At 38.4% G+C, this 576716-nt stretch overlaps 3 protein-coding genes across 7 annotated transcripts; 2 read left to right on the top strand and 1 right to left on the bottom strand.

Annotated features, from left to right (window-relative positions):
- The first annotated feature begins 42110 nt into the window (after positions 1-42110).
- IL15 (interleukin 15) lies at positions 42111-78838 on the top strand. Its single transcript, XM_033001707.1, has 7 exons — positions 42111-42154; positions 51967-52096; positions 72996-73105; positions 75644-75725; positions 76205-76246; positions 77851-77994; positions 78577-78838. Exons 2-7 carry the CDS (start codon positions 52034-52036, stop codon positions 78688-78690), a joined length of 555 nt encoding a protein of 184 aa, XP_032857598.1. The 5' UTR covers positions 42111-42154; positions 51967-52033; the 3' UTR covers positions 78691-78838.
- Positions 78839-146502: 67664 nt separating this feature from the next.
- Positions 146503-489217, bottom strand: INPP4B (inositol polyphosphate-4-phosphatase type II B). Of its 5 annotated transcripts, XM_042796878.1 has the most exons (27): positions 489207-489217; positions 479362-479761; positions 436705-436763; positions 362701-362785; positions 351654-351878; positions 349841-349885; positions 325196-325314; positions 323233-323349; positions 277514-277564; positions 274072-274151; positions 264389-264500; positions 261961-262033; positions 255569-255716; positions 244852-244982; positions 237684-237788; positions 231379-231487; positions 222251-222428; positions 216665-216877; positions 210707-210851; positions 199944-200116; positions 198815-198938; positions 197654-197771; positions 192266-192406; positions 189107-189204; positions 185197-185309; positions 180428-180582; positions 151856-152382 (listed from the first exon to the last, which is right to left on the bottom strand). In XM_042796878.1, the coding sequence occupies exons 3-27, from the start codon at positions 436714-436716 to the stop codon at positions 152208-152210; spliced, it is 3045 nt and encodes a 1014-aa protein (XP_042652812.1). In that variant the 5' UTR covers positions 436717-436763; positions 479362-479761; positions 489207-489217; the 3' UTR covers positions 151856-152207. The 5 variants fall into 5 exon arrangements, with proteins under 5 accessions (XP_042652813.1, XP_042652812.1, XP_042652815.1 ...); XM_042796879.1 differs by lacking the exons at positions 151856-152382; positions 489207-489217 and adding an exon at positions 146503-150961 and having other exon boundaries at positions 479362-479816; XM_042796880.1 differs by lacking the exons at positions 151856-152382; positions 489207-489217 and adding an exon at positions 170560-170670 and having other exon boundaries at positions 479362-479816.
- A 59284-nt stretch (positions 489218-548501) lies between these two features.
- On the top strand, positions 548502-576002 carry USP38 (ubiquitin specific peptidase 38). The gene is made up of 10 exons (XM_033001714.2): positions 548502-549286; positions 550385-550520; positions 555757-555886; positions 556136-556237; positions 559094-559252; positions 560363-560556; positions 561059-561152; positions 561995-562101; positions 563182-564529; positions 569285-576002. The coding sequence occupies exons 1-10, from the start codon at positions 548602-548604 to the stop codon at positions 569444-569446; spliced, it is 3117 nt and encodes a 1038-aa protein (XP_032857605.2). The 5' UTR covers positions 548502-548601; the 3' UTR covers positions 569447-576002.
- The last annotated feature ends 714 nt before the right edge of the window (positions 576003-576716 follow it).

The raw sequence follows: 576716 nt of genomic DNA, 5'->3' as shown, positions 1-576716 counted from the left end.
TTTGTGGTTCTCCAGCTTCCCTACACGGCATCAGCCATGGCTCAGGCAGACTGAATAGCAACACCTACAGCATGACCTCTGCCAAGAGCTCAAGAGCACTTACTATTACATATTTGTCACTGCAGGTCCACAGCCAATAACGCCAGGTCTGCGCATGATCACCCAGCAGTACTAATTTGATCTGGATCAGGCCATGGTATTTTTGGCAGATTAGCCAGAGCACACACCACAGAGTGCTTTTTATGCTGGTTTTGTGAGAACAAGCAGTATTTGATCTGACATAAAGCATGCTAGTACATTAAGCTGTTGAACCTACTGCTTTTGAACAAATCTGACTTGGCAGGGTGAGTTTACACTGGTTGACTGCTGTGCACCATGCAGTCAGAACCTCTCCAATCCCAATTTAGAAGTTCTAGGGTTGGATTTACTATATAATCAATAGATGGCCTCAGCTGAACTGTTTAAATTTAATCTGCTCAATGCACTGCACGCCCCCAGGTACACTGCTACTAGCTACGTCAGTAGAGAAGTATGTTTCAATGACAGCTGGAATTTCCCTAGCCCCTCTCCCTCTTGCTTCAGCAATAGGCAGAATCCCAGTAGGGTGAAAAAGGATGAGCATATGGCTAAACCCACTAGTGACATTCCTAATAGCATTTAACTTCTGTCCCTGGGCTTGTTTAAATGCAATTTGTAGTGCACCTTCTCTTTTTCCCAGCAAGGACTGCTGAGATGGAACATGTACACACACTAAAGCTAGAAGAGATCCAGTGGAAAAGAGGGATGCACACTGAGGATGCATGTGTCAAGGGCCAGGAAATATACTATGGAAACAACATGCCTCATAGGAAGATAAATATGCAGCTGAGAGGCAATGATGTAAGAGTTATGGGAAACAGCCGTTTTGGGACTCGTTACCACAGCTACTTCGAGAAAAGAAAACAGTAATTCACGTTATGGAGCAATGGCAACGAAGGCGAGGTTGTTCATGGTGTCACTAATGCTTGCAAAGATACTCAGTTCACGTGTGTGCAGGCTACAGAAGCTGGCTGCCATTCTTGCAGCCAGGGTGTACAAACAATGGGCAGTTGACTGCAGCTGACATAATCTCAGGAGTACTGATAAAGCAGCAATATTAGATTTGATAATTAGATGGAGAAATTAGCTTCATTTTGAGGCTAAACAGCAAACGCAATTTCCAATAAGAAAACTCAGAAAAGCAAGTCATGCCATCATTTAAAACATATTATGGCTGATGTGCAGAATATCAGTCACACCTGGCCAGCAGGGCAGCGCAAACCACAGGCTTGAATATTGAATTAAGTACCACATTTCATCTGAAATACAAGGTGGAAGAGAATAGTAATCAGGAAGTCTCTATTCTCTCCCAAAGAAGATCTCTCTCAAAAGCATCTATAATATTAAGGAGAGAGTCTCCAGGACAGCAGACTGAGTTTAGAAGCGAAGCAGACCCCTCTGTGTCTATCAGTCAGTTCCTCCCAGTCTGCCCAAGCACAGGATTCACAACATGGAATTTGGTCAAGCCCAGGCAGAGATGCAAAGAAGAGCCATTGAAACTATCAGCAAATGAAAATGTATCACAACCTCTTCTCTACAGCTGGTGGCAACCCAGCCACTGAGCAGTGCCCTGTAAATAACTGAGGTCATTCAACCTGACCAAATAAGCCTTCCCACTTTATATACCTGCGGCAACTGCAATGTCAAGCAGTGTTTCTACTGTGACAGAAGATACAAATCAGATGTTCAAACCCTTGCCACATCACCAGGTACAATTATTAATGGAAGACAGGACCTCAAGCCACCTGCCAAGGGACCCCATGTCAGCTGAACTAGATCCAGAGAGACTCATTGTCTTAAACACCACAACACTCCCATCTGAAAAGAGGAGAGGTCAGAAAAGAAGGTGTCAAGGTATGACAACTATTAAATGTGCTGGGAATGGAGTATTAGACTGAATATTCACAGGCTGCAGCTGAGCAGAAATGAAATCCCCTAAACATTAGATATGCTTTGAGGAACTAGCAGTCATTAAGTATATAGTCACAAGACTTCAGCTATTGCATAAGACTCTTGCAACTTGTAGACCTTTAAAACAATTAGTTTACAATGAATGCTGTAAGGTAAGAATAGACTCAAGAACTAGAATTTGTAAAACAAAGTAAAAAAAAAAAGTTATCAATTTTGAAGTATTACATCCTTTATAACTACAGCAACAGTTCTGTGCCCCAATAGGAGTAAGAGGAACAGCAGCACTGATGTAAAACTAATGGTCCATAGCATACATTAGACAGGCAAGCGCACATGGGTGGAAAAGTAGATATAATCTATGCTCTTGGGCATGGAGCAATTCTTTTGCAACATAAAGTGGATACACGGTCTGCTCACAGCAAACATCACAAGCGCACTGAGCAGAGCCTGTGCATGTTCCAATGCTGGATATAGCAGGACAAATGGGCAGTTCACTAACTGGAGCAGAGGAGCAGAGCAGGCACTGCTTCCAGGGACAGGCACTGCACCCAGGTGCACCGCTAAAGGCTCTGTAGAACTGTAAGCATTCTCTCAACAAATAACAATAGCCCCCAACTGGGCTTTCACTGAGCCAAACACTCGCACTCCAGGGTTGGCTACGCTGTCAGGAGTAAGTGCTACACAGACTGCTCTCTAAGGAGTAAGTAGCTGTCTAAGCAAAGTAAGATTTACTTAAAAGGGATAAAGTATAATACAGAAAATTATGGGTTGGTTACTTCCAACTTGGGACATCAGCCACTTTTACGCACGTCAGCAACAATACTGGGCTCAAGACTAACTAATAAATCTTCTCAAAGGAGCAATGTATCTACATAGTAGTGCTCTACTGCCAGTTCTTGGGCTTTGTTGTTTTGCATTTCACATTTTTATCTGAAACATAATTTATTAAAAGAGACACTCCTATTTCCCTCCTGTATTTATCATGAAGAATCTCCAAAAAAAGTAATATGGAGTATCTCAGTTTTACCTGCTGTTGGCATGTGTCTCATGTGAAAGAAGACTGAAGCCAAGACAAAATTTCCATTGTTCTTTCAGGTCACTTACATGATTTTTGAAGTACGTTTTTTTTTTTTCCAGTTGATCCCGACAAGGTATGACACTGAGATTTTTAAAAAGCTTTCCCAGTAGCATTTTATAGCAGAGCTGTCCAAGACAAGAGATGGCACATTAGTGATGCAAAAAGCTTCTAACTCAGTAAAATGCTGTAATGCTGTTATACAAAATGTCCCTTTTTTTTTTTTTTTTTTTTTTTTTCCCTCCAGAAAATAGCCTCTGCATTCTTTCTGACTCTTTACTGGTCTTTTGTGTTCCAAAGTCCATTTATGCAATGTGTGTATGCAAAGTCCATTTATGTAAGTCAAAGCTTGTTTACTTGCTCACATTCCATGGAAACATTATGTACTATTAAAATGAGGTCAACACTGATATAATAGTCTCTCTGGGAACTTTTAGGTTTGGTATCAATCTCTGCCACTGTCTTCCAATAGTAGCCTTGTTTAAGATTAGTGCTTGAGGCCAAAAAGGAAAGGAAAGCTCTATCCCTGAGACATCTGGAGTCAAGCCTCCCCCACCTGCTCCAGAGTGCTTTGCAGCGATGGCAAGGAGGGATGAATGAAAGGGACTAATGAAATGTTAGGGAGAGACATTTTTTTGCTTACATAGTTTTGGCAGTCCTGCTGTTTAAACCACAGCAAACCACCTATGCCCAAACTAGGCACAGAGCTGAGAGCATTTGCTTTTATAACAGCAGTTTCCAGGCTTGGGGTACAAAGGTAGTCTAGAAGAGGAAAGAGAAAAGTAAGAGATTCTGTTAAAATGTCTCTTGAAACCATCTAATGTGAAAAGTTTTTGATGCCTCCTGAGAACCAAGAGACAGGAATCCATTTAGGAGTCTCTCAAATGTGCAAGAAGACCAGTCCTTCTTGCTAGGACCTGAAAAAAGAGACACTTCAACAATGTTGCAGAGCAGAAGAAAGAAGGAGTGGAGGTACAGAACAAAAAAACAGAGGTGGAAGTGCCTAGGAAGTGGGGAGCAGCTACCGACATGTATGGCAGTGGCTGCCAGGTGCCGGTGAACCTGGCTGCCCGGCTCAGGCTGGCGATGCCGAACTCGGCAGGTCCTGCTGTGCTGCCCAGGTTGGTGTTTTGCACAGGGGAGGTGCCGGCTCTTTCCAGATCCCAGAAAGAAAGGCACAGTCCAGAAAAGTTGCTAGCATGTTATTAAATCATACAGCCCTCCTGATGCTGGGAACCCTGGTATGATACAGTACCAAGCAGACCTCTGCTAAGGGCTTGCAAATCCCGCCCGGGGTGATGCTCACCCCTCTAGGTTCAGCAGTATCGTGATAGGGTCTTGCTCACAAAACAGATTCATCACTCACTGCCACGAATGAAGCCTGGGGTGGGGACTTTGCTTTAAAGAGTCTCTTGGACAACGTCCTCTAGTGTCATTACCTCTTTAATAAAGCTAAAGTTTCTAAACAGGTGCATATAATACTTAAGTGGTCAGGACAATACACTATGCATACTCCTATGATTAAGTACACACTGACTACATGTACATTGACTATGCATCGACTATGCACACATCCATCAATTATATACAAAGGCATACACCTGGATTAGCCATTATGTGGATCAGTAACAACATGTACACTAGGCTTGCAGAGGGGTGTATGGTGTATGGATACTATAATTGCATTCATGGGTTTCTTGTAAAAGAAAAAAAAATAGCTATAGTTCATGAATTAAGCATTATGTGTTATCTAGATTACCTACTTTGTTGGTATTCTTCTTTTTTCCTTACCAAGATATTATCAAAGCCAACTGACTGGTGTTTGCATATTGGAAACATTAATCCATCGCACACTAGGAAACTGGGTTTAATATTACAAAGTTTATAGGTGGAGAGGTTTCAGCTCATTTTTCTCTCTTCTTTTTCTAATATGGTATTGCCTGCTATTACCAACTGATTTGTTGTTACAAAAGAAGAAAAACAGCTCATTAGGACCAGAAAGCTTAGATTGATTTTCTGCATTTCTCAAGCTGTGTTCCAGTAATGTTCCATTTAAATTTGCCACTGGTCCCTGTTGCTGCCACTCTAGTCATGGAAGAACAGGTTTTCTTAATCACACTATTGGAAGCAAGAATAGAAGTGTGTTTCCCAGCATAACAATGATGTTATGTAGGCTTTAACCATCTGGCAACAAAAGTCAGGATCCTGTAGAGAACCATTCATAAAATGTCCATCCCAGCGAAGACAGGCATAAATAAAGTAAAAATCCAGGCAAAGTGTCAACAAAAAGGCTACAAAGACAGGAGCAATAGAACTTGGAGAAAGAAAAGGGAAGGGTTCAGAAGAAACATCGAGAAATTATACGCTACTTATGCTTAAAAATGATATCTGAAGCCCCTTTGTAAATAGGCATGTAGTACACTTTAGTCAGCTCATTTGTATGTATGATTGAGACCCTCAGATGGAAAGCTTGGCACATGTACAACACACACATGGGCTTCAATTTGGTTTAAGCATATACAATTTTAATTTTTATCGTACCTGTTCCTGGCTATCACTTTTAGTCTTTCAGAACTGTTGACTTCTCCCTTCCTTCTGTTTTCCCTATTTTCTCTTCACCTTTAGTTGAGTGTAGCGGATAATAAAACAGATAGTGGAATAAATGAAATATAGATATCCAAATCAGTCCAAGCTGGCTGTGCTTCAGCAGCTGAATTGTAATTTGTTGAACTCCTGTCAAATTTTGTGTAAGGGTATGCAGAATGCATGTTTCCTTGCCGATTAAGGAATGTGTTGCATGAACCAGATTAACTGTTGATAGCGCAAAGCAACCAGCATCAGTAACACTTGGGAACATTTTATATCTAATGCATCTTGAAGGAAAATTGGTTGAGCTTCAGCTGTTAAGAAGAGTATAAGCAAAGCTTTTACACATGCTTTCTCAGATACAGCTTCAGGAATGCAGCTAAATATGTTGGAAATGAACAGAAAAAAAATATCTGTGCATCTGTAATAGGATTCTTAGGCAGCTCTGACCATTTGGCTCTGATGAAGCAACATTTGGAAAACATTAGGGAAATGCTTCAGGGAAAAAGCTCCCTCTATGTTAGTCTTAATTTTCAAAAGGCATAAAAGAGACTCAGAGACTGCCAGAATCCATTATCTTCAGTATCTGTGTTCCTCTTACACACCTTAGACTGCTCTTGGTTTTTGAAGGTTGTCTTAAAATGAACACCCCTTTTGGGGAAAACATTCAATTACTTCAGAGCATTAAGCAAACACATTGCAGGGCCTCCCTTGGAATGGATAGCACTAACTGAAAGTAGATATGTAATTAGAAGAAGCTTATTAAAATACTTAATATACAACACAGTAGACTGCAGAATGACCCACTTCAGGAGAATGATATGGCATGTGCTTCATTAGCCTTTTTTTCCATTGAATAGCAAGATAAATGCTGTCTTAATGTAGAATATTTCTAACATGCCAGTTTTGAAAGCCAGGCCCCATGCCAATTTTTACCTGAAATGAGATTAAGGATAATAAGATCTATAGGGCTCAAAAGCTAGGACTTCTGTTGTTATGAGTCAATGAATGTTGTCACTGTTTTTTTGCCTATTGTTTTTCATTTGATGGTTTTCTGTTCTAGGGATGACTTTTCACAGAGACATCAAACCAGTTTTGACACCTACATTATTGTCAAATTGTATCGATGGTTAAGGACACAGTAGACTGACCGTGAAAGTAAAGGAACCATTTTGCTAGGCAGGAAGAATTCGCAAGAAAATCTTAGACCATTTCCACTTTCTTTGAGATTGCCTTAGTGGTCACTCTATTAGTCTTTGAAAAACCTTCAAATATTGGTACTAATCTAAGATCTTTAGAATACAATAGTTTTCCTGTAGAAATTAATTTTTTTTTCCCATAATATCAGATTTTTCCTTCTCTAGCTTTTTGTTCAGACATCAAGCAAACAAGCTACATTGCACTAATTGGAAAATAAGAAATCCAAATACTCCATTTCTGCTCCCTGAGAAAAATGTAAGCCAAAAAACTGTGTTGTTACTTTACTTGATAACTCAAACTTCATACTGTGGCAGAATTTATCAACAAAATGCAATACAACTGTAATGGTGGCAAGATAGCAACTCATAATTCTGAAAAAATCAGAAAGATAAGTTCATTTACTTCAGACCACTAGAAAGTCTTTGGAGTTTTTTGTTTAAGAGCCTAGTGGCAGTAGACTATCTGATAAATTTGATTTGTAAGAGACAAAGCTCTCATGTTGTGATAGTAAGTTCTTCATTACTAAAGTGAATTTGCCCCAAATACATTAAAATCAATGGAAAGAAAAAAAGAAAGAAAGAGGGAGGAAAAAAAAAAAAAAAACAAAACAGAAAAAATAAAAGCATTGGCATTTGATCAGTTGGGCAGAGTGACATACATCTAACTATTAACCAGTTGTCAAGCAATTTCGCTACTTCTATTGATTTCAGTGGCATATTATCATGACTAGTCTCAGCCTCATACCATCTGCAAGGCAGCCTGGACACTTAGCTTCCATTCTGTCTTGTACATCCTAAACTAACAGATCACACATTAAATTGTGTAATTATGTGCCACGAGTGTTGTGCAAACCTACTGTAATATTGGCTTCTTGAAGGATATTAGAGAATGGTGTTTGATTCTGCAGATGCATTGAAATCAGCTGGTCTGATAGGCGCAGCCAAGGATCTGGTTGGATGTAAGAAGACATCTGACTGACTTCAGTGAGGGCAGACCTCTCCTTGATCACTCTTGCAAGAACTGAAGCGTGTATTCTAGTTCTAATAATAGAAGTAAAAGAGCTAGTAGATACTGTAACTAGTGTCACTAGTACTCTTGATAATAACAGTTTTGTTCACATATGAGATATTATTCTGAGATAATTAGCTAGAATTATTCTGAGATAATTTTAGCTGAAGCTGGTCAGACTACATCAGGCATCAATTTAATCCATTAGATTTGTCTATCTGCTCTCTTGGGACATTCTTGTATTCTGACTGACCAGCATGGGATGTAACATACGCTGTTAGGAAAACAGCTGTTAATAACAGATTTTAGTGAGGACACATGCTAACTGAATTCCAATGCATGCAGGAAAATATGTTGGCAATTGCAGCAAATAAAACCACACAGTAACTGTACTATTGTCATACCGCAATGGCTGTGCCAACTGGAAACCTAAAGGAAAAACCAAAGATGTTGCCCCTGAAGAGGAAACCTACAGAACAATCCACCTAGCTCCATAAGGCCATTTTACATCAAAAGCACACAAAAATATCTGGCAAGTACCACTAGGTACCTCATGTCACCATTTTTCTTACACACGTTGAGAAAAACACTCAAAATCTCACCTTATCCACCTAAAGAGAGCTCAGTGAGAACTCTGCTCTGAAGGACAGATGAACCTTTGGACAAGTCATTTGTGTACTACAGAGAAACTTACCATGAGGCAAAAGGATTAACTGGCTCTAAATATGTATCTCTGATTGTCATCTTCTACCCTAAACTGAAACTTAAATAAACAATTCTTAACTACAATCTATGCTAGAAAAACATCATATTGTGAAAGACCTTTGCCCATAAATCTCTCTAGTAGACTTTAAATAAAACTCAGAACCTTGGCTGACCCAATCACCAGCAACAAATGGAAATTTGCAAACAAGGAAATTTGCTGCTGGTGATCAGGTCAGCCAAGTTTCTGACCTTTAGCTATAAATTTCCTTCAGGTAATTTTCTGCTGAAGCTTCCAAACTATTGATGCCATTTTTGTAACTCTGTCAAGCTTTATAGAGGTAGCTACAGACTGCTTGGTTGTTCTTATAAATGCTACCAGAATAGGAGCAGCACTTGCTAGTACTGATTGTCAGGAAGAGTAGAAACAGAGAAATCCAGAGTCAGGGCACAACAGCAGAAAGCAAAAAGAACAAAGGGTTCTTATTATCTGCCTTGAGAATTTGTAAAATACGTAAATTCAGAGCAGCTGGAGATGTAATACCAGCTCTCAGAACACCTCTGGTACCTAAAAATAAGGATCAGCTTTTGCCATTAAAAATAAAATCCAACATTATATTTCAGTCCTGTTTTGAAACTGTAAACATTTAATCCCTGTTGATTTACTCTACTAAACCTTTCCTCGTGGGCATTTGCTCAGCACTTGCACATGAGTACAAAGGTATTTGTTAAATTCCAACACATTTCTAGTACTCGTGTTAAAGTGCTTTTTTCAAATATAGCAGTACCTCTGTGCTTTTAATCAGAGACAGTTGCATGGCACGACTCACTTAGATCTGCAGTTCATAATGTCAGGTATTTTATTTTTTTCAGTTCTCCAGCATAAGCAGTTACAGAATGACAAGGCCACCTATACCACAAAACGCTTGCCAAGGATACTGCAGAATCACTGTCTCAAGATACTTAAGCTGGGCTGAAGAAAGCAATAGTAAGCATGTAGCACGAAACTGCTCAACATTGACTGAAAAACAGTTAAGTAAACATTTCCATCTGTACTCTCCCTGACACTTGGATCATTGCTAGAGCTTAAATTCTGACACTCAGTGATCGGTAGTGCTATACAGGCGGCACCAGCTCAGCATTTTTAAACACGTATCTTCTCAAATCTTGCTGAGGGAATGCCATCTAAGGCTAAATAACTCTTAGATTTAACATATGTATGAACAGTAAAACAGTGGAAGAGTGAAATAACTTCAAAAAAGGATTCCAGTTCATTTGCTGAGACTGACTGGAAATGGCCAGAACCATATTGTGTAATGTTAATCATTCCAAAGCCTATTCCCAGAAACATTGTCACTTGATGCAAGACACTGTTCAGCTTTGTCAGATCTTGGTCAGCTTAATGTAGTCACAAAAATCTATCAGCAGGACTGAGTATATGCAGTACAAATACTCTAATGTATCATCATATAGTTGCCTTGCTGTACACTGCTGTGCTTTCTTACCATCAGGTACTTTGGCGACACAGTCTTCCTGAAAAGCTGCTTCTGGCCAGCACAAGATTTCTAGAAACATGTTCAATGCAACTGTTGTGGTTTGAGCTCAGAAGGAAACTGAGCACCACGCAGATGGTCAGTCCCCGCTTCTCCCTCAGTGTTAGGAAGGAGAAAATGGAGAAAAATGCTCAGGATAAGGACAGGGAGGGTTGACTCACCCATTATGGTCATGAGCAAATGACAGACTCATTATGGGAAGAAAAAAAGAACACAGAGTTAATACAGACACCACCACCACCTAACAGCGGCTCAAGGGGAAGGGAATGGGGGGATGTGGTCAGTCTTGCTACTTCTTCCTTCTCAGGGTGGGGGGAAGTCTTGGCATTCTTCCCCTGCTCCCTTAAGGTTCTCCTCTCACAGGAGACAGTCCTCCACAAGCTTACTCTGGCATGAGCCCTTCCCACAGGCTGCAGCATTTCCCGAGCTGCCCTGGCATGGGTCACCCCAGCATGTTGCAGTCCTTCCAGTGCTAAACTACAACAGTGGGGGCTGCTTCTCCACATAGACTCCTGGCCTCCTTCGGGTGCATTCATGTGCTCTGGCATGGGCTACTCCCCAGGCTACAGGTCGGCCTCTGCTCCACCGGTGACCTCCATGGGTCACAGGAAGGCAGCCCTACTGTCTCACTATGGTCTGCAGGGGAGTCTCTGCTCTGGTGCATCTTCCCCCCTTCCTCCACCTTTCTTTCACTGACCTCGGTGCTCTCATAGATGTCGCAACTTCTCACATCTCCGACTCCTCCTCCCAGGTTTTCCTTCTAAATTATGTAATCACAGAGGTGCAGCCACCGTTGCTGATTGGCTCAGCCTTGACCAGAGGTGGGTCCAACTTGGAACTGGGGGAGCTTTGAGAAGCTTCTTACAGTGGCCACTGTTGTAGCCCCCTCCCCTGCTACCAAAACCCCACCTCTCACACAAACCCAGCACAACAACAAATAATAAAGATGGGACAATGGATGGCTTCTTGGTGCACAAAGGAACTCTGATGGTAAGAGCAGTGTTTTGGTGTTATTTCTAGTGCAGTATTTCTTCTGTTCCAGTGCTGGCTGTCTTTGGTTCTGAGAAAGTAAAGGAAGTGCTTTAGGATCAAGACTTTACTCAACAAAAGTGGCAACAGTAGAGTAATTTCAGCCAAGGTGGCCTAACACCATGTTCCTTTTCTCCTTTTTATTATCCCACTGTTCTCTGCAAGTGTAAAGTACACTTTTCTCATAAATGGTCTTCTCTAGCAGCACAGGAGAGCTGTTCATCCAAGGACAGTACAGTTTCTCCTCATCTCTGATAGATTGCAGTTTGCTGCTTCTGCTTCAGAAGAGGGTACCTGGAAGCTTGCCCCATCCTGTTGCTTGTACCGGCTGATCTAAGAGGAGATACTGCTTCTCCATGCAAACCTTGCCTCTCTTATTCTGTGATAAAACTTTCAAACAGAGAGAGAAAAAGCTAAGACAAGGCATGGTCTACAGTATCCCCAGCAAGTTATTATAGATTGACTATTTTACATTATGGCTTTGTATGTGCAAACTTAGAGACTTTTTAAATAAGTATTTTGGTGTCAGTAATGCAGTAAGATCAAAGACTGCTATTAGTCAATTAAGCAAGCCCATTATGTAGTTTCTAATTACAGTCTATTTAAACAGATTGTGATGACGAAACCAGAGGGGCACCTAGTTTTGATCTAATCAAAGTAAATTTAAAACCACACTTTCTAAATACCAAGAAAGTGGCATTGAAGCCTGGACAAATATGTTAAGAGTAGACTACCTTTAAAATTGATTGAGTAACATCCCTGTTTGTACATTCATGTTTTTGTAGCAATTTCAGCAAGTATTTCCGAGAGTATTGAAATTGTTAAATATATTTTCACTTTACACTGGTAGCTTCTGTTTTTAATTCATTTTTAAGATAAAAAATACTGGAGAAAAGTTTTCAAATGACTAAGTATTTCTTGTGAGACAGCACAGATTGCAAAAAGTCTTCCAGAGAGACTTTTAGAGAAGAGCTAAATGGGTCAGTATTCATACTTTTCTGAAAAACCTGTAGAAAATTTGCCCTATATAAAGGGACAGCATAAGGCAGCCTGGAATTGCATGAATCATGAACAAGAAAAATATTGAAACCATGAACAAGAAAAATATTGATTACCAAGATGTTGGTGAGTGCTTGACAGCTATCATTCAAAACCATTAAATTAGCATCCACTTTGAGAAAGCAGAAGGAACATTTCCCATAGGGAACTTATTCAGAAGAAGCAATATATTTTGCTTGCATTGTTAAAACACCATCCAGGATATCCAAGATGAAGGCCGCATTGCAAAGAACTGCTTGGGGCACAAATCAGCAACAGTAACAGTTTTATGCTTGCTGAAGAATATAAATATCAGAAAGTCAGAAGTTACTAAGCTAGATATGGGTGACGGCAGGAAGGAAAGTCAAAACTTACTAAGAAATCCATGCTACCATTATCCTGTCTCCAACCAGCAGTCTGGCAGGTGATCATGGAGTGTCATTGCATAGAAATTTAGAACCAGTCAGTTGAAAAGACTATGGAAAAAAATCAAGACAGCATTTGTTGTGTCTAGAAGATAACAAGCAGCTTATCAGTGACAGATAGTTTCTGTGCCTGCATTTAGACAGAAGAGTTCTAATTTTATGTGTTATCAAAAAGTACATGGAGTTACTGCTATAAACCTAAAAAGGGATCTAGAAGAACTAAAAAATAATTTATCTTACAAAAAAACCCCAAAACACTTCTTATGGCTGCATTCAGTAAATATTGTACAAGAAGGAAATTCTCTTAGGATGTCCAAGGAAATAAGAAATATTAAGCAAAATGGAAAATAGGACTTCATATCAAATCGTGGAAGACAGCGGGTAAGAAAAAAACACAACCTCCCTGTTAATAATTTAATTGACACCAAGATTATTCTGAAGATACCCTGTTTTAATACCAAATGTAGGTACCTGAAATCAAGTTCTGTGCTGGGAAACACAGAGGGTGTTCTAAGCAATTATTTTGTTTTTATTATACAGAGATGTTTTAAATACTTTCAAATACTTGCCATTAAGATTTTTCTTTTCCTCCTCTCTCCTGCCCCATCTTTTTTTCTTTCCTTTTCAGGCAAGAAGATATATTTCCTAAAATCTTTTCAGCCAGCTGCCTGCATATTGCCCAAAGTTGTCTCCATATGTCTTATCGCTTTGCCTTTGTAGCATATGGCTTTACAACAGTTTAAAAAGTTAGCAGAAATAGGTGTTGTGAACAACCTCAGACAGTTAAAGGAACAGGAAGAAAGTTCATTTAAAGAGTTCTCACAACAGGTCAAAGAACAATAGCAGTAAGTGCAGTGGTAAAAGTACTGCAGTCATTGTCACTGGGCAGTTTTCCCTGCTGGATCCAAAAATCAATGTTACTTTTTCTGCACTGGAAAGTTACAGAATTATTGGATTTGAGCTGCGATTATTTTTTTAAAAAAGTCTAAATGAGCCCATCTGAATCTCTATCAAATAGCTTCGTAACTGAAAGAAATTAAAAGATATGAGAGGTAAAACACAGCAAAATAGAAAAAACCCTGAACAAACAACAACCGACAACTCAGCATGTCAATGGAAGCAGTCTGCTAGGCTTGGACAGGCAACATCCACAATTTTATTCATCATCAAGGTAACTTCTGTTTTCTAAAGAAGGTTACAACTCCCAGGTTCAGCCTTCTTGGGACACTATAGAAGCAAACACCTGGATTAATTCAGTGGTTTGCATACATCAAGGAACAAATTTAACTTCCATGGAAATTGAGAGAAACTCCCCTTAACACCTACAAAAGTACAATTGAAATTTTAAAAGAACTTACAAACCTTAGCATTTTTGTTCTGTCTCTACACTTGTCTCTGAATTTTTCCTCAGAACTATGAATTGTCAGCATCTTTCCTTAAGCTCTGTTTAGGACAGTATTGCACTGAGAACAATCTGACCTAATCTTCTCCCTACTGCTCTCATATTTATGAAGCTAGATCCAAGAAAAAGCTAATATGAATAAAAATGATACTGCAATGTGTTTATGCTCAAAGCTGTAACTAATACATCCCCCTGTTCTTTCCCCCCTGCGGGCATGTTGCTGCCAACCAGTTTTTTAAACACTAAACCTATATGTCCCTCTTTTCTTGACTAGACTTGACTTTATACTTTTCCAGGCACTTGCAATTAGATTTCTGAACATACAACAAATTGCCATTCGTAAGTCACTATCTAAGTCTAGCTGGTTTTCACACAGAAGATGGAAAGGCTCCATCTAGTAGATGTTCTCACAGCACATTCATACACCACAAAACCCAGGTCTCTGCAAAACATTCTGTTAACCTCATTCTTTAGAAATTGGATGTTTGAGCTCAAACCCAAGCTTCCGAGAAGCTCAGGTTTTCTTTGCTGTTCTTCCTCTGGCCAGTAGCAGACAGGTTATTTAAGCATGCTCTCTTTCTTCAATTGGTGCCAAGAGCAGTAGGCAGCACAGGCATGGAATTGGGAGCAGCCTGTTGTATTTCAGGCAGACTTCATTTTCCTTCTTCAGGCAAGAATCATAAACAACATAGGATCCAGTTTACCAGTTAAAATATGTAATTAGCGTTATTATGCTTGCTTGTCTCTGGTTATACATATGACCTTCTCAAAGCAGTCCAAAACCAAGGCATGATGCACAGTAAATCAGAGGCCTACAAATTCAACTGAGGGCTCACACTGTACTCTGCATCCTGAGCTACAGTGCTAACAGGGATGCCAACCAACTAATTTTTAAAAGGAAATGGTGACACTGTGGTTTTTATTGAAAAGAAGGACGTAATTAACAAGACTTTGGAAGGCTCAAGGCTGTGGATTTGAACAGAGAGAGGCACTGAGAAAAGGAATCCAAATGGCCAGAAGCTTAAAATCCCCAGATAGCAACTCAACTATACTCATGCCCAAGATGTAGAAAAAGGTAAATGACATATATACAAAAAAAAAAAATCCCTCTCATTTTCAGAGGTTATACAAACATGGACAGACTTATTCATACTTAAAGCATCAAAGTGAAGTTATTAGTTGAAAGTTGAATAATACTGGATAACTGCACAGGATTTCAATAGGAATTTAGGTACATTCATCCCCCACAACCAGCACCAGAACTTTGAGGACAACCTTGCTATGTGCTCCCAAGAAAAGAAGAGTTTAGAAGAAATAATGCATTAGTCACAAGGTGACAATGTTTTCACACAATTTCTTAATTTAGTTGATCCATTCAGCTGCAATTTAGAAAGGTCTTGCAGCACCTAGTAAAAGCCCCGTTAAGAAAGATTTTGGATAGGAACTTTTCTGACCATTAATTCTGCTATTTATACTTAGAATTAGTTGAAAGGAGCAGAAAAAACTCCTCCGCTAGCCTGTGTTGGAAGAGTTGCCTCTGTACTAACAACAGTGAGAACTTTATACAGAAAGCATGATTGTGATCAGTGGCCTTCCTCCATGTCAATACTGATTCAGAAGAGAGAATAGGTGAGGGCCACATACAAGCTGTGCTTATGGGAAGGGCTGACGTAGTCTGTATTTAGTTATGTTCATTTCTAAATCCTAGATTGAAGACATGTTAATGTCCTCAGTATTCCTCTTGGTAACTAAGGAAGTTTTCTGTGAGAGAGGCAGAGAATCTGACTTTTAGATGCCTTATTAGTTAGAATGTCTTGGCAGTCCACTACCTCATTAAGGGAGGAAAACGGATGCTGGATTGCATGGTCCATGCTGTCCTTGGCTATCACATCGTTAATTGGAATTTAAGGTACTCAACACCTTGAAATACCTGTTTTTCAAAGTGTCAATTCCCTTAATGAGTCTGTCTGAAAGAGAGCATATAATCTGTGTTGCCTCCAAATTATACTCTAAATAACCAGTTAAATGTTCTATTAAATAATGCTTCTTCTGGGCACATTCCACACTAAGGAATAGGAAGGGAAGGGGCACTACAATAAAATTCACAAAGACATATTGTTCAGGAAGGATTTCCCACATGAAACATTTACTGTCCCATCCTCTGCTTGCCTCCCCTGACTGCAGCTTTTTTACACTCTGGTGTTCTGTGGACTGAACCCCTCAAATTTTTGTTGCAAACTGTGGCAACTTCTTTAACTCTGTTCAATGTCAAGCTATGGTTCATGCACGTTCTCATTTCTTTTTGGTAATACAAAAAAAAAAAAAAAAGAAAAAATCTATCTGAAAAGTTATTCTGAAAACTGGGTAACAAATGCCAGAGGATTCCTAAAGCTGGATCTAAAAACATCTTACACTATACACAAGACAGAGTTAGTGTCATCAGACACGCAAGTGATCCATCTTCACATTTTGCTTTTTGAAGTTTTGAGCAATAAAACTTGTTTGTAAAACTAGTGTGGTTCAGAGTATTCTATTTCTTGCTATTGAATTCAGGCAAACTTAACAGCTATGTATATATCAAACTGACATCATATTGCAGGAGTTTCTTCCCTGCCTGCTTTTTTACCAATCCTCAATCCACCTTTCTTCCTTCCTGTCATTTGTAATCCTGAAATGTCCTTTTTATTTGCTTTTGAGCATCACTGAGGATTATTTTTATTGTTTTTATTATTTAAATCTCATCCTAGTTCCCATCTGCCTCTTAACTTTCACAGCTACTCTACTCTTTATTTCAGTGTGCCTAAAAGCATATTCTTGCCTCCTCATCCCAGGCTTCTGCAATCCTACCTGCCTCTGGAAGGCACACAATTTTGCAAGATCCCAAATAGCACCCACAAGCACACTGAGAAACTGCTGCAGACACAAAGCTATTCCTCATGAGCCTTTGCTAGGGAATGCAGGAGTTAACTTTTTCCCATGTCCTAAAATTGCCTCCTTTCTTTGGCAATGTGCACATCCACATGTCTCCAAGATGATGTGGAACTTCTCTGCTAGACTGTTTATTTGCTAGACTGTTTAGCCTGGAGAAAAGGAGGCTGAGGGCAGACCTTATCACTCTCTACAACTACCTGAAAGGAGGTTGTAGGGAGGTGGGTGTCAATCTCTTTTCCCAAGTAACCAGTGATAGGACAAGAGGAAATGTGCTCAAATTGTGCCAGGGGAGGTTTAGATTGGATATTAGGAAAAATTTCTTTCCCAAAAGGTTTGTCAAGCACTGGATCGGGCTGCCCAGGGAAGTGGCTGAGTCATCATGCATAGATAGATGTGACATTTAGGAACATAGATTAGTGGAATTTGGCAGTGTTAAGTTTACAGTTGGACTTGATGATCTTAAAGGTCTTTTCCAACCTAAATGATTCTATTCTATTCTAAACTATTATTGCCTATTATTTCTTCCAATTCTCTGGGGTAGGTTTATAAGTGAAGTATACATTTCAGTGTCAAGACAATAGTTTTTCCTTTCCTCTCTTTAAATACCTCCCTGAAGGTATTTAAAAGACATATAGATGTGGTGCCTAGGGACATGTTTTAGTGGTGGACTTGGCAGTGTTAGGTCAACGGTTGGACTTGATGATCTTGAGAGTCTTTTCCAACCTAAATGATTCTATGATTACTCACATGATCTACTACAGATACACCTTTTCTTTATTACAATACCTGAAGTTAAGAAAAAACCCTCAGTGTTGTAACATGAAAGATGTATTGGGAAGAGGCACTGGAGTAAGATAAATATTTCTGTGAAGAAAACATAGAATTGCAATTAATATTTTGAATAAATATTAGATAAAAAATTAAAAAGCCAAGAGTCTGGAGGAAAAATCTACTGAAATGGAAACTGATAATGTATTAACAGAAAACACAGAGCAAGTAGAAGGAACAAAGTCACGGGAAAACCTGTTTAAGGATAAGGCTGGAAGTGCAGAGGAGTAATATATCTGGGTTTTAATACTGTAGTTGTGCTGCAGCTGCACAGGCAAGCACATAAAGGACATTCACACTGTTAGTTCTGGACAACTGGGTTAGATGGAACTCCGACTCCTAATTTTCGCCCTCTCAGATCCGTGCACGGCCACCGCAGAGGGATAAGGACACAGATGAATGCTCAGCTTGGTTTTGAGTAGACAGAATTGATGAGGACATCTCTCTGAAGAAAAGAATATGGAGTGATGATTCTTCAGCTGGCCTTCACAGGCTAACAGGAGTGATGCAGCTATGCTAGCTTCCCAGTCATATAAAATGAGTCCAGGGGGAGCTACAGAATAATAGTGTCTGGTATGCCAGTTAACTAACGTAGTGCAGGGACCAGCATTTGCACCACACAGCCATATTCCCGAGTCTTGTCTGCCTAACTGTCAAAGTTAATAGAGAGCCCCCTTTGTATACCAGCTGGTAACACTAGTGCCTAGGATAGCTCTCCTCTTTCAGCCCTCTCCCCTTTGCCTGTTTTCAGGCAGACAGACATAACAATTTCATACTAGGACTACAAAGTATCAAACTTACAAGGTCCTCTCCTCCTTATCTATCCATTTCATTTTACTTTCAGGTAATATCATTTGAAGTTATTCCTATTACCTCAATAGCTAAAACATTAATGGTTGTTTTTTGTGGCAGTCATTCAAATGATCTCAGTAGTTATATATACTCTATGAAGAGTAGAGATGTGGCACCTACTTTAAAAGTGTTGTGGTCTAATAATGGGATTTGCGTCTATCAGCATTAGATGAAGAACTGGTGACTAAACAGATGGAACAGTGTGCACTGAGATATTTACTGAAACTAGTGGTGGAGTATGTGTAGAAAATATCCTGTTGGGTGGTACAGGATGGTCTCTTTGCATCTAGTCACTCCTTTGTAACCTGGCACTGTAACAGCATCACCTGTCCTACATCCTGCCCCTTCTCTGCATGATGCTGTAGTTTGGACCAGAAAGAACCATTGCCCTGACAAGGCTCTGCTACTTCAGGGTAAAAGCCCCTCCGGAGATCTTCTGCATGCCAACTGGCCCTGCACAATACAAAACACTACATTTTTACAGACAAATTATTCCTGTAGATTCAATTTTATAGAAAACAAAAAGCAGTAATCCATTTTCCTGGGGTTTTCAGTAAATTACTTACAAAAAAAAAAAAAAAAGGTTGGAGAATTTCAGCTGAAGAGAAAGGATGCTTCCTGCATTCAGACCTCCATGATGAAAAATTCTCGTTACTCCCGCTGAATTGCTTCTGCTATTAGTGGGAGTACTTCATGTTCTTGAAGAAAAACATAGTTTTAGCTGAAACCAGAGTAGCACAAAGCACCCTTTCCAATTCAGTAAGTGCAAACAACAAAATCGTTTCAATAACAGAAGCAGCTGTAAACAATGGAACACAAGGGCAAGGTACTTAACCCATCACAGATAAAATACACAAGATGCAAACACAGGGGTAAGCCATTGGTTTTCAACCAAGCAGGAAATTAATTAAATGTGTGAAGCTGAGAAGCAGCCAGACATGGTAAAACTTGTAAGAAAGAGGCTTTGTGGCATAGTATATCAGAAAGGCAAGGGAATTTTTTTGTGCATGTTCAGAGAAAGAACTTTGATGTAAATTGGTTTATCTAACATAAGTATGTCCAGGTAAAGTCTATGTTTGTATCATTAGTTTTCATGCCAGAAGCAAACATAAGAAGTCATAAATATTAAGCACCTAGGTCAAAAGGAAACAAGTACTTATTTTTGTATAGAACACACTGAAGTTACCTTAAATTACCTTTTAGAAATATTAGAGCATATACCACCCATATGTTACTTGTATCTGGTACCAAGGAGACTCAGTCAGGACCTCAATATCCTTGAAAATAGCATCCTGTCTTGTATCAGAAACAGTTGGGCTAGGAGGACTACAGGAGTGATTGTCCCCCTGTATTTGAAACTGTTGAGGCCACACCTCAAATACTGTGTTCAGTTTTGGGCTCCTCACCACAAGAAAGGCATTGAGGTGCTGGAGCGTGTCCAGAGAAGGGCAACAAAGCCGGTGAAGGGTCTAGAGAGCAAGTCCAGTGAGGAGTGGCTGAGGGACCTGGGGTTGTTTAGCCTGGAGAAAAGGAGGCTCAGGCAAGATCTTATTGCTTTCTACATCTACCTGAGAGTCGGCTGTAGTGAGGTGGGTGTCAGTCTCATCTCCTGAGTAATAAGTGATAGGACAAGAGGAAATGGCCTCAAGTTGTGCCAGGGGAGGTTTAGATTAGATGTTGGCAAGAATTTCTTCACTGAAAGGGTTATCGAGCATTGGGACATACTGCCCAGGGAAGTGGTTGAGTCACCATCCCTTGAGGTATTTAAAAGATGTGCAGATGGGGCACTTGGGGACATGTCTTAGTGGTGGACTTGGCAGTGATAAGCTAATAGTTGGACTCGATGATCTTAAAGGTCTTTGTCAACCTAAATGATTCTATGAAACTGTTGACCAGATCTAAGGGTGACTTATAGGCTTAATATCAAGATTTATAGAGGTCAGCAAGCTGATCAGAAAGCTGCCTAATACAGCTTTCTGGTGTGTAATAAGGAGAAGTAAACAAGATCCAATCACTGCTCTGGGAAAGAAAGACCTGTCTTCCTCTTTCCTCCCCTGAAATCTCTGAGATTTGCATCTGCTACAGAGAAGGAAGCCTCCAGAGACAATTTCCTGCCTCAATCTCTTTACCACCTTGGAGTTACCTTACTTTACTCACCAGTTATGGGACAATGACCCTGTGAGGCTGTCAAGGATTTTGCTTCTTCAGCTCCCACTTCTGCATTGCAATCACAGATTCTTCCCAGAACAGCCACCATCTCTGCCTGCAGCTTGTCTTGTTCTTACAGCTGGCTTGTCTCTCTCACCTCCAACAGTGAAACTGCACCCCTCCTTCCTCCTCTTTTACTTTGCAGCATCTCCCAAGTTCAGCATGCCATCCTGGCAACTAGCTTCTTTGTCAGATTACTGGAACACCTCCAATTTCCCCTTCATCAGCCTCTGCATACAAAACCATATCTGAGCTCTATGGAACACCCTAAGAGAGTCATAGGATTTTCCAGAGTACAGTCAAGTTTACTGCTTCTCTAGAGGCAAACAAATAGTCTAGGATAAAGGTGTCTGCAATCATCTCCAAATTCATAAAGAGACTGTCAGAATTGGAGCAATCTTCATCACAGCTATTTGAACTTATGATTTAGAGCCCACCAAGGAAGCTGTGAAATCCTTATTAAAGTAGGGCTGTAAGGTCTAACAAACTTTTTTTTTTTTTTTTTTTTTTTTCAGAAATGGTATTGGTTTAGGCAGCCTTCTTAAGAAAGAGGCTGGAATAGGTGACCTCTAACATCTCTCTCAGTCTTACTTTTCTATGATTTTCTATAACCTTATGGAGAGATTCTTTGAAGAGCTTTATATTTATGTGGGCTAAAAAGATAATTATTTTTAATGAGAGCCATGATTCTAGTTTCACTGTGCAACTTCAAGGGTGCTGTATAATGCTAAGTATATTATTCAGGTCCTGTGGAGCTTTTCCAAGTTAAAAAATACTGCAACCATTCCCTGTCTGAAGTTCTATCTGAATGGCAGTATTGAGTTATTAATGACATTGACAGCTTTTTCACCCTTTTCTCTTGCTACTTAAAAAAAAAAAAAAAAAAAGTCGGGTCCTCCTTCTTATTTGTATTGTTGATTTTTCACTGTGTCTTCAGTGTACTTAGAAAAAACCCTAATGTTTCTACATATTTGCACAGGTAGGGAGTTTGACCTTTCATGGCGATTTTGCCTTAATTAAAATCATCAGAAACAACTGAAGTTTGCTCCTTTTCAAAGTAATTGGATTAATGCAAACATTTTCAGTGCCTACTTCAAACTAGTATAAATGGTCTGACATTAAATGAGGTTAAAAAGTCCCCTATAAACTACCACTACTGTTATTCAATTTAATTAAGATAGAACAGCAGGCAGTTTAAATGGGAAAGTGTTGCACAAAAATGGCAGCACAGAAAAATTACTCTGGTGGTGTCATTAAAGCTAATTGGAAGCAAGGGTTTCTAAGTGACAATGTAATTAACAGGCTAATGAATACCATATAAAGATTGTTATTAACAATGAAATCTGCAAACATACATGAAAAACTAGTTAGGGATATTACAGCATTGGAGATATTACAAGGTAAAACTCTACGAAGAAATTATACAGCACTTTATCTGATACAGTGCTCCAGCCACATAGCAGTAATTAAACCTTTTGCCCTCTTACCCTCCTCTTCTATCAAATTAATTGATAATTATCACAGATTAACTATAAAATGTATGCTTCGAGAAATTCTGCCATTCTAAAATTCTGCATAGAGCTCACCAAAGTAACATTATTTGATAAGGCAATGATCAAAGTTGGGGGAAGGCCAATGATTGCATGCAGCCTATGCCCTGCAGTTAAAAGTAAGCCCCCTTCGGGATTCGCTGCTAAACAAATACTCCACACAGTTGAACAATAAGGGTTCTGCTAAATTAGGCTAATGTAGTTTTAGGCATAAATGAAATTATTTCCACTTTTAATAGGAGTATTTGGGCTGGCTACTCTTCCATGAACCCTTGCAAAACAGCAGATGGAACAGTGCAGGCTCAGAGGTAGGAGATTGTCCTTTGCATGGCAGTTTGTCACCATTTCAGTGCTTGAAGTGAAACTTCAAGGACAGGGCAGGAAGGATGAGAGTTCTCAGTGAGGGTGAGACCATAATGAACAACATAAAAGGTGATAAAATGAGTGAATTACAGAAGAGCCTGATGGTGGTTTACCATTTCTTACTCCAGAAGAGCTTGGATGTGTTCACAGTGACTGTAAGGAACCTAGTATTCCTGCTGGCTTGGGATAGTCTTACCAGAAGATACCACAGTTGAACAAATACTATATATAACATGCCCTTCCCACTGGGCATAGTTTGTGTTTCATTCTAATGCTGAAGAATGTGTCACCATTTTTTGAGCATGAAAACCACATTTGCAAGTTTTGACTTAGGCAAGTAACAAGAAGTTCCACTTGTCCTGAGTCTAATTGTTAATAACTGATATTATTACTTTTAGTGGCTCTAGAAAGCAGCATTTTGATTTATAGGCTTTTCAGTAATGCAAAAATAATTGGTTAATAAGACAGTAATTAGGTATATTTGTGACAGATCTTTGCTTCTAGTTGGTTTCTGCAACATTGTTATTTTACATGCATTTTACAACACGCTCTTAGCAAGATGGGTTTGTCTTCTGTCAAACTTGTTAACATGAAGGACTGAGTAAAAAGACATGTCTTTCAGAAAAGGCAGACAAATATAATCTCAAAGGGCCTAGTATATTCAAATAAGTTAATGATATTTTTCCCAGAGGCTGCAAATGGACAGACATACAGGCCTGAAAGAAATATAAAGTATGCCACAGAACAACCAGAATTGCTGGATTTGGATTATGGAGGCAACATACGCGATAATTGCAGGATTTTATAAGAAATCTGAGAGGGAAAATGTGAAGTGCTGATTAAAAACTTTAGACCAGAATTTTAAAGAAAGATTTTACTTTAGAAAATACTAGATGAGAAAATATGATACAGGAGTAAGGGTGTGATTACAAAAAGGAAGGAAGAAAATAATAAGCACTTTACTGTAATTGAACTGGACTGATTTTCTTAGAAGACCTTGCAAAGAATTCCAGCTTGTAAGCATCTTTACAGGGCAGAAAGGTTAAACGTTCATCAAGAAAAAGAATTTTGAGTAGTCAGATCTGAAGATACAGACTTCTAAGCTAGAACATAAAACAGTATCATAAACAACAGGCAAACTATTGAATATACACACAAAAATTATGCAATTTCCTCTGCCTCTACAAATAAGCATTTCTGGATAAACATATATTTCACCCTTAATTGGTCCATCTAAACAAACAGAAGTGTACTGAACAAATTATCAAAACATATCTTCAACCCAAATATATTTAGTGAAAAACAAGAAAACCAAAATCATCTAGGAGAGACAGCAAGAGAAACAAATACAGTGACAATTTGTAGTAAAAGATGGTTTAAATAAACCCAAGGTTTCTCTCATATCTCTTGACTCAAAAACTCATATTCAAGATTCTTTCCTTCACAGTAATCATTGTGACCCAAAGAAAATCTTTCAGCAACTACTCTTTTGCCAAGCTTGAAAACATTGACATCCTTTAAATAAAAAACTCTTTATGTAATCCTTGCTTCACAATATTTGGTGGAGCCAGTAAGCTCAGAGCCATACTCAGTTATGTGGACAGAACACAAGTCTTAAAATATCAACAAAACTGATCATATTGAACCCTGAAAGAGACTGCATCTTGCACAACAAGAATTAGATTGTTTCAGCTGTTCCCAAAATGACACCATAACAAACGATGAAAATTTTTGGCTGGCAAATACATTTCTTACCTGTAACCCTTTGGAAGGGAAAGGTATATGTTTACTTTTATGTTGCCACTGAATCACTGAAGTGATCTGAGCTAAAGTTGCTTCATTCCCAAATGAAGGCAACAGAACACAGGTGTTAAAACTCTTCATTTATGCATATCACTCTAATTGATTTACCTTAGTTTTCTGAATCTCTCTGTGTGGAGAAGCCCTTATGTGGGTTAACATCAAAGTTGTTACACCACCCTCAGACTTATGTAACACACCTTTTGATTGTTGATGGAAATATTAAAAAAACATACATTCATGCTAGTGTGAAGCATGGCCTAAAGGAATCTTCCTAAAATTGTCAGCAAAATCAGGACTTTCAATTCAAACAACTATGTTTTGTGATCAAGTCTTGATGCTTCTCAAAACCAGTGGGGAAAAAATCACTACTTGTTTCAACAAATTATAAAACAAATAGTTCTCGTCTTTACCTTAGAGCAAAGCACCTGCTTAATCATGCTATTGATAGAAACAAGATATGGTTTTATTTGAAGTAATTAATCCTGTTTCTGTTCTGCTTCAGATTGCTTTAGTTGTCTGTAAGAGGCTGGCGTCTGTACAGTCCAGAAAATATATGCACACACTGTTTTTAGTTACAGCAGTTGCTGCACTTCAGTCCAGCTAGCTTTCTGGCAGACAAGACACTTTTCAGCAAATTTATGGTTACATAGGGTTATAAGCATTATATCACATATTCACAGGCACAGAGTGGCCCCACTTCCCAAATCACAGTATGTCCCAATACTGTTGGCAATGTTCACCTTGGTAATGAAGACAATATGTCAAGAAATGGAGCACTTCCAGAGGGTGACTGGTGGCAACTGCATTTTGCAACTTCTTTTTCCATCTCCCTTGTGTGTGTAGAGTCCCAGGATTTTAAGCATGGTGGGAAGGGCCAAGAGGAGAAGGAAAAGGGATTATGTCTGTGTTCCCAAGCCAGAAACCTTTTCCCTAGTATATTACAACTGACACAATAGCTAGTTCTGTCTGTTGGACCCATCAGTACAATAATTACCATTTACATTTTCTTCATACTGTTGACTGGCTTGAAAAATCAGTGATAAAAAAGTATACTTCACACAACTGTTTTCCTTATTGTTCAAAACACTTTAGTTCCTGGACAATATCCTATCAGCTACATCTAGTTAATTTATGGAAAGTTCTCATGACTATGAAGCCTTGAAAAAATAAAAGCTTAAATTCTGTAGCTTAAATTTCCATTGACTGCAGAAAAAAATCCATGATGTATGGATGTAAGCTGAGCAAAACAGTGAGTTCTTCAACTACGCGCCTTTTTGGTTTAGTATTCAATAATATCCCTCATTTGACAATGGTTTCATTTACAGATATGCAAGGGAAAACTGAATTGTAAGATTTATTTAGTCAAGAAGAAGAAGCTTATAAAGGTCAGCTCATGTAAAGAAAGAGGAGACATGTTACTACATAGTTTCACAGACTACTCACTATGAATAGCATACAGTAAATAAATAGTCATTCCTAGCTTTTATATAGTACTTTCAGTTCCACATAAAATAAAGCTAGCACTTGAATTTGCAGTGCTAATTCCAAATACATAAAAGGAAATAATCTTAACAAAGTCAAGATTTGGTCACAGATTGCAAAATAACTTGATTTATGATGCAGGTCTTCTGTAGCAATTGTTAACTCATGTTTTCACTCCAAAGGTTAAGAAACTGGAGTTTCTCCATCTCCTTATCTCCTAGGGTGGGTAAGAATTGGAAAAAAAAAAAAAAAAGGATGGGAAAAATAAATAGCTATCTAAATTGCTAAAAATCTTAACCAACATCCCACCTGAAAATCCATCTCATCTGCTCACTAGGCTATCTGGCTAAGAGAAGTTGAGATACTTTTACTGAACAGGAGCTTGTCTGAAAATTTATAAACTTTAGTGAGCTATCCTGAAATATTAAATCACTGAGCTCCTCTCAATATTTACCCATTTTCAACTTGGTAAGAATCTGTTTCCATTTCCTTTCAAAATGTCCTTTTGACCTCCTTTCCTTTTTGTAGTAATGTTTATATATTTTACTAGAATGGTCTATTATTTCACAGTGTCCCACAACGAACAGAGTCAGAGGTTCTAGAAAACCAATTCAGTTGAATTTGACTTTTGGAACAGAAGTCTTTTTAAAGCTTCAAAGATAAAATCTGCATATCTGTTAACTCCCTTTGCTAATCTATGATATGGAATTGTCTGTTCTTTAAAATCAGCTCTTTCTTCTGTCCTTGTGATTCCTAGGTGTAAGGATCTCCCATAAACCCTCCTCAAGAAGTCCATGTTAATGGTTTCACCCAGAGGATCATCATCTCTAATCTTGATGTTCACACTTTAAAAGTACCTTAATCTTTCTACACAACTGTAACACAGAAGTGAGTTTTTTCCAAGTAAAAAATTATCTCAGAAAACTGACCCTTTCCTATAAATATCTATTCCATATATGCTAACTAGCATCCTATTGCTTATTTGTTGCAATGCCATGAGCTATTATAACAAGAGAGAAGGAAGTCATATAATATTTTGTTTCAGGGTGAGATGTAGCTTCCCTAGAAGTGTAAATTTCAAAATCCTCTATACTGGTAGACAATGATCATGTAGCAGGAAAACAGCAGGCTATACCAATTTATACCAGCTGATGTTTCCTTACCTGACGTGTGGTTCAAACCTGTCTTAATCTCTAAAGATCAGCAATTTGTTGGGAAGATCTGTTAATAGTGAAAGATTGCAGCAAGGAGAATTAATTATTTTTTTCAGTTCTTTTCAGATATTTTGTGGGATACTTTCTACTGTAGACATCCAAGTCATGGTTTGAAAAGTAAGTTAAGAGATATTATAAAGCTGTAAGCCATATAAGACAGTTTAGCTGCTGGAATAATAAAAATGTACTGACATTTTTTGAAGGCTTAATTAAAAAACCACCTACTGAAGTTGCAGTAGTTATCACTTAACAGCATCCAATCCACACTCAGAAAAGTATATAGACAAATATGATAAACCCAGGGGTGGCACAGCAATGTTTGAGGGACAGTGTGCTTGTGAGGTCCTTTGGTCTGCTCTCTCAGTAGAGGTAGGGGATGGAGAACCATGCAGCAGCAAAGACACAAGGGTTATTGATGTGTTAGGAACCACGGAAGCACCTGAGAACGGTCACGTAGAAATTAGGGCTCCTCCCCTCCAAACAGTGACAGGATCAGTAGCCCAGCTGAAGTGCATCTACACCAACTCACACAGCATGGGCAACAAACAGGAGGAGCTGGAAGCTGTTGTGCAGCAGGAAAACTGTGGCATAGTGGCCATCATGGAAAGATGGTGGGATGAGTTGCACAGCTGGAGCGCTGCGATGGATGGCTATCAACTCTTCAGAAGGGGTAGGCAAGGAAGGAGAGGTGGTGGGGTAGCCCTGTGTGTTAGGGAGTGTTTTGATTGTCCAGAGCTTAATGATGGTGATGAAAGGGTTGGGTGTTTATGGGTAAGAATCAAGGGGGAGTGAGAGAAGGCAGCTATCATGGTGGGAGTCTGTCATAGACCACCCAACCAGGGGGAAGAGGCAGATGAAATAATCCATAAGCAGCTGGGAAAAGTCTGATGATCACTCGCCCTTGTTCTCGTGGGGGACTTCAACTTACCAGATGTCTGCTGGAAATACAATACAGCAGAGAGGAAACTGTCTCGGGGGCTCCTGGAGTGTGTGGAAGAGAACGTACTGACACAGCTGGTGCGTGAGTCCACTAGGGAAGGCGACCCGCTGGACCTGTTGTTTGTGAACAGAGAAGGACTTGTGGGTGATGTGATGGCCGGAGGCTGTCTTGGGCATAGAGATCACGAAGTGATAGAGTTTTTGATTCTTGGAGAAGTAAGGAGGGGGTCAGCAGAACTGCTACCTTGGACTTCTGGAGGTCAGACTCTGGCCTGCTTAGTAGGCTGGTTGACAGAGTGGAGTCCTTTGGGAGGCAGTACTGAAGGGCAAAGGAGTCCAGGAAGGCTGGACGTTCTTCAAGAAGGAAATCTTAAAGGTGCAGGAGCAGGTGGTCCCCATGTGCCAAAAGATGAACTGGTGGGGAAGAAGACTGGCCTGGCTGAACAGAGAGCTTTGGCTGGAACTCAGTAAAAACAAGAGAGTTTATGACCTCTGGAAGAAGGGACAGGCAACTCAGGAAGACTATAATGATGTCATGAGGTTATGCAGGGAGAAAATTAGAAGGGCCAAAGCCCAACCAGAGCTTAATCTGCATAGTGCTGTAAAAGACAACAAAAAATGTTGCTATAAATACATTAGCAACAAAAGGAGGTCTAAGGAGACTCTCATCCTTTATTGGATGCAGGGGGAAACGTAGTGACAAAGGCTGAGGAAAAGTCCAAGTTACTTAAAGTCTTCTTTGTCTCAGTCTTTAACAGTAAGACCAGTTGTTCTTGGGGTACCCAGCCCCTTGAGCTGGGATCAGGGATGGGGAGTCGAGTGAAGCCTCCATAATGCAAGGGGAAATGGTTAGTGACCTGCTACAACACTTAGATGCACACAGGTTTATGGGGCTGATGGGATCCACCCAAGGGTGCGGAGCAAGCTGGCAGAAGGGCTCACCAAGCCACTTGCAATCATTTATCAGCAGTCCTGGCTAACTGGGAGGTCCCAGCTGACTGGAAGTTGGCAAATGTGATGTGCATCTACAAGAAGGGCCAGAAGGAGGATCCAGGGAACTATAGACCTGTCAGTCTGACCTTGGTGCCAGGGAAAGTTATGGAGCAGATCACCTTGAGCAGCATCTCCAGGACAACCAGGTGATCAGGTGCAGTCAGCACTGGTTTATGAAAGGCAGGTCCTGCTTGACTAACCTGATCTCCTCCTATGACAAGGTAACCTGCTCCGTGGATCGGGGAAAAGCTGTGGATGTTGTCTACCTAAACTTTAGTTAGGTAACTACCTAACTAAACTTTAGTTAGTTTAGTCTACCTAAACTTTAGTTAGGTTTAGGCTGAGGCCACACCTCGACTGCTATGTTCAGTTTTGGGCCCCTCACCACAAGAAAGGCATGTTCAGAGAAGGGCAAAAAAGCTGGTGAAGGGTCTAGAGAGCAAGTCCAGTGAGGAGTGGCTGAGGGACCTGGGGTTGTTTAGCCTGGAGAAAAGGAGGCTCAGGCAAGATCTTATTGCTTTCTACATCTACCTGAGAGTCGGCTGTAGTGAGGTGGGTGTCAGTCTCATCTCCTGAGTAATAAGTGATAGGACAAGAGGAAATGGCCTCAAGTTGTGCCAGAGGAGGTTTAGATTAGATGTTGGCAAGAATTTCTTCACTGAAAGCGTTATCAAGCATTGGGACAGACTGCCCAGGGAAGTGGTTGAGTCATCATGTGTAGATGTGGAACTTAGGGACATGGTTTTGTGTTAGACTTGGCAGTGTTAGGTTAATGGTTAGACTCAATGATCTTAAAGGTCTTTTCCAATCTAAATTATTCTAGTCTAGTCTCGTCTAGTCTAGTGCCTACATTTTTTTCTGATCCTCTGTTTGGGATATATTTATAAGTGAAGTATATAGTTCAGTGTCAGACAATAGTTTGCCTCTGTTTAAAATTTTTCTAGATGTATAATCTACAGTCTAGTACCAATGGACCATGTCAAGACCTAAAGCATGAACAAGTGATTGAAGACATGAAGATAAATGAAACATAGGCATTTACTTGCAACGGTTTATAGGATTAGACTTAGTCTGTCTTAAACATGCCAGTCTGTCATGTAATGTCCTACACCTTATTAAAAAATCCAGGCCCCAAATGTCCAAATATTTACATAGAAGAGTTTAATTGCTTCTGAAAGTCCAGCACAAGTATACCTAGGTCAGCATTCATGAATCAAATATGCACTCACTTAGGGCCAAACTGGGCATTCATATAATGAAATAGTTGTACTTTCCATGCCTCTGGAAGTGTTGTACAAGGGACATACTGCATTTACCACCAGCTGCAAAAGGACAAGGTTACCATAATTTTTAGATACATGTATATTTTAAAAATAATATACAACATATCATTTGTCAAAACACCACAGTTGAGAATCACTTGGAGCTTTAAGTGATAACAATTTAAAGTTTAACTTTGTTTATGACAGAGAACAGATCGTGTCACCAAAAATAAAAAGTAAATTCTCTTTAGCAGGAAAAGCGTAGAGAACAAATAGTGAACAGATAGGACCAACTGTGAACAAGACAGGACCCCTATTTGAGATCTGATGTGAATGACTGTGACAGCTTGCAGAGCTTTTTGCTGCCTGAAAGAGACAAGCTGTCTGAGAGATCTCTGGAGGACACAAGGGTATCACTGGGGCAGGGTCGCTGTGCCCTTGCTCTGCTCTCGTGGTCCCCATGTGCTTCTGGCCAGCGGACAGCAGGCAGGTTGCTTTATGGGCTAAAAGACCTTTGGTTTGACTGAGTGTGAGCTTCCTATCTCCTTCCCTTTCAGAAACTTTGACTGATGTGCTAGGGTCCAAGCTGATAGAAAACAGGTGCAGAATGACTGTCCTCAAGATGGAAGCAGAAAGAGTGAGGGCACTACAGTCCAGACAAGTAGTCTCCATGCTTGAAAACCTACCAGAAGAAACATCCAGAGAAAATGGAAAGTGGAGGAGGAAGAAACCCATACATTTTGTTATGGACAAATTATGACAAATTATCCTTCCTTTCATGACAGGATAACAAGTCTAAATGATAGAGGAGAAGCAATAGCTGTCATGTCATCTTGACTTCAGCAAGACTTTTGGCATGCTGTCATGTGAAATTAATATAAGCAAGCAAGGAATCTGCCAGCATGAGAGGGCACATCCTGTTGGAAAGGTGGACTCAGGAGTGCTGCTTCTAAAGGAATTTATGTAATTGAAAGGAAGGAATATGGGTAGGTCATCCAGTATTATTCAAGCACTTTCACTTGTGATGCAGCTATCAAATGAAATCTCTGCTGACAAAATCTCAGACCATACTAAATAGGAGGAATGAAACATTTCAGAAGGGAAGAGCAGTCTGCAAACTAATCTTGAAAAACTGAAGAAGTGGGCCAAACTGCAATACACAAACATGGAGTGCAAAATCTGAATAGTCAGCTGCTCAAAAATGGAATGGGGATAACCAGTCATGGCCCACCTTCTGGAGAAGACAGCCAGTCACAATCAGCCATGTGCTGGCAGAGGCATGCAAAGGAAAAAAATGGGGACCAAGAGTAGCCTATACACAAGACAGGAAGAAAATCTGCTGCTTGGCCAGAGGCCAGAGGGCAGTCAACAAATCATAAACAGCACCAGGAGATTCTGAATGGCTCATGAATATACCCAAGGCATAAAAATACCCACATTTTCAAATTAACTCAGAGTTGCTAGGTCAGACAGCATGGATATTTTAAACACATCTCCCTCCCTGCCCACTCATCCTCACATGGAAGAATATCATATTGGGTTCTGAGTTAGAGCATATAGTATTCACTTTCCTCTGGTCCTCTAAAAGTTCTTTTTGCCCACCTGTAAGACCTGGATCTTTGCTATGTGTTTTCTCATTTGCCACAGGATCCTACCTTTGCTGTGCACTTCTACTGCATGCCATGTTATGCCACATCCCTGTGAAGTTCTTCAGCACGCTGGAGGCTTTGAAGAGCACTTCAATAAAGTATCCACTAGGTGTGGTTTAGGCACACATGCTCATGTCTTGGGACAGAAGGATGGCCTAAACGGTGTCACAAAACCTTTAGAATTCAATTTTTGATCTGTTTTAACACAGATAACTCTAAAACTGTATTATACACACAACTGAAGAACACTCCATATACACCAGAAAGTTCAGTGATGTATTTTTAAGCAAAATATTAAAAGAAGGTGTTATCACAGATGAAAGACTCATATAAATCTGAAGGGCCAATCCCCTTATTTGGAGAACAGATGGGAAGGAGAGAAAGTAAATAACGGAGTCCTTGAAAAAAGCTCAGATCCTAACACTTTTAGACAGACACTACAGGAATATTCAGCATCACCTCTTTAATTACTGTTTTCATGGCACAGGAAGTCTTCTGCTCCTGACCAATGTTTATGGAGAGTGAAATTGCATCCTTATGGTAGCAGTGCTAATCTGCAAAGGGGGTAGCATGGGTCAACATGACCATGAAGTCTAAATTTTGCTTTGTAAGGGAAAAATGATAGGTGGAGACTAATCCTATAAGAGTGGAGCTTCCTATTTAATGTGAGCAGGTCTTCAGCAAGCACTGGGGCAGGGAGAGTTAAAGAGATGCACCCAAACAAACAGAAATCACAGTATGAATGACCCCAAGAAACTAGCTTTTCTCCTTCTCAGGTGAGTAAGTAGTTATTCTTAAATTATCAGATGAAATATATTAGTATTTCTAGCACTTTTAAACCCTCAAGTTGCACTACCTGTCCCTCAGCAATCACACAGTGGCCATTTACATTTCCTAGGCAGCCTTGAGGAGGTCATCGGTTTCATACACTCACCCTGCTTCTGAGAAATGTACAAATTAGCAAAAAACATCATTTTAAGCTAAACCTCCTATTTCAACCAAAGTAGAGCATAGAGGGTTTTATTAAATGTTGCTGAATATAGCTATTGCTAATTGAGTGACTGGCAATGAAAAAGACCTCTGAGACCTTGTGATTTAGGGTATTATGAACTTGCAGTATCATCAAAATTTCAAAGCACTTTTTCATACATTCAGTGCAAAGACTTAGCCCTTCCTCCTTACCAAAGAATAAGAGCAAGATCTTTTGCTCCTCTGGGGTGACAGAAGACAACTGTGTTTATCAGATTCTTAGGTGTAAGCTTCTATTTATATGTGTATGGGAGTAGATTAAAATTGATTTCATACAGTCACCCAGGAATGAAACAAATAAAACATGCAATTTTACCTGCATGTAATGTAAATCCAGGAAATCATAGTCTCCACTAGTATAAATACATGGAAGCATTTGCAAGAAAGTGTAATATCAGCAGGATCTCAATTCTATCCCTCCCTTAAGCCATACAACATTCATTTTAAAGACAGGAAACAAGTTACATTGAGAGCTGCAGAAAAAACAGATGCTCTTTGGTAAATTCAGTGGGAGTCACTTCAGAAGGAATCCTGTGGTAAAAAAAAAAGCAAACAACACGATGTTGCTAGTAATTTAGATATCTGGGAAGTGACAAGATATGTCATAGTTTTCTGTGTCTAAGATTTTAGAGAGATTTTATTAGCCTTTTTCATGTGACATCAAGTCCACTGTTCTGGAGTATGCCTCCACTGACCATTTGTTCATGTTTTGCAAGTTCACTACTTAGTATCTTCATTACACAGGATTTATGGACGAGTATTACTATGTTGCACTCTCACAGATTGACTGAAATCTTTTTGAGGCAATGTATTTTCCTGAGTTTAAGCTTGATTTGTTTACTAAATACATATATGAAGCCTAATGGCCATGTATCAGTACTCGCATTCTTAATTGTGATGTCCCACAGTTTAATTCCCTTTCATAGTGGTAAAATTTCAACTTGTTCCAGTGAAAAAACAGCTTTACCATTTGATTGAAATTCAGTATATATGATTTTTATTTATATTTCAGATATTTCTGGATGCTACTGTTTGGTTATTTTTGACAAAGTACTGTACAAGTAGCTTCTGGAGACACATAAAAAAATGCAAAGTTAGCAATAATGGGTGGTTTGTGTCTCATCTCTTCAGCAATTTTTTTTTCTCCCACATTTTCAACTCTGCAGAGAATATCAGAGCCTCTTGAGCATCTTTCATCTTTTATTTTAACGCACAAACACTTCAATCCAACTATACTGACAAAAGTTTTTGGCTTATTGTCAGTTTCCCCAGTTTGGACATGAGTGCAGTGGCAATTTAAATGGCAGCTGCTGCTTTACGCTCTGTGCTAGGACACGGCCCAGAAGTCAGTCTTTGGTCTTCATCTATTTGGAGCAATCTCGAGCAGATTGCAAGTTCCCCTGAATAGTAACAGGAACTACAAGTAGCTAGACATGCCGATACCAGGAAACATTGAACTTTTCACACAGCTAAAAGTCACTCTATACACCTTGTATTTCTGGGAATCGGGGAGATTCTCTTTTCCCCGTGGCTGGGCCTGGCCTGGCCATGGGCCCAAGCAGCTGCAAAGTCACCCTCAGCAGTCTCTGCTTCTGTGGGCTACTGTTTGCAGCTCCAAGACAACCCTATTTTGGACCTGATATAGACAATCTGAACCGCTGACTAGACAAACAGAGTTCAGTGACCTGATACTGGGAATTCTGTCCATAAAGTCTGTGGCTGTTTTGGGGATACGTGAAGTACACACAGATAAATAATCAGGCAAACAGAGGACTGGAAACACCCTGTACGTTGCTGCTGCTACATGCCATTGTATGGTTTCCTACAATGAATTTCAGTGACTTAGGCTAGAGAGCCACAAGGCAGAGGATAGAAGAATTCAGAGTGAACCAGTGGAGGTTAAAAACGGGGAATCTCTATTCTTATGCATATTGAACATTTCTGTGTCCCACGCAGTGCCAGCGAAAGCAGTGGCATATCATTTGGAGGAAGATGCTGCTTCTGAGTAACAGGTGATCTAGGGAAAGGTAAAAAATAACAGAGAGGAAAAATTGCTGGTTTGAGGACAAGCAGCTATCAAAAAAAGCCAGGACTGAAATGACAAAAAACCAATTATTGATAGTACATTTCAAAACACTATCTTTTCATTAACTAGTTAAAGTTTTGATAACTTCCAGTGCATTCATCTTTCCTGTACATAGTATGCCACATATTAAGATTCCCTACAGAAAGCATATTGATTTTTCTTACAAAGGAGTGAGCAATATACTGTGGTGTGTTGTGGGAGTTTAATATGGCACAAGTGTGTTATAATATATGAAAAAGCTCTTTATATAGCCTAGTAACCTGAAAGCGATGTGACAAAACTAAAGAGAACCTTGAATTTGGTATGACTCCTAATTTAAACTACTTGGAGAAAGCCCTTTCCTTCCACTTGGCTAAATACAGTATGTTGTGCAGAGAATCTTGAATTTCAAGTGTTTAGAATACATTCTGTCCACGTGGTAACTAAATATCTTGTTTTCTGTATTTATGCATAAATTACTTTCCACTGAGTGATTTCTACCTTTGTCACAAAAGTTCTGAGTTTTAAAGAGACCAGCTGTATTACAGTATAATGAAACTATAAAACAGTATTATCAAACAAGAAATATGATACATATGTCATAGCTATTGTATTTTAGTATTAAAGAGGAAAAAAGGGAAATAATCTTGATGGAATGCACATCATTACTCAGTTGCATTCTTTCCTCTTTCAGCCCTCTCTTTTGCATGTTATATCTTTATTTCTTTTTAGTAGAACTTACTTATTGGCATCGTCATATGGGTTAGGATCTAATTCTTCTGCATTCCTAAAAGCTCCAACTACAAATGCCAAAGTGAGCCACAAAGCAGGCTGCTAACTGCAGAGAGGGTGTCTATATGGACTAAGACTGAGAGAACTCAACAAATTGTTTTGACAGTTAGCTTTGAGGAAAAGAATCCACCCCCTTTTCCTCCTCCAAGTGATTCAGTTTCATTACTATATTGTAACATTTTGATTCTTCAATTCACTGTTCTGGAATTTCTGTTGAGGAACACTTATAAAATGCTTGTCTAGTAAAAAATAAGAAGTGACTGACATGTTTTGGTTGCTGTGCTTTAAGCTGAAGAAAGGCACTGCTTTCAGGGGAGTCTCCTGAGCTATGGATCCTGGTTGGAGTGCAGTCAAGGGCACTTAAAACCTCAAAAGGTTTTTCCCAGCCCTGCTAATTGGTTAAGTTAGACAGTGCCCTGTTCAGCACATGAAACCTAAAAGCTAAATGTGCCTGACTCCCAAGGCACTGCACTGGGCTCTAGCTACCCAGTTCAGAAAGTGCCCAGCCATCTAAAATCAAGTGGTGCAGTACCTGGCTTCAAAAAAAAAAAAGCACTTGAGTAGAGTATTATTCCTATGGGAACTGTTTGGGAACTTAAATAAGGATTAGATTCACTACCAGTTCTGTGGATTTGGCATGTAGCTCTCTATGTCAGAGACCACTGAGACAGCGTGGACTGCAAGAGTTTTGTGGTCTGGTCACTCCACTCAGGGTTGATTAACACAGAGAGAAATAACAAAAGTACAATCTGTGGGAACTGTTATAGTGAAGACATGACTTTTGGGATGTTATCCAGCTTTTTTATTCTCATATTTATTTTATTTTGTGTAGGATTTTCTGTATCTATCATGCAATTTAAGGAGCAACTCTTTTGGGAAATCTTTTAGGCTGTAGTACTGCAAATATTTTTTCTAAATAGGGTTCTGCTTGTTCATAAGGCACTAAACAAAACACTTAAGATTATAGGTTCCTCACATGACTCCAACTAAGAGCTGCACATTTCTCTGCATTGTCCTTTTTCACAGATTCCGAAACACATTCCTACTCATTTTAAGCATTGAATGCCTTTCCCTTTTTTTTTTTTTGTTTTTGCTAACTTAGCAATTTATACGGTTTTGCTTGGAAACACTATCTCTTTAAATAGGAATAGCTCATGCTTAGTGGCAATAGTTGATAAATTATAACATGCCAGAAATATTGTGCATGCTTCTGAAAGGCAGAATATTAATGTCTCTCCAGATGCGTCTAGAAGTTAAATAGCATTTTTGAAATGCCAGAAGTTTTTAATATCCTATCTGGAGAGTCTACAATTTAGGACACATTATAATTTAGTATATATATTAAAAAAAAAAAAAAAAAAAAGAGACAGATTATCTATAGTATATCAGCCATGAAGCAGAAGTTGCCTAGATTTTCACAAGGCACCCATTCCCACCCAGTAACATGTTTAGTATATTACATATTCTATTACAGCAATAACTCTGCCATAAAATTATTTCAGTCTTGAATATTGGTTTATGTGTTGCTATAGCACTGGTGCAGGATGGTTCCCAGATTCAGTTATGTATATGATTTGCTGAAGATTGTAATTTCCAGAAATACACCTTCCTAGCATATATCAAAGACAGATTTACGTAAGTCCTTCATCAGACAAATTCCCCTCTGTCCTGTCTTCTCTGCTGCTGGCCACTGTCACTAGAACCAAGGCTCACCTCAGCTGAAGCAACATGCAGTAATGGTGAATGCTGCTGGGATGACGAGGATGTGACTCCTCAGAGGCAGAAGGCTGTTTCCCCTGTGTTTGCTCCTCCAGCTGCCACACCGGGAGTGGGGGGAGCCAAAGCTGTACCTGCTTATCAGCTCTTTATATCCTCTCTGTCACCTAGAGGAAGAAAACAACAGTTATTTCATTTTCTTATCCAGAAGTCTGTGAGGTTGATAATCGAGGGTGTAGTACTTCATCCTTGCAGGAATGCTATACTAAAAAAATACTTGGGAAGAGACACTACTGAAATTGGAATTAGTGTCCTCTGCATCTGCCTGTACACTTGGGTTCAGGTTCTCTAAAAATTTTGGAATTCGTTAAAAAGAAAAAATCATTATGCTTATCAGAACATCATGTCTTATCAGAGCTCACATCTTATCAGAGCAGGCCTCCATTTCAAGGTGTTTTTTTTAAAAGAACTGACAGTGAGACAGTAGGTGAGAAGAGCATAGTGCAGCCCCATCTCTAAGCATTCAGAAATTTGGCAAAAAAAGTTGGTTCTGAGCTGGGACGGTGGGGTGCCATCCTGAAGGGATCTGGCTCTGCAACACCTGCCATTTTTTTCCACACTACCTTCAGAAAATATGGAATTTTTGTATAACCACCCACATCACATTGCCTTCTCTCCCACTTCTTCACTCTTGCTTCTGTAGCAATACTTCCTCTCCTGATGTTCAGCAACAGAACTAACACCAATACCAAAGGAATTAATTTTCACGAGAATACAGTCAAACTTTTAAGAGTACAGCAAACCCAAACTTGTTGTTGGCTGTTGTGCAGCCCCACAAAATGTTTGGGTAATGATGCTTCAAATCAGGACGGTCATGTCTGAATTTTCAGTTAGTCTGTTTTATTTTCAAAATTACATTCATGCATCTGTTTTCACTTTACTGTTTGCATGATGTAAGTTATTCACATTCTTTGTCACTGCACTTATAATAATAAATTACAATTTAGTAGCTCATTAGTGAGAGTAATTGCCAATATCTTGCCAAATAACCTGTGTCCACTATAAATGAAACTTGCATAAATTAGAAAGGGGTATTTTGCTTGAAAGAGAGTATGAGAATAATTTATGCTATAAATAAATACCTTGACGTGGCTAGTAGTGTTTAGATGTCTATAAGATATCCCTTGTGTAATCAGGAAGCACATTTTTATGTAATTAAAAAAATGAACAAGAATTAAATTTTGAGGCAGTGCAGCTAGTATTACCACCCTATTGTAATGTAAAACATACTGACACTTGCACTATTTTTATATACAACTACTGCAATGTTTAGGAACAGTTTTCATATTAAGGTAGAAATTTATATATTTTAAGTTCAGAAATGCCAACAAAACATAGTTCTTAAAAAAACCAAACCAAAACAAAACAAAACCACCAAACCAAACCCAGAGAGGGAATTTAAAATAAAATAAAATCCATCTTATACACAGCGTTTCCATTTAGCAGTGTTCAAAGGAAACTGTTTGGAAAGCGATTAAAAAAAAAAAAAAACATGAGTGATTCTTCCCCTGAAAAGGGAAACCACAGAATATAATTCATGAATACCTAAAGCTTTGTGTGATTGTTTTTGGCTGTTTGCTTAGAAATAATTTTTCCTAGTTAAGAAAATTCTGACAAATTATAGAATAACAAAGGTATCACATCAAAAATCAAAGACAAGTGGAAAACAATTTATTTTCTTTCAGTTTTAAACAGTGATAAATATGAGACTTTGATATCCCAAGTCCAAATACATACACTTGCAGGTATACTTGAAGTAATTTATTTTTTGAGCTGGAGTAAACTGAGGAAACAGCAGTTTTTGTGACCACTTTTGTCTTAGAAGTGCTCTTACCACAAGGCACTTAACAAATTAGTATGTTCATTTGGTTTGAATACTGATCTAGGCTGGTGTTTTTTTCCTGCAATGCTGGTACCTCCTGTTCACTTGTATTTTTGTACTCTGTCACAGCAAGAATTCCAGGCAAGTCTGTACTTTTATTTTCTCTTTCAAATCCTTCCCAGGTTTCTAACAGCTGCCAGCTGAGGCAGATTTCACCTCCTGTGTCTGCACAACTGCTTAAAAAGTGGTATTAACACTGTACTGAGACAGAGTAGAAGAAGCATGAGTAGCTGCTTTTCTGGAGACACAGGTAAGGTGTCATGTGAGAGAGCTGAATTCCTGAAGAGTGTGAAATCATGAGTTCTGCTTTTTTTGTCTTGTCTTCAATTGCTAGAAGATTTTCTGCAGTAGTAGTGACTGCAGACCAGATTCTGTATGGGAGCTAATCAGCATGGCTGCATTTCACTTTGGTGCCTCCTCTGCAGAACAGATGCTAGACCCAAGCGTTGAACCACAGGACACAGTGCATGGGGGTGTTCAGAAACGGCAGCAAGCTGCCTCATGTAATGCATTCGTCATGCAGCCATCTAGAACTAGTCTCTGGAAACACTCAGCTCCAGTCCTTGATTCTCTCTCTTGTATGACAGCTGTTCAAGATACAGAAGTCTTATTTAGGTCCTTAAGTATATTTTCTGAATCTGGCTGTAATAGAAGATCCCAGCACAGGAAACTAACTGGTATTGTTGAGCAGGTTTATAAATAGCGTTCCTGAAAACATGTTATTTCACTGAGAAACAGGAAGGAAATGCCCAACTCTAGAAACTCATCTCTTCTTCAGTAAGGAGACAGAGCCATTTCTAAAACCCTTGCATATAGCTACAGAGTAGTTTTACCACCTCACAGAGTGTGACATGCACAGAACAACCACCAGCACCCAGAATAACACAGAAGAGGACAAAAAGAAAGTCACACAGAGAGAAAGTACCATTTTCACTGTTGTCTCTGGAGTGCATGACCCTTATGTAAGTAATTGATGGTTCCTGGAAACCTGAGAGTACTCCTAGGGTGCTGCTGAGCCTCATTTTCAGGACATTAAAGTTTAGCTCAAGGTAGCAAGGTTTTTCACTGTGAGGTGTCTAAGCAGGACTTTAGGATTACAGCCACCATGCCCTGTGATTATCATAGCCACTAACCCCCCACTTTTCTTAACAGCTAAAATCCACAGCTTTTGAGTTCACTGCAATTTGCTGAGTATTTTTCTGGCTTCTTTATAATGATCCTCTTCTGATGTCACCTGGGCCTATGGCACCTCTCCGTGCTGTTGTCCCACAGCAAGCCAGATGCTGTTCCTTTTGGAGAAGGTCTTTTCTGTCCCAGAAACTCTCTTTCATGGCCATGCTCTTCTTTCTTGGTGCTTCCTTGAGAGACAACTTTTCTTTCCCTCTTGTGGTGGCTGCCCCAGTGTCCTGGTTTCAACTGGGATAGAGTTAATATTTCTTCTCAGTAACTAGAGTGGTGCTGTGTTTTGGATTCACTGTGGGATTTGGTATGAGAATAATGTTGATAATGCACTGATGTTTTCAGTTGTTGCTGGGACCAAGGCCTCTCCAGCTCCCCATGTCATGCCCATGCCCAGGTGCATAAGAAGCTGGGAGGGAGCATGGCCAGAGCACTGGTTCCAAATTAACCAGTGGAATATTCCATATCATGTAACGTCACAGTCAATAGTTAAAGGAGGGGTGGATGGGTAGGCAGCATTCTCTCTTGCATCTGGGATTGTGATTGTGGGATCTTGGTATTTAAGGATCGTTAGTTCGGAATGGGCTGGGTATCAATCGGCGGGTGGTGTGCAATCACATTGTGCATTACTTGTTCATACTTTCCATTACTGTAATTGTTTTATTTTATTTCAATTATTAAACTATTTTTATCTCAACCTATGAGTCTCCATTCACCCCTCCAATTCCCTCCCCCATTCCTTGGGTGGGGGCGGGTGAGTGAGCGGCTACGTGGTGCTCAATTGCCCTCTGAGCAAAAGCTATGACAGCCAGTAAAACACTGTTCAGGCTGCAGACAAGAGGAGGAGTTACAGCATAAAGCTACAGTGTTTGCTTCCAAGATAAGCAACTCTTTGGAGCTCTGGTTGGAAGGATACACTTAAGCTACAAAGGGGGGAAGGGACTGTGCAGAGGCAAGGGCACAAACTGTGTGCTTTCTTCCCTTCGTGGAAGGGTAAGGGGTAGCATGCATAAATGTCGCTGATTGGGACAGCAAGCAGCTGCGTTCTGTGTTTGTCCGTCACTTGCCTGCCTTCTAAATCTCAGGCATATGTTTTGCCCCACGTTTTTTGGTGGGTTTTTTCCAAGTTGGAAAATTGCTCAGAAATGGCAGTGGGAAATCCCTACAATCTGCTATCTGTGGTAAGAATAATTCCCACGCTGTATTCGGTACAAACACAGTCCTATATCATTATATAACAACTGAAAGTAAAACAGCATGGAGGAGGGGGTGGAGCATTTGCTGCTGTCACTAGTGCAAACATTATCCTAACTTCTGTGCCAAACTTGCTGCACAACTTTTTCAGGACTTGTGAGTATTTTACAACTTTTAACATCCTCTTGTTTTTTCTTTCTTTCTTGCTTTGTCTCTTTCTTTCTTATTTAATTCATTAAAAAGATGGGGAACTTATACTGCTTAGCTTCCAACTATTTAATATTTTTAAAATTGTCTCATAAGATTTGTTATAAATATCAAAGACATAGTTTAAGTATCATATTTAACCTTGTATCTAACACTTGTTTCTCTCTTACTACTGTGTAAGAGACATCAGCAAGTACAGAGAATTGGTGCTAGCCAGTGAAAATTTGTCATTAGCAAAATGAGGGGAAAGCAAAGATACTGCTTAAGACTAGTTAACATAGCAAGGACAGAGATAAAAAGCTGGGAGAAAAGTTATTTACCGTCTTAGTGTATATGCTTGAAAGAGCATTAAATGCAGGCAGGGAACTGAAAAATTGCAGTCAAGTGGAATCCTACTGAAAGTAGTGATACAGAGATACTGTAGACAATAGCAGTATAATAGGGAGGTATTAGCTGGTAGTAAACCTGAGTAAGGAAATGCATTTATGAGTCTGTTGTTAAAAACACCACCTTCCACCTAATGAAACCAAAGGTAGGAGGAAAAAGATGGGTGGGGCAGAAACTTATGAAGCATTGCATTGTCAAAACCTTAAAAATTACTGCTTTAAAAGCCAGTAATAGGAAATTCTCCCTACTGTGCACAACCACTACTTTGTGATTCCTTCTGTATACAACAGGTATATTTGTGCTGCTTACTTTTAGAAGTGTGTGATATTGCAGAATAAATTCCTTATTATAACTATCACAGTATGCTTTGCTGTATTTTCCAAATAGTCAATAGCACAGCACTTTCTTTGCCTGTTATGAATGTGTTAATTTCATTTTACTGTTACCAGTTTATTTGACATGTACTAGATAAATGGAAAGGTATCACTTTTGTCGTGGAAGAAGATAGTTACAGATCAGCTTAGTCTAAACAAATGATCTGTATAGAGCAGTAGAGGTACCAAATTCATTCTCTGGGAGGACTGTTCTAAGCATTAAGGACACGTAGTATGACTTTACAAACTGTCACGATCACTTCAGCTCTGTGATCTCAATCAATGAGGGTCAGCTTTGCTAGCCCTTCAGGGTGTAGCATTGTAACGGGGCGAGCAGCTGCGGTGCTGGCGGGATCTGCCACTCAGCGCTCCCACGCTGTGCCCACGTGGGTTTTGGAACTCGTGAAACCCCCCCGTGGAACCCCCCGCAGAGCCGAGAGAGCCGCCACGGCAGCTGATGGACCTCAGAGGGGCTGGGAGCAACGGTGGCCACACCGTGCCCCGCCGCCCCCTGCCCCCCCCAGTATAAAAGCAGCCCTTTGGGAGCACGGCTGAGGCGTGCAGGGAGGCTGCTGGGGCTCTGCCCACCCGGGCAGGGAGGACAAAAGGGATTAAGGGGCAATGGTGACAAGTTCCTGCCTGGCACAGCAGGCATGTCTCCCTTGGGACTGCGCCCTGCCTCAGCTGCCCCGGAATAACGGGCATGGGGCTTGGCAAGTGGAACCGAACAATAACGAGGATGATGGTTCAGCTAGCATGGAGGGGTCGCTGAGGTTACGTTGGCCTACGCCCTGCATTAAAACTGCTTCTATAAACAAACAAAAAAAAAAGATGGGTCATTGACATAGGAGACTCCCTTCTGAAGGGAACAGAAAGTCCAGTATGCCAACTGGATTGACTTCTCAGGGAAGTCTGATGCCTCCCCGGGGCCAGGGTTAAAGATTTGAAGAGAAATCTTCCTACCCTGGTACGGCCCTCAGATTATGATCCATTATTGATTTTTCAGGTAGTCAGTGATCAAGATCCAACAAGAAGTCCAAGGGCAATCAAGAGAGACTTTAGGGCCTTGGGATGACTGGTTAAGGGATCGGGTGTTCTCCTCTATCCTTCCAGTTGCAGGGGATGATGAGGGAAGAAACAAGCAGAGCCAGCAGATCAATGCCTGACTCCAAGCCTTGTGGCACTGGCAGAATTTTGAGGTTTTGGTCATGGGTCAGTCTATACAACACCAGGTCTGCTGGCAAGAGATGGGGTACACCTATCTCAAAGTGGGAAAGTGATCTTCACACAGGAGTTAGCAGGGATCACTGAAAGGGATTTAAATTTTGAAAAAATTTGATAAAATAGATTTGAAGGGGGAAAAGGGTAAAAGCAGGCTTGCTAGAGATAAGCCTGGGACTGGCACAGCAATGTTTGAGGGACAGTGTGCTTGTGAGGTCCTTTGGTCTGCTCTCTCAGTGGAGGTAGGGGATGGAGAACCATGCAGCAGCAAAGACACAAGGGTTATTGATGTGTTAGGAACCACGGAAGCACCTGAGAACGGTCACATAGAAATTAGGGCTCCTCCCCTCCAAACAGTGACAGGATCAGTAGCCCAGCTGAAGTGCATCTACACCAACTCACACAGCATGGGCAACAAACAGGAGGAGCTGGAAGCTGTTGTGCAGCAGGAAAACTGTGGCATAGTGGCCATCATGGAAAGATGGTGGGATGAGTTGCACAGCTGGAGCGCTGCGATGGATGGCTATCAACTCTTCAGAAGGGGTAGGCAAGGAAGGAGAGGTGGTGGGGTGGCCCTGTGTGTTAGGGAGTGTTTTGATTGTCCAGAGCTTAATGATGGTGATGAAAGGGTTGGGTGTTTATGGGTAAGAATCAAGGGGGAGTGAGAGAAGGCAGCTATCATGGTGGGAGTCTGTCATAGACCACCCAACCAGGGGGAAGAGGCAGATGAAATAATCCATAGGCAGCTGGGAAAAGTCTGATGATCACTCGCCCTTGTTCTCGTGGGGGACTTCAACTTACCAGATGTCTGCTGGAAATACAATACAGCAGAGAGGAAACTGTCTCGGGGGCTCCTGGAGTGTGTGGAAGAGAATGTACTGACACAGCTGGTGCGTGAGTCCACTAGGGAAGGCGACCCGCTGGACCTGTTGTTTGTGAACAGAGAAGGACTTGTGGGTGATGTGATGGCCAGAGGCTGTCTTGGGCATAGAGATCACGAAGTGATAGAGTTTTTGATTCTTGGAGAAGTAAGGAGGGGGTCAGCAGAACTGCTACCTTGGACTTCCAGAGAGCAGACTTCAGGAGGTTTGTCAGGTATTGGAAAGGCTGTGGAGGTAAGTGGTTGAGTCATCATCCCTGGAAGTATTTAAGAGATGGGTAGATGTGGCACTTAGGGACACATTTTAGTAGTGGACTTGGCAGTGCTAGGTTAACGATTGGACTTGATGATCTTGGTGGTCTTTTCCAACCTAAACTATTCTCTGATACTCTGCAGTCTTTAAGAATGTTTGAGTTCTCTGATAGAAAGAATATGATGGTCAGATCCATTTTGAGGCTTCCTAGATGTTCACTGAAAATAGAAAGGGATCACAGGGAACAGAGGTACAGGCTGATGTGGAGTCAATGGGTCGTATGGGTAAGAGAATGCTAGATTTTTTTATGAAGAGTGATAAGTTCCTTCTCACTTCAGCTTGCAGTCTCTTCCAGGCCGTGGCTAGTAATACATTTGACACAAATATTCCAATGTCAGGTGCAGGGTTCTGTCAGCCAAATGCTTCCCTCTTCTGTGCTCAGGGGGTTCAGCTTGCTGCAGCAGGCACAGCAGGGAGAAGGACAATCTGGAACAGCCCCTCTGTGAGACATGTTGTTCTATCAAAATAACACTTTTAGTGGTGTGAAGTAGATCACCGTTCTGCAGGCCAGAACAGTGTTATTGCCTGCAGGGATCAGTAAAGCACAGCAGCCCAACCTCAGTTGTTGGAACAAACTTATTAGTCTGCGCAGAAGTACATATTTTATTCCTCTTGGTTTTTACATGACACAGTCTTGTTGCTATGTTCTTTATGACATCATTGCACCATCAGTAAGAGCTAAAACCTGGGAGAGTAAATACCTTTGCTTTCATATTTTTCATGAGGTCTTTCTGTGCACTTAAAAACTCATAATGAAAGATAGTGACTTTAAAGGTTATTTTAACTACAGGGCTGAAATGCACTGCCAATTCTCATCATTGTAATACATTTCTGACTCTCTACACAAAATTATAGTGTGTTAAACAAAGAAAGAACGTCTCAAACATGTTCATTTGTTGTGCTTGCATGCTAAAATATTTCTAATTTTCAAAAGTAATTGGTCAAAAATGTAGGGGCGAAATCCCTACTATTATTTATTATTGGCTACTTATTACTCAGAGAAATGTGTATGAAGTAAAATCCTATTTTTTTTAATAAGTAGTTCCCAAATTTAAAGACATTCTTCTCACTCAACCCAGATTTCTGATTCCCTTTTTACAAGCTTTGATAAGACAGGAGTTCACTCTGAGAATAAGTGCTGGCATATTAACAAACAAGCTGATACATTTGTCTCTGCAAAGACCAGGCACTGGTAGAAAGCACTATTAATAGGTCCTCATGGGAAGATATGCTCAAAACTCCTTTTTGAGCTGGAGTTCAAAGGGATAGGACTATATTGGAGGTCCCCAGTACCTAGACATCCAAATTATTCTTTCACAGACAAAAGGACTTCTGATTTCGTATCATTAATCCAAGATCAATTTACCTTCTCGCTGCCGCTGTGCCAAACACTGAACCTTAGCTGCTGGTGCCCACCTCAAAGGGTTCTGTGTACTGAAGGCTCCTCTGCTCTTGCTGGGCCAGTTCCGCTCCCAAGATGGGTGCTATGGTCCCACTCAGAACAAACCTGAAGGAAGAACTGTAAGAGAAAGACATTTCACCCAAGCTGCCTGATCTGTATCTGTAAGCAGAGATCCCGCTTGGCCAGGGCTGAGTTCCACCTTTGAGATAATATTCTGCACATCTCTGTGAGAGTTCTAGTCTGGAATTTCCTTTACATCCTTTAGCCTATCTGGGACCTGTTCTCCGCCATCCATCAGATTTATGGGCAGCTGGGGCTAGATTTTTTTTACGATCGTGAGAACACAAAGAATTCAGGCAGCTCAGCAGCTAATAAAAGCTTTCTGTCTTCCATTCATAAATTAACATACTAATGTAAAAATAAGGAGACTGATTCTTTTTTAGCTAAGAAATTAGTGAAGAGCAGCAGAAATATTTGGAAGTCAGCAGGAGATGTACTATATAATTAAACTGTTGTCCTTGCTGATAGGCTATTATCAGCAGGTAACAAGATATATGCATCATTACAAACCACCTTACAGTATTTCATCCTATAAGAGATGAGGTGTATCTTTAGTGGCAGTATAGGGTGATCACTCAGACATTGTTGCCATTATAGCTGCTATAAATTACAACTTAACGGTTTAATAGTTTATCAGTTAAGTCTAGTGCCAATGCTTAAAAATTCTTTACCAAAAAATGGCTGATTTTTTTACCCAGTGAGGAACTGTTTTTAAAAAACTTTATAAGAATTCCTATAGATTAGAAGAGTTGCACTCTGTGACAGTTAAAAAAAACCTATACCAAAGTTGCTAAACCAGCCCACCCATGACTAGAATCTATCAAATGTTTTAGGGTGCCTTTATGTAAATACAAATACAAGTGAAGCAACTTTACTGGTTGTAATTTATTTTTGAGTAGAGGGATTGCCATATTCTAAACCGCTAGCCAAAAATGATTCCCACTTTCCCTGGCTGCAGTATCTGTCAGAAGGCTGTGAATGTCAAGTGCTTAGTAATTTTCTTTCCTAGAGTTTAAACTCTAAACAAGGACAATGTGGAGAACTTTATTGTCTCTGCTGGAGAAAGGACTTGAGTTCATTGGTGATATCAGGTCACCGTCTGCCACAGATCCTGTTTGTGCAGATAAAATATATGATGATGCAGTTGTTTAGCTAATGATCTTGTGAACAACTCACGCAATAGAAAACCCATTTTACGTGAAGAAGTAACAATATTGACAAGGTTTCACTCTGCAGATCTTAAATATTGTATTAACTGTTAATATGTTGTTAACTATTACTAGCATAATATCAATTCTGTAACCAACATGATGGAAAATCAGGCACGAACTCTATGGCCTCTTTTGATGCTGCATTGGCTAATTAAGAATTATGGCACTTGTACCAGTGGTGCCTGCGTGTCTCTGGCAAGTGACAAAGTGTCACTGTCTGTCTTCCTGCAAGGGGAATTAGGAAACCTTACCTGCCCTTCCAGGACTAAGGAGAGGTGTTGCAGGAACATGGAAAACTCTGCGCCTGACATCTGAAAGATGCAGCTGGTTACTGCCACCAACCTGCTTGTAAAAGGTATCGACACGAGCACACTTGTCCAAAAATAACTACATCTGTCTGTATAAGCCATACTGGCTCTCTTCTGAGTCATGGTGCCCCAGTTTGAATGTTGTTAAAAAATAATAGACATCTGTATACCTGTTAAAAGTGAGTGCATGCAGTGTGCTTTTAAGAACACTGGAATGGGAGTCGCAGTAACTCTCACAGGCTCATCTGTTGCAGCCTGTGGCAGAAAACCAAAAAGTATGGTTTGTTTCCTTGCTAGTGTACATTGGTAGTGGTACAGTTGCTAGGTGGAGTTTTATTTTGTGCTGCTTCTTGGCAGAGTAAATAGATGAAATTAGCGTTTCAGCCTCAGGCTACTTTACTTCCGATACTAGAGTTAACATGATCAGTTGTGCTCAGAACTGCCACGTGCAATGTAGATGCAGCAGAGGGGATGGGAAGGAGGGTGGCACTGGGAACCTACCTAGGATTGCACTGATCCCTGTTCTCATCCTGGGGATTCCAGGTGTCAGCCTGCCCTGTGATGACCAACACTGGATGCTAGTGATGGCGTCATCAGACTGGGGTTTACATGCTGCCTCACTGCTTACAGCTTTCTTTCATTTTTTTATGTAATTTTAAATCTTTTTTTATTTAACAAATAAAGATCTACAGCCTTAGTTACACTGTATTTTTTAGTAATTTGTTACACAGGCACAATAAATGTAATTTTACTTTGGCTAGAATATATATATATACACATATGAATAAAAACAAGGAAAACCAGGAAAAACAGATACTCTGTATTTCAGGTATTCTTCTTTTGTATGGCCCCATGTCTAATTTGTTGCACATTCCTTGCATCCTGTTGTAAATCCATATTTCCCCCCCCCCCCCATTTATGGCACTTATCAGTAGAGTATCCAATTGCTTTTTGAACATGAATGAGTTCATTTTTCTCAAAAGTCCTGAAGGATAAGAATATGGGAATTTTACTTTACAAACAGGAAAAGACTGCAAGAACCTAATGATTTTCGTTCCAGTATGTGATACCTGGAGATGGAATTTTTTGGGGGAGATTGTTTAGCATTCCCTAGGATTGTCTGTTTTCATATATAGCACCCAGTTTGTTCTGGGTGCTATATATGAACACAGACAGCTGTGAGTACTCAATGCTTTTTTGAACTAAGCTCTGTAGCGGGCATTCATTTCTTCAAACCATAGCATCTGCATTGGAAAACCTTGCATCTGAGCTAGCTGACTATGATGGCTAGAAATATATGCTTTGGGAGCAGGAAGAATTTCATCCTAAGGGCAGGTATACAAAGCAGTTTAAAGTCAAGATTTTTTGTAGGAAAGAACTCAAAAAATTATTGTCACTTGCGAAAAGTCTGGGTTAAGGAACTTGCCCAAATCCCGGGGAGATGGTGAGATGAAGACAGGGACAGGACTCCATTCCTCAGGGCTGCATTCAACTGCCATTGTCATTGAACCCATGCTTTTCTTTCTGTGATCTGCCTTCTTTTCTACGCATCTTCCTTTTTCAAATGTGGACATTTATACATGATTTTTTTCAGGAGCTTGGTCCACTTGGTGAAAAGAATCCATTTTGTTCCTAAATCCTGTGAGAGAAAAAGGAAATCGTTACATCATACTGTGATTAAAGATTTAATACCTTTTTAAAACTATGAATTCATGGGAAGGCATTAAGCATGGTATTAAGTTTCAAGTTCTCAAGAAGAATATACTTGAGTGTTCATAAATCCTCCCACTTCTGCTACACCCAACCTTTCCTCTTTCCTTTCACCTTCACTCTGCCTTAATTCTTTGCTGTGCTCTCCATTCAGTCATGCTACTCAAATTCCACTGCTATGTACCAGCAGCATCACTAATTTCTGCTCCTCAGCCCTCACCATGCTGTTCCTGCAGGAAGCCTTGTTTTTTATACAAAGGGTTCTGTTTGTCTCTGAAGCTCTGAGATGGAGTATGTTCATTGTGAAGAGACTGCTGGAGACCAACTACACAGTGCCAACAAATCTCTTCTGCAATTATGTAAACTAAGCCATTCATGACTTGGCCGAGTTTGAGCAGGTCTCCTAGGCTGCCAAATTTGAACACATTACTAAAAAGCACAGCTTTAATTAAATGGTTATAAACATTTTCTTTATATGAAAGAAATGCATATTTCTGCTAATTTGCTTTTGGAAATGACTGAACTACTCTTAATGGAACTTAAAAGAAAATCAGTAGCCTGAATAAGTAATTCAGTGCAGGAAATTTCAGCTCTAACAATTTCAGCTTGACCAAACTACAAGCAACTGAACTGAGTCTTATTATTTGAGACCGAGCTGCAGAAAGCTCTAACAAAACTGTAGGCAATAGCCCCTTACATGTATAGAAATAGGACTGTGTTCCTAGCCCATAGCTTTGAAATTACCAGCATTTAATTTAATTTTCTAAGAAAATAATGCTTATGCAATCACACATCTGTGCGTGTTTGCATATTTCTGCCTCCCTCCTCCATCAAATTTTTTAATTCAAGGTCTAATTTAATTGAATAATTTACTTTGGAAAAGGCATCTACAGGTCACTTCTTACAGCCTCACACCCAAAGCAGGGCTAACTTCAACATTAGAGCAGGTTGTTCCAGGCTTGGTTGATTTTTTAATACCTCTGAAGATGGAACTTCCACAACTTCCTTCAGAAGTGTCCTTCACAAGCTTATTTTCTTGCAGATTGTGTTGGGTTTCCTTTTATAAAAAACTTCCAAATAAACTGTTCTGTCAACACGTCTTCATCATTGTATGTATTCAAGGTCTTGCTATGAATACAAAACCAGTTTCTCCAACCCTAACACTTGCAAGCTTTGAAAGTGAATCCAGGAAAAAAAAAAAAAGGTTTCTGAAATAGAAGGGAAACATTCCAATTAGGTTTTATTGTGTCATGTGTGAAAAGGTAATAAAAAAGGCAATGAGCTGATTAGACAGTTGCCATGATCCTTACTATGTAAACACTGCTTAAATGGAGGTGGTATAGTGGATTGTTGCTGACCCAACCTTAGTTCCATATGGTTTGCTGCATTTATTGTCTTCTGATTTATTGTGTAAAATAGGGGAGAACAAAAGTAAAATCACATGGCTGGACTTTGTCATGTCCATGTAAAAGGCAACTATTAAGAGCAATTGTCATGCTGTGTTGTAGTAATTAGGGGACATCTTCCAGCCCTTTATAAAAACCAGAATTATATTGATGTTAATGACTTTAATACTAGCTACCTGGCCTACAACCTCTCTTCTGATTGTTATTGGAAGTCACAAAATTATCCTTTGATGACAATATACCTTTTCCAGGGGGACCCCCCTTATACTGCAGCATTCAAAGATGGGTCTCTATTATCTAGGTAAAAATGAACCTTTTAAAAAGTCTGTGTCTTGTGTTTTCCACTCATTTAGAAGATTTAAAGGGGACTTGCAAAAGTCACTTGCAAAATTTCAGCAACTTCCTGCTTTGAATGCTCTTAATAGATGAGCTGAGAGCCACTCAGAACTCTATTGCAACATTATACATGCTTATTTTTTCCACGCCTAGGTCCCACAATGTACTTTCACGATCCAGATTCTGTGCTTCTGTTCTGAGTAACGTTCCAGCAGGCAGGATGCTGGGGAGGGTGCGGCCAACACGAAACTCTGCTGGAACATTGATCAGGCTGGAGAGCCAGGTAAGTGCCACTTAAACAACATGACATTTTAGGAAATTTCAGCAAAGCTTTAAATGTCATTTTACAACCCACCAAGAAAATTAGGCAATAGAGTAAACATTTCCTATATTTTAGATGAGATCACTAGCACCCTATGATTTTCTGCTTTGTTTTTTCCGCTCCTTGTTCACTTGTACCAGAATTACATAATAAATGGGTCTGTATTTTTTTCATACTCGTGTTTTTCAAAGTTTATTCGTGGCACAGCAAGTTCTAGCAGACTTTCCCTCTTGCTTGGTCTTAATGCCTATGTCTAGCTGACCTTCTGCAGCTTGCAGGCCATAACCCCTGACTCTCAAGGGTTTTTAATACAGGAGGAAAATCCTGCCAAGTATCCAGCCTCTGTAGCACTCATCAGAGCTTCCCAACACGTTTTCTAGATGATTCTGTATCAGTTGCATTTCTAGTATGCGGTGTGGCTGGGTGACCTCGTTATAACCCAGAAGCCATTAGCATACGGCACTCGGAACCGCCCAGGCTTGCACCCAGCTCCACACTGGCAGGCCAGGGCTTCCCTTGCTCTGGGTGGGCTCCTTTCCCGAGGAGTGGAGCCTATTTCTGAGGGATCTGGCAGGCTGAGGTGGAATTCTCCCACTTTCAAACACTTGATTATCCCATGCCAACAAGCGGAGCAGAGAGCTGCCTGCATGATACCTTGCCATGGAGGTAAAACCAGAGTGGCCCAGCCGTGGGCCCTCGCCAGCGCGAGGGCTGCAAGGCAGGCACTGTGCCTATAGCCCTGCCTCCACGGCCCTGTCCCACCCGGCCTGCCCTGCCAGCCTGCTGCACTGTGGCTGGAGAGGTCTCTGTGCAAAGCCAGTGTGCCTAAATAAGCAGATAGGGGGAAAAAGCCAAACAGGAGTTATCTGAATGGCCTTCATGCTAGCTATGTCAGTGAAGTTGTTGCTTAGGACAGGGTGGGTTTTTTTTTACAATGAATTTTTGATCAGAGCTTCTTTAGCTTCTTCAATTCTAAATGTGTAATTGCTCATACTTCAAACTATAGCTCATCTTTTGTGCTGGCTTACCGGATGCTTTTCTGCAGAAGTCATAGAAACAATCAATCAGCTCAAAACTGGGTTAATCTCTGATTTCCCAATAGCTTCATATGACTTCATAGAAAAGAGAAGGCTCTGAGGAGACCTTCCAGTACTTAAAGGGGGCCTGCAGAAAAGATGGGGAGGGACCCTTTATCAGGAAGTGTAGTAACAGGATGAGAAACAACAGTTTTAAACTGAAAGAGGGTAGATTTCTATGAGATTAAATGAAGAAATTCTTCCCTGTGAGGGCGGTGAGGCGCTGGCCCAGGGTGCCCAGAGCAGCTGTGGCTGCCCCCTCCCTGGAAGGGTTCAAGGCCAGGTTGGACGGGGCTGGGAGCACCCTGGGCTGGGGGAAGGGGGCCCTGCCCGGGGCAGGGGGTTGGAACTAAGTGATCTGTAAGGTCCCTTCCAACCCAAATCATTCTGTGGTTTTATGATTCTGTGAGTGCCAGAGTGATCACATCAGAATCTTAACTTTTATTAAAAGCAGGAAAAATATAAACCTCTTGATTATGGAGAATAATTTGGAACTCAAACCCCACCAATGTAGCCTATGTAATGTTGTGGGGATTAGAGCAGACAGCAACAGTTTATGGGACAGGTGAAGAATATACCATAGCAAAGTCACACACCCAAATCTCACTTATTGAGACAGTCACTCATTATAAAGTTTGTTTCTTGTTTTTATCTAATCCCTTGCCATTCTGTTGCTTGTATTCTGTTGAGATACTGGGGTAAAAGATAAAAGATCACACTTAGGAAATCACAGGACCTTCCACTTTTTGGTTGGGTTTGGATGTCTGCCGGTACTGTGATCTAGACTACTGCATGGACTTACTTGTCTCAGGCCTTTCAAAATTAGACCTTGTTATAGTGCTCCCACTTCTCACCCCCTTCTTTCTGGTCTACAGTTCTAGCGTCTCCTGCATCATATTCCATCTGTCCACACCAGACTACAACTCCCCAAGCCTTTGTCCCTACCTTTTCAGTCTCCTGCTCATGTTCTCATACAAAAAAAGCAGGTCCTGGCATTTCTCATCTGGTGCTGAAGGTATGACATATGATAGTATCAGAGCAGGTCATGAGCTGCTGTCTTGAGTAGGTACAAGTTACTGCATGCTAGTTCTTCCACAACGATTGCTTGTAGCACATGTGAGTCAAGTTAAGGTTATTTACACTTCTAAGCCTGTAAAAAAGTCAAATGCATCACAAGTAAATAAGTTTCTATTTATGCCGAACATTTCAAATACAAATACAGCCACTGTTGTTTGAACTACAGTATTTCCCCTACTGCTCTTAAAGAATATAAAAAGCCATTACTCGTGTAGCAAGATTCGGACAGAGAATTCTGTGACAATCTCAGTAAGTAAGCTTATTTTGTCCTTTGGTCACATTAATGTTGTTTCTGCTACAACTTACCTATTCAGTCTCCTTCATTCTTCTGGAAATGATTCCCTTTGCTTCCAAAGCCACTGAACATTTTAAAATACAATTGTACCACTTCCCCTTTTAAAGTATGTGCAGGTTTATTCATCTGGCATTTATGCTGTTACTTTATCATCTCTTAAAGTAATCATTTCTCATATTTATACACCATGATTGATGTAGCTATGAAGGCACAGACAAAAAGACAACATCCTTCCCAACAGGGCTTAGTATCTCAAAACCGATGTAACATATAGCCATTAACATCTATGTTGTGCCTGTTAGAAGAAAAAAAAAAAAAAAAGTGTGGATAAGTTGAAAATAGTACTAGTCTACTACGAGCTAAAAAGCTGAGTGGAATCCATCCACTGAGAATACATTGTTGTGCACTCTGTAATAGTTTTCTAAAGATCTTTTCTTTTAATCTTTAGTGATCAATAAAGACTTGAACTGGAAGATGCTTTTGTAGTTGAGCTATCTTCTTGCTTATTTTTAACAGAGATTATTTATATAAAATACTCTCTAGAAACTACTGCACAAAAGCTAACTAAGAATATTGTGATAATGTTTCAGAACAGTTTCCAAAGATCAGCTCAAAGAGGTATCACTCACTGCAGAACAGGCAGGTAGTTACATTACCAGAAATTTAGGAACCAAGGTTCCCAGTCTGTTTTTCAGAAATCAGATCAGCCTTCATTACCAAAATTGCCTTGAGTAACTGAATCTCTGTCTGTTGGTCACTTTGCTATGAGTTATCCCTATATGCTAGAAGAGAAGATGCCATAAACAGAAAGTTAGAATAGAGTAGCTGGTCCTTGGGAACTTGATGGGGAAGCAGTCAAAGATACTAATCTACAGGCTCACAAATAATTACCTATCCTTAGTGTACTCAAGGGTGCTTCTGCATGCACTGAGCTAGCTCCTGTCCAGTGCTAGCCTGTGGGCTGTGTGATGCTCTTCAGTGGTGTTGTAGAAGGTTGTTGTTAAGGAGTTTATTCCTGACGTTAATCTTTAATATAAACAGTTACATTAACATAAAAATGAGAACAAAGTAAATAAAGGGGGGAGATGTATCTTTCACCCAGTGTCTTGCTCCACTGCTTCTAACATCTATGAGTACCAAGAAAAATTTTTTGCCCTCTTAAAAATTTCTACAATAGTTTACCACATGATTTGAAACTACGAGTTTAGATTAAACTACACATTAGCTGATTCATTATTCCTAATGTAAGGTTCTCCAGCTGAATTTGAAAGATCAAAGGCTGTGATTAGAGGATTGCCTCCATCACTTACAGCAGGGGACCTGAGGAAAATTTAATATTTTTTCATTTTCTATATCTTTCAGAGAAAAGGAAGTGGTTTAATCAGGTATGTTTGCAGGGTTACACATGCATTTACTTCACCTTCATATTTTTTTCGTATTCTAATTATACCAAAATTTGCTTTTAGAAAGATCACTGAAATGCCACCATATTCATTCACTCACTCATGAAAATGAAATAAATCAGCCCTGATCTTGGTTGTTAATTTCTTTTTTTTTTCTCTGAAAGGTGTTAAAAATGCCTGTTCCTTAATCAGTTGAGACAATGAAACTCTGTGACAGTTTAAAGTAAGTGTTAGCCCTGAAATAAAACTCATTGCACACAACCCTTGACTTCTGGTGTTCAGGATATGCACTTCTGTGAAGGACAACACAATGACACTGAGAACACAGCCTTTGCAATTTCTACTATTCTTCCTGTCTCCCTTTCCATCTTCAATACATTAAGCACTTTTTTTTTTTTTTTTAACACAATCAACTTTAGGTCTATAACTGGAACTCAATTTCGATGCTTTTATTAGCTAATTCTACTCATGTTTGAATGAAGTTTCATATGCAGTATTTTGTTACACATTCGTAATCATCTAGTCAGTTGTAAACTAGATTTATTCAAATGTACTGTAAGCTTACCAAGATTGCTGGGCAAATGAAAGCCTCCAAAAAAGCTCCAGGCATATTCAGTCCTCTCATTCCCCCTCAAAGATATTTTTAAGACAAACACCAACCATATAACTCTTCAGTATAAGAGTTAAAATTTATCCATGTCCTAAAAAGAAAAAAAGAAAGAGGTGAGCATGGAAATTAGGGTGCAACTTAATTGGGCATTTCTATGAATTACTGCATAATAAGTTTTTAATTATATCATCTTGGGAAGTGAGATAGTTAGGCTGTAACAGGGTGGACGTGCTTGCTATGTGAAAAACTTCCTAAGAAAAGCAAAAGCAATCCAGGGGACTGTTGCTCTATTTCCTTTCTGAAAAAGTTGCCTGTTGGAGACATGCCTCTAAGTTACAGTTTTCCTTCAGTATTAGGGTAGGCTGCACATTTGCCTTGTTCTGTCCTTGCTCCAACATTGTCCAGTCCTTCAGCCAACTCAACAGCCTAAGCCTGAACCAGGCCTTTTTTACAAAGCTGAATGAAGATGTGCTCTCTCTCCAAGAGAGCACCACATTTCTAGATGGTGGTGGGAATAAACAGGAAAACCACAAAACAGACATTCCAAACCTGATGAAAAATACAACTTTCATCATTGTTGCCAAGGAGAAATGGATTTAATATTAATATATTCTGTTCCCTAGTTCCTGAGTGAGGATAACAACAATCTCTTCCATAGAGAGGACCATCTGCCATTTCAGAACAACAGACCATTATCTGTACAAAGATTAACATTCCTTTTCTTACCTGCTTTGCTCATCATCCATGCCTGTAGAGTAAGATCAAATCAATTACTGTATCCTGAAGAGGGATCAGAAAATAGAAGGAAGAAAGAAGCCTCTATTAAAAAGAGAGAGGTATAGAAAACTGTCAGAAGACAGTACTGGGAAACACAGTAACATCCAGAAACATCTGCTGGAGCAACTGCAAAAATGGTTGGTCCTGCAGGAGAATATTCTAATTAAAACTTCAGCCCAGAAAAGCCCTACAGCCTAAAATTAATGACACGCTGAGAACAACCATGTGCTTCTCCTGCACTCAGGCTGCAAAATGATGAATCACTGACAACCCCATTCTGCTACTTGCCTTTCTGTGTGTCTGACGAAGACAACAGGCAGAAATACTACATTTATTGTAGCACAGACTAACTCAAAACTGTGGCCTCAGTACTTGCAGGCATGCCCACTACATCATCATTGTTGCATTCAGTGATGTTTGAAATATTTAATATTATAGGCTGAATGTCATCGTGTAAGGTATGCATTGTTGGTGTTTTTCTTTTTTTTTCCTGATAAAAAACATTTATATTTGACAAAGGCTTAATGCAGCATCATGTGCTGTAATGTGTTTTTTAAAGGAACAGCTGTATAAAATCTTTCAATTTCTAGCTTCCTTGCAGACTACCCTGATGCTGTGCTCAGCTGGCAGGAAGGATTAAATTGCATGAACAACAAAATTCTCAGCAGTTCTGCTACCCAGCCACTGTGGAAGTGCCCTCCCTTGTTCTTGCTGGTATTGTGTCAAATAGGGAAAGTTTTATAGGCACTTGAGGCAGACACCATCTAATGTTACTAATTGGCCTCATCATTAACCATTTGGAAACTTCCCTTCTACCTCCCAGTAGAAAACCTTTTGGTCATTCTACAACTTCTTGAGATCCTCCTTCCCATCCATTTTGTCTGGTGTCTGGATGAGGGGCAGGGTAGTGGAGTGTAGTAAAAGCTTGAGCCTACAACTATTATGAAGATGGACTGAGAGACCTGAAGGGCTGTGCAGACAGGAGTTCTAATGGTCTTGATGTGGCTTGGCAATCCAAACTGTGCAAATCCATCTGTCATCCATGCATTGCAAAATTTTGTAAGCCAAGGTTTCAGTATCCACTTAACTGATGTAATCTACTCATCTACAGCCTCGGTGTTTCATTTTTCCTCACCTAAGTGGTGAGCTAGGGATTAGCAGTAACCTATGCCCTGAGGTGGAACTATCTCCTTCGTATACTGTTTTAACTTCTAGATTGTCTCTGAGCAGATTTTTATGATGATAAACTTAATTTCCATGCCACGTAGTCATTTTGCTATCATATCACTATCCAGCACAGCCTTGTTGTGAATCACAGTTCTTTCCCAACATTCACTGGTAGTTTCCTGAGTCAAGAAATAATGGTCCCCTAAATGATGTTGCTCAAGGAAAAAAATATTCACAGCTTTTTTGCTGAAAGAAAGGGAGGAAAATGTCAACATGGCAAGTTATTTTCAAATGAAAAATAGAAATAGCTCCAGAAATAGCTAGCTACATAAATATGGTGAGGTGATTCCTGTGACTTCTGATTTCTTACAGAAGCTATCTGGATAACTGCATGAATTTACTTTTAAAAAATTTATTTTATTAACATGTCCAGGCAAACACAGTATTATTTAATGGACTATGGCTTTGAGCTTGCAGTTATGCTCATTTAGTTTCATACAAAAGAGATGTTTCTCACCTCATTATCCTGTTCCACATAGAGAATTGTCCCATTGTCCTGCTCTCTTGCATCTATTTGGAATTCAGAATGCAGAAAGATTGTGCCATAATTTGGCTGATTTTAGGTTTTCCAAGCATATTTTGGTGGATTTAGTTCTTCCAAGATACAACTCTGTGCTACTAAAGAGGTCTGATTTTAAAGTTCTCTGTAATAAACAATGTGAATTTAATTTTTCATCATGATACTAATGCAAAGGAGAGATAACCAAATATGTCAAAATTAAGACCCTGAATCATATTCATCATCCACAATACTTCTCATCTAATCTGCTGTTGATTTGGAGACAAATTTGACAATGTAATTTGAGAGGTATGCTATGGCATTTTAGACTTAAGTCATTTCTTCCTGTCTTTATTTGCCTTACAGCAGAATGTGCCTTTCACTTCACTTAGTATCATTACTTAATTAGCTAGAAATAATTTGTGCTTCCCCTTCCCAGCTACCATTATTTTTTCAAACATGAAGATCTGTGATGTGAGGTTTTTTCCACTGTACATATCCCATGACTCTTTTATCAGTTTTTGGTATTACGTCCCCTCCTTAGAATAGCCAACAGGTGATCCTACCACAGAGGATAGCCTGTTTGTTGGCCTGAGATCCTGTATCTTACATCAGCAAATAGTACATTACCTTCCTCATATTTAGTGAGCCTCAGCAGATGTTTTTTCCTCTGCTCTTCAGATGCTCTGCTCTTCAAATCCCACTCACACTGCCACCTGGGAACATCAAGTGCAGTAACAAACAGGGTCTGGAAATTACAGGAGCTGTCTGCAGCAATGGCAGCAAAAGAAAGCAGCAGAAGAAAAGAGTACATGCTCTGGGTTGTAAAAGTTTGAGTTTGGCCATTTTATCTATCAATCTTTAACAAAAAAAATCCTCAAAATGCCAAATAAATTAGGACTACATTTTTGTTTAGTCAGCAGAAAACAAGTGATTTAAGCAGTAGCAAGATCAGGCAAGGCATAATCCAAATTCAGCGGTATTTTTTACTTACCCATTTTGCCCAGCAGTTCCCCTTTCAGAGGTTCTTACAAATATGCTGGTAACAGGCAGTGGTTAGATATCCTTGAAAGTTTTTAATCTTTTTTTTCATATCGTTTTCCATTTTTTAGAAGTGAGAGTCCACATGTTGTTACCACAAGAGATTAAGGTGTGATAGGCAGCTGTCATATGTGTTATGAGACAAATATCTCCCTAAAAATGTTGAAAAATCTTCTCTAGAAGTGTTAGGTACTATGCAAAGATCTCTTAAAAAAAAAAAAAGGTTAAAAAAAAAAAAGAAAGAGCTCAGCATTTGGTGTTATCTTGGAACTAGAAGTTGGACTCCCAGAAGCCTCTTCTAGTCTGTGACATTAGTACTATGACACTGCATAGTAAACCAATGGAGCGTTCCAAGGCCATTGGAACCTGGCCCAGGTGTCACTGAGATTTTAACTGCAAAGTGTTTGGTTCAGTAGCCAGTCTCTCAAGAACAATTCAACTGTATCAGCTCAGAGGAGAAAGTAATGCAATTTGTAAGGAGCAAGATGCTTGTTCACCTGAAAATCCATACTGGCATTTGGGAGAATTCAGTTCAGTTTCTGAAATCTCCACAAATTCTATGTGTGACCAGGGGCCATTAAAGCAATACTACTGTGTCTCAGTTCTCCAGCAATAAAAATGACATAACAACTCCTTCCTTTTTGTGTTTTGTCTGACTTGTTGAGGTGCTTTATAACCTCTTTTGGAAAAATATTAGCCTTAATTACAGGTTCACATAGTTTAGAGCGTAACACAGTAGGCTCCATCTTAGTGGATGTTTTCAGTTGCTACCATTAGAAAAAAAGTTGTATAGCATTAACATAAAGTATGAGTTCTCAAAAAATGTCAGTCTTTCAAAAATGCAGATGATATCTCCACTTTTTTTTTTTCTAAAACATGAGTTCAAACACAGGCAAAGGAAAATACAAGCAGTATGCTTCAACAAAGCTAATATCTTTTTCTGACAGTAATCATGCTGATATTCATATAACTAAGTAACATATAAAATTATTGAAATCAATGTCTATTACTCCACTTTAAAAAAGACAAAAATCAGACACACAGTGTTGGTTGTGTATTAGTGAAATTTTGTTAGTGAATTTTTAACCACAATTTGGAAATGACTCAGTAAGTATCTTTTAACTGAGCTTATCCTCTGAGTGAATGTTAATCAGTATCCTCTGTAACTGTAAAACAAAGGAATACAAATATGCTATGAATCGAGAAAATCACACCATCAGGAGATAATTACAATTAAAGTAAACAAACACAGTTTCGGGAAAACTGCTGAAGCTTCCTGGTATTTTTTTCCATTGATTTTGACCTCCTGTGCTTGGCTTTGTTCACTTCTGCATAGCTCCTGAAGACCCACGGAGGACAATTAAAAGCGGGTAGGAAATTTAGAAGAATGTACATCTGCCACATCACATCAGAGATGGTTAGGAGGAATGGGCAAATTCTTTTTTTTCCAAAAATCTTCAAAACTGCTGAAATATTACTGAGATTCTGATATACAGTATGCTGTTATCAGGTCATAATATGACTACTGAAGAAAATTTATACCAGACCCAAAACATTGTTAGAAACATCAAAATAGATCTCACAGCTCTATAAAAACTGCAAGGCTTTTGACTATTAAAGGGATGTATTAAGCTGTTCTACTTTGATTGGTGCATGAATCAAAGTGCTTGGTTCTATTCCTGCTAAATTACATAGTTAAAATGTTATTGCATTCACCCTTTGTGAAAATAGAATTCAAATATACAAGAGTTAACAATATCATAGAGAAAGAGTCTATTTCAGACTAAGAGACGTGTACATTTATGAAAACTTAGGTTTACTTTGAGACTAAAAAAAAAGACTTTAGTGAGTCAGTCCAGAATTCATTTTCTGTAAAAGCTGAAAAAAAAGCTTATCACAGAACCCACGCTTATGTAATTTTTATGGTAAAACTTGAAGAAAATACAGTGAAGATATTACATTTGGTCGATTTTGGGAAACATTAATTCACAACTTTATCTTAGGCATACGCCCACCTTTTCATAAAGGCTGGAATTTTTCCATGTAAAGTTTTTCAGCATGTGATGAAGCATTTGGGGGTCCAGTAATCCTGAATGATGAGAGAGACGTGACAAGTCTCTGATCTCACAATCCTGATTTATGAGGGGGATTGGCTTATTCCTCTAGCCAGAAACACAGTGTATGCTTATGTGTTGGAGGAATAGTGGTGTGCAAGCTGGAGCTAACAAAAGTTAAAGGGAGAAGGAGGAGAACTGAGGACTGTTCTCCATAACGATCTCTGTATAAGAAGATGCCTTGGAGTTCAGCTGTGGGACAGGGCACCTTGGATCAGGAGAGGCATTTGTTATTTTTGAAGGAAAACATACGTCAAGTTCCTGTATTTACATGACTTTTGTCTCAGTTTCAAGTGGAGGACTCTTGAAACACCTATGCTGTCTCTATAAATTACTTTGATGTAATTTAGTACCGAATACTTCTCATTACCAGCTTGAGGATGAAGGAGACCTTTGAGAGGTTTTGTTCAGCACCATGACTTCAGTAGTACTGGGATACGTGAAAATAGCATCAGGATCTAGAAAGTGATCTTCACAGGCTGAACCTACTCCACGTTCTGGTGTGAATGGGATTTCTACCACATTTATTCTGCAACTGAATGGATGACTACCTTGATCAGTTAAAAATGTTTGGGGAATATAAAACAGTTGGGTCATCACTACAGACATTGATTTTATACACACCCCTTGGCTGATGCCATCATTTCTCCCTGTAGGAGCCAGTAGTAGTTTAAAATCAATCTGTTTGCTTTCATTTCCTTACCAGGTAAAAGCAAGGAGCTGGGAGCTAGAGAGAATATAGGGAAACCCTAGTGAAGAGCTATTATGCACTGGCTCTGAATAACCCCATGGGCATAAACCCAGTTGAAAATTCTGTTGTGCATTCTTGCTGTTACCATTTGCATTCTCTCTAGCTGATCAGAATAAAAAGTGTTGCTCTCCTTTCTAGTACTCAAATTTATTTTGGGCTTTGAGAAAACAATCTTCAGCAGTTGGATACCTGTAATCCAGGCAGCTTTACCAGCTTTCCTACTCTCTCTCTTCTATTATTCCATATTCAAAAATACGTGACTTGTGTGTTGTACTCAAGAAACCCTACACTACTAACATTTGTTATCTTGCTTAGGGGCCATCTAACAGTACCTGAACATATTTTAAATGTAAGGTGATACAACAGAAATGTCTAGAGCATGTACACTGCCGATACATTCACTGCTTAAGTATCTATGAAACTTTTGTTTCCAAGGGAATCTTTGTGAAACTTTTCTCCTGTTCTACTTTTGAAACAATTTCTTCTTTCTCTCTTCCTTTTTTTTTTTTTTTTTCCAAAGGACAAAACCCCCACTCATCTCCTGCCCTCATGTAACCAAAAATATCTCTCAGATTAATAAGATTTTATGGATGCCTGTAGATTATTTTGCATAATTTAAACGACACATTAATATTTCAGGTCTCATTTTAAACTGTGCGATTTCAAGATACGTGGGTCATAGCGAGGACAAAGTAGTTTTCTAGTAGTTTTCATCCAGCTAAAGATGAATGACTTGACAGTAGTGCAAATTTATGTGCCGTGCATATGTGACAATTTTGAACAAGAAACTAATAGATAATTTGACTACCACTCTGAATAAGATGGAGTGTTGAAAGTGAACTGATACATAAACGTCGAGAAGGCCAACTGAAGCTCTGCATTAAGGCTAGTAAAAGTGACTTTTCAACAATAAGGTGATCCAACAGGATGGAGGGCCAGTAGTGATCCTCTGTGCTTTCTAGGATCTGAAGGTTTTTGCCAGTACCTTTCCTAACAGCTCAGTGCTCATACCATATGAAAAGTACGGTAGTATTCAAGAATTGGGACAGACTGATTTATCTCAAAGCAATCTAAGACACCTGTTTTGTCCTGACTTAAATATCAACAAACAAAAAAAAAAGAATTTATATCAAGGATCTTAATTTTGATTTCTGTTTGTACTTCAATTATTTTCTAAAGGAAGGGTAATTTTCTCTAGTCCACATAACCACTAAAAAAATTTTTGCAAATTAAATAAACCTTTACTTTAAATATACTACGCAGTATTTCTAACTAGAAATAAATTGACGTGCCATATTTCTTAAGCAATTTTGTAAGTTATACCCTCAGTTTCCTAACTGTTACAATGTTTTTTATCCTAGAAGACAATGAACGATTACTTTTTTGCTTGCTAGTTTGTTTTGTAATTTGTTTGCACCTTTTGTCAGCCTTCCTTCCAAAAAAATGGGAATGGAAGTAGTTAAATGGGAATGGAAGAGTTAAATATGAGTAGCTAACCTATTTATGATATTGAAGCAAAAAGAAGCATTCTCAAAGTAATAGGTTATTCTTTTTGCTCACCATCCCTCAGTTATTATGAGGGATAGGGAAGCACCTTCAGAAAAATATGCTAGGCGTTTGAGTAGTATAAATGCCTCACTCTTACTGAAACCAACAGAATAATCTGATATTTATCATCCCTTCAGCTGACCACAGGCTTGGGTCTATGCAATGCAACTTTGCTATGTGCTCTGAAGAATTCTATACATGCCTGCCTTGGTCCCAAAAGTAATCTTGAAAGTGTGTTACGTTGTCCCAGGTATTTAGAATTAGTAAATGATAGCCCTTCCATGCAATTTTATTCCTAGTGTGCAACTAAGAGAGAATAAAGGTTTTTTTCTCTTTTTCAACTAGGTTTCTCAGTTTTGAAATATCTATTACAAATGATGAAAATGTTCTCACAGTGCCTGGTGAACTGAAACAAAAATAAATATATTGAAACCACAAAGAAATGAAATACTTGTTTTCAGGAAAAGGGTAAATACCAGCCGTTGTTCCATTGTAACGTCTGAAAATAATATGTATGTTTACTCAAGGTACTGACACTGTGACTTTTAGAAAACACAAACTGACCTAAAAAATGAAAGATATGTTCCCTTAGGTTATACATGCTTGCAAAAGCAGTACTCTAGAAAATTACATTATGAAGAGGCGTCATTAATGTAACCTTTTGCATTTTTAAATTACTTACTGTCATATTTTAAATTTATAAATTAACATTGCCTGTCAAAAATTGAAATGCAAGATGACAAAATATTTACATAGGAGAAATTGCTACATAAAATTCTAAAAAATCCATTAAAAGGAAAATATTTATCTATACTGATAAACATCAGGGGGAAAAAAGATAGATAAGTTATAATCTGGAAAACATTATCCCCAAATCTGACAAGCTTTACTTGCATTCTCCTTTGCTGGAGACTGGAGGATATATCAGGTAGGTATCAGTATGCTCTTTTTTTTGGCGTTCACAACTGGCTGCGTTTGGAGACGTTCAGAGGACTTCTGCTTACAATCAGCTCTGACATTCCTAAATTTGGTGTTCTTCTGTAATTATATCAGGGACATGTACCTAATTTTTAACCTGTAAGGACTATAACCCTTTCTTATCTGCCTGTTGCAACTGACCGGTAAGGTACATACTACCCGGAGACCCACATGGGCTAATGAAGAGTCATTGTGTGACACACCTCTTACAACAGGATTTTCTGCAGGCCTTTGAGGGTACAGAAACTGTGTAAAAGAAGCTTTAATGTAAAACAGGTTTTCAACAAGATGACTCCTGCATGGCTACTCTGTTGCAAAACTGTTATTGGCTGCCTATACAGATCTAAGACAAAGATCAGTAATGTCAGTCAGGCTCTGAAAACAAAAGGTAGAAAATCCAGTGAGAAAAGAGCAGACATGGCAACTTGCAGGCTCAATACCCAAGTGTAAAACAAACAGTATTATTAAATCTGGCCTAATCAATTTGCAAGAAAGACCTTCTGAGATGGCATACAGCAGGGGTACTGTGGAGAGGCAGGAATGGATAATTCACCTTGGAAAAATCAGACAGATGCAAATTTTGAAAAAAAAAAAAAAGAAGAAAGTTTTGTTTTCTGGGACTGAAATGGTGCTGGACCTGTTCTTGCAGAAGTGTTGAAAACTTTTGGGTGTGTGTTCTCAGGGGGAATCATCTAGTTCAGTAGTTCAACTTCTGAAAAAAAGCATTGGAGCAAAAGTCAGTGAGCTCAGAAATCATATATAGATTAGGGCACATTTTGCTAAACAAACTTCAGTGCTGACTAGTTCTGGCTTTTTTTTGTACATGTGTGTGTTTTATTAATGTCCTTCACACTTTGAATCTCCTGAAATACAACTGCTTATTAATCTGGGAGACTATACTCTGAAAGGCCTTTTCACTAATTATTGCATATTGCATCCTGAGGGGGCTCAAATCGGACCATCTGTGCCCTACAAATGAGTTGTTTTGATGTGTACTTCTTTACTTTACTGACTATGCCTTTAGCTCATTAATTTTGCCACTACCAAAACTTGGGGCTTCTCTATTTATCAATCACAGTTTTTGGCAAGCAAACCTAGCATTAATATCATATAAGCTTGCATCAGGACAACATTAAGTTGATCTTTCATAATTTATTAAGTGTTTGATACCTTGAAAAGACTGACATTACATGGAAGGATGTTAAAAGAAATAAGCATGTATTAGCTTTCTTTTCTGGCTGGATCTTGCCAGCAGGCAAAAAATGCTTAAGAGAGACCCTGAATTGACAGGCAAGGGGTAAATCTAACATATGGAGTAAGCAACAAGTTTGATGCCCTGGTCTCTCAATCATGTAAATAGGGACCTGACACCCCTATTTCAAGCAGAGCTATTAATGGAAGAGGCCTGTGGTCATGGAGTATGCATTGTTCTGAGACTGTGACTGACAAATCAGTGAAAGCAGACAGACCAAAATAAAGCTCTTAGCTTATAATGTTCATATGCATATTCAACTAGTAGCATTTAAATCTCTAAATACTGCAGCACTTTTGTTGGGTTTCATTGCTACTGTGACTGTAAGGTTCTTTGGAAAGGTATAAAATCATTCTTTGCAGCAAGAACAAACTTCCTCTCAGGTCTATAGCCAAGTATAAGACACATCTTCATAAAGCAATGGTATGAGCCCCAGGCCTCGAGCATGTTTTGCAAAAAAAAGGTCAAAGGAAATATTTAACTTTTTACATTTCAAATTCTGATGTTTAAGATATTGAGTGGAATAGCAATGACTCTGTGACCTTTTGGCAAAATTTTCAAACAGGCATTGCAAACTTTACTTTCTGGCATAAATGCCAATTAGCAAGAGCACAGAAGAAGCAAGTCCTACTGCATGACTATCAAAAGCAAATCAACAAATATTTAAGCAAACCAAGAACACATAAATGCATAAATGATTAAACTGAAAGTTTCCTGCCATGCTGATTACTGAGAATACTCTTTTGAAGGTCAACACTGCTTACATACAAGAAGAATAAATTAGGTAGAATACTACTCCACAGGAGAGGTGCCAATGTACAATAAAAACAAGGAAAGCTATAGTTCTTGGGGCAAGTGGAGTGAAGGGGAAGTAATCAAAAAGGAATAATATTTAAAGAATGTCCAATTTAAAATGGCAGCTGCAAACATGTTTTAGCCTGCCTAACTCTAACTAAATACAAAGCTTGTAAGAAAATGCTTTAGCTTTGTGAAATAAAGGCTTGAAGGTGTAACAATCTAAGGCATGTTTTGGCTCTTATCCAGACAAGCATTCAAGTATGTGATTCAGTTTAACACTCAGTAATTACACTAACTTCCCTTCTGGATCAGTAAGTACACGCTAGACAGAAACATGGAAAGCTCACTCTTTGCTTTCAAACCTTGAGGAGGAGAGCTGCCAGTAACACCTGGTGGAGCATGAGAGCGGGTTTCCTAAGCTTCTGGGTGAGGATGGGTAAGAAGGGAGAAGAGGAACCAAAATGGTTGTGGAATCATGATGGATTCAGGCACCACGATAGCAAAGAAGAGACTTTTTCATGGTTGCTGCATCAAATGGTGCTCAGAACAGAACTTACCAGAGTTGTAAAATATGTTTCTTCGATAGATGGTACTAGTCTGTAGAAACTGGGAAAGGATTTAAGGCCCTGGTACTAGATCCCATCATAGGAAAATATTACTTTATGTTAATATTAATAACATACAAATGAAATTACGCTCAAGGGCTGCACCTATAGGTAGCATCTGCTACAGAGTTTCTTATTGTTTCAGAGTACATTAATGCGGTTCTCTGTTTTTATCTTTGAATTCTATCCCAGCAGAATAAATACATTCTGACACTAATTCATATTCAGGGATTTCTTTGTCTCCCTTTGGTTGTTGCCTTTAAACCATCTAGAGGAATTTAGGAATGAAAGAGCAGAGATCCTTCAATGTTCCAGCATTTAGTCTATAACAAGGCACTAAGAACATGTCTTTCCTCTAAAACTTATTCATGATCCATGAAAATTTGATTTCAAAATTACTTATTTAAGGGCTCAATACTGAAACATCTATCTAGTTCAGAAGTATTGCTTTCTTTATGGGCTCCATTCCTTTTTTAGTCACTTCCATTAGTTTATGAAATCTTTACTCTCCCTGGTTTTTCTCCTAAAGAAAAAATCTTTATTAAAAAAAAAAAAAAAAGCTTATTTTATACAACTAGGATACAAATGGAAAAAATGTCTGATTTTCTTCCCAGTCTTATAGATTCTGACATTAAAAATGCTCTATATGCTTCTGAGCATACAGAAAGAACTTACGTATTATGCACAATATACAACCTTAAATAGATGAGCACTCTAGTTATGCAGCTACTTGGTGCTTTGTCCCCTTGAAAGGGATTGCCCTAGCACAAGAGGACAGAACAATTAATTAGTGGACCCAACAGAGAGCAGCCGAACAAGAGCCACAGGATGAGATTTTGTTGGGGGAGGAGGCAGGGTTGTCTAAAGGAGGCTATAATTATTGCGGCAAAGGAAACACTGAAGGAGAAGAAATGTGGAAACAATGCAAATGAATAGGTGTAGAGCTCAGCTCTGCATGATGTAGACAGTACTTGAATATGTATCTGAAAAAAGCACTTTATGTCTGAGATGTTGCTCAAGAAAACGTCCAAGGACTAGGGAGAGCTGAAGGTGATGGTACAATTTTAGAGGGAAATTTGCAGCAGAAACAGAGAAGATAACCCCATTTTAATGCTGGGTATGATGTTATATGGTATGATGTATCTATTTTCCCAGTTTGGGTCATCTGTCCTGGTCATGTTGCCTCTCAACCTCTTGTGCTCCCCACAGCCCACTTGCTGGGGGTGGTAGGGGAGAGCAGAGTGAGAAAAAGAGAAGCCTTGCAAGCACTGTTCAGCAATAGCTAAAGCACTGGTGAGTTACCAACACTTTTTTGGTCACAAATCTAAAACATAGCACCATACCAGCTACTATGAAAAAAAATTAGCTCCATCCCGACCAGACCTAGTAGAACAGTCTAGCAAAATGGAGGCTGAGAAGACTGCTGTCTACTTACTTATCAAAGAAGGATCCCAATGAAAGAAAGAGCTGTTTTAGACTGAAGAACAGTATTGAAAGCATATGTACACATAAACAAGAGGTACTCAAGGACTTGTGCATTCAAGATCTACATTCTCCAACTAAGAATAACAATAGAGTTCAAAATAAGCAATAAAAAATAGTGGATCTTTGTAGATAACACCATCTTGAAGAGGTACTAAACTTTCTTAGTTATGAATATCACATCTCAAGAATTCACTGAAAAATTTATAAGCAAATCTTAATACAGAAACCTAGATATATGGTATAAAGGCAAAGACATGTAATTTTAGCTTTCACTACTTTCCATCACATGTAACTTAAATACTGTAAAAAGCTAGGAATATTTTATTTTGACTAACTGAAATTATAGTTTCTGTGACAGCCAAGACAACAAAATCAGCAACTGTTTCTGCTTTGTTAAAAATTTATTATTTGCTTATATGTTTGTTTCTTTAAAGATAAAACAGTACTACTGTGATTTTACTCAGTGGTAACTGCTCTTAAAGTACCTTCATTATAAAATCCCCATTCCTTTTCCAAACATATTATTGCATATATTATAACTCTCAATTACATTTTGAAATAACATATATTCATTTACAAAGGCTTTAATCCTTAACCTAGAGTTGCAGGTTATCAGGACACAAGCTACAGATAAAAATATGTGTGTATTTAAATATGAGCTGCTCCCTTGTCCAAAGTTCAAGCTTCCATAAAACAAAGGTATCGGAGATGCAATGAAGACAGAGTGGAATTGTTTAATGATTAAACAGAGTAAGAAATGAAAAACTGATGCTAACCAAAGAAAATTTTTACATTATAACAATGTGTGCTCAAGGCAGAATAATAATTTGTCAAAGCATGTAAGTGAGTTAACATTCTTTATGTTGTTGAGTAATAGTTTGGATGAAATAATTAAAAAATTCAAGTAGAACATGGCCCTGAATTGTTGAAAGGAATGTGTTAGGTGATCTACTGGATGTTAAGAACCTCCTTCCCTATAAACAAATGGAATAGCCTTTAGAGTATGCATGTAGTATATTTTTAATATATTTTATAATCAGTACAAGTTCTCGATTACTTCTAAACTCTAAGCTTTTATTTTAATTTAGCTATGATTATTTCATTACTATAAAATAGTTACCTACCATACTTAAGAAAACCAAAGATCAAGACAACTACATTAATCATTAAGAACACAGTGTTCCATTGTCATCAGTAGTGAACAATTATTAAAAAAAGGAAACAAATGACAAAATAATGATAGCCCTGGCCCATTATTCATTAGGTACTATAATGTATTATTTTCTTCACCTTGAACACTTTGTTCTACAGCATAAATTTGACAATGCTTTTGGACTGAGAGGAACGCATTCCTCTCGAATCAGATTTTTAAGGCCCCATAATACTAATTATGAAACACAAAGCTAGCAAATTCTTATGAATCCAACATAAGTTTTTCATATTTTAATTTGTAGCCACCTGATCTTGTTTAATAAAAATTGGCTTGTAAAATGATCAAAATATGTACCTATTATAAAATGTTTCTAATATATTTTAAATAATTTTGTTAAAACATGTTTTTAAAAAAATTAAACATGGGATCAAAACATTTTCTTTAGCTGTATCCAACAAATGAGATTTTAAATTTCTTGAAATGTACTTTGAGTTTCCCCTAAAGGCTACTTTTGAACTTCAATTAAATTTTAAAAAAATAAATTGATTGACAAATCAAATCAAAACAGTTAGTATGCAGATTTAAAAAACCTCAAACCAACACCATAACAAATTTCAGATCAAACAATATTAACTGTGAAGAGGTTACAGCCTTTCTGTCATACTATAACAAAATGATTTAGCTCTTTTGACCATAGCCAAGCAGTTAATATTTCTCTTCCATTACTTTCTTATATGTTTGGAAAATACATATTTACATATACTTAACATTTTGGTTTTAACAGTCACATATTTTCAATTTCCATTTGCTGTGGAAACATTAGCAGATTGAGCCTTGTTTTTAGACATACTTAGGGTAACAATAACACAGCATGTTCCATACTGAAATAGTTCAGAAGATAGATGAGAAATTACTTGTTCTGGCCTTACTGCAATTTAGATTATATGTTTATCATTCATTTACATACTTATTTAACTGGTTTTGAACACACACAGGTGATAAAAGGGTCTGGCACTGCTTTCCATTATTGAGTGTGGAAATTTATGTAGTGATGAGGTTGTTACACTACTTCAGCTATATATGAAAGTTTGGGAAATAAAATAATTGCAAAGTATGTAAAACATTTTCTATTTAAGAGAGTAAAATGTTATAAATACTATTCAGAGGTCCCCTGTTACACGTTTAAGTATTACTCTCCTGGCTTTGCCAGTAGATAATTTTACAAGGTGGCTTTCAGCAAGCTAAGCCGCAAACCTGCCAATGTATGGATTGACCTTTCATTTTGATATTTTTACCACTGCACAGTGCTAACTCTTGTTTTATTGTGCTCGCTGATCCATTTTTAAATATTCACTTGCAAGCTAGTATGTAAATAAACTACTGCTAAAGAAACATCGTTTGAGTCAGTTAATATAGAAGTGCTGCACATATGATAAGAAACAAAACTCTGGATCAGAAGCACAGTTGCAGGTAATTAACCTAGCTCTGTGAAAGAGCTGTATCAAGTTAAATTAAAGGGCTTGTGACTTTGCGACAAAAGTTCCCAGACTGTGCAGAGTGAAATGTTTGCTGATGGTCAATGCACAGCTCACACCTCCTCCTTATTTTCCAGTTGCCACACTCCACTGACAGAATTCTTAAATGCATCACTTCCGAGTATCAGAGGTATATACACTATGTAAAGAAGTATAAATATATACTATATCTAAATATTACATTTAAGAACTATACACACAACTATAGCATTTGATGTATTCAATGCAGAGGTTCATATATATGCAACCACAATATTCTAGGTAATGTTATAGTTGTATGTAATTCGTGGAATTTGGGTGGCAAAAGGTAGCCAGGGGAAAGATCTCCAGGATGGAAAACAAAACAAAAGTTCTTTAACGTTGTCCCTGCATTAAATTGCAGTCTGCAATATGAACAGATAAATAAACAGGGAGTTCAGATTTTTGCAGTGTGTCTTCAGCATCTGATATTCTGTGAAGTGTTTTGTAAAGTGATTATATATTTCTGCAAGCTACAGATCAGTTGGTCTTTCAATCTATACACAACAGGTAGTCTTGTCTTGATTGGATGTCTTGTCAAATTGGTTAGGTCAGTACTAAAACAAAATGCTGTGAAATCAGATTGTGACAAGTTATTGTCTTTGTTGTGTCTTTCAGAAAATACACCTGAAAAATATTTGTCTGCAATATCAGCTGTATCTTCTTCTCAACAGCCACTTCCTTTGCCTTTTAAAGAATGAGTTGGGACTAATCATCATCTTCCTATGGTAACTACAAAGTCAATTTTAATTGGACAGTAAATACAAATTATTTAGTTTTACTGTTACAACTGTTACTTGTCTCCAGTTGCTTTAGAGGGTGGATCCTCTCCTGCCATGATATGCAGTCCCCCATTGCTTCATAGGCCATGGTCTCTTACTTTATTCTGTCTTTGACTAGACTCAGACTGGTTAAGACTGCATCTTGGTCCTAATCTACATAACCCTCAAGCTGTTGGAATTGTTGCATTACATATAATGGTTTGGGTTGGAAGGGATCTTACAGATCATCTAGTTCCACCCCCCCTGCATGGGCAGGGACACCTTCCACTGGATCAAGATGTTGTTGAAAGCCCTGTCCAACCTGGCCTTGAACCCTTCCAGGGAGGGGGCAGCCACAGCTTCTCTGGTCAAACTGTGCCAGTGTCTCACTGTCCTCACTGTAAAGAATTTATTACATCTAATCTAAATCTGCCCTCTTTCAGTTTGAAACCATTACCCCTCATCCTATCTCTACACCTGCTAATCCAGAGTCCCTCCCCACCTTCCCTGTACCCCCTTTAAGCACTGGGAGGCTACTCTAAGGTCTCCCCGGAGCCTTCTCTACTCCAGGCTGAACACTCCCTAACTCTCTGAGCTTGTCCTCACAAGGGAGGTGCTCCAGATCCCTGACTATCTTTGTGGCCTCCTCTGGACCCATTTGAGGAGGTCTATGTCCTTCATATGTTGGAGGCCCCAGAGGTGGACACAGCACTGCAGGGGTGGTCCTCACAAGAGTGGAGCAGAGGGGGAGGATCTCCTCCCTCAACCTGCTGGTCACACTTCTTTTGACACAGCCCAGGATACAGTTGGCTTTCTGGGCCACAAATGCACACTGTTGTGTCATGTTGAGTTCCTTGTCAACCAAGTCCTCCTCTGCTCTCAATCCATTCTCTGCCTAGCCTGTATTTGTGCTTGGAATTGTCCTGACCAATGGGCAGGACCTTGCACTTGGCCTTGGTGAACTTCCTGAGTTTTGCTCAGGCCCACCTCTCCAGCCTGTCCAGGGCCCTCTGGATGGCATCCCTGCCCTCCAGTGTGTCACCTCACCACACAGCTTGGTGTCATCAGCAAGCTTGCTGAGGGTGCACTCAATCCCACAGTCTCTGTCTCCAACAAAGATGTTAAACAGCAGTGGTCCCAACATCAACCCCTGAGGAACACCACCCACCACTGCTCTCCACTTGAACATCGAGCCATTGACCACAGCTCTTTGACTGTGACCATCCAGCCAATTGCTTTTCTTCCAAGTGGTCCATCCATCAAATCCATGTCTCTCCAATTGAGAGACAAGGATGTCATACGGGATAGTGTCAAATGCTTTGCACAAGTCCAGGTAGATGACATCAGTCACTCTTCCCTTATCCACAAATGCTGTAGCCTCTTTGTAGAAGGCCACTAACTTTGTCAGTCATGATTTGCCCTTAGTGAAACCATGTTGGCTGTCACCAATTACCTCCTTATTTTCCACGTGCCCTAGCATAGTTTCCAGGAGGATCTTCCCTACGATCTTGCTGGGCACAGAGGCAATCTCCATCAATTGCTATATGTCTTTGTAAAAAACCCCACAATATGTGAGCATTTTTAAATATATATGCTGAATTATGCATACAACATGCCTCGTTTCATTCTCACTCCAGTTTCCTTTCTTAGAAAACTGGCCTTGCTTCTAAGGCCTACATGCCCCACTTGTCTCTTTGTGCCCCTTCAGTCAAATCTCTGACATTTCTTCTCTCTCCCCTTAGAAAAAACATGGTAAGTGTCCTCTGATTCTTGTTATAAACCCCCTCTTCTTCCTTTCCCCAAAATCTTGCGATTTTTAAGCCTTTGGTTCAGGCTTAAATGTTTAACAACCTCTTGTTTTCAACCAGCTTCCCAAAACAATTGGTCTGTCTTTCCCTACACTGTCATATATTATTTATAGTACAGTAGTACTGAAAGGTATCCAAATGGGGACACATTAAAACTGCAGTTCACATTCCAGAAATCTTCCAAGGAGAAGGAAATCTTCCTTCCACCCTTTAGGGGTTCACTTTGAGCAAAATCTTATCCATAGCAGGAGGAAGCTTTCCTGTATACAAAAAAATATGTCTAAACTGACAAATAATATTTCTATGGGGCTTAAGGTAGAAATTCTATAGTAGCCGGGGGGGAGAGTTTTCAGTATAAGACACTAGGAAATTAATGACTTTTTTTTTGTATACTTTAAAATTATTGTAGGTATTTTATGTTAAGTATTTGAACGTTTCTCTTCCATTACATTATATAAAACTGGACTTTTTAAAAAATGCACTGACTGTTTATACAGTGTGTGACTTTGAGATACAGTTTTTATGTATCTATATGATTTTATGATTTGCCAAATATACTTGCCCCACACATTTACCATATGTATATATACATGTAAACAATGCGTCTATAGTATCTTAATAATTTCTGACTTTTTTTCAGGATAAACATTGTGTACACTTACTGAGACTAATGGTCACTGTTCTTCATCTGTTCTAGTGCTTATGTACCAAAGACAGCAGCAGGTCATTGCAAGTGGGAGGAAGTCCTGAAAGACCTGGAGCAGATCAAGACATCCAAAGTAAGTTCCTAAAAAAGTCAGCATTTCATATAATCATAGGAGCACACATAATTAAATATTTAGCACTGCACTCAGTAGTGACAGGGAGCAGGAAAAGGGATAGTGTTTGAGTAATGCTGTTTCATGGGTGGAAGCAAAGGAATAGAAGGTTAAAGGTAAGTGGAGTTGACCAAATACTGCAGACTGTAGAATCAAATATTATTTTCTTTCTCACTTTTCCTAAGAAAAGGGGCAGTGGTCTTGGGAGTTAGCTCCTCTGGAGAAAGTATTGTGGGACTTGATTCTGATGAGTCCTCCTCACAGTGAAGCCCATCCTGCAGGTTACTAGGTGACTTTCAGATCCCCTGACTTGTTGGCTCCCAGCCCCTGGATGGATTGGGCCTTTCAACTTGGAGCTAATCCATGTCTTGCAGGGTTAATTTTATTGTCTCTAGATCTGTTAGTTAGTGTTCATAATTCTAACTCTTGTTTTCTTGTAGGACATTGATGTCAGTTTATATACGGCAAACACAGATGAGGATGTAAGTAAACTTAAAATTTTACAACTGGTCTAATATGGTAGCTTCATTTCTGTACTAACAACTTTCCCCTAAGGTGGCCTTGGTCTAATCTGACAAAAGCTTTGGAAATCAAATAATTTTCCTTAGAAGGAACAGTTCTGTTAGTTAAAGTACTTACAGTGAATTATGTAAGCAGGTATTAATTATTTTTATTGAATCATCTGCTATTAAGATTAATCAATTAAAAGGGATGATCTAAAATTATTTTATCAAAGCAAACCGCTAAAATAATATTGGTATTCATTTGTAATTTAAGGGAGGAAAAAAGTGACAAAGAAAATACTTCCAAAGATGATTATTTAACACCATAAAATACTAGAGAAGTGTAATATGTAAAGTAACTGTCAGCATCTACCTGTGCATTTCTCTGCTTTTGCCACTCCTTAGTCTAGCAACAAATGCGTAGGTACTCTCAATGATTTAGATTTCTAACAGTTGCAGATTACAATTTACCCTGCAAAGGATGAATTATGTTAATTTGTCAATATAATTCTTTATTCAAACATAGAAAACTATGCAAAGTATGATAATCTTAAATGCAGTTTCCATAAATTCATTTCTGAAGAGACTTTTTCATAATCTGTTTTTGTGAAGCTCACGGCACTTCATGGGACACATGCATCCCACCTAGAAAATGAATCCAGCCAACACCCCAATCCTAAATGTCACCTTTGCCGTAGCCCTGGTGGAATTGGCTGGATTCACTACAGTGGCAGTAGCCTGCTTCTGGGACACTGCTTTCCTGACAACACAAACATTCACACAAGGTCTGTGCCATGAATCCTGTACCTGAAGAGTTCATGAAAGGTTTCCTAGAAATGATGGACTGACTATCCCAGTGCAGAGTGGTCTCCGTGTGCATGCAGAATAAAGCAATGTTGATGTATTTGGTGGATCTGGCAAGCCTGAGAAAGCACGGAGTCTGATGTGTCTGTACAGTTAGCCTGGTGCATGGCAGGAAGAAAGGTCGCAGAACATGCACGTCCCTGTCCCCACACACATCCTCTCAACTGAGTTGAGCCAGAGAGGTTAATCCATTGTAATGGCTGATTCAATAACTGGTAATGCCAGGAAGATTTTTCTTAAAGTGGGACAGCCTGATATGGAAGTCAGACAACCTGGGGACATATTCTTGGCTTTATTGTTGACTTGATGGAGAAATTAGCACCTCTGCTTCTTTTTCTTTAATTTGTGAAATAGAGGTAATATCTACTTTCTCTTCTGCCCTACCTATTCCGAATTCAGAAATGAATTCTGAATGAAAGTGCTAGAACTACGAAGAATAATACTAATTTAATTCCACTACATTTAATTATATCCCAAATTCCTTTCCTAATTAATTATTTTCCTATGTTCTTCACCAAGACAATATGTTTCACCTCATCTTAGCAAATTGGCTGGCCTTTATGTCGTTAGCTCTCACAGCCAATCTTTGCAGATATTTAAAAGTACTTGAATAGTAAGAAGAGATATCCAGTAAATAAAAATCTGCCACTTTGTGATACATTATATCTTATCTTCACTTATTCCAATTGTAAAACTATTACAACTTCATTTTTTTTCAGAAAGAATGCCAAGAACCTGTAATGCGATGCTTTTTCTTAGAGATGAAAGTGATTCTTCACGAATGTTTTATCAAAAATTGTAGTAAAACACAGGACGTATTGAACATATGTAAAAATGGAAATGCAAGCTTACAAAACAACAAGGTAAGTAACACCAGCAGTCTTGGAGAAAAGGCAAATCAAAAGTGTTTCTTCAGTAGCGGAAATACCTCTTTTGTTGTGTGAAAGGTGGGATGGTACAGGTGACAGCAAATGGGATCCAGTAATCTATACACATAACAATGAAAAAGCTACACATACAACAGTGAAAAGCAGAATTTAGTGTTTTTTTAGAAAAAAGCTTTCAGGATTCCCAGCAAAGCAAATACTTCTGACTGTGCATGCATACATATGCCAGGGTGTTTGAATGTGTACGTATAAATAACAGTTTGTAACTTCAGTATCTGAAGTCAGGTATGCTCAGACACATGCAGAAAAATATCCTAATTTTCAGAGGGGCAGCTACATGCATCTCTCACTGAAGTGCTCTATCTTTGAAAGTTGATCCTACTCAGAAAGCAAGCCAGGAGCTGCACAGACCATAAATGCTGTGGAAGCCTCCAGCAATGCTTTCTGTAGCCATTGACTGCATTGGAGCTATTCACAAAAACAGGACAAACAAGGGTTAGTTGTCTATCAGAACAAACAGATCAGTACCCTGCTTTACTATTGCATTTTGTTTTTCAGTTGCATTCCATTACATCAGCAAAATGCAAAGAATGTGAAGAATATGAAGAAAAGAATTTTACAGAATTTATACAGAGTTTTGTAAAGGTTATACAGAACGAATGCAAACACTGATCAAAAGACACAAGCTGGGAACCAAGATTCTTCCGTGAACTTCCTCAAAGAAATTAGATTATCACCAGCAATATACTGGAAAGAACATCACTTACACTCTTGCTTACGTAGCATAACAAACAAAGAATAATAAAATTCCTGTAATTCACAATGTATTCATAATTGAATACATACAGGTGATACTACTTATGAAATATAAATGAAAGGAATTTAACAGGGTTTAAAGCTTCTTCTTGATTTAAAGTGTCTTTATGTTTCAGTAAATTCTCCAGAACAGAAATCCTACCTAACTTACCAACCTTCCAAAAAAATTCTCTAAGAAGGTCTCAGGTTATCTGCAGTGTGGACCTCCTCATGACCATCAGTTCAGGGCTAACTGAATGGGGTTTCAGAGAAAAGCTCTTCTTTTATTATTATAAATATAAAACTATCACATCCTATTAAATCATTTGGCTATAGCTATTTTTGTTATCTGAAATCTATCCCTTTACTGTCTGTGCTCCTAGAAGACCCTAGCTCATCTCTCACTTCTGTTGTTAGTCATGTCTGGCAGTTTTCCTTGCTATTTTTTTTTTCTCATTACGCTCCTCCAATGAACTAGTGTCAAAACACAAGCTGAGGCCTATTTGTCTTAAAGGTCTATTGGCTATCTCTTAATATATTTAATTCTACTATTGTTTTCATGTAAACCAAATTACTTGTTTTACCTAAGGATTCAAACTCAAAATTTAAAATATTTATTTAAAGATTCTTCCTTGTCTTTTTGCCCTTTTGCACAATGGTAGCTTAAGGTTATTAAAAATTATCTACAGTCTGGTGTTTGATTCCACTGTCGAAAAACAGAACACGCTTTGTTACTTCATTTGTTACATCTGACACGGACACTACCTTAGTCATTACGGTAATTACTACAGTTCCTTTGGCAATAACCAATTATTTCAATCTAAATTTCAATCAAATAAAAGTAGCATAAAATTAATTCTTTGAATAAAGGACACGACCAAGTCTCTTACACACTTAAAAAAAAATAATTCTATGCGGTAGAAATCTTTCCTATGTAATTGAACTTTTAACTTCAGTTTCTTTTTGGGGTAAGAACTTTGAAGGCAGGAATCACTTTTGGCCAGTTGCTGGAAATCATGGTAACTGTATTTCCAAGACTCAACGCAGTCACTTGTCCCCTGGTAGTTCTGAAATTTTGCACAGTCTTCTTTCAGCTCTTTCTAATGTAAGTGCTTTCTTTATGATTCATAACTATGTCATACCAACTGCTATCCATAATAAGTAATTCCTTCCTCCAGGCACCTCCATTTCTCCATCTTCATTTGATAAATGGCTGAGTCATTCAGCTGTCCACTTACCAGGAAGGAAGTCTCAATCTCATTATGGCAACAAATACTCTGCATGGTGCTCCCTTATTTTTGGGTCACTCCCAACAGTCATTCTTCAGCACTCTGAGGAGCTGAATCTCCAGTAAACTACAAGAGAAAAAACATAAATATGACCACAGTGGATGTCATCTTCCAGGTGACTTAGAGACTAACTGATTGGTAAATTCATAAACACATAGATATCAGGATTGAACACTGGCAGAGGTATATAGAATAAATAAATTATTTGACCCTACAAAACATCAATTAAAGAAGTGGTTATTACATAGTTTGGATGAAGTAAACTGGTTCTACATTTTAAATTTTTCCTTGAAACAATCTCATGCATTGATTAAGGTTTTCTCTTACCTGATGTAACATGCATAGGCAAGGTAACACCAAGTTACAGCTGTGGTCTTTAATCAAAGAGATAAAGGGATTTTCATTGTTTCTAGTTTTGAGGGAGCTTGAGTCCAGCAGTATTCATGATGGGAGAAACAAACAGCTCCTTTTCTCAGATAGTTTTCTTTACCTTGGTCATTGTGAAAATCGGTTACCTGATTAATTTTAGTCTGGTTTTCATTAAATCATTTACCAGTGGCAAGTAGGTTGAATACTGTGAATTTGTCTTTCTGAAAGAATAATGCTAAGTCTGTGACCACTCAGCTTGACACTCTGTTAGCCACTTTCTTGACCACTTCTCTTTTATTTTGTTTCACCTCCACTTGTTCCAGTTGCATGTTCTAGAACCAAGAAAGGCCATTTGCTAATCTAATTTTCCAGTATTTCTCCTGGAGTTTTCCTTTTCCTGAAAGATAAGCTGCCAGTTGAAAAACTTACTACATCCTGATTCCTATGGCTATAAGAAATTATCTGATCATTATAAAGGATGGACTAAATTAAAGCCAGGTTGTTTGTTTGTTTGGTTGGTTGTTTTTTTTTTAGTGAAGGAATTAATACATATCCTGGAGGAAGAGATTCAATATGACTAAGACATGCATGAATCCGATCTGACTTGTTAGCATTGCAGGCAGAACAGTAAAAAGAAATTCAGGGTGCCTACTTTTGTAGTAAACATCCCTAGGTTGAGGAATGTATTACTTCTGCACAAGGTCTAGTCATTTATTATCTAATCTTTTCCAACTTCTGGTGTTAAATGTTAAGAAAAAGATTAATACTGTATTTTTTCCAATTAATCCAACTCAGTTTGGGACTAAGGTGACTCATAGCAGAGTGCTTCTATGTTCAGAAAGAAAAATAACTCTACCTTTTGACACCAGAAAAGAAGAATTATGTTATTCCACAGAAGTTTTGGACTACATAATTCTGTGTTCCTGACTTTGCAATAATTTAAAATCTATCTTTCCTTTCCTGGTATTCAGTGTCTATATTTTAAAAGGATAATGCAAGTAGCACTAGTGCAGATGATGTCTGACATCCTCTGCCTTCTTCTTGTTTTATTAGACCCTGAAGATAAATAGTGGTTGCTCATCAATAGAACATTGCCTCCAGTGGCTTCAAGTATTTGAGCACCTGTTGATCAGGTAAAGTGCAGATAATTTCACAGGAGATGTTTGAAAGTCCCCACAGTTTAAAGTCAGTTCTGGATCAGCGTCACTATTTCTACAAGGACTATTAGCTACAATACCTCCCCCTTAAAACACCTAAGAAAATTTAACCAATAATTTCTGCAGTTCAGGCTTTCTTTTAAGTAGTCCATCTACATTGCATGATCAATAGATTTCAGTTTCTGCAATGTCCAACTGTCTTTTACAATTACAAGGCACAATATGAATTATCAATTTAATTTCCCTAGTAGACATTTAGACCTGATAAGTAGCATCTGACAGTTTCACCCCAGTTTTTTAAGTCAGTTCAATTTCTGAGTAAGGTCAATCGGTGATTTAATTAAGCTAGTAATATGGCATTATCATTTTTGAGTACACTGAAGGAGTATTCTCCTCTGATACCCCAAGTAAGATTTTACATCCTGTGTGGCCCTTCTTAGGCATTTATCTAAGTGGATGTATAAGTCTGTAATAATAAATCACTGCCCAGAGGCAGTGGTCCATCTGTCCCTTCTTTAACCAAGAAGATGCTATTTTAATGGGCAAGATGCCTTCAGCGAGAAGCCAGCAGCCATGGAAGTCTTAAGAGCTGGCAAAGGGCGGGCTAATAAAATACTGCAGGTCTATAGCTGATGGTCTGTTTTTCCCAGGCAGAAACTGGTGACTCCTCATTTGACTTGAGTGATGGTATGAATGGTTTAATTTTTTTCTCCATTCAAATTCCCTTTTAAAGGATTGATAGAAGTGTTCACTGATGCTAGTTCATTTGGAAATGAGTACTTTGTGAAAGCCAGAATCCATAATGGTAGTGGAAAAAGAAAAATTCAGAACTGCAGCTACCTCTCTTGTTGGGAGCTTCACTGTTTTGGGGAAAATATTAAAAAGAGGGATTCTTTGCCTGCAGTAAAGTAGCTGGGGCCTCAGCAGCAATTTCACATTATCCATCTTGTTCATACGGCTATGTGAGGAAAATAATAGTTAGAAACATACTTTAGGATCCATTCCAGCTCCATGTGGCAAAAGCTCAGAGAGACAATGAACATGTGAGTCAGTACAGTGGTAACACTTACAAAGGAGGGTGAACAGTGTATTTGATATATATATATATATATCTCAAATATATCAAATATATCAAATTTGTATTTGATATATATATATATATCAAATATATCAATATATATCAAATATATCAAATAACAGTGTATTTGATATATATATATATATATATGCTATATAAGCAGGCATTCTCCATAGCAAAAGCAGTGTTTCAACTGCTTCAACGCTTCAATCAAGGGTCAAGATCCAAAGTTAAATAGAAGCCAAAGAGGGCAGCTACTGCAGAAGCCTGACAAACAAACTGTTGCATGCCTTAACAGAAAATGTCAGTGAGTTACCATTGCCTATATGTTTTGCCAGCTATGTTTTTGAGTACCAAAGAACTGTTCCATTTTTCAGTACTTCTGCCCCTACATAGGAATACTAGAAATGCAGGTGCAGCATATCATAGGGGTTCAAGTGGCTACACTGGAGCAACAATATTAAGCTCCTATCACACCAGATGATCAGTGAATGTTTCCAGAAGTATCACCTGTTTTGTAAAGCAAGGCATTTACACAGAAAATTACTGCTCAGTATATTATGGCCTCCAGGTAAACTGACTAGGACAGAGGTATGTTGCAAATTAGCTCTCCTATGACACACAGCACTAGAAAATGACATCATTATCCGTTCTAAGTACATAAATTACATGTACAATCGTACATCAACTCACTTGCCTATAGCTGCATCACAGATATTGGAGCTCTACTGTCCACTAAACGCAAACTAAGTTCCCCGTCATCCTTGTGAATCTCTTTCTCTGCCTGCCATCCCTTCCCAGTTTAATGTGGGCAACACCGCAACAGGATGGAACTATTAATATCTTGTTATATTTCTCATAGGAAGAATATGGAACAGATAAATAGGAACAATATTATCATAAAGTCATCTAGGATTAGCCTAGCTGCAATTACTGATAACTCCAATATCATAAGATTTGCCTTTCTCACAGTTATAATCAAGGTGACTGAGCTGTGAATCTCTTCCTTGTAGTATTGGAAAGATAGGAAAAATGAAACTTTCACTACAGGAATGAAAGCAAACGAGGGAGGAAAAGAAGCGAGAGCCACTTTAATGTTAACAGTAAAAGCAAAATTATTCCAACTCACTGTGAATTTACTGCATCAGTTCTTTCTAAGCAGCAGAAGTTGGCAAGGGGCTGGGTGGAGATAAGGATATGCCTAGAATTTCAAAGTTACAGTAAATTTCAGAGAATACTTCCCACAACTACAGTCAAATCATTCATGTCTTTCCCCTAACAGGCACCAAAGGGGGCTTTCAGAAAACTTTGGAAATTCCCATTCTGAGTCCATGAGCCAAGGTCACGATGGGATGTCTTGGCAGGAGGACTAAGAATGTGAGAATGAACTATCTGCTCCGAACAAGTGGATGAAACCAAAGCAAGAGACACAAACTTCCTTGTATCCTTAAGTCAGTATTGGTGTTCTTGAGAATAGAAACAGGATTTGTTTTTATTCAAAGTGGCCTTCACTTGTAGCTCATCCATATGAAAGCACACCTTACCAGCAATAGAAACAGCATTGTATATCAGTTTCTGTACAGCATCAGGAGACTGATCAACATGGCACTGAGCCATACTTAAAATGGGATTATTCTGTAATATGTAAAGAGCGATACCTTCTCTATAGACAGAGAAGGAACAAACTTTGCTACTATGCTCTCTATGGAATATTACATGCACTCAAGGAGAAAAAGAAATGCATAAATGAGTAAGTTATGTATTTTGCACTAAGAAGATCAAATCAGCATCTCTAAACTGTTTCCATCCAACTAGTTTCTTCCAAAACCTGGAAATGTTGGACAATTATCATCTCCTTATCAAAAGGCTTAATTAGGCCAATAATCAACACCTTAAACAGAGACATAACGAAATTAAAATCTTCCAAAACCTCACCCTCTTCTGAATGCTTAATAGAGGTGGTATTTTCTTGATCAATTCATGCTGATTAGGAATCAACTGGACGTATAAAAATGGGGGAGAAGATGGGTAAACACAATAAAGAGTGAAACATATGTTTAAATGACTGACTTATCTGTAACATAGCATAGGCAGCTCACCATCACTAAAAACACATAGGGGAAAAACATATAGGGGAAAAAGGAATTAAGTTAGACTGTAAACAGAAATCAGGGGGATTTCTGGAAAATTTCTTGAGAAATACCTAAGGCTAAAGAGGCTTATTTTAACTTTAGCATACAAATGAATATCTTATCCTGGTTGTCTTCCTTCTGAGTCTGAATCAGATTTTTCAGAGATGGGTGGTGACTAAGTATTGAGTAAAAGCTTTAAAGTCTCAGCCAAGTGGTGAATGGGGAGGGAAGCAGCTGAAGAAATGTCAGGAGTTATCTAAGGTGTGAGGCATAATCTTTAGAACATGTCTTTGTGGACAAAAGAAGTGAATTGATGTAAATATCTTCATCCTCAACCTTTTTAGTAGAGTCTCTTTGTAAAACCGTATGTCCAACAGAAAAAGATCATGAAAGTTCTTACCAGCTGTGACTCTAATGCTATGTCACTGAAGAAAATAATAGAATCATTCCTCCTATTCCTTCAAAATCTGATTTCCCTGGGGAACATAAGTGGGTTTATATTCCAATGGCATTTCTCCACAGTTCTTTCAGATTTCTAAAACCAAGTATTTACTTAAGATTTATCTTGTAATACAGCTAGTCTCTCATCATATTCAAATTCCCTAGGCGAGAAAAAACAACGGCATGTTTTCACCTCCAGACTGTAATTCCACAAAGTCCCAAACCACACAAACTTTGCCCCTTTGTTTCTCTTCCTAGTGAGACTCAGTATTCCCCTGGGCTTTCCACTTCAATACATAAAGGTCAGAGTTCAGTCTCTGTGTACCATTAGAGAAACACTGTAGTCACCCAGATAAACCAACCTGCTATGTGGCTTAATATATCCTCCAGCAACCTCACTTTCCTTCCACGTCTCACATCAACCACCTTTACAGCATAAAAAGGATTATTTGCTCTTTCTGTTGAGCAGTGGAGTATCTGTCAAAGTTACAGGCTTTAACAAGGTTTGCAGCTGACTGAAACTCTTCTGCCTTACATCAGTTCTTCCTGTGTCATTAGCTTCTTCACCATAAAAAGAGGTTAGGTAATTCTGATTTCCTACTTAGTGATTAGTTTTATACAAAATACTGCTTTCTTTAAACCTGATGAAATGGAGTTGAGAATTAGCCAAAGTTTGTTCAGTGCCAAAACTTTCTATATCCTACTGTATGTGGTTGTGCCTTTCAAATGAAATAAACACATATAATACATGATATGAAAAATTATCTGATGGTCAGGGGGTCAACATGCAGCACATACATATATATGCTTTTTAATATATATAAAATATGGGGGTTTTTTAATATATGTATATATCCTTTATTGTATGTTTTATTTATTCAATCTTTCTATGAATCTACATTTTCTGGTGTTTTGTTTGCTCTATCTGGGTGGTAAATTTATCATTATTTAACCGGAACTGATTTTTTTCCTTAGTAAAAAGATTTTTTTTTTTTTTAATGTTATGTAAATTATATTTATGAACAAATATCCACAGCTATTTTATATGATGATACATTAATAGTGTTGCTTTTAAATAGACACTGGTCAAACTCTAGTATGAGATATGCTCTATGCCAGAACATATCAAATGAGGAGAACTGTGGTTATGTTATATATAATAATAACAAAATAATAATAATATAACAATATCTAACCATACTGTTTATGACACATAACATAATCATAATCAAATAATAAAATAATGTTGCTTTAATACAATATAATCACATTGCTTTATGTGTTCATTCCAACACTGTTTATTATCAATGAAATTCCTAACTCTGCTTATTCAACCAATGCAATTTTTTTTGTGGTTTGCACTGCACATTCGGTCTATGTTGGCAGGTACATAGTATGAGCACTAGCCACATAAAAAACCCAGATGTTAAAAATTTTGTGACACAAGCAAGGTAAAATGTTCCATCTACCACTTGCAATAGCAAGACATTTTAGTTTTTATCTACATTTCACAAAAAAATTCTGGTATTTCTTTGTGGGTCAAGGATTGGCTATAAAAAGCTAAACAAGCAAAATGAAAAGATGGTTTGGTTTGGTTTTCAAACCATTGCAAATTATTTACAGAGTGTTCTAGACTTCTAGAACATGCAGATTTACCCACAGACATCTACAGGTTAAAATACACCTATTTCTACCTAGTATATTTGCTGCATGTACCTACTCATATCTTGCATTACAAGCACTTTAAGGCAGGGGCATTATTTCTGTTACATTCATTGGAATCTTTGGGACTAAGCAGAATTTATCTACTTCTAACTGGAACAGCTTGGAGCTTACCTACTTTCCTACATCAAACAGGTGAGCTTATTCATATACTACTGCTTATTTTACGTGTGTGTCTGTGTGTGTGTGTGTCTGTGTGTGTCTGTCTGTGTCTGTGTGTGTGTCTCTGTGTGTCTGTGTGTGTCTGTGTCTGTGTGTCTGTGTCTGTCTGTCTGTTTGTCTGTCTGTCTGTCTGTCTACAGGGTTGACTGTGATATGCCCTAATCAAGAAATTTTCAGCTTGTGGTCCACAGGTCGCCTAGGCAAAAAGTAATGAAGAAAACCAAACCTATTGTTCATCAGAAAGTGTTAAATGGTCATCAGAATAAAAAAGCATGAAAAACCCCATAGTTCTAAGGACTCCAGTAAAAATAAAAACATTGTAAGTACTCTGTGAATGGTTTCTAACGCACTATTTCACAAGTTGTAGTTGAGGAAAACAAAGAATTGCAACTAACTTTTTTTATGTCAAGTTGCTTTCTCAAAATCAAATTTTAAAATACAGTGACAGTATTGCTGCTTTAGATGTAAATACAGCATTTCTGTTGTGAGATGAACAGAAGTCATCAGCTTGCAGCTTTTTTTATTCAATGCCTTTCAGGAAGAAACCATACTGGGTTTTCCAGAATGAAATATTGCGTGTCAGTAACAATTACACAACCTTAATGGCTGTTCTACCACAAAGGACAGACCTCATTAAAGTGACAAAATAGAGATTAAGAGAAATTTAAAATATACTTGCATCATTAGAACGTTTCTAATATAGCACAAACAATGCTAACACTGTATTATAGCAGTGCACTATCTGTGCCACAGGCAGAACTGAGAAACCATTCTATTTAAAAGTTGCCTTTACCAGCCCTTCTAAGATGCATATACTTCCTTTGGTTAGCTTGAAATCTGGAGTCTTGCAGTAATACAGGACATATTAGTAGTCCTAGCTAGGGATCTTTTAGCCATCAGTTTCCCAATGAGCTGAAATTTTCTCTCCCATTGGAAAAAAAAATCCCAATATTTCTTATAATTGATACAGTCTTCTGTTTTTGAATAAAGTACTGAGAAGTCAAACTGTGCTTTTAGTCAGCCTCAAAGCATTCGAGTCACTTAATATTTATCCAGTTAGTAGTACATGTAACTCCCCAACCTTCTAAGGCATCAATACTGAATATCAGGTGTTCATCATCATCAGTTTTGACAGCTGGGAATTTCTGCTCTTCATTAACCTCAGTTGTGATTTTTTACATCACATTTTGCAAGAATCTTTTTTTCTTCTTTTAGTCACAAAATAAAAAATGAGAGAATAATCTAGAATTTGGTTACTCCTTTGGCAAGCTTGCTACAACTAATTCAAATAAAATTAGATCATTATAAATAATTTCTGCAACTTTTTTTCTGTAACAAGCTTCTTGCTTTCATGCATCATCTGACATTTTAAATTTTTTACTGATGTCTTCACACAACGTTTATCTCTCTTACACTGACTACTGCAGGACAGCGACTGGGCTTCATTTTACCCTAGACAATCTTCCTAGAAGTAGGTATCAGGCATTTGGATAAGGTAATGTATCTAAAATCCCTTGGCTGTACTGTATTTTTATCACATGACATAATTCCTTTTTAGGACCTCATCCTCTAGTATTTTACATCACCAATAAATTACGAAGATCTACCTGGGACAACTTGGACAGAATTCACTGAGTTTCTTAAATTGTTTGTAAGTTTTAAATTCTCCAGTTATGGCGTATAAGGTGAAGATGTTAACTATTGGCTTAAAGACCTAAAGGGTTTTTTGTCAGTTTAATGTCCCCTTTTCGTCCCTCATGATTTTCAGGGATCTTCCAAAAGCACTGATAACTCTGGATAGTCTACATTTTGTTTCAGCACTGGTGAAGGAATCAAGCAGATAAACTTCCACAAAGTAGGCACCAATTGTGTCAGCAGGTGGGACACAAGCTTTTCCAGATCCGTGCTTGTACAGGATCTCCATTGCCTGGTGACTGGCAGTAATGTATGGAAACAATGCCTTGTCCTCCTCAATGCACAGGAAACATGTACCAACAGCCAATGGCTCCTGAAACAGTTCCTTGGAAGTCATGATTTCTGACTCTGTGCAGTGGAGCTTCTAGAAGTCCCATTAGCAACTGAGTAGGATGGTGATGACAGCTGTCAGGCCACTACAGAACATGGGGTTTATGCAGAAAATTTTCTTCTAAGCAAGCTGCCCTAAAACAACAATTCCAAAGTCCTGTTCTCATGACTTTATCAAAGGCCTCTATGACTATACAAATAAAAAGAAAGGATAAGGAATTATTCCTTGGCCCCAAGGCCAACTGGTACAGCACAGCTTATTTGGGGGTGATCACACGAATGACTGAATCTGCATCTAGTGCCAGAAAGCAAGGCATGTTTTCAAGCTGCAGTGACGTAAAGGGACAGGACAAAAATAATAGCAACGCTGGCAAATATGTTATAAAGAGCGACAAGGAAGGGGTGAAAGGGTAGGGGTTTTGTTTTTTTTCCTCTGGTCCTTCAAGTTGTTGTAACCACTAAATATTAAAGCTGACAAGATCTGGAATTTAGACTCATGGGTGTCTGTGACTCCTCTCACTAAGCTGTGAGCTACATCTTCCAAGCCGGCAAATCATGACCATCTCAAGGTACACCGTATGTTGAAACCAGAGCCTCCTTTCTCCCTACCCAGCTACAAGTAGCATTTAAAGTGCAAACCATCTTGATAACGGTGTTCTCTAACACATAAAGGTACTCTGTAACCACCACAATCAATAAAACCCTGGGAAATTGAGAGATAAAAGAATAACAAACAGTTATTTCCTTGGCTGAATATCATGTCCATGAGTGCTGAGACTAGTAAATAAGGTTCTGAGAAGTGGGGAGTACGAATTAAGGAGCGTATGCATTCAGACACTGTTTTCAACAGCAACACATGCCATGAATACCTTTGTTATGAACAATATAAAACAAGATTTGCCTTTACCCTTCCCACAATAAAACATTTTCTTGCTTCACAACAAAAAGTGTTGTATATGTTTTGTTTTAGAGCCCTCTTCTCCTTAAGGGTGTTAGACTTTTATTTTCCACTCATTAAATACCCAGGCTACACACATCTCCAACCTGATTGCTGTCAATAGCAAGACCACCCTAGGTTCTGCAGCTGAATCAGTATATCCACTCTTTTCTTCGTGCCATGCACATCCCCATGCAAGAAAAAAGTTTCACTCAATTCCATCACAGTGAAGTCCTCCCAGACTGCATTATTCTCTCACTGCCAAAGTGCTTTAATTAAACCCTCCGATATTCACAGCAGCTCTGCCTAAGACAGTGAATACAGCTTCAGTGCAGGCAAATCTCCTTTGGCTATAAAATCTGTAGTGTTTAAGGTTGTGCGTTCTTGGTCATCAGAGGAAGTTTTGTTGAAGAAGCCATTCCGGAAAGGCATGATTATACCTCCAGGCAACCCTAACTCTGTATCAGCTTTCTGTTAATAAACTGCAGAGTATCAAATAGAACAGTTATAACTACAGTTATAGCAAACAGATCTTAGTAGAACAAAACAAAAAGTCTTACAAATGTCTTTTATCATCCAAAAAGGCAAAACAATGCTCACCCAAAAAGTTGTTTTAACTCCTCAGATGCTGCCAGAAACTATTCCTGACTAGTTTTTGCACAATAGTTAGACACTGGGACATATATTGTAACTTGGACAGTGTAGCTGGACAACATTTCTGCAAGGAAAAGATGTTTACTTCAAACAATATTCACTCATAGCTGTTGCTACAACAAAAGCATATCAAGAGAGCTCACAAATCTATTCATGCTAAAGATTCTTATTGTCCATTTTCTGGTTGTAAGCAGAGTTGCAAAATACTTTTTTACTTGAAAATTTTTTCTAACAGAGAAACTTATTACATCCTCAGAATCAATAATTTAAGCCAACTTCTTAAGTTATAGATTTATTATAAGATTACTGATGTCCGTGTGAAAAGAGGATAACAAACATATGTCAAAAAATGTAGTTTGAAGCAGTTTACATTTTTCTCATACCCTAGGATAATACTGTGTGGGATCCTAACACACATAAAGAGTATATAGATTACATTCTCAAACTTTCTCAGGACTTCAGGGAAATTCTGCATTCCAAAAATAATTACAAGAAGTTTACCTTTCACTATCTAACAAAAATGCCAGCTGAATGTTAATCTAAAATGGCTCTCAGTCAGTCCAGCAAAATCAGCTCAACAGTAAAAATCTTGTCTAAATCTAAAGTGATGAAGAATTTTCTGAAATATGTTCTTTGTGTAAAGGTAAAACTACAAACTCTTTTAAATATCAGGCAGTGTTTCTGTGTAGTTTTTTTTTTAAAGATTGCCCAAATACTACCCAATATGAACCTTTGGCAATACTTTTACAACAAATCGTACAAACTCATTCTTGTTTTGCAAATACAGTGGTAAAACCCACCTTATGCTTGAGATTGTTTGCATTTGTCCTTGATGAAAAGATCTGAAAGTGTCTTTTTCTTATTAAAGTCAGACAGTCGAATTGTCCAAAATATACACAAGTGATATTAGAATTGAGGGAGTTTGTAACCCCATTTTTACCCCATTTAGAAATACTCAAAACTTTCTCAGAAGATATTCTAATAGTGAATGGTACTGTAAGCCTTAGGTCAGAATTTCTATAACTTCACTGTAAATATGCCAACTGTTAGCAATTAAATAACTTTCTGGGAAGAAACCTTACAACATCCCGAGTGAATGTAGAGGATTAAATAAATGATAAAAAGAAAACACAAAAAAACCCCAAACCATTTTGATAAGCAAAGTATACTAATCATATCTCAATTTGAAGATGGGTCAGATGACTATAATTTAATTTTATTATTTTGCATTCTGTATATTACTTTTTTTTGTCTCTCACCTCCTTTATACTCTCCCTTCCTGCCTTTCTTTCAGTTAGGGGTTAGGCTTTTAAAGAGATCTCTTTAAATGGATGGTTACACCTTCAGGGTTAGTCTGTGTCCCCAGGACACAGACTTTAATATGGGTTGTAGCGAATGGCAATATCCCGCTTAGCATAACGAGGCAAAAGTAGAACAGTGAGGTGACAATTCCTTGCGTTAAAAAGGAAAATTTACAGAAGGCTCTGCACGTCTGTTCTTTTGCTATCATCATCAACCTCCAACTGCTATGGACAGCTCAAATTAAGACAGTTTGATATTGCTGATATATTGTTTCAATCCCTTCTTTTCAGGTATTCGAAAGAACTTTATGAAAGCAAGAAGTAAAAAGAATGAGAGTAACCGAAATGAGGCACTGTTAGCAACTCTTATGCTGTAAGGTTACATTTCAAACTGAGATACAACTGTCAGTTAAAAGGATGTTCCCAACTACAGAGAAGTATGTAACTCACTCATGGCCAACCTCTTGATCCCAGAATCAAAAGAAGGGACAACTACTATTTACTTTAATTAAAATAACTATTTTTTGCTTTGTTATTTAATCTCAAAGGTATTTATAAAAGTCAAAATTAGTCATCTTTGTGTCTCTAACAAAATAAATACGTTATTTCACTACTTATTCTAGTAGCCCTTCTTTGCAATATAGAATTGATAGATGTGCAACATTCTTTCTTAGGGATTCATGTAAACATATATGAGCGTCAATGTTAAAGGACAGACAACAGATAAATCAAATACTAGAAGTTTTTGCCAGCTGTATACTACCTGTAACCAATTAACAAAGAACACTAAGCATCTTTAATCCCCTGCTATTGCAAATACCTAGCTAGCTCTCCAGCTATCCAGTTAAAGAGGAACTTTTCACTTCATTTACACCAGCAGCACAAGCAGTCAATTTATAGAGATTTTCTGTACTTCTCCACAACAGACCCACCACAGGCTGACCCCATCAGGCAAGTGTGTGACACCTCTTTGAAAACATATTTAAGAAAGGGCAAAAAAAAAGCCAGACAGAGAGAGGGGAGGTAGGAATGGAAAGAATGAGAAACAGCAGAGGGAACACCAAGGTCAGAGAAGGAGGAGGAGGTGCTCTGCAGCATTAGAGCAGATATTCCCTGCAGTTCCTGGAGGACTCCACATTGGAGCAGTTGGATGTTTCCCAAAGAAACTGTGGCTTGTAGAGAGCCTGTGCTGGAGCAGGTTTTTCCTGAAGGACTGCAGCCCATGGGGAGTCCATGCCAGAGCAGGGGAACAGTATGAGAGAGAATGAACATCAGAGAGAAAACACTATGTACTGACAATCCTACCCCAGTGCTACTCAGGGGTGGATACAGAGGAGTGATGGAATGAAGTTGAACATGGTAAAGGGGGGAGGAAAGGTGTTTTAATGTTTGTTTTGGGTGCTAACACCCAAATGTATTTTAATTGGCAATAAATTAGATTAGGTTTCCTCAATTTGAGTCTGGTTTGCCCTCTACTGTAATAGGTTAACAATCTGCCTACCTTTATCTTGACCCACAAGCTTTCCCATCCTATTTTCTGTCCCTGCCCTGCTGAGGAGAGGCAGTGAGTGAGAAGACGGGGGGGAATTTGGCCCTCAGCTAAGGTTAACTCACCGTACCCATGCTATGCACTTTCAGCATAGAACAGTTTCCAGTGGATATCTGAGCTTAGAGGTGTGCAAATTGCAGAGATCCCTAATCATACTTCACTGCACACAAATGACCTTTTAATTTATTATTCCATCCTCAACATGTACTACTCAATATATTCAGTGCACTAAATACACTTGGGAGTTGCTGTGGATTAAAGATCAGCTGTGACAAACTGAACTTTTCAACCAAGTAACCAAGGGGAAAATACCAATTAAGCAATGCTGAAGCTCCATGCAGACAAAGCATATGTTCAAATAGCTATCTGAACTACATGGCTGGAAGTAATTTGTAGGCTCTACTACTAGGTTAACAAACTGAATCTGGATTCCCCTGTGCCCCCATTTCTATGCACACACAGTCCCAAAGAGGGTTTCTTACCACAGGCAGGGAACCAGGGTTAATGAACAAATGTGTGCAAACCTTTCCTCCCTACAGAGCTATCACACTACCACAGAAAACACAAATGAGTTATAACTGTGAATGTCTTCTATCAAAAGAAAACCTACTCTGAAAGATTAGTCTGTTCTAGCTCTCAACAGTAATTGAGGCTTAAGAAGTTGCACATTAGAGTTCAGTATTCTACTAGAACAGTTAAGAAAACCCATCAGTGAAATACTGTGTCACATTCTGGCCCTCCATATGCTGGAGGATTTTCCAAATAACTTATAGGAGGTCAAAGGGGATAGGCCAAATTAACAGTAACAGTAAACAGAATCACAGTCTAGTTCGGTGAACTAATACAATCTCTTCTTATAAGTGTTCAAGTGATACCAAGTTTATTAACAAAACTTTCCCACAACACATGCAGTTGTGTGATAACTTTCATGGAACAGGCAGCAGATGATAAATGATAACGATTAGCCTAACAGTTTCTCTCTTTAAACCTGGGGCATCCACAATACAATTATTAGAGTATCTATATTTAAAACAAACAAAGAAACAAAAAAGAATCACTAACAAAATTAATAACAAGCAAGAAGGCATGACTGGGTTCCTAATATAGGAATAGGATGGACTGAAGAAAGAAGTAATAAAAATCTATCTTTCCAAACTATTATTTCTAGTGAGCTAGCAAAATAGCCAGCTCATAAGTGACAGCTTGATTTGGAGGGATGTGTAATGTTGATCAGAGAGGGGGAAATGGATGAGCACAGGCAAAAATCTCTGTGGAACTGTTATGTACATGTAGAGATCAAATGGGATAGTCTTACAGCTTCCTGTTTTCTAATTTTAAAACGTTGCTATTTAAATTTTGCTAGACCTCAAGAGCACAAACTTTAAAAAAAAATAATTCCAGTAACAATCCTTAGTCCTTAAAATATCTTCTTTGAATATCAGTGCATATGCCATACTTGTGTATGAAGACAGATTCTTGCAAGTGGACAAATACTAATGGGAAATTAAAACATTCCAACATGTTCTGGGATCCTGAAGCATCCCACAATCAAATATCTAAATTATGACCACAGAAGTCAAAGACAACATTTGTATTAAAATTATCTCTGTATTTGTACTGAAAAATTATTTCTGATGATTCAAAAGTTTTGAAAAAAAAATCATTGGGAAACAATTTTAACTACATATATAACAGTAGCAATATCAGTCAGATAATTGCTCAGTTGTAAACAGTGACTAATACTTCCCTGGAATACTGCATTTTATAACAACTCTTCATACGCAGATGTACTGAGTCCTACCTCCCATGCAAAAGGGTCAAATTCTGCATTAGTGGGTGTTTGGTAGGCGTTTACACCAACACAGCCAAGACCAAATTTCAGCCCTCTGACTTATCAGTCAAGTATGAAGGCCCACTTCATGCTGAATAGAATATTATATGAAAATTTATTTACAACTTAAAGTCAATGCTAGTGTCTATCAAACAAATAAATGTTTAATGTTAGATCTATTGTCACACATAATGAAAAATAGCTGGAAGGTGCATTATTTTTATCTGATATGCTTAGCGTCTCTTTACAAATGACTCGCCTCAAAAACATGTTTAAACCTAGGGTAGTTCAAGATTGCAAGACCTCCCCACTTGCTTCTCTCTCATGAGTGTGTAACAAACTAGAAAAAACTGTATTACCAGCAAATGCTGCACCCCTGTTATGTCAAAGATTTCATCAAAAGAGAGAGTTTAAGATGATCTGTCAGAGAAGATAGACATTTTTACCAGATCACAGAACAGAGATGAAAGGGCTCACATTCCATGTGATTAGGATAATTTAATACTCTAAACGCAAGCTAAACAGGCTTCTCTTCTGGGAAAGAGACCAAACAGAAAAATCACCAGTCACCAAAGGAAAACCACTCCACCCAACCCCCGAATCTGGAATAATCAGTTGCTGTAAATATACAAAATAGATGTGTAAAAGAGAAGTAGCTACCACCTGCTTACTTTCTAAAAGAGATTTTTGGGGATATAATCAGAGTTTCATATTTTCCAATGTTTCATGCATCAACAGAGCCGTGAAAGGTGTCCTATGAAAACTGTAGCATGCTTGAATTTGCCACTATCTTTTACTAAAAAAGCTTTTCTTCCTTTTTCAGACCAGCTCCTGAACTTGACTCAAGCCTATGATTCATTTCAGGTTAAATAAAATCTGATTTTTAAAAACTAAACTAAACACCTTTTTGGGGGGCTGAGGAATGTTTGTGCAGTTGTCACAAACTGATTTTGTGCTTTGAATTGTGGGTTAGTATATGATCTCTTCAGCATTGATGTTCTTCTTGGAAAAAGATGTAATATTGGGATCTTTATGGGCTATAGCTTCCCAAAGACAGGAAATTTACAGGGCAGGTACTGCAGAAGAACACATATTATTAAGCAGAGGTAGTACAACAGTATAACTGATATTAATTTAAGTACTGAAGTAATACTTGGAACTTGTGCCAGAGTAGTAAGCACCAAATATTGTGATAAGCCATTTTCAGAGGTATTGGTATATCTTTGCTCACAGAAAATTAGATTAAAAGATAAATTATCAGTCAGCAGTAATAGTTATTTTTCTTTTAAATTCTCTGCTTTGCTGCCTCATGGCATTTATATGGTTTATAACAATAGTCCTGTTTATTGCCCAATCCTCTATTCAGAAATACATTACAGAGTGTTACCTTCTCTGTTGCACTTCATTACAGACTTACTACAGCAGTTCATGAGTAATTCTAGAGCAAGAGATTTTGATAATTAAGTGATCCTTGATGTATATTTTTCAGAGCACAGTTTGACTTCTTAACGATGCAGATGTTCTGCAAGTCACAACAGCACATGTAAGAGATGTATGTCTCTGAAGAAATTTCTGAAAAGAGAAGTGGGAAACTTAATGGCACATTCATCACCAATAGGTCTCTCTTATCCCAGAGATGGCATTGGCAGTTCCATAATTACATACACTTGAAAACCCATTTTACATACATACAGCAATAATTCAATTAGTTAGCAAATGAAAATCAGAGCTTTTCCACCACAAAGCTGCATCTTCTTTAATATGATTATCTAAAAAACATCTGCTCTGTCCCTTAAAGTTTATCAAACTGAACTGCTTCCAACAATATCTAGACCTAAAATAGGGATCCCAAACAAGAATCTTCACTTTCTGAAGTAGAACTTTGTCTTGATCTTCCCACAGAATCTGCACCTGATAAGTAAACTGTCTTAGCCCTTGTTTTGGATTTCCACAAAAGGATTAAAATTCTCCTTGAACTTATAGCCACAAGTCAAAGACTGAAAATAACCTTTGTGTTTCAGTACTCACACACTTCATCCTTTCCTACTATCCCATTTTTAGCATATACTCTGTGATGGGTGATGAATTCCCAAAGATGTATGTAGTGCTGTACTTAGCAGAAGTATACCGAAGAGGTTTCATTATTAGACTGAACTTCTACTGGATCCAAGTTCTAATGAAAACACATCTGAGATAATAAGTAGCATTATACTTATATTTTTCTAGCAATTTTTAATTTTAAAAGTAAGAAAAATACAGATTTTCTTTTTTTCAGTTGTATTGGACAGGCAATTTAGTTGCAATAGTTCTTTAGCAATACACATGCCTTATAGTTCTGCATCTGTAAGTAACTTTTTTTTTTTTGGTCTGTAGAGAAGCATATAAAGATATTGTCTAATAAAATATGAAGAGGAAGCATATAACTATCATGGCATTGGACAGGGGAGATTTACATCTTCAATAAAGAGTTTGAAAATGCCATGAAACATTTTTCTGTTAGCCTTCAAGCATAACCAACATTTGTCTTTGTATTCCATTTAGCTAAAGGCTTCACCTGCATAAACTCTGTTTTAGGAATCACAGAGTGGTTGAGATTGAAGGGACCTCTAGAGGTCATCTGGTCCAACCCTGCTGATCAAGCACAGTCATCTAGAAGAGATTGGCCATAACTATGTCTAGTTGGCATTTGAATATCAGTTTTCTTTAACTGTAGCTAAGAAATAATTAGAGTTGTTAGTGGATGGTATCCTGGTTTTGTTCTGTGGTGATCACCAAAAAATTATTCTCTTCAGGCAGGACAGGAAAACAAATAGCTGTACTTTGTGTAAAATTGTCCTGATCCCTATAGCATCCTGGAAACAGCATTCTGATTCATTGTGATCTTTTAACTTAGCCTGCTGAGAACAATATGCCAACATTACAATGACTGTGGACATGATAGTATGTGTGTGTACATGATATGCGTTCTCAATCTTAAGGAATGATTTTAAAGAGATTTTTTTTTTGTATCATATTCTATGCATTTTAACTAGATTGCACATCTGCTTGATGGTCAATAAAAGCTGGTATAAATTATTGCAGATTTTAATGGCCACACCTGGATTAATATTCTGATAGAAGACTGCAAAATTTTAAATGAAAGAGTAGATTAGAAAGTCTCCATTTAATAGCTTAGTGTATTCTTTCCAAATTCAGCCTAAACCCCTCAACTCTCTTAGGTACTTAACAACAATATGGACAATTAAGCAAAATGGAATAGTACAGAGAAAATAGCTCACTGTGCATTAAAACACAGTGTAGGAATCAAAGACAGATTGATCTGTAATTTCAAGATGGTTCATTACTAGAATGTAACCAACCAACAGTTGATACTTTATGTCTGATAATAGGATATTTCACCTTGACATCTGTTCCTCTAGCTAGGCACTGGAAAGAGTTTCCTTTGGGATCACACTTAAGACCACTTCCTTTTTTCAAGTACCTTCATTTGAACAAGCTGTACTTGAAAATACTTAAGCACATTTCATCATAACATTACTTTCCAGTCACACCCTAATAAAAAAATATTTATTGTTCAGCAAACACTGAGCAAAAAAGAAAAGCCCTCACCCTTCAGTAGCACTCTATTTCCCTGAAGTCTGATTTAAAGAGTGTTGATGGAGTGGGCAGGTCTGTGCAGCATTGAGTAGTTTTTCAAGATCCTTATTCAGTATTTCAGCATTAAAAGAAAGTCAATTAGTTGCTTTCACTATCATTATAATTGTTTTCTAGCCTGAAGTCAGTTTGCAACTCCTTTTCTCCTATCAGAATGTTTCTTACAGTAGAAAATAATGATGGAGGAATGTTTTAAGTATCATACATATTAACAACATGATGATTCCCCACTTAAACTATTGGACTATGTTATAGCAGAGAAGACTCAAAGCTACATAGCTATGAAAGCAAAATTGAATGTTGCTGTCCTGAGGCAGAAAAAGGATTCAATTTTTCAGGGGTAGAAGAGATGGCATGGGGAGCTGGGGTATAGAAAAGGTTGGGACAAGTCAGAAGAGTATTAAGAGAGTACTTGGATTTAACTGAGTAGGCCTGGGAGCAAGCAGTCAGGTATGGGGAAAGACTATATACAAAAATGGAGGCTTAGGTCTTGTGACTGAGGGACACTTTGAAAGGTGCAGAGAGGGACCTTTTCTCCTTCTTCAGCCAGCTCCTCTTCTGGAAAGTTCACTCTCTGTTCCATCTCATCCCATATGCCCCAACCCATCCAAGGCACAGAACTCCACCCTCCTCCCCACCTCCGAAGGCATCTTCTTACATCCACCTCCCATTCCCTACCTCAGATAATCTAGTTTTCCTTTCCAGCAGCTTCCCTAATGAAGGAGGGGTACAGACAGACCCTTGATAATATGGGTTGAAGACATGACAGGACCAGAAGCAGAACCTAAAGGATCTGGAGATCCCAGACAGTGAAGCGTTCTGACCCTCTCCTGGCAGGCCTGAGGCAGCTGTGGTGGTCGGGACAATGTCTGCTTTGGATTGGGGCTACTTACATGGGCTGCCATTCCCTTCCTCACCCTCACATAAGCTGACCCTCTCTAAGCAGCAGCAGATGGGGTAAAGATGGATTGTTTAGACGATAGCAGTCCATCTTTGTCACCTCAGGCACAAGCTAAACATGCAGTTTGCAGCACCCTGCAGACTCATATTGTAGAAAAATTACGATATATCCTTGCTTGGGCAAGCTGTACGTACATACAAGATGATGTTTTCATCCTGAAATACTGTTAACTGTCCGCATTTTATACTGGAAGAGGCTGACTTGTTGAAAAGCAGTAATGCATGGAAATTTGAGAGCAGCTGTATTACATTTCAGGCCTTGGACGCAAGTGTGCATACAAGTGCTGTTATTATTAGAGGACTGTGTTATCATAGAGAGTTCACCTAAGACAGACACTGACAGGTGTCATACTTGTTTCATCAGAAATAAATAAGGCACATCAAAACCCATTAACAATCATAGACAATGGTATGTGTTCATGATAAGTGTCCTTGGCAAACAGTTTCTTAAGGCTTGAAGTCCAATCTGTGCTACTCACTTTGCTGTGACAGCCATCGAGGATCTCTGCCCTGGACTCTCCTGGCTATTCCATTTGGTAGCTGGGTATGTGTCTGAGACTAAAGTTGGACTTGCAAAGAGCTCCAGGTGAATCCAACCTCTGAGTCAATTTCTGCCCTACTCCTAAGTCTTCCTACCTAGGGAATCAGCTGATTCACCCTAAACAAGAGCTAGAGATGATGCCAACATGCAAATGGCAGAAATGGCAAAGAGGCTGTGACCTGAGACAAAAGTCTACGTGACAGCAGAAGTATTGGCTCAACATCACTATCAAGTTCCTTTCCTGCAAAGCGCATCACTGCACTTCATTTTTCTCTAGTGACTGAAAGACAGAGCTGCATGATTCACTTCAGCAAGGAAATTTCTGTATTGCACTGAACAAGCTTTCCAAAGCCAAGTTTGGATGTTTTCCTCCATCACTCCCGAACATGTAACAATATCAAACTTCTTTCTTAATATTTTGAAAATGCTCCATAGTGGCTGCTAAAACACCTCCTGAGATGTGAAGAAAGCATGATTCCCTTTAAGCCAATTTCAGATTTCCTTGGTTTGCTATTCAATAAGGATAAAGATTACTGCAACATAGCAGGACAATTAACAGAGAAGTTGGAGAAGCTGCTTTCAGGAGGATGTGTATGTTTAACACTTTTGCTCCTAATTCTCTCAGACCTTGTTTCCCATCCGTTCAGATGTCTGTCTCACCCTCTTGCCCACAGCTCTGCTTCATAACATGCTGTTCTCCAGTCTGTCCAAGCACACTTTCACAACAGGCACAGAAAGATCTCATCAAATTTGAAGCAGGAGTTAATCAGGCATCTAGCTTGGGAGGCCCTGCAAATTCTAAATATTCAGCACTGAATATAACACTTCACTGAAGGGGAAAAAAAAGACAGTGGGGAGTGAGAAATTATTCTGTTTGTGGGGGAATAAGAGACATCATGAACAGTAATGCATCTACAGTACTTTGAATATTTTAGATGCTATACACTTTATGCATTTATAAGTTTGATTTTAAAAAAATCACAAGTACAAGAACAAGTAATGTGAATGTGGTCTGCAGACTAAACTTACAATGCAGGAGTCAAATTCTGAATGTCTACAAATCATGGTCTGAGTCTTGATTTCAACTCAGTCTCCTATGAACTTCTGCACCACAGTACCAGCAAGACATCTTGAATAGGGAAATATACTCTATTTAATAATGTTTACATGTCATTTATTGTTATTACTGCTGGTCTTACTCCTATAATTATGCAAGCTTGTTCATTAATTTATAATTCACAATTTATAGTGATGATATATCTATTTTGAGCTAGTAGGCTTATTTCAAACATATTTGTGTCCAGACTTCCACAATAACCTTCTAAACTTCAGTATCAATAGAACTCATGGTTCATTACCTGGCGTGCTAATGCCCACAACCCATTTCACTCACCTAAGTGATATAAATGTTAGACATTACTCTCCTCTATTTTAAGACTGCACTAGCTGCCACAGAGCCAAATCAATTATAAATAGTAAATCACCTTTCAAAGGTTTTAAATTTTTCTTTTATCAGAGGACTGCCTTTCAGAAGAAAGAATAGTGCTTATTGCTGTCAGTTCTCATATTATGGTTAAGGCAGTGATAATTCTGAGTCTTGGTGATGTTATTTTGTGAACTGTGACAAAACTGATTACAAGAAGGAAATATGATGGAATCATAATTATGTTACTTATTTTGTATTGAGATAGCACTGGGAAGGCAACCAAAAGCAGAGGCACATTATGCTACGCATTGTACAAAGACAACATAATAGACAGTGACTGCCCTGAAGAGATTACAGTTTTAGTAATTTACAAAGATTAGAGAGCCATTGATATTGAGTACTATGATTCTCCTTTTGGATTTATTAATACAGGATGATTGTATATCTCACCTAACTTATTTTAATTGATGAAGAAATACTTCAAATCACTAATGCAAAGAGAGGAATTTTTGACAATCCAACAAAACCTAAACTTCAAGCCCCAGTCAACACCTATTAGGAAAAATGCTGTTTCTGATACAGAACAGTTCCTGTATCTTCCAGCTTCTATTCAGTGGTGAATACTTGGGAGCTGTGGTTGAAATAACTTCCTTAACACCATCAGTTACATTTCATGCTTTCCATTTTTAGCAGACTAGAAGAGGCCCAACATGAAAACATTAATAGCCCATTTCACACATCCCTGTCCTAGAGAGACAAAATCAAGCTAAAAGGAACATTGATAGTCCCATCAATCCCCTTATATCTGTAAGAAGAAATTTTCTATCACTTATCTGTTACCCCTAGTATTATAAACAGCACTGCTAGTATAGTAAAGGCCATGTTTTGTTTGAAGTACAAATAGAGAAAGGTCAGGTATTTTTTGTACAGGGAATTTAATCAATGTCTCGTGTGTAAAGGAAAATGGCCAATACTCCAGCTGCAGTAGGATGACTGTGTTGTTAGGTTTCCTGGAGATCACAATTGCCCATTTCATATCTCAGTGTTTTCCTCATGAACAAAAAGCAAACAACATGAGCAGTTGGGCCTGAGCATGCAACTTAATGGTCAGTGGGAATTGTTTCCACAGACATTAGTGAGCCCAGCAGGAATAAATCCAATGCACACATGATTTCTGATTCTCCTCACCACTGGGTCTGCTGGTATTTCGTTAAATGCTGTACAAACCTGAAAAATTGGTTTCTCTCAGTTCCTAAGTCAGCATCCATAATGGCTAAATTACAAACTTAGTCTCTGAGCTTTACGTTGGTGATAATATCCTCCTACTCTGTTATTCCTCTTCTCACTTCTTGAACTGAATAGTGACCACATCAATTCAGTAGTTACTGTAGAAACCTAAAGAAAGTAGTAACCTTCAGACTTTTAAATATATAATTTTCTATCAATTTCATCATTCTCTATTAAATAAAATTTAATTTCTTACGAATGTTGCTTTATCTCAGATAGTCCAAGTCTTTACTGAGGAATAAGGTTCTCTTCCTCTGACTTGTTTCTGTTACCTATACAGAACTTAGAACTATCCCATCTCAATCTGTGGCATTATGCATTTTGTGAAACAAGTAAAAGAAGAAAACTTTGCAATTTGTACTGTTTTATCTTTCAACCTCAATTGCCCTATTTATTTTAAAATACGTTTGACTATTTTACTGATATCAAATCATCATCATATCAAAGACATCAAATTCAAAAGAGCAATGAGGCTGTGAATAAGATACATTGCTTTGCTTTTCATGTGCCCACAGCTGAGTTGTTTAGAAGGTCTCAATTTCACAGTCAGGCTTAGCCTCTGCCCTCATTTATGCCATCAAACACAGCTGGGTCAAATCCAACATGAAATCTTTATTTTTTATCTTTTGAAAAAGCAGTATGTGAGACAATTAAGGGATGTTTTAAATTAAGATTTCTCATCAAGACAAACTGGAAGTAAGTTATATAGTTAAAAGCAAAAATCAAATTACCAAAACGAAACATTTTATACTCATCTGATATGGAATGTTCTCATCTTAAACAAAAAGCTACCATGATTTCCAATGCAGTCACATTTTGAAGGAAAACAAACCAAAAAGTTTTAAATTGGAATATAAGGGAAAGCCCACAACTTCTCTTTCTCCCACTGCCAAATGTCTTCATTACAGCTTGTAGAACAAATTCTAAAAAACCAATCTTTTAAAAAAATATTTGCTATTGTCTGGAAGTCCTATGAAATGGTGTTGAACCATATAGCAATTTTTTGGTGTGTGTTTGTTCTTTTAGCACAAGTGTTATTTTTCTGTCACTAACAACTTAAATCAATTAATAACTGTCTTGTATGTTTGAAAGACTATACTTACTTAATAAATCCTTTTCTGTAATCCAGAAATAAACAAATATATGTTTTCAGATAAATTAATTCCTATGTCATGTCATGGTTTGGGTTTTTATTAGTAGTCTGTAAAGAATGAAGTTTTAAAAATTAGTCTATAAAGTATATTAATTGCATGTGTTTGTGTGTTACTATATACATATTATAATGGTCATAAAAACATGCACACTTTAATATATAGTAATGTGTCTGTATATATAATGCATATATAATAGTGTGGATAGATAGACATATAGCAAAACATGTTAACCAGTGTAATGTTTTGAAGTACTGGGCATTAAGCATGAATGTTTCTTCCAACAACACAAAGTCACAGACAAAAGTCTAAAACATGCAAAAAGACCTGCATATGTGTTGCATAGCAAGAACAAATAAAAACTAGAATACTTACTCCATTATGACTCTTATTTCTTCAAATGTTTCCCCAAAACTCATGAATTCCTAAGAACATACCTAAAATAATAAAAATTAATTACAAAAATTAATGATATACTCAAATAAAGCAGTCCACTATTATTCTTAGAAACCTTAAGCCACTGAACCGATGTGAAAGTGCTATTCTTAATAACCCTTAACTCAATCCAAACCAAAATATTTCTAATTACCATAAATTTAGCTCACTGACCATTGCAGGGTCTAACTTTAATCATGACCCTGTCTGTCCAGAGGGTTTTGTCAGACTCAGAAAAGTGTATCATAATACCACCAGATTTAGGCAAGACCCGTTGATTCTTCTAGCCTCTCTCTGTCGCCAGCCAGTGTTTATCAGTAGCTATTAGCATCAATACCAATCTCAATCCTAATAGCATCCTTAACTTTATCAAAAACCCCTTTGGGACCCACATCCACACTTAACTAGACAGCCTATGTCAGGTCAGCTCTGAATTTAACCTGGCAGCTTCTTCTAGATCATAAATCTACCTTTGCTTTTCTTGCAGTACTACCCCCTAAGGGGGTGGTACAAAACAGGAGCAAAAAATATTCATGCAGGATAGGCCTAGTTATGAAAGTGAGAAAGCTCATTTTGGAAGTAAAGAGGTAATTTTTACTCAGCAGTATTTGTCAAGGCCCTTTTATCCCATGCCCTGTCTGATGGGCAAAGAGGCATTTTAAGGGGAAAATCAGTCTTTTGAACAAAATTGAAAGACCAGCAGAATACCTTCTTGGGAATTTTGCCATTAAATTTATCACTGAAAAAAAAAATATTATAATCAAGTAAGCAAATGTAAAAGCAGAGATGAAGGGAACACCTTTCCTAAGGAAAGAACCAAAAGAACCCAGCTACAGCAGAAGGCATATTTTCAAAAACTGGCTTTGCCCTGTTCTCCAAATGTTTAAGATCTCAGGCTGATGGGACAATGCAAAGTCTCTGCTTCCAGCACAGCCACTGTTTAATTCTTTCTCCAGTGCCCAGAACATGATTCAGAGCAGAAGCTACTGCAATTATTTGTAATAGAAATAGTAGATAGGACATAGACACCGCTCATGGTTTAGAACATTAAAAACACGACTGCAGACAAAGTGGTGCATGTAAAGGCATGTGGGTATCCCTTGTTTTCCTGTAGCATTTTTTTTAATAAACTGAGCAAGAACAAACTGAATCTTACATATGAGTCTCAGTTTGAGAATTTTTTAAGGTGACATTTGAAACTTTAGATATGGTTCAAATTGTCAAACAAAACTTATTTTGTCAAAAATATATTTAAAGCTGATATTTTTCACCAAAAAATAATCTGGAAAAAACATTTCTTGTGGGTTGATTTTTTCAACTTGTTTACAATCTTTAAATGTATGAAATCACATTATGCAACTGAACTTCAAATGCTTTAAGTGAAAATCTGAAAACACACATATGTCAGCACCATACATCACTGGAATTTATTAAATGAAATCAAGATTGGTATTTAGTATTTTGTCATTTAACTCCATTCAAAACCAGCTTTTGGTTGTTCAAATCTTTAATGTGACAAAGTCTGCTTCAAGACTCGCTGAAAGCAGTGGATCTGTTCCAATCTATTTCAATGAGTCTCCCACCAGATCTCATATACTACAGAATTATGAGAAGTTTTAGTTGCTCAAACATAAAAAACCTTGAATTTTTCTTTTTGAAATGGAAGGAAGGATTAATTTTCTGCCATGGACAACTCAAAGCATAGCCTAATTTCGATTGTTCCTTGACAGAAGAGGTGCTCATTTTGATCTTTATACACTGTATACTTTATAAGTAGAGCCCTTGTAGGCACAATTACACATTAATTGACTCATTCTTATGGTTATTTATAAAATCATAAGAGAACTATTTGCATTACCATGGAGACAACTTACAACTTTTTAAATCAAAAACTTGAACTTTTTTTTTTAACAGTTTAATATTATTCAAATTCCTCAGCTTCTAGAACATACCTGACGTTCACTGGTGCCCTGTTTAAAAACAAAGAAACAAACAAAAATAAACCCTCAAAAAACCCCACATCATTATAAGAGCAGAAGGGCACTGAATTAGCTCCCATTTTCTTTGAATTTGTAGTTTCTCTTGTGATAATGGTACTTACCTGGCTGCAAGTGTGTATCAAGATACTTGTAGTCTGAAAAAGAAAGCTGTAAACTCCATTAATCCCGTATTTACTCTAACTTTTATTGAAATGAAACAAGTAGTCAGAAGCAGTCCTAAGGAAATGACAACAAACACATTATACATTAGTATAAATGCATATTTATTTATCTTGCATTCTTTCATGATACAGTAATCACTTTTCTGAGCTATTGCCAATTGCTGCTGGAAACAGACTGGCTATCTGATCTCTGAAATTTCCACAGACTTCGGGATCCATCTGAGAGGTTACTGAATTGTAAGTCCAGCCCTCTTTTTAGTCAGGTATCAAATCTGAGAGGAGAAGCAGAAACTCTCACTTGAGGGGCAGTTAAACTACACTTCCACTATAATGGACAATGATGTCATAGCTCCCTTTAGGGCAAAATCGAAAAGGTTAGGTGAACGTGAATGATACTATCCTCTTATAATATCCTTTGGTATGAAGACCTTCAAACACCAGCTCTCTGTCAGGAAGCAATGTCTAGTAGCTGATAAGCAGTAGGAAACAGCTTCCTAACTTCTTCCAGCTGCAAATTATCCAGAGGGGACCTTCACATGGATATGTGAAGGGGCCAGGTGGAGTGGATGCGGATGCTCCAAGTTCTTGTGATGGACCTGTAACTACACTTAATGTCCGCATCATCTTGTACCTGAGCACTGGTAAACTGAAGCTAGAGATGTACGTTCACACACAATATTGTACAGATACAAGCTCAGACATCTTGGCAAGTGACACTCTGTGAATGGCATTACTGCTCTATGTTCCTACTCTCTGTAAATATGTGTTGCCCTAACTATGTTTTCAAGGGTGACATGTTTTCATGAATATACTCCGTGGAAGAAATATAGTCAGTTCAGTCAAGTTTGCATTCAGAGAATGCAGTTTACATGGACTACATTAGATCACCTGAAGAAAGGCAATCCTTGGGAGCCTGGTGACAGCTATATAAACTCTATACCAGAGAGGATCAAGAAGGTTTCCAGCAAATCATTCTCTTACTTTCTTACACCCACAGACAGAAATCTCTCTTCAGGCAGATGGCTAATACTCATCCAAACATCTTCTCCAATATTCTTTGAAATGCCTTTTTTCTCTGGGTAAGGATAAAGCAGAGTAGGGGGTCTAGAGGGCTCATCATTTCGGTCCCAAATCCTGCTGTTCTTTACGCTCTGTCTCGAAGTTCACAACATGTTCTAGGTTAAAGTTCTCAAACTCAGTGAATCCTTTGACTCTTTCTTGTCCAAAGGTTCGGAAGTAAATCACATTACAGAGAAGTTTGACGTCTACAGTAGACTGTTACAGGTTGTAAAATAACCCTGTAAATATGTTCCCTGCTGCTAATGATGACTGTGCTACCACTTTTCAAGTAGAAGAGTGATGACGTTCCAGAAATAATGTACTTTCATGGTCCCTGAATGAATGACAAAAACCCTCATAAAAATCAGAGGCCTTAGAACAACCAAGGTGATCTGAATTATTTGCAGGTCAGTTTTATCCTTTGCAACATTCCAAGATAAAGATAGTAGGAGTGAGACCTATCCAGCCTCACACACTCTATCCTGCTTACATTGATCTTTTGTGCTTCTGAGAATCTGAAGCCCTGTCTCTTTTAACTGTCTTTAAAAATAAGATTATAACTTTATCTCATAAAGAAGAAAATGGTTATGCTTATTTACACCCTCGAAGGATCTAGCCCAACATCTTCTCTGAAAAGTTCACTTCATTCTGCCTAGTTGGAAAACACGGTTAGTCTAAATTAGCTATAATTTTCTTTGTTATTTCACTTCTTAATATATTTTTCTATGAAAAGATTTTTTTGGGACATGGCTTTTTTTTTCTTCTTTGTTCAACTGAGTTCTTGGTAATACCAAAGTATCTGTTCCATCTGGTGAGAACCTCTGAGGATTTTAGACAATAGTAAAGACAAGGGTCACAAGTTTATGCATTAATTTAATTTTTAAGAAAACAGTTCTCCTGGAGCTGTCTTCCAAAAATTAATACACATCAAATACGATAGCTGAGGGAAATGGGGAACATTTCTTGAATAACACCAGTTTCTTTTCATTTCTGTTTTACACATAGATGTAATGCTCTCTGACACTATTGGCTTTGAACTATATCTCTGTAGTATGTTATAAAAAAGTCATTTAATGATGAAAGTTTAAGTTGCCTTGTGGAAAAAAGACTATTGTCATGAAAGTGAAGGGGATCTTTCAAGAGGAAGGTTAAAAGGACATTGTATTATGCTCCAGAATAATCTTAATAATCTTAGTTTTTACCATTTTAGTGCAGGTCTTGAGATTCTTACACTTCCCCCTCCATTCCTTCTTCTCAGAATTACTCTTTCCTGTGAGCCTGAGAGTCCTGCTGTGTTTTATCTTCTACAATATCAATTTTTTTGGACAAAATTCTGTGTCACAGCATTTCCTTCAAATAGATAAGCATATTTTCAGAGCTTAATTAATAGAATCAGGATAACAAGTATATAGATCTCAGCAAGACAGATACCGTACCAGAACTGCCCTTCAGAAACCTAATCTAATGCTTTTCAAATTATCTTTTCCTTTACTTTCCAGAAAAGTAAAAACCATGGTACCCTGAGGACATGAAAACTCTGGGAGTTTCACTCCCAGAAGCCCTCAAGCAGAACAGCATAAATTCTGCTTCAAGTCATTCTTTAAAGGGGCTCTGTCAGATCCTTTCCTAACATAACAACCAGATAGATATTATAAATGTAATCCAGTGTTGTTTTTCTTTTAGAAGTAAACACGCAATTCACAAATCTCCCATGTGAAGCCATGACAAAAGAATAATTATTGTGTTGATCTTTTTTTTTATCTCTAATGAGAAATTTTTTTGTCTCTCACTAGAAGGAACAGATGTTACAGCTCTTAACAGGAATTCTGGGGTTTTCTTTCTTTTTTTTTTTTTTCTTTAATGTATTCTTCCAAGTGCAATAACAGCTTTTCTATCCTGGGCTGTGACTGCTCTACACAAGAAACAAGAAGGACTTAAGACAGGTGTGTTTTGTCCGTGTCATGCTCAGCTGCTAGATGCTGTCTTAGTGCTGTGACCCACACAGCCAGGTAACATCAGTCACCCCATCACCAAAATACTCAGCTGGGAATGCAAAGGGAAATATATTTTGAAAGTACTTACTTCCTGCTTCCCCAGCAACACCCAGCTTGGGATTGTTTCACACTCATTTGTCTGTTCCCCAACATGCTCAATCTAAGATAAAATAGAGTTGGTACCCCACAACAACATATTAAAACAATCTGCTTTCTGCTGTTTTTTGTGGGGCAGTCCCCAGGTCTGATGAAGATTTTAAAACGGGACACACATTCCTGAAGACCACTGAAGCAAAGATGGCTGTCTATATTCCATGCAGGAGAAGGACCTGGGAACACCTTTGCCAGTTCTCCTTGGAAGAAAGTATTTCCATTTAGTCCCTGAAATTTCAGAAGGGAAGAAGCAGCCTTTCTAAAAGATACCTGGTAGCTCTTCCTCTCTTGTCCCCGAGTAGTGGGTTCTTCTCAAAATTTCCCACAGATCCAGGAGTTGTGTTGCCAGCACTGGGAAGGAAGCTGGATAAGTCTGAACCTGCAGCAGAGATCATTGTACCTGAAGAAAATTCTTCTGAGCTCTAAAACCTAGGAAAGAAATTCAACAATAACTTAATCTGCCAGCTAAAGACAGAATCAAGTAAAAGGCAAGCTCCCAACTCCAAGTCTTAATTACAGTGCTGTGAGCTGTAATTCAAGTCTCCTGAAGACCCTGCTGCAAGCACTGCAGGATTGCCTTCCTACCTTGATGGCAGAGGGATCTAAGAATAAAAAAGTTACTCTGTCATATATCAGAAGCCCAAATCATATAAAAGGGATATTGGCACTGTGACTTTTTTTCATTATGAGAAAACCTCAGTAAAAATCACCTGCTAATTAACTTATATTGCAGCTGGCTGTGTTAGGTTTCCAGAAAAGATGAAGCTTTGTGAGCTTTTTTCCACTCTCCTTATTTACAAATAAAGCAGACTAATGGGGCTGCAAGATGCAATCTGATAATAACCTGTCCCATCTCATTAGCCAGTTCTAAGAAAAACTTTACCTCTAGCACGTGGCTAAAAGGTTACTACCATTTTCCTATCATTTGTAGCAAGTCTCTTTTGGGTGGTCTCAACTTCTAACTTCCTACCAGCCCACTTGAAAATCTAAATGGAGCAGTCACTGTCACTTTCTGACATAGTGATCCGTGGAGCCAGAGAAACATTACATGGTGACCTACCTATAAAACCTGCAGAGCCAGCACAAGGGCACAGCTGAACGCTTTGAGATGCCCGTGTCTGTTCTTGTGAAGAAATTCTTGGCATTACCACTTCACATGGAGTTAGTGTTTTGCAGAAGCGAAGGTGCACACATCATGTGGAACTGGGAACAATTTCTGTGGTGAATTATTCACCTTTGCTTACCTTAACTGAAAATCCTTGCTTGATGACCTCCTAGCACCTACACAGAAAAAAAGAATACAAGGTAAGACCTCATTCAGCCATCCCTTTTCAGAATCAGGCTTAAGATCACAGGGAAGAACAGACCTCTGTTGACAGTTACAAAAAACTAAAATGAATCTTCACTGAACCTTCTCTTTTCACCTTTTGACAGGCACATAACTTGAAAGGAATGCTAGTGCAGGCTATTCTTTTCTGATTAAGTTATTTGTGTGACACTCATTTTCCGGTTGTCAGCTTCTGCTGTGTCAGAGGCGGTACCACGTATAGAGGAAGCAATTTGTGCTGGATATGGGGAGCCCTCCGCTTTAATGCTTTTCAAGACTGTGTATTTCTTTTTAGAATATTCATCAGACTTGGGGAAAATCCAAATCTGTTTGTCAGTGCCTTCAATGAGGTGTTTGTACTGAAATAGTCCTTTTCTCTGTAATCCTACTTTCTATATGAAAATGTTACATGAAACTGAAAAACCCCAAACCCTGAAAGCACACACTAAACCCTGAAACACATATTACAGATTGAAAGGAAGATGTTTTCTTTGTTATTCTTTTATTGATTGCCAAATTTATCTATTAACCCAGTTTAGACAGTTCTAATTTTACGCTGAGGGGCCACCAGCAGAAATTTTTGTGCACTGCTCAGTCATACCTACTCTTGGAAATCTTTGGTGAAATCATGCAGGGACAAGAGGCTGCCCATAAAATAAAAATCTTTTATGTATTACTATAGGTAAATGAAGATGGATTTTTAGACATGGAATCCTTTCTAAAATCAGTAGGTGTCAGAGAAACGCATAGATTTAGCTGCACAGATTTAATATCAAAATGGCGTCACAAGGCTATCAAGCAGAGAAAATATTAGAACATTTTTTCTTTCTGAATGTTATGCCACTTTAAGTCCTTACTACTCAGGAAGGAGAAATACAGCATTTTTCAGATATTTGTCATTAAAAATTGCTACCAAGATTTCTGTAGTGATAGGATCACGTGGTTTATTTCCTATTACATTAGTAGCTTTTGTAGCCCAAGTATTATATTGACTTTCTCCTGAGAATATATATGGCATGTTTGTTATGACATTTCATTGCACTGATTTTGAAGATAATGTGTAAATAAATGGACAATGATTTTTTTGGTCAGTGAACCAAGGCTGAATGACTTACTAGTCCTATTAGGATCCAGAGAAGATTTGATGTAATACACTAGGTGGTGATTTTTCTGGAACACATTTATTGACATTTTCTCACCCATATTCATTTCTAAAAAGAAAATATTATTTTCTAAAAAGTGAAAACTAGATGTTCTGTATCATCTTAGCATGTTTTGTGAAAACAGATGTTTTTGCCATGAGATTCAAAAGTTATCACTCTAGTAAGCCATAATAACCAAATGGATTAGTTTAATCCAGAAGGATAAATGGTAGCATTCACATATATTAACATAATATATATTTTTTCCAAACAGTCATTCAAATAATCAAAATTAGGGAATTTGCCCTGATAGATCTAAACATTTCTAGAATATTGCACATTCTTCTTTTATGTGCTGCAACCTTTGAGATATGATATAGAAATTCCCTTTTGAAAAAAAAATAATCCTGATAAATCCATACCTCCTTTGTAATTAGGAAAATATTTTTATGTTTATTGTACTTCAGGATCACAAGACAGATACTACTCTAAGAGCAGGCTAATGGCATAGGATAGCTTTTGCTTCAAATTAAATAAAACCTGAGGACAATATCAGGTCATCAGACCTGACCCATCACATTTCAGTGAATTATATGTTACAGAAATGACCCATAACACGTCTAATGCTTCCAGTTAAAGCAAGAACGTTAGTCCTTAAAAGGAAAGACTGGCCATGCTCTTTGTAAACAAGAAAGATGAGACGTGAAAGCCTTGAAACATTAGAAATTTGCTTGAGATATACCAAGTTAATCCCAGAAAAGATACTATATAAAGAGCCAAGAACAAATGAGTAGCTCCATGGATTGTGGCTCTAAAGATTTTTAGAGATATGTATTTCTTGGATGGATTCCTTGGTGTCTGCTACAATGTCTGTCACAGAGAAGGTTCTCACTGATGAATACAACTTCTGCCACTGCATTAACCCAGTTACCCAAAACTCCTGGAATGTCTCTAACACTATGATTTTGCTTTCAATTCACCAAAATTAGCCAACAACATCTGAGTTTACTGGAGGCCAAAACCAGACATGACTACATAAACCTTGTTTTCTTAGGAAAGTGGATTAAAACATTTTTAAAGGTGCCTGCAGTCTGTCCTGTGGAAAAAACCCTAGCTCAGGCATTCAAGATCACTGTGACCATATCAGTAGGGCATACGGCCAAGGTATTTGAGAGGGGCCTCTGTACCACCTCCCAGCTTGCTTGCCCTATGAAGTATGGTATTCACAACTCTAAGTTATCTTGGATGTTTCAGAGAAAGAAAAACAAAAATGCCAGAAGCCAAGTTAAGCATGAGAGGAAGAAGGATTGCCTCAGACACCTGACCAAAGTCCTGACACATGACAATTAATTGCAGTCATTATTTCAATATGAAGAGTTTTATCCACGTTGAGAACCTGTGAAGAAAGGGAATGAGCACAGCTACTCAGATCCTCCATACATACACCAATGCAAGAAGAACCCTCTTACCCTCTTTCCAATATGAGGAATAAACTTGTCAAAGAGATTCCAATAGCCAGTAAGATCATTACATCACTCCGCAGTCCCAAGATACTGCTAGGCTCCTGTTGATATCAAAAAGCCCATCCTTCTCTCTTGCTGTACTGTAACATATCTCATCTCCATATTCGAAGACATCCACATATAACAAAACTCTACCCAGCCTTACCAACAGACCTACTGAGAAATAAAGGACATTGAATTCTCTAAGATTCACCTAGCTTGTCTTCTGCCTAATTTATGTAGTCCACTGTTTGAACCCTCTTTTCTATTAATTTCCGTTTTACACAGACAGCAGAACTGATCACCATATTTTAGCAGCATGTGTATGCTGTGCATACAGGCAATGCACTTCCACTATTTCTACCTAAAAATTTCTTATGTGTTCATTCCAGGATGGCAACTGATTTTTTTCCCATTGTTGCACTGAAAGCAAATGTTGAAGTGATTACCTGAAATGTATTAAAGAAAACAAAACAAAACAAAACAAAACAAAACAAAACCAAAAACAAAGCAAACCCCAAAAATAAACCAAGTGTTCCAAGTGTTTCCACACACCCTTTTGCACAGTTCAACAGTGCAGGTTTATAGTCTGATTCAAGGAAGTCATGTAGCACATTCTTGTTCATACAAGCCCTTCTCAAGTCCATGACTTCAGAACAGTACAAGTCATGATGAGCAAATAACAAATTGAAGCAAGTTGCAAAGCTGCACAAAGCATGCCTGCCAGCATCAATCCATTCATTATCTCCAGGTGCCCCTTGAAGCCAAAATACCCAATTCTCAGTTATGAAATACCATCATCTTTCCAGCACTTATCAGAGCCAATGTCCCACTGCATTGGAAAATCTGAACTTTATTCTGCTATGTGTTATACTGAAATCACTATTTCTAGGATGTGTGCTTTCAAGAAGACCATGAATTGAAATGAAATTAATGGAAAAGATGTTAAGTACTTTGTGTTGGTATTTAGTGGTGAAAGGGGAAAATGTGTTAAACATTTCATCTTTATAACCAAAAAATTTTGTAATATTTTCTTAACTTGAATTCATGTGGTTTGGAATCTATCCCAGTTCCTTATATACCACTCATTATGTCAGTATCTGAGAGTTCCCCACACCCCATGAGCTTTCATCTTAAAATCCCTTTGAGAGTAACAGAAGAGTCACACCAATAGGAATGCTGGCACAAGAAAGGCTACCTGGCATAAGCTTGCAAATAGGAACAAAAAATCTGAACCTAATGCACAAGGTGGGGCAACAGTGGCAGGACATAGAAACAGAGTCAAGAAAAAAAGAAAATCAAAGTACAGCCTATACAGCAGCAATCCAGGTGTGTGAGCTGAGGAGTTGTGTACTGAGGGTAATATTGTTCTGTTGTAGAGTTCTTATAGCTTTGGAGGCAATACATGGGAAAAGATGGTTCCTTTCAGCTCAGTTAGAGCAACACTGAACAGTTTAATTGTCTGAGCTGTTAAACAGTCCTTTTGTCAAAACCACTTCTCACTAATTACTAGCCTGCCAAAAGTACATTGCTCATTCCTTTCTTTGCCAGATGTAATTGATGCAAATTCCATTTTATACCAAAGTATTTGTTGTATATCTTTTGTGACATCTCAGTTTGACAGCATACTATTACATGACAAGTTCTGTGGTGTAAAAGGAATAGTTATAATGAACATTCCTAACTTTTGTATAAACTTATCATATCTGATGTCTTATATTTTAGAGGACATGAAAGTCTTTCACCTTCCTCCTTACAAAGAGAGGTCTAAGCCTGGTAGGTAGTCAGAGTCACTGCCAGAACTTGTCAAGCAGAAGTTAAAGGACCCAAGGGCACAGGAATGCCTCCTTGCACTCAGCTGACTGCTGCTATGAGGGTTCTCACTTGGGAAGTGTACTGTGGTGACCTCTAAATTTTTTGACTGTGTGTCAGTACAGTGTATCCATTTGTGCTTGGCTAGAGCTTACTGCACTGTTCAGAGCATCTTGGGCATGTTTTTCATAAATCATTCTGTCTCCCTGTCAATGATTACTCTGGGGCTGGCCTGCCCTTAATTTTTTCTAGACCTGTTCTTAATCTCTCTGTAGCTATTCCTGTCCCATGATTTCAATCCTTAATCTTTTTCTAACACCCACATTTGATTTTAAAATGTTCAACTTGGCACTCGCCATCTTTTGAAGAATTCTCACCTGCACTGCCTACAGCCTTCTCATGTCTATTTTACTTCATACATCACCTTCCACTCCAGAGAGTAATACTATTAGTGCACTGTCTGGATAAAACTTCACTTTGATATCAAATGCAATGTTTTATTACACTGTAATTTTTCAAATTTCTCTGCAGCACCTAACAGTTAAGAGGGATCTCTTTTTAATCTCAATGTTGGCTGAACCATCAGATCTTATCAAACACCCTGGGTGCTTCCATGGATCTTTCTTATTCTGTTATGTCTTGGCTGAGGCATTTCAATATTCTGTATTTTTTCCTAGTTGCAACCACTTCCTCTTCTTGACACTTAAAGTAAATATAGTAAATCCACCTACATGGATTTACTGTCCAAATTTAACCCAGTATTCTAAGAATTATCACAGTCAATTAAATGTGTCTTCCACTTACGCTCAGGGATTGTCCAGCTTTGGTAACTGGAGTAGAAGGCTAGAAAGAGAGAAGAATGTAAGACAAGTTCCTAAGCTGGTGGAGGGATTTCATGCAGCAAAGGGGTGAAAACATGGTACAGTACAGAGTCATGTATTTTGCTTTAGAAAATAAGGGGGCACACATATCCAGTAAAGTAGAAGAAACAACAGCTGCTGCTGTTGCCAGTGAAAAGAATATCTATGCAATCTGAGTTTAAGATTTCTCTATTTGCTCATCTAGCACTGCATTCTCTACATCAACTACATTTCTCTCTATGCACTTGAAGATTACAGTGAGAATCCAGCTCCTAGTATCACATCAGAAAACATTGTTATCACACCAAACATTTTTAGCTGTTAACTGATTTTCCCCTTTGTGGTTCTAGTGCCCCTGCAGTTTTTTCTTGTAGTTTTTTTATAGCAGTAGTGCTTTTATGCAGAAAACATCCTATTGCTTTTTTATTTCTATAACACACCCCTCTTGACTTGAAGTGCATCCAGAGAAGTACTGAAGATAGCAAACACCTTAATCTTCATTCTCACTTCTAATCCCATTCAAATCATGATGCTGCATTGTCACTACACCTGCCCCTCTCTATAAAATTAATCATAACTCCTTGATAATAATATTCATAACTTTTTATACAGTATTAATACTGAACTATAAAGATAGATGCCTGTAAAACTTACATCAGCAGAAACTTTCCACACAGTTAGTACAAATGTTGCCTTTATCTAGCCACCCGCTACTACTTCCTGATCTTTACCTTTCCTATTGCCTGAATCCTTTATACTCTTCTTTTTCAAAGGTTTTTTGTTCTCTATAATCTAGTAGTGGGGTTCCATTCCTGCATTAAAAGGTTCATCGACCTTCATCAGGCAGAGGTAATTTAAGCTTCTGGTTTCATCACAGGAAGCAGTGGGTTTTGAGGAGAAGGATTAAAACCAAATACACGATCAGGTACATATGACCCAATGCTTTTCTAATATTTATCCAACTGGCTTTTAACCATTCGGCTATTGTGTTCTTGCCCTGTTTGTAACTTCTCCATTGCTCTTCCTTTTCATTCTTCTGACAGTGGAGCAGTATTGGCAGCTGGTCTGTGCACAGACTGTTCTGTTCATCTAACTGCACAGCAGTAATTCTCTTTCACCTCACAGAAAAATATTGCTTTTCATCAAAATAGCAACTCCTTTAGTATTTATGGGAAGTCTCTGCATTACTAACAAATATTTGTGTACAGTCTAACTTTTTGTATAATAAGTTCTTAATTTCTTTTCCTGTTTCCCCTAGTCTGCTTAGCATCAGTTTCTCAGCATCAGCTTTGGTGAACCAAACTTTCTAATTTCTTTACAGCTTTGCACAATGTTTGAGGAATTTTCACTTCCTCAGGAATGTTCTTTGCTCATTATTTGTGTGCTTTCTGCCCCAATCGCCTCCTCTGCTATATTTTGTGTTGGACTGCATGTTCTTATAACAATGCATGCATTGAGGGCAATGAGTGAGGCTTTAACAAGTTAGTACTCAAAATGGCTGTGTGATGCGGGTGGTTAAACAGGCATTACTCTCATGGTGCAGGGAGGCAGTGCAGGTGCTGAACTAGGGCTGGAAGGTGATGAGACAGACCCTACACAGAGTGGGTAGTGGAAGCAGAATGAGAATTTGGAACCTTCTGGCTGCCAGCTGCCTACTTGCTCTGACAACCCACGGTGCTTTCCAGCTATACTGGATTACTCTAGGGAGACTGAAAGGCATTGTTAAATTGTGTGCAGTTGAAACAACCATGGGCCAATTACCCTCAGCTGCCAAATCTTGCAGTACAGCACTCCCTATCAGCATCAGTGCACATGCTAGCAAGTTCCCAGGAAGGAGAGAGAGAGAGAGAGATATCTTAGCATGTTATCCTTTGAAAGAGAAAGTGGGGTGGGTACTTAGGGTACCCTGAGTACCTCATATCCCTGGACAAGAATAAAACCTCAAACGTTAATATGAAAAGGAAGGTTCTTAAAGTCATTTTGACCCTTGCAGAGTACATGCTGTCAGTAAAATCACTTCTAACTGAAAGCATCAAATATAGTTTATACTAGAAACTGCAATTCCATTTCCCAGACAAAGTTCTGTCTCTCAGTAATACCAAATGGACAAGTAATTAGCCTGTAATTTTTTTAAAAAATTCAAAGGTATTTACTAGGCAATTTCTTCATTTAATTAAAAACTACAATGTTAAAAAAAAAACCAAACAAACAAACAAACCAACCCCCCCCAAAAAACAAAAGAAAGAAAATAATTAGTCTTAAAAGTATGAGGTTATTCATTGAACATCTGTTTCCCAAAGAAAAGAAAACCCTGAAAATGAGACTAAATCAACCAGAATTTTGTTTTGTAATGTTAAGAAGTTGAATGTTCTCACACAGTACTTGACAAAAATGGATCATTTGTGAGCAAAGACTTTGGCAGAAGTAGTATACACAACAGAAAATACTACATATATCCTATTACTCGAGGCTGCATGTGTTTGTGCTGCCGAGTGGACAGCCAGAGCTAGTTGTTAACTGACCTGCTTGAGGAATTTCAGAATTCCAGAAGTCATTTCGGTGGATGGTCATATTTCAGGGTAAATTTTTGAGATCAAAAACTGTAGTCTATTATATGAAATACAGTGGTAAGTTGACAGGCAGTCACTAAGAAAGATGATCCTATATTAAATTATTTGATAGCAGGTTACTTGGAAAAATGGGTAACAAATCAGTAGGATCAGAAAAAAAAAGTACCAATGACGTTGCATGCTCAAGTTCTCCAGCCAGCATTGAGACAATTCAGCCAATTGGGTAGATGAGCCCCAAAAACAATCTGGTAGGGTCATCTGTAAAATTTGTGAAGTCCTTAATTCAAAACACAATTTCAAACATTTAGTAAATAAGATAAGCATATCAGTGATATAGGCAGCTCCTGAGAAGTTCTAGACTACACACTATGGAAGGGAAGGATTGGCATTCCAAAAAGCTCAGAAAAATACTAATCTTGAACCTCAAAAAATTCAGAAATGCACTTCACTTATCAGCTACTTTGAAGACACTACAATTTGCTGAGTTGGTAAGGGATTTCCTGTTTTACATTTAAGCCACAGAACTGTTATTACAACCAGAAAATAGCATAGGAGTTTGTTCAAGACCCTTGTAGAACTTCAAGTCTACTAAAAGCACAAACATTATTGCTTTCTCCAGCAACATCTCCAGGGATATTTGCAAACAAAAGTCCTGATTAATTTGCTGTGAATTCTATAAGAAATTTAATAGTGACAGAAACCTGAAAGATTCCTGCTTATTTTGAGCATGTCATTTGGATCAAACCATGCTCAGGCATAAATGGGAGGAAAAGGCAAACTGTTCACCTGAAGAACATTACATCCTTTCTCATCCCTCTCACCATAAATCAAAGGAAGAGTTATCTGATTCCACTTTGAGACCTCTGTACCCAGCAGTAGTTACAGATACGTCAAAAGGTAAGTATGCTTGACAGAAAAGGAGCTTCAGGGAAAGCAGTCAGCTGTATCCTGACATGTGTCAGATCCCTTATAAAACTCTTGGGTATGCCAGTTTCATGCATTAATTACCTGCAATGGACATCTGCTTCTCAGAGGTTCCAGCCTCCTTCCCTATCACTCTCTCCACAGATTTATCACTGAACCAAGTGAAGGAAAACAGAAATAATTGTACCTGCTGTTATGTTGCTTCTCATCATAGGAGTCCAACAAGGAACAAGAGCTTTCTTATAAACCAGCTACCAGATGTAAAAAGGATAAACTGCTGAGTGGACACTGCCAACAAAATCAGTTTGCCTGAGGGAATGACAGTGTCAGAAAGTCAAAAGGGATATAAAATGTCTAGACTTAAAATGCAGTCCGGCCAACACTGAATCTCTCCAGGTATTTCATTCAGAGGACACACTTGCTTATAGTATTAGCCTTGGCTTTTTATTTTATGCAGAGGTGCCAGCCAGGAAGTCCAAAGAGATGCATTTCTCTTAAGGAAAAATCCACCTTTTCTATCCTTACTCCTTGAAGTTCTGCTTCCCTTTGAGTTTAGAAAGGTTGGGTAGGGATGGAGGAAGCTACATGTGGAGTTTCACAGATGGGCTTTCAAGATGGTTATGTAGATCTTCAAGGAGGATAGCTTCCCAGCTGGGTCTTGTTAAGAGGCAGAATGTTTGTGTGTCAAACAGAGCATTATAGTACTGAAAAGCCCTGAGGTGCAGAGCAAGTCATGGAAAGCCTTCTGCCATTTAACTCTTCAGAAAAAAGAATTCCCACTGCTGGAAACAAGATAGATGGTTGCTTTTTCCAGTGCTGCAAAGAAGATAAGATTGCTCCTTTTACAACTCCATGACTGGGTAAAAAATGCCACTGCTTACAGCAATTAATCTACTGCCAGTCCCACTTTGTCCAAGAAGATGGAACCCATCATCCCAGAAATCTTCATTCATCAGAGCAGTTTATTGGAATGTGTTTTTAAAATGCCACAACAGAAAGAGGTGAAATAGTAGAGTTATGCATTATGGAGCAGCTTCCAATGGGTGAACAAAGCATACAAAATAAGGGAAAAATTCCAAATAGTTCGATGCAAGTTTGGAACAGATCCAGTCCTGGCATTATAATTTCGAAAGCACCAGATTTTCCTTGTCCAGCATTAGAGGCATGACTTTCTTCTCAGAAAATGTTCAGTCTATGAACTCAAGCTGCTCAGCATTTCCAAATATCAGACATCACGGAAACAGCTGATGATTTACACCAGTTAATAAGAGTGGACCCCTGGATTCATTTATTGCTCTGTCTCTCATACATCATGGCTTGCAAGTGATTCTTTGGAAAGGTCTCTCATCCTCATACATTTTAAAGTACTTTAAAGTACTTGACTCTACAGAGCAACTGAGGGGTTAATTAAAAAGTCCTATGCAAGCATTCAGCTGTTTTATAAGATTCTTAAATGCACATTCACCTTTGAACTTACTTCAAATGGGGAAATATCCTGAGCTGGAAGTTAAGCATGATATTTTGATAAACCAACGACTCCTTTCCTCTAGCATCATTAATGCAGAGAAAAGCAATCATTATTTCCTAACCTTCATGGAAGGGCAGTGTTGCTCAAGTGTAGGCCACTTCTGACACCACTTACTGTGGTAAGTGCATGCACAGGGCAATGTCCAGCCCCACAAAATTTGCCCTCTGACACTCTCAAAGCCTGTAGCCCCTGCACATGCTCCTCAGATCTCAAGAAAGGTCTCAAGCTGCACTTGGGCACTGGGTTTTCATGCCCAGTGCCGGGGTTGGAGTAAGATTATTATTTCAATAGGATTAACTTGATATTAGTATTAACATTGTGATTGCTCCTTAAATAATCTTCCTTTTCAGTATGCTGAGTTTCTGTTTGTGGATTAGTCTGATTCTTTATTACTATTGTTGTTGTTATGGACAGCACTATTTGATTATTTTTATTAAGTCTCCAACTCAAAGGTCCAGAGAATACCACAATAAACAAGTAACACAATAGTATTAAATCCATATACTACTGGGAGTACATGATAGAAATTTGGTTTATGTCAGAACATAAACCAGTGTGATACTAACAGCAGTTAAATTCTTTTCTAGACTCTCCAACATACATTAGCACCAGGAAAACTATTAAATACAGGGTTAATTTATAAGTACAATTATCTCAGTCCATGTATGACAGTCAGTGCAAATTAAATCTGACAGCTATGGATTTACTGGCAGAAAACTAGAGGAATGCAGTCTCATTTCCTGCCTTCCACCACTAGGCACAGTACAAACCTGGTTATGAAACATGGCCAGGCAGTTTGAGATGAGCAAATGGTCTTATGAAACAAAATTTCATAAGATGTTGATTCATTTAATGAGATTTACAGTTTCCTGTTAAAATTCAGGACTTGTGAAAAAAACTCCCTATTCATAAAATTCAAATACCATCCCCATCCCCCCTTACATTCAAGTACTGAGAAGGTACTCTGAGGTTTGCAAATTCAGCACAATGTATATTTATTAATCGATAATCCACATGGAAACTAAATTCTCATAAAAGCATCTGGAATGCTACAAGACTGTGTAAAAGCCTACAGGTATATGAACTTTTAACCCTTCATTCCCCTAACTTTTAAACGAGTATATAAATTTCAGCACAACATAATTTCCATGTTAGTTCTTCTATGGATGCTCTATACCAATACTTCATACTCACTCTAATTTATGGCATATTGTGATTCCTTTCTATCATAATGCAATCTGAGAAGTGAATGCAAACTTACTTTCATGACTGTTGAGAAATTAAGGAACCAGAGCTTGACAGAAAAGCACTAACTACAACACAGCTCATGCTAAATTGCAAGAACACATTATGCTTGGTCTTTAAAAAAAAACCAAAAAAACCCCCAAAAAACAACAACAACAAAAAACAAACAAACAAAAAAAAAAAAAACAAACCCAAAACATGTTAAACATAGAAGGAAAGCCAGATTAGCAGAACATTGCTCAACTGCTTACAGATCGTACCTGTTCTATGCAGTTTCACACTCTTTGATGGAGAGAGTACCAAATCATCCTACAAACATGCTTCCCTGCAAGGAACAGAAAAGTCATCACAGCACTTTGATGAAAGGAATCCTGAATTCAGTTACCTGTGTCACACCACTTCTACACTTCTAGGCAAGATGTTCCCTTCAGCTTTCTTTAATACTTTTTTTTTTTTTTCCTAGGTGGGGGGCAGGTGGTGGTGGTGGTGGAATTCAGCAATCTTATTTATTTGGTTTAGTTACACTCCTTCTGGGAGTTATTACATCTGGGCAGTCTCTTTGCCATGTAAATCCATCCTACAAATCCATAAAAAAGAAAGGAGAGGACTATACTACCAAAAAAGTCTCTGTCAAGCCACTGCCACTTAGTTTGGTTTGTGGCTAAACAAAGTCATGCACGGACAGGGTGATAGGTCTTTGTATTATTCATTATCAGGTGTATGGCTATAAAAAAACCAATTCCTTCAACAGCTCAGAGTTAGGGAAATAGTTGTTAGAGGTCAAAGTTGTTATGTATCAGTTTCAAAATAAATGCTTTGGAAACAAAAATTTATAAAAGAATTGCAATATTTCCTTCTATCATAAAACATCAACACTGAACAAGAGGAAAACTACATCCCAGTGTTGGACGCTATGACCAGTCAGGTCACTTAGAACCTGGCCTCACAATCCAGTTTGCTTTAGTATAATTTCTGCAGGCTTTTTGGTACAAGGGCTCTCTCTTCATTATAGATAAGTTTTAAGTGGTAGGCAATGAATGATCTTAACTTCTGAGCAGGGTCAGTGGGAGTTATCACAATACAAATAAAAGCAGCTGAGTTATCTTGAGGGAAGAATGGTGGCATATTCCTCTGGAGTTCACTTGATTTAGTTCAGTTTTATTTAATGCTGGCACATCTGAAACTCACAACCAAAGAAATTTCAACCAGATACTGCTCAGACATGGCTACAAAATAGAGGGCTTTTTTTTATAGTCCCCTTATGTGGATTCAACAAACACTTATATCAGACTTAACTGGCTGTCACATAGCCAGTTTAACATCCACGCAGCTCTAGATGTTTTATATGGCTATGGCTGCTATTAGCAGAACCTCTAGGCCCATAGGTTCTGGGAATTCTGAACTTACATATGTGACTCCTGAGAAATTACACCACACTGTAAATAAAAATCCTATTCCCAGAAAAACAAAGAGAAAATTCTATATGGGAAATGAAAAGCCAGGCTTTACAGTTGAGAACAGACTATCAGAAAATCCTGTCCTGAAGGGAAGCAGCAGTTGACACAGAATACTAGAGACTCTGGGAAACAAAGTGGAGTAAAAGGACCCAAAGATAGCACTGACATTACAAACTGTCAAAACTCATCAGCTTCACTGCACAAAGACAGTAGTTGTTAAAGTGAATAATTTCTCTGTTGACAGGTGACTTCCTGAAGAACACATTAACATCTCATAAGGACAGCTTTCTTCTCCAATCTCCTTTTTTCCTTCAGTCTTCCCCTCCCTCTTACTAGAGCTCTGCTAAATCAGCAGATTAGATCAGCAGGTGAGGTGGGAATAAAACAGTCGAGAGCATATACTAGTCGTATGTGCTCTTAGCTTTCTTTTTTACCCTTGGAGAATATTTATATAAAATTTCTCTTTGTTCCAATAATGGCAGCACTTCAACAAAACTACACAATGGTTCTACTTTGCCAAACACAGCATAATGTATTCCCATTCTAAAAGGCTGTCTGCTTACAGTTCTCCAAAAAGTCTTCACTAATGCTAATCATCTCATACAGACCATTAAAACTCTTGATTATCTGACTATCTGGTAGGCTCCTATTTTGGAATCTGATTTTTATCTCTGACCTACTTAGGTCCTAAAAATGACTTGATTACTTTGTGCCATGCTTGGAAGTTTGTGCATCCATCTCCCTTAGTGTAAGCTAGCAGGGAGAGGGAATCAGGTGCTCCCATACAAAAAGCTATATTTGCATATTACAAGCAAACATTACCATTAGCTGGTTATTAGGGCTTATGAACTGAGCAGTAATAAAAGGTGTATATAGAATAATGCTGAACCACATTTAGAGCAGTTTAGTTAGTGCAAAGAAAACCAACTGAAATTGTTTATTCAGGAAAAGCTGTCAGGAAAGAAAATACTTAACTATATACACCATTAGCAAATACCTTTTAACCAGCTTCAGTTGACAGCAGCTATAGAATACCAGGGCTATTTTTGTTGCCATTATTTATTCCTTTAAGGGAACAAGTAAGCTCAGAATGCATCCTGTCCCAGTCTTCTCTCCTTTTAACACCCCTGAAATTAGAGTGAACTTTATTGCCACATGTTTGTTTTAGCTTGTGGCAGCTGAGCAGCAACATGGAATGTGACCTCTGGTGCTGTATTTTCCCTCCAAACACCCTTCCCAGGTCATTTCTGCTGCAGCTCATTTGTTTCCTGAAAGATTCACTACTTGCAGCACTCCAGAAAGATTCAGGGGGACATTAGGAAAATCCTTCCAAGATTAAAGATAGGAAGTCACTTGGACAAATTTGCCTGGATTTTGTTGAGGAGGAGAGAGGGGGGAGGGTGCACATTGTTTTTTCTTCCTTCTGGCATCTCAGTGGTGTGCCAACAAGTTAAATATCACTCAGGAATGAAACAGGGAAGGAGATGGGCTCTGTAAGCCCCAGTTTTCTATGATTCAGTGTGCTCTCCCATAAAAATGAGAAGTTACTCAAGGACGATTCACAGCTGCTTGGAAAGAATAAAAATAGGCCCAATCTGCAAAACTCAGATCCATAATTTACATACTGCAAGAGCTAAAGTGGACAAAAATTCAGAAATCTGGATTCAGGGACCCAGCCCTAAGAAAACTTTGTTGTTATATAATTTTAACTCCTACAAATATTAGTATCAATTCAATGAAAAACCAGAAAGTTGCAGGCAATGGACATATTTTTATGGTCTAGAACCAAGTAGGTAGAAAATGAAGCCATTCCCAGTGGCCCCAGATATAAACAATGAATGAGCTGTACTAATTAGCTTTAACTTACAAGTGCAAATCAGGTTAATTAAAAATAAACTTTACTACACTACAGAACTGAACACATCCCTTTTCTTAATTCAAATACAGATGAATGGGTACAGCAAATGTGATCTATATGCATTCACTGGGTTAATTAAAAGTCAGACATTCATCTGCAGAACCAGACGGAACTTTTTATTTTTTACAAGGGCTGCTGGCAACTCAGGATTAAGAAAAAGATGAAGAACTAAAAAAGCATCTTATCTCCGTTGAAGTTAAAAGGTTCTTTACACCAGGAAATCTAAAACACTGCTGACATGAGAAATGTTGACTCACAAGCAAGAGTATAAAAGCCTGACATGCCCTTTCCTCTGCACTGTCCTTTGTTTTTTCTTTCTGCCGAGACTACTGTGTCTGTGGGATGAGTAAGCTTAATTATGTTGAAGGAGCCTACTACCAGTGCAATTTTACATTTAATACACTGAGGTGCGGACTCCAGAGGTTCAGCCTCACCCACGCTGAAGGTCGGGGGAGCTCATGCCAGAGCCACGGCCGGCGCGGGGCCCTCCGCGGCCCCTCTGCGGTGACGGGCGGTGGCTGAGATGCCACCACTGTCCACCTGAGGAAAACCTATGCCCAAAACTCAGCCTGTTAGCTGTGAGCAGTCTTCTTGCCAGGCTGCTGCAACTTCTCTTTGCAGAGACTCCAGCATGCTGCCGAAGCAGATTTGCTACACTTTGTTTGTATTTCTGCACCACGGGCATTTGCCTGCAGGTATGAACTCATTCCTGAATTCATTTATTATCAGCCTCTTGCTTAGGAAAGTCAACAGGACTGGATGCAAAATGACTAAGTAAATCTCTATCTAATTTTTAAGATTACATTCTTGGCAGAGGCTTTAAATACACCTTCAGAAGGATTGGATTCTCTCTCACCTCTCCAGGAATATTCTTTTAAGAGACTACAAACGATGCATGCCCTAATGTGCTACATAATCTCTTCATACAGGAAATGTGTGTCAGGAAAAATGCTAAGCAGGTCTCTTCTATCCAGGGAAGCCCACAAATCACCTTGTTCGGCAAAAATTCAAGTACAGCCGTGTCTTAATCAGCCTCACAGAGGCTCTTCAAGTGACACTGATCCAACAGAGGCAGCAATTTTATTACAATGCTTCCACCTCCCTCCCCCCATATGCTCAAAATAGTAACTCAGATGCAATAAAACACAATCCGTACAAGGAAATGTTTTTCAAGAATGCTTCCTCCATAACAGTTTTGACAAATACAATGTTGTGTACTCACACTGGGGGGCTCCAAGGCAGTGGCAAGCAGAACATCTGAACATTGCTGGACAAAGAGGCTGAGGAAGGATGTATAAATCGTGCTACTACCTCCGGGCCCTCAATTGCCTTCAGTCCAAACAACTTAATGCAACCGCCAAAATGGCAATATTCACATCTAGAACTGGACAAGGTCCATTATTGATGGATTTCTGCCATTACCATGTGAAAGGATGCTCAAAGTGTACAAGAACTGGAAATCTGCATGAGGTGAATCCAGTGGTGCGAGAGCAAGAAGCATCTGTAAACTCTGTGCCAAGCTTAGTTATTCCAGTGGACTATGAAATTCAGTCAAGGATGATGAGGACTCTGTTCTGACAAGGCTACAATGTCCATGATGGTTTATTCATAAAGCTAATTAAGCAATAATTCCTTTTGTATTTCAGCCACTACTTTTCCTGTAAAACCAGCTGATTAATTTAACCTAACCCAGAATACAGAAAAACAGTGCAAAATATGCTTCTTTAAAGCCATACCCTTCACCTAAAGGAAAACCATTGGGAGTATAAGACTAATTCTAAGTGCTATCACTAAGTACAAGAGAAGAATAAACTTTAATTGTCTCACTGTTATAGTTTTTAATAAAGATTTATTAGCAATCAGTTAGCATGACAGCAGGTTCCAAATTTTTTAGTGCTGATGTTAGGACAAGGAAATGTAAAGCCTATTTGATTGCAAGGGAAAGAAGAGATTTTTGAACAAAACAATAAATCCAGAATACCCTGCATATCCACAGGCTGAATTTACTTTTAAAAAAAAAAAAAAAAAAAGAAAGAAAAAGGCATGTATAAGGCAACACAGACTAACTGCAAGTACCTTAATCATGAGTATACTTTATTTGTGTATGTAGCATTAGCAACATAAAGTTGGTAACTTAAAGCAAAGTAACCTAAATAATTAACATATGTTTTTGCAGCACCTGTTTTGAGAGAGCCAAACTTATTGGATTTGAACTTTTTCATTAGTCTGCCAAATACGATATCAGGGTTTCAGACAAAATCTTTCCTCATCAGAAAGCACGTGACATTCCAAATCAACTTTTTATCAGATTACACGAACTCAGCATTCAGTGCTGAATTTTGAGTTGTACAGAACTCATCACTTCAATGCCAAAACAAAATCACCCAGCTCGTTTCCTACTTAGAGCAAGTGAGAGAGGCTGAAACTGTTCTGAAAATTCACTGTCGGTGTATTTTGGCATTAATAGATGTCTCTCGTTGAAGATGTACTGATTTCCCTTCTCACTCCTGTCTTGCTTTTATGTCAGATGAAGAAACATGCCACTGATGTAGTCAGATTGGTAACTGTAAGTTTGTTTTGAAGGGAGCAAATGCACCTAAAATCTGACTGAAAAGCCTTATTTTTCTTCACATTACATGTACTTCTAAAATTCATAGAAGCTGCAGGAACCTATAGTCTATCCACTCTACCTGAAAAATCTATGAAGAAGTGTTGCAATTTTTTCGGGTGACAGAATTATAAATATGTGAAGAAGTGAGTTATTTTGACATGCTTTAGATTGTGGATTTTCTTCAAACAGATTATTATTTATCTTTTGATATGGAATCATTTGGAACTGAAAGATGGAAGACTATGACTCAGCTTGGGTGTGCCACACTATCTGAGATTTGATTGTGAGTAGGAGAAAGGGGGGGCGGGGAGGAGGGGAATGATAGAGGAGTATGTTCTTCTCTTCCATTCTTTGGAAGCTTTAACACATATTTTAACACTTAAATTAAATTTTACTGTATTTGTATCATACTTGAATTTGCATTTGGAGCCTTGTGCTGAGCAGTTCCATTTGAATCTTCCACAATGGTGATACCTCCCAGAGTATCAGAGTATCACCAAGTGGTTTACTATTCTTAAGACACTGGATAAGTGTTCAGCATCATTTCAGCCAGCTGGTCGGGAAAAGTGAAAGGAAGTTTATCTTTACTTCTTCCCATTACTGTCTATTCCCCAGGTGATTTGATCTTTCTGGAAGGCTGGAGTTGTCCCCCTAAAGCTTCTCCTGCTGGAGGCAGCAGCAGGTCATATGGGAATCAGACAGAGGAAAAATCTTTCTCCCACTCACTCCCTCTCTGCAACATGCAGACCCACTCTGCATCTCTGTTCTGCTCCAGCGCTTGGTGGAAAGAGTGGGGTGTGCTTTCAGATGGGAGAAGAGCAAAGATGGAGCACAACCTACCAGAAGTCCCCTTACAAGTCCTCTGTTGAACCGCAGAAGACATACAAGCAGCATCACCCTCCTCTGAGAAGGAAGTGGCCAAGGAAGAGGCAGAGAAGAGACAAGACAGTGAAAAGCAGGGACAAGAAATGGATATCCTGGTAACACTGGCTGCAAGTGCCATTGCATGTTGCTTAGAAATTGAGAGCTGCCGTAGTTTATGTAGAATATCAAAGCTGCCACACTCCACTGTTTTACTAGAAGAAATTTGCTTAGTTTATACAACACCGGAATGTTCACTGACATGGGGGGATAGAGGTGTGTGAAGCAGACAACAGACTTGAAAATCCTGACTCTACTGGCGTTAAGGATGCCACATTCAGATTTTAGGAGACTATAGACTTTGTTCTTGGTTGAAACAGTTAGAAAGACACTGGAATATACAAAAGATAGAAATACCTTTAAAAAATTACATCTCCATCTAATTTTTTTCCAATATAAAGAAATCTCAGCTAAGAGAGAGACAGCTCTGTGGAGATCACTATTGTTCTGTCCTTATTAACTCTGCCCACTTCTGCTTCAGCACTAGAGAAGTGTGTGACAGAGCACTGGCAACAGTTTTTCTGTTTTAAAATAGCACTGCACAATTTCAGTAGGCTAAAGAGCCCAATAGCATTTAAAATACACACACATTCACGTGTATTTCTTGAAGTATTTCCTTGCCAGGCACCAGGCAAGTTTTCCTCAACTCTAATGAGGACTTCAGAAACAGTTACACCACCTTTATGAATGCTTTAAACAGAGAAGAAATGCCACAAAAGGTAAAGTAATTAGGTCCTTAGTGTGAAATTAGCTGCTAGACTGCAGCCATGGAACAAAGGAGAAAGTAAAGGTTCTAGACAAAATTAATTGCCTTTCATATGCAGTGATCAAGGATATAAGCTCCATAGCACAAGTGATAGAAAAAATCAAGCTAGTGGGAGCAAAAAATATAATGATCGTAACTGCCAATGGTGTGTCCACCTCTGTACATGAAACTGAAGGCAAGGAAATCACCACCTTAATAACTGCTCACTCTAACGAGGAACAGTCAATGCCAAACTACACTACGTGTCAGTTTTCCGCTTAATTGTCCCAAATGTGTCACTACATACACCTTTTAAATGGTTGCAAACAAATTTTTGCCAGTTATTTTCCTCAGCAAGCAGACCTGTCTGTGCTCACAATGCATTCTTCCCTGGTTTTCACTGCCTTTTTTATACAATGCAATAGTTAAATTTCATAGCTCAGGTGACTGCTTCTTAATTTCCCTCTCCTCCATGGCTAAGAGTAAATTGTTCCTCGCTTATACTTGATAATTGAAACAAGCATCTCCACACTATTATTTGTTAAGTACAGCAACACATATTGATCTATAATTGAATTAAACAAGAGTCAATTTTGCTTTGTTTGTACAGGTAAGTAGATCAGAGAACTCTTCTGAGAAAAGTAGAAAAGATTTTTAAAGGCTATGAGAAAAACAGTTAAAGTGCCCCCTCAGGACACATTGCAGCTTCAGAAAATACTCTTGCACTGCTTGACTCAATAGATTGTTTTAACAGATCTCTGCACAGGCTCCATGAATTTCTAGCTGTGTAGTCTCAAGCCATTCTGTGCATGGAGCATGGAGAATACACAAAAACAAGGCTGCAACACATACAATACGTTTTGTGGAAGGCACATTACGGAGATCACTTCTGGAATTCAGTGCACAATGGTAAGACGCACTCCCCCTTTTCACCCCATGTCTCTATTTCCACTTGCAAATATTGCCTATTGTAAATTTCTGTGTTTGGTTCGCATCCCTGGAACTGAGACTGCTCTATCCTCAATCAAAAATCCTGATGCTACAGTGCCAGTGCTGTACAGTAATTGTGCATGTGTCGATTAATGCTGGACACAGCACCAAGAGCTTTGTACACTTTAAAGACCTGCATGTCTACAGCTCACCTTCACTATGAAGCACGGGGAGTCACACGCATTCGGTACATTCTGTGTTCATTTCACAAATGTAATAAAATTGCTTTATCTGATAGGTTGGCTAAGCATGTCACAGTGCGGTCAAAAGGAGAAAACCACTGACAAATGCTAACTCTAAAATGCCTTATCTTTGGCATTATAAACCTTGTGGCATTATGGGACCATTTCATTCCCACGAAAAGTCATGATGTTATGCAGAGTCCTCAGACCCAGGGTACCTGAGGAATCCTCTCATTCTCTGATGAACTCTGGTGATGTTGCCAGAGCCCCAGGAGTCCATGTGACTCTTCAACATCTTGGTGACTTCAGCATCTTGTCCCAAAAGTAGTCTCATACGTCAGTTGATCCTAGCTAACTGCAGAAGGGGAGATTTTCAAGCACTTCTGCTCTTTTCTCTGCCATCAAATTCAACTGCTACTACAGAGAAGTACCCATAGTCTTCATTACATCAAAGTCCCCAGAACAAAATTAAGACAAGGTTGTTTTCAGATCAGCCAGGGTTTACAGACATTTCAAGGGAGAAGAAAAGATTAGGTGGCACCATTCTGTAGAACATACCATGACATTGCAAATTCGTTTTTATCACATAGCCCAGCAATGATTTGAAACACAAGAATCTTAACTTGTGAGGGTGCCTAACTTGTATGGTAAATGCTGTCTAACTACAGGGAATTATTTGCTCTTATGCAGTTGACTCATGGCCTATGAATAACAAGACGCAATAGTCAGCTTAAGAAACTTCCAGTGCATTGCTATATTGTGCACTAGAACACAAACTCTGGCCTCCAGCCTTACAAAAAAGTTCACCTCATTTCAAGAAAACAAAAATTAAAAAATTAAATTTGTTTTAGATCTCATATGTCAGGTTGTTACAGCTTGTACGACGTACAGTGATTTAATAGACTGCATATACAAAAGTCACTGCTACACAGAGGCAAACATTTACTAAATTCTAGTGCCTGAACAAACATTTTATGTAAGTTTTACATTTGATATATCACATGTAGTCACCTGAAGCAATATGTCCAGGAAATGTGAGGAAACAGCATAACAGTGTTAAAAATCCACATACCTTGTCAGACATCATTAATTCTGTAATGAAGTTTACAAGGAACTGAAATCTCAGGACCACTGTTGCCTGAAGAGACAGACAGGGCTATTTAAATCCCACACACCAAAGGACACTGATTTGGTTCCTGACAAAGAAGTATCAGGAAAGTGACAATAAGGTAACATTGTCCTCTACAGTGCTTGCTGAAACATAATGCCCTATTGTTAATCTACAGAACAAGTGGTTATAAACAGCAAGAAAAGAAAATACACAACATTCTGATTGAGAAAAGTTATTGCCCAGTGTTAACTTTTCCTTGCCTTGATGTGTGAATGCTAAGTGAACCCCCACTATCACACTCAAAGAAAAACTAATTCATCCAGGTAACACCCATAATAAATGCTCCTATGAACTCTAGAAACTCCAGGAGTATGAAATCAGAATGGAAAAAAAGTTATAAATCTCTAGATTTTAAAGCACTCAATTCTTAACAATAGTTTTCTTTCCCATTTTGAATCCAATATCTGTTAGGTAAAGTAAATAGTTAAAAACGAAGCAGCAGATGGTGCCAAGGACACAACATTTTCAGTTTTTACTTCCTAATTTGTAGGAAAAATGCCAATGGACCCCAGAAGAACAAGCCAACAGGTTCTGCTGCAAAGCCTGCAACCCTGCAAGGGTGGTATTTCAGCAGTTCAAGGAACTTAAATGCTGCTGGGTTTGTAGCCAAAACAACTATCCACCTATATATATCCTTGAATCTATCGCCGGCAGTTTGTTCTTGATTGTTCTTTTTCACTCTGTAAGAGGATTTTTAAAAAGGAAAGAGAGTTAAAGGTACTCACTTTTACATGCCGTTAGGTTAGAAAATGAAGGACTCTGAAGTTGTGAAGCTTGTAAGTTTTCCTTGCAGCATTGCCATCCGTGATCGTGCTGCACAAGCAGGCTTGACGCAGTCCCCCTTGGAAACGCTAACTCCCTGCTGAAACGGCCCACCCTCTAACACCATGGGGAAGGCTTGGTTTCCCCCAGGGAGAGCAACCCCCTTCACACCCCACCCCGCAACCAGCTCCTCAACCCTGCCACGGCTGTGAAGGGGAGCCGCCTGTGCCTTCCCTCAAAACAAGCACACCACAGCACTAGCAGAAAGATCTTATGCCACAAGTTTCACTAGAAAAAGCTGATTTTTTTTTTTTTTTTGAGAGTACTTAGAGCTCTGATTTTTAAGGCAAAAGGAGGAAATAATGTTGGAAAGGGATCTCTCATTCCTACCTAATACGTCCTGACAAGATGGAGCCTCTCCTTCCAAGTTCTTCTCACCTCACCAACAGGTACGAGTTTCCTGGGCAGGAATAGCACACAGCCCTCCCGGCCCCTCCAGGAAGAAGCCATGTTCCTGTCCTGGCCTCAGAAGCTCCAGCTGTGTGTCCCCAGGCCTCCCACAGCCCCCACGAGTCCCCGTCCCCGACCTCCTTTGGAGGAGCTGCCTCCCCCCTGCACACACTACTGAGCTTCCCAAAGGTTCTCCCCACCTCCCCGCGCCTTCCAGCAGATTTTCCCGCTCTTGCAGCAAAACAGCCCTGAGGAGGGTCACAGCTAGCCGTGCCCACCTGCGGGGTGTCCGTCCCCCTCCGTCCCCACACCCCCCCCCAGCGAAGAAGAGTAAGACTGAGCTTTGGAAAACCCTCTCAGTCGGTCAGTCAGTCCCTAACACACGGGGAGTCTGTTTTTGAGGAAGGTGGGTCACAGAGCTCCCTGTGTGATGGCAGCCATGTGCTGAGTGCTGGCGGTGCAGAGGAAGGTCAGGCCTCGGCTTTCTCTGGGAGCTTTTTCTTTCCATGTATCCAGCTGCCTCTCAAGCTGCAAATTAATTTACCCGAGTATATCTGAAAGACACCAGTTCTCTAGATACTAACGACGTTCCTGCCTACCGACGTACTCTGTCTATGAGGAACCAGCTCTCTGCGAGGCACCGAGGAATGCGCCCGGATTGATGGTTTTCCTCCGCAGTGGCATTCCTCTGGCACTGGACCCAACGTGCTCTGCTCCGCTTGCCATCCGAGGGATTAAACTCAAGGCTGCTTTCATTAGTGATTACATTTGAAATACAGCTGGAAGGCCTGAGAAAGCAAAAAAAAAAAAAAAAAAAAAAAAGAAACCCACCCCAACAAAAATCAGCCTTTCTGTGTTCAGTTCCAAGATGTTTAATATTCCTAGGGGGAATTAATTTTGTTTGGGATGGTTGCTAAAACCCCCTGTTTAAATAGCTATTTCACTGCTGTTCCAGTTCTTAGCATTTAAATGACTGGGAAATAGAGATCGTTAAAAGAGGATTCTCAGAAGTGCTGAATATTCACTATTTTACTGACAGGCAGCAACCTCTGAAGAGTGAATCTCCTCATTTGTCTTTCTTCAACAAGAAAGGAAGGCATTTTGTCAGGACGCAGGCCAGGGGAGATTTGGGGCAGCCAATCTGCTGCCGTATATTTGAATGCCATTGCTTTTTATGGCCACGTAGTTATGAAAACTGCCAACAAATTTCTTGTCGGCACTACTGTAAATATTCTGTAATTTCAGTGCAAGTCTAAGCAACTTCTTACACTTCCTCAAGAATCACAGAAGTAGGTCCCTGAGGAGAGGAATTCAGTATATGATATTCATGTTGCTGCTTTATTTGACAGTTTCATCTCACAACCTGGATGTTTAAAGCAATACGGCTGTTCATTCTTTCTCTTAAAATAGTAGTCTTGCATTCCTTCCCACCGCTGCTCGGGGTCACGGGGCTGGCAGGTGTCCGACTGATGGCCGTACCTGCTGTGTTGTCTGAGCAGCTTTCAGTAACAAAGATTTTTAACCTTTACAGGTTAAAAAGCTTAGCATTACAGCTCGGCCCATGCTTTGCTATTGAATCAGCACAGGGAGAAGGAGCCAATAGAGTTCTAAATGAAATCGAAAAGTGCGTATTTTATTTACCTTTCATTTTGAAACTTCCATTCACCAAGTAAAAATTTAAAGTAGATAAGCAGTTTGACCAGTAGCCAACACTCAAAATTACTGTTTTGTCTGCAAATGGATTAAGGACTACAGTCATAAATTACTCACCTATTTTTAATGACACTCCAGAGTGAATGTTGTTGCTGGCTGAGTGCAAGTGCTTCCTGATTATTAAAAAGGATCTTTGGTACTGAATTTTTGCAGACTGGTAACATCATGCAGACTTATCCAGACAACCCCATGTTCACTACCTTAAAACAGTTTTTATCTTACTTTTCCATACCTTGAGGATTCTTGAAAATACCTATTCTAAGATATATTAGGCTCCTCCTTGCTTTTTTAAACAGCAGCTTTTTTTTTTTTTTTCCCCCTTACAGCTGAACAACACTGACAGCTGGCAGCTGCTGTGGCTAGGATTCAGACACCCTAACTTTGACCATAGGTATCTAATCTAAACTGTTTTTCAGAAATCCCCATCTAGTTCCTTCCTAACTAGAGAGAGATCATCATCTTTAGAGAACAGTTCACACATTCCTCAAAGAGTTGGATTTAAGATGTTTCTGGCTGCGGCCCTTTCTCTCCTGGGAATGTAAATGACAACCAGACTCAAATTAGACAACAAAAGTTAGGTTACATAAACCCTTGACTCAGAGTCCACTTCAACATAAAAACACTGACTATTTATTTCAACTTGCTAGTTTTAAAACTAAGTATTACCTCAAATGAACCTGATCTGAGCTAAGCTGCACACTGCTCCTTCCTTTATCCAAAGATGGTCAAACTTCAGCTTCTATTTCTCATGCTAAATGGTTTGGATTTAGTAGTCAACACTGAATAAAATAATCATGGATGGTGAAGAAAACCATATGAGACCAGTGCTCTGAGAAAGCTCACAGGTGCTTCTTACATTTCCCACTGATGAGACTTCATGCATGTGGTCTCATTAATGATCAGGTGGAAATCTCCCTGAGATAAACTGTCAGTGGCTTTGGGATTTCTCTCGCTCTCAGATATATGGGATTATCTGGGCATATTTTACCTGGCCCATGACATACCACAACAAGGGCCCAAGGCACTTATGATAATTGCTGGGTTTTCAAGCAATTAATTTATATATCTGAAGAGTAAAGTCCTTTAGTCGAACTAAACTATTTAGATTTAAAGTAGAAGTACTTCTTTTAATATGAAGCATGGAAGAGTTCATCATCTCTTTTGGCCTCGAGCCCTAAGAAACTCTATAGCATACAGCTGATTTTCTTGAGTGGGATTTTGTACTCAGATAACCAAATTCTTAAGCATTTATGGAGATTATGATTAATTCAATGATTCAATTAATTTTATGATTTAACTTCAGTCCAGAAATAAGTTATTGTGAAAGTGTTTTGGTCATAATAATGTTTTCAGTTTAGTGTAATTATAACAGTAGAATACTTTCACTAATGCGCTTTCTTGATTTTATCATTGCTTTATAACAACCATATCCTTCCATACAGGTATCGTTGGATTATAAGTATTTACTTTGACCTTCCCTGTTTATGGACATAATAGGAAATTGCCAGTTTTGCCTAAGGTAATTGGATACACATGTAAAATTAATTCCTTTGCTTTTAATTTATGTTCTTCTATCAGTTGTGATAGGATATGACATGGCATGGAGCAACTGCGCAACTTTTTTTCCCATAGCCATCTATTTGGACTCTTGTTTATCTTGTTCTGTTTGTTGTGTTAAGTTCAGATATAAATAACCTGTTATAAAACTCTCTGCAGGGAAAAGAAACAGTGAATGAGTTATCAACTACCTACAAATATAACTAATACAATATGGAAACATAAAAAAGAAAAGATTCATCTTAAACCACGCCATTTTAAAATTTGATAGACTTAATGATACCTCATTTATCAATGAAAGAAATGCAACCATCTAATTTTCTTTTCGAAAACATATATTGATGTGTGGAATTCATCGCAATTCCTTTAGATGATCAATCAAAATAAAGTAGCATTAGATTTGGATTGCAGTCTCAGAACTGCAATGTCAACATATTAGATCTTGCATCATTTGCAAAATTTCAATACAGTTAGCAACTTGGAAAACTGTGATCAGTAGTATTTTCACTGAAGTCTACATCTCAACCTCAAGGATATATCGTTGAAATGATGGTAATTTGCTGTAGAATAAGGCACAGAGAAAAGTGTATGAAGCCTCTCTATTCCCACTGGTGCACAATATATATATACACAGTTATGAAGAAAAATATATATTACTGTGCACTACACTGATCCCCTTATACTTTTGCCCTTTTCTTTTATGTCTTTTTCTAGACAGTAGAAGAGGATTAAAATTATCAGCCAATAAAAACTGTAGCAAATACCAGACAAAGTAATAGAGGGGTTTAACATACCACTGCCATTCCAAGGTCAAGCTCCTGTGACACAGATTGCTTTAGGAAAGCAAATGTGTGTAAGTACAAACATCCAGCTGCTTAGAATAGGAATAGATATAATACGCTCCTATGTACCTAGAATTTAAGTTGCCTTAATTGATATTCATCTTCATTTTGGTGTTTCAATAATACGTTACAGTAATAGCAGATATTATGACACATTTCCTTGTCAAACATAGTCATGTACTGAGCAGTGCACTGGGAAAAAATGATTGAGGAAATTGTTGAAGTGGAGAAAAAGTCTTTACTACCACGGAAGAGGGCTGAGCTTGCTATTCTAGTTTTTAAATTTTAAGCATGCTGTCCAAAAATGCCAACACCCAGGATACTTCAAGTCTTCCTGATAGATTCAGCTACTTTTCCTAAATTTTTTTTTCATTTGTTTAATATCTGATTTCAGATTGAATGAGATGAGGTTTTTTACCCAAGTAAGTACAGTAGCTATATGTTCTCCACTGACCTATGGTGCTATCACAAATTGAAAATAAGGAGTCTACCAGGAAATACGTAACAGCCTTCCCTCAACTGCAACATCCCCCTCCCCAAAAACAAACAAAAAACCCCAACCAAACCATATCTTCCAAGATGAAATTTAGGACAAAGGTAGAATACTGAAGAGTGACGTATCTTGTGTTACAATCAATCATTTGCTTGATTAACTGATTTCAAGATTCACACAAAGACTTCAGCAAAATCCTGGGTTGTTTTGTGTTATAAATAACATTGTAAGAATGTTATTTACAAAGCACATTTTTTGTTTTCCTGTATTCATATTTATTGTTTTATTTGTGTTCCATAAGCATAGATTAAATTCTTACCTGTGGGTGCACACTTTATTCTTACAGAATGTGTTACTTCAAAACTTTACTGGAGGACCAGATAATTTTCTACTAAAGGGTAAGTGAAGTGTGCACCCAGAAATGTGAACTTTATCTACATTCATCCTGCCTTGAATGCAAGACATAGACCAGACTCAAACAAATGGAACAAAAGTCAGAACAAAATGTGCTCTATACCTGATAGATAAAACAAATGTGCGTTTTGAAGAAGGTAAGTGGCAATTATACCTGACATTTCCTGAACTGCATTTGATTATCCTGCAGAAGATTAGGTGGGTAGTTTCTGATCTTTTTGGCTCATGTTTAAAATAATTTTGTTATGGGTTCCAGGCTTTGGTTCTCTCTCTGGAATTCACATAACTTTGCCTTCTTAACAAAGTTTCATGAAAACTCATTTTAAAACATAAATTCTTGAGGCGTTGGAGAAGCAGGTGTTCTACTTAACATAGCCTAAATCTGAAAAGGCTAATCTGCCGTATTATCCCTACTGTGTAATAAAATCTGAACTGATTCAAAGAGCCTACATTTTACTGAAGTCCCCTCAATTTGCAATTGGCAAGGCATATCAAAAGAAAAGCTGTTAGGCAGAATTTTCTCTTGGTGAATCTGATCCCTGCTTTGGAGATGTCATCTAGTAGCATGACTTGTACATAATATTAACTGAGCCCTCATTTACTTAATTTTTAAAAAGTACTCTATTGAGCAGTTCTGCAAGTGCTCAAAGGGCAAAGTTTGTACAACAGTTCCAGCCCAGTTCTCCATCCAGGATCCCAAGTTATTATGCAAGCAAGAAACAAAAGCAGCAAGCTAGATTATAAAAAGTTCTTTCAGAGGAAAACTAGGTATGACAAAACTCAAGTGGTGCCATATCTCTATATTGCTGATAGTGCTCAAGTTTTATTGAAAGATAGATGATTCAGATTCAGCCTCAGAAGAGTATCTATTCAAAGGCGGCACTTCTCATGTGTCTGGGTTATGTTTTGTATCTTTCTGAGAACATTAACTTATATCTGCTTGAGTAGATCATTAATCATTAATTAAAAAGAAGCCAAGAGCAGGTAGAGCAAGACAAAAAGGTCAGGATATTTAGCAGACCCCAGGATTACGACAGTTTCTATAATCCACAGAGGTATGGTCACAAACTGTGAAACTATTCAAGGATTATTGGACCCACACAGTTCCAGGCCCAGCTAGTAATGCCACCACTCTTCTCCCAAACCTACCTCCCTGAATGAGGCATACAGAGCAATTAGTCAATCTGTGTGTGAGCACACAAGCTTATTTACTGCCATTATTGAGGCTCCATGACACCAGGGGCTCAAGGACCTTATGAAATCCATCAGCCTTTGGGAGATATTTAAACCCTTGGTGCTCAAACCAATGGAAGGATCTAAATGTGGATCTGGCTGCTACAAGTAGAGCACGCTCATGAGAAAACAGATCTGTTCGTGGGCCCATCACTAAATAGCATTGAACTACTAGTTTTCTAATGGAAAAAGAAAGATCTACAGAAGTATAATCACAGCATGATCAATAATTGAAATATGTAAAACATTTTATGATTCTCATCACAGAAAAATGTAAGCAGCATGAAAACCATAGTCTCAAAGATGTGCATCATTTGTATAGAAGACGCTCTATACCAACTTTAAGTAGTAGTTGGCTGGAAAAAGAATCCATAACAAGGAAATATGCCTTTCAGGACACTAATCACAGTAAAGGATAGTTTTGAGTTAGCACCATTGTAATTACAAAACAATTCCATTGACTCTCTCACAAGAGCTTCCCTTCAAAACCTGTCACTTCGTAGCAGTCTCTTTCTCCAGACACTTAACAGCCATGGTGACTGAAGTTGCACTTGGAGCACAGAAATTAGTGACAGTTATCTGCAATGCTGGCTTTACGTTAAGTCGTTATCAGGTATGTAGTCTGCTTCATGCTCTTGAACAGAACACCTGGGCATTTTTCTTAACTCTAAAATTCCCCTTTGTGCAAATGGTTATTTTTGTGTGTGTGTATGCAGGCAGTTAATAACTCGACTGGCATTTTAGTGCTTTAGTAATGCTAGAAGTTGTAGTATTGTCTTTTTAATGATGTCCAAACAAATTATCTGTTAAAAATAAACTGTGTGGTAGCACAGTGGGAAATGGAATTTAGCAGGCAGAAGATCAAAAGGAATTAAGTGCCAGAGTTCTGGCCTGTGTGCTCATAAAAATTGATTTGACTTAATAAGTTTAATGCAAAAGGGAATTGCATTGTGTGCGCTACTTTCCTGTTGATTTTTAAAAAGTGTGGGAGCACATCTTCCCTGCTGATGTCCATTAACTATGCCCATAAATACATAAATATAAACTGGGTCCTTCACTTTTTTTTTTTTTTTAACTAATTCTTATCGGCATTTTATAGCTAAGCGCACTAACTGGATTCACACAAAAAAACTGCTAACAGCTGCTACTTTTCACTCATATGAAATGCTCGCTTCTTTTTTCCCATGTTGATATTGAAAGAGTAAAAGCCCTGATTTATTTTTTTTTAATAACTCTCTGTTTCAACAAAAGGTGGAGGTGGTGTATTATAAGAAGGTAAAGCTAGCTGTCAAAAGTAATGTTTAGTATTACTTAATGGTATTTTGTGAATTTTGGATTTTGGTGGTTTTTTTTTTTTGTTTTGTTTTGTTTTCAGCATGCAAATTAGCTTGGTTTGGACCAAAAGTTCCTGTGGAACAGTGTAAATATTTAACTTATCTAAACAAGCAAGTACTTTCTGTTTATATTAGGTCTTGTAATCAATCTCTAAAAAGTCTTTTAATCTTTGGATGTGAAACCCAGCCATAATGCTTATCAACCATAAAAAAGATTGCCTTGATACATTCTTGCACTCACTTCTTACCTTTTCAGTTAAGCACTCTCTTGGTCCCTTGCTTTTGCGAGTGTGTACCAGGTGGTATGACCATTTTTCTGCAGAATCATTTTCTCTGTATGAGAATGTATGTGCATGATACCTGCTTGGCTGAGCAGCCACGGCTCTTAAACAATCCTGTTATTTGTTCAGGGGCATTTTTCGTACTTATGTTGATAAACTGGTAGACTATTTCCATCATAGCTGCTACCACAGTCACAAAGCAACAAAGTATTCCAAGAATATCTGAGGTGAAGACAAAAGTAGAATACAGTCTAAAATGCAGATCTTAGGTTAAGACATGACCTACCTTAACTGTCCTTGACTAATCTGAGATCTCTTTGTTCCCTGATTTTATTACATCTAGATATCTGCTGTGTGTTTGACATACATCCCATAAACGTAACTGTGAATTCCATCACGTAACCACCTACTTGTACAGCTGCTATACTTAATGAGAATCCAGGTGCCATAGTGCACTACTGGGGCAGGGGGGTGGTTGTGCTTGACTGTTGCTCCCCAACACTGAAACATCATGCATGGAACTGAGGGGTAAGAAGGCCGGGATTTACTGAGAAGTTTCTTTTGGGATTACTGAGCCCCAGTTGAACCTGGTTGAGAGCTACCATATTACAGAGCAGGCAGCAGAATTTATGTGACGCATTTTTTCCTTTGCTAAGTGCCCAAACATGTTGGAAATCTATGTCTTATTGACAAAACCAGACACCATTCATATGCTTTTGAGTATTTTATTGCACATATCCCTTCTAAAGAGACAGTGTTAAAGGCATATATCTGTGAAAGTTCATTAGAAAGATAGCTATTTATTGTAATCATTTACAGGAAACTGGCATCAACTTTTGTGGATAATAAAAGAGTATTCACAGACCATGGTCACAAACAAGCTTTTCTTGTGTGGGGCCTTGTATATACAAAATGTTTTTGCCATTTACAGTTCTGAACCAAAGTTCAGGAATGTGAATACTTCTGAATTCTCCCTCAAAATCTGGTCCTTGGAGTTAGTTTTTCACCTGACATGCACCATTTCTGATCTTTTGTTTGTTAATGATGACTTCAGCATCAGACCTTAAACTTTACTCTGTTTCAAAATATGTTAAGCTTTACACTGAAAGAAAATCTCTAAGGAGTGTTATAACCCAACGGGCGAATTCCGCTGTGGCAATCACTACTTATGTATGACAGTTGTTCTGATTTTGTTCAAGGCATCAGTTTAAACTGCTTTGTCCTGTAAATTACAGCAATCACAAATTATTCTTGCATGAAAAATGGATATCCACATGGACTTTGCTGGGGAAAGATAAAACAAACAGAGCAGTATTTTTCCCTTGTTCTTACGCAGTTACTCTCACAGCCTTTCACCTGCAGCCCGGTACTGTCAGGGCAGGTGCTTGCGCGAACTGATTGCCACTGGCACAGAATTCGCTCCTTCCTTCCCCCTCTCTTCCTGCCCCTCAGCTGTAGCCTTTGCTTTTCATTAGCAGCTCAAAGACACACATGCACAAAGCCTCACAACTCGTCAGCAGACAGAACTCCCCACTTTGGTTAGTGCCGACAGCGTCATGATCAGGAATGAGCAGCCAAAGCTTGAGCTCCAAGGGCTCCTGACAGGAATGGCAGACTCACTCTGTGAAACACCCTGCTGAGAGCCACTGGGAAACATCTTCCTTTTCCCTTTTCTCTCTCTGCTTTTATTTTTTTTTTTTTGCCCAGAAGTAACTTTTACCATTAGAGTCAACATTTGCCATCAGCCACACTACAAGCCCTGCTAAAGCTTTGTTCACGCAAACCTATCTTTTGTGCAACACTTCCACAGAGCAAAACTGTATTCAACTGCTAGAAGAACAACTTCAATTTTAAATTGATCTTCTTTAACAGCCTTTTCCATCCTACAAGTATATAAAAAATATGCACCTGCACATATAATATGCATGTGTATACATATATACACACATGAAAAAATCTCAGCTACTCTTTGAATTCAACTTCTTAACCCAGTTTATTTGGAAGCATTTACAGCTTCTCCGCTAACAATGCCAAAAATCTTCCCTGCAGCAGAGCAAGTGTACTTCTCATTGATGTACTGGGTTAGGACTGTACTTGGACAACCCACGCAGAAATGCATAGGGTCTGTTTATTTGGGCAAAGCAAGCAGCGCGGAGCCCAATTTGCATTCAGAACCTTATTGCCCTTAACTCCATTAAGAACAGCTGTGACAGAACTACTAAAGGCTGCGATCCACACAAGATTCAACACCAAGAGCACAGCAGAGCTCTCACCGACTTGCCTAGGAGCAGCACTTGTGTACACATCTTGTCAGCGCCAACAATGGACAGCCCACTGCAGACCATGCTTCAGAAACATCAGGTCATACTTCTACTCGAACATGCCCCAAAGTAACTTTGGAAAGGGAATTGGTGAAAACATATTCTTACTATCATACTACTCCAACATCTCATTACAGCTGTAGGTACTTTCTCCTGTTCTCTCTTGCACTGTCATAAGAAAAAGGTGGTTCCCAGTTGACACAGAAGATAAAATCCCTAAGCACGCAAAGTAAGGCAAAGTATTTTTTAAAGATTGTCACTTTTATTAGTAAGAGCCAAAATTCCTAGGCTGAATCTTAACAGCTTTTTAACTTGTTTCCTTAATAACCCTCAGTTCCTAGTGCTTTCTAGAGGTTATCAAGAACCCTGCAGGTAATTAACATCTCACTGAATCTATCACAGTAAAACAACTAAATGTACTGACGTATAAACAGAGAAAGTAAATTATGCAACAAGCTTCTAATCACAGTATTAATAAAACAGAAGGTGAGCCACATTTTATCATATACCCAAAAAGAAGGTCTATTTGCTATATTTCAGACAACCATGGAGAACTTACCTTTCATTGTGAAGACAAATCATATAATAAATCTAGCTATGAACAGCAGCTCAGAAAACCAGCACAGAAACAACTCTTACTTATTTGCCAAGGTCTGGAACCCACTATTAATATGGTGAAGACAAAATACCAGCCAAAGCACACCACATAGACTTTTTAATGGTCTTCATTATGAAATATGTTGATTCCACCTTTGTTTCACTGAATAACTTTCTACAGATCAATAGTTGTGTGAAAGGGGTTTCCTTACGGGTATGTGAATGTTTTGTTTTTAATTAGAAAATGCAGGACCCACCTGGTTCTGAGATGAAAGTTGTAGTAAGACTAGGAACAATAGGAACATTACATTTATGGCCAATTGCAGGCTTTTTACAGTTGTATCAGAGCTTTTCTTAAATACTTGCTCCTAGCAGTGATGAGACCTGTTCGTGGGCTTCCACTGTCTCCTTTAGGAGGGAACCCACTCTCAGCATCATGCACAATCTGCCCTCTGGGCAACACCACTGTAATGAAAATGAAAAATGAATAACAAACAAAAAAGTCAGAAACATAAAAAATAAACATCACATTTATTTAAATAAAAATATACACACAGTGTACAATGGACATGGCTTACAGACAGCAATGAAACAAAAATGTTAAATCCTGAAATATAAAGAGTTGAATTGCTATAGTTGTGCTTAATTTCTCTGAACAAACACACACTATGGACTGAAGTGCTGTTAATGTTACTTACACATAGCCCCATGTGCTCCAGAGTGTGATACAGGAATATTACAAGGAACAGCTATGCAAAATGAAAACAAGTACTAAAGTAATTTGGGATTTTAGAAATGTTGAAGTCAGACCATTCATAAAAAAAAACAGAAGCACCAAAAACCTTTAAAGTACTCTGCATGCATGGAAAGAGTACAAAACACCACTGCCAATAGTTAGTGGTCTAAGTAAGAGCAGTACGGTCCAAATCTCAGCACTCCAAACCCCACGGATCCAGGGTGCTCTGTTGTCACAGTCAGATTTCTACCATAACTCTTTCTCCCTGTCAGCACACAAACCCCATGCTTTATGTTTCACCTCTTTGGAATATGGATACATTGGTTCACAAGCGTCCTCTATTTTATTTATTGTGAAGTATTATGTTTCCTGTTTATTTGAGCAAATACAAGTTTTTAATCTTGGATCATGAGGATCATGCTGAAATTCACTGCTGTTATATTACTTATGCAGTAGATGCTATGAAAGAAAAAGCAAATAAATGTTTGAGTGCTGCAGAGTGTTAAGCTGAATACTCTGGCAACACAACAGTCAATGTGTTGCATGACTAAGGAAAAAAAAGCAATGTTCTAAAGTCTGGGAATTTTCTTTTTTGCTTTTAAAAAGCATTTGGGTATTTTTTTTTTTAACATGCAATTTACAAGGTAACTTTGTGTTTTGAAGAACAGTAAATTATTTTAAAGCACTTTGATTGCAAATTCATGTCTCATGGCATTACCTGTACAGCACACTTCTTTACAATTAAAAAAAAAAAAAGCATAAATATAGATATCAGTGGTTTCAAATTTACAACATAGCCAACTGACACAATATACGTTTAAGACTGTTAATTGATTACATACATTAATTCACACATGTAATTTTGCTGCATAGTTTTTAATGCGATTTCTTTCTTTATTACACCGGTTGATGTTCAGTGCATTTACTACTTTTATAAGTGGACCACAGGATTTCCTGAAACTTTTGTTTAAACTAGAGATAAAAATGAGCATATTTTCTGAAGCTTTTAATAGGCATATTATACAGTGGGCTTCAAAATGATAAGCTGCACTTCTTTACACCTAAATTACTAGTGATGATTTAGAATACCTTTACAATTTATTTCACTGCAAATAAGTGAATTTTCTTCAGGGCTAATTGATTTAAACACAGAAAGTGTTTGTTAATTTCCTTATTTCATTTACGTAATGCCAAAATTCAGACAGTAGAAAAATTAACATTGCAAAGGACTTCATTAAGGCTTTCTCAGTTAATATTTTGTTTCAGCTGTCCTCCTAAATTATTTGTTCTTTATAATGCATACATTGCTAGTATTCCATCAAAATACAGTTTCACACAGACAAAAATCAAATAACATAATCAAAAATTTCTGTTTCCTAATTGCTCCATAAAAGCCAAAGTATAACACTAACAAGAACATATTTTAAATCCCCCAAAAGAAGTCTTCAGAAAAAAAGACCTGCCTGCTTAATGTCAGGCCTATGCATGTTTTGTATTATAACAGTATTGGAATCATCTCTGAGAAAAAATTAACTTTCTTTAATTTTGTAAGCATTTTGTAGTAGCTCTCTATTTAGACACTAGTCTGTGGTATGAAACCCCCAACAGAAGCATTTAATGCATTGTACAAATATTCAAAGCTAAAAGCCCTTATTTCAGGATTCCTCAAGGCAGATCCTGACGACCTTATTTCTAGAAATAGTATCTTCTGTAAGACAGGATTTGGATTTAGATGACAGATGTATTTTTGAATGTTCATCTTTTAGCCCTTGAGAACTGCCTTCCCCTCAAAGCAGATTATTTTATACCTTACAAAAGTTTTAAGAGAGCAGATATGGAACACTTTCTGTGAATCCACCACCAAAATCAATGTGCTGCCCTTAACCCTTTGCAAAACAAATGGTATAGCTTGCTCATAAAAATTAATTTGCTTAATTTTACTCCTCTGATGTTCAGAGTGAACTACAGGGATATGTGCAAGATCTCAGGGATTATGTAACTCCTCGGGCATTCAAACAATGCACAGGGCTTGAAGCAGCTTCTACAAAGAATAAATGTACTCCAAGGAACATAGCGATCAACCTGCAGCAAACCTCCTTTGTTTCTTCATAAAAGGCAAATAAAAAAACCCACTAGTTTTGAATCCATACTTAGCTGACTACTCAGCTTTGATGACACAGCCGTGGCCCGCTTGGACCCACAGTAGCCCAGAACAGGCAACGGTCAGACAAGGAAACATCCGCGCCTGTTTCAGTACTGAAGCAACAAGGCTCTGCTAGGAGACCTGGAACCATGTCGGTGGGTCTCGTGACCTACAAAAAGATGTTCCGATTAAAAAACTGGCCCGAAAAAAGTCAGCCTTATTTAGCCCCAAAACCTGGCCTGTTCTTCTGTAATGTCCCAAACCCAATGAAGTTTCACTGCAGCACACTGATGTGGGTTTCGGATTTTTTCTTGATTATCTTTAGCAAAAAACAGATTATTGAATTTCACAAGAACAAACTGGGAGTGGCTGTTAAAACAAAAAGGCTTCAAAAACACGGCTTCAATGTGGAAAACATCTTCAATATAAAAGTAATGAGAGTGACAATGGCAATTTAGATCCCAAGTGGAATTAAAATTATGAGATGAGATCTTGAAAGACTGTTTTCCTGATAAGAAGGAAGTCTACAGAATTTTGATTTTGAACTTGAGAGTGCCCACAGGGCTAAGATAAAGAACTATAGGAACCTATAGCACCCACTGGTGAGTACCATCCCCACACAGACTTTTACAGATTGCTTCAGAATTGCTGTAGGAAGGCCAGCATTCTCTACTGTACATCTGTGGGATTATTTCAGAGGTGCATGAGGAATTTATCACTATTTCTAAACTGTACATGTAAGGATTTTTAAGCTAATAATAAACATGTCAGACAGTAAGGGCTAATGCGGCAGTCTGACAGAACAAAACATTACCTTCCTAGAAAGATTTATGTTCCATAAATCCACAGAAAAGTTTTGTACAGATCAGCTACATTATAGTTAAAGACCCAAACACAAATTTATGCACACGTCCACCCACCCAGTGAGTAGTGCCCACTTCTATTGATATATGACAGAAAAAAATCAAGGCATTATACGTTCATCTGCCCGAGCTTATCTATGATGCAATGCCTACTCTTCTGACATCTATTGTTGAAGTAATACATTCCAGTAAAGCAAAGAAGTCATTCATGATAGCACATTGTATAATAGAAATAGATGACAAATGCACCAAAACACTGTTTAAATTACCTACTTTACTTTGAAAAAAAGTTCCAAATAGTTAAGTAAATATATTGTATAGGTGAATTCCTGGCTTCACTGAAGTCAACGAATATTGGAACTAGGATCTCTTCCTGATGTTCTCCTACAAGTCCCAAAGCCTGATCTTGCAAATATACAAGATGGGTTTAATTTTATTCACATGATAGATCATTTCCATGTAATCAACCAATTAGAGTTTGCAGAATCAGGCTCTTAACTATGTATTTTTACTAGTATATTTACAGATTTATACCCATTAACGGGCATTAATGGATTAAAAAGAACCAGATATAACTCATGGTGCATCAAGATTACTTTGACTTCCATAGGAGCAAGCAAACATTAATTTCTTTATCCATGGCAATTACAGTTTCCTACGAATGCTCAAATTCTCAGTGCAGTTTCATTAGGATAAAATTCTCACACTTCTGCTCTAGATATTTTTTTCTCAAAACGACTGCATTACATAAAGGTCAGTAACCAGTGAACACTTGGGGCTTTGTAATCGTATTTCTCTCTGGGAGGCAGAAGGAGGCAATAAATAGATATAATTAGAAAACACAAATGTTCTTTACAAGACAAATTTCAGGACTAACACAAGCTGGCAGAAGCATTAACATTCATTTTTAAAGCTGATAGTTCTTCATCCTAGAGTGTCTACATGCAGCATTACAAATTTGATATAAATCAGCTGCAGTGGCTAACTAGTCCTAATACAGCAGGTTACTCATAATTATAACATTTATCTTAGGCTCTGTAAAAACATACATGTTTTTATAGCCTAAAGATACATTAGCTCCTCTATACACAACTCATTTTCCCTACCACTAAAGAAAATTTAGTTTTAAGGGTTTTACAGTAAATGGGAACATGACAAGTCAAATTCAGGTCACCTTACTTGAAGAATTAATCCCCCTGATTTCAATCTGATTTATGTGAAAGTGAAGTAAGTGGTATTTGGCTGTAGTACAGAAAGCCAAGAATGATACATCCAAATGAACTGCAAGGAATCAGAATGGAATTACTGAAATTACAGGCTGTAATTACTAAAAACATATTATGAAGTTACCATGCTTATGTAAAGAAGCTAAATGTAATTACCAAAATTATATTTAGCGCAGGTATTAACATTAGCATCTTTCATAAACACTTCTGTGAAGAATTTAATCGCTAGTGATCTAGACCTCGGTGCTATGCTGGTTCCAGAAAACACTATTTCCAGCAGCAAGAGACCCCTTAAATCAAATCTCGGATTTTGGTTCAGAGTCAGAATGCCAGCTTCCAGATTGCTAACCTCAGTTCCTGTAGCAAACGACACTTCCCTTTTTAATTTTCGATCAAACGACCCAAAACACTAACTCCAGCTGGCTTATGAGTCATACTAAGCTTCAACTTTACAAAGAAAAGTTGAATATATTTGGGTTTGAGAATATTCAGTCCATTGCTTTTTCATGATACTTTATTTCAGAATGACTAACTGGAGTTTTTTAATGTAAAATGATAAAAACTGATAAAAATAACACCTCAACTGGTTACACATTCCCAATTAATAAGTCATAAACAGCAATTTTTATATTCACTAATTAGCATGATGTATGTTCCTGATTACACTTTTGTTAAACTTAGGTGTCAGCTTTTCCATATGTCCCTTCTGGAGGTCTGTAGTACTTTGGGAAAGCCATCAGCTGTATCATGTTGAATGCATACTTTCTGCATTTGACATTCTTCAGTACATTCTCTATGCGGCATCCTTCTCTAGTGAAAGGGGGAAAAAGTACAACTTCATGAAACACAGAATAAATAAATATCCTTTATTTGTTCATTGCAGAGTTTCAGCAACAGTTGAAGTAAAAATAACAAAGATTCAACTCTACATTTTTGTTTTCCACAAGTGATGATACATCTTACAAAATTAAATCCAAGGCCAGGCCCAGTACAGTTATTGCCCTCAGAAATAGATGATAAGATTTTCTTCCCCCCTAATATATTTGCCCTTAAGGTTTAAACTTTAGTAAAAAAAAAAAAATAATTAAATACTCTGATGATACATTTTGTTCTAATTCCAGAAATATATTTGCCTTTTAAACCTTCTCATACTTTTTTTTTTTTTTTCAAATTGTTTGCTATATATGTGAGAGTACATGTTACCCTAAATATGCGTATTCTAGGAATAAGGCATTTTATTAAGTCTGGCCCTAGAGATTTGTGAAGGAAAGTTTCATATCTGCTTCATTTCCCATATGTTCGGCTTTGCAATGAAAAAAAAAAAGAGAATGGCTGTTCAAACAGCCCAGTTGAACTCTCTGCTTTATAAAGGAAGGATGTTTGTTCACATACAGTACAAAAGTCACAAGTGCCAAAGTGGTGCATCAAGACATGAACAAGACTTTGTCAAAAATAATATAAAAGTGTCTTGAAAGCAAAAGCAACTAAAGCAACAATTACAAACAGGTTAACTGCATTACAAACCAGAACTTACTCTATTCCATTTAGTTACTTGACAGAAAAGGGTTAGTTGTAGCAAACTAATAATCAGTTGTTAAACAAAAAAGATCCCATCAGCTAGTAACAATGAAAATAACACAATGAAAGTTAAGTCTCACAAACCACCACCCTGTAATATTTGTCTAGGGGTTAGTTTGTGTTGTGCAAATTATTTTTTTTTTTTTTTTTGTCAGACGAATTACTCTGGAAAGAGGGGTTCAAGCATTCAGGATTCCACATCTTCCTGTATACAGTGACAGCATTGTAAGTGGGTTTTCTTTGAGCTAATTACAGTGGGAAAGCTTTACCATGAACAGAAAGAGCAAATCAATTCACTCAATGCATAGTATACTTCTTAGAGTTCAGAAAAAGATAATGAAAACATAGTACATTTCAGACATTTGTATCTTAAAGACGAATCCTTGGGGTCTGAGATTGTAGAAATATTACAGCGTAATTCCTTTTTCTAAAGTTAGTTTGTTGCTCTTTGTAGAAAAGAAAGGAACACAAGTGAAGTTTATTGATATTTGGCTAATAGCAAAGCAAGACTTAAAATAAGCCACACAACCAGCAAGTGTGAGCTGACAAGCAGCAAGGCGACAGGATAGAAGTGTCGAGAAGTTGGCTTGTTATCAGTTAGACAGCCTGTTTCGGGATCATCCGATTCATTCAGTGCTCCCTGGGTTTGTCTGCTGTTAAACAGGGGAAGTTAGGAACAAATAGAACAGCATTTAAACAGCAAAGAAAGCCAACATGTAGGTATTTTGACAAAGTGAAACTATATAGCCATTTCGATGAAAGAGATTTATGCTAAGTAGTTCCAATATATTTATTGCGTTCTACAGCTGACATGGGAAGCACGATGACTAAGTGGCTACTATTGTTACTAAGCCTGCTAGGTGCCTTGGCGTAGCATTCACAAGTTAATGTTAAATAACTTATGAGATGAACTATACTATCACTACAATGAACACGTACACACACCAAACAGAAATGAAATATGAAAGTTAAAAAAATGGTTAAGGAAGCAAAGAAAAAAGGTCACGAATATGTCACAATGCAACACTTAAAAAATACTGTCTCCATGGTGTTCACAGGCTTTTCAGTCCTGCTTCACTATCCATTAGGAAATATATAGGCATAAATAGAAAGGGCACATGCTCTTTTTTGAAAGAATTAACAACTCTTCTTAAGTAGTTTTAAATGATGGTAAACTGACTTCAAAAATTCATCAGTGCCGGTGACTCAGTTTTGAAGTCAACAGCAGATCTTTTTATTTAAAAGCTCACGCCTATATTCATGTAAGAAAATGACCTTGTACCTTGTGCAGTCAACTCAGCTGGGAGCTAACTTGCTCACAGTGAAGTTCTACTGAATCACAGCAAGTTGTGTGGTCACTTCCCTACCAGAGCAACGGGGACACTTTGAAATCACTGCCAATCATTTCTATTGTAGTCTTGGTAGCTTCTCTACAAGTAAAATTACGCATACTTCAACTACACCTCTGCAATCCCTCTGAACTTAGCTTTATTTGCATACACTCAGAAGTCCTGTTTATTGATTTTAGGCAGTAAGGACTGATAAGATTCTTATTTTTATATTTACTATGAACATTCTGGGATGAAAAGATAAGTCGCCATTTTTCTCTGTGTACTTAAGAACATCCAAATATATCAGATTACAACACAGTGCTTTTTCAGAAGCACATGTCCCACATATGCTGTTTGTTAAAGACAGAAAATTCTGACAGACCATAAAAAAGGCTGTAGGACAACAAAGGTAGTATCACGCAGCCCGATGTAAAAAAAGAAGGGTACATCAAGGACAGCAGCAGTCACTTCATCTTACAGAAAGCCTGTCTTTCTGACTCATGTGTTAAAAAGCAGTGTTGAGTTTCTTGAGCTTGGATAGCAAGAGAGGTGCAAGAACTGCATTTACAGGTGGAACCCTAGGAAAAGGGCTGATCAAAACCATTCCTTGCACAATTTTCTTTTTAAAGAGGCCTTCCATAACAAGTTCTTAATTGCTTTCTTTGCTTTGAACATTCAATCCGTACATTACTCTAAGAAAAAGGACAACCCAGACTCTTTAAAATAGCAAAATAAAAGATAAAAAATAAAATCCCTAGTATTTTAATCTAGGTCAAAGCAATTACTGGTGTCAGTGCGTCTGCTGCTTTTGGTCTACAGTTTTCAAGTGTCCGTGGACAGAACTTGGGCAGAACTCAAATAGTATTTTAGACAAAATCTCAGAAACTGCCAACGAACAAAGCTAACTATATGGTATGCTGACTTTGTCAACACTGTGGCTTACACTGAAATAAATATTTCTGTGTTCTGTATCAGACCACTCCAGTTAATGCCTTTGTCCTAGAGTCCACCCCTAGAACATCCTTCCTATTCTGCTCACAGTGATAACATTACCATTTGTGATCAGTTGTGAGGACGAACTGTATTGCTCTTTGTTCATTTTCTCCTTTATCATCTATTCATGCTTTGAAAAACATGCTGCTTACTATTTTTCCTGTTCTTTTCTTATCTCTCAGAATCCCACAAGTCTGCCTCTGACCCTTTTGCACTGTCCCCTTCACCCCATTTCCAGTCCCCGAGGTGAGCCTGCTGGCTTCTGCTTACCCCCATTACGCCCACAGCTGAGCTCAACCCTCACAGTGCCATCTACTCCTTCCCAGTTGCAGAGCCCCGCTGCTTTTGGACTGTCCTTCTGGGTGTCTCCCATCACAGACTTCATATGTGTGCCTACGGCAGAGCGGAGGCAGAGACCAAACTCTTTTTTCTCTGAAAAGATCCATCTAGGAGTAGCAAGGTTCAGTGTTTAGTATGTTTGCACAGCCACTGCATCAGCCACCCTTAGGTACTTCATTCTGGAGAGCCTTCGCTTTGTATGTCAATACTTGATTCTAAATGGGCTGAGTTACACGCTTGCCTGTTGCCCTTATAGGGATGAACCCTCCTACTTCTGTGGTGTGCCTTGGTCTGTTTTGCTCCAAATCTCATTGGCAGTGTGACTGTCTTTTATCTATGTTGCTACAAGTCCTATTAGCAAGGGTGAGATTTATGCAGATGTAATGATGGAAATACAGATAAGAGCCATTTGTTCTTTTTTTGGTTGTTTGTTGTTTTGTTTTTTTTTTTTTCAAAAGAAAAGCCTGTGATACATTTGTTCTTTGATATGCTGAAAAGCATGATCACTGTCTTTCAACATAAAAAGTCCTATCTTCCCCCCAGGAAAGCCACAGTGAACAGCTGATGCACAGGGACTTCTGTTCCACAAATTAGACACATCATTCTACGCATGATTCAATAAGACAGCCTCAAAATAGAGCGAGAAGATCCAACTCCATTATTAGCTACCTAAGAACAGGCTGAGCAGAATACCTAAGCATGCTTTTAATTTAAGAGGAATATTTGATCACGGTCAGATGCCTTGCTAAGCTCTGCTAACACTTTTCAATGCACTGCAGTGACAATGTCTTCTAACACATCTTAAAGTGTTCTCCTCAGTGACTAATGTATCTAGTTAAACAAAGCGAGGCCCTACACCCAGCTGTCAGCAGCGTGACAACACTGCTTCCCCTGGCTCATCAAAACCTGGAGAAGTTTTACTGCAAACAGCATGAATCCAGCTGGTGCCACGTCAGCTGGATTTATTTGCCTTCTGACTGACTGCACAACCAGAACAGAGGGTTGTCTGCCCCTGCTAGGGTGTGAAGGTGTAGTCGTAGTTTCAGATGTTCTCTCCATCACAAACCATATTCTAACAGCCCTGAACTTGCACCAAAGGGAAGGAACAAGACTCCCAAAATATCCAGCAAGTTTTTATTTCACACACACACACAATTTTAAGAGGAATAGCGAAAGCTTCTAAATCCATGACATCTGGGGTAATGAACACCTCTCTAACCTATAGTACTATTTTTATTGATTCACTTTCAAAGTGTTCATTTGAGGCTTACAACATAGCACAAATACATCATAACAGCCAAGGGTGCTGTAAGTTTAATGACGATATAACCATTTCAGTCTGCCTTCTAGCCCACTTGGTGTTTTATCATCTTAAACTCCTATTGGGATAATGCTGCATGCCTATCAAATGAGACAAAGCAAAACAGCAGGTATTTTCTGTTGCTTTTAAATTCAGATGATAAATTTTTTGAACCTCTAAGCAGTGAAGCAGGGACAATGAAAATGGTGTGAGGAAAACAGAAGCCTCTCAAGAGTCCTTATGAAGTCAAGCACACATACAAGGGCACATTCTGGCGTTTGATTATCAATCACACTGCCATCCCTGTGCAAGGCTTTTGGAGGAGACTCATTTTAACACTTTGGCATATGTGCTTCTCATGCTAGAACTTTTTCAGCTCCAGCTATTAATGAAAATGGAAATGCTAAATTGTCTTAAAGCAGTGCTTCAGGTAGAATAGATAGGCAGCTTTCTATCAACACAAGGATCCCGCGTGTTAGCAGTGACTTCAGTCTGAATTCATGTCTAATAGCATGCGGACTTTGGGGGAATTTTCCTTTTTTGCAGATAGAGTCAAGCAAGCAATTTCTGGGCCTGCTGGGTTTTTCTTGTCAACCTCCAGTGCTGACACAGAAAAATGGCAGAAGTGAGATGTTTCTCTTTAATCCCATCCAACAATAGCAGCACAGACGTTTCTTCAAATAGATGGGATTGCTAACCATTCTTGATCTTACACAATTTTGCTTACTTATCTGTTCTTTTTATTTAAGACCATCACAATCCAGAACTTTGAAGACACAGCTTTTCTAAAGACTGTTTTCAGCTCTCTCAAAGATTTTAAACAGAATACTGCCGGCTTGCCTTTTTTATAAAAACAAAACAAAACAAAACACCACAACAACAAAAAAAAATCAGTTTCGGACTGAAAGCATCTTAATTTCTACACTATACATGTTACTGTGATTCACTGAAATGCTTCAGAGAAAAATCAACTGTTTTAACATGCAGCACCACAGTTCTAGAAGGTAGCCTTAACTTTTCAAAGGGGAAAGATGGGATCCTTGTGAACATTTCCTGGCTATTATGAAGATGCTGCATTGTAACATCTAGAAGAATAAAACGTGATACAGAAGGAAATAAATATATCTCATCCTAGTCCTGGAGGATTGTCCAATCAGAGCAGAACTCAGATAAAATATATAAAGGAATATTGGGTAACAAACTTCTATGTTGAAAGATAAAGTTGATACAATAAAGCCTCCAAAAATGTATATATAAAAAAAAAGTTTCTGCATTATTTCAGAATGGAAGATATAGGAGAAAAACCATCAGAGACATTTTCTTTATCAACAATCTTTACAATAATTCTTTTTCTGATGCATATTGTTGCCAAAAACTTACAAATTTTTCCTCAAATCTAGATGGTACTGAATAAAGTAAAAGATACTATAAATCAATTTTTACTGCTTACATGATCCTATAATCTCTACTCTGGTTCAAAACATACAACTGGCATTACTGAACTTGATGAGCAGTCTCAGATGTAAGAATATGGATGAATTCAGTCAATGATTTGGAGACAGCTGCTATTTAAACATACACCAACAATACAAACAATCTAATACATTTATCAAATTGTCACACTAACCCCCCCCTCTTCTTGTTTTACGTTTTGTACTGCAACTTTTTTCCCTATTCTTTTTGTATTTGCCAGCATCCTTTATTTTCCTACTCCTTTCTTCTCTCCCTTGTTTGGCTATAAGGAAGTACTTTTCTAATGCCATTATTTAGGAAATAAAAAGGAGATCACATCACATGACATGAGGCTTGTTTACTGAGTTTGACCAAGCAGCAGATTAATGATGTAGTTACGGTGACTTGACACTTAGATCTTGAAAGACAGTTAATATATGGTAATTCAGTTTTTTGCCCTCAAAACTATAGCACTGTTACTATAGTTTCTCAGTCTGTCCAGAGAAAAAGATTTCATTCTGACAAGCTGGCCAGAAACAGCAGAGTACTGGAGGCTCAGCTATGGTCATGGTACCATATGGTACAGATTTGAAACACCATTATAGACAGGCCATAATGGTTCAGTAAAAGAGCAACAGATTAATCAACACACTGTCTTGCAGTAGTACTTAATAAAGGACAAGAAGACACTTGATCTTACACGCACACAACCACATCCAGGAAAACCTTATTGCCTTATGTGAGCACATTGACAGTCATGGATTCTTTGGAAGGAATGATGAAATAAAAATTCAATTTACACAGTTGCTCTCTCCCCTCTGCCGTGTATGTGTTCTTGCTTAAGTCAAACTAATTATAAATGTCCAAATTCCCCACCAATTTTATCAGTTTAGCTGCTCTTGCATTTCCTGGGGCAAGTGAAAGAGGCACACCCCACACTTGCAGGCAATAAGGCAGCACAATTCACTCCTGCTTTGGGCTATGGAAACATCTCCCTGCAATCCTGCTCTGCAGCATCCTTCCTGAAAGGTGTGGAGTCTTACAGATTGAACCAGGTATTCACAATTTATTTTCCAATCATATATCCTCTCTAGGTCAAGTGGAAGACATTACGTTATTTCCAAGATAAAATTTAGGAAAATATCCATACTTAAAAAACCCCCCAAAAACGTGCAAAAGCACATGCTCATCTATTGGTTGCTAGTTTGCAATGATAAAACATCAGACCACCATTTATTTGGTCACATCATTACAGTTTAATAACAACAAAAATAGTTCCCAAGTTAGGCATTTTTTTTTTTTTTTTACCAAAACTAGAGAATACAGCTAGAGCTCAGTTACTGTTTGGCATATAATAAATTTCCTGAAAATACAGTACAGGCTAACCAAGACCTATTCATGACATCAGACTGTACCTGACAGTTTCACCCCAAGAAGGGGGAAGGTCTAAGGGAATTATTTTGATTTCTTGTTTATGAAAGCAATTTTTGTTTCAATATTGTCCTATGTTAGAGAAAGTCAAAGAGAAAATGCTGGAATATTAAATGCTAGATTAAACTTTTTTTTTTTTTTTTTTTTTGTTAGACAGCATTTCAGACAGATCTGAAAAAAAAGAAAAATTTCCGCTTTGGTTCATTTGAATCCCAAATTTTTGGCTCACCACAGAGAAGAACCCTCATTCTTTTTATTTAACATACCATTAACTCTGCAGAATAGATGAAAGGGCAGCTTCAAGCTTTATATCTAATATGCACAAAACCCAAGCTATTTGATAATATACATCAGTGTTAATCCCAGCACTTCTGAAATCTCTGTTGATTGCAGAGGATTTAATATTTTCTTTTGTGACTGGTACAGCACACCTGCAGGACTGTTTTTTCCCCTGACATTAAACAGTAACTATGTGGTAAAATAGTAACATTGACAAAATTCATACAGTGAAAATATAATAAAAATAAACAAAACATTCCAGTTAGAATCACAAGTAACACATTATCTTCACTGCTGCTTTTAAGACACCTATGTTAGCAGTTTAAACCCATCCTCAGCAGTTCCCTGTCACTGCAGCTGAACTGCAAAACCAAGTTCACATTATGTGCCTATGTCCCCTAATTTGCCGAAAGAGATTGCCGACCAGAGATCACCACATGGGAACAATTCCTTGGGTTGTGCCAATTCCCAAACTGCCCAGGAACCACCTAGAAGAGTGCTAAAATCAGCCAAAACTGTGCCAGGAAACATTTAATAATTTCACTGTATAAAATCACTGAGATCATGTCCTAGAAACATTCCCCATTGGTTTTTAACTTATAAGTATGGGCAGAGGCTTCAAGTCCTTCAAAGTCATTCTGGTAACTGTGTGAGAGATTAGCTTCATAACTGAAAAGTGATGGGTTTGCAGGAGAGATTTTTCTTTACCCGTCAAGACAGCTGAGTGACTTTTGAACCATGATTTTCACCTCTATTATACTCCAAGCAAAGAATTTGCTGTTTCATTCTACTATTTACCAATACTGCTGTGCAGTATTACACATCAATTCTACAAAGGTTTCTCATTTTATCAAAAGACATGGTTCTAATAATCTTTCCGGTCACTCTTCTATAAAGTATTAGGATTACATACATAGGAAATTTTCAGGACAAAATTACAAAATCTTCCCTGACAAACTTCTCTTGCAAAGTCTGAAATGCAATCCAACGTGCAACCAATATTAAAGCAAATGCGATGGATGTCTTTGTGCAGGAAAACAACTAAGCAAAAAACCACAACCAACCCATAAGCTAAATATCAGGTTTCTTTGTGATCTGAGCACATGTGAAACTATGATGTCTACATTCTTCAAGTAAGTTCTGAACATACAAGACATTTCACTTCCATAAGAGTATGGCACTAGTATAATTGTTTTGTGAGTCACATTTATTTCCAGTTTGTTTCTGTCATAGCAAGGGATTTTTACTGGGGATGTGATTATACATTTAGCTCACGTAGCACAGTGAAACATAAACCCATGACAAATTCTCTTTTTCATACGTATAATCATGTTTTAAATACTTTGTTGACCATGAAAAATATTCCTGAATCATCCCTTTTCTTTTGGCAAAGATTTTTTTTAGCCTTTTTTTCCTACCACGGTGAGGACAAGTGGCAAAGCTGATTTAAGAGGCAGAAAAGGTTTGCTGTACAACTAAACAGTCATGCATGAAGAATGTAGCTTAAAATCTGACATTAATTTCTATGTGTTCAATCCTGTGGGTAGGATGGCAAAATTAAGGTCAGAGAGAACTGTTGGTGTAAACAGAAGATCGTTTCTATATTACATTTGTAATTCTAGTCATTTTAAGGGAGGAGGGTGTTGAACAAAAATAAGTCTAAGTTTTAATATAGTAACATAGTGTTTTATACCTGCAACTTCAGTTTGAGATATACTAAACGAGGAATGTGACTGCTTCTAATGACACCAATTCACATAATCTCTTAATGGGAATAACCAATGTGTGAATCGTAAAATAAATCAAGGGAAATATCTGAAACCCGCTCTTCCATTTCAAGTAAATAATGCCAGTTCATTAATTACTTTCAACCAACCTACTGATACTTGTTTTCTTAAAAACACGTTAACAATTTGAGATCTGATCTGTTCTGATCCCAGCCATTTTCTGATCACCAGTACCACACACAGTACATGGGTGTATTTATGCAGGGGTATTAGTGCACATGTAGGTTCTTTGATCATGAAAAATGCATCAAAACCAGATTTTAGGTGGTGCACAAGTGCTGATACCGGGAGCACTGAATGCAGCAAAGAAAGCTCCCCTGCTTAGGCTGGATAAGTGGTTAACCAAAAAGACCTACCCAAAAATGCATAGGCTGGGATGCAGACTAGCAATCTGGAGATTGCACCCCAACAGTCCTATCAATAAACCACCTTCTCTTTTCTTTAGCAGGTTAATTTTAGTCATAACTAAGAGAGTTTTATAAAATGCAAACAACATCCTATTTGAACCCCAAATGCACTATGTTTGCCATCCAATTCTTTCAGATCAAATGACAGGGCTGGGCTGAAATTCCTGCAAAGTGCATTGAAAGTATTCATTGTCCTTTCTGATAATAGGCAGTATGTATAGACTTTGAAGAACAAACCCTTTCTATGGGAAATTAAGAGAGTGGATGTGACTGTTTCCTCTTTACTTGTTTTGTTTTCCCATCTGTTTAGAAGACAGCCAAAGTTTTTTGGAGCTTGTCCTCAGAAGAAATTACTTCCCCAAGCACCCGTGAGGAGGATGGAAGCTGCAATACTTGAAACAATGTATTTGCATATTTTACAAGCTTTTTCTCTTTGTTGTCAGAACCTAGATTTGTAAGGAAATTTTTATGTTGAATGCTGCTACAGGTTTCTCAATAAGTTTCAGACATGCTCTTCTAGCTCCCTCCATCCTATCTCAAAAATTGTGAGTATTAGCATAGATCATCACTTTTTAAGCAAAAATAGCACTGCACTGATGGGGAGAGTGAAGAGATGAAAACTCATACAGTTTTGCTCCTACAGTTTCCAGGAAAAACAATCTTTTGAAGATTTGAGATCACTAGAGACTAAAGATTCTGTAAGCAGTGTATTTAACTCCTGCATCCCTAAGCCTTTGTTAGCAGCAAGGTGTAAACAAATTATAACACAGGGGCAAGTATCTTCTTCTCTATAATAACGCTCCATTTTCCTTACTGTTTCAAAGAAATGAAGGGCATGGTTGGGCTCAGTGCAGTCACAGTAATTCACAACTGGCCAAAGATCAAAGATGCAGCTCCCAGGATATGCTCTATGAACTGTGCTCAGGACTCCCTGAACAGAAAAAGAAGAGTTCACTACACTGGCAGTATCACTTAATGATGAGGTAAGTCACTGACAGATGAAAAAAATGCCAATTTATTTCTTGACCTGGATTGAACTATCAGATACATACTATTTTTTTAAAATCATACTGCTTTTTAAAAAATTTTTTAAAAATTTTTTCTGTATTGCAGACTGTATTCTCTTGAACACACAATCAATAGTGAGGAATCATTCTCACCAGAGTTATCACTACAGTGCCTTAGGAACTGCAGCTTGCAAAAAAATACAGAAATATACCAATTCCTGCAAATTTGGAGTCTCTGGGATAGAGGTATTTTAAGAATGAATGTGTCCAAGCATGTCTACCTCAAACGGCATGTGGAAGTGCAAAACAGTACAGCAGTGGGATTTTTCACTAATGGTGGTAATTGCCATCAACTTACAAGTAAGCAGAACCTATATTATTTTTAAAATGCTTATGTTTGGGGAAAAGAGGAGATTTTACTATGAAGATTCCAAAACATGTAACATAAAATCAGAAACATCCAAGATTTTGTGGGAAATTTATCCACCTATAATCTATTATTATTTTCTTCTGAAGAAATAGCAAGCCGGTAGCAACATTTAAGCATCTCCTTCCCTTCTTCCCCAGGATGGGACACAGAAGGTAGCAGGAGGGTACAAATCTTCCCTCACTGAGATGGTGTTGAGTTATGTCTGTCTACAGTGCATTTTTCTACTCTATTATGTATGCTGTTTTTTTTTGCATGCTGAAAGGAAAACAGTTTAACAAACATTTCAGTAAGACATCACCTCGTGGTGCTCCTACTTTAGATAACCGTTGCACCAATTTTCCACAAAAACCCTGCCTTCTGAAGGAACTTCAGTGTCCCTAGAACACAACACTGAATGAGATTGTGCTGGTGGCACTTGCAGCACCTCCTATTTTCCACTCTCTTTATAAGAATGCAATTCTCAACGCAGTCAAGTCTGAGACATTAACCCTGGTATTGCTCATGTTTCTGGTCATGTTTTTCTTTAATCACTGAGAAAATGAGTAACATTTGCTCCCATGCTTAAAGTGTTTGGCCTGAGTAACTGTGAGCCAGAGGCCAGGTGGTCAAACAGAAAGATCTACAGTGCAGCCAACAAGCACAAAGGTTGTTAATTAGAAACATTTCACCTTCCCCAAATGCCCATTACAATGGCAGGCCTGAAGGAATTCTGCTTCCCTTTTAATTTCTAATAAATGCTAATGCCCTTCAATTATCTTGTAACACATCCCCCATTAACCTCACTGGGAACGATGCCACTTTTCCAGACCCGGTGAGACATGTCAGCATTCACAGTCCTCTCTAGCACTTGCTCATGGCCAATGAACTATGAGAAAGAGCAGCCACCTACTCTAGTCTGAGCGGGCTGCTGCTCTCATTGTATTTTGGTTAATACCAAGTTTCTGTGGCTGTTGGACAGCACTTACGGGCCTCTAGTAACTAAACAAATTCCCTTTTGAGCATGCATGTACTGCACTGGTAAGAATACAGAAGAGACCAAGACTTTTAAACTGCTTAAATTATCCTCTGCCATGAACACAAATATATATGGTGTGTATATATATTCACACACAGATATGCAATGTTCTTTTTTACAATATCTCAACCATTCTCATAGTTTTTCTTTAAGTTAACCTTTACTAAAAACTAAATCAGCTTCCCATCACCCTACTGGAGCCTGGCCTACACGCAGAAGGGATGCTGGAATCATGCTTGTCTCATTTTATTAGTTTTTAATTCTGTGTTAGTTAAAAATAAATCCTGTAATGTGCTATTAATGCACTGCTACTGACAGCTTAAATAAAATCAATAAAACACAAAAGCTGCAATTAAATAGTAAAAGTAATTTTTAAAAATTATTACTGCCAAGCTACATGCACCTCTTGTTATCTCATTAATATACCCAGAGGGCAGAGTTGGCCTGTGCACTGTTTATGTACCACTAGGTTAATAACATCCTTCCTACTCTCTTACAAGGTCAAAGCAAACAAGCAGCAGAAATGCTCTAAACTATTTTTGTTCAGTTTTGCTCTTTGTTTGAATACTTAATGATGGCAGATATGAGATTCAAACAAAGCTAAAGGCATGCGAGTGCAAACCAGCAATTGCACTTGTCAGACGAGTACGTACATCAGTGCAGACAATATTTGGGTGCATGAAATAATAAATAACATTTTCCCAGGTATGGTACGCAGTAATGAAATACATGCAGAATGCAGTAGAAAGTTTAAGACACAAAAATCCATCCTAAACTGGAATTACTCACAGCTAATGGAAACTTCAGTGGAAAAATGACAGTTTTACATTTGCCCAATAATGTTCTCTTGAGTTCAGAATATTTAATAACTGAAGAAGTAACAGATAAGCTGGGGACAAGGAAAGAGTTATCTACCAAACATCTGCTTTCCTAAAAAGAAGATACTTTATTTAGAAAACTTCCTCTCCTTCCCATTCATTCAAACAACTAGCTGCATATTCTTACTATGGAATACTAGCCATAAATAAGTTATTTTTCAAAAATAAATGCATCAAATCACAATGATAGAAAAACTAGAACATTTACTGAAACACTGAAAAAAGTTTTGAAAAGAACTTCTACACATCTATCTACTTGAAATGGCTAAACATCTGCAGAATTCAGTGTTCCCAAAATTATGTAACCTAAAGTAACTTTGTGTCCAGAAGAGCTATCAAATTAAAAGGTTTATATATAAAAATATGTATAAACAGCAATTTAGGATAATGGCACTCTAAGTACACTGCTTAATGTCTATCTATATAAACAAGGAAACTAACAAAAGCGGCCTTTTACCCACAAAATATCAAAGTATGCAGTTATTTTATCATACCAAATGAACAGATAAACAAAGGAAGCAGTCCAAATATTGTAGTGGCTGAAAATTAAACAGCAATTTAACAGTGCGCTTCTTACAACTTTTTTTTTTTTTTTCCTAATAACTTCTGGCTTCCCTGACCCCATGATAATAAATAAATTGTGTCTAGTGACAAATTTATGTTTAAAACACAACAGAGAGCGTGCTGATGCCAGCAAAACCTCCCCCATGTTAAGTTTTGCCCTGCTGTCTTTTTTTTCTACCTTCAGTAGTTTACTAGAATAACTACAAAATACACCTCCAAGATCTGATCCAAATCCTTCAAAAGGCAAGACGGCATATACTTCCTAACCTGGAGCGGCAAGTCTCTAGGTGCCAAATTTAACAGCCCAGGCTTCCTGTATGTCTACAGAGAATCCAGAGGATGATTCAGAGCCCCTAAATCAGGTAGTTAATCATCCTCCAAAGTGTGTACTGGGAACATGAATTCTTAACCTAGACAGTCATATAATAGGTATCTAAAGTTTTATGACAGAAACAGCTTGATTATGAGCACTGCACTGAATTCAACAGACCTTGAAAAAAAATTCACCAATGGTTAATTGCCCAATGTTTTTTTCCCCACACCTATATAGAGCTTTATGATCTCCAGCCCATACGTGTGCTACCACTGTATCACTTACAAAATGAACCACTCAAGCCTCAGATTTTCTTTCTGGCACCATAAAGACAGACGAACATGATGGCTAACAACATAAACTTTCAAGCTCCCTTGACAACAGACTATTTTTAAAGGACAGACTTGATTTTTCTCTGTAACTTGAATAAAAGAAGAAGAAAAGATTTATGAGCAAGCAATTGTCTGTTTTGGACTATGTTACAATGTGGTACAGAACATTAAGCTTTGAAACAAGATTAAATGTCTTTTTATTTCTCTTTTGGCACTCCATACCCAATGGAGTATTGATAGCAAGTTTAAAGCTTTTATTTTTGCCATAAGAGATCCTTTGACTTTTTTCTCTCCATTATAATATGCATTTCATTTAATAAACCTTATAATTAAAAAACCCCTACTAAAAACACTTCTCTATTCAAGGATTACATTTCAGTGGGGGTTCATCTAGTTCCATTAGTTTTAACATCTGTGTTTTAAGTTGCAGATAGCTTCAAAAGTAGCTATTGAGGTAATACATTGCTTCATTTACAAAGGAAATTGGATGCTTAATGCATTTTGTAATACAGTAATAACAAAGTGGTAGTATTTGCATAAAGCAGCCCACCGTAATAGCAGGTGTTGACCCTGTCTGGGAAAAGGTGTTTTGACTTCTGCTAGACCAGTGTGGGCTCGTTATTCCATCTGGTTATATATTATCACAGAGATCTGTGAAGGCCAAACTTCAGAAAGCCACATTCGCCAAAGTTAGTTACCTCATCTGTGCCTGGAAAAGCCAAATGCATGGGGAGAGGATGCTTTTCAATTTAACTAATTGCGTGGACTCTTAGTGAAGAACAGACTGGCCAGATAGGACCGATCACAGCATCACAGAGATCTGCATTCCCTTCCATGCTTGTGAGAGGGTCGGTGCAGCTGCCTGGAGCGCAGACACAGCAGGGCTCACCAGAGACCTCTGATGGCAAATTTCCAGCCAGCGTTTGTTGGTGCAGTTGCTTTGACTTTGCTAGAGCTATTCCAGTTTTATTTCAGGTAAAGAAAGGCTGCTTGTCAATGAGTATATTAAATGTATGAGGCACGAACTGGTATTTTCTAAAAGATATAATGTCCAAATTCAAAGACTTTGAGGGAGACAGTGGCTGTTATCACCACAGTCCTCACTGGACTGCACAGCTGGGATTGTGAAACACTTTTGTGAGTTTTGCTTTCCAAATGGTTTTAATCAGTTTGATCATTCTCTATTTCAGATGATCAGACTCTTTGTCTTACTAATTCATTATTTCCTAGAATGGTCACATCATGACAGCCACAATGATTATCTTTTCTTCTTGTGGGTATGTATTTACGTAGGTCTGATTCAAACCTAAGAGCTGAATCCCAAATGTTCTTACTATATTAACTATAACAGCAGGCAAAGCAAAAAAATTTAGCTTTTAATCTGCTCAAGAGACAAACACTCTCAGAACAGAACCATGTCTGGAAAATACCTGTACTGTGTCAGAGCGCTTGTATAAGCATGCAGGAGATAATCAAAACTGTGAGTTCAAGTTCATTACCACCTCATTTCAAGTTTTACCTCGGAATTAAACTTAAATTGAGACTGAAATTAGTTTTGTTATCCCTATTGTGCTGCACAGAGGAAGATTCTTCATGACAGCAGGAAGAATGACTGCCTTTGGGACTGAAAACATAGAATTTGAGATACCTCTATCACAAAATAATTTTAAAAAAATCAGCTAAGACTACAAATACCTTTCTAGACTACTGTGCTATGTGTTTGCTCAGCACCCTCTTACCAGTGAATATTGAAACTGAAAGACAGTAGATGTAGATGAGATGTGAGGAAGAAATTCTTCCCTGTGCGGGTGGTGAGGCTCTGGCCCAGGGTGCCCAGAGCAGCTGTGGCTGCCCCCTCCCTGGAAGGGTTCAAGGCCAGGTTGGACGGGGCTGGGAGCACCCTGGGCTGGGGGAAGGGGGCCCTGCCCGGGGCAGGGGGGTGGAGCTGGGTGATCTGTAAGGTCCTTTCCAACCCAAACCAGTCTGTGATTCTATGAATAACTGTTGTCTGAAAGTGGGAAAAAGTGTCTGATTTGAAAAATGTTAATACGCTCAAGTTTCATTATCCTCCCTGAAACACCAAGAACAATAGCTCTATCACATTATATGAAGTGAGCAGATTTTACCAGCACTTCTACCTCAGGAAAATAATCTACACACAAGTATCTTCACCTGAAGATAGTAAACCTACAGGGTAACACAGAAGGTCTCAAGACTTTTAACTAAATTTTAATTGCCAATCACAGCATGCAAAACAAACCACAGTGACACAGAAATGAAGTACTCTAAACACTATTTCTTGTTTTAGAAAAATATTTGTAAAGTTCGTAAGCCATTTTTAAAAATTCATTAAAGTCCTAATAAAAGAGCAACATGTGACAAAATTAAATGCACAAAATCCTATGTTTCTACATTTTATTTGACTATAATTATGCATGTGTGTGCATGTTATGTGCTATACCACACAGACCAACATCCCTAGGAGGCAAAATTTTGCTGTACGCAGTGTTGTATGCCAAGGTACCACCAAAAGGTGATTTCAAGCCTCTTTAGCCACTAAAATATTTTACTGATTTTTAATCTACCAGATTAAAATTATAAAAATTATAGCCAGACAGACAATAACCTTGGTCACAAAAAATACTCTAATACTTCTGTAGAGCAAAGTAAGCATGAAGCATAAGGCCATATAAACCCAAAGGGCTTCATGAAACAACATAATTTTCCCTTCAAGAAAGACCAGAAGGAAATACGTTGCAGTGAGAACACAAAACAGTATCTTACATCATGCTGCAGTGCAGGTTAATGGGGGAAAATCAATTCTACAGAAGTAAAATGAATACCCCTCTACTTGTCAGCACCTCTTGGGCCACTTCCCCCGCACAAGAGGGAAAATAAACAGCATAGCAGAGGCCTAACATACTAGCTCACTTTAAGAATGAATTCAAGCATCATCTTCACATGGCAAATAATCTGTGTAACAGAAATGTCAAACTGCATTTAAAGCAACTGTCTAAAATTTTGCTGATAATACCATTGTAGCAGCAAATTTTTACAGAGAAAGAGGACATAGGGAACAACCTTCTCCCCTAGGCAGCAATACAGTAAAAAAGCAAGAGAGGACTTTATTCAGTGTGATATTGAGGGAGGACTATCTACCAACACTTCAGCAGTTTACATACCAGTTCAGCAGTGTGTGGGAGGGAGAGAGCCTTTAACTGTGCAGCCAGCACTGCTGCCTGCGGTATGTGAGCATGAACCCAAGTAGCAAAAAGGAGTGGAAAAAGAAATGCACAGAATAGTGAATGCCAGTAGGGTAATGAACCTTAGCTGTAAGAATTGCTGTTGTAAATTTAAGTACAGCAAACAAACCAGACAATGAGAAGAGTCTCCATTTAAGAAAAAGTACATCCAAATTCAATTTCCAGTGAGAATCGACTGTGTGGTCATGAGTAAGTACCTTGACATCTCTATACCGTCTTTCTCCCATTGAAAAGTGGAAAAGATACACGTGCATTTCTTTATCTCACCCTCTGCTTGCCAATTATAAGCTTTTGTGTCAGAAACATTTGACATTGTTTGCATATGTGCTCAAATCTCAGCTCTTGACCTACTTCTAATACACTTAACTAGTGCTTATTAAATGAAAGGCATTTAGTACATATGCAGCTTACCACATTAGCAGTTGCTACACGGGTGAGAAAGTGAAAAATAAAATACAAATAAGAAACAATAAAGTATCAGAAAGTTTCACATTTTCTTCAGGAAACAAATTTATGTTACATTTTTTTTATTATAATATCTTAGATGAGAGAGAAGACATCTTAGAAATACCTAGCAACATAAACTAGTAGCAACATATAAGTATGAGCATATTTTAATTGCACACTGATGACAACAATAGGTGAAACAGCAAACACCAAACATGTCAGAGACTTTTTAAGAGCTCATGAATAAATTTTCTAACCAGTTATAACCAACATTATTAAAGCAGACTCTTCTGGAATTCCAGAATCAATTCATGAACCTTTGAGAATGACATATTACTGTAACTGCTTCCTTTTGCCTGATGCTACTTTGATCATTTCAAAACCATCCAACAGTGCCTTTGACAGAGTGCCAGTTTAGCCGTTTTTATAAGCTTTCCTGAGGCATTCAATGTAACAGCCATTTTATTAGCTGAAATAAACTTAGAACAGAGATGATGACAGTCTTGGTTAAACTAAGTCAGCTAAAACCCAAAACAAGCCAAAAACCAAACCAAACCAGACTAAAGATGTTGATTTTTATTTCCTGGCTGAAATGTATTATGAAAACCATTCCACAACAATCTACTGTGGACACTCCCATCTTTTGTTTACCACACCACCAGAAGGCAGTTTGCTGGAAGTTGCTCAGCAAACCTTTCTGTTGTTGATTACTTTGTATTCTGTAGATGCTCCACTGTCAACAGTTATGAATGAGATATAAATGGATTTAAATTTTAAAAAAAAGTCAAAAACTTGGGAGCAGTGAGGAATGATTTTTGCAAAATGCATATAAAAAACATTTTGACAGAAATGATAGATTTTCATCAGACTTGCCAGTTTGCCCAAGACATAAACTGTTAATCAGATGATCCTAGAGCGAAGTGTTTCCTATAAATATATGACTATGTGATCAGACTGCTCCTTAAACCTTTCTTTTTTTATAGTAATCTAAAAAAGTTCCTCATATTTGACAATGCTGACTGTTGACTGGGATGGGCCTGTGGCTGAGGAGAAAATATTTATTTTTTTAAAGCAAGATGCAGCTCATTTATCTACTGCTGCTGATAATTAGCTGCTGCCTTTTTAGTCTGTCTTCCTATAGAAGCAGAAGTTACACATTAGTGCTTGGTGTGAAGGGAAGGAAGATGCATCTGTGTATTTTCACAACCTTTGGGCACATTGACCGAGTTCAGCAAAATTCAAATGAGGGATAAGAAACCTCAAAGATAATTACGTTCTCACCAGTGTAAGGAAATACACAGTCAAGCTGCAGAGAGACTGTCGAAGGAGGGAGGCTGTAGCATGAAACTGAAGCTGCTTATACATCAGGAAACCTGTATGATGAATGAGAGGAGTAGAAAGAGAAGGAGATTTCTTATGAATGCCCAGCTGCAGAAGAACTTCGGCTGGGGCTCAGACAATCATTCCCCAAGAAAGTCTATAAGCCGTGAAATAATAGAGAAGACTTCTAACCATCCTAAAAAGAGACACAAACCTGAGCCCATACTCTTTCACTGAGCTAACTATGTAAGTATAGTAAGCTTTAGTCCTTTCAATAAGAGTATTTAAATTAAAATTAGAGATGTTCAGAATATTTCAAGAGTTACCAAATTATTCCCCTAAAAGTGCTATTTTCTCCTTAAAGGAATAAAAAAAGAAAGTCTACAAATAACTGATTCAAAAAAGGAACAACAGTACCCACCCCCCACCACACTATGAAATCTTTTACGTAAGTGAAACTTCCAAGTACCACAGGCAGAGGTACCTCCTGCCTCATCAGCAGGTAATTTAACTAGGAGACCGGGTCATATACCCCAAATATTTCATCCCATGATAGATGTTAGAGGGAACAGTGATTCCCTTCCCACCCTCTGACCTCCCCGGTCTATGGGACTTTAACTTTGGCTAAGCCTTGCCAAGGATCCCAGGACACTTCACAGGTAGAATCTCCACTTTGGCACCTTCCTGGCGCATTAGGAGCATCTCCAACTGAGGAGAAAAGCGAGGTGCTTTTCCCACTGTTGGAAGACAATATGCATGTGGCAACATCCAGGTTGGGGAGAGAAGATAAGCTGGCAGGGAAGCAAGTCCACAGCAGGGCACAAAACCAGCACTGGGGATGCACAGCCAAACCAGTGCCCAGTGATTTTGGCATGAGGTCTGTTTAGAGTCGCAGTACCACTACAGCACCACTAAGTCTCAACATTAACTGCTGTAACAGTAGGAGTCAACTGAGGAGTGATTTGGCTGTGCGTTTTGGGAGGACTCCAACATTTCCTTTGCATTAACTTCCTTATAAACACATACTTCCTATTCATACAGACTATAGTAGAGGTTGAGGCTATTAAGAATGCAAGTTCTTCAAATTATCTCCAAAATTTATCTCTGAATGATCCAGATAACAGCATAGCAATATAATGCTGCTGGCTCTGTTACTGGGTGTAGTTCCAGCCGACTATGGATAACCTCACGAAAGTAGGAAATCCATAATAAGTACATAATAGTCCAAATGGAAACTCCTTTGGTCACTCCACTGCAAACAGCTACCAGGACTTGTACTGTAAGGAAACACTGAGAAACAACTTGTTGCTGCTAGCTGTGCCAAGTGGTTGCTGTAATCATGAGGACACATTTATGAAATGTCACTCACCAAATCAGAACTGCCACAGAAAGTAACAACAAGAAACCACTACTAAAACTGACTCCTGAACTGAGCTGAGCAAGGTTACTGTCAAAGGAGTTCTTCAAAATATCACACACCGATGTGATACTGTAGGAGAGAAAGAAACTGGAAAATGCTCACTGGAAGGAGAAAATAGAGCAGCAGACTGAAGGGGTAAAAAAAAAACCAAACCAAACCAAACCAAAAACTAAGTTGGATGAACGGACTAAGGGAGCCTAAAAAAAGAGCAGAAATAGACCTAGAAGTGTCTGTTACTTGCTTTCTACATAAGCCAACTAAAGCTGTAGCCTGACACTGCATCATCGTTCTTTGGAAGAAATGCAGAATATTCTATTATAAAACAACCTTTCCAGAATAGCAGCTAGTTGCTACTCTTTTCTGTGTCCCCTATAACTTCCCCAGAGTCTGTACAAGGCTGGGACTGCAGGAAGGAAGTTACAAGCCCTCCCTGCACATGTTATATTATTCTGAGAAGAATATTGTTTTAGAGGCAGATAAAGTCTTGAAGAGATTGGATCTGTGATAATTTTAACCAGCTATTGTATGCTATTACTACCCGCTTATTCTCATTTCCTGCTCCTTTCTTATCTAAATTTTAGACTTGGCAGTGTTGCTTTTCCTGAGAGGTTTAGCTGTACATGTTCAAAGATGTGGTAATTCAGCTGTAGCACATAGAATTTTAGCAGATAACAAATATGCATACAGGACTTTTCCTACACACTCTCCCAGAAAATCTTAATAGAAGTCAAATATAATAGGAAAAAACCTAGCATTACTCATTCTGGTGAGTATAACGCATCTAGTTTCTGATTTCAGGTAAGACCTAGTCTCTCATGCAAGTTCTGAATAAGCAATGGCATAAGCACTAAAGAACCAAATGAATGAGACAATTAATGAAGTCTTCTCTGGGTGACTAGAAGAATCTCAGAAGTGAACACCAAACAATATTTTCAGATAATCTGTCTGGTTCCATGCTAGATTTGCCTAATCATGGCAGGTGAAGTCCAGGAAAACTATAGTCCTGTAATCTTTTTATGACAAAAGTGACAGAAACACTTTACATTAGAAGAGCTTTTTGAGTGCAAATAGTGTAATCCCTTTACTTTTTGAAATTAAGATGCAGTGTTTAAATTCACTGCTGCACTATTAAGGATCAAAACACAGACCGTGGTACTAAATGGGAAAGCAAATTTATTGGATAAGGTTATTTTGTTTGTCTGGTTTTGAAAACTAAGTGATCATAGTGTGCACCTGGTAATTAATTACACACCCTTCTCACTGTCTATACCGAGTAATTAAAACATTCACTGAGAGGGAAGGCATAGTCCAATACCCTAGACCCTTATTTGGGTCAAGATATGGCAAATACCAATATGGGCTAGTTAACAGTTTATTTACCATGTCAATATCTCAGTGAGAAATACAAAGGACAAATCAGAGCAGAAGAACTCAGAGTAGGGAGAGGTTTTGATCTGAATTCCGTTAAATCTGGTTCTCCTTTGGAGAACTGTGCCATATATACCCTGAAGTCAAAGGGCAAGGACTTCCTTCAGCAAAAAGATCACAGGGAATCAAGGTTTCTTTCTTCCTGTCACAGAGGTAAAACCTAAACGTGGCCAAACATTTCCTTTTTCAATGGAAAAGGAATTTTCTTTTTTTTTTTTTTTTTTTTTTCCCCCTGTAATGCACTGAAACTGATATATTAGCATGTTTTATTACCCCCTAGTTAAAATTTCCTGTCAGGTTCCAAGTCCTCTTGAACTACTCCCCTTTCATATGTAATCAGTGAAGAAGAAGCAGGTGCATTTCAAGGACTCACCCACCCAGTGCTGGTGTCAACATTTAGAGACAATACAGATTGCTTATGGTACTACCTTTCCCCCATGGACTGACAGGAAAACTAAGCATTTACTTCAGAAATTCTAGTTTGCTGCCTGCTGAAAAGCTAAGTGTTTTGGTGACGTAGCCTGGGTCACATCCCTAAATACTCCTTGAAAAGAGTGGCAAAGGTTTTTACTGTTCTCCCTTGAACACTGCCTTCCTCCCCAGTGATTAGTTCAAGATTATTAATACAGGTTACAGGGGAAAGGCAACTATAATTGAAGTTATACAATGCTTTCCATTAAGATTCTACTTTCAACTCTTAGTTCATTTTGAATGGATAAAATTCAAACCTATAATGTCTTTTAAAGAAGAAAAAAAACACAGCTTTTTTTTTTGGTTGTTGTTGTTGTTTTGGTTTGGTTTGGTTTTTTTGAGATGATTACTAGTACCTCCATGCTGAAGAGCAGGATTTGATATTCTGCATCATGGTAATAAAGGTATGAGAAATGTGACTATTGTAAGACCCTGCTCCTGCAAGAATCTCAGATCACCTCTTTCTAACAAAGACTTGTTAAAATTCAGCAGGTACATACTTTGAGGATTCAATCTATGCTGAATGTCTGCCAGGTCAAGGGGTTAGACAAGACTTTTCCTTGCTGTTCTTCTCCCTGGCAGATGATGACCGTTGCAGTATGAAGCAAAAGCAAAAGCAGGGGGACTGTCTCTGCTGTTCTCTCTGTATTATTACTGAGACCACTGCCCAAGGTCTGAAGAAGAGAAAGACAAAGGCAGCCACATGCATCGCAGAGGAGGGAGGAACAACCAGAGGGAAATAGTCAAGCAAGAGTCTGGTGAAAAAGAGTAAGAGGAGAAAGTTCCCATGAGAGAGTTCTCGGACTCTGACTGGGGTGTTGATCAGAAAGAAGTGTGAAATCAGTACGTAGGAAGAAGTTGGAGAAACAAGGTACAGGAGAAATGAAACTTCTATAGTCAACTAGAGAACATTCCCCTGCAAAACATGGACTTGAACCAGTGAAACAGACAAAATGTGTGAGACTATATTCCAAACCCACTGTTGATTTTACTTACTTCATTTGCCCATGTTGAAGCCTGAACCTCACTGACAAGCCTGATATAGTACAAAGAAGTGTGTTTGGGTTTCCCTTTCTTTTCTTCTCTTGACCTTTTTTTAAAAAAAAAAAAGTCTTAAAAACCAGAGAATTGCTTTAAAGACACATTATAAAGATCAATGTGCTGAAATTGAGTACTTATATTAGAAAACCTTAGATTCAGCATGGCCTTTTCAAGCTACTGTTTGATACTTTCTCAGCAATGCTTGTCTGCAATTCTATTCCTCCTTCCAGAAGGATGCTCAGAAATAGACCTTTATTCTAAAAGACTCCAACAAGGTGCCAATTGTACTGATTCTTATTACATATTGTGTCCATCTCTCCCCATTTTGATTTTTTTCTCCTCTGCACAGTGTTGCTATTTAAAAAGTAGTAATTTAGTTTTAGAAAACAAAGTTGATGGTGGTTCAATGCACCAAAATCAGAACTTGCTGTTACTTAATGCCAGACCTCTCTCAATACATTAGGTAATATAAATGTTTCCATCTAAAGTTTGCACCTCAAAATATAATTTCTAAAGAACCATAGAATGATGGAAAAATCTACATTGGAAGCCAGGCCCTCTCTTTTAAGTTTTGTGTACAGTGCGCTAATACTCTCAGAAAAAAAAGATGGAGAAGGTCAGATGGGCTGGAAAAAGGAAAGGTAGAGAAGAACATGTGTTTCCTGTTCTGTGTGACCCCTTGCGTGCTACATCTATTGCCACGACCTTGCAGGGGCAGGGTGAAAGCTGGGAGAGGGGAAAAAGGCGGAGGAAGATCTGCACGTGGATCCCAGTCTCTCATCCTGTCCCTTTTACTCCTCATTGCCAGTTCACGTAGCAATCACACCACCGTACAGGCCTTTCCATGGACAAGGTCCATCAGCCTGGACCTATGGATTCCACCCAGAACATCTGAAAGTCTCTGACCAAAGAGCTATTACAGCTATCCCTCCTCCTCAACTCGCACATCTTAAAGATGATCTTTAAGAAAAGATGTCCTCAAACAGTTCTTTAAAAAGGAGCTATTTGCTTCATAATTGGGCCCATCAAAAGCCCTTACCTTGTTGCCCAGACCATTCATTCTTTGTATTTGTGCTTCAATCAGATTTTTGATAGGCAATTTATCTAAAATAATCTGAAATATCCTTGACTGCTGTTTCAGGTGAAAACAGTGTCTCCTACAATGAGTCAAATTTTGTATTAAGTGTCTGAAATATCTAACAGGTTTTATGCCCTGCTAAGAATGATGATAAGGCTGAATGCCTGGGGGCTTCACCACAGACAGTGGATTTGTCATTTCATTTGCTTGGTTTTACTTTTGAGGCTTGATTGGAAACATGCTCAAAATCCAGGAGATTATGAGGTTACTCACTACCCAAGGCCTGCAAAAAGGGTCCTGTCACTGAAACATTCAAACTAAATAGGTTCAGAAAAGAAAGAAGAAGAAGAAAAAAATCGAACTGCTTCATAGTGTGCTGCTTACCAGGGTTCAACCTCCCTTAAGCAGTGGCCAGCTCTAAAGATGAAAAGTAGAATTGTGTGACAGATGCTGCAATGAACTCAGTTTTGTCTCTCTACCGGAATATAGTTAACATTGAATTATAAGAAATATTCACATACTGGTGAAGGGAAGAATAAGAAAATAATACTGATGATTGCAAAAACATCATCATTTGAAAGTGGCAGCAACATTATAAATATTATTTTAATATGATGTGAATTGCAAGCACTTGATAGAGAGGTTAATATATTGATCTTTCTCATTCTGTACCATGCATGTCACCAAGATCAGTGAAAGTCACATACATATACCAAGGAAACTATAATATGTAGAATTACTTATGGAATAGCTGCTTCACACACACATCAATTTCAGCATCATAATGGCTAGAGATACACCTAGAAGACAAAAGCATCTATTACATATTTTAAGTGATAAAGCTTGAATTCATATCATCATTTTACCACATTTTGCATAAGCTGAAGGGACAACTAATGAAAGGATTTTTGTAAGGCTTTTTTTTTTTTTTCTTTTTTTTAAGAAGTGATAAACATCATATAGTTTATCACTACAAGACACTGATTCCACTTACAAACTAAGCCATTAAATAACAGCGAGTGGCAATATTTTCCAAAACAGAGTTTTACAATGTACATCAAAGCAAACACACTGAAACATCTGACACTGCCTCTGGCTTGCTCAAAATTCTGTGGACATCAGAGAAGCTGAAAAGCAACAGCACATGGAAGTCCAGCATCCCCAAAATTCTGGTGGTAAGAAAGCACACACCCATAAGCACACGCTTCCTTTTTACAACAGCCAGTAAAGCTGTGTCAGCACTGCCAGGAAAAGAAAAAGCTTTACAGCTACACAGACACCTTTATAATTTTAATATCTCAAAATTATGGCATTTCCAATAAAGGCTGATTTTGAATCGCCATTTACAACTCACTTTGTTTCACAGTACTCTCTATCTCCTACTGTTAACTCTTGAAAAAAGGCCTTTCAAAGATCAATCCAGTCTGTTAGGATTCTGGATGTTAAAATTGAATTTTTTGCTTGCCTACTTGCTCTTTTGAAAGGCTTAAAAGTGATTTGTGGCAATCAGCATAAAGGAATTTGATTGACAGAGTTTAACTCAGTCATCTAGAGAAGATTCATCAGGGGAAAATTGCTGAAATTATAAATTAAATGGCAAATGGAGTTTTTCTCTGATCTTAAAACAAATTAGGTTCTTCTAGATGTGAAAATCATTCTAGAAGCTTCTTCAAGTAGTCAATGAAAAGCTTAGAAATGCACAGCATGATTTTTCAAATAACACCTTGCAATAGTAATCAAATAAAAAGAAAGGATAAAAGTGCAAGCATCACGACAACTACCAAACAAGTCTGTTGACCTCATTCACCCAAACCTCAAAAATTTAGCTGCCAAACTTTCCTCAAGTAAAATACAGGAGATTTAGCTGAAACGCCACTATATCTCTTCCTGTGAAAATTAGGGCTTTTTTTCCCCTCTCTTTGCCTGGCTGTTCTTTCCTTCCCAGTTTGCTCTCTCAAATTGCCCTTCTCTGCAATTCACCTTCCATCCGCCAGCAAGAAGAGAGCCCGGCTGGCGGGTCCTGCTCAGAGGTGGTGAGGGGCGGCAGCCGGCGGCACTTCCCACGCTGCTCCATAAGCACCTCCTGCAACCGATGGGCAGTGGGGAGGGAGAACCAGTCCCTGCCGAATGTCTGTAGCACCAAAGATACCGAAGAAAGCACCCAAAGACAGCTCTTAAAGCTGCCCGACCAGCTCGCAATGACAGCACCATAGAGTTAAGCACTGTGTGTCCCCCTTTCACATTTTTATTCTTCGGTTCTGATTTCTTTGGGCTTTCATTCACCAGCTCATGAGAAAAGAAATGTTGGCTGCTCTTTTTTTTTTTTTAACCTCCAGTTGTGTGAACAGTGTTAAACAAATAGAAACTAGCGTAAGTAAAAGATCAATTTATTTATTATCCTGATGGTGCAGGTTAGTTTGTATGCTACTGCTTGCAAGGCCCTTGCTTTAAGTCCCAGACAGTCCTACCACCCAAGTCAAAATTACTACCTTCTATCCAACATAGCATCTACTTCAGTTCAAGGCTGTTTTAAACTCATTTATAGGATATTAGCAGGATCTAGCTTTTTTCTGTTTGAAACTACAGCAAAAACATAGAATTAACATTTTAATAATGGTGCTTGAAGCTCATATACACATCTGCTCATTTATTTTTTCAGTTTTCTCCAGATTTTCTGGGCCTTTCATCATTCTTTTGTGACTCCAATTTATTGTTATCTGCAAATATATCTAATGTGTAAATCTTCTCAGGTTTCAGATCACTTATGTGATATAAAAGCACTCAAAGTTTTTTGCGTTTTCATTTACAAAAACCTACACTTTTGTACTAACAAGCTAGCTTGTATAAATATCAGTATGCTTTTTTTTAAAAATCAAGTTTATATCTGTGAAACTTTTTCAATCTACTACTCAACGCTGTTATAACAATAATTTTATATAGTTAGTTTGCCTGCATCTGGTCATTTACTGTAGCATATACACTTTTGTATTTATTGGAGACATAAAGGAAAAAAAATTGAAATGCCAACACAAATGAATTTTAACACAGAAAACTCAGAAATTTTTCACTGATGATAAAACATGTAGTTATGAAAGACTGCACACAAGTCATTCACTCACTGAAATATTGCAGAGATGAAGGGATTTATGCAAGCTAATGATACATACAAAATTATACACTTCCATTTAATACACCACACTACACAAGCACCTTGCAAAACAACTCCACATCTAAGCCATCGCAGTCCTCTACTCAATTACTCTTTATAAACATTAACTTTTTTCTTTAGAATACCTATCTTTGCCAAAAGACAAAAGGACCCTATACGTGTAAACCCACAGTATTAATCTAGACATTAAACACCTAATCTGATAATACTAAAGTCAAGAATTATCAATTACAGACTTTAAACATGGTTATTTACTTTGGATGATCTTTCCAAATCTAATATACAAACCTTTTGTGTTTTACATAAGTGCAAGATATGATTCAGTTACTTCTTTGCAGGCTGACCAGAATATTTCCTAGTAGTTTTGCAGTGACCTTTGTTATATGTAATCTCAATGTTGTAGATACATTTTTTAAACTCCTATAGAAAATACAACGCAGTTTTCATTAAAGCTAATGATGAAAGTTTCTTTAGAGAATATAGCATCCAGATTCATTTTATGATCAAAATTTGTTTGTTCAATTTTTTTTAAAGACTCCAATAATCAGAAATCTTTGACTCTTTTATTACGCATTCCTGATAACATTAGACTCAATTTCTACATAGTTGTCATTTAGAAGAAAACATTATTTTTAAATTTTTTTTACGCACAGTAACGATTTTATCAGACATTAGTGGCAACCACATCAGCCCAAACCTACTTGGGTGTTTCTTTGATTTTTAATAACATGAGCTGTTAAGAATTGCCATCTGTATCAAATGCTTATTCTGCTTTTACAATATTTGTCTAAGTTTTATACAAATGATTTAATGAGTGTGTGAACATTTAAAAAATATTCTTAAAACATAAAACATTTTTTTTAATACAGTCATAGAATGCTGTTAAAATTTTAAGCCTGATGAAAGCCTGAGAAACTGTGAAAATAACTGCTATTTACCTTAGTCAAATTCTACGGTCAGTGAAGGGACACTTAGAAGGTTTCACATATCTATCTCAGAAACTGTTCATTAGTGATAAAAACACACAGTTGCAAAGACCGTGCATGCAGAAGTGACTTACCAGCTAGCAGCATGCTGCTGGCCAGTTCTCTGCCAAATCAGGACTGGGGCCTATCGTGCATTTGCAACTGGCGTTAGACCATTCTGTCCCGTAGTTCCTGACTTAGCCCAAAATGCAAGGGACATGCAAAAATCTCCACATACCTCCTCATACAATCCAGCGCCCGAATAAAGAAGTCTTTGTGAAGCTGATGCTCGTCCCTCAAGATGGAGCACTGCTCCAGCGTCACTGACATGGATGTCCGGTCTTTGGCACTTTTGCAACAGGTGAAGCGGACTCCGTTCAGCTTACGGCAAATCTGAAACACAGGCAGACATCATACAATTGCCCTTTTCACACCTTGTGCTCTCCACATGCTAGGCAGACTGTGAAACTCCCACAATTTGGCCATCGCAGACAATGAATACAAAGAACTACAGTATTTCTCCAGAAGAAAATAGCCATTAAAAGGTAGTAACTCCAACCTGAATTATACGGCTGCTGACACGTGTCTGTGGTTAAATCAGTTGTTAGCCTTGCCTTGGGGATTTCCATATTCTAAGGATTATGCCCACGCTGGCCTGACACATTGCCACAAAAGGTGAAAATGTTGTGCTGAAAAGAACTGTACATTTATCTTTTGTTTATAAATCTGCAGCATTAACACTCTACAAAAATAGCACCAAACAATTATAGCTACTGATCTATAGCCCATTTCCAATTTGTCCAAATGATGCATTTTAAAAGCAGATCTTCAGGGCTTTCGTTAGAAGGACAAGCTTACAAATAACCTGACCACTGAGGAAAAAGAAGCCCTTACTGATTTTAAAAGAGCTTCACACACTCTCGTACTGCAGTTGCAATCAATCTCCTGCTCACACTAATACCCCAAGCAAAGCAAGAAACTGACAGTAGGCCCCCCCCAAAAAAATAATCTACTACTCTTAGTCCTAAGCATTTTAAGCAGATCACTAAAATGTCTACACGTACTACAGCTTACCAAACCATTTCATCCAATTTGCTGAACTTCAAATAAAAAGTATTTGTGTTAGCCTAGACTATAAAAGGAAAAATTGCTACAATTTTTATTCACTTTCTGTGACAACCACCCTATTCGATTAAAGCTTAATTGTCTGAACACCTAATGAACACTGAAAAAACGAAGAAAAAAATTTGACAAGTCTCAACTCTGACACATGAACGTAAAGGACTAACTTCTCATGAGGGTACAGCTTCAGCCACATCTGAATTTAAATATAGTCCTTATTTTCAACAGGTGAACTGTTCAATGTGTGACCCACAACAATAAAAGCTTAGCAGAAATAACTGCCATAGACTGTCTACTTTCACTGTACATTTTGACAAAATTATAAGAGATAAAGAAAACATGACATTTTTAAGGGTAATTTCTCACATTAAGAATCGACCTGTGGTTGTACCAGGCCATTAGTTTATACTTTGAGTTCAAATAATATTTTACTAGAAAAATAAAAATTTGAAGGAGAGCTGGTGTTCCCAAATGTGGGTCTACCTTTCCCCTGACATAATTTGTCCTAAGAAAAGGTAATACTTTGTTTTGCTTCCTCCTATCCCTGGACAATATAGCTGTAACAGTGTCAAAAAAAAGCAAATAGCTATGAGAATAAGGCAAGGCAATAAATTACAGCAGTTAGGCTTCATGCTAAGGAACCTCCCAACTTGGGTATCAAGTGTTTACTTGGGATCTTGCCGGATGAAACTGGAAAATGATCTTCATAATCTCACTTCAGCAAATAAGCACTTTTCTGCATTCTCAGAAATTCTTTTAAAATCAACGGCCCAGAAAATACTTACAGTCTTTAAGGTCTTTGCAATATCGTGGTAAGGGCCATCTCAAAAGTTGGATCCAGGAAATTAATTAATTGAATCTAACTTTGAATCCAAAGAAGTACAGGCTAGTAAAGGAGAACCTATGAGAGTTTCCTCCCTCCTACAATTCAAAAGTTTAAAATTTAAATCTGTTTAAAAATTTTGAAAGTTGCACTGGGATTTAAATAAATTATCTTCAGACAATTTTTTAAAATAATGCTGTGAAATAAGTTAACTGCTTAGTTGAAGAGAATAATTCTCTTCACACTAGTCTCTTTTGAAGTCCATGAGTCATTGTGACTATTCAAAGTGAATGAGTCTTAAGAAAAAAAAAAAAACCAGGTAATTTTTCTGGATGAATGATGGCCTCTCCCTGCCAAATCTGGGCTGACAGTATACATATAAAGTGCTGGCTAGTGAGAGTCAGTTTTGAACTCAGAAGCATTCTAGGCACAACAAGGAAATGACCATAACCACAAGCTTATTCTTCACTGAATTTCAGCACAAATATCTCCATCATTTTAAAGTGGATTAAATAGAAAACAATCTGTTAAACAAACAAATTTAAAAATCCCTAGATTCTGATTTAAGGAGAAATTTAGGTTAACCTCATAGGCCGGCCCAGATAAATCCTTTGACAGTTCACTAAGCAGCAGCCGTTAAGCAAAGTAAATAATTAAAATGGGCCACCACAATGATCTCATGCTCTAGAAATCTAAAAAGGGACAATACTAAATATATAGAAATATCATCATCTCAGAACAAACAGCTTACGATTAGGGTCTAGCCTGAATTTTATCCTCAATTTTGCCCACTTCTCCAAATACATTGAAGATACAGGAGGAGGAGAAATAGACTTAACATTTATTAGCGGTTTATAAAGTCTCCCTTGCAAATACAGATTTAAATCATTAGGACTGTGATTAAGTTTACAGAGGAGATGATAAAAGCATATAAAACCATGAAGACTAAACCAAGGATAAATCAATACTCTGATTATTTTTCATGACATAAGGTAGAAGATGAAGGGTGGAGCTTAGGAAATAAAAATATATAACATTTAAATCTCTGTCCCATTATATTTCGAAAGAAATGTTTGTGATTCCAATTTGCAAAAGTTCACTTTTCAAATGCTGATGTATTCTCACAGTCCCATTACAACAGGGATTACAGGCAGGTGCAGATACATATGCATAACCGTGTAGAATCTCATACATATACTGCAATACCAAAGTGATAACATACATATACTGCAATACTAAAGTGATATCCTTACATCCTTTCCAATAAAGAAATGTAACATAGTATAACAGTGTGTAGACCAATGGGTCCAGAAATAGTCATTTAAGATGGTTACTGTAAGGTAATGTAAAAAGAAATAAAATACAGTGGAAGAAAAATCTGAAACACTTTGTATGCCCAAAGAATGCTTTTTACCCATGAAATTATTTTCAGAGAATCCTGAATAGATGGTAAAAGACAACTTCCCATATTCAAATATTAAGTAAATTGACATATTCTTTGTAGCTCACTTTACCCTGTACCGATTTATCTTTTACTACTTTAAAAAGCAATGTTTCATAGTAATTGCAGAACTGGTACTGCACGAAAAGCTTATAGTTTTACTCAAAACAGATTTATACTGCATGTGATAATATTTATTATCCACAAAGCAAAATGTTATTAGCAATATTAAAAATTACAGCGGTGTTATTACTACAAAGACATACTTAATATTGTCTTGTTCCTGGCACTAATGAAAAATTGTGGAAAATTTTATTAATATTTTGTATCAAATATTTATTTTTCTTGAAGAGTATTATGAGTTTGAAAGTTCCCCAGGATACAAGGCCTTCTTCAATTTCAGTAGATACCAAAGACTCAAGTCTCTGCTTGTATAAATGGGCAGACACCCCAACGGTACTTTTCTAAATCTGAGGTGATTATCTGGTTAAATTTCACATTCCTGAAAAGCTTGAGCTCTTTATTTCACTGTTGGATTTTTTTTTTTTAACATGCATGTGCAAAAAGAACAGAATTGTGAAACAAAAAGGAATTATGTGAATAAAGCAAAGTAAGTATTACTCATTGTTTGATAAACATTTTTCTTTGTGTTCTTTCTGTGTCTGCCCTTTGCATATCTAGCTTATTTTGTGTTGCTACCAGTGCCCTTGGAATGGCTGTCATGGTGACACTTGCTAAAATAAAAACCCACCATAAAATGGGATTGACTAAAAGTTGTACTGATACAATTTAACACTTATAAAGCATAAGTACCTTAATTACAGAAAATCAAAAGTTGAGTGCAACAATATTCAACAAAAGCCAGAGCAAGTAATCCTGTCCTGCATCATACCTCAAGGCTTATGGACACTAATCAATAAAATAAAGATATTTTGAATAACCAAATTTTGTATTATCAAAGAACAGATATGATTTTAAACACCACCAAAAATAAAAGATACTGTAACTGAATACTGTATTGTCTCTCTCATATGAGGTGATACATAGTTACATCCATACATGATCACCCAATGAATTTATTCCGCCCATACTGGGGATTAAGGGATTCCTCTGCCTAAAACCAGACTCAGTTAAAGAAAAAACATGCTCCAAACAAAAAGCAAACCTCTTTTATCCTGTTACACAACTCACTGAGATAAATGAAAATATCCTGCATCGGGGACAAAACAACTCCAAGCAGCAGTACAGGCCACAGACTGCCTGGCTAGGAGAAGGTCTGCAGAAAAGGGCCTGGAGGATGTAGGAGTCAACGTAGTGACCAAGACCATCTCTCACTTTGAATTCTAGATAGTTCTACCACTTCGGAAAGTGAGAAAAAATAAAATCTTTGTAATTTAAATGTAGGAAGAAGAGATACATGTGTACGTGGGATGAAAGACCATCAGAATGGAAATGTTAGAGAGCCATTTCAGCATATCTACCTACTTTAATCATTGAGTTTTCCAATTATATCCTTAAAATCGACTAAAATCCTTAATCCAATCATATGCTTAAAATCCACTGCACTTACAATATCATCAGGCATGTGAAAATTAGTTCATCTTGAAACAAGAGAGCTTACCGTCGCAGCCAGCCACATGATTTCTACATTCTTTCTCTTTTTGGCCTGGATATTTTGATGGAGATTTTCAAGCAATCCCTTTAAATCATTTTGTTCTTGAAAATGTGGTAGACCTGGAAAAAAAAGGATGATAAGATTGCTCATTATGATAAGGTTGATGATATGGCTGTGCTGACTAAAGAATGCCCATAGTAAAGAACAAGCAACCTGCTAGACTATCATACTTATCCTGCATCTGTTTCTTTAAAACATGTAGCATACAATCAGTACTCATAAAAAGATGTTTCCAGATTATGAGAATGTATCACTAGGTAAACATTTTACTGCTTCACAGCAGTCTTCCTTTGGTTCACAGCAGAAAATGCATCATCTCAGAGAGATGACTTCACCTTAGGTAAAGCAAGATTCTCCTAATCTATAATATTGCCAGATGAGCTTCATCTCAACCAGACATGATCGACTGCTTAAATTCCTTTTGTCACAAAGCAGTATTAAACCATCAAATTATTATCATAGATTGTAAGGGGAAGACGTCTGGAAGTACAGAACAGACTCAGACTTTATGTTGAAAATGCACATACTGCTACATGCATTATGATGCCACTGAAGAAAATCTTTATTTGCTTGCAGGGTTCCTAAACCTTGCATGCATCCTGCTCCTCACATAGGACAATACTTTGCAACACTGATGTTGCTGTGGGTGTTAGGTATCAAACCAGCAACACGGAGTATCACCTGTGACAGACCTGTGTGATGAGGTCAACATGCCAGAGGGAAGGGATTGCCATCCAGAGCAACCCTGATGGGCTTGAGAGGTGGACCTGCGTGAACCTCATGAAAGGCCAAGTGCAAGGTCCTGCCCATGGGTCGGGGCAATCCCAAGCACAAACACAGGCTGGGTGATGAGTGGATTGAGAGCAGCCCCGCGGAGAAGGACTTGGGGGGTATGACTATGAGCCAGCAATGCGCGCTCACAGCCCAGAAAGCACAACCCTGTCCCGGGCTGCATCAAGAGAAGTATGGCCAGCAGATCAAGGGAGGGGAATTCTCCCCCTCTACTCTGCTCTTGTGAGACCCCACCTGCAGTGCAGTGTCTAGCTCGGGGCCACCAACATAAGGACATGGACCTGTTGGAACAGGTCCAGAGGAGGCCACGAAAATTATCAGGGGGCTGGAGCATCTCCACTATGAGGCCAGGCTGAGAGAGCTGGGGGGGTTCAGCCTGGAGAAGAGAAGGCTCCGGGGAGACCTTAGAGCGGCCTCCCAGGGCTTAAAGGGGGGGGGCAGGGAAGGTGGGTAGGGGCTCTCTGTCAGGGGGTGCGGGGATAGGATGAGGGGTAACGGCATTAAACTGAAAGAGGGTAGAGTTAGATGAGATGTGAGGAAAAAATTCTTCCCTATGAGGGTGGTGAGGCACTGGCCCAGGGTGCCCAGAGCAGCTGTGGCTGCCCCCTCCCTGGAAGGGTTCAAGGCCAGGTTGGACGGGGCTGGGAGCACCCTGGGCTGGGGGAAGGGGGCCCTGCCCGGGGCAGGGGGGTTGGAACTAGATGATCTGTAAAGTCCCTTCCAACCCAAACCATTCTATGATGGTTCAGTGATAGGTTTCTCTGGTTTTATGCTTTCAGCTGTTTAAATTGAGTTCTAAGCCATTCTTTTCAATTAATTATGTACTACTAAAGAACAATCATCCATTTTTGTACCCTTACTATCATTAGCTATTCTACAAAAGCAGTACTATTTTGGTACCTAAACCAGAATTACATTTGGGAGCACATTGTTATTTATTGTTATTTATTGCTTCCAGTGTTTCCTATTAGAGAATTAAAGAGATTAAGAAACAGGTGAGTGACAGTGCATATTCATCTAAAGAAAGATAGAAAGTCAGTGTTTGGCATATGCAGTTACAAGCAGCTGAAGACTTTTAATAACTGGGAATAGAAAGCAAGCTAGAATATTGTTGGCGATGGTAATTACAGAGATGAGAGAAAAACTAATAGCAATGGTGGCAATACCTTTATGGGAGTGGAAAATTGTATTATTTGAAATGGAATATACGAATAAAGCAGCAAGCAAGTGAGGCTGCCTAAGGATGGTGGATGCAAGGGTCTGGCCAACAGGGCTGTGAATCCTCAAATTCTGTCTGGCTTTATGGGCACTATTTGTGACTAACAGCTGTGTGAACCAGGCCCTGCATTTATTTTGTAGCGCAGATTTGGCACTACAGGAAACTATCTGGAAAGGTGTGCTGAATGGCTCTCACTTAGCTACAACACTAGGGCTGCTGACAGCTTCAATGGCAGTTTATCTTCCCAAGAACTTGAGCACAGAGGTAAGGGAACAGGGAAGGAACTGAAGTCCTCCCCCAGCTGAACAACTTAGAGAGCTTCACTTTTTTTCAGGGAGCTGGTTTAAGAGGCACGTTCCTCCAAGCCAAAGGAGTGATTCCATATAATGGCAGGGACCTACTGGGAGGGCAATGGAACCAGAAGGTGCTCTGTGTTCTGTAAACATTGGGATAAAGAACACACTCAGATCTTAGAGGTAGAGAAAAAGCAAGAAGGTAATAACAACCAGAAAAGACATGATGAATTAGACAAGTGTAGTCCTCAAAAGCCTGCACAGTCTGGAAGAAGTCTGGGAAGACTGTGTGGCTGACAAACAATCTTTCTTCAGGAAGACAGTGCAAGGTTAGTTTCTGTTAATGAAAAGCAGCCAACACTATCTGCATGCAAATTTTTGCTTTTATATAACCAGATCCACTTATGCGGTAGCAGCTCTACCTTAGACCTAGCCCTGATGAGGTTAGGATGCCTTCTTGGCAGGATTTTCCTAAATTAATCACTAACTTATTATATGAATTTCTCTGTAGAAATCCTATAAATACTAGAAATGTGGGTGGATGGATGAGCATACTGCCCACCATTTAGGAATAGATCTTTCACTTCTGTCAAAATCATTAAGAAAATCATCCTGATACGAAAGATGAACATGTACACATATATAGTGACACATTAGGTATAACTACAAGTACATACATGTAACGGATAATTTGCAAAAGTAATCAATGCAAGTTGTTCTGTAAGAGAATAGAAGCTTTGCACAGGATTTTAACTAGCAGTATTCACTACAAGGAGTTACACACATGTTCTGTAGGATGATAGATCTTTAGATTGAAAAGATTTGCCGCCTCCCCACCCCCCGCCCTTTACTCAAGGGGAAGTAGCAGAAACCTAAATCCAAGCCATTTAAAAATCAGTCTGTAAAGTCTGCAACATTTGGGAATATAGTTTAAGCATTAAGACTACTTTAACAGGATTAGAGTGATACAAACAGTCTTTTCAGTGTTTGCTTTTAACAATCAGAGTAACAGAATAGTAATGTTTATGATACCAAATTTATATAAAATTGGAATATAGGACTTATTCTAATGGAACCATCTTATTCATATCAGTGACATTATGATGTGGCTCATTGCTTGTGTTTGCATCTACAGATTTCTCAGTGGTTTGCCATATCTTAATACATTTTCAAAATAAGAATGGAGGAAATTACTGAAACTGATGAAAATTCCCACTGAGTATTTCTGCTCAAATATAGTAGGTACAGACTGTCCTCTATGTGAAATATTAAAAAGCATATTATATTAATACTTTAAAAGATCTGTTCAGCTCATCATTACTCCACTTCGTTCTCCCTGCAGTTTCTGCTGTGGTGTTGGGCCTGCAATCACTACCACCTTCACCAGGGCTGTGTACAGACACAAAGAGTTCCACTTTATGGAACAAGTCATGGGACTGAGGCCTAAATCTAAAAGCTGCATACTAATATTGTGCTAATAATACTTTCTTATAATATTTCACCTACGAAATCTTTTCAAAGCCATTTGGATATTGCATTATTTTGTACTCACAATCAGGAGGCATTTTTTCTGTAAAAAGCTTGTAATACTCTTCTAGAAGTTCTAAATTTTCTTGGTTAATGTTTTCCTGCAAAGTGGTATCCCCAAACCTATAAAAAAGCACAATAAAATTATAAAAAGACCCCAACCAAACAAAAACCAAGCTAAACTATCCCTTAACATAAAGAAATAACTTTGATTCCCCCCCCCTTACTGTTGAATGTACTAGATTTTGTCAAATATACAGTTGCTAATCTCTCATGTGCTTTAGAACTAATATTTGGGAACAAGGTCATCACTCACTAATAATTCCTCCAAAAACCTGTGGACAAAGTATTCCACTTACAGGCAAACACTCAATAAATCGCACATTCTTTTTCCCTTCACAAATCCTGAATAAAAGCAAGGGCTCTTTGTGAGAAATTCAAATGGCACCACAGGCTGAAAACACCGACTCCTACAGCTCTTACTGCTGCTGTTGCTTAGGTATATTCATTTCTACCAGAGCTGGACAATGCTGAAGCCACACAAGATGGAAGAGATGCAAGTGTCAGGTGGAAAACCTTCTGAAGAACTAATTTCTATTCTGGTCTGAGAATATTTGCTATAGATAGTCAAACTGATTACTTCTCTGGGCCCTTTCTGCCCTACAGTGCTCCTGAACTGTTAGTTATGTTGGTTTTTTGTATCTGAAACTAATGAGAGAACCATTTCTCTGCTGTTGAGCAGTGATTTCACCATTAAGCTTCACAGAGATATGACCCTCAGGCTAGCTGGCTTCAGTCGTCTGTGTTTAAGCTTGCTGCAGTACACAGACCTCAGCAGGCACACTACAGTGCTGCAGCTGGCTCAGGAGCACTTTCCAGGGTTTCTTGCAGCAGTCAAGCCTGCTGGGAAGACATCACCCAAATCCTCGTTATCCTGCATCTCACAGAAAACCCAGACAACATCGGGATGCCATTACGCTTATCCATGAACTGACTATAGCTATATTGGCAAATATATTTTTGAGACCAAAATTTCTACAAGAGCCAAGTTTCACACAGGCTAAAAAAATACATAAATCTCCTGGTATCTCTGCTATGAGAGACATGAATGTAAAGACAGGAATACCCCTTGGGCAGTTAGAGCCAACTTTTTGTGACTCATGTTTAGAATAGCCTTGAAACAAAGAAAAGGAAGATGGAAAAAGAAATGGAGGATTACAAAAAGGAAGGCATGGACAGGTAAGTGAGAAATTGAAGTAGAGAAAAGAGGTCACAAATCAGAAAATACCAAATGTACTGCTAGATCATGAAGAAGGGAACCAAATATTTAAATGGGCCAAAGAGGTGAAAGACTCTGCTACTTCCTCGGTAGCCATTGCTGCACTGTCACATGAGAATACTTCTTTTAAATTAGATATATTCTTAACTGTGCTTAATTGAAAGAAGAGATGTTTGCATCTAATAAAGCAACATTTTCTAGAAATTTATCACAAAATTACTTCTATTCTCATATTAGTTTTCCCACACAAAAAAATATTTTTTACCAAAAAGCATGTGCAGTGTTTCCAACCTCAAAGACAAAAGTTCAGCTTTAGGAGTTAAGCAATATTTTGAATTAAGTCTAATGTTTACACCTGTAAGTGTATGCAGAAAAGCTATTTCTGTATGTAATAATACAACTTGATTTGCTTGATAGATACAGATATTATCTATAATAGATACAGATATATCTATGTTTATAGATACACAGATATTAATTTTTCATTCATGGCTTTCTTTGTGCACAATGTAAAACCACCACTGTGAACAACACTACCACTCTATCTGCAAGCTAGACATTTTTTCATGCTGATTCTTCTACAAGTCCCCATATATCCAGGCTGTTTCTAAATCTTGCCAAATCTTTCTTCAGGACATTTGTAACATATAGTCCTTCCTGCCTATTCCACCCATGTAAGCTCTCATGAACTTGATTCTTGATTATTGCATATCACTTTTTCCTGATTTTGAAAAATGTGGTATGTCTTAGTCACAATGGTCATGACTGATCTTGTACAGTTTTGTATGCTATTACTTTGGCCATGTCATTCCTCACATAGCATCACTTTTTCCCTTCTTCGTGGCATCAATAAGTTATTTTTGTTTTCAAGAATGTTTCAAGTCCTCTAACCAACTACTCAACTCTTTCACCAGTAAAATGTCAGTTTTACTCACAACTCCAAGAAATCTCCCATAAACAATCACAAAGCTACCTGATGGCATTCCTTCAAACTCTTCCTTTAAAGACTGCTTCTACTCTGCTGTCTACAAAGAACGGGATGTGAATCTCCTGTTGTGCTTGCCTATTGTCCAGGTTAACGGTTGTTCACTGTCTCCCTCTATCTCTCCAGCTACATTTTTGCTTTTGAGTTTGTAGTGAATACAATCTAAACATAGGTACTATGTCTCTTGGATGCTCTGTTAATAAAACTAATAAAAAAGTAAAAAAAATGTAGCTGTCTTATTGTTGATGTCTGGCTCACAGTTTTAGCATTGCACAAACTTGGTAATTTAAAATGACCAACAGATATCCTTCTCTTGAAAGAGAAAATTAGTAGGTTGGTGAAATTTTGACTATTATTGTACTACTTAATTAATTTCCAGCAATCTTTTCAGAGAAGTAATATTAACACATCAGAACTTTAACATCAGCCTTCATGTCTCTATAAACATATTACTAACATATTCCTTGTTATTAACTACCATTCCTCAACCCTGGAAAAAGCCCTAAAAAGCTGAGAAAAATGATCTCTTTCTAGCTTATGACTTGTCCATCACCTTCAACCCCATCTTTAAGATAATAAGAATTTCAATTTTTCAAAATCATGTTTGAGAAGGCCAAAATACTGTATGAACAAACTTCTACATCTGTGAAGTAGAAATCCATTTTATATCTGTATCCAAGGGAAACTTGGTGTTGACTGTGTGAAATGAAGTCCTGCATATGGTCGTATCTTCACTTGGACTTTTTCATTATTTTGCATTGCTTCATAGATTGTGTATGTCCTTTAATACTTTTAAAAATACACACCAAATCAATGTGAGATGGTCCAAAAGCAAATAACGAAAAAGATTTATTTTTAATCCTGAGAGATATCCTGTACTAGCATACTTGGACAGAAAATGAAACATGATTTTTTCTTACCTCTCTGCAAGTGTTTGCTGTTCATTGATTCCAACATTAAAGAGCACTGGATACATGCGAAGTAGCTTTCCTTCTTTAATCTCTTGTGGCAGCAACTCAAACATCTTTTCTGGAAGCTGGACCTCTATAACATAATGTTCACTAGGAAAAATACAAAGAAGAATAAGGATGGGAATATTGACTGGCTAGCTTGAAATTGCAACCTTCCTAAAACTATGGAGAACACATAAGATTTCTAAATCAGTTTCCCCTTTTCCCCTTAATTGTATTGAACCATAGAATGTGACAATTCAACTTGCTTGTTTTAAAAGGATAACCAAGCTATATGGAAGAAGGCAGGTATACATAATTATACACTCTTAACTCAAGTGCAACTTTACTGAAGTGAAAATATGAGTAAAGATGAAAGCAGTAAAAAAGTTTTCTGCTACCAAAATATCAATGAGAACACTTCAACTCCTAAAATGCATCTTGCTGAGTTACAAAAGCAACTTCATTTCAGAAGTCACAACTTGATCCTGTATCCACTCTAAATATAATATGAGCAAAAACCTTTCACAAAAATCCAAAGCAAAATTCCCGTTTTCTTCAGTGGCAGGATTTTGTCTCTGGGAATAGGAAGCACCACCACAAAACTGACTCTGTGAAGATATTAATTGAAGACTCATTACACAAATATAAATCCTATTTTAGAAGGGATATGATATATAGCAGTTCTGGTTTGTTTGTGTTTGGTCTGGCTTTATGAAAAACATTACTTTGGCTGCCAGTCCAAGTTCTAACCATGTGGAACTCTCAAGTTGAATTTCACACTTGAGGACTGATACATGATCCCAAAACAGAAACAATGGAATGCTGTTCATCTAGTTTTTGCTAGTTTGCTTTCTGTTATTACAGCAATCAGTCTAATAAAAAAGGAACAGACTAGAAGTGAATCCACTTCTTCCCAGAAATTGGCATTTTAATCAGAGAGCCAACTGTTAACAAAGACTGGAATTTTCTCTCCTGAAAAGCACATTTGGTATACCACCAAGAAGGAAGGGTATTACAACAGGAGGGATGAAGGATCTATGTCCTACCAGGGCTAGGAAAGTCACACAACTTCTGCATGTAAACTTCAGATGGAAAACTGTTTGCACCTATTAAACTAATCTATTATGAAGTCCCTCCAACCCTTATTTTAATCAATCATGTGCTTGCTAAAGAATTAAAATACAATCTGGATTATCCATGTGTAGAAATTAGGGGAGAAAAGGCAAAAAACCTTGAACAGAAAGGCCAGTTTCTGCAGTAGCTCTGACGTCCTTGGCAAGCTGGAGGGATCAGTGACACTATCTCAGACTGGGTGCGCTTGGATAAACAGCTTCAACTTAGAAGAGCTAGTGGTCATGTTTGAACCTCTATCCTGCCCATATATCTGAGAACAAAATAAAATGAATCCAGTACAGACTTGTGACTGAAATCTAACTACATTCAGCTGGGGCAACTGCATATGCTTTGGTATGGGCTGGAACTAGCATGTACTCTGTGAATAAATGCTAGATGTTCCCTACTGGGGGGAAGTATATCGGTTTTGAATGGAGAATACACATCTCAGAGGGGAAAAAAAAAAAAAAAATTAAAACCAAGAAATAGTTCTACTCCCCAGATGAGTCAGATGAGTCTATTTGGTTTATGTTTTGTTTAATTAATTCACCCATGTGAAGGAACTAGAGAGTTAGCAAGGATGACAGTAAAGAACTCTGTACAAATGATCTTTGCATAGCAGCATTCATTCTCAGCCTGCATGTGAGCACTACTAGTTGCTGTCAAGTGCTACCAGAAGATTTTTCTGTGATGGAGTGCTTTCATGAGGTTGAGAAGAAATGTTGGTTTAGTCTAATTCGAAGAGCATACGCTACTGAAGTGAAATGCCTTGCTACATTTCATATCCCCAAAATCACTACAGATCTTTCATTGTGTGAAAGAACACTGAGAAATGCTGACCTTTAGGCATGACAAATTAACATCAGTTCCCTTTGTGAGCTTCCCCTTATCCATTTTTTAAAAAATCTTTTTCAAAACATTTTTTGGAATCTCAGAGATAATCCTTGGTAATTTAAAAATCTGTAAACAACTGTGCAATGAAAAAAAAAGCTTCTGATCATGTAAGGAAAAGGCTATCAAGCTGCGTATAAAAATCCCAGGAATGGTACTGAATTGTGTGGTGAGAGGGTACAGGGGGAAGAAAATAATTCAAAGTATTGGAATCTGGAGGACTTGTCTGACATTAATTTACCAAAATTCTTACAGGTCCTATGCTTCTACTTAAATAAGAAACAGTAATACAGCAGTAAATTTTATTACCATGTGGTTTCTCTCTTTTATGGCTAGACTCAGTGCAGAAATACCAGGTGATTTTGGCATGAGATGGATAAGATGGCTACTATATTTTCCAATGAGAAGGAAAAATCAGTACCTAATTTTTAACGTTTAATGATATTTCAGGAAGGTAGGGTGGAGAAATCGAGCATGTTTAAGAGAGTAAATAATAAATGAACACCTCTTTCAGAATTAATTGTATAGCTTTAGGTATTAAATATTTAAATATAAATGGTTTCACTAAACCAGGACTGCTTAAGAGTATCCCTTTCTTTGATTTTATTTGCCTTATTTTCTAATACTTGTTATCATCATCACATAGGAAGATAAACAAACATTTGCAGTCCTGTTAGAAGGCTTCTAAAAATTACCCCCAAGCAGCTGCAGGCCACGGACCCTGTAGCTACTTGCAGTTGGCTGAAATTACATGCTCTTAGTTCATTGCAACAAAAACAAAACAAGTCATTTACATGCACCTTTGCTTTACTTTGCAATGGGAAAAAAAATGCATACATGGTCAGTTACTGCATCTCAGCCGGGAGGTGCTTTACCCAGCTCTTCTTTCAGCTAAGTGGCAACATTTCAGATCACTTCAATGTGGCTGTAAATGCTAGTCCGATTGTGGGATTCATTGAAAACATGGTACCAACCCTGTGATGCCTCAAAGTTCATGTGCACAATCAAATACATTCCATCAAAGATTTTTGTAAAAGTAAGTGTTAACTACTTTTTCCTATGATAAAAGAACCTGAGTGCCTGAACAGAACCTCACTTCACCCACATGGTCGGGGTCAGCCACCCACATCAGCAGGTTAACGCACTGCTAGCCAATGCCGCGCTCTTCGGATTGATTTGTTTGTGTACCTAGAATCTCAGTCTGAAGCACTTCCCTAGAAAAACAATTACAAGTGAAAACTCTGAGTGTCTGCAAGATAAGAATTTTTAGCTTAATTTTCTGTCTTGTATTTCTACAGTCTCTTAGTCTAATTTTATTGAGCCACATGATGTAACAACCCAAAATGATCTAAGAATTCTGAGGTTTTAAAACATTATATAGAAAATAACCAAGTTTTCCACTGTCATCTCTTTTCATGGTTGACTTCCAGTGCTGTCTGATAGGAGCTGTCTCATCACAGCTCTAACAGGAATGGGTCTCCTCCACACAAGCCTCAAAGATTTATTTTTTTTTGGTCTGACACTGATTCCATCTAGTGAATACCTGCCAGTAAGTACAGTACAACAATCACAGGCAGTAACTCTTCTTCCTAAAGACTGACTGCTCAATCAATCCAGTATGCCTAAGGCAGCTTAAAGCTCAAGTGTCTTTCAAATCCAGGACCTCCTAGTGTGACACTTCAGTGTACCACAGAAATGGCAGCAAGCCAGCAAACGTAGCTGCTGGATTTTTCAAGATTTTTGACTGCTGCGATTTACAAAGATGTGGTTCTTCTGTTTCATCTACACACCATAATTATTCTTAATTATACCTGATGTGTTGCCTATCATACTCCAGCCTTCCTGCTATTTATTTCAATCCTTTCTCGGAAGGTCCATAGGATGAGAGCGAATCATCCAGAATAATTAAGTACATCAGTGGTGAAAGCCCCCTTCGGAGGAAACATATCTTTTTTACAAGTTGCTGCTTTTAGCTGAATTTAATTTACAGTCATCTTAAGAATAATGATACTATTACGGAAGTGATTTCTGCAAAAGTAAAAACATTTGGAGCCTCTAGACTAGAATAATAATGAAGATGAAAAACACATTCCTCCTGTGTAACAATCTTGTTAACCCTCTTATAGCCATAATTAATGAAGTATTTCAGTTTATGTCCTGATATTCAGCAGTGCTTATGTGAGATTCTGTCCTGGTTTCAGCTGGGATAGAGTTAATTTCCTCCCTAGTAGCTGGTATACTGCTGTGTTTTAGATTTAGTATGAGAATAAGGTTGGTAACACACGGATGTTTTTAGTTGTTGCTAAGTACTATTTATACTAAAGTCAAGGACTTTTCAGCTTCTCATGCCCTGCCAGAGAGAAGGCTGGAGGGGCACAAGAAGCTGGGAGGGGACACAGCCAGGACAGCTGACCCAAACTGGCCAAAGGGATATTCCATACCATATGACATCATGCCTAGTATATAAACTAGGGGCAAAGCTGGCCGGGGGCCGCTGCTTGAGTACTGGCTGGGTATCAGTCAGTGAGTGGTAAGCAATTGCACTGTGCATCACTTGTTTCATATATCCTAATTCTTTTATTATTACTATTATTTCAATTTTTTTCTGTCCTATTAAACTGCCTTTATCTCAGCCTAAGAGTTTTAGGGTTTTTTTCCTCCCTGATTCTCTCTCCCATCCCACTGGGTGGGGGGAATGAGTGGGCAGCTCTGTGGTGCTTAGTTGCCAGCTGGGGTTAAACCATGGCAGATGCATAACATATTAGTGGCTTTATGCAAGAATTTCTGAGGTTGCGTATATCCTGTGTGATCTTCAGCAACTAAGATAGGCTTCATTTTTCAAAAGTGACCACTAAATTTTGGCATCCGAGTTTTTCAGTTTCCATCTTAAGACAATTAAGGCCTAAATCTTAGAAATGCAATTTCATTTGTCACACTGAAATACAAGTGCTGGGCACCTGAGAACCAAGGTTTCTTCAGTTAGAGGCCACTTTTGTAAATATTGACTTTGTCACTTGTTTTTGATTCACTGTATGTATATATATATATATATATATATATATATATATGAAAAATGCAACAGAAACCCTGCACAACCCAGACAGGATTTTGATTAATTTGTATTAATAATTGGAACTACTAGCTTTTCATCAGGAAAGTAACCCAGAGCCCATATTACTACTAGGTTTACAAATCCCTATTACCTCATTACATCTCCATTCACCTCATGAAAAGCAAAACTACTGCACGTTCCATATAATAGAATTCAGCAACAAGAAAACCATTAGCTGTTTTTTCATGTGCTACAGATTAAAACTACATGCTATATGCTCCAGAAAACAAAGTTCTTACCGCCTTCCAGTTATAATAGGCAAAAAATCTTCTGATTTGGCTTCAATGACTTTAAACATTACTTTCTGCAAATCTGAAATTCCCACAGCCATGTCTTCTAGCATCCCTGCTTCTTCACCTATATGGAAAGATTACAGAGGCATTTAACAGGGTAGACAGATCAGTCACTGAATAGGTTATAGTAAAGCAATATGGGGATTATATTTTCCAGTCTGTGCATCTAAAAATCATAGCCTGAAACCCACATTAAAGTAACCTACATAAAAGAAGACTGATTTTTAGAACTGCTGACAATTCTCTGTGGCCTAAATGATAACTACGAGTATGAAGCACTGCTGAAAATCAGCCTGCTCTATATGTGCATAGAACAACCTCAGAAAAGCCATTTTTGTCTATTCTGAAAGTGTTTTTAAAGACTCTCCTGCTGATGAAGGACAAAGGTTTTGAGAACAACAACAATGCGTATTGTGCAAAAGTGAGCCTGACAGCAATCTCCAAGTAAGGATCTGCAATTGTCTGTGCATTACAGAGCTGCACAAATGCTAAATGCCTCTACTTTGGTCAAAATCTCTAATTTGGGAAAGGATTCCAATACATCTAGTTCAAAGTGTTTTGAAATGCATACGGCTGTTTGTTCCTCCAAATGTCCTTTTTTAATACCTATCAAATGATGGCATCTGTAACAGCTAGGAATTAAACAGTTTTCAAGCTATATTCACATCGCCAATACTGGTGTGATCAGAGCAGAGGCTCATAGAGTCAGTAACTGTTTAAGTCTGCTGTCTGGGTTAGCTTTATAAACCTGCTATTTTGGGTCAGGCCAAATGCCTATACAAATGAAGACAGTTTTTATTAAAACCAAAAGTTCCACCAGCTGTACTGAGGAAGGAGTCTCCTGTATTTAAGATAATTAATTTCAGCACTCTGCGTGGAATAATTAGCAACTAGTGTTCTCAGAGGAATTGAGAATAACATATATGAGTAATTTTTGATGCAGAATTGACAACACAGTACCAATGACTTCAACTGTGCTATATTATATGGAAGCCTACCATCTCCTAAAACAAATTACTGGAAGGAGAACAGAGGCTGAAATAAGAACCTCCTGAGTAAACTCCTGGTCTGGATGCATAAGGAACTTTGTCCAAGAACAATACTTACTATACGTACTAAGGAGTCCTTCATATTGCACAAGCAATCCAACTGTATGAAGCTGTTGTAAAAATCCTTGATCATGTAAACTTGTGTGCAGTTTTATTATAAACCCACAGACCAAACCAGCAAGCTGTAAAGACAATGAAAAAATGTGAAATTAACACATGTAGTGTTATAACATAGTTAAAATGAGGCTTTCTATCACTATACGCAACAGAAGTAATATTTAGATATTTGAGAAAACAGCACAGATATTTCTGTTTAGTGACTACACACATAATTTCATATTAATATATTATTGGGGCGGGTTTTTTTTGTGTAAAAAGCAGTGAAATATTCCCTTATTTTACATTAGATAAGCTTCATTTGTTTTGTGGGGTTGCATGCTATTTACACTGACATAAGTGACACCAGAACCTCAGTTGGCAGGCTACAGACATTTAAGGCTGTGAATTATGATGGATTTGAAAGCAGTTAGGCAACTAATACAACTGAATCTGCTTGGCAGTTGCGCCCTAACTTCTTAATTATGTTAGGAAAAATATATAACTTAAGGGAGAAATTAGATAAATCGTTTAGGGGAAAATCTATCTGGAAAACATGATCTACAGGATAAGATCAAAAGAACTTCAGTTATTTACCAAGAGAAAACAAGTCTGAGAAGAGACATGTTGATAGTCTTCAAACAGTATACTGCTACAGACCGAAAACAAATAATTTTTCGTCATTTCCAAGGTGACCAAAGAAGAAAAATACCTAGCTTGAATAGCAGCAAGGAATATTCAAGGCTAGACTTGAGAACTTCACCTACGGGTGAAGATACTGCCATATAATTTAGGAAGACTAAAAATAGCTTTATGGATCCTTCTTTGTACAAAGAGAAGTCTAGGTAACATTTTCTAATCCATTGCGGACCTAATTCTCCAACTCAGTGATATAGTTACTATGGATTTCCATTTGTTATTAATTTCTTCATCATGTTATAAAATATTTATGTGAACGTAATGAAAAATATATGAAAAAGTTGTGTTAAACTGGAAAAAGAAGAAAAAAAACCCACAAACCACAAACACTGGCATGAATAGAACCCTTATTTATAGCAACAGTAGGAGCTAAGTGACACAAGACAACCTACTGCTTGACTAAAGACGATGTCTCTTCTCAGGGTCAGCATCAAACATTGTGGCAAACCACAGGCAAGTTCCTGGAGCAGAACAAACGCCATCGATTGCTTCGCCCTGGTCACCACCTCTCCCATGCAGTCCTTCAGCGTAATCACCAGGGGATAAAGCTGTTCATACCAGTCACCTAGAACAAGACAGATCATCTGTTCCAAAGCAGAAAACTTGCAGTGAAAATCCTTTTCAGAATGAAGAGAGGGCTGCAGTGGCTCTGGAGATTGTCCTACACTTTAAAATGACCCTGAAGCTCTATCCTAACCATTGTGGTACAGCAAAAGCCACTGGAGAATACGCTTAGAGGTAGGACTCCAGTTTACTGCTGAGACTGGGGCTAAATCCTTGGCCTGAATCCAACTATATCCTGAAACCATGACTTTAACAGACCTAATTTCTCTCTAAAACTTTCATGAAAGGGTCATAGACAGAGCATACAGGGATACATGTGCATACCCACTTAGCACAAGATGAATACAGTGGTGATGAAGGTCTCCTGCTCTTTCCAGCAGTCACAATATGCTATCTAAACAAATGAAGTACCATAAAAAAATAAAAGGGGAAAGAGCCTATATTTAAGAAAAAGTGGGTGTTAGAAGGCAAAATAGAAGAAAAATATATATTTGGAAAGTGACTGCCTGTTTATGCATAAGCTGAAAAAATACTAACCTTCAGAACACATTTCTTTTTCTTTTTAGCTTCTCTCCATGTGTCTCTCTTTAAATATTTAGACATATTGAACTCATTATTTTTTTAGCTACTTTGAGCAGAGAGATTTAGAACTATTTTGTAATATGTTTTGCTCTGCTAAAATATATGCTAGGAATATCAGAAAAAAACAAGTTAGTGAAATGCTTGAAAAATGCGACTCCTTAATCCATTACAAATGAAATGATCAGTAGAAATGGAGGAAAATCAGAACAGTTTACTCAAACTTGCCCAATTACCCAAGCTGTTCCTGATTTTTTCAGGATTTAATAGTCAGACCTGCATTGTACTTGTGTGTTGTTTTGCCTACCTCTCTAATTTGAGAAAATAATAATAAAATAAAAAAAAAAAAAATCACCCTCCTTCAGAATCTACATCTCAGTTTCATTGTTATAGTTTAAAATGAAAGAGAAATCAACACTCCAGAGGAATCTATACAAAAATAGGGAGTATAACTGACTTAATACAATCCATCACTGACTCATATTTTCTGTAGATTAGTGTAATTAAGAATCAAAGATAATTAAAATCTGTTCCATTTAAATTGTAATTAGGTGGAAGATAACAGCACATTGTTTCAGGTAACATTTTGTGTGAGGCCAATGAAAGACTCATTAGTACTGAAGAAGTTCTTTAGGCAGGAAGACATAGCTGCCTGTTGCAAAGTCAATTTGGCTATGCTCCAGAAAAAATATGTAAATGAATAAAACTGTAGCCAAGAAGACTGGAGAGAACTTTGAAAGCCAGGAGAAACTGCAAAAAAATAAGGTACAGGAAAGAGGAAATAGGAACAAGGACAGAGCAGTCACAGAAGACAACTTGGGTTCCTTTGTCAATAATGTTTTTGTGGTCAGACAACCCATGTTTTAACAGAGTCATACATATTTAAGGGTGAGTAATACAGACTGAAGAACTGTTTCCTGGAAAACAGCAGTTATGAAGTTAGAGCCATTGTGAACAAAACCGAACATAAGCCATCTCCCATTCCATGTTCCAGCAAAAAAGAGGTGATTTTATACATGCCACTGACTAAGAAAGTACTGATACACTGCGTGCCAAGGTCTGGTGTACGCATTTTAAAGAGATTGCTGAAAAAACCTGAGAGCTTGCAGAGAAGAGCTACCAAGATTTAGAGTTTAATCTCCTTAAGCCTATGAAAAAGGCTGAGCAGCAACTTGATTTCCCCTCTTCATGAGGAGAAAATAACAAGTACTAACAGGGATGTTTATTCTAGGGAATAAAAGCAAAAGAACAACCAACAGCCAGAGGCTGCTGTGAGACACGGTCAAATTTAGAAATACGGTAAACAACAAGGTGTGACATACTGGAAGTCAGACTAGACAAACCAGACAATCTAAACTCCCCTTTCAACACTTAAATTATAGTAATTTATTAATCAATAAATAAATGCCAACAAAAGCAACTGCAGCTGACTGAGATCAAAAGATGTAATGCATACTGAACCAGTGAACAGGGCTCTATGTGATAAGAAGAGTTCGTTGTCTGCTCTGACTTGAGCAAATAATGAAAAAGATCATACATGGCCACACTGAAGTAGACCTAAAGGTACAACTAATAGATAATCTGTTCCACTTGCATGGGAAAGCAGAGCTGGCTACAGACATAACCACGGATCTTGCAAGTATACTGACAGCCAGGGCAAAAGAGAAAAAGCTGAATTTCCAGAACTAGAAACACTTTGTGAACCTACTATTACAATTTCAAGTTATATGGATAGGGCTAAAGATCTTTACTGACAATCTTTTTCATAAAAGAGGGGGTCACACACTGGCCACAAGTCACATAACACTTAGACCTGTTTCTACTGGGCTGCCACTTAATCAATCAATGTGCACTGTGTATTTCTGCTTCTTCAGGAACATAACTTTGTACTTGTCCTTACTGAACTGTATCCTAATATTTCAGTGCTCCATATTATCCAGATCCATTCTAATCCTGCTCCTGTAGTGCTTAATGCCTCTCCTAGCTTTAAGCATCTGCAAATTTTATAAGCATCATCCATATTTCATAAGCCAAGTCAGTAATGAAAATATTGAATAATACTGGACCCAGAACAAATGTAAGTGAATTCTACTTCATGCAGCCTTCCAGGTTGGCGGTAAACAACTGATAACTACCTTCTATTATGATTTTCCAAAAGTATTTTGCACATACCTTGTAGTAGCTTCAAGATCACTTTCTCACAAGGATTTTTTGGAGGAGGCTACATGATTGGAATACTAACTTACTAATGTAAGCAAATTTTTTTCAGTAATAATTGCATTGAGAAGGAATTCAAAGATTCAAAATTCTCAAGGTCTTTTTTTCATTAAAGGACATTCATGCTAAAGACTTTAAAAATAAATCCTACTGAGTACTTAATGTCCCAAAGAATACAGAGTTTTACTTACACATGTATTTTGCTTTGTTGAAAATAATAAAAATTGTAATTTTTTTATGAAACCTTACCCTAATGACTGAGGAAAGATAAATTATTTTATTATAGAATATAAATAAATTGTACTTGCCAAAAGGAAAGAAGATAAAACTATACCCTCATGTGATTAAGTTATCCATAACAATCATCTACTTGCTCACACTGAAAATTCTGATTCACAATTAGTAAAGGCTGTCCAATCCCCAGAAGGTGGAGCTAGTTAGCAAATGTAAGAGAGAGATTACATTGTTTCTTGAAAACAATATTTATGAATGGACCAGTATATTCTCATATTTATCCTTTTATTTTAAAGCAAAGTTAACGTGTTAAGACCAAAATAAAAGGTGTATCAGAGACTGAGGTCTTGTAAAAGACAACTCTAAGAAAAAAAATCTATATGGCTGCTCAGTCTTTGGTCTGTAAAAATCACCGTATGTCACTTGTTATGCAGGATACCCTGTTGCAAATACTCCGGAAAGAATATAAATCAGGGTCCTTCATTAACAATGCTCAAAGCTCCAAATACCCATCAGAAGCACTTATAGCAAATACTGAAGCTTTTAAGTTGCTCCTTCAAACTGAGAAGCACTCTGAAACTGAAGTTTATGAAACAAAAAAAAAAAAGCATTGTGTTTTGGAGCTTACAAGTAAATTCAGTAGAATTTGGAAAATAAAACTGTCTTGCATGCAAGGGATAGATATGGAATATTAATAATAATAATAAAGATATATTCTTTTTAAAGGGAGCTTTAAAATCCTGGTCTAGATTCAGGTTTAGATTATTCTGATCTAATCTGACACAACATTATTGATATTTGAGGATGCTGCTTGGTTACAAACTACTGCTTACACATCAAATAGGGTTTGCAGAGAGGTGCACGATGCACTATAATTCCTCCTTCATAAGAAAACTAGCAGTCAGCTCAGAATCAGTCGTTGCTGTAAAGATGCAGGGAGCCAACCACTGCTCATGACCTCCACTCCTACAGACTGATGATATTTTTGTAGATTCACTTAGGGAGGGGAAGAGTACAAATTATTGTTTTTCTGTTTAACACACTTAAGGACTTAAACACATGTTGACACTTCAGGTGTCAAGTTTCTTTTAAAGTTAAAATTGAAAGATCTGCATCCTCAACACAGTGGAAAATCCTTTGAAAAAGACTGAAGAATTAACTGAATGAGTAACAATCTCAAAAAAGACATTAGTAGCAAGAACAGAAGCAGCAAAGAGACTACAGGATAACTGTCAGGTTGCTAAAACACAAGTTGCCTGTCCCATTTGGAATATCTAGCATCCAAACAACAAAGTCAAAGCCTACTGATGAAGCAAGGAAACTAAATTCCAAAAATTGTACTGGTCAGCTGTTGGAAAGGGAACTAAAACCAAGCACAAAACCCAAACATATTAAAATGGAAAATGGAAGAATGATGTTAAAAGAAGTAGTACCACCACTATGCAGTTAGTGTAAGATTAAAACAAAAGAGTACGTGCAGCAAAACGCTGAGCAAATATGCCACTTCCATTGCTAACAGTGTTGAGGTAGTTCAGTTTATGACAGGATTTGCCCTTTGGAAAACACCCTTCAGTCCCATGTTCTCTTAATCAACATGCCTGCACAGGCAAATGACCTGCTTAGCACTCAACTAGTAATTTCTACATGCTAATATTCAAGTTGCAGTATGTCAACGGCATGTCAAATTTGATAAAGTTTGGCAGAAAAGCAAGCTCCTGCTCTTTTCAAAGTCAGGTCCGTTGACGTGCTTATTAAAATGTGCTGGTAATCAAAGAGGAAAAGCCCTAAGGCTTTGGAATAGCACTCCTATCTCATTTTGCCCTGGCAACAGAGAAAAAAAGTCAATTCTGTCACTGCTGTCTGCACTACCTAAAAATCAGTGGAAATCATTGATGGCTTCAAGTCACCTTGAAATTCAAATGCTATAAAGCTAAAAAATTAACGTGGACGTAAAAGCAGAATAAAGCATAAAGTCATACTCTTAAAGGAACAGAGGGGCCTACAAACATATGGTAATGTATGTAACAGCAGCTACCCACAACTTAACATTTCACTGTAGCTAAACACTTATTCCCTTATTACCTGAATATACAAATATTCCATGATAGGATTGAAATAATAGAGGTCAAACAATGTAAATGAGTTGCTTTGATATCACAAATTGAACATTAGACAGACTCTGTCTTAAGGAAAAGGGCAAGTAAAACAAACCAACCAACACAAAGCAGTAATAAACCCCTCAAAAACAGCTAGCACAAACAGTATGAAATAATTAACCCACAGAGTCTAAATTTACTCAAGAACATTCTTCTGATTTTTTTTTAAGGGATGTTTAAAAACTGACTTAGTAGACTACACATATTCAACTTTGCATCATAGAAATGTCAGATTCCTACTTCTTCATCTTGCCACTTGTCTCTTGGAGCTCAGTTTAACTCTAGTGTGAGAGCTAATGTCTTTGAAAAAGGAGGAGATTTTTATGCTCGTAATTCTACAGCACTTCTCACAGGAACACCAAAAACCTGTGTAAGTCCTCCTGGTATTTCTGCGTTAATATAATAATAGTCTACCTTGAACAGTTTGGGGGTCCAGAAGAAAAATTTTGAATTACTGGGCATTTATTATTCCACTGTAGTCATCTGAGATTTTCTATACCGTCATGTGGATTAATAGTGAAAACAGAAACCATCTAATCATACATATATGTGTTTCAGCAGCTTTTGTCACAATGAAAACAGAAAAAGAAGGTGATGGCAATAACAGACATAAAGCTAAGGAAATCTAATATACTCAAAACAGGAGTAATGCATAAACCTTGCTCTATAAGTGTCCTGCAACTAAATATTCTGATGCCTTCTTTAAAAAATAGTTTGTTGATTCAGTTAAATAGTCTTCCTTTTCCTTATACATTTTTAAGCTTCTGTCAATAGTTGAACTACTTAGAGAAAGTACTGCTGAAGGGGTTGTCTTCTATGCTGGGCTACACATAGCCCAGTTAAGGACCCTATCAAAAAGGGGAGGATGATACAAAAGTGAGAGGGGAAAAAAAAAAAAAAAGTGCAGAAATAGAGTTGATGCAAAGACAAGCTTAAGAGAACAGGAAAAAAATGTGAGGAAAAAGAAGAGAAGAGAAAGTTTCTCAGAAGTGTTTTTGTTCTCTCAGAATAAATGATGTCTGATACTCAAGCGAACAGAGACCAAGGGAGAATTTTTCATCCTCTTGACTAAATGATAACTTACAGTGAAAGCTCTTCTTCTGAAGATGCATACAAAACCATAATACAGTTTTATTTCACATTTCTACCAGCACTGCACTGAGAGGGAAGCACTGACAGGAAGCAACGCCCATTCCTAGGGCAATGAGAGACAGAAAGGTTTAATCGAGACTTCTGGAGTTTCCATCACGTATCAGATTATTCAGGAAAAATTAACCCACATACACCTGCAGCAACGTGGCTATGAACAGATGTTTTCCTTCATTCCTGCTAGGAAATATGGCACCATTCCCCAGGTGCTCTTTGCTATCTACGCTGAAGGTTGCCTTTGGCCAATTCATCTGCCCAGCAACATAGTTTGTGATTCCTGTAATTCACTTCAGATGAAATCACAATGCCAACTTACATTTTTTGAGATATTGTGGTGGATTTTATATGTAGCAAATTAGGGAGTACTCACACAGAGCCAGTGGAGGAATGGTCGGGTGATAGTTCTGATGGTGTGGTACAAGGAGTGAATGGGAACAGCCGCCTCTTTTAGCAGCACAGCTAAACATGGAGATCTGTGCAAGTATAAGAGCAAACTACTGTGTTTCACTGGCACCTCTAATGCTGCAGGACAGGCTTTCACATTCTGACTACCATGGAAAATGAAAAGGCAAAAATAAAAAGAATTTAATGTTGTCAAGTAGTTCTCTAAGGCAAACCAGCCTAGAGTTAAAAGAACAACAACAAAAAACCCCCTCTCCTTTAAAATCCATCTACTCTTCTTGATTTATCCTGCAGAGAAATCATAATCCTGCAACTGATGAAACCATAGCATGTTACCTTGGTAACTGATAACTCAAATTCAGACTTAATACACTCAAAGTTCAGACTGCATGAAAAGTTAGGCTAAGGAAGGTATAATTCATGTTGAAAGGCAAGCACAAGAAAAAAAGTGCCACCGATATTTCTGATTACAAAGATTCCATACAATAAATGTAAGCATGTTAGGAAAAAAAGTAGATCACAATGTCAACACTGAGATTGCAAATATAAGCCTGCCTTAGGAAGCTGTGAATATATGTTATGACAACATCTATAGTTATAGGAATATGCTATTGCATCAGATGTTTGTCATAACATTTTCTACCATCTAAAGTGAACACGAGTGCATTCCTTGACATCATTTTCATTGCTATATGCTAGAAAAAAAATCTGTATTAAGAGTCAGGTGCACTAACATAAGCAAACATTTCATCCGATACTTTAAGGCATACTTTTCAGTGTTTTGGTCAAAACCCTGCCTACTCCCCCTTTTCCTTCCAAACAGCAGCTCAACTTGTCTTAGAATCAACTCTATCACTGAAGCAGTTTCAGATTCAAAGATCTATCAGTGCCCATACATCTGCAGTTATAATGAAATACATGATGCTCAAATTGTGGTATAATATATAATCCTAAAATATGGCAAGCTTTTCTCATATGCAATGTTTGTGAATTATATGTAGCATAAAACTCTGTAATTTTAGAAATGTATCTATGGATGTAAACACAGTATGATTTTATATGTAGGAAAAACTATGAACCCATACAACCAGGCTTCAAATATAAAACGGAACAGAATCAAGGCAGATTTTATAACCCTAAATTTCGAAACTCAACCTCTCTGTAGGTGCTTCACAGTGCACCCCCAGGGCTTCATGTCAAACTTCACAGAGGGAGATGAAGAGAAAAATAAACATATAAACCCACACTCTCATAGAGAAGTCAAGCATGAAAAATTCTGGCCCTGAAGGCAGTGGTTTTGAAAATCATTAGGCAACCAACTTTGGTACACACCTGGATGGTTCTTCAGAAAGCTCCATCTTTTAAGTTAGTCCTATAAAATAAAGCAATTTTAAAACTTCTCCATTTCTACATGACCTTGAAAGTCCTATAAGCTGTCAACGGCACTGCACAACACTCATAAAAACATCATTAGGAAATTATGTCTTCCTCAGAAAGTAGAACATGAAAACAAAGTGATCTGCCCCACAAATCTCCTGCAGTTTCCATGTGATGGGGTGTTGCAGAACACTCAGCATAACAGAAGCACTGACTGCTCTCACAGAAGGGTACTTGTACTGATTCAAGAGAAATAGGGAAGACCCTGAAATGAGGGAAAAAGAAGAATTTATTCCAGTGTCATAACACCTTGATATTTTTTGTGTCCTTGGCCTGTCAGCTCCAGAAAACAACTCCTCAGCTGAATGAAACACATCTGTAATTTTCTAACCATTACAGTTACCATTACCGCTTAGGAAGAGATTCCTTTCATTCTATTTGATGACTGCTTATTATAGTACTTAAAAGGAAGTAACTTTTAAGTTTTTTTAGCTTTCTGAGCTAAAAGCTCTAACAAATATTTCATTTGCCTGTGTAGGGTGTGAGCCTGAATCAAAGCTAAGAGCACATTGTTTTATAACCACAGTGGATGACTCAAATGGACTGTTTAAATACATTTCATGGTTTATACAGATAACAGAAGACATGTTCAGGGGGTTGAAGGGAGTGAAGGAAAATCTGTAAACATTCAGGTTGCTAAGCATGTGAGAAGACATCCAAAAAGATTTATCCTAAATCATTACTTTTTTTTAGACAGGTGAGGGAAGGGGAAATATGAATTTTTGTTCTCTAACTATGGAATACAGATAAAAACCAGTAGATACATGTCTATGTATACACACACAAATGCACTGCAGTAACCTGGGGGACATTTGGGTGAAAGCATACTACACTATTTCACTGGCAAAACATTTCTAATAGACATACTGGATTTCTGCTACAATAGCAGAGAAGCTTGTTAGCACCAGGGGGAAGAGAAGGGAGTTAGACATAATAATAAATATTCAATTTTGTTCTTTTAATCAAAATCAGTATGCCTGGGTTCACTTTCTAAAGATTCTCTCAAATTGCCAACTACACCTACCTCACTGTTGAATATTTGTACCTTCTTATCTGAAAAAGGTCTAAACAATGTCAAAAGCCGTGTTAATACTTTCCATCTGCAAGTCTTCACTAGAGAATAAAGATGATATCAGCTATCTCTCTAACATTATGGGAATACTTGCCTGGTAGACAAAAACTCAGAGAAGCAAACAGGTAAGAAATATGCTGGTCACTGGACTATTCACACAAAACCAAGTACAACATATATGGCACCGAAAAGAATTCCAAGATGCCAGCATAAATCTCTTACACCAGTAAAAATGCTGATGTTGTAGCTGCATTAAAAATCAATATTACAATCAAAATCTGCTGCACAAAACTCACTAGTATTACCCAAATGATATACAGCTGAAAAAAATAGTTTTAATTCTTATTATGTAAGGAAGAAATTACAAATGAGTTCTAATATTTTTTATATCAAGGTTTTTAAAGTTATGCCATTAAAATCTGCAGGGGGAAAAAAGAACATGTAAAGGAAAATAATGGATAAAATAAACAATTTAAAATATTTATATTAAAAAAGCTCCAAAATTATACAAAGCTCTATAAAACAAAGTGGTTGTGGGGGCTTTGTTGTTTTGTGGGGGTTGTTTGTTTAACTGAAGAGTGGCACAAGGGTTGGTTCCAATTTCCTTATATTTGGACTACCACCATTATCACTACAGAACTGTTTCATTTGTTGCAACGTACTTGCACATCAGAAGGGTACTTGCACATCAGAAGGTCTTGTCAGACTTATGAAGCAGATCTAATCTATGCTTAGAGAAAGCAACAAGGAATGCAGCCACAGGAGAAGATCAGAAAATTTGACAAAAACCTGCTGTGGACAGTTTTTTTTCGAATCGTCTCATGGAATCACTCCATTTAGCTGTCAATATTGACAGAGATTGACAACTGCATTCAGGGAAAAATGAATTTTAGCAAATCAGAAAACAAAAAATCAGTATATAACACTTCAGAAAAGTGGAAGGGTTTACAGGAGAATGACACTGAAACAGAATGTTCTCTTTTCCTTATGAGTTCCCTATGGGGTAAGACACACTACAAATTTTTTTTCCTCAAAATGGTATATTTAAGTAAAATCTAAAATAAGCTAAGCTACATGAGCCTTCAAAGGAAAACATTGTGGTTTCAAAGGTTTTCATTGTAGCACAACAAATTGAGCATGGCAAGAAGTTTGAACACACAATGGAGCTGTAACTTGATAAATAGCGTTTCATCATTCAAGGCCACAACTGTGCAAAACCTTGCTATCAGCACTCTCACCAAAGATATTATTGACTCTTCTCTGTATCACTTTTCTATGGCTTTTTCCATTTTTATTTACTCTAGTCAGTGATTTTTATTTTTTCTTTTAAATAAAGGTTGCTTACCACCTGTATGCAACACCTTGCAATCTGCTGCTGAAGGGTCATTTTCACCCTCTTTAACGTTGCTGATGATGTCTTTTTCAAGCAGTCTGTCCACCATGGCAATAAGGCAGTTTAAACTCTTTCCCACATTGGCCCACACCCTGTCCTGAAAAGAGCATAATTATCACTGCACATTACCGAAGAAGAAAAAAAACAGACTAACTTCTCATTAACATTACTAACTTCTCATTAACACCTTAAAGTGGAGACAGACACATGCAAATTACTAGAAATATTAGGTTTCAACATATTACCATTTTTCTCATTCTTCAGCCTACTACCAACTTAAGGCTTTTTCATGGAGTTTTTTCTTGCAGTGTAAATGAACTGAAACTGTGGGATTTTAGACACTGGAAAACACATGAGGCTTCAAACTCTACATGAAAATGCATGCAAAGTTTGAGGTCCAACTACAAGGAACTGAGCAGTTTGTCTATTCGGAAAAATACAGCAGAGAGCATTCAAAGCCTTGCCAAATCAAATCTTGATGCAACTGCCAGTTTTGCCACAGTACTTGACAACCTCGTTTTGATAATTTAACATCCCCTCTATTTTATCACACCAGTTAACTCTATAAAAGCAAATGTACAATCAAAGGACTAGAATTAGAAACTTGCTATCATGACATGTTTATTAGGTAACACAATTTCAATTTCTTTCTTCACCTCTCACACAAACTGCAACCATCACACTTAACTGAGTTTATAATAAATATGAGAATTACAGAAGTAATAGAGTGCTAGAAGAAATTCTGTACAAGTAGAGAACAAAACAGATAATGTGGAGTGAAAGAAAGAGCTATTATGGAACAGAGATATGAAAGGGCCCTCCAGGTGCTGTACACTGCAGAAAATCAAAGCTCTTGCACCTACTTGTGTGGGGCTGAATGAGAAAAAGGAAAAATGTCGTACAAGAAATGAGGCTCTACACAAGGCTAGTGATCAGACTAAAATGAAAACAACAAATGCACAAAACCCCCCATGTACACGTTTTAATGGTAAGTCATTCTGAAACTAATGCAGAGCAACCAGAGTTTGCTTGAGGGTTGAAAATGGGAAAAGAATATCACCACTTTTCTTTCAACTTTATGATGTAATATCCAGAAAAATGATGTATATGTCAGGCCTTGAGGTGTAAAAATGAAGTTGCAAAAGAGAGAAGGAAAATTAAAAACTCAGAGAAATACCATAGTTCCATAGCGATGGTAACACTTGGAAGTTGGGTGAAGGCAAAGTTAGAACTACTACTAAGGAAAACATTTAAAATGAGATTTATTTTTAATTACATGCCACATTTCTTAGGCCCCTATCTGGATGAGGGATCTGGTCTTTCCCTGTTCCTGCCACTTGAAGGCATGCCCTGTGACTAGCGGGCATCCTGGCCTGAGGGGCATGACACAGGCCTACAGACAGAAGCACAGACTTGCTGAATCTGTACAGCAACACAGATCCTCTCCTCCAGCTCCAGAAACCTGATTCCGGGAAAGATCTTGCAGAGCTGCCTTAAGGACAAGTCAGTATCTAGTGTTATAGAGGGATGTAGAATCTACGGTTTGATCCTCTCCCTAGATAAACCCATGCTTTAACCATACTATGGAAAAGATTTTGTTGATTTACAAGAGGCAAGAAGCTGGTCCCTCTCATGCAGTACTGCATTGAATCCACAAATATTTATTTATTTATTTTTTTTTTTTTTTAAGTACTACATGTACAATGCAACAAATGGAAATACCTGCACCTGTATGCATGGAACAAAGCATTAGAGACACGACTATCTGACACTCACATGTGTAGATGCAATTTAAAGCCAAAGATAGAGGACAGGTATAGATTTCTTCAAAAGTTTCATCCTGTGTATACCTCAAGCGTTCTTGAAAAAAATTTAGAATATGGGTGAAATGATTGATTTGCACAAACATTATTTTGGGGAGAAGGATTCTATGAAGAGCAATGAAATACTGCAAATAGTAAAAATTCTGGCTCCAAATAGCTGCAAGTTTTACCAGAGAGTAGCAAGGAACTTCAGACTTTGTAGTCACTTAAGTTGCTGAGGTGTATGAACTCAAGTTGCTCAGTGTGGTTGCAGCAAAGTAATTTCCCTCTCCTCCCTCTGCTGGGGGAGTTTAAACCCAACACAAAGAGTGGGTGTTAAACCCTTAATAAGCATCTGGAGTTACTGCACAAGCAACACAAATATGAGCCCTTGTTTCACTCTGGAAAGAACAATTTTATTTTTTCAAACCAACTATTAACCCAACATTGAGATGATGTCTATACAATATTCACACAAACATTCCCTGTGGGTTTAGAAGCTAAATTCATAAACATCTGTTGACACAAAGCTCACTCTTATTATCACATATCTGGCTTTTTTACATATGGGCAAGTGAGAGGGAGCAAGGGCCTGTCCCCCAGCTTTTTGCTGTGGTCTATTTAATATTTTATTGAAATAGCGGTCTATTTTCAATTTGCCTAAGAACTACCTCACAAGTGATCATTTTGCATCGTGTGACAGGTTAAAGGACAAAATGCTCCCACAGCCACTCAAGTAAGCATTTGTATAAGCCCTCTGTGTGAAGTGAGGGATCAGAAGAAAATGAGTCTTATTTCTTGATACACTGAAGTACAAGACCCTAGATTCCTAAGCAGGATGGCTCCTCCCCTGATACCAGTTTTCCTACCAGTTGCTGTGGTAAATTTAACACTGTGGTGTGAAAGAACCAAAAGAAACAAGATCTCTGGCTCCCTCTCATTACTGCCTTTTTTAAATTCAAAAGTCAAGCCAATAACAGGGAAGGTAGAAATCTGTAACAGGACTTGACCCCATTGGGATGAAATAGACTGAGACAGGGCAACAACACACTAACATCTTGTACTTCTTCCAAACTTCAGAAGCCATTTGGGGTATTAAGGAGTCCTGGCACCTGTGGCTAGGTGTTGCTAGTTAGAAATGGCCACAGTTGCAATTCTCTTGCCACCTCTGCTGTGGCACTGGCAGGCAGGCGTGTGCATGATGTCCATGAAAAACTAGGTCTTGGCATCACAGAAAGTCGGGCACTTTTCTTAGGACATTTAAAAATGAACCTGTAAAATAACTCTCTTTCACCCACTCAATTCAAAAAAATGTAATTAATTTCCATCTGCTCTGAAAGTATCATTAAAAGGCAATGCAACTCCCTCATTTCAGGGAGCAGGAGTAGCAACTATTCTCCTGTCATTGTACCTGACTGGATGTTTTCCTCCTAAGCACTGCTGGCCATTGGAGTCCCAGAGGCTGTCCTTTTGGTTTTTAAAGGATTCTCAGTTTTCCTGCATTCATTTCAGAGCTCCTCAGTCATCTTTTGTCCTTCTATATACACCACCACAGTAGCGTGCTTTACTTGTGCCAAGTATGACACAACTGCACTCCCCAGTGCTCTGAAGATACTGTGTCTCCTTCATGTAGGCTGATAGCCATGTATTAACTTACAGTCCTTTTGCAGTATGCTCACAGATAAAGCAAATATCTTAACTGATGGGCATGATTAACACCCTCTTGTAATGTGACAATGCTTTGGAATGGAATACATCACACACATGTCAGTATTTCAGGCCTGTCTCTGAGTACCGTGTCAGTATTTGTACATAACTTATTGTAAATGTCATTTTATTTGTTGTTTGTAGCTCCAACCACGTTGTTAGTCAGAAATGAGCAGTAGAAACAGTTCCAAGTGTCACTGTGCCTACCTTTTCTTGTATTATACATGACAACACACTTTGTTCCCTCCTGCAAGGAGGTTCTAGGATAGCAGAAGCAGCTAGCAAGAGAAGAGAATATCTGCCCAGAGGCAATCTAAAACTCTCAAGTTAAATATTTTTCCTTCAACAGTAATGCTTTACTACTGCCTATGTGTAGTGCACCAATATAAATAGCTCAATCCATACTGCTGTCAGTTACTCTGGGATGAATATTCGTACTTGGTATAAAAGAAGAGAGGTACAACGCAATATTATTATTGAGAAGGCAGCTTTTTGGAAAACACTGGTCACTCAGTGAAAGGTCACCCTGTACAGTTAAGAAATTGGGAGTTATTCCTTAAAGATAAATTCGGATGCCAGGGAAGGGGGCAGATCTCACCTAGTTTTTAAACACTGCCTTGGATTCTCTTTTGTGACTGTCGTAAAGCAGTCATTGGAAGTGGATGGAACCGGGTTAACTTAAAGAGTTGTCGGATATCACTGGTTTAGATTTTGGGCAAAACCAAAACTGAAATTCCAATTGTAAGATGTAACTGTAGTGCTTGATAATATTGGGGACAAAAAAAAAAAAGAACAAAATAAAACAAAACACAACAAAGGAGGATGTAGTACTGTGCATACAAAGCAATATATCTCAAAGTTTTTTTCCATTATCGTGGACTTTCAGAGTACATTAAGCTTTTTTTCAAATTTTATATGCATTTATTCTTTCTTTTTTCATCATGCTAATGACAATTTGGATCATTAAAACTCACATTACTCATTATCTCAATTGACAGAAATAACTGAAAAATAATGGAAGCCTAATCTTTCAAATCTATTAAAAAAATAAAAAGCATTTCTCTAAGATTTATACTTTCTCAAGTTTGACAGTGACTCTGACTCAGTTTAACTCAGAAAATAATTAAAGATACACTTAATTTTAATCAAGCAGGTAATCTTCCTAATTCAGCAGAAAAAATAGATACACTTTAAACTAATGTGCTTATATGTTTTAACAGATGAAGACCAAGCACCTGGCAGAAATACATTTAAAAAAAACCTGATTATGAAGTACAGTAAAATTAGCTTCTCTGAGGAGACATAAGTAGTAAATTAAAATAAAACTTGCACAAAAAATGCCATTTTTTCCAATACAAAATTTCTCCCTTTTTTCAAATCTATTGTGTTATTTATTCTTCTGAATCTTTCAACAGCTGGAAACAAACATTTTGGCTTTCATTTCAAGGAAAGAAAAACCATTCTAGTCCCTCAGGTTGCTGAGAAAATATGAAAAAGTGAATTCAAGCCTCTAAAACCAGAAGACAAATAAAAGAATGAGTTAGCTTTTTATTGTTTAAATCTCATGACTAAATGCATGGGGTTGGAGATAATTGTCTTTTCTCTAGAAGAAATATATTCTTCCCTTATTTGTGGTATGGATAAAAATTACAGTTCAGGTGTAAGTACTGTATCTCACACAAGTTATCAATTATTTACAATAGAGATTAATATGCTCGTATTCTTTACATTTATGAGAATACAGTGATGAACTGAAAGTATGAGCCTGAACTGAATAAAAATAGCTTGAGTATAGGCTATATGTAACAAAGAAGGAGATCTATTATGAACACATCCATCAAAATAATTAATTTGCAAAATGTCAGCCATATAAATAATACAAATCTTTGAAAGATATGCTAAGAATGTTAAAATCTAAAAGCCATGTTTAATTATTTTATGCAATCTCAGACATCTAAGAACAGAGACTAAGGGAAAACAGCTCTGTTTTACTGAAGGTTAGTTCATGTGTATTTAAACTATTTATATACAGCCTTGGGACAAAAAAAAAAAAAAAGAATTTTCCCCCATAATAACATATGCTGTTGCAGTCTCCTTAAATCTACCTAACTAGCAAAAAGAACTCACGTAAGAGCAAAGAAAGACTATTTTCCTGTCTGGGCAAGAAGATATTCATCATCCTCACTGTTACATGCACAACCAAGCAGTCACACAGAAGCACACTGTACTTAGGAAAATTCTTTCAAGTTAGTTTCAAAGTATGCAATGCATCTGAAAAATATCATTTCACAGTTTTGCACTCCCCAATAACACGTGACAAGGATGCTGAGGGCTTCTATGTGTTTACACTGATTTGTAGGGTTTGGGATTGAAAACTAGCCAAGAGTTTCTGACTACTTACCCATTCTTCCTCATCATACTCAGAATGATGGGGTATAGAGTCCTGTCTTTTAATCTGAGAAGGATGATCCTGATGCTGTAAATCACCCCCCTCTTCTGCAGTGTTTCTAGGCACAGCTGGTTTCTTGAGGACACAGCCAGGCCGGGCTGTGTATAGTGCTAAAAGGGCACTTCTGACCAGCTGATCCTTAAATGCATGCACAAATAACTCTGTCTAGAAAAAAAATAAATTAATGAAAAGGTTAGACCAAAGAATGCAATACTGCAACATAGCTATTAAAACACTGAATTACCCTTACGCAGAGTGGATATTTGTTTCAGACCAGCCTGAGAGGCGGAAAACAAAGTAGACCAACAAACAATAAGGAACAATTCAAGGGCTTTAGGGAGATCATCACATTCTACAATGCCAGTGTTTTAAGGATTAATATGAAAGTACAGGATCTGTCATAGAGATCACCATCTTTTCACACAATCCTATTTTATTTTAGTTCCAATTTTTTACTGCAGAGACAAGCCTCTACAAGAACCAGTTCCAAGAGTAACCAACCACTGCTCAATGATTTCCAAATAAGTGTCAGATAAAATATAATTAACAAATTTAAGGATCTTCTTAAATAAAAATACACCACTCTACAGTGCTGAGATTGCAGTACCTGCAAAAGCAGTGTTTCCAGACATAAATTATGGTACCTGTAGGTATCAACCCAGATAGCAGGGCAGGTGATGACACTTGATTTCTAGCTTTATTTTATTTATTTTTAAAGAAAGGAAACCTTGAAATAGTCTTTCCAGGCTCTCTGAAGGTATTATTCAATCACTATCATTTTTCTAAATTCTTGTTGACTGTGACATTTGGAAGTTTACTGTATTTTTAAAAACCTCCAAACTCCCTGCGTTATTTATCTCCCTTCCACCTGGACAAGAAAAGGAAAATGCTTCCTGCCCACGGTCTTCAGCACCTCTAGCCTGTCTCCATGTAACAGCACTGGCTGTTGCCACCAGCCTGCCACACGTGCCCGTCGCCGGCTCTCACACACAACATGGGGCCCCACCTTTGCCACGTCTTCCTTCAGAGGCCGGCCTGTTCACCTCATCAGCCGACACAACTTACTGAAAAGAAGAGGGGGAAGCGCAAGTTCGGGTCTCCTTTCACTGCAGGGCAGTAACCACTAGCAAATCCACAGTGACAGACAGCTGGGGGAGAGTCACGGTTTTGGTTACTTCAACGTCTGTCAGAGCGGGGAGAGCGCGCGCCCTGCCGTTGTACCACGTCCACCACATCCCGGCCCGGGCTGCCAGAGCGCCTCGCCTCACGCACAGGCCCTGGCTCCCAGGTGAAGATGGAACACTGCTTCACATTTCTTTCACAGCAACTGCCTGAATTTATTTACCCCAGGTCAGTGGGATTTAGTTGCCTTCCTCTTTATCCAGAACATAGTGGATTGTCATGTGAAGATTCAGAAGCTGCACTGCCTTTGTGCACGTAATCTTAATTAAACAGGCATGCGGGAAAGCATGCAGATAAGAGTCAGAGCAACCAGCCTGAACAAGCAGTCACACAATGCTAGGAAATGTGAGAAATAAAGGTTGACCAGCCAAGCTTCAGTCAGCCTTTTCATGCTTATGCAAAACCTGGAGGAGAAGTAGCAAAAAACCCCAAAGCAAGCAAGTTTCAAGTGTGAGAATCTATCTTCCTGGAATCTTTCTCCCAGTTTCTGCACTACTTACTTCTATTCTTGTCCCATCTCTTTTTGCTAGGACTTGCTCCCCCCTTTTGTATGCCTAACTCAACTTTTCTTTCTTTCCTGCCTCAGTAGCCCCTCAGAGGCTTACTGACATTTAGACCACAATGCTCTAAATAATTGATGGTTTCCTTAAAGCTCCAGCTGCTGGGTTAGCTACCTGCTTCAGAAGTTTCTGCTTTTTCCCATTTTTACTACTATCCTTACTGGCTGCACATAGAAAGGTTGAAAATTTGCTGCAGATAAAACTCGAAAGTCTCAAAAATAAGAACCTTAGGGATATCTAAGCTAAGTTATATTTTTTTTAAGCCAACATCAGGACTTTTTAAACCAACCTCAGACCTGATTTGGGATTCTTTAGTGATTAAACCTTGGTAACACTATTCATCTCCGTGGTGATTTTACCAGACCCATTCTGTCTCCTCCTTACTAACTTGGTGCCTGAGGGAAGGGGTGCTTAAACAGAGACAGTTTTTTTATATGTTGCCCTTCAGGATCACCTCATGGTATCCCTGAACTGTACTATAGGAAAATTTCAGTTTTCTGCATTTCCAGCCTCCACACAGTGCATGCTCAGAGAATACGCAGTCTTTGGCAAACATTGCTAGCAAATTCTGACAATCTTCTATAAAGAGGCAAAATGAGACTTGCAGAGTTGTCTTTTCCTGCATGGTAAGAGCAGAGCTCCTCTTCAAGACTCTTCTACAGTTCTAAATCAAGAGAGTCCAAACTACGTTATTTGTCTGTCCTTAGAAATTACAATATCATGGTTTTGCTGATGTTTTGTACCTCCCTTCCTCCTCAAAGTCTGCTTGAGATGATTTCAGGTCTCTGCATCACGCATTGTAGACTCAACAAAGCTTTAAATTTCAGAAAATTTTAAGTATTGGACAATTTGAAGTAAGGGATGCCCACGATGACTGCGATGTATATTAGGTAACAATCTGAAAAGTTTAAGTAATTTAATTCAATATAAATATTTTATAGGGAAAATTAATTTTAAAAAGCAGACTGGCATGGAAGCTAACCTCCATTTTTTCATACAGAGACTAAAATGCTTCTGTAATTAAATTCTATTCAGGGATACCATTGGTTTAACAACAATCTACATTTTAACTGCATTTTCCTACAGCTCAGTACAGTTAAATTTGCAGAACATCACTATTTATAAAATTGTATTGAAATCACAAAACAAGTCTATACCAAGAAATGAAAACTTTGCAAATTTTTTTAGATACTTGACTAAAGAATATTTCTGCAAACAAAAATAGGCATAGCTGGAAAATGAATTTATCAAGCCTTCTGCAAGCTGCAAATGCTGATACACTTGTCGACAGCTAAAGGCTTCCTTAATCAATTATCAGAAAGTGTTGATAAAAGGTTAGTCTCAGGAAAACACTACAGTAATTGCAAATCATATATGGAGAAGTAAGACCATGTTTAATATGAGAAAATAAGCTCAATTTAAGCAGCAGTAGTGGAATTATTTAATTTTCCACTTTCAAAGCGTGCAGACAGTCCTTCCATTTCTAACATAAATACTTAACTGTAATTCACATTACTGAAAGCTCAGATATGTTCACTGCTTCCTAATGTTTTTAGAAAGAATTATTTTATATAGCAAGATTAACATTATCTTAAAATAAATTGTGATATGCTTTTTAATAAACTCGAGGAATTTAATCACCGGGCAAATCATTTTTACAACTTCTTCAAACAGCTGTTTAATTTCAAATTTCTATCAAGTTAAAATACAAGAGAACATTTCTTTTTTACATAAAAAGTATAGAAAAGGTGGGAGAGCAGTAGCACCTCATATGCCTCAAGAATACAGGTAGGCATCATGTAATTCCATTCAGAAGAGCATGCCAACCTATCTTAAATATAACCAGGGACACTCTTAGTCTTGGTTCTCCCATACTCTGCCAGACTATATAGACGGGTTATCTTAGGATACCGAGATGATGCTTCGTATTAACCGTGAGGGGTCTAATTGTAGCACTGTGTGGGTTCACTCAATTTGGGTTTTGGAAACTTAATATCGCCCTTCCCTGAAGTTGTTTCTTTCATTTCCTCCCTCACTCTCTTCCCCTCTTTACAAGCAGCTGTCCCTCCACACTAGATTCCTCACCTTCTTTCTCAATTATCATCTTAGAGTAAATTTGGGAATAGAAGGGGAAGCAGGTATTCAACTATGCATGCAGCAGTTGTTCGGACAAGTGGATTAATCTCTTCCAAGCAAAAGGTAGAAGCTAGACAGAAACTATAGGCTGTCAGGTGGACTGTGCTGGGTGAGACTCCTGCTTCTACTTCTGGGAATCCATGCTCATAAACTAACCAGCAATTTAATCCTGTCTGTGGAAAGTTGATATGTACATATACAACTAAATCACCAGCTGTGAATTTAAAGTATCTGTGACTTTTCCAAACTGAATGGATTGTCTTTTTTGGCCCTTTTCTCTAGTCAGACTCTCCACCAGACCATGGTTCAAAGAGCAGGTTAGTACCACAGCTGCCTGCAGCTACTCTGAAATTATTCACCACTCCTGCCCAGACAGGCAAAGGTAGGAAGGGCAAAGCAAATGGCTATAGCTAACATACAAATTCATTAGTAACCAGGTCTTGAATCTACAGAACAAACACTTCTTTGTTTGATATGCTTTACATGTACATGAACATTTCTTTGAACTAATCACTAACAGGGCCACTCCATTTTTTCTATGTGCAGCTAAAAATGGCCTCCTTCAGTACTACATGGAAAGGTACACCATAATAGTCACACCCCCCCCCCCCCCCCCCCAAATTCCTCCCTTTCTTTTCCAAGCTGAATTCTACTTTCCTATATTATCCCCAACATTCACAGAAACTCCAGTGTTCTGAGTTACTGTGGATTTACACATCTGTAACAGAGAGCAACGTTCACCTCCCCCGTGGCTCCAATGCAGTGCCTTCACAGTATGTGGCTAAGCTCAAAATTCAGATTTGAAACTCTCCCATTGAACAATGTACTGCTGCGATAATAGTGCTCAACAGACCACAGGGGGTTGCCACTTCCCAATAGCTGAAGATATATTGAAATGGTTATTGATAGTGTTATTAAGCCATATTGAGAACACATTACAGAAGGTATGGCCCATGAAGCGATGGGAAACATTAAAACCCTCTGGTCATAGCTACAGTGCTTAATATTTTTCTAGGATAACATATGCTTAAAAGTACTTCAGACTTCAGCTAATCTCCCATATCACCCTGTGAGAGAGGTGGAAAATATTATCTTTCTTAATTTAGGGCTAAAGAAACTAAGACGAGCAGGAGCCTACAGCTACAGAGGAATGTAATAGGAGAAAGAGGATTAAAATTTGAGACCTCCTGGCGACTTCCTAGCTTCTCCTTCCAGACTGCATCACCATTTCTGATCATGCTATTATTCTAAGCCTTATGCACAAACCTGGCTTGAACTACCTCCCACAAGCAGCAGTTTGAAGTATCACAGAAAGATAAATAAAATAACCATTTATCATACCAGAAAATTATTTACAATAATCTATTTTTGATAAACCCCAGTATGTGGCCACTAGAGGATAACAAAGACACATGAAATTAAATTAATTATACTTTCAAATAAAAACAACCTTTACAGATTTCATTAATTTCCTACATGGAAAGCCTACAGAAATGCTAAATAATATTCTTTTTCTAATAGTAACATTTTGAAGCTTATTTTAGCAGAGCTTATTTAACATTTCCTGATGCTATGAAAGTCAATTTATGCAGAAAAAAAAATCCAGCAGTTAGAGACTTGGTTATTCCATTTTCCATTGCATTCAAGATTTCAATCTTACTTTTTCTGAAAGCAACTTTAAAGAATTCTTCAAGCTGTCTGGAGAATGCTGGCTTGCAGAATTTAGCAGCAGGTCTGCATGGCTTGATATAAGAGGTTGTAGATGATTGATGTTGCTGAGAACTTCTTTTGCCTTGGCTGTGTTTTCGGGTGAATAGTAAATACACTGATATCCAGTACTGTAATAACATATAAAGAGTCACATAATGTCCAATTAATTTCTGCTATTAATTACAATGCTTAATGTGCTAAAAAACATACCACTAGTTTCACAAAAAAAAAAAAAATGACAGATATCTGAGCTTCACTGATATCATTGAAATACTCCTTTAAAGGTAAAAACAAATCCTTGCTTGAACAGTACAGAACAACAGACTGCCCACCACCAAACACTCCACGTAGTACTGTTCAACCCAATCATCCCTTTGAGTGATTGATCCTAACATAAGAAAAACGGATCTTTTTTTTTTTTTTTTAAATATAATTCTGGAGAAACAAAAATCTTGACCAAGTCAGGTAATAATCACAAAGAACATAAGGCTCCTTATTTTTCCAACTGAACTCCCCATCACATTGTTAATTACCTCACTAAGTCTTTCAAAATGAGCCATTAATGTTTAATTGATCGGTGGCCCACACTATCTTTTGATTAGCATCAGTGATGTCCAGGAAGTGCTGATAACCAGTTATCCCCAATAAAGAAACGTGTCTAATTTGCAAGAAAAAGACACAGAAATAGGGTATGGGAGTTAATTGCTACAAAAACACACAGTATACTGCAAACTCCCTACTTCCCTTTTAACTGCTCACAAACTACTGCAATTCTTTTGCGTGATTACTTTTCCTACCCCTCATTTTTTTCTCCCAACACTTTCTAATTATGCAATGTCCTTTTATAACATTATTCTAAAATACCATTTTAGACAGCATGTACACACCTACCGGTTCTTTGCTGTAGTATACAACTCCCCACCTAAAACTCTTGTACATAATCCTTCCCTTTATAAAGCCCTGCTTCAGCCTTTTAGAGAAACTAACCAAAATCTTTTGCAGTTCCAGGTTAATCTATAGTGGTAACAAAGGAGAAAACAACCAAAGAAGTCCTGGAACATTACCAATGCCAGAGCAATGTACATACTATTCCCCAGCTGGTTCTGTATGTATCTCCCTTCTTTCCTCTTGTATCTTTTCATCATACATCCTTCAGTCTCTTCCACCCTTTCCCCACTGATTGAATCTCTTTCTTAATTTCACATGTCAAGACCTGAATTTTGACACTCATGCAATCCTTTGAACTTCACGCACTGCTTTTCATGCTTTTCATTTCAGTCTTTTTCCAGATCTCTTCAATCCCCCATTTCCCCTTTGTGTCTTCTACTGTCCCTTCCAGTTCCTCCTCATTAGTTTTCTACAAATTAGAAATTAAATTTAATTCAATAAAGGACATATGCAACACACATTCGTAAGTCTAAACGAGGTCACTTCCCTAAAACTGAGAAGGATTAAGTCTTTTGGCAGATAAGGATAGATTCAACCAGTCTTAAAATTAAGCCTCTTGCTTAGATACTTTGCTGAGTTACAGCCCCAAATTCCACAATTCCCCATCCTATTTTTCTGTCCTTCAACAATGTCTCCATTTTTAGATACAACTCTTTGTAGATGCAGTCAGGATGAATGGCATCTGAGTCAATGAAGCTCTTCCACGATCAGTCATGCTACCAGCCAAATCAAAATTACTATACATCTCCAAGTCGCAGTCCGCTACATGACTTGCTATAGTGCTGAGTGCAGAGGTCAGAATTCTGAATATTTCAACAAAATTAATTGTATAAATTGTCTCTCCTAATGAAATAGGCAAAAAAGTCCCTGTCCCTCTGAGAAATGAGGAAAAGGCCACAGCTCTGCCTTCAAGGTGGCAACACTGTTAGTGAAATGAACTTCCAAAGTTAGATCTATCTCTACATTCACTGCAAGTCTCAAGTTGTCAGACTCCGCAGATGGGGCAGGACAAAGAGTAACAGTCTATGCTAATTGTAGTGATGACATAGTCTTAAAGGTCTTGATACTTCACAGAGCTGAGTAATCTTTTCTAATTCCCATTCAGACTTCTCCCTCCTTTTATCAAACAGCCTTTTTGCAGGGTGAATCTGGCTAACACTGTTATCAAACTCACCATGAACACAGTCTTTTCTGGGATTCCCCTCAGCCTTTAATTCCCAGATCATTTTCACTGATCTCCCACAGCTCTAAGCCTCACTGAATATTGCAACAGAAAAGCCACAGAGAATGCTATAAGAAAAGAAAGAGGGAAGAGAAATACTAAACCTGTGGGTAGTTCTCATTATAATAAAGTCAATCACAGATTTTAAATAAAGAAAATAGTGAAGAGAGAATGACTCTTTCCACAGAATGAAGTGTTCTACCAAACCTCATTATTTGGCAAATTTTAGCTTTTCCTAAACCCCAGAAAGCATGAGATGGCTCCAAATATTCAGTTTCTTTCTTAATTTGAGGGCAACTTTCCTCTTTCCCCCAGGAGAGTGTGTAATTATTTTTCAAAACCAGCATGTTTGGGAGTATCTGAAGTTTCTAATTGTTGTGTCTCAACACTGTTGCATCTAAGACTAGACTGAGATCTTCTGTGGCCTTACTGTTCGTGAAAAGACATTACTACATCTAATTCACTGAAATTTGTTTTCTTACAAATAACTATTTTGTGAGCTTGCTGCCGCATATAGCAATGGTATATAAGTAGTATTACTTAAAGGAAGCAGCTGCCAATGGAACATACAGAGAAACTTTTCACAGGTGTCCTAATGCGGAAAATAGATGAAGGGAATTACTAGTAAGAAGAAACCTTGCATTAGGGCAAAGGCCACATGGGTAGGTCTAGAGCAGGAAATTAGCAGCGTTATGAAAACCTACTTTTGATGTGTAAAATATATTATTAGCAATGTATGTTTTGAAAACCTCTATAATAATGTCTTCTGGGTTAAGTTTCAATGCTTTCACTAAGCATATAAAATCACACTTAATCATTTCCATATATTGGCACCATCATTAGCTATGTACACATGATTGTCAGTGGTCATTTCAATTTTAAAATCACTTTAATGACACTGTCGTGTAATTTGAGTAAAGACTACATTGACTAGCTCTACAATTTTAACCTTAAATTAACACAGTTTTTGCCTGAGAATAAATACTGCAATATGCTAAATGTCTAATTTTTAATGACATTCCAAGTAACTCCACTCCTGCTGTTAACAGAGTAATTTGTGTGACTGAGTTAAATCATCACCATCTGGGACTGGGTTAAAATCTTTCAACAACGAACATTTGACCTCACATTTTTCACAGTCAAAACCGCAGACATTAACATCAAGAATACAGTTAAGGAATACACAGAAAGAACATCTACCCCCAGATAACCTCGAGCTTATGTACATTACTGAAGATACCAATTCAGTGGCTTATTTATGCATCACATGTATTCTGTCTAAAGTGGGAAGTCATGATAAAAAATAAATTGCTACATACAAGAACTCAGGACAATTTACTGCCTCAGGAAATGAAACTATACCATATAATCAGTGCCGAGGTTTTGAAAACAGTCCTGAGAGAGATCAGAAGTTTGAACTAATTTATTTTAATTCCTTAAGATTCCCTTGCAAACCTGGAAATTCTAACTTTGAATACGAAGGAAAATTAAATTATGTTATTAGTTCTATCTAATCTATTTTATGAAGTCCAAATCTCCACGAATCCTTATCTTCAAACAATGGCTAAGGCTGCATTCACAGAGTTTCTCTTGCTGCTCTTCTATTTCCTCTCAATTCCTAACTGACCCTCAGAATAACTCTACATCAGTGCCTTCAGCTGGTAAACGGGATGTGAGTTTCAGTGAAAAGAAAGGTTAAGATGCCCTTTATCAGCTCTCTAGAGACCCAAACAGGTTAGATGCCACAGTGGCATAGGTGAATCTCATAGTGAATTTTCTAGGAAGACTGACTCCAGAATGGTGGGAATTCTCCAGAACGATAGGAAGACTCATCCAGGTTGAATGCCTAGGGAAAGCCTTACACAGGTCTCCAAATGAATTTTAGAGTGTCTTTACAATCATGGAAAGATGCAAGTAGCCTTTCACATAGGGGGGAATTTATGCCAGCTAACTGAGCATGGTTTATATCAGAAGAAAAAAAGGCATTGTGCCTCACCACAAACCTGAGGCTAAATGGTGCCTTTCAGTGGAGTCTTTTACTGGCAGCCTGCTGAAGTGCACGTTACAGGAAGCAACAGCAAAGTCATGGATCCGCTATCCTGCCTCTCCTAGAGTCCATGTAGATGGAACAGTTTCTTGACCTCCAAAACATATGATCCTTTCTAACCTTCACATGCAAAGCTCCTCCAACTCCTCCCTCCCTTCTTTTTCCACCCCTGGTCTCCTTTTTTTTATGTCTGTTTAAGGAAATGCTTCAGACAATTCTGCTCGGAGAGCCTAGAAAATACTGTGATGAGATTTTTGTATCTCAACGAATAGGACAAAATTTGGCAGCTTCTCAGCAAAACTTCCAGCATCCTTGATATAGTGACTTTATGGTCAGTGAAAAAATATTCATCTCCATGAAGTCTAATCTCTCTCTCACACACACATATTCAAAAAGGGGAAAGTGAGCAAAGAATAATGTCTCTATGAAAAGTGCTATGCATGACAGGCTGTGGTTTCCCTTTGAGAATAAAGGTTACAATTAGATCAAACACAGATCTTTAATATTTCAACATCTTTGGGATCTTCTGTGAAACAGTACCCTTTCAGGTTCCTCAGATAATGGAAATAGATTGGAGGTTATGAAACTCAGGTAATAGGAACCCTGAAGATCTCAGCATTAGTAAAACATCTGGTAACGAATATGTTAGTGAAGGAGCACACCTCACACCTTGTCCAAAAATCTAGGCCTCAAACAAAAAAGGTTCCTTTTAGACAGTTCCAACCCAAATTAAATTATTATGACTTTTTTTAAAAAAAAAAAAAATATCGACAGAATATCCTTTTCAGTACTATTCCAGCTTTAAGCTTGTGCTAATTTGAAGCAGGATCATTTCTAAAGAACCTGCTAAAAATGGTGTACAAAAACATAGTGCATTTCAGCACCTAATGCAGCTGAACATGTTGTTGTATTTCTTGATGGTTAGTACTGGGGCATTAAAAATCTTGTAATCATAAGACTATGTGTTTTGGCCAAAACAGAGAGCATCAGATTAGATTTTAAATAAGAAAAAAAGTCATTGGTGTACCTTGAAAATGATTTATGAATATTTCAGGCACTGAGGCATTATATGGGTATAACTTACAGAATGACTGCTTTAAACATTCCTACACAAATGAGCTCAAAATAATAATCTTCTGTGCCATCTAGACTGATGAGAAGACAAACCCTTCTGTTTGCTGCAAGGAGAAGTAATCTATACTATCAGGCCAACAGAAGACTGAATCTGAACAACTGACTTTATCTTTTAGCTAGAAATAAGGAAGAAAAAAAAAAAGAACCAACCAATACAACATAAAGAAATTAATTTCTAAAATAAATGTATATCATACACAGGTAATTAATATTCTGCAATGATTTTGCATACGTTAATCACCACACTTCAATTACTTGAATTTAAATGCTATCAAGCTGTCCTGGGTGTGAGAGAGTGGTGGGGTTTTTGGGCAGCAGGGGAGTGGCTACAGCAGTGGCCCCCTGTGAGAAGCTTCTCGAAGCTCCCCCAGCTCCAAGTCAGCCCCACCTCTGCACCAAGGCTGAGCCAGTCAGCTGCGCCTCTGCAAGAACATATTTAAGAAGGGACCTGGGAGTAGGAGCTGGACTGTCTCTGTAGCAGATAAAGACCAGTACAGATTGTGAATGGGTTGTAAAGGAATGGACCTGGCTTCACATCATATACCACTAAGTCTTGTTTTTCACATGGAAGAAAAATTTTTCTCCCTCTTATTTGAGATCATATTTCTAGAAATTGACCTTTTTTTTTTTTAATATGGCTTGCTTAGTAGTAACAAATGAGAGAATTTAAAAAATGCTGCATTTTTAATAAATATTATTAAACAATACCTTCCCCTCTTTTGTCTGCACAAAAACGTATATTCTACATAATAGAAAGTATGACAGAACTATCTTCAGATACACATTTCCCACATTCTTCGGTTTGATAAAATTTCATGAAACATGTGTTTCACTGTTGTTTTGGTTTGGCAATTGCAAATACAATTATGCTCTTGTAAAATGGGGTATAACCTTGCTACCAGTTAACAGTTCCTCTTGTGTGTTAACTCCACAAGTACAGGTTTGAGTAAGGAATATTTTGTGGTATGTTGACACTATTGAATGTTTCAATAAACTGTTCTAATAATCAGCCTGAAGGTCAAAGGCAGGCAAGGCATTGTGTCATGTGCACTAACAATGTCTTGAAAGCTACTGGGATTGACTTGAGAAATAATCTCTTCCCACATCTTCCTCTGGGTCTTCAGCTCAGTTAGCCTCAAGGCAACATCTGCTGAATCTGCATTTTTTTCTGCTAATTTTATATTCTGACTGATACCTCAAGGTGTCACTTCTTCCTTCAACTAAATCTTCAGAAAAGCTGCTCCCATTGTAAAACAGAAAATTTAAATTGTAAAAGCTGCCCCTGGATATGCTATGTGTCCTCAAAGCATCCTTATGCAGTTAAATGAACAGGTACATACAAAATAAAGTTGTCATTGCCTCAGTGAAAGAAATTTCTCCGTGGTAAGAATCAGAATGGTCCCTTCATGTATCTATTTAAACTAGACCCACTCTTGAATATTCAAATAAATGAGATGATATTCAGAGCTTGTTTTCTTCTGTCTTTCAACTCAGAGTTCTTGTTGAAGAAAAAAACCCACACGTGGAGATTTCTCTGAACTGCCCTCAAGGATAGAAGGGAAGATGAATTTTGGAGGTTGCCTCCTTTCTACTTCATGGGAATTCATATGCTACAGTGACCATTTCTTCAGGTCTGCTAAGTGATTTGCTAAAAATTGCAGTCCCCTGTTTTCAGTGCTCAAACTTCAGTTTGTTAGCCTGACACAGGCTCTTTTTTTAGGAAGAGACTGACAGGATAGTAACATAGTTACCCTAGTTATATAATCCCAAAGACAGGCTTTTGCTTTTCCAGGGGATCAAAGAAACACAACGAAAACTGCACTGTCAGAGTAAAGGTCCAGTATCTTGTCCTTCAAAGTCACCAAAATACAGGTGCTTCTGAGGGATGCAGAAAAGACTAATCACAGGAAATATGAGGTGATGTGTAGGCACTTTGAAATAAATATGAAATCTCTTGATAAAATCTGCACAAATCTTCACCCAGTGCTCCTGAACATAATCTATCAAGTTCTACATGGTTGAGTCAGTGAAATAAGAGCAAAAGAAAATGAGAAGAGCCTTTTGACATGTAGCACTGCACAGGATACAAAGAAAGAAGTCTAGCCCATCATCTTCTCCTCTCCACTGTTACGGCAACTAAGAAACAATGGCATTGTCTATTCATTCCTATGAGATATTGCAATATGTGCTGTCCCGGGAAGAACCCTAGAAAGACTAGGTCTCTTCCCTACAAGGCATTTTCCCTTTTTTCTCTAATGAAGAGAAATCATTGATAATAATTTCAAGTTTGCCTCACAGCATTCCTCCATTTTGGGAAATCACATTCTGTCAATGTGGATATGCTGCAGGACCGTGCAAGTGAGAAATGGTTCACTTTCTGAATTCTGAATATGGTGAGGACTAGAAATGCAAAGTTCCTTCTACCACTTACAATTTTAATATCTTCTTATGAAATATAATGAAAACCCACTAAGTGCTATTGCAACTATATTAATTAGACAGTTAAGTAGCAGATACTTTAAGAAATGTCTTTAGACACTTTCTTCATCAGGAAACATGTACTTCATAGGCCTCCATATTCTGGGGATAAGACTGCCTATACCAGTCTGCTGACAGCAGAATAGGTACCTACCGTTACACAAAGCCCATTCATGGGTCTTGTGATCAGTGATATCTGTGCTTTATTGGTAAATTTTGTCACCAGAGATGGCCAGGGAAATCAATGATTTTAAAAGATTTAATAGGGTTTTTATGTGACGCAGTGCAAAGAGAAAAAATAATAATGTTTTCAAAGCAAGTATTTCTGCTGGTTTTCATTTAGGTTTAGCATTGATGCCAACTTCTAGTAGACCTAGAAGTCAACAGCAGATTGTTATCATTTCTCCTTTTATTTTTTATGATATTGTACCTGTGAAACTTTTTTGAGCAATGAATACAATGGAATTCATTTTCTACGGAGTGTTGTGATGATTCAGATTAGCATACATACAGTACTTCCTGCATTGCTTTTCAAATCAGTCCAAGTGTTGAGCAGTCACAACTGTGGGTGCTGCCAGTGACAGCTGGGGCTGCTAGAAACTTCTTAACAGCCATAGCAATAAACACAAATACATCCAATTCTTAGTTAGAAAAATATGCAACTAACACTTCTGTACATATTCAGTGGTTAACAAACCATTTGAGTATAGCAGTAAACGGAAACCCTAAATAAGGCCTTTAACTTTGCTTAGTCTCCTTTTGGCTTTCTGATGAATAAGAGTAGTTTCTTATTTACTCCACAGGTGTGCTAAAAACATTTTTTGTTCACATATGCTCAGGACTGCCAGAATTGAAGATGCTACCTTAAGTTACGGTTTTTTGATTGAAAAATTGTCTATAGCTACTTTCCACTTAGCACAAGAATTACTAAAGAGATATCTCATTCTGAACAGCATGTTTTCAAGCTCTGATATTCCTCAAGTTTCCTGAAATATGGGAAGAAAATGTCACAGTTTTGAGTTTGTGTTCAGAATAAGTCTTGACATTAGAAGTAAACTGTGCTTCAATTTTGCAATTCAGCAAAGCAGGGAAGATGAAGGAAATATTTTATGAATGCATCCTTGTCCAGTCCTACTAGATTTTAATATTTGTGCATTCAGCAGGGTAAACGGGTTTGTTACTCACTGAGCTCATAACATTTTAATGCAACTTTAATAATATTTTCCCAGCTACTTACAAAAATACTTACTTTCGTCTTTCTGCCTCAAATTTACTCAGTAGTTTTCGGAGACCACCGTTCTTAAATCCTTGGAAATGCGCTGCCGGGGCTCCCACAGTGATGACATCATACAGAGCATCTGGAATGGGAACAGACAAGCACAGAGATTTTCATGTGCCTATGCCCAAGGTATGGCAACACTGTGGTATCTACTGCACAAGATGTGAGAACAAGTCTATATTATTTCCAAGGAATAATCAAGAATCTATGTCTCAAGGAGGCCCAAGAGCTAATCAATCTTCCCATACAGACACCTGCACACCTCAGAAAGTTTATCTGATTTATTGCTATATCTAAGTTATATGCCACAGTGTAGAACAGTATTCTAGCTCTGCAGTTTACAAAGCTGCCAAGTAAATTGGCCCTTTGTGTATTTCACTTTATTGCCCCTTCCATTATTTAACTTGTAGTCATGTTGAGATGCACAGACTCATGCATTTTAGAGTCAAAAGAGACCATTATGATGGAATAGTCTGACTGCCTGTGTAATACAGGCTACAGAATTACAGCTAATGATTCCTGCATCAAGCTTATATCTTCTGGTTGAGTGAAGGCATTGTTTTGGTTTGTTTGTTTGTTTGTTTGTTTTTCTTTTAAATGCATCTAATCTTGATTTAAAGACTTCAAGTGACAATTAATTCACTGCATTCCCAGAGAAGTTGCTCCAATGATTAATCAATCTGACTAGGAAAAATCTCCATTTTTTTTCTAGTTTGATTTTGTTTAGCTTCCACTTTCAGATATAATTACCTGTTTAATGTTAAATTGAAGAGACTTGTTCTATGACATATGTTTACCTTCTGTATATGCTTACAAACACAGGGCAAGTCAGTTGTTTTCAGCTAGAAAGTTACCAGAATGGGAAATAAACTACACTATTGAAATTCTTGCCAGAACAAACTGTTGTTACTCTCTGTATGTACCTGATGTCTTGTGATGTATGGGATGAACTTTTTCTCTGTGGATGTATGCTTACAGAACTGGAAACGGAACACCTTTTTTAAAACAGCCTCTGATTTTCTGCCTGTGATTGACTGTCAGTGCAGAGATGAAGATTTAATTACATCCCAAACCACAATAATTATTCCTTCAAAGTTTGAATTTACATTTACAGAATTTACGTTTGCACTAAGCAGTACCTGTTTTGTGCCCAAGCTTACTAGAGGTATAAAAATACAGAATACCTCATTCTTAAAATGTATTTCTAAATGAAACCTTGGAGGATCTTGTTTCTGTCAACTATTTTACTCATCAAGGAAGCTTTCCATGCAAATTAAAATCTAATCCTCTCCTAAAATAGAACTTTTCTTGCATTCTGATGATAAATATCCCTTGAAGCAAGAACACTGTACAAGTGATTCACAGTTAATGAACTATGTTTTACTTCCAGAGCTGAATGACAAAGCATATTCGCTCAAATTGATTTGAACTTTAATGAATTGGTGACTCCTCAATAAAAGGAGAAGTAACCTAATTTCATTAGCCTAAGGTGAGCTTCAAGATTCTTACAGAGCCCATCTTTTCAGGTCTTCATAGATATGTATCCATAATACATAAACTTGGGCTATTAGAACTCCATCAGTACTTGACAATAAGCAGTTATATTGCTTAAAGAACAGTGGCTTGAAACCAAAATAAGAGATGAACTCATCAAGGTAACTGAATAATGGCTTCTGAATATGTTTGCAGATAAGTCATGAAACTACAGGAAAACATTTAAAAGACTAAACCCTGGTGCTTTTTCTGACTATGTTTTAAAAATAGATAGTGACCCCTGCTTATAGATACCTTATTTTGAGGGGGATTTACCCAGAAGGAAGTTTTCATTCAGCCTGTGGCTTCTTCTCAGCATGGTCAAGTAGAAGCTGTTTGAGACACAAATGCACCCAGAAGAGCTGAGCACCTGCCCCGTGCAAGCAAACAGGCGAGAGTGAGGATGGTAAAGAGGAGGAAAATGCCTACGACCCTGGTGATGGGCACAGGGCAGTCTTACTCCCACTCTCCAGAGCACCGTGCACTGGAAAATGCTGAAAGACTCAGGAGGAATGCCTTGGGATGGGCTTTACTTTCACATCAGTGCAGCTCCTTGTGAAGGACATGCAGCATCCGCATGAGTGCACTGGTACAGGAATGCTCCAGTACCTCACAACCATCATCCACTTCAAGAGCGGACTACTGCTGACAACCCTTTACAGTGGAGACAAAGCTCAAAATGCAGCAGAGTGTTGTAGGAGTTGTAGCATATTGTCAGCGTGCTCCCCCAAAATTATTAATTAACAGATGGTAAAAAACCTCTCAACCCTTCCTCAAATACTTCAGAACTTGATGGAAGCAAAAGGTTAGAGTGCAAGGTAATTGAGCTTTAAATTAATCTCCATTTCATACTAATTATTCTGACTCAATGATACACTCACCTCCTACTTATTCAAATGAAACAATAACACCATTTGCACACTCACCAAAAAACAATTCCTTCTCCCTACAGAAATATAAGCTACCTGTTCATCATTCGTTCCTGAATAAAACACACAGCTTTTGCAACATGGTGACAGCCACAGTGACAGGTAGAAGTTCCATAAATCTAAACTGTATCGCACCAATTTAAGGAGCTGAGGGATTTTTATGTCAAGCACAGTTCAATCTCAAATTTGAAGCAATCTGCTTGCCTTCACAGGAGGCAGTCAGCGTCCCACATTGGTCAGAAGCAAAATAAAAATCTCTTCAGTCCACCAAATTTATTTAAAACAAGTACACTTAATGTGTAAACAGGGACAAAAGCAAAGCTATGGCAATATGCAAATTTAACTTCTGTAATATGATGAACAAGGCAAAATGTGGTGTTTATCAAACTGATAGAGATACACTTATCCCATAATGAAATAGGGGTTTTTCTCAAAGTTGTTCCTACTGGAAATTTAAACACACAGGTATTTTCTATTCCATGTCACTACCCAATAACAACCTGAACTGAAGTTCAGTAAAAGTAAACCTGTTGTTGAATATGTTGAACGAGAAAGTACATATCCATGTGCATACATGTTATAGATGGGATTAAAACCTATCTGGCATTCCCAGAATTAAGACATCTGATAGTGTAAGGGTTAGTGACAGCTTCAAGGCTCATCAGTTTGTTTAATCACCACCTCTGTGAATGTTTACATGTTTTCTTTTCTGTCAGTCTCCTGGCTATATTCCAGGTCCCCTTTGAAATATGCCAAGAAAAGCACAAGATCAGAAAGACCAACTTGATGTCAAAGTGCTGCTTACTCCAGAATGATTAGCAATTGCTACAAACTGTGTATACCTAACACAAGACACAGGTCTTTAGTGCTCATAAAATTAAACTTATTTCAGTGAACTGAACAGATGGGACAGTGGCTATGTAATAGATACAGAAATCATTTATCCAGCCAAAGGCAAATATAATAAAAATCTTCAAGTACTCTTTGTTATATTTATACTTTAGTGCTACCAAAATACATTAAACATATTGAGGAACCCATTTTGTATATAAAAAAATAAAAGGAGCTCCCCATAACTAAGGTGTCAGTCTCCCATAAATATGCGTAAGCGGAAATTCTCTGATTTTAACACAAGTTCTCTTCTTTATTAATGTTGTGCAATCTCTAAACTTGAGTGTAACAAGAACAATGTTATCTAATTTTCATGCCAGTGCAGTGAACATTAGCTGAAGAAAAAAGGGAGAGTTTTATAATTTAAACAAAGTTCTAAATTTAGAAGATGATTCTAACATTTCTCTCTTTCTGTACCCTTTTCAATTATGGATCAACCATATGCCACAAGCAAAGTGGTTTTGGAGGAGAAAGGAGAAAATTAATTAAAAATAAACCAAAACTCAAGTAGTGTAAAAGTTGCAAGTGATTAAGTGGAATATTTCATTCCACTTTTTTATTTAGCAAAGAAACATACAGTGCCCTAGTTCCCAGATAGGTTGTCTTGAAAAAACATAAAATTAAGATTCTGGCCACCTGCAGTCATTACAAATCTAAAAATGCTTTTGAGTTAATTAATTAACTTCAAAACATTAGCCAAATTAAAATTCATGTTGTCATATTCTGTCACTATAAATCCCCATCTTGTTAAAATATTTGGAGGCACCGTTGTTTAGTAAAAGAAATAATGAAATATTGAACCAATACATTATCTAACAGACAATCAGAAGTCCCTGTGTTCCAACTTGGGAGTCGATGAACGTTAGCACTACCTAGTATAATGCTCCTATAATCGTTATTTGTACTTACTGTTTTACAATCTGCTTAGATGCAGAGTGTATTTATATGGCAAAAACCTTATGGAGTGTAATTTCTGTGTTTATACAAAGACAGCAAATTTAATAGATCTCTATTTATCAACAAATGTTCATTGTACTATGATTTATTCATATGTATGTATCAATATAATCTTTTATCTGTAAAAGATGCTGCAAAAATTATATGCAAACAGCAGCAACAGAATCTGTCTTAAACAGAATCGCAGACAACGCTACAGAATATTATCCCCCTTTCCATAAGGTATGATAAGTTCAGAGTATTTTCAGCATAATCAGTGAGATATTTTCACTTAACACTAAGCAAGCGCTTACATGGCACAGGGTAGCACTGAATAAGCTGATTTAGGCACACGTGGCTCTGGGCTCATTAAGGCTTCCTAAGAAATAGGATATTTTAAGTTCGGAAGTAACACAGTCCTTAATGGAACCATGCAACTCACATCATCTAGGCTGGTGCGTCCATCACGGCAATCTCTGGGAGGAAATGTGCTCTGCTCTATTGCTATCTCTGGTGGTACAGTGGGGGGAAAAAACCAAACACCTTAGAAACACTACGTTTATACTACACTGACATTACTGATCACAATGAACAATTAAGCTGATGCCCTAGAAGGACATGAATCTTACTGAACACTGTGCAGTGTGTCAGTATGAATCATGACAGTATTAGTTCTGCACTGATGTAACAGAGTATATTTAACCACACAGGTTACCAATGCATTTCAGTGAATACATATATATTCTGCATGTACTTATTTGTCTGAAGTGTCACAGAAATAAAATGAGCATAAGACCCCGGAAAACATTAAAAGAAAAAAACTTGAAAGAAATTCAGTTAACCACTCCTTAGTTTTCCAAGATCTGTAGTCAGTTTCCAAAACCTGTTGCCTCAGAAGATAAGGCAGAGAAATCCCTTGCATAGCTTTAGCTTTGGACACGATTCCTAAATTTCAGCACTCAGGACTTCTGATCAAGCTCAGCAGCGGTATGCTTGGGTGCAGCTTTCAGAATTTGTAGAGAAATGTGGAGGATGGGCAAGCTGATCACTTCTCTGATTTCATAATTTACTTAAGTGTGGTCCTCTACAGGCAGTACATATTCAGTTGCTCTAGAAATACTCCAAAAAACATCCAAACCCAAAAGCTTGGGTTTTAGAAGCACGTGCACAGGCCTGAGAGAATAAAATCAAACCCTTCAGGAAGACAGGCAGGTTCCAGATTTGTACACAAAACAAAGCCAGGAAATAACTACAGAGATAATTTCTAGAACCCATTACAGAAAATTAAAAATTAAACACATTAAGCCTGTACAGCACTACAGATTTTTAAATAATGAATTTGGAAGCTTGATTTTGATTTTATTAAAAAAAAAAACCAAAACAACAACCAAACAAACCAAAAAAACAATCAATGATGTAGTCATACAAGAAGCCTTCTGTATCAAGCCATACTGCATGAATCTTAAAAACAAGCTATTACTGTGCAAGCTTCAGTGACTGGCAGAACACATGCAACATGAAATCCTTCTCAGAATTTTCTTTAAAAGTGACTATTTCTTGTGATATTCTTTTCTCCTCAGCATTCTTCCGAATCCATGTAAGCCCAAATTGCACATAAATTTACTAACAAGAAAATGTAGATCAATTTAATGCTACTACTTTCTGTGCTTTTTACCTGAAGCATCTTTACGTCCCACCTAAAAAGTTTAACAAGTCTGTTGCCAGTGTCCTACCACTAAGTGAAACATTAAAAATGACCAGAAGTCAAATCTCTAATTTCATACCTTTCAGTTCTATTGTGGTTTTAAGGTTTCATCTGAAAGCATGTTCATCTAATGTTCATCCTTGAAGGTGGATATATAAATTAACCTATTTACAGCTTAAAAAGGGCTAAAATGGAAACCATACTTCTCAGATTCAAGCTTAATTGTATTTCAAAGCATACTTTGCCATACTTGGGGAATTTCTCTGCAGAATATACTTTACCTTTCCATCGAGGACTATGCACGTGCATTCTTTGCAGATGAAGATTTATTGGGATGAATTCTAATGTTTTTTCTCCTTTGCTACAGCTTGATTTGAAGGACGAACCTGAAAAACAAAAGTTTAAAGAATCATTATCTTAAGCAACCAGCAGATGTTTTGTCTTCTTTTTAATGTGAGGATAATACTTGTATGTTAGGAGACTTCTTTAATTTACTTTGAATGTGTAATTGTATATTAGGAGAAGAATGGTTCACTAACCAAGTCTCAGCATGTATCCATACTGGAAGCAACAAAACAGCTTTTAATTCACAGAACAATCTAATTTTTTATTCTAGGTGATAGACATTTTTTCCTGCTGTCTGAAATTGGTCTGCAGTCTGCTGGAAACCATGTCACAGTTAATGTGCATTATGTTTATTCTGTGCTAGAAACACAGGTGTAAAGAGCTATGATAGTATTACATTTTCACCAAGTATCATTTTTTCTTCAAACAGAAGTATTACATTGACTAGGCTATGCATTCTTGCTTGAAAATTCAAATAAAGAAACATAAACTAGCTTAAGAAAAGCTATAAATTAGTTTTATTTCTAAAAAAAACAGAATCACAAGAAGCACAATGCTCTGAAAAAAAAAATCTGGTTGCATACTTCAAAAGTATGAGATTAGCAGTAACTCTATGGTGGTATAAAGGAATATAAAGCCTGCCAGTATGAAAATGTAATTTACCTGGAGATATTTGATACAGCATATATATATAAAATAAAAGGGTGTAGATTAGGAAGGAGAGGTGGTACTATCTTCTCACTCAGGCAGCCCAACATTTACATCGACCATTTTTTTAGCACCCTAGAATTTTGCCAAGTATTAATAATTTGGACTACAATTCCTCTGATTCAGATAGCATTTAAAAAAAAAAAAAAAAAGAAAGAAAAAAAAGTAGTTGGAAAGGTTCAACATTTTCTTGCCAAAAAAAAAGATAAATGAAATATTTGAAATTTTTCTTCTTTTTGACTTGCTTGGACAAGATCTGCAAGAGATTATCTGTTGAAACTGCCATAGATTCCAAAAGGACTAAGCATTGAGCTTTCCAATGCAAATCACGTTGTCAGAGGGCACCAATGATGCAAGACCAGCCAAGCCTGCTTAGGCTGCTACCTAAACTTAGTAATTAAAATAAGAATTTAACAAAACTTAAGAGCAAAGGTAGCAAGAAAAGCAATTGACAGGTTTTAAAGGTTCAGAGTTGATGGGAAACCTGGGGATGCAGGCTGAAACCAGGAGTCATTGATGATGAGGAATAGTGGTCGGAAACCTCCATCTGGAAAGCGCAGAAAGACAAAATTATGGGAGCAATTAAGGGAATTTGAATTCTATTGGAAAAGCAGTGGGAATAGTGAAGGTGAGGAGACTGTAAATCATTAGGAAAGAAAACAGAAAGGAGGCAGATTGTTTATGAGAATTCAGATGAGACCAAGATCAAAGTTTAAGGAATGGTAACTGGATCTGAGACAAGGAAACACTGGCAGACTATGAGGAGAATAAAATGCCAGTAGATTAAAAGGGACAGGCAAAAGAAGAGTAGCAAGGAGATGAGGAGAAGAGCCTGCTCTCCCTGGAGTACACTTCTATCCTGAGCTGGAGTAGAACACGTGCAACATTGCCGAGTCTACTATTCGTCTTTTCAGGGCAGACCTGTGACTCCAGAAACCCTTCCCACCCAGTGCCAGAAACATATGGGATAATAACCACCCACCGCGATCAGTTACTCTGTTTACTCAGGTATGAGAGATCAATGCAGTGGAATTTATATCTCAATCTCTACTTGCCAGTATCATCCATATGATAAAATTAATTTTCAGTATAGTTTGTTTGTTTTTAAATAATTTGGTAAACTGTACTTAAGGATCAAGAAAACTACATTCCCTCTGTTAAAATAGTTATTATTGCTTCAAGATTAAACTCTTCAAAGTTATGAAACACCAGAATATACATGCAACCTTCATCTGACATCCACATGGAAGAGAACTGTGAAACAGACTTCAGTGGCTTATCACATACTAGTTTTTTCCATCTCATTGAATGTTTAGGGTCTTTGCTGCTCACTTTAGAAGCACTGATTCAGTATTTTGTTTCCAACGTTTACTTCAGTATCTGGATTCAAATATATTGCTTAAACCTCTCACAAAGACAGGATTATTAATTTCCTCAAACCTGCCTACTGCATGCATCACAACAGTTTCTAAGGGCTTTACAAATATTTATAGAATAATTTTAACTGGCTGAGAAAAGGGGTTAGAATTTTATCTATTCTAATGGCAGAGAACAACTTAAGGTCAAAGCATTTAAGAAACGCTTTATCAATATGAAATATGGAGGATATAATTCTGCAGAGCACGCATAATAATACAATATCACATTCCATTTTGGAAGTACAGCTCCTACTGAGCTGAATTTCATCCATAAGTACCGAGTACTTCTGCAAAACAGCTTGTGTGTCTTGCCAGGCTTCCGAAAGAGAAGAACACACACTAACCACTTTGGAGGTCTGACTTGCCTAGTGTCACATAGGAACTTTGTGACAGAGGCAGGGATAGTGTCCAGTTCTCCAGAGCAATACTGAATTGCCTTAACCTTGACTGTCTTTTCTTCTCCTTCTAGGGCTGGATGAATTTTCAGTTTGGTGACTAAAATGGAAAAAAAAAAAATGGGGGGGTGAAATAATAATTTCAGGTCAAACTAAAACAAACAAAAAAAGGTTTCAAAGTTTTACTCCCCCACAGAATCACCAAATCTGTGTTTCAGATTAACCTGAAATGATTTGTTTTGATGTTACCTAGACCTTTTAGATTCCTGTTATTATGTTTCCTTGAAGCAAAAATACTTGGCATTCTCTAAAATTCTCCCTCATTTTTGAGGATAAAAATGTTTGCCAAAACAACTCAAATTTGAAGTAGTCTTAACTTCCTTAAACCTCCATTTTCAGTAAATGTGCTGCTAAACCAAAACTGCTGTCTCACACTAATGCAGTCTCCTGATACTTCCACTGCAATTGCTCACTTCTAGAAAGAAGTTAAGTGGTCTACTAACAACACCCTTCTCCATTAAATTCCACAAATAGCTCAGTTGAGCATGCAGTAGGTATCTCTCAGAAAACCCATCATGTGATTGTACAGGAGGAATGTGGGAATATTTTGGAAAAATTTTATTTGCAGAGGCTATCCTCCCTTCTTCACACTGTTTATGAGTGAACAGTCTTCTGTAGTGCTGATACAAAAGGAGACTGAATATATGTACACTCTAGATGACTTACAATTCTGAAGGATCAACTCCATGTATGTGAGAAGATACATGTTAAAAGCCTCTTGTTAAAGGAAAGCAATTGTTCAGTGAGTAGCAAAGCAAAAATGTTAAACACATTAACCGTGCTCTTGATGTACCAAGGAGGGAGAGGAGTGTGACTGAGTGTTAGTGCTTCCACATATCTCTGGTTGCCAACATGGCAGTGAAGCAAAGGCAGAGGCAAAAGCACTACACAGCTTTTCTAGAGGAATGCAGCCAGTTGGCCCCTTAAAATAAGGCTTCCCAAAATAACAACTTGACTCAAATTTTGCATCTGAGGCCAGATAACAGAAGCTCGGTCTAGTTTAGAAACCCAACCCTGTTGAGTTCTTAAGTACTGCTGATCACAAACTACCCCTACTAGGATGGATGCCTGTTTCCAAGCAGTGCTGGATCTCCAGCGCAGATGCGCAGGTAACTCCAGAGCACCACAACTTTCAAGTTGTTTCAGAATGGATAGAATTGCTTCAATCCAAACTCAGGCAATGTGCTGACTAAGATAAAGTAAGAAGCCTACACAGCCCAAACTGTGAAGCAAAATCTTTTTTGTCATGAATCTCTGACAATGGGAAAGTAAGGACTGTGTTGAAATATGTTGACCTGAGAAGTCTGAATTAAAGTTGTACTCACATCTCTAATATTAGCCTTTTCTACCTTGTGAGTACTTAAATTTCCAGCCTCTACAATGTTTTCTCAACATTGCCTTCTGTGCAACTACAGTATGAAGTCAAATATACGTCTGCCTCGCTTTTCTTAACACTATAATCTTGGTTTTAAAGTTATAGTGTGTACTGTTTATAGAGCAGAACCATCCCAAATGGGTATGGAAGAGGAATCGGAACATCTTAAAAACATGAACTGAATTTTATCCACATCCACCCTATTCCTTTGAAAAAAAAGCAATACTGCTAAACTTCTGAAAACTGTATGCAGGGAGATTAATCTCTGTTTCACACAGAATTGCAATTACTTGTTGCAAATGATCTAGACAGGAAAAATATAATGGACAGAAGAAGCATGTAAGAGTCTGTTCTAGATTTTCTTTTACTTTTGAGCAGCCATATTCTACATAGCCTATAAGATCAAAATGCAGACTTAAGGTTTTAGCCTGGATATACATACGTAAACACAATACACCCTCCTCTTCCCCCTTCCCCTCCCCCCCATATTTATAATTTTAAAATGTTAGACCTCTGTGGAACAACTTTAAAGAGATACTCACTACTCAGAGGATTTATCACCTAATTTAATTTGTGTTTTAATAAGAATAGAAATACTGTAGTGTAGGCTTAAAAGTAAATATTGTTTTCATTAGAAGGACTGGCTTTAGTCCGTTAAGGCTTCAGAATATGCACATATCCCACCAATCACAATAAAATAAATTTTTGGATGTTAAAGGAACTTTTCACACAAGATACAAAATCAGGGGTTTTCCAAATATAAAAAAGTATTTTATTGGCACTGTATTAGTAAGTAGGGGAAAAAGGGTTGCTGAAGAAATGAGATTTAGGTATACACCTGAGTGTTGGCCTCCAAAATCATCACCTCCTCATTATTTCTCATCTCTGCTACAATTATTAGGTTGCTTTGGTTTTCTGCTTTTCTTTGTTTTCTGCGAAATTTTCCTACCTGTCTTTGTATGTGCTGGTGCTGTTCTCAATAATCTCAGGTTCCCTGGTCCACTGCAGTTCTCTCAAACCACAGTTAACAGGTCATTCAACATCACTAACACTTTTCAAATTCACTTGGCACAATACAGACCTTGCAGGATTTATGCTTAATAGATTACATTGTCTTTTTTTTTAATTTAATCTCAAAATGTCAATATTTTCCTGCATCATTATTATGTTGATTCCTTCATAATCTGTATTTATTGCCTTGCATATTTCCTTCCATACTTTATGGAGTGCTTTCAAAATGTAATTACCCAAGCATTAAAAAAAAAAATAAATCAGATAAAATGCTGAAGTTTCATACTGGATCAGTAGGTAGTCTGCCAAAATCAGAACTGGAATATTCTAATGGTGGTAAACAATCATAACTACAAGAAATTACACTTTTGCAACCAAAGTGCAAAGTTTTAGACAACATTTAGTGTAACAGATGAGCTTTCCTCCCTCCCCCCCATTTAAGCAGGTGATCAACTGCTCCCAAAATGATTAGTTTCAGTTAGAGACTGTTTTTTGTTCATACACTAAACCAGGATTTCTCTTTCCTGTGACCAAGAAAGCTATCCCAGACTAATCTGGAATGAGAAATACCATGCTGAGTTCTGTTTTAGAAGATGACGGCTAACAGAAAAAAGTACAGTTTTAATGTCTATTTTGGAAGGGAAAGATTTGTATCTCACCTACTAAGTGCATAAGATTTATGATAATAAAAGTAAACGCACACAATTCTCTATCAGAATAAATTATTCTGCTATGCATTTTAGTTGTATATTGAACTAAGACGTGATTGCTTCATTTCTCACTACACACCAAAAAAGTTCTGGCTGGACTACACAGCAAGGTAGAAATAATTAGGAAAATACTGCAAATTGTCCATAAATATATATATATACCAGGTATTTCAATAAAATGTTATAATCATTTATATCTCTATTTTTACAATATTCATAATGTATCCCTGTTTCAGAAATATTCTAGATTGCAAACTTATGTATTTGCAAGGCCACAGTGGAAACATTTAATGATGAGAACAGAGAGTGAAACAGCATATGCAAGGAATAATGGCAGTATGGGCACTGAAAACAGGTTTTGAGATGGTGATTGTGAGGACTGGCATTAGAAATCTGACACCACCAAGAAAGCAGCAATCACAACAAGGCCTTTGTAGTAATTCAGAACAAATGTGCCCATTTCCTTCCAGAACATCTCCAAACCTCTTGAAGTGGGGGTGTGTGCATGTGTGTGCACACCAGCAGGAAGAGGCAGAAAGGCATGCTATAAACAGACAAATCTTTGTTTGCCCAAAATACAGTGTTATTCAGGAAATAATTCCAGTAGTCTCACAAAACAGAAAAGAATTATAAGTTCCTTGAATGATTTGTGAACAATAAAAAGAAAAGAAATTCCAAAGAAGAAATACTATTTTCTGCAGTATCTTCTTGTTCTTTTTATGATCAAAAATCACCACAGGAGGAAAAGACCAGCTGCCTTTTCTGCACATTTGTCACTGATGCTGTCTTATTCCACTGGCATGCCAACACTACGGTACATTACAGGCCCTGACCACAGGAGTCCAGCAGATATTAACTGAACAAGCAGCCACCACACGTCAGAATATAAGACCACTGTCTCCACATGACAAAAAGCAATACTACTGTTTCTGGACTGAGGACAGACTGCCCATTCCATATTAATTTTGTGCTCTTCTGGCACAACATGGGCAATGACAGCAACTACACTAAGGATATGCACAACATAGCCAGATATTACTGTTATCCTACAGACTGTTAAATGTAACTTAAGTCAGGTTTCAAGAAACACTGACAAAACTACCTTTAAGACTGGTTTCAATAGGCAGATGGTATTTAATACTAGCAGAGCAGTATATTCAAGGGAATGTGCAATTAAAACACATGCAGTCATTTCTCTAATTTTTCTTGGCTGCTGTGCAACCATGTACCATGTTAACTGAAAAACTGCTAGAATGCATGAAAAAAATTTAGATGAGGAAATAGGACACCTGTGAATATCTCAGAAACACAAATATTTCATTTTTATGTGTTTTATTTCTGCTGAATACGCCAGTATTTAATAATAATCAATCTAGTTAATTCTTAACTGCTCCAGAAGAGGAGAGGCTACTTTCAGAGAATCATACCTGTATGCTTCCCAAGCTCTGCAAGGGTATCCTGGTACATGCTCAACATCTGATCACAGTGAGCAATAACACTTTTGCGCATATTGTCCCAGTGAGGAGCAAGTTCTCCCAAGTCTTTAAGTTCCTGGTTTCTGTATCAAAAGGCAAAAAGAGAAGGCACTAATTAACTCACTAATACATTAACATTCATCCAAATAAATCCAAAACCAGTTTGTTAAAAAACATAAAAGGCACTTCCTAATTGAAATAAAATCTGTTTTCATGACGCTTATAAAATCTGCTCATGTTAGCTACACAATAAAGAATGTCAAATTAGTGAATAATACAGTAATTTGTGTTCAAAACTCATCTGGTGCAAATGCGATAGCCTGCAAACAGAAATATTATTTCTTCCCTGGAGGTAAGAAGGCTTCCAGGCTCCAGAGAGCTCTGTTCACAGCAAAGTAATTTCTTGTGAAGAAATAATAAACATCATTGTAACGAATACAGTTTGCTCCTTTTCCAGTAACTGCAGCATAGCTGTTTTGATACACTCTACTCTGGATAATTTCATATACATCATAAACACAGTTCTAGCAGTGTTTCTACAAAAGTTGGGTTAACCAACGTACCAGTCCTCAGCACATATTTTTAGTGATCAAAACAAATCACACAAACCGAAAAAAACCCCACCAGTCCCTTAAAGCTTTATCTTCAGCCTTACAGCTCTGTTCATCAGGTCAAAACAGCACTGTTATGGTAACAAAACGTGCCACAGAAAATCCAAAAGGAAATCCTTTAGCAAATTACCAGTTTTCCTGTACACTCTTGAGACCTGACCTGAGTAAAACAGAGATCACTTTAATTTCCTACACAAACAAGCACAGTTACAGTACACTGGGGTTTCTGCTTGTTTTCCCCACCTGCAAAGTAAGTTCATCCTATATCTATCCCAGAGCCACTTTTGGGGACCTGCTTTTAAAGAAACAGAAAATAAAAGATCTCAAGTCTTCAAACACTTGGAATTGTTCAGGAGAAAACTTATGCAACACAGTCAACTAGTTTTCCTCATTATCCTCAAAGTATCAAACAGACTGTTTCACTGCGATTCTTCAAAGTCTCAAAACAGGCTTCCAGAGAACAGCTCTTGCATATAGGAAAATTACTGAAGAAAAAGGAAAAACAGGGCGGGAGGGGGCAGAAAGCAGGAGAAAATGACCAATGACACTGCATCATGGGAACACAGAGCTACACCTACCGCAACAGTTCTGACCACTAGCCAAAAAATCTTAAAGCTATTTCTGAAACAGAAAAGCCCCCCACTGATACACTGATGTTTTCCCTACCATTAGTAGCTTTGCATTAGAGTGAGCAGTATTAGAATAAGCTGTGTAGGCATAATTCTGCTCCTGGTTAATATGACAACCAAAACCAAACAGATTGCACTTGAAGCAGAATTAAGGTGTTTTGTTTATACATGTCCTTGAAAGTATCAAAATGGAAATGAAGATTACAATACATGAACTCATTGGGAGTTTACTAATGACACATGATTTTTTTTTTTCCATTCCATTCAACCTGAAGTAGATGAAAGAGTTCAACCTTCCTCCATTGATATAAATTGACAATGCTGTAGCATAAGCGTCATCAGCATTAAGAGAACAAAACCATCATTTTCAATCACCATTTTCCTTGCAAGTTTTTAGCAACTTAAAATGAGACATCCCATTAAATGAAAATCTCAAGGCTTCCTTCTAAGAAAATCTAATAATATTTGGCAGGGTATGCAATTTTATTTATTTGCAGTCAAGATATTTTGGCCCTTAATATTTATGCTGTCTTATTTAATTGTTTGGACCTGGCTGAGCTCCAAAACTTTACTGCTTCTCCTACAGAGGAATATACCATTTTGCAGTGATTGGAGAAATATTAAACAGTGAGAGGTGGGCACATCAGCAGGCCACATTCAGAGCCCTCTATCCTATGGAAAACCTACTATCCGAGCTCTGCTCCTCTGCGTCTATCAAAGCCCACCCCTGAAGCTGTTGGTCCCACGCTCCAATCAAGAATCAGCAGGAATAGAAACTCCTTATCTCAGACTGAAATATCCAACCAAAAACCAAAACTGGTTTAACAGGCTATGAGTTAACTCCATTGACACCAACAGCAACAGAAAGGGAAAGCTCAAATCCCACCATATTAACTTTAACACGTTTCCAAGGAATGTCAAATCCTGCTCTTATCGTTGTTGACAAGTCTTGTATGTGTCTCATGTCAGAAACCCATATGCACCACTGAAGTCAAAATACAGCCACTAGTATATCATAAAAAGACACATCTTATCTGGAATGTTTTAATAAAGTAAGCATGCAGTTTTATAGTAATCCAGAGCGTATATAGCATAGAAACTTTAAATACTACCTTCTCCAAATTTATTTTCATTGTAAAATACAGTGAAATCAAAACCATGAGGTAACAGAATTATATGGTATAGACACTATTCCCCCCAAAATAGCCTTCTTGCACATTTTATATCTTTTATCCAATTGCAAATATAGAAGACATAGGATTTAGACAGTATTTGTGCATTGTGACTCCTTACTATTTGTCACTCCTGTTGACTCAGTAGAACTCTGAGTTATGGCTGAAAAAGGACTACCTTTCCTGTATCCAAGCTCCATCAACCATATTCCATAGTAACAAGCTTTATTATCATTAGTGTAAAGGGACCCTCACAGAAGTAAACAAACAGATTGAAGAAACAGTATTTTTCAAGTTTGGAAGTTTATAGTTTGCACTAATACCCATGACAACAATCTTAAAAAAATCTTTAATTCGTTTTAATAATTCTTATACCAGAATTTATTTAATTGAATAACTTTAAAAACACACTTCAACCAGTAATCATGTCAAACAACAACTGTGCTATAAAGTAAAATTAATAATGATAATATATAATGGTTCTACAGAGGGCAAATCAATTACTGATTCACCTTTTCAATGCAGCCATGGAATTTTGAATAGCTTGTCAACAGAGCAGTAAGCTCAGACCAAACTCATTATTGCTAAAATAGATCTATTTATCATCTTTTCCCACTCCAAATCTTGTCTCAAAGTCTTTTCCAGGTAATTGCACTCATCACTATGACAGATCCTCTGCTCAGCATCAACTTCAACTCTACTTACAGAATCAAATCCAAGCTTTGTCTACATCTTGCTGTTCAGCTCCTCAAACTGTCCCCTGAACAGTCTTTTCTGTCAATGCCCAATGGAAACCCCCACCCAGGAGTGTGTCTCAACTTTCATTGTCTCCTGCTTTGATTACTTCAATATCTTCCTTAGTGGCCTTGACATAATTTTGCCCCATTTGTATCTAACCAAAATATGGATGTAAATAAGTCTGTCCTATTCCTTCTCCTACACTTAAAACATTAGCTAATTAGCTTATTTTTAACCTTTCTCAGGTACTTTCTGTTTTTTCACATCCATTCTTTCCGTTAATAGACTAATTATGCCAGCTTTCACTGAGCATTTCCCATTATGGTTGGAAGCATTAAAAAAAAAAAATCTAAAATCTACCTGCTACTCTGTCTTCAAAACTATTTTCTGCTATTATGGCAGAAAAATACAATACTGGATCTTGATCTGCTGAAAACACTATATACCATGCTGATTGTTAGTATAAAGATTAATGATCATTGGTGCTAACACTACACAATTTTAAAGTAATGAAAAATCCTAAGAATGAGTTACGAGACTCCTCAGGATCCCACAGCACTATTAGAAATGCCATGAACCTTCATTTCAGGCTCCTACCTAAGAAACAACTTTTTTTACTTGGAATGACTTACTGATTTACACAGCTATAATTGGTAGGCACTTTGTCCTTTAGGGGACTTGAGCTTTACCCAGCCTTCCCCTGCTGATAGAAAGTACAATTATTGCACAGTCTTTACCCTGATATGCAGGATGGTTTAGGGGATCTGTGCCTAGACTAAAAGATCTGTGTTTTTCTTTATTAACAACTACATCAGGGCAACCAGAGATCAATAAACAGTACATGACTGGACACATTTCTGACATTACTAGATGTTAAATACTGTTGACATTGGACTTGATGTAAAACTACATGGAATTTTTTGTTCCAAGAAAGTGTTAATTTAAGCCCCTTATCAAATGATGGTTGAGCATCCAAGGCTTAGATCAATATTCTACCTTTTTATTTATCAACTCATGCTTTCCCCCCTCCTCCTCGCCTTTATTTTTAAGAACACTTTAGGTGCATGATTATAGTAAACTACTAAAAGTACCTGAAGTCTAAAGAAAACATATTCAATGATGAAAATGCAAAATACTGATTTCTGTAAAGAGTACTTTGAATGAGTGGTATGCATCATGTTCAAAAGTGATTTGAAGAAAGTCCAAATACTGAAATAGTGCTCCCAAAGAATTTGTTTTTGCAATACTACCACTAGCTTCAACAGTCCAGACACCATTATGAAAAGCACAGTAAAAATCTATTGTCAGTGACAATAAAACCAAAATAAAGCAAAAAACAGCAGCAAGAAGAGCATGATACAAGAAGGGGACATCACCTCAAATACTTTTTTGAATCTGATTATTCTGTCTCAAAAAGGGGAACAGCAGGAATATCCATTTGCATCATTAAGGACACAGCAACATTCTTCACAAAGTGAAAGATGAAGTTGAAAAGATCAGTGTAATTATATGCAAAAGAGATAATTAAGAGGATGTATGATAAAAGGACATATATGACAAATGCTGTGTAAAGACAAAGTAATAATTTTTGATTCATTCAGCTTCAAAAATCCAGTGATGCAATTCCCAGTGAAACAAACATGAGAAATTCAAAACTGAAAAAAAGGAAGTGATTCTTGTCTCTACCAAGCAAAATTAGCTTCTGAAATCCACTTTCACAAAACATCAGAAGCAAAGTGCTTAGCAGGATTCAAAACAAGATGAGACATTTCTGCAGATTATATTTGCAAAGGTTTTATAATATCATAAAGGCGACAAAGTTTTGAATATTTATCAAATAGGAGCTTTGGAGTAAATATACACCATAAGCTCTGGGGCATGATTCAATCATTTAGAAGTAAAGGAAGCTTAGAAGCTTCTTTCTAAGGAAAGGAGCACAGAAATTATTTTTCCTTATAAATTTTACTTTAAAGTGTACATGTTTATGTATAACCATTTCATCTTCTTTTTTGTAGAATAGAAGCAGATAAAATTACTCTCATTTTTCTTTACAAGTTATGGTCCTGTGATATACGGGCAATAACCCATCAAAACAATATAACATTCTCTCCAGAAAGAAAAAAATCATAGCTTTTTTACTGTATTGTTTCTAAAACAGACAAATAATTACTACAGTGGATTTAATCCTTCTGGGGAAGCTACCACAAATAATGAATAAAAGGATATTTTTTTTTCTTTCTTTCCGAATTGTTCTCACTTAGAACCTCTTAAAAAAGTTGACATTTTTATCTTCTTATAGAATTTCCCAAAACTATTTCAGGTTCTGGTAAGCCTTCTTTTTGCATGCCTTAAACATTAATTTAAAATAAACAAAAACCAAACAAAACATCCCCAAAAACCAAGCCACCAAACGCATTAAAAATATTTTAAAACCTGTTTCTTCTATGTATATGTAGAGAACAGACAGGGATTTTCAAAAGCTTGAGAATATTTTATACTGTTCCTGAGAGCTGGAGTTTTTAAGTTCCTTTTGCATGTCTATCCACCACTATTCCCTTTTTATTACCCAAAAATGTAGACAATATATATGCTAAATTAAATCAATTTCTTCCTGCCTGCCTTAAAACTCTTTCCCTTCCTTGGATATTTTATTACTTTTATCTCTGAAAGACTCAAGATCTTCAAACAGCATGATCATTTGAGGTTAATACTGTGATTCGCATTTAATAGCAGAGGATAATTCTCCCGCATCACATGTTTGCAAAGAGTCTCAAATTCAGTAATACTCAGAATGGCATCTTGTGGAATTTTCACATTAATCCTAAATTGTATTTTAGTAACTACCAATGGTGTATAGAATTGGTTTAGGTGTTTTGGTTTATGTTTTTTTTTTTAAATTTTACTGTTTCATCAGGAAACACTGGATTCAGCCCAAGACAATGTTGCTTCAGCTCTACAATATAAGCAAAAACATTTTACTTTCATAGTTTATGCTTACAACTTCATTCATTTCATTCAGCAGGAATCATATACGTGGCAAGATTAATCACATTATTAATTGCATGATTACTCAAGCATTTAAACAGTTTTGTGGGTTTCTGTTTTCTTTTTTCCCCAATGTATTAATCAGAGTACCTCATTCAAAATAAACAGTGAGGATCTTTATGACACAAGCAACATAATGAAACTGTACAAAGCTGTTTTAATCACCTTAATGCCTTAACGCCTCTAGTTTATATTCTCTGCACTCCCACTGACATGAACTGACAAAATTACACTCAACTTAGCGCTATTAGAACCACAGATAAGTAGTGGTAAACACAAAATCTCTAGTTAACAACATAAAAATTCCAATGCTTTTTGTGATGTCAGAATTTGAGTGAGTTAAATTAATTATAATCTTGGAAAAATGATTATTTTTTGCTTTGGATTTGTATTGTCCTTCACTATAATGTGGAAGACTCTAATAAGACCTGCAAGTTATACTGTTTGCTCAGGATAGACTTCTTCAAGACTGGGGCATGCTGTGCACAAATATAACATCTGCAAATTTCAGCAGCCAGTCTCTGAAAAGCATTGCTGACTGGTACAAAATGATTTTATGGTCTTAAAACCTGGATGGATTTTGCAGAAAACAACAGCAGCAAACCCTTTCTGACAGGACAGTCAGAATGTAAGTTAACATTTTATAGCTTCCAGCACTGCTGAGTAATAGGTAATGTAATGTAGAGGTAACTATCACAAAACAAATCAGGTAATGTTACTCAGTTCCTATGCACTACAACTTTAAACACCCAGTAACAAAGCAAAGCCCATGAAATTTTACTTCATTGAGTCTGATACGGAAACTCCTCTTAGATTTCACAGAGGCCATCTTTTCCAAAATCAGTTATGAACAGCAAAATTGAGAGGACAGAGAATTATGTAGTGTTCATACATTACAATATATTTAATCCTTTAATTTACAAATGAATGCTTTTTAAACTGATTATATTTGAGGAAGGCAATTGCCTAAACACTACTCACAAAACTTCAAGTTATGCTTACATTCATATACTTGTATTCCTCTATGCAGTGACTGCAGGAGAATGAGGAGAGAAAGGTTTTACATCCTTTTTGGTGCACAATGGCATAAATACTGCATATGCATGTATTTGAGCTACATTTTACTGACACATTTGGGTATTTTTTCAAGTGTTGAAAAAGTTACTACTTTGAACATTTGTTCTAGGTAGTTACTTGAAGGTTTTAAAAGCCCGTAAGTGGATATCATATTAACAGTGCCCATCTAAATGTCATTGGTTCAAACAGCTTCAAAAGTCATGGTAAATTTACTCAGAATAACTTTTTTTATGCTATTGTCTCTTATCAATACTATGTTTTTGCAGTGCAATTGCTCAAAAATAAGTCATGTAAAAAATAACATACAAAGGTCCAGAAAAATCAATGCCTACTCCTAACAGATGGCATTTCTGCTTGGGTCTCCATTTCTCTATAGAAGTTGTGTATTAAAAGGTAGTAGAACAACATACATCTTCCAGACAGTCTGAACTATGTCATCATTCTGTAACGTTACGAGAAAGAAATCAAAAAACAAAATAGCATAGATTTGCACAAGAAAAGGCTGCTCGAGTTGGGAAAGGACAACCATTCCTGATGCAGGAGAAAATCTTGAGTGTGCTTTGTACTCTGCAGGGAGAGTTCAAGAAAAGTTCAGCAATTTATCCTTGAAATTTGTTTACAGGTTGTGACCACAAATGCCACGAGCCAAATTCATCCATAAGTGGAATATCCTTTCGGCCAAAACCTAGTTTAGTTCCAAGGGACTCAAAAGAGCTTTAGTGGCAAATCTGAAGTACTGCAGCTTCTTCTGTAGTCTAATTCTCTTGCTGTGCTGATCTAGAGCAACACAAGTTACATCTACAACTGCAGACTTAGATTATGTGGGTCAACTAACTTTCTGAAGAGTTAGTGTAAACTACTAAGTCTTTTTTATAATCACTGGGTTTAAAGAACTACTTTGCTAATCTTTCATGATAGATGAAAAATATTTGGACAAGATTTTTGTAAAGAAGTATTTGAAACAGTGGAAAGGATTCACTGGAAAACCTTGAGGAGGAAACAGAAATAATTTCTTAATAAAAAACAGCAAAGCAGACTGTATGACCCTTATCAGAATAATAAAAATGACCATATAGCACCTACTAAAACTTCTTCCAGGAAGGCTGGAAGGACAATATCTTTAATGCATGAATATCTTTAAAAACATTATTTCATGCTGAAAAACAAAGTTAAACATCCTTAGAGGTTGCATATTCCAGAGCATCACATCAGTAAATTAAAAAGTTTGCTTAACAATGAACACTGTAGTTTTATCAAGAGATAAACGATCTTAAGAGCTATGAGAAAAGGGAATTTAAATTACAATTTAAAATACAATACAAAATGGGATTAACACTTCACTTGGATATTTTGTATCGGTAATTGCTTCAGACTTGACTATATTGAAGCCACAATAGGAATAAAATGAAACTGGCTGAGGGTGATAAAAAGTGGCCTCTGAGACAAAAATATTTATTCTTTCATACTGACTGGGGGAAAAAAAAAAAGATACAGAGAAGAATACTTCAGATGAGAATAGCCTTGAGATGGTACAGTGTAAGTTTTGTACAAGTTCAAGAACTAACATAACAATACCCTCCTAACATTGTTTTACTAGTTTACAAATGTAAGGAGTGCACAAGAGCACAAATCTTTGGAATTATTTCAAAAAGCAAAGCCCATACAAAGCTGAAGCTCCAACCTACATGCTTTTATGATGACAAGTGACACAGATGCCCCTATTCCCACCACCTGCTAGTATTCTACCACAAGTCATTGCTTCTCTTAGTTGGTCTTACTTCTGTCTTCAGACTGATACAATCTGTGTCTCTCTCACACCCACACTACGAGGCCTGAACAGCTAACCACACTGCCAGTCAGGAAGATGAGAACCACTTGCCTCAATCTTTAAGCAACTTTTACTTCTGTTTCTTCCTCTAAGGTTTTGTTTTTGTTTGTTTTGTTTTTTTTTTTGGTGTGCTTTGAATGATCGTTTAGAAAAATAAACCACCGTGCTTCTTAGCTATGACTTTTTTCAAGGAGGTGAATGCTATAATATGAAATAACAGCAAGTGCTATTACTTGCATTATGTCTTTGAAGAGAATAATGCAGTAGCAGTAAAAGTGGTTAAAGTAATCCTCACATTTAAAATGCATTTGCCCATGGGGCAAATGAAAATCTGGGAAGTGGATGAACTGTGCAAGTCAGCATAATCTATTTTTATTGCTTACTAAAAAAAACCTTACACATTAGTAATCTCAAACAAGATCAGGCCATAAATGCCTAAACACAGTATTAAATGAATAAAATAAAGTATTATAACAATTCATATTTTTTTTATAACCCATCATCACCATGCGTAAGTATGTATCAGTCCATTGACTTTATTAAAAGCAAGATTCTGGTCTCCCACATGCTGTTCTATTGGCATAAAAAGATCATACAGAAGCAGCAGATGAGGTGAATAAAAGAAGAAAAGAAGCTCCTATTGCAGGCCAAACAGCTGTAAACAACCACAGGCAACCCCCTCTGATGGAGGGAGTTGCCTGGAAGTGCACAGGCTAGCTTTGGGATGCAGCACTAGCTCACAGTGTTACTCTTATACACGAGACAAGATGAACACCTAGGTGTGAGGCAACTTTCATGGGGAAAGAGACTCTATCTTCTACATCACCCATTGTGACTAGAAAAAGAAGGTAGGCTTTCAGGGAGGCCTTGGACTGCTTAAAACATTGCTTTTTTCTGCAGTTGTATCTGCACAGATTACTACTATGCAAGGAGAGGCTGCCATTTCTGTCACTGCCATGGGTATCCGGACATATGAAGGACTTGGGGAAACCTGTGCTCCTTATCCTCTTTTTTCCCAGGCCATACATATTGTAACGATCCTCAGATGTCCCTCCTGCTTACAATGCCAAACATGAACAAATGTTTTCAACTTATATTACTTTGGTATCATTTTCTTATGCCATCTAATTTATATGAGTTAGACAAATAGGGTTTGTATTCTCGTTGCTGCATTTTTAACTACAAACATGTAATTTTCCATTGCTCGTGTAATGTTTGTCTATGATATTAGCACTGCCCAGACACAAACCCAAATACCCTACAGTGTAGTCCAAACCCTTGTCATATGTTGTCTCTTTATAAGATGTCAACTTTTCAGAGTATTACACATTTGAAGTCATGACTGCACTCTAGCACAGTTCATAGCTCAGACTTATGAAGTCACTGGAGTCCTAAAAATTCCGAGCAATTAATTCCGTTGTTCAGTTACAGCTGTAAATTCTTAGCAGCCAAAAATATTGCTGTGTTTTCTCTATGTCACACTACAAATTAATATTTTTAGCTCATCATTTATATTATTCCAACTCAGAAAATGAAATTTAGTATTTATTATCACTACTTCTTCCTTACCTTCTCATATCTTCCTTTATGTGCAGATTGATCAGTTCTTTAGGAACATGGAAAGAGAGGGTGGTCTCAGCCATCTGTTCCCGGATCCGCATCCACTTGTTGTCAGAAGTAGGGAATCTATATAACTTACAGATCGGGTTTTTTAACACTGCAAAGAGGAAAAATCATATCATTACTTTACTGTGGCTATATGACTCTGAAAATTTATGACAACAATTTAATCCAAAAATAATACATTATTCCGCTCCCTCCACCCCTTGCTTCCAGAATTAATTTTAGAACCATTAAAATTCTATTAAAAACATTAAATTTGTATTTAATTTATTATAACCGCACATGGAGGACAAAGTATTACTAGTACAGGAGATAAATCACATTTTACCCGCACAGTAGGTACCCTGCGAATTTAGCATTTCAGGGTAGTGAGGATGTAATTTATGCTCTCTATTCTCACACTTAAGATACAGTTAGGAAAGATGGAATGCATAAATAAACACTGAACTCACATACAGTCAATGCCATCGCTTACCATCTGCTAGAATCACTCACATTGCTAATAAATTTCACGGGACAAATGAAGCGTGTCTCATCGTTTAGCTGTATCTGATGTATCTTCTCCATGATATGCACACACAGAAGTCATTAATGCAAATAGATGGTGTGCATCTATATTAAAGGAAACTTGACCACTGACATGGTCAAGAGACTGCCACTACATAGAAATAAATATAACAATCCTGTAAATATGTCACACACAGAGTTCTCAGATCACTATTGTAACTTGACATAGGAGTATCACATTACTGGATGTCTTGGAATGGTTATGCTTAAAACCCACCAAGTTTTTTAACTTAAAGCTTTCACACATTGGCTGTATTCAGATCTTACGGTGATTCTCTATAATAAAGGTGGGAAATTTCTACTCTCTCCTTTATTTCCTGCCTCTTCCCTAATTTTCCAGAAAGAGCAAATGGGGAAAAAGTTGAGAAATAAAAGTTTTGTTTGACTACTTGGATAAGCTTACTTAGAGGCAAATGATTGTCACTTAACACACACATTCACTGCTTCCTAACTCAGAATGACGTTGGACAGCCATCCAAATCCTCCAACTGCACCTTTCTATCAGCTTCTGGAAAAAGCTGCCTTCGAGCAGATCCCCATTGATGTGCCACTGAATGGTCTATAACTCAAAGGAATGCATTTCCCATGTGCACTGCAAGGAAACTGTTCCTGTCAAAACGGTATCTTCTAATAGAAATTTCAGCTTCACAACTCACTGCCACCATTATTGCCTATTTAGGCTGATTTATAGAGAATGAAAAACACAGACCAATTTAGTGAAGATATACAAACTGTCTTGTATATCTAATCAAACTGTCTTTTAACAAGTCCTTTAGGAAAGGCCCAAAACAAGACCACAGGGTCAAAGATATCTGTAAGAAAACGGTTGTTGGCAACTCATAAAGAAAGGAAGATTGTAAATAATGGTGTTTAAGTAATTGCAGATGTATTGTTTTATATTCCCATCACTCTACTGAGATCTCTTTAATCATTAGTCTTCAATAAGAAATCGGAAGCCTTTCTTAGAGTCATTTTGCCTTTATTGATCTTACTTAAAAAAACTAAATTCTGACTTACTGTTATGAAATAAACCTAACAGATGCTTGATAGCTATGGCATATGAATAACAGCAATTCTTCTTTATTACTAACACCCCAAATACCTCAGTGCTCAAGCATCTTTACACACATCTTACAGCTTGAGAATCCTGACCACACAGTCTTAACTATTGTCCACTACAAAAAAGAAGCATCTCCAACTCCTGTGCCTATGATCAAACTACACCCAGTGTCTGGGCTTATGATATTACTTAATTAAAATATGCTGTAAGGCATTCCTATTTTCCTCCTCTTTTGCTGAGATTCTTCTAATTAACAAAATCAGTTTTGTGAATAATATTGACAGCCTCTGTCAATCCACAAAATACATGTATGGCACTGATCATCTTCCATTAACAAGACAGGGAATGACAATCTTCAGATGTCAGGGAGAGCTCAAGAAACTAAGGGCTAATTCAGATCTGCCCTTAAACAGAAACCTGTCAAAACAGATGATAATGCTGGGTTTTGTTTGGCTGGTTTTGTTGGTTTGTTGGTTTTTTTTTGTGGTGTTTTGGTTGGCTTTTTGTTGTTGTTTTTTTGTTTTGTTTTTTCTTTTTTGGAGTGCCACTTGTTCACAATGAAGCAGGCAGCTGCTTTTTACCAGGACATTTCAAATGATGATGTCCCAGACACAGAAGGCTCATTTCTCTATTTTAGCTTTTTATATCTACTTCCTAAAAAGTTATCAAAGGATGTTTTCCCAAGAACAGCCCTTAAATTTGCACTCGGAATGTACCGCATTCAAATAAATCCACATTTCCCTGTGAGAACTTAATGCATATATATACACAGCTCCAGAGTCTTTCTTCCCATCTCCCCAGTACCTCCACCACCATCATGGGAAAAAAACAAAAACCAAACAAAAACCCAACAGGACTGCAGCATGAGAGCAAAGGAGACTAGGAATAACTTTGAAAATGTGGATACAAAGTTGCAACTTTTATCACTGTTAGAATTATTTAACTACTCTTTGGGTAATACCTCCAAATCTGAATTTTGAGGTGGTGATAATATCAAGTGTGCTGCAAGTTCTAAAAAATGGCCAAAACATCTCCCCATGCAGTTATAAAGAAAATTTCATTTATAAACTCAGAAAAAAGCCTGGGAATTTTGTTTTCACAAGGAATCCAAATAATTCCCATCTGCGGTATTGCTAAAGCTTGTGATTGTCAGTAAGAGCTGCATAATACTTTATGTTTTTCTTATAAACAGAACTACTGAAGTCATGTGATTCCATAAAAATCTCAGATGTATTTTCCTTTCCAATTACAACTATAATTACTTTTTAATTACAACAAATTGTCTTAAAAAGAAATCCAGAAGGCATGTAAAACCATCCAAACAGTAAGAACGGCAAGACTATATTTGGCTTTTATAAAAAGTAGTTAGTGAAATGAATTAAAGTTTCATAAAGGTAATCCTTTCTGTATTTAGACAGTGATCATGAAAGGCACTTAAAAAAAAAAAAAAAAAGAAAAAGAAGAATGAAAATCCAGATGAACTGCAGTGGTTAAAAAGAGAAAAAGTATTTTAAGAGCCCTTCTTTATAGCATGGAGCCTAAAAGACAAGGCCATATATTTAAACATCCATATTTTTGGACATTCTCATTTTTAAATTTAAAGATCTCTGTGCTTTTTATTCCATGCATTATCCTTCACACTGCTTCCCCTGCAAGTAAAATAAATGTTAATAAAAGACTGAATAACCTGTTTTCATTTTTGTTCCCTATCGAACATAGATCAAAGCACACCGCTGCCATATACTAATTTACTAACAGTGTTTCTATCTATATCTTCCTTTGTAGCATAGGTGTACTATACATATCATCTCAGGAAGAATAATTTCAACTTTCTTAATTTTTGCTTAATTTAAATTACTTTTATTTTATTGTAAAGCATAATATGTTAACATGCAAACAATTGTCAAACTCTCCAGTGGTATAAATAAATAACCAAATTTTGAGACATACAAATTCAATCTCCTGGGGTATAGATGGAATAGTGATAAGCCTTTGTGAAATATGATACTCATTCCCATTCACTCAGTAAGTGCTTCATAACTCACTTGAGGTCTGCAAGTTTCTTATAGTAAGATTTAAATTTCAGAAGAATGCCAATGTGCATCTATGCCTACAGGTAAGAGTCACATGGGGTATTTTTTCAGTTTCATAGTTTTGAAGGCCTGATAAACAACATGAGAAAGAACCAGAAACCTTTACAACACTGTACACGTGTACTAACTACATATGTATATGAATATAAACTGTACTGCATAAAGTTCTGTATGCACACAGCAGGGAAAGTAGTACAGGCAATGTTGATGTTATCAGGTTGCCTGTAATATACTTCTACCACATTACTGATATTGTTCCTTTCCCTCCAGTCCTTGTTTTTGCTTGCCTCTAATTTTGCCACACTGAAATTTGTCTGGTTTAAAGTGATTATTATTATTTTTTGAAATGTTCAGTTAGGATGGTCCAGCTGCACACAATGAGGCCAGAAATCTGCAACAGAAAGTTCTGTGCTTTATAAACTTGAATTTCAACAGTAGATCTTTTAGAGGTATGCATTTTACCATATCCATGGGAATCCACCCAGATCTGACAATGACATAAGCCTTGGAAAGAAATTTCAGTATGTAAAAAAGCAAAAATTGAACTTAACTCATACATGTACCAAGGGTCTACCTTTATTGAAAATTCTTGCATCCTTCCCAGCCTCTAATATCAACAAAACTCTGCACATGTCATTCATACAGAGTGGATGAATACATTTTTAGGCAGAGCTAGTGTGTGGTACAATATGCTTAAGGGCAGCACTAGTACCCATATATATGAGAAAGCCAGTCTCCAGGCAACCCAGAGACCTTTGACCATGGAAGCATCCAGGGGACCATGTCTAACTGGCTGGGCAAAGCTAAACTGTCATTAGGAAAGAAACTGGAAATTCAAAAAAAAAAATTGGGACTGACAAAGCCTGGAACTAGTGCCAGGTGTCAGCAGGGAAGTGGAGGCAATGCCGGAATGGGATGAGGAAGTGACAAGTACAGGAAACAGACTGAAGAGTAAGTATTTATTAGAAAAAACTTCCTGTGACTGAAAACTCTTTCCAATATCCTGCCTGCTGTCATTCCTTGCATATGCACCTGTGGTTCTGCTCTTTCCCCTCAACTCTTTTAAAAAACAAAAAACTTATAAAAAAGCCTCCATGGTAGGTTTGACTTTTTAAATCCTAGCAATGTTGGGGGAAGGGGGCTTGGTTTTTATATTGTCTGTTTGTGTATAAGAACAATAAATGTAGAAATGTTAAGTGCTATCTAGATACACTGTAGAATCATGTGCAAACACTCTTGACAAAGTGATCTAGACTTCATTATTTATAAAACTGACATCTACCTTGAAAGTTCCAACAAAATACATTACTCAAACTACAGAATTTCCCCATTCAAAAAAAAAAAATCAAGAAAAAACCCCAATCAAACCCACCCAATGGAGGCAGCAAATTAAAAAAAAAAATCAGTTGTGAATCAGTAACATTTTCTCTGAACAGAAATGTCATTCCTTTAAGACCCACTTATCTGGATGACATACAGAATCAGACTCAAAGAACGACTGCACTGAGTTAGACCAAATCATTCAACTGGCTCTGTATCTTGTCTCCAAGAGCCATAAATAAGATAGCTAGAGATTCAAGATACTCTACCTGCTTCCAGCTATTTTCAGCTCTGGTATTTCCAGACCCAGATGTAGTTTCTGTGTATTTAGTAATTTTCAATTAATATTGTTTCCACAAACACATCTAGTCTCACATTGAACTGATGAAAGAAATGTCAGTGTTGAAGAAATTATTTTGCCCTGCTTCTGATCTAGTGTCAACAAATCACAGAAAAAACTTATGGTACTCATACATACATGGAAAAAAACTATTTTTTTGGAAGTTTCTAGTGCTTCCTCCAGACTTTACAGCTAGTCTAATAGGTCTGTCCTATCAGTGACATCATATGAAAAAGTTTCAGTAAAGGTTTTAAAAGGTTTTAAAACTTCAGTAACATTTCTCCTCAACTGTATGCAGCAAATACACAGAATTCTTGACAGCGCTGTGGTTTCAGATGACCCATATAACTTATTTGTGACATTGTTACTGCAGAGTAATGGAGATTCATAAACTTGGGCTAATAAAACTTTTACGGTGCAGCATATCAGCATGTAATATTTCTCAGTATAATGAAGGAGAAAGAGATCTAGTTCAACTTGACCTAGAATTCAGAATGCTTTGCCAACAGCTTCATTCATTTTAGGACATACAGCTTCCAGATCAAGCTGAAAGTGCCACTTCATCAGCTATGAGACAGATTAATTCTGCAGGGTATTCTGTTACAAATAATGCATAATTACTTTAACAGAATGTCATGCAACGACATGACAAAAACTTATGAGGTTAATTCCATGCCCACTGAAGTCATGGACAGTCTTGAAAATCACTGAAAAGTAAGGAAGCGGGAGATGTCAGCAGTGTTTCAGAAAGCATAACTGACATACATTTCTGAAAGTTTTCCTAACATTCCTCAGTAAAATGTTACTGTCAAATATGTATAAAACATTAAAATATTAAACTTAAAAACCTGTGCACCGTTTGAAGAGCCTTTTAAGAACTCTGTCCCAAACCTTTCTTATTTCTTCAGGATCTGACATAGCATTACAAGTCATCTCTTACAGATGTTATAAGACTTACCTGCATTTAATGAAGGCAAGTTGTCTTTACCACTTATGCCATCAGTGGCTGTACATTCACGAACCAATGCACACTACAAAAGAAATGAAACCATAGATGTAATATTCAGGTGCTAAAAGGAAATTCATAGTAGTTTATAAATGTTAGACTGAAATCATCACTGATAATATAACTTCCTAACCCTTAATTATAATTTACTATTTTCTCTTTAGATTTCTGTTCCACCATACTGTAACATCATCAGAATTATAGCAGAGAAAATGGCAAAATATGATCAGCTATACCATAATAAAACAGAAAGATTTCCTATCAATACAATGGCAGAGGTTAAAATAATTTTTGACAAGTTCTGTGCTTTCAGAGAGGTTTCCTTTGACAAGGCAGTTTTCACATGCAGTGTCAGAAAGTACTCCATGAATTTTTAAACAAGGGAAAAGTAGGCACTACAAAAAGTCTTTAAAATGTGCTCACAGTTTGTGATTAAAGTAATTTGTTACACAAGTGAATTGGAAGATTTCTTTGATAGGAATAGTGTTTAAAATAAAAGTATAAAAATTTACAAAAAAAATCAATTGGTGTAAACCTATGTTAAATATATTAGGAAGTATATTTTTAATGCTTCTCCTCTCCCCACTCAGAAAAAAAACCCAACAGACAAACTATAACTGTGATACAATAAAAGTTCTGTTCCCAGGGCTTCCTCAGTTTCTAGATGTTCTGTTGCAGAGCTTGAAGCAAAAAGCAAGACATGATGTACTCTCTGCCAGCTGATATCTCAGATGAAATTTAACTGTCATCTTACTCTTCCATAAGGAATTCCCTGCACATAGTTTATCTAATGAGTTAGCAAACCTAATTCAGAACTTACTTCTTGGAAGTAATTCAATAACTACATTCTCACAATTGCATCCTCACTATGAACACAGAGACCAAGACTCCAGGATGCAACTAATCCATAATAATAAGGACTCATTTGAAGACCACAGAAAATACAGGTGTCACAAGGATGTTTTTTCTTGACAAGTACTAGAACCCCCTAGAAAGATGCTATTAAAGCCTTCTGGCTCCACCAAGCTAGACGCAGCAAAAAAACCCCAGTTCATATTGTGTATCTTGTGGAAGTTTTACAGCACAAAACCAGAAAGCTTTCACAGTGTTTGTTGGCTTCTTTGGAACTGGTTCCACTGGCCCATTGTTTTAAAAGAGCATTCAAGTCCTCTGAGAAGAATGGTGAAAAAAGTGTAAAGTCTATCCTCAAAGTCTGGCCCCAAAGCAGACTGTTTTGTCTGAGCAGAAAGATATTCAGAACAACGCACTTTTCTCCAAAAATACATTGCTATATGTTATTTTCAAACAAAAAACTGCAGTTCTTAATAGTACATTCTCTGTAACATTATCTAAAATTAGTTTTTTTCGTGAAGAACAGAATACAGCATAGTGTATAGCAGAACACCATCATATTTGGGCTGTAAAAATTCTGCCATTGAGAATGGAGCTGCAGAGGCAGAAATACCAGAAGGAGACAAATCTGTACAGGTATGTCAGTTGCCATCAAACAGGAACCCAGTTAAAAGAGACCTTTTCATTAACTGCAAATCATTCAAACTCTAATTTCCTCATTCTGAGCAGTCGTTTCTGAATCTCTCCCAAAGTGAAACCTCTTACCATCATATAGACAGCCCATCTGTTCCACCCTCCCTCCTTTGGTTCTCCCTTCTCAAATCCACTCCCCACATCTCCAGCTCCATCCTCCACCGCTTTTGCCTGCAACAACCTGCCTACTTAAGGTCATTTTTACTCTTTCTGAGCCCTTCTGTCCTTCCTCTTGTACCACACCATGAGCACCCCAACTCAGAATCCCTACATATGCCATCTGGTCAACATTGTCCTGTGCTAGTACTCGGAGGCATCATTGCTGCACCCACCCCCCTGTTGATTTCCCCCACCATGTGCTCCCATGAATTGTAGCTGAACCTGCCCCTTTGCAAGGGGATTCACCTCTTCTTTGGCTTGCCTGTCTGTCACTCTTTCCACGTTTTCAGTATTGTGGGCACATGTTGCACATAAAAATCCACGTGAACAGGACTTCAAGGGCAGAAAACAGAGGAACTGTCCAAGGGAAAAAGAAGTCAGATTTCTGGAGTCTCTATGGACAGTTTTTTGATCACGAGTGATTAAATATGATCAGTTGAAGTCAAAATCAGCTCTTTTTTTCCTAAAGAAGGGGAAGGACTAGGAAACTGAGGACAGAGTATTACTATGTAAATTTTCATGAAAAACTATTTTTAGTTTAGGGAAATTAAATGTACATGGTACTTCATTCCAGAATTTTTTTACTAAATCCTTAACCCAATTTGGAATTAGTAATTTAGGCATTTGGTACAGTTGATCATTGTAATTAACCTTCTGCAATGAACTGAGTTTCTACCTTTTGATCCTGGGCGTCTGTTGTGATGTGGTCCGTTTCCCCATCCTCTAGCTCTCCCATCTTCACAAGATTGACTTCAATGGTACCAACTGCCTTTCCACCATCAGAAGTCCTGGAAAAAACCTCAAGACATTGGGTCATCTGCAGCATCGCATTCCTTCAGTAAAAATATTGTCAGTAAACATTTTGTCACCTCTCCATTCTGTATAGCTGCAGTCACCAGTATTGAACTCGTTATTTACAACCATAAAGCAAATGTTAACAATACGGCATGTTGTATTTGCTTCAAATTCTTTATGGCAATGAAAGTTTTCATCACAAAACTGAGGATGAGCAAGTGCTATAAATGGTGGAAGAATCCACGAACACTGTAAAGTTTTCATTCTAGATATTATTCTGTCTGTGGACCATCAGAGAAAGGGCTGTAACATATTGCACCAATATCCCACTTATGACCTGCAATCTCACTACACAGCACACTGCTTTGTTTCCTAAAATAATCTGCAAAGAAAGAACATGCTCAGTATATTAATAAACCTCCTGCTAAACCAGAATAATGAAAATAATCTTAGTATCACTTTTCCTTTTGTAGTCCCTCTGCAGAGTAATTATTCAGAATCAGTCCTACTTCTTTAACTATATGGGAGAAGAAAATAGAGTTGCAGGTGAATTCCTTTATTGTCATCTCTGCAAACAGCCTGCTTCCAATTACGCAAAAATAAATTCAGATTTACATCTCCAAACAAAGAGTACTGCTCACTACCTTTTGGAAGAAACAAAGGTTTAAACTCCAAAACGATACTGAATGGTTTTTTAGCTTTCACTGGTAGCAAAACACCAAGGAATAATGGCACAGGCTATCTTCCCTGTCTTACTCTGAACAGCTGAGTTTTTTGAAAGAAAGGAAAGAAGGGTAGCATTTGATAGAAATGAGGAAAGTATAACAAACACCATGCAAAAATTGGCAAAAGATGAAGAGAGTAAGTTCAGCAGAATTTCAAAAGCAGAGAGAGGAAGAAGAATGAAAACAAATGGGTTTGGGGCAATACTGTGTATAATCTCAGAAGTGAAGATGACTCAGTGATGAAGCAGGACAAAGAAATACATAGGATAGGGACTGGAGGGCTGGCACTAAGAAAACACCCCGACTTTCAAAAACGGCAGTATTAGAAAAAGTGTTTCCATTAAAAACTGCCACATTCCTACGGCAACTGTCGCTGCAGGAAAGCATTAAAACCCCTGTCAATACAGAACTTCAAAAAACAGTCCTCACATGACATTAATAAAGGAAGGGAAAAAACTCCCCAAACACCCTTCTCCTCACGCCACCAACCAGCGCAAAGACAGTTGGCGGCCTGAGCGCGGGCTCACCCGCGGGAGGGGTGCGGAGGTGCGGCCGCCCCGGCCCGGGTGCCCCAGGCCCAGGCCCAGCCCCGGGTGCCCCAGGCCCAGGCCCAGCCCCGGGTGCCCCAGGACCAGGCCCAGCCCCGGGTGCCCCAGGCCCAGCCCCGGGTGCCCCAGCCCCAGACCCGGGTGCCCCAGGCCCAGCCCCAGGCCCAGCCCCGGGTGCCCAGCGTGGCCCCCAGGACCGGCCAGCCCAGTGCAGCCCAAAAAGCCAACTCTGCCGAGCAGCACAGCACCGGCACGCGTCACCTCCCGCTCGCCGGCAGGGTGGGCCCAGCGCAGCTCTGCCGCCATGCGCAGGCTCTCCCAGAGGACTTGCTCCTGCCCCAGGCGGGAGCACCCCGTCCCTTGTGTTGAGCTCCCACAGTTTTACAGAAGCTGTATTTCTGCACCCAGCGTAAGGCCTTCATGAAGTCAGAGCAGGCCAGCTCTTTACACTGACTAAAGTTAAGCACATACATTACTCTTTCCAGGCATGGATACTTATTTATCATGCTAAATCATAACTTCCATTTTTTACAGTAAATTCTCAAAATATAGCTACCCCCAAGCTTCAAATTTAAATAATTACTTTGGTTGCAAACCATTATGCTTTAATATGCGACTCGGTAGAATACATCCATCTTGAAACTATACAAGTTAAATACGTTCTTATATAAAATCTTGCAAAATACACAAAATTCTTCATATCTTGTATGTGTCACTACTTCATTTGCTCTAAGCCAAATTCATTACCGATAATAAAGGAACAATTAAAAATGAACCAATTCCAGATAGCCTTGCAACCAAAGAAGCATACGTTAATTAACAAAGTATACAAAAGAAAAGTAATGAGGAAGAAGGGTTCAGTGTGCATAGGGTGCTTATGAGCAAAAATACATCATTTTGAAATGCATGATAACAATATAAGTGCCTTCTGAATGAAGGACATTCCCCTGCTACAGCTTTGTGGTTTGACTTAATTTGTCTTTTCCTTCCTGTGTCAAACCAGCACGCAAACTAGGCTACCTCAACAAATGGACTACAGCATTTCCAAGGAGAAAGGGAATAAAACAGATGTTAGCAAATCACATATACCTCTAAATTCCAGAGTAAATCTGGGACTATAAGACTGAAAATTTCTCAACAGCTTAACGTGTCCCGATCAAACCTCATTACCAGGCTGACTTAAATATGCAATAGTTCTTCCTTGTTATTCTGGTCTGAAAGGAAAATGTTGCACTCATTTGACTTCCAGAAGTAAAACCCTACCTATGCTTTTTTTAGGGAACACATTTTTCTAAGGCCAAAGAGACCCGCGAGTCTGAGACTGACCTACATAAACCAGATCCGATTTAAAATTACATCAGGGTAAACTAAGAGTATAAACAAATGCTGAGCAAAACAGAGCTCAATTTGCAAATGAACTAATGCAAGCCCACCAGGCATGTTGCTTGAGTAAATCAAAATAAAAAAGGACATGCCAGTTACACTTTCTCAGTCCTTGACTCACTTGCTTTAGAACACTAAATATTCCCCCTTGTTGCAGTTATTAGGGGCTTGGCTTCAGTACGGCAGTGAGCGCTGCATTGCTTGCTTGTACAAGTAGCTGTATGTACTTCGAAGCTTTCTTCATACATGTTTAAAAAATATGATTTATCTAATTTCACTTCATATCAAGTTTTTCAATTATTTTCTTCTCAAAATCACTCCTGTTCTGGTCTAATACATGTGTAATATCACAGTCTGAAACATGCAGTGTCTGCAAGAGAAGGTAATGCAGCAGAATAAAACTAAGCAGTGGGACTGCTGCATTTTAGTTGTACTCCTTCCTCCATTTCTCTTATCTTTCTACATGGAAATATGAAAACATAATTTAAAAAACAACAACAACAAAGAAACATCCAAAGTTTCTTTTGAATGCTATAGGCACAGAAATCAACAAAGAGCTTGATAAACATCCAGGGAGAAACCATCATTAGCTGTGTCAGACACTGTGAATTTAAAACACCACTGGTGCATGAGAGTCTTCAAAGAACAGACATGTCATGAATTTAAAACTTTCAAGCAACTTCATGAGATGAAGATTTTGCTTGAAAGAAAGTTAGAAGTGAGAAATAGAAGTGATGCTGTTGGAGAAATAAAAAAAGCCTAGTGGCCACACTTAATTAAGATAAAAATCTGTATTAGTTTACTTTGCACTAACAATAACAGTGTTGCACACACACACGTATATGTATGCACTTCAAGCCATTTGCCTGGACAGATGGGAAGAGAAAATCACACGCAGCCACAGTGTTCAGCAGAGCGTCAGGAGGATAATTAATTGTTGTTAGGGTACTTCATAATGCATTAGGATAGAATCAGCTTATTTGCTGCAGTTTAATAAAGCTAAAATGCGCACTCTGCACTCACATGGTGCAATGAAGACTGTCCCTGCATCAAATTGCTTACAGTCACGAGACAAGAGCTATTATACAGACCCACAGTACAAAGGATTGCACCTTGACAAACCTGTATAGGGACAGTGGGGTTGTGGAATACAGTGAGGAGAATAAAAAGTAGTGTCAATGTGAAGAAGCCCCTCATGGTCAAACTCTAGCTGGCTTGTGGAATTAGAAAATTGCTGATTTTTTTTTAGCTGTCTAGGATAAGTAGCACCAATCACCTGATATGTGTCCACAGAGCATCTGCATTTGGAATATGACCAATGAAAATGAGACAAAGTGTTAGAAGAATGATTTCTAAACCAGATTTAGTGTGATCGGATGTCCTCTGTCATCCTAAGTGTCATAGTGTCCAGTGTCATAGGATGCAGGCTTCAGCAGCACAGTTGGCAAGGTTTCAGCCTATCTCTAACCGTTCAGTCCAACACGACTGCATACTGCAGTGCTCACTCCACCTACCGCAGCCATAATCCTGTGACAGTGCACTCACCTAAGCTGGAGTCACCAAGGACCTATCTTCTGGTGAACCTTGCGGAGGTGATTCTGAGCGAAACAGTACGTTTTGAACTTTAAAAAAAATACTTCTATCAGTGTTAAAAGCAATATAGTTGCTCTACCTGCTGAGCCAAACCCAGAGACCTTTGAAGCCATCATGAGATCTGCTCAGGTTTAAAACCACAATTACTTAATAATGCTTTTAATATTAAAGTTTATTACACACGTGGATTTCCTTACCATCCCAAATCCTTAAGGATCGCCAGGTCAGTGTCAGTTTGCTCAAATGCAAGGGAAGGAGCTAGCCAGCACCATCATGAGCAGTAGAAATATGTGCCCACCTTAATACTTCTGGTGATAAAAGGCCGACCCAGGCATCCAGAGAGAAAGAAGGTAACAAGCTAGCAGTGGAAAAGCAAGTGAGCTAGATGAACTGAGAATAGCAGCCATTTGCCTCCAATGCTGTTCTCATCAAGTCTCACTGCTGTCTGTTGAATATGCAAATTTAGGCCTGCTAATTGGTTCCCATGGCCATACCTTTCTTCCAAAAAAAAATGGCTCAAGAACACAAAGAGAATCAGACTGTGTATTTGCATAGCTCTGTTAATTATAAATAACAAAGGGAGTGACTGCCTTAAAAGCAAACTGCATGACTTTCTCCAATGCATAACACACAGTAAATGCGATTAGCACAGACTAACATACATCTCTTCATAAAATTATTTTCTCAACTGATGCAATATATTTTGAAATATGCAAGCAAAAAACTACTGTACTTCTATAGATATATTTATTCTGTGAATTCATAGTGGAGCCTACTGCAATCAATATCATTTTTATACAAATCCCCTGCTAAATAACATTCTGTTGCATTCTAAGATAAATAAAGTTTTGCATTGTTCAATTCTTTCTCAGTTTTCATGATTTCAATGTACTGTTGATGAAGCTTCGTGTCAAAACAAGTTTCACCTCAACTGTATGGCAGATTTGCCTGGCTTATAAAGCCAGGCCGTTGTTCACCTGCTTCCTGAGGTGGATGACATGACATGAAGCTGCCAAGAAACATTTTCCGAATGGAGACCAAGTAAAACGAGATGTAGGCAGACTTGTACTGAATTTTAATAGGGAAAAGCAGCTAAATATATAGTATTTTATAGTCATCATTTGCTATGAAAGTTATATGTACATAAACGACTGAAAAAATTAGTGTGCTGCTTTCAAATTCTCTCTGGTTAGTTAAGCATTGCGAATGTTACTGCTGAAGTGCAATTACGTGTCTTCTGGCCCACTGAACTACAAGGTGCTTGGAGGACAGTGTCAGGAGAGAGGGAATTCAGGGAGACTTTCTTTAATGAAGCCTTGGAGTTATTTTTTTGAAGTTTCCAAAAATAACTGGTTTATCTCCTTAATTTAAAGGAAATAGATTTGGTCCCGCCCAAGATTAATGAAAATAAGCCAGCTAAAAAAAAAAGCAGATTGATAGACAAATAGTTATTGTCAGAGGCCAAACACAGCCACATGTTTAAAGAAAGTCTGTATAGTACATGATTGACAGACATCCACAGGCACATTTTCTCAAATAATCTGAGTAATTCATGCACTCCATCCTAGTTCCCGGTTTTGTACGTTTACCTCCATTGCTGTAAAGTTCCTGCTTACAGGGGCCAAAAGATCCAAGTGGTATTGATACTACCCTACTTACACTTTTGTACTATCTACTAAGAAAAGCATCTCAGACAGATGGACCTTATTTTTACAGAGAGCGCAAAACAGCACTATTATCTGTCTCCTTTGCTGCTTCTTACATATAACTTACTGGAAATCATACCAAAATCACCCAAGCTAAATAGGACCTTCCTGGAAACAGGGCAAGCTACCACCACAGGGGAAGCAGCTAATGGAATCACTAATTGCTAGCCTTTTACAAAAGGCCATAGACCTCAACCAAGCAAAAAAACCCACATTACACTGTTCTTAAAAGAAAGGCATGGCAAAAAGTTCCTCTCAACAGAACTTAAAATGTAAATCAACTAAAAAAATAATATATCAGTATTAATTCCTAAAATAGCAATCAGTACACCTAACTCTGATTTACAAAGAAAAAAGGATGTATGCTTTTTTTTTTTCCCCCGAATCGTATATACTGCAACCTACAGTCAATATCAAGAAATATTCTGCTACTGAATATGGCTTTTGTTTTATTCAATAGACCATTCTATCCCGTTCATCATCACAACCCTATTAGAAAGCTGCATGCAAGTGGCATTGCATTACCATTGCAAAATGAAACATTCAAGTCTACAGAAGGCATCTCTGTTTTTATAAATTTCATATTGGAAACTGCAATTCCAAGTCTCTACTAACTATATTCCTCTGCCAACATCAGTTGTGAATATTGTCAGCGTCAAAGCAATTCTATAATTTGACCTGTTCAGGTTTTGATGATTAGATATAGGTGCACACATATACAAGAAATACTCACCCATCAGTTTAGGGCACCTTTATAGAGAGGAGAGGACAATCAAAATAAAAACCTCTTTTGCAGAGGTTCTGTAACTTGTGTCCCTAATCACTGTTAAGGTACAGTTGTGGGAAAAGGGAAAAAGCAGAGCACAGCTTGTCAACAGTAAGGAATTGTAGATGTACGCCAGCTCTCCATAAAATAACTGACAAAAATACCAGAATATTCCTTTAAAAATACTTTCACATTGTTGCATTGTACCTCAGAAAAACAATGGCAAGACCCAATATCTGAAAAAAAAAACAGTGAAAAAGTAACCAGATTCTAATTACACCAATATTTACAGGGCACACCACAGACCTATTTCTGGATCCTTAAATCTCTACTTCAGATCTAACAAGAGTATCTCGATCACAGGCACTCCCTGGTAAACTCCCATCCAAAGTATATCAACAATTAAATAGAATTGAATGCTCTGACAAGGCCCTTGGTATATCCCCTATCCTCCTGAGGGGTACTAATATAATACGTCAATTAGAGGAAAGCAAGTTTAGATTACTGGACTGCTCTGGTTAAACTGCCATTGAAGAAATGTGGATAAGTTACTACTGATTCTGTGCTGCTGAAGAGCCATAATCAGGAAACAATCCTACATTTAAAAGGTTATGATTTTTTGTTTACAAAAAAAAAAAATCCAACCCAAACCTATCATTTAATGTATCTGCAAATCAATTTGATTTGGTATAATATTCATCTTCTAGTGTTAGTTGCACAATGAGAACACACCAGGCTAAAAATAGTAATTAAAAGGAAATCTGAAAAGGCTTGGAGGTTCATCTGAAACTAACCTGGCAATCTGTCATCTACTGCTTATTAGTTATCCTATCTGAAGTTTGTGGGGTTTTTGTTTTGGTTTCTTTTTTTTTTTTTTTTTTACAAATTATATGGGCTAGCTACAAAATACTTAGCTTTTCTAAGTTTCCTGAAACTTTACATTCTGTCAATTACTATGGCACCTGTCAGAGGCATTCCTTCAGATCAAGTTTTCAATATGTCAATCAGAGAGGCAAAGTTTGTCCCAAAGAACCTGAGAAAACTTGAAATTCTGCAAGAACAGACTCCTCCAAACGTTAAGTTGGTATTTATTTATCTAGTCATACATTTCCATAGAGAGTAGTCAGTTCACATCTTATTTGATCAGTTTTGATTCCTAGAAAACAAAGTTATCTGCTTGCTAGGTATGGTATTTTCTGTGTTTGGGAAAAATTAAAATCAAGGCATTTTGTTAACTTTGCCCTGTGAACTACACATATGTATGCAACTACTATTGTTATAATAGGAAGGCAGGTGCAGTAATAAAACCAAAATACATCAAGAAGTTTCCGTTTCTGAAAAACACAGTGTCCTTGACATAGTGAAAGTACCACAACATGGCTGAATGTGGCGTAATTTGGGCCTTCAGCCAACTCAAGGCTGGCTTCATGTGAATAGGGTAAAGAATGTAGCACAACTTTTCTACAGCTGTGTACCTTTTGCACCTATGTACAACATCCCAGGCAGAACATATACCAGTGTCCCAGGTGTCCTACTCACAGCCTCTTTCCTCCTAAAATTTTGCCTATGTAGAAACATGGTGAGTTTGGGCAGTTGCTGTGTGATGCTTACCTGTACCTGCTCAGTAATCTCAAATAAACCTCCACTGTGCTTGCAAAAATCAGCTCAACAAAATCCCTGCGCTATATAAAGTCCAATGAATTCATTCTGAAAATCACAGCCTAAAAGGTTTCCCCTAACCTTCAAAAAGTTTTTATTTGTATCTTGATTCATCTTAAGCCGTGTAAGTCAGTATCAGGCATGAAAACTGAATTTTTTTCTTCACTGCACAGCTTTAAGAAATATCTGTTCAGACCAGTCCTAGTTTTTGAACACTGGCTCTGACTCTCCTGCTGCTCTATACCCTGTGTCACTAATTAGAGTCGTACATCACCCCCCCACTGCCATTTGAATTTGGCTGCACGTAACAGTAAGTTTAGGAGACTGCAAACAATTTCACGTGAGAGAAGCCTTGAGTCATCGGTCCACTGTCTTTAAATATGCCCAGTAACCAAACCAGCCCACTGTACTGTGTTAATTCTTTAAACCACACACATCAAATGAAACTGAGAACCTTAAGCTCCTTTCTAAAGGAAACTGAAAAAACATCCCCTACTTCAACTTCCCTGCAACTCTTCTATAAATTACCATACCAAAAAATTACTATCCTTTTCTAATCTGATGCATGAGAAGCCCCAGCTTAAAGAATCGTTTTTGACACTATGCACGGTAGAAATAGAAGCACTTCAAGTTGGCATCTAATATACCTGAAATAATAGAGTTTCAAACACAGTCAAGAAGCAATCATAGAATCATTTCAGTTGGAAAAGACCTTAAAGGCCATTAAGTCCAACCATAAACCTAACACTGCCAGGTCCACCACCAAACCATGTCCCTAGGTACCACATATAGTCTTTTACATACCACCAGGGATGGTGACTCAGTCACTTCCCACAGCAGGCTGTCCCAGTGCTCGATAACCCTTTCAGTGAAGACATTTTTCCCAATCCTCAATCTAAACCTCCCCTGGCACAACTTGAGGCCATTTACTTTTGTCCTATCACTTATTACTTGGGAGAAAAGACCAACATCCACCTCACTACAACTTCCTTTCAGGTAGTTGTAGAAAGCAATAAGGTCTCCCCTGAACCTCCTTTTCTCCAGACTGAACAGTCCCAGTTCCCTCAGTCATTCCTCATAAGACTCGTGCTCTAGACCCTTCACCAGCTTTGTTGCCCTTCTCTGGACATGAAATGCCATGGGTTATTAATTCAATGTAGTTTACAACAGAGGAAAACACTTACCTGAGGGTAAGGGTCAACTGTTGCTCCTTTGACTTTACCAAGTCTCCTACTCTAAAAGTTGTACAGCCCAGGAAGCTTCGCTACAAAACAAAGCAGAAAGAAAAGGTAACATCTCCATTAATTTTTGAAGTTTGAATTGTTACCTTTTTTTTGGTCTTGCACTTGGAAAATCTTTCTTTGGTACCCAGAAAAACATTACATTCTAATATACTAATTTGACGTACTATCCAGGAGAAATTATTTATGCACTTGTAGCATGATTATAATTAAATTGTTAAACTCTGGCTTTATGGGCAGGAACCTCTCTCTTTTTCATTAAGAATAGTCTGACAACTTGACAAAATAACAGGTTGTAAAATGTACAGCCACAGGAAAATTTTCGTTCAGTACAAGCATTTGCATTTTGCACCTTCTTCTTTCTATGTTTCTAATTTCTAGATTACAAGAATTGCTAAATTCTCAGTGTCTTACTGAAGTTGTTCTTGTGATGCTTCTTCCTCAAGCCTTAGGCACTACCATCTAGTTATTTCAAATATTAATGTGTTCGCTAAGAAGGTATTTTTACATTGAGTTCAGTGCAAGTTTAGTAATAGAAATGTTATATTCCTCTATTTCATGGCAGTGCTTGTAAGTATGTGTCTTCTTTATTTCCATTGAAGGGTGGACCTACTCATTGCAGTACAAGTGCAGAGAAATGCACTAATGAAACTAGAATGTCTAAAGTTAAATTAAGCCACATCACTATATGTTTCCCTTCTATCAAAATCACCTTCACGCATCATCAAGAAAATAGTGCAAAGAGGAAAACAAATGCATCTTCTTTTGCATTTTGGTTATTTTTTAACCTCTGTTCATACCCCACTGCACATTACTAAAATCTCATTTGGTCAACTTGGCCAACAGTAGTATTCTTGCCCTGGGAACAACGGGAAAGAAAATATCTGTCTACAGCCATCTTCTATACATTTATCTTTCAAATATACAACTCAGTATCACTTGCTCTGAACAAATTATAATTGGATCATAAGATTATGTTGATTTTTTGCGAGAAATCAGTAAGAAAGACACAAAATTTGTTTTTATTACACTGTACTAATTTTACTCTACTGTTGGAATGCCAAAGTAAAATTCCAGGCTAAATTTTCTATGTGCTTGCAGAATCAACACAGGCTGCATGCAGAGAGCAACTTTCCCATTCAGGAAGAAAGAGAAGAGAGTTTGTTGCTACTAAGAACCATAACTTCCTCCGGTAAAAAAAACCTTCAGCCTGCTTTCTTTCAGGAAGGCTAGATGGATATTGAGTGTTTAAATGCTATCAATAAAGCTCTATACTAAGAAAGGTTTTCATGCATATAAAATGTACAGTTCAAATCACAATTCTCTATTTAAGTAAACACCAATAGTGGTCTCCAATTTGGTAAACTAAGTTATCAGTTATGGCTCACTCCTATCAATGACACAGGCCTAGATTTCCTGTGCTTTGGTTGGCACTTAAGCAGCAAAGGAAAAAAGATGCAAGCTGAGTCTAGGGAAGGTTGAGAAAACTGGATGTGTGAAGTGCTTAATGAGCAGTAAGGAAGAAAAAGGGCCTATAGGAAATATATAGAGAAAAATACCGCAGCCATGCAAGCGAAGATCACGGTTAGGTTTCACTGCCAAAATGAAACATGTGCTTTTACAATAAATATGTCCAGGTGTGACACAGGGTGATGCACAGGTTTGCTAGAGTGAACACACAGATAGGTCTGTCTTCCTTTAGGTCAGCCAACAGGACAATGTGTCTTCACTAAAACTCTTATGGTGGCATGGTTAGCTCAGATTAGTTATCATTTTACAAGAGCACATCCTTCTTAGTACACTAAGTACACATTCCACAGCACAACATCTATGTAGTAGAATTTATTCAGGCATTTCATGGCATCTGAGTGCTTGTATTTGCAACCTTACCATTTGGAAAGAGGGAGGGGGATATTTGAAATGAAACTGATATAGGTTGGGTCACTTGGGGCTTCCTTCTGCATCACAATAGAACTATAAATCCATTTAAGAGCCCTAAGTCACAGTCCTCATATGATAAGGGTGAAGAAGAAATTACACTCCTCTCTCATACAATCTAGGAGCTTTGGTCATTGCACCCACTAACCATCTCTGAGTGTCATATCTAGTTCTACAGGGTCATGAAATTAAAGGTGAAAAACTTCCTGGGCTTAAAAAAGTTTACTTATTTGTCTGTTTCATATTTTTCTGCTTATTTAGAATAGAACTTTCGTTGCCTGACAAAGCAATTAGGAGTTATTTGCAAAATTAAATAAAATTATGAATGATCCCATGACCCAAATGAAGAGAATTATGCTAATGTTCAAGAGGTCTAATTGCAAACAATGCTGGAGAATACTTATTTTCATACTGGTTTAGATACAAATAGTCTACCCCGGGGCCTGAACTGGCAGTCTACAAACCAATCTAGCTTTGCACATGCGACTTGGAGAGGCTTGAATAGTAGGCTTTAAACAGAACTGCTGCTGTAATGATAATTACAGAGTAATGTTCCTCTGTAATTTTGCTAGTGGGGTACTTACAATTATAAATCTTAAGATATGTGCCTTGAGTAGTCTGATGAATAATCTCAGCTAGCCAAAGAGGAAAGTCTCTATAATAGATATATGAAAAGTTGAAACACATCGATTATTTTGCTGAGATCGGAGCACAGATTTTTCATACACTAGTTGAAGTCCTGAAAACTATGCCAACGAAACCCTGGTAATGCAGAAAAGCCAACACCTTAGGCTAAATATTTAAACATTCAGTTATTTTAAATGCTTGCAGACATAGGTCTGATACCTGCACCAAATGGTGTTTGGTCTTTTATTCAGCTCTAGCAGCACCAACATATCCCACTCCCATGAGGTATCCATATTATCTGGGAGGTTCTAGCCTTCTCAGACCCAGAAATGACATCCCAATTACTTTGCCAAAAGTTCTACAGACCTACAGAGAAAAACAAGTCTTTCATATGTCACCAGTGTAATTTCTTGAAGTGAACTCAAAGGCAACTTCTACAGCAGAACTTTTTATACTCTGAACATGAAAACCAGAAGGTGACAGGTCAGGGTCATTGAGGCAATGCGACTCCAAGCCCTCAATCTCACCCATTTTGCTTGTACAGCAGTAGCAGGAAGTCTAGATAGTTGTGCTTGCCTCAGGATAATTTCAGTAGAAAAGGATTTTCAAGAAATACGTGAATGGGATTACATCAATCACAGACTATTACTCCTGCCTTGATTTTTTTATTCATTTAAGCCAACTTCTGCTATTAAAAAAGCTTGCCAGCTCCTGTTTAGCAGTTAGGCAGAACATCATTTATCTTCATTGTGTGTCTGTGACTACTGATGAGGTATTAAAAAAAATAAATAAATGGATTAATGAAAAAAGTAAGGCTTACTCCAACATCTGCTCTTGGCTCCTTGTGATCAGGTAGGACACTGGTGCGGACCTGAGAGAGGTAGAAAAAAAAAAAATGTTGTTACTTCCCAATAAGAATGAGAGAAGCACTCATGTTTTTTTTCCTCATACTTTCTACATTTTGGCAATAAATTTAAAGGGAGGTATATATGTATATATAATTTAATAACAAGTAATTAAGTCTCTCACCGCTACCCATTTATCATTCTGAACATTCCTGATTCTCTAGAGGCAGAAAGACTGTGCTCAGTTGTTCCTTTCCTAAAATCAGACTCTAGCTCTACCTGGAGTGCCAGAATTCTTCATCTGGAGTTGTTATCTGGAACCAAAATTTTCTACTAGAAATGAAATAACATAATACATTAAAAAGTATTTTCTCCAAATAAGTACTTGCCTTTGCACGCTGATCTGCAACAGACATCCTGATTCCCAGCCTCAGTGTGTAGCCCTGTCTCCTCCTACCGCCTCCTGAGTATCTTTGACATTCATAGAAGTAAAGTCCCTGTATTCTTGCCTATATGGAACCACCAGTTGTCCCTGCATTTTCTTCAGGGTGGAGCTGCCATTGTGCACAGCTACTATAATTTCACAAGAAAAAGCATGGACAATCTCTTACTTCTGTATTTCCCAAAAGACAGTAGAGATTTTGGGTGGGGTGGACTTATTGTCTATACAATTTTATTGTTGAATGTTGGTTGAGAACAGAGAACTGATTAAACAGTAAAAATGAGATAGAAAAAGTACAAGAAAATCTCTATAACACCACCAATGTTGGTTGAGAACAGACAACTGATTAAACAGTAAAAATGAGATAGAAAAAGTACAAGAAAATCTCTGTAACACCACCTCTAATGTGGTCTGCCTGAGCCAAAACAGCACATTGGATTAGCTTGCTGGTAAAAGAATGCCAGCTTCAGCGACACACAAGGGAGGCATGTACTGAGCATTCACATCTGTTCGATTACCTAGCCTAAATAACAGATATCCATTTACAGCACAGCCCCCCAAGGACAAATTTTTGGCTTGATTTCAAAGTAAAACTCAAACTAATTTTGCAAATCTATCAGCAAAAGACTCATTTTGTCTCACTCCCTCAAATGTGTCCCTCAATTCCTTTTATTCTAGCTGCAACTTACTATACAAATAAAAAAAAACAACAACAAACAACCTTCCTCTAAAACAAAGACAATTTTACTTGTCTCTTATCCTCAATTCATGTTGTTAGAAAAGGCCAACAAAAATCTACCACAGAGTCATGACAAAGTAGAACCATAGCATTTCCCAGTCAGCTCTTATGCCTTGATTCTCTACATCAAGAATTTTTTAGGTTTTTTTTTTTTTTTTTTTTTACAAAAGCCTGAAGATAATAAAGAAATGCTATAATTAATTTAATGAGGGCCGGCATATTTTAGAAATCTGTGGGAGTCCTCATTTGGATGTAATTTTACATTTGGATTATTTCCACTAATGTAACATTAGCAACTCTGAGGCATTTGGCTTGCTACAGAACATTAGTACAAAATTTGCAACACAAAATTTGTATCTAAAATTTACCTGTAAATACTTTGAGTCACAAATGAAAATAAAAGTACTGATATTTCCTTGTTGGTGATACATGTCTTACCCTTTTGGGGACTGGGGAAATTGTGGAAATAACTTTCAGCAGATTTGTTTCTTAAAATAAAGAAGGGGTATCAATGCCAAGCCAAAAATTCCACATCGTTTTAAGATGTTAAAAAGCTGTTCTATATGCTAGCCTCAAACAGGTAACATCTGGTTCAACTTGGAAGTAAGGTATACCTATTTTCTAATTATTATGGATATTTATTCAAGAAACATGATCAAACAACTTAAGAGTGAACCTTCCTCTTCTTCACTGATTGATAGGAAGATGCATTTGTAACCCAGAAGCAGTTCAGCAAGTATTTTAAAATATGTGTAATTGTTTTTGCAGGATACTAAGGTGTGCTTTAAAGCAAGAGGAAGCTGAAGTATCTTTAACGCTTATTGAAATCAACAGAATCAAATGTACATTTAGATTCATAGAATATTAATTCCTTCTTTTGCTGGATGAAGTCTCAGTTCAAGAGAACTCATTTCTGTTTTTCTGAGCCAGCAGAGAAGTGGAAAGGGATGTCAAAACCTGACAAATCTACAGTAAAAGCTTTCCACATAACAGAATTCATAATTTCAAATGAAGCTAAAGACAAAAATTTATGTTGCTTATTTGAACTTCCAAGCTCAATTTCATTAGTGTCACAGTGAAAGATGTAGAAAAAGTATCCACAAACTTCAGTTTTCAGTTCTAAACATTTTTTGGTTTTGCTATCTGTTTTTTGTTTGTTTGTTTGTTTTCATTTGGTTTTAACCACTTTATAACCAGTAGTCATACAACCAAATGTACATAAATATTGCATTTCGTGGGACTGGTATTAGACTGTGCCTCTCTTCTCTCTGAAATGTATTTCTTTTGAAAGGAAACTGAATTTTTTTATCCAAGTGTGTGCAAATATTTTTTTTATTTCAAAACAGTTTTAAAATATTCATCAAAGAGAGAAGTCATTTATGTGTATGTAAATACATATATGCGAGCTGTAGTCTGGTCCCTTTCATGCTGTCCATTGGTTAAGTTCCCAAACATATGTAAATTCCCAGAATACTGCAATCACCAGTCTCATTATGTGATATCCACATAGGCTCAGTCAAGCATCATTACAAACACAAACTCAGACAGTTCGCAACTAAATATAAGACACAAGTAAGAACTCAGCTCTAGTCCCAATCTACAAAATGAAAGGGAAAAAAAAAAAAAAAAAAAAAAGACCAAAAAACCAACCAACCAACCAGAGAAATACAAAGGATTTGAAAGAACAAATACTCTCCCAGTACATTACCTGATTAAACAAACTGCTGTACTTTTTAAAACCTTGTCATAAACCAACTTTTCCCTAATGGCCCCAACAGTATTCTAAAACAACTACAAAGTATGATTACAAACAAAAAGGCAGATTTTAATCTCGCGTATCCAATATTCTGTTAGAATTTCAGTTTTCTCATTATTTGCTCTAGGTTTTCCAGAGCAAAATTCAAACCTCTGAACGGTGAGTTTATTCAGAATGGGGGTAAGAATGAACTTCCCTGGAATAACACACATTACAGCCTTACCTTCCCAGACAAGAGATGTATGAAGAGATCAAAAAAGTAAGCAAGAAAGACAGCTTGTAACCTAGGTCAAATGCAAAACGTTTGTAACAAGTATTAATTCCAGTGATTTAGTTTGTAAAATAATACAGCTAGCTTGTATATAACACAGCTTGTTGTACCAGGAAGAACACTAGTGCACGAGAGTGGATACTCATGAAACATTTTGTTTTCTTTAAATCTCATATAGAACAATATGCAATTAGTAGCTATCCTTATACTTTCGAGTGCATTTTTCACAGACATGTCTAAGTGTCAAATTCTCTAGGCATAAATGCTGAATTCAGCTTTAATTAACTGTCCTTTAATATAAGGCAGCTTTCTATGATTAAAAAGAGCATTTCTTTCAGTCAGTCATGGCAGTCTAAGCCACATCCACACACACTGTCAAAGTTCAGAAGACTGAATCATTATCGTTACTGAAACTTTTGTGCCTGCCCTTAATTAAAGCCTTTGCATTTCAGTTAATGATCAAAGGCCACATTCGAAAGGCAACTTAAGTTTTGCAAAGAAATAATTCTAGAACCTTGTCTCAGTTACTCTAGATTTACATCACCAAATCACCAGTGGCTTCCAATGACCCCCAGTACTTATTGCTGCTGGCTGCTCAAATGCACCATTCTGTCACCGCTGTTACATGTTCCCAATAACGGGGCACACACCACATCAGGCAAAGCATACAAGCAGAGAGACTGCTGAAAACAGTCACTGCAAAATTGACTTCTACACTTTCAGTATAGCACCTTCCAGGACGGCCTTCGCAACTTCGCTCCCTCAGTGAAACTCTGGCAGCAGTATAAGAACACAACACATGCGGAAAATTTTACGTTACCTGGAGGTGCTCTGGAACAGTGACCATCTGCACCCTTCCCCCACAGGCCCTTTCGCACCGAAAGCAAGCGCCGAACTCTGCTAACACAACCACCACAACTCCCCAGACAACCGCTACCGACAGTCAGTGCCCATCCGCGGTACCACCACCCCTCAGTCAGGGAGCAACCGTATTTCTGCTAACTTCGCAGTCAAAGAAGTTGTAGCTTCACGTGTATGTGCTGGATGAGCTGAAAATGCTGAAACTGTTACTAGGTTCGGTGAAAATATCAATCGGTTCTTATAGAAGAGATCCCATAAATGCAGCAAATTCATTTTTAAAAGAGGATAGTGATGAGACACTGTACATTTCCAGTTATTTATTTTCATCATGTAGGTTAATAATTTGCTAAGTAGTTCAATCAACATAGCATAGTTAGCGGAGGAAAACACTTCCATCAATATTTTGTTGGATGGAGGATAATGCTAATACAGTAATTTTCCAACCTTTAGTGCATAATTATTTATAAGAGTCCATATAAAGCAAAAAAATAAAAATCTTTTCCCAGTAGGCATGCATGTGGTATTGCAGGGTTTACAGTTGCGATGGAAAAGTTGCTATGCAGAGACAGTAACAAATGTTAAAGATGAAAACAAGTAAAGGGAACATGAACTATATCAACTTTACTGCAACATTTTTGCAGTGGTATAATATATATATATAATGCTTATTATATATTAACATTTAAAAATTATAAAATCTTTTATATCTATATTTCCCTACTACCCATAGTAGGGGAAGACCCACTTTCTACATGTATGCCACTAGTATCTGCTGTATACCAAGTAACAGTTTCAGCTGTTTAGTTATCTGAAAGGGTCAAATAGAAGGGCAGGCATATCCACATACGGTTGGATACTTCTCATAGACAGTGTTTGATCATGTCTCTTGCAGAACATGGATGCTGAGTCATTCATTTGTGCTGCACTGAGACTATGTGCTACCTCCAGGCATACTTTTTAAGAACTAGTATGATGATAATAGAAAATACAAACTTTTTGGTCTCTAAGAATCATCATAAAATGCTTTTCTTTTCAACTTCTCTACAACTGAGTAGCTTTCTCTTCTCTGTGTAGCCACAACTTTGTAGTCTGCGTTGGGTTTGCATGGCAAGGTTTTGGTGTGGGGAGGGTGCTACAGGGGTGGCTTCTGTGAGAATGTTGTGGTTTGGGCCTGGTCAGCAGCCAACCACCACGCAGCCACCCTCTCTCCCTTCTCTTCCGGCAATAAAAAGGGACAGAGAGCCAGGCTCTGGGTTCAAGATAGGACTGGGATGGGAGAAAATCCCCCTTTTATGATCACGAGCAAAAGGCAGACTTGTTAGGGGAAGAAAAAAAAAGAACATACATTTATTACAGACACATAACAGAGTAGGACAGTGAGAAGCATTGCCACATCTTGAGAACACCTTCCCCCCACCCCTCCCTTCTTCCCGGGCTCAGCTCTGCTCCCGATAGCTCTACCTCCTCACCCAGTGGCGCAGGGGCAGGGAATGGGGGGTGCAGTCAGTGCTGCCACTTTCTCCATCTTCAGTGGGGGGAGATCCTGGAACTTCTTCCCCCTGCTCCATCGTGGTCCCCCTCTCACAGCAGACAGTCCTCCACAAACTTTCTCCAACATGAGTTCCTCCCATGGGCCGCAGCATTCCCCACACTGCTCCGTCATGGGTCACTAACTTCCTCCGACTGGATTCTCTCCCACGGCTGCAGCCCTTCCCGAGCTGCTCCGGCGTGGGACTCCCCCGCATGCTGCAATCCTCCCAGCGCTGAATTACAGCAGCGGGGCTACCTTTACCCACGAGATCCCGGCCTTCTTTGGGCACAGCACCTTGATTTTCCAGGCGGAAGCCACAGGCCATAAATCAGTGTCTGCTCCACCGTAGATCTCCATGGGTAGCAGGGGGGGCCGCCCTGCCGTCTCCCCACAGGACACAGGGGGGTCTCTGCTCCGGCACACCTCCCCCCTCCTTTCTTCCTCCATTCCTCCACTGACCTTGGTGTTCACGCAGCTGCAGCAACTCTTCCTCACAAGTCCCACTGCCCGTCACCACGTCCCTTCTTAAATATGTTATCGCAGAGGCGCAGCTGATGGGCTCAGTTTTCCAAACAGAAGTGGAGCTGGCTTGGAGCTGGGGGAGCTTCGAGAAGCTTCTCACAGGGGGCCGCCCCGATAGCCCTCTCCCCTGCCACCAAAAAACTCTACCACTCACTCAACCCAGGACAGAGAAGCTGCCGGGAGCTTCTCCTGCATCCGATGGAGCCAACGCCAGCCGGCTCCAGGATTGACCCACCGCTCACCGAGGCCGAGCCCATCAGCGACAGTGGTGGCACCTCTGGGATAACCTATTTAAGAAAGGAAAAAAAAAAAAACACCTGCACAACTGCAGCCAGAGGGAGGAGTGAGAATATGTGAGAGAAACGGCCGTGCAGACACCAAGGTCGGTGAAGGAGGAGGAAGAGAAAGTGCTCGTGGCACTGGAGCAGAGATTCCTGCGGTGCAGCCCGTGGTGAAGGCCACGGTGAGGCAGGCTGTGCCCCGCAGCCCGCGGAGGATCCCCTACCAGAGCTGTATTACCATGTGCTGTGCCTCTACCCAACACGATACCGGCCCTACGCACGCCACGGAGCACCGCGGCTCACAGGCTAGGAGGAGGTTACAGCTTGGGTACGGGGCCCGACCTTGCACGGCTCACAGCTTCAGCTGCGGACACTGGGGCTGCAAATTACTGAACACAGCTAAGAACTGACTGTGCTAGGAAGAAAAAGGGCAGCTCCTGATAATGGTCTTTCTTTCACAAAGCACTAAGATCACACACGCAGCGTCTTGCCCAGTATGCTCCAAAACTGAAACAGACAAAGCTGGAAATAACAAATTTGAAACACAATTGTAACAACCTCTCTACATCTAGGCCTATTCTCTTCTACAGCTATTTATATGATAAATAAATAATCTTTGAAGGCAAAATCCTAATTTTGATTAATCTCTCAGAGTCAACATAAATATGAAAAAGCTGCCAAATCTTTCCACACAAATCTAAATAATCTTTAATATGTTTTCAGCATATGCAATGAAAAAACAGAAGGCAGAAACTGTTTATCTACCTTGTTAAAGTAGTACACAGCATGAGCACTAGATTCAATTTTTTTTAACCTATATGAAACACCTTTTTTTTTTTTTTTTTCCACTGAGAAAGATCTGTCAACTGTAAGGTTACGTGAGAGATTAAAAAAAATTGTCTTAATAAATTAGAGATAACTAACATTTGAGTCTTAGCACCATTAAAAATAGATGCTCTTATGCTACTAGTAATTAATTTGTTCTTTATTGAAACTTGGGGTACAAATACTCTGCCAGCAACAGTTGCTGCAGTACATTGCTCTTCAGGAAGAACAAAAAGCTGGGTAGTGCTGCACCCAGATAACTCTCAGCTAAGAGTCAGTGCAGACCCATGCTGCAAAGCATTCTTGTTTTGCCTGATGAGATCATCATCACTCCCCTTGCGAACAGCCGCTAGCAAAAGATGACCTTTACACTATGGTTGCAGTGCACACACTTTGCACCTAGGAAGAAACACCTACAAGTGATGGTTCAAGCACTGCAGGGGTCTGAAACACCCTCCCTTCTCAGCTGCGACGCACCTAGCCATGACCGAAGCGGCACAGCGCTCGCCCGCTCAGTCCCCGCCGGTGGGTAAGTGCGGACTGACAGAGGCAGCACCACACTGCTGGTTGCTTGCTTGCTTACTAGTCAACCTGGGTTTTCTGGTTTGTTTTTGTTTTTCGGTTGGTTGGTTGGTTTTGTTTGTTAGGGGGTTTTTTGCCCTTTTTCTTTTTTTTTAAGAGGTTGAATTTTTGCAATCATTATGATGACCACTGGAAGCGAAGTAATGAAATACAGGCTTTTTCCTCCATCTCTCAGTTCCTTTGAACAAAGCCCAGACACATGCAGAAACCTTCTGTAGTCTTATATAAGTACTGAATATTCTAGGCATTTCCTCAGTTTTAATTTCTATATAATACAATATAATATAACATCATGTTTGAAGTCTTTAGTCATTACAATCACCCAGTAGGCCAGTTGCTCTTCCCCTCCACCCACCAACCCACCCACCCAATCATAATTCCCAGGAATCACCTCTTTAAAGTCTGTTACATATGGGGAATATCCACAAAATCTGAAGAGTAAAAATCACCATCAAAGTGCTTGTGATGCCTGCTCTTCCCTGCTTGCTTTCACTGTGAAATAAAAGTCACAGAAGACAAATTCTAGCTTCTGTCAGCAAGCTACTGATGGAGCATTCCTAAGCTTTTTTGGCTATTCATTTATATGGGCCAGCCAACGGGGAGTTGTTACTTGCTCAAATCTGAATACCTCAGGCTGGTTATTACAATTCCGCTATCCAAAGATCACTGCGACAGACTCCACAATCCAAAAAAAGCAGCAGTTAACTGCAGCCAGGGAAACCCAGATGTTCTGACAAATCACATCCCAAAGAATACTCAATCCAGAATGATTAAGAAAATGGGATGTAGAAATACATATATAGGCTTTTCTCTCACACTTTTTCTCCCCACCACCCCCGCCTCATCTAGCTGTGCATATTGCTTGAGCAAAACGTGACTGATCCGGCAATCTCTCAGTCTGTCCGTTTGAGCATCTTGCTCCCCCCTGAAGCAGCAGATTATAACCCAAGTGTTCAAGCTGGAATTTCAGGGAAAAATGCCTTCCTAGAATGAAAGTATTCAGCACTGCTCACAGGGCCTGAGGCAACTGGATAGCAGGAGGGAAAAAAAAAAAAAAAAAAGAAAAGAAAATCTCATTTCCATATGAGTATCAGAGAACCTATGCCAAAAAACCATGCTAGAGAAGCCAAGGAAAGAACTTGTACTCTAACCACTTATTTCAGGGGACACTTGAGAGGATACAAGCCAAAGGTGGTGAAAAGCACATACAGTTGTCTGATAAACAGCCAGTCAACACAGTCTCACTTCAGTATCACTCACAACATAAATTAAGGCAAATATTGCTGGACCAATCAGATGATGAGCTCAACGGCAATATAAAATTACCAGAACCCAATCTTCTGCATCAAAAGTTAAGTAAAAATTGCACTATGACTTTGAATATCTTGACAAAATGAATTGAAATTCCCATTTTTTCTACTGATTAAATAGTCTATTTTTGAGTATGCTAATGTCTGTACTTCATAATTTGTATCTATTGCCATAAAAATCGCATTAAGTTCTTCAGAAATCTTACTATAAATTAAACATTACACCATTTACACTGATGAGCCAGTTACAAGAAATAAAGTTTGTATTTGTATCTTGTAGAGGTATTTCCAACACTCCCAGTTCCTCAACAGTTTGCAACAAGGTTATTCAACCTTCTGCCATTTGAGTAAACATTACATATGAATATGAATAACATATTAAACAGAAGAAAATATTGATGTCTTAAACAAGTCCAGACCTTTCAATACTCTATACAAAATATCCCTCACTCTTCTGACTCATGGGAGCAGCTGAAAATGAGAACTCCAAATTTAAAACCCTGTGCAGCTGGAGCAGTCATGTTCCCAGTACACACCCTCCACCTAAATTCCCTCTAGAAGCTGATATTCTCCCTCTGCCAATACCTCAATGCATTGCCTGATGGGGGACCTTAAGTCCAGTATTTTGAATGAGTTATTTTTATGTGAGGTACAGAACTAACCAACTATCAGCCCTCACAGAAACAGAAAATTGCCATAAGATTACCCAAAAAGAAAGTGAAATATTTTATCCGCCCTTCCTTTGTTTTATGGTAAGTTTTTAACATGAATTTTTAAATTTTCAAGTGAACATTTTAGAGCCATTCTGCTCAGCCAGCCAGTCTTGACCTTCTTGGTTTCCCACAGGGTATCTCCTCCCTCTGGGAATTCCAGCAGAGGATTTTCCCTGCAGTTGCTGCTACGCACAGCTGCAGCAGTATCACCACCAGAAAGACCTTTTGTGAAGACTTACAATGTATAACATAACCTCCCTAAAGCCTGTGCCATTTTTATGTGTCAGTATTCTGGATGTCCATAGGAGATGTTGAGACAAGCAGAGAAAGCTATTTCAGCACCACCATATGAAAGAACATGCTTAGAGTACACATTTTCTGACTAAACCTGCTCCCTTCAAAAGCAGTCAGAAAAGTTTGAAAAGCAATCAAGAGCCTGATATTTTAATGAAAAGAAGCATTAGCAACAGAGGGCTGTAATAACCACCAGGTCATTTGTTTCAGTATTTTACTGTCACAGACACCACATAATAAAACCCCCTTCACACATTTCTGAACTACACTTTGAAATTATTGTAATTTCTTCTCCCAACCTTCTGACTGGAAGGTCATTCCAAAAAAAAATGATTGCTATAATAGTTCAGAATAATTTTCTAATTTGCAGCCCAGCATTATTCATGGAGAGTTTATGCTCATATGCTCTTCTGCCAACATGGTCTTTTAGCTAAGTAATTATTTTCTGTTCCTCATACTGGTCTCCTGATGTATTCATAAGAAAGGAATCATATGCCCTCTTGTACTTCATTTTGTTAGGATAATAAGCCAAGCTTTTCCAATATTCTGTCATACAATAGGCTCTCCATCCCCTAGATCACCCTGTCTATTCCAGTCCTAATCCATCTTTCTTGAACACAAACGGTCACATTACTGACAGCTTTTCAGAAAAGGCCTAACTTGTGCATGCTGAACACAATTCCCTGGATTCATCTAGGAATCCTGTATGCAGAATCCGTTGCATTCGATCCACTGCTCAGCCACACTTTGATCAACTAATTTACCTGCGTTGTCCTTCATGTAATCTGTTTCTGATGCATGAAGTCTTAGTCCATCCAAAAAGTTCACGTTAGTAGAAAATATAGGCTCATGTATTTGGATATTACTGTTTTTCATCCCTTTTCTATTATTCCAGACTGAGTGCTTTGAGGCAGCTCCGTGGGTCAAGAATTCTCTCAGCTGGCAACCCCTTTTCCCTTAGGAGATCGAGAGCTTTCTGCACACACCAAATTTTTCTCTAATAAGTGGAAGCGTGAAGGACTCTTACATATATTTCCAGAAAATCAGGAAAAAATAAGATTTATCAATAAGTATTTTTCTTTTGTTCTAATGACAGTTTGTGATAATGTTTATAAAATACTGGAAGCCAACGTCTGGCAGTGGCATTACCTAACAGCTGGTAATTCACTTCTGGTTTGGCAAACTGAGTAAAATTGCTCATTAGATTTACTGTGGTAGAAGGTATAAATATAGGTTAGACAGACAGAGGGAGTATATAAATTTGGGGGGGGCTTGCTATGAGCTCTGTTTTCTTTGCCTTTGTAGACAAGATCTATGTATTAATAAAAGTCCATTTTAGCAGGCTTATTGCTGTACTGCCCTAGACAATGGTCCTTCCAACCTGCAGAACTGCCATGAAAACGATTACTGTGTCCAGGGCTCCCACACACTTCATCCGCATTGCTAACAATCCACGCTTGAGGGGAGAAAATGATTTTCTCACAGGAACCTCCGGAAATTCCTGAGAAAATAAACATTCCCAACTACCCAAATATAAACGTTCCCAAAACTATCTACAAAGAAAAGATGTACAAATTCATTTTTTCATTTGAGAAAGTATTTTGTTCTTCGACTAAATCAGTTCAACCTGCATAACTGGAATTAAGTTCTTAAGTATATAAATAATCAAACAAATAACTTACTGGTAAGCCATCTTTAAACAAACAGAATCTTTGCTGGTGCTCTGACCTTTGCACAGACTCTCTCTTTTCTGAGATGTGAAAAGGAAAGGGGTTTTACTTATTTATTTATTCAATAAACTCACTGCTAGCTTCAGAAGTGATTTCAAGATAGACATCTCATCTGTCTCACGATCTAAATTAGTTCCTGCTTTAAAGGCAAGAAAGCAGGTATCACTGGAAGTAGGTATCACCGTGGGCCTATTCTACTCTGCAGCAACCTAAACATAGTTCTGTACCTAGAAGACAAGTCAAACAGCAGACATCATGCAGTTCCTTTGCTTCTCAATACAGAGTTGTAACAGAGACAAATTTATGTTAACAGTGTTTCATTGTTTTATCAGTGAAAACATATTCATAGTCACTTCCATATAAAATGCACGATTTTGACCTCAAAACCATTTTACAGAAAGACTGTTTTTCTTCCCCTATGTGCCACTGTGCTTAACTGCCATATTAAGATAAACCCTTTTTTTCCCCCATTGTCTTTTTTTATTTTTTTTTAAGTATAGCTACAATCCACAAGACATGGTAATCCTTTTCTATAAGCATAATCAAACTCTTGCAGAGCTCTTAGTTAAAACCAAATAAGCTATGAGCACACTCATAAGCACCTACTTATCAGTCTGAAAGTTGATAGTCATGGCTGCCTGTGGTAAGTAATTAAATTCTGATTCTTCTGAATCACAAAGTGTGAATAAAGACTTCAGGTCAATATTTTACGGTAATTATTTGTTTCTTTCAGAATTTATATACTTATGATGCAAAAAGATCCTAAGAAACAGAGTGAACACCAAATATATTTAAATATTTTCACTACTTAAATAAAATAGATTAACTTTTTCTAAAACTGAAAAGTGGCAATTTTCTGGGATTGTTTCAATCATGCTTTATCAGCAAATAAACAGAAAATATTAAGAACAGTATTCTTAATAAAGCTGTTTAAGTCTGAAATTTGACCATGCCTATGTTTCTAGAAGTCAGTTATAGATTCTCTCTTGCTTTTATCTTGCAACTTCTTACTTGGAATTTCAGCAAGATAATGTTTTCTGGGAAAGACAGTATCTGTTATTGGATGAGCTAATATGAGATGAATGGAAAGAAATGGAGAACTTCTTTGGCACATGAAATCTCCTTCAGGAACTCAAGAAAGCTTGTGCTCCTGAAAACTTGTTTCCTCCATCCTACCTGTTTGTCTAACAAAAGGCTACCTACTCCTTTTGTTACCCTTAGACCACCCCCAAATTGCCATTAGTTACGTAAGCATACAGACACTCGGTCACCTTTTCTGATGTTTCAAAGCTGAGCCATCTCCATTCTAGCCCACCAGACATATATTCTGTGAGATACCCAGGTGACCGCCACAACACTACAGCTTATTAAATGAAGTCACCACAACCAGGAGACAGGAAAATTACAGCACAAACTCCAGTGACAGCTTCTCCCCCTTTCCTATTTTACACACTGCTCTTTCACTTCTGATGCACAGTACAATTTTTCACTACCGCATCCTTTGTTGCTTCCAACATTGCTCTGCTAAGATGACAGCGCTTGCTGACTCACCCTCTACTTCCTCAGCAAATGACATGAAATACTGTAGGATACAGAGATTTAAAGCCAATATCATATCTCAGGGTACATACAAATTGACACCAAGAATGGGAAATGCAAATTTCAAAAGGCATGTATTTCAATGTCACTGAACAGAAACTGCAGCTTTAAAAAAATACTCTGTCAAGTAAACATCCTTAGCTAGTCTTCCAAAACCAGTCAACTCGAGTTGGTCTGGGGAGGTGTATGAGACTCTATTTAATTTGTGTCCAGGTCTAGGTAAACTAGCTTAATGGAAGACACCTGCATTTTAAATCATTAACAGTTCTCAGAGAAATCAAAATTAATATTAGAAATTCACTAGAAAGTGAGGGCACAACAAGAATAGAGGATAAAAAAAGCACATGCACATTTTAGCAGGAATGATTTTATGTCATGTAAATTAGATGACACAGATTTGATTTCTGTCTAAATAAATCAAAGGAACAGATACATCTTGCCATAAATGATGTAAATTTGCATAACTTCTAATGGCTGACTACCGATACTGCAACATATTGAGAAGGACTTTTGAAAACAAGGAGTTTCTATCTACTCAATAAACAGCACATAGGCTGTGCTTCCAAAAATGTGTTAGTGGCCTTACGTATCAAAATAATTTTAATTCAGCAACTTCAAAGGAACGTCACTACTTACACTCAAGCAGAAGTAATACAGCAGAGTTTCGCAAATACAGGATTTAGCATAGTGAGATGTTCATTTCCACTTTATCCAAGTACAGAACAGCCTACAATTTCTCTTCACTCCTTCCCCCAACACTCAGTAGAATCTTTTCCCCTGACACAGTGAATAATTATTTATAAAAGAAAAGCACTTTAATACAAGACTAATAATATGAATGGTAGTTATACGTGTAAAAATATGGTAACCTCTTCAGCTTGAGGACAGGTTTTGATATAGTGCCCCAAATTGAACAGCATCATATGTGCTGACAGGATGGTGGTAGTTCTAGAAAATGAATGTTCAGAGGTTTCCCCTTCCACAACTCATATCTAAAAGTGAAAAAGATATATGCAACAAAGAACAGCTTATGTGTGAAATTATGTTGTATTCATAGACCATCTTCCAATTCATACAATAAATTCTGTATAAATGATTACAGACCCTCTGCATCCAACTAGATTATTATAATAGTTGCCCAAACTCAGCCATCTTGCAGATCGGCCCTTTAAACAAAAATTAGAAGCAACAGAAAACCCCACTGGATAAAACGCATGAAACTTTAATTCTAGTAAGCATTTCAAAACATGAACTAATTTAGCATGATTGTCAAGGCTCACGTGCCTAGTTTTCTAATAAAATCCATGCAACTTCCAATGTTAAAAAAGTCACATCCAGCAGCTGAATTGTACAATTTAATTCAGAAGCAAACCCCAAAAATAAAACCCCGAAAGACCAAACCAAAGTCACCCATGAACACCCCCCCCCCCCACACACACATTTACGACTTATTTCTTATGCTACAGGGAAGCAATTAGAATGCTTATAACAGGAGCAATAACAGCCACCTTTACAAATGACAAAAAAAAGAATATAAGAACATAATGAGGGCAATAAATTATTGGGATGAACTATGCTTAATGTCTGTAATTTATTCCATCTATGAGTCAAACAAATGGGAAAAGGATAAAACAGCTGACAAAAAAGTGAATACATAGAAAATTTGATTCAGAATCAGTCATGTTAGAGTAGTTATAAGATTTTTATGTCATACTTGGTCTTCTTGCATCAACTACTTGAAATGAGTATGTATGCATGGGACTAGCTTATTTTGATACTGAAATTTAGTCAGTCTCATCCAGCGATACGGTATTTTTGAGTAACACTCCATTTTATTCATTGCTCTCATGTCAGATCATTTTAAATTACTAATAAAATGTAAGAACAAATAATTATTTGAGTTGTATTTTGGGTTGTGTTAAATATTGTATTACTCAGTGGCTTTTTCCCAACAATTCCCAAAACAACTTTTTAACTGAAGACCACAAAATAAATCTGGATATAGGATACATTAAATTACCAGAGAAACAGGCTACAAAAAGCTACTTGCACATCAAACTAAAGTTGAGAAACATGAGAGATGGGATAAAGAGTAAAGGAAAGAAAGGTCCCGATTAGGGAAAGCATTCTATTTTGAGGTATTATTTCAGCAGCTCTCTAAATACCATTGCTATCCCAAATGAAAGAAAAGGAGAACTTAAAAATAATAAAAAAGGAAGTTTTCAGTTTTACAGACAGTGAGTTAATCTGAATGAAAAAACTCGCTTAGTGATAAACAATACTTTATGAGTATACATAATACAGTGGAGAATATAACTTAGGGGAGGAAACAGACATTTTATAAACATCATTTGGAGCTGCCTATATAACAGGTTATTACATCTTTCTGAAGACTGAAAAATCCCATCTTCGCATATATTTCCCCAGCTTGGTGATTATTTTGCACAGCACTAGCATTATCAAAATTGGTTTGAAATGAATACTGAAACTTTTCCCCCATCTTCACACCTTCCATGATGCATGCCTAGATTTATTCTATCATTTATACACAGTTAATTTCTCAAAAGAAATAATAAAAGGGGTTAAAATGCATTTCAGTATTGTGACTAAACAAAGCTTTATTAATGGAAAAATATTTTAAAAATTCAATTGGCTAGAAATTTAACTGAAAAAAAAAATCAAAGTCAAAATAAGTATTCCCATACATATTTGCTAAAATTTAGTACAAATTCTTCTATTTGCACATAAATGTAATTATCGTAAGAAATTGTCTTTACTCAGATGTACAAGAATGAAAATGAGAGCTTAAACCAAAGTATACAAATTGGTTTTTTATACACCTTCAGTGGACACAGTCTAGAGGAAGTTAATTTCTTTCTATTGCATTCTGTGATTTCATGAACTCACTCTGCTCGGTTTTAAGCACTAAAGATCTTGAAATAATACCTAATTTAATACTGTTGCAAGAACCTTAACTCCAAACTTTTCAGCATAAGCATTATCACAGAGCAGTTAATGAAAAGCACTTTATTAAATTCCATATCTCTTGTTTTTGAAAAGATCAGAGTGAAACAAAACCAACATCAATGATCTTCAGTACATCACTCTCTGCAAAAACTAAAACATACTTGGACTTTTTGAACGTCCACATTTAAAAATAATAGCTGGATATTCTTTTAAAAGGAACGCCACGCATTGGTTCAAATTGCATGTGAGGCTTCAGCTCAAGATAATATTTGGATTAACAAAATGTGCATGACAGGTCTGATTTAAACACTTCAGCTTAAAATTCTCATCGTCCTACACAGAGATCGTGGCACAGAAAGGCAGTGAATTATGCACCACTCTCTACCCCATCATTGCTTCACAAGCCTGTGAGCAATCTGCAACCGCATATATCTCAAAAGGGACACTGTAAGGGCATACGATGGTCCCCCAAAATCCCAAGAAACCTCAGGGTTGCTATGAGTTAATGATACTCGCCTTCTTCCTTGTATATGAGAGAAGAAACCAAGGCCCCTTGAATGAAAGTCATGAAGAATGTTTCACAAACACAAGAGTGACACAATTTCAGGCCTCTGTGGGGAGAGGAGAAGCCCACTCATCGTGCAAAATAGCAAGAACTTAAAATCCCAAAGCCTTTTATCTGTGACCTCATGGAAATACTTTGCTGATCTATGTTCATCTCTGGAAAGCCATCTAACATATTTGAAACTACATACCTTTGTCCTCCAGAACTGGGGACCTAGGCTACTGGAGTACATACCGTAAGTCCCAGATACCAATACTCTGCTCCCCATGTCCTTAAATTTCTGTCATGAAAATTTTTGTTTCTATCATCATGATTTAATTCAGCTGTTAATTTCTTTTCCTACATAGCACCTTTGTTCTTAGCACATATCAATTTCTTCCCGTGACTACTGTATATAGGAAAGCGTTCCTGAAAGAGCACCTCGCTTAGTATCTCACCAGCACTCCCAAGGAAACACAAAGAACGGTATTTTCAGCCTCTGACAGACAGAATCAATTCAAACTCCATAATACCCAGAAAACACCCAGCTTTTCTTCAAAACTCATATGCCCACTTTAGTGTATCTGCTTTCTGGGATCTCTTACTCCTAGACAAGAGAATGATTTTCCTTCCCTCAACTATGAGAGGAACGCCGAGAGCTGCAAGCCCCTGCAGAGGGAAGCTGATATTTACATCTCAGCCTTGACAGTACTAGTAAGGATCACACACCAGAAGCAATTCTCCAGGATTTATGCACACCCCTGGAACAAAAGTTTCCAGAGGCAGTATGCCAAACTTCCACACTTTTCCATTCTTCACTACCAAGAATTTAACACTGGTTTGTCAGAGTAGTTTTCTTTTCATAGAACTTTTATGAAGTTTTACAACTGATGCGTAAAACAAATGTAAAACATACTACCCTCTTTTGTATTATAGGCATAAAAAGGAAATGTATGCAAATAAGTCCCTTTACAAATAAAGCTACAAAAGGGGAAACGGTAAACACAGATGATAGAAGCCTTTGGAAAAGACCTGCTGCTGCTGAAGGACATGCATCAGGACTACTTTTTGGTGTATCAGTTTGTTTCTCCCATGAATTATCCAAATGATAGAGCCTATTTTACTTCTAACTTCAGTTTCTACTTAAAAACATGAGTATTCCACAATTTATATTCAAACAAACTTAGTTCTTACAAAGACAATGTTAAGAAGCAGCAGTTGGAAGTGTCAGCATCACCATTACCATCATTGGTTCCATGGCCAAAGATCTCCTATTAATCCTTCTGTGTTCCTGTGTGGATTGAAGATCATTTTATAGTCATGCACTTCGCTTGACAAGTACCTATACTCAAGAGATCTCCTGCCAATACTACAGCTACCATCAACAAACAAATAAAATAAACTTCAGAAAAAGCAGTTCAAATAGTCAAGTCTAGCAGATTACTTTTTTTTTTCCCCTGTTAAAAACTGTTTTTCAAAATGACAGAGAATTATTCATGTTTTTAACCTTTCTTTAATCCACTGTGTTACAGATGCTAAAGATCTCGAGAGCAGAACTACCATTCTTGTTTCATTTCATCTAAGAAATAAAGACAGTGTCATCTCAGTAAACTATGCTTTCCAAGAAGGAAATCTGCAGACTGACCATCATTTTGTCTTGAAAACATTTCTCTGTAAAGATAAGCACCCGTACCTAGTATGATTTAAGAAAACCACACTTCCTGAGCAGAGGCTCCGCTTGTTTCCAGCAGTGTCCCCATACAGAAGAGCAACAACAAAAGCCGCTTCCAGTTACACAGTTCAATTGTATTAACAGCAATATTTTTTCCTCTTGCTTTTTTCTCCCCTAAGTTTCCCACATCCTCCACTGATAACAAACAGTCCCAACACATGCTTTATAAATCCTGCTCCACTGGCAACCCATGAATCACCAGGCAAACTAATTCCTCTTGCATGCAGGGCACAGCTAAAGGTTGCCCTGTGGCGCAGGGCCAATATAGCACATATACTTGCTCTTGAGACACTAGGAGTCAGCATGGTTACACTGAACCCCTTCTCAGAAAAAAGCTCTACTCCTTTCTGCATATTTTTTTTTCTTTTTTAGTAACCAGAAATTGAACTAGGCTCTGTGCTTGACTTACAGCAGCCAGTTCATGGTCATCAGGTTCATGTTACAAAGAAAAGTCCTCTCCACTTTTCTAAGCTTTCACATTCACAGCGTTTTTCTATTAAAGTCTTTGCAAACCGGATCTGCAGAGCGCCAAATTCAAAATGATGAAAGTTCACCAATATGCCTTTCAGCTTTCTTTTAATACTCACCACAGCATGTGGTCAAACATATTCCTGGGTGTTGTATATCAGCATTTATAATAGGGTTCCATAGAAATTCTTTGTTGCACAAATATTTAATTGATGTACTTATGCCACATATGTCATTTTCCATGAACACACACACACCCCAGTCTGAGTTAAGTAATTGTTCTGTAATCTAGTCCTGACTTTCCTGCTTTTTACTTACAGAGAATAAGATCTGTTCTCTCCATGGATGAAAAAATTTTTCTCACAAATGGCTTTGTGCTCCTGCAAATTACAGGAATTCCTGTACAACAGAGCAGGAGAGTCTGACACTTCAAGTTTAAAAAAAAAAAAAAAAAAATCACCTCCACGTGTTTCGATATTGAAGTAACAACCACAATGAGAAAAAGTGAAAACAAGCTGCAGCAACTAATGAAGGTGAAGTCCCCAGAGGCTAACTGGCAAAGTAGGACAACACAAAATATTTCAGTGAAGGTTATACAGAGTAACATTGAAATTAAAGGTAGCTCAATTAGATAGCTAAATTAAATGCCAGCTCAAATCATGTTCCTCTTCATCATTCATAGTAATAATCTGTGAAACTCCCAGCTCAATATATCCCCTTCCTACTACAAAGGGTTAATAAACCCAGAAGCTACAGCAATACTTCGGGTACTAATTCGCTGTGACAGATCCCAGTTCATTTCAAGTAGACAGATGAACTCTAGCCACAGAATCATTAAAGGAAAAATTCTGCTTCTGCTACCTTTATTACTGTGCACTTTTAAACCTTCGAGGAAGAAAAAGTAACAAGTTACAGCTCTGTTATTTGGTTTAGCTCTTAAGAAACTGATTTTAAATTATAGCACTCTTGTTCCTTCCTGGTCAGCACCCTGCACATAGGAAGGGTGGGGGAAAAATCAGTACATTTCCCTTCTTCACATATCCCAAGCCTGCCAGAGATATGACAAATTACTTATGGGGAATTTAGCTACAGAAAACTAAGAATATTCCTCTCTGTGACCAATACTTCCACAAGGAGCACGAGCAGTGCCTTTTCAACACTCCTCACTGGTCGATGCAGTCAGAAAGCTCCCTTTTGGCAGTAGCATGCATACCACGTGTAAGAAGAGGGGACAAGAGTTTGCACAGCCAAGAGCAAATAAGTTGTCACACCAGAATGAGATCTCAGTTCTAATGCCACTGGTAGCCCACTGGCACCCTGAGGAATAAAGAAGAAACACTGAATTTCTCCACTCAGAATGCAGATCTTTCAGACTAGCAATCAGCATAATCTAAAAGCAGGGATATCCTTTAACCAAGAACAAAGGACTCAGGATGTTGCTTTTGAAACATCCCAGACTTCATGCAACAACTGCATGTGGGAACAGCCAAACAACGCAAGGAATGGTGTATTAAAGACTCTAAACTGTTCTAAGCTTCTCAGCATTCCCCTGTGTCCTGGTTGGGGCTGGAATAGAGTTCCTGTTGGTTTTAGCAGCAGGAGGAGCTGCAGCACCGAGACCCCAGGGGCTCCCCAGGTCCCGGTGCCCTCACCTGTGTGCGGGGGCGGGGGAAGCAACTCCCGGAAGTGGCAGCCCCTCCCGGCCCTCTCCTGCCTTTATATAGTGAGCACAATGTCACATGACATGGAATATCAGCCAATCCGGGCTCAGCCCTCCAGCTGTGCTCCCCCCGCCCCCGCGCACAGGTGAGGTTTGTGCAATGTGCACAGACATAATCTCATGCACTGGGGGTAATTCCCATAAAAATCTAAGCCTCTGTAGAAGAGAAATAAAATACTTGTGACTTGACTGTGATAACATAGTAAGCCTGCAGCAAAATTAAGAACATAGGTTCTTGTCTCCCATTCCAAATACCACAGGATTACTCAGCTTCCTTCCGCTGTTCACAGCTGGGGGCATCCCCCAATGAACACATTTATATATTCCAACCACTGTACTATTTTAATACCTCTTCAAAGCCCAAGACCTAATTGAAACCATCCCAAAAAACCATGCATCTCAGCCATACAATCCAGCTGGGCAGAGCTACATTAAAAGCCAGGCTTTTCAGAGACTTTTCATGTGGAACTCACATACTGTCTCTCTCACCCAGCATGCTATTCAAGTGATTTGTCTCCTCAGAGGATTCAGAAATATGGTTAGCACAACACAATGGGCCACTCAGAGCTACGACCATCTTCTTGTTTGAAAGAAAAACTTGGGTTCTGACTTAGGACAGAAAATAGACTACGTATGAAATTTAAAGAGCCAGAGTTGCTTAGCCACCTTTCTTTTATAACCTCACATCTTGTTAATAGACTAAAACCAGTTACTTAACTGGTATTACTACTAAATCAGTAGTCAAGTATTTTGTTAATGACCAATTTAAAATTATTTCGGAAAACAAAAACATAAAAGTTAGATTTAGTGAAAGAAATTATACACCACTGTTTCAAAACTTTTTCATTCAGATTGTACAGTAGAAATGTTTTCAAGGAAGATAAAAACAACATTTTTCACTCACAGTTCAAAATTTGGGGAATATGAAAGGTAGATACCTTGCCTATCGGTGTCAATGAAAGTTTTTACACTAGCTGCCTACTTCATTTCTGTTGTCCAGTAAAAGAAGCATGAAATACAATGTCAACACTTTTTAAAATGAAAGAAGTCTTAATTCCTTGTGCTTAACTAGGCTCTTTTTGATGTTTCTTTTATAATAATGCCTCTCTTTGGCATATCCACACTAAATTGAGCATCTTAACTCTTAATTTCACTTACCACATCCCACTTCCCTACACTCAATACCGATCACCACACAACACAGTGATATCACTGTCACTGAAACAAACTGCAGCAGCAGTCACTTTACTGCTAAGGTAACACACATGGTTTCTGCAATGATTTCTATTCTGGGAATGCCAATAAACCAGCATAATTTCTGCCCTAACAGTGTCTAAGATAGCTATTTTCTTCAAAAAAAGGGAAAAAAAAAAAAAAAAAGGAGACAAGAAATTGATGTCTGAAGTTCAGAATTTCTAGACCATAACAAAAAGAATGAAATTACAGTATCAGTTTAATTAACTGTGATACACTTATTTGGAATAGCCCTTTCACCAAGATACCTCACGGGAAAATGGTTTCGGCTAACTGCTAGTTGGAAAGTACAGTCTGAACAAAAATTATTCTTAAGAGGGGAAGAGTCATTAAGTGTAATGAAAAAATGTGCTGTTTAACAGGTATTTTTCAAACATGAATACAAATACCTCATACTTTTTGTAAAATAGATATAGCTTTAAACAATTAATGGCAGCTCCTAGCTGTGTCAATGTGAATTAGAATCAAACCCAGGTCACTGAAGTAACGCCACTACAAAACCAGGGGCTTTTTGTCTATAAAAGAGAATCTAAAGTAAAAAAGAAACTTCACAGAAATTAAACCAAACAGTAATTTTTTATTTTAACAGCTGAAAAAAAGTGGCTTTTACATGGTTTGAAATGGCTTAACAAAATTGGGGGGAAAAAATGGAATTGATATTAATGGCAATATCCCATATATTTACTGCAGAATAAGTGCACAATGCTAAATCACGAGAGAAATTAATAGAATAAACTGTTGGTCTGTGTTTTCAACCTCATCTTACAAGCTTTGTTACTTCAGTGCTGTTTCTTACATGAAAAAGATTATCTCACTTTGACACTTAAGCAGCCAAAGGGGAAGGACATATTTTGAGGACCCATGATGAAAATTTAGGAGTCTGTTTTCTTAACAGATGGGTTAACCACTGAGCAAAACTGACCCATTCTTTCCTTTAAATACATGAGCAGAGTTGTTGTCTCTGAGAACTCCACAACTGCAAAGTAGAAATGCTTCACACCAGAAATCTACCTAAAGCTTGAAACCCCTATTTTCTCCATAGAAAAACAATTACACGTTGAACAAGAGAAAATTATGCAATGAATTGAGACCCTATAAAATGCATTTTTCTGCAGATACTGAGGTACTTCCTGAGCTTATTAAAAAGCTTGTTGTTGCCTGAATTTAAAATGCTCATGAGAGAACAGTGTTTCAAATGTCCATAAACCAAATTTGATCACAATAGTTTAATTATTTCATGAAGCTAACTTAAAGTTGGGACTGTCCAGAGGAAATTTTCCACCATTTGACTAGACTTCCAGCAATATGAATGCAATTCTGTGTTTTATAGAAATCTGCATTACTTTCTGACATGTTACTCAAGCTCAGTGTTAACACTAAAGCTGCCTAAAGAATCATAAAACTGAGAAGGGGAAAAAGCTAAAGACTGAACAACACTGATATGTAGCAGCATGTAAGACCACCTCATGGTTTTGATCAACTGTGAGCCAACTAGAACCACCTGCTACCATTTGGAACACACCAACATGCTGCAACCTGAACAGATTTAAAGCTGCTGTCAGAAACTCTTTGCAAATAAAGTGTGGTACATACTGAAGGGAAATACTGCCACGTTGCCCAGTGTAAAAAGAAAACCAAAACACTGAGTGACAGGTTTAACCTGCAAAGTACTTGGGAATATAAACCACCAATTAATATAAAATAATGAAACCAAAAGCAAACCCTGCATGTTAGACTCTTAAGATTAAAAACATAACTTTGGATCTCAGAAAGATCTCACAGATGTCAAGCCTCTCCAATATGCTAAAGGAGAAAAGAAAAAAACAAAACAAAACAGCAGACCGACCACGCACCACTCCAGAACCCCATCAGTTATGATTCAGACCTCTTATTATGGAGTTCTGGATCTTCTTTTTCCTCCAGTCCCATTTCATTCACAGCATTTCATGCTCCTCATAGTTAGACTACTTCAACATTAGTAGGCTGACATGGATAGTGGATAGCCCAGTTGACATGTTACTAAAAACTGCAAGTTATTCTATACTTTTCCTGTAATTTAAGATTTAGTCATAATTTTGCATTCCCACTGACTGGGTGACTATTACTGATGGTTGCCACAATATAGATACATATATGAATACATACATATATTCTTATTAGAAAAATGCATGTGTTCATTAAACAGAAAATAAGCAGACTGATTTCTTATTTTCCATCAGTAAGATAACCAACTGTCCAGATGAAGGAAATGCAGTAGCTCTTATCTTGTGGACTTCAATAAAGCATTTGATACAGTGCCTTTTCAAAAATTACTAGTCAGTTAGAAAGAAATTAGAGAGATTAACAGACTGGCTAACCAGGAAATGGTTGGGTTGAGACAATAATGAGACTTCCTTGGGACTCAGTGGCAAGGCTAATTTTATTTCAGATTTTCACTGAACACGACAGCAAAAATTGTAAAAGCTTTACAATGAAATTTAAGAGGCAAAATCTGTAACAAGTAAAACCGCAATGGGATACGGAAAGACTTACACATGGAAGACTTGACTAACAGAAACATAACTGTATTAAGTACGAGGCAATGCATTCAATTAGTAACAACTAGCACTTCCTCTACAAGCTAGAAGCACGTTAGTTCAGAAAACACAGTGGCAGAAAGATTTAAGCATATCATTAATAAGCAGGCTGAATGTGAGGCATCAACAACTCTGAAGAAATCAAATATGCTTTTCAGGTATATCAGGAAAGGTATTTCCCCTTTATCAGCAATACTGTGTACACTTGTCATTCATATTCAAGAAACAGGATTAAGGATGCTGTGAGAATAGCGAGCCAATTTTAGGTAAGGAGACTAAAGCAGTTCAAATTTATTTAGCATCAGAAAACAAGAGCTAAAAGGAGATGGTATTATTTTAAATGAATGCAACTGTGCATTAATGTCAAATGAAGGAGAAGAGCTATTTAAACTAAGGCAGCATTCCCCAGACTTTAAAACCAGGGCTGGCAGAAATTAGAGAAGTGTGGAGGACCTTCCAATTTCATGTTCTCACTTGTATTTGACACAAAAAACATTCATAGCGTACACTGATAAAATAGATAAAAGTCACTGTCTAGATAATACCAAACCCATTCAACGATAGACCACCTTGTGACTTCTCTTTCAGAAAAAGATTAATTTTCACCTAACTGAACACTCCCCTCTGAAAGACCATCTTTTGTAATGTAATTGAAAAACTGTAAATCCCCTTTGAGCTTTACTCATTTTGAATTCTTCCAGGCACTTCTTGACGGCCATTACACTTGCATTTCCCTGAGGGCTGTGACTGCTATTCTGGACCAGAGCAGAGATACCCCGTTGCAAGGCCTGCATACACCCAACATTCAGTGGGAAGAATTCAGACAAATCCAAATTCCTGTTTGGTCCTGAGGTGAATGAATGAGTATGAGTACTGTCCTGCTTGTAATAATTAGAGTATTGTTATGCTAATTACATGCATCCGTATGAGCACAGGATCAGTATTCTATCCTACACAGTTTCCTCATTTCTTCTTATCAGTCTATTCTCCCTTTCTAGTTACTTTAAATGGGAAGTAGAAAAAAAAAAAAATCCAACCCCACCCAAACCAAACTCCAAAAAAATCCCCATGCAAAACCTAAACCATCACACTGAAGCACCTAAAAATTGCATCTATTTTTAAAATTGATTAAAAAAATATTCATTATTAAATATTCATACTGTCATAATAAGAGCTTCCTGCATCAAAATCCCCACATACTTTTAAGAATATAGCCTTAAATCTTTATATATGTATCCTGAAATCAATTTTTATGCCCAACAAAATTCAGAGAACAAGAATCTAGAAAGAACATGCTGACAGAGCTGAACTTTCATAAATGTATTCTCACAGCTGTATTATACACCTAATTTCCTTTCCAGTGGTCCCGTATAACAAAGATTTAGAAGCAAAGGTTCACAGCCTTCACAGACTTTCCTGTGACTCTAAGAGCAGTAATGAAGACATTATTTGTATCTCAGTTCAACAGCTTAGCTGCTAAGTTGTTCATTAAAAGACTAGGGCACAGGTTGAATCCAAATTTACTAACTGTCTTTCACCCTTTTATTTAATAAAATCCCCATTTGTCACATATTTACTATTGCTCCACCTCTATCAAAACAAAAATCTTCACTCTTTTTCCAAGACTGAAAAGTAATGCAGATTCAGTGCATCTGTTTTTGCTGTTCTGAATGGTCAGTTCAACTTTGATTCTAAGACAGCTTTAACCCACTGAACTAGCCAATACAAATTTTCATCTCCTCTAGAAAACAAAACTAAGCACAGCATTTTACAAAGTATAGTGACAAGTTTTTTAAACTGAACGGTCCATTCACAAAATACAGAAAATATTATGTAATTTCTAATGGTGAAATTAGAACCAAATTAAACAATATACTTTTCTCCAGGCATATAGGACAAAATTATGTTATAGCAACCATCTGTGTGTTCAAGTACAAAGAAAGGGAAACAGAATTTTAGAGCGACTGAGACTAGACACAGTGATACCTACTCAGTTTCCCAACAGAAATATGAGGGAAGCTTCATATTACATCAGTAATATTTTGGAATTCAGTCCAGAATGGTTCAATGGAAACAGTCTGTTGTGCTGAACTACTACTTCATTACAGTTATGGCAGCTTTTTTCTGAAAATTTATTTTGATGCCATGTTGCTGTCTATAAACCTGCTAGATATGGGTTCTAGGTTCTATATTCCAAAGGTGCTTCTACCTGATCTTCAAAATCCTCACAGTATTTTTCTCCATGTACCTGGTACAACAATGTATTAAAACCTGGGTCCTCCCCCCTTTTTTTCAGGGCCTATCAACTATATAACTGAATTTCTTCAACTCAATTTTGTAAAATAAACACCAAGGCAGGGACTGAACACTGAGACACCTCTCTTCCCCAGTCCGCCTGAAGATTCCCTGAAAACACGTATCACTGTGTAGGCCAATATATCCCCCACCCCACATCTGATTGTAGAAGAGCTGTAATCCATTTTCCCACTGAAGACAACTGTTAGGAGTGGATCTTCGGAGTGGTCTGAGGGTCAGTAATGTGTTCCATCCAGACCACTGGTCCATTAGCTCTTGAAGAGGTACTTGACTGTCCTCTTAAAAGTTTATGGAGCGTATCGCTTCTGTGTTGGCACATGGGCATCTGTACTCTAACAGACATGCTATAGTGGACACCAATCTGGAGAAGTTAGAGTCACATTTTTCAAATGTACGTAGAGCCTGAAAAGGGTACTCACAGATTTCTTCAGGCAGCTTTGAAAGTGCCTAAGTAGGCACTGGGGGACTAAAACTACCTCAAGTAGCCAAAAAATGGAAAACTGGATGCCTAACTTGAATAGAATCAATACAGCGGCCCACTGGCATCTTCAGGTGTATAAAAATCTCCTGTCTGAATAGCTGTATAAATTCAACCCATAAGCCTTAACATAATCTTCAGCTACAATGTAAGTTCTAATATGGTGAAAAATAAAAAACAAAAAAGAAATTAAGAACTCGTGTTTGTTTCCTAAAAAGCACCTTACACAATTCTGTACCTTTCCTGACCTTTTAGCTTTTTTTCAGTGCATATAGCGTATAAGCTACAATTTCTTCAATGACTACTATAGCATATGAGTAGCAAGAGTCTAAGTAGGTTAGTTGCATTCTCTCTCTTAAGGGAATAACTTTGACATCTCAGGAAAGTTGTCTTTTTTTTTTTTTTTTTCCCACTGATGTGGTATATCTATGCTAAAACACAAAAAGTATCAGATAAAGTGACATGAAACAGAGTCTGTCACAAATTACATAAATCTAACTCTGAAGGTGAACAAAAATTGTATAAGAATCAACTCTCTCACTCTTTGCAGCTGCCAACTGAACAAAAATTATTCAATGAAAACCATTCCAAATAGTTCTCTTTTGTTCAAGGGTAACGAGTCTTGTGCTTTAAAAGACGACCTAACAAGGTAGGACCAAGAAACAGGGGCTGTCACAAATTACAAAGCTGCAGAAAAGAAACTGTTATTTTTAAAGCACTTTTCAGAAATCTAGACATCTGCCAGCAGACCAATTAAAGCTGACTAAAATAATTTTGTGAAGTTTTTAGCTCCTCTGTCAAGACTTTAGAGCTGCTGCTTCTGCACCACCAGCCTCCTGCCGCGCTGGTTGCCCTGGTGTGAGCTGCGCTAGTCAAATGGGGCCCCTACACCACCAGAAGGCACAGGGGGGACCATGGCAAGTCAGGCTGGATTCACTATCAAACTAATTCTCCAAGTTTCTGGAACGGAAAATGGGAACCCCATCAGCAAGCAACAAGAGCATAACAAAAGTTCATAGGGAATTTAACAATTTCCATGAAGATCAGTGAAGCATCCATCCTTTCTTTCTCGCTTTGCTTTTTTCAACAAATTCTCTTTCAGTTCCAAATAAGGACAGACTGCTGATTAATTATTCTGTTATTTCTGAAAATACGGGATTCAAATATTATTTCTTGAGACATAATTAGATAATGTACAATTATATTACAGAAAATTTTCATTAAGCAGAAAATTTTCATTAAGAAGAAAATTTGAGATTTAAATTATATCCAAAGTTCAATTCAAACTCTGTAAAAATACTAACAGCTCAGTGATAGGGGAACACAGCTTGCACTAAGCTACCGCAAACATTATTTTCCATCAGAAAAGCTACTGCAATTAATGTTGTTTTTAAGACTGCTGGGAGAATTCTGTTAAACCAAACACCATTGCTCATTCTGGAAACATTTTATTCCAATACATCCTTGCTCATCATGAGGATTTACTCCCAAAACAGAAGTCCAGTTCCCTCTGTTCTGGTCACATTCTTGATTCAAACAGCTCTACCTGCCTGACAGAAGCCTGCCGGTACCTTTCAGTAAGGTATGACTTCAGCTCTTACCTTCGAGCAGTGTGCAGTGCTGCCGTCTCCTAGCTGTTAACATTTAACTGAATTTTAAGGTACCTCTCTCTTTCTGTAGAGCAACCACATGCTCAGATGACAGGAGGGTCCGTTTCCCTGGCGCAGCACCGCAGTGCAGACGCACCCTCTGCTCAGGGTCTGACAGCATACCAAAGGCAATGTCTCAGTTTGCAAAACACTTCTGAGAGTTTTCCTCAAAATAACAAGCACTGCACATAAATCTAATTTGCGGATAGGTGTACAGACGTGGCTAGGTCTCTTAAACAGAAATTCTAACAGACTCACCTGATTTCCACGCTGTAAGCACACTAACCCGTACCACAGACAGGCTTGTCTGAGCTCTGAAACTGTCCAAACAGAGCAAGTACAAAGGGAAAAAGCACTATGGCCTTTTCTCCAGATACCCCCCACCACACTAGAGTAATTTCTGTGTAGCACTGACACTTTGAGCTCGACTGTTAGACGCAATGTGGGCAGGAGCTACAGGGCCGTGCAGATCACGGGTCCAGCCTCCTCCATCTTACTCTGAAGACATTTCGTTCTCTTCCAGCCTACACATTATATATAAGTATTTATGCAAAAGTGAGTACAGAAAGCTTGCCATCAAGAGGCATGCACAGATGCTGCACACCTGGCAAAACTTTACAACGGTGCAAACACAAGATACAATGTCATAAGAACAACCCCAATAACAGATAACCAAATATTAGTTATAACTTAAACATTAAAATAATTACCTGCTGCCATGAAGCTTTTATTTTAAAACTAGGAGGATATACATGTGGACTTCTTCAGACTAACAGGGCAGTTGCTGTACTTCCCTGCACAAGTATTTTCCAGTCAATAAAACAGCTGCAAGTTAATATTCAGTATCAAAATATTCTGAACATAGTAACACTTTCACAGAGCCCCAGAAGAGACAAGTGGGAGCACTCAGTAGGTGATGCAAACAACTCTGTGTTTGAACCAATACCTCCAGAGAAGTATTGCACTCACACATGACCTCCACTTTCAGATACAGACATTAGAGAAAAGGATTGACTAACAGAACTGGTAAAATTCCAAGCGTGGATCTGAAGCTAACCAATAGAAGTCCTACTTCTTCAATTACCCTCTCTAAAAATTGAAAGGTTAAGGAGAGACATTTAATTTAATTAGTGGTTACAAGGACCATATAGATTTTGAGATAGAAAAAAGCACTGAAACTAAATAAGTAAATAATGGCAGCTGATATGGTAGCCTACATTTGAGCTTTTTTCTTTAAACATACTGAAGAAACCATATCTTGAAAAGTAGTACCTTTTCTTAAAGAATGTGTGATTGTAAATACATGTATACAAGTTCCTCATATATACATCAGAACTGTTCTATTAAGATGTAGTTGACCTTCAATTCTATTCTGAATTTCAGTACAGACCATTTCCATTTTCCTTAGGATTTTATTACTGTTGACTCTTCAAACAGCATACAGAAAAAAGTCAGAGCACTAAACAGCACACACTGCTCTTTTAGACCATGAGGGACAAACTCCAATCTTTTCACCCAGCTTATTAAGTAAAACACTTAAATGAGATCTTCTCCGTAATCTGAAAACTCGGGAGAAGGAGGAAGAGATTAAAAAGCCACCACTTAAACCCTCTTCTAAAATTAATTTTAAAAACTTCATGTAAATACATGCACCTTTTAGAATTTCAATCTTTTCTCTTGGAAATGCTATTATTGCTCAGATACTAACCTATGCTCCTGGCTGCAAGCAGCACCCTGCCCTCAGACTCCCTGCCAGCCCAAGCTCCAGAAGTTATGCCACGTGGAAATTTTGATTCACCCAGTCTGCTAGACCTGGCAAGTTTAAAGCACCATTATGCCAAGGATCTTACTAGAAACCGTCCCTTCTCCTCCTAAATGCATCCCCCCCCCCAACAAAACCAAGGCAAAAACCACTGCAAGAGAAATCTAACATACAAGGTGAACATTCTTGGGCCTTTTTTTCAAACACTTAAATGCTTCTTTGTCTAATATCACCTTTTAAAACAGGTTTTATTTCATAGAAAACAAGAAAATGAATTAACTTTAGAAATTTGAACCAAACCAGATGTCCTCCCAAAATGACTCTATTCTTTGGGAAGGTGAGGTGTTATTACAGGTGAATGGTCTTAGGGAATCAGCATAGGCTCATTTGAGAGAAAGTGTTTATCTACTAAAAGTAAGTGCTAATAATAATGTAGGATTATTACATTAATTCGATAGTAATTAAAATGTTTCCCTCTTTGAAAAAGGCAACTTGAATATTTCATTGAAAAGCTAAGTGGCTTTTATAACGTATTATATAAATCACATAAATGAGAAGCCACAAATAAAATGAAATAGTTACTTGAAATTACTATTCTGGTGTAGGTAAGCAAACTACCCACAATTCGATATTCTCTGATTTTTTTTTTTTTTTTAACAGTAAGAAATACACTTTCATAACTCATTATAGTGTGCTTGCTAGTAATACCAACAAACATTGGCTGGATTTTACAAGGAAAATAAAACATACACAGTGCTCTAGTTCCATATTTATGGAGGCTGAAACTGAATTTGTTCCCCCTCCCCCAACTTTCATACTCAACGTCACACACAAAAAACCTATTACAACTTGTTATATTCAATTTCACTGTATTACTGACTGTGGAAGCAAATGACACTACCACCACCACTTAGCCTGAAAGCCTTGGGCACAGAAAGCGCGAGTGTGCAGATATACAGTGCAATTACATGGACTCTGAATTAGCAAAGCAACTGTGGAAACATGTGGCCTCCTTCATTTTACCTGAGCTTTGTACTTCTGTCACACAACGTTTTAGTCTTCGTGTTATTCATATTTTAGCAAATTCTGTATTTTGCACTACAAACTCAGATAAAGATGTACTATCTTGAGGCTCCACAGTATTGATGGTTACTTCTCCACTAACTCCCTCCATAGTCTTACATGTGTCATTACTCTTTACAACAGCTAATATCAAAGGAATTAGGATTTGAAGCCCACTTTAGAGATCCAGCTCTATTTGCATGCAAACAAATCCAGCTCTAACTGTATGTAAACCTGAGACAGAAAGGGGTGTGCTATTTAAGTCTTAATGTATCAGTTTGGCCGCACTTTCTACTTCAATCTCTCTGCCTCTGTACATGATTCTCCTTCCACCCCGACACTTTCTTCCTGTCATGTCCCTACTAATTTTTTTGCTTGGACAGCTACTTCCCACCTCCCACCCATCATGTGCCCAAATCAAATCTCAGCAGCCATGAAACAGAACAGCCACACAAATGACTTCAGTGTGATGTACCATCTAAGACAGCAATGATGGGACTACCTTGCTACACACTGTTAGATTGATCCTCTAGAATACATCTAAAACTGAGATCCCAAGATTCTTCCTAACATCTGCCTCCCAATATGCACTCTGTGTTGGGATGTTGGCCAAGACACTTACCACATCACTTCTCCCAGGTTTCCAGGGCTGGATATCAGTGGAGAAGGACTACAGGATATTACTGCAAAGTATATCTCCTCCACAGCCCAGAGGTTCATTTTCAAAATAAAGCTTGCTTATTTTCAGGTCAAATTCTTGTGCTCTCATCACTTGGAAAAAATGGTAGAGAAAAACATCTACACACTCCCAAACCACATACGCTTACTTTTACCATCAACTAGAATTCATAATAAATGTTAAAACCATCTGAAAATACATGTTTCGTTTTCTGTATACATTAAAGTTTTTCTTTTTATCCCTAATAAAACTATGCAATTTGTTTCAAATCTACAACTTTTTCCCAGTTCCTACACCCATATTAAACTAGTTGCTGTTGCTATACAAAGTATCTACGGCATCTGATTTCAGACAGTGCAACCTGGGTTGTGGGAAGTGCCAAGCAGTCAGAATACAAAACACCTGGTCTGAAACAGCCAGGGCCTACAGTGCTGAACACCACAAGTCAGAACCAACCACTTCCATTTTAATAAAATGTGAAGTGCATTGCTGTGCAGGTTAACTTGCAGCATCTCAATAAATTGCTATAAATGACAGCCACTCCCTAAAGAAGCAAAGAATTTATTGTCCCTTCTGTTTGTAATAATTTAAACGCATCAACAATTATAACCTAATTGAAAGGAATGTCCAAGGTATACAGTCTCATAAGATAACTACAGTTGTATCACAGATGCCAATATAGTAAATACACAATTTCATTATAATTTCTCTTCAAAAGGAGATTGACAATTCAGACTATTTCATGTTACTTTAGCTTAGTGTTCAGATCATGAGAGGTATGAAGTACTTTATGTAAATAACCTGAATTTCCAATTTTTCCCGTGTAAATGACAGATTACTCATATTCAATAGGACTTCAATGGATATGTCCAGTATGTCTAACGAAAGGGAAAAAAATTTCAGGTAACTCTAGAAACAGCTTCATCTAAGAGTTTCAGAAAAACTAAGGAAGTAGCACCGTCCATCTCAGGTGTACAAAACAGGCTGCACACCTAACAGAAACCCAAACGGCAAATCTGGAAAAAAGTGAACTAGCAGGAGGAAGGGGGAAAACAAGCCAAAACCAAGGCAAATAATAGTTTGTTTTTTCAAACTAGATGATGTCCCTTCACTTCTTGTTACAGTCTCTCTAACTCCTTCAATAAATAGCTCATGGGTTTTGGGGGGACAATATTTAAGATAGATGCTAAAAATGCCAACATCCTATTCCTGTGGAGTTTAACACAACTGGAGTCAACAGGCTTTTTGTCTTCTTCATATTGACTGCTGATTGTCATGTTTCACATGCCTAAAAACAGACATGAAAACTTTAAGCCCTCTGGTCCTTTCTACAGGAGCCTGTTGTCAGGGCCAATGAGCTGAGGAACACTCTACAAAAGCGGCAGAGAAAGAAATCCACCATTGTACTACTACAAGATACTCCATAATAGGGCTAATTCTAAATCAAGACAGATTTATCCACCAGGAGAGGATTGCTAACTAATAAGGCCAAGGTTGTCTTAATGGGCAATGAAACTCTGGACACAAGTCTCACACAGTATTGTACATACACAGAGAAAGTCTCCCAGGAAGCCTATTGATGGAACAGGGTGCATGTACCTGAATTTATACTGCAAGGACAGTGTTTCTTCTGTCATACCCAAGCCTGAAAGCCATTTGGGCACAGTTAATTATTCAGAAACTTCCTTGTCACTGGTGCGATGTTATTTCAGAACAGGGTAGCAATAATTGGGCAATAACTGTCCAGAGCTTCCACATTCAGAGATAATTTCTTGAGCGAGAGCCTTGCAATTACTTCTTGTTGAAAAGATGCCAATTTATTTCCCAGGAACAGAGGCAGTGAGAATCTATAGCTATAACAAATCAAGGAGCTCCATGCTCAATTTCACTAAGGCAGCTCTGCATCAAAATCCAAGCTTTCCGAGCATCTCAAAGACATACTGACTGCTACCTTCTACAGGAAATAAATCACATTTGCCCCACACAACACAGATTTTCTGTCAGGAAACAGACAATCCTGTCTGAAGTAATCTCAGGATAGAAATGGTTTTCTCCCAACCCAAACTTATGAATCTGCATTTTAAGACAAAATGGATCCATACAACTGCTCATTGCTGTTGCAAACAGAGGAATTAGCTTTTATATCTCAATGCATATGGAAACAAGCTTAGTACTCTTGACTGCTTCTGACATTCCCAGCAAAAATTCTGCAGGATAAAGTAGGGAACATAAAACTGAGGAGCTGCAATCCAATGCTGCCTCTGGTCCTGCTCCCAGTTTTTGGTGAAAGTAGTACAGACATAAACTTACTAGACAGTAACACCTGCATAATTTTGTGTTAATACATCAGGTAGCACACTCCACAGAGATCCAGTGATTTTCTTTGTGTCACTTGATAACAATACAGTGACAAATGATCATAGTCTTACCATAGAACCAAAAGCCTAAACAATGTAGACAACCATATGTGAGACATACAAAGTAAGAAGACTTCAGCCTCCACCAGAAATGATTGCACCTATCAAGTCAGATCAATGTAATACACACATCCTCAAAAAATTTTTGTCTTCTCTCACAAGAATACATACACGAGAATTGGTGCAAATGTACTACTCCTTGATGTGTATGACAACGTGCCTGGTTATCAACTTGCAGACAAAATGAAATTCTCTAATTTCTTTCCAGTGAGAGCCCTTTGAATTTCACCTGAATGTGGCTAAGGTCTAAGTTTTACAGTCCAAACTGACAGAACATTCTTTGTTAATTGTAATCTTTGGTTTTGCTCTAAACTACGTAACCTTGATAACTCTATGAACCATTACAACATTTATCTTTTAAATGCTGTGCCTTACTGAGATATGCTGAAGTCTGCAGTGAAAGCTGGGGAAGAAAAACAAAACAAGAAGAAACTATAAATAAAGTAGAAAGCCATAGTGTTCCCTACTCTGAATTGAAATTAAAAAAAAAAAAAAAGAGAAGAAAAAAAGAAATCTTATTAAAAAGGTTTGGATAATTGTGACTTGCAGCTTTTTCATCTCAGATTAGTGAGACTGCATATATGACTGACAAAAGATTTAAGGATAATAAGACTGCAAGAACAAATATCAACAGCTGTATGGTACTATAAAAATCTTCAACTGTTCTTGCTTTTAAAATACCATGACTGTGATGAAAAGAACTCCAGGGGAAAAAAAAAAATCTGCCAAATTCTCACCACTGCAGAATGCTGGGAAAAAGAAAAAAAATCACTGAAAAAAACAAATATAATCATAGCTAATGTCACTGTGCCAGTCACCCCTTGGTAATGATTCATGATCTCATCAATAAGTAATAAATTCAAGGTGAGAGAAGTCAGCTTACTGCTCAGTGAAAGGAAATCTGCGAGATACCACAAATTGCTGTAACACTACAAAGCAGCTGATAGTCTGTTCAATACGGTACCTGCTTCGTACACTGAAACCTGGAGTTCAATTGCTGATGTTCATAATGGTCATCCACATTTATGCTGTTGAGATTTGGAGAGGACCAAATGCACTAAATTTTGGCCACGCTACAGACTATATTTGTCCTTCATTATCCTGGCTTTCCAGCCATCACTATGCAAGCAGCAGTTTCTTAAAAGACTGCATGTTAGAAAGCAGGATTTTTTCCCCTCCCTTTACGATCACGCAATCTATGGTGAACAGGACAAAACAAAGAACAGATCAAAACAAAATTTTCATTTCTGGCATGAAGAAAGCCAAGCATGGAGAATTTCAGCCATATGGGAATTTGTTTCCGTAATATACTGCATAATGATTACATAAAGAGGCTTTGATTAGTGTAAAATTCAATGATACCTGCATTTCTAATAGCACTGAAATTCCTAAGTGATTACACCAGCCTTTCATGTTTATTCATCAAATATTTAAAATACAGCAAAATACAAAACTTTTAACTAGTTTACTGAGAGTAGTTTACTAAGCTCTTCTAACAAAAACTTCCTCAAGAAGATAGCCTCACATTATGTTCAATGCATATGATTCTTACTTGATTTTTAAATAGAACTATTTGCTCAACTTTACTTTATAAATACAAAATTTCAAATGCAAAACATTTAGTGATACAAGCACATACAAAACTGTAAAGAACACTTTTGAGAGACACATGGTAGAGGGAGAAAAATCTGTTCTAATAGATTGAATTTGTTCCATTTTCCATTTCCCATAATACATACCCCAAGACTTTAAAAGAAAAATCTGTTTCCAAACTGGTTTTAAGTGTCTGGTTTCAAAACACAAAAGCAAGAGCAGATTTAACACGGCTCCATATAAATTTCTTTTCACCCTTTCAATCCTTAATTGCATCTAAACTTATTAAATATTATGTAGAAATACTTCTGCCACTGAAGGACTAGGTTTTAAATTATCTGTACGTTCTATTTGACATCAATATCTGTAAGTGCTTTTCTATGAAGGGAGATAGTTTAGAATATGAAAACACATATGCTTGCTTTTTCAAGATGCTAAAAAATTAAGACAACAAATATTATAAAATAAAAATCATTTCAGGAAGTCACTCTATTCCCATTAGTACTGAACTGGGCTTTGAGAAAAATGGAAATCCCTTAGTGAAGATTAAGAGGCAGAAGCTACACTATAAACTTTTCTTCCCCACCCCCTCACCCCGCCCCCCCCCAAACATTTAATGCAGTTTCTACAGTTAATGCACTTCTATTAACGTACAATTTTGACTTCAAGTAAAGAAGGAGGCATGAACATTTTTTCCTGCAATATAAAGACAATTACTTGTTATAGAAAGATTATTCTAAAGCCTTATTTGACAAACTCACAGAAACCATGAAAAACTAAACAGAAGTAGTTCACAGTTATGATTTTTCAAGGAATTCAATATACTCAATGTTAGAAATGCTTCTACATCAACAAGAGAGGCATCCGTTTGGGGGATTATTTTCCAGGTAAAGAAACTACCAAAAATTAGTCCAATAGGCAAAAATAGAGCTTTCCATACTAGAAAAAACATCTTAAATCATCATCTTTTTTTCCACCTGCAGGAAGTGCCTCTCATTTATAAACTACCCATCAACTACAGGTAAACATGTCAACTGTTGTGTGTATAATCATTATAAGTAGCTATAGCTAAAGGCAAACACATCCCTATTTTCCTCAATGTCAGTTCTCCTTTTGTGCATTTCCTATTTTGTGCTGGTGTGATGGGACTAACTGATCATTCACCTGACAAAAAAGGGAAATCACCAATGAGAACTGACAAATCTAATCCTTTGAATCATTCAAACATTCCCATGTTCCTGCATTTAGCACAAGGAAATCCTTCGTGCCCGCAGAGCCTGGGCCCCCAGCCCATGGGGGCTGCGGTACCCGGCCTGCCGGGAACGCCAGCCCCCCATCCTGAGGAGCTGCTCCCCCTGTGCCTTCGCCGGGGGATGCCCGGGTCAAAGGCACTGGGGGGTGCGAGAGCTGACTTGTAACTCCCCAAAACAGGGGCTGAGAAAAACAGTCTGAGAAAGAGATAAGGGACCGGGGGGAGCGGAGGCCCTCCGAGCCAAGGGACACACCTCAAGCACTTGCAAGTAATGAAACTATAGTCACAGGGTGAGTATGTGGAGTCTGGAGCTGAGAAGGCGGCCTGGTTAGCACAGGATGCAGCTGGAAGAGGGAGTCTTGTGAAGGCTGGACAGCTGTGCTCTGGTGCGTCTTGCAGTTTCAAGGGCCATCTGCCTGGTGAATGACCTTTGCTTCATTATCCACAAAACACATATGAAAGTTGACGCCTTTGCATATGCTACAAGATCATGCTAGTTACAGCATCCCATGAAACACCTTACCCCTTCCCATACATGTAGTACATAGGTATGTGGGTCGACCTGGGGACGGACCCAAGAAAAATGTGTATAAATTGAGCAGGGGTGAGGAATGAAGCAGGCTAGCAAGTGAGCCAGCAGTATATAGAAAGAAGCAAGAAAGATGAATGCATCCCTGACAAACTCTGACAGGACCAATGCAGGACTCCAGACTGATAATATCTATTTCTCTATTCTCTCTTTCTATCTCCCTTTTCTTTTTCCCCTTTACCCTTCTTACCATTAAGTAATGCAAGGCATACTATATCGCTTGCCATATTTTGTTATATATTTAGCCAATTATTGTTTATCCAATTAGTACATCGTAGGAAATTAATGTTTTTGCATGGACTTTGAGACTTGTCTCATCATTGTCCACTCCATTGAGGATTTATGAATCTAAAGTCATTTGTCTCCCACATCTGAGCAGGATGTGACAGGGGGGAAAGGAGATCAACCCTTTGAAAGGAAAGAAGCATGTTCGTCAATCTGAGGTCATGTTTTCACAGTCAGGTTGCTCCACACGGACTAAAGAAACCTTGCGTCCTGCTCTTCTTCCTCTACTCACTGCAGCACGCATATTTCAGAGGAAAACATCTCGACCTTCTACACTAGGCATCTGCCCCCTGAACCCTAGAAGTTGCCATTAGAAACGATAGTGCAGTGCAATAACCACCTTGGATTTGTTTGAGTATTCTCATGTACTCTGTGCTGGTCTAAGTGAGGGATAGAGCAACAAAGGATATTTATGAATATGCATATACAACGTATTAATGGAAGAATGATACATTTGCAAGCTTTTTGAACAGTGCTACAGAGATTGGAACAATCGTACCTATGTTACTGAAATCCCTAGCTGGTTAATATAAAATCTACAGCAAAAGGTTATAACTTGCTATTCGGTTCCCTTATTTCTAAGCAATTTCCAAGGCAACCTTTTACATTTTTACAGAATAAAATTGGTCTCATCACTACGTAGTTTTACAACAGTTTTCCAAAAAGTCAGGTGTTAGAGCAAACCTTTGCCTGATGTGAGGCAGCAGTACCATTTGATTGACAGAGCAGGTAGAACAGGAATAGAAAATGGAACATTAACGAACAGTAGATTACAACTTTCCCTGAAGATACAGCAGCAGGGAGGAGTTTGCCTCAATTAGGAAAAAAAATAATAAAATGGTAGGAGAAAAAGTAGGAAGAGAAGTAGGATGCTTTCAAAGAGAAAAATTTTTGCAAAGCCAAAACCTCCCATTGCATTGTCAAGGGCTAGGCACAAAGAGCAGTTAGGCTAGAAATGGACTTTACATCTATACCTGTAACTTTCCTGGTCTTGACACTTATCCCCAATTACAGATACATGAAATGTATCTGTAAGATATATGAAATGTTATTATACCCTTGGCCACTTCAAAGAAAGATTTTATTTCAGTATAAACCCAAATGAAAGTCAGCAGTTTGAATTTCCCTTTATGTACCCAGATTTTCAAAAAGTACCGAGAAAGACTGACAATAATGCTTTAGGTGGATTCCATGTGCATGTGCCCAGAAGAATAAAACCCATCCCCTCGCCCCAAATCTCCAACACTGGTGTTTAGTAAGAATATATAGTTTGACACAAAAGGAAAACTAAATCTATCATCAAATATATATTTGTGAAAAAAATTACATGATTTTGAAAAGAAACACGAATATCTAAAGCTTTATTGGAAGTATTTCTGTGGGTAGGACCGTGGTACTGTACAGTACTGTTCTATTAAGAATAATGAGATAATAAGAGTTTCTAATTTAAGGCAATATTTCTCTACAAATCCTGCAGAGATGACAGTGAACAGCACTGAGAAAAGAAAGAATTTGAAGTGCTTTTTCTTAAAAAAAGTAGAGCACTTCCAACACTGCTTCAAGTTTTAAAGAAAAACAGCATCAGTAGTTTTCATGTGCACAAGAGTGAGGGACAAAATATGCTGGTACAGGCAAGAGTGCAGGCGGGTGATGTGCAAGCTTTCACATTTATCTCTCCTAATGCATTTCACGTATCTCTCCTAATGCATTTCACACTCTGCAGTGTTCCTAATATTCAAGCCATGGGCTTCTACAGCAGAGGTGGCAAACCACACTGAACGGCGTGGTGGTTTTGGGATACAGACCAATGCTCCCAAACATGGAACACTGGTCACTTCAGATTTGGCTTCACAACTGAACTCAAAATGCCTCTTTCATGACAGACAGTCTTAATTTCCCAATCACGCCAGTGTGATTCGATTTTAACAGGGATACTTGCAATATCAAGAAATACAGAGAGAAAAAGCTTTTGCAAATTTTCATTCATAGTGAGCAAGTTTAACAGAAGATTCAAACCTCAACAGTTAACAGGCATGTAATTCGAAGTCTAAATAACCTAAAAGTGACACTGTATAACATATATTCCCACATCCAAAACTGCACTTCTAGCCCTAGTACTCTTAAAATTATCTAATTAATCTAATTTTATTCTCAGTGATTAAGAGACAATTTGGGAACTAACAAATGCAAGACCAGACTGTAGAACATGTATTATTTCAACTGCCTTGTATAACTCCAGTTTCTCCTTGCTCTCAGGAGATAGCACTAGAGTTGTTTATAACTTCAATATCACATGTGAATTCCAGTAGTTATATCCATCCAAAGGAGATTATATCTACCTGCTGGTCTTTAAGATAATCAGCAAAAACATCTGTTAAATCTCTAGCCCTAGTTTGTATATGAAGTCTCCGCTTTCAAAGCTTCTTCTCAAGCTTCCTGGTTTCCATCTCCTTCTAAAAATAAGGGGAATCTGTGAAGGAGTGATGCAGAGACCAGATACAGCAAGTTGCTCCTGTCCTCTGCTTCCAGCACTTATCCATGTGTGGATCGAAAGCAGGCAGCCCAACTCACTGCATGTCATACCAGAACATTACAACAGTGGTTATCACAAGATCTTGCTGCGTTAAAACACAATCCCACCATACAAGATGCAAACATTTTCAAACCCACTTTACAGATAGAAAAGTTGGTGTAGTAAGAATGTAAGCTGTAGGTGTAACTGCATAAAACAAACACAAAATCAGCCATAGATGCGGCAACAGAAGCAGCAGCTTTGGAAAACAAGCAATCAAAAGCCTCACCATTGTGAAAAGTTACATTTAGCGTAATTGCCTAAAAAAATAGTAGCCACACTGCTCTACACTGTTAAGTTCAGAACACTTGCTGCAGGACACAAGTATATATATTCTAAACAAAGAACAGAAAGAGTGCTGCCTCCCAAATTAGTCACTAGGCGCTCCCTCCTCTTAAAGTAGCACAAATTCAACTATTTTGTATTTCCTGCAGGTCTGTCATGACGCCATGGTACCTGACTTGTGCTAAAAGGTATTTTCAAAGAGTATGAACATGGCCTCAGCTTTAAAACTTGCCAGACCAAACTGGGCAAACCTGCATAAAAAGGTAAGAGTAGCATGCCTGTGCAAAAGTGGCACTTTTAAGAGCTTTAACAGCATACAAGCCTCTAATTCAGGTCTTCTTGGACAATGACTTTAATAACAGATGCAGTCCCAGCATTACGACAAAATTCAACTATCTAAAATCTTAAAGACAGTACAGCTCAAGCCAGCAAAAGATAAATTTGCTCATGGCAATATGGAAGAAAATCCTTGTGATATAGAAACAGATGTCACTGTACTTTTTTCAGAATATGGCCTTACCCACTGCTTTTTATGCATGGCTTCACTGGATATATTTAAATTACATTTCATAAACACACTCTATTAATGACTTTATTCCAACTATATCAAAGTAAAGTTGGAATAGCATAGTCTTTATTAAAAGTTTCTATTTATATGAAGACTTAGAGTAACCAATCACCCTAACTTAGGAAGACTAGCCAGAACAAACAAAAAAAAAAAGTGTTTCATTATATTAAAAAGCCTCAATTACAGAAAGCCTGACACAGCCAAGATATAATTATGATCAACATCAGACAGAGATGCATAAAAAGTGAAAAGTGCACTTAGAACATTCAGTGTCTCAAGCACAGTGAATGTGAAACCAGCTGCACAGTACTTTAATATAATTAAACAGCACTTCTTACATAATGTAAGTTAAATGACAGGCAAGAGTGAAGTTAACTATCTGCTTTCTGGCACAGGAATGCAAGCATTGCAAAGTTATTTTTAAATCTCTTTTAAAAGAGCAACATAAGTAGCATGTCAGCAGTGCCAAAAAAAATTCTGGTTGTCTCTCACTGGGGAGCATCCCCCTATCACTTTAGCATTAAGATCTGTGTGCACAAGCTGATCAGTATTTAATTATTTTTGTATCATAGTAAAAGTCCAGTGGGTTTCAAAATTACACTTAATACTCTTGCATAGATGGAGGCAGGTTTAGGCAAAAAAAACCCAAGAAAATGCTTTACTCCATGACGTACCCACTGCCCTTTTCCCACCTTCTCTACAGTCTTTTATTTGTGGCAGTAAAATCCTGTGAGCTTAATTACTGCACAGAATTCACTTCCTTTAGTTTAATTTTAATTACAAGAGAAACAAGAAAAGAATAAGTATATATTTGTGATGATGGGTATTAGCTACTTTGAACTGGTTAACTGAAATAATCAAGAGTAGTATAGCCCTGATGATGTGGGAATTCTTATTACTGTAGGTTTTTGCCCAATTTCTGCAAAATACTTTGCAGTCAGATCCAGGGTTTATTCTGCCATAAAAGCTCGCTTGTATGGGCTGGGGTCTGGGCTGGAAGCACGGCCTAGAAGAGCCGAGCGTACAAAACAGCCTTGGAGTCCCCTCCACCCCCAAGTGGATTACCCGCCTGTCTGGAGGAACGATGGGGCTACGTGTTGTGGCCATAAACTGTCACAGTCGTTTTTGAGGAATAAGAAAGCCAGCTTTATTGCAGCCTGGATAATCAGAACTGTGAAGCCACAGCACTTGGAAGAGGCTTACTGCCAAAGGGACACATCCCACTTCTTGGGTCACGAAGCAAGCACTGAGGTCTGTGCAGCTGCAGCTATGCTGGTAATGGGATCACGCTACAGCTCATTTAAACCTGACTTTTACAAATCTGTATACACCTCCAGATTCAAAAAAGTCACCTGAATTAATAGAAAAGTGGCTTCCAATTATAGGAAAGAAAGTCAAGCCATTAGTTTTGTTATCGCTGATATTCTAGGATGTAAACAGAAGTCCAAATACTGCCACAAATATAGTCACAACGTGTGTAGCCCAGGGTCATTCACACATGCTGCAGTCTACCTTGACTTACATCTTAGAGCTTATTTAATTTTTTCTTACCTACACCCAGTTTTAAAATATAAAAAAAAATACTATTTAAAAATATTTTAAAATTAATGTTAAAAAATAATATTAAAAATGAATATTTAAAAAGGTCAAATATATGTAAACCAGAGATGGGATTAACATTTTCTCCTACAAAAAGGTACCATAAACTATAGATCTAGAATATTTTACACAGAAACTACATAACTACTATGACAAAAGAGAAAGGTATTCTCTCTTGTGACTTACAAGCTACATTAATGGGATTCTCTGGGAGAGACTCTAATCCTGTACTACGGTTATAAGGAACAGGTGTAAAAAGTTCTTAAAAGTTTGAAAAAACTTATCAAATTATATTCATTCTCTAGGCTAGATCTTGTCGTGCACAAGCAGCAGTATAGAGGTCTGTAACTAGAATAGTAGTGCAGGGATAGGTCTATGAATCAAGTCCACTTTTTTTGCTCATGGGTAAGATATTATTTTCCATCATTTGTCAGTCACAATAGACACTGGAAGGGAAGGCACAAAGTCACACTCCTTTCACTCAATTCCTGTATCTGTCCACGGGCGACAACTCTACTGAATAAACAGCAGATCCCATTTTAAGCTCCTGTAGTCTAAACAGTAAGCAAAAGTTAAAACATACACGTCATGAAAATGTGCATACATGCCCCTTCCCAGTTACTCTTAAATAGAATAAAATGCCTTCGTCCATAAACAAAAAGAAATCCAGATTCTACATCTAAAATATTCCACACATTTCCATTAAAGAGCACGGTGAGGAGACAGATCCAACCTGTTTGTTCACAAAGGTCCAAAATTTAAATGAACATATCAACTGTTTTATACCTGAACAGAATGACAAGTCCTCTAAACATATAACTTCACTCATGCAAGCAGTTCAAAGGCAGTCTCAAGTTGCGAGTTACGCCTTTAATTTCCTTCTTATGGATAATGAATGCATATGTAGCCATGACATGAGCTTACACAGTCTTTAATCATACTGGGGGCCAATTACAGATATGTAAAAAGCAATTCAACTAATTAAATACAGGTGTCAAGGGACAGTTTTGATGCCCAAGAGAAAACTAGCAGCTGGACTCCAGCTGTCACAGAAGAAAAACACAGATCTCCCATAGGTCCTATGATATCCTCTAGCTCTGTAAGGCTGTCCTAGATCACCTGGAGCACATACAGTGACACTCGAGGTCTATATTTGGCAGTTAAATCATTCAGATAGTTCCACTGACCTCCATTTATCATCTCAAGTAACCATTTCTCGGTGTAAAAAGCTGACAGTGTAATCAAAAGTGTACAACATTGGAAACCAAAATGATTCACCTTTAGCAGTGACACAGAAGATCTTGACCCTTACAAATCAATGATAGCAGCAGCCACAGGAGAGCTGCGGGTATCACCATGCAAGAGATTAAAATAAAATATGATTATCTCTCTCCAACATGAGGTTACAGTCTCTATTATCATTCTGATTTGGGCATCTAAGTAAAATATTATCAGAAACATATTTCTGAAAAATTATTCACAGTGATGTTATCTCAGTCTATTCCATATGTTCTCTGCCATCAAAAAGCACATGAGAACAATCTTTTATTTGCCAGGAATGCCTGTGCTGATTCATGTAACCAATTAAACAATAGCAAAGGGTCCATCTTAAGAGCATGCTTCTCCTTCTCTATTCTCTAATAAAACAACAACAAAAAAAAGTACATTTCAGGTAAAAAAGATAAGCAAAAGCAATTCTGCATAAATCTATTCCCCCAATTTTCAAACTTGCTGAAGAGAGCCAAGGAACAACATAGCAAGAAACTTAATCCTCAGTAAGATTTATGCAAGAAATTAAGCAAAGCACTTACCGTGTCTTGAGATTTATCTTTGACATCATAGACTGCTAGTTTTATTTTAGTCTCCTCATAGATGGGGTATTCCGGTGGGAATGTCACACCAGTAAAAAACAGTGGATCTCTTGTACCCTGTGTAACATGAGGAAACATTCAGTAAGGTAACAGCTGTGCAATGTATAGTATGCCATTTTGGGTGTACAGAAACTGTGGGCTCTTTAAAAGAAGTTAGATTTCTACAGTAGAGAGGTGCGAACAGCTAAGTACCACCCAATCAATAAGAAAACCAGACAATTTAAAAACTTTGTCAGGAAAGTGTCAAGAAAATTGCTGGAAAGTTTATTAACTGGAAAAGATATTAAATGCTTCTGAAACAGAGCCCAGCAACATGACTTTAAACAGCTCAGCAAGAAGGTATCACTATCTGGAATGCAACATGTAATAAATAATCCCTTTATTTCTCCCACGATGCTTTCTGAAAGTACCACAATTTCATATTAATTTAAATAAACTAAAGATATAACTTACACAAAAAGAGACCTCTTCATTAAGTCTACAGAAATGCTACAGAGAGTCCTTGTATTACATGAAGGACACTGATTTGTGGGGAGGGGATTACAATACCCGTCCTTCAGGCAGTAGTCGAGTAAGGTAACATGCCTGTGCTTTCTAACATTATGGCTATATCTAAAAGCTGTACACGGAAGTAACTGTATCTTAGTTCCAGATATACAAATAATTAAATTAATTGTATAAAATGGTGTTTATCATTTCTTAATGTTTAATTATACTTAATTTCCAAAGATTCCCAGGACAGTATCCTTAAACTTTCCATTAGGTCAAATGAAGGATTTTGCATGATAAATGTAATTTCTCTTGAAGAAAATAAGTTTTCAGTGCCCCTGCCTTCCCCTCCCCCAAAGCTTGAGTATGAAGCTGAATGCCTTGTACAACAAACTCGACGATTTATTCAGATCTAGGACATCGTGTTAGGAAATGCATCAACTTCTACTGAAAAAAAAAAAAAAATTTTAAAAATGTATTCCATCTTATGCATTACATCATTCCAGACAGTCTGCAATGAAACATCCTCATCAGATCCAAGGTATTTGAATTAAGCAGTTTCAGGATGGCTGATAGCTGAAACCATAACAATTTAATTAGTAGTTGGTTGAAACTGATCACACAAAGAGCTCGTGAAATATTCTCCTTGTATTTAACAGTTAAAACAAGCCTTTGGCAAAATTGTGTGCATGTTTACAATAAGACTTCCCTGTTCTTTATGAGTCTCTCCAGTAAGTTAAGCAAGTTACACCTATATTGCCGACTCACACTTAATTTTCTCTGTGAACCATTTTTGCTGCTTCTGACACTGATGCTTACAAGGCAAAGCGAAAACTAGCAAAGCAGCCTCAGACAACTTTTCCTGTAATATGTGATGCAAGTTACTAACTATTTTATATAAAGTCACAGACATTACGTACACATACTTTTCTCCCTAATTATACAAGTAAGTTAGTATTTTCCAAATTGCAAAAGTGTCGACTTTCCAATGGAAAAAATACGACAATAGACAGGATAACAAATCATATAACACACCTATGTTCTTCTGTAATTTAAAAATACTATACAAACTCACTGTACTCCTAATGTAGTTTTACTTTGCACTGCTTTGTCCTTTCATGAGAGCAACTATTCCCGGTTTCATTCTAGACCTCTGTGTGGAGAACCAGAGTATTCTCCACACCTCTACTTGGAACAACAGAGCTTTCATGAAAAGCCAAGCTCATTTCTAACTGTTTATCCTGGTTAAATGCCAAAAACTACAGAACACTCTTAGGTATGCTTTACTAACTGCCAGAGTGTGCTTGTCTTAGCTAAGTCTATGCACTAACTTGTTTTATTTCTCATTCACTTTCTAAGGAAGAAATGAGCAATTCGTTAATCAACATAGTAATTGAATAAGAAAGACTCTCACCTCCACGATTTCAGTGCTTGAATACCTCGTCAAAATGTGCTCTGCTGGATGTACCACTGAGACTTGTATAAACGTATTCAGCTTCCGATCACGGGTAGCAGCCACTAGATCCTTGCATGCTGGAGACGGTACAGAATAAAAATAAAATACTCAAAAGAAAACTCTGGGAAAACGCTGTCACAGGCACAGGACAAAGCAGGCTACACTCTGGCTCCAGATTAAATCTCTAGAGACGAGCCGATTTAACAGAGGAAGTCCCTTGGAAGTAACTTACAGAAATAGGAAGTCACATGCTGCAGAACTGCACGGAGATTTCGTTTCCACTAAAAATACTTGCAGCTTCTGCAAAGCTCCCTGCCAGAGGCTCATCAGCTCCAGTATATGAACGTGCGTGCGCATACACACACACTTACACACACGGCAGTCGTAGGTAATTTTCGTAAGCACTTATTTAATTTGCCACGAAATCTCTCTTACCAGGCTAATTTGATCATCTCTTGTTTGACGATTTCCACAGCACGTGACCATTTTAAACACATTCTAAACCACTTAAATTCTACCGGTGATTAGGATAGTTTATACAGTCTGATACTACATTATGAACTTTTTAATAAAATTCATTGAGTAAAAGTCTAGATACTTAAAAGGAGACAGCAAAATAACCGATTCTTTTGTCAGTGATTGGCATATAAATGAGAAGAATAATTGTATTCTGGCTGTACGGCATCATTATTAAAACTCATTCTACCTAATAAATACAGAGAAATTAAGTTCTTGTTTAATAATTCATGTTTATCCTGAGCTCACAGTCATGCAGGTGACTGAGTTCACTCTTTAGACTAACACACCTCATGCCTTCTAACCAAAAGGATGAAAGCACCAAAACAAAAAAGAAGAGGAGAAAACAAACAAATGCACCATTAGCTGCTTTGCAGAAGGGACGTGGACTCATGGGGCATGCATCAGCTCAAAAGCAAACCCCATCCACCTTACATTCTTCAATAAGGAACATGCAATAGTGAATATTGGGATAGGATCTACCCAGTGCTCTCTGCAGTGTATCAAACTACACTGGGATCTTAGAAGCCTGAGGTAATAAAAGAAAAGTCTACGGTTTCAGAGAGGCTAATTGTCAAGAGGGGGCTGAGGACACTTCCTAGGAGTCACTGCCAACCAGGAGCTTCCTCAAGCGCAGCTGACCTTTACCATTTTAAAAGGTGAATCAGATTATCCTCACAGCAAGCAAACCTGGTCTGATGAGAAGCCAAGGCAAGGAAAGCTCTGGTACATACAAAAGGCCAGCTCAGCTTGGTCTATGCTTTATTTTTTACTTTGGGTTTGGACCTGCTGCTTGAGAAAATAAAAGCAAAACTGGCAGAAGCTTTTTACCAGTCTTCCATAACAGTTAAAAGGGAACAAGGAAACAATTAAATTTAACCTTCACGGAATATTTTGAAGTTTTTGCTTTAGCCCAGTTGCCAGTGAAATCTCTTGGTAGACAGTCTCAAACTGACACTATCATAATTTGGTGGTAAAAGTGGGATAAGAATAAAAGTTTGTGCATGATGAAGTCCTTATAAAACAGCTGATATAACAGGACCAGATTCAAACAGCAAGTTGTCAGCAATTCCTTACTACTAAGGCTGACTGCATTACTGAAATTACTCTAAATATTAGCACTACTTGATATGACCTGACAAATTATATGAGTAGATTTACTAAAAAGCAGTTACCAAAACACAAAAGGTGGGACAGACACCTACCTATCTGAACTATATCATCTCTAAAGTTGAACACAGGTGCAGCATCAGATCATTGAAATTTCTGGATACAGCCATTTCCCCCAGCAAACCCTGATCTTACGCCACCACCCAATCCTTAAAAGTTCCACTCTATAATCATGTTTATAGAATATAGCACAGTGAAACACAGTTTCAGAGGAATGACAAGAGAGCTCATGTTCACGACCAGAAGCTGTGACGCTGACAGATATAGTTGAAGTTTTTACACCTGCCACAAAGGAAGGCTAGCCAGCTCACAGTTCAATGGACCTCCAGAGATGACAATGACAGGAATACACCAGACTTGGGGGGCGGGGGGGGGGGGGGGGCCAGGGCTGGAAAAAATCCCCAAGTCACCAGTGACTCTGGCAGGAACCCTAACAGCTCAACTCTTGTAAAAAGTACTCGTGCATGATGAATGGAGGTAAATCCCCCATAAACAACAGTTAGATTTACTTACAGGGTGTCTCAAATACATTAACTAGATGTGGCTCATTTTTTTTTAGCAGCCAAGAGCACAGACTTTTATCTTATTGATAAACTTTTAACAATGGGAAGGTTTGCATTAAGTGGTCACTACCTTGGTGACAACTGAGCATAAGAGACGATTAATTTCTGTGATAGTAGGGCAATCCAGTCATTAGATCATTCTCCTGTAAAAAGGAAGCTTAGCAACATCATCTTGATTTCACTGGGTAGAGCTGACGTGAAAATATTTCATCTCCAATGGGGAGGATCAGCACAAAGTATTGGAACTCTTTGGGAGATCCCAGTGCAGAAGGGTAAATGAAATAAAATGAAACCTGCATCTACTTTGATGACAGAGTTCTTTTCTCTCTGTTGTGACATTGGGCTACTGCTGTTGACAACTGCCCTTTCAGCCATAAAGGACATTCAAGAAGGTTGTCACTGACAGAGAACTGAAGATTTGGTGTGACACAGAATTTGTCAGTTTGAGCCACAGTGCATCACTTCCCTTAAAAACAGCACAACTGAAATGTTTAACAAACCCCAAGGCCTACTTTTAAGCTGATGCCAAAGAATGGGAGAAGTTCATTACATGCTGTTCACAGCCTGGCAAGTGCCACAGCCCCACACTGCATTATTGCCCTTTGAACTACTTTACTAGCAGTATCTCTGAAAATCTTAGGGCTTCTCAAAGAAACAGTCAACACTCTTTGTACAAAGTGAAACATTACATGGCTGTGAAAGTCAAATACCAGCTATATGTTATATATTTAATCACATCTGTTGGGCATTATTGACATACTACTCAAAAAGAAACTGATGAAAATACATGAAAAGCACGCTAAGGCTGTTTTTTTAACTGCAAGCGTGACACTGTGAAAGCGAGCAACAGCATCAATGCACTTTCCATCATAACCTACATCCAAGCAGACCCTACACATAGGTCACATTACTTTTCAATACTTCACTATGCTTGAATTAATTCTGGAAAAACTCATCAACAAAACTCAGTGAAATGAAGCAAGAGCTTGTACTTACATGCCGAAAGTGTATGAATCTACTCATTGTGACTGTTGACTCAGTGTGTAAAAGCCTGAGTCATCCGTTCCCCCTGGTGATCCCCATCTCTGCTAAGCCTATCAGTGTACAATGAATGTTTAAGGGAGAACGGCATTAGGAATAATTTATGCTTTTATATCAACAAAGCAAAAAGTTAAGAAGGCAGGAAGAAACAACTCCTCTACATATTAAGCAAAGAAAAAGAAGGAAAGAAAGCAAAGGAATCACTATGTGTAGAGCAAGATGAAAGGCTGCAAGGAAAAATAATTGCTCTAGAATATATTTACAAATACTAATGTATGGTACAAAATTCTGCGGTCTAGATATAAAACTGTCTTACCATTTAAAATGCCTTAAAACAGGTAACATACATTTAAATAATTGTTATCCTTCAACACTTATCTTCTAAAGAATAAAAGCAAAGAGAATATTCTTATTTAGTTTCCATTACTGCTGTTGTTTTACTATTAAAACTGAATTATTCTTACATGAATCACAGCGAACAAGTGCTCCTTCTCTATCAATCATGCCTGTACATTGTTCTGTACATTCCAGCACCACTGCGAGGCACACAAACCACCTGAGCTGTAAACGCAAACTGCACAAGTAGATGTTTGACTCTCAAGTCCTGCCACATTGAACATTTCATTGTTCTCTGTGCTGCACTAACACGCTGGCTGTGTTCTTCATCCTCCTGGGTGCATGTGTGCGCATGTAAAGACAACACAAGAGAAGGACTGGTTAGTGTCTCCTCAAAACTGGGCTATGCTGTAAACACAGCAGAATCTTGCTTCACAGTCTCAGTGACCAATTCATGGGATCAGGGAGAACTTTCTGAAAATGTTACCTGTATGGAAGAACAGAGCACAGAGGGAAAGACTAAAAAATCTCAATGACTATATAACAACGAAAAGGGGGAAAACCAAACAAAACAAAACACCAAGACAGAAACAGTCTGGAAGTTCATCATCTACCTTCCCTGAAACTACAACAATTCTGACCAAGTGTTCGGCACTGCTCCAAACACTAAGCCCACTGGACCCAAAAGAAATTAATCTGGCAGAGAAACAGGGAGACGAAGCATCTCCCAGAACTGAAAAAGATCCAGTAGCTGGATCGAATTACATGGGCAGAGGGACTGAAAGACATCCTCAGCTCAGAGTTCACAGAGTTGTTTGGAAAGGAAGCCAAGGTCTAGCCCAAAATTGGGAAATGCATTGGAATGGCAATGTTTATTTTTTTTAGTGGGGGAAATTACAGCACATTGGTAGATGTCTTCCCAGACTATGGATTCACACAATGAATGTATTAGCCTACACAGCAATTTGTGAGGTAGCTTTTTCTCTAATCAGTGACAGAAACACCATTTCCCACTGCTTCATTCCTTTCCATTTTCCAAACCAAAACAGATTCCAAGGGGTCTGGAAAGGGACAAGAATCAACCACCACAGCCCTGTTGTCTCCAGGGCACACTATTTTGTGTGCTCTCAAAACAGAACAGAAAACTAGTAGTAGCTGAAGACAAGGGGCATGGGAGAAGCCTGTGTGTCTCACACACATATATACATGAACATAATGTTCAAAATTTTTTTTCATTTCGTTGGCATTGCAGCAGCATTATTATCCCAAGACAACTTAGTTTATAAATAATAATGTACAGTCTGTCTTGATAGACTAATTAACTGAGGTGTAGCTATTCCTTAGTGGGCAAAAGGACACATTAACTAAGAGAACACTACATTCAGACCTGTGCTACATGCGGAACACTAAACAGTGCAGAGTTTTCTTTTCTCCACCCTGGGGGGCTGTTGGGGAGGGTAGGGAGGCACAAGAGAAGAAAGCACACATCTCTGCTGCTTCTGCCTCTGCTGAACACACAGCGCTAACCAAGCTTGCTGAAAAGAATAGCTTCAGTCAGGCACACGTAGCGGCTTCGGATAATCCACCTTGAGAACATAAAGGAAAGCTTTGGCCATACTTTTGAATTAGCAGCGTCAATGCAACTGCAAGAGGGATGAGAACAGGACAGCGATGGGCTCTCTGCGTAGCAGAACATGTTTGAAAGCAAATGAGACAAACATTTGAGGACTGGTATTACCAGAAAATGGTGCTAATAAGCACCTCGCCAGCTGGTGCTCCATAATAAACATTATTAGTTGGTTTAGCATAAATACTGCTAACTGCTTGTCCCATTCACATGCTCACAGGAATGTTTCAGTTTGCTGGTGGGTAAAGAACACCTCTACCCAGAGACCAAAAGAAAAGAGAAGTTACTCCCACAACACTTTGCAATGTGGTCTCCCAGTAAAAATCACTGTACAACACTAAATATCAAAGGATGCAGCCACAGAAATTATAATAACCATGTCACTGCAAAGTGAGGGCACAGGTACATAGTAATGAAACAGGTATGTGTCAGGAAGGACACTCATTAATGGTATCAACTAAAAAAGATGATCAGACTTGAGTAAATTCTTTAACGAAAAGAATCTCTACAGAATGGAAAACCACATTTGGACCATGTACATAAACAAGTAAACATCCACTGCTTTTTAATCCAAGATCACCGTTCCTGTCTCTGGGGATAAGAGGCTTGTATAAAAATAAAATGCATATCTGTTCTCTGGAATGTACAGCTGGTTGCTAAAGTAACCTAGTTATATCTCAAGGAAATGCACATACATAATACAATTAATATCCTTCAGGGGATGCCTGTAATTAATGGTGGGAAGAAAATTTCTACCAGCAGTCCAAGGAGAAAGAGATAACAGGGAAGTCTTATCTTTCTTTATGCTTCATCTGATATCTCTATGACATCTCTACATACACAGGTTTGAGGAAAAAGAAACAATAACCACCACCAATATTAGCAGTACTCACTGTAAGTAATATATCAATATGTTGTCCAGAAAAACATCACTCATTACCCACTTAATTTGCAGCTAAAAGAACACAATTATTTAGGAGTCATTGAAATAAGATACATGAGTGCTGCTGGGGAAAAATGTTGTATGCTGATGGAGGGTAGGGATAAGTGATCATGCCCAGGAGTTGAGATGCCAGCTGCACTCATCATCCCATTTGCATATGAAGTGATAAATCTGTTTAGAATTACCACTGTGAAAATCAGAAGTGATCTATTTCAGAGTAAGTTCTGCTCACCCTGGATTTTGCAGCACTAAAGAAATTTTAGGATTTGTGTCTTTTGTGTTTTACTGAAAGCCTCTTGCTGGACTAGGGCATTAAGCAGGGCAACTTCAAACTGCATCCTTCTGCTTCCTCCAAGAAGGTAAAATAAATGCAAAGGCTTAGACTGTAACTTTGCATTGCCATTACCAGAAGCAATAAGAGCCATTTCCTGAGCATGGGTTCCAATTCTTCTGACGTGTTAGAACAGGCCTGTTTAATATTGCAGCTTTACTCTTCAGCCTGGACAACCCCAGTTATTTATAGAGTTTAAGTATGATAGATGCAAGAGACTCAGCAAAGTGGCTGACTGGATCAATGTATAGCTCACAGGCATCATATTTCCACTGCAGAAGTGAATGCATGGTTACATGTGTTAACCATCCATTCAGTGCAATTTACATGTTGGTAGTACATTAATTAATTGCTAACATTAGACAATCTGTTCCAGCACATTCACTGCTAATGATCATGCTCCTCCAGCTTTATTTACAACTGTGTGTACAACTGACCTCCACCACCTCTGCGCTCTAGACTTAAGCTACACAATGGCAACAGGGTCAACAAAAGCGAATGTCTAGATTTGCTCGGAACAGCTGGCTCCTTAAATTATGAAACAAACTGCTCTTGATGAACATTTTTAAATTTCTTTATTATTTGAAACGATATCTGAGAATGTAAGTGTCTCTGTGTATCTTTTCCTTGTAGTGCTATGGTTAGTTATAACACTGAAATTCTTTCCAAAAGGACTGCATTTCCCTACTGAGCACACCGTGCCTCTGACAGCTCAGAGAATTCTGTTTTTCTGAGATGCTGCAGCAGTCTAGTGGCAGCAAAGCAGAGCTCTTGCTGTTGCTCTACATTCTCAATTATCCTCTTTACCTTCTGTCCAAAACTACTGTGCTCAAGGCACTGCCTATTAATGGTATTTATGCTCTGACCTGAAGGTGACGTCAAGTTCTCTGGTGCGAGAAATGAGGAAAACAAATAAATAAATAAATGCTTGCAGTCTTACAAAAATTTGCAATACATTTCTACACTCCAAAAATGGATTTCAATACTGTTATTCCAAGGCTGTAATTTATTTTGCTAATGTTGGTATTTTAGAATACCACAAAAGGGTTTAAATCTCCTGGAAACAGAGCTAAACACCAGCTCCATTTTTGCATTTTCCTAATAATGTCATACCGAGTACCTAATAAGGAAGTAAACTTAATGTAATTTCTTTCAGAGATTTCTCACTATCCCAAAAATAGAGTGATTACAAGGTTAAGTACCAGCTGAAAAACTAGAATAATAGCAAATAGTATACAGACTTCCTTTTTTCTTTTAACTATGAGTTTCTTTGTACTATAAGATTATTGCAAGCATCTAGAACCTGTAACAATTTCTTTCAGATTTTATAAATAAAATATATTCTGCTAGCTCCTAACTTTGTCCATCTCTTCAGAAATAAATGTACAAAAATATATCACCGATACAACAAGAAGATGAAAAGAAAAAAGAAGTGCCAAGCCTCTCAGTTTTCAGTCTGCCACATCTGATTTTATGGTAAGAGCATACATTGCTTCCTTTGACATGAGCATTTATACAGTTGTCAAGTGAAGCATTACGTGGTTTTGATCCTCAGTGTGAAGTATTACTTCAAAACACTGTAGAGACAGTCTTTTCCTCTCATACGTAAAGAAAACTCAGCTGTTGCTTAGCCTTACTCCAAATCAATGACATCATATACATCTTTACAACATACTTTCAGGCTTGGTGCGGAAAGAAGCTTCCCTTGCAAAACGAAGGCAGGCAGTCAAGCAACACAGAGTCCAACAACTACAGCAGACAACAAGCTTCAGAAAGAACTCTAAACAACCTGAAATCTTTTGGGGTGCTGCTTCCCTGCTGTACAGCGGCTCTGAGCAGCTGTGAGCAAGCTACTCGGGTTGGCGGGTAGAAGTCCAGCTACAGGAGCCCAGACGGCAGGGGGGAGCGATCCACTCTGCTTCTTCGTCATGTCGTGAAGCCCGGATAAGACTTCAGGGTCCCACAGCTGTGTTGGTATTACCACTCAAGCTAGGTGATGTTAATGTTGACCTGAGTACATCTAAACATGGGGCCCTTTTAGAGCCTGCAATAAGGATGTCCCTGTCACGTAAACAACTCTAGAGCCAGCACTCTAATTAATTATAAGCTAATCAACTATGTGACCATAGCCCTGTTGCCTGTGAGACGCTGATAGTGAATAAAACTATTAATTTCTTCTTTAAGTGAAAGTGTTACATAGCAAAGGCAATCATGATGAAGGTGCCAGGAAAAGATGCAGCAGGGAGCTATATTAACAATAGTAACTCACAAAAGAAAAGACTGACAATAGTCACAGTTGCAAGCAGAGCTATTGCTCGACTGTCTCACTGAACACCCTTTAAGGTTCATTTGGCTGAAAAGATTTGTGTTCCTTCCTTTACAGATGCCAAGGATGGACCCTCCCCTCCAGTGAAGGGCGAGGAAGCCATGTAGTGTTGATCAATTTTGCAGAGATTCCTAAAAAAAGCCACCACCCAAGGCAGAAAGGTTTGAGCACTATAGTACTCCCCACGTGTAGTGTTCAAATGAGGCAGAACATAGACTTTAGAAAAAGTAGGCAGGGTATTAGTGAGCTGTATGATTGTACTATTTACTTGGGTTTTTTCCTCCCTGCCTCCTCTCCCCCATTGGGGTACTACACACTAGCCTGATCCACACTCCGTTCTTGTTGCATAGGTGCCTGCCAGATGTTGAAAATGACCAAGTGAGTCTCTGTCTAAAAAGAGAGTCCTTTGCAGAAAATCGAAAGCAAAGCACTAGTTCCTCCAATATGCCAGAGGCCGTCTTTTAGCAAAACAAAACCCACGCTCTTTGACATGCTTGAAAGGAAACCAGACTGAAATGTACTTCAAAGTCAAGGCAAATAAGAGCAAGACATACTTTTAATTAAAGGAGAAAATAGATTTCTGCAATCCAGAACAATCACTTTTAGCCCTGTAATGATTAAATTTCCTAGTCAGGAAATGCATAATAAATGCTAAGTAATCTGCATGCAAGATGTAGTTAAAAGAAAAAGACATTCTAATGTAAGTAAGACTCGTCTGAAAAGGTGGCAATTCTGGATTAATACCTAAATTAGAGAACTAAGTAAAAGACAGTGCTTCACTCCTCTGGGGATTTTGAAACAGCCATTCTGACAAATAAATTAAGATTACTTCAATTACCTGCATGAGATAGCAAAGTATAACACCTTCATAAGGGGAAAAAAAAAAAAATATATATATATATTTGTATCTTTTCACATAAATTACAGAGTCCAGAAATAATAAAAGCTCACAGATCAAGGGTTGTGTCAGAGCACAAATTTCAAGGAATCCACCTCCCATGAGCATTTTGGATTTGTTTACTCAAATATCCTGAAGAAATAACCCTTACTCCTAAAATTCTCCAAAATGTACGTCTCAAGCATGAGAACTCTGTTGGTACAGACTAACAGTCTTTAAAAAAGTACAGAGTAACAAGTATCATACTGACTGTAGCTGCACAGACTTGGATGTCATTTTTAAGTAACATTTTTTAAAGCAGCATATACATTTGTATTTCCAGTTTCTTCAAAATCAGCACTGAGTTCATCTCCTCAAAGATACTGGCTCACAATTATTACTCTGAATTGTTAACTCACAGATTTACGAAAGGTCTGCAGCTTGTATTTTGAGACAGATCTAAAAAGGGGAGACATTAATAATTTCTACAGTGCAGTAGAGTCCAGCATACTGCATTCTAAACCAGAAAGTTGGATTCTTATATTATAAATAGATTGTCATTTCCAGCAGGAGTTTCTTCCAAGGTGAAAAACTGCTGTTTTCATGTTACAATACTATGTTTGAAACTGCCTTGATGTTATTGATATATGTAAAGACATAGCTGACTTCTTCCCAGAAAAATAATTTTAAATTATTTCAACTCCTTTGTACAAAGAAATAGTAGCTAAGGATTAGGGGGGGGAGGGAGGGGAGGAAACAAACAACTGAACAAAAAAAAAAAAAAGCCCACAAAAAAACCCCAAAAACAATAAAAAAAATCCAGCAGATTTGAATCCAGAATGACCTAGGTATTGCTGCTCTTCATCTAAGTGGGAGCACATTTAGATCTCAAAGTTGAAAAGGTTTCTAGCCCATTTTAGTTTTTTAAGCAGTTCATTTACAATCCTACAGCCAAAAATCCTCAGCTTATGTGTGAAGAATTCTGGTCTTAAAGAATGCTAAAACCAAATTCTTCTTAACTCATCGTAATGAAATTCTGTACTCATTCAATCCCTCAGGAATCAATCTTAAATGCAACAGGATTTTAGATTAAAGCTTTAACTTGTTTTGAACATTTGAACTATATTTAACAAGACTGTCAGGCATTTTTTAAATTTAGTTCAATTTACTTCATTTCAGTTTAATATTTCACATAACAGGGAAAAAAAAAAAAAAACACACTAAAAATATGGTTATTCACAAGAATTAAAGTGTCCATAACTGTACTAGAAACTTTATTATCCACAGGAGGTGGGGGTGAAACCATGAGGAAAAGCATTCTTAAGCATTTTGTTTGTTTTCAGCAAATCCCTTCGAATCACCTCAGGTCAGTCTGCTTGCCATGCTGCATCCAGTGTCTTGTGGCATTTTGTGGTGCTGCACTTAGGAGAATTACATTTTTTTTCAGGGCCTGCAGAGGAACTTAATTTTCAAGTCAAATCTCACCGCAGGACATGCATTTCAAAACTTCCAAAAATAAGTACATCTATAACTAACATGTTCAAAAGGGGAGGATGACTTCAGTCCTCTATTAATTAGATATTTTGCTTTTTATGGAACTTCTCTTTCCACATATGAGGATAAAAGAAAAAGTCCATTGGGAAATGTTTTATAACATGAAAGTATTACTGCAATTATTTCTATAGGCATATTTAGAGATTCATTTAACAACTGCCATTTGAAAGACAAATGTTAATGCAGTGCAATACCATCTGAGTCAAAAAAGTCAAGAGCTATCATGCTTTGAATTACTTTAAAATGTTTCAGTTAATATATTATTGGCCTAACAAAACAGAATTGTTTCATGTCTGTTTAGTCATCAGCATTCGGCACAAGAAGCATAACTACATGAATACTGTAATCAGTAAATAACTTGCTTGCTTTTTGTCTCTCTGATGTTCTATACTCTCCTGGAATTATAAGGTGACTTTATCTTCAAGGAGAAAGACACACAAGGAGACAATGCAAGGAATGCTCCAGACAATTCTTCATGAAACGTTTTACAGATTGGGCTAAAGGTTAGAAAAGACTAACTGCAAAAAGTGACAGTAAAAACTCGAGCGTAAACTCACAAAAAGACAGATGTCCACGAGTGGGTTTTAAACAGAATGCTCAAAGCCTCCACAGACCTACTACCTAGCTTTGGAGGTCTTTGAAGTCTCCAGGTATTTAAGCTTTCACTGGTTGGAGGTCCCCACCTGCCTGCAGGTTGGCTTCTGGGCATGTCCCGATTGCCTCAGCCTTGACAATACCGAGCAGCTCTGAGCCTGTGTCCAGCCCTGTCAGGATTTGGAAGCCACACACCTATCCTGACAGCCTCGGGCTGGCAGGCCGTGGCAGGGCACAGCTGCTCGTCCACGCTCTGTGAAAACATCACTGCTGGTTTCCTTCACAACAGACCCAGCAGGACAGCCAAAGGAGAAACGGTGCCAGTGCCCCTTTTCATTCAATAGAGCACTGGACCAGAAAAGAGGTCAGATACGGGGCAGATCCACAGGTTTATCATTCTGCCCACCTCTAACACATCAGATACAAACTCCCCAAAATTGCCAATTATCACACAAGGGAGCGCATACAAGCAGACACTCAAGTCTTGCTCTGGAAGCTGTCCCGCTCTGATTCGAAAAAAGGAAGACTTAGTGGCAGCAGGTGTAGAGGGGACAAAAGGTAATTGGAAAGGTAATTTCTATATTTGACATATATTATTTTACATTTAATTGTCACTTAATTGGGGTCACTGTCCACAATCACTCCAGAACTCAGGTCCACCCCACTGGAAAAAGGGCACTAAGCTCTAAACAGCCATCCTCAGCTTATTTCATCTTTGACCCAAATTCATTTATTTGTGGAGAATGGGGAAAGAGTTTCAACTCAGGGTAAGAGTGTACATTTCAATTTTATTCCTGGTCAACACCACTGCTGCAAATACATATTCAGTAAATATTCTATTTTAAGCTTACATTTTGCAAGCATTCCCGCTAGTAAGTCTTCCCTATGAGGATATACAGAAAATAAATAAATAAAACTTTGCATGCCAACATACACACACACACAAAAAAAAAATAATGAGCACCAATAAGATATTATCCCAGGCCAAAAGCATTCACAAAACTTTAACTCCATATTTGCTCAACTCTCTCCAGTCCAAACTTGTTCTTTGCCCAAAAAGTAGGGTAATTCAGGCTGCTGTCATATCCTTATGTGAGGCACACTAAGCACACCATAAAGGATTTAGTAACAATGGAAGAGGGGAAGTCCCCTAAAATTGCTCAAGTTCACGTAAATGGCAACAATTTTAAATGCTCTAATTTCAACGTAGGTATGAGAGATGATTTAGAGAACCTGAAGAATTTCTAGATCAAGGCAACAGATACCTTGCTATCAATATACAGTACAGAACATGACAAAAGTCCATTGCAAACCAATCACAAACAGCAAGCTCTGAGAAGCCTCAAAAATCCTACTGGAAAGTTACATGACAAATCTCTGCCACATAGGTCACAGATTCAGTCTTGAGCTTATCGAGTCCAACCCCCCTGCCCAGCCAGGGTCAGCTACAGCAGGTTGTCCAGGACCGCGTCCAATTGGGTTTTGACCATTTCCAAGGATGGTGAATTCACAACCTCCCTAGGTCATCTGTGCCAATGTTTAACCACCCTCGTGGTAAAAAAGTTGGGTGCGGGAAGAGGGGGGGAGTGGGACGGGACCTTGTGTTCTGATTTAGTTTCACGTGTGTTTATTTTCAGCCCACAGTCTCTTGTTCTTTCACTGGGCATAACTGAGAAGAGTCTGGCTCCCTTATCTTCAACCTCTCCCACCAGATATTTAGACACATGTGTAAGGTCCCTCGTGAGCCTTCTCTTCTCCAGGCTGAGCAGTCCAAGCCCTCTCAGCCCTTCCTCATATGAAGGACGCTCCAGTTCCTTAATAATCTCCAGTCCATTAATTATAAATGTTACTACTGGCATTCCAGCTGACCTTGTACAATAATTCCAAAATATAAACTATTTCTCATACCAGAAGACTGGATTTAGAAGAAGTACAGAAGACTGTAAGGGGCATTGGACAGCAGCAGAAAAAACTAAGATTTCAGCCACTGAAGCACAAAAGCAGGAATACTAAAGTGGCTCTTAAGCAGACTTAGTGGAATACACAATCTCAAGTAAAAATAAAGTTTAAAATTTTAATGCTACCAGATATTGTAATTTGATGGAAAAAAGCCCTTCTACCAGGAGAGGCAGAGCAGTTTTAAAGGATTTATGAAAATGTAGTTTATTCTTAGTAATGAAGCTGCGGAGAAGACAAATACCTCTGTTGCTGAAAACGTTCTGCAGACACTGTATGCCCTCCTCTAAGCTGCACTGACAACAGCATAATTAAGGAAATAACAAAAAAAAAAAAAAAAAATCAATTACATCCTGAATAGTTAAAATGTCAGCTTTCTGGGAGGTAGGGAAAGGTTGGAAGAAGGCAGCAGTGCCAGGACTGCTATCCGAATCTCTGTTGTAGGTAAGGAAGCCTTATAGAGCTTTCTATAAGAGCAAAGGAATAACTCATCCCTATTTGGCCTGTTGCTCTCTGTGTATAAATGTCTGCAACAGAAATGACTCTCAATAAGGATCTAAATAGTCCTCTTCATTCAGACCAGTTTCCTGGCTCTGCACAGGAATCCATCACGGACTCGTTGTGTGTCCGGTAAGCGCAGAGCCATCAGGCCACCCAAGAGCTGTACCTGTGGGCATGTCGGTCGCACAAGGGGAGAGCGGGCTCAGTGCCAGACTCATCTAGGAAGATGCTGCCCGCAGAAACTCCTTCCGTCGCAGAGACCTCTTAGGTAAGCCCTTGTTCTCCCCTTCCCAGCTCAGCCACTGAGCTCGCACATACCTCTGCCGCTCGCTCTGCTCCACCGCTCTGGCACCCTGACGGTGGAAGAGGCTGCACCCACGCGTACACACAAACACGCACCACTCCCCCACATCAAGTCTCATAGCATGAGATCGGAGAGACCTATGTGGGAGGCGTGCCAGGGAATCTGAAGAGACTCATTTGAGAGAAAGAGGTTCAAAAACTGAACTGGAAAATGTACATAGGTTGGCAAGACAAGTAGGAGAAAGGTATGCACAGGTAGGAGGTGTATTTTCAGGGCAAAGCAGGAAGAGAAAAATAATGAGGAAAAAAAGAGCAGCAGCATGTGCCAAAAATAACTCCTCTCTACCTTAATGATCTTTAATCCCACATTCCTATGAACTAACTTAAAAATACCCTGGAAACACAAATTTTCAGTTTCATCAGAATAATTTAGAAGTTTAATTCCCATTCACCAGAACATCCAATACTTCAGAGGCCAAGTATTACACTTGTAAAAATAATAAAGGACAAGCTGAGGTACCTACCAAGTTCTTTGTTTGGTGGTTTTGGGGGGCTTTTTTCAATAGCTATGTGAGAAAAAATAATGAAATAGCCCAATATTGACAGAATTATATTCAATCTCTACTTATATCTATCTATAAATTTTTAAGTAAGTTTGTAATCCTCTTCCTAAGTAACTTTCAATAAACCTTACAAGTTATCATAAAGGTTTCTGATTGCTTTGAGTATATTACCTCAGAAACTAGAATTAGTTCAGGCAAAGCAGCAAGAGTACTCTTATTGGCAAGGAATGAGGTAGATGAACTCATGCTAAGACTGAGCTGTTGAGGGCACTCAACCTCACAGAAAACACTACAGTTTCCAGCACAGACACAACCTTATCCCTTTGAAATATTGGATGGAAGGAATTTTGCAAATGAGAGACAACATTTACTAAGTCAATGAGAAAAACATGAAATAAACACAAAAGTACCATTCTTAATATCAAGAAGAAACTGATTTTCCTAAGAAGCCTATAAATTTTATTTATTTAAGATTTGAAAAATAAAGATCCTTCCTAGTCTTACCCTCCCCCTTTTCCCTGGCTGTGTAAACGCAGCAGTTTGCTACCTCTGACAAGATTCCAAAATTTGTACATTTCTGACAGAATTTAATCCTATTATCTGCTGCATCATTCCAGAACTAAGATGATAAAACCCTATTTCTTAGAATGGTTAAATTCCAAAAAACGCTTTCAACTGTTAAATAGCTTTTCAAATTCAGGTATCTACAAACTCCTCTCTAAACAGATTAGCCATAGCTATTCAAAATTTATCTCCAGATAAGCACTTGTATCAAAACATGAGAATCACTGTGAGAATCTTTATTCTATTTGATTTATAAGTTTCCCTTAGTCACAGCCCTGATTTATACACCTTCGTATTTACAAAAATGTCATCTACTTCCTCACAGTAGTTCAAATACATTTTTTTTTCCCCCCTTAAAAACAAAAGCTACCAGAAACAGAAGATGCTTAAATCTCATGCAACAGAATGGCAGAAAACTTGCTGAAACCCAGCCTGCACCTGGGTTTACTAATACTGATACCTCAAAACATACTCATGTTACTTACTACTCCATCAGCATGTCAGTGGATTCCTCTACTCCATCATAGTAGAATATGCTCAGTCAGTAATGATTTACTCCCTCATGCTGGTTCATCATGTGCTCTGACCCACTTCAGAGCAAATAAACATCCCTGAATTTAATGAGTCCATTGTGGTGATGAACTACTACATAACATGGTGTAATGTAGAATTTTAATCTCTATAACCTACACAGAAATTGAATTTACACAAGTCAAAGCTGTCTAATGAATATCATTAAGTAGTAACGGATGCCAACAACTTGAAAATACTTCTGTGACTACTTCTATCAAGAATTACTTCCTACTGACACAGAAACCAAGTAGATAACTTACACAGTTAATAAAAATGAGTAATGCCATACTAGATATAATGGGTTGTCAACAACAAAACAAATTTTCATATATATGAAATACATACATAGAACAGTGTCCTGGTTTCAGCCAGGATAGAGTTAATTTTCTTTCTAGCAGCTGGTATAGTGCTGTGCTTTGGATTTAGGATGAGAAACAGTGTTGATAATTTCGGGATGTTTTGGTTATTGCTGAGCAGTGCTCACACAGAGTCCAGGCCTTGTCGGCCTCCCGCCCCAGCAGCGAGGGGCTGGGGCGCACAATAAGCTGGGAGGGGGCACAGCCAGGACAGCTGACCCCAGGGACATCCCAGGCCGTAGGGTATCACGCCCAGCGTATAAAGCCGGGGGAGAAGGAGGAAGGGGGGGAAGTTCGGAGTGACAGCGTTTCCCTTTCCAAGCCACCATCACACGATGGAGCCCAGCTGTCTATGGGGAGTGGGGAATTAATCCCTTGTTTTGCTCTGCTTGCCTGTGTGTGGCTTTTGCTTTACCTATTGGACTGTCTTTATCTCAACTCATGAGTGTTCTCACTTTTACTCTTCCAATTCTCTCCCACCTCCCACTGCGGGCGAGTGAGTGGCTGGGTGAGGCTTATACGCAGGCTGGGTTTAAACCACAACTATATTCCTCTATATATGGATATACAGATACACAAATATATTTTATCTAAAAAGTATATTGTACTATAGAAAGATTATTTCAGATTCTCTCTTTGTGCAAGAAGGAGGCAGAACGCTAACTGACCATATTCCAAAGTTTCATTAGTGGGGATTTTTGAGTCCCTGCATATTCAGTGATACAATTAGTACAGATTAATATTTAAGGTTCGTGACCATGCTGCTTCTCTAGCTGCAATGCAAATGAAGACAGTTCCTGCCCTAAAGGGATTGAAGGATAGATTTCTAAAATTACAGTAGTGACTACAAATACAGATTTGAAAATCTGGCCTAATTCTCTAGGACTCGAGCCCAATATATCTGGAAAAAAAAACTGAACAAGGATGTGAGTTTTTCTGAAAGGACTCAGGGTTTGAGATTTTTGCTGGTTTCTCCTCCACCCCTGCCCCATTTTCTGCATTTGTTTTTTTCCAGTTTTTTTCCCTGCATAGCAAACACATTCTTAAAAGATGGTTTAATATAGTGAACATTGTAGGTTAGCAAACCATGATGGTATAATACATTATGTATAAAGCGAGGTGGAATATAATGAATTAATCTGTAAAGACAAATAGAGAATGCAAGCTGACACTGTCAAATGGAATGGGATGACCTTCCGCAAGGTGGCTGAATATGCTCATACCAGAAAAGACATGCAAGACTAAAAGAAGGCAAAGTTTTAAAGGGAAAACACACCAATACACTCCCTTTGTATTTTTAGTTACTTCAGTAGTTGCATTATGACTACTTTATTACAACAAAATGGCATAAAATTACCAAATGATAATATCCAGACAGTTTTGACAATACCACTGAAAAAGACAGTCCTTTTCTCTGACAAGGTATGCAGCTTGCAGAATTCGGAAGCAATGCTTTACTTCTGAAGAGGCGCACACTGATGAAGGAGCAGAGCTTCAGAAAGTCATCTATAAAAAAGTCAGTTACTTTCAGTTTGGCAAGGGCTATGACAGAATCCCAAAAGCCATCTCAAAAGGTAACAAAGTACTGTGGGAGGAGAGGTGATTAAAGAAGGATGTGCAGTCTTAGCAAATCCATCCTCAAATCGCTTCTCGGCATTGTTCGCGTAACGTCTGCATATAGTAAAGAAAGTTTGCCACGAGCACCACAGAACGCAGAAGCATGGTGAAGAGAGCTTACTCTCCTCAGTGGTCACTGATTCAACATCACTCAACTCTAGGTGACTGATCCCACTCATCAATTTTCTCGATATGTGTTGTCCTGTTCTATCATCAAACGCTGCCTAAAGGGAGATGACAGTATGGCATGAAAGGTGACGGTCATTCGCTACTTAGGACATCTCTGGAAGATTGTTTCACTTGTTTTAACTACATTGAAGATGACTGAATGCTAGCTCCAGTTCACCTGCATAAAGTGAGGGGAAAAGGAACCACCTCTATGAGACACTTCAAAATCACAAGTCCTAATTCAAAACCACTCAAAACATGCCAATACAGTCTATTAGACTGGGCTGGAAATTGTTACCTCTTTGGGAGGATCCTTTCTGTCAAAAAAAGTTCATCCTCGCAACACTGAGTTGCTAAGAATAAAATGCATTTACAGCATCTTATGATGCAATGCAAAAGTCTCAGAACAGGCAGAAGCCCAATAAGTAGTTCCCAGAGGAAAAAAAGAGCATTCTTTCTGATCATATCATACATTTTCTACTTCCTTAATTTCTTCTGTCCAATTTAACTTGTCTTTTATCTATTTTTTGTTGCTGTTGGGAAGAAACAGCATTGAATATACATCAGTAAAACAAGGAAAAAAACCTGACTAGATAGTTTAGTGGAAGATTAAATTTGTGTGGGACCAGAACAAATGAATGTAAAATTCAGAAAGCTATTTCAACAAAAAAGGGTGAAAGATAAAAATAAGATAGAATTTTAAAAAGTACAAACCCACCCTTCATTGTTATATTTTCGTCAATACTGTTCCTAACATGGCCAACACAACTTTTTTTTTGAGGGATAAACACCCTTCAGCATAAAGTGGCACTTTCACTTCAATTCCTGGAAAAATGATCATGTTTCTTCTTAAATTTACTCAAAAGCGTGATGGCAACTTTTTTTTTTTTTTTTTTTTTTTTTTTTTAATCTGACTAACACAACAAAGTATCAGTTATTCACCAACTTGTAACATGATGAAGCAGAAGGATAACCGAGTTAGATGGGAAAATTATGCTAGGATCAGGACTCTGACTCCAGGTTTGTGGTACGGATAAGAATAGTGGTTGTGCTTATCACTCTTCCAGGAACAGCTGCTGCTGAAAAAGATCCAGATTATGTTTCAGAATTGGAAAAATCTTTTAGTCATGGTCTTTGAGCAGTATCGATGTACCATTTAGGTTCAGTATGCAGAGTTAAATACACTTCGGAGTTAAATCCCTTTTCCAAGGGATGTCACTGCAGTATTACTCTGGGAAAAAGAAGACAGTGAAGAAGATAAACTGCTATACAGATAGATAGCTCCTGTATCAACACACTATTGGGTAAATTAAAAATTATATAACCTAAAAATTTTTATTTTTAATTCTTTCAATTACTTTAAGTTTTTTTATGAACTGTGTACTATTTAATGAGATTTTGTAAAATGACGTAACTGTGAGATTTACATTATTCTATAACTTGAAAAGTACCTAGAGGTTATGCAACAATAGGACAATCCATCAAACTTCACTGACCTAATAGATTTCCCAAGAAACTGAAAGCTTTTGGAAATGTCAGGCAGGTGCTCTCATTAAAATTAGTATAATATAAATTATATATAATATAATAAATTAAATATAATATAAATTAGTATAATATAAATTAGTATAATATAAAATTAGAATATGCCTATAACATGTGCAGAGGCATTCTTTTCTATACAGTTATCCAGACTGCATTACACTCACAACATCCTTTGCTTTCTCTTCACAACTCTAATCAGTTAGACAAATTCAAACTGAAATGTGTCAAAACTAATTCTACTGGTTATTGAGGGAGCAATAAACTTTTTGACTATTTTTTCAAATGTATTTCTCCATATTAACATTAAGTTCACTACTCTGCTCATGTTTGAGCACTCGGACTACCAACTGTGCCTTCTGCCCTGCTCCCGCATTCTTCTGATTATTGAGTTCTCTTGTCAGTTCACCATGAAGTAAATGCAAATATCTTTAGATGTCCAAGCTCTTAAAAACTTCACAATAGTGTTTACCAATATGCATAATATAATTTCTTTCCTTCACCTACATTCACCTATCCCAAAGCAGCTACACTGAAAACAACGTGAATTGATTTAGGAACCTACTCCATATTTAGTTAGACCTGAGACTCAAGGGCTGTGGTACTTTTAAGAAGCAACCAAGAACAGTGATTCCAAAATAAACACCTATAAAAGAACTAAGCTGGTGCACTTTGAAGTCATGGGAAAACTTCTTATCAGCTTCACTGTTTGTTAAGTTGGTTTGATCTTTTGGCCCAGGATCTGCTTTTATGCCTTTTGCTCTGTTCCTCCTCTCTACTCAGCACTCCGCACAGACTGACACGTGCTACCTCCTAGTGCTTTAGAACAGAATGACTTGAAAAGCTGAACAAAAAGTTTGAAAAGCAAAACTTCCCAACAGCTACTAGGTTCAAAACCCATCCATACTTCCAAAGAGTCCTCAAGGAATATAAAAATCAAAAATCTTAGTCCAAAGGAAGCCTTGACTCCAAAATAAGGAACGTTACGAGATCAGGTACACTCCCAAAAGTCCTGAGTGTATTGCAGTGGAATCATTCAAGGAAAGTTTTATCGTGTGCTTTAAGTTCAACATAAAAAAACTTTACTGAACTTTAAAATAAAATTAAAAGAAGGCAATATTTTGGATATTTTATAAAGAGAACATCTTCCAGAGTGTTATGGATACTGAATGCAGCAAGTTGGTTATCACAACAGGATACAAGCCCCTAGCAAGACTTTTTAGTAACATTATTTCAAAATTTAGTTACCAGAGCTTCAAATGTTGAAGACCAGCATTTAGATATCCTGTCCCTAAATAAAACTCATATATTAAGCAGTACCCAAATATTATTAAAAAGCTGTAATCTGTTTTAGTTACCAGAGAATTCCATTTTTGAATGTTATTTATTGACCAACTAGTGACAGAAGAGTTACAACGTATAATTATGTGATAACCAACAGGTTTTTTAAATATAGCTAAAAATTTGTATATATTAACTGATCTAAGCAAATGTCTAATTGCATACATATATATATGCTACTTAACTAATATAATATTTTTTATATAATGTATAGTACAAAATTATAGATATAAGCCATTCTTTCAGGGCTAGAGACCAGTTTTATGGGTTATTAAGTGTTAGATTTGCCTTCCAAATTCTAAATGTCAAAGACCAATCTAATCAAGTTGAAACATCTCTCCAGTCCTAAGATTTGCTTAGCTAAGTTAGGCACACATCACAGCAGTGGGCTTGCTTGCAGCAAATCTCTCTCTCTCATCCCCCCTTACCATGCTCTGGTTCGCCCCACAAGAGGTCTTGGAAGTCCTTGATTAGGTAAACCCAATGCTAAGTCTTTAATTCGACATAAGTAAGCCTTCAGAAGGTGAGATCAGCCAAGCAGTAAGCTTGGCCTGCCAGCAGCCCCCGGGCAGTCCTGGCCGGGCAGTGCCTGTTTCCCAAATGCCCGGAGCATCCTGCCAGAGCGAGAGTCCCTTCCAGCCCTCTCGACAGCACAGAAGGTGTCTTGACCAAGAGGTATTTTAACTGGCTGCTGGGGCCAAACAGCACACACACCCTTCCCAGGTAAATTGCTCCCTTCTCACTTATCAGCGTCTGCTGCGTGCCTGGACGTCTGTCTGTCTACACGTGTGAGTAGCACAGCGGTGGTGAGTGGAGTGGCTGGGGCTAGGAAGCGTTGGCAGGGGTCTGTTGGCATTACAATAAAAGGGGTAACTGTGATGATAAAATTGAAGTCTTCCGTGGACCACTCACAGTCAGTGAAAGCGGATTCTCCTAATGCAAATGTGTTATGCTTAAGCAGTTAGTATTATTTTAGGATCAAGACACTAAGAATCAGCTTTACATAGTTGCCTATGTGCCCAAATATCCCTGACTTAGCACATTGGCCAGGAATATCAGTCAAAAACAAGAAGTTTACACTATTACTCTTATTTCTAACCTGAGCAGCAGCAGAAGACAATGATCACTGAGAGAGCTGCAATGACTCAATCAATAATGCTGCAGAACAAACCACAGGACATAAATTCCTACTAGAAACAACCGAATGCAAAACACAAATACTGACACCAAGAGTGAACAGAGCTCCATCCAGCACGAGCCCAAACAAGTCTGAAAATAGCTTTACATCATTTTTACACTTCTGCCTGCTGGGGCACATTTATCACTGAAAGCAACTTCTGAACTACGGCTCATCTAATTTGCAGTCACCACCTGTAGCACCTTGCCCCCTCTCCTACACCATGCCAGGGTCATTCTGGGAGTTCGTTATCGCTGGAGTGTAGCAATTACTAGCTATGCCCAAATACTACAGTCACATCACCTATAAAATGCATATAGAAAGCATCAAAATTTACAATTGTTCTTAATTATTATATCATGATAATTCCCCAAAGAACTACGCCTTTCTTCCACGCCAACATTTAGCAATTTCAGCAGAAATAGTCCCTATAGGAAAAAAAAACAAAACAAAACAGAACAAAAACAAACAAAAAACCAACAACAACAAAACAGACACACACAAAAAAAACAAAAACAAAACAAAACAAAAAAACACAACCAAAAAAAACACTTTACAAAGTTTTTGTAATGCTATAACTATCTAGCTTTCAAAAAGGCATAAAGGTAAAGCTACCCAGATATAGTTAAGGGAATCTAAAAACGATTGTGTCAGACAGAACTGCATCTGCCCCAACAGGCAGAGCTTTAGGGTATCAGCTTTTATAGCAGCACAGTTACAGCAGCACACCAGCCAAGTGTAACCCAGTTGAAAGGATGGGGCCAGGAAACAGGCTACCCATGACAGAAGGAGCAGGGCGAGGACCTGCAGACATATCACTGATGCCATCTCGCTTGCTGTGCTGGGGGGTTTCTGAGGGACATTTGTTCGTAGATATTTTAAATTTTCCAAACAGTGAAGTTCGATTTTTATATAATACCCTACTTATAAAGTGTCTCTGTTTCCCTCACATACACACACAATTTTGCAATAGATGCTTTAAACTGTTTAATCAGAGTAAATATAACAGATATTGTTAGCACTGAGTAAAATTTTCTCAGTGTACAGCTATACAACATGAGATGCATATTAGCAGGCTATATGAATGCAAAAATCATAACAAATTGGACAAAATTTAGTCATTTTAGAATGCACACAGCATACAGCATCAGATATTTCAAAAGACATATTATTTGCAACTGTGTTAATTTACTCTATACAAGAGCTGGGAATAATCATAGAATCATTTTGGTCAGAAAAGACTCTTAAGATCATTGAGCCCAACCACTGATCAACTAAACTTAGATATTATTCTGCTTTCTGATATGGAATTATTGTATTTAGTGCTTCTAAAGCAAATAATTATTTCACTTACCATTTTGAAAGCTTCAAAGTTTTTGCACTGAAAGAGCAATGACAATGTTGACAATTTTCCTCTATAAATGGCACAGTTCGGGCTGCAATTATTGTGCACCTTCATCTTGTTTTACAAATACATAATCACTTAATTAGCTTGCTTGACTTACTGAGCAATCTTAATCATGCTGTATACCTCTGAATAGCAAGGGGGGCTTGAGCTGACCACCTCCTGAAACGAAGTTCTCTTTTATGTTATACTAACATGGAGTTGTCTTCTTCTAATTACTTATACAAAGTATAAAAAGAGAAAATCAGGTAAACATTTACACTGACTCTTCTCTTCAAAATAACAATCAATGCTTTTAAAGAAAAGTTTGTTCTAAAGGGACAATACTCTTATCCGAATAAAATATCTTTTAAAAATCTCCATCTCGAATATCTTGTCCCAAATAAGTAACAGTCCATAAATAACATACACAATGCTATTGGGCAGATTTTCAGCTTGGCCGAGCAGCTTAGTATTAGAGAACTCAACAGTTCTTTAGCCATTTCAACCAATTAAGAATCTAAAATCAGCATTTCCAAGACATGCACAGGCATGTCACCTACCTAAAGGAACCAGCCTTTTTTTAAACAGGCAACATGTTACATTGTATAACACTATACATGCAAACTCTTCACACACACAGGCCATTGCAATTCCAAGAAGTCAAAATTATATCTTACCAAGACTGAACTCCAGCTTTGGCTCATTCGCAATTTTCTGAATACCTTTTAAGGTTAAGAAAAAAAAATCATATTAGAAATGAATTTTATTTCAATATCTAGCTTTTTAATACACTAAAAACTGTTCAACATGACTAATTCGTACCTCTAGCTACCTACCACTGGCACCAGAGTAACATTTCATGTTACAAACTTATAGTGAAAGAAACACTCGGCTGAAAAAAAAAGACTACTTTTGAAGAAGACTTCTTTTAAATAGAAACTTTCTGACGCTGGGAAAGGAAACTAATTATATAAAAAAACCCAAACCCACCAACACAAACCAAAACAAACTGACCTCTCATGGCCAGGTACTTTTCAATCACAACTATTAATTTCCAACTATCTGTTGGAAAAGTATTACTTCTATCAACTTACTTTTACACAGGTATGTCATCACATTAAAAGTGGAAACAAAACGTATGTTCTGTGAAAGTACGTAAATCAGGTTAATATAGTGAAATATATCACTATGTTATTGACCTACATATAAATTGTAAAACAATAACACCAACTTCTTTTTGTTGGAAAATAGCATGTTAATTCATTTTCTCATATACTAAGGACAATAAGAACATTTTCATTTCCTCCGTTGTGAAATTATGTTCTAGTACATATTTTACTGCAGAGGACAATATTTTCTTATTTCACTAGGATAAAGGAGTGACCCACAGGGCTGCAGCAAGAGAAGCGTAGGAAGAATAGTTAAATAACACTGAGTTGTTCACCCTCCACAGGAAGTAATTGGATTGCAACTACACTATCAATGAACCTTGTAGAAATTAAACTGTCTCTTGTTGACATTTATGTATTGTCTCCAGTGAGCATTATTAAGTATTTGCCAGTGTTGAAGAAAATAGTCAGATGGGAAGAACCAAGCAGGTTTATGAACTGGAATGTAAGACTTCTGTTAAAAATAATAACTAGGAAAAAAAAAATAAAAAAAAAGAAAACAAAAAACAAAACACAAAAAAACCCCACCAAAACTGGTAGTTATTCTTGCTCCATGAAAACTTGATGTTGCTGAATAGGTCTAGTTTCACACTGTTCTCATTACTATAGCTAATCATTCAAGTCTGTGCAAGAAAAATTACTGCTACAGAGCTTAGAAAGGCCTTGATCTATAAGAAATAACAAGTAAGTTTGGGTTTTGGTTGTTTTTTATTTTAAATGGAAATATAATAAAATGATGAGATTAATTCTGCCACTAGCAGAGTCAGCATATTGCTCTGGAGCACCTTTATGAATATGCTCGATACAGACTTGATTAAGTAACTGGGTATCTGAAATACAGTGCCCAGATTCCAGTGGACCAAACATGACTCAACATATGGCTACATGCTTTCAAATCCCCAGAATGCTTTTATATCACAAAGAACAAATCTGTGATCCTAATTTAAGTATCACTAAAGCTTTATATATTTATCAAAGTTATCAGACGATATTTTAAGCAGTAGCCCGTATGTTGATACAGGATACAAAAGAGGAAAAGAATATTTCTAGCTAGATAATATCTAAGTGTTAGGAAGAAAATAGAGTGTAAGTCAGAAACACAGTAATCATACATTTGCTCCCCTGAAGCTTATCTGCATAAATTCAAAATATATCAGATAATGATAATTAAAGACAATGTTCATCAGTTTACTTCCTCTGCAACCGCACTTTCAGACAAGTTAAAAAGCATTATGCACCCTGCTTGTAACAATACCTGTACTGCTACAGAGAGTAGGCCATCGTTACTGTACCATTCAACAAAACGAGTGTATTTACTTACTTGTAAACTGTGGCTCTCCTAGACTGTCTACCTGGGATGAAGGGAGAAACTGCCGTGCTTCATCTGATGATCTCTCCTCTTTGATTTCCATGATCAACCTCCGGAGCTGCTGAATTTTATTCTGCAAACCTTCCGAGTTTGCCTCTCCCAGTGCCACAGCCCAAGATTCGCAATCTGGCTTCGATGCAGCTTCAAGGTAAAGATCAGGTTCTCCGCTCTGAAACTCTGCACTCAGAAAACACAAACACGGTTTTTAGGAACTCTGTTTCAAAAGAGAGATCATGAAAATATTGATGCCATACACCATTACAGCCACCACACACACATTTATTTTCATGGTCACAGAACCATTCACCTCTTGAATCAAACCCCAGTTCTTTCATACTCAGTGCAGTACTAAGTCTACCCACAGTGTGTTTCCAAAAGCAACTAACATACTGCTCAACTAGGTGGTAGAATCAAACCAAAATGGGAAATCCTTTTTTAGCACAGATTCTCCAGTCTAGCAAGTAGCTATCAGAGCTGCTAACTTGAACAAGAATTTAATTTAGCAGGGGCAGACAACACGGTTCTGACAGATAGTGGGATTCACCAGAATGAATGTATCCATCATTTCTTCTTTTAGGGCTCTACTTTATGATCAGCCTCTCATTCATTCTTGCCAGAATATTGCTCACCAGTACATGCAGATAATTTAGCATGGCATAGCTCCTCTGTGAAGACTCAACAAGTTGTAAATGTGGGAGCTTCTGACCTCATTACTATCTACGTGTCATTTGATGTTCTGTCTGAAGTCTAATTGTTTAATGATCAAATTTTCTAAGAGCAAAAGAAAAAAAGGTGGTGGTGGGAAGCTGAAGTTCTCAAGGAATCCAGGTATGTAAGCAAGGGTTAGTCATTTAATTACGATTAGCACAGGAAGAAAAAACACCTCTTAATCATTTAAAAATCTGTGGTATAAATGGCTTTACAGAGTCACAAATTCAATGTGACATTTACTGCGACACACACGGGGAGAGGGGGGAGAGGGGGGATCAATGCTTCTTTAAAAGAAGTTATCAACTGACTTAGAAACATGGCACTCCATAAAACACCTGCGCTACTGTATTAATAAGGATTGAAGTATTTGGTGGGACAACAAAATAATTTTGTCCTAAATAAGCCATAGATCACGTTACTAGATAAAACAGAACACTTAAATGTTTTCATACTTAGTTAGAAAATCCAAATAACATATAAAAGTTTTTTCAATGCAAAATGAACTTAAATTCCCTTTACTAACTCGAGTATCTAACCTTGGGCACTTACCCACATGTTATTCTAAACCCATTTGCACTTCATAAACTGAGCATCTGCCACTTAAAATTAACTCTGCTTTTATTGTTATGGGGGGAACAAAAGATGCAAACCTCAAGTCTGGAAGCCTCTTAAAACTGTGCTGGCACAAATCCCAGTAGAGGTGGGACAAGTTTTTTGTCTGGGGGTGGATCTAACGAAATCTAAATGTGTGGCTGCAGCTGCTGCTAAGAATGCTGGATACGATTTCACATACAAGTTGGGCTATAGAATTCATGGGGAAAGACTGGAAAGAAGAGCAGAGAGTGGGGGAATGTCTTTCTGGATTCACAGGCAATTTAAGAAGTGCTACTAAGGATTCAAGCTCTTGTCTTTTGACTGAACCAGGCTAGAGGCAAGGTATTGAGTTCCTGAGACAAGAATATTTAAAATCCAAGGGAACTGCAGATGTTCATCAGATCCTTGTTTACACAGAAAGTACAGACTTGAGTGACCAAACCTGAACAAGCTGAGCTTTACTGTTTGTCAAAGATTAATTTAGACACATAGAAGTTTCAGCTGTAAGCTCTCATATGATCTGCTACTGCATCTGAGCCATGAGGGCAGTAACCTTCAAAAAGACAGGTAATTAGAAGAGCTAATAACTTTTCTGCTGCTCTGGTAAGATCTGCAATAGCACAGCGGTCTACTCCCTTCTGTCACTGACCTCAATAATTCAGAAGCTTGTTTTTATTTCATAGAGTTTTGGAGCTACTGGGGGGGGGGGAGAAAAAAAAACAAAAAAAAAAAAGAGGCATGCATTCAACCAGCATTGGGACCAAAATTAACCAGCAGTGACGCTAATTACAAAAAATATATATATATATATATATATATATATATATATATATATATATATATTTACAGGTGTGGAAAACACCTCCTTATACCATCTGGCCTTTAAAAGCCCTGACAATTTTAATAAAAGCATTTTGGATATCCAAGGTAACATAGCTAAGGAAAGACTGTCAGACAAACAAGCCAACAGTTAACAACCAAAATACAAATATATCAAAGTGTTCTTTTCTTTTTGCTCTTTATTTTTAAATGTAAATAGGAACAATGATCTTGTCTGCTACCACTAGCTAGATAAACCACATCTGCTTTGGGAGGAAATCTATGTTTTGCAATTGAAATCATGCTATTTATATTTACCTCTTAGCTGTGGAAATCAGACTGTCAAGCACAAAAGGCACACTGAATCACCCTTAATATGCATAGAACCAGAAATGGATAGTGAAATGCAGTAGGAGTGAGCATAATTCACTGTATTCTGATCTAACAGGTGCCAGTTTTGAGATCTGGAAATTCATTCTAAACAATCACTTCAAAATACTACAGTCTGCTATATTTAGATCTCTGGAGTACTCTGACAGCTAAGTTAAATTCTGAAAAGCACGTGAAAATACCTGAAAAATATTTATCACTGCAAAAGTAGGAAGTTTTATTCTGCTGATCCAACAGCTGGGAAGTTAACTATTTCTCATACTGTTTCAATGCATGTAATGTTTATATACAAGTTCACATACTCGAAGAAACACAAACAATGTCCAAAATGCACAATGGCAAAAATTTCTGTTTCAATAAAGGAGCACATGGGTTTATTTGTATAATAAAGATCATCATCTTTTTGCTCTTCTCTCCAAGATTATGTTGACTATTATTTTAAATCAGCTGCATACAGTAAACCCTAACAAGCTCAGACACTTAATTCCAAGTTTCAGTAGGGACACAAAACTTAGCTCAAATGAATCCTTCTATAAATAAAACTAACAGAACCACAAATGTAATGAAGGCCTCAAATGAGTGACAGGTGTATCAGCAGAATTATATTGGTACTGAAACATCCTAAATGCAGGAATATTTAATGGGTGGACAAAAGCACTTTTTACTTTACAATTAAGGAGTTACTGTAGAAAATACAAGTACACAAACATCCTTTGTTATGCTGTTAAGAGTTTAGTTTTGGAAAAAAATCCTGACCTTTTGAGAACATTTACTATTGACTTCAACAAGACCAGTTCATAATCTGGTATGCATTTCTAGTTTTACTGTTATGATATAATTTTTAAATAAGAGGGCATGTAAGATTTAAGAACATACAATACTAAGAAAAATTTCTACTGTTCTGCTATAGCAGATCCCCAAGTAGATGGTTTTCATCTCAGTGCTGGACATCCCCAGTGGGGTTTCAAATTCAGTGGCATAAACCGCAGGAAGATATTCACACTGTTAACCACAAGGGTTTTCTTCGCGAAACAAACATTCAACTTAACAGAACTAAATTCAAAGGAAAGTGATATATAGTTCTATCTTTATCTCCTTTTCTTCTTTATGCAAAGAACTTCTACATAGCTACCAGAACCAATATAGGACCTTTTGATAGCTTGCATACACTCAAAAAAGCAGAAAGGGAAAGATTTTGAGATCAGACACTAGAATATTGATGTAACCTACAGCAACCCGATAGTGTTTGTCCTGACATTAGATTTGTATGTATCTAATTGAAATCACTATCTAGCTAAAACAACATTTTACAAAGCTTTGTCCTGTTTCTCCCAAGATATCATTTGCTTTCTGGAATCTAGCAGAGTATTTAAAAGCAAGAGTACTACTACTATACTACTACCTTTACTACAAGAGCAAATCTAAAAATGTGTGAAGTCAGACACACTCTTCACATTTGCCATTAAAAACTAATCTGCAATTGCAATAAATAACCAGCTATCAAAATGTTTCTCCTCATTTCTCTACACTGTTAGTTCACTTCTGAACCGTTCAGTTGAAAATAAATTAATGGTCACAGCTACTAGCCTCAGGAGGGAAACAAGAACAAAAAAAAAAAAAAAAAAAGGGGCCAAATATCACTAACTAATGCATGAAGTGGTCTCTAAATGTTAGCACTGACACTTGGATAATGCTGCAAAAGCAAACTAACACTGAGGCATTAATGAAATCTGTGGGAAGAGTTTCTGTGGCAGAGCATCCTGTGTTCACCCTACAGCAGGTGGACACAGCACTTGGGACTATACAATCTCACATCCACTCGGCCAGTAATGTTGCTATACACACATTTTGAAAGAAAGTTTTGGGGTCTAGAAACTGCCCGACTTTCACGGTGAGTGACTGTGTTCCAACTCTTGACTTCCCATGCCTTGACACGCAAGGTGGGCAGAAGCAGAGACGCCACTTCCACTGACATTACGGCACGCTAGTGCGGGCCAGGGGCTGTACTGCTTCAGGCACCTTCTTGAGTGGAGACGCCTCACCCACAGGTGTTCAGCGGCCCCTCCAGCAGCTGCTTTTTCCTTACTTCAGCATCAGAGATTCAACTGGAAGCAAAAGCTGAGGCAGCAGATAGTGGGAAGCAAACATGTCTGTTCATAGAGCCCTTTTGATCAGCTCACCAACAACTCTTTTACTGAAGTGTGATCTCAACAAGGCTTTCTCTCACAAGAAGCCACTATAGAAAGTTATGGTCTCACAGGACGTCTGCAGCTCACATAAAGAATTCAACCCCCCTGCTCAAGCAGGACTGCTGTCAAATAAGGAAATAGCACAAAGAGAAGCTGAGATATTCCCAGTGGCACTGGAAAGCATTTTCTACTCTAACCCAACTGTCTAAAGTCAGAAGTGTATTTTGCTGTTAGTTCCATCATCCTCAGATAACTATTTTTTTGTTCCTGTTATTTTCTAACACACCTGAAATTTCCCAAGTTTTTCAATTTAACAAAAGCAATTGACTCTTTTCTCTGCAAGTACTTTGATATTTCAGTTGTTTCAAAACCAAAAACAAATTCTTTGTTAAAAATGTCTTAATTATGTCCCTCTTAATTTTTAAAGTGCACTTGACTGTAACCTTAATCATAACCTCTTACACAGAAACCTGAGTTTCTGTGAAGTCAGAAATAAATAATTGAGTCACCAAAAAAAGTGTAGGCAGTTACTGGAGTTGACCCTTGTCTTTCAAAAGGCTGCAGTTTAATTGAAAGGCTTTTAAAATATAAAAGAATAAACCAAACACATTTGCAAGTGTAGGGAGGAAAACACTTTGGTTCTAATGCTTTTTCATATGTTATTAATTTTCATTTTCTTCTTAAGAAGGCTTTATTGATTTATTTTACTAAACATGTAAAAGTGACAGGAAGACTGATACTCTATGGCTTCCTTTATGTTCATTAATGAGAGTTATAAGCAGAAAATCACGTTGAACAGGGTAAAAAAGAAACTACTGGCAGGATTTAAATAAAAACATGTGCCAAACACATGGTCAATGTTCAGGATGACAGTTTCTGCTTTTCTAGAGGATCGCTATTTTTCCTCCTATGCTAATATGCAAAGTAAGAGAGTTCAAAAGGTTAAAGGTTCTCTCTCTCTTTCCACACACACCAGCAAAAAGTAATTCTCAGCAGTGGAAAATGGTTGAGAATATCAATAAGCCACTGACAGTCTAAAATACAAAGCACCATCACAGCTAACCACCATATGCTATAACAAAAGTAGAATGGAAGCTTTGATACGTAAATTATATCCGCAGGATATTTCTAATACAGACATCAGAGGCTTTTAATTCACAAAGCTGATTGAATTCTATATGCTGATGCATTTCATGTTCAAATTAGTAGTGATGAAATCATCCTATGGTTACTCATGATGCTATGTTAATCTTCCTTTGGAAGTTAAATTTTCAATCAACGATAAAGAATTTAATTAAAAATTTTATCTTCAGTGTTGGTTTTGGGTTTTGGGTTTTTTTGTTTGGTTTTTTTTTTTTTTTTTTTTTATTTTGAAATGCTGGAATAAACTTATATAAATTATCATTATAATCTCCATTTAAGTCCCCACAGACACTCACTAAGAGCTTGAGGTATCTGAAACTAATATAGCATGATACCCTGGGTTGACTACTGCAGTATAATATTTTGTTTCTTTTAATACCTGCAGGCTTTCACACATGACACATTACGTCTCCCCTTTCATTAAATAAACACCACACCTAGGCTGGAAGCAAGGCAGACCACAAAAATATTTAAATACCGCAACGGTATCTTCAAGATCATTGAACTGAACTACTGCAGCATTCACCAAAAGTACTAAGTGCAGCCTTTGCAAAGCAGCAGACTGCTTTTGCTGAAAGGAAGTATATCACATCACTGGGTGGACCATCAGTCTACCCTAAAATAAGGTAGGATTCGGAGAATTTGATTCTCTGACTAGGTCTGCAAGAGTAACCTCAGAGCTGGAATAACCGAGGCATATGCTAATCGGGGAGCACACTGACCTGCCTTTCCAATCCACTACAACTGAAGGAAACTAAAAGCCCCAGGTGGCTTACATAATGCAAACGGCAAAAGTGAATGTTTGCTGTCTTAAGGATATTCCTATATGCACGCCTTTTTTTGCCTGATACCCTGCAATATGTTTTAGACAACTGACCTTGCATCAAAAGCTCTGTCTTGCTCCCGTTTCCTCCCTTTCTCATGCTCACCAGCCCTACCCTCACCAGCTCTTACCTCCCTAGTTCTCACCAACAGACCTCACACACTAATGCAGTTAAAACAGTCTTAAAGGAATCTCTTACCCTGAAAAACAGAAGAGATTTACAGATTAAAAGAAGGCAGTCCTTGAATGCTGTCTCTCACATCTGATTTCATGCCATTGTGTCTGTGTCTCCTGTGTTAATTCCCAATTTTGTGTTGTACAACATCATGTGGAGGAAAGGAGGCGGACAGAGTTCTTTCCTCTCACCCACATGAAGCTCTATACAACACAGTGGTCAACTTCAGATGACTCTTGGGACAGGTTCAAACATTTATCCACTCAGCTCTAACTGCCCTAGTCCAGAGAAACCTAACAGCGACCAAAAACTACCAACATTAACACAACGTTTTGTTCCTGGTTGCCTATGTTTTCACACCTTCTACTCAAACAATGACACATCTGGAAGTGGACAAAACACTTAAAGAAAAATGCCTGACGCAAATTAACTGTGGTGTGTTGACCTTGGCTGGCTGCCTGCCACCCGCCCAGCTGCTTGCTCGCTCCCCATACTCAACAGGGCTGGGGAGAAAAGCAGCAGCAGCTCATGGGTCAAGATAAAGACGGGGAGATCACTTACCAATTACCATCATGGGCAAAACAGACTCATCTTATGAAAAAAAATATTTAATTTATGGCAAATTAAGAAAGTGCTGAGTAGGGAAAAACAAAGGCCTTTCCCCTCTACTCCCTACGTCTTCCCAGGCTCAACTTCACTCACAACTCCTCTACCTTCCCCACACACCGAGCAGCAGGGAGGTTTGAGGGCTGGGGTGGCCATGGTCAGGCCATAACAGCTCCTCTCTGCTGTTCCTTCCTCCTCACACTTCACCCCGGCTGCAGCACGGTCTCTCAGCAGGCGGCAGGGAAGTACCTGCTCCACTGGGGCCTCTCCAGGAGCTGCAGGGGAATCTCTGCCTGGGTGCCTGGAGCACCTCCTCCCCTCCATCTGCTCTCCCTCTGGTGCTCACAGGGATGTTTCTCACACTTTTTTCCCCCCCTCACTTCTCACAGCTGGGCAGTGTTTTACACCTTCCCCAAGGTGGCAGCAAGCAGGGCCCGGCAGCCCCCACTGCCAGCACCTGGGCATGTAAACCCAGCAGAGCAACCACCTTTAACAGGGTTTCCAAGGTCCAGCAGAGACACAGCTATTCTCTAAATAGATACAATTTTATATTGTGTTTGGTGAGGCTGTGATGCCTGCTCGTATTTTACAAGTTGCAAGATTAGATGGTGCCAACAGAGTGGTTATTCCTGAGGAGAATCCAAGGTGGGGCAGTTAACATTGCATTGCTCAAACGTTTCAGTGCACAGAAGCAGTTTCCAGATTTAGGATCTTTTTGGACAAAAGGGTTGAAATTCTCTCCTTGTCACACCTTCCAGGATTTCAGGAATGAATCACACTCATATAAACTGCCACATCCAATCAGATCCATCTCACACCAGTGTCTGATCTGTTCTGCGAATAGCAACTAGTTCATGTTATGAGGGCATGCAAGCAAACTGCCACATGCACAATGATAGCTCACCTAACAAATCCTTCTGTTTCCTTTCATGGTCTTTGAGCTAGGCTGCTTTGGGAGCACTACACTTGAAGCACTGACAGGATTATCTCCTGCAACTGCCTGATGACTTCTGTACTCCCCTTACATTTCAGTACCCAAATCATCCTGAGGCGATGATCAGATCCATAGTAGCACTAGATGTTGAGTGAACATGTCCTATTTTTCCCTTAGTGTTTACTCCACTGCCCTTTATTACATTCTCTTCTTAGATATCCCAGTTCTCACTCTCACTCACATTTCCTAGGATTCAGCCCACCACTCAGGGGAAGATGGAGACCATCGGACAATAGCTTACTCCGAACCCCGCCTCCACCGCTCAAAGTTGAACCCCCATGTCATTTTCTTCATCTTGCATGCTGCAAGATGAAGAAAATGTCTCTTCCCAGCCACTCCAGAAGTTAAATCTCACAGCTCAACTCCACCTCCTTCCTTGGAGCTTCTGCTGTGTTCCGACACAGGTCTCCTCTGTCTGTTCAACAAGGAATTTGACATTGTTAGCAGTTATGTCTTCCTAATGTGCTTCCACCTGAATCCTTTAAAGCCTCAGATACACATTTTTGAGCTTTTTTTTTGGTTCCCAACAGCCAACAGATATATTCTTGTGACAACGCAGCTAGTTTTTTGCGATCAAAGCCCCCACTGACAAAGATCTGTCTTTTTTAGTTCCTGAGTTTTGCTTTTCTCCCCCATTTTGTCTCCTGAATTTTGTTCTCTCCTACAGTACATGGATTATTATTTCTCTTCTTTTGGTATTTTACCCTCACTCAGTACACAGTATATCATCTTCACTTGTCTTTAGTTTTGTTCTAATACCTCATAATAGTCTGGCTTTCTTTTTCTTTTCTCATCCAACAAATCATCAGCTAGGCTGTTGTCCTTGTTCTCCGGCACAGGAAAATTGCCAAGTTTGAAATCCAGTTCTCCTCTACCTGTCTGTCCCTTCATCTATCTTCTGTCATGTTCCTTTGGTCACACCTCAGGTATCCATTGTCATTTGCTGGCTCTGCATACCTGGAGTTTTCTATATTGTTTCCTCCTTTCTCCCGCAGCATGGTCAGAGACTGGTCAGAGCACCACCCTTACCCCTAACTACCCTACTGACCTTCAAAAACTTTGTTTTGGAAAGTCTGTATCTCAGCTGGGAATTTTTGTTCCTAACTATGCAAGCATATTTCTTCCTCCACACATATTCAGTCTCTTTTTATCCACTGGCAGCCCAAAGTGCTTACTCAGTATTCATTGCTATCTACTTCCCCAGATTTTGGACTCAAAACTTGCCAGTCTCACTGCCACAGAAACTGTCCTGTTTGCAGGCTTCAAAGGTAATTGAAAGAGTCCTGTCAGCAATTAAAACTGGTATTGGTTCAGTTCAGTTGCATTAAGTTCAAGCATTGTAAAAGAAGTGCCAGAAGGGAATGACATGGCTGTATTTATACACAAACTGTAACTTCACCACCTCATAAAAGCTGATGATTCCAATCAATGAATTGGGCTCAATAAGGGAATAATTAGAGAAGTCTCAATTTGAGAGTCAATGGTAAACATTCAGCTGTTATAGTTAGGCGAAGCAATGCCTCCAAATGCAAAAAGAAGTCCTTTTTGATGCAGTGTCTCAACATCAGGCACAAGACATAAAATTTAATTCCACTACTAAAGATGCAGGATTTGAGCTATTCCCCAGAATACTACTCAAAAAAGGATAAAATCCACAATGAATACATTTTAAGTCATTGCCTTCTCAAACGTGACAAAACACTAGAATCACTTCAGCAGGTGAAGAAAAAAGTTAGCATAATTAATTCAACGTTTTCCTTGAGGCGGACTGAAGACTTTGGTGAGTGTAAAAAACGAAGGGAGGAACTTCTACTAAGCATAAAGTTGGCTGTCAAACCCACAAATTAACCATAACCTTTTTATCCCTGTACCTAGTTTTACAAGCCTACCAAAACTGCTCTTAGACCATTACAGCTAACAGAAAATGGCACATTGATCAAAGGACCTCAAAACTCTGCAGCAGTATCAGAAAGAATCCACATCATAAAAAATTTCTAACACAACAGCTATTTGAGCTGTTCCTGCAGAGGAAACTTTATGTCAGCATTTTCTCCCAATAAAAATCTTCCCACTAAAATAACGATTCTGATTTCTATGAAATAACTATTGTTTTCTACTGTTTTTAATAGTTTTATTAATTATGACTTGATAGGAGATGAGAAAAACAGGAAAACTCTCATTTAATAGGGAGGTTGGCAATGATTAATCATTCAAAACAAGGTGAACTGGCTATGCATCAACATAAAACCCACATGTACATAATACCTAACAAAACAGAACCTCAAATGTCTATTTGTTATCAGAGGAAGATGATGAACTGTGATTTTGAACTTGATTGTAGAAAAAGTAAAACACTGGCTTTTAGGATTTTCTTTGTAGGCATGAATTCAGAGACAATCAATATTTAGATGTATGCATCTAACAGACAATAGAATATATTTTAGCTAAGATTTTAGCAAAGTTTCAGTGCCAGGGTGCTTGGGGTTTTTTGTTGTCATTTTTGTTGACAGAAATAAAAAATTCACACTGAACATATTGAGTTATGTCTGACTTACTGAGAACTATTGAAACAGCTGTTTTACTCCTGAACTCCACAATCCAGCAGCGCTCCAGTATTACCACTTCAGAGGCTTCAGAACTCTACGAGACATAAAGATGACAAAACATTAGAACTTGGAACATGAATGGGAAGTCCTTCTGGTTGGCTGTTCACAGTCAGCGCAACATGTAGATCTAAAGACAACAAAGCCTAATAGTCACTAGGCAGATGGATACAGGCATTCTTTAATTACTGATCTATGCCATCCTACTTCAGCTCAATAAGCTATATTGGGAATAAACTGTTAGAAACAACCACGCAAGAAACTAAGAAAAAAGAAAGCCAGTAGTTAGGTTTTTTTCGTATCACAGGTATTCAAAAGTTTAGGTGCTACCTCATTCCTAAACAAATCAGGAAGACCAGCTCATTCCAACTTCCATATTTACTAATAAGGCTGAATCAAATGTCAGATTCTATTCGAAGAGTAGATTACTTTCAAGTGAACAAAATAACATGCAACCTTACAGTAGGCATTTCGCTTCAATTTTTATTTAAAAGGGATGTCTTTACCATCACTTGAAACTTTGAATGTTGTCTCTGGCTATGTAATTTGGATGACATTAAGTGATATGGACCCACTGCAGAGTGCAGTATGATACAAATTATCACTATCATTTTTCGTGAGCACTCTGCAGAGAAGATGCAGACTCTTCTAGTTTAGTAAGTGTGACTCATCTTTCGGAAAAGTGAAGCTATCAATCACTCCCTCAGAATTATTTTTTTTCCCTTAAAACTTTTATTATCCATTTTTATCCCTAACATCTGGTAACAAATAACCCTTAAAACATGAACCATACACTTCCTCATTTCAGGTTCCCAACATGAACGTTGCGGAGCTCATTCTCTAATTCAGTGAGATTCTGCAGGGACTAATCTCTTATTTTAGCATTCCTTCCTCAGGTACTTCTTCATTCCAAGTGATCATAAGGATGAAAAATTTTTCATATTGCAGACCAATTTTACCAAAAGCCTTTAGTTCCATATATTTGACACTTAATGAATGACTTAATAAAATTTCATATTGTTGTTGTTTAGGCCTGGTTGGCAGCCAACCACAATGCAGCAGCTCTCTCTCCCTTCCCCTCCGGCAATGAGAAGGGACAGAGAGCCAGGCTTGGGGTTTGAGATAGGACTGGGATGGGGAAAAATCCCCCTTTTATGATCACGAGCAAAAGGCAGACTCGTTAGGGGAAGAAAAAAAAACATACATTTATTACAGACACTAACAACACATAACAGAGTAGGACAGTGAGAAGCATTGCCACATCTTGAGAACACCTTCCCCCCACCCCTCCCTTCTTCCCGGGCTCAGCTCTGCTCCCGATATCTCCACCTCCTCCCCCAGTGGCGCAGGGGCAGGGAATGGGGGGTGCAGGCAGTGCTGCCACTTCCTTCATCTTCGGTGAGGGGAGTGTCCGAAACTTGTTCCTCCTGCTCCATCATGGTCCCCCTCTCACAGGAGACAGTCCTCCACAAACTTTCTCCAACATGAGTCCCTCCCATGGGCCGCAGCGTTCCCCACACTGCTCCATCTTGGGTCACTAACTTCCTCCGACTGGATTCTCTCCCACGGCTGCAGCCCTTCCCGAGCTGCTCCGGCGTGGGACTCCCCTGCATGCTGCAATCCTCCCAGCGCTGAATTACAGCAGCGGGGCTACTTTTTCCCACGAGACCCCGGCCTTCTTTGGGCACAGCACCTTGATTTTCCAGGCGGAAGCCACAGGCCATAAATCAGTGTCCGGTCCACCGTAGATCTCCATGGGTGACAGAGGGGGGCTGCCCTGCCGTCTCACCACAGGACACAGGGGGGTCTCTGCTCCGGCACACCTCCCCCCTCCTTTCTTCCTCCGTTCCTCCACTGACCTTGGTGTTCATGCAGCTGCAGCAACTCCTCCTCACAAGTCCCACTGCCCGTCACCACGTCCCTTCTTAAATACGTTATCGCAGAGGCGCAGCCAATTGGCTCAATTTCCCAAACAGAAGTGGAGCTGGCTTGGAGCTGGGGGAGCTTCGAGAAGCTTCTCACAGGGGGCCGCCCCGATAGCCCCCTCCCCTGCCACCAAAAAACTCCACCACTCACTCAACCCAGGACACATATTTATAACACCTGCTTTATATATGCAAGTTTTTTTGTCTACTTCTTTCTCTGCATTTATGCTGTTATTTGGCCTGCCAGAATCAGACTCGAACTTTTTGCCAAGAGTTTTTAAATGGATGGCTTGATCCTCAATTTTCTCACAGAAAGACGCTTTATTCCATAGCAATACCCTTGTCTTTCATGAGCAAAAGGTGAAAAATTAATACAGTAAGACTGTAAGACTACAGTAAGACTGACAAGCAACAAATGGGTAACATTTGAGAAAGTCTATATTTATTCCCTCCCACCCACCTTTTAACATTTATTAAATAAATACTCCAAACCCAGTTACCAAAGCTCAAATCAATATTCAAAGGTGACAAAAGGTTAAAATAAAACAGAGGAGAGGGGAAAAAACACATGATGTTATATTGAAATATGCCAGAAGTCAAGAGAGAAGTTTTAATGCACCAAGAAAAAAGCAATCAGACTTATCTGGAAACCACTTGTACATTGTCTTCTTCAAAATATTATTCAGGATGGACTGGTCTGAAAAGGGATGTATTGTCCTGTAGACTGAAAAAACAACTAATTGATTGTTTAAAAAAGAAAAAAAAAAAGGAGGAAAGTAGCAAAACAATGCAGTGAGTTTTGGAAGAAATACAAGTGCTATGTTGAGAGCTTTTTTTATTTATAGAATCCAGCAAGTTGAGCATACATGGTAACTCAGAAGCAACTCTCAGGTGCTGTCGTGTGAGGCATTCCTTGAAATTCTACCAGGGAAAGTAAAATACAAGAAATATTTATGAGCAACAGCTAAAGTCAGCTTGCGAAAATAGGCAATAATAGTTCAAAAAACAAACAGTTGACTAATTAGGAAGAGTTCTCCACTGCAATGATGTTGATAACTATTTTTATTCTTTAGATTTTGAAGCAAGATTTCTACACCGATACAGCCTCCCTGAAAACCCTCACTTGACAAGTGGGGATAATTCAGCCCCTTCCTTCAAGAGCTGGCAATCTTTCAGAAAAGATATGACCAAAAGAAGGGGTTTATTTCAAAAGTTAACAAAGGTCTGAGACAATTTAACAACTCAGCTGTGAGTACATGAAAGACTCCTATCCAGTCTCAGTCCAAAAGAGTATTCAAATCAACTCTAACAGATTTTTCCCTTTTCATCCCTATGAAAATGGTTCCTCTGCTGATATTCACGCCCCACAGATAAAACATGCAAACGTGACAACTCCCCAGACTTAACATTTCCCCCAAGACATATACCTGCAGTAAGCAGAAGCATGTCAGTATATAAAGACAAGCAACTCCCTGCTGCACGGCTTTTACACAGGTCAGGTATTCAGACAGGCCAGGAATGAAGAACCACAGCTTCCATACAGTTCGCTACAGTTGCCAAGACTTAAAGGCTTGATCTTTGGATTTGTATATCAAAGACATACGTATAATACAAATTGGCAAGTGGTTAGCAAAAAAAAAAACCCTATGAAATAATTAACAAGAATTTGTATTGATAAGGTTTGTCTCACAGTGCTGTTGGCATACAACAGTAACTAGAAACACAAGAGAGGATGGTTCAGAGTATTCCAAGGTTTCTGCATTTTAAGACAGCAGATGCTACAGCACAAGAGCCTCTTCAGGAGACAAGTTACTCCGCTCCCTAAAACAACAAAAGCTGGAATGAAACAATGCTGCAACTTCAAATGAATTTGAATGCTTTTCCAAGATGCACAATCAAGTACAGCGATCAGAGCATATGCATTCACTTTTTCTTTATGTGAGACGGAACAAGAAGGGAAACAAGCAAAAAAGACGGAAGAGCATTAGGCTGCCAGAAAAGAAAGTACATGTTGCTGCAAAACATCTCCCACATCCTGACACAAAACTGAAGAACTAGACCTTTGGAATTACTATTAATTTAGATTTTTCATCATTTAGATGAGCTATGCTCTGTCTGTCACACAAAAAGCTAACAAGAAATTTATTTACAAATGAAACGACAAAATTGTAATCAAGGGAACCATTATGTTTATCTGATAGAGATCAGCTTGGATTTTCAGTACCTGAAGAGATCTAAAATTTCTCTCTTACTTGAAGTGCATAATACAAGCTTATTTGGACTAGCTATTATTTTATTTTAATAAATGGGTAAATCTAATGATTTGGTCTTTATGCATGACAAATAGAATCAAAATCAGTTCTGTAGTAATGTGTTACAACCCAGTATATTGGGGTTTTTATTCCTACCATTGGTAATTTTGGCTAATTGTTATAAAAAAAGTTACTGGATCAATCCAAATGTCAAATAGCAACTAGGCCTTGAACTATCTTTCTTCAAGTACTGACAAAATCTACAGGTACCCCACCATCCCCCAGACCTGGAAATTGTTTTAAAACACCAATTTTAGGAAGAAATTAAATTATTCATAAATCTAACTTAAATATCCTAGTAAAACTGATGAAGTAGAAAACTGTCCCAATCCTAGAATTAGCAGAAACCCTTTCAATTCACTTTGCCAAATGATTTGCCAAGCTTTGCTTATAAATCCAAAGTACTACCATACTACTAAATCCATTACTGTCTACTGCAACCGCCACGAGTTTCAAATCAGAGGAGTGAAGATAGCCCTCTTTCTATGGAGTTCGCGCCTAAAACTGAAATAAGAAACAGTCATACCAAAACACACAAGCAAGTGTCTGCTATCTTCATATTCATGCCTACATAACTGCACACAACTCCTCTTAATGTAGAAGCAGCTTAATTATATTAAACTGGCAACCAACATTCAAGTACCTAGCTCCAGATTCACCAGTAATCTGAAGTATACATTGAATAAAGAAGTTTTCTGATAGAGTAAAATATAATATTTTTTGCTGGTAGAAAGCATACAAACCTAAAACATTCTACAGCAGTAAGGGAAACACATGGTATTTGAAATTACATTGGTACTTTTTTTTCAGTTATTTTTACATATGTTTACAATATATCGAATTATTTTGAACCTGTATCAATTCTTCCCCAAACTGCTAAATCATCACTGTCCACCACTTATTAGAAGACATATCTAATGCCTTCACTGGAAGCCTTTGAGGACAAGTTGGCCACTGAGGAAACCTGAAAGACCAGGTATTTGGGCACCTACAAGGCTTCTTTCCATGACATACAGGCTAAGTGCCTAACTTGCAAGAATGGAAGGCCATGTGAGGCTCCTACTCCTCATTAGGGACTCTCCCCTGGTTCACCATGTACCTACACCCCAACTGTGTAAACCTGGCTCAGAACATCTCAGTGTCCTTCAGAGTCCTACTGAAGGCTGGCTTTCCAGGAGGAAAGATAGAAAACAGTGAATAGGTATGGTGATACAGTTGCTATCTCTTGTCAAGCCTGTGGGGCGACCAAAGGTCTGCAACGCATAATGGAATTAATGATAGCCTTGCATTAATCTAACTATCTCTAGCACCAATAGCAGCAAAGTCCTAAGGGCATTAATGGTACAAGCTGTACAACTTGCCTATGACCCTGAGTTTTTACAACTTCACTGGTACTGGCAAATAAGCTTGTCAAATGGATACTTTTGACTACACTATAATGCTTTTGACTACACTATAAACATTACCACCTATGTTTGCTATTTCAGTGCTAGCATAGATAAGGTTCATCATTCCACAGTTAAAGCACAGCTTTTTTATATCTATTTCATATATATATGAACAAGAAAAAAGCATCATGATTTGTCAGGGTAATTTCATTCATAAATCGAAAAGCTAAGTCTTAATTTATTTCAATGTATTTCTACAGCAATATATCTATTACCAAACAGAGCAAAACACAATGCTCTAATTTTGAGGTATGAAAAAATGACTGCATGACATACACAAGCATGTAATTTGCATAATTAAAAATGCCCCTTTAAATGTTGGCAAGAAGTATGCAATGATCTGAAATGTCATTTAATATTATATATTCTTCTGCCATATTAATATTCCCACCTTATGTCCATTAAGTAACACAAAGCCTATGACCCAAGCTGCATGATAAGGAAAAGTATGCTTCCTGGTCATCTGATGAGGTGCTTCAATTATTCCAGACAGGCTGTAACCTGGTAGCTCATTGCAACCACCTTTACAAACTGTCATCTCACTGAAAGATACTCAAATAATCTTTTCCAAAAAATGCCCTACCCACTGTGATTAATCCATCATGCAATGCTAACAGATACCAACTTCAGGCTGACAATATAATACCACTAATCTGCATTCACTGTGGAAAATGCTGACTTACATCACCGAACAAGTCCTGCAGAACATACAAGTACTTTTAATAGACTATTACCTTTAACAAATGTGAATACCTAACCAATAGTAATTTTCTTTTCAGTTTCAAAATGCTGTAGTAGTAATAATAATAATGTACAAATACACATGCTTTTAATTCACACTCTACATTCACTCAGTTTATTATGCACAAGCATAATTAAAGAATGAAAATTAAACACTTTCCACATTCTACACACAGCTTGAAACAATCTCAAATTACCCTTCCTACATAAAAAGTTAATTATATACAGTTCAGATACAAGTTAGTTAAGTCTTTCAAAGGTATATTTTGATGCAAGACTCCAATTCTGTATCACAACACACACCTTGGATAATATGTTTTTGGTTTGGTTTTTGTGTTTTTGTTTTGGTTTGGGTTTTTTTGTTTTGTTTTGTTTTGTCAAACTCTCACTCTTTATTCTACACTTTCTGGCTGTCATTTAAAAAAACGTGTTATGAATCTCTGGCTCAGGTCGCAATATAATGCCTTTTTATTTCAAACATAGCTTAAAACAAGAATTAAATCTTAACTGTATTTTAAAATTAGGTATGACAGCTTAATTGCAGCTTTTGCCAGTTTCAGCAGTACCAGAGAAGTAAGGAAGGCAGAACACAAAAATATTATTGTTAAAACTACTGCGTGTTTGTAAAATGCATTATTTTTGGATATTTAAAGGTGCACAATGAAGGATGCCTCTTTCCACTGGTAAGATTTCTGCCAACTTTTACCATTTCACTGACAGTGTCTCAACATCTGTCATAACTTTCAGTAACATACTGTTCCTGAAGCCACAATATCACAAGCCTTCCAAAGATCTTTTTTTTTTTTTTTTTTTTTTTTTTTATTATTTTGTTTTGCTTTGTTTTTAAATATACATGATTTTTAAGGCAAACTCCTAATTTTTCAGGGTCATAGCTTCTTAAAGCTTGAGGTGGCCAGTACCACCTACCACCTTTGTGAAAGACATAGAATCAAAATGTCCCTGCTGAAGTGAATTTGCATCACAAAAGCTTACAACTCTCCCATTTAAAAAAAAGGGCTCAGATGAAACAACTGATTGTATAAATTATCCCCTTCCTTATGGAGTAGTGAGAACAATGGGAAGACCACCAGCCCCTCCATGGGGACAAATTCTCTGCCAACTTCGTTGTGCCTCACTGATGCAGGAAGGTATATGTACCTCTGCATGGTAGAATCTAGCTTGCAGGAAGATTTCAGAAGAATTCAATTTTATTTTCTGCTAGAGTAAGAAAAAGATTTCACTGAGGTGTTAATGAAAATAAATGTTTTACTGGTTTGAGGACAGTCGACTAACAAGAAATGATGAGTTTCTCTTGATACTTAGGATGCATAAAATAATTTATTGGTAGCCACCATATGATGATTTCCTTTTAGGTAACAATTTCCAGTTGTGACTAAACTAGTAAAATAAACTAATAAATAAATAAATGTATGTACTCATTGCACTCCCCTACATGAGAACAAAAGTTTCTACCTGAATGGTTAACAAATTTTATTTGGTCATTTTTATTCAGTACCAATTTCAGCCCACACAATATTGTGCTGGTGAGACCCAGTTAAAAGGAACATCATATTTAATGGTAGGACAGTTCTGCCTATTTGACTTTAATATGCAATAAAAGTACAAAAATAGAAGCATTTCAAGCATCAATAGTCAGACCCAAACTGATCTCAGCGGAAAGGGGACACACATATAGATCTGTTATTTCTCAGGCAAACTCTGCTGTGCCAGATTTTACCAGCTCTGATTGCTGAAGACTGAAGAAGCGGGGTATGATGACAATTATTGCACTCTGTTGCTGTGGTATTCCCCTTGGAATTGAGAAGAGCAAACGTGACAGAGGACTCCTAGAACAAGGGCACCAGAGAACCACTGGAACAGGACCAATGGGCAATACAAAGTCCTGCTTGCGATGCAGGGGGAATGGTGGGAAGACCACTATCATGAATATAAGTACTTACGCATGCAAGTAAGAAGGAAGTGGGCAAAACCCCGGGAGCCAAGTAGACAACCGGGAACAATGGTTTCCTGACACAGGGTCTGAACATGGCCTGTGCAGCCCCTGCAACCAAGCAGGGGAGAAACAAACACATTTTCTGGGTTGCGATGAGTCCGATACTATTAAACCCATGCTGAAATTAATTTAGTTAGAGTGTCTAAGAAAAGTATTCGTAGCAAGCAGAAATGGTTGCTGTTGGCAATCCCCAAAATATGACAGGCATGGAAGAATGATACAGAGAGTTCACGAATAAGGAAGAGCAGAGGGCAAGGGGTAGGTGCTGGGTATAATACATCCAGCCCACAGCCATAACAACTCCCTTGACTGCCTAGAAGTTCCAGTTAAATTAGGGTGGCATAAGGTCTTCATGTTTTTGAAACAGCTTGATGAAATGCTAGATGATGCTTGCCACTAAACCGTACCATGGAGGGGACAGAGTTACACTGTGTGCCTGACCAATGCATCCTGACTTGAAGAAATTCAGAAATTGTGGGGCACTATGACGCCTCTCCACTCTCTAGGGCATAGATAATTTAAACTGAAGGAAACTGCACAGTGCTACACACAAGTTCATGAAAGGGACATTTTGGACAGCATGAGTTCTAGAGAACACACTCTCCTAAGCTCGTGCATATTTTCCTCACAGACTTGAAATTTTTCACAGTTCAAATGTTTAATTCTATTTAATTCAAAAACAGAGTATCTATTTGTCAGAAAGTGTTTAAACAAGAGACGATCCAAACTGATAGACAAAATTAAGAAAAAGGAAATGGAGAAGGGGAAATATGTACTTAGAGTATTTATTTGGTAACTTATAGCCCCCCATTGTAAAGCAATAATTTTTAATTGCCATAATTTAATTAATTTTTTTCATTTCCCTAATTAATTCAAAAAGCAGTTTCTTGTGGCTTTATTACCTGCTCTTCATTCTGAATTTGGGTCATACTAGTGGTAGGCAGGATGCAGTGAACTCCAGCCAAACTTTCTTAGCTCTGTGTTACGGGACTGCTCTCGTGAAACATGAACCTCAAATAAGAACACTTTGGCATAATTCACATTTCGAGATACAGACCAAGACTGCTTCTTTTGCCACTCTCTGACTGACAGTCAAAATATATCAATTTTAAAAACCAAGCTATCTAGAACTTTATGAAGACATAATAGTACAAGTGGCTCAAGCTATCAGCAGCTCTGATGAAAGCTCTGTACTTTTCAATAATGTGCTACCAATGCACATAAATACACTGTTGAATAGAGCAATCAGTAACAGCTTTTTATCTATCTTCAATAATAAAGATACAAGATCATCATTTTCTTTTACAGTGCCTCTCCCCCTCAGAAAACCAACTTGCAAACACCCAATCAAAACAGTTCTATGTAGTTTAATACTTCTACTTATAAACAATTACAGTTGACTCCATGTTTGGCTGAAATTTTCCACAGAATCACAGAATGGATGGGGCTGGAAGGGACCTCTGGAGGTCCAACCCCTCTGCTCAAGCAGGGCCACCTAGAGCCAGTTGCCCAGGACCATATCCAGACAGGTTTTGAGTATCTCCAAGGATGGGGACTGCAAGGCCTCTCTCAGCAACCAGTGGCCATGCTCGGTCACCAGCACAGTGAAAAAGTGTTTCCTGATATTCAGAGGGAACCTCCTGTGTGTCAGGGTGTGCCCATTGCCTCTGCTTGTGTCACTGGGCACCACTGAAGAGTCTGGTGCAGTCTTCCTTGCACCCTCCCTTCAGGTATTTACACATATTAAGTCCTCTCCTGAGCGTTCCCCAGGCTGAACAGTTCCAGCTCTTTCAACCTTTCCTCATTTGAGAGATGGTCTAGTCCCTTAATCTTTGTGTCCCTTCGTTGGATTCTCTCCAGTATGTGCATGTCTCCTGTACTAAGAACACCAGAAGTGGACATCAAGCCCAGAACTGGACATTTCTTATATTGTAACAATTTCACAGTCTAAATGATTTCATGACATAAATAACTACTATGATTTTAGTGCAGTTGCTTTCAGTATAGCAAATGACTGAACTATCAGCAGTGCTGCATAGTTTCTTTTTCTTTTTAAGATAGAACTCATGTTTCAGAACACAATACTATTTTATTGCAATTCCAATTTATTGTAACCAGCATAGTATGATATCGCCATTTAACACCTAAATCAGTACTGTGAGTTAACAGCCTCTCTACCATTATGTTGACTGTAACATAGCAACCAGCTATGAAGAGACCCCTCAAAAATACATCGCTTCTAGATTTCAGTGTCAAGATGCCCTGACCACAGATTTGCCCCTAGACAAATCATGGTGATTTCTGGTATGTCTGAGCCCATGCATACTTGACATAAAATCAGCATGCAATATTTCCAAGAGAACAGCTGTATTAGACCAAAGACCCATATTCTGCCTACAACAAGTACCATAAATAAGTGTCCAAGGAAGAGGAAAAGCAGGGCTACCACATGCAGTACCCTCAGCCCCAAGCTGTTTTCACATTAAGGTTTTTCCTCAGATGTCTGTTCCATTCACTAACTCCCAATGATGTTGCTCCTTCTTGAAAGTGTACAGGTTTTTTTCAAATACATGTCTCCTTTTAGCATCTTACAGCAAGCAACTCCAGTATTTCCACTACCTGTTCCATGAAAAACGACCTTCTTTTGTTTGTTTGCAATCCAGTCAGTGCCTACTGGCTTCATTTAACATCTTCAGTTCTTGCACTGGAAGAGACAATGAACTGTTAAACCCTGTCTCCTCCTTCAAACTGATCATGATTTTGCAGATTACCACCAGAGACCACCTTAGTCATCATCTCTTTTACAGGCTGAACAATTTTATCGTCTTCATTTCTTGTCCTGATGACACAGCCCTTTCTCTGAAACTCTCCTAGCTCTTCTATATCCTGTAGGATGAGGGAAACTCAACTACATGGTGGACCTTTACAAAGTTCTCTGCTTTGTTCTCTCATTTCCAAACAAATCCTAACATTAATTTCACTTTTTGACCACAACTGATCATCCACCTGATATTTTCATGCAACTGTGCAAGTTCATTGTTTCAATGGGAAATTTTTATTGTTTTTATTCACGTGTCACTTCACATTTATCCATGTTGACTTTTATCTGTCAAATTATTGCCTAACAATTTAGACTTCTATGGCCATTCTACAATTACTCATACTTGACCCCCCATCTTAACTATTCAGTAAGTCAGTATCAGACTTTCTCACCTCATTGCTTACCTTCTTCTTGTCATTTATGCACACATGACAGTACCAGCCTCAACACATCCCTGCTGATGCACTCTGCTGTAAGAGCTGGCCAAGTAGTCATAGTTTCTAAACCTTAAATTTTATTCAACTATTACCCATGGTAGACTTCCCCTCTCCTATTACAATGTAGTGATCAGCATTATATCTATGAGAAGGTGGGGGGAAAAAAAATACACTGAAAGGCAAATGAAGGATGTAAGCATATATCAAGTAAACAAAACACAGTTGCTTATGTAATCATTTTGCATGTTCTCTTGGAAGTGAAAGATGTTTTCAGGGATCATACAGATCATTCATTGATTTAAATGATGCACAAACTGCATGTGCAGTTATTCAAATACATTTAAAATATGAACACCATAAATTATAACACAAATTACAGCAAAAACATGGTCTTTAAAAAATACTTCAAGTGCAGAGAAAAATAAGACCCCCTCGCATTCCACTGGCTGGCCTCCAACAACTAATATGTTGTGCAAATTACCACTGAAGAGACCCATGCTTTTTTCAAGACTTAGTTTCATGATCCACAGAGATCCAAAGAGACAGCCTCAGGATGGAGTTTAAGCCTTCATAACAAAATACCTTTCTTCACAGTACCTTTCTTTCCAATGCAAGTTTTAATGTTTTCCCCTGAAGGTTTTCCCAAAGTGAAAAATCAATCCAAAATTCACTATATGCTATCAGCTTTTCCCACCACCTTAGAATAAAAAATTGGAATAAAATCACTGCAAAAAATGGATTGATTATATTTATCTATAAACCATATGTGCTAATATACCCAATGTATGCATTGTAAAGATAACTTCTGCTCTTCTGATTCCTTGAACTGCCCATAGTGATGTTGACTTTTATCTGAAAGCAAGCTATGATTCACACACACATACCCCCAAGTTTTAATCTTCTGCACAGTGCTTTTGAAAGAAACAGAGTATTTTTCAAGATGGTGGAGACTCAATATGCTAAGAGATAGGCATTGTGTCATTAGCTAGAGTCCCTAGGAGGATAAAAAGAACTCCTAGCAGACGTGTAAATTGTCTCCAGGTAGCCATTTCCCAACATCAGTAAATGCCAATTTCTAAAGAGAGAACCAGATAAGCCAAGCCTTTTAACTCTTTTTAAAGCTTCTTCATTTTAGCTTCCTTACTCCTTCTCCTGCAGTTGTTCATCCTCTCCTCTCCTTTTTTGCAGCTAAGGGAATGGCAGCCCTCCAGATGACTCCCAGGCTCAAAGGCGTGTAACAAGGTATGCCAGCACACAGCTCTGCCTTTAACTGTTCCGGAATCCAAGCCAACACTGGGCATGTCTGTCTTTGTAACAGCAGCAAAATTAGGCCCTTGGTATTCTATATGCATATCTGCTATATTTTATGTTTGAGGAAAAAACAAAACAAAAATCCCAGACCACATAGAAACTCAAACCTGACAAAGCCACGGAAAGAAAGATGACAGTTTTTTTCCTGCCAGAAAAACTTTTCTTCTCATATCCCCTTAAAACCTGTAAGTCACTGGATATAAAAGGCAGAGCGAGCAATTCATTTGTAGACACCCAAAGAAAAAACACCTAGGCTATAAGCTCTCAATTTAGAAAGCTTACATCATACTCTGGGAAATGAGAGAGACTTACTAACCATCATCAATTTTAGTTAAAAAAAGAAAAACACCTCCCTTCTCTGATGATTAACAACATTTTTTTATTTCAGATGTGGTACTGACTTTCTGATCTTCAGAATTACATCTTAGGAACTCTCTCACTGAACAGGAACTATTAAAGTATTCCTGTGACAAATCATAGAAAGTTAGATGCTTGGGAATTAGAAGACAAATATTGTAAGCAGCAAAAATAATTTTCAGTCAGTTAAACACCAAAGGAAATGGTGGCATCTCATAAATACTATGCCCACCCCACTTTATTCTTAATAAGCGATTTTTGTACATAGATTTTGAAAAAACAAATACCTCGGCTCAAAAAAACATTTCTTGCCTTACCAGAACATGACGCATTCTTATTTTAGGATATTTGTAAGAACGGTAACTAAGCAGGAACAAACGTTTTAGAAAAAAGTACATTCAGGGGGACAAATGATTCAGGACAAAATCAGACAGATATCAGCAGAAGGACACCTCTTGTAAAGCAGTTGCTTCATCTCTAATCTCTCAGGCCATCCTCAAGGGAAACCTACACACCACTTCTCAAATACAAGCCTTGGAATTGAAGATGCAGTTTTACAGGTGACTAAACTGATATAAGAGCTAAAATTCATAACTCTATTAGACACCAAATACATCCAATGGGCCGTAATTTTTATTTTATGGACTCAGTATGATCTCTCCCTCCACAGCCAACTCCACATTCCACCAGCTATAAATTGCCTGTCTCTTCCCCTTAGGAGGCAAATGCCTTCTCATGTCTTCCCTACACCAAGAACACCCTGTCTACTCTTCTCCCACCTCTCCTCCTAGGAGCTACCTTTCCTTTGCCAGGCAGTAAAACTGATCTGTATTAATTGAACTCTGAGCAACAGTCTTCACCTTTTATTTAGCTTTGAATACTGACGTTTTGATTTCAGACCTTAACAAAGGCACTTGTGATCAAGAGCTTGTCACTCCTCAGCTGTGTCACTTAGTCTAATAAACTCCATAGCCTCTAACTACTGATCTTGATTACGTTCTCCTGTCATCACAGACACACCACCACTATCATCCTTCAGGGTACCATGCACAAAAAGAAAATGGGAATAATGAGCCCACAGAAAGAAATTTTAGGAAAGGTATTTTTAACAGTTAGGAAAGAAAGATCAATAGGTAAAAAAGTGTGAGCAAGAAGGGTATTTACTTGTTTGAGCAGGCACACCATAGCATGTTGAAATTCAAACTAAATACAGTGACTTGATGTGCAGTGCAAACAACGTTTTCAAAGATACCTATCAAAGAGCAGCACTGGGGTTTCTAACCTATTTAACAGAAATTCTTTTTGAAATAATGATGAGTAAATGCATCAAAGCAAACTTTTATCTGTACTTAGACCTCTTCACCTTCCCTCTGCAAATACAATCTTTCCTTTCTATACTTCACAAAAATCAAAGTATATTTAAAAGAAAACCACAAAATTCAGCCCCAGCCCATGACTGCAAACTCCTGCTACGCAATCACTATTTGAAGCCAAGAACATGAAGAACAAAAAAGTCCTGCAGAAACTACTACCAGTCTTCCGGATTCTCAAATACTTAAGTGTCATGTTCTACACTCCAAGCAGAAGCAAAAACAAATAGAAGCATTACAAGGTTAGCTTATTCAAATGCAATTATCCAAAAACTGTCTGTTGATTACAGCATCAACAGGCCCTAAATATTTCTTTATTTACATCTAAATACTATTTCAATACATTTTATGTGCCTTGCTGTAGTGCAGAAACTGGGGTTTACAGTACCACATGCTGTCTATAAACAGCAAGCATAGAACTGATTGTTAAAATTAATGGTAAGTAACAAGCTCTAACATGCCTTAAAACAAACACCTTTCACAGAATCATAATAAAAATATTCAACTCACTGATTCAACACACAGGTATTCATAATCTTAAAAAACTAAATTACGACATCCATCTTCTTAAAGCCCTCCACTTTAAACGTGGAGGCTTTATTCAAAATAATCTACTAATTTAAGTAATTCAGGTTTTTATACTCATTGGGGTAAGACAGCTAAACAATTAGAGCTTTTACTTTGAAGAGATACACTTAAGTTTGTGGTGTTATAAATGACTTCATTACAAGTCTGTTATTTAGTAGTACGTTCACAGTGATACAAACAAATGTAAGTTTCAAGTTGCAAAGAACTATTAGATTTCCTAAATTAACATTACATGCAGAGTTACGGTTTTAAGGGAAAACATCATGACTTCTACAACATAAAACCTGGATTTAAAAAACAAAAGCAAACAAATAAACAACAAAAACCCAAGCCAACAAATTAAAAAAATGTCAACAACACCTTAGTGAAAGTAAACCAAATAAATTTAAAAACCAATTTATAAGGGGGTGGGGGTGGTGGGAAGAGGGGAAAGAGAGAGAAAGAGAGAGAGAAAGCTTTTCCAGAAAAATCCAGTAGATGAACTAGTTCAACTCAGTGTTGCTCACACCTTCAGCTAGAAACATATCAACTTATCTTCAGGATAGTGTTCTGAAATGAAAATGTCATTTCAGATGTTCAGAAGGTTCCCTCAAAGGATATTAATGAAAAATAGAAAAAAAAAACTATTCAGAAAAAAAAAAATACATATTGATAGTTGTGCACACTAATCAGATGTTGGACAACTGACCAGCTTATTTTTTTTCAAACATTAATGAGACCATTTAGAATAGTCCATCCTGCACACAGGTGAAAACAGAGCATCAGTCTCCTCTCTAGTTCGTTTTTGTCAGTTTCTTTAAATGGCCTCTTTTACTGAACATTCTTAAATAAAAGTAGTTGACAGAGATGGAGAATATTCCCCAGTAAAGTATATGGAAGAAGAAATATGGAAAGAAGTCAGAGGTAAAAGTTAACACGTAAACTCAAAAGACAAAGAAATGCTTGTTCTTTGGAAGTAGACATGTTTTTTTACAAAGTTGCATTAAAAAACACCTGTTTTCTTTAACTTCCACCATATAGAGTTGAGAAAAAAGACTATTTCACAAGGCTATCTTTGGCTACTAATTACAAAATGAATGTCAGATTTAACCTTCGCTAATTGTCTTAATTTGCTTCTAAATTTATTCAAATTGTACACATACTATACCAAAAATGCTGCCTAATAAAGGTAAGAGACAAGAATAGAAATGTTTTGAAATCTTAGCTGTCTTCCAGGGAAACAATATTGCTTATCACCCCAATTATGTCAGTATCTTACAAAAACTCAAACTGTTAATTTCCTAAACAGATTACTTTGACAGAAAAAGAATGACATTTACATCACAACAGAACTCAGAAAATTACATTTTAAAATTGTTTAAATAAATAAACTATGCAATAATTGTTGCATCTGCACAAAGGCCCACATAGCACAGTATGATCTGTGATGGTTAACAAAGGCAGATGAATAGGGAATTCTTTAAGAGCAAGGCAAGCGCATCATCATGCTTCTCTAATGCACCTCCAAGCTTCTACTAGCCTTGTTCAGGGACTTTTCTGAACAAATGGGTAATTGTGTTCAATGAATCTGTATCAATTCTTTCAGCATATTACATTTGCCAGTATGTCCACTTCTACCTTTTACTACAATTTCCTCATTGTTTTTCTGACATTACCTTTGATTTTATTTTAAATAACCGTCCACAAAAGTTACTCTTCTAGTTGGCTGTACCCCGTGACAACCACCAAAGAAACAAAAATAAAAACCCCAGTAAAACAATGTTTTAAAACACTTGTAAAAATGCAGAAAGCATACAACACGGGTACATTGTCCACACAAAAGGACAATAAAGATGACTAAAGACTTCCTGCAAAGAATCAACAGGGATTCGTTTCATTTTTACCTCTGACAATTTGAGCTGGACTACAAAATACAAATCAAACTATTGCAAGGATCCTATCCTAATTTGTAGCAAATGTTTTAAATCTGTGGCATATTTGCTAAATAATGCTGTTCAACCTCGTCTGGTAAGACCAATTCTAGCAGACTTTACAGTAGATGATCCTCAAGGAAAACTTAGCTTTATGTACAATGTACTAATATACAGTTGCAACAGAGTCTGTGCATTTGAAGAGACCAAAAAAGAAACCACATTTTACTTACAAAACTATATACAAACATTCTTTGTAAATTTGATGACATACTATGCAGAATTAGGTTAAATTTATCTCACCACAAATGAGAACTGTTTTTGTGATTACTCACAAATGTATTTGCTTCCTGGGAAAAAGAAACAAAGCAGCAATTTTGACACTGTAGCATAGCAGAGACATGCTAAAAAGGAGGATTATTCACAATCCTTTGGCATTTTTTGCTTGTTTGCCACCCATTTTCTCCCCCCCACTCCCTCTTTTTTTTTCTTTTTTAAACCGTTGGTTTGTATTGTGCTTGCAGGTCTTTACATAAAATATTCTAAAAGCTCACTTGCAACTAGCGATGATTTTACTGCATGCTCACTAAGCAAGCATAGGATATAACAGCCTTTATCTTGACCTTCTGTGTTTTCTTTCTTCTTTGGTCATAAAAAGACAACTTCTAGCTTCTAAAACAATTATTTCAAATACTCAAGTACAGATAACAGTAATTAACTTTCCCCAAAGTATTTTCAGAACAAAATTGAAGTACATTAAATGAAAGGTGCAGCTGGAAGCATTGGATTAAAGATGATGAAGTTGCACAGTGTTCTGGAAATGTCAATGCTTATTGCAACATAACAACCTAGAAACACTTTTCAGAGGCAAGTTCAACTTTCATCTGGGTTTCACTTATGACTTGCACAGGTAATTATTGGTGTCAGAAAAGGGAGGGAAAAAAATAAATCCCTAGATGTCAGTTTTAGCACCGATCTCAAACAGCAAATCAAAAACTTTTCAACATGTTAGAAATGACTAAATGCAGTTTCACCCACAGTACACCTTCCAAAAAGAAACCCCCAGCCCCTCAAAAAGCCACATGCAACACTTTTTCCTTATAGTAATTTAAATAAGCAGTAATCCCATTTCAAAAAGCTCTTTCCAATCTGTGTATTGCTTCCAATTGTGTGCAAACTCAAGGAAAATGACCAGAAAACACTGCAACTACACGTGTGACTTACCCACCTGCAAACAGATCCATATACATTGCTAACACATAGCGCTACGCATTTGACCCTTTGTGGTTTTAAGAAGATAGCTCCCTTGCCATGCTGCCAAATCCTTCAAGGCAGATTTTCACGAGCAGTTCACATGCAAAGTAGAGACACTTAACAAGCAGCAAACTGAAACACTCAATATAAATTCAGTTTAATGTTATTTTTCATGTTTCTACTTACTAGTTTTATTTTCTATCTAGAGAAAAACAGAAAAATGTTTTCCCAAAAAAACTTTTACAAACAGTTCCCTCATTTAACAGCTTCATAACTGCTTTGGTATTTAACCACTCTCAGAAGCCATTTATTGCTTCATATACCATCTCACTGTAACTGCTATGCCTTAAATGTTGAGTGAAGTATTATATATTCCCCAGGAAACTGATGAAAATGACATAGCATAAAGGGCAACCAACAATCTAGGGTATAATAAAATAACATCACATTAAAGAATTAGTAGATTGTTTCTACTCAGTTGCACAGAAACCCTGTGAAACTACTTACAACACTGACTTCACTACCCAATATGTCCATCATATTACTACCAATTTAAATGTCAAAGCAACTAACAGTGACTTTCCAAAGTGTTACAGAAGATGTATGTTTATCATACCAAGATGCTGTAATCACATTTGATGAGGGATGAGGAGAATTACCAGCTGAGTATTTCAAAGGAAATATACACAATTAGTGAAACCATTTTGTTTTGTCATGTCTACCCCAACTACACTTCAGGACATAATGAGCTTGCAAACAGCCTGGGAAAATAATATGGTAAGCACAGCAACATTTCTGCATGTGCCTTTTCAATTCTCTTGGTCAAACAACACTAAATCCCCACCAACCAGCACCCAGAGATGAATGCTCCCGTGTCTGTATTGTCAGGGAAACAAAGGAACGTGATGCCCAGTTGTGATCTGATACCCCTTTCTGGAACCCAGCTCAGAGTGGGAATACAAACTATTTTCTTCTCCTTTGGAGTTTTAAAGTAAAAATAAGCATATTTTCTCCCTTTACTGAAATGCCTATAGTTCTCTTTCAAATTCTGGTTTGGGGGGAAGCCTGCAGCCACCAGCTGTCTCTTTACCCACTGAGCACTTTAGCTCTGGAGCCCCGTTTCCGTAAATCTGCACAGGCCACGTGTCCTGTCCCCTCTGCCACCTGCATGATTCCAGAGCTTGGTGCAAAAGGGTGGATAAAGCTGAGCAATGTTGAGCTTGCCACTTAAATCCTTAACTCTCAAAATATTGTACGAAGAAACAACTTTCACTAAGCTGATTCTTGTTCTTTTCACATTGCCATGGACTCAAATCCAAACTAAACCATCCAAAAATTTAGATAACCGTATTTGACATTTGGTACAAACTTCTAAAAATAAAAAAGGAGATATCTGCAATTCTGTTCAGATGCTCACACCTCTAATAGTCTTCCTCCTGCATGAGTCTTGTTATCATACTCACCACCTGTGACAAGCAAAAGAGAGACTTGATAGTTGCATGAGTCCTATCATCTTGCAGAAAAGCAGTTTAGCAATTCTGTGAACAAATGCACAGCAAGTAGAAGTCAATGTACCAGTGTTACAGAAAGATGAGGCGATATGATCATGTAACCAAACTAAAATTTGTGCCCCAGCATACAAGACCCATGGACAATGATTCTGGGCATAGGTGTTCACGAGGAGACCAGGAAGAGAGGGAGGAATAGACATAAAAGCAGTAAGGAGAAAGCTCAGTGAAGTATTTCAAAATTGAGTACTGCTGTTGTGGCTGACAGTAATATTCATAGTTAGGGGTGGAGAGAGGGACAGGGGTGTCTGCACATGCCTGTTCACCATTAACCATTAGCCTGTGTACTTTAGAAAGGAACCTTCAAGCTGGTAAACATGAAACAATGTATGAAAATGGAAAAGAACCAAGCAACATGGATCAAAGAACATTTTACCTGCTTACTTTTCTGTTCTTTACAATCTGAATTAATCACTACTAAATACATACATTAAGAGTAATAAAGGTATCCCGTGTGCAGAACTAAATTATACAGAAGATTACTGAAAAGATCTGGCTCTAACTGTCACTTCCAGAGACAATGAAGCACTTGTGAAGGACTTTTTTCTTTCATTTTTCTAAAAATATCAATAAACCAAAGAAGAAAGACCAAATTTAGGACTTTACGCATTTTTAAGCTTGTAGCTATAATTACTCTGTTCTAAGGATCCAATATGACTGCAGTAATTTCTGAGAAGAAAAAAAAGAGATAATTTAGGCTCATTCTACCTAATGTTTCTCACTATTGCCAGGGATACGCACGATCAGTCTTTGTTAATTCTTTACCACAGAACATCTCTTGAGATAAGTTTCTCACACAAGCAAGAAGTCCTCGAGTAAAAGAGAATCAGCTTTCAAGAACATCTTATCCAATGCAATCTACTAAAGATGAGAACTACAGCTAACATTTAACCTCTTCCGTGGCTTCTAAATTGACACACACCAAGTACTTTCTTAAATGCAGCTAGAGTTTAATCCAGGCAAGTGGCTAGGAATATTAAGCACTAGTATCATATCCATATGTTTACACGCACACACAAAAATAAATCTAAACTTTCAAGGCCAACTCTTTTATCATAAGAACAGCGGTGGTATCCCAACACTGAAAAAGAACCAGGAAAACCACCAGAACTGTGTGTGATTTGCAAGAAAAATACGTATCTTAAATGCTGCCCCCCTCCTTTTTTTTTTTTAATCATAGTGCTTAAAAGCAGAAATTTGTTTTTAGCAGAAAATGCAATGTTTTTAAGCTCAAAGTCAATGTGTTCTCCTCATCACAGCTGTTAAGCTCTTCTCTCAGACCAAAGCTACCCTATAAGCAACATACAAGAAAAGATAGGAGACAAGAACTTTTCCGATTAAGATATTTCTCATTTTCCACAACTAAAAAATACATATGTAAACAAACTTTTCAGTAGTCATATTAATGTAATGGACAGTCTTTTTTTTACTGCGTTCTCAAAAGCGGTAATTTTCTTGCATACATACCATTTAAAAAATGTTTTGCTAGTACTTCCTGGGTATACCATAATAATAATTACCCCAAATAAATTTATCCCAAATTATTTTTTAATTGTGCCAATTTGAAGCTTCTTGTCTCAGTTTTTGAATATGTATTATCTGGAATTAAACTCTATACTATGCTTTGATTCTACCTCCTTCTTGTTTAGGTATCTTTGGTTTGGCTTTTTTCTAAAAGGGAATGCGTAAAAGAACATAAGCAAGTTTTTCAAATTTTGTTTTTGCTATCAGAATGTAGCACCCTGTAAAAGATTTTCACATAGTTTGTTTATCTTCAGGCACTACCATCCATCATGTCTTTAGACCCTAAAACAGGTAAACTCTGTCAGAGAGAATGGTAAAGGGCAATCTGAGCCCAGAATGCCAATGACGTTAACAGCCTCTTTGCATGACAGGATCCTCCAGCCATACATTCTCACATTGACTGATTATCTCTCACACTTTAACTCAAGGTTGCCAAAAAAGCCTAACAAATTTTACAAATAAGTACTTCTACAAACATGAAGCACTAACATCAAGTAATATTAATGAAATACCATACTAGTTTATGAAGATACAAAGGTTCCAGGTTCGGCTGTCTCGCTCTATTTAATTTCCTGTTTGCATTTTCACCTTCTGAAAAGCATGCATTAGTAAGGGAATATACTGAAATTATATTATAATTATTACTAAACTAGTTTTCCCTGCAAGCACACTGTAGGAGACAAAAATATCCAAGTGCGGTTTTGCCCCCCACCCTTTTTTTTTTGTTCCCCCCCCACTAGAGACTGGATGGTAACACAAAAGCCTAAGGAAACAGGGGTACATAAAGCACAGTGGAGGCACCAAGAAGCCTCTCAATCATTTACAACTCCTGTCACAACTTCAGTTCATATGCTCTGCTGAAGGAGATGCACATAAAGGCCAAAGGGAAAGGAAATACAAGAGAAAAGAATGAGCTTGCTCTATGACTGTGCTTCCCAGTGCTTCCCACAAGCACAGAGGTTGAGGTTGTGGCACCCTCCTCTCCCTGGGCGGCTACCAAACGCAGGCTCACCTGCCGTACGGGGAAGCAGCAGCAAGTCTGGTGCTTCACTTATTCCCCAGCAACCGCTACTACTTGGCAATAGCCTAGCTTAGCATCAATGCCACCTTCATTGGAGCCTGACAAAGTTCCAGTGCATCAAGCTGGAAAAACACCACCCAAACCTCACACATTAATTTATACAGTATTTAATTTGGGCTCTTTATTAACCACAGACAACATATGTAACTACTTGCCCCATTTGGCCTTGATGTAAAGTGTTTAATGCAGAATGTAAATCTTACCAGCTTGCCATTTACAAAGGCATTAAAATTACTTGAAAAGTTAGCTTAATAACTGAAAGTACAGTTCATGTTGTGAAATGCAATTTCTATAACAAGCTCATCCCAAAAACATAAACTCACACACATTCTACATTTAAAATGAAAACATCTCTTATTCAAGTACAAGACAGTGAAGGCTGGAGACTGGTGTTTTACCTCTGAGCTGCTTTAGGAGACTTTTGTTTTAAGCTGATGAATAATGCAGACAACAGACACTTTGGGCACAGCAGAACAGTCTCTCCTGATGGGCAACCACGATATAAATTGCAAAAGTAACTACAAAAGCCACAGCCACTTCACAGTACGGTGCTAAAGCATTGTAACCACATGCCACCACCAAGGGGAAAATCCTGCCTCAACCCCTGTGAGTCCAGCAGAAGTAACAGCAGAGCCATCCTGCTGAACATCACCGGCCACGCGACACACACCATGTGCTCAGCAGAAAGCACTGTCTCCAGCAGCAGTGTCTGAGCAGTGATGCCAGAGCACAGTCAGAGGTGAGCTGGTAAGAGAGCATGAATAAATCCAAGTACAAATAGCCCCATAGAAGATGCCCGTTGTAGACATGTCCTAACACAAATGAAAGTGCGCCTACTCCAGGATCCTCAGCTGAAGTCTTTCTATGCGAGAAGGAACAAACTCCCTCCAGCACAACGCAGTAACTTTGTGGCTAAGTCACATTTACAGTAAGTACAGGGTACTCCCACAGCCAGCACCACCAGTACAACTAAGGAGGCTGTGAACACTAGCAAAGGGAAGGAATTTGGACTAGCAGTACCACTTCTGAGGAAAAAGCACATGGGGCCGCAGCCTTAATGGCAGATGAGGACAGAAAACAGCGCAAAACAAATTACTTTAGTACTTTCCCAAGTTAGGGTTGTCTTTCACATAAGCACTGGAGCAGTACAGTGCATTACAGACAGCGGAATGCAACAGGAAGCGTACACGTTACTGTTTTCTAATACAAGTACTAGCCAGAATACTGGCATTAATTGCCTGCAGCTCTCCCTGATTTAAATAGCCTAAGTATTTTAAGTTTCCCTGGTTTTCAGTACAGCGACAGAACTTTGCACCACGAATGAAGACAGGCTGTCGTGCCCAAGCAACTGCAGGCAGCTGTGCTGGGCTCCTTCCAGCTGCTCCCTCTGCTCTGCACGAATGCCACTGCTGATAAACCCTCCCGAGAGCCATGCCAAGCACTATTCAAACTTCAAGAGGTCATTCATTACCAATTCTTTGTGTGTACCAGGATTTCAGCCTTAACTGAAGCTATGTTGACCTACATAAACCCCACATTTTGACGTAATGACTGTAAATTACTTGATATATGAATATATTATGTTTTCATTTTGCCAGGAAATAATGGTATATTTTACAGAGTAATTGCGTCGTGAAATCATTTTTCTTCAGTACATAAACTGAAACAGTGCCCAAAACACAAAGACTTAATCTGAAGTTACTAAAATTATCATCACTGTCATGGCTGTAACAACTGAAACGGTTTTACTAGATTGCAAAGGCCATAAAAAGGCAGTGTCATTCTGAAAAATTATTTACTATATGTAACAGTGTAGTACAAGAAGATGGTATGAAAACAGACTGATAATCGTATATAATCACCTTCTTTAAATTTTATATACCAATAAAAAGTTGTTAGGAATAAAAACATCTGAATCAAAGATGCATGATAGAATTTTCTGCTGTTAAGCAATTATCAAAGACCAGCTATGCCGAAAATGTGACAAGGTAAGAGGTCCCATTTTGTATTTCCAGTCTGGATTAAACAACCTGATAAGACTTGACAAGTGTAATAAAGCTGTGTCATATTGAGATCGCTCTGCTTCTGCATCACTGGGTACAAACTCCTGTTAAGCCTTAGGCTCTCTCCAATCCAGGTGTTAATTTTGACCCAGTTCTGGCCTCATTAAACACAAATCCCCAAACACCCTTTTTTGTGGGAAAAAAAAAAATACTTCTCATGTATGAGATCAACACATAAGCTTAGTCTCGTTTTCAGACTGGTAAGAAATCAACCATGCTACATTTCAATACAGCGTGGCGACAGACAAACATTTTTAGAATAAGTCTCTTGTTCTCACTCCTGCTCCTTTATGTTGGGCCAATGGGCTGCAACAGGAAGAAAAGGCTGTAAAAGCCAACAACCAACATGAAGGAGTTTCCTTTGTGCAGAGACAGTTGAACACATAACCAGGAGCAACGGTCCTCAGGGATTTGGCAGTTAAACTTGGGCACCTCCCAGCCCAGCCCAGCCTAAACCCCTGCCAATTTGGCAACGCCTCCATAGAGAACTCACACAGACAGATTGGTCACTCTGCTAGGCTGGCTTCAGTCTCAGCAGCAAGGACTCCACCTGGGGTCCTGATCCCCAAACTGTGAGGGTCAGGAACGTAGCCTGAGCACACAGAGACAGTCCTCCAACCCATGCACTCATGTGCAGAAGATGGGACAGCAAGAGTAAAAGTTTTTCTGGGACTTAAAAAACACGTCCATCACTTTCTCTGAAGCTTAAAAGCTCATTTTGCTGCTTTAACTTCTGCCGCCTTATTCTTCGTGAAAACTGTTGCACAGTGAACTTTAATAAAAAGGTGGATAAAGGCCATCGTTTCTTCCAACATGGAACATGTACCATCAAATGAGGAAACTGTCTTGGTCTTCACAAGAACCCTTCGAACTACGAAGAACTTGGTACAGAGAACAAGAGGGCTGCTGTCTACTATGTCATGCTTGGAGAAAAAAAAAAATAACCTATTAAAACAGGGAAGATGCAAAAAGAAAACTGAAGCTATAGCACATCAGGTTTTGTGAAGCATAAACATTTACACATGCACACTTTTTAATAATACAATACTACCTACGGATTTGTTTCTCTGGATCGTTGGGCAACTGTTAGAGAGTGGTAACAACCCCTGAAGTCTTCATTCTCAAAGCTGTTAATTTTTCTACCAAGTAATTTTTGCTTTTCTTTTATTACTTATTTTACTACACTACCCAAAACAACCATTACGTACGTAACTCTTCCAGAGCCAAAACCCCAGCTTCTACCTGTAAAAGTGCCAAAACTCTGCGTCATCTGACAGCATCCATTACCGATTAAAAAATAAAAAAAAAAAACACACCAACAAAAAACCAAAACCGCACCCACCCCAAAAAACACCAGACATATACACACAACATACAAATACAGAAAAACACAGTTAAATTGTGATTAACACCCTACTACAAGCAAATTTGGATACTGTATTATGCAATCTATTCTCTATTACATGATCTATTTTCACATTTTATTTCTTCAAAGCTCTCATTAGGGCTTTTTTTTATATGTTTAAGAGCATGACCTACAGGCTCTTGAACTAAGAAAGCCAAAGATTTATTTGGAGTAAGGGATTTCAGAGCAACCTGCTGCAAAATCCAAGAAATTTAGGGTGAAGGAAGCAACATAGCTGGGCCAGACTGATTACCATCCATATGTGGATCTATCACAGTATCTAGCTTTTCTATCTCCCCAAATACTAGTCGCCTCCACCTGTACTGCCACCTTCGCTGCCACACACTCCTCATGATTATTCTGGTATTTGTTCTATGAGACTCTACATAAGTAGTATTAAGTATTAGCCTGAAGATGAATAATCCACCCAGACATAAGTGTAAATATTTTTCTGCTAGCTTTGTGAACGGAATCAATTCAAGAACCATCAGAAAAAACTCAGTGATGGGCACAGAACCATACCACTGGGACCAAAGGAGAATCCAAGGAGCGTAATGACTTGCCTTTAACAGCAACAAGTTGTTGATCTGCTCCCCTACACTGCACAGCCTCACCCACAGATTTAAACCACTAGTTGAAATGACCTGATAACTCAAATCAGTATTATTTCAAGTTTACTACAGGGTTAGAAAAAAATAAAAATACTGATATTTTCTGTTCCTTTGTTAATGGTTTTCTCGTACCTCTTAGAAATAAGTTTATTTTTAAATGAAAACACAAGTACAGGAACATGGTTTTTCAACGAAGAATAAACCAGAGGTGGATTCCTTAAAGAAAAGCACTGCACAGACACAAAGCATACAGGATTCTCAATTTAATCCAGATAATAACTTTATCTCTTAATTTCCTAGATTGTTTCCCATTAAAATGTCAATTTGGCATTCCAGTAAAATGTGTCTTTTCAACTTACGTATGGTAGGCTTTAAAGTTGTTCAAGTTCAGTAAAGATCAAAATTTCCTATTAAAAGACCGCCATCAATTAACTAATGCCCTTGAGGCAGTTTAAGCAAACTTTTCTGGGCAAACCAAATTGAAAAAAAAAAAAAAATTTAATGAGAGAAAACAAACAAAACAGAAGCCCGTTAACAGACATAAACCCTTGACCAACACCTTGTACTCCCAGCTGAAATAACCACTACCTCTACTCCACCACAGCTGCCAGCAGTTTCTGAATACACAATGCAGTCAGCTGCTTCGGTGACATTTGAGGCCCTGCATAGAAAGTACTTTTTAATCCCTATGGCTGTGAGATATCATTGTAAATCCAAAGAACATCTGCCTCGCTGCTAGCTGAACAGATACACAGTTTCATTTTGGTGCAAGGTAATGTGAGCTTGCAACCTGCTTTTGGCTTCACCTGTTTTTCTTCAGGAAATAATCGCCATATTAACATTACAAACTGCCAAAACATTTGCATAAAACAACAACTAACTTTAAGAGAACACACATGACAATGCTAAACTTGACAACTATATGGTTGCACTACGTTGCAGTGGTAAAACTTTGATTGAGACATGAAAAAAGGCACGAATTATTACAGATAAAGATCACAGGGCATTCTCAGTAGTAGGACTAAATCCCAGATAGTACATTCAAATGCTACCTCGAGTGGCAAAACACTTAACTGATTTTCATAAAAATTTAAAATCATTTTCCATACAGTATTTGGAATGACAACTCTCCAGAACCTTCGAGGCTCACTCTGCTTTACTCCTGTCTTAAAATTCCCCACAATATGGAAACCAAAGTTCAATTTTTACAGAAAAGAAAAAAAAAAAAAAAAACAAAACAAAACACATAAACATATTTTATTCCACTTAATCTTTAAATTGCAGAATAAAACCAGTATCTTCAAATTAAAAAATCCACAACACTTTGAATGCTGTAATCAATAGAGAGCATTCAAATCCAAGCTCAGTCCCAAAGAATGCACTGGTGACTATAACCTCATTTCAGTTTAGTGACTGCCGTCTGGAACTCTGCCCACATAACTGATGATGTCCAAAAATAAAGAGGCAGGTCAACATAGTAGAATTGCAGCAAACAAAACCCAGAGTCCTTGCCCAAACCAATATAAAAATAATTCAGGTTATCCTATTATTTCATGAGGACAGCTGATGAGATTATGAATCACTTTTTCTAGAGTCTAAGGTGTTAAGTAGAGGCTCTGAGTTAACTACTTAAGCAACAAGGCTACACTTTACTAGGTAACCAGTTAGAGATGATGACTCATTTCCACAATACCTAAAGGTTTCCTTCTTAAACACTTGACAACTTCAGCCCTTGAGACAGCAATCACTACAAGCGCTATTTTCATCACAGTTCAGGTTAGATAAGTAGCTAGGGACAGCAGTGTTTCAGCACAGTAGCTGCTATAGTAATGTTTCAGACCTCATTCAAACAACTTCCACTGGTTGTGAAATCACAGCCACATGTTAGGCTGTAAGGACAGCAGAACCCAGATCTGTCTGAAAATAGAGAGAGAGGTCTCCAAATATTTTCAACAAAGTTCTTGTTCATGTGGTATCTCCCACTTAACAAGCACGCTGCTGTAATGCTGCAATTACATAATGCAAACCAGCTGCAAGCTCATCAAGCACCTCATGTCTTTTTCCCAGTTACCTCAGAGACATTACAGATCTACATTCCTTTATTATCTTCATTAATTTTTCCATCTAGACTAACACCTGTCTCCTCCTCTGCCTCAGAAAGCTTTATCTACAATTTTAAATACTTTCACTGTTACCTAAGGATGAGAGGAGTCAAAAAAAGTCCTTTTGCTTGTTCAAAATCACAGAGCAGAAGGACTGGCGCCGCTATAGAGAGATCCAAGTGATATCCCACAACAGGCCTGAAGAGACAGTGAGCAGCTCTCCTGGAGAGACAGACCAATAAAAGATAGATTAAAATCTGGAGGATGCCTTTGAAACAGTTAAGAACTTGAAAAACGAAGGGGCAGAAGCTGTTACGTGAGAAGTTGAGATCAGGCATTCCATCTGGAAACATCCTCCCTTGAGCAAGGTTCAGAATTCACAAATTCAAACCCAATCAACTTTTCTAGAACAATTGATTACCATTAAGCCTCATGCCTGCTGTAACTGGCAGACCAGACTTCCATTAGCAACATCTCTATTCTGTGACCACTCAACTGATCCTAGCTTTTAGAGGTATCCTTAAGTTTTAAGCCCAGTTATGTTCAAATCTTTTAGGTTGTTTGGTGTTTTTTTTTTTTACCATAATATTTAAGACTATCATATATTTACTAAGACAAAAAGAGGACTGGAGTGCAGACCCTCAAAACCTACACAGTTTTATTGAATAAAACTGTAACGCCTTCAAAAACAAGAAAAACAACCAACAGCCCCAAAAACCCAACCACTAGCCCCAGTTTTCCATTAATTTATGAACTGAGGCTAAACAGTGTATTCTTCAATCCTATTTACTAAATTCTGTCAGATTAGTCCTTTAAAAAAAGTCATAGAAGTAACAAACACGAAATAACTATTCCAAGTAAAACAGGCACAATAGTTAAGCCTACTTTATTTCGTGTTACATTCTCATAAGCCTTATCAGCTGTGCATCACTGAAGTGTTTTGCCCTCCTATCAATTTCTCTCTGTCCTACCACCTGATGTATATGGATGACTAACTCCTTTCCTCTATTCCACCCCTACTTGGCCATACATTTGGTTTTTTGTTGTTTTTTTTGTTTGTTTGTTTGTTTGTTTTTTTATTTTATTTTTAAAGTGGTATCATCACTTTACTACATAACCATTGTGAATTTTTTAAAGATAACAGTCACTTCACTTGATGAAAATTATGTCAGTCTGAGGCAAAGATATAAACTTCAGATAGGTCTACACTGTACACACAAAAAACCTCCAGCTACTCTATAGAAACACGGATATGGTTCTTTTTTCTTTTTAATTATTATTTTGATCAGTTCACAAGTGGGGAAAAATTTCCACAACTCAAGTTCAGAGCTGAAAGCAGTATTTAGAACAACAGTACCTCTCTTGAGAATTCAAAAAGCAAGATTTATTTTAAAAATCCAGCTGGTGCTTTCAAAAGAACAATGAGCAGTTTTCAGTTTCCTGATACAACTGCTCTTCAGCCCAAAGCAACAAGACCTAATCTTCCCAAAGACTGGGCTGTCATTTTCACGTAAGAGGAGGAAGTATTTTATGTTTCTACAAGCCACTATGGGTTCCACATGATCTATTGAGGTTTAGGCTACGAATCCAATTAATTTTTGCAAATATTGCACACTTGAAAAAATTCATGGAGCACAGTTATAAAGAGAGCACTCCAAAATGCAGAGTATTTGAACAATACTAGCCAATAGTAGCCCACAACAAGCACACAGGAAAGCAAAACTGAATGAACTGCAGGTGCCTCATTAGTTCCCAAATTTAGTACAGCTCCACTGTGGATGTGCATATCCTCCTCAGGCAGCAAACTCTGCCAAACTAAGGACACTTCTAGTTCTTAATGAGAAGCACGGACATGACAGTTCACCTCACTTGTGATAAGCAAACAGGGAGAAAAAAGAATGAAAAACACTGCTGCTTTTCTTATGCTTGACCTCGGTCTTTCAAATTATTGAAACTGATACCTGTGCGAATTATAGCAAAAAAAAAAAAAAAAAAATAGCCTATTAGCCTAATAAGAAGAGAGAAAATCCTTTCACAGTTTCAGCGTGACCTCAGCCAACATGAAGCATATGGAAGCTGATGGTAATGCTACTAACAAACCACCACTGAAAAATGCACCTGAAAAAAAAAAAAAAAACTACAACCTATTCTTGTAAATAAATACCTAATGTATCCCAATGTCCCAGCTTAACAAGATACTTCTGTGATTAGTACAGTATCAACTAAGAGGCTTCTCTCTAAAGTATATCCTATAATTCTGAGCAAAACATGCGAAGTCAGCCAATCCGGTCTCTATCTTCCAGGAAGAATAGGGTTTCTCAGATGAACATGAAATTTTGAAAAAAGAACCAACGTGGTCAAGTTCTGCAGTTCAGAAGTTAATCCTAAAAAAAAAACCTGGCTGTGAAAACATACAATCAGATGCTCAGTCCTAAAGTCTTCTCTGCCTAGTAGTCTTTCACAAAGGTTTAGCCAACTTCGTTCATGGTTTTGTGTTATAACACTCCACCTCCCAAGACAGGACTTCAGTTCTTGCTCTTCAGAGATGTAACTGATGAAAAGCAGTCATGACTCAAACAATTTACAAAGTTTAAACTGTAATCAAAAGAAATGATAAGTATATCAATTTAGCTAGAACACAAAGAAGTTAGCCTCTTATCTTACCAGCAATAGATCCAGTTATCTCATATTATCTTAACTCTCATGGTTTTTCCTTTTGCTGCCTGCTTCATCAGATAAAATGCTGTTCACATTGCTGGGGCATCATAACTTGAAATCCACTATAGCTCTCCCATCTGCAAAAGCTAGTATGAAAGACTGTTTATTCATTGTTGTGAACTACTTCCAGATCCTCCTTCAGATGAAAACTCTATGAAAGAACCTGACAGTACTTTTTAGGTTTGGGGAGGGTCATAGAAGAACTGTTCAACTAGTTTTATGTAACATAATACACAGAGTTGTCTGTGATACCTAGCCAATCTTTTCATTTTGCAGAGAATGTGACAAAGAATAGCACAGACATGAAAATACCACCAATAGTTTTGAAAAGTTGATAATCTCTAGACAGACCTATGATTCAGAGAAGCAGTACTGAGAAACAATAGTCAGCTGCAGTCACAGATTAACACATGAAATATTAAAGATTTAATCCAACAAATAGCAAGCAAATCCATTCTAAATACAAAATCATGCATTCCTTATGCAAGCAACTATTAATATATCCTACCAATTAATTCACATTCAACTTGAACAGGAAAACAACTGAGACACAGACTCACATTGAAAGTACTGTTCTAGGGCTTTTTTCCTGAGTCAGACCATGGGTGCACACATGAAGCAGATGAACTGTGAAACTATCTTGTTTTGAATCTTAAACAAAAAAACGCAACCAACAAAGAAAACCCCCAAACTGTTGTGGTGGTATTTTGTTATTAATATTTGTCATTTTCTACACCATCAGCCAAAGAAGTTTTGGACAGACACCATGGATACCAAGTCCCTGAAGAGTCAAAGACTGAAAACTTGACCTAATTCTGCCACTAGCCCACTGTGACACTGTGGCTACCAAGCTTCCTACATAGTTTGACAAGATGAATGTTACCATTGCACTCTACCCAAGCAATTAAGTTTTATACACTACTGCGAACATACGGCAGGGAGCTGACACCTCCCCTAGTTCTGCAACCAAAAGAAATTTCAAAACTGTATTGCCATCATTATCACATTTGGGGATTGGTTGTGATGAATCCTTTTGCTAAGAGAAGCAGCTTTAACCTGAAACTGAGGTTACAGAAGATGCATTACTTAGCTCTGCACCCCAGTGGAACCCTGCCTGCTCTTCTCCACCTGGGCTAAAACAAGAAGATTATTCCCTTGCACATAGGGCAGAGAACAGGTGAGCCAATTCTACCCAAGTTGCTATCTGAGTGCTAAAGCTACTTTGTAAAGTAGCTTTACAAACCACACCCCCGCCGCCACATTGGGCTCCAAAAAGGACTGTTGTGGTTTGAGCCTACTCAGCAGCTAAATGCCACACAGCCGCTCACCCACCCTCCCCCCACTTGGGAATGGGGAGGGAATCGGAGGGGCAAAGGGAGGCTCAGGGGTTGAGATAAAAACAGTTTAATAATAGTAACAGAACAATACACTGACAGCAGTATCAACGGGTAATGTACCATACAGCTGCTCACCACCCGCAGACCGACCGACCCCTGTCTGCTCCCAGCCAGCGATCCCAAACACCAAGGCCCCACAGCCACACTCCCAGAAGTGAGAGCCCCTCCCAGCCCACTCCTGCCTTTATATAGTGAACACAATGTCACGTGACATGGGATATCGGCCAATCGGGGCCCAGCCCTCCAGCTGTGCTCCCCCCGCCCCCGCACACAGGTGAGGGCACTGGGACCTGGGGAGCCCCTGGGGTCTCGGTGCTGCAGCTCCTCCCGCTGCCAGACCAACGGGAACTCTAGTCCAGCCCCAACCAGGACAGCGCTGCCTAAATTCTTTATTACATGTGCAGTGCCAGGTCACACAGATTTGTTAAGCACAGGACTGCTGGTTGTATATGAAGATATAGGCCTAGAAGCGGTTAATATACTGTTGGTGTCATTTGGTGAAGAGAGATGGAAAAGATAATATACAAATACCGTAAGAATGATACATCGTGTGCTCATACACAAGTGGCTTTTTCTGCCACCCTGATCCCCCCAAAATACCACTACCCTTAAAGAAAAGCATAAATGCTCACAGTATTAACAGTGACATCATATTTCATCATTTTTACTGTGTCCCACCTCCTCCTCCCTTAACTTTCATCCATTGTCAACATGTGACTTGTAAATTTCTTTACCATTTCAGGTTAAAAACTCACCTTTGCAGAGAAGCTTACCTTGGGATATAAAGATAATAAAGGGAGTTGCAAAGTTTTTAGTTCTGAAGCGACAAAACTTTGACAGACCTTAAAGAAGTATTTATTTCACTGATACCTGTAAGAGACCTAATACAGAATACTGGCGGGAGCAGTATTGACAATAACCAAAGTTCAATGCAAATTACAGGTATAAGGTGCATGGACCAGAAACAAAATGAAATCCAGCTTGAATACACATAGGCAAATATACCTGGGGGAAGAGAGCCCAAAATATTAATGTACTTGGTAAGAACTATTGCTTAAAGATTATGAATAATGACAGAAATTCAAATACAAGTATTAAATGAACTGCACTATTATGGAAGCTGAATGATTTGTGTGATAGGTAAATGGGACACGTAGCACTCTTTGGGGCTGTAACAGTGCAAGTTTCCTTTCATGCCCCTTAAAAGAGTTCTCTGCCCTGGAGAAATAACTTCCAACCATTCATAAAATGTTCAGTTTTATTAATTTTGTCGCTCTCCTTCTACTATTAAACAGATGCTTTTCACTTCATCTCCCTCTTCTCCTGGTCCAAAATATCCTGTTCTTTCCTTCAGGGGATACTTGCTTTCTCTTAAAAGATCATCAGCCCATCAGAGGTGGGATGGGAATTACTTTGAAAAATCCCCATGATCTTCAATAAGACAACAATAAAGGAGAAGTAAATAGAACAACCATGAATGAACTGCAGATGATTATCCAGTGACTCACAGGAGTATAATCAGACAGAAGAAACAAATGCAAACAATGTGAAAGTGAAGTCACAATCTCTCTAAAGTGTTTGAACTTTACGACCAGAAAAGAAACTGGTCTTATAATTATATTCAAGTATTCTACACTGAATTATTATAGCAACTGTACTGGAATTATCTGAAAACTACATCTAAAATATCCTTGAGCTATTTTTTAACTATTTTTTCCATCCTTTTTCATACAATCTTTTAAATTATATAGAGAATATATTCACCACCTTGTATGATGGATTTTAAGCAACTCTTTAAAGATTCTCTTAACTTGGAAAAAACCCTAAGTGTGAAGAGTACTCAAAATTTAGTGACATTGGGCTGTATGAGTCTCCACTTTCATCACAGTATCATTAAATATTTATTGCCACACCAAGCAATTTCCTTTTCTTTTCTGAAGACATAATTGGAAAATCAGCCCTAAGTTCTGGGTGAGCTGGCTTTCCTCTCTCCCCTTTAGAAGAAGAAAATAATCAGACTCATTGAAATATACAGCATGACACCTCAAAAAAAAAAAAAATCCAATGAAAGATAAAGTATTTGTTCTAAGACATGCTTGGCACACATACAAAAGAATCCAAAGATTAAGAAACTAAAAGGGAAAGAACATATTTGACTAGAAGACTCAAGTTTTGTGATTCTTTATCTTTTAAGAAAAAGATTTCTGCACGGAAAGTACTAACTGATGAAGAGAATTATTCCAGCAGCAGGTACAAATTCACTGTATGGTTCCAAAAAGCTTCAAATTCCTGGTGCAATGCCACTGCTGTCACATTGTAATACAAGAGCGAGCCTTGTAACAAAAATCATTTAAAAGAGCACAAGACCTTTGAAAACTATAAATGATAAAGAGGTGTGACTGCAGATAAATGAGCCATCTTGAAATCTTCTTCACTTTTCTTAGGATAGCATGATCTCACACCCGGCCTCAAGTTTTAGTTTTACTAGACCAAAGCGATACCAATTAAAAAGCTTCAAGGCTACTTTGAGAAACAAGCCTAAAAAGAGAAAGTTCAAAATGGTTATTTCAAGTCTTCTTTCCAGATGCCTCTAACTGGAAAATCTGCATGTCGACTTCTCTACTTAAATACATTGGCTGGACTCCCATTCAACTCTGCTTCAGTTAACAAAAAAAGGAAATCAAACCTCCATTTTTCATCTCTTTCATGGAGGCTGCATTCAGAAAGACAAGAAAAAGGAAAATAAAAAGAAGAAAATCAGTTTCAACACTTCTGTAATGACTTGTTCCAAAACATGTTTTTAGACTACATTTGCTTGAGAATATAAATTATTTCTCTTGTGCATTAAAAGCTGTATTTATGTAGTTATACTGCTTATAAACCCAATGATGAAATGATAAACAGTGACTCCTAAGCCCAATTTTACACTGACAGTGAGCTTTGAAAATCTTAAAAAAAAAAAAAAAAAAAAAAAAAAAAAAAAAAGAATCCGAAGAGGGTATATTAAGAAGCACAGAACCTTAGGGTAAACTGAGAAATACTATGGTTTCTTTCTCAACCTAGCCAGGTTTTTCAGCTGATGAAGCCATACTCACTTTTGTCACAAGGGACCAGTATATACTATACAAACATCTGCGGGTCAAATATATCCCTTGCAATTCTTCAGTGACTCAGGAATTACACTAAGAATTAATTCCATTTCAGAGTTCAAATTTTGGCTCAAGTTACAATCTGTACATTCAATAGAATCACTGTTACGACGCAGGCTGCTATTTTGTTGTAAAAATTCTTCTAGGATAAAGACAGAAAGAGAAGATAATTTTCTAAATCGTTATCTATTCTACACTTTATAATACATAAAACAACTTTCTTCCTTTCATAACTTCAGCTGATATAAAAGCATAGCTATTAACAGAGCCCTTCCTGCCAAAGATTTCTACTAGACTTACGTGAAAGTCAGTAAGTGCTGAAAAGTAAGCCAGTAAACTTTTTCAAGGCTATGTACACCACCTATGAAAATAAACTATTTCCTCCTCAGTAAGTTGCCCGTAATACATATCCTTTATTACAGGGTTACTGTCACCCCTTTCAGCAAGAGCCAGCACAATGCATCTTTCCAGCTGTGCAGTGTTGAGGAAGCCAATTTAAATCTACAAAACTTGATAATGTCAGAATCAAATGAAATCCATCTTGTTGCTTTGTATTTTCCACATACAGTATCCAATTTCTGTCCCTCTGTGGCTATGACCAGCCTGTGTAAAGCTGGTCCATGTACCCTCTTGCTGCCTTTTCCTGCAGAAGGCTGCGATGTCTAGCTTTATCAGTCAAGACAAAATCATTATCCAATTAAATTTACACATGAAGCCACTGAGTACGGAACACCTTTGTTTTCCTCACATAGTCAAATAAAATATTATTCATGTCTAACATTAAAACAGGAAAAGAGTAGTCTTAGAAGCATCAAAAATGGGTAAAAAGAGGAAATAGAACAGTTGAAAAATAAAAGCTGAATTGAGATTTGGCATGAAAAGATTTCTGTCTATCAGCTAAGTCTATCTAGAAAAATTGAAAAAAAAAAAAAAGGAAAAAAAAAAAAAAAGAAATGGCTCTTATACAAGCAGTCTCTCTGTTCTTAGAAAAACCCTACATTTAAAATTGTATTTATGGACAGGAACCAAGCAGTAATTCCTCTGAAAGCTTGAAGAGTAGTTCTGACAAGATTTACATAATTTAGGCTCCCTTTGGCTAGGACTTCAAATCTAAGTAGAACATTTCAGAAATGTGACAATAGAGTACAGTACAAGCTGGCACCATAATGAAGATAACTACTTCCACTGGTTGAACAGAATAATCTTAAGCAACCAACAAGCTTCAGGGAAGGGTTTTTGTTGGGGGCATAGGGGATGTTGATTAGCTGTTTTTTTAAAGCAATTTTAACCAAGTCAATACTATAAAATTTCAAGACCAAATTTCCACTAATACACAATTTTCTAGTAGGAGTAGTTTAGTGGAAGTATTAAAATGGATCTGAAGTCCTAAAGACTCCTTAAAAACTGTAGATGAATCTAAATGGCTATCTTAGTGACTTACCTTGAAATAAAGTTTCCAGTTCCAAAATCTAAGCTTAAATGCTAATAAAAGAAATTGAGCAACCCTACCTCAGCATGGAGTTTTCTGTCTCCATACTGCCCCATGTCCTACATCCAGTTCTGAATGGCACATTAGGGTCCATTTTTAATTCCCACAGCCAATAACAAACATAACACGGAGCAGCAAGTAAGCATAAAATACAGATCCTCATTCCTTGCAATACTTCCATGTCGTATCAGCAAATAGCAGCAATGAACAGAAAACATTTCTTAGGCCTCAATGAAGTCAAAGAGCAGGTGGTAAAGAGCTTAATTATCCACACATGGAGAACTCCAGCCTTTCATCCTTCATCTGTATCACTAAAAGCAGTATCACCAAAACCTTCGCAAACCACTAATATTTCATCAGTATGACCAGTCGCAGCAGGTCACACATATTACAGATGAAAATTCTGATACCTCAGATTAACCATGGAGGGTAATGGCTAACCTTAGCTGATTTAAAACATCTGTAAACTCCAAGAATCCATCTTAGCTTTAGAACCTTCCCCAGAATTGAGAAGTGTGACCAAGAAGTATCATTTTGTTTCACTTAGTGCAAACTTGCCATTTTAAAAACAAGACATGTGGTTCACCAAGCTGTATGCAGATCTGTGGGGTTTGCATACTCTTAACCCAAAAGGTACAATAGTGGACTGAGCTAAATGTCCAACATTACAATAATACATGCAAACACATTGAAAAAAATGCATCTTAAAAGATTTCACATTTTGACTTGTTTTGACACAAGTTTATGCCATGCCTTCCAAAAAAAAGTAAGGAAAAAAAAATATTATAATCCTGCTTTCTAGTAGCCAATATTTTCATTTGAAGTTGGGGAATCTATTCCCACTGCATGAGAATACCCTACATTCCATCACAGTCCAAATATCCCTATTTTTTCTTTAATCAAGAAACGCAGATAATGCAGCTGTTCTGATCTACTGTTTTTGTCTTTCTGAATAATTTCCTCTTTATTTTAAAGGATCTCTCTCATTCATTTACATATAATAAAGTATTTCAGAACCTTTCAACAAAAATGGTTTAAATTAGCTACTAAACAGCTGGTCAAGCCTGTGACAAGCAGGCAACAATGTCTGTAATCACCTCATTACAGGAATTATTAGTTCACATAATTGCAAATTCGATGGCCATTTTACATTAGTTATTCACAATATGGTCAACAAAAACCCCACAACCCATCAATGAAGGGTTACTAGCAAAATTTAAAACTCCTGTAGGTTAAGCATTTAAATTTTAATATCGAAACAAATAAATACTACAAAAAGTGGATTTTTGTCATTTACAGATTTTAAAACTGGTACAATTCAAAGAACATACTACTTAGATGTGGGATGTTGCCAACAGTGCAGAGTAATCTGCAAGCAAAACAGAATCAACAGCTTCAGAAAAACAACTTCCAAAGCATGCATTGATACTATACCTACTGCATTTCAGAGGCCATCATGGTACACATTCACACTCAACAACATCATTCGACTTCTAACTCTGTGGAAGTTGAGGGCAGACAAGCAAAACACTAGAGTTACTGCCAAATTAACAAGTTATTGACCAGTATCACCTATTTTGAATCAGCAAGGTCCCTATGTACCATTTCACAGTGAACTTGAGGTTACATGGAAACAGAAGAGACTCATTTCTCTCACAGCCTCTGCCACTGCCTCTAATAATTTGATCTCACACTTGATTAGCTCATGTGAAGTTTGACCTTAACAATTGCCTGGTGACACAGGAGAGGGGAATAAGATCTGGTCTAAATTAGTGGCCACAACTTCTCCCTCAAGCTTTTGCTTCTCATTAGCTCACCATCTCTGAGAAGTCAAAGAAAATTATTGGACTAGTTGTGCCTATACTGTTGGTGGGGCATGAGTTCAAGAACATGTCTGGTATGTCCCATAACTCAAATTTGCACATTTACGTGGCAGCATGGTTGATCTTTTTCTTCCCTACCACGTTCTTTTCTGGAGCTTTCTCAAAAACTACACTTCAGCATATTTGTGAATCTCAGCAGACTGAAGCCAGATGATTTGCTCAAATGAAGCAGACACACAGAGGGGCTAAATCAACAGTTACCTCTGCCAACAGAAACCTTGCTCAGAGCTTTTAAGACTCTCCTGACTTGAAGGTGTTGCTCTTCAAAATGAGAGCCCCAGGAGAACAAAAGAACTTGAAATAGCAGTTTCGCTGTAGTTAACCTGAAATGCATTCCATGAGTAGTATCATTAAAACCACTTGTGATACAAAAAAGATACAAGCAATTTGGCATTATTCCACAATTAAATAATTTATATTTCTTATCTCATTTGGAATATTATATTCCTACTGTGTTTAACGAATGAAATTTCTCAAAAGCAGTGACTGCCTGTCTGTCTTTGAAAGCTCTAAAACAGCTGAATCTTCTTTCTAGTCATCTATTTTGTAACTTTGATCTGGGGACTAACACAATCATAACATAAATGTCGCTCTACAGACTACAAAACCATTCTTTAATAACAGTCTCAGTCATCTAGCATGTTTTTGAAGAGCTTTTGGGTTGTTTTTTTTAATAACAAGAAAGTTGACATTATCAAATACTTCACGTTTTGCTCCCTTCTGTAGAGCAATTCTGATTTTCATTTCTGTTATTTCATTTTCACCATAATTCTCAAGCATTGCACAAAACTGCATTAGAGAAAAACTGAAATAGCAAATATCAGTGGCTGGCATCAGGGGCATACTGTTTAGATCACAAGCAGTCACACCTAGACTCCCAAAAGCACTACTTAAGATACATTAGCCAACAGAGGCTGAAAACAGAGACTAACTTTGAGTAAGTAACTCCATATACTAACTGACTTTAAAATTATAATGTGTTACACTGATTTAAAATCAAATAATATAATTTGAAATAATAAATATATTTTAAAAAAAACATAGTGTATGCCAACAATCTAATACATTACTGATGTTTAAATCGTACTAGAGACCCCTGAGTATGATCAGAAGACTTTTGGTGGTTCCTGGTCTCAGTAGGAAGCCACATATATACTGTTCAAGACTCAAAACTGTCTCACGTCTCTAACTCAGATGCACAATAGATGCACATCAGAAAGTTAAAACCAAAATTAAACAGTTTCTTCCAACCAAGCCTTGTGAGAAACCTCAGGATCCCAAACTACTTTTCAGGCATCAACTACAAGATGAGTTAGAAATCCTCTAGTTGCATTTCTCTTGATGTTAAATAGAGTTTTGTGCAGAACACCACTGAAAGCAGCATCTAGTCTGTTCTTTTCAGCCCCAAGACTATCAGTGGGGTATGTATGTGAAGTGACATCTAACCACAGGAAACAGGACAGTTTCACCACTTCCCACTATAAGAGGTAAATACGTTAGAATTTTAGAAGATAAGGAAGCAATCAAAACTTTTCTATGCTAGAGTTACTCTTTTGAACTCTCCACTAACAGAGATAGAAAGGAACACAGTATCCAATATACAAGGGAATCCTTTCTTTAAAATGGAAGTACACACGTAAACTAAATGCAAGAAATACATCATTTCTGAAAGAAAAATCTATGCAATTCACAATTCTTCACAAGACAGATGAGAACACTTCTCTGACCCAGGTCAGAAAAATTAAACAGACTTACCGCAATGGTTCTCATTTTGGAAGGCTACCAAAGACAAGAGGGAAAACACTATTTTGGGACTGCATACAGTGAAAAGGTATTTTCATATTCACAGAAGTTATACAAAATGAACCAAAGCTCATTTATTACACTTGGACTCCCCTCAAGGCCCAGTGCTGCTGAATGCAATAAAATTACCTTTTAAATTTCCTTACCATACAGAAGGGAAAAATAATAATAAAAAAAAAAACAATCACTTCCATCTATTCACCTGAAACAGGTTGTCCTCCAGCCACACCCACCCTTCCCTCTTCTGGATATGCTGAAAGAAGAATATTACCCTTTTCTTCAAATTGTTGCTCTTAAATATATAAACCTGAATTTTGAAGGAAATGCTTTCATCAAGTAAATTAAGGTTTCCGTTTGCTAGTTCCAAGACCACCCTTATCCTAAATGATTCAACTATAAAATAAGTATCAGATGAATTTTGATAATTATTCTACAAGAAAGCATAAATATGCACTACTTAAAGACAGCTTGCAGAGTTTGTACTCTTGGGCAAATTACTCACACAAACTAGAACAAACTCCAAGTTCCTCACCTAACAAGCAGCAACTGCAGTTGTACATGTTGGGTTTGTTTGTGGTGGGGTTTTTGGCAGCAGGGGAAGGGGATACAGTGGTGGCCCCTGTGAGAAGCTTCTTGAAGCTCCCCTGGCTCCAAGTCAGACCAACCTCTGGCCAGGGCCAAGCCAATTAGCATCGGTGGCTGCGCCTCTGCGATAAAGGTATTTAAGAAGGGGAACCTGGGAGAAGGAGTGAGAGCAGTGAGGAAGAACTGTGAGGGAAATACCTATGCAAACACCAAGGTCAGTGGAAGAAATTAAGAGGGGAGGGGCAGAGGAATGCCAGAGCAAAGACTCCCTTGCAGCTCAGGGTGAGACGGCAGGCTGTGCCCTTGCAGCCCATGGAGATCACTGGTGGAGCAGATACAGACCTGAAGCCCGTGGAGGACCCCACGCCAGAGCAGGTGACTGTGCTTATAGGCCGTGACTCTGAGGGAAACCCCCACTGGAGCAGTCTGTTGCTGGGAGGACTGCAACCCACAGCAGGGACCCACACTGCAGCAGTTAGTGAGGAGCTGCAGCCCATGGGAAGGACTCATATCAGAAAAAGTTCATGGAGGACTGTCTCCTGTGGGAGGGACCCCACACTGCAGCAGGGAAAGAATGTGAGGAGTCCTCCCCCCCGAGGGGGAAGGAGCAGCAGAAATAACAGGTGATGAACTGACCATAACCCCCATCACATGCCCCCCTGTGCTGCTGGGGGGAGGAGGTAGAAAAACTGAGAGCAAAGCTGAGCCTGGGAAGAAGGGAGGGATGGGGGGAAGGTGTTTTTAAGATGTGGCAATGATTCTCCCTGTCCTACTCTGTTAAATTAGTGATGGTGGTGTTAAAATTAAATGAATGTTCTCTTTCTCTTCCCCAATTGAGTCTGCCTTTCGCCCATGGCCATAATGGGTGAGACATCCCTCCCTGTCCTTGTCTGGATCCCAGAGCCTTTTGTTTTAATTTCTCCTCCCCATCCCTGAGGGGGAAGAAGTGAGAGAGCATCTGAGTGGTGCTCAGTTGCCCTCTGGGCTTAAACCAGGACATACAAACAAGACCATCCAGGGTGATGACACTGGTAGGGAAGAACCTTACAGAACAGGCCAGTGTGTATAATCTTAGAGCAAAATGAAGGACATTTTCCAGCTGCAGACTCCTAGACAGCTAACGTAGTCAAACAATGTAAGTGATACCTCCCACTTGCTCTCCTCAATCTAGCTCCAGATCTGTTCAGATAGCTGTTTCCCTATTCTTTCACCTTAGACAAAGACTTATTCAAAGCTGAAAACCCCACATGCCATGTTTAAATGGAAAATTGAGAAACAAAACTTTCAGAGTCACAGTTTTAGATTTCAGAAAGTTCTCAGTTGAAGAATGCAGAATTGTCAAATGCAAGGCAGATCAGCAGTTTCCCCTTGAAAGCAAAACTTGTGATGCAATTTAAGATAAAACAGTAGTTTGCACTATCTTAAAGCAAATGAGAAAATCCTATATTCTTCTCTGTCCTGAACTTGGAAGAAAGTGGAATTCACAGCACCATTGGACAAGTAATTTTGAAACATAGCATTTTTTCTAACAGCGTATAGCTTTCATTCTAATCAAATTATCTGTTCCCTCACTTTAGCAGAAGCTTAATTAGAGGAATATAAGAAAGGGATATTTGGGGGTTTTTTGGGACTTAATTAAAAATATCAAGTACATAATAGACAGTAAAAGGATTCATAATTACTGCATATATTGCTAACTTTGTTGGAACTTATCACAAAAGTTAGGGCTTCTGCACATTGTCATTACATTTAGAATTACTAGTCTTATTTATCCACAAAAGGAAGACAAGGGATGAAGCTCAGCTGAGTGCCACAGGGAGAATGCAGGGACAGGGAAAGAAGGACTGCTGTTACATTGGGGCACACATTCAGGCAGAAGTCTTTTAGCTGCACCAGGTTTAGCTGGTTTATTATTAAATCTGAAAGAAATGGCCCTGGGATCAGCAATTCATTGCTATGTGCCAGTGTATTATTTGATTTGTATATGTAGATTTCCATGGGTGATTTCCTAGCTATTGTCAAGGCCATTAGAAACCATCTTTCTTCCCTACGGTGTAGGTCTATTAGCATAGCAATATTCTTATGAATTCAGACAGCCAAATCATGTGGAGAGTTGATTGCTAACACTAGCTATATTATTTCTATTATCTCTTTACAAAGAAAAAATATCTTATTGCATCATAGCTAAATCTGTAACAACTGGGACTGCTCTCCATTTCTTTTTGAAATGTATCCATCCATTTTTCACATGCAAAGCCCACAGATGTAATTACTCAATACCATTTTAAAGTATCCTGAAGAAAACAAGTCTGCTTGCAAATTGAGAGTTCAACCATAACAAATTGAAGTAGACCACCCCTCTTTTAATATTATGGCGTTATCTGAAAGTTTAGAGAATATTTCCCCTAAAAACAGATTGGGATACTTAATCTGTGCCTGGAAAACTGCTACCTGGATGATTCTTCCATTTCCATCTGGTCATTTTTAGAATCTACCTTTAATTCTATGACAGATTACATCCAGAAGAAGCAGCATGATAAGAAAAAAAAATATATATATATATCTGAAGGTAAAATTTACCAGGCTTCAAAATAACCTAGCTACTATAAAATTCTTGGGTAATACTTTGCCATTTTACAGTCCAGTGAACATTACAGAAAACATATACATACATACATGTATTTGAAGAATCCTCAACCACCTCTCCTCAATCCTTCCCACAGCCCTCACAAACAGGCTGATTCTTCATTCAACATGCTTTTCTGTTTACCTTTTCTCCTGTAAGAAAGAGGATGTGACTCTGAAAAAAATATAGGACCCCATGGTCACATACATGCATTTTAATGTCAATCTCGTTAGCTTTGCTGAAGTCACAGAATTTACTTTGGTATCATGCCAGCATAGCACAGAAAGTGTTTGGGCATAAATACATAGGGGAACACTAGGCAAACTATACTTTCCATTGATCAGGTCTATATAGCAGAGAGCTGGTAGTATCTTCTTGATCTGAACTACTCAGCTCCACAGAAAGTTACACACCGCTACATGAAATGGAGCAGTTGGTGGGAGACATACCCGAGCAAAGCCCTGCCCTTGACACAAATCACTCCTTTGCTCCACAGTATATCACCTCGTTTACCTGAAGGAGGAAAGGCTGATACATGTATTTTTAGGATAAGTGAATTTCTTTATATTCAGAAGAATTTTCTTTAGTGCAAGGGGAGCACTGCTGCTGCAATACAGCTAGAACCCAAGTGGCCCCTACCAGAAGGCAAAGCACAGTAAGAACTAAATGTTATTTCAAGAAATTAAGTTACTTTAACAGCACACACCTCTGGTATTCAGCACGAGCCAGGGCATTTAGATATTTATTTAGATAAATACTTCAGATGGTTTACAGGGGAAGATATGCATGTTAAAATGTACACTCAGCAGCATAAATTTGACAATTTCAGTTAACGGCCAGTACCAAGAAGGAGAAAGAGGCAGTATAATTATTAGGGTTAAAGCAATTAACTTTTCCAGTAAATTATGAGGGTGCAGCAACAAACAGGGCAAACTAAAAATGCTTTAGAATTTAAAAAAAAAAAAAAAAAAAAAAAAAATCACTACTCACCCCTCAATCAATTACAAGTAATATGTTTTTTAAAAAAAAACCTGTCTCTAAGCAACACTTGCCATCATAATTTTGGAAGCCTCTGCAGAACAATAAAATCCCCTATTTCACAATACCCTAAAAAGTACAATGGCTGTAATTTAACTGCATAGCACCTTGAGGAACCTATTAAAAAAATAAACTTTAGAAAATTTATACTGGAGTGTTAAAATTCTCACAGCTTGTAGCACATGTTAACATCCTTGACCTTAATCAGACTATTTTAAGCCATTTATGAACTTGGAGTGAAGAAAAAACAGGAAATTACTTTTTAGAACCCATTTTGAAAAAAAGTAAAATACTGACTGGCATAGGATAAAATGCATGCGGGGCCCGTGTGCTTTTCAACCACTCCCTGGAGATTACATGCCACATCTCAATTCTGTCACTCAGAGAGAAAACAGTAAATAGGAAACTCTGTGGCATTTCTCACATATCCAAAGAGAAGAATATAAACAACTGTGTCATATGCATTGTGCACCATATATTGTTCTCCTGTAGCAAGATGATTTACTTACAGTAATTTTGGAAGTCTGAATGTGCGGCTTGTGATGCCTCTTCAAGTGTTTATCACTGCTTCCCTCGTAACATGTCCTTATTGGTATACACAGGCATGCACTTGCATGCATACACACATAAATTCAAATACCTGACTTGGAAAAGCAACACACTGAGATGCTACATTTATTTTTTCAGGCAAACATTTAGCACATAAAGGGAAAGCAGTCTACTGCATGCTTACAGAACTTCATGGACTAGCTGATCTAGGGAAAGCAATCTCAAATCACTTATAGCAAAGATAATGATTCTCTCTCTAATGTAATCAGCATGCTGCTTAGAGCACAAATTTACTGTGGTACTTGCAGCAGAACAAGCAAATCTCATTCAGAGTAGTACATACCCAAATCACCGTTTCAGTTTAAACTAAAGATTTCTCAAAATAAAATGACTGAGGTCTGAGGAAAATTTCCAAATTACTTTTTTCAGATTTTGGGGATATTTAACACTGATTTTTCCACTTCTAAAATCCAGTTACCATGAAGATTAATATAAATAAATGCATGTAAGTTTAAGAAGTATGGGATGAAGACAAAGTCTGGCATAATTAGATATCTAGAGATTTTCAGTGTTTTTGATCTCTATACATCCTGTTTCTTTGCAGAGGTAAAGCTCTGTGCAGGAAGAGCAGAGGGGAACAACACTACAGGCTAAAGACAGAGTAGATCTAGAACAACTCTTTGAGGCTATAACACAACAGAACAGAGACTGCAAAATTGTAAGGTTACTTTGAGTTGCTCATATACTAAGGGTACTACAGATAATAATACAAAAAGCTATCTTCACTGCCACCTCTCTCCTGCACAAAACGCTTGTATACCAAACCTTGAGACTATCAGCTCAAGAAGTGCTCAAAGAAAACAGACTAAAAACCTCGCCTATACCCATCACGACCAGATTAATTCATATTTTTTCTTCTCTCTTGTACAAATGCCCAAATTAGAAACGTGTAAATGACAAGTTCCAAACAGGAGAGCTGCAGAAAATGTCAACAGAGGAGGAACTAAAATGAGTGAGAGAGAAAGCTAATATACTTTCCTGTCAGACTATGAAGACTTTACATATTACAGTTACAACATCAGCAGCCTTTGCCTATTATGCCAGAGCCTCATGTGGCATTAACACATGCAGATCTGCTGGCTGAAGTCAAACTGAACTAATTTAAAACCAGTCAAGGTTCAGCTGCCTTTTTGTCCCCTGACACTTTTTGAGCATTTAAGCCTTTTAGATGATGATGTTTAAAAAAACAAGACAGAGGACATCACAGACTGCTAAATCTACAAAATAATAAAGCTAAAAACAAAACTAATAAAGCTCAAGATACTAGAATTTTTAGAATCCATAGCAAAATAAATCCATTTGTTAAAAACACTATCACTACTAATACTGTCACCTGACTGAGCAAGCTATTTTCACCTGGTATAGCAGCTGACCTTCAAGAAAAACCCCACCTATCATATCAAAGTATTTGCAACAAGCCCCGCTGTTCAATATACCAACTGTACAAAATACTACTGCCGAATCAACGTTGATCTCTTGCTTAAATCTTTCACTACTATTTTCCTATATGGAATACATCAAGTAGATGCAGTTTTCCATTCCAAATCTTTTTTTTCTTCAAGTACGTAGTTTTCCTGTGTTCAAAACCAACAGCATGTTTTGTTTATTGGGTTTTCCTCCCATCTTTATGTTCTTTCACATCCATACATTTATAAACTGCATACTAATCATTAAAGACAGTTTAATTTATCAGTAACAAGTTACATATACCAGACATCTAACTATTCATGGCCAGATTAAATTATGAATTTGGCTTCCCACAGAAGATTCCCAAATTACTTTGTCCATCAAATTAGACAAAACCAAAAATAAGTACAGATGAAGAGACCTAAAGCCACAAAATGATTATTGAAAGCAGTTGCCAAATTTTCCATACTGCAAACAACTAATGCTTCTGTCCTAGATGGATCAAAGACAAAATACAGAAAGGGGCTTTTAAAAAACAAAACCAAAACAAAACTCCCCACTCACAAACAGAAGGGGAAATTGTGTAACAGATGTGCAGTAGCATTTCTTCATTCATTAAATTTGTACACAATTCCTAGTAGCAGAATTGTGAGGGAGAATTGTTTTGTTTTTCCTGGAGTTTCTTCTGCAACCTACAGCTCATCTGTGCAAGTTGCAGCTTCTTACCTTCCCAGCCATCCATAGCTACATACTACCTGCCAGTTTCCAAAACAGAACAATTTATGACTCTGATTCATGTTTTTTTGTGAGCAGTTGGAGGGGTTTTGTAACCGATTTATTATTTTGACAGGTATTAACATGACAGCTGATTTGCATCATGATGTTTCTAATGTTTAGCTGAAAAGAAAAACTTACATACTGTATTTCTTTCAAAGGGTACCAAAAGAGAATGGATTAAGACAAGAAATCTCACGCTTCAGCAGCAGCATAAGCCCTGGAGAGGAGGACAAGTTAGTCTCAGTGTAATCTTTGAAAAACAGGTCAACACGGTGCCTTCATGTAACTAAGAGATTGGTATTCTGTAGGGTTTCTACTTCAAGGAGAGGGCACCAGGCTCCAGAGCAAGGGCAAGGCCAGATCTTCCAAAGACGCTCCGAGGGCTGGTGTGGCAGAGGCCTCCCATCTGCCCGGCACACATCCAACCCTGCCGCTCCCCGGGAAACCTCGGGCACCCAGAGCACGACCCAAGGCCAAGGATGAGCTCAAAGCCAACATTTGCCTTTCTCCCAGGCAACAAAAGCCAAATAAAACTCCTCCTGCACTGCCTGCCTGGCTTGGTCCTGGTCCACAAAGACCTTTTGGATAACACTTCTCAAACTTTAAGCTGTGGGACTACCTGAATAAGATGGGAAGCCTGATACTACATGTGTCTTTAAATTTTTGGTTCGGGGAGCTGGTGGGGGGTGGGGAGTGAAGAAAGCAAAAACCCCACACTTCCTCTCTCTGCATTCCTTGCCTTCTGGTCATACACAAAGCATAATTATAGCCCTTTTATGGTTTTCACTGAGCCTCAAGTAAAACGAATTAGCACAACCGAGGACAAGCATAATGCAATTGCATTTACACTGCAGAAACTTCAGCACCTTGAATTTTGTCGCTAATATGAGTGGAATTTTAACACAATGCTACCCTTTGTTTTGAAATAGCAATAGCTTTAAAGTTTTGAGGAAATTTCCTTTATTGAAAATTAAATTTAGGAGTCCAATAAATTTGAGGTCCATCAACTTTTCAGTTACTATTAAGTACAGATTTAATTCCATACCCTGTATTCAAATTGAAAGAAATTTGAGAGTTTACTGTCTGTAAGTCAGCACAAGTCAGAGCAGGTTCTAGAAGTAAGGTCACTGTCAATGCACCTGGAATTACATGTGAAAAATTTGCATTCTTTGAGCAGCAAGAAAAACTGCAGTAGTCTTGCAGCTGTAGCCCAATATATCTTCAATTCCAAATAAGAAATGCTCTACTTAGAGGTGAAAATTGGCTGCCATTGTATAATAGTCTACTGATTTAGCTGGTTTATTGAAAAATAATTAGACTGAAAAGGTTAAATGGGTGTTAAATTGGGAGCAGATTGTTAAAATTTGATTTAGGAGACACAGTATTTCTGATTGCATGGTGAACGATAAGTGGGTGTTGAAGTCATTCAACCTCTTGAACAACTAGACTTCAGTATATGGAAAAAGCAATCACAGTTTAACTGAATCATTTTAATGTTTTCCATCCTTACAACAACCTTTTTAACATACTTGAAATATTCCCCACATAAAGTAAATAACAATAATTTACATTAATAATGTGGCAAAGAATTAATTTATTATATTAGTTACTAGTCTTTCTGTCGTAATTAATAGTTAGAGATAATAATTATACTATAGTAAGAGTTACAAATTATGTTAAGTTTAATGGCTTCTTAAAAATTGTAATATAATATTGATATGCCTAGCAATAATGAAATTATGTAGTTATCTGAAACATGGATCACATGAAAAATAACAAAAACCACCAATACAAAATGAGAAAATAAGATAGCTAACACAGAAAAGGATGTTGGGATGAAAATGGAGAAACTGGACAAAATGGGAGGACAAAAAGAGCTATAGGATAAAATAAAACTAGGAGGCAGGTAGAGAAATGGGGATTTCACACAAAACTGAAAGAAAGAACAACCCCTCCCCTCAAAAATCAGGGAGAAAAAGCCAAAAGAGAGATGGAAAGAAAGAAAATGGAAGAAACAAAAAGATCTGACTAAACTCAACTATGTCAAGTCCCAGATGAGGCAATTAGACTAAGAGAACAGCTGATACAGATAACATCCCTGCAACAATTTGACAAGCATGAAGCCCAAGGAAGGGGCTAAATAACTTACACACCAGCTTAGAAAAATCTACTTTGAAGTGTTCAGAAAAGGAACAACACTGGCATTTGAAAAAAAGGACCATCAGTCCAACATTGCTTATGTGGCCAAGTGCTTCAAGTGCTTGCCACACAGAATGCACATTCCCTTAGATCTTCAGGCTTAGTGCCTTGGACACAGGAGTCTGGAACTGTGATACTTCACGAGCATCTCTTCCTCTCAGTCCCTTTAATGAAAGCAAGCCCACACACAGCAAAAAGCATTTCCAGCTCACTTATAGAACTCGGGAAGAAATTGAGACATAACAATATACAGTATCTGCCAGAACTCCAAATTTATTTTTTCTTTTCTAGAGTGACCTAAATGAATGCTACAGTGAAAAATTAATTACAGCAGTCATTGCTCTAAAGGTTGATCATCAAATTCTGAACAGCAGGATCAAACTGGTGCAGAGAGCATGACTGATTCACCAAATCAGACCCAACTCAACTGCAGATTCTGCAATTCCTTAAGAACAAAAGGTCACTCACGTCTGCTGAGAAAAGTCAGCATGCAGAGGGCAATACTATTACAAGAGACAACAGGCTGCCCTGCTACTGACAAGGGAAAAGAACCACCGAAGGTGAAGCACGTTCTGTACATTTTGAAAAAGCACCCTTAGAGACATAATTCCACATATATTCAAATTCCAACTCAGCAAGAAAAGAATACATAAAAAGGATTTAGTTATTTTCTTTTATATTCTTCACCTTTGAAGTTGCTCTTTCTCTAGGTGCCTTTCTTCACTAAATCTTCCTGATCCTCTTTCCCTACATTTGACACTAACCAGTGCTATTCCATTCAGGTTCCTATCCACAGGACAAAATATTTTTTAAGATATCAAACAGTCATGATTGTTGGAGTATGATTTAACAAGGTATTCATCTTCCATTTGGCAATCTCAGCCACTGAAGGAGCACTTTCTCATCAAATGCTTCTACTGTAACAGATACTGTCTCTGTATCATCCTAGGAGAAGTATGGAAAAGGGGTGAATATCAACATTCAGTTCTTGAAAAACAAACCTATTCTGTTGCTTGGCTTTCAGTCAGTTGCAGCAGGAAAGTAGAAGTACGCATTACACAGCTGAGTCTATTAGTAACAAGGAAGAAATAGAAAAGAACAAGATGATTTCAAGACCTGAAAAGGTTGAGTCAAGTTACTACCTTCCTGAGGTCTGCAAAGCACACAGCAAGACTTACTTCAAAACAGTATTACATCCCTGCACTGTGGTAATCCTTAATTAATCCAAAACAGGTATCTGTGCAGAAAAAAGTACATTAAATATTACTTACGTTAATATTGTTGTAATCATCACAATTAAGCAATTTTAAGGTAGCGCTGTTCTATTTTATATTTGTTTCTTCTCCTGGAAGATGATACTCTACCTTGCCTTTGATATACTGCAATGAAAGATCTTTCTTCAAGCTCATGAAATCATAAAGTAGGGTTTTCAGTGCTTTTATAAATAAATTTTCCCCTCAGAAAAAGGAAAAAAAAAAAAAAAAAAAAAGGAGAAAAAGCACAACAGAATTCACCATGAATGTCATTAATAAGCCTAAAAACTTGTCCTGAGAATTTATAAACAGTCCTGAGATGTTCCTAATCTATCCAGCCAAAGATACCAGATTCCTAGTTTAAGACAAAAAAAAAAAAGTCTTTTGATTAATTTCAATATTCATGTTATTCTTGGCTTATTTTCATTAGCCATCATTCATTTATCCTTGATACGCTCAGTGTAATAAAGCCCACTGAATTTTATCTTTCTGGTCAGTACATATTTTTAATATTTATAAATATATTCAGCATGTACTTTATTTTCCATTTTCTACTGCTTTATACATTAGTCTTATCCTTGAAGAAAAAGCCTCAATTCTGTTCTTTTATCAGTTTTACGACATTTGAAAACAAGTGTTTTAATGATGTGGAAAACTGTGTTTAATCCTGTTAGTTCATTCTATAATTTTAACATGATTTGGACATTTTTCCCACTGCAGAGAATATTTAACGTAATTAGTTTGCATACAGTATGTGCACATTCTCGCTCATCTAAGAAATCAGTGTAACACTTACACAGCAATGTTGACTTTAAATTTGAATTATCTCATCTCAAATGTTTCACATACTAAGGTCATAACCCTAAAAACCTTAAACCCACAGTACTCTCAGTGAAGTCAAAATGAATGACATAGGGGAATAGTTTGGAGAGCATTATACCTTATCTGCCTCTCAATTACGGTAACCTCTATTACTGGTAGACAAATACGAAATCACACCAAGTATAAACTGATACATTGCTGACACCAAGTTATTAAATATAAACCAACAGATTTTCTTTGGTATAGAATTTTAACTAATAAAGCAAGCTGGACTATACTACAAAACTTTCATCTTAAGTAAGATTACAAGCAAACATAACTGGACATTAATATACTTCTCAACCACAAAACCTAAAAAAGGGAAAAAAGGATGAGAGAATCTGAAGCGTGTGATACATTCATCTGTAACAGTGTGAAGTAATGTTATTTTGGCACCATGCAGTATTCCAAATAAAGTTCATGGGCTACATTTACTGAACATGGTTATCATTCAGCTCTATAATTTGAAAGAATGACATTAACACACAGTATTCCTTTTAAAATTTTCAAAGAAAAAAGGTACATTGACACTAATTGCAAGATAAAGATCCTAAATTATGCCTTTGGAGAGCTCTGCTTAAACACCAATGTTTGTTTAATGGGAAGTTAAACATAACTGAACTTGAAAAATTCAAAGTTTGCTTAACCTATACTAACTTTTAATTAGAATATAGGATACCCTTTTGCATAATACAGCCTACCAAAACAGTCAGGATTATGGAATTCCAAAAATATACTAATTCTTTAAATAAGAAATTTAAAAAAATGCATACGCACTGAGAAAAAAAAAAAAAAAGTCTCATGTGAAGTATATCAAAGGATACTTTTTGAAATAATATCCAGTTACTACAGAAAAAATTCTCATTTTTACACCTATGGGCTTTTGAATCTCACTCTACCTACTCTCAGCATCTAAGGTTTTACAAGTTATGGGGAAATTCCCAAATACTGTTCTCAGCCAGCTTTTAGAGGCACCCTGACTAACAGAGTAATAAAATCTCCAATTGATTATTGAATTGGAGGGATATGTCATTGTCTTCCTTCACTGAGAACTCAGAGGAGTTTAAGGAAGTTTACTGAGGTGTTTGCTCTGGAGCATAAACTAAGGTCCTGTTGTAAGGGACTCAAGATAATTGTCAAATTTCAGATAAGAAAGCTAGTTTACACGGCTAGGTAGTACTTCACAAGCCCTATTCCATTTAGAGTGCTGTAGGTCAACCAATATCTAGTGTGAATGAGGATGGAGGAAAATGGTGTAAGGAAGGGGCAAACACTGTTCCCTTTTCTCACACCCTTGTCACTTGCTTTTCTTTTACCTCCTTCACCTGCACAAGACATGATAGAGTTAAACTCACAAAAAAAATCCACACTTACTTCTTCAATTAACATACTAAATTCTTCCTTCAAAAGCATTCAATACACATTTTCACCCCTACTCTTTCAGTAGACCTGTGAGTCTAACCTCAGTTCCTAGAAAAATTACGGAGAAGACTATACTGGGTACTATTGAAAGGCATTTAAAGAACTATGCAGTCGTCAAGCACACTCAACATGGGTTCACAAAGGGAAAGTCCTGTTTAACAAATTTGATATCCTTCCATGGTAAGGTCACCTGCCTAGTAGATGAAGGGAAGGCGGTGGATGTAGTTTTTCTGGATTTTAGTAAGGCTTGCGATACTGTCTCTCACAGCATCCTTCCAGACAAGTTGTCCAGCTGTGGGATGAGCAGGTTCCCGGTGCGCTGGGTGGAGAACTGGCTGAAGGGCTGAGCTCAAAGGGCTGCAGTGAATGGGGCCACATCTGGCTGGTAACTGGTCACCAGCCGTGTTCCTCAGGGCTCAGTTCTAGGGCCAGTCCTGTTCAATGTGTTTATCAGGGATCTGGATGCAGGAGTTGCATGCACCATCAGCAAGTTTGATGATGGTACCAAACTGGGAGGTGCTGTTCACTCTCTTGAGGGACAAGAGGCCTTGCAGAGAGTTCTAGATAGATTGGAGTGTTGGGCTCTGATCAGTGGGATGAAATTTAACAAGGTCAAGTGCCAGATTCTGCACCTAGGACAGAGTAATGCCGGGCACAAGTATAAATTGGGAGAGAAGTGGCTGGAGAGCAGCCCTGCAGAAAGGGATCTGGGGGTGCTGGTGGCAGCAGGCTCAGTATGATTCAGCAGTGAGCCCTGGCAGCCCAGAGGGCAAACCCCATCCTGGGGGGCATCAAACACAGCGTGACCAGCTGGGCAAAAGCGGTGATTATCCCGCTCTGTATTCAGCCTTGGTGCAGCCTCACCTCGAGTACCGTGTGCAGTTCTGGGCCCCACAATTGAAGAAGGATGTGAAGGTCCTTGAATGTATCCAGAGGAGGGCAACAAAGCTGGTGAAAGGGCTGAAAGGAATGTCCTGTGAGGAGCAGCTGAGAACTTTGGGCTCGTCTGATTTGGAGAAAAGGAGGCTGAGAGGAGACCCCATTGCTCTCTGCAGCTCCCTGAGGAGGGGATGTGGAGAGGGAGGTGCTGAGCTCTCCTCCCTGGGATCCAGTGCTGGACGTGTGGGAATGGTTCCCAGATGTGCTGGGGCGGGGGGTGTGTTGGACTTTAGGAAGCATTTCTTTACCAAGAGGGTGCTCAAACACTGGACCAGGCTTCCGAGAGAGGTGGTTAATGGCCCAAGCCTGTCGGTGTTTAAGAGGCATTTGGACATTGCCCTTAATAACACGCTTTAACTTTTGGTCAGCCCTGAAGTGGTCAGGCAGTTGGACTAGATGGTGGTTGTAGGTCCCTTCCAACTGAAATAGTCTGTTCCATTTTTGTCATAACAGACTAAAATATGTAACCTTAATTAGTGTTTAAAACCATTAATATGTCATATCCATCATATTTGTTAAGTTTATCTATGCATTTTTGCACAATCACAAACTGATATTCAGCAGCAGTGTAAAGTATAAAAATACTGCAGAATGACTGCTATGTTCCTTCACATTATATTAAAAACAGCAGTCTCTTATGATCAGCTTGTTACTCTAAAGGCATCAGCATTTATACAGCATTTTTACATTAAAGATGACCAGGTCCACAACCTTATCTGATGCACAAAGCTCTTCTCAAAAATTCACTAATTACCACCACCAATTCCTGCTGTATATAGTATCAACTTCACCCTTTGTCCTGGCTGACTTTTCATTTAGACTCTTTTCTTTTTTATTTTTATTTAAATGGAGGAATGCAGATGCAGAAAATACTACCACGATGGCAAATCACGTAGAGCTGTTGCAAGAGATGTTGAGAGAACAGTCTCAACCTTCCTTCCAATTTCTAATATATGTTTGCATAGATGTGCACAAATACACAATGAAATGGCCATCACACCACTCACATTTTACACTGGTATGTTGCAGAGGTTGGAAACTGTCAGAAAGTTTCCCTTCATCGTCTTCTAGAATTACAAGTGTGTTAGGCTACACTTTAGCAGAGATAATCAGAATTAAGTCCTTGTTACAACCTGCTGATCTGGACAAAGCAAAACACATCATGAGGACAGTCTGACAAGTTCTAGCTAGGCTCCATGGGTTCCATGGGTCTTTAAAGATGGCCCAGCCCAAGGCCAGCAGTTATCTATGGCCTTTAGATCTCTCAGTCCAAAACACAGACAGTAATGTGTAAAGAGCAGCCCAAGGGAATAAAAAAAAATAAAAAAAAAAAAAAAAAGAAAAGGAAAAAAATCCACAACCAAAACACCAACAAAACAAACCCAGAACACACACACAAACCACAAATACTGCCTACACACACACTCCTAAATCTTTCAAGGAAAAAAAAAAAAAAAAAACAAAACAAACAAAAAAAACCAACAAATCTATCCAGGTTTTTTCCTTCTGTTACCAATTAATTAAAAATTCTGTGTTTCCTCCAGTTTTACAGAACATCTAACTCTAAAGTTCTACTTCTTCCCCATTTGTAAATGTTTGCTTACTTGTTGGACTAGAAAATGTTCCTATTTTGGTGTGGGAGAATAAAAAACAACGCAGCTTTGCACCTCTAATTTCAGTCTTTTTATTTTTTAATTTGAGATAGAAAAGGTCATTCATGAAAAAACACTAGGGATATATTAATGAAAGGGAATGAATCAAAATGGCAACACCTAACTCTGAACATTTCTGAAGTTTAATTTATTTTAAACCAGTGCCAGAAAGTAACATTTTTTCCCCTGATATTATTCTCCAATTCATACTTAAGTATGTCTTTTATAATTCTGAAAGGCATAACAGCCAGCAATACATCAAAATGAAAGCTGCAGTTTCAGATATTCCATTTCCCCCTTTTACAAGCCACAACAATATCACTTAATAGGCAAGAGCTGGCTCCCTTCAACAGACTTCTGTTCACTTTGGATAGGAAAAATATATATTCCTGTACAAGTAGAACATTTGAAAATTTACAGTTTTGGAACTCCTACATGACTGGAAAGGAAGGAGAAGGAGCCAGCAACGTTTTAGAACAATACTTCATTGAGGAGCTATTTCACACTGTTCCATATTTCACTGGTTGTTCCAAGGAGGAAAAAAAAAAAAATGATTTTTTGAAAAATAATAAATATTTAGAGATTCCCCTTGGGGAAAACTAAGCAATAAACAAAGATCACATACAAGAGTCAATACCAGGCTGCACAGCACTAAAAATCTCTTCCAACTTTAACAGAATGTGCTCCTATCTTTAAACAGACAAAGTTTTAATATGTTTTAAAAGTACTTGGCAATATTTTAGCGTTAATAACTTAAAGTCATATCAGGAAAGAGAAATATGAATTGTGTTGCCCAGACTGGATCAAAGACTACCAGGTAAGTCCACGAGCACTGGCTGCAGCAGTGGTTGTACTGGCCATGAAGGGAATCTGCCTAAGACAGACAGCTAGCAAATTAGAGGACAACTTATGCATTTTTGCTCTACCACTTGTCCCCATGAACACTAAAATTAAAAAAGTTTCAAAACCAAAACAAAACAAAAAACAAACACAAAACAAACCCACACGCACATACACAAAACAGCAAAGCCTGGCATCTCTACAGATTCCCAAGGACAGAAGCCTGCCCCAGAGATGTTCTTCTCTCCTTCCCCAGCTTCAGAGTTTCCAGAACTGGTAGAAAGCTATATTGACATAATGCATGTCAGAGTCAAGAATGTAAAGGAGGGGGTCTTCACATGTTCCATAACATGGAAAGAAGAACAATTTTGAACCTCCTTCCAGCTCTTGAATTTCTGAGTCTGTGACACTGTTTGGGTATTTCTTGACATTTCAAGATCATTTAATTAATTTTAAAATTTTTGCCACTCAAAATCCTATATCCACTATTTTTTGGCTGGGAGGGAAGAACAGAACCAGAAAAATCCCAAAACGGAAAACTGAGGGAAAAGGCTTCACACTTTATTAGGAAAATGAGATAAGGGGAGAAACTGTCTACTTCCTGGTTTAACATCTGCCAGATAAAATTTAGCATACTTATTTGTATTGCCTTTCCCAGGAAAAATCCTTCTTTCTCTGCAGAGAATAGCTTAACAAAAATTATTTTTATTTCAGAACCAAGCAACATGTCAAATAAAAGCGAAATAAATCTTAAAAATTGTTTCTCTCCAGGCCACAGACTGCATAAGTTTTCTAGCAGAGGCTATCAAGCTTCCTTACAAAGGTCAAACTTCAGTGGTATTTAAACCCTCTGATTATTATTAATAGCCTATGACTTAGCCCACGGTGCCTTTTCTATCGTGTAAAGCCTTTCACAGCATTAGGTCAGTGCCACCCAGGACACATCGATGCAGCTGGTCAGGTGGAGGGCTCAGCTGGCTTTCCACTGCAAGCTCCAAAACTCGCCCAGGGCCCCGGGGAACACCTTGTAGGTGACAACCAGGCTACTACAGCCATGCAGCCACCAAGTCAGGCCCGTCAGCTACACCTGCGTTCACAGAAGCTAAACACCTGCCTTTGGGGTGCAGCATGGACAGTGTCATGCTTTTTCAGGCTTTTGTTGACACACACACAGTCATAGCATCATGCAGGTTGGAAAAGATCTCTAAGATTAAGACCAACAGTAAACCAAACACTGCCAAGTCCACCACTAAACCATGTCCCCAAGTGCCACATTTACCTACAAGTCTTTTAAATACCTCCAGGGATGGTGACTCAGCCACTTCCCTGTGCAATCTGTTCCAATGCTCGACAATCCTTTCAGTGATGAAATTTTTCCTAATATCCAGTCTAAACCTCCCCTGATGCACCTTCAGGCCGCTTCCTCTCAACCTATCACTTCCCACACTCAACTCTCCCCACTCTAGATTATTTAGCGTTTCAAATAATCCTTTAAAGTTTTTAGTGTTATTTCCTATAAAAACATACTCTTTTTCCTTCAGTTCATATCCTTCTGAATAGGTTAGATAAACACCTAAATTTTAATAGTGACTGTTCAAGCATTGATTAATTTTTGCCAGGGGAATTATGTTTGTGTCCTAGTTTCTCAACATAGTTCTCAACCCTAAAATAACTTTGAAACATTAATGTCATAACTTCTAGAATGGAGTCAGCTTATTTTTTTTTTCCACATGCAAGTTAACTGAAACTGTGAGAAAGTGCAGCACAGCTTGTTCCAACCAGCACCAGAAAAAGTCTCCGATCCTGCCTTTTTAACACAATCATACTGTGATCACTGGTGACCATAAAAAGAAAGATTCCAAGACAAAATACAGCAAGCACCAATACTTTAAAAGAATTTTTTAAATGTAAGATAGATCTTTAAAGCGTTTAGTGAGATTTGCAGGATCAATAGGAAGACTTTGCCTCTTTGCATAACCATGCCACAAATCAGAAAAGAATGAATGGTAGCAAAAAAACCTCATGGAACAGAGAAGTATTTCCCATGAGCCTGGCAAAAGTTGCCATTTTCATTAAAGAGATATGCAGAGGAAGTCAGAAATAGTCTAAACAATAACTTGGCTTCTGGTAGCTGCCATGTGTCCAGCATTCCAGATATACGTCCTGGATCCTTGAAGTCTGTATAAAATTTCCCAAAAGAAGAAGAGAAACCAACAGGATCAATACTTATCAAAAGAGGAAGGCCACATTCAGGAAAGCCTATACCAGCCTACTTCCTCCCCATTTTGTTCCGTCTCTTCAGCTATTTTCACTTTAAAAAGTAAAAAAAAAAAAAAAAAAAAAAAAAAAGAAAGGACATAAAAAAAAAAAGCAAAACATTTCCTTACTGCTACATGTATCTCAAAGAATTAATCAGCTTGTTCATAAAATCTGGAGTTGCTCAAAATGGCCATACATGACTATTAAAGTAACGTTGAACAGAGCAGAATCTATCAAACATTTGATAAAACTCAGACCAAGTAACACTGATTACTTACAGGACCACTGATAAAAATAGTCTTGCTTCTCAGAGAAATTCTTATCAGTAAAACTGATCATATACTGTATTTATTTCTCTAAAATCAATTCTAAAATGCCAAACGTTGGCCTCTTACTGAATCTCATTATGCCTTTGGAGTACATAGACATTAATCCTCAAAATGTCCCATTAGAGTCTAAGTCTGTATATTTAACCTTCCTATGTATCTAGGAGACATCCATAAAATCAAAGACTGTCAGATAAAAGCAGTTCCACCTACTAATTTTGAAACGGTGGTGTGTTACCGGTTATTTTCAGAGAAAGGGAGGATTTTTTTTTTTTTTAAAAGGAACAAATAATTTTATTTTTTTCCTTTCACCTCAACTTTGTAGCACATCAACAAGGCACCATGATCAAAATAACTACTGCAAGGAAGGAGACTGAGTGAACAGCTACAGATTCTTCATAATCACTGGTAAATCTGCTCAATAAAGCAGTAGTGCTGCACCCTGTAATCCCTACTCCAGTGAAATCAAACCACCTGAAGCTGGTAGGACATAGGAGCTCATCACTCAGGTACCATGCTGCAGTGGTATCTGCAACATACTTAACAGAAATAGAATTATTTGTCATCCTCTAAAGAGATGATCCATTAGCACTAGCGCGTTAGGCTGTGATAGGAGACATCACTGGTAATGCCGAGGCTTATCTTCTCTCACGGGAATACTTCAGAATGTTCTTATATTAGGAAAGCTTTTATACTGTTCTGAAACTATACAGAGATACCCACTTCTGTTTCACAAGCTTTTCTGTTCCACATCTTTTCTATTCTTTATAAATATTGCTCTAAAAGTAACATCAATGGCAAAAGACTACAGATACATTCAGTATCAGGCAGACTTTTCAAATAGTCAAGACAAGCCAAACTAAGAACTTGCATGGGATTTAAAAAAAAAACACAGAACAAAACCAACCCACCCCACAAGACACAGAAAGCAAAAACACACCATCAAAAAAACCACCAAGGTGTTCACTCTCAATAAAAACTCCAGCTAAGAAGAGAAAAAAAGCCACCCACAAAACCACACAACTAAATTCTCCCAAACCCAGCAATTCTTTTTAATGTATTAGATCTGCCATTGTTTCCTTCTTTCTACAAAAGAAAATGGAGTATGCACAACTTCAGCTACAGATTGTTGTCCCCAGCTTTCACTGTTGCTTCTATTAGGTAGCTCAATAAAACTCTAAAGTATCATCAAGTGCAAGGTTATGATTAATCTAGGTAACATTTTCGGTTTAAAAAAAAAAAAAAAAAACAAATGTTTAACAACCTAAAAAAATAAAGTCCTGGCCAATCCTTGCCCATGATTAGTATTACTAACCTTCTACAAGCAGGTACATAATAACAGATTTCAAATCTTTCTAGTGAAGAACTACTCCTCTGTACTGGACAAACGGGTAGAAATAATACAGAATAAAATAAGTGATAAAAATACAATAATAATAGGAAGGTGAAGAATTAGCAAGTTTTGTGGAAGTCATATGTCACAGATCTGTTAGAGCTATCAGAAGCATAGGTGTAGTATGCATTAACTTTTTTAAAACAAGTTTTACAAGGTCCTTCACCAATTGTTTGGAAAAACTACACTGCAGAGTCATACAGGGCAGATGCCTTGCATTAGTAGATACCCAGGAACAGGGGCACGTATAGTGACATGGTAACATTTGCTAATGCCAACAAAAGAGACTCAAACCTAGAACAGAAGGCAAAGCTTTAGGCTCTCAGTATCCTCACCAATCAAGTAATAAAATATTAAATAAAATTCAGTGCTGATAAGTGCAAACTGTACGCCTTTGGCAAAACACATAACCACTTTTTAAAACATTGGACTTAAAATTAGCTATCATCTCTCAGCAAATAAGTGCTGATGGCACAGTGTATAATTCAGCTCAGTTAGAAAAAGAAAGGGAATAGTAAGTAGTAGTGCTTAGTGGCTATAGTGAAGTAGAAGGCACCATTTTGTTCCCAAGTGTCATTAGTAGCTGCTGACAAACCAAATATTGAGGCAAGAAAGGCTGTTGTGCTATGCTAATAAATTAGAGGCACTTGACTTATTAAGAAAAAAAATAAAAAATTCTCAGAGCAAGAGATGGGTATAAAAAACAAAATTTTGTTCTTGGCACAGCCAGGAGCCTGCGGAAGCATGGCTACCCCTCACCACTATCTAGGTGACCTCCTCTTTCCCTCCCCTTCCCACCACCGTTCTAAAACATCTCCTGGTCCCAGTGCGACCAGGACCTTGTCCTCACCACACCCATCCCCATGTTGCTAGCAAAATGACACCTAGAAATCAACACTCATCCCTACCACAACCAAGTCATGGCAGCTGGGTTATGGTTAGGCCCTCAAGAGGAGAAAATCAGCCCCTCCCTGAAGCATTTTTAAGCAGCCATAGTAAATCCCTCTAAGTCAACCCAGCTCAGAAGGGCAGAAAATAAAGGATGTGGGCAGAACAACCAAACCTTTACGCTTCACTCTGTAGGGGGGCAGAAAGTACAGCATAAATCAGGCACAGAAGCACAGCAACATTTAGGTGATCAAACTTGAGAGCCACTGCAGTAGCAAGCACCGGGGAAAAAAAAAAAAAAAAAAAAAAAAAAACTAGTTCTGATCACCTGGGATGCAATTTACAGAGCAGCACCCTAATGTATGTATACATATGCACATCTGCAGATCTCCCCTCCTCCCTGCTGCTAAATACATCCTTCACAAGTGAGTATATGGTAGGGCAAATACAGACTAGCTAGATGATCTTTCCTGGTACAAGGTGCTCTATCCACCAATTCCTTGGGCTCCCTGGCATCTATCACTTTGCAGCTGCAAGATGACTCTAGTAGAACATATACTCCTCTGGCTTCCCTTCTTGTCTCATCATCCTGCTCATAAAAGCAAGTTTTGCCCTCAGTGAATTACTTCACTAGAGTGTTTTTTCTTAGAATTAGTTAACATTAGCATAAGATGTTCATTTGGCTGGTAACCTAAAACCATTATCTGAGGAGATTGCTGCTGCCATCTACCGACATTTTCCATTATAAACAAAATGCAAAGCAACTTAAACAGAGGTCAATACAAAATGAGAGAAACTGATTCAATAGAAAAGCCCAGCATGCACAAACTGGCAGCCAGACTAAATTATCTATCCAACAAGATAATGAAGCATGAGTAATACTTCATATCAGACACTGACACCTTTCAGAGAAGGAAGGGTTTATCTCGATCATTCTGACAAACAGGTTTACTGCCTTATACAGAAGGAAAGTGATTCAACCCTTTGTTTTTTGGGGGGTGGGTATTTTTTTTGGTTTGTTTCTTTAAATAAAAGGTGGGGGGTTCTTCTTTTGACTACTAGTCACTCATCACTACAGAAATGTAAATGTACTATTTCAAAGATCAATCTATAACTTTCACAATTTTTTCTCTTAGAAGTAATACCCAAGTTTAGATTAACATAATCAGAAGTGCAGGTTCTGTGCTTGGTTTGATAGAGTTTTATCTTCCTAAAGGGCTCTTCACTGGAATGGGTTGTGAAGTGAATAGTCCAAGCAGCTCTTCCAGCTACAGTTGATCCCAACTTCAAAACATAAACCAAAACACTTCCATGATTCCCTTCAGTGCAGATTCACAGACTGTGGCAGGAATTGTCTTTTAATGTAGCATGTTAATTCACTGGTGGTATTAGTTTTCCTTCATGTGTTAAGAGCTAATATTCAAGGAGATAACTGACAAGTATTTTAGTTGCAGTTTACTCAGCTAGAGACTGCTACACGTTCTCTGCTCAGAACTTGAGCACAGAGTTCCAAAGCCTTTCTCTTTTCCAATACAGCTATCAGATCTTCTCTCAAAGCCAGACAGCTGTACAAGTCATCTCTAAAAGCCGTAGCTTGCATCACAAATATTGCCACCCAAGTCTCTCAAAATAGCTATGGAAGCTAACAGAGTCCTGATCTTGCGAACTTATCTCGAATAGCAGATGCCTACTCAGCCCCAGGACTCTCTGCAGCCATGCATGAAGCTGTTCAACAAAAACATCTGCCGGACCCCACACTCTTTGAGAGCCACCACAGGGCTCACTGCAGTACCAAATACAGCAAGGGCCAGTGAACCAAGGCAGAACCCAATGGTGATGGCTCCATTACCTTTTGTTAAATACACTTATCTATGCAATTATCCACTCTCAACAATACTGGTGCTTGATTACTGCCAATTATGTAATTGTAACATATACAATTGAATAATAGCTGGAATTGTAACGCACCAATTGCTGCAAGAATAGTGAACATGAACAACTACAAAAATAATTAAACACCAACCACAAAACCTAGCTAATTCCACTAGGTAACATTTACAAATTCAGGGATTTTCTCAGATTAAATGTTTATATAAATCACCAGAACATTGATGAATGCAGATGAAGGACCACAGGACCCTATGATATTGTCTACTGTATAAATACAGACCATAGATGTTAGACAAGAAATCCAGAGAGTTTACACACCACAAACATGCAAACCAGTGTCAGCCTACATGAAAACGAATGACCGTTAAAAAAAAAAAAAAAAAAAAAAAAAGGCATCATGGTAAACTTCTTGTAAGCATCATAAGCAAAGAAGACTTGTGAAGGCAGAACTTAATGGAAGATAATGAGATTACACTTTTTAGTGTCTTGTTTTAGTACCTCCTTGTTGGTTTCACAGATCTAGGAAAACAGGCACTGTGTGTTAGACACAGCTCAGAATCGGAAAAAGCTTTAAACTAAGAACGGGTAGAGTACTGGAGGCTGGGAAAAAAATCTTCATAGTGAAAACAAAGAGCCTACAAAAGGACGGAGGTAAGAGTCAGATGCAAAGGAAAGAGTAACAGTCAAAAACAAAGCCTAGGAAAATTCTTTTTGCAAAAGCTCTAATGGATATAACCAAATCTCATATGTCCCAAGATCAGAAGACAGATATTTCAGTAAATGATAATGCAAAGTAAGATTATCCCAGTCCACAGTTTTAGGTGATAGAGTGATGGAAAGAGCGGCCTTTAAAAGAATCTGCACAGCACAGACATTGCCAGAACATGAATACTTAGAAACACATTCCTGTTGAAAGCAACGCTAAAAATTATATGAGCAGCAGGAAAAGAAGCAATGTTTGCTTCAGCCATCAAAAGCAATGGGAGGAAGAACTTGACAGAAAAGATTAAGCAGTTATTTGATTCCCACTAAAATTGAATTCATGGCTAAACGCACAGGATGAGGTCTCTGAAAGGCAAGCTGAAAGTGTAGTTTGGACAAACAGGTATTGAGGCAGATCTAGATGCAATTTAGTACTGAAGAATATGCAGTTTTAAGTTACATTTTGCTCATACATGCTTCAACCCTAGATCCAGCACATCACGAATCCCCCGAAAGAATAAAGTCAAAGGAAGAATTTGAGAATGAACAGGAGAAAAAGAAGTCACAGTCAGAGGGCAAGCTAGCACTGGAAGTGGCAGACAGTTGTACGAACAAGAGAGATGCTTCTCAGCTCTCATTTGGAAGAGGTTATTCAAAGGAGATTAGTAAAAGACTGTTCTGTAGAGTGCAAGGAATAGCAGTGGGACCAGGGAGAACACTGGAATGGAAATGAAATGGATGACACTGTAAACTGATATCCAAGAGAGTAATGGACACAACAGGGGAAGCAGGCGGGTCAAGGACAGGCAGGCACAAAAAAAAAAAAAATGAAGAATTAAAGCATGCTTACAACATGAAAAAGCTAAAGGAAAGGAAGACATTAGGGAACAAGTGAAGTGTGAGGTGAAAGCAGAAACAGAAGAAAACCAGGAGACAGAACAGAATGATCAAAGCAAGCACAGGTTATAAGAAACCACTGCCTCTGACAGCACTGAAAGGGAAGGGAGAGCTTCACTATCTGGAGAGCAAGTCAGTAACATCTGGAAGCAGGAAGGAGAAGCAGCAAGATAAATGAGGGAATCAAAGATGGCAAAAATGCAGTAAGGCTTGCCAGGATCCTGTTGAGATGGAAAAAAAAAGAGATAAAAAGTCTTTCAGTTCGTATTAAAAACAGAAGCAAATAATTATTCTCATTATTTGATGGGTATAAATTGCATTTTCAAGTACTGTTGGAAAGTAGATAGCCACAACAGTCAGCACATATACCTTAGTGGTACTGCACAGGCTCTCAGTAACAGAAGCTCAGTGTGCCCTTACTACTCCAAGGAGACATGTTGTTCTGGTGTCACTGAGCTTGCAGTGGTCTGCAGGGCTCCTAAAATATATGGGTCTGGGTCAGCACTAAAGCTGCTTCAGAGGAACAGCCACTACGGAAATCGAGGGTTATGTTTATCTACTTACTGTTCTAGCCCAACTATTACAGACAACTTCATGCTCCCCAAATTATCTCTTCACAAGCAGAAGCTGAAGGCAGCGACTTCCTTCCTCCCAACACCACACTGACATTACATATATCATGCTTAGTGGGATTTTAAGGCTAGAGTTTACAGCATTCAACTAGCATAGAGCTCTTTGCACAGCATTCTTTCAATTCAATATGGCTAAAAACATCAAGAAATCTTGAAAAAAAAATCTACTATTAAAATTAAGGCACACAAAAAAATAAACATTCTAAAATGCCTTTACAGTATAACATAAGGGGCAACACAACTGGTTATTTAAGAATAGGCCCAGCGTAAGTAGGGGCCTTTAAACACACAGAAGATATCTGACTCAAATGCATGACTACAGTAACAGGACACAATACCTTACTAAGGTAGGTTAAAAAAGCCTGCATGACAACATCCCTTCTCTTAACACAACCAAATTCATTTGAGTTCTTAACTAAAAACTGCCTGATGTTTAACTTCATATATGAACATGTGTGTAATGTTATATACATATAAAAACTTCATTCCAACAGTAAGAGAACAACCCACATGCCAGTTAAGTACAGGCAAAAGTACACATAAGGTTGGGGCTGAGAATATTGAGAAACACACTAAGGCTTCTGAGCCATGTAGGGCATGATATGGCTCCCAGGTCTGCCGATGCTACAGTTCTGTCATTTTCTGCTTCCTTCTCTATTTAGCACACTTCCTACTATAAATCAAAATCTTACCCACATAGCAACAACATATTTCACTGAAACTTACTGAAGGGATATTATATTAGACATAGATTCACCTACCTGCTTTTCAGGGTAGAGACATTGCAAAACAATATCATAACCAATATCATATATGTTGTATTTAGACAAAAAAAACCCACATCAGCAATGACATTTAATCCCAAAAGCAATGCTACACAGTGCAGCAACACTTATTCTGGCTGCTCAGACCTTAACACTTAAACTGATACAGAGCATGCTCTAGAAAATTGAAATCACTGCTGAAAAACTGTTTATAAAAAATTACATCCTTAGCCAGGAGAGACACTTTTATTTCAAGATGCCCTGGAGGGATCACCAACTTACACACACAGAGAAAACCCCATAGTTCAGACCAGAAAAGGCTCCACAGCTTCAACATAAATAAAGCAATTTCACTCTGTAAGAATATTTAAAAGATACCAAATTGGAAAGGAAAATACTAAAGCTATATAGCTATGATGAAATATGGACAATATATTGTGTATGCCTGCCTGACTACAGAGAAGATTCATTGATACACTCCCACATTTTTATGGCAGAACTTACATACAACTATGCCATGAAAACCTGAGTAACATTTGCACAGCTGCACTACAATGTAATTCACATCAGAACCTCAGAACTATGTCATTATTCTATTATTTCTACCTCGCATGTGGTTCTCTGGTTATTGATTTATGAGTCAATCTGAAATCTCACTTTGAGGCTTTTCTGCCAACTGTTAATAATACATTACACTTGTGATAAATGCTGTAACAAAATAATTTATGTTAAGCTTTCACAAACATTGCAAGAGAGCTTGTGATTATTGACAGCACAACCATTTAGATTTGCTCATTAATCTTGTCTACAAAATCTTAAACCCAACAATGCCTTTTGTTTAAGGAAAGATAATTCATTACAAGAGAAGTCTGAAAATATTCACCACCTTTTACTTAATTCTCTCTGGCATTAGGTATATTATAGCACTCCAATTTATGCCTGTGTAGTTAAATCTGTCATTTCTTCAATATAAATCCCTTGGGTTTAGGGGGTGAGGAAACAAGCATATAGATTCACTGCAGTACAAACGTGCCATACAAGTTTTTGACCTAAACAATGTTGTCATAGCAGATGTAGCAGGTTTAGTTTTAAATGTGAAATATGACTGCTAATTTAAGATACTTTCAGAACTCATAAGAGCTTTTATTTTAAATACTGTCATCCATATAACTAAAACACCTTCTACATGAAAATTTTTAAAAATCAATACATCATAGAAGTCTTAAAAGGCAACCTTTCACACACAAAAGCAGCATGAGTTAAATTGAGCCAGTGCATGGACAAACTGACCTAATAGATTGGAATAGTTACCTCCACAGGATCATTAAACCACAAACTAAGAGAGATTTACACAACAGACCTTAATGACTCTCTCAGAGAATCCACTAGAGACTATTGATCAAAGATCAATTTTTAAATAAACCCTAAATACATATTCTAAATAAATAGGAGCGTCAAAATGTTTACTCAGGAAAGCATAATGGGCCCTCTGGAGCTATTACTGAGATGCAAAAACATAATTGTACTTTTTACTGTATCTTTTTATGTGTAGATTACAAAGTAATTTACAAAACTGGCTAAGTATCAGTGTTACCGTTTGGGAATATTAGTATTTGGGAAAATGAACCATAGACAGGTTAGGTAGCTTCTGTCTTGTCTTCGGTAGCAATCACTCCAAATTCACACATATACAGCAAACAGTGGCTTAGGGTTTTTAACTGGGGGGGGGGGGGGGGAGGTGTTAGAAATCCAGCCCTGAACTGTTAAAAGGATAAAAAGAGATTGAGAAAGGTTGAAATAATCTGTTTGCTTATTTCTTGGAGGGAAAAAAGACAACCAAACAAATTTAAAAAAAAAAAAAAAAAATCAGAAAATTATTTTAAAGGACCTATCAACAAAAAATGAGGAAATGACACATCGTGACATACAATATAAAAATATGCACTGATCAAAAAAAAAAAAAAAACACCCACCCCCACAGAAAAACACACCAAGAGAAAACTATTGCTACAAATTCTGATCTGTAATTAAAACCAAAACTGGTACACCATATTGCAATCCCCAGAAATCTGAAATTTCTAATCAAAAGTCCCTTCCTATGCCAGTACAAAAAGGCACATAAGTATATAATACTTAGTATATGCATTGGCAACTGTTGCCCAGCAATCTTCCTCCCTGTTTCCCACTCACATGAGTTCTGGAAGAAAATACCTCCCAGGCTGAAATTGAGTAGAATCTAAGTAAATAACCCACATACCACATACTTTACGCAAGGCACATAGTACTTTCCAGTTCCAAATCTTAACTGTTTTGAAAACACTGTCTAATAATACTGTCTTGAAGTGTTTTGGACTAGGAACCATCAGAATTGCTCCAAGATTAGCATGATATCAAACTTCCCTCTGGAAGCCCAGCCACACGCTGGACTCCCCAGCCCTGCCACGCTGCTCACCAGGGCTTTAGGGGGCCGAGTTTCAGAGCCACTGCCTTCGGAAGCATCGGATAATGACTGCGTTTCACAGGATGCAAATGCACGTATCTGCCACTCCCTGAGAAGGGAACCGAAAGCCTAGATACGTCAACTCCAGGCTTTAGGACTTCACACAGGAAGGTATTAACAACAGACAGTGCCCAGAGGGGATGGTATCCGTGGTTGGTTGACTTGGCAGGCTGTCAGCCAGCCACCCAGCTGCCCTCTCGCTCCCCCTTCTTAACAGGGCTGGCGGAGAAAATAAAATTTAAAAGCTCATGGATCGAGATGAAGACGGAGTGATGACTTACCAATTACCATTATAAGCAAAACAGACTAATTCAGAGAAAATTCATTTAGTTTATTGTCAATTAAAATAGACCTGGATGGTGCAAAACAAAGACAAGAACTTCCCCTCACCCTGCTTTTTCCCAAGGCTTGACTTCACTCCTTCATTCTCAACTCCCCTACCTCCTCCTTCCCTCCCCTCAAGGGGCACAAGGGGGATGGGCAATGGGGTTCTAGTCAGTCCATAACAGTTCCTCTCTGCCACTCCTCCTCCCTTCACACTTCTCCCCTGCTCTAGTACGGGACCCCTTATCATGAACTGCAGACATTGAAGACCTGCTTCAGCATGGGTCCTCTCCATGGGCCAAAGTTTCTTCCAGGAGAACCTGCTCTGGAGTGGGCTGGTCACAGGCTGCAGGTCTTTGAGGGCATATCCACATGCTCTGGCATGGGCTCCTCTACAGGCTGCAAGGGAATATCTGCTCCTGCAACTGGAGTTGGTAAGCAGATCATTCTTCCCTTTCTACGACCTTGGAGTTCGCAGGGCTGTTTCTCACACTTCCTCGCTGCTGTGCAGCCTTTTGCCCTTTCTTAAATACATTTTCCCAGAGGCATCACTTGCTTTGCCGATGGGCACAGCTGTGTCCTGTGGTGGGTCTGTCACAGAGGCCACTCCTGCAGACCCCTTGCTACCATAGCTTTACCACCTACAACCAATATAATATAGTAGGGAACCAATGTGGAAAAAACAAACAACCCAACTCAAAACAACCCACTCCAAAAGCCCAAAACCACCCATCTACCCACACCACACAAACCACACTAAAGTCTACAAAGGAAAAATGTTTCACTAACACTAGCAGATGCTGGATTGTACATCAGGCCTACAAGTAGGTCTAATTCTTAGCGCAAAGTCCAAAATAACCAACTCCATTGCTAGACTAAGGAAAATAAATGTCCTTAAGATGCCTAATAGGTTATTCTGATGCATCCAAATATGATAAAGTGGATGAACAAACCACATTTTTTCCCTACACTGAAAATGTACTGCCACGCTGCTTAAGATTTACAGCACAGATAAGTTGGGAAGCATCCTTTGCAATTTCATAGAGGAGATTCTTCTTATACAAGTAGTATAATTTATGTACATTTGAACTAGAATGAGAGTGTCGTTAAACTATAAGCATTTGTATATGCAGACATGCACATGCCTCTGACAGCAATTAATGAATAGCAGCAAATCAGTCTTCATTTCATGACAGTGACTTCTGGAGTTAGCTGTTCAGCATACAGATGAGCTTCTAAAACATCCAAGTTACTGTACTTTTGTGTCAAGCCATAAGCCAAGTCAGGTTCCAGCAACAAAAATAGGAACGTGGCTTCATCAGCGCTGTTCTGGGCACATCCTTCACACACTACATTACTTGAATTAGCAAAGGTTTCAGTAGGATATCAAGCAACAGAACATTGGCAACTATGCTTATTAACATGCTTAATAACTTTTACGATAAGACTCTTTTTGGTTATTATACTGGCAAACTACACTCCCAAAATTCAAACAACAATTTCCTATGGACTTCCTATGTCAAAAAAACTGCTTCAGATGGGATGGGGATGCCTGTTCATTTCTAGAATGAAATAAGAGGGAAAAAAACCAACCAACCGAACAAAACAAACAAACCAGGGTATACCCCCTTCTGTTCTCACATCACACAAATTGCTTTGGTTTTACTTAGTACGCCTATCAATTGCATCCTTTGAAACAGGGATTCGATATTCAAGAGAGATCTGTCTTTGCCAAAAGAAGCTATCCTTTACAGTACCAAACAGACAAAGCCTCTGAAAAATGACTGTTTCAAGTTCCTAGGATATAAGCCAACTAGGAAGTGCTACATCATTTAGTTTAATCTATTGTAAGACACTGCCCTTTAATTACTCAGTGGTCCCTGTACCAAGCCTAATAAATTGTGACATTTTAAAACTGAGCACCCACTATATCTCACCACACTTGGGTTTCAGTGGCCGATCATTCCACGATCATTTGAATTTGTCTGACTTCAATTTCCAAGTTTTTCCTCTTATTGTGACCTCCCTAATTAAAGAAAGTACATGATAAAAATCACCTTTTGAAAACACTTCGACATTAATCAAGTCATCAGTCTTTCTGATAAGCTAAAACTTGTCAAATCTCCTGGTTCCTTCCATTACTTCAGGAAATTTTGAAAGCTTCTTTAAGCAAGGAAACTGAAATAAGATGCAGTTTTCTAGCACTGACCTAGACATATAGCTAAAAATCACCCACCTATTTAATTGGTTCAGTCAAACCACGGAATTTCAAGGGGAATTCCCATTTATTTACTACAAGCCTAAATCACTTCAGTAACAAGCCGTTAATTTGTGTCTAATCCTCCAAGTTTCTCAAAATACAGTTTGCATTTAAACAGCCTGAGTGGACCTAAAGGTTGGTTGATTTGCTGGTCCAACTGAGAGCCACTCATTCCATCCATCTGCACCTCATCTACACGTTAAAAAAAGCCACACCACAAAAAAAAAAAAGAAACAAAAAAAAAAAAAAAAACCAAAAAAAACAAAACCACACACCCCATATGAACCCCAGTACCAATACACAATAAACCCTCTAGGAGAGCAACATTAGTTCCCTAAATTTCCAGATCCAAACCGGTAACTACATTTGATTTCAGCAACTCTCCTACTTCTCTCTTCTCAGCTGCAAAGTTGATCAAAATATTTCCTGAAACTGTTTTACAAAATGCCACAGGGTCCCATGAAAACAGGATGCTTGGCAGAACATGGAGAAGAGAGTAGTTTGAAACTTAAAGCCCTTTACTACAAATAGTTTCTGCAACTCATACAGCAGAACAATAATGTATGAGGGTGCAGCAAAGGAGTGGCCATGAGCTTGCTTTCACCTGCATTAAACTTGTTGGTCCTTTCACCACCCAGAGGAATGAAGCCATATGAAACTCAAGCCAGAGAAACCTTTATGTCATATTGTCTCATTTTGTTTGCATACATACAGAAATCTATCACATGCCTCTGAACAGTGCTTTGAAAGCAAATACTGCCTTAAAAGTATACCATATGTGCACATTCTATCACTATATTAAAATAAGCCACTACATCATACTGAAAAATCTTTCAAACAGAATATACAATCTGTCAAGAAGTACTATCATTTCCATCCAACTGCTGGTCCATACAGTACAAAAATATCCCAGGATCCAATTATAGAATACTTACTGTTAACAGGTAAGCTTCATACTACTCCCTAATTCTTTAACCATCCCATGCTATTTTCAGACAACTACAGAATATCACGGAGAAAGGGTAATAAAAGAGCAATTCCACACTTGGTGCTTGTTCCTTCCAGAGGATGAGTGGCCCCAGCTCCTAATACAGCCAATGGCAAATGAGGGCACTCAGCAGCTCCTGCAAAACTTCCATCGCATGTCAGGGTCAGACCCTATTTTAATAGGCCCTTTATCTTAGGCACATAAGTGCTCTTTACAACAAAAGGAGAGAAAATAAAACCATTCTTAACAAATTTAGTTAAAAAAACACACTAAAAAATTGTAGTAGGTGTCTGAAAATGCATCTTGAACATTACCACAATACCTCAAATCAGCTGCAAGAGTTTGCTTTCACTATTTCAGTGGATTTGGTGGAATAATTCTGGATTTAGACCTGTGTATGTTACAAGCAGAACCTGGCCATAGGCTATTTATGATTCAGCTAAAGGATGTTGATATCGTGAAGAATACCTAGTGTTATAGAAGGCAAACAATGGATTTTTTTTTCATCTCCACTATTCTAATAACAGTGATTTATTTTTTTTGTCCCTAAAAGTACAATACCAATATCTATCATGAGAAAAGATTACTCAAGTTCTCACAGATTAGAGTAACACATCCAGAAAAGCAGTAGGAAAATGAATTACCTTATTTTTCATCAGAAAAAGCAGATTTCCTTTCAGTCGGCACCATCTCTCTCTCGGTTCTGTATGCAAAGAAGAGATTAATAAAAACAACCTTTTGTCTTCACACATTAAATGCTTCTTAAAGAAGATGCATTAGCTATAAAGGTCAGAAAAGAAAATCATTAACAGCCAAAAAAAGCCAGCTTCACTCAGCAGCTGCCTATGTACAACATGCTGTTAAATGCCAAGTAACTTCCCAGAAGGTTTCTTCTACTCTGCAGCTGAGAGAATTGGTGACTGCAGCATACACTCAGTGTTTTCTCTGCTTTTCTCCCTTTTCCTCACATGGGAGCAGAAACAGCCACTTGAGCATGGAACAGCTTCTGCTTCCATCATTTCAAGTGATGAAGTGTAATCCTTGTTAAGACACAAAAACATTTACTATTCCACTTAGATTAGAACATGCTAGTCTGAATTTAGACTTTTTAGAAAATAAAAAATGCTTAAATGAGACCTAAATATTTACAATCACTTTGCTATTACTATTTTACTATGCTTCTAAGAAGTGCTTAACTCATGGGAATAACAACATGTTTGTGTTTATACACACATACAGGCATGTAATCAAACTTTTAAGAACAGGGAGCATTTTAGAACTTTAGGTTCAGTGAGTGGGTCAAAAAATGTTAAGAAGTTATTCTTCCTAAACTAGCCATTTTTAAAATTGCATCATTTCTCTTCACAAAAAAAAAAAACCACTTGTGTATGTATCTGTAGGTACAGATAGATACATATACCTACTATAGACATATACAGATCCTGAACAAACCCTACATCACTTCTTAACAGGAGGAGGAACATTTTTACACGATATGTGTTCTTCTTTATTTTTGAGAGAGCACGTGAAACCCCATGTCTCCAGACAGCAGCCAGCCTCAAATTGCTAGGGAGCTGGAAGAGCAGCTGTACTGTAAGATCATGTTATTCCACAGCTGCCTCCATGGAACCCTTGTACTTCCCTGAAAACTGGCCACCGCTAGAGACATAATATTCACCAGAGGAATGTCTTGTTACCATAAATATATAAAATTCTCTTTTCCTCTTGATAATTTCAATAAAAATGTTTCAATAGGCAACATTTGAAGGTCAGAAGAGCTTTTCCCCACAAGGAAGTGGAAGGTTTACACTCACAGGTACTGGGATTTACAGTATCTATTTTCAGTTATAATCTGGGGTTTATTTTAGAGCAGAAATTGAAGTTCCTGCATCTTTCCAGACCTACTGAAGTGCAACAGTACAAAATGTAACATAAATTGATGCACATCCACCAACTAAAAATCTGAACACAGTTATCAGATCCAAGTATGTTGTTTTACACTACCAGTACAGGACTCTGGTAAGACTAAATTCCATACTCAAGAACCTTGTGAGCATCAGAAGGAAGGAATCCTATCACATTCACACTGCAGCTTTTTATAATAAAAAATATTTTTATATAGGATTGGGAAAGTCACTACCTTGTAAGTAGGAAAAGTAAGCAAGACCAAAAATTAGTCAAACTAACAATAACAAGTCTATAGGTGGATGGCATATACTGTGACCAAAATGCCTCAAGACAAATGACCCTTCTCACAAGGGGTCATAATCTGATTGCTGGGAGCCAGAAGGATTTACTGGGCAATAGGAACATCCTACACAGACATAATTTGTTTAATAGCTTTCCTTGAATCTACCACCACTGAACACGGCACAGACAGCCCATGATACAGGGCTAGGTGAATGTTTGGTCTGTCTCTGGTCAACCTGTGGTTTTTAGCAGCAATATTAGCACTCAACATATTCCTAAACGAAGAAGAATTCGAAACATCCTCATAAGCATCAGATATCCACTGGGCAGGGCTTCATATGCTGCCTACGATGAGAACAGAGGCAGAGAATCCTGTCAAGGAACGCCAAAGCAGCCAGAAGTAGATGCTCACTAGTACTCTATCCAAGAAGTTTGCTGCATCCTCCACAGGAAATTCTGGCTATTTGTTATTAGAAAATGTATGAAATATTCTGAAAATGTGGCACAGAAGTTTCTCAGCCCCTTATTATAACTGAGTCTGTGCTGATTTTGGGGTGGTTTGTTTTTTTGTTTTTTTTTTTTTTTTTCCTAACAAAATAAAAGCAGATATAATCACAATGAATATCAACTGAAAAAAAGTGAAAATAAAACATTTGCCATTACTGAAATTATTGTATTAGGACTGATTCTACAGCTAAACAGGAGCCATTTCCTAACAGCTACTGAGGGAACAGACATTTATTCAAGCTTACATGAAATGGAAAAATATTCAAAATACGATCCTAAAAGCCTAAAGAAACCTGCAAAGGAGGTGGGAAGTGAGCCATGGAAAATCTATAATGATAAAAGAACACAGGTTCTGGGGGTGGGAGAGGTAGGCCCTGAGGTACTGGATATCTAAACTTTAAAACATGGCAACTAATGCCTGGTGACTAGCAATCACCAGTAGTAGAAAAGCAATCTTTCTTTAAAGAAGAAAATAATAATAACGTTAAGGACTGAGTAGTATTTCTCAGGTATATGACAAACCTGAGCAAACTAAAAAGCTGACTTTAAACTTCTTTCTTTAGAAAGGTATTTAGCACCACTCAAGCATAAGTAATGAAGAAAACTGAAAACTCTGAGCTCTATTTGATTAGTGAAACTGTAAGCTGACAAGTGCAGAAAACATGCGCATCAACCACGGGTAGTTTTCAGTGCAAGTCTTCTTTTACCTATTAATTTTTCATCCCCAACCACTCTGCAAATCTTCAGTTTTCCTTCCTTGTCAAAACAACCTGATGGTCGCCTGGCCAGCAAAGCCAGATCTTTAGCATTGAATCTCATGGGGTTGCCAGGGAAGAGGATGAAGATGAGTAAGAGATGTAGAAGGACAGCGATGATGCTAGTTAGAGTTTGTTGAAGCTGAGTAAAATCTAGACAGCAGATATGAAGGTCAACTGAAATATTAAAAACAAAAAAGAAAACAAGAGATGTGCCCTTTATTGTGATTTCCACTCTGTTGTACACTCCAATCACTGTACTTTCTTTCTTAGTATGGGAGCAGGGTAAGTAACAGGGAAAAAACCCGTTACACAGGTGACCATCTCCCCAACACACTCCTCAAGAAAGAAAAATGTGGCTTAGCATTCCAGTGTTCCTATAACCTCATACAAAAGCTGTAATTTTATGCAGTATTTCCACAGTTTGTCAATACTGCTAAAAATATATTTTGGCTATAGGCATAAATAACCAGAGAGCTCAAATATACATTCATGGGGCAGAGGGAGGAGAAAAGATTGTCTTATACCTCCAGCTCCTTCACAGAAACCGTAACTCGAATAAAATACAAAGTGTTAACTGTAGAAGTTCACCACATACTCAAGTATTCCTGTTTTGCTATACTGACCCTGATTAGGACATTGAGTGCTTCCCTTTTGGTCATGGTATATTCTAACAGTTTGCAATTCTTCTCCAACATTTTCTTCTGGGTTTTCAGGAAACAAGTTGTCTCCCACCCAGTTTTCATTTATTAGAAATACATCTACTGAACTTAGTGAAAAAATTACACTTGACACATACATAAGAGATCTTTGTTTCTCCCAGAGCCCCTCCTCTGTTTACCTAAAGTTAAAATCATTTCAGAATCAGTAGCTGTAATTTTGACCAGTGCAAGTTTGGAAACAAATATTTTTTGTCCTGACTGCAATTAACAGAGCACCATTTCACACTGCTACAAGGATGAGAAAATAAGTCCAGAAAAGCCGTTCTACACAGATCTGCCTTTTAATCCCCAAAATATCCAACCCTTTCATAAAGGCCTTTCTCAAAGAAGAATTTTTCATATCACTGTTATGCAAACAAATAACACAAGTTTGTCAGACGGCTTCTAATACTCCTACACACTTGAAAAAAAAAAAAAAAAATCCCACCCTTCAGCACATGGGCTTCAGAATCCAGTTTCTGTCTCTAAATCAGAAGCCATTGTTCTTCAGAGAACAGCACTGACACATTTATCTGATGGAGAACTACAACTCTTAGCAGCTCCTGATCAAGTTGCTCTCCACTGTTGAGATGAAGGACAAGTTACATCATCTGGGCTGTATCTTTCTGCGGGCCCTTTCATTCCTACTTTTCCCTTTACATTCACTTTCTTCACTCAGTTTTATCCCTCAATCAATGACTGCTACTATGTCCTTTAATTTCCAAATGCCAAACCACAGCCAATTCCAACAGCACTACAAAAAGGAAAGCAGAGCAAGCTTAACTATTACTTTGTACATATGAAATATGGCCAAGTCGTAAATATGATGTTCAGAAGACAAATCTCTAAGTAAGTTTTTCCCCCTAGGAACATTCTACAATTCTACAAAGAACTGCCATAAAGCTAAAAGCTCTTTTAGGCTTCCCTTTTCATTATCAAATATCCTCGCAAGCAAGAAACAGAGTATGTGCAAGCATTCCCAACACATATCGAAGCAGTAGGAGGTTGCAGCTTCAACTTTCCAATTCATTCCCACACATACACCACCTTGTTTTCCCTTTAGTATCAGCAGCTATAGTTCTTCTTTTAAGGCCACCCTCATGCCTCTGAGTCCATTTCATAATCTTGTCAGAATTATAACCTCATAACCTTATCACAGAACCTGACCTGTAATTTACAACATACAAGGATGCTGCTGTGCCCAAAATGAGCTATTGACCCAACAGAGGCTCCACGAAGGTGCAGCTGGCTGCTTATATTTTGTAAATTGAGAGGCTACAACTGCGGAAAGATGAGTCATACAGCATTTACAAAAAGGGTATTTATCATACTCTGTAATGTAATACTACAAGCATATTCAGCATTGAAGACCAAATCCATCAGGGGGAGGGGAAGGGGGGCAGGGGAAGATGCTGGCCTGGCTGCATGACACACAAAATCCAGCCATGATGACCCTTATAAAAGGATTACTAGGCCATACAGGGATCTTGGAACTGGCAATATGTATATTCTTACTACCCTCTGTGTGCTGAGTAGAATTAATTGTTGGTTTTATTTTCCAGCCACAGACTGTATTTTTAGCAAAAGAGCACTCAGTGTTTGCTCTAGACCTATTTGGTTTTTAGAAAAAAAAACAAAAAAAAAAAAAACACAACATAAAAACCCACAAACATAAGCTTGGCAAGGTAAATAATTTTTGTGATCTCCACCTGTGCAGTTTAGTTATCAGCTGGTCCCTTCTCAGGCAGGTACCTTGCACATCTTTCACCTAGCTCATTGGTAGCCTTCCTGTTTTAGAGAACACAGTTCTAGAAATTCAACTGCAACCTACTTATTGGTTTGTGAACTAATCCGTTCTAGTCCATTTTATAAACACCTTACAAATCTACCCTAAACAGCATCTTCAACTACACAGAGTTACTTTAGATTGCTTCAATCCTTTTGAGTAGGATGGACGAAGTCAGAGCTGATGAGTCTGGTCCCAGATGGAAGAATCATTGAAAAACCATCAACAACTGAACAAAACCTATACAATCAAAGCAATGAAGGTTACTGGCTAAACTCTACTTATGTTTAAATGCAGTAATTACTGTAATGCATGGATACCTGTACTCCACATGGAACTGCAAAACACTGAAGACCAAGGGATGAGACTAGTTGCAAGCCACTATTTAAGAAAGCTTTTGCTTTCCAGCAAAGGAAAAAAAAACAAAACGAGGTAAGCAGAATATTTGGGATTTCTGGAAAAGCTATTAAAAGGAATAAAAGAAACTCCAGGAAGAGGTGTGCATATTGATTTTGTTATCTCCTGCCTCCCCAAGGGAGAGGGTATATCCCTTGCACTCACCTGTCAGTAAAGTGGTAACAGTCTAGAAATTCCTTTTATGATATCTCTGCATCACTTGCTTTGCATATGAGCCATAACATGTAAATCATGTGGGACAGCAAGAGTGGTACACAGCAGTTAAAACCCTCAAGACAGAATACTTCAGGACACATAAGCCAGTACCAGATTTGAAATGCAAGGCAGCTGGGCCAGCAGAGCTCCACAGTGATAATAATCAAGGTGTCTGTTGCCTTAAATTTGCCAGAGAAGCTAAACTAATCTGGCAGTGTCTGAATATTATTCAGATCTAAAAGGCATAAGAGATCGTGGGACCATCCAAAAGTGATCACAGCCAGCGTTGACACAACAATAAAATTAAAGGTAAAAAACCCCAGTAGAAATATCTATCTTCAGCTTCAGCATTGGGTCTCCTTGAAAGAGCAGAAAGATGTTTTAGCTCAATAATCCACTCCCCTTCTGTCCCCATTTCAGAATAAAGCTGTCATTCAGGGAAACTACTTAGTCATATAGTGCTTTTAAATGCTTCTCCTAGCTAATCTCTTTCCTAGCATTAACTCAGATAGGAAAGATATTATCTTCAGTTATTTAATACTGGTGGTTCAAGAGACAGGCATTATTTAATACTCATGGTTGGAGAGAGAGGCATGCTGAATCTAAAGTGCCTCTCAACATTTTTCCCCACACAATCACCACAGCCATAATTTATAAGGAAACTAGACCAGTCAATTACTTCATGAGTGGCCAGGAGAGAAAGAGGTGCAGGATCCTGCGTCCTTGGAAGCAATAGCTTTAGAACAGATGACAGTTTTGACAGCTCATAGACCACAAAATTTATGAAGTCTCTGTTGGATGTCCCCTGTCCCCCCACATATGCAATCATAGTTTTCGTGATCATTTTCCATGGACATGGAACAGTCAGAATTATTTGATTCACGTGACACAGAAAAAGAGCTGGAACATATTGTAACTGTTAAGTATAGCTGCACATTTTTGATTATCACAAGGAGAGATATGTACACTCCTGATCACCTGAAGAGATGTAAACCCACCTTTTACCCTAAATGTAAATGTTAAAAGTCAATCAAAACTAGGAGCATGTTCAAGTAATCTTAATTTACCGGGAAGTTTTATGATGCAAGACCTGTACAAAATTGACGTCAGCACAGAAGACTACATGAAAAAAGCTACACATTGAAACAATTTGCAACTGACCTCCACCTCTTGCACCCTGCAGGACACCTACTAAGAGGTATTTTATTAGTCTCAGAAAACCACCAAGGCGTAGTCGTTCAAAGCAGTAACTGCAGGAGGTCACTACTGCCTATAGCAAAGACAGTAACCACCTTCAGGGCTGCACACACCACCCGGAAACATCCTTTTCAGCACTATCTTTTAGGTTCCAAGGTTTCTTATCTATCTTAAGCACAGTTCAACATGAAAGAAATTAGCGCATAATACCTTGCGGCTTTCATTAGTACTGCATTTAACTGTAGGTATTTTAGTAAAGTATTAAAACTCAAGCTTTCTAAGGATGCCATCCCCGAAGCCTCTGAAACAGTCAATAAAATCGGTTGCCCAATTTCACTAGTTTAGCAGTTTCAAAAAGAAAAACACTAGAACTCATGTCTGCAAGTCCTCAGAGACCCTGCCAAACACATTCTAAATTTCCCTTCTCTTCCTTTGTAAAGGTACAATATTTTTAGTTCACATCATCTTGTACTAAGAGTTTCTTTAATCTTTAGAACACATACAGAACAGGAAACAGCCTTCAAAAGGAAGGCTGCAAAATTAGTCCTCAATTTTGTCTTCAAGAACTATATTCTTTTTAAGCAAAGCCTTGTTGCTAATTCCACATACTGTCTCTATTTCACCCATAAAGTAATTACTAGGCCATAAAATGTGAGTACAACACATTATGCCCCACCACCCCCTTCAAATTCTCCATTGTATTACTGATCCTTGAACAGTCAAACAGAACACTAACTCTTCTGTCTTGAATTGAGGAAATAAGAGTACAGTGCAGAGTCAGCAAAAAGAATTAATATGACAGGAGTTTCAGCTACACAGCTATATTGATACATCTAAACAAAAAGTTTGAAAATCTAAACTCTATTTAAGTGTTACCTTGAAAATCATTAACAGGTGATCAACAGACCAGGGAAAAAACTGTCCTGGCTTACATGAATTCAGAGACTGTATTCCACGTAAGTTTTCAGGGGATCTACAGCCACTAAACTTAATACAAAAGGATGAAACAGTAGGGGAACATTTGTCTTACAACAGAATCTTCCTTTTAGTACTTTTTTTCCCTCCACTGAAGAAAAATAAGCAAGATCCATATACCAAGAATCACTAAATGCTAGGTTATCTACAGAATGTATCTACTGGCAGTACGAAGTTATTGCTATCTATATGAAGTTGAAGATGCATATCAGGTGGCTGCATGCAGTCAAGCTAGCTGATTGTACCCATGGAAAATCTGATTATTTCTAACTTCTTGATCTCTTCACTTCTGGCTATCTTATTTCCTACTAGCAAGATCAAATCTAGGCTGATCATATACTGTTTGTAATTTTCACTTATATTTTGGATAGGCTGCCAATATTATTGTAATCTATTTGAACAAATTATCATCTTAAATGAGTTCAAATGTTGCTTCCTACCATTTATCAGCCATTGTGGCTTTCCAAAAAAAAAATTACAATAAAAAATGACAGGCCTGCAATATTCAGCAAATTAGTCATGTCACTTCCTAGGGCATCCTTTACTGAGCTTTCCTAGTTTGCATAAAACAACAGTAACCTAGAAAAACAGTTTTGAAATTTTTTTTTTGTGCATAGAGGGAAGGTAACAGAAATGTAAAATAGTTATCTGTTTTTCCTAACAGTACCAGTGGTCATTTCAGTTGTGTTTTATGCTGAAAGACACATGCATACCATATTGTAAAAACTTTTATGCCTTTATCCTCCCTAAATTGTCAGATCTGTCTCTTACCTCCCAGCATCCTAAAAAATAACATCAGAGCTCCAGCCATCAAGACTCTCCCTGACTAGATCCAGCTTTCTTCCAAGGGAGGCGTGACCTTGCGATGGTGTAATACAGCACCACATAAACCAGCCAGTACCACTACTGACTGCAAGTCCCTTTTAAAGCCTGAAACCTAACAAGACTTTAAAAGCCAAGCATCAATTGAAAAAAGCTGCGAGAGGTGAGCTATTCTATTTGGAGCCAGACAATGAAAAATCAAGTGTTGGCCTGACTTGAAGGTATTCCCTTCAGCTGAGAAAAAAAAAAAAAAAAAAAAAAAAAACAACAAAAAAAAACAACCACACAGAACAGCTTTGTCTTTCCTTCAGCTGACATGATTCCCCAAGTCAAGCAAATTGCTTAATGATTTGTGCAGTTTCCCAGAGTTCAGATGTGAACTTTCGGGGGAAAAAAAAAACCCAATACATACATATATTGCATTTTGCTTCCCCTAAAAAGGGATACTACAAATAAACACTTACTGCAAACAGGTATAACCTGACACACCCACTGAACAATGTACATCCAGCTACTGATACAGACCCAACTGAAAACCAGCTCTGAAAAAAGGCATTTATCAGTTGTGGGAGTTGCCCCATGTGGTTCACCACCTGACAACCTGCGCCATGCAAGGCAGAGGACTGAGCAAGACCGAGACTGCTGCTTTCACCAGCACGGCCACTTTCCCATGACTCAAAACGTTCAAACAGCAACTTCCCTCCACTGTGCTTGGGCAGCCGCTGACCCGGCAGCGGTGCGAGCGCCGGGGGAAAGGGGGAAAGGCAGCCCTTCTGCCCCGTGGCAGCACGGGTGCTGAGTAGCCACACACTCTGCTTCAGGAACTTATCTTGCTGAAAACCAAACTCATCAAGCTCTTCCCTGACTGGACAGGCAACAGAAATCCCAGTGCCAGCCCAACACAAAGGACAAAAACGTGCACCTGCAGGTAATCTTTCTGCAGATGACCACAGGTGTGTCAGCTTAGTATGATGGTATACCTGCAGCCTTAGGACTAAATTAACGTATAAAAAACTTCAAACATAGTCCTTAACAAGTTTTCTGGAAAATCCAAATTAATCCATGAACTTCTCTCAAATCTCCAACTATACTTTCAAGCAACACTGTCTTAAATTCCCACTTCTCCCACCTCTGCCCAGCCACACTGTCTGCCTTCCACTGCTGAAGAGCACGACTGCACTGGCTATGACTTTCTCTTGGGCCAGCAAGAAAACCGGATTATGGAAGTTACCCACTTTAAAACCAATGCTTGAAAACAAAAAACAGATTAAGCCAGTCTTCCAAAACCCTATTCAAAGGTGACTGCATCATTTAATGTTTCAAAGATACCAACTACACACAAATGACTCTGTTAACATGAGCTCAGCCACTATTACAACGCCATGGTTTCAGAGCAGGTGGTCTCCAGCTAAATATTAGCATTTCAGTCACTACTTAGTTGCAAATTTATTTACACATCCGATTCCTTTCTCTAGTCTCCAGGAATGTAAACACACAAACCTTTTGTAACCAAACCCCAAAGCAAGCCTGAGTATAGCACAGTTCAATTCACTAGGAGCTCCTATACACATGGCAGTGCGCAACCCAGGCTGGAGGAGGTAGCCACGGATCCCATAAAGAAAGGGACAAGGGGAGGGCACAGTAACCAGTTCCAAAAAAATATTGCACTATACTAAAAATGGCAGTGCGCTCCATTCTGCAAGACACAGTATTTGAGTGGCAATAACTGGAACTTTTGCCTCTAGAAGATTTATTTCCTCTCTCTTCCAGTATCTATAAAGATGCAAGAGGTAGAGGAAAACTTAAAATACAACATTGCTATATCATCAGTTTTACAGGTCATTTTTACCATGGCAGACAAATTACTGCACCAAGACTGTGGCTTGTACTCTGGAAGATACAGGATTTTTTAATTTATTTTATTTCTATATCTTAACAAGTTTGCAGTCCCCAAACAACCTTGAATTTCTTAACCTTATTTGCTTTGCATCATATCATAGAACGAAACAACGACAGTCTTAGCATCTATATTGACAGAAAAAAAAAAAAAATACCCCATTGCTGAGATAACACAGTGATGAAAGTTTCTCTCTACTTCTCCCCATCCCCCAGATTTGGGGCTTATCTAAACTATAGATATTAAAAAGGATTTTCATACAAATTTGAGAAATTTGGGGTTCATTTGAGTTCTATCAAGATTTTAGCTAGAAGGTAACTGACTCAATTCACCCTCATAAAGTAAAATACAACATAGTATTTCATTTGTAGATTAGAGATACAAAGTACTTGGAACAAAAACCCTTCTCTAAGTTTCAGATAGCTCTGGAGTTCACCACTATTTTTCTTTTGGTGTTAACAAGAAGGAACCTCTCCCACTTTTCTTAATAGTATTCATTTTTCTTTGGCTATTTTCCCCATATGGTCTTCAAGTAAATAAACAGATGTGCTTTTCCTTATAGAAACTTTAACACACCTGTGAAGACCCAGCAGAGGCTTTGATTTTACTACCCCACAGTTAGGGAGAGACCATGAACTCTCCTGCCCCTGCACTTGCCAAGGGAAAGAGAATACTGCGTTTCTCTCAATTACCTCTAAACTGACAAAGGAATGCATGGAAAAGGGAGTTAATATTTGATGACGATATTTAATTTGAATTAAAAAAAAAAAAAAATCTTTATATGAAGTACATTCCCTGCTTAAATATACTGCTCCTGAAAGTTCACAAATATCTCGTTACCTACATTTCTAATTAAAAAGCTAGTATCACTGTTGAGAGCATAATTGTTGAACAAATAAATCTAGGAAATGGTGACTCAGTGCTGTTATATTAAGAAAGAGCAATAAATCATTTTAACTGTGTCTCAATAATAATGATTCAATTTCTATATGCAATAGAAGTCACGGCTCTGCAGAAACTACTGTGTCATCTGGGAAGGGAATATTCAGGGATAGATGCAAAACAAAGTTATATCGGGAAGAAACGCAATGAAATTCACAGAACATTAAAATCACTAGGGATGTTACTGCTTTATACTGATCTTGTAGCTACAGCTATCACAAGTTATTTATCGACCTTTTGCCTTAAGATCAGCAACATATCCTCAATTGGCAGATAAGAATAAAGTTTATGTATTTTAAAGAATGAATAACACATCTCAAGATGACTTACAAGCTTCACAATTTTTTTTTAAATCAAGCTGCTGATGAAATCTCCCTAAATTCATCCAAAGTGAAGAAATATTAGAAGAACATAATAAGTGATATTTTAGAACCACAACCTGAATCCAAAGCCAAAGGATGGTACAGAAGAACCAATTAAGCTCTCCCCACATATCTATTTCAATTAAGATTAGGACTGCTCAACCTACATATCTACAAGTACAAAAGCTCTCTGTGCTTATGCTCTCAGTGACCCATGTGACTGCTGATTTTGTAGCTTTGGAATTCCTCACTATTACAACCTGCCAGTGACACAGACACCATGTCTGAAAGTCAAAACCTACTAACACCTTCCCATGCAGACAGGCAACTCAGGAAGCATAGCACTTCACTCAAATTTTCTATTCTTGAATATCCATCATTACACTACCTGTTTTGGCTAATATACAACTCTTCACCAGCTGGAAACACCAAGGAAACAAAAAAACCTCTGGAAGATAAATCGTATTTCCTAAGTTATTAATTGGGCAATAAAGCCATCTATTTAACTGGGTTTCCATATACAGTTATCTACTCTGTAACATGACACGCTACTCTCTTCAGCTATAAGGAGTCATGGGAAAATGTTTTACTAGTATTTTTTAAACAACATTAGTCTAAGAAGTTGGAACTGACAAGTAGCCCAGCTACATAAAACCCACCAAAAATGGATGTTCTTCAGACACCTCATACAAAGATAAAAAGTTAACAGCAATAGCTTAAAGAAAAATAAGGCTGTTGCAGTTATAGACAAAATTCAAGAATTGGTTTCATAAGATAATTCATGCTCCTTAGGTACATAATTATTTGGGTAAATAGCCCATGACTTAAGTGGTATGATAAAATTATTACAAAACAGTTATGTCTGAATTAAATGAATGGCTTTGTATTATGAAACATAACTATGATTTTTTACTAGAGGCAGTCCAGGGCTGAGTGTTTCTGTGATGAAAACCAAAGGTGCACAGTAGTGCAACCCAAGCCCCTCGACAGAAATCGAGCTTGCATCAGGATGTGAATGGTTGGTAACAGCCTCCTTTCCATCCCTAGCAAAAATCTCACCTGATTGCCCAGTCTGGAAAAGCTGCCTAACATCTCACTGAAGGATTATCATGTACATTTTAATTTGGCCTACATACTTCAAAGGATTCTCAGATTCTAAAAGACCCTCTGGGCAATAATAAATGGGAAAACTGGCCTTAAACAGAGAAACAGAACTTAGGAGAAAAACAAACCCAAAGCACAAGAAAAAATTCTACTTCTAAAAAAGCTAAAACAAAGAATATCCCTCAGAGCTTCAGCTTGCAAAGCTCTGCAGGGATGGTTACGAACAAGCTGTTCCTTGGTCACACTTGCATTCTTTGCTTTCCTGCTCTCCTATCAGTGGCAAAGCACAACATGTACAGCCTGGCCAGAGCTTTGAGTAAACTCTGAGTAAGATTCTCTCACCCATCTGAGTAATCTTGACATGTGTTTGCAGCAGGCAGTGATGCAGTGGTAAGGTCTCACAGCCTGTGGAGAGGGGCTTCACACAATAAGCACAGTCTGAGGGAGATGACTACTGAGTAAAAATGGTAGCTGGAATTAACTCAATCCCAGTGAGCACTGGAGCAGTTATCAATGCTTACTAGTGACATACAGCCAGATATGGGAGAAGAATATATCCAGACAGAGTGACTATATAACAGTACAATTAATTCAGCACAAAAATAAATTTGAATAATACCATAATGAACTATCTTCCTCCTCCTCACTGCATCATTCCAATTTCATTGCATCACTGCAGCCTCGCAGTTATTTTGATCTTAACTACATTTGCATACATTAATGGATGTGAATCTCTTAAGATTTAAATCTTTCAGAATGAATGCTTTCCTTTGTATTAAATAACCAGGAATATTGGGTAACTTATGAAACAAAAACGTTTCCCAAGAAAGCATTTTCTAAGAAATGCAGTTCAAGGACAGACTTATCAAAGCCTGCTTCAAGACTGCAGACTTTGTGGAAAGGGCCACCTGAGAGTAACAGCTGGACTAGGACACCACAACAAGGAGGAGTGTTTGGGGAAACAACAACCAGAAAATGCCAATGCGCTTTAAAGGTGACAAGCAGGAGAAGTATCAGGGTCGATGTTTAGAGCTGAAATAGTGGTCAGGTCTGGTCTGGGAAGAGTAATTAGAGTTGGTGGGAACAGGAAGGAGAGAACATACGCAAAGGGTTATGGAAAGAGAGCCCTGTGCAGGAGCTGCTGGGAGATCCAGAAGAGTAACAGAGAGGTAAGACAGCAGCACACTTGAACCTCAGGGCCCAGGCGAGAAGACAGTCAGTTTTAAGATCCACCCACAGCTTCTTCCAACTCTCTATACAAACCCAGGTAAGGTGGCGGCTCTGTGGACCAACTGCTCTGCTGCAGCTGGTGGAGGGGAGTACTTTCTGCAGTTGATGCATCAGGGCCTTAAAACTGTTATTTCAAGTCAAACATCGAAAGCTTCAGGATTTCCCTCCCCCCCTTTCTTGAATTTTCAGACACTAGTCTAAACTGTTTTTTCCACTGTGGTTCAAGGCAGAAAAACAACTTGTGCAGGAGTTAAATTCGGCTGGTAAATAGCTGTTGCCTTTGCCAGAGAACATCTTACATTTTGCAAACTGCAAGCACACACACACATGAACAGTATTTTACAAAAGTGTTCCACTCAATTTACCCAGTGTAGGTTGTTGTAGTTCCACACACACACACCCCCCAATGGTACACTCACTATGGTGTATCAGCACCTTACAAAAGAGACAAAAAACATCGCCATAAATGACTTGAGAAAAATCAAGGAAGAAAGCAGTTTTCAAGGCAGGCAGGCAATTAGGAGTATGTTAGTTGGAGGATATGCACAGTGCCAAGCTTCTCTGGTTGTTTCTCAAACTTAACTGTCTCCTTCCCTTCTCAGCATATAGATTTTTAAAATAAACAAATAAAAGAAAGACTGAAATTTTGCATTCTGTTTGTAATACCACTAAGTTGGCACCTACTTTGCACATTCTAAATAAATATGACCAAAGCTTTAACTACTGCCCAACATTTGTCTTTGGTTTTAAAATATCATCCCCCCCTCTCTCCAACGCAATCAGTAACACAGACCCACAAGACTTCTTTACTAAGCCACTTACTGTTTATGTGCTTCCTCAGAAAACACGTTGCTACATTTAATTAGTCTATGGATACATCCACTGATTTCTCCTGCTCTACCAAAACACAAAGATTCAACCTTTATTTTGCTCTAGCAAAATAGGATAACATTAACTTAAAATCAGTATGTAGGGAGATGCATAGGCAATTCCCTTGCCATTTGCCCAAGCACCAAGACCAGTCACGTCAGACTCTTTCTGCAGGTGAACAGAAAAGGTGTGAAGTCTGGAGGGGTAGCAGGTGAAGGAAGGGCATTACTATTGTTGCCTTTTTTTTTTTTTTTTGTGCTTCTGTTTTTGAAATGTGTGAGAATGAAAGATTGTTCCTATGATTACCTTTCAAGCACAAAAAAATTACCAAGGGTCAGAAACCTGCCAGTTATAGCATCATCTGTTTTAAAGGCCTGAAGTCCTACAAAACATTTCTTTGACATGTCAATTAAAAAGAGAGTTGCCCTAAACCTTTAAGTGTCACAGTGGTATTTCAACTTAATTAGATAGAATCCTCAAAAGAAACTGTAACAGAAAGTTACTCTTTATAAAGATAATCCAAAGAGACAAACTGACTACAACCAGTAACTTACGGTTTCTACCAGACACCAAACAGTCAGTGGAACCCAGAGAGCACACACTAGACACACAGGATTAGTCCAACCACACTAAAAAATTAACAGAGAAAGACCTCTGAATTACCAAACCTATATGCAACACCAGAACATAATCTTTTTCACACCACACATTACTGAGCTCAAACCTAAAAGCAGCTAGATAGCTTTGTCTCGATATCCCCAGAGGAACCTTGTTCCAGCACCTGACTGGTTTAATGGCAAGAAGCTTCTGTAATTTCCCAACTAAATGTCTTAGTGTCCAAATTATCCACATTATTATGCCAACACTGACCTTTATCTTGCATTTCTCTCCTCTTTCCCTTACTCAGAGTGTCAAAGCAAGCCAAGTTTCCGTTTTGCCTTTTTAGTTCTTCCCCTGCAGGGAACGTTTTCCAGTCCTCATAATACCTCCCTGAAACCATCTCTCAGGAAAATGTACAGTATCAAAAACATAGAAATACCCAAGATACGCAAAGTCTGAGTTGAAACTACAGTACTGAAAACCAGCCTCGCCTGTTCTTGGACCCTGTATTTATTTTCAAATTTCAAAAAAATTATTAGACCATTCAACCACAGTATCTTTGCCCTGCCTACCGTCATCAGAAACACTTGTTCTCCAGCTGATATGCATGAAGGTAGTCTCACACAATGTGTCCAGTAATTTTAGTTCTTACTCCATGACAATTACTTCTTTTCAGATCCAGCACTGCAACTACTTCAGAAATCTGCCAACACCCCAAGAGAGTCTCTTACCATCTTTCACTAACCTGACATGAATGTAAGCAGCTTCTGTTTCATTTACGTGGTCTCTGAATTATGAGAGCAATGTATCATGTATTATAGTGCTATTCAATAACCTCTATTTCTAGCTTTCCTGAAAAGGTTGAATATTGAAGGATACATGTTCCGTCATGACTGCTATGCTACTATCTTATGGCGTGATACCCAATTTAATATTCCGCAATTCAAATTATTCCATTTTATACCCCAAGTTTCTGGCATTTGCATAGAAGTGTTTCAGCTTTGTTTGCACTTCAGCTAATACAACCTTAACTGCATTCAAAGCTGGCATAGTCATAACCACTAGTTACATTACATGACTACTATTCTCAGAAATATTTATTGCACTTAACTTTTATTCTAACAACTGTCCACTGTTCTGTACAGTTACACTGCTTTATCTGCTATGCTATCCTGGGTTTCTTACCTCTTTTCATATATAAAGTAAAAAAAAAAAAAAAAATAATCATAGGTGTTATGCAAATCTATCGCATTTCTCAGTTTGAAGTTCTTTAGCAATGGCACAAATTCTCAATGCCAGCAAGGTGTTTCTCCAGGGGTGACAGTTTGAAATCATCTTTTAAAAGATTCCTCTTTCAATAGATGCATTTTAAGCGGTCAACATTTCCAAATCCTTTCTGTAGGACCAGGTCTCAGGTAATCCATGACTTTGTCATCCTGCTACATCTCTTTCTTCCAAGGACTTGGAAAACTCTGTTCAGTGCCAAGCGAGCCTGCACACAGCCATGCAGCTTCTCCAGCCCACTGAACTCTTCAATATTTCTCCTGTCTGCAGTCACAAATATACATCTCTAATTACCCTCCATTAGCCAGATTTCTCTTCAGTCTTATTTTTTAGAGCCACAAGCTTATATTAGTGTACTGAACGTTATGTTGAAGTGGATTCACCATTTTGTCCAGCACATCTTTAAGCTTACATTTGTACATATCCCCATCTCTCCATTCCTCCAATATGTCAAAGTTTTATGTAACCTCCAACCTGTATGCCTTTGGTCTATCCATGACAAAGCAATGCATTAAAGAAAAGAGGTTAGCAGGCTTGGGAAACAGGCTTATTGCAACTTATCAGTTCTTCCACCTTCCCCTGGCCCCCCAAGGTAAAATGGGTTATTACCTTCATTGCCATGGGTTACCTGGAGCTTCTAGTGCCTCATTTTCTAACCATTAACAAGGAAGGAGGAGGAAAAAAAAAAATATGAGGAAAATATAGAGCAGATTTATTTCTAAATATTGTCTCTTTTTAAAAGTTACTAAGCATATTCCTCTAGATATCAAGTATCTTACTAGAAACTGAAGTTAGAAAACATTCCAACTGGAAATGGGCTTTAGTCTCTGAAAAAGTGTGAGTCACTTTAGTTCTACATTCACAGCAAAACAATGCAGTCTTAACTTACGGAGCTGAAATGGTACTACCATAGTATGAAAGCTCTAAATCTCAAATGGTGTCTTGTCACTTTTCTTAGGCAACAATAACAAAAATTATGACAAAGGGTGAAACAGAAGCCACAAATCTGTACTTCCACACTCCCCACATGTAAAATTAAGTCAGAAGCAATTTAGAATAAGAAACAATAGACAGCACTCTGTCTGTCACTAGGAGATACTGATAAAAAAAACAAGCTTTACTTACTAAAAGAGAATGTGAAATGAGAAAGCATGCAGAACATACAAAGCAAAGACAAAAAGTTGCAGTTTCTCATGGCACAGAACAGAGAAAGTTAATCTAACAACTCTGTTCCGGATCCTTAAAACAGATTTCTAAACATACCATATAAGACTTAAAATTCTTTGAGCTTACAATACTTACAAGATGCTCTGCTTACAGTTCAGAAAGTTATGATGGAACAGTAAATTTTATTGGGCCGATTTATGAAATGATAGTACTTTCTCCTACAAAGAAAACAGCAAATCTTTTTAGCATGTATTTTCTGAAGATATTTTGTCTTCATGTTTTCATTAGGAAGAACAAATGTTATTCACACATATTTGAAGTGAATATGAATATTTTTCCCCATTTTACATGTCCCTCTCAATATCAGTAACAGTTTGTAAAAACAGTATATGACTTCTAAATAAAAATGGCATCCCTCCTGGGAATCTTTTTCCTTAAACTCCTCATTGCATTACCACAGTGGAAGAACAGACAGAGCAGTAGGTGGTATACTTATCTTCTTTCTACTACTATGAACTTTGTTAAAAAAATGTGAGAGGGCAAGGAAAGAAGCAGTTGCACATAACCATAACAGTACAAGTTTGGTTTTACCAGCACTTGCCTTCATATACAGAGAGGATGCAAACAGGAACAGTACCAAAACACTACATGGATTCAATACCAGATGTATTTTGGTACTGAATCCAAAGTTTATGGGCACTGAATTACTTTAGCATTTCCCCTCAATTCAGCCCCATATTCTGGATGGAAAGCTAAATATATGAAGGTACCTTTACCAAAAATTTTTGAGCCAGGTTATTTAAAATACTGAGCCTGGACCCAGAGAGCAGATTGTATTACAGAAGCTTACAAACATAAAAATCAAAGTTATAATGTCATCTTCTTAAGTAAAAAAATTACATCATCCATTATCTCCACTTACTTCATGGCATCTAAGAGCTATCCATCTATACACAGAATGGAATCTCACCCATTTTACAGTAAGAAAAATAGAAGCCACTCATCTTTATCAATTTGAAATGCAACTCTGGCACTTCTTCACTCATCAGCAATACAGAAACGCAGTAACTGCTATAAACACAAGAGGGAACACAGCTTCTACCACATCTGCCGAAAGGGCATGACAAATTCTCCCAGGGCATTTCATGACCATCAGCTCACTCCTTCAAGGAAGTCTGGCCCTCAACCTCACTTTCCTAGCAGCTATTTAACTTCAGGCACAATGTAAGCCACAGATACTTCACCCTGACAAAGGCTGAATAACTTGCCTATAACATATAATCAGACAAGTCTAGTAAAACAAGAAAAGCTGCTTTGATACACTCTAGACTTCTTTTTTTAAAGCTAAAATAATAATTTTACTGTAAGTAATTTACATTTGGTTTCCAAATTATTTTTCAGCAAATGACAGAGCTTGGTTAGACTTAGCACATCTGCTAGAACACACACTTACCTAACTTAATACTAGCAACCTTGCTTCTTGACATTTTTAAGCATCTGAGTATTTTAAATTAAGCTTGATATCCATATACCGGCTATATTTATAATACACTGGTCAGCAAACTTCGGGTCTGTCTTTGACTATCTTTCTTTTATTATTCATTCCTTCTTCTTAATATTAAATTAAATTTTTTTTTTCTAATCTTGTTGCAACTTTGGGATTACTTTGAAGACAAATTTAGCGGCCCGTATTTCACAAAAATGATAAAAAGATGGAAATTGCACCCAGACATTATGCCCCAACTGACACGAGTTCTCTATTCAGAACTGTTATATACTCAGACCCAGTTCACTGATGCAGGTACAAAATGTTCAAATGACAGACAGTAAAGAAGCTGCATGCGTGAATTGATGGGGTTAAAAGAAAAATGATGATCTGAAAACCCAAAGTAGGATTGATCATATAAAGGATTAGCGGGATATATAAACACATGTGATAACTAAATTAATCCATCTGGGATTAAGAGACCAACTCACTGATAGGACTTCTGGGTAGTATTAGATGAATGACTGAAAAATCATTCTGGATATAGCCTGGGATTAGACAGCAGGTAACTCTCAGTATGCCTGATTGCATATGTATTTTTTTAAGACACAATAGGAACCAACTTGTACCAACATACAACTTGCGTATTATGAATTTTGTAAGTTTTAAAAAACACTTAACAACCTATTCAACTGCAAATGGCCCTTGTGCCAAAAGGAGAAAGTCTGGAGTCTAGATGTGTATCCTTAAATGGAAACTAATGAGGATTACTGATAAAACCTTTAGACTTCCTAATCACTTCAGCGGGTTTTGTATATATTAGAGCAGTTTCAACCACTGCCTGTAGAGGATTAAAAAATGGTATACCCTCAGAGGACAGGAAATACTAAGGCATGAAGTTCTGCTATTGGAGAAGAAAATAAACAAGCTAGTCCCAAAATAAACAAATAGATAAGGAAAGACATTAATTCAATGCTCTCACAGGGACACAAAACCAAAGAGCTGCTAGGAAAAATAAAAGAACAGAGATAATGGTGGGATTAGTTACCAATATACAAAGTCCATACTTTCTAACTTACAAGACTTATGAGTAAGGTACAGATAGCTCAAGATTTCCTTCACAGCACATCTCTGTAGATGAAGATAGGACCAAAACCTGCATGTTGTGGGGTTTACTGTTGTTGAGATTTTTATTTTGTATGGAGTAAGGAGAAGGAAAAAAAGAAAAAAAAAACAACCCACAGGGGAAACACAAAGCTACCATGCACTGTGTGATCAGAAACATCTAACAAATAAAATCTAACATGATGTTACAAAGGATACCTACAGGTATTTTCAAAGGATAGTATGACTATTAATATTTGGATATTAATTCTAATTAATTCATATAAATGTGAATATTAATAAGGAATTAACATTAGCACTATTAACAGTCTTTTTAGAATTAACTTCAACTAAAACAGCAGATTTTTCATGCAATAGGAGACTACACCGATGTGGAACACATACATGTGCCATAGTTCTCTTTAGGCTGCTACATAATATAAAGTCTATATTCCAATGATGATTACTCCATAAGGCCAAACAGCTTCTAGATACTTCCAAAGACTTCCCCGTTATGAGCCAGGACCAGCCTGAGCACAGAAACAAAAAGAACACCACCATAACTCAATACATAATAGTCAACAACTATTTTTAAAGCAAAACCAGTTACACCCAACTACCTTACCTGAGCTTAATGTGTCAAGACACTGACTTCAAGAAACTAGTATTGATTTCTTCTACTTTTTCCCCCTCTTCCCCATGATTTTTATTTTCTACAAAGCTTACTCTCCCCCTCTCAAACAGGCTTTCTTGAATTCAGCAGTTAACCATGCTAAATCATAGTACCCTTAGTTCTACTTCTCCCTACCACCCCCACAGCAAGGGGGACAAAAATAAAGATATGCTAATCCTCAACATCTGTTACTGAACACAGATGAGCACTGGTATCAACGCAAACTAGAACACCTGGCTGAGCCCAGTGACAGCTGAAGAGCAGAACATCATTTGCTTTTGCTGCCCAGCACTAATACCACAACAAACCGGTAAGGACAGTAACTTCCCCAGTCACTTCAGCAAGACACAGCAGAGCTCATCATCTGCTTTCTACTCCTATTTCCCATTCCTCTGTACTAAGCCAGAGGCAGGGATCTCAGGATGTTCAGTAATAAAACTTGGGTTTAATGTCTGAATGTTCCTTTTAAACACAGATGAATCATAATCCCTGAAGGTTATGGTTTTCCATACTTGCAAGACCGCTCCTGATGGGATTAATTCTTGTAATAGCATAGCTGATCACCCCCATTAAGCAAATAAAAAAAAACACATAATCAAGCAGATAAATATATGCAAATAAACAATTTCCTAAGATCTGAAAGGACTCAGTGCTATGTCTGGAGGATGGCACAGTTTTATTTCTCAGCCTAAAATTTAAGCAAACCATTCAGAAACAAACAAATCTCTCTGTCCACCTGAAGTACTGAATATCTAAATCCAGCTGTTCCAGTATCTATGGTCTTTCCTCCTGCCAATCTTCTCCAGTCGTGTTCCCTTTATGAGAACACCTAATCTGCCCCACTGAGCCTGATTACAGACTAGACATGGCTAACTACAGGCTGGTGTTATCCTGTTGGCAATAAAATAAATTATCCCTCAGCAGAGGTCTTCACAAGGTTGCTCTATATTCCTCAGAACTTTGGTAGATAAAACAGGACGTGGAAATCACAGACAGATGGATCTCAGTGCTGTGATCCTGCAAATGCTTTGCCTTTGAATGGCTGATAACATGATCAATGACTGTACAACTTCAATCCACTTTTGCTTCTCTTACAGCACAGTTCTCTAGTGTACACATTTTGGTTAACTAGGGAAAAATAAATAAATAAATAAATAAATCCTACCTCACTCTTCACATTCAATCAGCCTGTGTATGGTATATTTGTGGAGCAAAAGTTTCAAACATATCAGAAAGGCCGACGATATACTTAATTGTGAAACAGTGACCTCTGCTTACTCACAGGACTTTCATTTCAAAGGGACAGACGTCTGGTTCTACACGTTGATCCTTGGAAGAATCACAGAAGTTCTTGGACAGAAATTATAGGTCTGACAGCTTGATTTATTCATTTTCTTGAAGAGTTGTAAAGACATTAGATGTGTCTGAACGCTTGTGCCTTCCAGAGGAAAAGTAATTTTTCATTTCCAGGATGAAAATGGTACTGTAAGTGGTATGTTCTCTCACTTTGATGAAGAAATTCATTTCTGTACATACTGCCCTGACTGGAAGGCTAAGAATGGAATAGCTAACTAACAAACACTTCTGGTCAGGAAACATGCAGAACCAGCAATTTACTTTTCTGCTCCTCACATTCCACTGCTGCTACCAACACAAATCAAGCTGAGCTGAATGGATAATGGCGCAGAAAGCAACAACTGATCAACTTGCTGACATTTTCCTCAGTAAAAAAAGCTTATATGTAAGTATTATTGATAGAGAACACAAAAACCACTGTGGAGAATCAGTCTAATTTTATTAAAAGATTCCATCTAAAGAAAAAGTGGAAGTTTAATTTTGAGAATGTTTCCTAGTGAAATTCACATTCTCAATAGAATATTCATGCTTAGGTGAGCTACAATTTCACTTACATTTGAAAAAAATAATTAAAACTAAAATCGTGAGTAAAGTATTCTTCCACTGCTGCAGCAAAATCTAGGGAGTGTATTGAATTGTGTATTATGTATTCTCAGCAGTAGGGAGATCAAAAATACATACACACAATGCAAGCAGTCTAAGAGCTTTCATGGACTCATCGCTGTGCCAAGACAGAAGGGGCTTCTGGGTACCTACAGCTCAAAAAAAAAAAGTGAAAAACTGATAGTTTCATAATGGCACAGCACTCTGACACTGGGATGAACAAACACATGACAGCTGGTGTTAAGAGTCTAAGCAATGAAGACTTGCTTTTCATTAGGGGCATTAATTATGGCATCCTGGGCAAAATCCGGCTAACTCCAAGATACATGCCTAGCATTTCCTATGCAGTTTCAGATAAATACTATTCTTGCCTTTGTCCTTAATGGTGGCTACATAGTCCTGCTAAATGGCTGTTGCATTTCACCCCAACACAGTAAAGATAAATAAACAAATAAAAATCCAGCAACAGAAAAACTGACACCTACCAATGTATGGTTCAAGTATCTGGTTGCAGTGTTTGGAACCATTTCAAAGACAAGGGGAAAGGAGGGAAGTAGTATCTAAATGAAATATTTCACTTCTCTATACTGGGCTAATCCTGAAAAGTAGCCATAATGTGGCTGGTAGCAAACTAAACCCTCATCTCCTCAGCAACAAAATGGTCCTACATCCCCCCTTCACTGGTGCTAGAAGGCAATCTGAGAATGAGAGAAGCAATCTACCCAAAGCACCTTATGCTTGGACTAATCTGAACAGCACCGAGACTGTGAGGCATCAGCTCAAAACTGTCATAAATTAAAGCAAGCCCAACTGAGCCTGAAGAGAGAAACATAACAATTTAACCTTCCGTTGTCCCAAAATCCAGTACTGTACTTCAGATCTTATACTCTGGAGATGATGATCAGTGCTGGGACATCTATTCAGTTAACAGAAAAAGCCCTGAGGACAAAACATATCTCTGTTTTTTCAGCAACTCAGCTCTGCCCACAGCAGGGCCAGACAGGCTCGTCACAGAGGACAGCTGTGTGTGTCACCAGCTGCCACGTATCAGAGGTGGGGGGACATTGTTCCAGGACATTTCATACATCTTAAGACATTTCAGCAGCATTTATGCTGTCTATTTACTCTAAACCAGAGCATTTAAAATACAAAAATAGGGAAAGGATTGCTTACCTCCTAATACGTACTTTGCAGTAACCAAGTTTTACTACAAGTCTTTGCCACACCTGGCCAGAGGAGAGGTTGTCTCCTTTAGGTCTGGATACTGACTGGCAGTCATTTTGCTGTTTTTCTTACATGGCAGGCATCACTCAAGATTATTTTACTGAATGCTTTGTTCATTTATTTGGTTTGCATTTGTAAGTTAAGTGAAAAGCTAAGTACAGATTCAAGCACACAGTCCCTATCTATTTAAATAGATGTCAAGATTTTGAAATGCTATCGCACCGAAATGTTTCTGTCAAATCCCTTATCCATAGGAATGGAAATAAAAGGAGGCCTAGTTTGAGGTAAAACTTTACAGTCATTAAATGAGCACAGCTCCCACTGCCACTGAATTCTCTCCCATTTTATTTGATTTCCATGGATGCTGACAAAACAATTAATAGATTTGACTGGTAATTTTCATATCAAAACTAAAGGAAGAAAACCACAGTAAAAAGTGGTTAAAAAAATACAACAGTAAGTTTTGACCCCTAGATCACTGGTCCAGAAAAGTATAATTTGCCTCTTTTCATGTCATCAGGGGCCTCAATCCCTTGGTACCAATTCTGCTTCCTTCCTTTGTTGGGTCTGCTAAATTATGCTTCAAGGAGTGAAGAGGACCAGTTTACCAGTGGCTGCTGGCAGATACATAGATTCCAACTCAGCACTGCACTTGATATAGACGTCTTTTTTTTTTTTTTTTTTTTTTTACTAAATTATGCATTTCACTTACAGCATTCAGGAAATTTCACTGGGTGACAAATCATCCAGTACAGTAAATACACTGCTGTCCTGTAACAACTGATTACAGAATACACCTATCACTTCATATGGTGGAACTCAACACTACCTGGAAAGGCTCTGCATGCTCTCCTGACTTTCTGTCACTGGTAAGAAGTGACAAAAGAAGAGAAACTATTACAAATAAGAACTTACCACCTTCTCCTGGCACTGAGTTACTGGATCCAGAGTAGGTGGATCCAGAACAGTTCACCTAGATTGGGGGAAAACACAGCAACCAATCTTCATTTAAGAACATAACTTTAGCAAAAATAGTGCAAGTTAATGACTACCATTAGATCATCTTTTATTTCAAGCCTATCTACAACATACACTTCCAAGTCTTCTGATATTCTCTGACAATCAAATTTTCATCTGTTCATTGAATAAAGCTTTCTCTCTATATAACAAATTATATACCACTCAACATTACTACTATCCAAATGCCATGTAAGCACTCATCCTGTCCCAGTAGGATAAGAAATCAGTCTTAGTTTTACAGATTAAAATTGCTTAATTAAGATTACTTATTCTTGTGTTGGATCCAAAAATTACAATCACTCCCCATTCTCATCAAATGGATAAGGGTGACTGGATTTTTTTTTTTAATTAGCATTTTGATTATGGTTTGCACAAGATTTTTGATAGTCATGAGGCAACTTATTTGTAGACTACCCAAAATAGATTGCATTTTATTGATAAATTGTATTAAAATTTCAAAAAAATTTATCTTATATTTGAAAGTCATATCTACACAGGCATAGGAATGTAATTTGAAAACAAAGGACCACTTGCAATTGAGAAGGGGTTTTTTGTTTGGTCTTTTCTTAAAAAAAAAAAAAAAAAAAAAGCTCTGTTATGCCCTGAAGTAAGCTGCACTTAAGTTTTATAAAGAAAAACAAAGGCAGAAACTGGAAGAAATACAGAGAAGTCATCTTTTCCCTCATTCTCACAGTATTTCTGTCATTTCTCATTTTTCTGGTTTAAGAGTTTCTCAAACTGCCCAAAGGTCTGTGCAATCAACTTATTTGTAGCTGTCCTGCTATCACCAGCAAAACCAGGAGACAAGATATATAATGAGACAGTTTAGGTCAACTTTGTTACTTTTTATCTGATTTCCTTAGTTTAAAACAACAGGCATAACTACTCTCCAAACATTCATCTTCTTTTCCTCATCACTGAATTAATAGAATTTGTCAGGAAAACAGCCTCAAAAACCAAGAAAGAAAACAATGAAAACAGCAAAATGAACAAAGGGACTGTCACTTCGCCTCCAGCTTTACAGGAAATCGGTGCCCATCCTTTTCATCCTTACTGAAGTATTCTCAACCTGCTCATTCACATCCACATCCTACTTCAATTATCCCTGGCTCTCATTAAAGGAACTACCTAGTCTTTCTTCCCACAAAGCTAGACGTCCACCAAGTCCAACATAAGCTTTCTGTAGAAAAACCACTCTATGCCTAAGTTTTTCCCAGAAAAACATGGTGATTTTTTCCATATAGAGGCAGAAATTCTCCACAAGACTGAACCTAAAATGCTCTTAAACAGTTTTACGTATTCCACTAAAGAAAAAATGAATAAATTACATTTTCCAGCCAGAAACTCTATACTGTTGTTCTGAAAAGAAAATAACTAAACCTCCTGCATTCACTGTGAAGTACGACACTACATTTTGGATTAAGACAGAAAACTACCAGTTTTAAAGACACAAAGAACAAAGAGATGTTGAGCATATCATTTCAGTATCAAGCAACACATAGTTCTAATCAGATCATTAAATAGTTTTTAATGATACTGTGTTACAACTAAACTGAAGAATTGCAAACTGGGCTGGTAAGCAGCTAAGAGCACAAACAAAAGCACCCCGGTACCTAGGAGGGAGGGGGCACAAGGCAACCAGAATAAATCTTGCAAAAAATTCTTAAAAAACAGATCTTGAAACCATAACTCACAGCAAGACTTTTAATAAAACCACTGATGTGTTCTGGTTTTAATAAGGATGCAGATTTAAAACTGAGACTTTAATCAAGGTTAATTTCTTGGTCTGATCTGATCTTCCTGTTCCAGTCATCAACTATGACCAGAAAACTGCCCTGCAGAGTGAAATTCTTATGAACACACATTTAAGGAGACAACTTTTTCACTACGTCCTACTTCTACTTACGCACTTTTGTGAATGAAGAGTAGAGCTGTAAAATACCAAGTGCCAGAGACAGACTAGCGCAGAAGTATGAACTGTGCCAACCCAGAGTTTACTGTAGTGCTGACACAGATGAGAACTTTCAGCTTTGTTTTTCAGGATTAAGGTAACTTAAAAATCTACATATATGGATCTTAATCTAAATTCCTTACAACTTTGTGTGTATTTAGTTCCAGTGTAATCTAACTTCTGGCAGACACATTCAAAGGAAGGTTTTATGCCTTACCCCTTAAGCAAAGAGTGATTAATAAGCACCAAAATTCCAAAGGAACTATGAGAGCTATCTTACCTATTTCATCTACAAAAATGACTATAAAGTATTTCTTATGACACCAAATTAAATATTAATGTTCCTTAATATTACTATTAACATTAAGAATCCTCACATTTTAAATATTAAATCCACAACTAAAAGTAAGACTGGAAAATTACTTGCAAAAAAATGTGCTATATAACTATGTCCTGTAATAATATGAATCTGAAGTTGAATCTAGTTGCTGTTATCTATTAATTTCTTTGAATATTTTGAAAATACCAAAGTCCTGGAATCATACCTACCAATACCATACCCTGTATACAGAACTTCAAGATCTAACCTGCCTTTTCTCCCTCATCTTCCTTGCCCTTAAAAAAAACCACATGAGCAGCAAATTCCCCAACTGATGCTCTCATCTGCTAAATCCTTACTCCTCAACCTTACTTATTTAGAGTAGTAAATTACAGGAGGAGTACATCTGGCTTGATACTACTATCCCAACCACATACAGTGTTATTTTATCTGGTTGTGACACGCAGACTGGTAAGGACAGGCATGACAGATACTCAACAGGCCATTCCAAATCCCCTAGCCAAATCCCTGGATAAATTGTGGAATAAAAAACATAGCAATGCTCTCTGGGTTAACTTGTCTGCTGATTAAAGCATCTGTTCCCAGTGGAGTTTTGAGGAGACCAGATACCACAGGAATTAGTAGAAAAAGTGGATACATGCTAATTTTGTAACACTTTCACCTTTGGGAGCAGAAGTGTCTCTCACCACAGTAACCAAGGGGAAACATGGCAAAAAATATTCTAAGATTTTTGTATTGTAGTTTAAAAAAACTCTCCACATTTCCTCCCTTCAGAAAATAATTGATCTTTTCCTTCTCACATTGCCCTATATTGAAGAGCTATTCATTCCAAATCACATAGAATACAAACCAGGGCTGCTTCACGCTTCAAAACTGTTGGCTTCACAGTTGTCTAAATTCACCCCTTACTCCAACACGGCACTGCAGCTTATTTAATGTTTCTTGAACAATAATGCATTTTCCGTATGATTTGGGGATTTGTTGTCTGGTATGCTAATGTAAGTTAACTCTGTGATTCTCAAGTGTCTATCTGCCTTTACTCTGTCAATTGTAAAGTTATTTATATCTTTACTATGGAACAACACTTTTTTTTTTTTTTAGTACTTTTCCAGACTGTATGTTGGCTTGCTTACTATTCCTTCTTTGTTAGCACAATTAAAAAATGATTAAAAAATCTCCGCTGGCTGCTGTAACTAGATAAAGAAATTAATACAAAAGAGTTGTGCCTTGGTGGTTTTATTATTTCCTTAATTTTTAAATACCTAAGAATATTTTCTAACAGTCAATATCTCATTAAAACTACCATTATCTATACATGAGATAAAATACATTTTTCTCAAAGAAAAAGCCTTATCAGACTCATTGTTAGAAGTGAGAAAAAACAAACTTTAATTAGCCATGTATCATCAAGACCAACTAAGAGGTAGTTTTATATCTGTGGAGTACACAGTAAATACTAACAGAAAGGTCATAAGGTACTTATCTTCCAATAGACAGAAGAAAATGCAACTCCTGCTACAGTTATCAGCTTTCCCCTTATTTAGAAGAGGACAATTAAATATTTTATTATGAAAAAATGATATGAAGTATCAGGTAGTTAGGAGAAGAAAAAAAAAAAAAAACAAAACAAAAAACTTTCGCACACCATGCTGTTTATACATTTTTAAAGTAATCCTGAAGATGGATTAGGAAGTTCCCTTTCTAAAATGTTGCACTTTGCCTAAGTGTTAATGACTGCAGAAAGACTAATGGTTTTCCAACGTATTTCTTTGATAAATGGGTTAACTAAATTAGATATTAGATTTTTTTTATTTTTTTAATTAAGTTGGTCCCTTGCCTGGAGCAGCCAGAGTTGTTTACCCACAATGGCCATGAAATTCCCTGTGTTTGATAGTTTAATTATCTCCTCCTTGCCTGGTAATTCTTTTAAGGCATTTATTATTTTATGTGTGGCATAGCAAAAACAAAAAAGAATTATCTATCTGTCTTTCTCTATTCAGTCTTATGAACTTACTTACACTTTGTGTCCTCTTCTTCACATATGATGTCTTTTAAATTGATGGACTGAGGCAGTGTTCATTTAAAATATAGTATAAATATTTTATTTCTTTTCAGTTGCCTGAGCTACACAGATACCTGCTACCTACAGATATTATAAGATCTTGGGTTTTTTTACTCGTTTGGTTGCATCATCCATCAGATGAAGAAAATTCTACTGCAAAGAGCACGCATGATAAGTCACATGCCTCCCCCACCTCAGTGCTAGGCCCTGGCTTATACTGTCTGATGCTCTTAGCAGTCTGCATGTGGTAAGAACTGGGTCTGAAAGCTATGAATATCCTTCACTGGGCTAGCATGGGACCACTATTTAGACAGAAATAGAACAAGCTGAAAGATAACCACGTATGAAGAAAGAGCAAAAACCAGTATCACTGACTGTAATATGAGGACAAGTTAACTGTAGCATGTCAGAGACTTGACAAGTTTTCTTCACTAATGAACAAAGGCATACTGAACACTTCTCATTAAGTTCCGAAAAATAACTATATGTACCTTTCATTTAAAAAAAAAAAAAAAAAAAAAGAATTTACTTTATTTCAAGGTCTGCTTGTCCAACAGTAGTTCTACATATAAAACCTAAATTACATCTTCATTAAGAATTGAAACAATTATGAACCAATCAAAACAAACACAAATCTTTTTATCTCCCAAATAACCACTCAGACTAACACTATGGGACAGTTTGAAAGGCAAATCCTGATCAGCAAACTAGCAAACAGTTTGGGTTGGAAGGGACCTTAAAGATCATTTAGTTCCACCCCCTCTGCCCCGGGCAGGGCCCCCTTCCCCCAGCCCAGGGTGCTCCCAGCCCCGTCCAACCTGGCCTTGAACCCTTCCAGGGAGGGGGCAGCCACAGCTGCTCTGGGCACCCTGGGCCAGCGCCTCACCCCCCGCACAGGGAAGATTTGCTTCCTTATATCTCATCTACATCTGCACTCTTTCAGCTTAAAACCATTACTCCTTGTCCTATCAATACAAGCCCCGGTACAAACTCTTTCTCTGTCTTTCTTATAAGCCCACTTCTCATAAGTATTGAATGGCTGCAGTAAGGTCTCACTGGAGCCTTCTCCAGGCTGAACAACCCCAACTCTCAGCCTTTCTTTAGAGAAGAGGTGTTCCAGCTCTTTGAGAATTTTTGTGACCCTCCTCTGGACCTGCTCTAACATGCTTATGTCTTTCCTGTGCTGAGGACCCCAGAGCAGGACGCAGTGCTCCAGGTACAGTCTCACGAGAGCAGAGTAGAGGGAGAGAAAAACCTCCCTTGACCTGCTGGCCCTGCTGCTTTTTTTGCAGACCAGAATACAAGCGGCCCTCTGGGCTTCAAGCACACATTCCCAGCTCACTTCTCATTTTTCATCCACCAGCCCTTCTTCTCAGCCAGGCTGCTCTCAATCAGTTCATCACCCAGGCTGTACGGATATTGGTGATTGCCTGGACTTGGGTGCAGAACCTTGCACTTGGTCTTTTTGAACTCCATGAGGTTCACATTTGTCTGCTTCTCAAACCTAACAAGGTCCCTGTGGATAGTAAAAGCTTACCATAGGGTGTCTAGATCTGAAGCTTACCATAGGGTATCTAGAAAGGAGGCATTACAGACCTTGCAAGGCCGGGACATCATGTCAGGCAGGCAAAAGTAAAAAAAAAAAAAAAAAAAAAAAGAAAAAATGGAACCAGGAAATAAATAGGAAAGTCTGATTTTTGTGCTTCACATTGTATAAACAACACACAAGACAAAGAACAGGACACATTATCATGGCTAACACAATTAGTAAAAGAGAACCAGAAATGTTTCATCAAGATACTCACAAACCCAAATTAAAGCACTGGTGCTCCCTCTGACTCAAATGCACTCGGTTGCATTCCTACCTCATAAAGGGAGTCAGTCTCACATGTGAACACTAAGGAGGCAGCCAGCTCATCATCTCATATACACAGAAGTTCTCTAAACATAAACAGGGGCAAAACAATCTTTGAGGTAAGATGGAAAGTGGTCAAGCACACAAAGACTTAACTTCCTTGTTAAAGACTCAGGAAAGCTGCAACACTGAGACTTTTCACTGCAAATCCCTTCATTTCCCATCTGTTAGGAAAATTTCTACTAGCCATGATGTTTTCATGACTCCCCAGTGGTTCTCTGCTCTGCAGACACTAGCTCTCCTCATGTTTCTCACTGCCATCCTAACAGAGGCACAGCTGACCTTGCCTGTTCAAGACATCAGTACATTTGACCGAAATGCAAGTCTGAGCCTCACCCCAATGGTACGTTTTCAAGATGGGACCTATACTTCCTTCCAAGATACCAGCACATCTATGTGTCTCTCACTTTCCTGTCCCTTCTCTGCATTTCCAGACTGAACGCAAGAGGGGCTACATTACTAATAATTTTTAAAATCTAATTTTTAACTTAAGCTAATCAAATTTTTTTTAGAAAACAAAACCCCAAAGCCAAGATCTTACAGAGTGCTTCCTTGAGCTTCAATAAACTTATAGCACTGCAAATGGGGTCAGAATCTTCTCCCATCACTTAGGGGAGGTGAGAGATACGTGACTTTGCTGACTACACAACAAAGGCTCTTTTGAATTATTTACTACAGCAGAACTAACAAATCATCTGGATGTAAAGCTGCAACACTGCTCCAAATACAGAAATGAAAAACTAGGGTTGTAACTGGTGGGCTGGTATTGTCTTTTAAAATAGCTTTAAAATATATCTTCTGCTATGTTTTCACTATCCTTGCACTTCGTAATTCAATTTTTGTAAAAATATTTCACCTTAACCTTCAAACTACAGTGATAGACATTGCTCTCAAATAGATTCTCAAAGCTGGTGTTTTTCAGAAACTAGGAAGTATCTGACAAGAACAAAAATTCCCACAGATATGAGCTAGATCTTTATCAGTATTTTATTTAAAATAGGCAAAAGGTACATGTGTTTTGGTTTATTTTTTTTCCCCAACTGGAACATTAGCACAAAGCTATTGATTATTTTTGTACTTACAAAAAAGAGGTAAACACAAACCTCAGGTAAAATTCCACTTTACCTGCACTATGCTGTTTTGATGAACTAGATAAGACAGAGGAGAAAAAAAAAAATAGATCACTGCTTCAGGCAAAATGCCCAAGCATGTCATTCTATGGTAACATACCAAAATTGATTATTAAGGTAATTTCAGTGCAATGAAAATGAGTAACCATAATTTTTATTTTGAAAAAGCGTACAGTTTTTCTGTGTTCTGTTGTTGATATAAATCTTAATAAATATTCATAGATAACTCTAGGACACATCATTAGCAAGCTGTTCAACAAGTTGAGCAAGTGCTGAATTAGGTATTTTAAATAATTATTATAAATGTATCTTCTCATAGTAACATGGAAACGACTGTAGCATGTTGCTTAGTGAAACATCATATTTATTTAAATATGATAACAAACAAACGCTACCACCAAGGAGAAGATTGCAAACTTTGACTGTACTAGAAGAATAAGTGGATGATTCCAGAAGGTTTAGCTTCCCTTTGTCCCCATTGCTCAGGTAAGAAGTGACTTGTTCCCAGGAGCTCCAGAAGCTTAATCTGGGACTCATTACCATGTTCCCAAGAACAGTATCAGTAATTCCCCCAACCTGCACCTATGACCACACGTAACAGACAAGAAAGCTGTATCTAACGGGCAACTGAAACACCTGTGGTAACAGAACCAGAGGAATTTTCTCCTACACATGCAAAAAAAGGAAAATAAATAAAAAGTTTTTACCTTCCTTGTAACATTATACTACCAAGAACAGTAAACTAAGAGGGTTACTTTGGTAGTCACACAGCATGCCATGGGCACGACACATTCATGAGCATCCCAAACACATAAACAACTACAAAACCCAACCTCAGCAGTAAAGTTAAAAAAAAAAAAAAAAAAAAAAAAAAAAAAAAAAAAAGTAAAGTTAAAAAAAGAGAACAAGCTGGTGGATCTCAAACAATAGCCAAGTGTGAGCCCAGAAGAAAAGTATCAGGAAACTGAGTGACCAACCTCCAGACTGAAGGAGGTGGGGGAAAAACAAAACAAAACAAAACATAAAACTGATACCATCACACCTGCACAAATCAAGCCTCCTCAGTGTTTATGAAACACGATCCCAAACTGGACAAAGGGATTGTAGTTTCCCCATGAATGTGGTTGGAGGTGAGAGTGCTGGACACCAGATCAGTTTATTTCTGGAATACTTTTTATATGTGTCTAAAATAAACTGCCATTTAATCTTGCTTCAATGCTTGTATCCTTTCAGCCTGTGAGTCAGTTGGCAACTTCTCGCAGTATGCTTTTGTCAGGTTCCCACATATCTTTAGATCAGTCTTCTGCTGCAAATTGTAGGACAACTCCTATTCACATTAATAGGAGCACTCACAACTTTTTGGGGAATAAACCGGTGTTTAACATGCTTTTTATTTTGTGCAAGGTTACCACAGTTTGCCATTCAATTAAGAACACTAATCAAAACAAAACAAAAAATTATCTGTGAATGCTGAACCAAAAAGATCTGAACTGAGACGTGGTAGCTCAATTTTCACTTGGAGTTCAAGCAACAACTAAGAATCTGAGTTGCCGAGGAGAATTTATGCAAGGTTTCATTTGTTGCAATCTATGAATGATAAAAGGTAAAGCTGAAGTTTCAAAAGACTACATAAGCATAGACAGACACTATTTACTGTGTCTCTCAGAGACCCATATACACACACAGAGTATGTCTCCAAGCATAGGTTTACCTGAACATCTATATTTTCTGCTGGTAAATCTTTCACATTATCTTCAAAATACCGATATTACAGGTATCAACGGTACCTGACATTCTTTTCTGTGAAAAAAGCATTATAGTAGTAGCAGAAACACAAGGAAAGGGAACTGTTACTTCCTCACTAAACACTTCTATTGTTTTATAGTACTTTTCTATCTTCTACTTAAATGGAGTCATTATCAGAAACTGGGATTTTGGACTATATTCTTTCCTCAGACATATTCGGCATGTCATGACTTAAGCATATGCAGTGTTCCTAATTTACCATCAGATTGATTACTGATCAATTTTAGTACACAGTACTACATATATTTTCATACATATATTGACAGCCTGAGCACATTTAATAATCCCAGCGTGTGGATAGCTTTGTTTTTTCCAGCACACAGTGCCAAAGAAGCTATTGTGACCATGCTTTTCATTTTTGTCAGAGAAAGAAAATCCAATTTATAAAAATGTAAAACTTTTACATGGTGTTACATCAAACTGCTTTCTAATTTCACTTGCAAGTATATAACAAAGCAGCTCAACAACTATGCACACAACCTTTATAGGCTAGGTCCTCTAATCCCTCTCGTATTTGATGCTTTATCAGAGAAATCTCTCTCTAGGCTGTCGCATCTTGATGGTATGGAAACTGATTTAAAGATTTCTTGTAAATGTTATTTTCTCCACCTTGATCAGAATTTTTGTATAATCAGACACTGCTAAAGGAAAACTTTGAGAGCACTCCAAGGTATATTAACAAAGGATGTATTTTGCTTACAAACAACTGTCCTAACTCTCATTCTCACTGGAGGCCCCTTGAATTTCTTCTAGAACATTAAGGTGAGTTTGGGCTTTCTGAGGCTCATACATCATGCAATTTTTCAAGACTGACATTGCAGCAACTGGTTTTATATCCAATGCTTCACATATATAGACACTTTCTGTAAGGGAAAGACAATAAACTGTAACTGCAATTTGACATCAGTAATTTGCCCTGGAGATTGTGGCTTATTTATTAAAAAAAAAAAAAAAAAAAGTGACATATACATTCCAGATCATCCTATGTAAATGATAAATGGCCATAACACAGCTATAAAGTATTAAAATGAAGTCTCACCCATCATTGTTTTATCAGTTGATAGATTTTTTCCTACAGTTTTAAAATATACATCTCCAATAACGTTTTCAAAAATACATGTGATTTTCCTAACCAATAAATAACTACAGAGGCAAGCCAGCTAACCAAGACTAAACTGTAGACTGAGTTTACAGTATGCCAGTTATCTTACAGTAACTGCCCAAACATATTCTCTTACTCAGTGTAATTCAAGACAAATTTAGATCATGAAAAATAAGTGACCTTATATTTAACATTAGTACATGCGGTAAAAATACATTTATCTACGAACTGAGCCATAAGTGTGGCAGCTTCTTCTACTGGGTTTGTTAAGAATTTCAGATATCCTAAGGCTTCTTCATAATTTACACTGCCATCTAGTGTAGGCTATATTCATACATTCCAAGCTCCCAACTATCAGCACCTGAGGTATCCAAAACCAAAAAAATTCCATAAAAATAGCAACAACCACTTTTGTTTATTTTACTTGGAAACTATCAATTCCTAGAAGGAAAAGAATACACTAGCCAGCTGAAACAAAATACCAAGACTTAAAGCTATCTGATGCTGACAGTAGGAGAGCCAAAAAAAATTACTAGATGCAATGAAGAATGATATAAATGTATTTTTAACTTGGTGGCTGAACAATCATCAGATATGATTCATTTGGAAAAATGTTTAATGTCAATTCCCTGAGTGAAAACTTAATTAATGAAGGCTAAGCATCTGTGCTTGCATAGAAACTACAGATCAAAATAAACAATATTTCTCAATAGCAGGTCGAAACTGAAAATGCTTATTTCAATGTATTGTTTTTATAAAACCAGTTGTTTCTTCATCATTTACATCCTCTATCTTTATTCCAAGGTTGGATCGCTGCATCACTGCCTGATGAGCCTGATCACACTGCTCCTGCAAAAAGAGCCGTTGTGCAGGTCTGCAGGAAAGTTTGCTTTACGGTCAGAGGAAGCATTGCCATCTTTATCATTTCCAGCTAACACTAACACAGACAGGCTACGCCACATGGCCGCTCTACAAAAGCCACACAAATTGTGTGTCATGACAGACGATAACACAGAAATTCCAGATATAGTATAGCTCTATAACTGTCTTCTGGAGGGAAAAAAAAAAAAAAAAAAAATGCCCAACCCACACACTTAGTTGGCTAAAGCAAAAAGGCACTTTTCATACACACTCCAACTTTCAGATTATTAATTTGAAAAATTAAAGCTCATCAACTGAAAGTATATTTTTAAATCTATAAATATAGCAGACTGACGTTAGCCTGAACGTCAAATGCAGTAGCTCCTACTCTGTGTACCAAATTCTGTTCTCATTTACAGTATAAACTAGAATAACACATTAAAGAGATTTATTCCAAAATTATGTCACTATGGCAGAGAAAGTAATTTCATCCTATAAAACTCAGTTCTACCCATACCTGTTTCCTTTAGCCATTTACACATACACAAAGTAAACAAAATCCAGGCAGAGCAGTGATGTCACTGCTGTAATAGAAACACTGTACAATACCAAATTGTTGCTGCGTTCTGCTTAATGCTCCATTTACACAGCAGTAAATACACAAGATACCGAGGCACATTTAGCTCCTAGACTTTTATGCCCATTTTCATGTTTTTGAGTCATTTTCGTAACAGAAATATGTACCCTACGTTCATCTTACTAGCATTGCTATAATATGCTAAGATCATAGTTTATAAACAAACAATACAAAAACCTGATGGTACATGGAAAACTGTCAAAATACAATAAAAGCTTATTTCCCACAAGACCTACTCCCTCTTAATTGTCCATTACGCATCCACCTCTTACAATTACAATAAAAAATTGAGTCTTTTTAGTGCCTCATATTAAGAGATTTCATTCTATTTGCCAAATTAGCATTTTTGCAGCGAGCAAGAAACTCCTATTGACAAGTATACCGCTAACAGAACTAAAGAAATTGATACCAATGAAAGTGGTCATGTATATATGGTAAGTTTAAGAGAAAATACTCCCCAGACAGACTTAACCCAGATTGACTTTACTACCCTACTCAGGATAAATATTCACTGAGGTCACAGCATAGGATGAAATTTCATAGAAACGGGATATACAACAAAACAAAAAACATCCACCACAAAAACCACAGCGGGATTTCCTTTTTAATGCCATGGCACATAGTAACAGAGCACAAACTCAGCCTGCCAAAGAAATGAGCTTGATAAACAGCATCACATTAAACAACTCTGACATAGTACCATGTCTAGCAAGCACCTTTAGCTTGTGTTTTCTTACGTATTTTCATTAAATAGAGACTTCTTTAACATTAAAAACAATCTAAATGAATGTATGGGACAAATTCACTGACAAACAGGAAGAGGAGGCTTAGTTTGTCAGGCTGAGGCAAAACACCTACTAGCATCCTAATCCACATTAACTCAATATTAAACCACCTGTGCAGCTATAGAGTTGAAACTACTGTAAACAGAAAAACTGTCCTGCCCAGTCTCTTCTGGATTCAGAAGGGTGGCAAGTTCTACAGAACTTGGATCTAAGACACCTCAGAAGCTGAAATAATTCTACATTTTTAAATAGTCCCACTAAAGATTCCGAGAACAATTTAAAACCCATTGCTGAAATGTGTAAGCAAACTTTACCATTGTAAACTTGTAAAACCTACAGAGTAAAACATATACAATTCATTCTATTCACTCCCTCTTAAAAGACAAATTATTAAATGTACCTCGTACAGCGTTAAGATGCCCACTTCACTTTTCAGTATGTTATCTCAGCATACCTTGCCAAAAAGGTACACAAGACTTGGAAGACAGACAACATATCCTGTCTCCTAACAGTAATTTTCAGAATAGAATGCATTGTATAAATCTGATTTACTGTTTGAGATTCTGCTCATCTTTAGTTTACTTATGATGACAGAAGAAATGGGAAAAAAAAAAACCTCTTCCCTGAAATTACCTGCTACTGACCTGGACAAATAACTGAATCTACCTTTCCAGATTGTGGGGAAAATAAACTAAAGAATCCTCCATCATTAATTTATAGTTTTTTCTCTTCTTAATATTCAGCTGGCAAGCACTGAACATAGTCTTCCAAAGAGCAGGAAACTGAAATTCACAAACCTCAACTCCTTCCTAGAACTGCCAGTGTGGATTTTGTATCAAGACGAGTAAGTCTTCTTAATTAAAATCTTCTATCACTGTGAAGACATCTATGAACTGAAGTCCAGAACCACACTCAAACCTTGGGCAATCCAGCTAGCCTTTCAAGGTTTTTCTCAGGTTTTCTGTAATAGATCAACTATCAACAGGAGAGCCTGATAAACTAACTGACCAGATCCTTATCTGGCAGAGCTAAGGAAGAATTTGGCATTCCTTTAAAAAAAATAAAAAGTTTAAAAAAAAAAAAAAAAACTTAAGGGCTGCAGGAGCAAAACCAACTGTGACTGCTTCTAAAGAACAAGATAGAGAATCTGGGACAAAATTCTAGCGAGACTGACAGGCTTGTAGGTGAAATCAGGAAGTGTGGGGGGGGCTCCTAAACCCAGGGTAAGTAGGCAAGACCAAAGGCTTGGTGACGCCAGGAGTGCCTACTCTCCCCAAATAGCATTTCAGCCTTCCGTCCACCCCACGTTTGACACATGAAGTTAGATTTCCAGGTTCCTTTAAGAAGCCAAGGAAAAATATTTCATAGAATTTGATTCATATGATTTCAGATTACTTAGGAAGAAGAAATCCTTCCTCAGAAGTGTGATAAATACCATTCACCATTAACATTTTATTGTTACCAGTGATGAATGTAATACAAAAGATTTAATAAGCCAAACAAAGCTAGCCCTTCCTAAAAATTTCTATCAGGCAGAGCATTTGGCATACAGGAAAAGTTATGAAAATATAAATTAGGGAGAAAAACGTAGCTGACTGCCCAAGTGTTTAAGAATGCTGGTTCAAGGTACCATAAATTTTGAAGAAACGTTAGTGTTGGGAGCAATTCTCCGCCTTTCAGTTTGTCTCCTAGCAAACTGTCTTACTTTCTTTTGGAAGTCTGCTACATAAATCCAAAAAGTATCGATTTCGTATTTCTCTGCAGAAGTCATATGCAAAAATATATATCTGTAACAAGGAAAATAACTCAGCAGACATATCAATCCCTCTACTGCTGCCCAAAATTCATAGTGGATTTAGGCCTAGGCCTGTTCAAACAATTGCTTCACCTGCAGCCTGTCTTGCAGCCTCCACTCTTCACTGTCAACTAGCAGCACTATCCTCCACAGGCTGACTTCAATGCTCCAGGCAGATCTTCTACTCCTGGTTTTTGGTTTTTGTTTTGTTTTGTTTTGTTCTTGTTGAGGTTTTGGGGTGGGGTTTTTTTGTTTTCTTGCAGTACAGTAGACTTCCAGGTACTAAGCACAGTATTAATCATACATTTTTATTCAGAAAACCTTCACCTAATGTTGAGAAATCTTCAGGTCTGATCAGAAGGATAAGGAGACAGCCATAAAGCAGGATCTGTAGGAGGCACCTGGATACACCTGCTCAAACTGATATACCTTAGCCTGAGGAAGACAGAATTCTTTGATCAAAGAGAGCTAAGCCAGCCTCACAGGTAAGTCTCTCCAGAGAAACCAGAGCAAAAGACAGATCAGCAGCACTTGCAGGGTTTGAGGAACCCATGGAGAACTCGAACTTGAAGCTTTAGATAGTCCAAGAAAGCCAGAAAAATAAGAGCTTTATTTTAAAGAAAGATTTAATCTTATCTTGAATGCTGTAGAAAGTCTGTCAGAAAGCAAAGGAAAAAAAAGCAAAAATAGGGCTCTGAAGTAGTACCACTGCCATATGCTCCCACTAATGCCATCAGGGCTGTAAAAATCTCACAGGACTAATTTCTGCTCGTATTAATCTTGTGACTTGTATCTTAATTTTAGTGGAATTATCAGAATGTATGAAGTAAACAGCATTCAGTCCTGCATGGATAGTTACAGTAATGAGGATCTACATGCACAAACCTGATCCAATATACAGGTTCATGGGACAAAAAAACCTAAGATACTGCAGGGCTTTAGAGCTAGTTCAAATTTAATCAAGTGAAATTAAAACATTAAAAAAAACCCCCATAAATTACTGGAATGCTGCCTTTCTAAAGACTGCTATCACATTCACAAATACTTCTCTGAATGTAAGAAGTTTTGTTGCTAACCAATTTTTTATATAAACTCTTGCTTTGATACAGACTGAGAAACATACATTTTCCCCCATCACTCTTGCTTTGTAGACATGCTTTAAATATAGATAGAGGGTGCCTGTAAGCCAGTGAAGACTGAAAATTAGTCTTGCTTTTGAGATTCAAAGCCAGATTTAAATGGCATCTATATGGCCTGATTTTAGTATATCTATTTTAACACATCATTAATGGATAAATAAACAAGTAAATTTCTTCTGGTGAGAAAGACAAATGGAAACATAATTATGCATCAGATGAAAACACAGCTCTACAAGACTTTATCCTATTATTTTTATTACAGATAAGGCACCAGGCTAGCTTTGGGGACCATGCAAGCAGACAGGACGAGCTCTGCCATCCATGCTTCAAAATCTGTATGTCATTTGGGGGAAAACAGAGCTCTACTTGGTCACAGTTCAGAAATTAAATAGCATCCCCCCCAGCCCCCCCTCTTCTGGCTGATACAATTTCAAGTTACAACTCCACTCAACTCATCATCCATACCTAATACCTTTCTTCTTGTCTCCATCACATTTCAGCAGACGCTGTTATGTGCAAGGTGGGGATCCTATAGCTCAATTAACCCGTTAGCGGCGCCTAGGGAGCCCGCCACCCGCCTCACCAGCCAAGTACCCCCAACTTTTAAAACACGACGGAAAACCCTTGCAAATCAGGTCCCCAAATACCCGCGTCACCCGCTTCAGCTGCGCGGGGGGGAGAACGGCCAGGCACCGGCGCGGCGGCCGAGGCGGCCCCGGGGCTCCCCGGCGGGCAACGCCGCGGGCAGAAAGTAGGCGAAATCCCCAGCGGGTCTCAGCTGGAAGTTGGCCCCGGCAGCCCGCGTCCCTCCGTGATCCCCGGAGAACGGCGGGCGGGCGGGAAGGGGTCCCCGGGGCGGGCTGGCCGCCTCCCTCCCCTCAGCCCCGGCCCTGAGGGGGGCGCGGTGCCCGCCCCGGAGGCGGGAGAGCGGCAGCCGCCCTCAGCGCACCCCCCGCCCCGGGCCGGATCGCCGCCCGCCCTCAGCGCACCCCCCACCCCCCCCCCGGGCCGGATCGCCGCTCTCCCTCAGCGAACCCCCCTCCCATCCCCCGGGCCGGAATCGCCGCCCGCCGGGCTGCGGTGGCCCCCGACGAGAGCGCCCTTCACCTTCTGGCAGGGCTGCGCACGGCGGGCGGGCTGTAGCCTTAACAAACTTGATAAGGGAATAAAAGGGAGGGACTTTGGCGGAACCCATTCCCAGCTTTTCACCTCTCCCGACGCGACGGAGCCAGAGGGGAAACAAGGAAAGAAAACCCTGGCCAGCGGCGTGAGTCCCCCCCACACGCCCACCCCACCCCGGGCGGCGGTTACCTGGCTGGCAGCTGCCCGCCCGGTGGGGCGACCGGCGCGGCACTTTCCTCCGGTGCGTGCGTGTGTCGCTCGGGCGGCTGGAGACCTGCTATTTATAGTCCGGAGCCTCCAGCAGCGCGAAAAAGGCGAGAGGAAACGAAGGGCTGAGCAACAGCCTGCCCCCACTCCCCGGGCAAGCCGCGCCGGGCAGAGCCCCGCCGCCCTGGGGAGGGCGAGCGGCGGCTGGCGCTAGCCGCGGGCACCGGAGCTCTCCGCTTGCCCCCACCGCCCCCTTCCCCGCTGCCGCCCTCGGGCGAGTCTCCCTCCCAATGTCACCGCAGGCCGGCGGCGGGCCCCGCAGGTGAGCCCGCGGCGAGGAGGGGAGCCGGGCGCTGCCGCTGCCTCCGCCTCCCTGGCAGCCCTGCGGCCGGCGGCGCGGCGCGGCGCGGCGGAGCCGCGCAGAGGTGACCCGCTACTGCTGCTGCTGGAGGAGGCGAGACCGACACGGGGAGGGGGGGTGGGGGGGGAGGGAGAAGCCGCCGCTTGCCATTCACCTCCCGCCGCCCAGAGGGAGCCCGGCCTCCGCGGCCGCCCCTTGCCGAGCGCCGGGGAGGGGGCTGAGGGGCGGCGGCGGCGAGCTCGGCCCGAGGGGGTCTCTGCGCGCGCGGCGGGGGGGGGGGGGGGGGTGCGGGTAGGCAAGCTCCCGGCCGGCACCTTCCCCCGCCCCTCGGGCTGGAAAACCCTGGGCACGGTCACTCAGGGGAAAGCGGCGTGAGCGTGGGGAGATGTCCGCCGCCTCCCGCTACCAGAGCTGGGCACGGGGGCTGCCCAGGAGGCGAGCGAGCGGCTTCTCGGAGCCGCCGGGCTGCCTTCTTCTGCGCTGCGAAAGTTTGGGGGGTGGGGGGGGAGGCGATGAGGGCAGCCCCTTCCTGTCAGCGAAGCGGGGGGGTGGGAGGGCTGCCCCTACCCTTCCGCCGGCCCCGCCGCTCCAGAAAGGGCTCGTGGCCTCCCCGAGCCCGGGCCTCGGTCCGCAGGGAGCCCCGGCTCCGCCGGCGCCGGGGGTCAGGCCGCGTCGAGGCAAGGTGCGGGGTCGCTTTTGGGGTTTGGCTCCTTGTAAATAAATGGCTTCGCACCGAAGCTGGGCTGGGCTTTGTGTGGTCGATCTGACTTCCTCGGGACAGCCACCTCAGCGAGGCCCCGATGGGCGAGCTGGCCCCTTTGGCCTGCACGAAGGTCGGCTAGTAAGCACAGCATCTTTAGGACAGCCTCTGACAGCTGGTTTAGCGTGTAAGGCAACAGAGGAATTCAAAACCCGAGTAATTTCTAAGGCGTTTGACTCACTTTATAATAATCTTTATATAATCCAGTTTATTTCTCTTCTACCTAGATAAATTCTGATATTTCAACCTTCGATTAATCCTAGTGAGACGACTTGTGCATTTTAGCGGGACACAGTCTGGAATTTGAGCTGTGTAAGCAACTCCTACACTATCATACACAAAATAACTGAAGTTAATGCAGATTAGATAGCGACTTTAGCCTACTCAGTAGCATTTGTTACAGGGTGGGATTTTATGGTTTCCTGTGTCGTAGTAGCTGCGGTCATCTACAAGGTACCTGGACAAAACCTGACAACGATCTCCACAAAGCAAGATTGAGTTAGCTTCAAGAGTTTGAACTCAAAGTTGTACAGAGAGACAAAGTTGGGAGAACTGGGGAGCTAACCAAATACTTTTGCTATAAGTTATGTAAAAAATGAAAGGGAAACACTGAGAAGGCATGAGGGAGAGTGATTTGGCTTTGTCCAAACACTTGAACATAAGAAGTAATAAGCAAAAACCTAGCTTGATGGAACTACCCATTTATGTAAAGCTGCTCATGCATAAATGTTTGCAGAATCAGGCTCATATTGAACAAACCGTTGTAACAACGTGAAACTGCCTTTTAAATTCAGAGATGAGTCTCTCGAGTATCTCTCACGAACAATATTATGCTTCTCACAACAGGAATTTCTTCACAATCTTCCTTCTTGTTCAATTTTTAATGTTCCATAGCATAATACATAGCAGAAAAGATCCTGCCAGCAGAGGAATCGGTACCAGCAGATTCAGAGTGCCACCAATGAAAATCCAGATTGTGAACAGGGAACTCGCAAAACTTAGCTTGATATAATTCAGTAGCATAGGGTGTTTCTGTCTCTGTGTTCCCTTAAGAACTGACTACTACTCAGGTTTAGTCTGCAGTTCCTTTTCAAATGGAAGCAAACCTAATCACTTAGATATGTTCAGAACTGAGGACAAAGTCTGTAAAATTGGTGTCCCGTTAGATTTGGAAGGAATTGCTATGAGAACACCTGCTTTCTTATTTCAGTCATGAAACCTTAAAAACATACAACAGTGAACATTACAGGAAGCAGTTATCAAAAGTATTGTCTTAAAGCACACTTTTTCTTGAGCGAGGCTTTGCTGTACAGCCAGTCATACTGCAGACCACAGGAAGGAAAAAGGCTGATTTTTAGATTACTCTTATGTTAAGATGCAAGTTGTTACTGGAAGATGCCTGTTCAGAAACCCGCCATATGTCAATATGGGGGGGAAAAAAAAAAAAAAAAAAAAAAAAAAGATAATCGGAGTTTTATCCCCCTCTGAAATGTTTTAAAATGAATACATACTCTAAAACTCTCTTTCATCATACAGTCAAAATTTTCAGAGCTTGAAATTAAACTTAAGCATAAAAAATGTCATCTGATGTTCAAAAGTACCGAGCTCAAAATTATTTCAGATGTGTTTCAATGCTCCCTACCTCTGAAAATCACATTACCTTAAGTGCCTAGATATGGATTTAGGGTGTCTAACTGCTTCCACTCAGGCTTGAAAATTTTAGCCTATATATACCTGTGCTTCATAATAAATGTATCAGAAAGCTTCAGACAAGCTATAAAAGCATTCTCAAAAAAGCAATGCAGACTTGAGCCATTAGAAGATGAGACACCAACCTGACAAAGTACTTGGCTGTATAATTCAACTCATTCTGGTATATGGAAAGTAGCATCTGAAGCCCAGCCTTTAACAGACAGCTGTAGTAGCAGGAGGAAAATTAAAATGCAATGCTTACTGGGGCAGTTTTTTCCTGTTACTTACTGGTATTTCCCAACATTTTTCAAATCAGCATGCTTCTTCCTTTAAAATCTCCCTTTCTGCTAACTCCCCAACTCCTATGTATGACCTCCTGTATTCCACCTTATAAATATTAAGTATATCTAAGCTTCCTGGTCTGATGCTACTCTGTTTGACTGTCAATTCAAGAGTCTCTTACTTAGTGAAAAAGGTGAGGATAAGGAGGTGAGGAAGGGAGCAAACAAGAAATTAAACTGACAGACTTAGGACTTCCCAAGGGAACAACAGCACGTGGAGCTATTGGAGAATATCCCCGCTCTGCTAGCCAGATCCAATCTGGCTAGCAAGGTTTACTATTTCCAGGCCAAGGCCTGAGATCAAAGAGAACGCTAAATCATTAAAGAACTTCAGGATGAGAAAGAAGCAGGATTTAATGGCCTGTCAGCAGCTGGAGTAGAGCCTTTCTGCTGGAGAAGCTCTAGCAAGCAATCCGAGTCTCCCAGTGCACAGGGGGAAATAACAGTGTTGCTAGGAATTCACTAAACTTTCAAGGAAAGGTAAAGGTCTAAGCAAGAGAAAATGCAAACCTTTGCTATGGGCTTTTGCTCAGAGCACATTTCGATGGATAGAAATGGTTTGTTTTCAAGAAGCTCTTTTCATGTTATCTTCGATCGGCACTCTGTCCAACAGTTTACCAAGGGAAGGGAGTTAATGTACACCAAACGCAATGGGGTCTGTCACACAAAACCTTGTTAGAAAGCAGGGCTCTGTCAGCCAGAGTAGTTAAATTTAGGCTCAGTATCAAAGGGGAACTGAAGAAGATGTAAACCATTCTGTATTCCTTAGCACTGAAGCATCTTTGAAGGCAGAGCTAGGGTAAAAATCCAAGGCTGCTTGTTCTCCAGACAGTTAGTATGAATGACTGCATAGCATAATTGTATTACTTCTTCATACTAACCACAATACAGCAAAGAGTATTGAATTTATACCTGCTTTATAATTGCAAAGAACTAGGGAATCAAAAATTAAATCCTAACGAAAGCATAACCCGTTTCCCTATCAGTGGCTGATCACTCCCAACCCCTTAAAGCCACTCTCCTACTCATGGTGGAACCAACAACCCTGCCTGAAACTAAAGGGATGCTTCTGGCACTGAACCAAAACCTACAACACCAAATGAAAATCAGCAAAAACACATCCTAAGCAGGACTGAACGTGACTGGCACAGCTTTCTGCGTAACAGTGTCACTGTAGATTACTGCACAAAATTGAAATCTGTGAACTATGTCAGGCTCTTCAACAGAACCAGTGACCGTGAACTTGGCTTGGCTCTTGGTGCCTCACACCTTGTTATTTACACTAATGATCAATGTGTGCAAAAAGTTACCCTGCTAATCATGATTTATACCCAATATACGTATTATCGTGCAGCTACAGAATGATTATAAAAGAAGCAAGAAGATGGTAAACTAGGTTCTGCAAGGGAACTGAAAATCATGTGTTACTGAACAAATCAAGGTCTTGACTTTACAGGTGGTTCTGCGTGGGCAATCGATTGTGCCCGTGGCTCCAGGGAGGCCTGTACCGGCCACTGCCAACACAGAACAACTTGCAGGATCAACACCCACCAGAGGAAGAGCTGTATAACTAATAACGGAGGTGAAACTGAAATTGAGACAAATATCATACTACCCAATACCAAAGAAAGCAATGTCAAAGGAAAACACTTCCTCAGTTATCTGAAATGATTGCAGACTTTTCATCAAAAGATGATGAGGAAAACCAGTAGGGAACCACTGGAGAACACGACTGCAGAGATAGTATTATACTGTGTACTAAACGAGAGATGGGTGGTAGTGCAAATAATAAAAGAAAAAAAAAAAAAAAAAACAGATTGAAGTCTTGTGCTGACTAGATTGCACCTCCTGCTGAAAGACGGGTAGATATGCTTCCTTTACACTTTGGCAATATTTATTGTGCTTGTTGTATGAGTAGGGAATGATTGTAACAAAGCTATCCAACTCAAATGTTTTTCTGTGCATTGGTTATATCATGCAAATATTTACCATCAACACCAATCTGAACAGTAATTTCACTTCTTGCCCCATTGTCAGGAAAAAATCAGTCTTAGAAATCCCAGACAAAGCACTATTATTGTTCTTTTTCTTAATAGCAGCTTCTGAGTTTCATCATTTACTGCTGCCCAGTTGTGTATAAAACCAAGGAACAACAAACAGAGTTCCAAAGGACAGCAAACATTTTATCACTAATATGTCCTTGGAAATATCATATTCATGCTTCACAAAATGCTGAACAGCATAAGCCTACTCTACTGTTCAAAACATGATAATGGAGTGACTTTATTGTAATAGCCTCTATGTCAGGTAGCCTCTCTTAAGGCTTGCATAATAACTGTATGATGTGCTCTGGCCACTTTGACAATAATGCATTTATGTGCCCAGGCCTAATCTGGATCAGATATTTGCCAGGCAAGACAGACATATGCTGATCTTGTATTAAAGACTTGTATTTAAAAAAAAAAAAAAAAAAAGAGTTTTCATTTCATTTTCTGCTCACTTACCTTGCACCAACGTAAATAACTATACATCATGCAAGGCTTTAAAGAACCAAGATCAGTGATTAAATTATTGGTTCAGTTCCATTAGTATAAACTCTATGGACTTTAGGGGTCTTTTTACTGACCTACACACAGGGCAGAAGCCACAGTTTTTATTAGGTCTACTAGTTTCGTATGCTATCTTTTAGGCCAAACACCCTGTTACAGGATGTTGGACACTACCAAAAAATCACACTGCTCTATTTTATCTCAGAAAGCAAAAATACTTCAATATCTTTCGGAAATACTTGTTTCAGATAGAAGGTGAAAGGCAGAGCCACCAGTTAGTTTACTGTCTAAAACAGTAAAGTCATCAGACAAGCTGAAATGGAAGCAGTACATGATTCCCTACGTGCTGACAAAATTTTGTCATTGCTTTTTTCACATTCCCTATGTAGGCTGAATTTCAAGGAAGGTTTGTATGATGCTAGAACAGACCTGTTTTAAAGCACTGTGTTGACATCCACCAGAAAAAAAAAAATAAAAAAGGCTATCAAGAAAATTTCTCAGAAAAAAACCACACCAAACCCCAACCCCATTCCTATGGCTTTCAGTGCAGTTTCATGGCACTTTTTATCCTCCCACAACCGCCACCTCAAATTAGAGTTCAGACTTCTAGTTTCATTCTCAGAAGTTAAAACTGTAACCATTCCCTACTCAAAAAAATAATATTATTAATCTTCTCCCTTTAAAACTCTGCCAAACACTCAAGAGAATCTGGTTTTGTCCTAAATTTAATCCCATGTTCCCTTTGCCTCACCATTCAGAGACAAAAAAAACCTGTCCCCTGGCATGGCAATGCCTACAAAGAGTGTCCCTGCCAATGGCCAGCTGTTCCTAATTCTTTCATTTTCCAAAGGGATGAATTGGCAGAAAGAAGCTGAGTTCACATTTGCATTGCTCTCCACTGGTGTAATTATTTATATCACATTATATTGAGGACAACTTTCTCTCAAACCGTGATAGTTTTTTTTTTCTGTTTGGTTGGGGGTTTTTTTCTACTTTGCATGGTGAAAATTAAAAGGTTTGCTGCAATATAAAACCAAGCCCTTAGAGCTTTCCAGTGCTTTCAGTGGAGTAGTTCACACAGTAGTTCACACCCTCCCTTGAAATAGATTTTGGCTCCATTTGTAGCAGCTGGTTGAAGACAAGCAACATCTAAAATATTGAAAATTCACAGATCCCTGCCAGATTGAAGTAGCAAAATGATAGGATACCTTATCATTGGTAGCTTGATAAAATGATTATGTGAACTCCATTCTCATTTAATATGTATTTCCTTTTACAGCTGCATACATATATCCACTAATGCATACCGTGGAAATTCATAGCAAGAGGAGCCCAACAAGATACCACACTTGTCTGAAGAAAACACTTGAAAACGAAAGAAAATAATTTAAGCTGAAGCTTTAACAGATACTCTCTTCCATATGAACGTAGGGGTTTAGAGCTTGAAAAGAATGTTCAGAAATAAGGTGAGAATGCAAATGGATAATTAATCTTTAGAAGTTGCATTTTCTTCTGTTTACTGGCCATTCCCTGTTCTGATGGAAGGGAGTCCAGGCCTGCGTTACAGGTGGAGCTGATAACTGAGTGCTTTGTGCAAGTCCACTACTGTGTTGAGCAGCAGATTTCTGAAGCAATTTTGCCTTTAACTTAGATGTAGCCAATTTTCCCAGGGCTTGGTGCATAGAAATAAAGCCTGAGATGAGAAATTTCACAGGTCCTGGGTGGATTTCTGACATGTGTGCTAACAAAACCTTAGAGCTGGGCACGAACCTGGTGCCCTGTGCCATGATGCTCTGTCCCTCTCACGTCCCCGCAGACCAACCCCCAGAGGAATTCACTCAGATAAACTTAACGTAAAGCTTCCAGCATGCATTTTTCTCTGACCGTATTTCATCCATGCATCAAAGGGAACGTCACTGACAACAGAAGAAGATTAACCACTTCAAATACCAAGTGGCAAAACTGAGAACTCACAAGACACAGCCAGTGCTTGAGTCAGCAAGCAGGCAGGTTTGAGTAGTGGGCAGCGGGCTGTTGCAAGTATGGCACCTCAAGGGACAGATCTGAAGGAGGGGCTGGCTCACACCTCCATGTGAATACCAGAAGCAGGGAGCTCCTCTCTGCCTGCCACAGAGGCAAGATGCCACCAGTCAGCTAATTGGTAACACCTCATCTCTCAAAGGGGAAAACTCTTCTTGCTCTTGCTGAACTCCTGCTGTCACACTTTCCTAATTTAAGAAAGAAAAATACAGCTCTGACTCCCCTGGTTTGAAAATTTGCTAGCACCTGTTCTAATCAGCTAACGCTTTAAATCACAGCCGCCTTGGTTTCAGAGAAGTTTTACATGTAGGATAATTTCCTATCGCCATTTTGCATTGGCTCATTCATGTACCTATAATGTACCCAGGCCTATGTTGGCCAATGATTTTCCTTCTGTTTTCTACACCTCGGTAGACCACATGCAGACTCTCACCCCTGATCATTTTATACTGGTCACAGCAGGACTTTAAAAAGAATATATTTTACTACACAGATGAGCAATCACTTTCAAAACCCTTTGCAGTATTTTCCTACCCACTGTGCTTCAGTTCACAATTTGATGCCATTCAAAAATAACAGTCTCTTGTCTGTGTATGGTATTGCAGCCTCTCTTAGGGTAAATGCTTAATCTAAAATCATCACCTCTTAATGGTGCATTCTTTTCTCTATACTGCAATTTAAAACAGTAATACAAAGAATATTTTGGAGAGCTTGATATATGCCTAGCTGATTATGTCCCTCACTTCTCATCTCCTGATCTTTGATATATTTTGGATTTTGACCCTGTCTGTCCTGTAGAAACTTGTATGTAACATGAATTGACTAGCTAAGAGCTAATGATATTCACTGCTTAAAGTCTGCTGTATGCTCTGCTGGCTGAGGTCTGTTTCTTCCTCTGTGTGCCTTGCATTGTAAAGTAAAAAAAATAAATGGAAATAATTAGCACATAGTGATTGGTGGTGAGGACAGTGGGTTTTAGGTCCAGCTTTGCAACTGATCTGTTGCATAATTTTGAGAGTTTCATTTAATTTGTATGGATCTGACCCACTTGTAAAATAGCAATAATCTCCCTCACTGACCTCTCAAGGTACTGTTAGATTTGGGCCCTGGCTATAACTGTTAGATTTGGGCCCTTCAGCACTTGTGTGCCATTCAAGTTATAAAAAAGATCTTTGCCTTATGGGACTTATTTTGACCAAGAAAAATTAATTCATTTTTGGGAAGTGTCAGGGGAAATTCTTTCCTTTGCATGCCATAGGGCAGTAGACTGCCTCAAAGATCTTGGGAGGAAGTGGAATCGTATTAAATTGTTGGCCTAAAAAGGGTCACAAAGCTTAGGAAGGAACCATATTTTCTTTGAGTCTCTTGGACTATTGCCTGCTTCACTCTCCATGTCTAGGACACATTGGCCTTTCATTAATTGAAGCATTTAGCCCAAGTTAAAATCCTCAACCAACAGACTCTACACAAGAGCAAAGTATTGTTATTCATTTTAAGAGGAACATATTTAAAATAATTTAAGTCATGTATCAGGTCATATGAGAAGTCAGGCCCATTTTTATCAGGAATTAATATCTCTCAGCTTCTCTGGTTAGCAGTAGATTGGTATCAGGAACTATCCCCTGCTCCTTCCTGAGTTTTATCTAGGTCATCTTGATACATGCAAATATTCTACTGAATTTAACAGTTATTCTTATGAAGTTTTAGGACCTCTTTCTGCAGCTCAACAGTAAGAATATTTAGCTCTAAGCTTTATGTATGTTGTGGTCTGAGCTCAGAGGACAACTGAGCGCTATGCAGCTGCTCACTCCCTCCTCCCCCCCAGTGCTGAGAAGGAGAAAATAAGTAAAGCCTTGAGATTTAAGATAAGGACAGAGAGGGATAAATCACCCATTACAGTCACGGATGAAAGTCAGACTTGTTAGGGGGGAAAAAAAACAACATTCATTTATTACAGGCACAACAACAACAACAACAACAACGCTTAAGAGAATAGGACAGTGAGAAGCATTGCCACATCTTGAGAACACCTTCCTCCACCCCTCCCTTCTTCCTGGGTTCAACTCTGCTCCCGATATCTCTACCTCCTCCCCGCAGCGGCGCAGGGGCAGGGAATGGGGGGTGCAGTCATTTCTGCCACCTCTTCCATCTTCGGGAGGGGGGAAACTTCTGGAACTTCTTCCCCCTCCTCCAGCATGGTCCCCCTCTCACAGGAGACAGTCCTCCACAAACTTTCTCTGATGTGAGTCCCTCCCACGGCTGCGACCCTTCCCAAGCTGCTCCGGCGTGGGACACCCCTGCACACTGCAATCCTCCCAGCGCTGAACTACAACAGTGGGGGCTACTTCTTCCCACAGGGTCCCAGCCTCCTTTGGGTGCAGTCACCTTAAATTATTGTGCAGGTCCCCCCACATGCCATAAATCAGTGTCTACTCCACCGTAGACTTTCGTGAATGGCGGGGTAGGCTGCCCTGCTGTCTCACCACAGGATACAGGAGAGTCTCTGCCCTGGCACACCTTCCCCCTCCTTTCTTCTTCCTTTCCTCCACTGACTTTGGTGTTCACACAGATGTCACAACTTGTCCTTGCAACTCCTCCTCACAACTCCAACTCTTTCTCCTAGGTCCTTTCTTAAATACATTATCGCAGAGGTGCAGCTCATTGGCTCTGCCTTGGTGCGGAGGTGGGTCTGACTTACAGCTGGGGGAGCTTCGAGAAGCTTCTCACAAGGGGCCACCGCTGTAACCCCCCCCTGCTACCCAAAAACCCCACCACTCACTCAAACCCAGGACAATGCATTTGTCTGCAAACATTCTAATATCTTGCTGCTATCATGAAAAATAAAGAATTCTGTGTCCTGAAGCAGAACTACATAGAGCAGATAGCTATGTAGATATAACACATCTAGTTAGAGAGAAACATTTTTTCTTGTTCTCAACAAAATATATATTTGGTAGGTATGTAACAGTAACTTCAGAGTGTGCTAATTTGCTTGGTTGACCTCCCATAGATAAATGTCTTCAGAGTAAACACTATTTCAGCTATTTCAGGGTTAATTAACCTATGTGACTGCCACTATTTTCGTGAAGACTACTTAATAAAAGGTAACTTACTTCCACATTCGAAGTATAAATCCATTATAATAAAATGCTTGCATTCGTCTTTTTTTTTTTCTCTCTTTTACTAGTTAACTAACATTAGTTGCTAAGTAGATGTTAAGAGTTACAAAAATACATGCTCCTAGAAAAATATTTTAGCAAGTGTAGATGGTGGTGTTAATACATAAAATAACTCTAACCACTTCCTCTCGGTTATTTTTAGGGACAAAGTAAGATCAACTGGTGTACGCATATACTGCTTGTAAATCAAGCAAGAAAAGAAATACAAAATACAGCTTCTTACAGAAGTATTAAGCTGTCTACATTTCATACACTGGCTCAGAGTCTGTTTACTTTTTTCCTTTCTGTGACAAATTCAGAGAAATTCTGTTGGATCCAGCTAAACTGTTCTGAATCCACAGCATCTGACTAAGAACAGGATTCACCCACTATGTACGAGATGTATATGTAACTGCCTGCCAACCAACCACAGACAGGGATTACCTTGCACCTTTACCATTTCTTGTTAAAATTACACATCAGAACCTCAGGAAATGTGGTAGTAGCCTAACTCTGTGGTGTGGGCTGGGGAGGGTGTGAGAGAGGAGCTGAGACGGAAGAGTTGGGGTGGACAGCAAGTCGGAGGCAAATGCACTCCATTGCTTCTTCGCCCTCAAGCCGGTGCGATGACACACGTTGTGGCTACCTTGTCTTTGCTCTAGTGTTACTCACAGCTTGTATGAGCAGCCACTCTTAGAGGTTTTGATGTTCCTAGGATGTTGGGGAGAAGGGAGGAGAGAAGCCTGTGCTGTACATGGCACAGGGGCTGTTTTGTGGAGAGACAACAATCCTTCAAATCAATCTCAAAACATTTTGTGGGGTGAGAAAGGTGAGAGTAGAAGAGGTGAAGCAAATGCTGGCTTCCACAGAACTATCATCCAGCAACCTTTGCCAAAGGAATCTGGGGGACATTTCCTTCTGCTGTGAAGAGAAATTCAGGTTCTTGTAGAAATGTTATATCCTACGGCAATGTACACTGAGGCAAATACTGTCTTTCTTTAGGATTTCCCAAAAATCTCATTCCAGGATATACCTATGTTTTACCTTTCCTGCCTTTTGTGTCCAAATAGTGGTCTGCCCAAGGAGGTTGTTTGCAATTGACATTAAATGAAGAAAGCAAAAAAATGGAGAATAAACAATGGCAAAGAAAAAACTATCTGGGAACTATGGAATTCTGACTTTTTGTATTATATTTTTGAAGACAAATTCTCCTCTAGGTGGAAATAATCTCCCCAGAGGAGAAGTCCTTTTCCAAACATTTATTGGATGTAAGAAATAATGGATATAGATTAAGCAGAGCCCTTGAGTCAGAGCTGATTCACCTCTGCCATGCTCAGAGACATGCAGAATGAGCTCCAATTTGTCTGCTAAAGACAGGGTGAGTGTATGTCCCTTGTGGCTTGAAGAACAAAATTAACCTGCATGTGAAACTGGCTAGAGAGGAAACATATATACTGGGTAACGTTTGTATCACAACTTTACTTGTAAATTAGCCATTCATTTTCCTCTCCTTAATGAGGGCAGAGGTTAAAACATGGAGAATGAACAAGCATTTCACAATTAAAGGTGAGAGTAGGATGGCAGTGTACAAGGAAAAAGCCTGTGAATTGCTATTAGTAATGAGTCTCCAAGAGCTTCAGTCTGTCGAGTGCTTTCACTACCGCTTTACTTTCGGAAGAAACTGCTGAATGCCATCTCTCTTGATTACCCCTGCAGAAATACATTTCTTGTCAGACTCATTTTCATATAAAATCTTAGAAAGCAAGGGGAGCTGAAGTATAAGACAACAGAACTCATGAAGGAAGGTAGACATACGTGAGGGCTTCTCACCATTCACTGTTCAGATGTTTATTTTACTTGTACATGGAAATTTTTCACTGTATAACTGACATTAAGACAATCATAAAAAAATCTGCGAAAGTGATGTGACTGCAGGGATAATCCAGCCAAAATCTGAGCAAGGACTGAGAAGCACAATCAGATCTGATGCTCTTCAAGGTGTTGCAGTCCTTCACTTAGCACTGACATTTATTACCTCAACAGCTATTGGCAATAGAATCTTCGCTTTCTTGCCAAATGCATTCTGGTGCATGATATTTTCCTTGTGACAACACTTGTAAACAAAGGAGATGAAAGATTAAAACAATGACCATAGTCTTATCAAGGAATTCTTCCCTCAGACTATAGGCTGATAGTTACTGTGCTGTTATACTTCGTATAAAATGTAGTAGGATGCTTTAAATCTCAGAGTCCAATTTCTGAAAATACATTGGTTGGAAAAGAGAACAGAAAAAGCTATCATAACATGAAATACTGTAAAAATGGGGCAGTGTTGATTTAGATACCAAGTTTATGCATTTCAGCACAGATGTAATCTACTCTAATCAGCACTGAGGCATTTATTCCCCTTACTTTAGGATTTCTAGAAGAAATGGTGTATAGAAGAGTAGTAAACAAGTCTGCTGTTTGGAAATGGTACTCGGATAAATCCACATGCCACTATAGTACTGTTAACAAAGGTAATAGTGTAATAATAAAAAGGTTAAAATGTCGGGAAATATGTCAAAATGTTTCTTTAAAATTAAACCTGTAGTTGTTGATCAGGTACACAGAATCTAGCATTTTTCTCACCTGACATTTTGTTTATGCCATTTTCCAGTCTGTGAAATCAGGTAGAATGCATATGAAAAATATTTATTTTATTCTGTGGTGTGCTACATACAGGCTATCGAATCTCTATGTGTACATTTTGATAAAATAAGAAGTACATTCCTGAAGTTCCTTTATTTACTGATCAAGCAAATTTCCTGATAATGAAAGAAAACCAAACCACATCCACAAGAAGCAGTAGTCTGAAATCTCTGATATGCAATGTTAAAGCAAGACCAGCTTGTAAAGAAAGACTTTTTTTGTCTGGTTGTTTTTTTGGTTTGTTTTTTTTTTTTTTTTTGTTGTTTGTTTGTTTGTTTTTGAATGAGGATGGTAGATTTAGGAAAAATACAATTGCCATCTCCTGCATCTGGTGGCTGGTCTGAAATACATATTTTAATTATATTTGTGCATGTTCAGAAATATTGGCAGGGATTTAAAATAATCATAACTAAGCAGAAATGCTACCTTTGATGACAGACCAATCTTGGTCCGTATAAAATTATAGCATAATAGCTGTAATTCCTTTCAAATATCTGAAATAACACGAAACCTGTCTTGGTTTCCCTGCACCACTGTGTAAGGCGGGTCTATCAGAATATTCAGCCTGGGTGTACTTATTGCTTCACATTCAAGCATGCAGAACTCCCTATTTCAAGATGAAATGCAATGATTATATATGTCACTTCAACTGTTCTCATTTTCTCCTCACTGGATTTCCAAACAAAATCCAAAAAGAAGCTCAGAGAGCTGAGGGAGAAAGCAGCTGATCTTCTGTTCCCCTTGAAGGAGGAACACAGCAGCTAGTTCAGCTTCAGCGCGAGCTGCAGCGCGGAGAGGGGTGTCCCTCCCTTCCATACGCTTTCCCAGGCAGTAGTTGCCATAAACAACGTTGTAGTACTGTGATGTTGCAAGCATGATAATCATGTCACACATTTGGATGATAACGCAAACAGCCTAAATGTCTGTTATTGCCACAATAACAGTTTCAGCGTAGGAGCCAAGACAAGGAAGAATAGGAACTGAAGAAAATACGGCTGTTATACAGAGACTATTCGAGTTAACAGATGAAGATCCACCTCCAAGAAGCTGTTTTTCCCTTCACAACAACCTAGTGAAGCCTTCACTGCCTCTTGTTGAGGGGTATTTCTACAGCACCATTTTTCGTTCTGTTCTAAACTGACGAGTCCACTGATTTATCTGACTTTTTGTTACGACTGTCATTTATTAGAATAGTGAAGAGATATGGGAGTAGGCAGAACAATCAAGAAGAAGAGAGGTGAGAGGAAGTGTGTAAAAAATAAAGCATTTTATGGAAGAGGTCCATGGAATAATAAACTATTAAAAAATTCCCTGGGGTATTATTTTTATACATACTGTACAGTTTAATAGAGGATTGTAGTGTATAATACAAGTCTAAAATCTCATAGAAATAACATGACTTTTTAGTGGGAATAAATGTTTTGTTAGAGCAATATCTAGGGTATTCTATTTAATTTTTTTAGAAATGAAGTTATTTTCCAGTAATGAAGAAATTGAAGAAAATAGGCAGGAAACCATCTTGAAGTGCATACCCGTTAAAGGTGCTAAGCAGATCATTTTTAGTTGATAATTGTAACTTTACCAGTGTAAACTTTTTAGTGCATTTTGTGTGATTTGAGTTACCATTACAGATTATGAAGATGAAAAAAACCAGACATGTATTGTCCTAGTTTGGGCTGAAATAGAGTTAATATTCCTTTTGGGGAACTAGAAGAGTGCTTTGTTTTGGATTTAGCTTTGGGTTTGGTATGGGAAGAATGCTGATAGCACACTGATGTTTTCAGCTGCTACTGAGACTTCAAGAACTCTCCGACTCCTCATGTCCTGCCCGTGCGCAAGGGCACAGGGAGCAGGGAGGGAGCACGGCCAGAGCACCAGACCCAAACTGGCCAGTGAAATATTCCATAGCATGGAACGCCATGCTCACTATATAGAGGAGGGGTGGTCGGGAAGGGGCTCTCTCTCTCTCACTTTCAGGATTGCAATTGCTGGATCTTGGTGTTTCGGGATCGCTAGCCAGGAACGGGCTGGGTATTGGTCAGCGGGTGGTGAGCAATTGCATTGTGCATTGCCTGTTTATATTTTCTATTACTGTCATTGTTCTCGTTTTATTACCATTATTAAACTGTTCCTATCTCAACCTGCGAGTCTCCCTTCACCCCTCCAATTCCCTCCCCCATTCCCAGGTTGGGAGGGGGGAAGGGTGAGTGCCAACCAGGCTCAAACCACAACATGTACCTGCATGCCGTTGTGTACTCAAGGGAAAATGCAAGTCAATGGAGTGAGCCTTCCTCTAATTTGGCAAAATAGAAATTACCCACTTCTGCCTGCCTTACCACAAAACACCAGATTTCAAGTATAGACAACACTTAATTTTACCACTGCCTCACTGATCGTAATTTGAAGCGGTAGCCATATGTAAATGTATTTTTGCCTCTTTAGCATAAAAACTAGGCAAATCGTTTTCCTCTAACATGTCTGTTCCTTCCTGGTCCCACCCAAATAAACAAGGTCAGTTTGATATGAAGTATTCCTTTTATTTGCTCTTCAGAAAAACACATTCTGGTATGTTGTAGCTTGACCAAGCCTAATCAAAACCACATAAATGACTACATAAAGACCAGTTAGTTCAACCTCTTCTTTGGAGATGAGATCATAGCACAGGGAGGCAAATTTTGCCATCCTTTGCCATGCTAAGTAGTGCCTCAGCTTGCTCACCCTCCCCCAGACGTGCAGGGGATCAGTGGCAGCGTACAGAGGAGCAATGACCAGGAGCAGCAGTGTCAGGACACAGCTCTGTGCTGCGACTTCCCGAGGAGTCCCACGGAGGAAGGGAGAGGAGCGCTGGGAAGGAACGGAGTCTGACAGCAACAGTTCCTTTCCTATAAAACACTTTTTCAGCCAGTTCAGCTCTTTTGTCTGGAGCAATGTTTGCAAGCTGGGTGTCACAGTCTCCCTGCTTTCTGCTGAAGGGGGGGTGGCCCTACAGAGCCTGCCTCCCAACACACTTCCAGCTAAATCCAGACTCCTCCTCATTTAGGTAATCCTTACAAGATTTCCCATACATAGGCATATATATTGTCCCTGGAGGATGGCTCTGCAACCCACTGCTAGATGGGTAGGTGCAAATGGATACAGAGTTTTGGTAACGTGTTAATAAAAAACACAATTAAGATCAAAATACCTTCCACAAGGTTAACATAAGAAGTGATGTGTTGAGTAAATTACACTAAAGAATAAATGGCAAATGTCAGCTTATGTGTGTAAGAGAGGCTTTCAAGAATAATCCCGCATGCTTCCTGATGATAATGAAAGTGTCTGTGTCTTATATATTAGAATTACTTTCCCCTTAGCCTCTGCAGGCTAAAAGCTTTGCCTATTGTTGCACACCATGCTAGGATGAAGAGCTGCTAAGACAAGGCTTGATTTTTATCTTGATAGTCTACCTCAGTTAGAGGTGAGTTCTTGTTATTCTCTTTCCCACAAACCCACAAAAAATAGTACTGCATACTTATGTCACAGCAAGAAAGATGTTTTATATTTCTCAGCTAATGGGTATCTTTTAACAACATATATCTCAAAATTAAAACCAGCCAAAAATCTGTAAAAAACAACTCTACCAGTTACCTCTATGATGCTGGGCTGGTGGAGTCATTGAAAGGGGAAGCCTGGCTTTAAATGCAGAATTCAGCTGATACATGTAGTACCACACTAATTTTCAAATTTACATCAGGAAGGGTGACATCAAATACACAGCTGGTGGGGAATAATCAAGTCTTTTTGTAGAAAAATTACACTAACAGGGATAACCCCCCCGAATTACAAAATTGAAAACAGCATGGCAGTGGGAACAGATTACTGGTTTGTCAGTTTATTAGGGTTTCTAGAATTTGTAGCTTACCCAAGAGACATTTTAGTTACATTTAGGTTAACCAACTGGAAAAGATATTTGAAGAAAAAGGATAATCTAGTTGATGTAGTTCACAAAGCATTAGTTAAGCCTCATAAGTCTGACGGACAACAAATTATTGTTCAAACAGCTCAAATCTAAAGAACATTTTTCTGTGTCATTTGTTTCAACTTGTTCTTCTTTGTCACCTAAAATCAAGGAAGTAACTTTGCAACATGCCTTTATGGGCTGCATCAGTGACAAGTTTATTCTCCTACATTTCCCTTGTACTTTTTTCCTGTCTGAAATAAAATGGTCAGGGACTACCTCTCTCAAACAATGGCAGATTTAAACTGGAGCAGCCTGCTGCTCAGTACTCTAAGACCATTTTACATTGCTGTAGCAGCATAAAAGAGACTTAAATGGTTGTAAAAGGGTAACTTACACTCACTTTAATTCCCCTGTTATATTGCCAGTGATGTATAAAGCAGCTTCAGAGTAACAAACAATCCAGACCTAAATGTTAACACTTGCAATTTTGTTGCATGCACGGTATTGCTACAAGTCTATAACTTGGGATATTCGATCCTGTTGCCAAGACAAAGGAAAATTTACAAATTACAGCAGGATCTCTACAGTATTATCTGTATCTATTATACTCATGTGGGGTCAAAGTATGCAGAAACTTCATATGTTTAGCAAATTGTGGCTAAGCATTTTAATTCAATATTGGTCTGTCAGACAACTCTCCAGAGCACAAGATGAGATGCCAGGGTTTATTTGATTTGTTTACTGGACAAAGATTTCTCTATGAACTGCTCTGGATATATATTTTAGGCAGAGGAGCTTCACAAAGACTTTGAGGTTGATACTGTTCTCAGTATTGGTTTGCTCCAAACAGAGCATGGTCTGTAACTAGAAATGACTTTGCCCTGTTACTGATGTAATGTTACAGAACATAAGCAAACCATACAGGACTGGACAAAAGATCCAGTTACCCTAGTAACTGGATTCTACCTAGTAACTAGTTTCCACCAGTGGTCAAGTGCAGATGCCTGAGGAACAGGACAAAGATACATGGTCCTCCCCTGAGTCTCTCCCCCCCTTCAACCTTTTGCAGCTTGGGGGACTCCTGAACCAGACATGGTTTCTGGGCACTGAGCACCCCTCCACAGATTCCCCTCCTGTAAGCTCTTGCCATCTTCACCCAAATGCCTGTAAACCATCAGCATTCACAACATCCTGTGGCAAGCAGTTCCTCAAGTCTGTTAGTGGTTGCATGGAAAGCATCTCCTTTATTTTGAATTTGGCTTCTGCTAGCTCTATTTGATGTCATTTTGTTCATGTAGTGGAAGAAACTTTGAACAATCAAACACTATCCACTCTGTCATATCACTCATTGATTTACATCCCTCAGGCATCTCTCTTTTCAGTCTGAAGGATTCACGTCTATTTAATCCTGCTTTCAACTGGAGTTGTTCCAATAACTTTGATGAGCCCATTGCCGTTTTCTGATCCTTTCCAGTTTTCCTACATCCTTTGAAATGCAGGGACCAAAACAGCATGCGGTATTCAAAGATGGGAAGTGGTTCTCTGTTGTGTTCTCTGTTCTTTTCCTAACAATTTCTAATGCTAGATTAATTTTTTTTTTTTTTTTGACTGCAGTTGGGCACTGACCAGAAATTTTCATAAAACTGTCTATTACAATCTCAAGATCACATTCTTTAGTGTCACTGGTAAGAGCAGAGTTTGTGTAAACTTAGGGGTTTCGTTCCCTTCCACACTTGCGTTACATCGAATTTCAGTTGCCATTGTGTTATTATTAAGATCATGGGTTCTTTCACCAATATTTCTTAACTGGACTTTTTTACTCTCCCGCATCAGTTAGTATTATGAGCAAAGTTTTTCATCTCACTGCTCATCACCTTTCCCAGATTGATTACGAATATATTGCACAGCACAGATCCTAGCATTGATCATGCAGAACTCTCTACTGGCTCTCTCCACTGCCAGATTATTCACTTACTCTTATCTTCTGATAATGGCTGTTTAGCAATTTTTAATCCATGTGAAGATCCTTCCCATTATTCCACTGTTGCCACATTTCATTGAGAGCCTTTATACCTAATCCAAAATCCTCTGGAAATCCAGGTGGACTACATGAACTCAATCACCCTAAACTAAATGTTTAGACAACTCCAAGAGGCTTGTGAGACCTGGCTTCTCCTTACAATGGGGATTCAGCTCCTCGCCAAGGTACTATATTTCACCACCACTTCTCTTACAGCTGGTATTTCTTCTGTGCCCGCACAGACCCAATGTTTGTTAGTTCCCAAACCAAACAAAGCCTGGAAAGAACTACTCCAGTTTTCAGTAGGTTTATTTCCTTTCTTTTTAATTTCTCAATGGCAGATATCTCCATAATTAGGAAATCAGCTTTCCCTTTGAGAAATAGGTAAATGGTATTTATCTGAATTTGCACAACAGAAATCTAAGGATTTACAAAGAATCTGCTCGTGCCCCTCAAGCGAATGTGAGTAACTGTGTGCAGACACGGAAAGCTATTTCTCTGTGCACCACCTCAAGGCAAGCTATTCCCACATTTATCTTGCTATCCTCTCATTAATCAATTGCAGGCTTTGTGAAAGTCCAGGAATGCATTTGGAAAAAGGATGCTTCATAGAAAGAGAGAAGGCCAGAAAAGCCAGTAAGATCAAACACCCTTTATTTTTCCTGTGGTGCTTCTTGGAGTCTAGAAAACCCCTTTCCTGGGGGGCTGCAAGGCTGGCTGTGGTGCCAGGCACTTAAAGAAGGATCCCCAAGGTGATGCAAAGCCTTTCAACATGCTCCCCTTTTGGTTCATGCTCTCACCCTACTCCCCAGCCACCACCACTGGTTTTGAGTGAAAACACAATTTCAGTCATTTGCTTCTTAGGTTAATGATGCAAACTCTTTTTCTGCACGTTACAATTCAGAAAATTTTTCAAAAAACAAAAAACAATACAAAGGAGTGATCCAGAGATTTCCTTCCTGACACAGTGTCTTTTTTCATTCTGCCATGGGAAGGAGTGATTTGGCCCACAGAGAGCAGAGAAGGGAATGACTTCAGAAATCTCTTGTCAGTGGCCCAGTTCACTTCCCACTGAAAGAGCTGAGTCTGCTGAGGCTACTGAAGTCAGCCAGCTGATGAGCACTTTGGAAAATGCCTCCCTTCACATCTTTTTCTCAGTGGTGGACCTGGGCATAAAATTTCTGAAATTTCCTTTCCCTGGAGGAAAGTCAGCAAGTCCGGTCTCTCCAATTGCATCGAGGGACACTTCTCTTCTCCTTTTCTCGTTACCATACCCTGATGAGAATTCAGTGTAAAGATTAGTGGTAGCAGGACTGGTTCTGGTTGGACATTTTTAGGCCACAAATAAGCTGTTACATAATCAGATGATTTAATCTTTTCATAAAGATGCATTTCTGTATCATAAGAAGACACAGGGTTTGTTTGCTACAAGAAGTAGTTGTTATACTTTAATAATAGAAGTCTGGGTTGTTTATTCAGAGTCAAGGTTTTTATGACTCCTGAGCCAGTGATGCCCCGTAATTAGATTTGCAGCTTTTGGCTCCTTATTATTCAGTGCTGCTGTATTAGAAGGATTACATTTATATATTGGTGAGCCAAAGAAGATTTTTCTTTTATGAATACTGAACTTCTGAGAGGTTTTTTGAATTAATAACAGTGGAATTAATGCTTTGAAGGCATTTTTATTAAAATGGTGATCTCAGTGGACAGTATGCAGTAGCACTGGTTGAAAAGTAGGACATATGTTGGAGAGGAAATTCAAAGATTTTTTACATTTTTTTTAATCATAAGTCAAGGCAAGATGTCAAAAAGCTCCCCATTTTTCAGGAACAAACATATTATAAAATACTTATAGCTGATAAGGTTCGAACTTCTTTTTAAGGGTGTAAAAGACTAAACGGTAAATTGGAAGGAAATCCTTTTGTCCTTTCCACAGCAAAATGTTTTCATAAAGCACCTTAAAGAATGCGACGAGGTCAATATTCTCCTGAAATGTTTTAATTCACTTCAGTCAGCTCTTTCCAATGGAAAAACCTTTGTCTGAAAAACTTCTGAGTGGTTGTATTGTGCAGTGAAACTGTGGCTCACCATTGCAAAGACAGGCTGAATTCAGAAACATTTTGCCTGAGATGTGCTTGTGCCAGACTGTGCAGCATTACCATTGTGCCACGATAGCCCAGGGTCGAGCCTTTGCTGGACCAGGCACTCCTCTGCAGAAGACAAAGGGAGCCCCTTCCCAAGCAGCATGCCGTTTAGATGCTGTCAGTCTTGGTACGTAGAAAACAAAGCGCAGCACAGAGACAGCACATGTGAAGGCAGGAAGTCTGCAGCTGAGCAAAGACATGAAGCCGTGCTTGCTCTCAGGTCAGTGCCTTGATCAAAGGACTATTTTCCTACCTTTGGTTTGCTTTCAAGACACGTGGCTCAGAATTTCTGTAGAACTTCAGCTCTGGACAAAGCTCCCCTCATTTTTAATTGTGAGTCTATCAGAAAGACTTATTTCGCCAGGGTTTATTTTATTTTTCCTAGACCACTTGAAACTGCCATTCACCTTCTGAAGTTAGTGAAGAATTACAAAATAGTCTGGATTCCCCTAGCTGCTTGAGTCTTTACACACAGGAGATGATCCAAGAACTCCTAATGGGGATCTCAACCACAGGGGATCAGGTGCCTTGAGATATTGTTATGGACACATCAAACACCTTCAGTTCATAGAAAGTTTCAACAAAGGATCACACTATGTAATAAACATTCTGTTCATTTCTTCTTAAAAGTTTTGCCACTGTATGCAGAGTTCAAGTGCTTAATAACTGTTTTAATCGGGTGCAAAAATGCCTTTCTAGGTCAATTTTCTTAATAATGGTGAACTGACAGATACTTCCTCCTTCTATAAATGTTACCACTGTTCATTTTTTTTTGAGATTTTGTGATCCTATTTGTTACAGAGAGTGTGCATTCTTGAGCAAAAGAGATTTCCCTAAGGGCAGGATAACAGCCAAATGAAATGTAAATTAAAGGATTGCATTAAGATATCACACAGCACAGTACTATAAATAATTTAAGTCACTCTACATTCTGTGTTTTGATGTATATTTGAGTAAAACTGACCCAAATTTACACTGTTTTAATGCAGAATTATGTGATGCAGATGCTTAACAAATACCATACGGTTCCAATACATGCATAATACCCAGAGAGAGAACATTCTTCTGGGATAGCATTTATAAACCAAATGGCAGATGTGTACATTTCCTCTGCATCGTCCAGGTGCAGAAGTAAGGAAACTGTTGCCACTTACTAGTCTTGCTATCTAATGGCACATCCTTGGCCATAGCTTCTACCTCAGTTTAACAGATACTATTAGTACTTTTGTTTTAAAATAATGGGGAAATAAGCTGATGATAGCAGCCAGGGCTAGCCAGGGACACCTTAAAACCTAGTAGAAAATATATTAGTAAGGATGCCCATGTAAGAGAATAGTGTCTAAAAACTCTTTTTCTCAGTTTCCTTACTTTCAAATACACAGCCCATGCCCCAGCTCTGCTGGACCTAGAGCCTGCGTGTTCATTCATGCCTAGCATGGACAATCAGCAAAACAAACTTTCTACAGCCATTGAGGAGATAACAGGGGATGCTAACTTCTGCTCCTCCGTTTCACCTGTGTTCTCACCTGTGCTTATGCTCAGAAAAAAAAAAAAAAAACAGAACTTAACCATTTTTTGTTGTAAGAAACAACCCTATGTACCATATATTGTGCAATAAAATGTTCAAATATCCATGACATTTCCATGTATTATTTAGGCTTTTTTTTTCCTGATTAAATTTTCATCTCTAAGACCCTGATTTCGTTTTATGGATTCATGTGTTCCAAAACCCCTCAGTTGTTTTAAATAACTACAAGCTACAGATAAGCTGTCCTTTTAAAAATCCAGAACACATACAATCCAAAACAGTCCATTTTTCATGTTTCCCAGGGCTAAAGGATCTTTTACAACTACTTAACCTCTTCTCCTGATTCTTATAAAAGGTTTATATGCCACCATCTAATTCCAAGGCAATTTATTTTTCCTTCTACATAGGAGAAAAGTAGCGATCTTTTTATTCTCTCTTTTTTTAAAAAAAAAAAAAAAAAAAAAAAATGAATAACAAATTGTGTTTCTGTACTATGAAGTAAATAATCTGGCTGATTGAAAAGGCTCAAAATGATTCCTTAGGAAATTCTGTATACCTTTTTTTTAAAAAAAGAAACGTCCCTTTTCTACAAAACGGTCCCTCCAGATTAAAGTAGTACTGCTGCAGTGGTTTTGGACATTGATTTACAATAGCGCTGTATATTGTTTGAAAGAAGGAGGTCTAGAGGGCAGTACTCAGAACAAAGCTGCTCTGGCTTTTATAAAGTCAATAACACGTTGCAAAAAGCCCTGTGCTACAGAACGGTTCAAGTTCCCTAATGGGAAACTCAGTGGCCTTCAATCTTGTGCCTTAATGTACCTGATATTTGAACTTCTCTCTCCACACCATAATCATGAAGGCAGTTTAAGCCAACACTTATTATCTTGCAGCTGACTATCTCTCCACAGCCTGAGTAGTGGAGCCTGTGGTGGAAGGATGATGGGGGAAGGTGATGCTCTGCATGGGATTTGCCTCCCACTCCTTTCAATACAATCTCCCATTTCCCTTGTAATCCCCACACCAGATTACAGCCAGAAATAGTAAATCTAAATCTATTAATTGTACAAGTAGACCTTGAACCTGTTCATTCCTCCTGCTCACAGAAATGTGCACCCCCAGAATGCAGCAAGGAGGGGAGACAGTGGACCTGGGGCACTGACACCCCTTCTCCATCCACCCCTGCCTTCTCTCAGCTTCTGCACGTGGCAGTGTTGCCCACCACGTCGATGGGCTCCGGTGTCCTCATCACATTAACAGGATATAAATGACTACGAAGAGGAATTTAGGTGGAACAAAGGATTTCCACCAACCTAGCAAAAAGGATGGAGGAAGAAGTTTTGCTTTTCTGTGCTATGCCTTTACATAAAACCTGGAGGCAGTCAGCAGCTGCGGAGAAGAAAGCCCAGGGCATTTGTCCAGCAGCTACCTCTGTAACTCCCCATCTCTTTCTCTGTGCCTCTGTTTATGAAATTGTAATGATAGTAGTAAAACAAATGCAAATAAATAATGAATGGATGAATACATCTTGAGATGAATAAATTATGGAAGTCACACTGACTTTCAAGAGTAAGAGTTGTTGCAGTTTATGCTTGAGAGGGGCTCTCACAGAGGGGTTTCTCCCGGATCTGCTGGCACTTGCACGCGGTGCCACAGGCCCCGGGAGCAGGGTCTGCTGGGGGGGAGCTGCCCGTCTGCAGGGGCAGGGGCAGGGGCAGGGGCAGGGGCAGGGGCTTGCTGCAGGAGTACAGAGCAAGCAGGACAGGGTAAGTAGCTGTCTGCTGCAGCTAGGGCCCTCGTGGGAGGTAGGGCTGCTGACCAGAAGAAAATATCCATTTCAAGGAAGAAAAAAAAAAAAAAAAAGCACAGTAGTCCAGACTAGTCCAAAGTATCCCTTCATTTGCTGCTGGCATCCAGAGAGAGCTGAACAAGGGTTCTGAAATCAGTACCTCCCCAGGCTCCCCAGTAGCCCTTCTCCCAACCATATGCCAAGCCCCACAAATGAATTGCCAAATATGCATCCAGCATATACCAGAAGATTGAACAAATTGCCATCGGTGGAGACACAGTCCAAAAGATGGGCCCTTTAGCTCTCAGCACAGTCTAAATGAGTCAGCGGTGGACTAGATGGGGTTGAGCACACAGGCAGATACCCCCTTTCACTACAGTCCAGAGGAAAGACTCTGTCAGCACTTGCTGGTCTTCAGGTGGGACCAGCAAAATATTGCATCATCTCTTACTGTATCCGATCTTTTGCCAAAATCCACCTGGTTGCTCTGAAGGAAATATATTATCCAGTTATCCAACATAGTCTAAATTTTTTCCATTTTACTAAAGTTACTAAACTTTTACTAAAAATTTGGGAGCATCTTAACAAAACGCTTGTCTGCCTATGCTCCCTTCAACAAAAAAAATTCTATTCCAATTCAAATTAATATGCATACTAAAATATATACTAACTTTTAATTGTAGATACTTCTGTTAACTATTTCGATAGTTATATAGTATACATATATACACATGCCATAAATAGTACATAGTATATATCATTGTTTATTCCATATAACGTAGATCTGCTATTAAGTTATATTCTCTCTCTATATATATAATATATGTAACACGTATAACTATATATCATATATATAGGTAACACAATTATTTAGAATTAAATTTTATGTAAATATAATACTTTGAAATTATTTGTACATACCGTATATACTGTTTGTTAAGATAATTGACTATTTAAATCGATAAAATTAGTTGGCAAAGCATAAACATGGAACAATGTGCTTTCTGCAGAATCGTAAAAGAATCATTGATTTTTCAAAGCAGATCTATCATAACAGTCACAGAAATCTCTCTAAAGTGTGCAATACAATATACAATAAACCAATTCAAATGTAGTGAAGCTGGAATATTAAATAATCTATTAAATTTATAGTAAAGGAACTCAGCCTAAAAATATTGACAGTATTGCTGTCACAAAAAAGTTTTAGCCAAAATGTAATTACTAAAATAGGGCACAGAGGCAAGAAGGTATTTCAAGAAAATGTGCTACTCTTTAAATTCAATCTTTTCTTTTCCTAGCTGATCTCAACCTCAGGTTCTAAGGCCTTCATAATTGCTACAGGTTATTACATTTTATTATTGTCTGATAACAAACATTTAATTACTATGGTGATAATTTCAGCACAAAATGCTCTAGAAATGCAAGCTGAGTGAATCACCATTTACTCAGACACTAAAATAACTAGCTCAACAAAAAAGTTTTGCTTTAACATATAAAAAAGCAAGTTGGAGGTCTCTTTCAAAGTCAAACCAAAGAGAATTTTCAATAAGGCAACAGTAGGTAAAGTTCACCTTACAGAGGCAGGCAACTTTCATTTTACGTAATATGAAAAAAACCCTACAACACATTTCGTATCCTACTGTGATGTATGCTGTTCCTCTTGTGATTGTTCCATTTTTGCAGGGAAAATATACCACTAAACTACGTCTAACCTGAGGACTTAGCTGTGCCTCCCACAGCTGCCCATGCCCCAACCACATCTGATTCCTCTTTGTTGGGCCCTGGCTCTGTTAAGCCCTAGATCCCTTGCTGCATCTAGGGTTTTGGGGAATTAAACTTCGGCACCTGAGCCAAAGAGAAGAACTGTTATAAGTGTTACACTTTAGCTATGTCCCTAATTTAGGCACCTGAACAATTGGGATATCTCAATGTACATATTTCCTCACCGTCTTGATAAAGCTGATATTTGTATCACAAGGTCCCGCCACACGTACAAGGTTTTGGCTGTAGTCTGTGCAGACATGCCATGGTGCATGAACTGTGGACATTACTCCTTCTCGCTTCCTTGTACCCTTCCTCATACCCAACTCATAGGCTGAAACTTATCTTTTATTTACATTTTTTATACGTCAGATTGATTTATGTGGAAACTGGCCTTTCAAGTTCAAGTTGTGCGTATGTACTTGTGTATTTCCATTTCATTCTTTCAATACTGTTTCCATATCCTGGACCCATTTAATGGGTCTAATATGAATAAGGAATCCCCAGAATAATTAGTTTTCTACATGTTTTGTTAATATAGACAGCCAAGTAGAAAGGAAACCTTACTCAGAGCTTGGCCTGAGGAAAAGGCAACAACATGCTCTTGCACATTATTAGACACTGGAGAAAACACATGAGGTACAGAGGGACAGAGGGAGACAGAGACACCTTCGAATAACACTACAGTGGCGAAAACATCACATTAAATTTACATATAAATTTAAATCTGTGCTAAAATCAACCGATCACAGTAAAAAAACAGACTTCACTAGTCTCAGTGCTTAGAGAAGTCACTGTTGTCTCACCTTGGATACTACTTCATCTCCTCCCTCTGCACACCACAGGGGCCTCCCAAGAAGAGCACATGGCTTATCAGTCAAAAACAGTAAAATTATTTAGTGGAGGGCAGTTACACTCTACAAGTATACTCTACATTTATGTAATCTACTAGCTCACTTATGAGCTTTGTCCTCTTTTTTAGATCTAGGTGTTTATCTAGAAGAGGTGTTTCTTTAAAACTAAGTGACACATTATTATATGAGGATTAATGCAACAGACACTGATTAGAACTACAGTGGTCTCAGTGCGTTGTCCATGCTCCTATGATGTTCATGTTTACCTCACAACTTTCAGTTTATGGCCATTTCTACTATATCTTCATATTCAAACCAGAAAAGGCAAGCTAATTTTTTTCACTCTTTAACAGAAGTCTCTCCATTCTCTGTAATATCTTATGAGCTCTGACACTGAACTCAAAAAGTTTTACCCCTTAGTTTACCTGCCTGTAAACTCTCCTGTGAAGTAACGAAATAATTTTGTCTTGAGAAAACCTGATGGACTTTTAAACTACTCAGTGCATTCCAAGACACTTGCTTAGTTTCTCCTGGTAGCTTCTTTGACAAAAAGATGCTGCATTCCAAGATGACAAAAAGTGATTTAAATTTGCTGGTCTTTTTGGTGAGAATTAAGAATGCATCACCACACAGCTATTTTAGCTTTAACTCTTCAAAGCTCATATCCTTAGCATCATAGAATCCCTCAACTAAATTATTTTTTTAAAGTTCTGTCTTTAAGGTTCAAAATTCACCCCATGCATATTCACAGTGGATATGACTTCCTTGCATGCTGTATGCGTTAATAAGAAAACAAGAGTATTTGTAATATTTGTAAAAATAATAAAATAGCAAAAAAAGAAAAATAATCTTTAGCAGATGTTCTGGAGTAGCTTCAATAGTTTAAAAATACCCAAATAGGATACATTTTGCTGCAAAAATATGTGATATCAAAACTAGCTCCAAGTTAATCTTTAATGGAATTTGTATTACTTCAGCTGAATTGCATCAAGGATAACTGGGCTCATAATACTCTGCAGTTTCTAGGTTCTTAAATTCAAAAACACTGCATAAGGATAGACCTATAAAAAAATACACCTGACATGCCTAATACTTCTGAACAGTAGAATTCAGTTTCAAAAAGGGAACAAGGTAAAATTATTTATAAATGTTGCTCAATATGCAACTCACTGGTCTGAGGATAATACTCCTTAAATTTCCTATTAAGAAGTTGATATAATCTGATTCCTACTAAAAAAATTAATACAAAAGGGGATTTCCAGTTAGGATGGCTGTTATCTTTGTGACCTGATACATTTGCAATGTTAGATTTTAAATATTGGAAGAATTTTCCTGAGCAGATCATATGATTCAAAGACTGATTACCAAATATTAGAGAAACAGAAGGTTTTAGCATGATAATGGCCGATTGTGCCTGCTTTACCACCAAAAAAAAAAAAAAAAAAAAAGAAGTTGATCCTGGATATTTAATTTTTTTCTGGTTCTACTCAAATGGTTTAGACAGAAGGTAAATATTAAACAAAAATTTAAGGAGAATAGAACATCCCAGGTGTGATATGCTGTTACGGTAAGGATTTAAAAAAAAAAAAAAAAAAAAAAAACAACCAAAAAAACACAACAGCTTATTCTTTATTTATGATGTATATTACTGCTTGTCTGTTATCCAATGTCAGAGACTACCTAGTCTCGAAGTGTTTCATTTGTTTCACTCGAGGGTACCAAGTGGCTTCCCAGGTAAAACCGAGGAGCTGGACTGCTTGCTTTGGGGCAGAGACCTGTCCCCACCACCCTTTGCTGGATGGGGAAAGAGGTGGGGCGTAGAGCAGCAATGCACGCACCGGCCCTGGGCACACGGCGCCGCTTCGGCTCCCTCCGAGGCACTGGTGGCTACCTTGCCATCACACCACCGACCTTGCCATCACACCGCTGACCTTGCCATCACACCGGTGACCTTGCCATCACACCGCTGACCTTGCCATCACACCGCTGACCTTGCCATCACACAGGCTGGCCGTTGACAGCAGTGCTTGATAGGAGAGGGCTACTGCGGGCTGCCTCTGCTCCCTGCCCGGCCCAGCAGTGCCAAACAGGAACATGCCATCTTCTTGTACTGTACATCATTCATGACATGCTCCCTCTAAGAGCAACCTAGGATTTGAAACACAAATACGCGGGTTCACTCATGTTTGCTGCAGTTTCTGGAGCACAAAAATGCGTAAGTGGAGCACAGCAGCCTGTTCTTCTTCAAACAAAGGCTGACTTAAGCTGTCAGCTTGCACATGAGGATTGCTTAATGATGCATCAAAATCTTTTAAAAACAGATGCAAGTTGGCAGCCAAGTGTGTTAGTGATTTTGGACTGGGGTACAGGCAGGTGAACAAGATTATTCACCTTGTCTGACACCTACCTTCTGCCTCACTTGTATATCGATTTCTGCCTGAGCTATTTCTAAACTAAAGCATCTGCAACGTGTGCATTTGCACCCCACATCACAGAGGCTGTCTTCACCTTCTGTCGGATTTTCTGGAGACCATTCAGCCTGAGTATGCATTTTAGTCAAACCAGCCATTAATGCAGATGGAGAATGAACTTCTAACGGTACCTGGCATGGTAGAAAGCAGACTCTGTGATAAACGCATCTAGCACTTTAGACACTTTAGATTCCTCTGGGATGGCTGCAACATCTCTGAGTGATCACTGCATCATCAAGCTGTGGATCATAGGTTAATTGGAAAGTTTGCTAATGCAGTAGTTGTGCTGGGGCTATGAAGAACAGCACTGGTTCTTTGCAACATTTTACTTCAAATGCTCTAACCCTTACTTTGTGAAAGTAATAAAATCCACTTGTATCCAAAAGCTGAAACAAAATGTCATACTTGCTGGTCTATTCCAAGAGCTACACTGAATTGGTTTTCAAAATCAGTTACAGATTTTAAGAGTCTTTTATCCTTTAAAGTCACTGGACCAAATCCTGCCTTCCTTGTTCAGATTGATTAAACTGATCAAATGCCTATCAAATTAAGTAGGAATTAAATATAAGATCCTCAGCAAAGAAGGAAATTATGATAGGGCTGAGCTAAATGGTAATTCAAACCATAGGTAAAAACAAAGATGTTTTCCTTAGAGAATTTTCTTTATATATTAAGCAGGCAAACTAACAAGTTCTGACATGTATGTTAGTGCCAGATACCTGCACAGCTGGCACACTTGCCAAACAATCAGATGTTTTTCTTGTACTGGGCTCAGTTTATAAGAAAAGAAAAAAAGTATCCTTTCAGGCTTGAGTTTTTGAGGTACAAAAGATCAACAAATGCTGATGACCACCTTGCAGGGTGGTTTTTTACACTTCTCTACAGCGAGCGGCTTTCTCCTCACAGGAGTTCAATTACTGTAAGAGAGCACAAGTTCCTCCAGTCAGCGCAGCACAGCAGTGCTGAATGCTGTTTCCTAGCAAGTCAGCAGCCACAGGGGATTTTTTTGCCCATTCTGACAACAGTCATCAGCAACTAAGTTTAAATGCAATCAAATTTGACCATTATGCAAAAAGAAGAGAGTATAAGTGTGTGTGATTCGGATTTAAGTCTTTATTTAGATCCACCTCTATCACAAAAGTGATTATCTGAGCATCAAACAGCTAATTTTCTGGGCTCTGCAAGGTACAATGAATATTACAGGGACTGGAAAATGCACATCATATTGAAAAAAAAAAATTACAAGACCACACAATAGTAATCCAGTTTTCCTTTTAATGTAAAAAAAGTGGTTGAAGGCAAAAAGCACACATCTTAATATCTACTAGACTATTACTGTAGACTCTTATGCCATTACTTGAAGCTGTGAATTCTTAAATACCTTCTGTGAAGAAAACCTGAATGTCTGAAGGTATCCAACCCCTTCTTTTGTAGGAAAGAAAGATTTATCTGAAGAAGATTACCCTGTCAAATGTGACTGATAACATGTCAAATATACATGGCAAGTTGGCCAAAAAAAATAAAAATAGAAATCCCCTCCCTGACAGTGGTTTGCAACAGGGTCCTCTCTGCTCTCATTCCTACACAGTAAGACAGGATTCTGATTAGCAAGAATTTTCTGAATTCTGTGACAAGCTTGTAGTAGATGGTTTTACACTGTAGAATGTAAGAAAGAAGAAGAAAATTGATAGCTTGTATAACGTAACGGAATATACCTTTCATAGTAACGTTTCTTTCTTGCAGACATTGTCCTACAACCTAAAAGTGTTTGCATCAAGGGTAGTTCAAAGGCTGCTGGCCACAGAGATTGCTAGGGAAGGGGGAGAGACTGAGTGCAGAGGCTCCTTCTCCACAGCTGTGTCCACTAGTCCCCTAAACTGACACCACTGGACATACCTAGTCAGCCTCCATACCCCAGCCTTGGTTTTCTGCCCATCAGTTTGGTGCATGCAACAACCGATCAGAAGAAAACCTCAGGTGGGAGCTCAGTACAGGGCTTTGTAACAGCACTTGCAAAACCAGGTGGTTCCTCGGAAGTGTGTGGGCAGGGCAGGGGGTGAGAGCCGGCCGTGGGCAGCAGAGAAGCCTCGGGGAAGGCACCGGTCTAACCAGGCAGCAGGGTTTCACAGGTGGGGAAGGCTCTTTCCTTGTCTCTGACTCCTGAAGTTGTGCATGTGTAAAAGAACCAGGTTTTAATTGTAATCTATCACAGCTGTCAAAACATCTGGCCAGTTAAGTCTGGGATCCCTGCTGAATATCGTAGCAGGAACTTCATGCATCTCTTTCTTATTGGAAGTGTCTAAAATTATAAACCAGACTCTGGCCTGCTCCATCCCCTTTGGGCTCCTGCAAAGAACAGACACTGAAAAATGGACCAACTTCTCCAGAAAAGAATCTCACCCCAGGCAGCCTTCAGCAGGCACAAAGGTACAGTAGCTTACCTACAGCGCAGTGTCTGTACCGAAGGCAGGGAAAAGTGGGATGGGGCTGTGCTGCTCGCCAGGAGAACCGCACTGACATTAGGTATGAGCAGAACTGTTACTGTCCTATACCTGGAACTAGTCCTGCATCCTGTGGCCAGAAAGAAGGATGGCCAGTCAGAAAAAACAGTGCTGCCTAGTTTTCTAAGTTACTTTTCTTACGTCACTGTTGTTGGTAATTATATACAAATATGATTATTACAGTAATTTCATAGTTATTTCTTTACAATATTTATATTTTGCTACAATTGTATTATTTTATTTATTTTTATAATTGTTTTTACTGGAGAAAGGGTGTGCTTCTGTAAATGCCCTTGATGGGTTATTTTTGTGTTCAGGGCTTTTTAAAAAGTGGTAAAGCCATTCAAATAGGGTTGCTATTTATTGCTTCGGCTGCCTTCTATCTAAGGTAATAATTTAATAATGATTTTCAGTGACAAAATATGTAATATATTCACGTATGCAAACATAAATAATTTCAGCAACCATATAACACTATTATTAATTTTTACTACTCTACTGGTAAAAATAATGCTGAAAATCCATTACAAGAATCCATATGAAAGCAATAAAATAAAGTAAAACGATCATAAAACCAATCACATATTTTATAGAAAATAGGAGTATAAAACCATTTTGTGTGAGGTTTCTCTGCTGCAAAGCAATTTATCACTTAAGAAAAGACAACTTTCTACTGTGTTTAAGCATCTGATGTGTTCAACTCCTTGCAACCCATGCAGGAATGGGAATCGTTTTTATTATTTTCAATTTCAAAAAGTTTTACTCATCACTGGTCATGCTAGCACAACCTTTCAGTGCCAGTGGTAGAGTAATTTGCCTGTTCTGGTAAGTTTGTGAGAGTTATCCCTTTCCTTTCACCTTCTGAAGTTTCAGGCATTTTGCATACACCTTCCTTTAGCTGTAAAATATCTCTGTTTCTTCGTACCCTAGGACTACCTCATTGGCCACACTTTCAGGATGTGCTCAAATTTAATACATAAACCTCACAATTTAGGAAAGTAAAAACAAATGTAATGTTGCACTGCTTTAGAGAGACATTCAGTTAATTCAACTGAGGTAGTATTTGAGATGTTTCTCTTTAAGAAACAACTTTGAGGCTCACACACTTCACAAAACACTGATGTGTGACCTAGGCTCCTTTTGTTCACCTTTTATAGTCCTTGATTTATAGCATTATTTGATTTACATTACAGGAAGATCTATGAACATCTCTGGACAGTAATTTCAAATTAGATCAGCCATGTTATTCGTTTATTTCCCCTATTTTATTACAGGATACTAAACAACGCAAACATTCTTACTTATCAGCCCTATGCTTTATCCTCTAACTCTGTTCCTAAAAATATGTTTTCTATCCAAAGTGGAATTCTCCTGTAGCCATCTGCATAAGCTCCGTGAAATACAGCATTGCATCTTCAGAGGACACTATACCCTTATGAGTCATTTTTATGTAATATAGTTGAAGGGAATTTCTTCTGTCCAAGCTCTACTCTTGTAATGGCATGTGTTGTTATTTAAAAAATGCATGTAACTATTCATTTTGGCAGACTAATAAGGTGCGAAACTAGAACACTCTAGAATTTTTAAATTTTACAGTACTTAGTGGACTACAGTTCTGTTTATTACTAAGCTAATTCTATAGTATTCTCTACGATTAGATAATAGTTTAGTAATAAACAGTGCTGCAGACCACCCAATCTACTTTTCCTTTTTAAAGTTGCAGTCAGTGATATAATAGAAGGAAGGATTTGTCACTTTTCACTTGAATTCAGTAGTCTTCGGCTGCTGTAAAACAGTTGGTATAACCTGTTACTGGGATGGGGAGAGAAGTGAGCGCAGGAGGAAATAAAGCAAAGGAACCAGAGGTGCAAAACCTTTCACTTCTCATCAAAAAGAAGTAACTGTTGTTCACATGAAAGTGTACTGCTTTAAGGATATGAATATCGGTCCCAAGGAAAATGTAAAAATATCAGGCTAGGGCATACCTTCTTTGAAACTCAACATTTACAGAATGAGTTTTCTCCCTTCACTAATTTTCTTAGCTCTTGGCTGTCTGCCCAGGCAGTAGTTTCTCAGGCTGGTGTGTTGTGATCTAAATGCTAGTCTGGGTTGTAAGCTAACTTAAAATGCAAAGTAAAAAACAGTGCTTTAAAGTCAGTATTTCCTACCTGTTAAGTGTACTGTTTCTTCTAAACAGTTTGGGAATTTGCTCACAGCAGTCACCCTGTTTCCCAGTGCAAATACTCCGTCAGTGTTCTGACAGCAGACTTATGTATAGTACTAAGGTCCTTCACTCCACCAAACTCCCTGTTCTCATAACCTGCACGCAATTTCTTCTAGACCATCCCAGGAGAGTTTAAGCAAATGTCTGCTTGTCTTTTTTTTTTTTTTTTTTTTCACAGAAATAGTCATAATAATGTTAGTGACCTGGTTACACCACTGTAAATCTGGACTTATTCCATTGCCTTTGAAGGAGCTAATCTGCATTTACCCCTGTATTACTGAGCTCAAATCCAGCTCAGTGGGGCTACTCATGTAGAGGATTTGGTCCTTGTAAAATCTCGTAATGTTGTTTAACAGCTATCACATAAATAGGAATGAAAACATAATCCTGAGCTGAAATCTAAGCAATTGACAATATTTTTTAGCATCACGCCATAGAGCAGGAAAAGGATTTCATTATAGTAGCTGGACCAACTGTCAAAATGATAGGAGGCACTTGATGTTAAGCTTTGGTTTCACACACAAATAATGCTGTATTAGCATAACAACTGCTAGTCTTTCTCCTTTTCCACAGGTCTAGTATATTGATAGAGCAAAAAGAGATAATGAATTTGTCTGTCTGGTATAAACAAACCAAACAACAGATACCTCTGGAAAGATTTGTAAGGGACATTGCTTCATCTTCCTCAGCAGAGAGACTACAACTCCAAAAACAGATCAAAGGATTTGGTTGAAGGTTCAAAGGGAAAATTTACCTTTTAATCCTCTCTTCTTTCTTTTTACTGCAATCTCTCTTTTCTCCCTGTCTGTGAGTTTGTTCTAGAAAAATGCCCTTCTGTGGAGGTTTTAACTGAAGGACAAAGCCTGACAAGTCAGAGGTCAAAATTTATTCAGCTCTTCTCTTATCAGTTCTTCTGTCTGGCACCAAAAATATTATTCCCCTAGTATTTGAGAATCTAATTGTTGTCTCTTCCAGCAGTTTCTGGGGCACTTGTATTTTGGATGCTTTTCAATACATGCTCCTCTCTCATGCAATTAAGAGAATGGCAATCCCCAAGCCTTGCAGATGGGGACATATCTTTAATTTCATACACAAAACATCAGGCAGTTAGGAAGGCTCCTAAATCACTGCTGTGGTGACTTCACAGCAGCATTGAGTAAAAGGCATGGGGAACTAACAACAGCACAAACTGGGAATGGCAATTAGACAACTAAGAAAAGAAATATAAGGCAGTAGTAAATATAGATCAAAAATGGATATAGGACCAGAACCTCTTAACCACCCTGACAGTCACATCTCTGCCTGTAAACAACAAACCAGTTACGCACAGCAGCCCTTAATAAGAGAACAACTAAAAGCTGAGAACATACTTGGAAGGGAAGAGGCTGATAAACTATTTCGGTCTTGGAAAGCAGACTCCTCTTTATTTCAACACCAGTCAGACATAGTCCTTTGCTCACAGAATACTGAAAACAAAACACAAGGTTTCAACTCCTTGATCAGGAACTACTGGTGTTAGAATATGTAAGAGGAGATTAAATTGCCACAAAGCATAAAAAGAAAGCTTTATTTTGTTTTTGTTTTTGTTTTTGTTTTTTTTTTCTTAATCCATGTAATACTACAGTGTAGATAAAAAGGAAAAACTTTATCTGGCATAACAGACTGAGCACTGGATGATTAAGGACAGCTCTAGGTGAAGAAAGGTCTGCCTTACACCCCTCTTCTTGTAGGTGGTAAGCCTGGTCCTTGAGGCAAGTCTTGCAGAGATGCTGGAGGGACTTGAGGGAGAGTGGCTGGGTGGGATCCCTGCCTGGTGATCAGAAGAAGAAACACGAAGGAAAGACTGAGCAGCAGGTAGCCATGAAATGGGACAGTCTGGGGTTTCAGGTGTCCTCTGTGGTGTTTGGGGTGGGATGAGGGACCATTTCCTCATGGGGAGCCCTAGTGGAGCTCTCCGTAACTAAGGAAGATTTGGGGCAAGTCTCCCCATGCATGTGCAGGCCAGTCGCAGCATGCCTACCCATATTTCCAGCCGATGGGGTGCAGCCCCACTCCATCCTGGAAGTCACAGATCCACATTAACATGGCAGGCCCAGGCTAGGTGGCTGGTCTATAGAACAACATGGAGCTCCTCGTGGTGGCAGGTGTCAGTCACCATCCTCCCAGAACTGCTGTCTCAGTGCTCTCTTTGATTTGCTCATTTTCCTGAAGTAGGTGATTTCCCTCAATGGAAAGGTGATTTCTGCCTCATATTCACTGTGGTAACATGTTTCCTTTTCGTTAGGCTGGTTTAGGGTTCAACACTGAGGAGGAGCCAAATCTTTGTTGAACTATGGCTATGAAAATAAAAGGAAAGCAAAACCAAAGAGGAAGCAGACAAAATGCCACAACCTCTGCCATTTTCAGAAAACAAGTACATCCATTTGCACTGATGCTAAACTGTTGCAGAGCAAATACAGAAAGCTCTTAATTCTAAATGGTATCTTTTAATACCCTCTTTGCACTATGAATAAAAGGAGTTGAGCGATGGTGACCTGGGTCTTCCCTGACTTTTTCTCCACACAGACTACAGTGAATGAAATGGACTCCATTTACCTAAGATCCCCCATGAGATCTCATCTAATATAAGCCCTCAGCATTCTGTGTTTGTATTTATTTTTTCATGCTCTCTAAAATCCTACAATTTGTGGGATAGGAACCTGCTACTTGGCACATATCTCCTTCTACAATATGCTCTGCACAAGGCTATTTCAGTAATTAATATAAAGAAGAGAAGATCCTTTCCGCTTAATGGCTGCTTGGCCCCAGATTAACTGCGTGAAACATATAAACCCACCACAGAAAATTAAATCCAGCCAGAAGCAGGCTAGCCCTCCCTGAATTCTGAGCAATTCTTCTCTACAATCACTTTCTTAAGAGCAACAAGATGTTCAAATGAAAATCTTGTTACTTAACAGGAGGAAAAAAAAAATTGTTTATCTACCATTGCCAAATAATGAACACTTGAGAACAAAACTGAAGCATACCAAGATGCTAAATACACAAATGATATAATATTGACATCCCACTCTTTATTCTCCTCCCTAAAATTAACAGCTAAGAATGTGATTATGTTCTAGGTACATGACTAGTTGCAGGAGGAGAAATACTGTTGCCTGTGAGCTATAAAAAAAAAAGGATTTTTGTGCTTCACAGAGGAGGTAAATGCTACTGACTTATGTACCAACTAAGCAGAGGTAAATGAGTCAGCGTGTTGGAGGGATGGAGCTCGACTCTCCATCATTCTGTGCTTGAGGATGCTGGGTGCAAAGTTGGAAGTAAGCAGAAGCTCATCATTTCTTGCCTCGGTGCAAGGGAGGCACTCCTATGGCCCACTTAGGAGCTATTCCTAATAAAAACACCTCTGTAAAATAGCAAAGATCATTCGGTCATGACAATCTATACTTCAGCATAATATGGAAATTACTGTAGGAGAGAAAGTTTTAAGTAAAATTAAAAACCTTGTTATAAATCATAGTTGGAATTTTTGGAGGGAAGGAAAAAAAAGGGTGCTAAAAAACAGTGCTTACTGTTTACATCCCAAAAAGCCAGAATTAATTGCCTTCCATGTAGGCGATTTAAGTAGAAAGGGCAAGGATTCAATAAACATTGTGACTGAACTGTCCTTTAATGTCTCAGAGATGGTGGCTGAGCACAAAGGCACTTTGAAAGAACTGTCTAGGGGAAGTGAACATTGTACTGCCTCTGCTGAATATCTTCCGTGAATAAAGGAATTCAGTCTCAAAGTCTGCTACCAGCATCTTTTATTAACTTTGGTGAATAACTGAACACAATGTTTGTCAATCTGAAATAGAAAAAAAAAAGCATGAAAATTTATACATGCTGGTACTATTGCCTACTGACACATTCAGGCACTATGGTCCCAATTTTCAGTGCCTGCATGTGTAGTTTCCTACTGTTTCATTCCTTCTTCTCAGGCCAGTCATGTCACACATTTGTAAATCATCTTTTACAGCAGTTTTCAGACTGTCCTATCATCAAGTTGCAACTGAGAGCATCACCAGGAACAAGGACAGGCATGCCCTGATAATCTTAGCTGTGGCATCCTGCACCCAGATGTATTCCTAGAGTCCTAGAAGCGGCAGTGAAGCTACATTACCTGTCCTAAACCAGGGAGAAGTCACCTCCTATACGGCCAGAAAGCTCTTAGAACCACTCATGCCCTTGATGTGGGATCTAGCAGGCAAATATAATAATTTTACAGCTTAATTTCAATAAAGCGACCCTAAACTGATTGCCTTTTCACATTTCTCACCTCTTTCCCCTGTCTTAATTTAAATGTTAAGCAGCACTACCCTCACAGTATTTCGGTTGGCTGTTGGGGGAAGGAGGGCATACCGCAGCAGCCAGGGCGCAAGGGTACCCACTGCATTGGGAAATGGGTGTCTGACACAAGCCTGTGTTTTTCCAGCAGACCCTAAAAGCAAGTTTGATTTTAGGAGCTCATCTCAAAAATTAATGAAGTAAAGATAACAGTTAAATTTGTCATTATCTGCTTATTCAGAAGTACTACCACACCATTATAGGTTTTTCAAAGTTGTCAGGTTATAAATGGATAAAACGCTACAAGGTGGGCGCTGTAAGCCTGACCTGAGCTGATATGAGCTGTGTTACGACCAGCTTGTAAACACCCTTTCTGAACTTCATTATCCAGTTTCAAATGTCAGGGACCCTCTGGAAGTGCCAAGCCAAATTCTTACATGTTCTTTATCCACTTTGCTCATGGAAGGCCTTTACACCAGCTGGTGAGGCAGATCACACTTACTTCTGCACTTAAAAAAGAAGTAAACACCAGCAACCATTCAGCCAATGCTCCCAGCCAGGCCACTGCCCCCCAAAAGGGCACCCTGCTTTGTCATTTTACCTTTGCACAATGAGAAAGAGTAGCAACAGTCATGGTGGTGCTCTTTGTGATATAATTAGAGCAGGAAAAAGACACTTAAGCTACTAATTTGATTTTAGGCTGATGACCAAGACCAATTTTTTACCAGACTCTCTGTCAAGCAGATGAAAATAGTGCTGTATCTCCAATCCTCATACATTTAGCTCTCCAAACCCGGAGCATTTTCGATCACGCATATCCACCTACTAGATAAGAAAGCAACAGCTTCCAAATCAGAGCTTCGCTTGCCCTCATACTTTGTGTACCAGTTAGTATGCAAACTCTGACACCTTGACTACCAAATAAGAAAATTAATGTCATTCTGAATCAGACAAAAAGAGAGGGGCGGGGAATGACGAAAAGCACATTTTACACACTCCTGTCAATGTTTAAAGGGCTCTTTTTAAATTTACACTTCCTGATTACAATAACCTCTGTAATAACTTACATTCCAGTTCTTCCAATTTCAGCAGAAATGAGACACCTCAAAGGGAAAGAAGGTTTCAGGAAGTGATTCAGAAATTGGTATTATCACTTGTATCTGTTAAGGCTTGTTCTTTCAGCTATATGTTTGTTTTTGTAATCTAGCATATATAAATGTCTGCCAAGTATCATCTCACTTTATCGACACGGTTGGAAAACAGAACGGAGGGAAGAGGGATGGGTTTGTAGTGCTGCATCTCTAAACAGTAACAGGAAAGATCATTTTACACCTGAAGCATTCTGCAGTGTGTATACTGCCCAGTTCAGAAGACATGACCCAGATGATTCTCCTTACATTCAAATAGCAAACTCTCAGATTTCTAAAAATATTTTTAGAATATTTCTTCTTCCCCTTACTGTTTTAAATCCTTTTTAAACCTCCTGGTTCTCTGGTTATGTTAGATGTCTGCCAGTCTCACTAGAATTCTTGACATGTTTCTCCAGAATAACCTTTATCTTATACTGAACAAAAAGCTTCAGAGACTAAATATTCGGTCTTCCTTACCATTTCCATGTTTATTCTGCTGCAGGCTACATCTGATCACAAAACTGGCAACACCCTCACATCACAGGAATTCTTCTTATTTAGAAAACAGGCGAATAAAACAGCACAGAAAAATCAAGTCATAACAGATAGCAATTGCACAGTGTCCTGTCTCTCAGTCAGTAATGAATCACTTCCTGAGTGCTGTGAGAAAGGGCATCGTGTTGCTGAAGGTGCCTGTTTTCAAATGAAACCAACTAAGACATGATGCCATGCTGTACTTGCTGGTGAGGACCCAAAAAAACAGAAGATACAGGAATTTGTATGGCTCATAGTTGCTTTTCGTTTCTGCCCTACAGAGTCTAGGCCATTTTGGAGGTTAAAAATTGAACCTAGAATAAATGAGGGCAAATTATCAACTACTCCAACTTCCAGAAGATCATCCCGTATGACCTACAGACTGCTGTACACCTCAGAAACCTTGCAGAACCACGCACAAGAGCTTTACTTCTACCCTAGTCCACCTCCTTGTGACTCCCTTGTCATGCAGGTGCTGATGGGGAAGCTCCTCCAGCTCACTTAGCTTGGGCCCATGCCCCACAAGGTGTATTTGCAGCTGGGTCCTCTCGCCCTGAGGGGTCAGATAGTAACCAAAGGAAGAGAAAACATCTGTCCCAAAGTCTTGATGTAACTACTATTCATTATTTTACAGAGATGTTATTAAGTGTAAGCAGCCTAGCACAGGCACCCCGATGGGGCTGTAGCTGGCTGGCCTGTTCCCCTTGCAGACTGAAGTGGCCGTGATGCTCCTCACCTCTGTCTTGCAGAGTTATGCAGTGTGGACATGAACTGTTGGATTTTACAGTGTTTCAAACAGGTAGTGGCTACAGTACAGTGGAAGATTAATTGTGCCACATGTGTAGCTTGTGCACTAGTTCTGCAAGCAGCCTGTTCTTACATTAGCTAAAGTGATGACTCCTTCACCATAGATAGCAGTGGGATGGAGATTAGACTCTGTGTTTGCAACTTTTGGATTTCTCACACTGAAATAGGCCACATGCAGGCAGCGTTGTCATTTTTGATTAATCACAGGTAACATAATTCTGGTCACTGCTATGGGCCCTTTTGTCACTAAATATAATCTTGCAGCTTTCACACAATTTTTGCAAAGCAAAATGAGAATGAGGAACTAATCCCCCTCAAAATGTCTTACAGCTTTGAGGAAGAGAGTTTTATCTACGTGTCTAGAGGCTAATTGTTCAAGTCCCAGCTGTTCTGACAACTGTGGTTAATATTTTTCTGCCCTTCACGACCCAAGACATTACATTCCATTACACAGTAACTATTATTCTCCATTTCTTCAGAAAAAATGAAGTCTGAAAGTGATCTGGACAGCACTGAAACCAGGACTGACAGGCCAGTAAGGGCTCTCACAGAGTCTGAGAAGTCAAATCAGACGCTCCTAGAGTAGCTTGCTCCCTATACATTGAATTAACTTATGGCTTCAAAATTTGTGTTAAGATATATTTTATGCTGTACATTTGTTACTTAGACTAACAGCATCCAGCCCTTTCAGGATGAGCTGTGGCAGCCTCCATGCTTTGCCAGGACTGTGCTTCTCAGGCTGCAGCGTGCACTCCAGTGTGGCAAAAAGCCGACCACCTCAAACCAGTACACAAACTGGGGTGCCAACTGGTGCTACTGACAAGGGTGGCACCTGACAAAAAATGAAGAAATAACATTCAGCATTCTTTGTCCTTGGCAGCTTCATTTGTATTCCCAGAAACAAGGTGACTGAGTCTGTGCAAAATCCAGAAAGATTAGGACTTATTATATTAAGCCTCTTCCCAGAAGACAAAGTGTGGCAAATGAACGATACAGCCTGTCACCTCTTGATACCAAATGAAATCCTGCTTGGCGCAAGCAGGGATTAAAATTTATTCCCAGCTAATTGATGTTTGGAGTCACCACGCTAGATTAATTAGTCTCAGCTCCAGCTTCTGCTTAGCATATTTGCCTGCGCAGCTTTGAGGTAGTTTTTTAGGTCAGGCACAAATTCTCGCTGTGTGTTTTTGCAGTGCCAAGCACAAGAGAGTGCAGAGCTCCCCCCTGAAAACTCCTGGTAGCAAACCTGCCATGGGGAGCTGCCACTGATTCAGTCGGAATTTGGAAAGACTGGCAAAATTATAAGAATTTCCCCGGGCCAGGCCGATGGGAGTGCAAAGAGCAGCAGACAGACAAAAAAGACAGGGATTATTATCATTTAATGTTGTGACCTTTGGTTTAATTTTGTGATAGTCAACACTTCACAATGAGAATAATCAACCATTGTAACAATCTCCCCAGGGAAGTGGTGGATTCCCCAGCATCGGACACTTTTAAGATTCAGCTGGACAGGGTGCTGGGCCATCTTATCTAGACTGTGCTTTTGCCAAGAAAGGTTGAACCAGATGATCCTTGGGGTCCCTTCCAACCTGGGGTTCTGTGATTCTATGATTCTATGAATTTGTTGCCTGTGGTGGTGTAAAATAGAGAGCTGCCATGACCAAGTATGTTCTTTGTCCCAAAGCACAACAAAACCAAATGTAACCACAATTGATGGAAACTATAGAAAAGGAGATAAATTTAAAGAGGCATCCCAGAGAATTCTGGTAGCTGTTATGCCTACCCATCTCCATATTTCTTCTTTCTAAAGTAAAACTACATATGGTGACTGGAAAATTAAGTGGTTTAATTCCAAGCTTGGAGAAAAAGGCAAATTATTGTGATTTTTTTCCGCTTAATCAAAATTTTTGTAACACAAGTTCACTGTCAAAACACATCAATAAATGATAAATGTTTCCTTTCTGTTAATTTATGCAAAGACATTTTAAATAAGAGCAAAATTCAAGACACTTCACTCTGCAACTGTTCAACAAGACATTTAAATATTTTCCACAATAATTCTCCTCACTTTAAAATAAAGTTTCTTCAAAGTAAAAGATATTATGGGGAGGCAAGAATAACTGCCAGACAGAAATTTGTTTCTTTATAAAAACTGTTTCAATAGAACATTTTTGATTAGCTTTGAGTACTTGTGCTTCTTTAAAATCATCTGGAGAAAAAAAGATGGAAGTCAGAAGGATTGAATGATATTAGAATAAAATTCCAGTTAAAGAACAACAGGCAATTCTTTCTGATTTAGGGCTAGGAGCGTTAGTATCATTCTTCCCTTTGGGGGACTGTTTACCCTCAACCAAAACAACCCTGTCTCAGTTTACGAGAAATTCAGGACGAGCTGCTATAACAAACTGCCAATTGCAATTCAGTCAGGATTTCATCCTACTCCAAAAAACAGACATCATAAAATTTTTACATTAGAAAATACACCCTGTTACTGTACTTTAGGGTTTCATATTATTCTAGCAACTTCTTCCATTACCAGCCCTCAGTCCACCAATTCTGCCCCAGCAGCCTGCAAGCAAAGTCTCTTTCAGAACATCTCCATGTTGTACTTAAAGCATTTACAGAGCAAAAATTATGTCGTTCTGGGCCCTCTATGGAATCTGTAAAGTGTTTCTCCCTGCACACTCCCATATTATGGCCATTACACATACCTGTTCCTGCCCCTCCTTTAACATACTGGAGGGAGCCAGTTACAATGAAAGGGAAAACTGGTACTACCTGAAGCCACCTTGCCACATCCTCAGAAGGTCACTGTATTCATGAGTCACACCTGAGTTGTGTCTTCGGAGATATTCTTTGTATTCACAAGAACTATGTGTATCCATTAACGTTTCCTAAGTAAATGTTGACAACTTTATCTCACTGTACAACTCCAAAAGAAGGGGCTGTAGGCACACATCTGTGCTGCCTGTGCTGCAATCCTACAGCCGTCACGTAAGGGTGGTCACAGCAGCAGCAGCTGGTGACGTGACGGAGTGCTGCTGGAGAAGTACTCATTAGGGTTTTAGTTGTCTGAATTGGAAACAGAAAAATATGACTGTAGGCAACTGCAGATAAGATGGACTGTATGGGTTATGGAGTAAGGATTACTGGTAGAGTCCAAAAATAATAGATTTGATCCAGTAATGCTCAGAGGTTTACAAACTACCTCATAAAACTACTTTTTAGAGTCACTGTCTTCACTACACTCAAAAACATAAGAAGGACAAGAAGAAAAAGTAAGTTTTCACTGCAGCCTCTCACCCCTTGAAATCTGTGGGGAAAAGTGCAAATAGTTCTGTCTTCACCCTTCTGAGAAAGCCAGGAAAGGGAGAAAGGAATATTTGTACAGAGACTGCATTCTCGCTCCAGTACCAGCTTTTCTATCAGCTAATGCATAATACAAAGTTTATCCTGACAAGTCGTTTGAATATTGCTCTCTGAAAGCATGAAGTACTGTGGTTAAACCTACAGCACTGATAGCATTGCTGTGTGCACTGGAGCCAATTTCCAGTTGCCAAAAGCTCTTCCAGGAGATGCTCCTTCAGAGTATTTGTAAACACCGACACACACACCACTGAAGAGGATTACAGAGATTTGTGAAAGGGGAAATAAAATGCCTATAAAAAGAAGCATCTTCTTATTATATATGGGTTTTTTTCCCTCTGGGGTTTTCACTTCTGGATAGCAGAAATAGAAATATGGTAAATGTACTTTCCTGATTAATTGACTTGTGCCTGTCGGCAGATAAACTCGGCTTATTTCATCCATCTATTCTATCACCTATTATGATTCATATAGCTATGTTCCATATGATTTAAGGAAATTTCAATATATTTCCTTATACTGAATCTTTGTATTTCACATTTTGCTTGTAAAGCAGCAACATGGGACATTGATTAACAAGCATTGTATAATCCTAAGACACGTTTAGTAAATCACTCTCCTACTATAGACTTTCATTAGACATATAAATAGAAAGAACAAGGGAAACTACACATAACATTTGTAATAAAATCATCTAAATTACTATCATTTAAAATGTTTATATAATACTAATACAATGTTTGCTCATGAGAGATAAGGAAAAAATGTTGGCACAAAATGAAAAGAAAAAAAAAAAAAAACAAAAGGTCATAAAAATGAGTCTTCATATACAAAAACCTAACCACATCACACAAAAATGATTGTGGTGATAAAAAAGTGCATCACAGATGATTTGTTCCATCTGTATGTTATTTGCCACTAAGCACTCTATCAACATCATGTGGTAATATCAGACTGCTGCAGGATTATGACTGAAGTCTGCTAGATGTTTAAAACAGCAGAACAAAAAGTAGTCCCTGTCTCAGCCCACAAACTTGCTGCTGAGCTACTTAGTAATGGCTTGGAGGCTTCTGATGTAGGGTCAGGATTTTCTTGCTGGAGGAGAGTTTACTGTGACCAAGGTATTTTCCAATAGTAATTAGATACATTGTATCTGGGTTTGACAAATAACAGGGCTTCAGTTACTATTTTTTAAGGAAAAAACCCACAGAACCCTACATTTAAAATAAATAAACAAACAAATAAATAAATAAATAACCCACTCAAATTTTCTTTCTGTACAACTTTCCATCCCTACCTTGCATTCTGTTGCCTGGGAACCTCACTGTCATAAAGCACCACCTCAGGGCCAAAGTCAGTAGGAACCGTTTGAAATGACACACTGAACGTTAAACACATCAACACCCAGCTACCCTTTAGCATAAAGGAGGCCCTCAAGACAGGTTCAACAGGGCAATTATCCACGAAAGCCTCTGAAACATGTGCAACTCCAGCTGATTTCAATAGGAACCTGGCTTATTGTCTCAAAAAGATTTGTATCAGATTTGTTAGTTTATAAATTAAAAATATTTCTCCTCCTCTACCTCCCCTTCTCTCCTGTCACCCAAATTACAGAGCCTTTGGACAGGATTATGAAACTTTAGCTAGGTTATCTTCTTCTCATGCAACATGACCAGTATATGGGCTTTGGAGGCCAAGCGACATTTCACGGAAAGCTGACTGAACTGGGAGAAATGTGCACCGCACTTTTTCCTATTGTGATTCAAATAATATGTCATTTGCACTCTTAGAAACAGATGATGACATAAGTGGTGTTTGATCTGATTTTCTTTTAATGGAAGATATGATCCCAATTGATGCATGTGTTTATAAAAATGCACACATTCCCTTTTGATTTTATTCAGCAGTCATTTGCAAGGATATACTAAATGGAATTCATTTTTTTATCTCAAATACAAAAAAACAGTACCTTTGGGTTTTTATTAACAAGAACCATAGAAACATGAGCGCTTTCCCACCTTAAAAATATACCTACTTTGCCAATGTTACATAATTTCCAGCTTGGTTGTCCAAAAATGTGATAACAAAAATAGTTCCTACTTCAGCAACAAATCCACTCCTGAAGTGTGATCAGAGTCACATCTGCTGAATTCTAGTGATAAAAGCAAGTTTTGTTCACATCAGACTCTAGAGCTATAAGAGGTAAGAGCACACGCTCTGGAATCCAAGGACAGAAGTCTGATATATTGTTAAATGACATACTAGAGAGCGGTGCGTGTAGCATGCTGAGCCCCACGTTCCCAGGTGTAGGCTCCACAGTCGTGCAGGAGCATTGCCCGTTAGAGACTTCACACCTCTGGCTGTCACCTGTTATCAAGCAGAGATACATGCAGTAGAGACTTTGTTAATGAAGTATAAAGGCTACTTCTCCACACAGACTCAGGATAAAAGTATGCTTATTTACCTCTGGTTTTATGTATTATTTTTCTGTGTGCCAGTCACAGCTGTTAATTAAACACAGCTGCTCCTGTAAATGCAAAGATGGGAAACTAGGGCTCCAGGGCTATATACATGCAGTTTAGTAGCTTCTAAAAAAACTATGTAAAAACTTCACTGAATAAGCTAACAATTACAGTAGAACACTGCAGGGCCTTCCTAAAACAATCTTCAGCAGCGAGGGAGAACAGAGCCCTCTTCAGCAAGGGGGGGACTCTGGAGGGAAACTAGCCATAGCAGCTCTTCATTTAACAGCTTCTCAGCCTCCAGATTTCCCTTAATGGACAAACTTGGTCAAAATGAAAGAAGTTATGGAGCTACAGCCAACATTCCCACTCGTGGGTTCCAATCCTTTTATTCTCCCGTCAGTTGGCAGGTGACAGAAAATATTTGCCATTACGTGTAAAACCTGAGTTCTCGTATACTTAGCAGAACTCTCATTGTCTTTGATGGGATCAGGGTTAAGTTTTGACCACAAATCTCAATATCTGGTCTTAGGATCAAAAGCCAACCATTCAACTTTGAAAACATAGTAATCACTTGCTTTTGAGTCACCATGAGATGGCCATCAATACCCTTACTCAAACAAAAAGCCTCAGTTCCTGCACAAAATCATGGAAATAAATGTTTCTGCATGATACTTGGGGCTTTTCCTTCAGCACGTGTCCAGCCCAGTCCAGCCCAGCTGGAAGCACTGACTGGGGAGGATTGCCCTGGAGCATCCTTTACATGCCACAGGAAGATCAACCTCACATTGATCTTGATGGGTATACACCATCCTTTCAGAAACTCTTCTGCTGGTAATGGAGAAAGGGCATCACCCCGAGGAGTGAAAAAGACAGTTTGGTTTCACTGCCTCTACAGAGATGGTGGTATTTACTGGTTTAACCACTAAACCATAAACATAGACACAGAACCATAAACATAAATATCTGCTGGAAATACTACGCTGGAGTTTCATTTTAGTAACTGTTGTTTGGCTGTGTTCAATTAAGTAGATTAAAATTACTTCTCAGTAGTCATTTCCCATTGCTTTCAATGCCTTTGTCCCTCATTCAGCATCAGAGAAGTAGTAACTGTGTTGACAGTAATGCTTTCACAGTTTGTATGGCACAGAGTTTTCATATAAGAAGGAAAGAAATTATACATGAATGAGATAGGGAAGGCACAAGGGAAAGGAAAGAGGAAAGTGATTTAGCAGAGAATTTCAGATGTTTTAATAAATCATAAATTTACACTGAAATGTCACTTTAGTAAGTTTCCCTTACACTGATCACCGAATGACAATATATTCTTTGTCTGTGTGTATGTGAAAGGCTGTAATGTGCTACTGTTTGCACAGCATTTCTGAGGAAAAATATTGATTGGAGTATAAATAATTTCAATTTTTACTACTACAGGTCTTTTCACATAGCCTCTCTTAATTCAGCATGAGAGTACTGCAGAAAGGAAAATGAAATATTACAAAAGTACAATATAAGCCAGAGATCTCATTCAGAGTCCCTAAAAAGGTGAAGTCCAGATAAACCTGGATTCCCATTATGTTGAAAATGAAACAGCTTTATGCTCTACTGATTTTTTAATGCAGCAGATCTTGGAGAGAAGATGTAAGATGATGCCATGCAGAGATACAAGAAAATACTTTTTGAAGTGGAAGACTCAGATAAATCATGAATCACCAGTGTCACTGCTAAACCTGTGTGTGTTCTCATTGCTATTTTTAGATCACTGACCACCATTCTGACATCCTTGCCCAAGGATTTTAAGTATTGTTTTCAAATATTCATAAACAAATTAGACAATCAAACATGAGAAATTAGCATAATCACCACAGTACTTTCTGAATTTCTCTTCTGCTCTGAGCCTCAACTTTCCATTTAAATCACTATTCCATCCCAAAATTTAGAGTTTTAAGCCAGAAACTATTTGCAGATTCAGTTACAAAACAACTGATCGATGGATGGATGTAAAAATCAATACGAATGGATATAAGTCATCAGGGATGAGCTGGCTACCAAAGATACTGAAAATCCCATCTAGTTTTGCTTCCTCAGAAAAGATTTAATCATGCCAAAAGCAGATATTCTAATTAGTACATTTGATGTTGTTTTACAGATAACTCTCTTTGGAAGATAGACTCTAAATGGTCCATCTTTATGCATATTCTTGCTACATTTCAAGATTGCATTGCTACAGATCCAGCTCTTAATGGTGCTAAATTCAACAAGATGCAAGAAAATGCATACTAAGAAGAGCAAATACTTAAAAACTTCTTTTCTGAAATGTTCTGCCATTGTACTACTGTAGGCACTGTGTATCTGAGTCATCTGGACATAGCATCATTTTCTTAAACTTTCTTTAATAGCCCAAGAAAGAATAAAAACATAAGAAGAATGTTCACAGTAGACAGCAAAACTAGTGTTGTCTTTTCCCCTTCACCATCCCAATTTCTACTTTCTCATCCCAACTCATCAGATGTTTTATAACCACAGGACCAGAATGATGTAGGTTAGAAGGGACCTCTGGAGGTCATTTGGTCCACTGCACTAAGCATCACCAACTTCAAAGTCAGATCCAGATTTAAAACTAGACCAAGTTACTGAGGGTCACAGCCAGTCCAGTGTCGAATATCTCTATGGATGGAGATTCCACAACCTCCCTGGGCAGCCTGAGTCAATGGTTGTCCAACCTCATTTTTTCCCTAGAGTCTATCTGGGATTTCCCTTGATGTAAGCTGTGCCTTCCTTGCGTGTTCACACTCTTTTGGCTCTCTTCAACAGTGATTGAGGCAAAAACTGAGTATAACACAAGGCCATTTTTGTTGCTTTAGACAATCACGGCATTGCAATAGTCCTTGCTACCTGCATCCAGAATTTCTTCCAATATATATTTTTCAAGTACGTAATTTTAAGGGCTTTAAGTCACCCGAGGCTTTGCTGACACATAGACTTCTTGACTGCATACTGACATCTTTGATCAGCCAACTACAAGACACATACCTGCTTGGCAGGGAAACAAGTTTTCATTGCTAATACTGAGATCTACATCAATTAGCCTGAATGTTTTAGCAAATCTTAATCAGTCTGAAGTCCCTGGAAATAAGTTCTTGAAAGAAGTTACTGCTTCTCTCAGAAAACAAGGAGAAAAAACACTGGTTGAGAGATGCTAAGTTATTTTCTGCATACAACTCATATAGCCCAAGGGAGAATATGGAATGGCAGCAAAAGAGAATGGCTGTTTTTAAAAGAAAACATTGCTGAAGCAGTATTTCATACAACTGAAATTATAACTAAAAGTGCGCAAGTATAGATCTTCTCACATGTTACTGTGGCAAAGAAGCACTTAGATAAAATTAAGTGAAAGAATCGAGAAAAAATCAAAAAATGTGGGACATGCAGTGTGCTACTTCACTGATCTCTGATCTTTTTCACCTGGCTTACACATCAATATGAATGACAGCCACATGAGACTTGTCTTCTACATTCCTTTTTGTTGTTGAATGTTTGGTTTTCTGTTTCTGTAAGGGAAAAAAATGAGTCCTAGGTATTGACAGTTTGACATAACAGTTTAGATTAGCCATTGCACCTTGCAAAATAATTAGCCTGGAAGTGAAGAATCAAGCTTAAGAATGTGCTAAATGGAGCAGTCATCCAGAAAAGTGAACAGGGAAAGGATTTTGCAGTTATAGTGGAAGAATCTTTGAAACATCCATCTGTCCAGTACATATATACAATAAAAGAGGAGGCAAATTAAATACTGTGTTTCTACATGTTCTGCTGTGCAATCAGAATAAAAACAAGAGAGCTTACAGGATGTACTGTATAAGTCCCACTACTTGCTATATGGGGCACCATGCCTTCTGAGAGCTACTAAAGCAATAACAATAGTACCGGGTCTCAACATCATAAGGCAATTTCTGTGGAGCTGAAGATACACTCATATGAAAAAAGAAGACTTCAGCATGTTCTAACAGAACTGAAAATTGTGAAAGGGACTAGTAAAACTGACAGAAATAAAGTTTTAATGTTAGCAAGACATTTACAAGCTAGGGGAGATAGCTCCAAGTAGCCTATTCATTGTTTGACTAATGAACTCAGACAGCTATTCCATTCAAACAGCAGCAGTCATACAGAATCAATTGCCAAGTAACCAAAACAAACATAAAATGACTCCAATGAATGCAAGTGATGGCTTGTTTATTTTGGCGAGAAGGCAGAAAACACATCTAATGAAAAAGTAATCCGCACACGCAGACCTCTGACTGTAGCTAATACATCCTGGGGCAGCACTGAAAATGTTCAATTTCATAGTTAAGAGATAGTCGGCAAGCTGATTAGTAGGAGACAAAGGTGGTATTTAAACAAAGAATGGCTTATCGATTTCTGACTGAGCTCTCCTCAGCTTTCTCTCAAGCACACTCAGTGAGCAGTCTTTCTTGCTGTGGCCCCTTCACGCGACGCTCTGCCCTGCCTTGCCAGCAGAAAGGGCCCATCCCTCCACATCACCCAGGGCTGCTCTCCCCTCCGCGCTGCGGTGTGGCCCAAAGTACAGTGTGCGGGGACAACTGGCAGGAGATTTTCTCCAAATGCGCTCCCCCGATCTGTGCTAATGTAATGTTTGTGCTAATGTGGATGCACCCGCTGTATCTCCGTGAGCTCAGTTGTGCAGTACAGCCCCATCTACTGATGTGAGTATTCTCTAGATAACAGGACGACTTTGCTGCCTGGGGTTAAGCAAACATTTCTGTTTCTGTAGGGGTGCCACTATAATTAGAAAACATTCAAGGACAGAGCACAAGGAGCAGGGACACGCAGGGACATGGCATTAAGAAGCCTGAAAAACTGTACCTCAGGTTTATACAAATGACAAAAGAGGGTGCTCAGAAGATCTTCAAAAGCAGTGTGACATAAACTTCTGAGTAGCCCTAATCAAAGGCAAAAATCCATCTGTCAGCACTCTCTCAAAGTCACACCAGGGATGAATTTGATCCCTGGTAGAATGGGTACATAATCAAATGACATTAAGGGAAAGGGCCTTAATTAAGTAACACTTAACCATAGTTATATTATTTTTATTTTATTACTGTATTTTTGTTATGTATGACTTATTCTTCATTCAGTGTTATTACAGTAATATTCCCTAAATTGTGTAAGATTTTATTAGCACTTTGTCATATTTGATGGCTTTATTCATGCACCAACTCAAGACATTTTATAATTGTACTTTCCATTACTAATATATTCCTATATGAACACCAGAGTAAGGCATTATAACAATATAATTGAAGGAAAAGGAACTTAATTTCTTTTTATACTGCAGAGGTGATTCTGATTCCAGCAAGTATGAAGAGCATCATAGCTCAGGACTTCCTACGGAAACAAGGAAAATTTTTTCAATGGTCTGCTAAGTCCTGCATTTCAAACTAATCTCTAGAGAGGAAGAACATCTTTTAATGATTTTGATGATGATGATAAGGTCCAGCAGTATTCCCCAGGGAATTATATTCAGCTTCCCTGGAGAGCTACCTCAAACCCCCAAGTTTTCCTGTCAGCTGAGGGAAAACTATTTGCACCCTCTTCTAACACTCACTCTCAGAATAAGGCTCACATATGGTGTCTGATGTGGGGAACTGCTATTTTGGCACCACACATTCAAGCTGGCAGATGCTAACTTCACAATAAAAACGCCTGCATCTTCAAACCTTCTGTGCTGAAACATTCATCAGAGGAGATGGGACTACCATTTTTAGCAGCACCCTACAAGCCAGCAGCCAGGTAGGTGAACACACCAAGGTACTGCTGAAGGAAGCCAGCTGACAAGTGAAAGTTTCCAGTCAGGCTTTATTTCCCCAGGTACGATGACACTGACACCTACTCATGGACACAGGGGTGGAAAGGGAAGACACATTATGTGCTTCAGCTTTGGCTATGCTGGTTCTTCTACCATCTTCCCTGAGCAGAGGTACAGCTAGACCCTATGCTAAGACACCACAGATGCAGTTGGGAACACTCTCTCTTCTCCATCCCTGCAGAGAACAAACTGTCTTGCAGATACTTGGAGGCTGTTCACAGAGTCTCGGAGACTCCTTTATCCCACAACGCACTGTAAGTGCTCAAGCCCAGACTTGTGAAAGCCTTGGATTATGTTTTCCACCATTCTTTAGGATTTTCATCTGTTCTTTGAGAAACAGTCGTTCCAGTCTTGCCTAAAAGATTCTCTCCTTCTTTATCCTATGGAGATATTTTACATTTCTACATGAAATTAATTGCCCCTTTGTACCATTTACTTTCTAACTGGGGAAAGATGATGGGAACCTCTTCACCTCCTGTTTTGTCTTTCCTCCTTGTGCACTCTGGCTTGACAGGCTGGCATTCTGACCCCTACGGACGTCTCCTGGTAATGTTCCTGACAAGGAGACGAGTCTCCCAGAAAACCCTTCCTATGTTCACTCCCAGCAGATTAAACCATTTGGAGCTTTCTCCAGTTAATTCCTGTGTTGTCTCCCCTATGGCTTCTAGAGCACACTTTTTGCTCCTGATTTTTAATCACACTTCCATGATGGGCTGATTTTACACGGGGAAGTCAGACTGCTCCCAGATAGAACTAGATTTTGCACACCAAAACTTTTCAAGCCACACCTTTAAGAGGAAGACAAATTTTATTTTCTTTATGTATTCTTTCCCTGTAAATATTATTAATGGCAAAGAGCAGTTACATTGATACAGTCAAGTTGAACAAGCAGGTTGTTGTAAATTTCTCCTGGGAGAAAAAAAAAAAAACAAACATGAGTACACCTATCAGTGATGGATATTTGTTTTTTAAATGTCACCATGACTTCCAAGCCTTTATTCTCTGGGTGGCTCTTTCTGAGTGCAGCAGAGCTGGCTGCTCCCTTATGAAAGGGAGCTGGGGGCAGTGGGGGCTACCCACAGGGAGTCCATCAGGGCAGGGTCTGGCATCCGTGGCCTGTCCCACCACCCCAGCCAGGCGCGGGGCAGCTGTGGGGGGCTGGAGACCAGCCCAGCTGAGGTCTCGCTGGGGCAGGGACTGTCCTTTCCATGAAACAGCCCATCCTTCTCAGTCAGTCACTGCTCCTGTGGAGGCTGCCAGTGGAGACAGACAAGCTGACTGATGGAGGCAGACAGGCAGACAGTGGAAACAGAATGCCCTCAGCCCTCCACAGCCATTCTCAGCACACCCCGGTCTCCTGTGCCGGCTCACACTTTGCTATATTGTCTGTGGACAGTCCGTGGGGGAGAAGAAAGACAGACAAACCTCTCTTTCCACTTGGGAAAAAGAGCTATGGAGAATCCTCACTCCAAACTCAAACTGGGGTGGGAAGAGGCTTGGCTTGACAAATGAAATGTCATCAGTGCTTCAGATGAACACATTCAGCAGCAGAGGCATGTTTCCACTAGCTACCTGTACACCAGACTTTGAGGGAAAGCAAGGGGAACTGAAGAGACAGATATGAAAAACAGTGTTTTTTCCATGGCTTTGAAGTGGTGGCAACATGCCACATATGACCACAGAACTGACCCCACCACTGACCAGCATAAAAACTGGCATTGTGGTACCCCTCATTCCGCAACTTTAAAACACATGACCAGCTTACTGCTGCTGTTGTGGACAATGTTATTTTCCTACCGAACACACCTGTGATGGAAAATCATGGATATCCTGATCTGCTCCACTACTCCTAGGTCACACTGGAGAGGGATTGCATGTAAGCGCCGGTTCCGACAGCAGCCAGCATGTGCTGCATCAGCATGTGAGCAGCGTAACGAACTGAAAACCCTCACAGCTGCATGGGTATCAGGTGGAGAAAGTGTGCTATTAGGTAACAACTTGATACACTATATTGGCTAATGTCTAAATTTATTCCTCCTCAGAGAGACAAGTACCTGCATTAAGTAAAAAGCTTAGTGAATATCTTAAATACTGGAAATAACACACTAATATCATTTACAACACATAGTGATGTGGCCTTATTATTTTAAGATGGCAGTGGCTTTTCTGCTGAAAACTTTGTGACTATTACAATTTCTAATTCCCACACTACATCTGAGTTAAATTAATGTCAGTCTCAAAACCCCATGAACTTAATTGAGGAACTCACAGCATCAAAAATGTGTTTTACATGTCTAGACAAATCTGATTATCATCATGCCGTTCAGAGATACGCTATACATTACCAGCATGTCAGATTTTACATAGCGTTACCATTAAATGTGGTCTAACTTCTGACAACAAATCAGAGAATAGTGATTAGGATAAATCTGGTAATTTATTTCAGTTTCGAGAGATTAATTATGTTAATGACAAGCAAGATAAGGTATTTAGACAATGGCATTAGATGGTTCTGAATAAAAAACTTTATGTTAAATGTATTTCTAAAAATTATTTTCAGTATCATAAATAAGGTAAAATAACAATCAAATAAAAGGAAAAGTTTTCATTGCATAGAGTTTGCTGAACTGGTAGTAGAGTATTTTGAGATTAAATGGAATTCTTACTCAGATTAAAGCAATTAATGGCAGAAAATCCATAGTGAAGGTGCAGTCCCAGAATCTGCAGAATTACAAATTTGTCACGTTAATGGAGAAGCCCATGGACATTAAAGGAAAAACTGGATCTAATTCTGCTTCCTGAAGTTAGTATGAATTTTGCCAGTGATTAGTGTGAACAAGACAGATGTTACTAAAAACACAGATAGAAGATCGGGTTATCACTTGCTGTTTCCCTGTTTTGCATCTAAAGCCAGGATGGCTGAATTCTTACTGTCTTCCCCAAAATGTAAAGATGGTCTCATGATTACTAGTATACTTATTTGGGCCCTGCTGAGAAAGCAGGTTATTGCTATCGCTCCAGATCCAGAAGTGGGATCGTAGAGCTCACTTAAGAAACATGCTAATTTGATCCAGCTGAAGCTGGGAAAGGCACAGCAACTACTCAGAGCAGAAGGCAGGCTGTAACAGGCAGTTTGAGACCCAAATCACACTCAGCCAGCCCAGACTAGGGTCCAGTTGTGTTAGCTACTGAAAGCTCCTGCCGGTAGGACTGTCTCATTATCTAGACAAATACGATCCACAAAGCCATGCCATTACATAATTCCCAGTTTCATGTGAAAAACTAAGTTATAGAGGGCTTAAACATTATGCTAGTGGTTACATAAAATGAGAATTGAATGCATACTTCCTGTGGGCAGTGAGCTCCTGCCCCACATCACCTAGCATGCAGAAAGGAGAATGTAAAGCAACAGCCGGGATATGAACACTTCACCCATGCAACCTCTTAGGCACAATGCAAAGTTTTCTGCAACTAGTAATTCTTCCAAATGTTCTGCAATATTTCGCTCACCTACTACTCACCTGTGTTGGTCAATGCCATTGAGAGGATATTTTGTTGGCTGCATGGACATGAAAGGAATTACGTTGCACATAAAAGGAATTGCGTTATTATCCATGCCCTAAGCTTTGTCCTGTCTCAGTTTTAACTAATACAAATCAATGCTTTGCAAGGACAGGAGTGAGGCTGCTCTTCTTCTGAATCCCTTCTTTCTGTAAATCTTTCCTGTCCCAGTTAAGCTAATCAATGTTCTTACAATGCTTCTTCATATGAAACTATCACTATCCCTTAAATGTGTTACTATCTACCAATTACCATTTTCTAATGCTCATAACACTTCTTCCTTTTTCACTAGCACTTCAAAATATTCTCACGTTCTATAATATCTCATTAAATTGGAACCCTGATTATTTCTACTGTACTAGCAAGTGTGCCACTTGCACAATAATGGTTATTTTTTTCCTATTTTAATTACCCAAATGAAGCAAAATTCAGTTCCATTTCATTCTCTCCAGATGAATCCCAACTCCTTTTGTTCAAACATCCCTATTCATACTCATTTCCAATGGTACACAATTCCACTGTAACGAAACATCTTTTCATGGCATGTCCTCTGCAATGTTACTGTCAGGACATAAGCCTGCATACTAAGGCAAAACTATGAACAAGACTTTGGTAATCTTCACACCATCCTGAAGCTCTTAGCACTGCAGCGGCAAACAGTTTGTGGGTGGGTGGGGTTCCCTACTTACATGTTGCCAGGTGAACCTATGTTCATGTAAGATTCAGTGACTTTTTCCCTGACGTGCAAAATTGGTGCAATACTATTTTGTCATTGCTGGAAATGTTCACTGTAAAGCAAGCCATGCCCTAGTACATGCTGTAAAAGCACAAAATGGGAAGAGTAGTCCAGCTCTTGAATACTGCCAACGTAAATATGAGAAGAGATGACAAACAGATGGAGCATGGATGTAATAACAAGACAATCAAGGCCACTAAAACAAGGAACGATCACAGAAGGCAAACTGGAGCTCTTTTGTAAGTATCACACCAAGAGGCAGTTTGACAGAGTCTCGCAAAAAGAGAATGAGGTGGTTTTGCAGATATTTATGACTGTATGTGAGATGGAGCTTCATCAGAAAAAACGTTAAGGTATTTAGAGAGGAAGACTTTCGAAAGCACCTAAGCCATTTTAGAACATGCACCCTACTGGCTTCTAGTAAGGCTGATACTCATAAAGCACTTTGAAAGTGCAGGGTATAATTTCTCATCCTTCTGATCCACTTTTAAAATACAGATAAATTACAACATAAGCAAAATCAAATTGCTTTACCAGATAATGTCAAGCATAATTCCCTGAGAGTCCCAGGTGCTGTAAAATCATTTTGTGGCCTTTGGTGAATCATTTAGACTGACCACAGTGATGTCTATTTCACAAGCAAGTTGTGGGCCACAATTACTCTTTTGCAAGGGTTCCATGAGACAGTAGGAAAGACAAACTTCAAATGACTAAGTATTAAAGGCCTTTTACCTTCAAAAGCATTGGTATTTGTGGAGTATTGGTAGAAAGCAGGATTTGCAGGTACCCAACAGAGCATAATCAGGCAGGCATGTCTGGTTTGGCAGCACTGCTTGAACACAGGTATGTCAGCTGCCTTAACCACCCCCTTATCATGGCAGGTTGCAGGACAAGAGGATGTTCATTGGTCATGGTTCAGCTTTGAAGGGGACCTGTCTCATGCTGATAGGAAACAAGAATCTGAGTGTTCTGTGCAATCAGATACTGCCCTCAGAGGCAGAGGTTTTTTGGCAATCTCTCCCAACCTGCCTTGATCCACTCTGAGAGGAAAATACTTCTCCAGCACTAGCAGAAATACGGACGCACAGCAGATAAATACTAGCAGCAAACTCAGGAAGCGAGCATGAGCAAGGGAGCTGTTACTCTTACAGTGATAATAAGCAGTGCAAGAAACAACATGAGACAAAAAGCCTTATGTCAGAACTGAAGTTCTGACTGGTGAGCAGCTGGACTGGAAGGTGACTGGCCTAAGGGGATGATGAGGGTAGCAAGTACCATCGAGCCCTCACCGGAGGACCGACCTAAGCCAGATTTTTCTTGAGAAACTGAAATGGCAATTCTTTTTATCAGAAAGAACGGCCCATGTATTTGTTAGGTGTCTGATTTACATTAAGCTAAATGAGCATCAACAAAACAAAAGCAATTTATAGCCTCTGAAATAAAAAGTTATTTTCCTCTCTGTAATCCAAATTTTCCTACAGTAGTTTATGACAGTATAAACCTTCTGTGATTTTCTCATTGCCTTTAAATCATTCTAGGCAAATGAAGATACTCCGACACATGTAACAACTACAGGAAGAAAAGTATCCTCCTTCTTTTTATTTAGGTAAGTTCTATATCAAGCTGCCGGTATACACCATGTAATTTTTAAAAAGATGGGGGTGGCTCTGCCTCATTTTTTTAAATGTTTTGGGCCACCAGTAATGAGTTTTCATTTTTTCATACTGTAGATAATAGGTAGTAGAGAATCTTGTCCTCAATAAATAAAAATAAATATTTTTCTAGATGTATTTATGCTTTGCATTAAATGAACTTTGACTTTAAATACATCCTGTCCCAGAAGAATGAGATCATTAAAATCAAAGCAGAAAAGTCCATAGTACACCCTGACACATGATTCAACATAAATAAGCTCTACAAGCTTAGTATATTTGCCTAATCGTATGTTATTTATAACATTGAACATTTCCTTCTATGCTGCACTGTTCAAAGCATTTTCTTTCCAACCAATTTCAGTGCATACAGAGAGCATCAGAAAAAGACTGTACTTCCCTCTGATTAAAAGAAAGCTGATACTGAAACTGGAGCTGGTGGAGACTGTGCCCAACTGTTCAGAGATCCAATTATTTTACACATTAACCTAAGCTCCCCTCAGCAGCTACTGTAAGTGAAGAACATGTCAGATCCTGGTTTAAGACAAAGACAAAATACCACTACTATTGAATTATCACAGGCTCCGTCTGTGCTGAAATTTAAAATGGAATCCCAATAAAAATGTGTTTACACAATTTCACATTTCAGAGTACGCATCTGACCCTGCGTTGTTTTTCTGTATGCCACAGTTCTTTTTTTCATGGATCTTAAGTAAGCTTGAGGTATAGAAAATTTTCTTAGTGATCCCAATTTTTACTAAAGAATTCAGCTATTCAAACAAACAAAAAATGGTTACAATTCCTGTTGTTACGCATTTGAATTAGTGCATGCAACACTGCACAGAGTGCCAATATGGACAGGCTGGCTTATTTTGGAAGATTATCACAGATTCCAAACCAAAATAATCTGAATTAGATATATTACTTCATTGCTAAGAATTCTTCTGGGGATTCAAATATTGGAGCTGAATTAAAAAAAAAAAAAAAACACACAAACAAACACACACACACACACAATCTAATAGGTAAATGAAATAGCAGCTGTGCAAACTCTTCCAAAAAATCACTAAACTGCATTGACATTTCTGGCAGAAGATAGAAACTAATTGTACATTCTGAATACCAGTGTGACTACACTGTGTCTTAGGGCTAAATTACTCCTTGTGATCTGCTCACTTAAGTGTGAAATCTTCAAGGATGTCTGTACAAGACCAACATAATGCACTTCTTATGCTCTCCCCTTGATTTTGGAGGATCTATGCTAGTGGGTCTGCATCTGAATTCTGTTTCATTAAACATGTCTCATGTTTGCTTAAAATACTCTTTATTTTCTGTTCATTATTATTTTCCAGAGCTACTGTGTTCCTCATTCCACAGTACTTCACTGCTGTGTGAACTTACTCAGTGTACACAACGTGTATGATCTCTGTAGTGTTTTGGGATTCCCTGAAGGTTGGAATTCCTTGGAAGTCAGACACCTTTGCTTAGTGTTGCAAGGAAACAAGGCGTATGTGGTCACGTCCGTGTGTCTGCCCTCCTCTTGCTCATCATAAGCATTAAAGGGCTGATTTCACTTGCACTTGACAGGAGGTCGGGATTTCAGAGATGTAATGCATTGACACTGCAGGTGGGCTCTGAAAGCCAATCTGACCTGATCAAGTAGACTTTCTTTGGGCAATGAAGGACCTGTCTACCCCACAACATAGCATAGTGCAGACATATCCAAACTGGTGGAAACTGAACTCCAGTGTCAGAAGCAGCAAGAGCCCAGATGTGCCCCTGTGAATTAAAAGATTGCACTGCTTATTATTTGAGGTGGGGTGCAGCCATACCTACTCAGGATGGAACTAAGCTGGGTATCTCCACCATGCAATGTAGGTTAGATGCAGCCAGAATGATGGCTGAGAATGAAAGGGACCTCTGTCAGACATCTTTGACACAGAGTGTTTACGGAATAATTCAGAGTATTGTGCGTGTAACCAAAGAAATATTGAGCTGGGACTTATCAGCACTCTTTCAAAAATGAAGCATGAATGAATTAAGCAATGAATTGCTTCACAACTGTAAGCAACTAGCTTGCAGGAAAGTTGAGTCAGAAGGGAGCTAATGGTGAAACTGTAGACAACTCTTTGCCTTAAGGTTCAAGCAGCATATTTTTTAAACAGAGACCAAAAACCCCAAAAAGATGCTAAGAGAAGTTTGTGACTGATTTACAGCTGATGAACCCATCTTGGATGTTTGATGGCTTAAGTGGAGAGAGAAAAATCATGGTTATGACCTCAGACAAAATTCTCAGGCCCTGGGAAAACCAATGCTTAATCTTTGGCAAAATAATTAGAACAAAGGAAGTCATACAGTCCATGAAATGCATGAAGCCTGACCAGTGGTAATAACAGCACTATGGAAGTAAGAGAAAATTCAGACTGTATGTATGCTATAAAAAAAAAAAAAAAAAACCAAACAACAGACCCTCACAAAAAAAACTAAGAGAAGAAAAGCACCAAGACCCCAGAGTTTAAAAATGGCGCATAGATCTTACATGCTGTAGCATACACGAGGCAAAACAAGACACAAATCAAGATGCAAGATGGAGTGGATTACCTCACTTAGAAGGAGTCTGCACATGTCAGTAGAGCAGAAAAGTCCCAGGCAACAATGACCAGCTGAGCATTACAGCAGTCCCACTGAAAACTGTGAGACTTTTGTGCCACATCATCAGGCATATACTGAAACATTTAGATTTGTTAGCTCAGGGCAAAGGATTTCATACAAGCCAAATTGAAGAGTTAGTGAAAAAAAGTGTTATAAATGTAAAGTAATGACTAGAAAAGGTACATGGAGATGCTTGATTCCTTACATCCTTACATTCCTTACATAACTTTTAATACTGGCAAAACTCCAGGCTCTAATAAGGTGAAGCATCTCTTTTAAGGTACACATCAATCAAGCTTTTTGTTCTGTGAAACTTCTCTTCCTACTTTTGGGGATTTTTTTCTGGATTCCCCATGTATTTTTGGATTTGTTTTTAATGATAATGCGCATTTGGTCCTCAGCTATTCCTTCAAATTTAATCCATAAAATATATATATCCAGAAGATCTGATAGCATGAACATCTTTGATATTTGGTCTTGGACAAATTACATTCTTTTATAGTATCCTTTACAATACACATGGATAATATATGAAGAAGGAGACAGCAGAAATCCGTAAGTTTGAAAGGTGATTTTCACTTCTCATACGAAGAAACGGCAATAAAAATAGGTGATTTATGATACAATTTACTCCTTCATTAAGCAGCAGACATTGTAAGTGTCAGCCAATGGCTGTAAGGATTTCAGTATTGGTTCTGCCTAGTGTCTCATTAAAAACCGATAAAAGGAACAGCAGTCTAACTTAAGCTAAACCTGCTACTTTTCCAGATGAAGTATGCTGTCATATTTTTACAAATTAGAATATATGTATCTATTTGGTTGCATGTGCAACTACCGAACATTTCACTAAAATTTTAGAAGTCTCACATAGTGAAAACCTGCTAAGTCAGTTGTGCATAATATGAAGAGAAGCACAATGCTTAATATTTTCTTCACCTACTGAATCTTTTCTTTCTAGAGAAAGGTGTGGTATTTGACACATCTTTTGGGACAGATTCAATGAAGTATGCATTTTTCTCTGCCATAGCCTCACAGCTGACTTCCACAGTCCATATTCTGTCTAATTTCTGAGTCACAGATGACCTTGCAGGCAATCAACTTTTATTACTTTCTGTCAGATAGCTGGGCTGATGTATAACTCTATTTCTATAAACAGGCTATTTCCTCAGCAGGTATCTGAATTTTATCAAATGTATCATTTATCAAAGGAAGCTCTTCATATAGGCATGGCTTTTTCTTGTTTTAAGAGAAATCTGTACTTCAAAGAGACGATCACCATTACAAATTTTTTTTCCTAAAAATAGTATGTATCATTGCATATAAATTCCTACATAATGCCACATTTTCATATGAACACACTCAAGTTGCATTTGTATTGCAAATATATGCATGCAAAATAGACATTTGCACAAGCAAAATAGATAAAATTGCACAAATTCAAGAGGGTTTAGCATAACTTAGTCTGATTCTCCATATTTAAACATCTAGCCTTACACATCCTAAACATAATGCAGTTTATGTTGACTTTAAAATCTGGGACATTTTCTGTGAACATTTTGTGCAGTGCACAAGAAGGAAGAGATATGGAGCCCCCAAAAGTTCACTTTTTAGACTGTCAGAGCTTTGAAAAGTTACACACATCTTACCAGTGAAACACATAAGCTGTTGGCATATACATTGCCTCTGGGTAGTTACTGTGAATGTCTAGGTACCTTAAACCTTCCTGACCTCTGTGGGACTTCACTGATGTAATTCTAAATTTCACAAAGACATAAGTGAAGAACAGTCAAGGAGAGTCTAATGCACAGCTAACTTTCCAATTGTCCAAATATCAATATAACCACCATTGTTTCAGTACAGCTAATACATTCACTTTCTTTAAGATGTGAAATGAGATAGATATCAGTGAGAATAGAATGTTTGGTAACAAGCAATTTTGTTTATTCATGTAATGAGGACTTGAGAGAAAGATATTGTACAAAGATTTGCCAGTTATCCTTTTGAATAAAAAAGTGAAATACAAAATACACTCATCACAGTGGACCAGATTAAACCCTTATTGAGACAGAGTACTTAAGAAAGAATGCAAATGTATCTAGCAAAGAAGCCCAAATCTAAACACAGTATTTCAGCCAAACAAAATCTGAGCCATGCCGGACCACAGAGATGCTTCCTATTCCTGGAAATTTCTGGTGGCTGATATGGTCAATCAGTTTACCTCATGTGGATATGCCTGCCTTTTAAAACATCAAATTTCTGGCCCCACAGTCCGCACTGCATGTCTTTTAGGCCCAACAGAGGCCTGAGTCTCCTTAAACTTTTCAGTGTCTCAACCTGATATCCAGGCAGATTATTGCCATGTGAATGCTGAGGAGCTACCTAGATGGCCCACCGTGGCTGGACTGCAGCCTTTAATCAACCGCTGTTAATAGTCAGTTACTCGGCTGAAGCTACAGATGCCCCTCGTTTTCAAGGTGATAACTACACAGGTCTTCTGAATACCAAATGCAATCCCTACAACATCTTTCTGTTACAACAGAGGAAAACTAATACAGAATTAGTAATAAAGTCACTTTCAGTCAGAAGTTGCTCCCTGACATGGCAAATATATATATTCTATATGCAATACTGAATCATGACAGATTGTATCCACAGGAGACAAAACAGCTCTTTCAAATCAAAGCTTCCCTCCTCAAAAATAAATAATTGCATCATGATAACAGGTTTCAGTAAGACACTGGGGCAACACGCTGTGCTGTCTTGATTTTTGGATATATAAACCTGTGTCTTGTTGTTTACTGGATGAATAAACCTCTGGGACATGTGACAGTATGCAAATATAATATGATGAAAATTAAAATACTTAATTAGTACTTGGTAAACATTAACTAATTGAACCTTACAGTACTCTCAAGCACCTAGCTACTACTATTTATACTCGATAGATACTGACCCTGCAGTTAAATAAGCTGCTTGCAGCCACCAATGGAATTGAGATCAGAGCCGTGATTAGCGCTCAGAAGCTCCTGACTCACGGTGGTTTCATGTTACGGTGACACTGATCTATCAGCAACTTGTGACTGAAAAGGGAGGCCTGCTCTACATCTCCCCCCGGCTCCTGTTGCCTGTCTTGCACTAGATTTAGCAGTCATGCCACCACACAGCCAAGCCACACGAGCTCAATGCCAGACACCCTGAAGCTACTGCAGATGTATGGGGACCTCACCTCTCAGGGAGACTAAATTCACTGTACATGCAGTGTGGGTATCTCCACACCTCAGCAGGAAGTCCAGCGTGTTAGACTTGTTCATGTGGGTGGTATAAGGAACGGGCAGATGTTGCATCTAGAGCCCCACCAGTCCTTAGGATGGCCCGGCAGGACGGCCCCCTTACCTACACAATGTTCTGATAGAAAGCAGTCATCTCGTGCATAAGGTATAAAATGTCTATAGGCTAGCAGGATATCTTTAATCCAACGTTCTTAGTAAAAACTTTCCTTTCTGCCTTACTGTCTTTAAGATTTTTGAGTCATTAAGGAAACGCCACCATGGTTAACCTTCTGCTGCTATTTGTGCTGGTTTACAGTAAGAGTAATTATTGTTCTGAATTTCTGAATCTTTGGTTTTGATGAAACATGACTGGGTTTTTTTCTTACTCTTTCAAAAAAAAAGATTTTAAGGTATATTTTATTCACTGAAGAATTCACTTATTTTTCATTTTGTCACAACTTGGTACTATATTTATATACGAGTTACATTTCACTGAAAACAGAGGAACAGACTGTGTTCCAAAATTTAGCTCATCAGTATATATTGATAATTGCATATCTAATAGTAAGGCTGTAATTAGGATCATCCCCACAGCTCAGGTTATTCTTGGCTCTGAGGTCATAAGCATACTCAGTGACTCAACCAACCATCGTAACTCTTAACCACCTGGTTTTCATTGCTTGAAATAAGTTCATTAAATAAGGAGCATGCATACTTGGTAATTACCTCCTCTACGCAGCAATCGCTGTGACTGGGCTGGCAGGCAAAATGCTCCCAGACTGTTGGGAAGACTGCTCCCTCATCCCAAGCAGTGGGTGCTGCCTCCCCTCCCATCCACAATGCTACGTAAATGAAGGACAAAGCACTGAGAACCCGCTCAGACCTTTGATCTCCTAGCTCACAGAAGCCCCTGGTCCTGCTAATCTGCAGCTGCTCCTGCTTTCTGCATTCCCCATATTTTCATGTGCCTGCAAGCCATCCATATGTCTCCAGCTTTTCAGCTGACCATTCCAGCTCTTTCAAATTTGCTTCTCTCCTATTCATGGCAACTGCTCCTCTTGTCATCCCTGTTTTTCCTACTCCATCGTATGCCCCATGAGCTGGCCATATCGCCTGCCTTCCTCCATTTCTCTTCCTTTATTCTCTTTCTGATACACCCTGACATACCTGAGCACCTTTGCAGCTTCTGACACTTCCAAACTTTCCTTCTCCTTCCATTCTCCACATGACCGTTTCTCCAGATAAGGTCTCACTTTACGCCTTTCCACACTTGTGTCTCTGGCATCTTCATTTCGGTCTTTCCCCTTACCTTCAGAGCGCTCATTGGGCTCCTCAGTGGACTCCTCTCCCCTTCTGGCTCCAGAAGATATCATGAATAGTGCTAGGAAAAAAAAAAAAAATTTAGAAAGAGTTTGTACTAGTGAACTTGAGAAAATTAAAACACTCTGGGTACAGATCAAAAAGGGCAAAGCATTAAGCTCCACAGGTATACAAGTTACATAATCCAGCACCTTCTTCAAGGTTAATTGTCCTATGGATATTAACTATGAAGTCCTTTTGAAAAAAAAAAAAAAGAGGTATCATTCCAATACAGTACACTTTACAAAGATAATTTAGATAATTAAGATATTGGTGGCAACAGTCTCTGACCTTTGTAAAGTTCCCAGAAAAAAACCCTTGATCAACACAATTTATACTGGAATGTAATGACTCAGCAATTGCAATTTTTTTGTGCACAGTGATTTCTAGAACTAGACTTTACATCTGCAAGGAGCAAACAGAAAACTGGAGCATGGAGGAACAAAGAGTTAACATTTGAGCAGTTTAACTGAACATTGAAATATTTTATAAACAGCAGGCTCAATTTTCAAGTTGACTCTGAACTTCTTGGTTTAATGTTTAACAACTTTGTCAGCGACATGGACAGTGGGATTGAGTGCACCCTCAGCAAGTTTGCCAATGACACCAAGCTGTGTGGTGGGGTGACACGCTGGAGGGCAGGGATGCCATCCAGAGGGACCTGGACAGGCTGGAGAGGTGGGCCTGAGCAAACTTCATTAAGTTCAACAAGGCCAAGTGCAAGGTCCTGCCCATGGGTTGGGGCAATCCCAAGCACAAATACAGGCTGGGATAGAGAACAGCCCTGAGGAAAAGGACTTGGGGGTGTTGACTGACAAGAAGCTCAACATGACCCAGCAACGCGCTCTTGCAGCCCAGAAAGCCAACTGTATCTTGGGCTGCATCAAAAGAAGCGTAGCCAGCAGGTCGAGGGAGGCGATTCTCCTCCTCTACTCTGCTCTTGTGAGACCCCACCTGCAGTGCTGTGTCCAGCTCTGGGGCCCCCAACATCAGAAGGACATGGACCTGTTGGGGCGAGTCCATAGGAGGCGACAAAGATGATCAGGAGCTGGAGCAGCTCCCCTGTGAAGCCAGGCTGAGAGAGCTGGGGGGGTTCAGCCTGGAGAAGGCTCTGGGGAGACCTTAGAGCAGCCTCCCAGGGCTTAAGGGGGGGACAGGAAAGGTGGGGAGGGACTCTGTCAGCAGGTGTGGGGATAGGATAAGGGGTAACGGTTTTAAACTGAAAGAGGGTAGATTTAGATGAGATGTGAGGAAGAAATTCTTCCCTGTGAGGGTGGTGAGGCTCTGGCACAGGGTGCCCAGAGCAGCTGTGGCTGCCCCCTCCCTGGAAGGGTTCAAGGCCAGGTTGGACGGGGCTGGGAGCACCCTGGGCTGGGGGAACGTGTCCTTGCCCATGGCACGGGGGTTGAACCTAGGTAATCTGTAAAGTCCCTTCCAACCCAAACCGTTCCACCATTCTGTTTTGGCTTTTTGACAGCTGTAGCATCTTACAGCTGTCCCTGTAGGGTTTCTGGGTGTTTTTGTTACCCTTAACAGTACCTGTCGGCAACCTAAACTCCAGCTCAGATTCTGCACCTGTTACACATTAAATATTACCAGGGATTAGTTAGGCTCATTTTCCATACCTTACTGATGCCGAATTACAGGTATTAAGTCAACCACATAGCATGAAGTTGTTTGTACCGAGAAACAAATAAGCAAGCAGCTGGCTTTGCAAACACACCCAGCTTATGTGAGCTAGAGGATTTTCTTTGACTGAAGAAGTGGAGTTTGGGTTCTGGTTTCCTTACTGTCAAGGATGGTTTTAATTCAATTTTATGACTCTTCTTATTACATAGCTCTCTGGAGAGAATATCCAGTCCTTGGAAGTTGAAAAAAAATTTTTTTCTCATGCTGGAAACGTATCCTGGTATAAACATGTGAGGTGTACTACCAAACTTTCGAGTACTGGAAGCTGGAGCTAAACTGGCTCGAAACGATGGACAAGCAGGCTTCAGTAAAGATGCGAGCACTCTCCCAGTGTCCACGCACCTGTTGAGAGCATCCGCTGCTAAACAGCGAACTTCTCTGAGGAAGTGCTGTTGGTTAGAAGCACACTTACGGGCAAGGACGAGACACAAGCAAAGCAATAAGCACTCGTCCCAGGCGCAGACGGCGGGCTGTGCGCGCAGGCTGAGGGCAGGCCCGGCCATCGCCCCACCACAGCAGGTTAACGCGCGGCCAGCGGGACCCCGCGTGCGCGGGGGAAGGGAGCAAAAGCCGAGCAGCACACGCCGGCTTTAAACTGCGGCGGGAAGGGGCGGGGAAGTGGCGCCGCTGCCCCCTCAGGGCCCGCCGCCATGGCTGCCCCGCGATCTCCGCCCACCCCGGGCGGACAGCGGCGCAGGCGTCGGCCCGGCTTCCCGTCGTCGTCGCTCCGCTTCCGGGTCGGCGGGGGAACGGGCGGCGGCGGCGGCAGTGGCAGCCGCCGCGCTGCCTGGGGCCGGGGCGGGGGAGCGGGTCCGCGGCCGCCCGGGCGAAGGGGAGGGCGGGGGAGCGGCGGCATAGCGCGGCGGGGCGGGGTGAGGGCGGCGGGGAGGCGGCGGCGGCGGCCTCCGCCGAGGCCTGGGCCGGTCCGCCGCCGCCGCCGCTGCTGCTGCTCGGCCGATGCGCCCGGCGCGCCCGCCATGGACAAGATCCTGGAGGGGCTGGTGAGCTCGTCGCACCCGCTGCCGCTGAAGCGGGTGATCGTGCGGCGGGTGGTGGAGTCGGCGGAGACGCCGCTGAGCCAGGCGCAGTGCCGCGCCATGTTCGCCCTCAGCACCCGGCTGGTGCTGCAGGGCCCCGACCCCTTCCAGCGGCAGGTGGGGCGGCAGGTGCTGGAGGCCTACGGGCGCTACCACCGCGCCGAGTTCGAGGCTTTCTTCGACCGCGGGCTCGTCCTCGGCCTCCTGCAGCGCGGCTACGGCGAGCTGAGCAACCGCGACCCCGCCATCCTCGACTACATCCAGGCGGGGCTGCGCCTCATCATGAGCTGCCCTTCGGTGCTGGAGCTCTTCGAGCTGCTGCAGGTCGAGGCGCTGCGGCTGGTGTGCGAGCGGCCGGCGCCGCCGCTCTGCGCCCGCCTCTGCCAGCTGCTGGGCGACTTCCCGCAGTGCCTGCCCCGCGGCAGGAAGCTCTCCCTCGCCTTCTGCCAGCAGCTGGTGCGCAGCATCGCCCACTTCCAGAGCCAGGGCAGCCGGGAGGCCGAGTTGCGCCTCTACGTCTCGCAGGTCACGCAGGTCAGCGGGCTGCTGCGGAGCGTCTGGAAGGCCGAGCCCGACACCTTGCTGCCCTCGCTGCAGGAGCTCTTCGCCGTCATCTCCGCCGCCGGTGAGCCCCGGGGAAAAGCGGGGGGGTGGGGGGTGGGGGGTGGTGAGCCTGGCAACCGAAAGCAAAAGCCCTGCCCCCAGCACCGCTCGCTTTCCAGGCGCTGCCGTCGAACCGTTGCTTCCTCGCCCAGGTGCAAAAATGCAACTTTTTGCCCACCGAGGAAGCAGAGCCTTTTCTTCCCACCCCCTACGAAGAAAAGTTAGAGGTGAAACGGTGCTGCAGAGCAGCACGGTTTTGGGGAAAAAAAAACAAACAAACAAACAAACAAAAAAAAAAAAAAAAAAAAACAAACCAAAAACAAAACCTGTTGCAATGCTTTAAATGATATACCACTTCTGGGTGGGAAAACTGAAACCCTTTCTAAACTAATTAGGGAAAACTGAAACTCCCATTATCAAAAACTGCTCTTCCTCCAGAGGCATACCTTAGGTCTTGGAACTGCATAGCCTACAAAACTATACGTAGGCTACACATATAGCATATATATACATATACATAGGGGTGTATGTAAGGAATATGTGAAACATGGGTATTGTAGGAAGGATTCACTGCCCGAGTAATGTAGGTGGGATTGTGAATAGGTCCTTTCTGACCTCAGATATCTAAGAAGTATTGTATTGGCTCACGTTGGAAAGTGCCTTTGCTGTTGAGGCGTTTGGGGAACTTAACAGTATAACACTGCATTTTGCTATAACTGGTGTGGTTAACAGGCAGTTGTTGAGGTGGGACATGGGAAATATCAGCTGCTTTGGATCCTTAAGTTCAACATCAAGTATGAGAAACAACTGTATGGTACACCTTTTTAGAAGATTACCCCTTTTCTCACTTCCATTGAGGAGGAAGTTGGCAGATTGTCTTTTCATTGCATGGGTAATAGGTGAATGAAAGGAGCTTGTAATTCAGCACTACTCCTTGTCCTTAATCCATTGAAACTTTTAAATTTTGTTTTGGTTTGTGATGATAGAATGTTAGATGTAGCATAGATTCATTGTCTCAAAACCTTACAACTACAGTGAAGTTGTAGGATAAAAGTTAAAGCGTATTTTTTGTGTGGGTTTCTTTTCGTTTCTTACATTGTGTCATATTCAACTGTTACAGATACTTCCTTTGAACCTTCCGTTGCACTGGCAAGTGTTGTGCAGCATATACCATTACAGATGATTACAGTACTCATCAGGAGCCTTACTACGGATCCAAATGTGAAAGATGCAAGTATGACTCAAGCTCTGTGCAGGTACTGTATTTCATTGTAAAAGGGGGACAGATCGTTTATTCTTGACTTTTTTGAAGTTATTTGTCACTTAAGTTGCATTAAAAAAAAAACCAAACCTAACCAAAAGCAATCAAAACCAAAAAAAAAACCCCACTTCTAAAATGGTGGTTGAAGTTATACTGTTTAGGATAATATATATTTATGATGCTGCACATGGTTCTCTCCTGGTTTGAGTTTAAGGTTTCTGCCTTTGTTGCTAATGTGGCTTTTTTTCTCATGCTTTGCTAAGGTGGATGAAGAAGAGGGTCAAATAGAAACTAAGAGGAAGCCAGCTGTGTTCTGTTTAGATGACATCTTATGTTTAAATCTCCCACTGTATGGGAGGTGGCATAAAAAGGAAACTTCATGGGGTTTACCATCAAGCTGAGAAACAAGGCCTTGTTTTCAGATGATCAACCTTTCTGGTTTTCAAAGAAGCTGAGTGGCTCTCACATGGTTGTCTTACTCATCATCTCCTCAGAAGAAAGGAGACAAATTAGTTTTGCTGCTTAGTTTTGAGATGTTTTTCTGCTTAGGCATCTTCATGACCTTTTAGTAGGATTCACAGGGGACAGCCTCTCGTTCCATTTTCTCTCAAGCCTCCAGAGGTTTTTTGGATGTCCTTTGAAGGATAGAATAGGAATGATGTAAAAACAGTTGCCTATTATACTTGTCTCTAATCTAAACATGAGTAAACGTTGAGATTAGTAGCACTGTTAACAGACTGCTATCCAGATTGCAATCTTGGTTAGTATCTTTACATACATGAATAATAGTGATGCAGAAAGATGACAGTGGGAGAAAGATGAAGACCTCCTTGAAGTTGTTTGAATTATTCTTTTTAAAGTGTATGGGAGAAGCTATTACTGAGCACTGAAGGGTAGATGAGTAAAGCAGCTAAACAGTTAGAAATCTGTACTGTTTAAAACAATTTTAGGAAAGGCTTTAAAATAATTTCATGTCTGCTCTGTTATTTTTTAACTACACCCATTTGAGTGTAGTGTAATACTTATACATTCATGTAGTGTAGCACTTTCATATCTTGGTGAAATACTGAGGTTCTTTTCGCACTGAAAACATGCTTTGTATTTACGTTAAATTGAGAAGTTGCATTTAATTTGAAAAAATAATTAATGAGAAGAAGCAGAGTTAATATTGTAATTTGGGGTAAGACATATTTCGTAGGGACTTTAAAAGAATATGCCTGACTGAACAGATTTTAACAAAGCTGTGTGCCCAGTCTAAAATTCAAAGCTGAGAAACTGAGAAGGATCTGTGCATGTTAATAATTTGCTAGTAAAGTGCTGGTGATTAATTTTCATGTCAGTGATTTTAACATTTATATTGTATTACTGGCTTCAGCAAAAGGCGATTGTATAATTGTAGCTTTAGAATGGCTTCCCTGTGTGCCTCTGCTTAGGGAAGTAGTGCAGTGCTGAGCTTTGGGTATAATAGGAGTTGTTATTTTCAAGTACCTGCTCTTGCTTAATACAAGCTGTGTGGTGGGTTTTTTCTTCTTGTTTGTGAAAGGGCGGTGCAATCTTATTTGCCTTGTTCATTCTCTGAAAGAATACTTCATTTTAAGAGCCTCTGGTTCTGTTCCATGGAACTAACTATTCAGGTACCCCTTGTTATTTTTGTTTGTAGATACTCTCATGTCAACACTGCATCCAGTTTCTTTTTGTGTGGCAACCCTTTGCAGTAATTACTCTCTTCTGGCTTAGAGGTGTAATTGTAAATAGGATAATGCAGCTGGAATGTCTGGAGCACCAAATGACAATGTTGTCATCAGGGTTGCATCACTCCCAGGGGATGCAGAAGTCCAGGCACAACAAGGTCTCCTGATGAGAGTCAGCAGAGCTTTGGTGACTGCAAATTAGAGACCTTGTTGCTCACTTCCTAAGGATAACTTTCATGACACTGAGTCTCTCTGAAGTTGAACACAGATTAGTAAATAATCTGTAAATAGAAGACTAATAAATTGGATCTGTTCGGTGAGGGGGTTATATTAGGCACAGGTTTGTATAAGAAAGGGTACTTGCTTTTTGGCATCATTGAGCTGTTCTTAATTGGCTCAGCTGTCTCATGAAACCTGATATGAAGTATCAGTGAGGAAAAGCAGAAAACTGTTGAATCTCTTCTGGGATATATGACTACTTTAAGGGTCTACTTCAGAGGTCTCAGATGAAGTTGACTGTCTATGCTCAGTATCCTGACAAGTATAATGCTTGTTTGCACTTTAACCCAAGTATCTCTCAAGAAAAACTGAAAATTTTGCCAAGAAAAACTCCAGACATGACCAGGCCCTTTGACCTGGTGGTAAAAGTGTAAAATATTGTAGAATATGTTACATTTTTTGGGGGGTGCCTGGTAGCGTGAGAATCTTTGTTGCTTTTTTGGTCTCTTTCTAATCAGAGGGACTTGCACCTGAGCTGCCAGCTGCTTTGATGTGGCTAAGACTGTGTTTTTGTGAAAGAAGGTACTGTCTGAGGTTGCAGAGATGATGTTATTTTTTCTGTCCAGAAATACCTTGTTAGGCACATATATGGATAGCTGACCTGCTCATTTTAGGGTAATATGAGGCAGAAGGTCCTCTTGAGGCTTTTAAGGTCCTTTTAATCTGGTCAAACACGAAAAGTATTCTCTGTGGTTTTATTCATGATCATTATGTCCCATATTAATATCTGCCTTTATTAAAAATGCAGTCATTGGTTGCAACAGAGCAGGAGCCAGATAAATGCAATGCAGAGAGGATTTAGTAGCCCAAGTCTCTCATTCACCTATGAGATCTCAGGTTTGATGCTTCTTAGGACAGTCTCAAGCATGTCTACAAGTTTATTTCTGTTTCCTCTGCTGTGTTTAAGAGTGTTGACTCTGCTTTTAAGAGCAGAAACAGATTTTAAGGATGGGAATTCTATCAATAACAAGACAGAGAATGAGGCAAGACAATATGAAGACAGAGAATGAGGCTTCTCTTCACAAGGGTAATCATACTGAAATGATAGTTGTTGTCTTATTAGTAACAAGGTTGAATAGTTTAGTAGCTAATTATACTGGCTAGAGGTGAAACAGGATGGCCCATCACATAACCAGGGCAATGAGTTGGAACACAGGAAGCCCCAACTCTCACCCGAAAGCAGTTTTTCATTTGGAGTTTGAGTCAGTGTGGTTGAAAGTGCATGTAGTATAAAGATGGCCATTGGGTATTTTAGAACAGTGATTCTAATCTAGGGCTCTACCAAATAGTCTTTACTTTTCTAAAAAGTTAATTAAGAGAACCAACTATATTGTCATTAGGCTTAAACTAACTGTGCAGGTGGTTGTGCTGCTGCAGAAAAATATCAAGCCTACAAATTGGGTGGGGGGGAAACGTTTGAAGTCAATAGGACTGTGAGGTTTGGGCCTGTTCTTAAGGTTAATTCTTTGCAGGCAAAAGCAGCTTTGGTCTACTTTTGATTCCCTGTTTTAGAAAGTATATAGAAAGGGTGCTCAGAATAAACGTGGCTGAATTTAACATCTTGAGGAAATGAGAGCTTTGTGTAAATTCAGAGCAATAATTATAATGTTGCCATGTTTTTCCCCAAGTTTTTTTGTAGTAAGATGGAAGAAACCAGATAAGGTCTGTGCTTGATTGTTAAAAAGGCAAGTCTAATGATTCTTGATTTTAGAGAAATCTTTGAATGTTATTTGTGCAGATAAAACATAATTCTAAGATACATCAGTCTTAGGATATGTGTACTATGCATTTTTCAAATCCTAACTAGAAACTCTATGTAAATGTTTATGGTGACACAGCATGCCTGAAATATGTGTCTGGTGTTGTTAAAGACCATGCTTTTCTTTTTAGTTTGGAATCTGAGGACTGTAACCCTGATTTCAGTCTGTTTGGAGCTCTTTTAATTTCCAGGAAGAACATAGGGCTGATAGTTTTGCTTCCAGTTGATAATAACTAACTATGCCTATTCATACTGATAGCAACTGTTTATTATACTGATTACTTGTAACCTGTTCAGTTCTGTGCTAGAATTTAGCTTCTTAAAATAATTAATCTTTGAGGAGCTTTTTCAGAAAAGAAGTAAAGCAATATACTTCCTGTTTTATTTGAATTATTGAAAAGAAATGTAGTGTTATGTAGATTGAGTGGAGCCTTTGGAATTTACCTGGTCCAGTCCTGCTCGAAGCAGGGCAAGCTTCAAAGCGAGGCCTTGTTGCTCAGGGCCTTCTCCAATCGAGTTAAGAACTTTCTGCAAGGACGGAGGTGCCTCAGCTTTGCTGTGTAACTTGTTTCAATGTCTTTCACCTCATGCTGAAAAAATCTTTCCTTTGCCTTAATTAGTGGTGCCTCATCTGGTTTGAAGAAGATCTTGTAGGCAATTAAAGAAAATGCAAGAATATTGCCAAGTAAAATCTCAGAACAAAGCCTAAATTTCATGTTTTAGCTGGTACTGCCTTACAGTGCTGTGTCTTAGAATTGCTTCAACTCATCTGCTTGTCTGCCTTAGCTATCAATGTAAATTTTCTATTAATTTAGAGGATAAATACCCCTGTTCTCCGTTGCTGATATTTCACTGTATTTTCTAGGCACAGATAAAGTCCCTTTACCTTTCCTTAGTTGTAATGAAATTCTTCCTGTTGGGGCACATGTAGGCCCCAGGCTGCTGGTAGCTATTGTAAGATCCTTAGAACACCTGCTACAGTGTATTTTAAATTACTATATTTTACCTTTCTAACCGAGAGCATTTTAGTTGACTTCCAGGAGCATAGTTCTAAGTTGAAGAGGCTTCTGTTTCAAATTTAAACTTACTAGTTGGTTTTGGTCTGGTTTGAATTAAGAAGCATAGGCGGGGAGGTCTGCAGATACTGACACTTACTCACCTTCAGTACTAGATTTTCGCCATAAAATAAAGGTGTTAGCTTAGTGTCTGTAAAACCAAGATTCGTATTCTTAAATGACAAGTAACATACTATACATGATAATTAATTTTATGTGCTGAAGGATTTGGGGGGGGGTTGCTTTTAATGTATGAAATTCTTATTAGTTATGGAGGTAAGTGTCTTGAGATAATAAAAATTATGTTTCTACTTGCCTAACAGTCTTGTATTACTTCTTATGAGTCTCTGTAACTACCTGACTAACATACAGAATCCTTTTGTTGAGATTAAAATTAGTGTTGTCTTGCATTTTTTTATTCTTACTCATTTTTCATTAATCTTTCAGAATGATTGACTGGTTATCCTGGCCTCTGGCTCAGCATGTGGAAACATGGGTGATTGCACTGCTGAAGGGGCTGGCTGCAGTCCAGAAATTTACCATCCTGATTGATGTCACTCTGCTTAAAATTGAGTTGGTATGTTGGAAAAGAACATTCAAAACTGAAGGAGTGGGAAAGGCATTTGTAGCAGCTACGCAGTTGTGTAGCATCTTTTGTATGGCAACATAAGTTATCTTCTTATTCTGCAAAGATGATGTAAATGTATCTGTAGCTTTTGGTTGCATGTAATGATTGTTTTAAATGGTTATGGATTTGGAGATCTGTTGAAAGTTTTACTGAAATTTCACTTTCTAGATTTACTGAAATTGATGTGGGTTTTTTTAGGTCTTTAATCGACTTTGGTTTCCTCTAGTGAGGCCTGGTGCCCTTGCTGTCCTTTCCCACATGTTACTTAGTTTTCAGCATTCTCCAGAAGCTTTTCATTTGGTAAGTTACTAAATAAATGGTTTTAAATTCTTTGAAATGTCATTCGTGCGTGTCTTCTAAAGTAGATGTAAAGAGTAAGAGAATTCATGCGCTCGGATTTCCTCTTTGTTTCAAGGCTCTAGAATCAGGTTTCTGTGCTTCACAGATTACTAGGCTTTCAGACTTCCAGGTTGCACCACTTTAATCTGTGACTGGAATCGAGCATTGTTCTTCCTGGTATGTACATATTTCTGGCAGTGGTATCTGGGCACTGCATTCTGTCTTTGACTGTATGCCTCCAGAAATCCATTTTTGTGGTGTGTAGTCTACTCATAAAGTTGTCTGCAGGTAGACTTTCAAGCACAACTATTTGGGGAAAACAGATAACCAACCATCTGCTATAGGTAACCTACCTAGTCACCCTGCATAGGTGCATGAGACCAAGAAGTACTTCGAGAAAGCTACCCTCTCTGTGTTTCAGTGTACATAGGGGCAACTGAAGGATACTATTTTTAATGGCTGCTCTTCAAAATGCAGTTCACCAGTTAGTGGTAGATATTTGGGCATGACAACTGTATTGGTACAGCAGGATGTATAGTGCCTTCCCTGTTCTCATACTCAGTGTTTAGCTTAAAATTTAAGTGAAATGTGGGTCCTTCACGGTTAACCATAGTAACAGCCTGGCACACTGTTTCTCTAAGCTGTCCCCAAGGTTCTTAGGCCTTAAGGGATCACAAGTCCTTTGATTAGTGTTGGAGTAATTGCCTTATGCCTATTGCACTGGTTTTTAATGATAAAAGTCTGAAGTTCCTCTCTTCCCTCTGCTGCCCTAATCTTTGCCTGGGATAGAAATTTGAGTCACAAATGAAAGAGCCAAGTAGTGTTGAGTGTGCTCAAAATGTGCATATTTCATGTATTTACTGTCTTGCTTTTCTTTATTCCTGAGAGACAAAACATTCCTGAGAAAAATGTGAAGTATGAGAAGGTTTGTTGTAGGAATAGGTGTTTGCTTTAACAAGGAAAGCTTCTACCATAGCCTGCATGCAATATTGCATAAACATCTGTTTTCAGGACTTTGTGACCATTCTCCCTCCATTTTTAACAACCTTCTTCACTACCATTTTTTGAGCTACTGCTGTCATTTAGTATCCTATAATAGTTTCCTGTTCACTTCTCATAAAAAATGGTCTGAATGTAAAATGCTTAAATACACATGTGATAAATATAAATGAATTTATTTTGCAATGCTTCTGAATTAATGTTCTCCTTCACTATGCATGAAAATCATTAGCATAAATGAAATTTTTTTATAGGAGATAAACACTCTGATTTGTACCTATGATGTAGAACTTACCATGATATGAGTACTATGGAATTCTAAAATCTACTGATGTATAAAACTTTAATTCAACCTCAAGCCACAAGTGATACTTCTGTGTGTGTTCAAAGTGTAACTTTGAGTATTATGCAGCATGCTGTGAGGAAGAATTTGGCACTCAATTTGAGAGAAATGAGAACTTGTACTTTTTCTGTTCTTCCCATTTGCTTTGTCTATGCAAAATTATCATATCTCAGATCTACTTCATACAAATCTTATTGTTGGAGCTCAATAGTTACTTTCTCATTGTTATGTATCCACATTTATAAAGCGAAAGAGGGAAGTTTTTCATTGCAGCTTTCACTGTTGACTCCGTAGTACACTGAACACTTAATCTTGGTGTGTTACTTTTTAAAGAGTGGATATCTTGCTTACCAAGAGAGTAGGGTTTGTTTCTTTGAGACATAAAAATATTCCTTAAACCTAGAGAACAACTGATATTTGAGAAAGTGGCAAATGAGTATTTTTACCTGTCCCCTTTTACTTTGGTGTTCTGAAGTATATTAATTCCTGTAATTGGTATACTTTCCTAGAATTAGAATATTCTTGTCATTTCTGTTCTGTATTTCATGTCTTTACTACCAATTTGTAACCTACTTTGTGATGAGAAATTATTCCATCCACTCCTTTCACAGTTAATCAATTTTGATCACTTAGCAACTGACAGAGGTGTCTAAAATATTTTGGTTCACAGTGACAAGTCCCTACTCCTTGGGATTGCATTGAAAAAACTTTCTACTTGCTGTTCTAAGACTAATGTAGAAAAAGTCTCATGGATTTAAAGATACAGAGCTGTGCTGAAGAAGGGAAAGGACGTGGAGTAAACATTTCTGATTTATACCCAATTTAAAATACTAATGAATCTGAACTAATCTTCAAAAAGATTACCATACCCGGGTTTAGCTTTTTTAGCTCATAGAAAGTTGCTGTTTTAGTTTATTGAGCCTAGCTCCCTCACTAGGTGGAGCTATGAGCCAGTTTCCGCCTTGTAAACTGAAATAGCATGAATGTATTCATTGGCTTTGGATCCCAAGCATTAGATTCTGTTTAAGGAAAATTGAGAGGTTTGTTTTAAAAACTATATCCATGAAATTAGAACAGGATACTGCACTGTTAGTGGTGGCTCAAAAGCAAAATGTTTGATGTTAATACCTTTAACAAGATGAGTACTTTGGACATTTGAGGCTGTTTAAAATCTTAACGTGCATTTTTTAAGTTCATGAAGTTCCAAAACGTGATAGGTGAGCTAAGGAGACCATTGAATAATTAATTGTGCTGTTTAAAAATTGTCATGAGTAAAGAATAACATGTTTTTCAAGCTGTTGTTTCTCAACCAGTTCCTACTTAAGAACAAAGGGTCCCACCCCGCCCCCCTCCCCCCCCCCCCCCCCCCCAGTCATTTGGTATATGTAAAACAGTAAGGTTGTTTGTAGAACAAAAAAAAAAAAAAAAAAGGAAAAGTGTTATTAACACTCTTTTTTGTTTGTTTTCCCATTCAGATTGTCCCACATGTGGTCAGCTTAGTTCACTCCTTCAAAAGAGACGGCTTACCTTCCAGTACTGCCTTTTTAATGCAGTTGACTGAATTGATACACTGTATGATGTATCATTATTCAGGATTTCCAGAGCTCTATGAACCCATTCTGGAAGCTGTTAAGGTATATTGGGAACATTAAGAGGGTGGAATGGTTTTGGATTGTTTCTCAAAAATGAAAGCTATAATCCCATAGATCTAAATTCTTTAGGATTTCTGCTAGGAAAAAGGAGCTAACCACGTAATCTAATGTCAGTTCAGTTTGAAATAAGCTAGAAAAACTGTCCTGAGTGTCAATGGTGTATTTATAGACAGACTTTAAGAAAAGCCTTTATTAAAAGTGCAATCTAATTTCTTAAGTCTTATGTACTTTTGTATATATGTACTCATATACTTTTGTGAGGTTTAGTCTAGGCATTTCGTTTCAATGCAACCTAGAAACTGTAACTCTTCAAATTATAAATTCAGAGCACTGATAGTATTGAAGAGAAGTAGGTTCTGAGGGATCATTTGGCATGGTGTTAGCTGCAGAACACCATTATTAAGCACTACACCTTAATACTGCAGTCAATACTACGTGCCTCTGAGTAAAGGAACCTAGCCTATACCATTTCAAAGCAAAATTTGGCTTTTTTAGGTAAATATTTAAATCATGTACTTGAAAAATAATAATAAAAATACCCAACAAACAAAAAGAACCCATCTCAAAAGAAATAAAAGAAACCTACAAAATGAAGAAAAACACCACAAAAACCTACTCGAGTATTGCTGCCTTATTTTATAGCAGTAGTATTGCGTTTAAATGTTTTGATGCTTACAAAGCCCTTATCAATTTAATTCCAAGTATTCTGGACTTTATTCTTTCATTCATATATTTTGATTTGATAGAGAAGGAATGTATTTCTAGCAGAATAGAGAATGATTTAGGGATCTGGTAAAGCTTGACATTTGAGAGGTGGTTTTTGGTGGCAGAAAGGATTCTGTGAATATGCAGGTCAAAGGTGACCACCAACCTCCTACTCCTGCAATTTGAGAGTTGAGTAAAGAAAGCTTTGAAGAGGAGGGCTTGGACGGGGGTGGTGGGATGGGTTGTATTTTCTAGGCTATCAGGGATATCAAGACCGTCTGAAAGAGAATACAGGAGCAAGTGAAGGTACAAGACTGCTGTATGGCAGGACCTATTACAAAAACAAATACAAAAACCTATTAAATGTGTTAAATATTTCTCTTGTAGGATATGCCCAAACCCACTGAAGAGAAGATTAAGTTGATTCTCAGTCAGAGTGCCTGGACTTCTCAATCCAGTTCTTTGCCATCTTGTTTATCTAGACTTTCTGGAAAATCTGAAACTGGGAAGACAGGTCTAATTAATCTAGGAAATACTTGCTACATGAACAGTGTTATTCAGGCACTTTTTATGGCTACAGAGTAAGTTGTTTTTAACAGCTCGTTTCATTGCAAATTAATTATTGCAGTTGTTGCATTCTTGCTTTTCACAGAATATTAATATCATCTGAGGTGTCTCAGCTTGCTAGAGCTGAGTGGGTTTCTTTGCACTCAGTTACTAAAAATCCTTATCCTTCTGTGCAGTGTCAGAAGACAAGACCCTTTTTCCTCACTGTTTCTGCTCCCTTCAGTATTGTAAAAGTTTATGGTGGTGCTTTTGCTACAATCTCAAAGCTATTGGAAAAAAATTTTGTCTCTCTAGCCCATTCTTACACATTTAAATGTTTAAAGAAATAGAGGGGTTTGTAGTTAGTTCTTACTGTACAGTGGTTTTGCATCTGCACTGGAACAGAATCCAGGTGTTGAAGGGATGTGTTAGGTGTCTTGCTTTCTTTCAAATTGAAGTAATTATCTGAGCTGGAATGATAACTGCATTGTTGTTAGAGTTCTAGCAAACAAACTAATGTCTGTCTTTTATTTCCAGTTTCAGAAGACATGTTTTATCTCTGAATCTAAATGGGTGTAATTCACTAATGAGAAAATTACAGCATCTTTTTGCATTTTTGGCTCATACCCAGGTATGTCAGCTTATTTTATCTGCTGTTATTTAAGCCTAGATCTATGTACCAAAATTTAGGAACAAACATGATACGATGGGAGTCTTCCTGAGTATATTAAAAATATAAATATGATAGATATATAGGGGAATGAGTCTGACTCCAAAAGCTCAGATTATGAGGATGGGCCTAGAGAAATCTGGATTTCCGAAGTGGAACATCTTTGCACTGTGGTGATTTTATAAACGGTTAGTAACAGGTTTTCTTTGAGAAGCCAAAATGAAAAAAATCCAAGTAAGAACCGAGTTGATATGCAAGTTGACTTTATGTGACTTTCTAGGGTAAATTGTGACTTTCTGCAATAATTTTTACACTAAATTTTTTTGTAGCTCAATTCTAAAGTTAACTTTATTAAACGTTCAGAATATTTTGTTAGTATGAGGAAGTCATGACAATTGTGTTCTCTTTGATTAATAACAACAAACTTGTTTGCAGAGGGTGAGGTTGGATCACCTTAAAAATAAATTGGTACTTAGAAAATACTGGTGGTGTTCTGAAGACAGAAAACATTAAGCTTGCCAGCAAGAACAGTAACTGCTATTACACATCTGGTTTATACTCACTACACATTTAATATTTGCCTGCAGGATCTTCTACTTTTATCTTTGTACTAGAGGTGATTACGACAAACTTAATGGCACTCTCTTCCTATGATTAAGTAGATTAAATGTTTGTTCCATGTGTTTCATACAGTTCCTCTAGAATAATGTAATCCAAAGTTCAGTGGTCAATATCAAAATAATATAACTAATTTTTTAAGTAGTTCTAATGTAACCTTGTCTGTCCCTCTCTTACGTGAACAGAGGGAGGCATATGCTCCTAGAATTTTCTTTGAGGCTTCCAGACCACCATGGTTCACCCCTCGATCCCAGCAGGATTGCTCAGAATATCTCAGATTCCTGCTAGACAGGTACAGTTATTGTGCCATTAATGGGAATGAATCTACAGTCTTATCACATAATGTTGAACTCTTAGGAGGAGTCACATAACAGTTCCACTGCATGAGTGGGGACCAGGAATTCTGGGCCTCGTTCCTGGCTGTCTCTGTTTTTTTTTGTATGGTCTATGAAGCACTTTTCTTTGTGGGTTTGATCTGTGGTAACGTCTGGATACCATCTTGTATTCACATCATTTAAAGCAGATTATCGTGTTAGTAATTTTCTATTTGTAAAAATCTAAATTTGTGTGTTATGTTAGAGTCATGGTCCTGTTGTAAAATCAGAGTAGCTGCTGAAAGCAGTTCAGTCCTGCATCTGGAATTTCATGTTGGTGGAGACAGCTGTATTTTACGAAGGCCAGATAAGTCATGAAGAGATGTACATGCATTTATAAGTAGTTTAATAAACAAGCAAATTAACTGTGGCACATGTAAAATACCTAAATTTATTAGTAGCCCTCTAATTTTGGCTTGCTGAGATGTAGCTTAAACAAGATTGCTTTAATGTACGTTTGACTTCTGGAAAATTTTATCTCAATAGTGCAGTAGTGTTCTCTCCCCCCCCACACCCCTCTTCTTGGGTTTCTCTTTTGGTTTGGTTTTTCTTGCTGTAGTTTAACTTCCTTGGCTACAAAATCCTGACCTTTTCTTTTCTTTGGAAATAGTCTGACACCAGATAAATAGCTACTTGTTCTCTTATAAAATCTGACATGCAGAACCAATCAATTAGAGAACTGATTTATTAAGATAATGTAATGGTAAATAGCAAAAATGTTGTTTGTCAGATTTTTAATACTTACCAGTTCTCTTGTATGTAATGAAACTCACATTAAATGTATTTGTATTCTCATACTCTGTTTTGGATAGTACTGACCTGTATGGTTCAGTTTGCTTGTATAAGAAACAACGAATAGCTTTTCTAATGTAAGACACTTCTAGCCACTTAACCATCTCCATTTTTTTAGCATAACTGGAAAGAAAGTCTGAAACGGTGCAACAATATTTGTTTGGAAAATAGCACAGCTACTTGGATTTATTTTTCTTTGTCTTCAGGCTGCATGAAGAAGAGAGAACCTTGAGAGCATTATCTTCAGCAAAGACTTCTGAAAGTATAGTGAGTGAAGAGTCCCAGACACAAGAAGCTGTCCATAAAGCACAAGTATTTGCTGAAGCACCTTATATAGGAAGTGAAGAAAGAACTCTAATAGAGAAGATGTTTGGAGGGAAATTGAAGACCACTATATGCTGTTTGAACTGCAAAAGTATGTCTCAAAAGGAAGAAGCTTTCACAGATCTCTCTCTGGCTTTCTGTCCTCCAACTTCCTTGCAGAATGTTGGCGCAAAATGTATGGAACGTTCTGAAGTGAAAGATGACTACATGGTGCAAAACAGTACTTCAGCAGCTAGTCCTGCTGGAGGAACACCTCTCAATGATATAGAAGTAAATGGTGGATGTGACAAAATCATGAATGAAGGAAACATAAAAGATTTTTCTACTGAGCCAAACTCTGAGAATACCACAAATTCTGAACTCAACAAAGTTCAAGATAATAGGGATATGTCTCAGAGGCTAGTAGGTGAAAACACCCTGTCAGTTACAGACTTACTGAATTATTTTCTGGCACCTGAGATCCTCAGTGGAGACAATAAGTATTATTGTGAAAAGTGTGCCTCTCTGCAGAATGCTGAGAAAACTATGCAAATCATTGAGGAACCAGAATACCTCATTCTCACACTTCTGAGATTTTCATATGATCCAAAGTGTCATATAAGGCGCAAAATCTTGGACAATGTGTCTCTGCCACTTGTTTTGGAACTGCCAGTCAAAAGAACATCCCCTCTATCTGTAGTTTCAGGAGGTTGGTCTGTTGGTGTTGAAATTTCTGATATTGGAGAAAATCTCGCTAAAAAATTGAAGCCCTCAGGTGCTGATGAAGTGACTTGCCCACAACTCGTGCCCTATGTGTTAAGCTCTGTGGTGGTGCATTCTGGTGTATCCTCTGAAAGTGGACATTATTATTCATATGCTAGAAATGTTACTGGGTCAGGTCCTTCAGGACTCTGCCACCAGTCTACAGCTCTTTCTTTAGTTTCTCCTCAGGATAAGTTGTTGACAGAGGAGAGTCCTTGTACTGTTGTAGAAAATGAGCTGGACACAGAGGTGCCAAGAGAATGGTTTCTGTTTAATGACAGCAGAGTGACATTCACCTCCTTTCAGTCAGTCCAGAAAATTACCAGTAGATTTCCAAAGGACACTGCTTATGTTTTATTTTACAAAAAACAAAATAGCACCTGTGGTTTCAGTACCAGTTCGGCAAATGGACTCTGGATAAATGGAGACCCTCCCCTACAAAAAGACCTCATGGATGCAATTACAAAAGATAACAAACTGTACTTGCAGGTAAGACAGAAATTGTATATGAAGAGTGGTGGCCTTAAAACTCACAAGAGAGAGTCTGAAAGAAAGAAAAAGTTTTTAAATATTCTGGTATATTAACCTTATAAATCACGAATCTTGCTTCCATCTTGATATTGCTAGACAGGCTTTCTAGTGAGGTTGTTACCATTAGATGGGAGTTGTCAAGAGAAATGGATTAAACTCATTTTGGTTTAAATTTTTATTCAAGATGCTTGTATAGGTCGTTTAACCACTTATAATTTTATGCAGGAGAGGCTTTTCAAACCATTCTAATTTTCATTGCCTTTAATAAATTATAAGAGTAGCTAAAGTATGCTTAAGAACTTCTTTGTGGTATTCTTACTAGCACACTTCTATTCAGAGTGGTTTTATTTATACAACTGTGCTTACCCAAATACTAAAACCACTAAAATGAAGACCAGATGCTAGTGACTAGGTTCTGCTTTCCCTTTGCTGCCTATTCTGCCTCCCTCTGTGGGACCAGCACTGCCAGCCACACATTCCCTGTGCTTTGAAAACTGTAGTAGCCTCTTTGATTTCTGTTAGAATAAAAAAAAAAAAACCAACCAAACAAACAAAAACAAAAAGAAACAACACCAAACTACTGTTCTCCATATTTCTGTATGGTTTGCTTTGAGCACTGCTGCTATGTTTGGATGGTGTAACAGTAAAAGTGTGTTTTACTGTGTCCTTTTTAAGTTAAGCTGTTCCTGCAAGAGTTCTAGGCTTACTCAAATTAGAAGAGCTATGCAATCTCCTATTAGACAAGAACAGCTAAATCTCACTGTGGAAAATCTGTTATAATAGCTGCAGGTATTTTACAAACATGAACAGGGAGTTTAAATTGCAACTCTGCTGCTGTTTTCACAGTGTGTGGTTAAAGCATTTGTTTTCTAACGGTCTCAGTTTATATGCCACCTTTTCTCTTGACTGCACAGGGTAGTACAAAACATGGCTTCTTTAGCAGCAATCTGAGATCATAGAACCATAGAATGGTTTTGGCTGGAAGGGACCTTAAACATCACCCAGCTCCACCCCCCCTGCCCCGGGCAGGGCCCCCTTCCCCCAGCCCAGGGTGCTCCCAGCCCCGTCCAACCTGGCCTTGAACCCTTCCAGGGAGGGGGCAGCCACAGCTGCTCTGGGCACCCTGGGCCAGCGCCTCACCACTCTCTTTGCAAAAAGTTAGTTATTTGGTGCATATACACAAAAATCGTTTTTTTATCATCTTCTAGACTAAAGCTTTCTCTACAGAACGTGTAGAGGAAGTTATAAAAAGCATGCAGTTGTTTTTTCTTACAGTTTACAAGTGAAAGGCAAGTTAGTAGTTTCTTGAAAACCTTTGCTTTGCAGTTCAAAGAAAAAGAAAATATAGTTTCCTCAAAACAGAAAAAAAAAGTATGTAGTTTTCCTTGGGTTTTATTTACTTTGTGGGTTTTTTAGTTCAGTTTTGTGGTTTTTTTTTTTAATTTATGATCATTTACCGACCTTTCAATTTTGGATTTTCAGTATTGGCTTTCTTTGTAGTACTATACTAATTTCAGAGTTGTTGAGATCTTGTCCTTTTCTCAGTTTAAATGAGGCTGATAAGAAATGCTTAGTTGCTGTTTTTCTCAAATTAATACTAATATCATGATTCACCAAATTAGGTTATGTTATCTTTGGGAAGTTGTATTTCATTGTTATTCAGAGTTCTAAACTAATATTTTCCTGCCAAGTTAAGAACATACTTTTTTTTGTCCCGAGAAAGCCTTTACTTTTTTAGAAGTAAAAAATCTCCATCTTATTGCTTTTGTTTTACTATGGCATACCAGTTTACCACATGATAAATTAAAATGTTTTCACTTAAAATACAAAAAGCTGCAATATGGGCAGCTCCCACTCCAGTTAAAACAAATTAAAAATCCCATTCTGGAAACAAGTGGAAAGCAGGGAGGCGATGTTCTGTGTTATTCTTAGTCCAGAGTACTGTGTTGGCTATCAAGTTTTACTTACTTGATTTAATATTTGTTGGGATTAATATAATCAGCCTGAAAACGTTCAACATTTTTTAAGAAAAAATGATATTTCTTGCAAAAATGCTAGTGCTGTATGCTATACTGGAACAATTTAGTGTGGGTTAACATTAATCAAGTCAATATATTCCTTGAGAGAAGAAGGGTATGTGCTCATTTAGCACAAACTACTGAACAGGAATAAAGCATGGAAGATCTTTAACTGCTAAATAACTTTTAGCATTGAAGACACAAGTAGTATGTGGTTTTTAATCCTAATCCTCATTCAAGAAATTTTAATAATTGATAATTTGATCACTGCTTCTTATTTCTCTTGTATCTGCATATATAGATACCTTCCATCCATTATAGAAAATGTTTTGTACACAGCAGCAATGAAGCTAAGATCATGACCGAGGTTTATCCGATCTTCAGTGCATTGTGTCTGCTTCTGCATAGTATTTCTAAGTGGCTGACAAAAGCTGTGCTTGCAGCTCATTTACACTCTGTACCAAATGTGATGTGCTTCTCTAGAGTGGTGAGAGTCATCCCTTGCACATAAATCGTGTGTAAGGTACTGTTGTTGCTGTAGTACTCTCCCCTCAGCTTGTCCCTGCCTGTAGGGAAGCCTAGTGACAGTAGAACAATTACACTGTCACAGTATTGTGAAAGGTCTGTAATAGGAGACATCCATAAAGTAATTTAGCTTCATAGCTATGCCAAAATCTTGTGCTATCCAGTAACTGCAGTAAAGGCAGACTAAAATAAATTGGGGGGGGGTTTTGCCAGATTTAGCTAGAAAATGTTAGCTGTATGATTGTACTGTTCTTTTTGTCTAAAATTTTAAGGGTTTTTTTAATATAGCATAATCCACAAACCTATTGTTGGTGCTTACGTTTTTCTGTAATACAGGTTGCTGGGTAAAACTGGACTAGTGGTGTTTAAGAGGTATAAAATTGCCATAAAGCAGTTCTCTGGAGGGGTGAAAGAGGAGGAGGAAGTAAGGAAAACTGAGGTTTTGGTTTGGTACTCTGCTGCATTAAAACAAACATTTTTTTTCTGAAATATTTTACAAAAAAAAAAAAGCCCAGGTACAGTGTAGCAAGTCTCCCACTGTTTAGTTTTGAGAAAAACTCTGTTCTAAGCTAAACAGTTTTGCAGTGTAGTTTTTCAACTAAGCAGGGTATTTATGCAAGGCCTGTTACTTTAATCAAAATTTTCTGTTGAGTTCTGGTACTAGAAGTGAGTTCTTCATGTTCCCTTGTTATTCCCAGTAAATTTACTTCATTTTTGATGTGTCTTATAGATTGCAGGTATGTAAGAATCCACATATTGCTGAAGAGGGTCATATCAACTGAAGGACAGTATTATGCTGGCATATCTGTGTAGACACTGTCCTCCAAGTGTCTTTTATATAATTTTAGAAATGAGTATGCATTTCAGTCGTTCGCAGTGTAAAATAGTTTCAAACTTAGGCTGTGTTTTTCTGAGAGGTCAGAGTAATTTAAACCCACAAGTACTATTTTTATCAACTGTGAAAGTACATGGATGAGAATAAGTTTAGTGCTTTCATGGTAGTATAGTACAGTCTTCCAGGTTCTTGGCTCTGTTCCTTGCTTTCACCAGGAGGTGGAGAAGAAAAGGCACAGTTCAAGGTATGGCCCATGTAATGACTAAAACCCTGTTAAAATTTCCTCCCATTGCCTTTAGGGAGGTATGTAGTGATGAAGTGTCATGGGAAGGAGTCTAGCAGTATGAGCCTAAGCACCTGAATACTTTCATTTTCTTTCCTAAAGAAATAAAGCTTCTACAGGTCTCCTGTCTTTTTCTTGTCAGTCCTCCAGAGCCCAACACCTGCCTTCCTTCCCTCAATTTTTGAAGCTCTTGGCCAAGTTGGTGCAGGGTTTATGAAACTAGTTGGTGCAAGGTTTATGACACTAGTTGGCCAGAAACGAAGTAGTGTGTGATATCTGTCATGGGGGAAAAGCTTATGCTCACCCTTTCTTAGATGTCTAAGCAGCCACAGGGACATTCAGCTGAAAAAGCAGCTGGCAGGAGGCTGTTCTTTCTTGTCCCTGCTACTTGTGCAGGTACTTTTTCCAGCAACTGACTCTGATTTTATGGAGTGCTTGAGTTCCTGAGACTTAATTTGAAAACAGAATTAGCATAGCAGGAACACTTGAAAGTTGAAAAGCTGCACTGAATGGAAACTGAATAGGTTTTTCATCTTTTTGACTTTTATCTGAGTAAGTTGTTACTCTGTGCAGTTGAGTGGAATAAAAAAGTTTTTTAAATAATCAACATTGATTATTTAAAGGTCTTATCTTTCTATTTGGCAACCAGGAACAAGGACATCTTAATTGCCTAGATGAAAATTCATGTGACGTGTACATCCAAAACTGATGTTCTGTTAGCTTATCAGCGGTCTTATTCTTTAGTAACATCCCATGTTGCTATAAAATACGATTTTACCATGAGCTTAAGTGGATTTAATTATCATTCACATATACTTACTGATGTTTGACAGAACTGTACATCTCAGATTTGACTGTGGATCTTCAACTTGAACTTCAACAAAGCCATTTAGACTTAGAAGTCCAGAAGTTAGTGCTTCTGTTGCAAAATTTGCTAGAAATAAGCTTCTTTGAGGACTTGAGGTTGGGTTGTGGGTTTTTGTTTTGTGTTTGGTTTTTTGTTTTTTTTTTTTTTTTTTTTTCTTCAGATTGTCTTTATTCTTTCATTTCAGGAGCAAGAGCTTAGTGCTCGAACACAAGCACTTCAAGCTGCCTCAGCCTCCTGCTCTTTCCGACCCAATGGATTTGATGACAATGACCCCCCGGGAAGTTGTGGACCCGCAGGTGGAGGCGGAGGGGGTGGGTTCAGTACTGTTGGTAGATTAGTTTTTTGACTGTGAAGACAACTGGGAATACACTGGTTCCAAAGCAGCCCAGTACTGCGGAGGACAACTGAAATATTGGAACTTTGTCAGATATTGTACCAAGTTTTGAGACTTGAGCCTTGTTCAAAAGCAAATGTTGGGTTTTTTTGGTTATGTTTTATTTGAAATAAATAAGCGCATAATGAAAAAGAACTACCTCTTAAAAATTCAGTTGCTTTTATAGTAAGATATGCCTGCCCAGAAGTCAGAAAATGAAGATTTTAAGTAGTTTCTAATGACACTGCGTTAAACTGAACACACACATCAGTTTCTCTTGTCCTCATCCACTGAATGAAGAAACTTCGTTTTTTACGCTGACGGTCTTGCTTTATGTGGAAATACTTACAGATAAGCTAAACTACACACGTAGTCTCTCCCCACCACCTTATTTTCAAATCCACTACTTTTATGGATTTCCAGAGACGATGCAATTTATAATGAAGGCAATAACTTAAATGTGACATGATACATAACTTTCCAGACTAAGAATTATTCAATATATTTCCAGTGTAAATGTAAAGAAGAAAAAATAATTTATAAATATTTGCTAAGTTGTTTTCCAAAAAAGTGCATGTTCTGTAGGAACAATGTTTTTAAATAGAAATTGTTAACTTTGTAGCATTTCTAATTGTTTTGAGGATTATAAAATTATTTCAGGGAATATATCTGCTGTGTATTGGAAAGGAGGAGATTCTGTATGTGCCTTGCAGTACTTTAACTTAAACTTTCTGAGGCTGCAGAAAAGGGGAAAAATGCGTTAGTCAATTATTTTTTTGTCAGTATTAGAAATCAGTACACTATAGGAAGCTATTAGGTTTCTGGAAGTAAAAATCTGCTAGTTTGAAATGCAGTGTGTTGCCCATTATTTTTTTTTATTATTTAAAAAATACATACCTAGTGATCTATAACTTTTGTGGCCTGCATTGCTAAGAAAAATCTGGTCTTAAGTCCTGAAGTGTGTTTGTGAAATCACAGAGAGGCTACCTGTATTGATTCTTGCTGAGGATCTATGCTTCTAAGAGTCCTTTGAAGTTCTGACTTCTGATTTTTCTTGTAGTGAGAAATTTCTGGTGAGTTGTGGTTTTAACTGTCTGCAGAAGACCAAAATGGTGCTTTCTGTGGAGCACTGTTTGCTTAATTGTTAGGCCAGCAGAGGTTAAGGATCTACTCTTTAAGTCTTGGCAGAAATAGCAACTTTGTTTTCCATGCGCAATGAGGATAACAGAAGTAAAGGAGTTACACTGTTGAATCTGGTGATTAATTTTTAACTTGAATAATCTTAGTGAAGTGTAAATTTATTTAAAGTATTTTTACAAAATTATGCACTGTTTTCCTGTGTTTTTATATTCTACTAGGTAACAAAGTGCATCCTTAAAAAGCATGCAAACCTGGCAGGTGTGAACTTAACTGTACAAAAATAAACACATTTCTTAGAAAATGCCTTTAAAAAGCATAAAGTAAGTTCAGAAAATTAAACCTTGTTCATATGTTATCAAATACATGGAGTTTAGTTTGAAAGTTAACTTAGCTTGCAAGCTATTTTTATATTATCACTAAAACTATGCTATTTGCTCTGCTATAGGTTCATATTCTACTGTTCAAGAAAGCTAGAGAAGCTCACTATGTCTTTAATAGTTCCCCAGCTTTGTTTTGACCATTTGTAGTACCTCGGCTTTGACCTATGCCTTCATTTCAGCTGTGGAAATGTGGAATGTTATGAGACTAGTGTGAGGAACATTCTCATTTCGTTGTGCTTGGACAAGGTTTTCTTTAAAGCTCACTTCGCCTTCCAATACTCTAACTTTCAGTCTAAGAGGGTTATTACTTCCTTTTAGGCTTCTTAGCCAGTTAGGTCTGGTTTTAAAACGTTTTGTATGACAGGTTAATTTGGCTTTTCTCTCCCAAACTATGAGGACATACTAAAAAGCTGTCTACTTTGTGCATTACAGTGGGAGTATTTTGTGTTTCTGTATCCATTTACTGTTCATTTTAAAACACTAGTAAATAAAAGCAGGGGCAGGTGTTTTTACTCTATATGAAATAATAATTTTTGTAAAGGTCAGTTTTGGTTTTATGTTCTCACAGTAGTAAATATACAAATTACGTAGCCTACCTAAAAATAACAGGCAGTATGAGTCTTGTATACCTATTGTACTATATTTCATGAGCTCTTTGAAGGCTTTCTACATCCTGTTTGTCTGTTCTGAACTAGGTGTTAAATATGGAAATTTTATACGAGAGTAATGCCAATATGATTGGATCTCCCTAAATATAAAATGATGGTATGTCTCAAACTGAAAATAACTTCTTCCTTTCCCCTTGTTGACTCCTGTTGATGCAGTCACTTCGGGTTTTACAAATAGATTTTTAAAACTCAGAATGCCTATTTGCAAGTCTGCTGACCTGACAACCATCGTAGGCTGATTCATACCTAACCTGAAAGGCTTCAATAAAACTAGTGAAAGTGGAGAAGTATTTCACGCTCTAAAATGTACATCTTTTTTCATTGTTTACAGTACTGGTGTTATGCATGCTCCTATCCTCTGGACATAATGTGAGAGAACAGTGTGCATATTTGTTGCCTGTGAGTGAATGCTGAAGTGTTTGTTTATTGACCTTTTTGGCTCCATTCTTAATTTGTTTTCTATCTAAGTCAAATCACTAGAAAGATACAAAATACATAATACTATTTCTGAAGCCTAGGTTTTGTTTCCTTTTATGAAGAATATAGTATTGTACGGAACTAAAGGATGACGTATCTTTTCAAATCAGATTTCCATTTATCAAGACTGGTTGTGTGTTGGTGTTTGTTTGAATGGCCAGTGGAGTTGTATTAACTTCCTTCCATACTGTTAATTTTGTACATTTTTTTCATTTGGAGCATTAAAGTGAATTGTTGTTAATGTCACCACAGATTACAATATCTACAAGCCCATTTATCCAAGATGAGGGGAGAAAAGGCTTCTTTATATAACTAAACAAATCACACCTTCTGGCTAGCTTTTTTTCCTTCCTGTTTTTTCTGCTTTGTTCCCTACTCTGAAAAGTTAAATATTTTATCTTCTCTATGTGCTGGAAGTATAATTTCATGGCTAAGCCTTTTCTGTCTGTAGCAGTAAGGTGGTTAGTGGAGTCAGAATACTGATTTTTTTTTTTATATATATATAAATGACAGGCAAAGGGCAGAAACACTGTGAGCTAAATGAGTGTTAAAATAAAAGCAAGTAGGTATAAACTTCCTGTAAATAAGATTTAGATTAGAAACAAAGTTCCTAATTACTAGAACTAATTCTGGAACAGCCTTCCAGGCAGAGGCCTGCTTCGAAGGAAGAGCCAGGTATATCTGTGAAAGAAATTAAATGCAAAGTGGTGTCTGAATAGTAGGCAACTAGACTTGATAAACCAGAGGTCCCTTCTGGTTCCTTCCTAGAGTTTTGGTCTTCTGTTGGGCTTCTCATCTTGACAGATGGCCTCTTCTGCTTTTAAGCTTCAAAGATTAAAGTATAAATGAAGGGAATGCTAAACTACAACATAACAAGAGCAACAAAGGTTGACTGTTCAATTTTGGGTGGTGTTGCCCTCTGATTTAGGAAAGTGAGGCGTAAAAATTGCAAAGTGGTGGAAAGTGGAAGCTAGGAAGATTTGTGACCCAAATAAGTGTGCTCAGTTTCTAACACAAGGGTGATGTCCTGCTTAACAATCTACTGTGGGATGTAATGGGTTGTAGCACTTGATATCATCAGTAGGCTGTAATCAAATGTAAATTATTGGACTTACTCAATGGGTGAGCAAATAATCTATGATCTAAACGAGATCAGAAGAGACAATCTTAAACTTTCATGTTCCCTACAGCCAGTCATCATAGGTCTACCTTAATCTGAATTCATAGCTATGAGGAATATGGTCTTAAATTGCATAGGTGTCAGGTCAAATGTAATAGTTAAGAACTGAAAATTGTGTGACTGGCTGTGTACGACACTGTGTTCTGCATGGACATAGGAGCTAGTGAGTTATCCCTGTTTCAGTGGGTTGAAGAGTCTTGGCCTGTGAGTTGAGCTCTGGCTATGATCAGTATACTGGCTGTGATGTGTAGTGTAGCACTGGCTTACCACATGCTTTTTATCTTTTTTCTAATGCATGCGCATCCCCCCCCATTCACTATGAGTCTTGCTTTTGCTTGAATGAAGGTATCCAGATCAAAGGGAAAACAAAACTGGCCAGAGTGAAGCAGAGATTAAAGTTTTTAAATACATTATGCTGCTTTCTTATTTAGAACAGAAGTATTTTTTCTAAGTCTGCTGGATTCTAGGCAGGTATGTGGATTTATGATACACATTTCTTGTTGCTGCTTTTTGCGGCAGGGGTCGTGTTTCTAGCAGTCCGTTGTTAAAAGTGCTGGAATAGGCATGTCAAAATGTGCGACCTGTGACTGGGCACCTAATGTCTTGCTGCCACGTGCATGGCAATGCCAGGCTACGTGCTGCTTGCTGTCCCCAGCAACAGCCGTCGGAGAACTGTGACTTGCTGGGCGGCCAGTTGGGACCTTCACCATCACCTGCATCTGCAGGTGGGCAGAGGCAGCCCCGGGGTGCTGCCTTGGCATGTCTCTCTGCAGCGGGGGGCCACAGGAGGAGTTTGGGGTGTGCTAGCTCAAGCAGGGCACAGTCCCCAGCCCCCCCGTCATCCCGCCAGGCCCAGAGTGGGTAACTCGGGGACCCCTTCCAGCACAGACGGAGACTGGCACCTGTGGAGTGGGTGTGTGGGAAAGGGGGGCAGGGAAGGAGAAGTGCTGGCACAAGACTAAAATGAGACTACAGAACTGCAAGAAGGAAAGGATGGCTCCAATCTGAGTTAACAGTTGCATATGTTTTTAACGATAACTTTACGTGTATCTGCTGTAAAGTTGTAACTTCAGTGTAATTCCACCAAAGGATACTCTGTCAACAATGCTTTGTTATCCAAGACTAATCCTTCTAAAATTTCCCTTATATCAGCATGGTTGAGGGGAAAAGGCCTCTCAATAGGCATGCTGAAAATACGCTACTGAGGAGAGTATTTCAGACTGACGTTACAAAACTAATTCAGCAACAAGATACGTGATTGGGCTAGCAGCTGTATTATCAGACAGCATCCTCAAGGCCGGCGGTTTCCAAACTTCTTCCAATTGCACACTCTTATCAGTAAAAACTTTGTGTGCATCCAATATATGTATATTTATTTATTTATAAATTATATATGTATTACTGTCGTAATATATTATGTACATACACAAGTAGAAATTGGAACAGTAAGAGATAAAGAAGAAATAAACATTATTTTTAAATTATTTAAAATTTTGTTTATTAATGATAATAAACCCACTTTCTTCTTGCACCCAAATGGGTTGTATTGCACATCCCCTGGTGTGCACGCACCTCGCTTTGGAGACCACTTCTGTGGGCTATATTGAAAAGAGTTTTAACTTGATGGGAACAGGTATCAAAATTGACCTGTTCACAATAATGGTTTCTTTTACTCAGTGAATATAGACTGTTATCATTACTTTATGCTGCATGACCATGTTTTGGATATGTGTTTATTCTGAATTCTTGTAATATTTGATGCAAGGGCTGTGAACTGTTTCACCATTTGTTTTCCTACAGTGTGCATTAAGTGACAAAAAAAGAGGTGTTAGCCTTAAGCGGTTTGCAGAGATACAAAGCCAGTCCAGTTCTGAGGGGAGGGCATAACTCTTGCCAAAAGAAGGAATGTGTTAGTACTTGGCTTTAAAGGTTAGTACCATTTTTCAACTGACTTGCTCTTTCTCAAGTGTTCTCTGAAGAATTACAATATTTAGTGCTCAACTCTTTCTTTTAAAGTTATTTAATTTTCTTACTGTATCTTTCATGGTGTTTATTCTAATGAACCACAACTGAAATAATTTTTGCAGTATGCCTGTTCTTAAATCCTGTTGTTGTAAAATAGCATAAATGTTTAATGGTATTTCATATCAGTTTTTAAAAATGGTTGGGGCAAATGAGTGTTTTATCATATATGTGCTGGGCTGCAAAAAAGTCAAAATATGTATATTTTTTTTGCCTTGGAAGGTGTCTGAAAGTACCCAAGTTTTCATGTGTTTGATTTGAGTTGAAAGATGGATATTCTAGTAAAATATAATGGGGAGATGGAGAAGAGGTGTTTAATTATAAATTGTATCTGTAAAGCTCAGATTGAAGCATCTCACACAAAAGCATGGAAAATAATTCAGAGCAGAGAACTCCTCATGGGCCAGCGAGATCCAGAAAACCAAGTGTAGGCAGTAGCTGAATTTCATGTGTATTTTGGTTGCAGTGATATGACAATGTTTAGTTTCAGTTGTCTTCTCAGTTGGTGTTGTTTAAATCTCCAAAGATGATGAAATGACCTTCAATTTGTTGAATTAATAAAGACTATCATCGTTGGTTAAAATGCAGCAGTTATCAATGAACATGGAAGGTATGGCATGGAAACATTCAGGCCTCTTGTAAATAAAGACAAGGTTCTCAAAGGCTGTTTTCAACTTCTGTGTATTTCTCCTCAAGTTTCCCCAGACTACAAATTAAAAGGAGGTTTTTGGGTTTGGTTGTTTTTCATGACTACAGGAATACCTAGGAAACTCAAACAATTAACAGACCGGTTAATAATCTGTAAATTACTCCTGGGTTATGAATTGTGTGAGAGGGAAGGGAAAGGTTTGGGTTGCCCTCAGAAAGTGTAGTTTGAAGTTGAGTCTCCTCTAGTTGGCTGCCCACACCTCCCTCTGGCATTAGAAACAGCTGCCTTTATGTGGTCTCAGGATTAAGCTTGGTACTGCCTGTGAGGATAAAATCGTGGGAACCTCCCCTTCATCCAAGACTTATTCAGACTAATTGAAGGATTATTCTTGACCTGAGCTGTTTCAGTTTCAAGTAACTTGAACCTGCTAACTGCCAAGGTAAAGGACAGATCAAGCTTTAACATAATAAAGGACCTAATAATAATTTCTAAAAATTTAATGCTTTGGCTCCAGTAGGAGCTGCTAGTTCTCTACTGTCCTTTAAAATCCCAGGGCTGCAAGAGGTGTTTCCTACTGATGAGACCATGAAAACAGCAGCTATGCAGAATTCATTGGGGAAGGGAATTGGCTGCAGTATAAACAAGCAACTAAGCAGATGATTTCATCATTTGGGTTTGTCTACTGTATTTTGCAATTTGGGGATTGATGTGAATGAATACACATGTG

The sequence above is a fragment of the Tyto alba genome, unplaced genomic scaffold (assembly GCF_018691265.1).
Source record: "Tyto alba isolate M040663 unplaced genomic scaffold, T.alba_DEE_v4.0 Super-Scaffold_23, whole genome shotgun sequence".
Lineage (NCBI taxonomy): Eukaryota > Metazoa > Chordata > Aves > Strigiformes > Tytonidae > Tyto > Tyto alba.
This window is presented reverse-complemented; position numbering and strand designations above follow the sequence as displayed.

Bases quoted from the DNA above. Each gene is read 5' to 3' on its own strand.
- INPP4B (XM_042796878.1), bottom strand. The intron at 277,565-323,232 runs GTAAGTGCTTTG...TACCTCTCTCAG, and splicing joins AAGATAAATCTCAAGACACG to GTCCGCACCAGTGTCCTACC. The intron at 264,501-274,071 runs GTAAGTGTTTTC...GGTTTTTTCCAG, and splicing joins CAGTTGACCCTTACCCTCAG to GACTTCTGATGGTGGAAAGG.
- USP38 (XM_033001714.2), top strand. From the start codon at position 548,602: ATGGACAAGATCCTGGAGGGGCTGGTGAGCTCGTCGCACCCGCTGCCG. The intron at 550,521-555,756 runs GTACTGTATTTC...TTAATCTTTCAG, and splicing joins ATGACTCAAGCTCTGTGCAG to AATGATTGACTGGTTATCCT. The intron at 562,102-563,181 runs GTACAGTTATTG...CTTTGTCTTCAG, and splicing joins CTCAGATTCCTGCTAGACAG to GCTGCATGAAGAAGAGAGAA.
- IL15 (XM_033001707.1), top strand. From the start codon at position 52,034: ATGCTGGGGAGGGTGCGGCCAACACGAAACTCTGCTGGAACATTGATC. The intron at 52,097-72,995 runs GTAAGTGCCACT...TGTGTCTTTCAG, and splicing joins TGATCAGGCTGGAGAGCCAG to AAAATACACCTGAAAAATAT. The intron at 73,106-75,643 runs GTAACTACAAAG...CATCTGTTCTAG, and splicing joins CTAATCATCATCTTCCTATG to TGCTTATGTACCAAAGACAG.